Source organism: Mauremys mutica, chromosome 2 (assembly GCF_020497125.1).
Source record: "Mauremys mutica isolate MM-2020 ecotype Southern chromosome 2, ASM2049712v1, whole genome shotgun sequence".
Classification (NCBI taxonomy): Eukaryota; Metazoa; Chordata; order Testudines; family Geoemydidae; genus Mauremys; species Mauremys mutica.
In genome coordinates, this window is record NC_059073.1 from 293,238,522 (window position 1) to 293,775,045 (window position 536,524).

Sequence of the window (536,524 nt, forward strand, 5' to 3'; positions counted from 1 at the left end):
GACTCAATTTAGCAGAACAGCAAACTGGACCCTCACTTTGTATTTCCTCTCTGCTCCCCGCAGCACAGGCAAAGCAGCTCCTGTTGAGAAGCAGCACCAGTGACACTGAAGGAAACCTAACAGTCCATTCTCCTGCCACCCAGCCAAGTACACCACAGGCCAGAGGAATGTTACACGTTGGGCTCCCCAGATTAAGCCATTTATACAGCACCATCAGCGCACATGGTGCGTTAGGATCTAAGAGATCCCCATTTCACGCAACTAAATTCCATTAGCTGTGGAGGTCAGTCCGGAGAAGAGGGGAATATGGAGGCTGAGTGACTGACTACACATAGCAAACAAGATCCCTCTAAGAGCTGGAGCTGCTAATACTGCAGAAGAATGAATGTGCCCTGCTCCTGCCTCTGCCCGTGGTGGATTTACTCAGCAGCAGACTAGGATTAACCAACCCTCCAAAGAATGGGTGTTTCCCAGAAAAATATCAGCCCCCCCACAAAAAAATGCAAATTCACACTGGTGCCAAGGTTGAACATCTAGAAGCTTTATTTCAATCCTTTACAATAGTAAGAATCACAACGTCAAATCAGGAAATGTTGCTAATGGAGACACCAGTCTTGTACAGTCAACAAGGAGGGTGAAACAGAGGCAGAAGTAAACCAGTACGAATTCACTCCCTGGCGTCAGTACCAGGGGTTTGCACTCCCCCTAGTAGCCGGAGTCTCAGACTTTACATCCATGCAATAATCTCCCCCCCTCCCCTCCCCATCAGCACCCTCTAGATTATAGAAATATTTGTATCACTCAACATTACAGCAACAGTTGACTGCACAGTCGCTGCCAAAGCTGGACAGCTCCGTGCTCTCCTCGGTCATTATGGTGCATCTCAAGTGATGCGCAAGGAACCTCTGTATAATATTCCTACAACACAAAAATGTTAATACTTAACCCTTAGAGAGCACCTTATACACTGATCATCCCTCACACCTCCACTGCGAGGTAACTATTATTGCCCCCATTTTGCAGATGAGGAAACTGAGCGCAAGAGGTTACGTGATTTCCCAAGACTACAGAGGGAGACAGTATTGAAGCCATGATTAGAACTCCAGTGGTCCTTGCTCCTAGTCCTGTGCTCAGAGCATACCTGCCTCTCAGTCCACCCCCTTCACTTTCCTTCTATGCTTTTTCCACCATGTACCTATGTTAAGGGATTACTGAGCCTTCAAGTGCCAGAAAGGGAAGTCAGCAGAGGGCTGGAATAAAGGAGTCTTGAGTGATCTTAATACAGGATGGCATCCAGTGTGAGAGAGATTTTTGTGAAAAGGAAAATATATATTGTAGCTAGATCATCAGTGGCAAAGGGCAACAAAAGGTGGAGGATGCTTTCCACAGCTTTCTTCCATAGTTCTATATTTATCTTGGCTTCTACTGCTTGTCAAACTCCTCCGTGAAGCAAAGAATCTTCCTGTGAATTTCCCCCCTGCCCCCCCGCCCCCCGCCCACTCTGAAACTGCCCTTGGGTGGAGTGACAATGTCTGTGGGGGAGTTCGTATCTTTTATTGGACCAACTTCTGTTGGTGAGAGACAAGCTTTTATGCTCTGAAGTCAGCCCAATAAAAGATGCGACTTCACCCACCTTGTGTCTCCAATATCCTGGGACCAACACGGCGACACCACCACTGCACAGACTTGGGCAGAATGGCATTTCTTCCACCCCAAAAAGACAACACTGTTCTCCAGCCAACTAACTGGTTACTCCTCCTCCTGAGCCTTCGCACAGTGCTCCAGCAAAAGCACTAAAAAGGAAATGGCCTGAGGCTAAAGAGGTCTTGGCCTTTTCCTTCCTTCTGTCACCTGTGGTAGAACATGGGACATCCTGGCAGTTCGAGAATCTGGAAGACACTGAGTAGCCGTGTTTCAATCACGTCAGAGAACAAAATTCTGCTCAGAGGACACCAAACACACAATGGTTCTAGTCTAGAGCTTCACTCACACTGACGCACTACGCTGTGTACAGGGGACGACAGCAAGGGTCAGCACAGAGAACTACATTCAATTAGCAGTATAGGACCAAGAATGACAACGGGAGGCACATTCAGGCTGTAACCCAGCCTCTGGGGCAGGAGCTGCACAGCAGAACACATGCAGCCCCGTAACAGCAAAGGCCAATGCAGCCAGACCATGCAGCCTTCTGCTGTTGTGGCCTTGAGTCCATCCACTTCATTTGAATGTCCTTTGTTTTACAGTATTAAAGCCCCACTGAACTGTGTATGTCACTGATGTGCAATGGGATGCAAGGCTCCACTGTCAACTAAACAGTCCCCAGGCACTGAGAAGCCAGCCCCAGCCGCTCCCACCGATGCCTGACTGCATCCCAATGCAACAGGCTGGTGCGTTAGAGAGCTCAAGTATGGAAGGCGGAACCAAGAGTCGGCACAGAAAAGGAACCTCCCAGCTCCTGCAGGAGTCACTTTCCAAAGAGCCTATTAACCTCACCGGAGCCTTTCACCACTTCAGCCATTACAGACTTCTCAAAGCCAATCCCAGCACTGACCACAAGCCCAGAAAAAGATTCCTTTTCCCCCAGAGGTGAGAGCTGTCATGGCCCTAGGGGACACATTCCCATCTAGCCTTGCCGTGGCGACAATGGAGCTGCTCTTGCTAGCAGGGCGCATCTCCATTTCCAGCCCATCACACTCTGAGACGGGGCTGCTCAGCACCGAGACCACGGCGGCAGGCTGATTTTATGCCCCATCCATCGTGAGTCAAGTCCATTGTAGTCTAAAGTTTCCTGTCAGACGTGCTTATGAAACCCAACCCAACTGCCACCAGGGAAAAGAACGCTAACCCCACCCCACCTGTCCCCTGGCTGTGCCAAGCCATGCCAGCTTCCTGCAGATACCTGAGAAACCAGAGGAATTCCCTGCGTCTACAAGGGCCTCTCAGGCCAGGAACATTTACATTCAAGCCACATTTAATTCAGACTCAACTCACTACTTTTCAAAATGGAATTTATTTACCACATAGTCCTAGGATCAACCCTAACAAGAATACACACAGATCCCTGGCGTTACGCTGCCTTCTGCCAGTTGAACCCCACCCAACTGGCATCCCTGATGTCTTGGAGGAGGAGCCCGGCTCACAAGAAGCCTTCTGTTTTACATGTGTCATCTGGAGAAGATGCAGCTGAAGAGAGAAACTCTGGCTCCTTCGCACAGCGCAAGTCAACATGGCTCAGAAGCCTTTCCCCGCACGGGGGCCGATCCTGCTCCCACAGGAGTCAGTGGCTGACTGCAATGGAAGCAGCATTGAGCCGTGAGGGGCAACAGCTCAGGAGTTTTCAATTAGCGGGTCAATGTCCCAAATATTTAAAGGCAAACCAGGACTAACGGGATTTTCAGCTTCTCGCAGAGATTTTCCAACCTGCTGCAGAATAGCCAGTAACATTTCCCGCAGCTTTCATTTTCAGGTCTCAGCGTAACTCAGCACTTGCTCCCATCCCTCCATATAGGAAATCACAGCCATTTCAACCACACACAACTATTCCCAGGTGAGCAATACTTACAGCTATTTCTTTAAAATAAAATACAAAATTCTTAGTAAAACTGAAGCTGTCCTAGCAAAACCAAACTGGTATATCTGGATCTAGTCTGTCACCTAAACACAGGCACAACAAGTGTTAGAGAGAAGTGGCACAGAAGCACAGAGAGCTCTTAGCGCTCAGCTGAAACCTGTGAGAGTTTGGGATGGTTTGTGCACATTTCAAGATAGGCCTTCACTCTGCGGCCACCTTACGATGCTGTGTAAGCTTATCGACCGACCAGTTCCTCAGAGAAAAGCAATCAAGAGGGATGGGGAGGAGGTAAAACTTAACTCTTGGCAAAACAGGTTTTTTTCTTTTTTTGTAATCTCAGAACATAAAGTGCAATGTTGCTATCTGCCTTCCTATCGGAGCCCCCAAACTAAACACTCGCCGCCCTATGACATCAGTAAAAAGGCCCATCAGACACATCCTGCCTCAATGGCTTTACTCTTCCCTGCGGTGTCTAGCAGCATGCAGTGAAAAGAACATGATATTTCAGCTTCCACCTCTCTCCGAGTCATTCAGAAGAAAACAAATGAGCGTTGGCCATATGTATCTGGAGCACGTGGCTGGAGTCTGTTATCAGCTGCTCCCTCACAGGAACCTCACTCATTAGTGCACATTTCTCAACTCCTGGGTCTGGAGGGGAGTCCCAAGCCGGACTTCAGATTACCACCAATCCCAGCATCTGGTGTTAAACAGGAATTTAGCTGAAGCTCCACATACCTGCAGACACGGGACTGAGAGATTGTCATTGGGTGATGTGCACCTACCCTACTGCAGAAATGCGCCAGCCAGTGCAGCCCTGTCAGGTCTCCTATTTCAGAGCAAACTTCCATTATTGCTTTGGGAAACAAAGTCTGTGCCTTTTCCTGTTAAGGGGATTAACCTTCCCTCTTGAAACCATGTCTCTTGCTCAAATACCCCCTTCCCGCTCAATCCCAATTCACAGATTTAAAGAGATCTTGCTGGTGTTTAGAATTTAGTAACAAAACGTAGGAAGCATCAGAGAAGGGGCAGTGATATATACCGGGAGGGGTACATGCAGGTGGATGGGTCTCTATGAACGTCAGGAAAGAGCTGAGCCAGCACCTGCAGAGCCAGAGCAGCTGTCACGGTGCCTCAGGGCATCACAACGCAATTCTACCATCTTACCCTGGGGGGATGCTTGACATAAATACGTTCTCCTCCCTTACTGAGGTAGCAGGACAACAAGAGCAACTGGCTATGGGGCCACCTCTTAATCCACCCCCCTGGGAGCAGTCTTTCAATGGACGGGCTGGCTATTACTGGCTTACTGGATATGGTGCTGCCCCGGCTGCCTCTGGCTGGGCAGCCTCAGCCCTACATCTCCAGCGGCCACCTCTCCAGAGCAAGGTAAACGTTGGAGGAAAGAACAAAGAGGGTTACGAGAATATTAACCAGGATGGGCCCTCAAAACAAGCATTGAGAGATGTAAACAACTATGTGGAACTTTCAAGCACAGGGGGCAGGAGAATTTGATGAGCCCAGCAACTTCTCCCTGGTCTTAGGGCAGAGTGCGTGTGGCATGAATTGGAGAGGAAAGGTGGTAGTGATGGGGAAGAGGGGAACAGAGGGAGTTTTATGGAGAGAACAGGGTATATATAACAGCCCCTTTCAGGTGCAAATCTGCATTGTTTATTCAATTTTGTATTTAGAGGAAAAAGCACTTACAAGACTAGCAGACCACTTGGATGCAAACTATTACATTTTAATGCCATTTTATTAGAAATCATGCAAACTTTAATATAAAAAAATACAAGTGCAATAAGAATCTTCGTGTGTAAATACAGATTCTGGGTTACCGTGTCATTGTCAGCTTCCCAAAGAGAAATATTCCCACAAGCAGGGGAAGATGTGGGCTCCTCTCTGCCCCCCCCCTACTTCAAGTAGGCCAGCCCCCTTAGCAGAAGTCTGTCTTCAGTTAACTTTGATCCCTGTATTTTGTTATTATGCTTTTTGCTTTAAAGTTAGTTTGATGACTCAAGACCACCAGTTTTTTTTAATATACATTTTGTTTCTTTAGTGTCGTTCGCAACATAAAACAAGGAGCTCAAAGCACAATGGTGTGTGATCTCTTGATGAGCCAGGGCTGTAACGCCTTCGTATTGTAAGCCTGCCTACTCTACCCCTCCCAACCCTTCCCAGACATTCAGCTCTCCCTCTCTGGCTCCCCGGATGAGAGGCAGCCTTTCATTTCTTCCCCATCCTAGCCTCCCACCAGATTGCATCTAGCCAGGTAATCTCTTTACCCCTACATTTAACCTTTGTTAAAAATAATACACATCACACTGGATCCCTTGCCTCAGAACTCACACCCTGCATTAACCTGCAACATACTGTTCTCGAAGCAGCTCCCTGGCCTGATACCCTAACTCTGGCCTGATACCATGGCAAAGAAAAACAATCAACAAACGGTCTGTGGCTATTCGAGTTAATAAATATACTTTGCGCCCTTTGTTAATCCCTCCAGGGCTTGGTTATTGACCCTGATAGGAGGTTCTCTAAGCATCCCCTTAGCATCGCTTGTTGCAGTCAATACAAGGCTTAGTTGAACTGTTACAGCAAGAGATTTTTTTTAAAAGCACATTCTTATGCCTTTCCTTTCAGACATGGCTTAATCCCATGAATTTGCTCCATCATTTTAAAATATTTAAAATAAAACAACACAAAGAAAAACAACAGTTACAATTGCTGGATATGTCGATAAGAAGCCAGCACTGCAGCAGCGGTTAATGTCTTTATTCCTATGGTTAGGAAAAGAAGGAAAGAGAGAAAAGGAAACTTAGCATGGTCATAGCACAATAAATCATCAACACTTCGTCACAAAAAAAAAAAATGAAATGGTTAAAGTCAACAGTTAAAACAGCCTAATGTGTGTGTATAATATCGATAATCATTAAATAGGAACAGCCGAAACTGAAGCAGCAGGAGGAAAAGTTAAAAAAGAGAAAGATCACAGCTTATCCCCATTAACTCCGGCCTGGCTTTGGCCACTCGTAGCGCAGCCCCACCACTTCCGCCCAAACGCAGCCATAGAATGAGGCTTGCGCCCTCCCCAGAATGAGAAGTGGCTTTAAGCACATTTAGTCTAGAGGTCTCCAGCTGCCTGTCCCTAAGAAACACGTCATTCAGACTCACGCTGGTGTCCTCCTAAGAGCAAGAGGATTGGAGGTGAGGCGAGGAAAGGATCCCCTTTCCACCCAACACGGGATCACCAGAGCCTGAGACACACTGGGGCAGGCGGAGCCAGTGTCACGATGAAATGAACCTGATTCCTGGGCTGTCTGGGTGAACAACTACGTTTCCCTGTTGATAGACAGCACCACTGAAAGGGAAGCTAGCCCTGCTAAAACGCTGTCCCCTTCCCACCTAAAGCCAAGTGCCAGGTTAAGGGATCCAAGCTGAGAAGCACATGGGAGACGGGGTGGGTGGGGACAGTCACAAGCCTTGCTGAACAAGCACTGCAGAAAGGTCGTTTGCATGGGGAGCTGGCTGTTGCCACGGTGACGAGGAGGTGATGGAGCCCAGGCTCTCGCTGACGGACGTGCTACACCAGGGGGAAGTGCTGCTGGAAAGGTTGGGGGATTTGGAGACGACGATGTCTGCTCCGTGGTCCGTGCGAGCCTTGGCCTTCTCACGGAACGTCAGTTTGTGGCATTCAATCTGCAGCGACACAAGGGGGTAGGTGAGATGGGGAGCGGGGGAGGGGAGAGGGGACAGGGGGGCGGAGGATGATACCATAATGTCATCATTAGATGCCTGGAAAATAAAAGGCAATTTTGTTCATTAAAAATATGGCAAAATATTGATAGAAAACTGTAACTTTTAGCTTAAATCCGTGAGCTCAACCTCCACAGGCTGCTCCGCCCCTGCTGCGAGTGCTCGCCCCGCCCCGCCCTGCGGAGCTGAGAAGAGAGGAAGGCACGAGCACTTACTTGTTTCTTGGATCTGAGTGCCGAAGCTCTGAACTTCCCTTTGGTCACCACCACCCACAGCGGGCGCCGTCGGCCCGACTCCATTCTCCCGCATTTCACTGTCTGCCTGGGGCGCTGCCACATCTCCATTCTGAGGGGCCTGAGCCAGCAGCGCTGCCTCTTCGCTCCCCTCAGGCTATAATGAAACAATGGGGTCGGGGAGGACAATGACGTGTCAGTAGAAGGATGGGAATGAAATGGAGTGAAACGAAGAAACTCCAGTCAGGGTCCCACGGAGACCCCCCTCCGCACGCACCAAGATGGGGGGTGGTTAGAAATGGAGCAGAGAAGTGCTACAATCCACTCTTCAGTTTCCTGAAAACCCACCTGTATTGAGCAGCTCTCCAATCAGAGCAACATCTGGCAGTGACACGCTTCAATAACCCACAACCCCAGCCCGTCTCCCAAAACCTCACTGGCACCCCGCCACAGCTCATAGCAGTCACTGAATGAGCGCTCGTATTATTCAACCTCTAGTCACTTCCATGGAACGCGCAGTACGTTCACATGCAGTACCAGGCTAGAACAAGTGACACCATCACCCGGGAGAAGACGACCAAGCATTACCCTGCAGGATTAAAAGCGAAGGGACTTGTGAAAATAAGTGATCTGAATATATTGCAATGAGAGTCTCCTTGATTTGACTGGTTCTATTTCTTACTTGCCAGAGTAATAACGCACAGTGGATCCGACAGCCACGAAGGCAAGTTAGCCCAGGAGACCACATCCTTGCCATACTGGCTGAAGCGGGTCTATGGCCATTTGGTGCAGCTCTGTTCTGCGGCATGTTCTCCGTAACACGGGTGATCCTATCTGGAATCACCGATTTCCAGCACACTGCTGTGGGAACATGCTAAGTTAGAGCTGTGGCTTCTTCAGGGGAATGCAGAATTATCGGAAAAGCCCCTCAGCAGATGTGACTAGCAGCACAGGAGGGGGCTGGGCAGAGACGAGACACCATCTGGAAGCAGGCTGGGTTCACGGGCCGAGTGAGCACCGCAGACAGAACTCATCTGTATTGTGCACTCTCTGTATCGAGGGGCGCTGTGGATGGGCCTGACTCTAATGATGAATGCCACCATCCTGCTCCTGCTCACCACGCTCCTTTGGTGAAAGCCTTTACAAAATGGGTTCCTCAAGCGGCCAAGGGAATGCATTTGGACCAAGGATTTTGCTGTTTCCTTTCAGAGAATCTGAGTGGGGGCTGAGAGATCTTATTGGCTATAGGTATGGCCATTTCCTACACTGCCTAGTGGGGCTGCAAATCTAGCAATAGCTGGCAATTCCCCACCAGCCTCGTGCAGCCTCGACAGACAGTGCATCCCTCTGACCCCCTTTCGGGGGGGTTAAACCCACATGCACACAACCATAATTTTGGTACCTAGATAATTCTGAAGAAAAACACACAGAAACTTGCAAGGTTCCCACCTCTACACCATTCTGCCACAAGCAGAGCAAGCCCAGCAGTCTTGCACCTGACCCCTTGACAGGCCACTAAAGGGCAGTTAGTCAGAAAAGTACCTCTCTCACTCGGGTCTGCGCATCTGTGATTTACTATTTAAAACAAGGTCTGAGCCCCGAGAGCCCGGAACAGCCCACAGAGCTATGGATGAGCAAGCTGGAGTCTGGCCTGCCTCACACCCTGGCAACGGAGATAGGTAAGATCTGACGGCAGGTGTTGAGGGAAGAGGTACTGGGCAAATGTCCAGCTCTGACAGGGAAATCACAAAGCAAACTGCATGTGGAGGTGACAGAGACACTATCTATGGAACCCGACCCCACTGGACAACACTGGCCATCAGCAAACTGCACTAGTGTAATTACCGTAGAGCAGAAATAGCTGGAACAGCCTGGCATAAAATAGGACAGGGATTAGATTCCAACCCCTACCCTAATACATCAACTACTTTTATACCTACTTAAAGCCATTTGCCTGCTAAAGTCTGATTGGGAGCTAAAATTAAGTTAAAAGGATTCAAAAGTGGAAGAAAAATCCTACTTTTCCCTAAATAAATATTGTTGGCAGTGTCTCAATTTTAATGGGGTCTATTTGTATCCTTGTTTGTGTGTGAATCCTGCCATGTATGCCAGTCTCCCAGATCCTACACAGACACCGGAACGGGGACTGTTTATGATCCTGTTTGATGCAGAACCTAGCACAACGGGCCTCAATCTAGACGGCCTCTCGGTGCTCCCACAACATAAATGTCAGTTACAAACAAACAGGATTGAGACAATGGAAAGCTAAAGCATTTGGAAAGGGATGTGTTTCTCCAGTGCTCTCCCCAGTGGCCGAGATGACGCTGGCTTTTGTGCTGGAACACAGGATTTCTTCCTTCCTATGCCACAGGGCTTAGAACTAAACCTCTGGTGCCAATGAATCTACCTGAATATGTGAACTCCAGCTCCATTCTCATGAGTACATGGCTTGGTATGTTAGCCTGGACATTCATAATGAAAAGGTCATCAAAGTGGGGGTGAGTTCCCACCCGTAACAGCAGACGCCTCGTGGCTGTAGTAAAGCTGAGAGATGCTCCAGTGCAATTTACAGAGCTGTGGCTGAGGGTAGTTGGAATTATTTCATGTCCTTGTGGCAGAGAAGTGCTGTACCAAGATAGCATCCCAACTCTAAAGCAAGAATTCATCCTAACAGTTTTCCAGAGGAAGGGTTCAAGAGCTGGGTTTAGTATGAGGTCAAACCCACCCATGGAGGATTCTACCAGACAGATTCCTTGATGCAGTAAAATGCCTATTTGCAGCCCACAGCACACACTGATCTCAGCAGCTCTGTTTGGGAGAGAGCTTCCAACTAGCCATTCCGGTTGCTCTGACGGGTGCAATAAGGAAGTTACACAAACACTTAGCCAGGACTAGCGAGCTGGTATTCTAACATCACAACAGAGGGAGGAAAAGTCGGACGCAAGGCTTTCCTCTCACCCTTGCAACAATGGACCTGTTTATAGATCTAGCCTAAAAGATTAAGCCTCTTCTCAGGCCCTCTAGAGAGAGGGAGACAAAGTTAATCAGGCTGCTCTCTCAGAGCAGGGGTTCTCACACTCTGCATCGTGACCCGGTTTATTGGGGTCGCCAGGGCTTGCGTTAGACTCGCTAGGACCCGGGGCTGAACCTGAAGCCCGAGACCCACTGCCTGGAGCAGAAGCCGAAGCCCCAAGGCTTGAGCCCAGGCTACAGCTTCAGCCCTACGTGGGATCGTGTCGTAATGTTTGCTGTCAGAAAGGAGTTGTGGTGCAACGAAGCTTGAGAACTGCTCCTCTAGAGACATGCAGTGGGACCCATCTGGAATGGACACTGACATGGTTCAGAGCTCTCTCCCATTTAGCCCTTCCTTGTTTTCTAGATTTAATGACAGAGTGATTATGGAAGTGATGCTGGGAATGAGTAAATGGCCACAGGCTGACTCAAGGGGGCAGCTGGATGCATTAGCAATGAGACAGGCAGCTGAACTGAGCTCAAGAAAACCTCTCTCACAGAGCAGAATGAAATGTACCTTCACCGTGCCTCCTGCTGGCACGTGTCCGACGTTGTCCAGAGAGCCCACTTTTGCCTGCGCCTTCTCCTTGAAGTTCAGCTTCTGGTTCTCGATTTTGACATCTCCTCCCCCTGGAGCAAGAGAACCGGATGGAATTCATTATTGGTTTCAGAACAGGGGAGCACTTGGAGCAGAGTCTGACCCAGGACCTCCCTCCTCCACCTGCTCCAAACCCACCCCCAGAGTTTTGCGTTAAGCCAATTACTTTGCAGGGGGTAGAGTGGAACAGTGCATTAAGTGTCTCAGCCTTTCACCAACTGAGGCCTGGGCTCAAATCTGATTATTGTCAAGATGAAAGTTGGTGAACTCCACCTCTGCATACAAAACCACAACACAAGCAAGCATGAGTTCCACCCTGGAGATGCCCCTGTGCAGAGAATGCTGTATGTTAGGACGAGTATGTAGGAAGAACTGCACATTACCACCTTCATTGTATCAGAGGTGATTCTATCTTCTCTCCTCCAAAGGAGTACAGTCATTCCACGTTTAAATGTCAAGGTTATTTCTGATTGCATCCTCTAACTGCCCACTCACATACATGTGCAGACACCTCTCCCTCCATGTCCTTTGGCAACCTCATCTCATTATTTATGTGGATGTTTGCAAGGGATCCATGACCTGATCTTGGTGTACGATTTCTGACTCCCTTTCATTCACTGCATTCCCCACTAGTTTATCTAGTCCAACAAAGAACTAGATAAGTTCATGGAGGATGGGTCCATCAATGGCTATTAGCCAGGCTGGGCAGGGATGGTGTCCCCAGCCTCTGTTTGCCAGAAGCTGGAAATGGGTGACAGGGAATGGATCACTTGATGATTCCCTGTTCTGTTCATTCCCTCTGGGGCACCTGGCATTGGCCACTGTCGGAAGACAAGATACTGGGCTAGATGGACCTTTGGTCTGACCCAGTATGGCCGTTCTTATGTTCACTTATTTTCCATTCCCTCTCCATCTCCATCAGCTGCAATTGTAAAACTGCATCCGCTAATCACTGTCTTCTAGGGCAGGAAGACCTGCCTCATTCCAGACAGACTCCAGTAACACTGCATAAACAGCTCAGGAGGCAACCCTGTGTCAGCAGAGCAGCCAACAGCACGACCCATAGAACAAGCAAACCCTCACTTTACCCTCCCCAAACACTGGGGTGGGGAAGGAGAGAAATAAGCCAGTTCCTATGTTTGACAGTGCTGCACTCTGCTGGAGGGATGGAAAGAGGCCCAAGACCTACTTGAGACTTGTGGCAAGTTCTCAATGAATGTGGGAGGGCTGCAACCCCCATCAGGTAACAGGAGACGTGCAGTGTATTTCTGCTTCCTCTGACAATTTTATTAGAAAGCTGTTCATATAGTCAAACACTGGCGGCAATTTCAGCCCTCCAGGGACGTCATTAAATACATACGCTCCTCAGCATTTTAAAAGAATTTCTGAGCTTTGCGTGGGTGAACAGAATCCTTTCTGGCCAATGGATTTTATCCCATCATTTTGGCCACACAGAACTGCTTAAAAATGTGTCATAACAGATAATTCTTGCAGGACTATTGTGTTTTAATCAGCCCTGGACAAGAGCAGTTATTGTAGTGTAGCGTACAGCTTGTTACTGCAAAGCACTGAACAGACAGAGGCCAAGTTTGTCACACTATGTTCTCAAAGTGGGAGAGAGTTTTTGATGCACTGAACCATGATGTTTTGTGCACAAGGTTGAACTGCTTTCAACCCAAGAGACTTTCAGGCTAGGTCTGGGGACTTCTTTGGAAACAAAGACTAGCTTGTAGTGTTTGTTTTCAGGTTTGGACTGTGAGCTCTGTTTTCTTCACACAGGCATGTTTCATTACCAGGGGACTCTTCTGTGCAGGTGAATGTCCCTTGCTACTGAAAAAGCCAGCAAGTCAAGGGCCTGGACCATACTCTTTGGGCTTACTCAAAGGTCAGCTTGATCTGACACGAAGCAAAGTGCAGACAACTGGCCTGCAGCCGTAACTGTGGTCCTGTCAGCATTTCAGCTAAAGAGAGGGTCTGCTCAGTGAGGAGTCCAATGGAAATCTCAGCTATTGGAAGAATTGGTGCCTCTGCTGTGTTGTCAGTGGGGAACAAACAAATTCTTGCACATCCATTCAGTAAAGTGATTTAGGATCATTTGAGGCCAGGTGTTACATAACAAGTATGGATTGTTACTATACAACACACTAAAAGGTCTCCTGCATCTGTTCCGGAGAACTGGAGAGAGGTTACTTCACCCTTCTCTAAAGCCTTCCCTCTGAGGATCTCATGAAGTCTCAAACCCCTTGAAAGGCAGGTATCTCACCATTTTAGAGTTGGGAAAACTGAGGCAGACGGGTTAAGTGACTTGCCTTGTTCTAAGCTTGGCTGTAACAATGACTTGCTATTTGGGGCTTAGAACAAGGCAAGTCACGCTCACAGCCAGGATTAGAATCAGCTCTCCTGATTCCCAGTCCCCTTCTCTAACCAAGAGCTCATGCTGCATCCCTAAGAAACTAGGTACTTCCCTTCGGAATACCATCCCTCCACCTAACTTGCTCCAATTGGGATCACAGGTTCTGCCTGAATGACATGCAACATTCACTAACTGGCAAAGTGTGAGGGTGCACACTAAGAGTTTTACCTGGCTTGTGTTTTATATTCGTTTTAGAGCCACACTTTGAGGACACTTTGGAAATGTCAACTTTCTTGCTCTGGATCTGCACCTACAGAGACAGAAAGGAACAACTCAGCACAAAGAAACATTTTTTATGAAACTGGAAACCACTGTCTCACCGCAAAGGGCAGTTTATATTTAACGAGGTCTTAATTACCCTCGCCACACTTTTCCCATTAATCACCTGGCTGGTAGGTGTCAAATAGCACTGCTGATGTAGGTTTCAAGAATTCTTAAGAAAAAGGCAAACATTCATTAGTATTATCAAAAGCCCTGTCCCAGCCAACAAAGGGTGAATATATGCAAGTAGAGACGTGTACTGAATAAAACCAGTAGAGATGGATAGTGACCAGAAATGAGTGTCTCTTATGGCATATGCATATGAGTATTAAAGTTTGACCAAAGAAGCCAATTCCACCACCAAGTTCCCCAGACTGTTTCTACCCAACACCAGCCTTGACTTTTAAACCTGTCCCATGTCTTGGCCTTCAGCCAAGTGCCAGGAGAGAAGTTGTCTGTATTGGTCCATTTGGAGCAAGGCTATCCTACTGTGGTGCCAAGCATATACCACAGGCTCCAACTTTTTCTCTACCATCTTCAGCCAACAAACCAAGATGTGGATCCACCTGATATTAAGTCTGTGTCTTTAGGGCACGTTGACAGGCATGCGCTGCTACGTGTGGGGACAGACTGCATCGCCACACCTCAGACTGTGTCTTACTGCTGTTCTAAAACAGGCTGGATTGGGGGTTCTCGGAGATAAGCTATGGAAATATATATATTTTATTTACTGGATTTTATTTGCTGCAGCAACATCATCACAAGGTTGTTTTCTTGACAAATCTCAAACTACGCACATTTGGGCCTGATCAATACCCGACTGGGAAACCTCCGGAAAACCAGCAACAGCAGTAGTGCTGGCCCTCTTCTGGGTCAGCAATGAGCCAGTGTCGCAGCATGAAGTTAGCCTAAGGCTGGTGGAGGCGTCCTCTTTAGGAAAAGATGTAAAGCCAAGGCTGTTGCTACTTTAAGTCATTAAAGATTTCAGTCTTTTCCCCCAGAATGGGGTTTTAGCCCTGATACCTGGGCTGAATTCTAGCTTCAGTAACTACACTGTGCCTCCTGGAGTTTCAGTAGCATGTGTGATTCTTCCGCTGCTGCCCCTAACCTGCTGTGTAGCTTTGTTGTGTGCCACCAAACAGTTGACCTATTCCATCCCAGAGGAAGCTGCATTTCAGTGGCAAATGAAGTTATTCTTGCCTGGTTAATTTGTAAAATGCTGCATGGAAGATGGGGTTGGGAAGGAATTTTCCTCCAAGGAAGATTGGCAGAGGCCCTGGAGGTTTTTCGCCTTCCTCTTCAACATGGGGCACGGGTCACTTGCTGGAGGATTCTCTGCACCTTGAGGTCTTTAAACCATGATTTGAGGACTTCAGTGGCTCAGACATAGATCAGGGGTTTGTTACAGGAGTGGATGGGTGAGATTCTGTGGCCTGCATTGTGCAGGAGGTCAGACTAGATGACCATAATGGTCCCTTCTGACCTTAAGTCTATGAATCTATGAATATCACCAAGATTTCCCCCACAAGGAATTCATAACTTCTAGTTATTTTAATAGGACTAACTCGTGGCGGGGCGGGACTTGGGAAGATCTTATCTAGTTCCTCCCTTGCTTGGAATATTCAGTATCAGATTATCCATATAAACAAAATGGAAGTATTTCCTTAGTATTGACTTCACCTCTTTATAAACTAAAGAGAGAAAGTGAATGAGGTAATATATTTTATGGGACCAACTTCTGTTGGTAAGAGAGAGAAGCTTTCAAGCTTACACAGAGCTCTTCTTCAGATCTGGGAGCTTCTAAACCATTGCAATTGCCATGATGAAGCCCATTAAGAGCCTACTGAGAAGCTTCAGGATTCATTGTGTGCACATGTGAAGCTTTGTATTTATAACTTGACTTTTTTTGAGGGGGGGAGGGGCAACTGTGTGAATTAGTTTAGTGCTTGCATAAGGTGCTGGATTCGATGCTCTGTTTGTTCACAGAATAGGTACAATCCAGACAGAAGTAATATAAGCCCCCTCTATATTGTCTCATGCCAATTTCTCTCAGTCGTGACCTGGAGGAGCCCTCTAGGGATTAGAAGAGAGTTCAGTGGTCATGGTCCATTCAGTCTTTGGTCTTCACAGAGTCTGCCAATAAAGTTGCCAATTAGTGATGATGGCTTTTATGATATGGCCATTTGTTTGGCAAGAACTGGACTAAGATTCTGTCGCTTGCCTATTTGAATGGTAAAATCTGGATACAAGAATGAGGACCGTGAAGAAGTCATTAAGATTTCTCACAATATCTTTAGGTTCTGGACAGCTGTTTCTTGTAAGAGTCTCAATCTCCCACTTCCTACTAAGGCTATGTCTACACTACACAGCTTTTAGTAACACAGCTGTGCCACTACAGCCATGCTGCTATAAGGTGCGCTGTGTAACTTCAGTTTGTCACCAGGAGAGAGCTCTTCTGCCGACAAAAAAATTCCACCCCCAACAAGCGGCAGTAGTGTTGTCAGCAGAAGAGCGCTCCTGCCAACAAAGCACCGTTCACACCGGCACTTTTCGTTGACAAAACTTGTGTCTTTCAGGAGCGGAGGTGTGCGTTTTTTAGTGCGTTTTGGTCAGTGTAGACAAAGCCTAACTTGAATGACTGAACTTGTCCCTTTAAAGGACATGTTCTCAGACTCAGGGGCCAAAGTGAAGTGCTGATTTACTTGCCTAACTTTAGGCACTCTGGGTAGGAAGTGTGCCTCTTACTTTCCTTTAATTTTTCACCTCTCTAACCAACTCTCCATCCACTTTCCATTAGCAGGGTGGTGGCCCCAAGGCACCAAAGAACCCACATGCTCTTAGAAGAATTCCGAATGATCTCACCCAGACCCTTTGATAACAGGGATAAAATGAATATACAGGTTGTCCTCGGACTTATGACACAATCAGTTCCTGAAAATCGCATTTTAAGTCGAAAACTTCGCAACTCGAATTTCCCATAGGAACAATGTCGGATTGAGCGTCGAAAAATCGAAACTGACGTCATAAAGTCGAAACAGGACTTTATAAATGTTGCGTCGTTCATCGTAACTAATACCGTAAACGATGGGTTATCCTAATGTCTTACTCCTCGCTAGGTTTAAACTTACCGTAGGCATTTTATTTCTATTGCTTTGCTTTTGTATTTTTAATCCTTATTTATAAAAATATAACAAACCCTATTTCCAGATAAAAATCTAATGCTGCATGCTTTGGGATCTTTCTACTAAACATAATGGAAGCAGTAAAATAGTCTACAGCCTTCGACCTCAGCTTCTCAGTACCCAGACAGTCAATCACCACCTTTGCACATAGGAGTCGGAGCAAGCAGGTTCCTCCCCATCCCCCCCGCAACTTTTCCCCCAGAAGGTAACTGAATGATTTGGCTAGCGAGTCCCAGTCACTTCTACCACAGCAGACCCTTTTTTTAAAAAATGGCAACATCAAACCTGAATAGCTAGCTTTTGCTAGCCACTCTGCTTGCCCCAAAAATGCCCGACAGCCATTACTGAGGAGAGAGAGCACTGGAACTGTGGACTAGAGTAGCATTGGAACCGAGGACTTTTCAATCATTCCTATCAGCTGTATGGTTAAAAACTTTAAGAACAGGGAGTTTCTGTGAGCAGATGCAATGAGACGCCTCTCTCATGGTGTCTGACTGGACAGAAAATGCCTCAGAAGTAGACACCTGGTACAGTGCCCAGGAATAGCAGAGGGAATGCAAAACGGACAAAAGGAAATCCAATCATAAGAAGCCAGGTGTGCCAGCCTGGCTCTTCTACTCACATTGGTACTGCCTGGGCTGGGTTTGGGGGCGATGGACGGCTGGGAGCGGCTGCCTGAAGCTGGCTTTGGGGCATTTGGAACCTGAAAATGATAAGCACTTTATTCTCTGTTCTTAAAGTGAACAGCTTAACTATTGGACTGAGGAGGAGCGATATAGTGGTGACAGGAAGAGAGAGATTGGGAGCACAAAGAGCTGAAAGAGGATACCTCTTCCCTAGAGTTGGAAACATCCCCTAGAGGGGACAGAAGAACAGTAAAACTGAGAGACGAGGACAGGTTTGGTGGTTTATTATATGGGCTTTTTAGTGTAAAGTGAAAAACATTCCCGACAACCCAAGGTTTTATTCTGTAACATGTCTGTTGATAACAGGAGGAGGAAAATGTACATGAGGCCCAGCCAGAAATGTACTGTACAAAAAAACAATCAACAGAAAAGGAGTGGTTTATAAAATAAAGCCCCTTTGGGTGCATAACAGCTGCTCTTTAGCAGTACGGCTGAAAGAACCCGTGCCAGCAATTCAGATTATATCTAAACATTATGTTCCAAGCTCTAGGGATACAGTTAGACCAAGTTAGCAGTAAGAAACAGGAATGTACCATAGCCAGAAAACAACATTGTACATGCACACACACACCAGCTGATGAGCCAGTCTTTGACCACCCCCACCCCAATCTTCCTGACTGAGCTGCAGAGCACAAAGTAGAGTTCACCTACGAAATCACCTCCACGGGTGATTACACACTCTCCAACCCCAAGAACATTAGGAACCCATGGAGGATACAAATGTGTAACTAATACTATGGATGCCAAGCACTGGCCAACTGAAATGTGAGACAATCTCAGCACAAATATAAAAAGCCTCAGCAGTCATAAATCTTGACGAGAACTAAAGCCTGATTAAATGAAAATTACACCTGTACTCCTTGGGCTCTTCCTATGCCTGGAAGAAAAGGTTGTTATCCACCTGTGAAAAGGATGACTAGCCTTTGATTTAACAAGCGTTTTTAATAAAACCCACCATGAAGGTCTTCAGGATCTTCTTGCAGTAACTTATGAAAGAATTTGAATGCAAGAGTTGATGCATAATCATGAAGACAACCACACGCATACTTCTCAAGAAGGTGCTTACAGCGCATGATGACCTGCACCACAAGCAATATTCGAGGCAGCATTTACAGCCTCCAAATCCAGCGAGTGGCAAGTGCTCAAGATGCAGAAGCAGGTGACCAGGCACTGAGCCCTAAGCTTGCCTCCAACAGTTGACTATTTGCAGGCCAAGGATGCAGGTTTCCTCCCCACTCCATCCTGGAAGAGGAGCTAAAGGGATTTACTTTAGCATTTTTAAACAGCATTGCATTAATAAGTTTTTAATCCCACAACTGCATAGAGTCAGTGGAATGGAGAAGGGAAAGCCAGGACATCACTATAGGTGACACTCCCACTCGGTCCAGGGATTCTGAACTTCAACGGCCAATGGCTGTCAGTGTGTTGGGCACAGGGACAATGGAAAATTAGCAGCAGCAAGAAACAGACTCTTCCACCCGGTCACCCTCTTTATTTAAAACAGTGGCAAAGTTGCTATTGCTACTAGCACCCACACTCTGCATTCCCAGAAACTATCACTACTTAGGAAGTAAACAAACGCTGGCACAGATGTATATATATATATATATATATATATATTTTTTTTTTTTTTAAAGGTAACGCAAGCTGTGTCTGCTGGGAAACAGGTGACCTGCCAGGTCAACACAGGATGTCTTTAAAGCCTATAATTTTACAGCATCCAGATGGAATTTGGCATTACTCCACCCACTCAGCTCGAGGCACCTGGCAATACTACCTCCATCTGAAATCCACAGCGTGTACTCAAAGTTTACATACAACCCTCACAATATTAGCTTGCAACACCTCAGCAAGCTCACCTCCCTATTTCCAGTGAAACCAGTAGTCTTGAATGTTAGAAGTCACTCTTAAGTTAGTAACTAAACAAAGATCGGAAAATTTCACCCCCAGAAGCGTTTCAAAGTCCTTCTCCGATACAAAGTTCTCCTCGCTTTAGATCACTGGGAAATGGGTCGAATGCACAGCTGTGAAATGTAACATACGCTCACACATTTAACCTAGTACAGTTTAGGGGAAAGTCTACCTACACACCTCCCAGAAATCTTAATTCTGCCGTGCTCATCTGCCTGAAACAATATTCTCAAGAGACTACATAAAAAAGCAGAACAAGAAAAGAAGTTAGTAGAAAGACAGCTTGTCCAGAGCCCATACTTACATTCCCACCTCCAGGGACATGCTTAATATTGTCCTTGGAACCACACTTGGACTGAACATGGCTGTAGTTCGCTTTTTTGGAGACTATCTGGACCTAGAGTGTTACAGAATGGAAAAACAACACAAGGGAAGAGGACTGGTTAGAACTGTCATACGGCAGGCTGGAGTGATGCTGTAACATGGTGGATAAACAAAGAGCTGTGTTAAACTTCAACCCAACTTCAGTATTAGGTGTGAAAGAACTTGAAAGACAAGAGAGAAAAAGAGTGAACAAACAAGGAGAGGCAGAGTACAGCTAAGCAGACAGTGGTAGTGGTGACAGCTTAAATGCTATTGTGGAGGACAACACTTTCCTAGCGTATTGTACAGATGAGCAATACAAGAGCGCCTGGCTGCCAAGAAGACTGTGTGTGCTAGCTTCCTCAGAGCATGTTCAGCCATGCATTCCAGCAGTGAGAACTAACATGGCCATCTCCATCCCTTCAGTCTCACACTTTCACCTCAGTGATCCAAGTCACTGCCTCTGACGACCTTCTCACTGGTTAGTCTCTGCAGTTTTAAACTATTCCAGTTTGCCTGGGAACAACTCAAATCCTAGGCAATGCATCTGAAAACCTCTCAGCAGTATAGCCTAATCCTCAAAGCAATAACTACATGGAAGGTTGTCAAACCACCAATTTAACTTAATTGGCAACAGGTCTGATGCCAGCCAGATACAGGAGAAACAATGTATCTAACAATCTGAAACAGTTCCAGACCCATTAAACACACAAAAAAGCCTAAGGCTATGAACCCTCAAAAGTTAAGTGAAAGCTACAACTCTATTCTTAAAAAAAAAGATCAGTTATGACAAGTCCCCGAGTTCAGTCCTAGAGGTCACTTACAGTACAGCATGTTCAGAAACACCTATGGTACAACAAGATACATTAAATATGGGGTGGAAGCTTTACCTCTTAACAGTACTTTGGTTTGGTACATTGAAGATATCACCTGTAGCTAGAACCACCAACATGGATTTTTCAAAGGATACTTGCCAATTTAAGTAGACTGGATTCAGTGCAACAAGGACCCTCAAATTTACCCTGCCATGGAAACTTACCAGTTTCCCGGCTCTAATTCAGAGGAGCAAACATTTAAGAGCAAGACCAATGCCATCCTGTACATATATAAGGTCTACCTGATGGTATCGCAGAAAATAGCACCAGCTCACAAGTTAACAAACTTTCACTGCCAGCTCTCCCCTTCTCTACTTCCTTCCCCCACATAGCTCAGATCGGGGAATAAGACTTCATGACAGAACTTCAGGGTAGGACGCCAACAATTGGCAACCGCTAGCTGTGAGGGGTTAGAAAACAGTACTGGTGAAACTAGGTCTGGAAAATTAAAGGGAGAACATTAGGTCACCAGTGCTCCATTTTTTGTTTGAAAGTGCCAGGACCATTGATCCGTCTTCCTAATCCCAAACTGACAGCATCCAGAGAGAAGGGAGGTTTTCCTCACAGAAGACCAGCCCATCTTAGAGTTAGCCCATCTGAAAGTGAAGTCAGAGCACACCACTCAAGCAATGTGCAAGTCAGGCTTTGAAAAAAACTACATGTGAAGTCAGCAGAAATACTTCTGCCTGTATTTTACTGGCAGTGTCAGGACATACAGGAAAGGTGCAGAAAAGGTGAGCGTGGGGGAGGGAGGGAACAGTGACACTGACACGAGAAAGCATAAAAGCTAAATAGAAGGGAAAGTGACTCAAATGGAAAAAAGTTTTCCTTTCATCTTTCAGGGATAAAAGACTGAAATAAAACTCACTTTCCCATTGGGCTGCTTTTGTGCCCCCTCTTTTGTTACAGTTGTTTTAGTAGTAGCCATTTTAGAGACTGCATTGGGTTCAGACTTTCGTGCAGCACCGGCTGATTCTGGTTTTTTCTCTACTTTAGCCTAGATGAAGACAAATGGAGGATGATTTTAACCATGAGAATCAAAGGAAATGATGGAAGGAAACGATGGAATTCAAATCAATAAGCAGATAGATGCAGTGGACTGGAGTAGCCAGGGAGAACTTTTTATAAATCAACATGGTAAAATGGTGAGGCAAGATGGAATCTCAAATCTAGAACTGGTAAAGCAGAAGGCTCCGTCTCACTCAAAGAAGTGAAACTCTTGAAAGATCCCTTCAGGCATCAGAATTTTAGCACTTCCTAGTGGGGTAGGTGGTCAAGGCTCTGTGGAAGAATTATGTCCAGCCTCATAACAACTGAACAGTTGTGCCAGATTCTGTCCTGACCGCTGAGCCTATGCTACAGTTTTTTAGCTCCACAGGTCTACCTGGAGACTTCCTCCCACCTCTAAAATGCTACTACAGTAGGCGTTCTGCTGGATGTGTCTGCACTGTATTTCCATTACTCATCTCCCTCACCACCCTAACTTGGCTCATGCTATAAATTATGCTGAGTACAGTGGTGAAGAAACATGACTAATCCTACGTATTAAGATTTAGTTAATCTAGACTGGTGTAAAGGCAAAAAATTGCAGTTAGTTCAGCATAAGGATTTGTAGTGTAGGAAAAACTCAGCATCAACCTGAGAGAACCCATTTTTCTGCTGATTTCTTACTTTTTAACCAGTGCTCACCACAAAAGGTGAGTGCACACAAGGCTGAATTTTTTAAGACCAGGGCTTCTGCAGCAGCCCTGTACCCTGCTGAACCAATTAATAATACAGCAGTAAAACAGGCAACACTTCAAAGCTATTCTTCTTTTGGGAGTGTCCTAATAAACAGAGAAGACTTTAAAAGCCCTGCAAGAAATACAATGATTCTCTTTGACATACAGTCTATGTTAACACACTGCTATTATGAAATGGAAATGATCCAACAAAACAAGGGAGCACATTGTACAGACAATGCCCCTTGAACAGACAGCCCTGAAATCTAGTCAGAAAGCTTGCCATGCCTCTGGAATTCTAGAACAGTCTAAAAAATTAAAGTGAGCTTTAGAGCTCCTTTTGACCAGATTTCTGAAGGACCTTAATGGTGTTAGTGAACCTCCAATCTAGTCTCGACTTGCATTCCATTTGCGAGCACTCCTCCCCTGGTTCTCACTTCCAAGTCCTCCAGCCAGGTTTGGTTTACTTCTCCCCTTGTGAATGGTGGCACAGCTTTCCCTAAAGAGCCAGACATTCTTGGTCATTACTTAGATATTCACTTTTTGTGTACCCCAATGCATACTCATGGGAGCACTCTTTGGGCTTCTTGGCTCTGAGGAATAGGTCATGACCAGCTACAGGTATAACACGCTGGACTTTTAACAGTTCGGTGGTACCTTCTTTTTCAAGCAGGTGATATGGTTTATGGCATACTACAATGCAGCTCATGACTGCCCTTAGAATTAGTGTGCCTTTCAGAGACTAGGGCTCCCATCAAAAAGCGCTTCACCTTGGTTACAGAGATCAGAATGGAGAATTAGTTTCAGGAGACCACTCCTCTGTATTAAAAGTAAGGGTGCTGCAGCTTGCTCCATTTTACACAAAGTAAAACCCTTGGACTAAAGGCAGGTTGCTAATTCAATACTCCCAAACTTTGTCTGACCGAGTATCTGTTATATGATGTCTTATAATAGTTTCATGTTTCTGCATCTACAAGATGTATAGGATGGAAATGTTAATGACTGCCTTCTGATTAAAAATGAATACACATTAATCAGTCTAATGTCTGACCTTTACAAGGAACTCCATAGAATTATTCCAAGGCTTTTCTCATTCAGAGAATCACAGGGAAAAAAGCAATTAGCACCTCTGTATTAAATGAGGGCCTCAAGCTATGTCCTACCCACTCCTTCAACCTGGGCATCTACTTTTTCTCAACCCATCTCCCTCTTCCTTAGTTATCTTTTTGTGGCCTCCAGAGGGTGTCCTGAGAACAGCATATGCTGCCCTACCCCACCACTGCTTGAAGCCTAACCCGTACAGCACATTGCTCATGTCAACAGAGACAGTATGTCCTGGGACTTGCTCCTGAATCCAGATCTTCCACATAGTGGCACATTACTCTACCTGGTGTACAATTCAGCAGTCCCAAATCCTCTTCTCAAACAGATACTCAAATATAAATGAGCTCTGAGCTTTCACATAAGCTAGTCCCCTGATCAGGAGTGTGGCTCTGTTTCTCCATATCAAAGAGTTGTGAAATTTTGTTCATATTCCAAATACACTTTAAAAGGTTTCATGGAAGTATTTCCTCTATATGCTAATGGTGCTGCCTTGTGCACATGGGGAACCTAAAAGGAGCTCTGCAGAGTCTGAATATAGGAAAGCCAGTGAGCATAGAGCGACTGAAAGCGGTGAGGACTACCAATAGCTCTTAAATGCATGAGTAGTCGTAAAAGCCGATTGAGGAGACTTACCCTTCCTCCACCTGGTTGGTGTTTAATGTTATCTGTTGATCCAATTTTGGATCGTATGTTCTTCAGGTCAGGGGCAGAAACACTGCTGGTTGGGCGAGGCGGCTTGGGAACAGTGCTGGTTTTAAGTGGAGCTTTAACTGTTGATGGTTTTTTAGCTTCTGGAGTTGCACTTGATGCTGTGGTGGGTCTGGCTGCAGCTGGCTTGGGTTTGGGGCGGCTAGTGGCGACTCCAGGTGAGGCAGGAGTACCTGGGGTTGTAGCAGTAGGGGTAGTGGTGCTGCTCTTCGCAGAGTTTGCAGGCGCACTCTTTGGGCGGCTCAGGTCTGCTGCAATAATCATAGCAGAAAGGGACGTTTGAGTAATATTCATCACATCAAGCAGACAAATACCCAACTGTAAAGATACACAGTAACATGTTGATTGAACACATTTCTGTAGTCAAGTAGAGAAGCATTTAGATGCAGGAACTGAGGGACGTTACCTGATGGTGACTTCGCAGTGGTCTTCCTGGCATCTGCAAGCTTTGTTTCAGTCTTAATAGCTAAAGAGTACAAAAACAGTCAAGCTTTTCTGCACGTTTTCATTGTGAACAGATTCACTGGTGTTACTGGGAGCGAAAGCCAACACACAGACCAACCCTTTGTGGATGCTGGCATAGTTTCCCCATGAGTGGCCAGACATTCTCCGTTGCTTTTTAGATATCAGCTTCTTCTGTATCCCCAATGCATACTTGTGAGATGCAAAAAAGGATGACTGCTACTCATTTTAGGGCTAGCCTCTGTCCTGCTATTTAGAGGGAAACATCAAAGTATCTCATAAAATCAGCTGCGTCCCATGCCTCGGTGAACTTCCTCTCATTACAAAAGCAGCTTCTTATTTCACAAGATATGGTAAAACTCATGTCCTTCAGAGGGAGACTCAATCCCATAGAATAAAGTCTCGGGGAGGCTAGAGAATGTCATAAGATGGTTAGGCCTCAGCATGGTGGGCAAGGGTCACTTTATTTTTACTTTTATTCATTTTTATATAATGGTTCTCTCACATCTCAGTAACTGCTTGCTAGTGACATTCAATTGATACCGTTAATGACTCCCCCTCTCTGCTTCTCTTAAATCAATTTGGGGCCTTCTCTCAACTGTCTTCATTTAATATCAAAGGCAAAAATGCATCCCTTGGCAAACTCGTCTATCTATAAACTTTGGCATAATCTCTAACCTGATGATAATTTTACTAGATAATTTTCTGACACATGAAGGCACTGTACCCAATACAAGGTTACTATTTTGAACCTTACTATGATGGACAAAAATGAATTATTCAAGAGACTGGAATTTGGTGGTTGCCAAGGAACCAGTGATCATGACCTGATTACATTCAATGTAGGCAAATAAAAGACAGCCCCAAGCAATAATAGATATACTTGGTGCTTCAAAGGGGCTAATTTCCAAAAGTTGAAGAAACTTATGAGCCAAATTGATTGGGAAGAAAAATTTAGACAGAAAAAGGTAAATGAAAATTGAGAGTTCTTTAAGAAAAGGTAATTAGATGGCCCAAAAGCCACAATTCCCCAACCAAGATAGAGGACAACTTTGGCTGACAGCCCATCCTGATTGTGGCAAATTGAAGTGAGCAATTAGAAGCCAAAAAACCCCAAAAGAAATATATAGCAATCGATATAAATTAGAAGTTATGAAGTGCAGAGAATTGCTAAGGGACACTAAAGACATCAGGGAAATTCCATGGCTGGCAGGGCTAAGGCCAAGAAGAAGGAGGTGGTTTTTTTAATTTAATTTTTGTTTTTGTTAATATCAGGAACAAAATAAATACTAGCAACGGTGTAGGCCCATTACTAGATGTAGATGGTAACATTGTTAATAATGATGCAGAAAAGGCAGACTAAAACACAAATTCAGTGAATTAAGAAGTGGGTAACTGAGGTCTCAGAAAGTAGCTGTCAATGAGGAATCATCCTCACTGAATGGGAGTGTTTCTAGTAGGGTTCCATGGGGCCTGGCACAAGGCCTAGTGCTAGTCAACATGTCCATCAGTGATCTGGAAGTAAATATAAAATCACTGCTGATAAAATTTGCAGATGACAGACTGGCACAGTAATAACGGATGAGGACTAGGAAGTCATACAGAGCAATCTGGATTGTTTGGTAAGATGGGCACATTCAGACAAAATGTGTTTTAATACAACCAAATGCAAAATTACCCATCTAGGAACAAGGCTTGCAGGCCATACTTACAGACTGAGGGACTCTGGGTTCTGAAAAGGATTTAGAGGTCATAGTGGAAAAGTAACACAATATATTCCCAGTGTGATGCTGTGGCAAAAAAACTAATGTGATCCTTGGATGTATAAACAGGGGAGTGGTGAGTAGGGGTAGGGAGGTGATTTTACCACTGTATATGGCACTGGTGAGGCTGACGCTGGAATACTGCATCCAGTTCTGAATGGTGAAAAGTTGGAGGAGAGGGTGCAGAAAACAGCCACAAAAATCATTTGAGGGCTGGAGAAAATGCCTTACAGTGAGAGACTTAAAGAGCTCAACCTGTTTAGCTTGTTAAGAAGACGGAGAATTGACTTGATTACAGTCCCTTCACAGGGAGAAAATACCAGATACTAAAGGGCTCTTTAATCTAGCAAGAAAGGCAGAAGCAGCAGCACTGGCTGGAAGCTGAAGCCAGACAATTCAATTAGAAATAAGGCACAATTTTTTAACAGTGAGGGTGATTAACCATTGGAACAAATCACAAAGAGGAGTGAGGGGTTTCCCATTCCTTGATATCTTCAGATCAACACTGGGTGTCCTTGCTTTAGCCAAGTCCAAGTTACCGCTTCATTAAGTAAAATGTAAAGAGGGTGAAATTCAGATGGCCTGTGATATACACAGGCTTGGAAATATTAGATTCTTATCAGTAAATATTGATAAATGTCAATTTCATCCAACACATACAAACCAACAGAAAAATATTTCCATAGATAATAACAGAAATTTACAGATCGGCAAAATAAAAAACGTGCTGCTGGCGAACTTAGAGTTTGATTTAAGGATATTCACATGTCAAAATAATCAAGTAATGTTGACAATTTGTGTTTTAGACTTTTATGAAAAGCTTTAACTTTTTGAACTTCAACATCTACTGCCAATAAATAATTTCATGACCCCTCTTATTGTCTGACTACCCCATAATTTCCTGTGAAAATTTTAAATAGACAAAAATAAAAAATGCTTAAAAACAAAACATTAATATCTGTTGAAGTTACAAAAAAAATAAAAATCTCATTCTGCCAAGCCTACATATACCGGAGGTCAGAATGGATCATCTAATGGTCCCTTCTGGTCTCAGACTCTGAATTTATGAAACTTAAATTTTCTGTCCCCTCTGTCTATGCATCTGCCTACCACCATCTCTACACACCTATCACACTTCAAGTTCACACCTATCACAGCTCAAGCAGCCTCACCATTTGTGGCCAAAAACATGATAGTTTTATTTGCAACTGAAGAACTAGCCACTTTATTTAATGGCAGCCTAAATGGGACAAATTTCTGGGGCTAGAGAAGTGCAAGCACGGAATTTGCTCATTATCGCCTCAGTTCAAACTGTCAGGGGCGCTATGAGCTGCAAGAGGTGGCTACATTTCTGTGAACTAATCCAAATACTAACATTTTCCAACAGAAGCTAGCACCAGTTTAGAAAGAAAGGGCGCTCATCCTGAGCTCAGCAGGGCAATGCTTACACGTTGGCCTTTTGGGTGGGGAAGCAGCAGTGTTTCTCGGACCGGAGGCTGTTGTAACTGGAGACGCTGCAGTTGTCCTGGGCGTGGCAGGGCTGACCTTTACAGCAGCTCGAGGTGTCGTAGCAGACAGTGGCTTTGAAAGTGAGGTCCGTTTGTCTGGGCTCTTCGCGTCTGTTACCTGGTAACAAAAGGCTACACTGAAACCGATGGCCCATTTACAAACAGTACTCTCAAGATGTAGCTGAAAGAGAACTTGGAAAGTGCTGAAATTCCTTTTCAAAAGTGCTGAAGCACAATTGTTTGGATTCTTAAATACGTAAGCTAGTCCCTGCTAAGAAAAGTTCTGTAACATGGAAAATTCTAAAACAAATTCCCTGTAGTACATGAAAACCTGCGACCGGCTATACTTAGTGAAGGACACATGGGACAGGTAGGTTGGTGCACCCTAAAATTCATTATTCAGTATCTGGGAAGCTCCATTAGATTCCCAAGCTGACAGGAGCAGTCCATTTGTAGACTTGCACCAAGTATTTATTTTGAGCTCCATTGTGTTTTTTCAGTCATTAGTTCCCTAGCATCATGTCACTCACTAACCTCTGGGAGAGGAAGCTATTTCATTACAGGCCAAAATGCTTTCCAGGCTAAAAAGGCATTTGGCAGATCATCTGGAACACAATAGATCAATCAATTTATGAACAACTGACCCATCAGGAAAATGGAGAGTGGTCATTCCTTCCTGGAAAACTAAACAGATGGGTCGATTTGACTGCAACATCAACAGAAATTGGAAATAATTTAGAAGTGGTTATTTGGGGAAGGGCAGGCAGGGGAGTTACACAATATTAGGTAATGACTCAGAATTTCTGCGATATTATGGTTTACCAAAAATCGATTTTAAAAAGTTTTATAAATTTATGATTAATGATAATTTTAGGAAAGTAACTATGGAAGGAGGAAGTGAAAGTGGGATTACCTACCCCAAAATCAGTATTTCCATCAAAATATATATTGGCTTTGTTCAGACAGACAAAGACACATATATTTGCCCTTTTGTAACCACCTGTATAGGGGACCCTCAAACACAATCCTTTAGCTCTGTGTTTGACAGTAAAGGCCTTAAACACACTGATGAATGTAAAGATTTACAGCTGAAATTTATTTTAACATTCCTTTGCAGTTTTTATACTACTGCATGAGAATATACACATGAAGTTGTTATAAACAAAAATGTCTTGCTTCAAATTGGATGTAAGTACCTAGATGTAATAGTTGATTAAATTTAAACATCTAGAGATGATGCAGTAAGAGGTGAAGTAAACGGTTTTATTTTCCTACCTGAGTGAGGAGCAAAAAGTCCATTAGATTTTTAAATTGCTCCAATTTAATAATCTCTGATATATTTTTTAAAGTTCTTGTTTGCAATTGTATTTGTATTTTGTCAGCGTCTCTTTAAAAGTCTGGTGTTCTACAAATACCAAATACACACTGCACAACCCACTTACAGGTCACAATCAACATGAGAGACATTGAAGACAGGCTTCCAGTTCTCTAAATTGAGTGCTTATATCCTTCTTTAGCTCTAGGATATGATGCTTTAGAGCCGACTGGCGCGTGAATGACCATGGAATTACAAACTGCAAGCATTTACTGGGCAGATCAATTAATAAGTTGTATCTAATGGCACCCATCACCATGGTATCTGGGCACTATCGAAATTACATAAAATGACACCGAATTGGAAGGATTGCACCCAATCCGCAAACGCCATTAGGGTATGTATGTGTGGGGTGGGGAGGTTATTCCTGCTGCTTATCTCAAGGGAAGTGTTGGTAGGTCATTCTTCGGGGTATTTATTTGGGAAGACATTGGAGAAGATTTCACAGAGCTACTTATGAGTGAAAGCATCTCTATTCGGTCACCTCGTCTATACCCCTGCTTTGTGTCACGATTGATATTATCTAAAACAGGTGATTAGTCTGTGTCTTGTAGACATCCAATGATGGTAGATTTCCACAACCTGTTTCGGGCAGGTTCTTCCAGTCCCTTATTAATATTTATGACGACTTTTCCCTACCATAGCTTAAACCCAGTTATTAGTGTAATAGTCTCTGCTTTGCCTTGTTAGACTGTAGCTATCCAGTACTTTTAACCTTTCCCCTTCCCACATCCCAGTGGTCTTATTTACCTTTTTTTTTACCGGTTTTCTAGTTGACTTATTTGGTCCAGCTCTTTCTATAGAACGTGGAGTTGAACACTAACATTAAGTTCCCTGTTCAATCACATTAATTCAACAGTTTTCTGAAGTATATATTGCAGAACAAAGAAGGTTACAGGCTTTTGTTTTAAATTTTAAAAAAATAAATAATTTTCTTGAGCACCTTTTAGTAGTTCATGAAAATTACAACCAAAACACAGAGGAAAGTTTCAATGCTCTTCTGCTCGTCCTACTCCTCAGTGCCAAAATACATATTCTGCTCAGATCCATGGAGGCAGAATCTTGTGTCCATACAGATCTGATAGCAAGATCAGGCTTTAATCTTATTGTTCCACTGTTGTCTCTAGAACGATGCTACCCTTTGATTCCTATCGACTGTTGCTAGTCAGATAAAACAGTTACCTGGATTTTGGTCTACAAGCCTTGGAGCTTCAATGTGCAAGTGAAATATTCTCTCTTACCTTTGGTTTAGTGTCTTTAGGAGTTAAAGTGGAGGGACGTGTAGTACTGGTGGCTGGGCGTTTGGGAGTAGTGGCCGAAGTAGGACCTGCAGTAGGGCTGGTGGGTTTTTTGTTTTGGCCAGGTGTGGCAGAAGCTGGCCGCTTGGGGCTTGTAGTGGACAGTGGCTTGGTTTTCGTTGCTGCAGGTTTTGCTGATGGTGTGGATGCTGAAGGCTTTACATTTTTCAAAAAGCAACAGCCAATGTAAACACAAACACAGACAAAAAGAAAAAAAACAGCGCATTGTAAACAAAAATGTTAAGCAGCAAGGAACATAAAATGCTATTTAGAGGAAACAAAAACATTAAACATCCTGTTTCCTGAGCGTAACAAAAAAAGGGCCTGGAGCTGGCATATAACATTGACAGGAAGTAACGTAGTACCTGTTTTACAGATGGGGAACAGAAACACTGGGACCAGGATTTTGCCATTAAATTCAATGGGACCAGAATTTGGCCCAGAGACAATGAAGGCCCCAGAAGGCAGTCAGTGGTGGAGCTGCAATTAATATTTGGAGTTCCTGACGTTTAGTCCTATGCTCAATGAATGGGACATTTCTGTCTAATTGTACCTATATAATGCAGTGCAAGATCTAAATCTTAATCTAACCTAAATCAATGGCCAAATTCCCACTGCCTGCAATGTGACCTGGATTCAGCCTTAGGTATCAACTCTTAATAAAAATTGGAGCTTAGTTGTTCAGAGCCTATTCCTTTGGATTTCTCAGGTGACAATGTGAATGACAGTAAAACCATGGCATTCACTGAGGGAGAGATTACGGTTTGGGTTCAAAACTTCAGTAAGAGCTCTGGTCAAGACTGCTGACTGCTGCCATCTCTTTGGTGTAGAGACCATCTGTTTGTACAGCACTAAGCAGACTACGGCCCCAGGTCTGATGGGGACCCGTGGAAGCTACTGAAATACAAATAAATTAATAATAATGAAACTATCAAGTGGATCAAAATATCAGCATTCTTGAAATGTCATTATGAAAATTAATTGTTCTCCCACCATGGACATTGCCTAATGTATTATTTTATATTTAAGTTGAGCATAAATTTGTTGGGCTAACTCCAGTTTCAATTAGATTTACTGAAGGCTGATTTGTTTGTAACTTTACAATTGAATTACTTCCCAGAAGCCACTTGCTCAGAAAACAGAACTGTATCACCACAGCTTAAGAAGCAGGGAGTAAAGCAGGCAGAGGAAGCCAAACCCACAGAGCTGGGTATAAAGAAGCCATGAAATAATGGCACACCGACCTTGGTCTTCTTCTCAGGGCTTGGAGGAAGCTCTTTGTTTGGGGGTGCTGTGATGTCACTTCCCGTCACAAGCTCCACTGGTTTTATCTCTTCTGGTTTTGCTAACCAACAAAAGAAGACACCCATATATATTAAACTTAATTTAAATTCATTTATTTAAAAAAATGCCACTATAATGGCATTGAAAGACAAATATTGCACAAAAAGCAGCTAAGGTTATATGACGGCTGCTGCTGGAAAGGCTCTTGGGAGATGGAATGCCCTTCATGAGCCTTTCCAGAGATCACGAACTTCCCAGATACCCAAATGGTTTAACTAGAGAAACAGCTGACCCAATGAGCCATTATTAGCATCTGTAAAAAAACTCTTTTTTAGGCCTATAGGAAAACTCGTTGTCTAATAAGTTCTACCTAAAAACTGTTGGGTATATAGGTTGCTTATTTACTTGGACCAATTTCAGCCCAGAGTATAAAACCCCAAAATATAAAACTGCTTTTATGCTGTCCATCTTTTATACACACACTAGTGATACAGCTGGTACTTTTCTCTGACTTTAGTTTCTCTTATGTCACACTATATGGCAGTTCCCCACATCCAAATTTTACACTCTGAATAAGGGAGATTCCCAGCAGCCAAAGTAATTTGACTGTTATAGCAGTAGAGGTTAAAAAGGTAAAGTAGAGATGTGGCAATTATGTTTAGACATAAAATAAACAGTACAGAAATGTATTAGTACAGAAATTGTTAGATGTATCATGCTTCGGCATTGAATGTTTCACAGCACAAAAAGCTTTAATTTATGGGTTACAAAGTCAAAGGATGCCAGGATTTTGACTGCAATTTCTAATTTTCTTCACTGTTCTTCTTCCAAGAACAGATGTCATTAAATTCCCAGCCATCAAAATTATATTTACTGACTCTCACAAAGAAGTAAGGCTATAGTTATATTAAACGTGTCCCTGTCCACTTCCAAAAAAATTATCTGAAAACACTGTCCAAACACCCGTGAAAGACAAATCCCCCGGAAAAAAACCCAAGCAAAACTCTTTAAATAGCAACCTAATGACATTTTTCTTCCCAAATCTTTTAATTTGGCACAAAATAGAAAAGCACTTGAAGATCTAAAGTGGAGTAATTGTAACAGAAAATTGCAATTTGCACCCTGCAATACATTAAAAAAAAGTAACATCTGCTTCACCATCACCAGAGTTTTACAATATCAGAACTATAAGCAGAGTCCCTTACACTATGATTTACTATTGCACTTTCAGTGGTATCTGAACTCTATGAACCATTGGCCCACAAAACCCTTCACAAGTTTACTCAGTTTCCCTTGTCATCTGGAGAGTAAGATGCAGAATCTTTGTATTTCTAAACATAAGAACATAAGGTATTTCTAAAAAAAGAACATCCATTATGCAACAGATTGTCATGTTGCACTACCATGGTAAGGGTCTACTGGAACAGATGTGTGGTAAGTTGAACAATGAAAAGATCCCTTCCCAAGATCTTCAAAGAATTGCCGTGTACATTTCATATTTTCTGGCTTGCACATTTCACAGAGACAAAGCCTTAAATACAGACTCTCAGAGCTGGTTTTGCTCACCCAAAGCATGTTTAGTTTCTTACCTGCCTTTGTCTACTTGGTGTTGCTCCATAATGCTTAATGTTTTCTTCCCCCTATACTAATTACATGGGGCTTTTTTTCTTGCATTATATTCGTCCTCTCTCCTTTTCCTGAGCCCCAAACTACATTAAAAGTTACAGAGCTGCAGTTTCTTTTCTAAACACAAAAATCTTTCCATAGGAAAACTAGCACTGAAACTGATGGGGGTATTTCTTATTGTAGGTCTGAGGCCAGAATCATTGACCAGCTCACGTTCTAACAGTCAGAGGCCAATTATTTTTGGTAACTAATCTAAATTGGCCCATACACACAAGTAACTTCTACTGAGGTTCAATAAACCATTATGTTTTTCCCTTAGTTTGTCAACCTTAACTGTAGCAGCAGCATATGAAATAATCATTGTCAGCAATTCCGGGATCTGAACAGCATATTTTTGTCCATTAGTTGGTTGAGGCTAAGTCTCTCTACAGGCATTTATTCTGCCTTGAAACTTGGGTCTTGAGAGTTTTATTTATTAGTTCAAATTTGCACAAAATTATAATGGTCTTACATAAAAACATGCATCTCTAGCTTCCTATTGGCCTCTGTGGTACCACAGATCCCAAGGTGACCCTCCACCAATTAGCAATTGCCTACAGGTAATATCAGCTGCTTATCATTTCAGCTAATTCAGCAGCAACACCAAACCTCTTGTGTGATGATAATGTACGAACATTCCATGTATATAACGTGAAGCTGTTTATTCAGGCACAGGCTGTCACCCAGTTGAATCCTATTCAGATATATTCTTGATTAGTTTCTTACTGCCTTTTGAGTACAAAAGTAATGCAATGAAACTCCCTCTCTTTGCACACAGCAGTGTAGTCCATACCCATGGAAGTAAGCACTGAACAATGTAAAAGAATCTCACTCCAACCAAGGCATAATCAGAGTGAAAATTCTGAGATAATGGTGTTAAGGTTCTAAAAACTTACCGTAACAATAATTTAAGGGGAAGAAAATCTTGACAGAACACTGAAGTTTAAAAAAAAATCATGCCACCTAGGAAAGCCTGGATATTTTAAGATGATACAGCTACACTATCATCAAGGTGATGGCGCTACATTGGGGGATGTCACTGTTACATTATGAATTAGAAGGTGATTTGTGTAGATAATCATTAGTTACCTTTTTATATATGCCAGGCTGGTGGGGTGTAGCAGCAATTTCCAACCACAAAGGGCCAACCAAGAAAACAGCATATGTGCAGGTGTCTCCTTTCCCATTATAAACTCGGATGGGGAAAGGGGAGGGAGGTTTGGCAGGGCCTCAAGGGACCTTAGACGGGCATTTTTGTTTTACATTCTCTTTCTTTCATTTAATTAACCACTCAATATGCTCATCAGTACATTTCCCTTCGTTCATCATTTAATTACTAGGCTGCTCTCTTTTCAAACATGGAGCACAGCACTGCCTGGGAAGATTTGCTGGTTACAGGGAATATTAGGAAAAGCTGCCAAATCTTAATCAAATTTGTTCATTAGTCTGTAAGAACCACTGAGGAGACCTTTCAGTTTGCTAGCTCCTCCAGTCACTGCAGTTAACCTACCAAAAGGTATTTCAAGGACATTTTTGTTCAAAGCTACAATGAAGTCTATTGCTACACTCTCCTGAGTAGAATTCTTTCTTTGTCTACTCCAGCTCTTGCTTCTCACTGAGTTTGCTGACGGTGAAACAACTCAGCTCAGCTGATCCAGCCCAGAGAATCCAATTAATCCCTTTGGGGAAAAGTGAGAAGGGAATTTGAAGGAGAAAGAAAAAGGACATTCCACATAATGACCTGGCACTGAGAAAATGACTCTCATAATGCTGGGATCAATTGTACTGGCCACACTGTTACTCCATGTAATCACAGCAATGGGAATAGCCGGTAGTATACTGTAACTCTACTCTTCCTTTTCCCAAATGAGTCATTCATTAATCCAAACATGATCAAACTTTTATTACATTTCAATTTAAGATAGTACAATCTGCCCCTGCCTCTCAGAATTTCCAGTAAATGAACTTTCCTATTGGAGAAAACTTCTTCAAACTATCTTGACTTGAGACATCAAAGCAATTACGGAAATCCAAAATAATTTAACACCGCATCTCTAACTCCAATACTGTCTTTACAAAAGCCTTGAACGTAAATCAAACCCAAAGGAAAGTTGTAATATTAAATAATTGGTGCATAATATTAGCATTAATGAGCACATTCAAGCGTGCATTAAAAACTCGCTATAAACATCGTCAACAGAACATGGCAGTTTCAGAGTTCAGGAGCTGCTGCTGATCACAGGTGTGGCTGATCGTGCCACCTGTTACCAAAGTTGCCCATTTTCCATTATAAGACCCTGTTTTCAGTTGCTTATAAAACTGCCAAACGAACCATCTGGGCTGATATTTTATGTTCTGGGTTTCTGCCTCAGGCTTTTCATTTCAGCCAAACTGGTTCAGCCATTTCTGAGAATGAAGCTAGGGAAAAGAGGAAGTTACCTTGTGCAGTAATGATGGTTCTTCGAGATGTGTCCCCTGATGGGTGCTCCATGACCCACCCTCCTCCCCTCTACTTCGCAGTTCTTGTCAAGGACTTTGCAGTAGAGAAGGAACTGAGGGGGGTTCACCCACGCAGCACTGGTTAGCCTCGTGGCAGAGCACGAGGGCAGGGACAGCGCATGTGCGGGCCAAACAGACACTACTACCAAAGTTTTCCAATCAGCAGCACAGGGACGCAAATGCACTTGCAGTGGAGCACCCATAGGGACACTACTTGAATAAGAAATAAATTTTACTCATGTTAAAAAATTCTGGCAACCCTTTGAAAACCTCTAGCGCCCACATGCTTTGGAGTAGGGACTTGAAATTTGGCAGAGGTAGTCTTTTGCCAACCCGGTGCACATCTGCCCAAATTTGGCCAAGTTATAAGCCTTTGGAAAAAATCGCAGTTCACACATGATCAGTTCAAACGTTGATTTTAGCAGCTAAAATTTCAGAAGATTCTGTCCTCAATGAGCATGCTCAAACCTCTCTCAGCTCCTAGTGCTGACCTGATTGCACATGTGCCGTCCCCACAGAGCAGGCTCTTCAGCCCAAGGCTTCAAGGTCAAAGCCGGTCTTTCCCTGTAATGGTTGCTCACAGCAGTTCCAAGCCAGGATGGGGCTGGGCACTGGAACTGAGAACAGGGAGCCTGTTTCTCCTGTGCTCTCAGCGACCCCTCTTCTGCTATTCAGGCAATGTGGAAGAACCACCACCTGATCTGATTGCAGGATACCAGGAATAGATTGGGACACAAGGTCTGGAGGTGGGAGTTGAGAAAGGAGACTTTGGTCAGTTTGGAACTGCGGTGAGGTAATGCTCACCTGACTCTGAAGGGGGAGGAGGGGGAGGGAAGAAAGGACATGATAAAAGGGAGAGACATTTGCCATGCGCTCTCTCTCTCCACGTGCATCTACAGACACCACACCAAGCGACTGAAGCACTGATCAAAGTGGAGAGCCTGGCTGAAGAGCAACCAGCCAGCCTGTGGTGAGAAGCATCTAAGTTTGTAAGGGCACTGAAAGTGTTAAGATCAGCTTAGAATGCGTTTTGCTTTTATTTCATTTCACTAAATCTGACTTGTTATGCTTTGACTTATAATCACTTAAAATCTATCTTTGTAGTTAATAAAGTTGTTTGTTTATTCTACCTGAAGCGGTACATTTGGTTTGAAGTGTGTCAGAGGTTCCCCTTGGGATAACAAGCCTGGCACATATCAATTTCTTTGTTACATTGATGAACTCATATAAGCTTGCAGCATCCAGCAGGCATAATTGGACACTATAAGATGGAGGTTCTTTGGGTTGTGTCTGGAACCGGAGATATTGGCTAGTGTCATTTGCTTGCACAATCCAAGCAGCTTACATGCCCGAGGCTGTGCATGAACAGCCCAGGAGTGGGGGTTCTCACAGCAGAGCAGAGTAAGGCTGGCTCCCAGAGTCAAGGATTGGAGCGGCCTAGCAGATCACCAGTCCAGATAACACCAGAGGGGAACATCACACCAACCCTGCTGGCGAACAAGGTGGGTGTGTGGCAGGGTGCTGCTGGAAACACACCTAATCAGCCCCTGCCATGACAGCCCCAATCAAGGGGGATAGATTAGGGCTGGCTGAAAAGCCTTATGTCTGCCAGCCTGATAGGCCAAGAACTACAAAGGCTGGGAAGGAGCCAGAAGGAGCAGGGGCAGCCAGAGAGAGGTGGGTCAGTCAGGGAGGGAGGTGGAAACCCTCTAACTGGTTACTGACTCAGCCTGTGGTAGGCAAGAAACCTGTAAGGATTGTATATAGTTGGACACCGGTGGTGGGAAAACGCGTAAAGAATAAAGGACACAGATGTTGCGCAGAGCTGAAGTTTCCCTGCACTTATCTGGGAGGGCAACCAGACCCAGAGGAAGAGGGGCTGGCTGTGCACCCCATGACATGTGGAGGCTTCTCCAGGATCCTTTTGTGCCAGAGCTATAGTTTGGTGACCTCGGGATGGAGGGAACCCTGCAGTGGCAGACTCAGCAGCAGGAGGAGATGCAGAAGATGCTGCAGACCTTCCAGCAATCCCATCAGATAGAGAGACAGGCTCTACTCGCCTGGCAGGCCGAGCAGCAGAGGACTGTACAGGACTTTATTAAGGAGCAGGAGGGGGTGCAGCAACAACTCCTGCAGAAACTGGCGAGTTCCTTGGGGGGAGATGGCACCCACACTACGGGGTTGGGCCTTTGTAAAATGGGCCCTGCCCTGATGACGACCGCGACACCTTCCTCTGCATCTTTGAGTGAGTGGCTGTGGGCACCACATGGGACAGGGCAACCTGGGCCCCACAGCTAGCCTCATATCTCGGTGAGGAGGCACAGGCTGCATATATGGCCCTGACTGATGCACAAGCCAGGGAGTATGACACCGTGAAGGTGGCCGTCTTAGACCGGGTGGGGCTTTCATCTGAGAAATATCAACAGATATTTCAGTCGGCCAGGTGGACAGGGGTGTGCGGCCCGGGCCTTCGCCCGGGAATTGATGGACTGGGCCACACGATGGTTGCGGCCCGACACTCAAACAGTGTGGCAGATCATGGACCAGGTGATACTGGAGCAGTTTGTGCAGGGCCTCCCAGAGAACTTGCGAGTCTGGGTCCAGCAACACCAGCAGTCAAGCTGATGGAGAAATATGCACTGGGAGAAAGAGGGGAAGTAACCCAAAGCATGGGGGTGAGACCCCTACATGGGTGGACCCCAGTGAGAGGGAGGACCCAGTTTTCTATTTTAAAAACCCATGAAATGTGTGTGTACGCGTACACACACATTTGCAAACTATGTTAAAAAAACATTAAGGTTGCAAAAATCAAGCACTCAGAAATTTTGAAATTCCCCAAGCTCACCACCCTGCAAATATTTAGGGCTGAGTTTTAGGATAAAGGGCAATTAGAGCACCAGCCAATATGACCATGGAACCATAGGCTATGACCAGTTAAAGAGATTTTGAGATTTCAGTTAATGACTGGAAATCTCCTAGTGAAAAACGGCACTTTCCTTCCACTGATATTCAACTGGCCTCCTCTAAAGATCAGATTTCTCTAATCCAGCTAGACTTCCAGTACCAAACCATGTCTGACCTCCATATCAGGTAAGAATGAACATTTAAGGTAGAACCAGAAGCATACAGCAATTAATCTCGCTGCTCCCTACATGTGTCTCTACATTCTGAGCCTAGCAATCCTAGGCCTGGTCTACACTACGCGTTTAAACCGAATTTAGCAGCGTTAAACCGATTTAACCCTGCACCCATCCACACAACGAGGCCCTTTATATCGATATAAAGGGCTCTTTAAACCGATTTCTGTACTCCTCCCCGACGAGAGGAGTAGCTGCCATGTCGAAGGTTAATGTGGCCGCAAATCGACGGTATTGGCCTCCGGGCGATATCCCACAGTGCACCAATGTGACCGCTCTGGAAAGCAATCTGAACTCGGATGCACTGGCCAGGTAGACAGGAAAAGCCCCGCGAACTTTTGCATTTCATTTCCTGTTTGCCCAGTGTGGAGCTCTGATCAGCACGGGTGGCCATGCAGTCCCAAATCCAAAAAGAGCTCCAGCGTGGACCGTATGGGAGATACTGGATCTGATCGCTGTATGGGGAGACAAATCTGTTCTATCAGAGCTCTGTTACAGAAGACGAAATGACAAAGCATTTGAAAAAATCTCCAGGCTATGATAGACAGAGGCCACAGCACAGTGCTGTGTGACAAGCGTAACGGAAAGCCAAAGAATCAAATGGACGCTCATGGAGGGAGGGAGGGGAGACTGAGGACTCCAGCTATCCCACAGTCCCCGCAGTCTCCAAAAAGCATTTGCATTCTTGGCTGAGCTCCCAATGCCTAAAGGGTCAAAAACCTTTTCCCGGGTGTTTCAATGTCGTCAATTTACACCCTTTCCCCCCCCCCGAAATAAAAGGGAAAAAAACGTTTCTCGCCTTTTTTCAGTGTCACCCTATGTCTACTGCATGCTGCTGGTAGACGGGGTGCTGCAGCGCTGAGCACCAGCATCCCCCTTCCCAGTGGCAGACGGTACAATATGACTGCTATCCATCAACCCGTGAGTGCTCCTGGCTGGCCTCGGTGAGGTCGGCTGGGAGCACCTGGGTAAAAATGGGAATGACTCCCGGTCATTCCCGGCAGATGGTACAGAACGGCTGGTAACCGTCTTTATCATAGCAACTGGAGGCTGAGCTCCATTAGCCCCCGCCCCCCCTTTCATGTCTAAAGAAAAGATTCTGTACTGCCTGGACTATCATAGCAGCTGGAGGCTGCCTCCCCCTCATTTTATCTCACTAAAAAGTCAGTGTTTCTTATTTCTGCATTCTTTAGTACTTCATCACACAAATGGGGGGACATTGCCACGGTAGCCCAGGAGGGTTGGGGGAGGAGGGAAGCAATGGGTGGGGTTGTTGCAGGGGCACCCCCTAGAATGGCATGCAGCTCATCATTTCTGCGGGATCTCTGGGGCTCAGACACGGAGCGGCTGTGCTCTCTGGTTCTCTAGTAGACTTGCCTCATATTCTAGGCAGGACTGACTCTATTTTTAGACAAAACATAAAGAAGGGATTGACCCGAGGAGTCATTCCCATTTTTGTCCATGTGCCCCTGGCCGACCTCAGCGAGGCCAGCCAAGAGCACCCATGACAGCAGCAGACAGTACAGAACGACTGATAACCGTCATCTCATCGCCAATTTACAATGGCATGGCAGATGGTGCAATAGGGATGGTAAGCGTCTCTGCTGCCTTGCAAAGGCAAATGAATGCTACTGTGTAGCACTGCAGTACCGCGTCTGTCAGCAGCATCCAGTACACATATGGTGACAGTGACAAAAGGCAAAACGGGCTCCATGGTTGCCATCCTATGGCGTCTGCCAAGGCAATCCAGGGAAAAAGGGCGCAAAATGATTGTCTGCCGTTGCTTTCACGGAGGAAGGATTGAGTGACGACATTTACCCAGAATCACCCGTGACACTGTTTTTGCATTGGGATCTCAACCCAGAATTCCAATGGGCGGGGGAGACTGCGGGAACTATGGGATAGCTACGGGATAGCTACCCACAGTGCAATGCTCCGGAAATCGACACTAGCCTCGGTACATGGACGCACACCACCAAATGAATGTGCTTAGTGTGGCTGCATGCACTCGACTTTATACAATCTGTTTTACAAAACCGGTTTATGTAAAATCGGAATAATCCCGTAGTGTAGACATACCCCAAGGCACATAACTTCCCCATTTCACGATGGTAGCAAGAACCTGGCTGCTGATTCCATATAAGATTGACAATCTCGGCTATGGCTGATGCCTAAATCAGAGCTTTCAGCATGCAGGAGGGTAACTGAATTGCTCAGCAGGGCAACATGAGGATGTCAACATGGATGATGGGGTAGATCGCTTGATAAATTGCCCTGTTCTGTTCATTCCCTCAGAAGCATCTGGCACCGGCCACTGTCAGAAAACCGGATACTGGGCTAGGTGGATCATTTGTCTGATCTAGTATGGCCATTCTTATGCTCAAACAGGGAATCTTTTGAGTTGGCACCACCACCATTTCCCTGAATAACCCAGTAGCAATGCTGCTTTCCACTAACAAAGGCACCATTGCAGGCACATGTGTTGAACATGGAGACAAAGTGTCAGTTTCTAAACTTAAAATTGTTCGGTCTAAATGAAATAATACATACTTCACAGGACTACTGTGGGCATTAAGTAGTCAGTGTTTGTATAGCATATTGGAAACACAAGGCATTGTGTAAGTGCTAACTATGATGGTCACTCAACAGGATGGGGTAGTTAAATAGCTACAAATGCTTTCAAGACTAGTTTTATCCAAAAAGGAACTGGTTTAAAACAATGAATAACCTGCCACATAACTAAGATTGAATGGGCCATTTACTGTTTATGGAAGTGTTACTCTGTTTAAAGTCTGAAATATTTATTACTATCTCAAAGCTACACTGGGAACTGAATGGAGAAAGATGTCTGCACTGTAAATGATTAATTACATATCTTCTTGAAGTCTGGTAATGTGACCGAGGACATGAACTGAATGATTAAATCAAGTTTCTCCCAACTCGAAGGGACACTAAGGAAACCTTCTCTCACACAAATGTATTTCTAAAATCAAAAGGGAACTGAGCATCTTGCATCAGGGAAACAAGGGAGAGAGAAAAAGGAAGTTTCCATTTCCAGCATGACCTGAAAGAAGAATGACATGGAAATATTCTTAATCACATCAATAGATCTCAATAAAGTTACTAAAGCTGGGTAAGCATTATCCCCCCCGCCCTTTTTTTTTTTTTTAAATAGGTGCGGAAATGGAGGCACAGACAGGTTGTGACTTGGCCTAGGACACCCGTGAGTCATAGAATATCAGGGTTGGAAGGGACCTCAGGAGGTCATCTAGTCCAACCCCCTGCTCAAAACAGGACCAATCCCCAACTAAATCATCCCTGCCAGGGCTTTGTCAAGCCTGACCTTAAAATCCTCTAAGGAAGGAGATTCCACCACCTCCCTAGGTAACACATTCCAGTGCTTCACCACCCTCCAGCGTAGAATACAGATCTCCAAACTTCCAAGTCCCTACTACAATCCATTTGACAAGAACTATCCTCTCATGGAAGATACTATCCTTAGTGAAAAAGCTACGATGGACACACACTGTGCTTGAATAGCTTTACAGTTTATGTTCTCCTCTCTTTCCTAATCATAGTTTTAAAGATAGGCATGTTATAGAAGTACACTGACAGACATGTATCTAGACTGTGTCACTGCTTTGCTGTAATACACTGTGTAGATCTAAAAAGTATTTTAGAAGATAAAGTAGTTTAAATATTGTGCACCAGCTGGTACACCGAAGAAAAAACACTATCAAAGTTCATTCTAAGGCCAAGAGGAACGACACATGAAAAATACATCTGCATCTTAAAAGTCTCAAAGCAGGGAATTGTATTTACAGCTACAATTCTTAAGCCTCTGGGGATGTCTGGCTGAATTAAAATAGTGAGCACAAGCTAGGAAACTGGGGTGGAGATGGAAGGTAGGAATGATTATATGCAGCATGTTTGAAAAAAGGTCTCTGATAAGGTGAGGTCTTATTTCCCATATATTTTTCTTTAAAACTTTATAAACTCTAAGTGTATCAAAAAATATTTGGGAATAGCAGTTCATTAATACGTAAATCCCTGTCCTCTCTCTCATCTCCTGGGAGTCACTCACTTCAGTTTTATGCAAATGATTTATTTCATCTGCCTGGTACCTATTGGCTGATTATGTTTGGGTCATTAATGTGCCTCAAAATGGAGGCATAGCCATATTCAAATGCACTTGTGAATGAGGCTATGCACACAACTCTGTATGCTTCCCAGCAAGGGATATTTAGCAGGCTAAACTGAACTGAAACATCTTTCACTGAAATAGCTCCATAATTCTCAAAATGGATTTTCTGTTGATGGCTCTAATCCTTAAAAATAGTAGATTAAGCAATAAGGGAATAATCATCCTTACTCTCCTTCTTAATCTAAAATACAACCAAGCAGCCTTTGAAACAAAATGTAGATGCTTTAAACAATGTATATCCCCCACAAAAAGCTGCTGCACCAGCACAGCAAAAATTAACACGACCTAAACCTTTTCTTTGTCTAAGACTCTTAAGACAAAGTTTATCTACAAATATAACACAGCTCAATTTAAGCAGAGGTACAATCCTCACCCCTCCCCTTTCCAAAAAAAGGCTAAAGAAAATTTAAGTCTCTTTGACCCAAATACAGAATCACTAAGCATTTTATCTGGCAGAGAATGTAACTCAATCAGCCCGTACATGTTCACTTAATATCAAGTATTGAGAACATCCGATTTATACCTCTCTGCCTGAATTCTGTGCATTTAGGCTCATTTATTGAAGCTCTATACTTCACCCAAGCAAGAAAAAGCAGGAGGAACTGGAGGGGTGAGGGGGGAAACTTGGTTCAATGTCCATTAGCAACTATGAAATCCAACTATCATGAGTACTGGAGAAAAATACATACTATTTTCCGAACTCAGCCTTATGCTCACAAGCCTGATAAATAACATAAATATACTCTACTGAATCACACTGTTTTGAACTTGAAATTTGACACTAGGGTATGAACAGGACTGGCTAAAACACTAATGTATCTTGCTTGTTGTGACGCAGTAGGGAGCGGGGTGGATTGACTGGGGAATGTCGTCTAGTTTTACTGGGACTGTCTGCATTGGGGATGAGATATCAGGGGATGACTTTTCTTGAGGGACAATACCTGAGCCTGTAACCTGAGCCAGGAAGGGGGGTGGGGCCAGGTGACACCTTTGCCCGGGGAAACTGCACAAAGGGAGAGGAGGAGCCAGGGGGAGGGGAGTGAGTCAGCTGGAGGGTTTTTTCAGTTTTGGGCTGGCTGGGAAGAGGCAGGGAACCCTGAGTCTAGGGTCTAAACTCCTTGCCCCCCAGAGGGACCTGGCTGAGGGGTCCTGGTTGTACCTACAAGCCCTGCTTGGGACTGTGTTCCTGTCGTCTAATAAACCTTCTGTTTTACTGGCTGTCTGAGAGTCACGGTGAAATTGCAGGAAGTGAGGTTGCAGGGTCCTGACTCCCCCGACACTCCATGACACTTGTCAATTCTTCCTTCCTACTAATGATAATGAAACTCAAAGTTACACAACTTTACAGACTGTTAAATGGCCAGCAATTAGGTGAGAGGGTCATAAGGCTGACTATATCTAGTTACATGTGACTCCCCCCTCCCAGGACAACATCTAAGCCCCTCCCAAGTATATAAAAAACAGAAACCACCACCACGAGAAAACTTGGCAGAGGGTATCAACTCACAGGGCACTAAGACATAGGGAAAGTGATCTGAGTGAATATAAATTTATGGACCAATATGAGGGATAGTCTAAAAGTTGAAGAAAAGTCTCAAAATTATTCAAAATGGCAGGTCATACTAGTGCCAGTTATATACTTACTACTTCAGGCATTATAGTCCACTGTGTTATTTTCAATATGTGAGGGAAGAGAGTATAATCACACTTCCTCAGATTGAAAAAGTAACCAATCTTGTCTCTATATCTGTCTACATAGTGTCTAGTACACGGTTGGCCCTCTTTGGGGACCATCACCCTGTTGTGGTGAAGGGGCTTGCGTGTTCCAACGAACCTCAGAGCTAAGTTGTTGGGCAAACAGGTGTGAAGGGAGGTCCCACACAAAGCAGGGTCCAATCCCCCAAGTAATCAATGGTGGATCAGGCGGAAGAGGGTCCTTGGATCTCAGTGGCTGTGAAAGCGGATGAAGTGGAGATCTCCAGTCATCTCAGAGACTTTCCCTGCCACTGGGCCCCAGACCTCCAACTTGTCATGATCATGTGGTCGCTGTAGGTGCACCAGCTTCCCCATGTTAAAAGAAATCACACGCAGGCTTCTACCAAGCGAAATATCTTTCCAACTTTCCAAGCCCTGCGACGACCAACTAGTGGTGACAGGGACAAGATTGGTGAATCTGGCAGTCCCTAGCCACAAATCTGCATGTAGACGGCAATAGTTAGATGGTCATCTGGTACCTAGACTAATACGGGTGCAATTCAGCAGCTACTATCGCGACTGAGCAGTCCTCTTTAGGATCCCCTCTGCTCACCCCGCATGGGGAGAGGGCTAGAAAAGGTGCCCTAAACCTAGGCTGTCTCATACACTCCTGGCTGGATTACCACATCCAGTGGGATCACTCTGCCTGCCGTTAAAGCTACAAAAAGGCAGTGACTTTTGCTACATGGAATGTTCACACACTTATGGATAACAACGATAATGTATGACCAGAAAGAAGAACTGCTATCGTCGCCAGGAAACCTGTGAGATATAACATCGCTGTCACTGCCTTGAGTGAGACAAAGTGCCCAGATGAAGGTCAACTGAGAGAAAAAGGTGGAGGTTACACCTTTTTCTGGAAAGGAAAATCTGCAGAGGACAGGCACATTCATGGTGTCGGTTTTGCAATTAGGAATAAGTTTGTCAGTCAGTCAGTTTATAGAATTTCCCGTAGGAATCAATGAATGTCTTATGACTCTTCGTCTTGAGCTCAGCAACAACCAGTCTGTGCTGTCATCAGTGTGTATGCCCTAATGCTTGTGTCACGGAGTGTGGGGGGACAGAAGGCCCTACATCCCCGGCTTCCTGCGATTCACCATGACTCTCAGCCAGCCAGTAAAGCAGAAGGTTTATTTAGACGACAGGAACACAGTCCAAGACAGGTCTTGCAGGCACAGACAACAGGATCCCCCCCCAGTTAGGTCCATCTTGGGGCCCCAGGGGCACCACAGGCCCATTGGGGGGTCAGAGCTCTGTCTGGGCTCCCCTCCATTCCCCAGCCAGCTCCTGAAACTCCCTCTCCCCATCGTCTCCTCCCCCAGCCTTTGTCCAGCTTCCCAGGCAGAGGTGTCACCTGGCCTCTAACCCCTTCCTGGGTTCTCACGTTACATGCTCAAGTCTCCTCCCTCAAGGCCAGTCTCCCATCCCTCAATGCAGACCGTCCTCCCAGGCCAACACTCCCCACTCAGCATTCAAAGACCACATTAAGAACAGTCCCAGTTCGTCACATCTTGATTCTATCGAGGATATTAGGAACAATTCTATACAGAACTTGACAGAATCTTGACCAACATTCCCAAGGAGGGCACGATAATTCTCCTTGGAGATTTTAACACTAGAGTTGGGCTGGAGTCATATCTCTGGAATGGCACTATCAGAAAAGAAGGAGTAGGAAAGCGTAACTCCATTGGCATCCTCCTCCTGAGCAAATGCATAGAATATAGCCTGGTCACCCTCTTTAGACAAAGTGAGAAGTATAAGACCACCCTGGAGACACCCTTGCTATAGGCATTGGCACTTTTTTGACTATGTTATTGTTAGAGCTCGAGTTCGGAAGGATATCCTCATCACAAGGGCCATGCATGGAACTGATGACTATTGGACAGACCAATCATGAATTTCCCGATCGTCTCAAGGCACTGCAAGCAGGCAAAATCAGTACGAAAGAAATTCAACATCAAGTCCCTTGAAGATATAGTGACTCGGGAAAAACTTCAGCAGTGTCTCCAAGAGAAGCTTGCCACTAAGCCTACGGCTGATGACGATAATGAAAATTTCTAGAAGGGATTAAAGACTGCGGTTCTCTCAGCACGTGCTGAGTCCATTGGCTATGTCACCCACCATCACCAAGACTGCCTTGATGAGAATGATGCTGAGATTCAGGGCCTGCTTGACCAGAAAAGTAAAGCTCACTGCATGTGGCAAAACAATACATCACACCAGCAGAAGAAAGGGTCATACACGCAACTCAAGGCTGAAGCCCAAATTAAAAATCCATTACATCAAAAATAAGTGGTGGTGAGAAACGGCCAAGGAGATTGAGCTTTATGCTGATAAACATGACATGAGGAGTTTCTTTCAGGAAATAAGAGTCACTTACGGTCCATGCTCCCATGGACCCATACCACTCCGAGCCCAAGACAGGTCAATGTATTTTAAGGACAGTGAAGCCATCAAAGCCAGATTGGAAGGAGTATTTTGAGTTATTCCTGAAATGTGAGTCAACTGTCTCTGATACCACGATCGAATCTATACCTCAACGACATGAAAGAGAATCTCTTGCTGACCTCCGCCCCCAAGCCTTGAAGAAGTAACACGAGCCATTATGCAGACTAAAAACAACAAGCAGCAGGGCCAGATGGCATACCAGCTGAAGAACTGGTAGGAAACTTTTTCTTCATATCTGGTGTAATGAGAAGATTCCAGAAGACTTGAGAAACGCTAACATTGTTACAATCTTTAAGAAAGGAGATAAGTCAGAGGGTGGAAACTATAGAGGCACTGCCTTGCTATCTACAGCAGGGAAAATTCTTGCCCATATGCTCTTAAACCGATTACTCCCCCTTGCTGAGGAAATATTGCTGGAATCTCAGTGCAGTTTTAGACCATCCCACAGGACAATCAACATGATCTTTGTTGCCTGCCAAATCCGGGAAAAGTCTCTGGAGCAGAATCAGGACCTGTACATGGCTTTCATCCATTAGACAAAGGCCTTTGACTCTGTCAATCGCAAAGCTCTGTGGAAGGTGCTGGACAGATTTGGCGGCCCTCCAAAATTTATTAAGATCCTAAGTCTTCTCCATGATCAGATGATGCCATGGTTCTCTGTAATGGCATTGAGGCGGAACCTTTCATCATCAAAACTGGGGTTAAGCATTCTTGCCCCAACCCTGTTCTCCATCTATTTAGCAGTCATTTGGGTCCTCGTTAAAGATCACCTCCACAGTGGAGTTGACATTCAATATAGAATGGGTGGGCGGCTCTTTAATATTCAACGTCTTTGCTCGAAGTCTTCAGTCTCCATTACTGATCTTCAGTATGCTGATGATTGTCTCATCCTCATGCACACTGAGAATGACCTTCAATCCACACTGGATTTTCCTGCACAAAAACTTACCGAAGCCTAGGATTCACTCAATATTGAGAAGACTAAAGTCCTCTATCAACCTGCTTCAGACCTTGCACATGGACCCACCACAAATCACCATCGAGGGTCAGACTTTGGAGACAATTGAGCACTTTTGTTACCTCGGTAGCCAACTTTCTCAAAATGCAAAAATCGACAGAGATCTAGCACAGGATCCAGTGTGCAAGTGCTTACTTTGGGAAATTGTTCTGACGCATTTTCACGGACCGTGACCTATGGCAGAACACCAAGATCCAAGTCTATGAGACAACTGTTATTCCTACACTCCTCTATGGATGCGAAACCTGAGCGACCTATCGACAACATCTCAACAGTTTGTACAGATATCACCAACGATCCCAAAGATCCTTCGTGCCAAGATTGCCACACTAGTGCTAGCATCCTTGCTGAAGCCAATGTCACCAGCATTGAAGAAATGATCTCATGCAACAACTTCGCTGGGCTGGACATTATGTGCGGATGCCAGACTCTCACCTCCCAAACAAGCCCTCTACTCTGAGCTCACCCATGATCAGATTTCCCGTGGTGGTCAGAGGAAATGCTACAAAGACACACTGAATGCATATCTTAAGAAAACTGATGTGGACATCACAAGCTGGGAAGAACAAGCCACCAACTGACCCCATATCCTCCATCAGGCAGTGGCCTGCTTTGAGGAGAAGCACCTTGCCCTCTAAGCTGAAAAGAGAGAGAGCAGGAAGGAAAAAAATAACTTTGTCCCAGCAAGCCACTGGCCTGCCACAAAATGTCTCTATCTACTGCGGGCTGATTTGCGGTTCCAGGATCGGACACCTGAATCATCTCAGGACCAACATGTAAATCCATAGTAGAGATCATCCTCGAAATCGAGGGATCGCTGATCAATCAATCACACTGTTGGCACCATACAAATGATCATTCTAACGTTAGGAATTACCATGCCAGATCAGGTCCATCTAGTCCAGTAGCCAGTACCAGACTCTTGCACTTCCTCTGAACTAACGCCAGCAGCCAATGAAGCCAGATATGGAATAACCTGCCCATAATGGAAGTTTCTTCCTAAATCCCACATCAGTTAATGGCTGGCTTATATCCTGAAGTATGAATGTTTAGAGGCATTACCTTTATTCTATTTAATGCAATTGTAGGTGGTTGTCTTTGTCATAATTGAGGGCAATTGCACCTGTATTCCTCCTCAGTGATCCATCGGCACCCACTTTTAGCCTTCTGGGGCAGAGACCAGTGTCTCATTCCCTCCTCACTGAGGAATCTTTAAGGCTGCACAGCTCCCTGCCTACACTGTGACATCCCCAGCAAGCCAGATTGCTTAAGAGGCCAGCATCTGAGCTTCATTTTCTCTCCATAGATTCATAGACTCCAAAGCCAGAAGGGACCACTGTGATCATTTAGTTTGACTTCCTATATATCACAGGCCAGAGAACTTCCACAAAATAATTCCTAGAACATACCAATTAGAAAAATATCCAACCTAGATTTAAAAATTAGCAGCCATGGAGAATCCACCATGACCCTTGGTAAACTGTTCCAATGGTTAATTACTCTCACTTTCAGAAATTTACACCTTCTTTCTGGTCTGTATTTGTCTAGCTTCAACTTCTAGTCACTGGATTGTGTTATACCTTTCTCAGCTAGACTGAGGAGCCCATTATTAACTATCTGTTCCCCATGAAGGTATTTACAGCCTGTAATCAGTCATCCCTTAACCTTCTCCTCGTTAAGCTAAACACATTGAACTCTCAGTCAGTTACTATTTTCTAATCCTTTAATCATTCCCATGGCTCTGAATCCTTTCCAATCTACCTTCTTGAATTGTGGACACCAGAACTGGACACAGTATTCCAGCTGCAATCACATCAGTGTCAAATATAGAGGTAAAATAACCTCTCTACTCCTGCTTAGGATTATCCTGATTATGCACCCCAGGATCCCAGTAGCTCTTTTGGCCACAGCATCACATTGGGAACTCATGTTCAGCTCATTATCCACCATGACCCCAAAGTTTTTAGCATCACAGCTCCTCAGGCTAGAGCTCCCCACCTTGTAAGTATGGCCTACATTCTTTGTTCCTAGATGTAGACATTTATGTTTAGTCATATTAAAATGCATATTATTTGCTTGAGACCAGTTTACTAAGTGATCCAAATTGCTCTGAATCAGTGACTGCCCTTTCCATTATTTACCACTCTCCCAACTGGTGTATAATTTGCAAATTTTAGCAGTGATGATTTCACGTTTTCTTCAAAAAGTTATTGATAAAAATGTTAAACGGGACAGGACCAAGGACTGATCCCTTCAGGACCCACCAGAAACAGACCACTCAATGATTCCCTGCTTACTTAGTTTCATAGCATCACAGAAATGCAGAGCTTGAAGGGACCTCGAAAGTCCAGCCCCTTACACTGAGGTGGACAAAGTAAACCTAGAACATCCCTGATGAGTATTTGTCCATCCAATTCTTAAACGCTTCCAATGATGGGGAGTTCACAACTTTCCATGAAAGCCTATTCCAGAGCTTAACTACCCTTACAGCAAGATGGATAAAAAATATTTTTTTTATTTTGTTATTTAAATATTTTTTCTTCTTAAAAATAAACCTGTTTAGTGAATGAAATAAATGAAATCTCAAAATGAGAATGCTCCTTTCTTCAGAAAATAACTGAAGTACAAATGGAAAAAATGATTAAAATCAATTATTTAAATCAAGGCTTCCCATTTGATTTAAATAGCTGATTTAAATCACCTTTATTTAAATCAGTCTATCCAGCCTTGTAGTTAGAAAGTTTTGCCTGTTATCCAACTTAAATCTCCCTTGCTGCAGATTATGCCTAAAGTCCAATTGGATTTTGTGCTGCACGCCCAAAGATATCAGGAATCAGAAAGGTGATAGTCCCTTTCTTTACTGCTCTAGCACAATGATACCTAGAATTTGGGGACCTCAAAACCCAAAAGATGGCAAATTATTGGAGGAAATTCAAAGCAGAAGAACCGCACTCAGAGTGGAAAGGGGTCAATAAATGAGGAAATAAGTATGTATAGCTTAGGTAACAACCGTCGGAGGGAGAGGGTGTGAGAAATAGATGCCATCCTTCGTAACCTAGTATGCAACCTGTCAAGTTGGATTTCTATTTGGTGGGAAAGCATGGTAGAGATTTTAAGCTCTACAAACTGATGATTAAATTATATGGAACAAGAAATAAATGCTGTTGTTCTGCATAGCTTTATGTAACTCTGATGAAATTGCTTTTTAAATCTACATCACAGGAACCCAAGAGCTTTGGATGGGCACCCTACAGGGTAGAGTGTTTTAGACTGAAGTCTAAATAAATTTGCATCACCTACAAAATCTGAATTTATAGGTAGAAAATTTCTTTAATGTGACCCGAAACCATAGAAACAGGAGTAAGGTGAAGAAATCTAGCAAAGGAAAGATCAGTACAATAGTCTCAGTGTGGAATCTTCTTTCCAACAGAAGTCAGCAGAAGCACCATTATTTGAATAATTCAAAATTAGACTTGACAAATCATTCATGAGTATTTGGAAGGGAAATGTTGGCAGGTGATGAGAGTTGCAGAACCTTGAAACAAGCACCAGAAGTTTAACTTAATTCACAGAGTGAGAGGAAACCAACAGAGGAGGAGGAAGCTTATGGCTGTATCAGCAGACAGCAAAAAGTTGATTTTGGCAATGATGTTTTGGACAGATTGATTGTGTGAATGGAGGGGGGCTGCAAGATGAGTATAAATAAGACCAGAGAAAAGGAAGTTGCTGTCCTTGACACCGGAAATTATTAGGATATGAGAGAGCAATTTAGCTACGAGAACAAAGAGGAAAAGACAGATTTTTGATTGATACTGTATCTTACCCAAAAAAGCTGCTTCCTTGGCCAAGTTACTTCTTCTGTCACAATTTCACCATTCAATAATGAAGAAACTCTTTATAGATGCTGTGAAACCACTCTAGTAACATCCAAGTAGTTTTTTCCTGTTTTCTTGCATTGCAGAAAGTTGTACTAAGACATGCAGATATGAAGCAGTGAAAGGAGCATTTTATCATTTCCGTTGCAAACTAGTCTACTTAGACTAGATCCAGTGCCTGAAACCACATATCAGAGTGAAGTAAACATGACTTGACAATTTCACCACTGTCCACAGTTTTTTTGTATAGCAACACAGACCAGAATTGTCAATTTCATTGTGCACCTCTTGGGAAAATATGAGCAGTACCAAAGGCACTGAAGCGGTCTGCAAATTCAGACTGTATCAAGTCATGTTTCAAAGGTTGCATCTGCAATGATAAAAACTATACATTATTTTTTTAAATTAAGATTGCAGCCTAACATTTTCAAACCCGGATGCCTACAAAGTTAGGCATCTAAATGAATATTTGTACAGCTGCATAAAAGTGGGCTGATTTTCAGAGGTGCTGCACACCCCCATAGCCAATGACTGTGGCTTGAATTGTGGATGTTCAGCCTTCTGAAAATCAGCTCACTTTAAATTAGGCATCTATAGATGGGCTTAGATGCCTACATTTACACATCTGTGTTTGGAAAATGTTGCCCCTTCAGTTCTGCAGAGTTTGTTGGCTTAGCTATACCATGATTTCCTAACTGCCATTGATAAATGGGTTTTTTTATGTCCTGGATACGACAGCTGTTGAATTACCACAAAGAACCAGACCTGAATCTCATAACAGGCTCTTTAGAAGCTCACTGATACCAGACATTTCATAACCAGAAAGGTGCACGCAGACAAGATTCTGATTGCTCAGCCGCTGATATGTTCCAGATTCATCCCTTGATAGTATAAATGTTTGTAACATCACAACTGATTAGATAATGTTTAAGTTGTCACAAAAATATGGTTTCCCTAACTTTCATTTCAAAAGCACAATCCAGAGCAAATCAACTCAGCAGCACAGATAATATTTTCATGCAAATAGGCAATGTCTAGGTAGCTAGTTCAAATTCAGCCTGGAACAAATTGGGATCTACCTATGCTGCCATCTGATGGCTGTTTGGTAGCCTATGTGAAATAAGCTGATGGTCTCATTTTTAGACCCAGTGAACAGATATCAGCAATAAAAAACCCACCCACCCACTACTGCCACTACAATTGACACGACTTGATGTCCCTTTGCTGGCAAGCTCAGCTGTGAAGCTACAGGATGAAACTAATGATAGTGAATGATTTATACCCTCTCCCCCGCTTTGTCTACATCAGGGTTAAGATACTTTGGCATGACAGACTTGGGAAACTTTCACTGCCACTGCACCCACTTTAAAGTCACTTTTTCAGAGCAAGTAAGCCGCAGAACTGTCAAGTAAGCCGCAGAACTGTCAATCAAGCACCTTTCACCAGTGCTAAATCTACATGAAAAGATTTAAAATAAAGAAAAATCCTGAAGAAAACTACTAGAAGAAAAAGCAAAACACAGACTGTGATTCATTAGCAGAACTGTCTAATTAGAATGGTTTTCAGAATTTTCTAGTCTAAGTAGTCTCAGTAGCTCTCTAAAATGGATAACAGGGATGGAATGTAGAGCAGCTGAACACTGTGGATTCATCTAATTGGCCATTGGGTGTCACTAACACTCCACAAAAACAGAGAGAAGAGATATTTAACCTGGAGGTTGAAATATCACCAAATCTTGCTCAGAGACCATAATTCAGGGGGCTTTCAGTGTTTTGAACTACAGTATTAGGTTGGGGTTTTTAAATCAAGTATCCTTTCAATTGGCTATGTTCCCTGTCTGTACTATTTCCTTTCTCACAGGACAGGTTGTTTATAATTCAGCTTTAAATTCAAAATCTCCATCTCTGAGCCATTTCAATTGCTTTGATATTCCACTGAAGGATGAGTAAACAAGCTGACTAAAAAGCAGCCATTGGATTAGGAAATTCATGTGCAGTTCTTTGGCCTTTATTTCGGGCCTGTGTTTTTCTCCTCTGTGAGAAGTTCCTCATTCACAGAGACAGGATAAAATAAAACAAAAAACTAACTCACATACAGTCCAGGGGGAAAAAACCAGCTACATAAATAATAACGGAGCAGCTAAGTGGCTTAAGGGGGACAGGGACTGACATGGACATGGACACAGACACACAGATTAACTGCACTTGTCACAATTTTTAAATCCCAGCAGACTGACCTCATACGTCAAGCCACTGTCTAAACAACAAGAGACTAAAGAACAAAACAAGCTTCTATTGACAGTCAGCAATGGGGGAAGGCACTACCATGATCCGGGTTTTTATCATCATTTATAACCACTTTCAGAGAGGGAAATTCTATTTTGGATACAGTATAAAGCTACCGGGAAGAGACCAACAGTGTAAGACATTCTACCCTCTTATTCAAAGAAGAGCACAGACAGTCTCACTGCTCTCTCCAAGCAGAAACACCAAAGGGTGCCAAAAACTAAACTGAAAGCACAATCTTCTGACCTTTTGGCAAAAGCTGAAAGATTTTGACTTTGATAACATGCTCATTTCTAAACAATAAGACAGATTTGCAAATTGAGAAAACAATTCCCAACAAGTCGATACTTGAAAATTCCCTTTAATAGTTTTGTTCACATTAATTAGTATTAACACTCCTAAGGACAGACTTAATGACTAAAATATTCTATTTAGAGCAAAACTAACTTGCAATTCTTGATTCGATTATTGTGATTTAAAACACTTGCAAGCAATTTCTTGACCCACATAATCTCCTATAACACCAGCCATCCAGTCTATACACTAAAGTTATTTTATTCTCCTCCTTGCTTAAATCAAAGCTTATCCTTTGTTATATCTATTAAAACCTAAGCTGTGTCAGTCTCTGGAGTCTTCCTGAGCCACCCACCCTCCTGCAATCTGTCAAGTCAGTTCCTTCCTAGCTGCTGTCTGCACGCTCCCCAGGGAGGTAAAATTTAGCAACATACCATCACGTGGTAGAACTCCTTGCTGGGAAGATGGAGTGCTCTGCACATCGCTGACCTCAATTTCTTTTCTTTCCAGTGGACCAGTTTTGCTGGATTCCATCTCACTGCCTCTGCTTCTCGGAGAGTCAAGGCTAGCAGCTTCATCAATGACATTTCTCTTGTCCCTGTTTGCTGCTGCCGCCTCCTCCCTCCCTTTGTCGTGGCTGCTGATTTCAGGGATTTGCTCCAGTTTGCTGTGATACAACCCTGGGCTGCCCAGCTCTTTCTTGACAGAGGTGCTACTGCCGCTGTTCCACTCCTCTCTCTTCTTAGCAGCTGGCTCCTCTGTAAGAAGGCACTGATGCTCCTTCACAGTCAGGCTAGGCAACTCCGCATTGTTCTGTTCAGCGCCCAGGCTATAGACAGATGTTTGCTCTTCTGACACAGTCATTGACCTTTTCATTGGAGCGCCTGGCTTTCTGGTAATGGGGCTTGAGCTCTGGGTCAGATTGCTAGTAGGAGAGAGAAGGCCAGTAGCAAGGTCTTCTCTAACCAATGGCTCAGGGTATTTGTCTGCCAAATTAAGAGTCTGGGGCACAGACAAGTGGGAGCATTCTGACATTGCACGCCTCATTGCCTTCCTTTGGTGAGCAGCTCTGTTCAGGAAATTGCCTTCATCTGCACAGCTCAGCTTTTCCTCCATCTCAGCCATAAATCCTTCTTCCTCCAGTTCACTGATATTATTGAAATAGCTACTTTTGGAGTCATCCTGTGCAAGCTCTATTGTCGTAGTTGGAGGTTTTGGATTAGATGCAGTCAGGGCAGAAGAAAATCCACTCTGTAGATAGTTATCATTAACTACCCCTATTACACAATAGCTAGGGGATCCATCTTTTTTCACAGTCCCCTCTTTAGACCCTGAATTGTTAGGCAGGATAGGGTTGAAATTTGGATTCCACACACTAATCTCCTGCTCCTTCATGTATTTGTCAGGATCACTCTCTGACACAGACAGGTTGGGCAGATTTTGTTCTTGCTGGCACTTGGTTTCCATCCCACTCTTACCTGCTGCTTTCTCCTGATCGGTGATGGCTTCATTTTTTCCCAGCCCAGCGCAAGGTCTCTCAGCTCCTGCCTGCCCCAAATGGAAATCTGTAGTTTTGGGGTTTGCCAAGTTTCCTTCTGCAGAAGGAAATGCTTCAGAAATCAAAGACCAGTTTTCAAGGTGACCTGGAGCTGCCTGGTATTTTTTGCCCTGCATCTCAATTTCTCTTTTGTCTTTCTGAGCTATTTTCAGCTCTTTGTCCAGCTTTCCTTCAAAGAAGCAGAGCTTATCCTCATCTGTGAAGCCAGCGTTTTTAACAAGCCCATCTTTAATCTGTCCCCCTGAGTTTACATTTAGCCCAATTTCATTAAGCTTTCCCTCAGTCCTCTGCCATTCAAATTTAGTTTTGCCGAAGTCTTTCTGGGAGTCCATGCAGTGGTAGGCTTCTGAAAAGCTATCTGTGTTCTTGGCTTTGCACAGCTGGCTGTATTCTGAGAGAGATGCAGGCTGCTTGTTTGAGAGAGACATCTCTGACTGCTTCTCTCCCTCTCGTAGCTGTAATACCACCTACAAGCAAGCCGAGCTTGCAGGCTGCCTGAGTCTGTGACGACATACCATTCCCCTGTATTCATGACAAAACTCATTCTTCCCCATCCCCCTCTTACCCAAAGCAATCATTTACTGAAATCGGCCACTAGTCCAAAGAAAGCACTTTAGTTAGACCCTAAAAATGTCAGGTTTTGTCCCTTCCTAAAAACAAAAAGGAAATTTAATTTGCAAATTTAATTCTTTGGTCTCGGTAAATACTGATGTGGTTTTAACAATTCCAGTGAAATAGATTCTTCAGTGAATAATGTGTTGAGGGTAATTATACACATATGCTTTGTTACCCCTGCATCCATTTATAAGGAAGCTTACAATCGTTTTTTCTGTTCCAAACAATATTATATAAATAAGTATTCCTTGTTCATGAACAGTCAATCATGAATCAAGAAGAACCACTCCTAAAAATTGGTAAAAATTATACTCAGTAGTATGGTTTGCCCTCTAAAAACCAATACTGTACAGAGATTTGCCTCCCAGAAGCAGAGGAGTTTTGCTGCCAGAGCAATGTATTTAATACATTCTTTCTGTATCAGAGATCTCAAATACTGCCACAAATGGGGATTCCATTCAATCTAACTAGAAATAATGCGAATCACAAGAGCTTAGTCCTGGACAATCCTTAAGAGAGAATTTGGGACAGGTTCAGAGTGGTTTTGTGATTCTCAATACTATATCCTGGAATGTGGGCTTTTTAAAAATCATCAACTTATACAGTACTTTCATTGCACTACATTCTTCCATTGCTCTATGCTGATCTGAGACAAGTGCCCTGAAGTGAAATAAGTGCATAATGTGACCTATCAAAATTCCTCATTCAAGCATCTGTGAGAAGACTTTTCTAACTCTAATTTCAGCATAGATAACATCTTGCTCTGACAAAATATTTTCCCCTATCTTTCTTCAGACTACCAAGATCACTCAAGTCATGTACTTTGGAAAAGGTTGATGGAGATGGGGAAATGTTGTCCACTGTAGTCCTTGAATTGCAATGGTTAAAATATCCCCTTGGCTACAAACTGAAAAGAGGCACCTGGGAACAGGAATTTCCAGCAGTGGGAGATAAAGCACAAGGACGACTTCACTTTTTGGTGTATGACTGCATATAAGGGCAGGCTGAGATGCTGTATGTAAAGGCCATTTACCTGCTGGGTGAGAAAGGGAACTGGCTAAGAGGCTGGCCTGGTAACACACTGCCCCAAATTCCTCTACCTAACGGCCATGGAGGCCTGAGTTCCTTCTACATCAGTGTAGGACCAGACAGATACTCAAATTAGAGAAGGGTACTGCTAAGGTCACCCGCTTGTTTGAAGTAACACAGGCTCTCAGACTCCAATTTGATCAGGCCAGTAAGTGAGGAACAGTGTTTCCAAGTGATTAATTTTGAAGTATAACTGCTAAGCGTATTCAGCCTGTTACTAGCCTGGGATCCTGCAGAGTTTTGTTCCTTAGAAATGCCTACATCCAATGAATCTCTCCCAGTGAACCACATGGGAGAGCCAGGTTTGATTTCTCTCTGCTCTACCTTCAAACAGGAAAGGGAAAGGGACAGGGAAGCAGGACAGGAAGCAGGCTCAGCCCTAGGGAGATGTGGGACAGGCTCAGACTTCAGTGACTCCCGAATGCCCTAAAGATAAACAGACCTAGGAACATGTGCTACTTTGGGAAGCAAAGTCATCTAGACTTTTGTTGTTGTTAATTTTGGAATAAATGGCTTTTAAAGGCAGGTCAATTAAACAGACCACATCTTCTCAAGACTTTGAATACATCTATGAAGGAAGGCCCAGTTTAAACCAATTACATTTAATTACATGTAATGACTTTCCCAGCAGAATCTGAGAACTTGCTGAAAGCACTAAAGATTGCCTCTCTCCATTTACCATTGACACTTGGAGCAATGCATTCCCCTACCAGCACCAAGAGGTGCTGCCCTTGTCTTTAGAGGCCCAGTGTGAAGTAATCCTGGACTAGACAAACCCTCCTCTTTCAGTCAAGATTACAGAACTTTAGGAAGAATGATCATTGCAGATAGAGCCAGAAAAACTCCTGCCTAGGAGGAATTTTGCCCTTGGTGTGAGCAAACAGTAACAATGATTCCTGTTTTAGTTTAATTTTGACAAATTAATTTAAGACTCAATGTAGAAATGCTTGAGCTGCAGAACGCCCCCTGAATTTAACCTGCTGCAGAGATAACACGCTCTGATCCACACATTTATCTACTTGTATTTGAATTCTGGGTTTGAGATGTTGCTATATTTAAAAACAATGAGTAATGTACTGTAAATTATACCCACAGTCTATACCCCCTCCATTTAACCAAAATACTTCCACCCACCAGCCCCATTATTCTCAAAAGACCTCATTTTTTTAAAATGATTTAAATATTCTTAGACATCTTGCTGTGTGAAATGTGACCTACAGATCAATATTTTTATCCTCTGTCTACTAACTGGTGCAAGGCTAGCACTTGGAAACATTTGCTGGTCCTAAAAGTATATATACTGGACTCACCAACATACTTGACAGGTCACAAAATCCCAAACCTTTAAGTCATTTCATCTCAGTTACCTTATGTTGCTTCCCCATCACTTCAATCAGAAAAATTCCATGTTTTCTAATGTTCAAAGCACTGGTTTCTAGTTCTAGCGGTTCTTGAAAGAGTGGCAGCTATAATTATGTAGAAAATAAAGTAAGAGAAATGAAGCAAAGTGGCATGCTTTGATTTTAAGGTTTGATATTTCACAACCAATCAGGAAAAGAGAGAAATGCTTTATGTCACCGGAAAGCAGAGACCAATTCTCAGAATTCTAGTGGGATGAAGCATGCTTGTATAGTCCTTGTGGTTTGCAATGAAACAGATATGAGAATAGTCACTACTTCAATTAGCACTACTTTTCTGGTACAGGTCCTGAACTAGCTAGTACAAGTCTGGCACCTTGGAACACTATAATTGTTAAGCTCTGTGGTGCCATTTTCCCCCCCTCACACCTCTCCCTTCAGTATCTTGTGAAGATCCACATCACACTCTACTGTAGATATACCACATCCTAAGAGAGATGCTTACAAGAACCAAGTTTTGCAATATGTTGTATTGGTCCAATCCAATGGGTGAGTTATTTGGACTTAAGGTAGCAGAAGCTAGTATAGCAGCACACACACAGAATGGCAGGTGACTGCTCAAGAATTAATGTTTTCTTTCCTTTCCAAGCCAGGTGGATGCCATGCAGGGTATCTGATGGTGCTAGAGAAATTAGATTCAAGTAGCTAAACAGAAAAATTGAGTTGTAGAGTGTACTACCACATACAATTAAGAGCCCAATGACAATTTTTGTTTTGATCTTTTCTTTTAAGTTTTAGTTTAATGTTTGCTAAACAGTGTCTATATTTTTATCATCCTAATTTTTTTCCTGCATGCCAAAATATGTTCGCTCTCAATCAGGATCTAACTATACAGAACAGCTATTATTTTGAAAGAAAATATAAAATGAAGGAGTCCAACTCCATCGCCACACAATGGAGCTCTTACGAAAAGCTACTACTGCAGTCAGCCTACAGCTAGCTGTCCCAGGACGTTGTCAAGCTGATCCACTCTGCTCGTCATTCTTAGCCTCTTAGCAACTTCACCATAACTACATCTATCCTTGTTTCAACCTACATACCTTCTTATTCCCACACTTCCTTTCACATTTTTGTTTATACCATCCCCTATGCTCAGAACAGCCCCCCCCCCCCCGTTTCCATGCACCAACCACCCTCATTCTTCTCCAGATGTTTTTTCATGAAAATTTCTTAACACTTGTCTCCTCACAGAATACACCTCTGGATCTACTTATTTCTTACCTAGACCAGGAGTCTAGTGGTTAAAGCACAGGACCGGGAATCCCAAGATCTGAGTTTTATTCCCAGCTCTGTTACAGGCTTCTTATGTGGCTTTTACCTCCTAGATACTGAAAAAGAGAGGTGCTGCACTTGGAGGAAAAGACATATCAGTCAGTGAAGGACAAGCAGGAAAGGATGGGAAGCTCTCCAGAGAACTATTCGTGACTGAGTGATTCTGAGCCAAAAAAGAGTAAATTTGAGGAAAGTTGCATCCTAAAGAGCAAGATGATGGTTAGGGACGGCAAAAGTCTGCTTCTTCAGAGGGTAAAAATTCAAGTCTCCATGCCCCTCTACTGACTCTTCAGTTGTCTTGAGGAAGACAGATTTCTTGGATGTCAGAATTCTGGGTTTCACAATCCTTATCACTCCCTGTAGTAAGATGAGGCCCTGAAACAAACTCTTGTTTCAAAGACCCAATCTGAGGCCTGAAGCCTGAACCAAAGTACTTCCAGGCATTGCTAAGCAAAAGCTGGGCTGTGAGCCAGAGGCAGGCTTCACTCACAGAAGTTGGCGAGAAGAGGGTTGCTAGAAGCAGGTGCATCCACACATAAGTGCTAATAAGAGGAACTTGTGCCAAGATGACATCAGGACACTCCACAGAGATAACAAGGAACAGGCTGGTGCATCTTAAAGACAGGGTCAAAAGGACAGCATGATGGATAGATCTGTTTGCAACATGATCAAAGAGGGAGACAGCACCCTAATGAGCCAAGGGGCTGTACCTCAATACGTCAGTAGGGATGAGTAATCTGTCCTATAACTGTATAAAAGTAGGTCCCGGAGTGCACGTCTTTGACTGGCTGAGGGGGCAGTGGAAAGTCCCGCCACTGACTGAGCCGGTCCATTGCCAGGGGGCACAAACTCGTAGTATGTCTTGTAGAGTCTACGGGAAACTATTACTGTGCTTTGTTTGACAATAAACCTGGCTCGGGTTCCTTCATGCCTTACTAGAGTCTGTGGTCTTTGGGGGTTCTCTAGGGGTCTGCTGTGTCAGGTATCTGCGCAGAATTGGGGCAGCACACAGAGGAACATGCACGCAGCCGACTGTTATCACCGAATAAGAGCAGAGCACCATACCGGTAGCTACTGACAACACTCCCCACCGGCTTTTCTTTTAGGAAAGTGTCAGATAAAGGCAGTGAAACAGTAATGAGCCATAGCCAATCAGATTCCAGTGCTGCTTCCAGATGTATAGATGCCTCTATTGCCTAAAGCCTCTCTCAACCTTTCAACGGTGAAACTGCAGTATAATTATTCAGGAGGAAGTTTGGGACCCGCTTGTATTCAGTCTATACTTTTCCTCCTGCTATGATTAAATCCTGAATCCTCTTAAAGATTGCACACAAAAGACTAAAATGACCTAGCCAATAAAGCTGAAAAGCCCCTTACATAGTAAAATATATTTAAGTACAATATTAAAAACCCACCAAACAGACCTATAGCCATCAATATCTCTAGCTGCTTTTAATATTTTGATCTTATGTTGTCTCACTGAATTTAAACACCACTTTCTATGGGAATACACACCTTTCAATTCAAGAGGTTGCAAGGAAATGCTGCCCATTTTAGTAGGTTTCACAGATACATGTACAACACATGACTATGTAGGCTCTTACAGTGCCAATACCAAAGCAAACCAGATAGCTATATCAACACGTCATGACTTAAAACCCAATCTGCAAGCTTCCAGCCTCAGCAGATGAATAAGCCTAGTGTTTCTATTTTTGCTTCAATCCTGAAGCTATTACTTATCCCATTTAATGCCTCTTTTTTTATCTAACGCAATTGTTTCTGTGCAGTCCTTTGCACTAGTTTCCAAGGCAACGCCACTTTCCAGGATGATGAACTACTCCTTGCCAGCTTCTCAGAGAGATGTTATATCTCTATTTAAGTGTCACTACCATAACAGTCAATAATCTCACTGATCAGATTGATTGAGGATATACTTTGGCATTAAAAGCCAAGATCATAAAAATATAATTTGGATATTCACTTGAGTGTAGGTTGACACAGATGACACACTTCCAGCTGATCAGCCAAACATTCACTGCAAATAAAACAAACCTATTAAAGATTTGACACATGAGGCCTGAAGCCTGAGACTGTACACTGAACTCACATGCCTCATTACTTCCCACACTTTACAGTCGGTCAAGCTAAAGAAGCGATGAACATGAACTTTCAGTCTCCTGATCAGTTTCACTTTAAACTAAAGCCTTATTCTTCAAGGATACATGGGAGCCTTCAGTAGTTTGTATGCTAACAATGCTACCTATCCACGGATGGGACACTTCAGGTAAAAATCAGACTATTTAGATTTTGTAAAAAGAAAAGAAAAAAAATACAAATCTGAAGAGCAGCAGAAATGTTTCATTTTGTATTTTTAATTTCCAATACAAAACAGCTTTTAAAAAATATTTCTGTATGTAACTCAATCACTGCAGCCCTGGGCTAGTGATGAGAACTTCACAGTGAAACTGAATGGAAACTAACCAGCCTCTTTTCATTGTCCAGGCTGAATGTAGTACAAGTAGTAAACAAGCAGCATACACAACAAGAAATACATGACATTTTAAATTCAGTTCTCATTATCGAAGGTGTAATTAGTAACAAGGATAATGTTTAAAACCAAATTTCCTTATGTTTAATCCAAAAGTGGTCTTCTGAAGAATTCTACATTTGTATTATTCCCAGTTCTAACTAAAACATGAATCTTTACAGCTATCATGGAGAGGGAACTAATCCTGAAGCTGTAAGTTTAATGCCTCGGGACCTCACAACTTTTGTCTAAACTCAAATGGATGTTTGTGACTACAATGTGTCAGCTATGGAAAGAACCATCATGGGTATAAGGTGTACAGAGAGGGAACCCAGATAGTTTTACAGAAATTGTTATCATGGGAAACAGATCTAGATACAACTTCTTTGAGCCTCCTCTCTCCCTATATAGTAAAATTAAAAGTATGCATTGGCTATATCTAGTTTGCAAACAAAAAAGGAAAAGGGTAAAGTAATTACGTATCTAAAGAGTTTTGGTTACACCATGATCTAAGGGTCTACAAACATCCCACTATTTTTGGAGATATGGATCAGCAAAAAATCTTTTGAAACCAAACTTGTTTCATTTTTTTAAATTAAAATTTAAAAACTATAAAATCACTACCAACAATATTTTAGTTCCCTTCTTCAAACAATCACAGATATAGGAAAGGAAGAAGAGGACAAAGGCTCTCTGTATGTCTGTTAAATACATTCTGTATTGTGGGAAGACAGCTGTCAGATCCTTTCTATATTCAAACTAAACAACTTTGGTTAATTGCTATTTTTTCTATATCTAAGTGTCATTTTTCCCCTTATATAATGTAATAATTACCCCATGGAACTCATTGCCACAATATAGTGACACAAAGTTTAGTTGTATTTAACAAAGGATTATTCTGATGGAGGTGTTGACCCCATATTTGCCCTGAAAGGCTAAGGGGGGCAATTAACCAGACATGCCATAGCTGAGGGGAATCAGGTGGCTTAAGTAATCCCCTGACTGAGTAATGAGGGAGCTGAGGAGGAATGAGCTGAGCTGCATTTATAAAGACAGGAAGTTGACCGCAGGGAGGGGGCTGCAGGGAAGTACCCTACCGTTACTCCCTGGGAAGATGGAATTTAGCAGCGAGCAAACCCAGAGAAGAGGGGGAGCCAGAAGGTTAGGAAAGGCTCAGGGAAAAGGCAGTAAGAATGAAGTCTAGAATGAAACAGACCTTGGCTGCTGATTAGAGGGTCCCTGAGCTGGAAGAAGAGACTTTGACTTGGCCAGAGGGCAAAGCCATGAATACAGAGCACCTTGCCTCGCTGAGAGCCAGGAAAAGAAGGCAGTGGGTGTGGCAAGATGTGGAAAGGTGGCGTCGGACCTGGAATCAGCGACCAGGAGGAGGCTCACTAGTGGTGAGCAGACCCTGTGACAATTATATACATTCATATGAACAAGATTATCTGCAGTTCTACTATATAGGATAAAAAAATCATAAGGAATATAACCCTTTATGCTTCAGGATAATAACTAATCACTAACTGCTTAAGATTATGAAGAAAATAACTGTCCATTACAGGGCCTCTAATGTCTTCCTCAACCATCTAATTTTGCCAACTTTGAGACCAGATACTGATCTGAATGGAACATTAGTCTGATACAGTATGGCAGCTATTGTGTTACAGTACAGACCCGTTTACGAGCAAATCCGCTTAAAGCACGGTAGCGCCATGCCTCCCAGTGCTACCTATTTAACACACGAGACTCGTTAACAAGTTAACGGTACAGGAACTTGCTATGTAGCACTACAGATTTGCTCACTAACTCACTGACATAGAAATCGACAGGAAGGGTGGAGCGGAATGTTGTATGTCTTTACCGATATTGGTAAAGACGTATCATGCACTCTTAGTCATTGTCACGCTAGAGAGATATATAATACATAGTAGTTTTATAGGAATATATATACTACATTAGAAAATTTTAACCGTAGGCCTTATATAATGGCAGAGGGCAAGCGTTAGCGTTCCTACGCTATAGAAGAAAAGCTGCTGCAATAGATTGAGTAAATAGCAGAGAAACCCAGGCCAAAGTTTCAAAAGATATTGGGACTGCCAAATCTACTCTCCGAGGATGGCTAAAAAACTAATCTAAACTGAATGGCTTTGTACAAAATATTGATTCTGCCGGGGGTCTTAAGCAAAACGTGTGCGCTATTCAGCAAAACCCACGACAGACAAAGCCACGCGCACGTGGTTCGCTCAGGAAAGGCTGAAAGGAATGCTGCTAAGTGGGCCAATTCTTCAAGCCCAAGCGACAACATTTGGAAATTTAACGGGGGACGAATCATTCCAAACCAGCAAGGGGTTTACAAGTCGTTTCTAAAAGCATCATGGCACAGCGCAGGTATCGAGTTCTGGAGAAAGCCCATTAGCCGATGAATCGGCCGCCAACGCGTTTCCCGCCGAGTTAAAATCTATTTTACAAAATGAAGATACCACGAAGAACAACTTTACAATTGTGATGAAACAGCTTCATTTGCAAAACTGCTACTTGATAAGACTTCATAAGAAAGAAAAAAATATGCGAGCCAGAAAGAGAGAAAAATAATGGCATTTTTTTCCTAAGTGAATCATAGACACTTTTTTCAGCCTGGCCCTCTTAACCCACAGTCCGTTAACACGCGGTCGTGACGTCTTGACTCCCAACAGCTGCGCGTAAACGGGTCTGTACTGTACTAATAAAACCAAATGTTTGATTAAAAGGCATTTGTGCACAGAATTGTGTGCTTGAGGTCATGATTTGGCAATAATTTCCATTAGACAGCCATGTGTAACTATCTACATACCCAGTTATAGCTGAGACTAAGTCAGAGCAGAATTATAAACCATTGAAACTGTGTGAATGAGGAGGGTTATAATGGAAATGCTAAGAGATTAAAAGCACGAATGACACCACTATAATTCAGAACAGCCAGGAAAAGACAACATTCAGAGAAAGGGCATCATTGTGGTTGTAGAACAGAAGAAAACATTGTAATTAATTAGAGATTGCTCTTTTGGATGTTGAACATATTTTATTTACATATGCGGGATGTAAAGCTGTCAGATAAAAAATGTGAACTACTATATGTTACACACTGAAAAGGATTATGCCAATGATGGGTATTGGTGACTACTCTGGAGACAGCTGGCTGATGTTAGCTAAAGGAAAGGGTGCTGGAAGAATGCCAGCAGAGGGCAACGAAGGAGAGTAGGATGAAAAGCTTCTGAAAACAGAGAGAAGCTAAGTAGGAGACCACCACTCAAAGTGGCCCTTCAAATCCCTGTCCAACAGGGTAATTTTCAGAACCTTTTAATAGCCAATACTCCCAACACTGGTAATCCATATGCTGCTCATTTACATTGTGCCTAGAAGACACAGACAAGGTTCAAGGACCATTATAATAGGCACTGTACATACAAAGATGGTTCTTGTGCTTAAGAGCTTACACAATATAAATGTGAACAAGACAACAGGTGGATACAAACAAAAACATGAGGGCTAGGTAAGCAAGACTATTCGTAGTATGCTGTTCCTTAAGGTATAGGCTAGAGAGGGACTTTTCCCCAGGAAGCCTTTAGCGTTGACACAGATACCAGCTGAGTGGGAGGGTGGGGGGGACATGGGGAATGCTATTTGGAAGTCTGAGTGGGATAGTTCAACCCTAGTATCATTTATCCCGTCTCCATTCCTCAGCATGAGGTCAGCTGCATTGTTATTGGTAGGGACGTCTATGTCAATACTGAGATTCCTACACTACTTTTCACATCTAATCCTACTTAGAACCCCAGCCAAAATGAAGCATAACGGCTGCTATAAAAAACTTGCCTGATAAATGTTGACCCTACCAGCATGGCAGAGGAATGGGATTGCTGGGCCCTGAAAAGAAATCAGGCCCAGCTGTCTTGCTCCAGTTCAGATACGCCCTAGTTTGGTGTAATGGGAAGGGCAGAGCTGCTCTGCAAGTTATAGATGAGACACAGCCCAAAGGCAAGAGAGAGTCAAGAACCTAGAGAGTCGAGAAAGAGCTCAGAAGAACACAGCAAGGTTGAGAGCTTTAGGGAGAGGATAACCTTGAAGGAGGGAGTGGAGAGAGCTCCCTGGTTGAGCAACGGAGCCAGATCAGGTTGGTGACAGCAGAAGGCAGTCAGGGAGTGAGGGGTTGTTATTTACAAACTTCCCCAGACCAGAGAGGGCTGACGGTTGAGAGCAGCAGGGGGAGATGCCTGCTGGCTCTCTGAGCTGGAGAGCTAAAGACGGAGGGCCAGAGAGGACTGAAGTCTCAGGAATTATGGATGAGTGAGCCAGGTGGAACCACATCTGAGAAGGAAACATGGCAGAAAAGCTAGAAGGGCAGGAGCAAAGCATGACGTGTACCCAAGAGATGAGGTGCAGTAAGATATGCTGGAGCCATACCTAAGAGTCTAAAATGGGGTGCATGCCACTGGAGCTGTACCGGAGAGCATGAGCATGGTGAGAGATGTCAGAGTGGTACTATTCATGGTGTGTTGATGGATTGTTGGGACTTGAAGATTGAATGTACAGTTTGACTATGTTGGGGAATTCTGGACTATGGTTGTGGGACTTCTTAATAAATTAACCTCGCAAAGGACGATATATATTTGGAAAGCTTGTGTGGAGTTAATGTGGACCCTAGAAGAGGGAAACTGAGGGGATGGCCGCATGCACAGCCACTATGAGGTCATGAGGGAGGCAGTCACCCTACAACAGGCAGATTTTGGTTATAATCCTTACTGCCCAGTGGTGTTAAAAATGTGAAATAGGTTTTCAGAATACCTGTGTGTTTCTAGGAATGGCTGTAACAGGGAACAGAAGGGACAAGGCTCAATATGGTAAACAGTTATACAAGAGGCAGAAAGCTGCATGGGCAGTCACAAATCTGCCATTTTCTCACTTTTGAATGCTTGACTTTGCAATCTACACAACAGCATTTTAACAGGGTTTTTGGGTAGATAATCCACATTTAAAATGTAGGGAACAGTCCTATCAAATAAAGATATCTACAGCATTGTAACAGCCATGTCTTCCAAGAAGCAATAAAAGCTCTTTGGGGCAGAAATCAAATCATGTTCTACATTATATAAAACACTGGTGTATATCTACACTAACATTACATAAATGCCTCCATATAAATGTAGAGGAGCCCTCCTGTTGTACTGTAGCACATGTACACGGTAGTTACAGATCTCACAAGGAGCCCTCTAGTTTTGCTAAACAAATGTCAGTAGCTAATCTTTAGCAGAACATTCTCCAGAATACTCAGATGTGGTATTCGGATGAACAAATTTACATAAATTTGAAGAGCAAGAGATGTAAATATGTAACAGAGATCTCATGGACTATTATAAATCCACAGCCACAATACACAGTGATACTGTAATCTGCGTTCCGGTGACAAGTATGGAGCCATTTACGTTTCACTCTCATGATTTCTGTAGACCCCAGAAACACCTTAAAATAAACTTCTTAAAAATAAAAGTTCCAGTTTTATAAAGCTATTCTATTTATAGATATTACAGCAATATTTAGGCAATTCTATAACATCTTTCATCCAAGGATTTCAAAGCACTTTACACAGTTAAGTATTATTCCTATAGAAAATGGGGTAAACTGGTGTACAGAAGATAAATAAGTTGCCCCTGGCCAAAGCAAATCAGTGAGAGAGTTTGGAATGAATGCAGGTCTTCTCCTGGCTCCCACTAACTCCTGTTCTAACCTGTAAACAAGGTTACTCCTCATATACTACTTAAGCCTCATAAAAACTTTGTCACACTGATCAAACTGTTCACTTGATAAAGTACCAGACATCCTAAATAGATTTTACGCAAACATTTCTTTGCATTTAGGAATTAAGCTAGGATATTCATAGTTCTTGGCACTAAATGGTTGCTTCATTACTAGTTGGAAGGTGTAGGGATGGAAAGAAAATGAGACAAATATTTGGACAAGAGCCAATCAAAGGAATCTGTCTTTTTGTCCCCATAGTGTTCTGTGCTTTATTGAAAGTAACTTTTTGTCACTCAGCCCAGATGTTGTGCAGTCAACAATTGTTTGCCTAAGAACCATGCCAGAGGCCAGAGCCATCCCTTCAAGCCCTCCTATCAATCCTGCTCCTGACAGAATGTGCATTCAAATTGGGGTGGGAAATGTGTCAACCAACATCTCCAAAATAAACTCAATCATTCACAGCTTCTCTAAAAAGCAACTGTCAATCTACAAAGTGTTGCTTAGTGTAGTCAAGGATTGTGGCAACTGTGCTTAATTAGAAAGCATCTATGTGGCCTTACATAGTACTAACTTGCAAATGCAAGTGGCATATCAATCTACTTACATGTAGCCATTCTGCACTGCAGTTGGGAATCCTTTGATGTATTGTGCAGTTTTCAGTAAAATTTACCTGTGCAACAGTCAGGAAGTGCTTTTCTTTTTTTGCAAGAATCTCCTAGCTTTACAACTATCCCTTTAAAGGTAGCAGTTTACAAAGGGAAACAAAAAGGTTTCTAGCAGATTATAAAGGTTTTTTTATTTTTAAAGACACTGCCTTTCGTGTTCACTCCACTTTGTACCATCATGCAGCATTCTTCTATGGGCACAAGTTCATGCAGAGCAACCACTTCCAAAATAGAACTACTCTGGGTTATGCAACACTCATTAAAATTACAAAACCTCTCAAAAACCTGACCAGAATGTTAAGGCTGATTTGGGCTCCATATTTATTAAATTTAGCAGCTGTATCATTCATGCTGACAATGTGGAACTCTGCAAAAAGAGAAACAGGGAAGTTTCATGCCTTAACAATTTACAGTGCAAAAACAACAGCTATTAGACAGGGATGAGGAACCCTTGCTAGGCCACTTCATTACATCAGAATTCATTGATAAGATGAAAGAGCACACTTTTAAAGGAGGTAGGTAACATCGTAAGTCCCAGGTTGGTCTGTTGGTTGTTTTTAAATCATATATACATGCTAGTCAAAACACAGCAAAGACACGGGCTCTATTTCAGTCAGACAGCTTGGGTTGACAGAGATCCAAATTCTCTCTGAACTCTGGCCAGGACTGGCACTTGGAAAAGTTTTACTGGTCCCTCCAAAATGTTTTTAGCCCTGACCGGTTGAAAGGGATCAAATCTTAAAATTACATCAATCCGATTACTTGCTATTTCTCAAAATGCTAGTGTCAGAGATTAATGTTTCCAAAGGCTAATCAGTTGGGATGAAGCACAGATTTTTATACCTTTGGTGGTTTGAGATAGTTGAAGGTAAAAATGGTCAGAATTCAAGTGCAGGAGAAAAAAAACAGTAGATGTGATTAGACTAATGTGATTTTAAAGTCAGATCCCACAACCTGCCAGGGATAGGAAGGAACATTTCATAATACAGAAATCTGCAATTCCCTGCTCTCCAGTTGTATAAGCCATTAATTTCTAATCAATTTCAATTAGTTTCCTTGATCAAGCACTACTTTTCTGTCACTGGTCCAAGACTGAATATAGGAAGTCCTGCATCTCTGACAAGTATCACACACAGTTTCTGGTGCTGAGAAGTTAATTTCACCATAATGCTCAACGTACAGATTAGTTTAATTTGTAAAGGCAGGACATGTATATATAAAAATGGACTTTAAATGCAACCCAAAGAAACTGAGCTTTGGAATTCAAACCAAACTATCAATTCTTCTAAAACTTGGGAATTAGCACCGTGAGACAGGCAAGCAGAATTAAGAGCCTTTTAAGATCAGCCAAAACAGTCATGCCACATTTGTTTGTGACACACAGGATTAACAGTTATGTATTCATGCCAACGCACTGACAAGTAGCAAGGTCTCACACGCAAGCTGTCTGCGTTACTGCTGCTAGCTCAAATCACAAGCACACACCTTTCTCTTGCCTTTGCCGACTCATACCATTGGCTTTCAGCTGCCTTGGTTTCTCTCGATCTTGGACAGCAGGCCTTGGTGGTGGAGTAGGAAGCCCTCTTGACTTTGTGGGTCTCATGTAGCCTTTTATCTGTTCCATAGCTTTGACTCTCTCCTCTTTCTTTGTCTCTTTCACCACTTTTTGTCCAGAACCATCTATCTGTTTCTGAGGTAAGTCTGCATATTTATCCTCTTCAGACTTCAAAGCTTGGAAGTCCTTCAGGCCAGCCTTCATCTTGTCAGCAGCATCACCTTCTGAGTGTTCAGAATGGCCTTTAATTTTATCAGTAGGACTGATTTCCTCTGTTTGGGCATCTCTCAGAGTCACACTAGCAACCTCAGCTGCATCTGTCTTTTTTTCTAAACTAACTGGGATTTCAGAGAAGCTTTGTTCACCCAGCTCAGCCTCTTTAGCCTTGTTCACCACCTCTGCTGTAGCTAGAACCTGCAGAACAACTGCTTCTGTTTTATTCTCCCATTGCACTGTAAGTTCCGGAGAAACGCATCCAACATCCTTCTCACCAGCAGAGCTACTTCCTTCCATTTTGTCCATCACTTTGGCATCTGTGGGAATTGTTCCCTTCATGGCATCTGTCTCTTTCACCAGATGCTCCAAGGAAGCACATTCAGTGCTTTGCTTTTCACCAATGAAACTTATTTCTTTGTCATCAATCTCTGCTAAAATGGAAGTATGCACTTCATCCCTTCTTGCCTTGGCATCCTGTTTAACTGGAGAATCCAAGGAAGGCCGTTTACCTTTCTTCTTCTTATCCCCAGCACTAGTCACTTTGATTTTATCACCCTCCTTCACTGAAGTGAAAGCCTGTACGCCAGCATCTTCACCTTCCAGTTTGACTGAATGCTCATAATGGCTGTGTTTATTTTTCTCCCTTTTGTCACCTGTGCCTGACTCTTTGTTGGTGCCCTCCAAAACCACTGCAGGAGGCACTGGCACCTTACTTCCTTCATACTTTACTGGATACTCTGGAAAGATACTGGCAAGCCCTTGATTTTTGTCTATAGAACAAGCTTTGCCAACTCTGTCAACACCAACTGCTCCAGACTGAGTGAAGGGTGTGAACAAGTGACCCTTATTATCCCAAAGCATTTGATGCTCAGAGGGGAAATTTTTAATATTTTGGTTTTCATCTACAAGACCCATTCCTTCCATTTGGTACTCCAGATCGGGTACTATGGGAGGTTGTATTTTGCTTTTGTCGGTCTTAGTCTCCAGAAGAACTGGCTGCTCAGAGGCATTTTTAGTCTTTCTGTTTTTTCCATCATTACCCCTCTTTTTAGACTTATTGGTCACCAGTGCTGGACTGGGATCTGTCATCGTTTGATGTTCTAAAATAGTAAATCCAGCCACCTTGCTTTCATCAGTGGAACTTAAAGCTTCAGTTTTGTCGACTATCTCATCAGCACCACCAGGAAGTGTGGCTGCATCTACTTTAGTCTCCAAAAGAAATGGCTTCTCCAAACCAACATCAGCCTTTGTGCTGTTCCCCTTATTATTCTCTTTTGGTTTTCCTGTCACCAATGGTATAATGGGAGTTTGTATTTTAGCTGTATCTGTTATATCTTCCAACAGATGCTCTGAAGTAGTAAATTGAGTCTCCTGGCCTTTATCAGTGGAGTGAGTTTCTTTAATTTTATTGGCCTCCTTGACTACTGCAGGAAGTTTAACGGAGTCTGTCTTTGCCTCCAAGACAGCAAGGTGCTCAGCACTATTTTCAATCTTTTTGCTTTTCCCATCACTACACCTCTTCTTAGGTTTGTCTGCCACCAGTTCTGTCATGGGAATGTGTGCCTTAGCTGTATCTCTTATATCCTCCAAGAGACGCTCTAAAGTAGTAAAATCAGTCTCCTTGCCTTTATCAGAGAAAGGAGTTTCTTTAGTTTTGATGAGTGTTTCGGACTGTGCTGTGTCCATTTTATAATCTGAGGGAACAAGCTGTTCAAAGAAACTTTTTTCATTACTTTCCTTTATTTTAGGTTTTTCTGTTATCAGTTTCATAGTGGGAACTTGTACCTTGGTTGTATCTGTCAAATTCTCCAGTTGATGCCCTGCTGTAGTAAAGATAGGCTCCTTGCCTATATCAGCAAAACCCATTTCTTTCATTTTTTCAGCCTTTTCCACTACAGTAGGAAGCTTGCTTGAGTCTGTCTTAGTCTCCGGAAGAAAAGGCTTCTCAAAAGAACTTTTTTCAACTTTTTTGCCTTTCCTATCACTGCCCTTCTCTTTAGGTTTGTCAGTCATCAGTGCTCTACTGGAATCTGTAGTAAATCCAGTCTCTTTGCTTTTATCCTTCAAACTATCTTCCTTTGTTTTGCTGATTGTCTCAGCACTAGCAGGAAGTTTGGCCACATCCAGCTGTCCTGAAATACTGAATTCAGTCTTTTCACTTTTCCAAAATGGTTCTTCTGTTACCAGTGTTGTAGTGGGACTTTGTACCTTCATTGTAGCTGTTGCACCCTCCAACAGATGATCTGCGGTAGTAAAATCAGTCTCTTTACCTTTATCAGTGAAACTTATTTTTTTAGTTTTGTCATCCTTCTCCATTACAGTAGGAAGACTGCTTGTGTCTTCCTTAGCCTCCAGAAAAAATGGCTGCTGGAAATAACCTTTTTCAGCCTTTTTGTTTTTTCCATCACTAGTCCTTTTCTTAGGCTTTTCTGCCACCTTTGCAGTACTGGGACCTGTCATATCCTCCAATGAATGCTCTGCAATAGCAAAGCCAGGCTCTTTGTCTTCATCAGTAAAGATTATTTCTTTAGTTTTACCAGCTGTCTTAGCTACAGCAGGAAGTTTGTCTGGATCTCTCTCAGCCTCCAGAAGAACTGGCTGCTCAGAGGAATTTTTAACCTTTTTGTTCTTCCCATCACTACCCCTCTTTTTAGGTTTATCTGTAACCAGTGCCATGTTGGGATCTGTCACAGTTGGATGATCGAATCCAGTCTGCCTGCGTTTATCAGTGAAATCGATGTTAGCTATGTCTACTGTCTCAGCAGGAGCAGGAAGTTTGGCTGTATCTGTCTTAGTCTCCAAAAGAAGTGGCTGCTCTGAAAAACTGAAGTCAGCCTTTTTGTTTTTCCCAGCAATGCCCTCTTTAGGTTTGTCTGACACCAATGGTATAAGGGGTACTTTAGTAATATCTGTTGCAGTTTCCAATGGAGGCTCTGAAGTAATAGAGCCAGTCTCTTGGCTTTTATCAAAGGAATCTGTTTCTTTAGTTTTGTTGACTCTCTTTGCTGCAGCAGGAAGATTGGTTGGATCTGTCTTAATCTCTAAAACAGCAGGCTGCTTGGAGAAACCATTTTCAGTCTTTCTGCTTTTTTCATCACTACCTCTTTTCTTTGGTTTCTCTCCCATCAATGCCCCACTGGGAGTTTGAACTTCACTTGGAACTGTCTCATCTGCTGCTACATGCTTGGGAGATGTGCACTTAATCTCCTTATTTTCATCAATAAGGCTAATTTCTACAGGTTTGGTCTCCAAAGGAGTTTCCACTTTATTTAGGTTGATGCCTTTGGAAAGAGATGCTTTAAGGTCTGAATGCTCTGAATGTTTACACTCAATCTTTTTGTTTTTATCAACAAAACTTATTTCAATGGGCTTGGTTTGTGTCAGTGCTGATGAAGGATCCCCCATCTTAATGTGTTCTGCCTTGCATTCTAGCTTCTCCAAGGGTACCTGTTTGTTTTTGCTTTTAGACTGAAACAAACTGTCAGCTTTCATTTCTTCCCGTTTCATGACTTCTCCAGCTTTTGCACCCAACAAAAATTTAAATGGTTCTTCAGTTTTCAGGCTCTGCTGGCCTGCTGTGGGACTGGAGATAAAATTTTGATCGTCTACGAGGTGGCTTTCAGTTCCTGCCTTAGCATCCCTTGGTACATTTGAAGTTCCCTTCCTCTGGCCCTCTCTTGAGTGAGTAGAGTGCTCTTTGACACCTTCAGCAGGTAGGACAAAGGGAACGTCTGGCTTTTGCAGTTCAGCAGCAAAGAGAGGAACTTTGGGAGCTTTAGAAACTTCTACATTTTCATCCCCCAACTCCATTGTTCTTGGCTGCTGGTTTCTCTTTTGTTTCTGTTTCTTCTTCTTCTTCTTCACAATCACGGGAGAACCTTCTGAATCCCAGCTCTCTCTAGGTACATCTCTCTGGCTCTCCACAAATTCAGATGGCATGCTGAGTAGTTGCCCGGCTGCCTTTTTATGTGGTGCCCTAGTCCGAGAGAATGTTCCAGAGACCCATCCAAGTTCTGCCATAGAAAAGGGGTCTGCTTTTGGGTCAGTACTCTTCTGTTGTGGGAGACCTACTAGAAGTTCCTCAGGGACATCTGCACCAGGCACTGCTGCAGGTTTTGCTCTGCCAAACCTGCGGTCACTTGATTTGTTAGCTTGCCTTACTTGTGCAGTAGGAACACCTGGAATACAGGAAGTTTGCTCAAGTATCAGAGCAACTATTTGCTAAAAAGTCTGATGTTAGCCAATTTTTTATTTTATTGACCTCCTCAGTCATATATGCAGAACTTTTAAACACACTGATACCATACTAACCCCAAACCCAGTTTTAGTGGTGCTGTTTAAGAAAGCTAACTTTAAAATAGGTTTTATGTTTAATTTCTTTATGTTATTGGAAAGTCAAATAGATCAATGACAGAGATTAAACAATCATTTTTTGTACAGTTGGTGATCTTTACTCCCATAAAACAACTGCTCTTGTAGTGAGAAATTACCAATATTTAGAAAAGGCATTAGGGATCCATTTTTCCTGTTATCTTAGCATGACAAGACAGCAGCTACACCAGTTACAACCCTCTAGTTTAGAAACTTTCCTTAGTAGGAAATAGAAGTATAGTGGAAAGGTAAGGCTCAAGAAGAAAGCGTGTGGATGTAATGGGAAGAAAAAGCTAGAAGTAAGTTTCCCACAGCACCCGTAAAGCAGTGGAAGGCAAAACTTCATCAAAAGAAAAATAATTTTCTGTACTCAGACGTAGATAGCTCTAGTTTCCTCAATTATAAGCCATTAACTTTAGAGAGTGTCAGTCATTTCTTACAAAGCCCTGGTCCCACAAATCAGCCTCCAGTCAGAAACATAAGCAATCTAGGCTCAATGGAGAGGTGAGTTAGTGGAGCAGGGACAAAACTATGTTTTCCTCTTTGAGCCACACACCTCAATTTGGAAAAAGAATTTGCCATGAACATTATTTTACTAGAATCAAGGAACACTGGGTTTGTCTTAACACCAAAATAAGAGCCATGTTGGAAATGGCATTAGAAGAGAGGGAAGGTGAGCGTTTAAATGCTTTAGCAGTGAAGACATAAGCCAGCCCCCAACAAAAACAACAGCAGCATCCAAATTTGGACTCATAGTCCTGAAACGAAGGAGATTAAATCATTTAAAAAGAGGTGACAGGGCAGAGACTGGAGGCAAAGTGCAAGCAGAATCATTGTGATGAATTCCCAAAACAGCACAGTGCTGGCTGTAGAAAATCGCGTGCTTGCCCAGGGGGCTGAAGTGAGAGACAAACGCAGCTTGTAGGAGAAGGAAGAATGGTATTCAGAGAGAACATATATTTTAATTCTAAATTCCAGCTACTGTCAAATCTCTACCTGTAGGTTCCAGTGGAGATTTCTTTTGTGGAGGTTCTGTATGGTGGGCATGACTAAGCTCAGCCTCTTCCTTCAGCTTTTCTGCTATGGCCAGGTCAGCAGCCGGAGCTGTTTGTTCTGGAAGGGTTTCTTTAGTTTCTATTAATGTCAATGGTTCTTTTGCTTCCACTGGAACTGAAACACAAAAAACACAGTAAGATGGGATGTTTCACATCCGATGAATGAGTGCAACCAATATTTTACACACAGGCATATAGACAAGGGTACATTTTGGTTTAGAATACAGATGCAATTTACAAGATTCTGTAATCTGTCTATATTCCTCCCTCAAGCTCCCTTTGACAAATACCCTCCAAAATGGTTGCAGTGTCAAAGGTGAAATATATAGAATCATAGAATCTCAGGGTTGGAAGGGACCTCAGGAGGTCATCTAGTCCAACCCCCTGCTCAAAGCAGGACCAAACCCAACTAAATCATCCCAGCCAGGGCTTTGTCAAGCCTGACCTTAAAAACCTCTAAGGAAGGAGATTCCACTACCTCCCTAGGTAACCCATTCCAGTTCTTCACCACCCTACTAGTGAAAGTTTTTCCTAATATCCAGCCTAAACCTCCCCCTCTGCAACTTGAGACCATTACTCCTTGTTCTGTCAATATAAGATTGTCTTTGCTATCTGAAGACAGATCAAGCCTCTTTTCTTGAAAGAAAAAATGGTTTTCCACCTTTTTCATAACTGTTGTTCTTCGAGATGTGTTGCTCATGCCCATTCCGTTCTACGTGTGTGTGCCCATGTGCGGGGTCGGAGATTTTTGCCTTAGCGGTATCCATAGAGCCAGCTGTGCCACCCCCGTGAGTGCCGCACTCAGGTGTTGGTATATCAGGCACCACCGGCCCTATGCCCTCTCAGTTCCTTCTTGCCGACAACTCCGACAGAGGGGCAGGAGCGCGGGTAATGGAATGGACATGAGCAGCACATCTTGAAGAACAACAGTTACAAAAACGGTGGGTAACTTTTTCTTCAAGTACTTGCTCATGTCAATTCCATTCTAGGTGACTTGCAAGCAGTATCAATGAAGGTGGGCTCAGAGTTCACGGTCTTGCAGCTGCACTACTCTGCCAAAGCCAGCATCGTCTCAAGCTTGCTGGGTAAGCGCATAATGAGCCACAAACGTGTGGACAGATGACCAGGTAGTGGCCCTACAGACCTCTTGGATTGGTACCTGTGCCAGGAAAGTCACTGATGATGCGTGTGCCCTATTCGAGGGCGGCATACCAGTTTCCTGGATCCAGAGAGACCATGCAAAGCTTCAACTTTATGAGAGACTTGTTGAGGCAACGCAGGTCCAGGATGGGTCTGAGGCCCCCTTTTGCCTTCGGGATTAGGAAATAGCGGGAATAGAACCCTTTCATGTCCCAAGAGACCTCCTCCACTGCCCCCAGGTGCACGAGATTCTCGAGCTCTTGAACAAGGTGTTGCTTGTGAGAAGGGTCCATGAAGAGGGGTGGGTGGGATGGAGGTGCGGTGGAAAATTGCAGGATACAGCCCCATGTCCAGCAGTCCAAGGTGACCCGCAACCAGGCCTAACAGTAGGGACAAAGACAGTCGAGGAAAGAACAAGGTGGATCCGGGAAACTGACTGGGGCATCGCTCTGAAGCGCACCTTCAAAATGGATGCTTCGCTGGGCTGGGCTGCACGGGAGGAGGAAGGGCGGCGATTACTAAAACTCATGTCTCTATCCCTTCTCCTTGCAGACCCCTGACGAGGGGTCTTGGCGGCGGGAGCAGCCGGAACTGCTTCCATGCAGACTGAGGCGTATGCATCCCCAGTAAGCGAAGGGTGGCCCGAGTGTCCTTCAACCCATGCAGCCTCACATCCATCTGTTCGGAGAAGAGACTGTTCTCATCGAATGGGAGGTCCTAGACTGAGGTCTGCATCTCTTGGGAAAGGCCGGTGGTCTGAAGCCAGGAGCTGCGCCTCATAACCAACACCGACGCAACCCCCCTGGCTGCCGAGTCTGCCACATCCCACCCCATTTGGAGGGAGCTCCTAGCCACCGCGGTGCATTCATCTACCAGGGTGCCAAATTCGGCCCGCAGGAGTTATGAAGGGAATCCAATAATAAGTTAAAATTGTATCTGTCCAAGAGGACCTGATGGTTTGCCACCTGGAATTGTAGGCTGGCAGTGGAATACATTTTTGTCCCCAAAGTCTTTTGGCCTCTATTTTTGGGAGTTGAGCTGGTTCCCGGCTTGTCTTTTTCGTTGGCTGCAGAGACAACCAATGAGCACGGAGGTGGGTGGGTATAAAAGGTACTTGAACCCTTTGGCCAGGACAAAGTACTTCTTTTCGGACCTTTTGGAGGTGAGAGAGATGGAAGACGTGGTTTGCCAGAGGGCCTTGTCAATTCTGAGACCCCGTCATGCACCAGTAATGCAACATGGGCAAGGGTAGAGGCTAAGAGGAAGTTGAACAAAGCGTCCACCTGCTCGGCCATCTGCTCCACCTCTAGGCCCAAGTTCTTGGCCACTCATCGAAGAAGGGCCTGCTGTTCCTTAAAATCGTCCAGCTGGCTGGCCCTCAAGAGTCCTGCGCCCACCTCAGCCAGAGATGAAGACTACGACTGTACGACCGACGGAGGCCCCGGAGCATCATCCCCCATGGGGAGGGAGGTTTAGGGACGGGTGCAGTGTCTTCTACGCGCAACTCGTGCACTGAGCCTGGTGCCGTTGGTGCTGCTCTGAGGCAGCAGCAGATGAGCAGTGCGAAGGGGGCATCATCATGACTGGCAAACCTAATGCGCTCCAATAAGGCCACTGGCCACGCTGCCAAGACAGCGCCGTCAATGTCGACACGGCCCCAGGAGCCCAATCACGCTAGTGGAGTCTGGGCAAGGCACAGTGGGGCCACCGACAACTGCATCTGCCTGCTGACCATCGCCGCTGGAGACCGGTGCCTGGAATGAGAGAACTGGTGCCGGTATTGAGGGGACTGGTGCTGGGGGGACCGAAGTTGTGACGGGGAGTGCTCCCACGGGGCAGGCAACCGAGATCTGCGTCAAGAGGATGACTGGCAGGAGGCGAAAGATGCCTGTAGTACGGAGACTAGCACCTCCCGCTTAGGCGATCCATGTTGAGACTGCAGGGACCGCGATCGCAGTGCCTGTGACCAAGGGTGAGCTCTAGAGGATCTGGACTGCAACTCTGGAGATCTGCAGCGTGGAGGAGAGCACTGCCCTGCCTTGGGGCATTGGCAGTGCTCCACTGCCCTGAGAGCTGTTAGCTGCTGGCTTGATCTCGTAGGGAGCCTTTGCCATTTCCTGCAGCATTGGTGATGCCAGCAGTGTGGGTGGAGACCTCTGCTCTCTCGTCGCCATCAGGAGTTTGGGTTCTCTACTGCTCCCGTGAGCCAGTGGTGGATCCTTTAAGGAGCTAAGGGCCCGGGGAGGCACGTACACATGGCTTTGGAGTGGCTGGGCGGCCCAAACTGGGCCCTTTGCCCAATGTCCCATGGCCCTTCTTGCCCAGTGCCGCGGAGCCATGCTTCTTTGTTTTCTTTTTGGGCATCAGCGATGGGGAGCAGTGCCGGGCGGTGTCAGGGGTGCGCTGTGCACCGAGACTAAGGTATTAGGTGAGTCTTGGAGGGACGGCTCGGAAGCTGGACGAAGGGCCGGAAACGAGAAGAGCCGGGAAATGAATATCCTGCTCTTTCTGAGTCCTGTTCTACATTTAAGTGCTTATTATTATTATATACATAAAAAATTAACAGGGACATAAATTCAGACACAATTTAGCTCTTTTAAAGTCATCACGTTAGAGACCTATTAGATTTTTAATTACCTTGAATTTTTTAAGTTATATACATTTAATTACTTTATACAAAGATATAAAAAATAAAAATTGTAATAAACCAACCACCATATTCAATGGATACAACAAATATGCATAGGGGAAAAAAGGAAGAGAAATACAAATTCCCTCCCATGTCCTTAATGGAAATCATATCTACATTACAGCAATCTGCAATGGTTACCCCCCAGGTTGAGGCTGAGAAACAGTTTCTAATATAACCCCCCATTTTCACATGCTCATAACTTTCCAAAACATTCACCTTGGGGCTGAAGTCTTCTTTGCATGGTTTCTGCCAAAGGCGGAGGAATAGTGTGAGTGAGCAATTGGGAGGGAGAAGAGTTAAGCTCAAACAAAAATGCTGACTCCACAACAAAGCTGCCCTCTTGATTTTGTACCCAGGTTTATAGGTTTCTCACCTGCCAGCTCTGGGAGTTCTTCATTTGGCTTCAGAAGATGCTCTGTATGTTTGCTGGGAGATGGTTTATTCTCTTCCACATTCTCTAGCACAGGAGTACTATCTGCACCAAGAGTAGAGGCTTCTGGGACCATCATTTTTTGTTCCATTTTCACAGTTGGGGCAGATGATACTGTTTACAACAAATTTTAAAAGTTAGTGGTTTTTCCACTTGTAAACAGTTGAGATCCCACTTACCTCTCCAACTAATCTCCCCCCTCCCGCAATTTGCCTCCAAGTTCCTTGAGAAAGCAGTCTATTCACAGTGCCTTGAATTCTTGTCCTCTGGCTCCCTCCTAATCCCAGGCAATCCAGTTACCATCTGTTCCTTTGAAACTGTTCTTCCCAAACTCTCCAGTAAGTATGAGCCTACTCTGACCTCCTCCTGCATAAGTCTAAGGGACTTCCTGAACCGCTTTTTCTACTGCCTGCTCGTTCACTCCATAATTCTCTTCAACTTGGGCTTTTACATCTCTGCTGTCCTGCCTCACCAGCTGCTCTTGTGGCAGATCCTCCTCCCCCACTTCTCTTGAGTTCTCTCCAGGTTCTTTCCTCAGTCCTCTTCTTTTTACTTTACACTTTATCTACAAATGAACTCTTTACTCTCATGGCTCCAACTACCATAATTCCCTGCTTGTCCAATCTCACCTCTCCAACTGTCCCTCCAATTTCATTCTAGCTGTCTCGTCAGCAGCTCAGACTAAGCATAGCGAAATACCACTTTTTTTGCCCACCTATACCATGTCCTTACTTCTCCTCCCATCAGCCATTGTCACTGCATTGTCTTGAATTTCCTCTCATTCTTCTTCTCCATCTGGATCACCAAAATCCTTGTTCAGGCTTTGGTCACCACTTGTGTCAGTTACTGTCACCCCTTCCTCGCTAGCTAACCTGATTCTCAACCCATTCCCTTTCAGATCATGCAAAATGTCGTCCCCACTCCTACTATTCTGACTATTCCGTTCCCCTAATCTTATCCTTTCACTGGTTACTCTGGCCTCCCACAGAAAATCTCAGCTTCTCTTCATCTTCTCTACACTCCCATAACCTGTGTTTCAGCATTAATTTCCTTCTTCTCACTTCTCCTGGAAGCCTTTCCACTTCTTAAAACTGCCTGTTTAAATACATCTGCCCACATTGTCTGGCTCTTTTATTCACAACTTCTTCCACACCACGCCTCACGGTTCATTCTCTAGCCTGCTGCTTTTAGTTAAAACCTCTCCCTTTAAAAACTCCCTTCTACCAAAAAGCCTACCAATGTTAAGACACTAAAGAATTAAAGTGCATAACATTTAAAAAGTGAATGCTATCTTTACCAGGGTGTACTTTACAGCTTACCTGTCCCATATTGAGAGTCTGAACTATACTGTCTGTCAAACTTAGATCATAACTTCGACTCAGCAGGACCATGCTAGCTTCTTCTGATTGTACAGCATGGACTACAATGATTATGCCCCATACACAATAAAATCCCCTGCCCACTACCAGAAAACAAACATTTCTCATTTAATATCCCTGTCCTCAATCCCTGAATTCTCTAGCTAAAGCAACCTGGCAAAATTGCCAAAAAATGTATCTACCCAGCAACAAACTCTAATAGACCCTATTCAGACTAGAAGCTCTTTGAGGCAGGCACTATGTCTTCTTATTTGTCTGTACATCACTTGGCATATCTTGGAACCTATAGTACATATTTTGGGTACCATAATATGTACACAAAATAATTGCCACTAGGGATGGGTAAGTATGCCTTTTGACGGCTTGCACTAAATCTCTCTCTGAAAAAGACGGCTACTCACTGTTGTAACTGTTGTTCTTCGAGATGTGTTGCTCATATCCATTCCAGTTAGGTGTGTGCACGTTCGTCGGAAGATTTTTACCCTAGTAACACTCGGTGGGTCGGCTGGGCACCCCCTGGAGTGGCGCCGCTATAGCGCCAGATATATACCCCTGCCGACCCATCCGCCCCTCAGTTCCTTCTTGCCGGCTACTCCGACAGTGGGGAAGGAGGGCGGGTCTGGAATGGATATGAGCAACACATCTCGAAGAACAACAGTTACAACGGTGAGTAACCGTCTTTTCTTCTTCGAGTGATTGCTCATATCCATTCCATGTAGGTGATTCCCAAGCCTTACGAAGGCGGTGGGGTCGGAGTGAGATGTTGCAGAATGCAAACTGCTGAGCCAAAGGCTGCATCATCTCTGGACTGTTAGACCAATAAGGCAAAGGTGTGGACCGAGGACCAGTAGTAGCACAACATAACCCCTGGAAGGGTATGTGAGTCAGGAAGGCAGCAGAAGAAGCCTGAGCCCTGGTGAAACGAGCAGTAAGGTGGCTCGATGGAACATGGGCCAAGTCACAAGAGGTGCAAATGCATGATGTCACCCAAGATGAAAACCTCTGGGAGGAGACAGGTAGGCCCTTCATCCGGTCTGCCAATACAACGAAGAGTTGGGGCGTACGAAAGGCCTTTGTCTGGTCGATATAAAAAGCGAGCTCCCTACGGACATCTAGGGAGGGCAAATGTGCTCCCTTCGCGATGAATGTGGCTTCGGAAAGAAGACCGGAAGGAAGATATCCTGGTTGATATGAAAGGTCAACAGCACCTTAGGGAGGAAGGCCGGACGTGGTCACAACCACACCTTGTCCTTGCGAAACACAGTATACCGTGGGTCCACCGTGAGAGCCTGAAGCTCGGAGACTCATCTGGCCGATGCAAAGGCCACAAGGAAAAAACTATCTTTCAGGGCAGGTATCACAGCGAGCATGTTGTCAGTGGCTCGAATGGGGCAGGCATGAGTCTGGTTATAACCAGGTTGAAGACCCAGGTTTTGGCGGGGCGGCGAACCTGGCGGTATAAACACCCCAAGCCCTTGAGGAACCTAGAAACCACAGAGTGTGAGAATATGGAGCGGCCACTCTCCCCTGGGTGGAAGGTAGAGATGGCTGCCAAGTGTACCCTTAATGATGACCGCGCCAGGCGCTGCTGTTTGAAAGATCAGAGGTAGTCCAAGATGGAATGGATCGGAACCTCGGTGGGAGAAACATTGGCGTTTCGTAGCAGCAAGAGAAACACTTCCAGTTGGCCAGATACGTTAACTGAGTGGAAGGCTTCCTACCACCCAGGAGAATCCTGTAGAACCGAGGCAGAACAACGTAACTCGGATCGGTTTAGACCTGCAGCAGGCATGCTGTGAGGTCCAGGGATTGCAGGGCTGGGTGGTGAAGTTTGCCATGATCCTGCGTTATGAGGTCTGGGCAAAGAGGCAGGGGAATCGGGTTGGCTACCGACAGGTCTAGCAACATGGTGTACCAGTGCTGCCTGGGTCACGCTGGAGCGATCATGATCAGGTGCGCTCTGACCCTGTGGAGTTTTAGCAGGACCCTGTGAACCAGCGGGAACGGCGGGAAAGCGTGCGGCAGATGGCTCGTCCACGGCATCAGAAAAGCAGCCAAGATCGAGCCCGGGGAGAGGCCTCGGAATGAGCAGAACTTCTCTCTCGTTCTGTTCTCGCGAGAGCGAAGAGGACTATGCAGGGAAAACCCCACTTCCGGAAATGGAATGGATAACGTCCGGAGGAATCGATCACTTGAGAGACAGGAAGGATCTGCTGAGGCGATCCGCCAAAGTGTTCCAGACCCCTGGGAGAAAGGACGCTACCAGGTCCATCGATTGGGCTGTGCGGGAGTCCCAGAGCTGGATAGCTCCCTGCAAAGAGGGGAGGACCGTGCTCCTCCGTGCTTGTTTATGCTAAACTGACCCAAGTGAGCACCCCAGCCGAGAGATGGGGCGTCCATCATGAGGGACACCGAGGGGTGAGGTGGATGGAACAGCATCCCTGCACACATCAGGGAGGGTGTCAACCCCCAGTCGAGGGAGCCTAGGACGCTCGGGGGGGGGGGTCGTCGATGTGACCGTGACCATGACCATGCTGTCTCTGCCCGGGTGGTACACCGAGGTGAGTCACGATTAAAGTGTACGGAGGCGAAGCCTGGCATGTTTGGTTACGAACGTGCAGGCAGCCATGTGGCCCAGGAAACCTAGGCAAGTTCGAGCCAAAGTTGTCGGGAAGGTCCGTAGACCTTGTACAATGGTTACCATCGCGTGAAATCAAGGCGTAGGTAAGCAGGCTGTGCGATACTGGAGTCCAGGATGGCCCCCAGTTAAGTCTATTCCCAGTGTGGGAATCGGGGGATTCCTTTATATGGATCATCAGGCCTAAACGCAGGAATAGGACCTTGTCGACGCCCACATGAGTGGTAACTTGGGCCCCGGTGGTCCCTCGAATGAGCCAATCGTCTAGATACGGAGAACGTGTATCTGACGGTGGCGGAGAGGGCGGCGACTACAGCCAGACACTGTGAATACACATGGGGCTGTATAGAGGCCAACCGGGAGGACCGTAAACTGGAAATGATGGTTGGCCACAAACCGGAGGTACCTTCTGCGTGGAGGATAAACGGCGACATGAAAATACGCGCCCTTCATATCGAGGGCGGCATACCAGTCTCCGGGATCCAAGGATGGGATGACGGTCCCCATGGATACCATGCGGAACTCCAGATATATCAAACTTGTTGAGCTCCCGCAGGTCTAGGATAGGTCTGAGACCTCCCTTCACCTTGGGGATCAGGAATTAGTGGGACTAGAACCCTTTGCCCCTTTCGTCCTTGGAACCTCCTCTATAGCTCCGATGGGGAGGAGCGTCCGCACGTCTTGCAAGAGGAATTGCTTGTGAGAGGGGTGCCTAAGAGGAACGAGGAGGGATAGGCTTTTGCCCGATTGGTGGTTGGGAGGACCCTGATTTTGGCCCCTTTGGGGTCCTGACCAACGCCTACGACTGCCTGAGCTGCTGACTGAGCGACTGACTGCTGGCAAAGCCCTGTCTTTGTCTAGGCGCAGGGTAAGGGCGGCGAGGCTGGGCGGAAAGGTCGGCGCTGAGACATCGGCATGTACATGCCGAGAGGGAGTGCATAGTGACCTTGCTGTCCTTTGGGCCTTGCAGCCTAGGGTCAGTTTTGAGAACAGGCCTTTGTCATTGAAGGACAAGTCCTGTATAGTGTGCAGCAGCTGCGAGGGAAGGCTCGATAACTGGAGCCATGAAATGCGCCTCGTGGCAACACCCGAGGCCAGAGTCGTGCCTGCGGAGTCAGCTACATCCAACAAGACCTGGAGGGAAGCTCTCGCCACTTTCGTCCCTTTTTCCAGGAGGGCATCAAACTCTTGACGGGAGATCTGAGAAAGCGACTCCGTAAATTCTCCCACCGCCACCCATAGTAACGGCTAAGCAGGGCTTGCTGGTTTGCTACGCGAAGTTGCAGGGTGCCTGCCAAGTACATCTTATGGCCCAGGAAGTCCATTCACCTAGCCTCCTTGGACATAGGGGCTGGTCCCTGTAGGCCATGGCGTTGCGTCTCATTGACGGACTAGATGACAAGGGAGCAGGGGGAAAGACGTACATATCCTGTCGCCCCTGGAGGATACCATGCACATGCATTCGACTCCCGTGCCCACGGGCGGGATAGTGGCCACTTGGAGATTCATAGAGAATGCCACCCGTCTCGGGAGGTCCTGATGGGCCCCCAAGTCGATTAGGGGAGGGCCCGAGGAGTACGCTCCTGCCACCGCCTCATCTGGGGAGGAGGGAGAAGAAAGGCCGGGGACAAGTGGGTCCTGTGTGGGCGCACGCTCCTGGGCGACCTCCTGATCCGGTGGGATGTGGGAATCCGGTGGCTGAACTGGGGCTTCCTCCGTACTGGTCGGAGGGGGACGGCTAACTGTCGCCTCTGGCACCCAGTGCTCTGACGGAACAGAGCGAGATGGGATCACAGGTAGGCCTTTGGCCTGATGGCACGCCCAAGATGTACAGGGTGGCCACTGATGGGGGTCAGGGTCCTGTGCCTGGGCACCTGGAAGACTCTGGTGTGCACATCCGAATGGATGGCCATGGAGGAGCTAAAAGCCCTGGGCAGAGTCTCCCTCTTTAGCTGATGTCGCTCGACGCAGCACCGGGGATCGGTACCGGGAGGCATACTGGTACCGGGAGTGAGAATGGGACCTGCGACCGGCGCGGTGCCGGGAGGTCGACCGAGATCCAGTGCCTGGAGCGGTGCCTAGAGCTGGATCGGTGCCGAGTGTACCAGGTCGGCGAACGGGACGCTGATCGGTGCCACGAGTACGACCGGTACCGAAATGGAGAACGGTGCCAGGACCGTGAGCGGTGTCGGCACCTGGCTTGGCGACAGGACCGAGAACATCTGCGGGACCGCGAACGTGAACGTTGCCGCTCTGCGGTGCCGACGCAGGGTGGTCTGAGCAAGGCAGGCTTGCCGATCGACGATATAACCCGCACAGGCGGTGCCGGGGGTTGAGGCAGCGCAGGCGCTGTCATTGCCATCAACTCCCTCGCCGTGGAAATTTCTCTGGCGTGGAGGGAATAGTGAGCTCAACCACGGCTCACACCGGGGAGCGTTCAGACACTGGACTCGACGGCTCTTGCGTGGCCGGAGTCGACGGTGCCGATATTGTCGGTGCCGCGGCAGGTATCAGAACTGGGCAGACCGACTTATTATAGCGCTCAGGCTGCGGAGCAGGCGGCTCTGATGCAGCTTAATAGTGAGCTCAACCACGGCTTGTACCGGGGAGCTTTCCGGTACCGGACTCAACGGCTCTTGCATGGCCGGAGTTAACGGTGCCGAGACTGTCGGTGCCGCAGCAGATATTGGTGCCGGGCGGTCCGACTTAGCATAGCGCTCGGGCTGCAGAGCAGGCAGCTCTGACGCAGCTTAATAGTGAGCTCGACCATGGCTCGTACCGGGGAGCTTTCCAGCACCGGACTCGACGGCTCTTGCATGGCCGGAGTTAACGGTGCTGATATTGTCGGTGCCGCGGCAGACATCGGTGCCGGGCGGTCCGACGTACCTGGCACCGGGTGCAGGGAAGGGAATAATCCCCGAACCCCTGTGAACTAAATACACTAACTATACTACAAACGAATAAAGTTAACTACAACTATATAAATCTGAACTATATACAAGAATTAACGAGAGAAACTACGAGTAGCTAGGGAAGTGGAGGTCAGCTAAGCTGCGCTCCACTGTTCCAACGACCGACACGGGCGGTAAGAAGGAACTGAGGGGCGGATGGGTCGGCAGGGGTATATATCCGGCGTTATAGCGGCGCCACTCCCGGGGGCGCCCAGCCGACCCACCGAGTGTTGCTAGGGTAAAAATCTTCCGACGAACGTGCACGCGGCGCGCACACACCTAACTGGAATGCATATGAGCAATCACTCGAAGAAGAACCTTGATTTTCCCAAAGATTCCATAGTGCTTTAGAGCAATGCAAAGTCCTAAAATGGACAACAAAATATCAATTCCATATTGTATACATGAAATACCCTTGTGAGCCATTTCCTTTTGTGCACACCTTGGCAGCAGAGCTGAGCTACAATCAGGAGGCTGAGTTTAAGACAGATCAGAGCAATATTTATTTTGGATGAATTCACTACTTGGTGTTCAACAATCTTACTGGAACTTCTATATCTGGATTTACACCAGTTACTGTACTGCAGGGTTTTTAGTAAGACTTTCCTTTGTAGACTCAGGTCTCATAGTGGCCTTCATACAGGATTTGCCAAAATATTTAAGTCCCCAGGTAATAGTTTATGCAGACTTTCTGGTGTCCGCTTACCTGTTGGAGGTTCATTAAGAGCTGACTTGTGTTGCTCCACAGAAGGTTCAAACATCATCAGCTCTTCCACTACAGGAACAGGCGCTGCACCCATCACTGGAACAGGCGCTGCACCCATCACTGGAACAGGCGCTGCACCCATCACTGGAACAGGCGCTGCAGAGATTAACAGGAGTTAAAGAAACCAGTATACTAAATATTGCTAGTTCTGAAGTTTATAAATGGGGGATGACGAGAAGAGGAAAAGCACCTACAAACTAGTCTTTAAGGGGCTTATTTTTTCCATATGTGACTGTGTATAATTCCTATTAGTGGTAATGACGGATACACCTTCTTGTACAAATGGCAGCAAAGGGTACAATACAAAATATTCCAAAGTCTGCATCCTTGTCTACATGCCTTATTTGACACTTGTGTGTTACCAAAGTGCCTCAAACTACTGCATTCCTCTATACACCCTATTTTTAATAGACCTAATTCCTAGTCAGGTATGCAGTCTTATAGCCTGAAAATCCACTAGGAGCATATGAGGCGGCACAGTTGGTGATCTTCTGGCATGTGGCAATGTACAGCATATATTAAACAGGAATGAGAACGACTTATTTAAATATCACAATAGAGAAGAATTCCTATGTGGATACACAAATACATTCAGCTGGCTACACCTCTACACTTAAAAAACATACCATGGGATCTTCAGTGACCACATGGGCTCAGAACCTTGTTTTCCATCATATTTTTAAAAAAACAGTGTCTCTGGTTGCATAGTGCTCATGGCTATCTCAAGCAGGAGCACTGATTTACTCCTGACTTAGAAGGCACTACCATCAACTACATCACTAACAGGACCTTCTTCTCTGATCCAAGCACTGGCAACGCCTGACTCTGCACTTGACAACAGAACTCAACTTGGAACGTATACAGGCTTTAGAATGTGGCTCATGGGCTCTTATTTTATTCAACCGACATCAACAGTCTCCCAGTTCCCAATGACTTCAGAAGCTCTGAAATTCTTCAAGGACACTGTTCTGTCAATTTAAGCTCAAAATTTCAGCTTTTAAAAACAAGGGTTTTTGTTTGTTTGTTTTTTACAAAACCCTAATAAAACCAAAAGAAGTGTTTTCATACAGTGTATTTGGATTTAAATATTGTCCTGAAGTATTTGCTCCATATGTAACACAGCATAGTCTGAAGGCACTCAAGTCAGAACACAATAGTGACCAAAACCAAAAAAGTCTATTTTCGTTGTCCAAACTTAGTGAAATACAGGAAAAGTGAACACCAGTATAAATGGTGAGAAGTAAATTAAGTTTTAAAACTCGATTCTTAATAATCTAAAGCAACGATACTCAGAACTCAGTGGTTCACGAGCCACATTAGCGATCAACATTACCCAAAAGAGCCACAGTGGTGTCACTTCATTCTTGCATTTACTATTTTATATAGATTATTCTTGCAGCAAAATGACTGACCAAGTATTATTATTTTATCAACTACACTTGGTTAATAACATAGTAAAAGTATCCTGATTGGTTAATAACTATTGGGTAATAGTTAAATAACACCATGTATTAATATGTGCTGCAAAAAGCCACAAGAGACACGTTAAAGAGCCACTTGCAGCTCGAGAGCCTCAGCCTGCGTATCGCTGATCTGAAGTGTTGACAAAGGTTAAGAAATTTGTTTTATAAAGCTTATTTTTTTAATCTGACCACCTCCTTTAATCAACACTACAGAACTCACTTTCTCCAGCCATAACCGATACTCTCACTTCTGTGCTTGGTGAACTAAAAAGCCCTATACCTAGGCTATACCAATTATGTAGTACACTTGAGTTTCCAAAGCCAAGTCATTCACTGATATTTATTGTTCACCATTTCAGCTAGGGTATGACCCTCTCCAAAATAAATTAAATGATTGGTACAGAATATATATCATTGGGAAAGGTATACAGGTGCAAGTAGTATTGTTGGACTCCAACAAATCCTGAGGCCTGGTCTACACTACAGAGTTAGGTTAACATAAGCTGTGTTGCATCAACCTAACTACAGAAGTGTCAACACTAAAATTCGGCTCCTGTCGCTGTAATTGTCCTGCTACACTGACTTAACTCCATCTCCACGAGAGGTGGAGTCAATGCTGATGTAGTTAGGGTGACTCAGTGTCAATGTAGACACTGCATTGCTTATATCGACTGTTACTGGCTTTGAGAAGCCATCCCACAATGCACCACACTGACAGTACAATTGATGCAAGTGCTCCCAGTGAGGAGGCGCACTGCTGACACAAGAAGCAAACCGTACACATACACAAGCAATGTAATTACTGCGGTGGCTATATGCTGACATACGTTAAGTCAACTTACAGTGTAGACATGGCCTCAGACTCACAGAAGGCAGTGAACAATATGAATGACAGGGTAAAGAATCATCAATAAATTGAACTTGTGATCACATTGGTATGACTAAAGCAAAGTTGGATCACAAGTCAGTATTTATTTGACTACTAACCACAAATAAAGATAACCCAGTTTTTGGAACTTCACATTCTGCAAGAGCTGTGGGTTATGAAGTAGTAAAGAATCATTTAATCAGCTTCTAGGCATATTTAATGCAACAGCTGAAGGTGTATTAGATTTATCATTCCCTAGCCATACAATTCAGCCAAACCCTCCCACCTCTGAATTTTCACTCATGATGGGTTTTTGCTGGAAGCTTTGATAATATGCTATCTTTACTAAAATGGGATCAATCCTAGATCCCAACACCTTCTTGTTCTTCATCTTCCAAGCTGACATCAACTTTCTTCACATCCTCCTTCAGCATCTTGAACCACCTTTTTCTAGGTCTTCCTCACTGGTCTTTGTCCCATGAGTCTGACTACTAGATCTGGTACTTTCTGGCCAAAATATCTCACATATCGTCTCACACGACCCAGCCATCTCAGTCAATATTCCCTCACATTTTCTATGATGGGGACTTCCTGCAAAATGGCTTGTACTCTTTCAGTGCATAGCCTATCAGCTCTCATCTTACCCAACATCCACCTGAGCAGTTTCATTACAGCAGTGTGAAGTAGTAGTAGTATTTCTCTCTTCCTCATTGTCTAACATTCCAACCCGCACATCATGGCTGGCCTAATCATGATCTTATATAATTTGCTCTTTAGTTTACCTGGCATATTCTTATTGCAGAAATTCCTTTCAACTGCCTCAATTTACACCAAGTGCTCTCCATGACATCTGTATCCACATTCCCAACATGGCTCAGGACTGAATCCAGATATTTAAATTGTCACACAGACTAACACTCTACCATCTAATTTCACTAGCATCTTGTAGTCCCTCTCAACAAAGCACCACATGGATTCCAGCTGATTCATATGCCATTTTCATAAGCTATTTTTTTCTAATTCAGTTCTATGTCCCTTTCCAGTTTGGATTTATTTTCACAGCACAACATAATGTCATAAGCAAAAAGCATGCTCCATGGAGCCTTTGCTGTAAATGGAGATTACTTACCTGTAACTAGAGGTCCTTCAAGATGTGTGGTCCCTATCTGTATTCCGCATATGGGTACCCTTGCACTCCATGCACTTGAGACTGGAGATGTTTAGCAAGTAGACTCTGTTGGTCCATGCATGTGCAGTTGCTCTCCTTGTGTTCCAAACTGAGGGCATAAAGGACGATACCTCCCTAGTTCCTTCTCCTACAATGGATCAGGTAAGATCCAAAGCAGAGGGGAAGGAGAGTGGGTATTAGAATACAGATAGGAACCACACATCTTGAAGAACCTCAGGTTTCAGGTAAGTAACCTTCTCCATTTTTTCTTCAAGTGCTGGTCCTTATGTGTATTCCACATGTGGGTGATTGGTAAGCAGTACTCAAACAGGAGGAGGGTGTGAGGATGCAGTTGGTATGGATAGCTAACACTACTGACCTCATGACTGCATCTGCTGAAGAACCCTGGACTAGGGTGTAAAGTTTTGTAAAGAAGTGGATGGAGCTCTAAGTAGCCACCTTACCAATGTCCATTACTGGTAGATTTCAGATGCCATTGAGGTTGCGTGGGCTCTCAGAGTGGGCCCGCACCCCATCTGGAAGAAGATTACTTGTCAACAGATAACACTGGATCTCTAGATGCATCAGTCACTTAAAGTCTCTAGGCTGATAATTCTTGTCCTCGCAATTGCTCCGCTATACCAACAGTCTTGTATTTTCCCAATAGGTTTTGTTCTTTGCGGATAGAAGGCCAAGACCTGTCTGATGTCCTGGAAGAGCAGTGTCTTTTCTTTGATGGAAGCATGAGGCTTTGGGAAGAATACTGAGAAGTGAATAGGTTGATTCATGTGAAACTCTGAAATTACCTGTGAATAAATTTTGGGTTGAGGCAAGAGGAGGCTCTCTATGAAATATGATATATGGTGGGTCAGCCACAAATGCTCCCAGTTCACTCATCAGTCTGGCTGATGTGATAGCAACTAAGAAAGCAACCTTAGTGGAAAGGCATGACATGGAACATGTAGCCATCGGTTTGAAGGGTAGTTTGGTAGGAGCTGAGAGTACCAAGCTGAGATTCCTTTGTGGTGTGAGTTTAGTCACCAGCAGGAAGGACCTAATGAGGCCTTTCAGGAATAAAATTGTGGTAGGGTGAGTAAAGATAGATTGGCCTTCTACCAGAGAATGGAAGGCATGGATTGCTGCCAGGTGACCCTTCAATGAAGTAATGGAAAGTCCTGACATTTTGAGGAACAGTAGATAGCCTAAAACTACGGGGTATCTGCTGATTCTCGTGATAACTGCTTCCATTGCGATGTGCATACTTCCCTCCATGGTTTCTTCATAATCTTAAATCTATCAGCAAATAATCCATCACCAACACAGACCCACAGATCTTACCCGTTGGTTCAACCTGTGGTGTGTCAGTAGCTTTGGTCTCTCCTGTAGGCTCTGTTAGTGCAGAAGGAACAGCAGCAGGTGCAGCCGCCACTGGACTTCCTGGCAAATACTGTTCTGCTGCATCAGCTATCCTGGTGGGTTCTAGGTACACAAAAGGAATTTTTGTTGATTACATGTGAGTGAATTTGGAAACACTACCTGTATATAACATGAGCTCTTTTGATAAGAGTCTGCGATGTTGGATGCATTTGTACCATGCCTAGTAACATAAATGGATCCCAATAGAGGCCACTGGACACTACTATAACACAAAGTAAATATACTACTACTCAAATACTGAAGTAAGGAAGTTTGGTTCTGCTCTGAAAAGTGACTCTAAAAATACCATTATGGTGTTCCACACGAATTGCATCTCAGGATATATCTACACAGTGAGCAGCAACATGTGGAGGCAAATCTTAGAGCCAGAGTTGACCAACTTGGACTCTGAAAGGCTTGGGCTACTGCGCTAAAAATAGCTATTATAGATTTTGCAGTTTGGGCTGGAGCTTGGGCTCTGAAGCCCACCCCTGTCCACAGGCTTCAGAGCCTGAGCTCCAGCCAGAGCTGCAACATCGACAACAGCTATTTTTAGTGCAGTAGCCCAAGCCTCGAGAACCCAAGTCTGTTGACCCAGGTTCCGAGACTTGCTGCCACGGGCTGCTGCTTGCTGCACAGATGTACCTTTAATGACTCCAGAACAAGTTTACTCTATTTATAAAACTGTTTTTCTAGCTGCCACCACAGCACTCAACTTGGAATCTGAGTAAAGCTATATTCTTTCTGGCTTATTCACCACAACCAATAATGAGGATTCTGCAGGTCAAATTCCATTACACCTGTACAACTTCAGTGTAATTCACCTGTCAGTTATACCTGAGCAGGCCCACTGTCTTCTGAGTGTCACAACAATGCGGTACAGCACATGGCTGTGAAAATGGAACTTAGTTAAAAACTGATGATCATGCATGCACCAGCATCACATTTGTTGGTTCTCCCTGCTGCACTGACCCTGCAGGGTTAACAGGAATAAAATCTAGTAAACGCACACTTGTCACTGAAGTCAGCAGACCTGACCCTCAACAGGTACAAGGAGTAGATACATTGAGTGAGAAAGTGAAATTTTTAAAGGGATCCTTTTCAGGAATAAGCTACGTCCACCCAATTGATTATTTTAGTATTCTGGCAAAGGCTCAGTAACTGCCGAAGAAAAATTTTTATGCAGACGAAGTTCAAGAAACTCAACAATACACGGAACAATCATTTGAAACAGATGCAGACACAAAACAAGAAATTACAACAGTTGAAACTGTACTAGCATGGGATATAGATGACAATGTCGCATGGCCGCAATCTTTAAACAAAAAATTTTGTGACATTATACTTGAGAAAGGCCCTGTAAGAATAGAAGGTATTGAATATCCTAAAGACATTAGAGGTAGGAACTTCAAGAAACCAATTACTACAAAAAAGACTTTCTAACGGTAAAATTGTCAGATAGTGGCTTGTGTACTCTAAATGCAAGGATGCTGTATTTTGTTTTCCATGCAAGATTTTCAACAGTTGAAATTTTAACATATCAACCATGGGTATTAAGGATTTGCAAAATTGTAGTCACACATTACCGCAACATGAAAAGGCACAACACCACATTGAAAGTATGCACAAATGGTGTGAGCTGATTGTAAGGTTAAAAAAAAATCAGACAACTCTTGATGCCCAAAATCAAAGATTGCTGGAGTCAGAGAAGCAGCATTGGCATCGTGTTCTTGAACGTCTATTATCTATTGTTGAATATCTATCAACAATCTTGCTTTTCGAGAAAGCGTTGACAAATTACACCAGCCCAAAAATGGCAATTTTTTGGGCCTGAACAACTGCTGGGAAAATTTGACACAGTGATGAATGAACATCTCCCGAAGAGCAACTGAAAATGAAATACACAACCACTATTTGGGACCAAGAATTCAAAATGAACTGATCATGCTGATGAGCGGGAAAGTGAGAGACAAAATTGTTTCATTGGTTTCTTTGGCAAAATATTTTGCCGTAATTCTAGATTGCACTCCGGACATAAGTCAAAGAACAGATGTGGTTAGTAGTGAGATTTGTTGACATTAGTGATTCAGCACAGATCACAGTTAAGGAATCCGTTATCAAATTTTTAGAAGTAGAGGACACTACAGGTTTTGGACTTCTTTAAGCTCTCCTTGATGAACTAAAACGAATGAGAATGTCCATAATGAACATTCAGAGGACAAGGCTACAATAAGGGCAACACTATGAGAGGACACATTTCTGGTGTCCAAGCTGGATTGCTGGAGGAAAAATCCACAAGCCTTTTTTGTTCTGTGTGTATGCCACAACCTTAATTTGATTTTGTGTGATATGGCTAGGTCTTCTGTAGAAGCTATTTCTTTTTTTGGTTTGCTGCAATGCATTTACATGCTCTTTTCAGCTTCCACTCAACAATGGCAAATATTCAAAGCACATGTCAGTGGTATTACTGTCAAGCCTCTATCTGAGACATGCTGGGAAAGCAGAGAAGAAAGTGTAAAAACGTTGAGATATCAATCTGAGGAAGTTTACGACAAACGTTTACTCACCTTTTTGTTACTGTTGTTCGAAATGTGGTGTTCATGTCCATTCCAAGCTGGTGTGTGCACCGCGTGCACGCCAGCTGGACGATTTTCCCTTAGCAGTGTCCACAAGGTTGGCCCTGGCGTCCCCTGGAGTGGCACCTCCATGGCGCCCTATTATAGGGGCCCGCCAACCCTCCACTCCCTCAGTTCCTTCTCACTGGCACTCCAACAGAGGGGCAGGAGGGTGGGTATTGGAATGGACATGAACAACACATCTCGAAGAACACCAGTTACAAAAAGGTGAGTAACCATTTTTTCTTCGAGTGATTGTTCAATGTGCATTCCGAGCAGGTGATTCACAAGCCTGAGTTTAGGTGGTGGGGTCGGAGTTCACTGCAGATTGGAGCACTGCCCTGCCGAAGGCTGCATCGTTTCTGGCCTGGTGCATGATGGCATAGTGCAACATGAATGTGTGGACTGAGGACCACGTGGCAACCCTGCATATCTCCTGTGTCGGGACCTGAGCCAGGAACGTCGCGGAGGAGGCCTGTGCCCTTGTGGAGTGGGCTGTGATTGGCGGGGCAGACACCTTGGCCTGACTGTAGCATTCGCGGATGCAAGCCATAATCCATGAGGAGATACGCTGTGAAGAGACGGGGAGCCCCTTCATCCTGTCGGCCATAGCTACAAAGATGATTTGGGTTGATTTCCTGAAGGGGAGGTCCTGGATAGTCTGTTGGACCTCATGTGGAAGGCTTGAGGCCTGAAGCCAGGCTCCCCACTGCATGACCAGCCTAGTTGCCAGTGTGTGGGAGGCTGCATCCGCCGCATCCAGGGCTGCTTGGAGGGATGCCCGGGAAATTAGCTTCCCCTCCTCTACCAGAGTGGAAAATTCTGTTTGTGATTCCTGGGGAAGGAGTTCAGTGAACTTGGACAAGGCTGAGCATGTGTGTTATGGCCATACCAGCTCACTATAGCCTGTTGGTTGGCTATACGTAGTTGCAGACCCCCCGTTGAGTACACCTTTCTACCAAAGAGGTCCAACTTCTTGGCCTCCCTGTTTTTCGGTGTAGACTCTTGGAATCCCCGATGCTCCCTTTGGTTGACCGCATCCACAACCAGAGAGTCTGCGGGAGGGTGGGTATATAGGTGCTCATGGCCCTTGGAGGGTACAAAGTAGCACCTCTCTGTCTTTTGGGCCGTAGGGTCCAATGAAGCTGGCATCTGCCACAAGGTGCAGGACATATCAGCTGTCGTTTTGATCAATGGCAGGGCAACTCTAGACAGGCCCGAGGGGGCCAGGATGTCCACTACCAGATCTACATCCACCTCGATCTCCTCCGCTTGGATCGCCAGGCTCTGAGCGGCATGCTTAAGTAGCTGCTGAAGCACCCGGTTGTCCTCTAGGGCTGGTGCCGCTGAAGTTCCCACAACCGCCTCATCCGGCGAGGAAGAGGAGATCACCTGCAAAGGACCTTCCTCTGTACCCTCAGCCTCTGCAGGGTTCTGCGGCACACGGTACTCTGGTTGCGTGGCCAGTGCAGATGTAGGATGTGGCACCGCGGCCGGTACCGGGGTCAACGCCGAACAACGAGGCATGCTGGGCGGTGCATGCAGTGTCGGAAACATGGTCCCCGTCGGTGCAAGTGTCTGATTAGGCAGTGCCAGGTTCTGTTGTGGCACACTCCTGTCGGACAGCGGTGCCGGTGGTGGAGGCATTTGCGCCGGAGCCACCGACGTCGAGGAGACCGACACAGACCTCAAGCGCAGGCCGTGCACCTATCCCAGGGACTGATGGTAGGCCCAGGGAGTCCAGAACGGCCACTGGGAGGGCAGTTGTTGCCACTGCGCTGGGCAAGGTCATTGGCTTGCCTGAGAAGCTGACCTCCTGCTCCTTGATCTACTGGAGCAGTAGGATTCCGCCCCCGAGTCCGAGGTCTCCGAATAGGAGGACTGAGGGGGAGCAGTACCCACTGTCGCCGGGGAGCGCTCTCTCTGCACCGGTGCCGCCAGAGCGGCACAGGAACTGGGGCGACATCATGGCCAGCTTGCCCCTTGATTGGATCAGGGGTCGGGCCGTGTCTGGGCAGCTCTTTCTACCAGCACAGGGAGGCCAGTACCGGGAGGCTTAATAAATCAGAGGCCGCCTCGAACGCCTCCGGGGTCGATGGGAGACGCACATCCTCACTGAGGTCCGGGGATCTAGACTGGTCTGGACTCAACCGCGCCGCCGGGGCAGGAGTCGACGGGGCCTTGGGAGGATGCGGTTGTGGCTTGGCTTGTCCCACCACAGTCATGGACGCCACCGGCCTTTTAAGGTCCTGATGGGGTGTTCGGTCCCTCACCGGCCTCTTCTTTTTCACGGGCACCAGAGATGGTGATCGGTGCTGCACGGAGGCCGATTTTCTATGTCCCGATTCTCTCTGGTGCCGAGACTTAGAGGTCTTAGACTGGGCCTTCTGTCTTGTTAGCGGTGCCGGAGTGCTGCGCACCGAGGATGAGGTGCTGGGCACCGGATCAGCAGGCTCAGGGTCCTAGTGTGGCTGTAAGGCCACCTCCATCAGGAGCACTCTGAGTCTCTGCTCTCTGTCCTTAAGAGTCCTGGGACAGAATCCCCTGCAGATAGTTCATCAGTCTCTTTGGCGGCTCTCCCCGAGGCACCTCAAGCAGGACAAGCGTGGGTCACTCTTCAGTATAAACTTCCCGCAGTCCGTGCAGAGTTTAAACCCTGGGGACCCGGGCATGCCCCAGCAGGGCAACAAGTACGTTGCGGGGGAAGCCCCCCGACAACTATTAGCTATCTGGAGCCTTGGCTACACTTGAGAGTTACAGCGCTGGTGGTGGCTTTACAGCACTGTAACTCACTCCCTGTCCACACTGGCAAGGCACATACAGCGCTGTATCTCCTTGGCTACAGCGCTGCATGTACTCCACCTCGACGAGAGGAATAAAGAGAATAGTGCTGGTGCTGCAGCGCTGGGGTGCCAGTGTAAACAGTAATTAATCTTACTATGCTGTAACTGACCTCCAGAATCTTCCCATAATGCTTTTAAGTAAAGATAACACTCTGTTTTGTTGTGAACTCGAGGCTCTCAGAGCTGCTTATCTAAAAAACAAACACAGCCAGTGTTTGCTGTGAATGAGGCAGGCAGGGGGATCCCTTTGGAAGGTCCACAGCTAGTGTTTGCTTGAGGAGAGAAGCAGCACAGCGGGAGGGCGGGGGTCCGTTTCGAGAGGCTGCTTATCTGGTCTGTGAGGGAAAAAAACAAAGAGGGCTATTTGCATTTAGTGAAAGAGAGGGGTGGAGGGAGGGGTCGGAACTTGCAAGGCAGGGAGCTGACACAGTGTCAGCTCCAAAAATCCACTCTCTCTCTCTCCCCCATGCTCCCTGTCACACTCCACCCCACCCCCCTCTTTTGAAAAGCACGTTGCAGCCACTTGAACGCTGGGATAGCTGCCCATAATGCACCACTCCCAACACCGCTGCAAATGTGGCCACGACAGTGCACTGGTAGCTGTCAGTGTGGCCACACTGCAGCGCTTTCCCTACACAGCTGTACGAAGACAGGTTTAACTCCCAGCGCTGTACAGCTGCAAGTGTAGCCAAACCCTACAACTAACACTAACTCTAAACTATGAGAGAGGAAACAACTATATACACTTAGATGAGACACTGCTAGGCTTGCTGCAAGAGCGAGCAAAGTTCCAGCTAGCCATCACCGGCGGTAAGAAGGAACTGAGGGGGTGGAGGGTCGGCGGGCCCCTATACAGGGCGCCATGGAGGCGCCACTCCAGGGGCCGCCAGGGCCGAGCCTACGGACACTGCTAAGGGAAAATCTTCTGGCTGGCATGCACGCAGCGCATACACACCTGCTTGGAATGCACATGAACAATCACTCAAAGCAGCAGCACTGGTTGCTCTTTCAGAAGATGCCAGCGATCCAAAAACTAAAAGTGAAGTACAGTCATTGGCCTCTGAAATATCCAGCTTCAAGTTTTTAACATCTGTCATAATCTGGTATGACATTCTTGGTAAAATCTCAAATGTAAGCAAAATAATGCAGAGTCCAACGATGCAGCTTGATTCAACACTTACCTACAGAAATCTTTAGTAAAAGGTGAAAGATTTATACGAACTGAAGAGAAAGCAACACACAAGACTTTTTAGTGAAATACAGAGAAACTGGATTCAAAGAAGCACAGGTTACAGCAAGGGAGTTTGCAGAGGCACTTTGTGTAGAACCAAAATTTCCATGTCTGAACATGACAAGCATTTTGAGGAAAAAACAGCAAGTGGAATATGAAGGAGCAGATGAGCCATAGAAGATCCAGAAAAGAAATTTGCGGTTGAAGTTTTTAATGTGATGGATAAAGCAATATCTGCCGTTGATGAAAGGTTTAATACCTTACGAGCACACCATGAACAGGCTGGATTTTTGTATGACAAAACTAAATTCAACGAAATAGGAAAACAAGGGCAGCTAATGACAAAGTGCAAGAACCTAGAGAGCCTCCTGAAGCACAGTGATAGTTTTGATTTAAATGGACTTGAACTGTATGAAGAATTGAGTATATTATCGTCAATGTTGCCAAATGCAAAGGTGATGGTGGACACTGTACAGTTTATAAATACCAGCAAACTTGTTGACATATATCCTAATGTGTACATTGCCACTCGTATTCTACTGACAATTCCTGTAACAGTAGTATCAGAAGAACGGAGTTTCTGAAAACTAGAGCTCATTAAAAACTATCTCCGCTCTACAATGAGTCAGGAATGCTTGACTGGTCTTGCTATTCTTGCAATCAAACAGCACATCTTTTTGTCTTTGTCATACGATGACATTATTACTGATTTTGCAGCCCAAAAAGCCAGAAAGATTGCTTTTAATTAAAAACTAATCCTTGTTTCAATACCTCTCCATAGAAATTTCCAATAAAATGTTGATAAATTTTAAAAGTTATATTATTTGCATCATTCGATCAATAAATCAGAATTTTTTCTATAGTGCTACTACTTTAGTGCAAGTATAGTCCATCAGCATTATAGCATGCTTAATTTGTTTAAATTGTTTTTAATAAAGTGCATGTGGCAAGTTTTCCAACACTGTAAGCTTATGCTTGTGTTGCTAAGAGCAAGTCAGGCATACGGGTACCAGTTCAATACTGCTGCGTAGGGCCCCATAAATCCTAAGAATGGCCCTGCTGCCCCCTGGTTGTTCACATGTGTGACCGTGGTCATATTGTTTGACTGAAGCAGGACTTGGTTCCCCCTCTAGGCTGGTCTGGAACCTTTCACAGAGCCAGCTTGACCGACCTTAGTTCTAAGAGGTTTATGCTGTGGGTCCTTTCCTCCAGGTGCCAGTTGCCTTGAACTGTTTGGGACTCCATGTGTGCTCCCCAGCCCTCCAGGCTGGCATCGATTGAGAGGATATGGGGACCTGGAAGTCACTGCCCTTGTGAACTTTGCCCTGGGCTGACAACCATTTTAAGGAATTGATCACTTGTGCTGGAACCCTCTCGATCTTCCCTGCATTCTGGGGAGCAGTCCCATACCTTTAAGATGAAGCCAACTGATGTGGGATTGTGCCCGTGGAGTAATCTTAGGTTGTACAGGATCCAGGAAACTTTGCCCTGGGCTGACAACCATTTTAAGGAATTGATCACTTGTGCTGGAACCCTCTCGATCTTCCCTGCATTCTGGGGAGCAGTCCCATACCTTTAAGATGACGCCAACTGATGTGGGATTGTGCCCGTGGAGTAATCTTAGGTTGTACAGGATCCAGGAACCAAAAGTCCCAGTTACTGAAATACTAAAGGCTGATGCTATCCTAGAGTCCTGGGCTAACGATATGGTTTTCCCCTCAGAAGGGGAGTTCTATCCTGAAGACCTCATGTATGGAAAAACAGAGGCTACGCTCAAAAAAGATTGAGGTTTTGTCAGTCTCCCTCAGGCCATCCCTAATGCTATTTGCTTTGTGAAGGTATCTCTCTCCTGGCTGGAATATTACAGAGCTCTCAATGATAAGAGATCACCCTGACTTTGGCTCTAATTAAAGAAAGTTTCCCTGATAACAGCATTCATTGTTGAACCTCAGTGGATGCAATGAGATTCTCAGCCAAAGCCTTGGCCTTCAGCTCAGGGACCAGGTACCGCCTATAGCTCCATCCCAGGAAGGAGGGTAGTCGCTTGAAGCAGGTCCTGTGCTCCACCAAATTCACGGGAGCCCTGATTTTCAGAGAGAAGCTAGACCAAGTAATGGCAGACAGTGCCTCAAAATCTAAACAGCCCTTCCTAATGCCATACCATACCTTTTGCAAGAGTACAGAATGGTCTTCAGGCAAAGGCATTCCTTTCGGCTTTCATCCTCACAGAAACACCAGTGAAGAGACAACTTGTTCTCAGGAGGAAAGCCGCAAGGGAACCCTGCCATTCCCAAAGCCTCTTTATGACAAAGACTGCATAGGTCTCTGCCTACAGCTGAAGCCTGGGGGCAGGATTTTCCATTTCCTGGAGGAATGGGTTTCTTTGCTCATGGACTAGTGGGTCAGGGATACTCCCTTGAGTTACAGGCTCCACCCCATCCATTTTTCATCCAGTCCCACATCTCAAACAACCCCATAAAGCATAGTTTAATCCAGAACAAGATTTCTCATTTCCTGGATGTGGGAATAATAGAGAGCATTCTCTCAGAACATAGATTTTTCAGGGTTCTACTCCATCATCATCATTCAGATGTTTACAGGTGGAATGAGAGCCATTCTGGATCTCAAAAGGCTCAACAGGTGGATGAAGAAAACAAAATTCCAGATGGAGACCATAACCTCTATGGTGTCATCCCTGTCCCAGAGAGATTTTATGACTTCAGTAGATCTGGCGGATGCATATATCTCCAACATCTCAATCAGACCATGCCACCACAGGTTCCCAAGGTTTGCCTACATCAGGAAGCATTATCAATATCTGATGCTCCCATTTGGCTTGTCCTCTGCCTTGTAGGTCTTCATAAAGATATTGGTGATAATCATAGACAGACTCAGGTCACACAGATCCAGCCGTAACCCCTCCTGGACAACATCTTAATCAGAGATCTATCCCTAGCAGTGGTATACAGAGCTATGTCTCTGACTTTGAGTATCCTGCAAGCACAAGGCTTTATTATCAACATCAAGAAAAGCTCCTTGATTCTGTCCACCCAAATAACTCACTTGGGAGTGAACATAGACCCCCTCAGATAGCAAGGATAAACCCATCTTCAGAGAGATACCTGAAGTTCAGAATTCATTTTATTCCTTTTCCCAATTCTGAGCACTTTGCCATAAGAAAACGTACCTTCAGGGAAGATTTTTTTCTATTCCAAGGATGTTACAGAATCAACACAGCAGTGTCTTAGTCATGCTACAGTACCCACAATACAGCTCTTAGCCTCCATTTTTAAGAGGGAAGAAAAGACCATCTATTTCTAGCATTCAAATCCTGCTGAAAGACTCCAGAAATAATTTTCTGGGGACAACCCAACACTTTTATTTTTACCTGGTGGCTCTACAAAGGAAGATTCATCTAGTCCCTCCACCGCATGCTCAGCTCCCAGCCAGTTTTCTTCAGGCACTGTCACTCTTGCGGGTGCTAAGGGAAACAATTAGTACATATAGCTCTGTCAATGTCAACAGCACTGGTTCTGGACTTCAAAACAGATGCTCAACTACACATTGCAGCCACGTATTTATTCATGTGGTACAGGCTTTGTTTTTCTTGCAACTTCATTCTTAGAAAGAACTTAATAGTTCATCTTGGGAAACCTTAAAGGACCTGAACATGTTCTCCTCTGATATTATTATGGATCTAAGGGATAATAACTAATACTAATTTTAAGATCCATCAGCACAAGAGCCGCTCTCAATGGGATTTTTTGCTCCCAAATACCTTAAGAAATCTCTCAGACTGAAAATTGAGTTGAAGCATTTTATGTTCTTTCCAATGGGATATTTTCTTAATCTTGACTCATTTTATATAACTGGAAAAGCCAAATATCATCATCTTTTTAAGATTAATACACTTAACAGTTTCTGACCCGCAGATCCCTCTGACCCGTTATAAAGTAGCATGGCAGCAGCAGAACTGTGTTTCACCTTCTATATTCAGCAGAGACTCTGTAGTTGAATCCAGGGTGATGAAGGCAGATGGATCTATAACTTCTGCAGGAGAATATGGGGATCCCAGAGAAGGCAGTTCAGGTACCATCATAGCTGCATGGGGTGCTGTAAAAAATAAAGTACATCTGACACTGCTATCTTCCTTTTGAATTCAGATTTGTTTCCAACACAAACTTATTTCATTAGGTCTATTAACTTACAGAGCAATGTACTTTATTCTCATCACGAACAATGTATACATGGGTCTATATGCTGTACATAAACCTATCTGTTAATTCACTCGGAGAGGCACTAGATCTAGACCAAGAAAAAGTTAATCAAATGTTATTGGGCAGGGGAAGGGAAGGTGTGTGCCTTTCAGGTACTACTCCCAAATAAGCTATTGTTACAGTAGTTCTCAAGCTGCCATGGTCCAAATGTTGAAAACTGGAAAGTGAAAAAACCCACAAATAGGGACAAAACATTTGAAGATGAAGTTAAAGTTTTCCATAACTTTGGTTTAATTCAGCTTTTTCTTAATTAAAATAAAATAGGACAAAAAGGGGATAAAAGACAAGGTCTCTTGAGAGACCTCAAGCCGAAAACACTGTTTACAAAAAGAGATTCAAGAGAAGAAAGGAGGTAAAATTTTACACTATTGCCAATTTAATGGATTTCTGTAGACAGCCCCGAATTCCATATATAGAAACTGAAAATTAAACCCCCAGTTAACAGCAGCCCATGAACATATTCAATGGAGGATTATACCATGAACTTCTTCTGAAGCTTCAAAATGCTCTGTGAATGGTAGGCGAGTCTCCATTGCAGAAGGACGTAGCAGCAGATCAGACAGGACATCCTCACTGTGCATCTTGAAGGGCTCTGAGGAACATGAGAATAAATCAAATGTGTTACCACAAAAAGATGACAACATGAGAGCACGATTATGTAAGAATGCTGAGGATGAGCATCACTACCAACTTTGCCCTGCAAGGTGTTATACAAAGCTAGGAAATGTGGGTGTTCCCTTAAAAAAAAAAAAAAAAAAAAGAGAGAACTTTTCCTCTTTCACACAAGATTTATACCCAACATGAAAATGTGGTTGTCTGTGTTATTTTTAGCCAAGATAGGTTAAAGAGTAGAATAAATATTGTATGGTGCACCTGTATGTCCCTCTCTCAAAGACAAGCAGCATTTAAGTCTTGGGTGATTTGATGGACCAGTATATTTGATCTGAGGAAGAAATGAAAACTGTTCCAGCTCAGATAACTCAAATGTCATTCTGTCATGTCCCATACTGCACTTTGGGGAAAAGTATATAATGAGCCATACATACACTTCCTTCAAAGCAGCATGGAGGTGTAATTGGCTGGTGAGCCAGAGGATGAATTGAGCAAAATCATGGGCCAGGCAAAGAAATCACCCATTTCTCCTGTCATGCAGAGACATTACAAGATGGTTGGGGAAGGTTATGGCTCCATTACAGGACTGGGTGTGTGAGGTTCTGTGGCCTGCAATGTGCAGGAGGGCAGACTACATGATTATGGTTGTCCCTTCTAACCTTAAACGTCTGTGAGGAGAACAGTCTTCGTTATATGCCCCAGATCAGACACACTGGTTAGTCAGTCTCCCCAAGGAATTTTAGTGCAGGTCAGCAGCTTGCCCGCTGTCCACCGTGCAGCCCAAGACATTTATGACTTGGACATCCAACACTTCTACTGCTGCCTGAATGCAATCATGCTCAGCTGTCAGACTCAACAGCTTTTCTTTGGTACTGGACAATCCTTGTGTAATTTGCATGGACACCCATAAAGAAACATCCTTCAATCTGACTGAACAAGGTTCCTTTTTGGCAAAAGGACTATGCATACAAGACTTACAGAAAACACAGCTTCTGTAGCTCTAAACACCAGGAAAAGGATATGCGCCCAGTATTCAAATAGTGTGAGGGCTGGGAAAAGGTCAATTAGGTGAAAACAGGAAAAAACCTGAGTTTTGCCCCAGCAGTCTAGAACTTGTGACTCACTCAGTAATTGGATTACTCATAGTTATAAGATATCCATATTGTACAGTCACACAGGGATAAAAAGAAACAAACCACCCGTGCAAGAATTTTAACTACAAGAATATTTATTCCAGAATGTGATGGGGCAGCACCGCCCTGTAGCAGCCCCAGCAGCGCCAGTCTGGTAGCAGTGACGGTGGAAGTCCCGCCCCGTCCATACTGGGCATGCTCCAAGTGCTCTGGGAGTATAAAAGGAGGGAGCCCAGCTCAGTCTGGGCTGGCGGCCGCAGGGGAAGGACCTGACCGGGAAGCTCCAGGTCAGCTCAAAGCCCTACTACAGGAGGAACCTGGGGAGGCGACTGACCCAGAGGCCCACAGGGAACCTAGGGACTCGTGGGAGACCTCAATGCTCACGCCGGTAGGAAGCGACCCAGGGGGACGGAGGGTGACAGGCTGGTACCTTGCCCCCGGCAAGCCTCAGCATCTTTTGGTCGGACCCCCCCACACTGAGCCAGGGGCAAGATCCTATGCTGCGGTTAGGGCCGGAGGCAGGGACCCAGTGGAGTGAGAGAGTCTTTGGTCACCAGGCCACGCTGCCCTGCAACCAGGGGTGACCCTAGAGACTCTGGCCACTAGGCCGCATTGCCCTGAAGCCAGGGACGAGTTTATGGACTCTGGCCAGTAGGCTGTACTGCCCTGCAACCAGGGGCAACTGTATGGCCTCTGGCCACTAGGCCGCATTGCCCGGTAACCAGAGGCACAAACCCTCACATGGAAACACAGCTTTTTCCATTGGTTTCCTGTTATATATGAAATGGGATATTTGATCTAGTTATGATCGTAGCCAGTGATAAACAAGTTTATTGGATGCAATTTGTACACCTCTACATATTAATCCTTCACTGTTAGTCTTGTAGACAAGTATTAAAGTACAGTTCTGGGTTAACTATTGGGGGAAATTGCATTTTTCAGAATTTCAAGTCCTTGTTTGGACTCAATGGAGCATCTCATCATACATCTATATATACAAAATGAAATACAATCCAGTACATTTTGGTGTGCTGAGAGAGCATAACTCAATAATGTAGTTATTGGTGCTCTATATACAATAGATGAGGCTTAGGTAATAGTAAATTTAGAGAGGAAGGCAGGCAGGCAGGTAATGAGGAAGGAAAGACAGACAAGCTTTATGAACTTCAACAAGTGAAGAAAATTATAAAAGGTAGAAATTGGATCCCAAGAACAAGCCTTTGGCTTTATGGTCCATTTTTGTCCGAACTGCTAGGAAAGTAACAAATAAGATATTGCTCTTCCAAGAGTTCCCAGTTAAACATTTAACAAAAATATGGAAAACAATAGCATCTGCTGGCACCGCTTGATGAGGAACATACAGTAAATGTCACTTCAGCTTGGCTCATGAAATGCTCTCTAGTCTTCATGAGCAGAGGCAGAACACAGTGCATCCAATTCTAATCTGTTTACCTGTTGTTTAAATAGTAAAAATCCCATCTGAACTAAAATCTGGCAATGGGATCCAAGGCTGGAAGAAATCCGACAGTTTTGAACAAAAGGTTTAGATGCTTTTCTTTAAAAAAATATAGACAGTGTCTACAATAAGGACAGATGTGTTTTGATGACAAACATTACTGTTAATATGGAGTGAATATAACGCAGACACTAGCTAGTTAGTTGAAAAAGATACCATGAGACTATTAGTTAAAAAAAGATACCAAGACTGTCATTATTAAGACTACAGATATGAGTTTCCTCAAACAAAGTGCTCTAAAGGAGTAGGTTTATGTCAGTCCAAGATCACTGGCAGATGTGAGCTATATGCGCCAATCTCCATCACTGTGCTTCAAAAATACATGGAGGTGAGTTGAAGTACAGTTCATTTTCACAGATCTTGGGTAGCATCTGACAGGGACACTACAATCTTAACAAAAAGACCCAAAATGACTCAATTTAAATTGGCTCACACGGCAGCATCCCATTTCCACAGAGCTCATTAGGGCACAAAGGTACAATTACCAGATAACCTATTCTGCAGTTTTATTTTTTTAGATTGTGTCCTGTGCCAGATTAAAACACCAGGTTGACAGTCTATATAACTCACTGGGGTGTTAAGGTCTTTGGAACTATGGGCAATGCATTTAGGAAAAAATGTGAGTGCGGGATAGAAAAAAAAAAAACCTTAAGTGAGGTGGTGAGATTCCAGGATTTTGTTGGCTAGGGTGCAGCCCTAAGGTTATTTTAACAATGGTGTAGGTTAATACAGCCATACCTGTCCCCTCCACGGGTCTGAATATCGACTGTGGTTCAAAGCAAAGATCTCTATCGTCCATCGCCCAGGTCTCATTGCGATCCAGAAACTCTTTGTAGGACATTCTTTCACCCGTGATCTCTCTTGGGAATACTGAAGTGTGAAGAAAAAGCAGCAACACTCACCAGTTAGTCACTAGGCTGAATTACTTCTGTGTATATGGTTTATGTTATGCTGAGTGGCAGAACTCTTGCTAAGGCTGACAGCACACATGATTTTTCAGTGAAATCAGACCCATCAATGTGCCGCAGTTCTACAATTTTAATGAAGTTTCTAAAGAGAAATGGAAGGAATGGGATTTGAAGAAGCGTGATAAAAATCAAGAATGGAGTATTTATAAACCACAAGGTGATCAAATGCCTTTAAATGCTGAGAAATTAGTGCCAGCAGCACACCCTACCCTTTAGGGTGTACTTTCACCAGAAAATTACATCAAGTTAGAACATAACTTGGAGGAGCCAGGTGAACAAAGACATCCCTTATTTGTGATTCATTTTTTTCTGGGAAAGAGTAGTTTATAGGTGCCTGGCAATGCTGCCGACTTCCCAGGCACAGCTGCACACTCCTAAATATTTATCTAGCAAAACACAAAAGAGAGTGCTTAAGCATCATTTTCATGGTCACTTGTCCCTGCTGGGGCTGTGTGCCCATCTCCAGTAACTACTACTGTATAAACTGAACTGAAATGTCTAATCCCTTCAGAAAGGAAAACCAAAGCAGCAGTGACCCATCAGTAAGAGCTGGGACAGAGGAAAACACTGGGATCTGAATGAACTCAAACTCTGAGTCAAATACAGCCTACTGGGCTCCTGCAAGGGTTAACTTACACCAAAAGTTACAATTACCATAGGCTCAGTCAGAATCCCAGTGTTGCCAACATGTGATTTTATTGCAAGTCTCTCTATCTGGTTGTTTTGTGAAAGCCCAAGTACCAGCAGTTATTTCAATCATCTGGTCCAGTCTGGCAATTCCATGTTCCTATGAGATCTCAGAAAACTCTGTTTCACAACTGTCCATAAAGATTCCCTCTATTCTGCTCCAACCCACAATTTACCTGAAAACCTTATAAACAGTCTGGGGTTTGCCAGGCATGTATGGGAATCAACAGAGAACGTGTAGGATGAGGAACAATGCAGTGCATGGGGGGAAAGCGTCATTGAGCAGGAAGGGAATTCTGACTGATGAGGCTGAACAAGACAGATTGGGAGTCTTGAAGAGCTCAGTGGAAGATACGAGAGATTCAAGGGGAACAGCATAAGGCTTTATTACAAGCTCATAGTTACCTAAAGATGCTTATTGGCATATCGGTGCCAGTTAATTACATGCAGTTAATAATACAAGTATATTGCCAAATCCTAGCTGTACCGTCCCAGAACATGGGAATTTAAAATCTATACACCTATTAAAGTGTTTTGATAACAACGCACAATACATATACAAGTGCATACACCACCTCTGTATGTTAATACACACGCACCAAGACAGAAAACAAATGTGTTTAGAAAAGGAGAACTTTACACTATGTTCAATTTCTGACTACCATTGATGGAGGACTCCTAAGCTATCACAATGGGATCCTACAGATGCTACTAGCATCCTAAACCAGTTCCTGGTTTGGCAAGAGTATGCTGGGTTTTCTGTTGGTGTCTCTTAGCAATTATACTGCTAAATGACTGAATTTGATATGGTTCACTTCAGCAAGGAGGGTCTACAAGCTTCCCAGGCCAGGCTTTAAGATAGCACTGCTTCCTGCATGCAAAGGATAAAGGTGCGGATGTGTGCACTGGGGCGGAATGTGGAGGGAACAAAACTGCTGTGTGCATGGAGGGGGTGGGGGGATCAATGCAGACAATGTTTGATGATAAACTGGTGTCAGATTAGATGATACGCAGGCAAACAGACATTTTAACAGCAATATTTTACCAAAACAGACCATGATAATTAAGGTTTCCAAAGTGCTATTATAAATTTGGAGAGACACCATTATTCACAATTATTTGCAGGCTAGAGTAGCAAGGGATTTAACTAACATATACTATAAGCTCCTATTTAGGCTGTAAGCTCCTCCGGACAGGAACATGACAGTCTTTTGTCTGCCTATAGAGCATCGCATGAAATAATAGAAAGAGGTAAATGTTTACACCAATGTGAGGAAACAGACTGAGAAAAATTAGGAGAATTTGACAGGAATTTCCCCTATGGAAATTTCCCCTGATCCAAAAGTCTCATTGACCCCAATGGGCTTTGAGTGGGCTCTAAATGCTTTAGAAAAAGCTTCTAGTGCTAGAGCTAGCACACATTTGTAAGTTGTTGGTACCTATTGTACCAGAAGAGAAACCAGAACCTTATGGCATTGGCAGGTAAGCAGGAGGAAATAACTTTTAAATTATTATTTTAAGATGTGTTTGTAAGTGGCAGAGTGATTACATCTGTGCCTTTAAATGAAAGGAGGGGGAATTTCCCTGCAATGTAGGGCATGCTGGGAATGGAGAGAAAGCAGGAAAACAGCACAAGAAGAAGTATGCTTAGAACTGCTAAATATAACAAAACTCTACAATGCTGTGGATACATTTTGATTTATATCTGCATTTATAAAGCATTTGCTGTAGCAAAAACACTGGAGACTGGGCAATGGAGACCCAGACGCTGTGCTGTGGGCTAGGACAGCCAAACCAACAGAAAGCAAAGCATTGCTTGCTTTACGTAAGTACCTAACTCTTATATAGTGCTTTACAGCAATACAGCTCAAATCCGTTTACAAAAGTAGCAAGTATCATTACCCCCATTTTACAAATGGGGAAGCTGAAGCAGAGGGGCAAAGTGCCTTGTCCAAGGTCACCCAGCAAGGTCAGTGGCAGAGCCAGAAATGGAACCTGGGTCTTCTAAGTCTCAATCCAGTGCTCTATCCACTAGGAAACCCTGCCTCCCCTACACAGAGCTGTTTTATTTAAACTGTGCTAAACTAGAATTGCCACTGACATTTAACTTATAATGTGAGTGGATCAAGAATGAAGACAAAATTTTATATTACATATATTCTGTTCCTTACCAATGTTGACAACTTTTTAAAAGGAGACTTGCAGTTCACCCTTTTAAAAACATCGCTATTCTAGGCAAATATTTGTATATTAAAACGGACTGAGTTATAATTGAGGGATAAAAAAAATGTAGATTCCTCAAGCTCATTTGATTCATTTCAATGCACAATACTTGGCCATCCAGACAAATCTAACAGGTGATGGTATTGTTCCATTGGGCATGGAATAAAAATGGCCTTAGAAAGGAACTCTGAAGACTGAGGGAAAAAGTGAGGCAGCTCTTCATTTTGAGTCACAGTTCTCTCCCATCCCACCCCCACTGCCCAAAAAAATAAATCCTACATACAGCCAGCATTTCAGAGTAAACAAAACCACCCAAGTGTCTATTAAAATCACAGGAGGCCACACTCAAGGAAAGTGCCTGCTTTTCAATTTGACAAAAGTTATTCTTCACCAGATTCTACCAGCAAGGGACAACATACCTAACTTCAAAAGAGGTGCAGGTCAATATCAAATCTGTAGCAAACCTATAAACTAATAAAGTGTGCTAACAGTTAGTCTTTTTGGCAACAAGGGCACACTGTTGACTCATATCCAGCTTCTCCTCCACTGTAATCCCCAGGTCCTTTTCTGGGGAACTGCCACTTAGTCAGTCGGTCCCCAGCCTGTAGCAGTGCATGGGATTCTACCATCCTAAGTGCAGGACTCTACACTTGTCCTTGTTGAACCTCATCGGATTTCTTTTGGCCCAATCCTCCAATTTGTCTAGGTCACTCTGGACCCTATCCCTACCCTCCAGCATATCTACCTCTCCCCCCAGTTTAGTGTCATCTGCGAACTTGCTGAGGGTGCAATCCATCCCATCATCCAGATCATTAATGAAGATGTTGAACAAAACTGGCCCCAGAACTGACCCCTGGGGCACTCTGCTTGATGCTGGCTGCCAACTATTCTTAAAATTATTATTCTTAGTAATGTTTCTTGTTTTCTAGTCTACTGCATATTTCTGTAACAGGTCACATATGGCAAGCAGTGTCATCTAGTCTCTAAAGAGAGTCAAACTCTGGGTTATCCCTCGATCCGACAATGACTCATGTGACCTTTGGCAAGTACTATAAGGCCTGATCCTGTAAAATGTTAGGTGCGGAACATCGCCAACTCTCACTGACTTCAAAGTGAGCTGAGGGCACTCAGCATTTTGCAGGATTATGTCCTCAACCTTTCAAGTGCTTCCGTTTCCACATCTGTCAAATGGAATAATATTGACCTACCTCTCTGGGATGTCATGAAGTTAAAAAATTTCAAGTGCTTTGAGATCCTTGTCTGAAAGCACAGAATGTTATACGCCTCAGATACATGTTTATGATTTGCTTTAGTCCCAAAACTGGGAGGGAAAAGAAGGAATGAAGGACTGGATGGCGAAAGATTAAACATATTCCACCTGACCTCATGCCCTTACACAAACTCCTACCTCTTCTGTAATAAAAGCTCAAAACTAAATGGTCCTAGGTGAATCAAGTTTACAGTCTTCTGTCAATACTTAAAAGCTTTGGGGGATGAATGCTGATAGAGCAAAATCAGAGTTGTCAGTCTCTGCTCCAGAAGCAGCCCAGGACCCACCGAACTGCCATGGAGACTGTGCCACCTTCCACCTACAGAGAATGTGGGTCCCTTCAGGTCTAGATTGAAGTCATTAGTGGGGCAGCTTGAGGAAATCTGCACTGAAGCTGCCAGGCTGCAATCCTACGTGGCTAAAGGATATACAGCCAGGAAGGAGTATTTATTATAATTGAAAGAAATTATTCCATGAGCAATTTGAAAGCACAATTGGCTTCTGTCACTTTTAATCCTGAAGATTTTTATGTCTAAGAATAAGCCTGCCAATCACACTGAAATAGCAGCTAGAAATTACACTTTCACTCACCTGACAAATTCACAGTTTACTATTACTATCCGGTGCCTATAGAAGGGAGAGGGTGTATGAGTACTCGGCAGCACTCCCTACACAATCACCACATTATGTTATATCCCCTTTCCCTACCCTTTGGCAGTCTTATCTAGTAAGATCTCTGAGACAGGCACTGTCTGCTACTCTGTTTGTATGGTGGCTAGCTAGCACTCTGGGGCCCTGGTTTTGCTTGGTTCCTATACACTACCAGGATCTCTACAGTAAGATTCCAGGAATGTCATTGCGTGACACTTGAAGCCTAGAAGGTCTGTTGAGTAAGTGTGAAGTTATGGAAGCAGCTACCAGTATGGCTGAGTGTGCTTTTTGCTCAAAATATCATCAGGTTAATATAAAATAATAATATATGGAGATTACCTATCTCAGAGAACTGGAAGTGACCCTGAAGGGTCATTGAGTCCAGACCCCTGCCTTCACTAGCAGGACCAAGTACTGATTTTGCCTGAGATTCCTAAGTAGCCCCCTTGAGGACTGAACTCACAACCCTGGGTTTAGTAGGCCAATGCTCAAACCACTGAGCTACCCCTCCCACCCTTTATCACTAGGATTCACAAACTGTTACCATCCCATTTTTAAGTTCTCAGCCATTTTTTTTTAAATACAGATGATTTTATGAATTACACCCACAAGACAGCACAGGCTTTCAGCTCCTCATTATAATGAGCTGTCTGGAAACAGGGCAGCTGAAATTTCAAGCCTAAGAGAAGAAAAGATTTAAACTAAAGTGAAAGGAGGGATGGAGCCTTACAACTGGAAAATTCCATGACAGATGGTAAGTTGACGGGAGGGGAAGAGAGGAGGTACTGATGAGAGATGGCCTAAAGGACAAGACCTCTCAGATGTTTGGGAAAGAAAAGCAATAACTAGATAAAAGGGAGGGATGCCCCAGGCATGAGGAAATGAAGACAATATACTAACCTTATATTTCTGTCACTAGTCTAATACATGTAAATTAAGTTAAGATGAAGTCCTGTAACTTACAGGAAAACCAATGTAAAGAGTCTGCATATTTGGGGTTGGGATATAAGGTGCATAAAAGATAGTTAGGTACAATAGATAAAGTCTCAGAAAAAACCTAGGTTAAGTTCCCAGTAACTGGAGGTCTCCGAGTATATTGCTTCCTTACATCCAGATTCTTGGAACTGTGCTCAGACAAAACCCTCAAAACATTAAAAGCAGTTATGCTGCAGTAAGGTTACATGCCTCTTAACGTGAACTGCTCTGCTCCTACAGTAGCCAAAGAGAGGTGCCGCTGCTGCTTCCTCATACTCTTCAGTTTCTATTTGCCTGTCCAGAACACAGACCCCAGAAGAATGCTGCAACAGAAGCACTGATCTATGGAAAAACAGTATTTTGGGGACTGCAGTTACTGCTCAGTAATCAGGGTTACTATATTAAATTGCCTTCAGAGTTCTGCACTCTTCAGGAAATACACACTTGCCCTAGTGACTAGGTGAACAGCTGAGTAAGATGGTTTATATAGGGACTGCAATGTTGCCCTAATAAAGCAGGCACCTGATCTATCCTTTGCATCTAGTAGTACGGATTGCTGGAAGTACACACTGGGCTGTCTCATGGCTGCTCTACAGATTTTAGCAACATTAATTCTATGAAGGGGAGTTTCAGAAGATGCAGATGAGGACGAAAGACCTCTATCAGAGACATTGTTCAATCAAATCCGGCTGCGGGCACCACAACCAGAAAATCAGCTTTACCGGTAAGAAGCTAATACAATCCCCTGAGGGCAATAAAATGGGTGAGAATATTAAGGACCAAAAAAAGCTTCCTTGAGAAGCTGCAAGGAATATCTGATGGAGCTCACAGTTCAGAAGCCATTTCAACAAAGGTTTAATAAAAAGAACATGCTCTCCACTATGTCCTGCATTGCTGCAAAAGCTGCTAGATGTCACTAAGATCCAACCAGTGAGAAATGGCAGTCTGCCATGACCAGGCCAAATACTAAAGGGAACCCAAAGCAAGAAATACATCCACCGAAATGCAACATTAAAGAGTCAAAGACCTGGGATTTCAGAATGAAATATCCTATATTGCCAGGATATCTGAATATTAAAGATTCTAAAACCTTGAAAGACATGTTGACCAGAAACAATCACTTCAATTCACTAACTAATGCTATTTCCTTTGTTTAATAAATCAGTTTTATATGCAAAACATGTTTTGATAATTTTTTCTTATGTATCCAGAACTTTTAAAGTAGTTTTATTTACTAAACAAATGTAAATGCCATTTTTGTGCATTTTTAATTGAATTTGAATTTCCATCCAAACAGAGCTTGACAAATTGCAATCAAAAAATAAAATCTACTAAGAAAAAGGCTTCATTCCCATTTTCTAATATACTAAAAATGGAAAAATTAAGAATCTCATTAAAAATAAGATAAGCTTCATAATTGCTTAAACAAATGTGTATAGATATAACATATCTTCCTGATTAGCAAAAAGAAGCATCAAGTTTAATGTAAAGGCTATATATATTTAGTTGCAAATCAACATGTTTTAATGTATCAGAGGGGTAGCCGTGTTAGTCTGGATCTGTAAAAGCAGCAAAGAGTCCTGTGGCACCTTATAGACTAACAGACGTTTTGCAGCATGAGCTTTCGTGGGTGAATACCCACTTCTTCAGATGCAAGTCATCCGAAGAAGTGGGTATTCACCCACAAAAGCTCATGCTGCAAAACGTCTGTTAGTCTATAAGGTGCCACAGGACTCTTTGCTGCTTTTACATGTTTTAATGGTTACCAACCATTGAGAATCAAGCTCTCTTAAGGAAAATAAAGTACAAATGCAAAATAATTAAAATCAATGATTTAAATCAAGGCTTCCTGCTTGATTTAATATGATTTAAATCAGCAATCTACCCTTCACTGTGCTGTCCAACCATTAAATGAGAAGTAGGTTCTGGATGCAAAATGTCTGAGCCTTAGATCAGGCCTAACTGAAAGAAATAACAGGTCTCCTGGGATAACTACTTATGCTTTGAGTAATCAAGTCAGAATCCTATGCCAAAGCCTTGAGTAGCACCTTAGAAAATTAGGGAAAATGGGGGGAAGGAGGGACAGAGGACAGGAAAAAATGAGTGTTTCAGTTTAGCAGGAAGAAATACCTTCACGCCAGCAGATTCTCATCTGCTGTGGGATAGAAGCCCTTCCAGCCACAGGGGGGGGGGGGGGGGGGAAGAAACAGGCTATGACCTAAATATTTTACTGGCTTTTTGAAACGGGGGGACAGTGGGGGGTTAATTCTCCAGTAATTGTGTGACTTTAAATTAGGTTTAGGATTCTTAGACCATCTAAATGTTTAAATAAATCTGAATGACTGTTGCTTCCTCTACCTAAAGAGCAGTATTCATAGATTCAAAGGCCAGAAGGGGTCACTATGATCATCTAGTTTGACCTCCTGTATTACACAGGCAATAGAACTTCCCCAAAATAATTCCTAGAACAGATCTTTAAGAAAAACATCCACTCTTGATTTAAAAATAGTCAGTGATGGAGTTTTCACACCCCCTGAGCGACATACTTATACCAGTATATATCTGGCTTTAGTCATTTCTGAAGATGAGTAGGAAAAAACAACAACATTGTTTTCTCATGTTAAGTTCGTTCCAAGAACTTTTCTTTAAAGAGCTCCAGTGTCTCCATGCTTTGGAGCAGATTCTTGAAATTTGGCAAAGGAGAACCCATGTGTCTGACACGTGCTTTTTACTATTCCTGTGACAGAACACCCAAATTTGTCCAACCTATGAGCCTCTGGAAAATCTCAATTTGCACATGCTCAGTAGAAACTTGTTAGAGTTTGGCTGCTAAATTCTCCAAAGATTCTGTGCACACTGATCATGCTTCAGCCCCGCATAGCTCCTACATGCAAGTGGACTGCACATGTGCCATCACACAGAGTGACTGAGCATGCTCCATCCTGGGGCTGCAAGGGCAGGCGGAGCAGGACTTCCTCTGCAATTGCTGCTCTGGGCCACTGTGGTAGTGGGCAACAGAACAGACAATAGGGAAATCATCTCTTTTGTGTTCTCAGTGCTCCCCTTGCTGGCGTCCGGGCAGTAAGGAGAAAAAAGAAGCAGCTTGACTTAGGATAGAGAGGTGAGGAAGGTACACCCTGGGAGATGGAGGGGTGGAGGGAGCAAAGGGGAAGACAAGAGCTGAGGGTGTAGGGGGGATATAGGCACAAATGGAGGGGAGGATTGGAGCAGAGAGGGAGAACACAACAATTTTGGTTTTAATTTCTCTGTGCCTCAATATCTGTAAAATGGTACTATTGCCACGTATCTCAGATGGGTTTTGTGACGATAAGTTCATTAATGAAGCACTTGGATACTGCGATGAGAGCACCATAGAAACAACCGGGGGGGGGGGGGGATTTATTCAGTGTGGGGTTTGTATGGTGTGTGTTAAATGAGGCCTGGGGTCTCATATTAAATGATAAAAAGAAATATAGCACAACTATCCATCTACTTAATGAAGCAGGGGGCCTGGGGAAAAATATACTCTGATTATGGAGTTAAAGGCTGTCTCACAATGCATTCGCACAAGTGGACTGAATTAAGGTTGAACAGGCAATCTGGCACTTCTTAACTTTTCAGTGCTTGACTTTGCACTCAATGTTCTTTCAGAACGAGTTTTTAATGTAACCTGTAAAAAGACTAATGCTGCCACTTTTTGCACTAAATACATACCTTTATTTTTGCTCATTCTTCAGAAGCTGTATCTTCCTTAAGAGATGTTTTCCCTACAAACAACAAGCTTAAACAAAGGCCTGGGAAAGATGTATTGCACTGCCTTGCTGTTCAATGAGCAAAATTATCTCCCAAGCTCGCATTTCCTGCTGGGGAAAATTAGATGCTCAGAAAGCAAGTCATTTGGTATCTGCATTTCAAATTTGAACGAAGAAGATGTATTGTCAGTAGGCTCTGGGCTGCAAAATAAAGCTTGTAATTCAGCTTCCACATGTGCTAATTTTTCCAGACTCTTGTATGTAAAGCCCCATGCATCTCAGATATGAGTCAGATTCAGACATTGCCCATGAGCCTCAGACAGATCACTGGCAATTACGTACTGAACCATATATGCCTGCAGTGCTCTGCAAAGATCACACATTCTACTATATGCCCAACCTAGATTTTTAAATATGCTTTCTTGATTGTTATGCCTTGGTTTTCTCTCACACCCCATTCTAAAACGGTGTGTCTCTGGAAAATGGAGAAAAAGAGAAAGTGTCACTATGCAGGATAGCTATGAGAGGGCAAAACACTAGTAACGAAAAGGTGGTGCAGGCCCAGATCATTTTCTGATTCTAGGAGGAAACAAACAGCAATTTTTTGAGCTGAGTCACTGAATAACCAAACAGCCATTTCTGAGCTATAACTATTTGTATGTGCCTGACCCATTAGAGACCACCTGCTTCTGGATAGATTTTCCCTTTTTTTTGTGTGTGTGTTAAATAACAAAAGCACTTTAAGTCCTATTTTTACACTAAAGACTCTTGAGAGGTTTATTTCCACAATTGTTGTCATATGCACAAGTGAGAGCTTAGTGAGTGAAACAGCTCTACTGAAGAACCATACTTCTACCCCTAACAAATCCACTGTATCAGAGCAACATTTTAAATGAATTTTAGAGGGATACAGGCAGTTAGTCATTAATAAAGGTTCCTTACCAGTGTTACTATACGTCACCTTAGTATATTAAATCTGAAATTTAAAAATCTGGTTTTACACTACACTTTGGTTTTTGCAGGGATTGTTTTGTTGTGAATTTCACAGAGTTTGAACAATATAACTAGAGTAGTCTATAATTGTTTTACTTCAGAGTCCTTTCACAATGCTGCTGAGTTCTTTGCAGCCATTGAAAAGTGCTTCGACCCAAAGAAGAAAGCAAATTTTAAAATTGTATTGATTGTGTGTGTATAAAAAACTAACAGTAAATGAGATCAACATGACATGCCTAAATACATATAGTTATGAGTATGGAGAAATAAGAGGATAAATGAGTGCCTAGATAATATGACAGGCTCCCTAAAAATGCACAATACCTATGTAAGTCAGTTGAAATACTCCAGCTGGCTTCAATGGGCATTGGATCAGGCTTTATGTAAAGAGTCCTTATGAAACATTGAATTTACAAGAGTGCTTCTACTGCAAATAGTTCATCCTGCAAGGCTACTGTGAGTTGTGTGTATTTAAGATTATGTTAAATCTAGTGTATAAGGCTGTAAAGATACACAGGGGTATGAGAGGATCATGAACACTTAGGGGACCAGAGGAGATTACAGAAATTCAAGAGTCACATACGTTCAAAATACCTGATAGAGAAATTTTAGTGTATCAGAGGGGTCGCCATGTTAGTCTGGATCTGTAAAAAGCAACAGGTATCAGAGGGGTAGCCGTGTTAGTCTGGTTCTGTAAAAGCAGCAAAGAATCCTGTGGCACCTTATAGACTAACAGACGTTTTGCAGCATGTTGCATCCGACGAAGTGGGTATTCACCCACGAAAGCTCATGCTGCAAAACGTCTGTTAGTCTATAATGTGCCACAGGATTCTTTGCTGCTTTTAAAAAGCAACAGAGAGTCCTGTGGCACCTTTAAGACTAACAGATGTATTGGAGCATAAGCTTTCGTGGCTAAATACCCACTTCATCAGATACATGTAATGGAAATTTCCAGAGGCAGGTATAAATATGCAGGCAAGAATCAGTCTGAAGATAACGAGGTTAGTTCAATCAGGGAGGATGAGGTCCTCCGCTAGCAGTAGAGGCGTGAACACCAAGGGAGGAGAAACTGCTTTTGTAGCTGGCAAGCCATTCGCAGTCTTTGTTTAATCCTGAGCTGATGGTGTCAAATTTGCAAATGAACTGAAGCTCAGCAGTTTCTCTTTGGAGTCTGGTCTTGAAGTGTTTTTGCTGCAGGATGGCTACCTTTAAATCTGCTATTGTGTGTCCAGGGAGGCTGAAGTGTTCTCCTACAGGTTTTTGTATATTGCCATTCCTAATATCTGACTTGTGTCCATTTATCCTTTTACGTAGGGATTGTCCAGTTTGGTCGATGTACATAGCAGAGGGGCACTGCTGGTATATTACATTGGTGGACGCGCAGGTGAATGAACCGGTGATGTTGTGGCTGATCTGATTAGGTCCTGTGATGGTGTCGCTGGTGTAAATATGTGGGCAGAGTTGGCAACAAGGTTTGTTGCATGGATTGGTTCCTGAGTTAGAGGACCTCACCCTCCATGATTGAACTAACCTTGTTATCTCCAGACTGATTCTTGCCTGCATATTTATACCTGCCACAGGACTCTATAAATTTTAGAGACACTGTTTACTCACAACCGATCCCTTTCCAAATTGACAGTGTGGGGAGACGTCGTAATGTTGAGCATTATTCATATTACACAATAGCATTTAGAGGTCCCAGCCAAGATCAAGGCCCCACTGTGCTAGGCATTACACACAGTGAGAGTTCGTCCCTTACGCTATTATCTTATCAGAGCCGCTGACAACTGTAGTTTAGAGAAATGGGCTGTTACCTAGCGTGCTGTCGTTCCCCATTTTAGTCATGAAAAAGATTATTTCTTATGAAATAGCTTCTGGCAAATTCAAATAGATTAACGCTGATCCAGGAGATAAAATACCCAATCCATATTTCTGCATTATAAATAAATTCCATGTGGGAAGAGGATGGGATAGCTGCTCTCAGTCTGTAAGGAAAAGGCAGAGAGTTAGCACTGGAGGAGGAGGTCTTATCTCTCTCAAAATAAACAAGTGTCAGAGCTAATCAGTAGCTCATCAAGAGCGTCCTGAAGTGGTTTTAGTGATCCAGTAGGTGTTACTCTGTCAGTCAGTCCTGAACCTACACTCCAATATGATATAGGGGGTACTGTACTCCTGAATAGGCCATCTCTTGAAAGATTTCAAAGGGGTCCTGAAAGATCTCGTGGCACTTTGAAGAGATAAGGTGTTCACTTCAGTCTCCCAACAAATTCCAATTAGAGTAACTAGAGGGTTGTGCATTTTGCTGCTTCTGTAGGCTGAGCTCATTGCACACACCGGGTCCTCGTTACATCTCTCCTTCCCCCCCCATAAGTTGTGTGTGCCCCCCATGACATCCTTGCAAGTGTCCCCCTTTCTGCGCTCATGCCAGGGGCTGGGTGGTTCCCCTTCTGCCCATCCTAGGATCCCCCATCCCAGTGCTTTATGCTCCCCATTTCCCCTTCCCCCTATATGCCACCATGTATACTGTTATGCTGGACTGTATTAATGGCTGCCATAAATCAGTTCTTTTATCTATAGACAACTACAGAGGTAGCTGAAGCTGACGGGTCTGCTAACCAAATGCCAGGGCTCCATCTGCCATAAAATATTCCCCTTCCATCTTTTCCAGTGTTCACTAAAATCAGTAAGGTTCTGCCCATGGATACCTAAAACATTCCCTGAAATACTGGAATTGATCAGATGCGGCACTCAAAAGTTATCATGTTTCAGACAGACCAACAAATGCCAGGTGAAGGTAGAACTCCACTTTGTTCAGCTAATTACATCGTGCCTTCTTCAATTCCCCCTGCAATTTTAACTGCAGCATTCTTCGCTGCCTGTCCTGTTCTGGAGTGTTGCTCAGTGCTTTTAGTAAGAGTTCTCTTCCATTCAAGCCACAGACTAAACTCAGGGTCAGACACCAAGAAGTGTATCAAACTGAAAGGCATTCATACTAGAGAGAGCAAACTGAACCACTTCTAAGTGGTGAATTCACATATTTCGCCCGAGAGACTGATTTTTCAAAGCAGAGTGTAGAAACACTCCAGTTACTCCTTTAACTTTCAGGAGCAGTCTTGAAAGGTCCAGAAGCATACATCAACATGAGCACTATTGCAGAAAATTCAAATGCAGAGAACTGTCCAACTTCTAGCAAGCAACCTCAGTTCTTTCTCCAGACAGTGAGCTAAGAACAGATGTCAAGTGAACTCACTGGTTGTCATATTCTAGATTCCGAATGTGTGTTTTCTTTACTAGTGATAGACTTGCTATTGAAGACCAAGGCCTGGTCTACACTGGTGGGAAATCGATCTAAGTTATGCAACTTCAGCTACATGAATAACATCATAAACCATTCACTGGCCTCTGACCAAACAGTACTTGTCAATCCACTGTTGCAAGAGACAGCACAGTGGAGAGGAATGAGCAGAAGCAAAGAGTCAGGAGTGCCTGAATTTGATCTCAACTTTCACTGACTTGTGAGAAAAGGGGGGAAAGAATGTTGTGTCAGTGGTGATAACACCAGGTATGCTAGTAAATGTACTGGATTCCTAGTTAACCCCCCCCCCCCACGGCACCTTCTTCAGATGTTTTTATTATCTACAATTTGGAACAAGAGATGCTTGCACTCTAGAAAATACGTATTTGAGGTCAAATGTGGTTTGGGGGGTGAGATGGAAAGGAATATACCCGTAACGTAGCTCAAAACAAACAGTCACAAGGTATGAATATTTCCATTTCTAGCCACAGTGAGGCTATTAATGCTTGCACAGGGGATAGATCACTTGATGATTACCTGTTCTGTTCATTCCCTATGGGGCACCTGGTATTGGCTGCTGTGAGAATACAGGATACTGGGCTAGATGGACCTTTGGTCTGACCCAGTATGGCCGTTCTTATGTTCACAGATTTAAAATGCTGCTATTTTCTTTTTGTTCCATAAACTACTCTTGCATTTTCACCCATTCCCTGGAACCTGCACAACTTTGCACTAGAACCAGTGCCATTCAGGATTAATTGACATGAAGACTGCATTCAAGAAACAATTTATTAAAAACTATTGTGGCTGTAAATATACAGGAGCCCCCATATGTTTGTTCTGCAGAATGAGCTAGAGATCACGGAAATAATGCTTAAAATAGCAAACTTCCCTTCAGCATTATAGTCGAGTTAGTTTAATGCTGAGATTATAGTCTGTTTCTCAGCCTATATTCACACACACATTGCTGCTGACCTAGTTTCAGTTCTTAAAATCCTATGGCAAAGGGAGTAAATTCACATGAGGGATCAGAAGCAGTCAAGAGAAATATCTATCCCATTCAGAATGCCATTAATTCCAGATAGTGTCAAACTAATGACATGAGGGACATCAAAGCAAGAAGCCATTTACATAATACTAGAGGAAACGATGATTCCATTGCTATTTATCTGGGAAGCTTCTGTTTAGGAGATGATGGAAGAATGACAGGCTGCTTCTGCTCACTGAAATCATTATCACTTACAATTTTATTAAAAGGGTTATCACTCAACATTCAGGGAATATTGAAATCCCTCAACAAGGGGAAAACATTTTTGCTAAGTAAAGATTTGGCAACATTTCCTTTTTCCTACAGAAATAGCTCCAACCAAGGAAGGATTATTATTCTAGCAGACAAGACACTCAGAGTGATGCACAGCAGTCTTTTAAAGGGTCAGCTATTGCCGCTCTTCACCTGCAGTGGGGGACTACTAGAGGTGGCATATGCATCCAACTATCTTAGCACCTGCTTCAGATGAGCAAATGCAAGGAGAGCATAGAGGAGACCGAAGAGTAGGAAGATGATCTGTTATGCAGATTTTTCTTTTCTGCAGCCTGTACAGTCTCACCTTCATGATTTCAACAGAGACAGGTTCCAGGTGTGACAGTACCTCCCATAAGGCTCTATGGAAATATGCTTAGAATGTGTTTTATGCTACATATGCCATGTAACATATCTCCGTAAAGGTTATGATCTGCTGAATGTATTAATCCTATCTGCATGCATGTATCATTTTTGTATTCAACGTTATGAATGTTGGCTGTGTACTGGCTTGATTTCTAAATAACCTTAGTAGAGCATTTCTCAGTTCCTGGAGAAAGGCATGTTGAAATTAAGTACCTAATCAAGAAACACTTAAAGGACAATGGATCTTGGAATGCTCCAATCCACATAAGAAGTCTACTTGAGGACATTCAAAGTAGCATGTAAACAACGGATGCTACCTGTAAAAACTGTGAGTCATGCATGGACATGTGACTTGCCCAGGTGACTCCTAAACTCCATCTTGGAGCTGGACTTTGCATAGGAGTGAGGAGGGGGTATCCTCCCACAAGAGAAAGTCTATTTAAACCCCTGGGCGACCCCTGCATTTTGTCTTCAGCTGGCTAAAGAGAGAGCATCACCACCCCCCAGGATACTGAAAGAAACTGGAACGAAGGACAGAGACTGCAAGGGGTGTGAGTGATTGCTGGACTCAGGCTAAAAGGAGATTAGTCTGTAAAAAGGAGCATTCTGGAACTGGTGAGATTATCTGTATTCAGTTTGATTAGACATAGATTTGCACATTTTATTTTATTTTGCTAGGTGACTTACTTTGTTCTGTATGTTACTACTTGGAACCACTTAAATCCTACTTTCTGTATTTAATAAAATCACTTTTTACTTATTAGTTAACTCAGAGTATGTATTAGTACCCGGGGGAGCAAACAACTGTGCATCTCTCTCTATCAGTGTTATAGAGGGCAAACAATTTAGGAGTTTACCCTGAATAAGCTTTATACAAGGTAAAACTGATTTCTTTGGGTTTAGACCTCATTGGGAGTTGGGCATCTGGGTGTTAAAGACAAGCACACTTCTGTTAGCTGCTTTCAGGTGAACCTGCAGTTTTGAGGCAAGTAATTCAGACCCTGGGTCTTTGCTGGAGCAGACGGGAGTGTCTGGCTCAGCAAGACAGGGTGCTGGAGTCCTGAGCTGGCAGGGAAAACAGGAGCAGAGGTAGTCTTGGCACATCAGTTGGCAACTCCCAGGAGGGTTTCTGTGATCCAGCCCATCACACCAGGCACTCAGACAAAATAGAATTGATAATGCCCCCGCCTTTCCCTATTTGACAGTAACTAGACTGGACATTTCCAGGGTTGTCAGAAGACTTTCATGGACTTTGAAGCTCCATCTACATAAAGAACTGCAGTGATTGCACTGCAGGGCATTTTTGTAGTCAGGGCAGACAAGTCTGTTCTGTTTTTGTTTTAGGAAAAAATATAGCACTGAAAAGCAACTTTGACCTTGAAACACAGCTAAGTGACTGAAGTGCACTTGTATTCATTCTATCATCACTTATCCCAAACTTTCCGATGCCACAAAAGAATTAGCTTTTACCTCATCAACTCAACGTCATATAGAGTTATATGTTAACCACATCAAGGTGAAACCACACTCTGGGTTATCAAAGAGAATGCAAGTTTTGGATTTTTAAAAGAGGCTTGAACCCATTCAAGCACAACAAATATTATTTCACATCATAATTTGACCCACCTGCATACAGCAGCTGAATTGCAAGCAACACAATTTTGTAGGCAACTAATCTCATATTTGGATGCATGCTGGTATTTTAAGAGAATAATATTTTGAAACAGGTAAAACTGAATGAAGTAACTATTAAGCTTAAAGAGAAAGCTACATGCTATAACTTCCCATCCACACAGGCCCCAGCTATAGCATCTCATTTGATTGGGATTTAGTGCTGGAAGCCTTTTTAAGAAGTATCTGAAATCCTATGAGACTGCTACAAAGACAAATCAAAACAACAACAGTTCATGGCAGCAATCATATCAATGGAACTAATTTTTTTTTTTAATTGTGGTAGAAAATGAAAAGAGGAAGATCAGAGGTTGGAAAGCCTCACAAATAAAAGGAAACAGAATGAAAGCAGGTTTCAGAGTGGTAGCCGTGTTAGTCTGTATCAGCAAAAACAACAAGGAGTCCTTGTGGCACCTTAGAGACTAACAAATTTATTTGGGCATAAGCTTTCGTGGGCTAGAACCCACGTCATCAGATGCATGGAGTGGAAAATACAGGAGCAGGTATAAACACATGAAAAGATGGGAGTTGCCTTACCAAGTGTGAGGTCAGTCTAACGAGACAATTCAAAAACTCTGAAAACTAGATTGTCCTGGGCCATTAGGGAAAGGGCCTCCAAGTACCTTAATGTTGAATACTGTTCTACACCATGTTTGCAGTGAAGAACAGAAGATTAGTTACAGACTACAGAAATGGGAGAAAAATAAGAAGTAGGTATATCAAAGGAATAACCTAAATAGATCACTCATTTCCTGGTGAATTATTTATGTGCTGCACCGCTGTTTCACAGATTTGATAACTTTAGCACTAAGTGAAATATCTGAAATACAATTTCTATTATACCTCTAGTTATTGTGCTTTACTGAAAAGCTTCTCTTGAAGGTTACCTTTGGAGTCCTACAGTCCTACCACTAAGACACCTACAAAATTTCACGTGGACCATTATTTCTCTATACTAAATAGCACTTGTAGGGATTCCAGGCAAATGATCATGAGGCAAAGTGGAGCTACAATATGTTCATGTAACATCAACCCCCAACACAAAGAGTACCTTGATCTGGCAATTTTAATACTCTCCAAAATTGCAGCACCTTGGTTTATCATTCAACAAGCAGGGTTAGCACTCAAAAGTGAGTCATGGTAACTGGACCACTTTAATTTAAAATGGAACCAGAGAATAATCTCTGGGTACAAATACAAAACGGAACCTAGCCAATGCAAAACGACCGTAAGGCTATTCTGGCCTATTAGCAGGCATGGTCAGTGTGACTGGCAGTTAAAGTCACTAATCAGCAAGCATACATTTTTCTGAACTCAGATGTTAAATTCCTCCTAACTGAGCCAAGCAACAGTTGGCCAGCTAAGGACCTAATCTTGCCCTCATAGAGTCTTAATTCCTAGATCTACACTCAGAGGTAAAATTGGATTTTTTCATGACTTGGGTTCTGACATCTTAAAACAGACTCTGTACTTTGCTGAATGTGTTTGTGTTATGCTTCCTAACACTTCAGTGGGTGGAAAGTATAAATGCAGATTTTCCCATTTAACCCAGAATCATAAACCACAACCTATTTTGGGGCTCTGGGTTTAAGATACCCATCTCTTTATGTTCCTTCCCTTCATTTTCAACTTTGTAGTACAATAGCTCATCTGCCTGTATGCATAAATAGTGCCAGGTTAGCTAAACAGATGTAAGGAGGATTTTCTATAATAATTTCACTTAACACTGATATGAAAAACAAAATACAATATTTAATACAGTATAGCTTTCTAGGCTTATGTCCTAAGGAAGCAGAATGGCTGTTTCAGCACATAAGTTCGTTAACTTTAAGAACCCTTCCTACACCTCCTCTTGGTACTGCCTGGTTCTTTGAAGATATCCACGAATGTAACTATCCAAAATCTCATTGAAATCAATGTCCTTTGTGATACCACAAGCTCATGCCATCTGAGAGAGAGACAGGTGCTAGAGTTGGGGAGGGCCAAAGGGCCATTGCCCCCCATTTTTTAAAACCTGAAGTTGAGGTCCTGAACATGACCTTGCACTGCATTGCAGCACGGTGCTGGCAAGGTCTGCACCACTGGTCCCACCACTCTGCACGGCAACAGCCGGGCCATCACCTACCACTGGCAGCCAAAACCTCTGGTGGCAGCTCCTCCCAGGCTCGCCAGCACAGAGGGTAAGATAAGGCAAGACAAGGCGGATATAGAGTGAAGGCAGGGGCTCCAGGATGGCCAGGCTGCTGGGGTGTGAGAGAGCTGGGGGGAGGCAGAGGCTGCAGGAGGGTCATGCTCCTAGGAAAGGAGAGAATAAGGGCTCTGGGACTGTTGGGCTGCTAGGGGGCAGAGGGCAGGGAACAGGGGCTCCAGGACAGTAAGGCTGGTGTGTATGTGGTGATACAGGGGAAGCAGACGTACAAAGAACATAGGGAAAGTTAGGACAGAGGCCTGGAGGCCACATTTTGGCTGATAGGTAAGAGATTAAAGTCCAGGACTTCCATGGCAGCATTCTCTGAAATGCTTCCAGTTCCACGTGCTGGGTCAGTTGGACAGGCAGAACTGCAGGGTCTCAATGCGTGGATGAAACTATGGTGTTTCAAAGGAGGGACTTAGGTTCATTAGAAACTGGGAATCCTTTTGGAAAAGGAGGAGAATGGGCTCCACCTAAACCAACACAGAACCAGATTGCCGGGATACACAATTAAAAAGGTGGTAGAGCAGTTTTTAAATTAAGGGCTAGGGAAAAGATGACAGGTGCGGAGGAGCGCATGGTCCAAACAGCGACATCACCTGGGGAGGATTTATTAAAGGGGATACTCTATATCCTGGTAAAGAGGAGACAATAGAAGTTGATAAAGTGCAGGTAAGAACGGAAGAGAAACAGTCAAATGAAAGAGAGTCCCATTCAACTTACTCCTGAGGACATTCCGTGCCACAAAATTAAAAATTCTGCAAATTGTATTTGTCAAAACAACACTACATAATCATGCCAGTTTCAATTATTTTGGTAATTTATTTAAAAATACCTGTCAGCAAGTATGTCTGTAACAATACAGACACACACACAAATTCCCCCAGGAGTAGAGAGTTAAAGAAATCCCTATGATAACCCAGTTCCTGTTTCTCTGCCCTCTTCCCCCCGCAGAGCCCAGCTGCGGGTCAGATACCCACAACCCCTCCCACCAGAGCACAGCCATGCCCCCCCCAGCCAATACACCCCAACCACCACCCCCAGAGCCCAGCCACAGAGCCCCCACCCTTGCCCAGATACCCGCGTGCCCTCCCCCACAGAGCCCAGGGATCCAGAGGAGGAAACAGCTTGATGCTTGGCCCCAGGTTTGCACTGCCCTCTCCTTCCCTCAGGGCATGCTGGGAACTGCAGCTGCCAGGAACCCTCTAGCTCCTTCGGTTTCCCCACCACCACCCCTGGCAGTGTCTTCTATGGACGAGCTGGGCTCTGCCGGGTCCAGCAGCCCTTAGTGGCAGCTAGCAGCACTGCAGTCCATTTCGGGGGAGCAGGGAGAAATTCTGCCCACACAATGTTAATTTCGGCAAAATTCTGCATTGCGCAGTGGTGCAGAATTCCACAGGAGTATCAATTGCCTCATATGAAGACAAATAAATAAATAGTGACCATTTTTTTATAATGTAAGTGCTTGTATACAAATGCTAGACATCAAAATACTAAAATGGATGACTGGGGTGCCTGGTATTAAATTAGGATATTGATATAATAAGGCATCACAGAAACCTAGTGGAACCATGATAATCAATGGGACACAGTAACACCAGAGTACAAAATATATATGAACAACACAGTAGGCCATGCAGGCAGGGGAGTGACATATGTTAAAAAAAAGTCAAATATAATAAAAATCTTAAATGAATCAAACTACACCATACAATGTCTATGGACAGAAATTCCATGTATAGCAGTAGGAATATACTACCGACCACCTGACCAGGATGGTGAAATGTAGAGAGGCTACAAATCCAGAAATATTCAGAAATAATGGGGGATTTCAACTATCCCCATATTGACTGGGAAAATGTCACCTTGGGGTGTGTTGTCTGATTTTAAGGGATTAATATTAGATGGGATGTAGAGATACAGTTTCTAGACACCATTAATGGCTGCTTCTTGGAGCAGCCAGCCCTGGACTCACAATGAGAGAAGAAATTCTTGATATAGTCCTAAGTGGAGCACAGCATCTGGTCCAAGAGGTGAACATAGCTGAACCACTCAGTAATAGCCACCATACAGTAATTAAATTTAAGCTCCCTGTAGGGGGGAAAACACCAGAGAAACCCACTTCAGTAGCATTTAAGTTCAAAAAGGGGAACTACAGAAAAAATGAGGAAGCTAGTTAAAAAGAAATTAAAAGGAACAGTAACAAGAGTGAAATGCCTGGAAGCTTCATGGAAACTTTTTAAAAACATCGTCATAGACGCTCAAACTAAATGTATACCCTAAATAATAATTAAAAACAGAAAACAGTAAAAAGGACCCAAGAAATGCCACCATGGCTAAACAGAATAAAAGAGGTAGTTAAATTTCCTTTAAAAATTAGAAGTCAGGTCTTACTGAGGAAAATAGAAGGAGCATAAACTCTGGAAAGTCAAGTGTAAAAGTATAATTAAGCAGGCCAAAAAAAATAAATAAATTGAAAAGCACTTAGCGAAAGACAAAAACTAAACTGCAAACTAAAATAAAATAAAATAAAATAAACAAAAAAATCAAGTATACCAGAAGCAGGAAGCTGCCAAACAATCAGTGGGGTCACTGGATGATTAAGGTGCTGAAGGAGCACTCAAGGAAGACAAGGCTGTTGCAGAGAAGCTAAATGAATTCTTTGCATCAGTCTCCACTGGAGAGGATGTGAGGGAGATTCCCTCAACTGAGCCATTCTTTTTTGGTGACAAATCTGAGGAACTGTCTCAGACTGAGGTGTCAATTGAGGTAGTTTTGGAACAGATCGATAAATTAAACAGTAATAAGTTATCAGGACCAGATGATATTCAACCCAAGAGTTCTAAAGGAACTCAAATATGAAATTGCAGAACTACTAATTGTGGTATGTAACCTAACGCTTAAATCAGCCTCTATATCACATGACTGGAGGATAGCTAATATAATGCCAATTTTTAAAACAGGCTCCAGAGACTATCCTGGCAATTACAGGCCAGTATGCCTAACTTCAATACCAGGCAAATTGGTTAAAACTATACTAAAGAACAGAATTATCAGACACATGGATGAACACAATACGTTGAAGAATAGTCCATATAGCTTTTGTAAAGGGAAATCAATCCTCACCCGTTTATTAGAATTGTTTGAGGGTGTCAACAAGCATGTGGACAAGACTGACCCAGATGATACAGTGTACTTGGACTTTCAAAAAGCTTTTAGCAAGGTCGCTTACCAAAGGCTCTTAAGCAAACTAAGTAGCCATGGGATAAGAGGGAAGGTCCTCTCATGGATCAGTAACTGGTTAAAAGACAGGAAACAAGGATAGAAATAAATGGTCAGTTTTCACAGTTTAAAGAGGTAAATAGCAGAGTCCTCCAGTGATCTGTGCTAGGACCAGTGCTGTTCAACATTTCATAAATGATCTGGGAAAAGGGGGTTAAACAATGAGATGGCAAAGTTTGCAGAGTTAAATCCAAAGCTAACTGTGAAGAGTTACAAAGGGATCTCACAAAATTTGGCAGGGCCGCCCAGAGGATTCCGGGGGCCCGGGGTCTTCGGCGGCAGGGGGCCCTTCCGTTCCGGGACCCGCCGCCGAAGTGCCCCGAAGACCCGCGGCGGGGACCCCCCCACCGCTGAATTACCGCCGAAGCGGGACCCGCCGCTGAAGTGCAGCCCGGTCTTCGGGGCACTTCGGCGGCGGGTCCCGGAACGGAAGGGCCCCCCCACCGCCGAAGACCGGGCTGCGCTTCGGCGGCGGGTCCCGCTTCCCCCCCGCCCCGGCCCCAGCCTCTTACCCCCGGCTCCCTCCTCACCCGGAGTCTCAGCGCCTCGCCGGAACAGCCGCAGGGTGTGGCCGGCGGGGCCTGAGCTCCGTCCCGCTCAGAGCCGCGTGGGGAGGGGGCGGGGCTGGGAGCTCCACGCCGAGCGGAGGCAGCTGAGCGCAGCCCGGAGCTCCCAGTCCCGCCCCCTGACCACGCAGCTCTGAGCGGGGCGGGGCTCAGGGGCCCCGGCGGAGACTCGGCGCTTGATGCGCTGAGGCTCCAGGAGAGGGGCGGAGGCGGGAGCCTCCGCTGTTCTCTTGGGGGCCCCTGCGGAGCCCGGGGCCCGGGGCAAATTGCCCCCTTTGCCCCCCCTCTGGGCGGCCCTGAAATTTGGTGACTGGGCAACAAAATGGCAGATTAAATTCAATGTTGATAAATGCAAAGTAATACACATTGGAAAGCATAATCCCAACTAAACATACAAAATGATGGAATCTAAATTAGCTGTTGCCACTCAAGAAAGATCTTGGAGTCATGGTGGATGGTTCTCTGAAAACATCTGCTCAATGTGCAGCAGCAGTCAAAAAAGCTAACTATGTTAGGTACCATTAAAAAGGGGATAGATAATAGGACAGAAAATATCATAATCCCACATATAAATCCATGGTACACCCAAACCTTGGATGCTGTATGCAGTTCTGGTCACGCCATCTCAAAAAAGTTATATTGGAATTGGAAAAAGAACAGAGAAGGGTAGCAAAAATTATTAGGAGTTTGGAACAGCTTCCATAGGAGGAGAAATTTTAAAAACTAGGACCATTCATCTTAGAAAAGAGACTATGGGAGAATATGATACAGGTCTATATAATCATGAATGGTGTGAAGAAAGTAAATAAGGAAGTGTTATCTATTCCTTCACATAACACAAGAACCAGGGGGTCACCGAATGAAATTAACAGGCAGCAGATTTAAAACAAACAAAGAAGTACTTCACATAATGCACAGTCTACCTTTGGAACGCATTGCCAGGGGATGTTGTGAAGGCCAACAGTATAACTGGGTTCAAAAAAAGAATTCGATAAGTCGATGGAGGATAGGTCCATTAATGGCTATTAGCTGAGATGATCAGGGACACAACCCCATGCTTTGGGTGTCCCTAAACCTCTGACTCCCAGAAGCTGGGATTGGATGACGGGGGTGGATCACTCGATAATTGCCCTGTTCTGTTCATTCCCTTCTAGTATATGGCCATGGACACTGTCAGAAGACAGGATACTGGGCTAGATGGACCACTGATCTTACCCAGTATGATCATTCTTATGTTCTTAGCCATACAAGCAGGTTTAAAAGGCCGCATGCCAGCAGGTGATCTTTTTCCTGTGGGGGGTGGTAGGGTGTGGGATATGTTCTTTCCTGACATCCATTTCAGTACAGTTTCTCCTACTTTTCAGAAATAGCTCAAGCCATTTCACAATCAAAATTACCTTTAGTATGATCACAGCTGCTCCACACGTATCTCTTTCCCACTACTTCCCTCCACTAGCCCACAATGTTAAACTCAGATAAAAAGTGAGAAACAAATTTGGTGCCTGAGCCTGTACCCTTGTGTCAAACATACAGCTAATGGTAGCATAAAATCCCTCTTTACTCTGTAAAGAGTTAATTCCTCTTTTACCTGTAAAGGGCTAAGAAGCTCAAATAACCTGGTTGGCACCTGACCAAAAGGACCAATAAGGGGAGAAGATACTTTCAGATCTGTGGGGGGAGGTTTTTGCTTGTGTCTTTGTTCTCTTCGAGTCAGCAAGGAACCAGGGCAGGAAAAATACAACTCCTTAAGCATATCTGGACTAAGCATCTAGTATGGCAGAAATAGTAAGTAGTAGCAAAGAAATGTGTTAGATTATCTTTTGTTTTAGCTTGTGAATTTTCCCTGTGCTAAGAGGGAGGTTTATCCCTGTTTTTGTAACTTTAAAGTTTTGCCTAGAGGGAAAATCCTCTGTGTTTTTAAATCTTTTGTTATTCTGTAAAGTACTTACCATCCTAATTTTACAGAGGCAGGGGCAGCTCTAGCCATTTCGCCGCCCCAAGCACGGTGGCACGCTGTGGGGGGCGCTCTGCCGGTCGCCGGTCCCGCGGCTCCGGTGGACCTCCCACAGGCATGACTGCGGATGCTCCACCGGAGCCGCGGGACCAGCGGACCCTCCGCAGGCACGCCTGCGGGAGGTCCACCGGAGCCGCCTGCCACCCTCCCGGCGACTGACAGAGCGCCCCCCGTGGCATGCCGCCCCAAGCACGCACTTGACGTGCTGGGGCCTGGAGCCGCCCCTGTACAGAGGTGATTCTTTACCTTTTCTTTAATTAAAATTCTTCTTTTAAGAACCTGATTGATTTTTTCATTGTTCTTAAGATCCAAGGGTTTGGGTCTGTGTTCACCTGTACCAATTGGTAAGGATATTATTCTCAAGCCTTCCCCAGGAAAGGGGGTGTAGGGCTTGGGGGAACAGGACTCCAAGTGGTCCTTTCCCTGATTCTTTGTCGAAGTCACTTGGTGGTGGCAGCATACTGTTCAAAGACAAGGTGCAACTTGTGCCTGGGGGAAGTTTTAACCTAAGCTGGTAAAAATAAGCTTGGGGGGTCTTTCATGCGGGTTCCCCACATCTGTACCCCAGAGTTCAGAGTGGGGAAGGAACCCTGACATCTTGCTTACATTGGGTGAAACTCTGGCCCCAATAAAGTCAATGGGAGTTTTGCCATTGTCTCCTTAAGGGCCTGGATTTCACTCCTGACTTCAGTGGAACTACTTTCATAAGGAATGTACACTTAGACTATACACATTAAGGCCTGACTTGGGCCATGGCTACACTTGCAAATTTGCAGCGCTGCAGCAGGGTGTGAAAACACACCCTCTCCAGCGCTGCAAACTGCGGCACTGCAAAGCGCCAGTGTGGTCAAAGCCCCAGCGCTGGGAGTGCGGCTCCCAGCGCTGTCCGTTATTCCCCACAGGGAGGTGGAGTACGGACAGCGCTGGGAGAGCTCTCTCCCAGCGCTGGCACTTTGACTACACTTAGCGCTTCAAAGCGCTGCCGCGGCAGCGCTTTGAAGTGCAAGTGTAGCCATAGCCTTACATTTAATAAGTTGCACTGGTTTAACAAACTTGACCTGAAACCAGTGTAGTTAAATCAGGGCAAACACATAATGTAAACCCACTTAAATCAATTTAACCCTTGCTTACTTCAATAATTTACTGATGCAAACTAAACCAATTTCAGCAAGGGTTGAGGTCTGAATGCATCTACTTTGGGGGTTCATAGTTTAATACTGATTTTAAATCAATTTAATTAAATCAGTGCAACTTTTCTAAAACAGACAAGCCATAAATAAGTGATAAATATCTTCTCAGTACCATGCGTGGTGCAGAGAAAAATCAAATATGAAATATCCACATTTGATTATTTATATTTGACGGGACTGTTCATGGTGGTGGTAGCAAAAATAAATAAATAAATAAAATAAAGCGCCACATTTTTCAGTAGGTTTTCAAGATGTTTTGGTTGCATGCCACTCTTCCACCCAACCTCCCCCTCCACACACACACTTTTGCAGTCCTTCTGGCACCCAGGCTGAGCCATTGTCAGTAAATCAGGAAGTAAAGACAAAAGGGAGGACAAATTCTTTGAAAAAGATAGTCCAAAAATTATTTATCCATTTATAACTGGAGCTTATCACAAATTTAAGAACCCACAGTCAAAACCTCTACAAATATAACATTTGTATAGTGCCTAGACGTCCCAGTGGGTTGCCACTTTTTCAATATATGGCTGAAATGCGTTTTTACAGTTTTTAGAAAGGAAACACAAATAGTTATATTATCTTTTCATTCTTTATCTTACAGGGTTTTAATATTCCTTTGATCTCAACACTTAAGCTGGTTCCTAAAGGATCTGCCACCATGAAGCTTTAGGGTTTTTAAAAAACAACAACAACAACAAAAACACACTTAAGTCCCGGAGATCATTTACAACAGGGGTCCCCAACCCCCGGTCCGCGGCCCGGTACCGGTCTGCGGCCTCTTAGAAACTGGGCCGCGAACCGACCCAGTGGACCTCCCGCAGGCGTGCCTGCGGGAGGTCTACCCGAGCCGCGGGACGAGCGCTCCCTCCGCAGTCATGCCTGCGGGAGGTCCGCTGCTCCCGGGGCTCCGGTTGAGCTGCCGCAGGCATGACTGCGGACGGTTCGCTGGTCGCGCGGCTCAGCTGGACCGCCCGCAGGCACGCCTGCGGGAGGTCCACCGGCTCCGGTTGAGCTGCCGCAGCCGTGCCTGCGGGCGGTCCAGCTGAGCCGCGCGACCAGCGAACCGTCCGCAGTCATGCCTGCGGCAGCTCAACCGGAGCCGGTGGACCTCCCGCAGGCACGCCTGCGGGCGGTCCGGCTGAGCCGCGGGACGAGCGCTCCCGACCGGTCCCTGGTCCTCAAAAGGTTGGGGACCCCTGATTTACAACACAAGTCAGACACAGAATCATAGAACTGTAGGACTGGAAGGTACCTCAGTAGGTCAATCTACTGCACTCAAGGCAGGATTAAGTATAACTAGACCATTCCTGAAAAGTGTCGGTCTGACCTGTTCTTAAAAATCTCCAATGACAGAGATTCCACAACGTCCCTAGGCAATATGTTCCAGTACTACCCTAGAAAGTACGGAAGAGACTTATTAGGTCACATACTCCATCCCAAAGGGCCAAGAGACTATTTACTACAGTCTTATCTAGCACTTCAGTCAGGCTAGTTGAAATGTACACAATCAAAATAACAGACTTCTATCCTAAAATATTGTACCTACTATTGTTACTAGTAGCATCTAAGACTACTAGAACTAAGATTAGAGCTTTAAAAAATATCCATTCGCCCTCTCTACTTTGTGCACTATGTCTCATCAGTTTTAACATTTTCATAGAGGCCATTTGCGCTTGGACAGCTCTGGGGCAGCTCACCTACATGCTGTTCCCCAGGGGTGAACCCTAGAAGAGGTAAGAGCTGCCTTTATTCAGATCAGTTGAGTAACTCTGCAGACTTCTCCACGCTAAACGTTTTCCAGTGTTGTTACCACCTGTGAAGCTAACTTGGTAGTAGCAACAGTACAAGCACTAGTACAGTCCAGATATCTGCAGCCGCTGTTTTAAAACCATTTAGAAGCTCTTTCTATGCTAGCACTCCCACTAGTGGGAATTTTTTTTTGCCAAAAAAATAGTTTTATGAAGCTAACACAGAAACAAGTTGTAGCTCCCCAACCCACCCCCTGAAAACCGCTCTCTCACATCTCTCCCAAAACCTGCATGCATTTAGAGCAATGGTGGCAAGCAGGGTAAGTCTTCTAGCTAAGGATCTACTGAATTGTCAAGGGCTGATAAGCAATGTTATAATGCAGTATTCACTTACAATCATACTTTACCTTTTTCATTCACTTCATCGAGGTAACAGAGCCCATTCCACTGACAGAGTAAAAAAAAATAAAATAAAATAAAAATCTATATTCTCGGACTTGGAAGTGAACATTGTGATCTGGCGCCTATCATATAAATTGTGACTGACTTATCACTGAGTTACTATCATCTTCATACCTTAGCGGATTAAATACTTATTGCTGATCAGAGACAGACCGGGACTTTCTCCCCCTTTGACAAATTTAATCCAACAGCCACATGTTCTAAATTGGCACCAAGAAAAGATGTGAAACACAAAAAAGCTGTGTACCAATTAAGGAAGAATCCATGGCATTGTATCAAGAACCCAGACACCTCTGGTCTCTCTGTGGCCAACTCTTCTTAACACAGGAGCGGTTTACACAGCCATAACAGATTGATGATCTGGCACCCAAGGCTGCTTTCTGCTGGCAAACATTTTGATGTCTTAAGCCACGATGACTCCATGCCTGCCAGTTTTCAGATGGGAGGTGTCGCTCCTGCCCGGGAGAGCTGGAAAAAGCAGCCCTGGAGGGGGCTGCAGCTCTAAAAGCTGGGCTGATTGGGGAAGCAACTGCAGCTGGGCCATGCCCCAATCAGGCCACAGCTGGCCTGTATAAAAAGGCTGTGAGCCAGGAGCCCAAACAGTCTGTCTGTTTGTAGAGGGAGAAGGGCCTTGCTGCAGGGGGCTAGAGACAGGGTACCTGAGTGGAGCAGGGCTGGGGAAAGGCAGAGGAGCCGGGGAGCTCTGGCCTGGAAAGCCCCAGGCTGCAGGCCTAGGGTAAGGCCAACTGGGTACTGGGGTTGCAAAAGGGGCAGCCCACGGGTAGGCAGAGGCAGCAGGTCCAAACCCCTTTGCCTGTGATGAGTGGCTGATACACTGCAGTCTGCCCCAGTGAATGGCAGTAGCCAAGACTGAGGCGAAGTGGGGATAGTGGGTGGGGGTTCTGGGGTCCAGGGAGGGACATGGGGGCCAGAGGACAGGCGGATCACCGGCCTGCAGAGGGCGATCTGGAGCTGGAACGAGCTAATTCCCAGAAGTCACCAGCAGAAGGCGCCACGGGGATGAGTCCTCACCTCTACAGGAGGAAACATTTTTTAGTGGTTGGCTCAGGGGACATGGGCTCTATTCCCAGCCCTGCCACTAACCCGCCCTGTGACAGACAATGAACCACCTTTCCACACATCTGTCTCCGTATGGCAATTCTGAAAGAGAGTTGAAATACCAATTTTGTACTGAGCTTTGAGATTGTCAGATGCAAGTCACTGAACGAGCAAAGTATTACTTAGATTTCCAGAAAGCCTTTGACAAGGTCCCTCACCAAAGGTTCTTACGTAAATTACGCTGTCATGGGATAAAAGGGATTGAGAACTGGTTAAAGGACAGGGAACAAAGGGTAGGAATAAATGGTAAATTCTCAGAATGGAGAGGGGTAACTAGTGGTGTTCCCCAAGGGTCAGTCCTAGGACCAATCCTATTCAATTTATTCATAAATGATCTGGAGAAAGGGGTAAACAGTGAGGTGGCAAAGTTTGCAGATGATACTAAACTACTCAAGATAGTTAAGACCAAAGCAGATTGTGAAGAACTTCAAAAAGATCTCACAAAACTAAGTGATTGGGCAACAAAATGGCAAATGAAATTTAATGTGGATAAATGTAAAGCAATGCACATTGGAAAAAATAACCCCAACTATACATGCAACATGATGGGGGCTAATTTAGCTACAACGAGTCAGGAAAAAGATTTGGAGTCATCGTGAATAGTTCTCTGAAGATGTCCACGCAGTGTGCAGAGGCGGTCAATAAAGCAAACAGGATGTTAGGAATCATTAAAAAGGGGATAGAGAATAAGACTGAGAATATATTATTGCCCTTATATAAATCCATGGAACGCCCACATCTCGAATACTGTGTACAGATGTGGTCTCCTCACCTCAAAAAAGATATTCTAGCACTAGAAAAGGTTCAGAAAAGGGCAACTAAAATGATTAGGGGTTTGGAGAGGGTCCCATACGAGGAAAGATTAAAGAGGCTAGGACTCTTCAGCTTGGAAAAGTGGATAAGGAAAAGTTATTTACTTATTCCCATAATACAAGAACTAGGGGTCACCAAATGAAATTAATAGGAAGCAGGTTTAAAACAAATAAAAGGAAGTTCTTCTTCACGCAGCGCACAGTCAACTTGTGGAACTCCTTACCTGAGGAGGTTGTGAAGGCTAGGACTATAACAATGTTTAAAAGGGGACTGGATAAATTCATGGAGGTTAAGTCCATAAATGGCTATTAGCTAGGATGGGTAAAAATGGTGTCCCTAGCCTCTGTTTGTCAGAGGATGGAGATGGATGGCAGGAGAGAGATCACTTGATCATTGCCTGTTAGGTTCACTCCCTCTGGGGCACCTGGCATTGGCCACTGTCGGTAGACAGATACTGGGCTAGATGGACCTTTGGTCTGACCTGGTACGGCCATTCTTATGTTCTTATATTCTTATGTTCTTATTAGATTTCCTCCCTCATTTCCTGTAGATGTTAAACAGAACATTATTTCTTGTTCTCTGCAACAGGAGCACATCTAAGTCGGGAATGGCACACTCAACTGGCAGGCCCAAATGTAGCAGTTAGGCAGCAATGGATTTTAGTGTTAAGTATTGTGCAGCAATGACAGCTTCTGAATAAATTAACCACTTCCACTAAGAGAAGGAAGCTGCACGGGAAGAACAGGAACAGAGTACAGAAAAAGGGTGAATGTAGCCATAGACTCTTCCCTTTATCAGAAAGTTAAACCAGCCTTCAGGGTGAGGGCGGGGGCACAAATAACCTAGTAGAAAGTTTCCCAGAATCAAATGGTTAACAACTGTTCTTAAAATGTGAAAAATCTCGTTGGTTACATACTTAGTAGTATCTGTAACAGTGCATGTGTTTTTTAATCTGTTTATTTTACAGTTCTAGAAGGAAATCACCGCCAGTGTGGGTCTCCCACTGTCTGCAATTTGGGGGGGGTGTCATAAACAGTTAGTTAAGGGTTAAGGTCTCTTTTACCTGTACTGGGTTAACAAGCAGTACCTGATGACCACCTGACCAGAGGACCAATCAGGGACAAAATAATTTCAAATCTCTGTGGAAGGAAGTTTTTTTTTTCTGTGTTCTTTGTTTTTAGAGAGTCTCTCGCTAGTTGGAATTAAAGGAGTCCAGACGTCTTAATCAAGTCCTCTCAGAGTTCTGCAATAATTTCTTCTATTCAAGCTAGTGAGTATTAGAAAGGGAACTAGTATTTTTATATTGTTATTTCTGTATTTGCAATTGTGTGTTTTGCTATAGAATTTCTTTAATTCTGTACTGTTATTGCTTTTACTGAGAAAGAAAGGAGGGGGGATTCTCTCCAGAGATTGATAAGTTTAGACCCTGTGTATTGTTCCATCTTGGTATTACAGAGACAGTTTACTTTCTTTTTATTCTTTAATAAATCTTTTCGGTTAAGGACTTGGTTGATCTTTCCTTGGGTGAATTCTCAGGGAAAGGGGAGGAGGAAGGCATCCCTCTGTAGTTGAATCCCAGTAGCTCTCCTAGGAGAAGGGAGGGGGCAGGAAGCAGGGGAGAATGGTTTACTTCTCCTAGGTGTAAGAACTCCATGGATTTGGGGCTCTTGGGATCCCCAAGGATTTTGGGGAAGGACTGTGTCCCAATACACGTACATTATTGGGTGGTGGCAGCTTTTACCAGATCTAAACTAGGATTTTAGTTTAGGGGAGTCCATGCAGGTCCCCATCTTGGAACCCAACAGCTCTAAGTGGGGGTGAGACCTATGACAATGGCTTTTTACTGAAAGTAGAAAAATGTTATTGCAATAAAGAAATAAAGAGTAGCTTGAAGAATTTTCCAGTACTAAAGCATAATATAATTTTGCTATAGTTAAAGAGAGTTCAACAATCAATGACATGACCAACCAAATCTACATAGTCTTCCAGACAGTTTCTCCTTTTGAATAAATCATGTTGCATTCTGCTTCCTGGATTCTTATGTCGCTTCTGTGCCTGCTCACTAACACTCATCAAATTGTATAGCTGCCTACAGCATCAACCGTCCGCAGAAGAGTCTGTAGCCCAAAGCTGTATGGTGGCTCCTAAGGGAACTGTTAGCCTTACATAGCGTAACAATCACTGATTGAATGCAGTCAGATGCATGTTGATGAATTTTGGTTTCTACCCATCTACCTCTAGAAAGCTGTTTCTTCTGCTGTTTGGAACAGCCAGAAGTATTGATGCAATCTCTGACCCCAGAGTCAGAGCATCAACTTATTTCTAAAGCTATGCCTCTGTGTTGCTCATTAAAGCCAAGTCCGAATGCTTCCAGTGAAAAGAGCTCCCACTCTGAAGATGAGCTTTTTATTACACTGCATGGAAAGAGAGGGATACTACTCTGCAGTATCCTGTCGAATGGGAAGGAGATAGAGTGTGCAGAGTACAGATGAGAGATTGTTTCCTCAACGGGCTCCCAAGAAAAGGGACAGCAGCGCCGTTCCAGTAGATATCTGTACCTAAAAAGGGACAAGAGCACTAAAAAACAGAGGGTAGACAGCAATCCTCCTGGGGATGGATTCTATTACCCAATAGACCTTTTCCATCACTACTTTTAAGGATTCTATTAAGCAACTTCCACGTATTTTCTTCTCAGATTCTGGTCAAGCCATAGTATTAGTGAAATGTATTCCCATGCTGCACTGTACAAGTGTTTCAGCATGATATTTTAGAAGCATTAGACCATTAGCTCAATAGTCATTTGATACTTTATTGGTGGAATTGGACATTAGCTCCACAAACTGCTCTGAAAGTATAAGCACAGGTTACTTCAGAGATTCCAAAATGGCAGCACGTGGATTATTTTTAATGCAACAATTTCTGCACCTTCCCTGAATTATTGACAAAACATCATTTTTTCAAAGACATCTGCATGTTTCATAAAGGAGCTAGTTAAAGAATAAATGGTCAGCAACCCAGGAGACTGAGTTTTATAATTTAAACCAGTTTATATTATACTGGGCAAACTATAGCCCACAGATCGGATCCAGCCCGCCAGCTGTTTTAAGCCAGTCCTCGAGCTCCCACTGTGGAATGGGGTCTGTGGCTTGTCCCGCTCCAGCCAGGACACAGGGTTGGAGCTGCTCCATGCAGCTCCCGGAAGCAGCCACATGGCCCCTCTCTAGCACTCCAGCCAGGGAGCGCGGGGGCGGGGGGGGGGGGAGGGACGACGACTCCATGGGAGCTGCATAGGCAGTGCTGGCAGACAGGGCAGCGTGCAGCAGAGCTGCCTGGCCGCACCTCCGCATAGGAGCCGAAGAAGGGACATGCCTCTGCTTCCGGGAGCTGCTTGAGGTAAGTGCTGCTCAAAGCCTGCACCCCTGAGCCTCTCCCCATTCCCCACCCCCTGCCTCAGCCCTGATCCCCCTCCCACCCTCCAAACCCCTTGGTCCCAGCCCAGAGCACCCTCCTACACCCCAAACGCGTCATCCCTAGCCCCACCGCAGAGCCCACACCCCCAATCTGGAGCCCTCACACCGCCTCTGCACCCCACAGCCTGGAGCCCTCTCCCGTACCCTGAATTCCTTATTTCTGGCCCCACCCCAGAGCCCACACCCCCAGCCAGAGCCCTCACCCCCTCCCACACCCCAACCTCAATTTTCTGAGCAGTCATGGCCCACTATGTAATTTCTATTCCCAGATGTGGCCCTTGGGCCAAAAAGTTTGCCCACCCCTGATTTAAACATAATATAGCCATGTACTCAAAAATTCAGCCATCTTCAGCTTGGGTGAGTCTTCAGTTACTGATTAAGCCCTGAGGGTCCATCCCTACTTGCTCAACTCCCCATAACCCAGGCACGTATCGTCACCACAAAACAGTGATTAGCTCAGCAAAAGTCAGAAAGGTCAAGATTATCCTTGGGACTAGGCAACATTACTCTGTGATTACAGAGTGCTGGGATAAAACAAGACCCATTGTATTAGGAAAATACAAAGTTATATAAATAGCCCTCTGTCCCCATTTTACAAATGGAGAAACTCAGATGGAAAGATTAAGTGACTTTCCAAAGGCCATGGAGTGTGCCAGTAATCAGAGCCAGCATTAGAACTCAATTTCCCGACTCCTGGTGTCATGCTCAGTCTACAAAATCATACAGCCTCTGCATCCACCCCCGCTCACGCATACAAAAAAAAAAAAGGCAGTTGGGGGAGGGCAGAAACTCATTGAGATAGGACTATGAAATATTAAGAAAGCTCTCACTTCAGAACCTGGCTTAGCCAACATGAAACAGGGATGCCAATTTAGAACACTACATCCTGTTATAAAAAACCAGAGCTGTCTTACCATCCACCCCCAGATGGCTTCTGAGGATATAGATGGGGCAGCTGTTGGTCCCCTTTCGTCAGGTGTGCTCTCACTACACTGTTCTAGAGATGCTTCTCTAAAAAACAAGCATCAGCTTTAAATTCACAACATGGGTTATCTAACAGCCTAATTTGTGAGAAACCATTTCCTTCCTGATTGGTTTTTGTCAGTAGCTTGTCACTGAAGCTTGGCCATGTTACTAATAAAAGCAAAACAAAGTAGTTAGTTTATTTACTTTTTTTTTTTTTTTTTTAAGAGTAGAAAGGATTAATCTAACCTATCTGCTTAAGTAGGTCTAACAAAAAAGTTACTTTAAGAAAGAATACAAAATAAGCTTAAAATTTTATGTATAAAGTGAGCTTTAGCTCACGAAAGCTCATGCTAAAATAAATTTGTTAGTCTTTAAGGTGCCACAAGTACTCCTGTTTTTTTTGGTGACATCCTAGTTTGTTTCAGGCCAAAATCTGTTACCCAGAGTTTTCAGAACCCCCAACAGGGGCAACTTTACTATTTCACTCCAGGCAGTGTTAGGAATAAATCAATAGGAACTCAGCAATTCTGTCTGATCAAAGATTAGATGCAAGTCAGCATGCTCTTGTCTAACATTGCAGTTTGTTAGATTTAAGCGCACACAGACATAAGCAATAGGTTTAGAACAACCCAGATATTTTACCTATATTCTGAGACGGTATTGAGTAATCAACGACAGGTCAGCGCTGGCCAAACGCCTTCAGCCAGGGAATAAAGATATCAGGAAAAAGATCTCTCCCAGGATAGCTCCTGAAGACTGCTTTTAACCCTATTATCCTCCAAGTGCTATCAAACTGATGGTTTAATAATTTGTTCCAGCATCTTTCCAGGTATTGAAGTTGGGCTGATTGGTTTATAATGCCCTGGGTCCTGTTGGTACCTATCTTTAAAAAGGGGAACAATGTTTGCTCTTCTCCAGTCTTCTGGGATCTCACTCATCCTTCATGAGTTCTCAAAGATCATTGCTAACAGTTCCGAGATGGCTTCAGCTAGTTCCCTAAGTACCCTAGGATGAAATTCATCAGGTCTCACCAGCTCAAATACATCTACCTTAGCTAAATATTCCTTAACCTGTTCTTTCCCTACTTTGGCTTGCATTCCTTCCCCCTTGTTATTGATATGATTTGTGTTGACTATTTGGTCACCATTAACCTTTTGGTAATGGTAAACAAGTAGCTATAGTGTCCAAGTTAGTAAACTCACAATTTTGCAAACCTGACCAACAGGAAAGGGGCTCATGTTTCTTGTTAGGAAATATAGAAGAATATAAGGACTTACTTCTAATCATGGCTCTCTCACATCAGTTCCATTTTAAATGCAGAAATTTTAAGCTAAATTCATGGGAGCTTTGGAAACCTCGCATCTTGAATATTTTGAGCAACATCCACTTGCTCAGAAAATTCCAAGTATTGTAACAGATAGGTCAACTCATCCTGCTGTCAGTTGATAATTAAGAAACTTAAAACCACTGGTATGTACATGTGATGGGGTGTCCACCCCACACAAGGCCTGAAGGGGTAAATTAGGCCAATTAACCTATAGGTGGCACCTGGAGGAAAGCCAGGGAGCACTAAAGCCTAACTGGCTGATGGAGTCCAGCTTGGGGAGGAGCTGAGCCAGGTTTATAAATCCAGGACGCTGGCAACAGGGGGGCTACGGGGAAGAAGTCTGCAGTCACTCCCTGGAAGAAGGGAGGTTTAGTTGGGATTACAAAGGCAGGTAGCCTACGGTTATTCCCCAGGAGGAGGGAGTTCAGATTGGCAAAACCAGAGGAGGGGCAGAGCCAAAGGGTAAGGACGAGGGAGCAAGGTTCAGGATGGAATAGACCTTGGCTCCTGACAAGAGGGTCCCTGAGCTAGAACCGGCGTAGAAGGCAGGCCCAGGTTCCTCTACCAGCCACTGAGGGAATGGCACCTGGGGCAATGAATGGGAAGATTGCCTGAGGCTGGTGACTTAACCCCCTGGAAAGGGAAATCTTGAGGGCCAAGTGATAAAGAGAAGGCTGCAGTACCTGGAACGAAAGAGGGGCCACAGAGAGAGGAGGAGAGAGTGAAGGAGAGACCAGCAGAGGAAAGTGCAGCACCTGAAAGGTGCTAATCCCCAGAGCAGCCAAGGAGTGGCTCCACTAGTGGTGAATAGGGCCCACCATCACAGTACACTTTCCCTTGGATCACCATCCCTTCTTTCCAACTCTTGCTCAGCCTTGCCAAAAAAGAGAACTTTGTTATCTTCCTGACATATGTACTAAATTCATAACAAACTTTCTATTTTCTGTTGAACAATCCAAATCAGGATGCATTGCATCTTTGAATCAACCCTTAAAGCAGCAAAAAGTCAAAGCAGCATGGTTGCTAGGAAGGTACCATTTAAAAAGGCATGGCCATGATGACAGTTTTTTTTTTATTGAAACAAAAAGAGTTCTTCCTTCTACTTGTAGTCATCACAGTCGCTTTCAATACATTCCCCGTAGCTGTACGAGTTCCAATACTTACTGTCCTTCATGAGTCTTTTAGGAGACAAGAGTAGCATTCACTACAAAACCCTACATCCTTTTTAGTTCCAACTTCTCCCATCCTTCCCAATTTCACAACTTTGTTTCTGCCAATCTGCAATAACACTGTGGTACCGAAACATTAGCATTTTCAATTGTGTACTTATGTCTTCAGATATGTAGGGGATTGTGTGTGTGGGAGGGGGGGGTCATTTTTGTTCATGCAAATAAAGCATTTCATAAAAAGCTACAATAGACTCTGCCAGGCTCTAGTTTTTCCACAAACACCACTTGTTACACAACTGCCAAGGCCAATCTGATAGCAGTATAGAAAGAAAATAATCCAAAATATGGACTTTCAATGTATGCATGCAGCATGCCTGAACTGCAGTGTCCCCAGCGTCCAGAATTGTAAGCTTCACAGGGATTAAGACCTCTGTTCTATGCTGACCACACAATAGGTGCTCAAAACATTCCCTAGCAATACTGTGGCAGGGAGCATATAATTCCAAAGATTGCTCTTGCAAGAGTTTAGATAATTTTTTTAATCTGCACCCAACATCTCATATATATTTGAAGAAAGCAATATATCCCCACTGGCAAGTGCTATGGCAGGGGTCGGCAACCTTTCAGAAGCAGTGTGCCGAGTCTTCAGCTATTCACTCTAATTTAAGGTTTCGCGTGCCAGTCATACATTTTAATATTTTAGAAGGTCTCTTTCTATAAGTCTATATTATATAACTAAACTACTGTATGTAAAGTAAACAAGGTTTGCAAAATGTTTAAGAAGCGTCATTTAAAATTAAATTAAAATGCTGCTCTTATGCCACCAGCCTGCTCAGCTCGCTGCCAGCCTGGGGTTCTGTTCACCTAGGCCAGCAGCGGGCTGAGCAGAGCCTGTGGCCGGGACCCCAGACCTGGGGGGGGGGGGCGGGTTTCAGGGTTCAGGGCAGAGGGCTGGGGGAGGGGGTTCAGGACAGAAGGCTGGGATGGGGGGGTGTTCAGGGATTAAGGCAGAGGGCTGGGGTGAGGGGATGCAGGGCAGAAGGCTGGGTGTGTGGGGGGTTCAAGGGTCAGGGCAGAGGGCTGGGGGTGTGGGGGGTGCAGGGCAGAAGGCTGGGGGTATAGGGGGTGCAGGCTGGGTGTGGGGGGGTGGCGGGGTTCAGGCAGAGGGCTGGGAGGTGTGGGGGGTGTAGGGCAGAGGGCTGGGTGTGTGTTGGGGTGGGGGGGTGCAGGGCAGAAGGCTGTGGGGGGGGTCAGGGCAGAGGGCTGGGGGTGTGGGGGGTGCAGGGCAGAAGGCTGGGGGTGTAGGGGGTGGCGGGGTTCAGGCAGAGGGCTGGGAGGTGTGGGGGGTGTAGGGCAGAGGGCTGGGTGTGTGTTGGGGTGGGGGGGTGCAGGGCAGAAGGCTGTGGGGGGGGGTCAGGGCAGAGGGCTGAGGTGCTCGGCTTCCCCCAGGCTCCGTCCCTACCTCTCTCTGTCTCCTCTACGAGCTGTGCGCACGCTGTGCTTCCCCCTCCCCCTCGCTAGGGCCATCAGCTGATTGGCGCAGGGAAGGTGAGGGGGCGGGGCAGGAAAGCACCACGCCAGGGGAAGAAGCGGGGGAGGGGGAAGCTTGGCTGCCGCAGAACCAAGCTTCTGCCTCCTGCCCCCGCAGGGGAGAGCGGTGGGTGGGGGGGCTGGTTATGCTGGGGGCCAAGACCGCGGCAGGCAGCTGCATGCCGCTCAAAATCGGCTCGTGTGCCATGTTTGGCACGCGTGCCGTAGGTTGCCGACCCCTGTGCTATGGTAACACATAGGCAACAGAATCCAGGGCATTTGGTTTTGATATCCGTTGACTGACTTGACACCATGCTAGAAAGGCAGAGAGTTCTCTTTACCTTGTAGAAGGGTAGTGCCATTAAACCGGAAAGCCAAATAATATCACATACGTATTAAACATCCTGTGTAGGATTGAAAGAGCCAGACAAGTACCCAGAAGTCACCTACTACAGGTCAGGCCCAACAAAGAAAATAACAGAACGCCACTAGCCGTCACCTTCAGCCCCCACTAAAACCTCTCCAGCACATCATCAAAGATCTCCAACCTATCCTGAAAGATGATCCCTCACTCTCACAGATCTTGGGAGACAGACCAGTCCTCGCTTACAGACAACCCCCGCCCCCCGCAAACTGAAGCAAATACTCACCAGCAACCACACACCACACAACAAAAACAGTAACCCAGGAACCTATCCTTGCAACAAAGCCCGATGCCAACTCTGTCCACATATCTATTCAGGGGACACCATCATAGGACCTAATCACATCAGCCTAATCACATCAGGAATCATAACATTCAAAAACCAGTGGGAGAACACTTCAACCTCTCTAACCACTCAGTGACAGACTTGAAGGTGGCAATTTTACAACAAAAAAACTTCAAAAACAGACTCCAAAGAGAGACTGCCGAACTTGAATTAATATGCAAATTAGATACAATTAACTTAGGTTTGAACAGAGACTGGGAATGGTTGGGCCATTACACTAATTGAATCTATTTCCCCATAGTAAGTATCCTCACACCTTCTATGGGTCATCTCGATTATCACTTCAAAAGTTTTTTTTCTCCTGCTGATGACAGCTCATCTCAACTGATTGGTCTCTTACAGTTGATATGGCTACTTCCACCTTTTCATGTTCTCTGTATGAATAAATATCTTCTTGCTGTATGTTCCAGTCTATGCATCCGATGAAGTGGGCTATAGCCCACAAAAGCTTATGCTGAAATAAATTCGTTAGTCTCTAAGGTGCCACAGGTACTCCTGTTCCTTTTGCAGATACAGACTAACATGGCTGCTACTCTGAAACCTCTGTAGGTATGTTATTTTACAAACATAAGACAAGCTTCCCCAAGGCACGGATCTTACAATTTAAGACATATGATAATTGGTATTTCAAATCATCCTTGCATTGTGTTCACTTGCAAAATAAAGTAGAATAGGTGACCTCTTGTTCCCTTTACTCAGTAACATGAGTTTCAGCTTTTGAGGGGTTCTGATTTTCCAGACTAATGAAAAAGACTCCAACACAAATGTATCCATTTCCACAAGTGCTACTTATTCCCTGACTGGTAGAATATTTGAGAGAGATTTAGAATGTTTAGGTTCGTGAAACAAAAATTAAAGCACTATTGAAAAAAGGTACTAGTGTGGAGAAGCCAGAGCCAGACAGGCAGGGAAAAATATGCAAGGAAAACAATTATACCCTCTGTCCTTGTTGAGGATAGAAGTGGTAGAAACATATTAAAAGGATATTAACTGCTGGTTCTTTACATCTGTAGCATGGAGCTCTATACTGAAGCGAACAGAGAAGCTTTAGAGGATATTGTTTGCAATTTTCTAATAAAGTTACTCCTTTAATGTTAAAAGAAAGGCTCTGATTCTTTACCACTGTGACGTAATAGTTCTGATACAAGCACTATCTAGGTTACTGCAAGGAACTCTTAAGAGGGGACATGTAATATTTATGATATATATCTATGCATCCATTTTTCTTACATCTGTAAGATTTGCCATCAATGGTATTTGTATCAGAGAGCCTAAAGGAAAATGCCTATTTGTTCATGTCATTTTGCTCAAAGCTGCACACACATTTCTAAAAAGAGATAAGAGACAAAGATAATACTCAGGCTTATCCAAGCCACTTATTACCATGTTAAAAAGATTCTTTAAGTTCTCACATAAGTGTTATTTTGCTTTAAAAACCAGATCTAAAATATCTGCTTAATTTCATAACTTGACAATCTATAAATTACTTTAGAAGCATTCAACCCTCTATAAATGAGCCTCCCTTATTTAAAAAACAACAAGAACACTGACATGAGAAAGTTACTGGTGGGAGGTTCGACTGCAGTTGTATATGAAAGGTATCTAGAGTAGGAAGGGGAAGTCTGTCATTTTTTTAAATAAGGCTTCAGAGCATTTGTTACTTACCATAGGTCACTGGGCGTTGCGAAGGGGGAGTTAGTTTAGGCACAGTATGTCATAACTTGGGAAAGTTATAGCTCTGATTTCACTGATCCAAATAGGCTTTTTTAAATTGGACTCGTATCAGGTATTACTACCTAGGCACCAGACTCAAAACTAGGAATTTGTTCACAGAACCTTACTGACATTCCTTGCTTCAGAAAATAGGTGCCAAAGTCAATTGCTTTTGGATGAGTGCTTTACTTATACTGTATTTTTACTCTAAATGTGAGAGTCTCTTTAAAATTCATATTTTATTCATGTGTAAGTTTCACTGGATTTCAGCAAACAGTACATAAGGCAATGAAAGCTTCTTTTTGAGGGACTCTTCAATAGACAAAAAGTTCCTGAAAACACTAGCTTCTAAAAATCGTAATATTTTGCAGCAGATGACCAGGAAAGGATCTCTCTCATTGCAATGTTGTCTGAAGTCACTAGACAGTTTATACTGAAATGGTAATTCACGTGATTAACAGAAATCGGTTTATGTGCACATAGCTGGTTTTACCATAATGGCTGTATTGGTATAATGCACTCTTTTGTTTAAGTGAGGTGGGCAGCTTTACATCTAGCTTCTTAAGAGTCATCCATGCAGTATGAAAGTGCCAACATAACCAGTTAGCCCCTCCACAGCATTCACTTGGCAATGAGAACAAAGAATTACATTATCCTATTCATAGCATACCAGTAAATGTGGAAGACGGGAAGAGGAGTTTAAGCAGCAATTACAGATGTAAAATTTTAAAAACCTAATCCTAGACCAAATTATCCTGAAACTTCTTGAGTTTCTAGTGCTCTTCAGTTGCCTGATGTACCTAAATTCTCTCCTGTCTCCAGTCCAAATTATAAGTCCCCACCCTTTCTTGTTTTCTTACCTCTTTCTCCTTTCATCCCATTCTGGATAATTCTTAGAGTCCTCCAAAATCACAGAAAGCCGTTTCAAACTGGCATGACAATTCCCAGAATAATACAACAGGCTTATTTAGCCAGATTCCTTCTTGCTCACTCTGACTTCACTCCATGAGAATTAAGACTCAAATAATTCTTCTCTGGAAAATATGTCATGATGTAAGCCTACTTTGAATGGCCCAAAGAGTCAACTCTGAGTGCGAAGTCTGGACAGTTCTGAAAACTCACCACTATTGAGAACATAGGGGCCAAATAAGCACAAGATGCAGGGGGAGGAGGGATTGGGTGTTTTTTTGTTTGTTTTTTTAAAGTAGGAAACAAGCATCTTTAATCTCGCATCATTTAATTTCTCAGGGAAAAAAAATCTTCTCATGCCCTACTTTAACCATTCTTATGTGTAAACAAATTGGATTATCCAGTACAAAGTTTGAGGGTGTCTTAATACTAATTTGAGTGCCCCAACATGGAATTGGGCACCTAGTGCAGCTCTCCAGATTTGAAAGTTTGATCCGTGTATGTTGTGGAAGACACTTGACTTTATTCTTTGTATTCATTTTTAAGTAGTACCTGAATCATGTAGTTCACCCAAGTTATTAAGGCTCCTTTTACTGAACAAACTACACTTAAAATGGTTCTCTGATGAGGAGAGAAGAGTCTTCCAGTAGTTATCTAGGCAGCAAGTTATCCCAACCTTCAGACCATTTTCCTCTTGCAGGAACTTGTCCTTTGGCATTTACAGACACACAACTAGAATGTACTGTAATTTTATAACAAACCCTAAGCAATACTTAAGAATAAGAATCAAGGTCAGTCTGGATGGCTTTAGATATTGACTTTAAACAAACTTTTGTCTCACATAAAACACCAAGAAGATTCCCACCAAGGTGCAGTTATTGAGCCGTTAGTGTAAGGTGTTTATTAGGGTGCTTTATTCAGCAAAGTGATATACAGCATCACAATATACAAACTATTGGAATCAAAACATAATATACAATTTTAGAGGCATAAATTAAGTTATAAAATATTCTCAGAAAGGTTCTACATTATCTCCTGCAGCTGGGCAATAAAGCCTGGAGTGCATGTGCAGTTTAAATAAAGCAACACACAAGCCTGGTAGCTTCCTGAAAATTTTAGGAGAGTACTTTGGCATACAGTTATTGCACTAAATCTTTAACAAGAGGCAGTGTACATTTTTCTTTCTTAAGACATACAAAAAGGCATAATTGGAAACCACAAGGAAAAATCAATTCTCCCTTCCGCAGCCCCTGAGAAATGTGTGTTACATTTCACTCCAGAAAGAGTCACAGCATCAGACATGCATGACAACCTTGATCTGTCTGTTGGAAATTTTCTAAAGGACATTTCAAAAGAGAAATAAACTCAAAATAAGTTTTTGGAAATTTGCAATACATATCACAAACAAAAAATATGATTAAAAGAAAATACAGAAAAATGGAAAAAAATAATGAAACAAGTTTTGGTCCTGTGATAAAATGTGATGAATTATGCAACTCAGTAGTTGATAGTGACTAGATTCACAGGGGTGCCCCAGTTTTCATTATCAACTTTTGCTTTGTTCTGTCTGATGCACTGTTACAGCTGGGTAGTGGTGACAGATGTTAAGGCTGATTTTGCTAAAAATGGAACTGCTACTTTTCTGAACTTCTTTGGCAGAGTTTTCCTGTAAGGCAACTTTACCAGACTAACTGCCGCAATGTTAAATATTTCCACCCAAGCAATTTATTAAAGAGATGCATATCCAGCATAATAAAACCACTTGGGGAGTTTAATTTTCAGTTGCAGATTCCTAGAGCTTGGGACACAGATGGCATTGCCCACCTCCTGTGGAGGGGAAGAATGACGACTTGTGTCACTAAGCAAAAATTCCTCCAGGCTTGATAATGACAGGTTCCACTAAAAAAGTTTCCCTGGGATGCCCTCTCTTTACTCAGTCACTGGTCTTTGTCCAGAAGTCCACAAATCCCTGGTAGTGATCCCCATAGCATCCTTTTAAGAGAATGATATATCGAGGATGGAGAAAGATCATCAAAGCATCATTGTTTTTTCAGCCAGCCAAGCAGAAACATTGTGGCTATTACAAGAACATTTCCCAATGGCCATATAACACCACGTGACAGACCACCACTAAAGATAGTTTGCTACATAAAAATGCATAAAGCTAGAATGGGATCTTGGTATGGCCCTATTGCCAATGTACCTTGAGTCCCAAGTGCCACTCTTATTCTAGTACAGGGGACCAAAAGAGTTATTAATGCACTTCAGTCATGACCTGGTAATTCAGTCCTGGCCTCTAAAGAGATCACCAGTCTTTGCAAATCATGTGGTAGCTCAGCAATGCATAAAAGCAGAGACCAGATAGGAATGCCGTTTTTCACTCCCGCATTTTAAAAAATTTTCATAGGCCACAGAGCCTTATCAGGAAATATACAGATGTAAATTTCCTATAGTAATGCTAACACTGTAACTGTTACTGTTCAGAGCTCTCAGTAAATTGGCATTGTGAAGTTGTCAGCTTCAAACTAATGAGGCTTTGAATAAGTAAAGACAGTAAGTTCACATTAATTGGAGAATGAAAAGCTTTTCAAATTCTGATATATGTAATTAAACAGGCTGATTACATAGAATCATAGAACTATAGGGTTAGAAGGGACCACAAGGGTCATCTTGTCTAACCCCCTGCTAAGATGCAGGTACAGAGGGAAAAAAAGGTATAAAGGAGACGTGTGTGTAATACAAAGTAACACTTCTGGGCACATACCAGCTTCAGTGGGGATTGAGAGAGTTCTCAAATTAAACCAAGATGGGTCAGTACTTTCCTTAGAGACCTTCAAGAAAAAACTCAGTACTGCAATTAGCAGTGCTGGCAATTCAACTGGTAATGCTAGGGTTGCCATCCCTCCAGGACTGTCCTGGAGTCCCCAGGAATTAAAGATTAATCTTTAATTAAAGACTGTTATGTAATAAAACTCCAAAAATACCTCCAGCCAAAACTAGCAACCCTAGGTAATACTCTTCCAGTGACTCAATATACCAATGCCAGTATGGTTACGGTATTACTGCAGTGCTAGAAATACTCAGGTGCAAGTCAGCTGACCATTAAAGGTTCTGTGATGCTTTTTACCCTCATCAGTATTGGCTACACTGTAGTGGCCTCATGCAGATTTGGATAATCATATTCTGCCTTAGACTCCTGATACTGTTTCACATGTCCAGAATTGTTACACATAGTACTGTGCTTGGCTAAAACTGTGTTCAACCCCAGAGCTGGCTGTATTTTGAAAGGAATTCTGTTTGTAAAATACTACGTTAGGCTATTAATTTTTCCATGAGCAAACTGAGTGTGAAACGGCTTTCCTGAACTTAGTGACAGAGCATCTAGTGGACTGATGTCTCAAACTGGAAATATTAAATGTGTGAGATGTCCTCATGAATATTGCCTAAAATTAGGGCCAAGATTAAGATTTATTTTATAGCAGAGCCCATTCAAAAAGCATTCCCTGGTCTAGAAAAATTTAGTCTCAGTACTGCATCAAAATCCATCTAGGTGTTATAGCAGTTAATGTGCTCTAGATGTGTATGCCTTCGGTACACTATTTTTATATTTTGTCTATACATAATATTTGTTAGCAGCAGATAAAGCATGTGAATACAAGGACTGCACAAGAGAGCAATATTTATAATAAAGTCTCTAGTATTAAGGAAAAATCTATACCTCAATGACAATTCTCTGGTAGTAGCAAAACTTTTCACATGAAAGACTTGAATTATATCTATGCTGGAATAGCAGCAGGAATTGCAAATGACATGCTGAACATAGAGACAGATCTGCGGGAGTTCAAAGAGGCACTGTTTCTTTCAGTATGGTTGGAGCCTTGTCAGATAATTATTTTGTTAGAAATTTGACAAGTTAAATGTAGTTCTTGACATCTGTTCCATTTTTATTGCTCCTTTAGTCAGATTCATTCTTTATACTTTTTGAGGGCAGGTAAAAATAATTTGCATCTGAGCCCCATGCCTTTCCCACAAAAGTAAACAACACACATAAAAGTTGTAATTAAATGGAACTCTTCTCTTGCTTCCAAGTCTGAAGTAGTCAGTCCAGTATCAATGCAAATGGCTTTACTGAGACTCAGGGTGCGAAACACGAAAACAATTGCTTTTTGGGGGGTGGGGAGTTAAGCAATGATTAGTGGATGCCAGTCTGATAACAAAAGAGGTTTGGGGGTTTTTTTTTAAAAAGAAAAGAGGAAGCTCCTTAGGTCTCAGCAGATGCAAATTTGGGAATAATTACATTTAAAGTCTCTATAGTAGATCCTATAAAGAACCGCCTCTTCTTAGCAAAGAAAATGGCATCATTAAAATTTAAATCCTTATTCACAAAGGTTTCTAAGCAGCAAGGACAAAGGCAGGTGGAGCTCAGGATTACTCTAAGGATGTGTTCAGTGATGGTGAAAGAGGAGGAGAGCTGCAGTCATGGTGGACCCATCCCCTATGAAAGCACAGCTTGGATTTACTGTCAAACCCTTCGTTAAGAATTAAAACCCCAGTGAATTTTCAGCATTTTTAAAAGATGGATTAAATAAAAATGGAATTGTAAAGGTAAATTAAAAAGTAGCCTTGACAAATTGCTAAAACTGTGGAGTTAAAAAAAAATCTGTCATGCACGTTTGTGCTTACACAAAGAAAGGAAGGTTTCAACAAGCACTGCAGAGAGAGGGAGAAGGAGGAGGAGGAGGAGGGCTGATCAGCTGACAGCAGAAGTGGGACGGTAGAGCTACACGTTTCTTCTACACGTAAACTCCAGGGATGTAAAGCAAGAGCTCTGTAAAATGCCGAAGGTTTTAGAACTGTAATGGCAGGTAGAAAAGTACACTGGTCTTGTGTCAGTGGCAGCCCCAGTGTTAGAAGGCAGTCTAGGCTTCTAGGAGGAGAAAATAGAAAAGGAGGGAAAGAAATAGGAGAAGGGAAAGGGACGGGGAAAGGGCAAAAAAGCGTAAATCATTAGTAAACATGAACATTAATGCAGCAAACTGCACATCAAGCAATATTTCATTTAGTGCTGACAGAAGACCTTTCCAGAGACCAATTCAGAAACAGGAAACTTCATTTTTAAAGAAGTCTGAAAAAGTCTCACTTCATGCAAGAGCAGACAACTGTGCTACATGCAGAAATTAGCTGGGGTAAATCTAGATTAGTGGCAAAGTGCCATTGAGAGAATGGCAGTTCAGGATGTCTCTGAAAAGGAGGATTTGCGTTAAAAACTGTACCCAGCAAGATATATTTCTGTGAATTGGTTTTAAGGAGAGGAAAACTACTAGACATGCAAGATCCAATACTGCCAGGTAGTAAACATCAGTATGCGAGGTGCTGAGTACCCTTAGCTCCTACTTAAGTCAGGAAGTGTTGAAAATGCTCAGCACTTGCAGGATTGAGCCCTTAGCTAGAAAGTAAATGTAGTAAAATTAACCACACAAATCTTTCACTTACATTCTGACATCCTGCACTCAATGTTTCCGCCAAGGATACCCCACAACTCTACTATAATCTGGATATTCCAAACAGGAAAAACAGCAACAAAAAACAGCCTTGTGGGGTACGGCGTCACACTGTAAAATTCCCTTTTGGGGCTTCTCTACATGGGGACACTCAGGAAGATTCCAGCAAATCAACTAAAGCCATGAACTGAATGTGCATAAATTAATCCATATGGATACTCTCTCATTCAAGAGAAAATTGGCCTTAGTTCACTGTAATTTAATCCTTCGGGGAGGTATATCTACACTGCAATTAGGAGGTGTGCATGCAGCTTGTGTAAGACTACCAGTGCTAGTTTTGATTGAGTTAACTCACTAAACATATCAGAGAAGCTGAAGCCATGGCAGCATGGGTACATACTTGAGCAGCTAGCTCGTGCCATAGCAGCTTCTCTGCTATTTCTAGCGAGCTAGCTCAGGTGTGCTGCAATCACATAAGGCCACTTTACCGGTGAGCGAGAGCACCCACAGAGAGGAGTTAAAGCATTTTGAGTTACGCACATTCACATCACACATTTAGTTGATTCACCTCAACTTTCCTTGTGTCCCCAGGGAGATATGCCCTTAATATATTCAAGTGAGTGCTAATCTGGGAAAAGGAAAAAAAGGCCTTTTTCAGACCTAACTAATCCTAACCACTGTACACTCCAGATAACTGCAGAGAATGTTATATATAATGAAAACTTCATCAAGTCAACGTCCCATTGAATCAAACTCCAAATACATTCCACTGCAGAAGAAAAAAAGCATAACTATCTAGGGAGTGAAAAAATGAGATGCATTTACGTACCCAAGTGACAATAACATTATCCCCATTCTCCAACCATCTCCAATGATTATTTCAGGATCCAGTTCCAATGTGGCTCTGTTTTGCAAAGCTCTCCATGATCTCGTTCTACTCTGTCTTGCACACTGTTTCTCTACTTCTGTATCACCTGTTTTTCGCCACAATTCTGAAGTTATGGAACCTTCTCTGCAGCTCCTGCTCTCTGGAACAGTCTTTCTGGATTTTCCCAGCTCATCAACTGTTCATCTCATTTCAAATCTCATTTGAAAAAGTCTCTCCCTTGTCTGTGCCTCTTAATATCATTCTCTCTCTATCATTTAACTAACTGTAGGAGATCAATGTTGCGAGACATTTTGAAAAGACTACAGTTGTATTATACACATTTCCATTAGTCTGAAAACCCTAAGCTAGTTGATGCTTAAGTGACTACTTAAGCTTCCATGTTGCTACTCCTATAACTCTGAAGTTGCCTTTAGACAACCTCTAACAAGAAAAATTTCTGAACTCCAAACCTCAAACTTAGACATGAAGACTGAATCTACTGATAATAAACAAGCTGCAGTCATCTACAAAGGTCTTTGCTTGTTAGTATTTAGCATCTGAGAGGTTAAAATTAATGTGTTATGGTTTACTGGAGACTAGCCTTTAAGGAAGGCTATTACTAACTTCCAGAATCATTCATTCAAAAGAGGACCCCAGTGCACCAGTGCAGTCAGGTACACATACTTACAATGTCATTATGGGATACGTTTGGATTCCACTTCTTCCAGCATATATATAATACTGAAAAGAGCAACTGAAGTAGTTTGAGAGAGGCTCAGGGGTCACCTTAATTTTATACTTTCCTGTAAAAATCTACAGTTTTATTTTGACAAGCATTTACAAAAGCAGGTTAAGCACACAGACTAGTGCCATATTTGTAAATCTTCATCTTCCCAATAAATGCATCCAATTTAACCACATATGCATTAAATATTAAATAATTCTCTAAATGCACAAGTACTGACCACCACAAGAGAGTTTTCTGCCCCTTCATAGCCTCAGGAAGCTTGTTTTTCTTGAGCCTGGACCTGAAGACCAGAGTAAGTGTAACATGCTACTGCAAGAGGATCCAGTTTGGGTCTCTAGTGCAGCCTCTCCAGCCATAGGCTGGGATCACTGCCGAAATAGCATTTTTAGCCTCTATTTGGAGCTAGTGACTCAGGAGACCAGCAAGTACCTCTGGTCAATGCCAAGAATGACAACCACCTCCGAACAACCGTACACTTGGCGGAGCAAAGATTACTACAATGTAAGAGCTTTGGCTGATCAACCATTTCCCTCCCTTCACTACAAAAGAAAAATGTTACCTATTATTGGAATACTTGTTACAGCAGGATATTTTCTACCTTAATATTTGTGGTGATAGTGACATCCGAGCTACATCAACAAGCTAAATGCAATGATCAAAAATAGGACGAATAACGCATGTCCCAGACAGGCATGAAGTTTAATCACTCATTCAGAACCCGTCATAGGATATTTGTGTAGACATTTGCCCATTTAGTCATGGCATGTTTCTTGAAATACAAAGCTGTTATTGCTCTTAAAAGATGGATTTAGGAGGACTTCAAAACATCAACTTTGATAGACTCTCACTTTGGCAGCATGCTAAGAGAGTCGAGAGAAAAACTGAGAAGAGAAGATGAACAACCAGACCACAGTGAACTTCTCCTCGCAGCTGGTGATCACACTGCACTTTGAAACTGGGGAGAACAACAGGGGAAGTTCATACTCAAAATAAGGTAGACTTAGTCCAGGTAACGTTATGGCTTTATTGGAAAGTCATTTTAATACATCAGTATCTCAAATACATCTTCCTTAGGTTAACTGTGGCTAAAGTACATGAAGCCTTCTAAAGGGGGCTTTCCTACATATGAGCAATTCTGGTATAGAAGGCAGTTTTAGCTTAATTTAAATGCTTTAAAAAAAATCAAGGTTCACTGGGCAGCGAGCAGCTCTTCAGAAAGTACCAAATAAATACTGAAAATCTCATAGAAAAGAACAGTTTGCCAGAACAAAGATCATCTAGTAGGTTCTGACTAAACCAGAGGAAATAGGTAAGTCTTCTAAAGCGTTGTGTTTAGCTCAGACATTACTCTCTTACCTGTACTGTCATCTTCTATTCCATGGTCACCATTCTCTAACACTGCTGGTCCAACAGCTGAAGTACCTGCAATAACCACACAGAATATCAACCTGTGGGCAGGCGTCACTCCTAACCTATATAAAGTTCATCTCAAAACTTTCCACCACGATGTTTTTTTCTCAGTACTGCTCAATCCACACCCTAGGGGCTTGGCTACACTGGAGAGTTGCAGCGCTGGTGGAGGCTTTACAGCGCTGCAACTTAGTAACTGTCCACACCTGCAAGGCACATCCAGCACTGCAACTCCCTGGCTGCAGCGCTGGCTGTACACCTGGTCTGCTTGGGGTATAACGAGTGCAGTGCTGGTGATGCAGCACTGCTCGTCAAGTGTGGCCACACACCAGCGCTGTTATTGGCCTCCAGGGTATTAGGAGATATCCCAGAATACTTTTAACTAAATTATTCTCTTTGTTTTGTTATGATGCCTCTCTTTGTTTTGTTGTGAACTCGGGGCTCCGGGAGCTGCTTATCTAAAAAACAAACACAGCTCTTGTTTGCTGTGATCAATCTGTAACTGACTGTGAACAATCAATTGAGATAACCCACTACCTTGCTGTGAATGAGGCAGGCAGGGGGATGAATGCTGTTTGCTTGAGGAGAGAAACAGGGGGTGGGGGGGAGAGAAAGGGAGTCCCTTGGAGCAGCTGCTTATCTGGTCTGCAGGCTATTTGCAGTTAAAAGTGAATGAGGGGTCGAGGAAATGTTCAGATTTTGCAAAGCAGGGAGCTGACACAGTGTCGGCTCCAAAAATCCTCTCTCTCTCTCCCCCGCTCCCTGTCACACTCCACCCCACCCCCGTCTTTTGAAAAGCACGTTGCTGCCACTTGAACGCTGGGATAGCTGCCCATAATGCACCACTCCCAACAGCGCTGCAAATGCTGCAAATGTGGCCACACTGCAGCGCTGGTAGCTGTGAGTGTGGCCACACACCAGCGCTTTCCCTACACAGCTGTACGAAGACAGCTTTAACTCCCAGCGCTGCACATCTGTAAGTGTAGCCATGCCCTAGATCTTCTCTCTGACTGCCACTCCCACCTCCTTTGTATCAGGGTAGGAGGAACAAGCCATACACCTCAATGAGTCAGAAGAGCCCAATTAACCACTTACCAGTAGCATCAATACTTCCTAAGAGAGTGGCGTATTCCAGGCACACAGTCTGTTGCTTAGTCCCATGAAAGTGACCCACAGAATTATAACCAGGGTCTTCTGCAACAACTCACACTACAATTGCAATTATCCAAATCATCTTGGGGGATGAACCTTGGACTAAAGTGGCTTCCAAAAGGCAAAACTACAGCAGATTTCCCTTAAAGGATATTCAATAAAGTGTGCCTTTGAAATGTTATCCATCTAACAAAGATAGGCCTTCCTTGCCATACTACTCATTGCTATGTTGCATACGGATACTGTCATTACATCAAAGGCTGTATCACACAAAAACCCTGAGCATAATCTGTTCCAGGAAGAGACGCTTGCATCTGACTTTCTGTAGCAAGTTCAGGAGTGAGAGACCATTTACAAGAGGTCTCAATATAAATGTAACAAATAACCGAGATAAGAAGTGCTTTTGCTCATCTTGAGTGCCCTTTTGAGGGTGACATCCATTTTCCTTCCAAAGAATATTTGAGCCCCAAGGAGACTGACATAGGAGTCCCAGTACTTGAAATTGTTACCTCTACCCTTCTGGACAAACCACTATTATCTTAGCCTTATAATTTGTGGAGCTTCCAAAATGCTTTTGGGACAGAATCTAAGTGGCTCCATTCCTTAACCATGTCCAACTCAGCTTCATTAAAAGGAAGAGTTGGGAGGTTTAGGGTGGGTTCAGAACTATTACCCTGCGTGACAAAGACAAGACTAGGGAGAGACACTCTTTTGTCTCCCCATCTGACATGAAACTAACATCTTACAGTTATGGACTAATCCTAGAATAATGATGGAAACTGACATTCTTGTTGCAGTTAGTCAAAGCTGAAATCAATAAATATGGCTCAGGACATTTACCTAAGAAAATTTCAACTGAGACACATTACAAAGCATATGCATTCAAGATATATATGCACCTTTACTTATATTTGTCTGTTACATGAGCACTTAGCTGGATTTTAGCTGGATAACTCCCACAAAAGTCAACCGGAGGCACATTGCTAAAACCCAACTCTCATCTCCTAAAATGTCACTCTTCATCAGTATTTAACAAAACAAAACTACTTTAATTACTTAAGTGAACAACAAAAAGCTGTTTTCATTAAAATAAAATCAGTTCTGTAAGTAGGGGAGCTTAAAGGCAGTATAATGAAATGTGTTCAGCCTTCAACTTGTTTAATGATATTCACGGTTTAAAGATCAGAGTCTTTCCTGCTCCAAGATTGCTTAAAAGAATTTCCTTGGGAGTACTAGGATTTATACCCTGCCTAAAACTCAAAAGGCAGTTGATTACTGCAAGATCCAGTGTCTAGGTCAGAGGACTGGGAATCAGGAGATCTGGGTTTAACCCAAATTGGCCACTCACTCTCTATGCGACTTTGAGAAATTCACAAACTCCCACGTGGCTCAGTTTCCCCCACTGTAACATGGGAAAAGTGAGGCTTAGCCATCTTTGAAAAAGCATTGGAGCTCTATGGCTGAGAAGCATTTTAAAAGCATTAGTACCCTTTGTACTCTAATTACTAGAAAATGCATATATTGCTCTATTACCCAAGGAGTTCTCTAGCCATCCAAATATGTTTATACAATTCAATACTGATCCCACAATCCCACCAACACAGAAATGCTTGGTGTCAGTAACTATATCCACTTCTGCATACTGCTCCAGAAAGTGTGAAGAAAGCCTGTCATTCTCCAAAATACACAGTGATCTTTAACAGCTGGATTCTGTTGGAATTAATGTTCTGAGCCAGGTTGCCAGCATTATTGGACATCTTCAGACCACCACTTCAAGCAGACATTATAAGGCCATTTAGTACAATGACAATACTGTATCCTCCTGGCAACAAACCCTGTGCAATAAAGGAAATATTGGAATACCTTATCTTTTCTTCCAAAAGCTGCTGCTCAACTTCTAGGAACTGATCCCCCAGTTTTCAGTTGTAAAAAGCATAGCAAAGACAAGCAACTGCAGGAATCATACAGAGCATCAAGAATTATTTTCTTCTAGTTAATGGTAAAGAACATGCCACTTGTAACACAGAACCTCAGCATCTCTGATTGTTAGCTTTATCTTATGCACCGGGGCACCAATTTTTATCTGCAAACAGGGGGAATAACATTTTTATTTTAAATGAAGACCAAGACTTTCCAGGGAGAAAAAGTTAAGACACCATTCATTAATGAGTGCTTTGTAAATTAAGGGTTAAAAACTAGAGTCAGACTTTCTATCTAATCCTGCAAAGGGTAGAGACTCGAACAGCTGCACTGTACCTCAATGATCATTCTGACTCATCTGCGCTTGCTGACAAATTAGTATCACTAACATAGCTATCTTTAAGTGATATCCATGTTAAGTGGCAATAGGTTGCATAGCATGCAGCACTCAACATGATCAAAACAGGGCATATTCCTACATTCCTTTGCAACAGCCAAGGGCGGCTCTAGGTATTTTGCCACCCCAAGCACGGCAGGCAGGCTGCCTTCGACGGCTTGCCTGCAGGAGGTCCCCGGTCCCGCGGATTCGGCGGCACGCCTGCGGGAGGTCCGCCGAAGCCACGGGACCAGCGGACCCTCTGCAGGCATGCTGCCGAAGGCAACCTGCCTGCCGCCCTCGCGGTGACCAGCAGAGCGCCCCTCGTGGCTTGCCACCCCAGGCACGCGCTTGGCATGCTGGTGCCTGGAGCCGCCCCTGGCAACAGCGTCAAGTTACCCAAGCAGAGTCTCTCCTTTTCACCCACTCAAACTTTAGGCAAAATCCTCCTCCTCAATGCCTAACTTTGCATCAGCAATTCAGAAAATAGTAGGCCAGTTAAGTGAGTGGGACTAGAAAGCCATGATCGTTTCACTCCCCTAGTGTTCAGAACAGTAAGCATCCCTGATCATCACTGAGATCACCTGCTGAAGCAGTGTCAGTTTTCTACACTTTTTGCTATTGCAGTGTTCTAAAAATAGAAAAATGAAATTGTAAAACTATAAGTGGCAGCAGAGGGACTAAGGAACAAGCCGTAGTACACAAAAAAAGCTTTTAACTAACATTTTAAGATGACTAGATTTCACATTAGGCGTATCCCTTTAAAAACAGCTTTACACAAAGATTCTGTATCCAGTTAATTCAGATGGGGAAGAAACCTCTGCATGTGGAGCCCAGATGCAAGTGAAGAGATATATCTATGAATCAAACAGATAGCCAAATCTGGCCAGAGCTGGGAGGGTATCATCAAAAGATTACTACATAAAAGCTTTTACTGTGTGGTAAAGCACTATTTGCTGGGCAGATAACATCTAAACAAGAACAGATTCAAGAAGAGTTCTGCTCATTTGAGCCTCCCAAAATCAGGCATACCCTTGCCTTGCTGCACTCTCTTACAAATTAAAAGTAGCAAGACTAACTTCATGTAAAGCTCTAGCTCTTTGAAATGGATTCTCTAGGTGAGTTATATGAAATACAAGGGTCCTTAGTCATGGGGGTACAAATGTACTATTACCAGGTATGTTTTGGTAAAAGGGCCGTGGAGCTGAATATGTTCTTCTGTTTCAGCTATATGAAGTGCAGTATACAAATTCCCAATAATCTTTTTAGGCCCAACCCCACTACCATCATAATCTGAACTATTTAAGAATCAAACACATCAATACATCCAAACTCCATAATCTTTGTCAGAATCACAAGATACTACTTGCATCTGGCCAGTGAATCAAAGGATTGCCTTTATGTAAACAAATTTAAGAAAGCATTCACTAAAACAGATAATCTCAAGCAGAATGGACAGGGCCAACATATTAAACGATCTCCACATTAATGGCTTGGCATGGTACATATGTAAGCACAGCCACACTGTTTTGAACACATTTTGATTCACCATCACACAAGCAGTTTACTTGGGTGAGAAGGCAAGAGGGTGGAAAGAAAGACTCTTTCAGATAAGCCTATTGAAGAGAGGCCCATTAATATATTTTATTACTCTTAACACAATTAGATGTGCAGATTGGTTGGATATGCCAGACAATGAACAGAAACCATGACACAAAAGCACAAATGAGAATAATACGACCCAAACATGTACATAAACAGACTTGTGCATAGTCACTTAGCTGGAATCCAAGGCAGAACAGCTGACTTAAAACTAAATAGAGGCTACCTTTACTTGTGCATTTCCAGTACAGACATCCTCAATTAAAAAAAAAATTATATATATATATATATATATATATATATACATACACACACACATACACACACACACACGAATTGGGCCCCCCCAAAATTATTAAATTGGTTTAAAAGATCATGAGATTTAAGAAAATTATTAATTTGAGGCTTTTTATTTGCCTTCTGGTGAGAGTCTTTTGGATACATTTGCATCCTGTTTTCAAGTTTTTATCTGCAACCAGGAGGACTAACTTCTTTTTTATTTTAAATGAAAACCAAGACACTCAATCACATGCCTCCAGGATCCAGGGCTTAAAGAAAATGGCTATCTATCACATGACTTTAATAAAAAAAACGAGTACAGGTGCAGTGTTGATAGCATCAGGTATATGCAAATATGCATATGAATTTTTGCCCTTGGTCATATGACAATAGCAATAAAAGTGCCAAACATTTAGATTATACATGATCATATGCCTTGCACCTGTGAATTTTCACAGCAAAATGGATGTAGTCAAGTTTTAATAATAGAGTACTCCCACTTAGACTTCACTGAATTGCTATGGTTTATCAAAAGCTGAAACACAAAAAGTATAATTTTTTAAAATGTATTTTCTGCAATACATTTAATTGGATCCTAAACCTCAGAGAATTAGTGTCCCCTATGATTGGCTTTAATCTACACTGTCAATACCATGAAAACTTATCTCAGGTCTTAACTGCTACAATCTTGCCCCCTCACATTCATTTAAAATGTTGCTGCTAAGGCAGTTTCTAGATAATACTTAGTCCTGCCATGAGTGCAGGGGACTGAACTAGATGACCTCTCAAGGGTCACTTCCAGTCCTATGATTCTATTACTCCTGGATAGCTGCTCTAACCATATCAGGTGGGTAATATCAGAAGTTGGTCCACTAAAAGTATTACCTCACCCACCTTGACTCTCTAACTACTAAGGAAACAATCACAACCAGATTAAATATAAAAAACTATTTAGGGTCTCTCACATTGTGCTCTACTAGTGACATTTAAAACAACTGTGTGACGCTAGCCAATATAAAAATTGTGCTAGAACTTCCTTGTTCTGCTTTGTGCACTGTAGCAACGTTTATATTAACTTCTCCAAGTCGGAAATAAGCCCTCTACTGCCTTCATTTTACAACATGCTACAGAAACTGGAGTATCATGTCTAGATTTCCAAGACAATATTGAAGGCACTTTTTCTTCTCTCTCCTAAGAAAAAGCACATTTTTAGCTGTGGATCTAACATAGGACCTGTGGAGTTCTACAGAATAGTCTGCAACAATCTTCACCTTTAATACGCAGCACAGAGATCACCAGCAGCAGGCCGTATGCCTGGATCAAGACTAAGTACTGCATGCTACATCTGCAGTTTCTGCAGCTTTGCTTACGTAGAGGGGCAGCTAAAATCTGCCGTCCTTCATGCAAATTAAGTACTGCCCTCAACCTCCTGTCAAGTTGCCAATACACCCCCTTTAGCCAAAGTTTTGGATGCTTCTTTATTAACCGAAATATATACTATGAAAAGTACAAAGGAAAAAAGCAGGATAGGAACATTTAAAGAATCAAGGTATCACCTGCAGTACTTTCAACTGTATTTAATTTGATTGCCAAGTTCCTGACAGCAACATAAGAATTGCTGCCTGGAATACCGAAACAGATAAAAAGCTTTTCATTTCAATCCTGTGGGATACTTCATTGTCTGCAATAATGAAATGTAACAATTCTTACCAATGCTAGAGGTTTTACCAGCCCTCTAGAAAAAAAATTAATTATGTATATATGGAGAATATTAGCAGTATAGATACAATCCAGATGTCTACATCCATTGACTGACTGATTTTTTCAGATTCCCATTTTGAGACTAAGGAAATTCTCAGATCAATTAAATATGCAGCTTTTAGGATGCACTTAAGGAACATTTGCTGTCCTTTGCAAAAGCACAGTACAAACTTACAGGAAGCCTGCAGCCTTCTGCAATGAAGGCACCTATTGCTACTGTGGAGAAAGATAGAAGGAAAGGAAAGGGAAATTTTGTGGTTTGATCTCAAGCTTGCAGGCCCCAGATATGTGCTTTATTTCCTTATGTGGGAGGGGACATCTGCTCTGATATGCAGCAATGTGTGTCCACTCTACCATAGTCTAGTACTATCAAGCCCTCTGGTGGCCATTTGAGGACTTGAATCTAGGATGATAGACAAGCTGGCGATTGGGATGGAGGAAGGGATATGATTTTTGCCATGTATACACACTCAAAGGAGTAAAACAGAGCATAGCTTTCTTCCCTCACTTCTGAAAGTAGCAATAGTATCAAGTTTTGAAGCAGCACCGTGTACTTGGAAGCAAGCAGCTGACAGCATACCTGTCTGCAGTCAGGTATTAAAGCTTGACATTTACTTCTCAGCTAACACCCACACCCACCCAAAGCCTATCATTTGAAAAAATTGGATTTAAAGATTTAAATATTTTCCAAACAGGATAATATATATAATTCACTTTAGATGAATCAGAACAATGCAGGGCTTAAAAAAACCCACTATCTTCACAAGCTATCTAGACTTCAATTCAATGTCATTTTCACTGCTACAGCCTTTAGGGCTACATCACCACTGAAAGCCCTGAAGATTTGAGAGTTCCTCCAAAAGCCTGGATTTTGGGCCAAAAGATTGAGATTAAACAGGTAGACACAGCAGCCAGCTGCAAATAGGGTGACCAGATGTCCCAATTTTATAGGGACAGTCCCGATATTTGGGGCTTTTTCTTATATAGAGGCCTATTACCCCCCACCCCCTGTCCTGATTTTTCACACTTGCTATCTGGTCACCCTAGCTGCAAAACATACAGAAGGCTTTGTACACACCCAAAGCAATCCTCCAGCATTATGTAAAGATCACAACGTAGTAAGAGGATTACCTGGAATTTGCCAAATTATATCCAGCCACTTGCTAGGTATAGTCTAAAACTTCCTAGGAATTGATATCCCAATGGGGAAAGCACCACTTGAGGGTTTTTTAAAATTAACATTTAGTCTCACTTTGAGACAAATTCCCATCTGACTATACTGCTATTCTCATTACCCCTTCTCTTCTCTTACCCACCCCTCAGTATTCATACAGTTCACACAAGTCCATGCTGGGGCCCATCTGACTGTTTGTTAAGCTCATCTAATCTGGCTCATGGATTTAAAAAAAACCCACAACTTTAGCAGAGATGGAATAGCTGGATCCTGACATGAAATATGACTAAACTCATTTCTGACTGAGGAAAGTCAATATCAGCAGCAAAGATCCTGCTGTGGAAACACATTCCAGCATTTTAACATGAATAAATTAACAAGTGAGAGTTAAAAAAGTCTGATCCATTAAAGTTAGTTTCCTCCCTCATGAAAGAATAAAGCAGTTTTGGAGTCATATTCTAGAGCTTTGAATGTGAAACTCTTGCTGAATGTTATGTAGCAATTTCTGTGCTCAAAAGCTTCATATTATAATCAAACATTAAAACAGAGCCTTATGCTTCTCTACAAGCTAGGCCATTTCATAGTGCCACACAGTGTTTAAGTCTGATTTATTCTACAGAATTTACTCAGTGGCAGGTAGCACATATTCAACCCTACCTTATATATTGTCAAAAGCATTTTTTAAATGGAGATTTGTTGAACAGTCATAACACGTGGCTTTGATGAGAAACCACGGTCTTTTTCACAAGCAAGTTGATCTCCCAACACCTCTTCAAGAAAAAAAAAGTAGCACATAATGGGCTCAAGAACCAAGAACGGCTTGTAGTAAACTGACACCATTTGAGATTGCAGAGGTAGACAAGCCTTAACAGCCAAGCATGTACAAAGCGACAAAAAGCTAAAAAAGCTTTAGTTTATGCACCCACAGTAATCAGGCTCTTACTTTGGAGAGATCAAAACATCATCAAAATAGGGACTCTACAATGCTTATGATTTCCATTGCCAGTTACTTCAAGGGTATTTGAACATCAAATTCTTCACGAGATTCCATCAGAAAAATCTCTTCAAAACCCACAAAAGCTCATGCTCCAATACGTCTGTTAGTCTATAAGGTGCCACAGGACTCTTTGCTGCTTTTACAGATCCAGACTAACACGGCTACCCCTCTGATACTCTTCAAAACTAAATCTTTGAAGATAAATGTGAAAAAGTTATTTCCCACCCCCAATTTTTTCCACAATGCACAAGTCAATATCTACTATTACAAAAATCTGTTAATTAAACCAAGAGGAGCACATGACTAATCTGAGTAATCACATGATGTTTTGCCACAGCCTTCATCCTTCCTCGTCCCACTCTTCACCCTCCCCGTTTATCCCCCCTCCCTCATCACAACATATCTAATATTAGACTAAGCTTTTCAGAGCAGGCACATTTTTTAGTTCTGTATTGTAAAGCACCTAACACTTTCAGATAATGTAAAATAAAATGTATGATGTGGATCAAATTCCTACGTGCAGTCCAAAGCCACACCAGACGAGGACTCTACGACCATCCCTCGTTCTGACTGATGACCATTTTAGTCCTTTTATATACACCCCCTTTACCCACCTTCATAAGTACCAAAATTAGTGTAAATCTTCCACAATGAGGAGCAGGTTACCTCGTTAGAGGCAGAGAGTACTTTGCTTTTATTTACATACCACATTTCATGAGAGGATGACAAAGTGATTCACATAGGTGGGTTTTAGCACCATTTTAGAATTGCAGAAACAGGCACAGGGAAGTTAAGGAACTAGCCCAAAAGTATATGCTGAGTCAGTGGCCGAGTAAAGGAGCAGAATTCAAGGTTCTTGAATCCCAGTCCCTTCCTCTAACTCAGCCAGAAAAAAGTCTATTCATCCACCCATCTGGAAAAAGCAGATATTTTCCCCCCATAATCACCAGATTATGTCTGCTATTCATTTGAGCTGGCAAAATTTCCAAGTCAGTAGTGAATGATGCCAAACCTGTTTGTAAACACAGATAGTGAAATGTGCTTCTGCAGCAAGAGACTAAACTTTTCCTCCCCTCACCCAAAGGCATGCAAAGCACAATTTGAAGTGCTGGAAAGGCAGTACAGTCTAGTGGTTAGAGCACAAGACTGTCAGATAACATGAATTCTATTCCTCATTTAACCACTGACATTATGGGCAGCACTGCCAAGTGATTTAACCTCTGTGACTCAGTTTCTCCATACAGAAAGTAAGGATAATATCCCCCCCTTATACATTTATGGGATTTGGGGTGAAAATATTTAGCATATGTAGTAATATTTAATACTCGTGTAGCACCTTCCGTCTGAGGAGGCCAAAGCACTTTACAAACATTAAACTCCATAATATCAGTTCCTGGGAGTTAGGAATGTTAAGTATCCCCATTTTACAGACTGGGAAATTAAGGCAGAGGGTAAGTGATTTTTTCTAAGATCAAACACCAAGACAGAGGCAGAGTCAGGATTAGAATCCAGACCACTTCACTCCCAGTCCCAAAGTGTAATCATTAGATATTGCTTAGTTTAAAACGGTGTACAAAAAGTTTTAAGAGGCCTAACAGCATGGAACCCACTGTCTGCTTATTGTAATATTTATGTACGGTGCAACCATTTGGTCTGATGCTTATAGACACTTACTTTCTATCTGACCACCGTCTGTGTGGGGTTTGCTTTTTGGTTCCTGGCTCCCAGCCTTTGCATCATCATCATCATCCAGTAGGGGGATATAGTCTGTTTTACCCACTGTTTCTCCAACCACATCATCAAATTTCTCTGCTTCCAGGGTGGCAATGAAGTCTCGTTTCACTTCTTCCTCAATTTCTGCTGGTGGTTCTGTCAGAGCATCCGCAAGACTGAGATTGTGATCGAAGTCAGCCATGCTTTAGCACCTCTGTAACCTGAAGAATGAGAAAAATCATATTTTTAGTAAGAGATCTAATACTACTAGGAGATTGATGCTGGCAGCTGTGTTCACCTGCCTTCACAGTGTTGTAATTCCCAGATGCCCAGAAAACAAAATTAAAGACAACACAGTTCTCCTGAATCAAGTGTTTTTACTGTATGATCCACATTAAACTTCATATAATGTTCGCAATCAGATCATAAAACAAAAACTACTAGATGGCTAGCAACTAAGAATTAGCCTAATCTTACATTTTGTTCTCTTGTGTGTCCTCCAGAGCCGAGAGTTAATTCAGTATCCTCAGCAGCAGAAAAACAACTGACACAAGGCAATCTAGTTCTTGGGCAGGACTCCACCCAGCCTCCCCTATGGAGATTATGTTTTACATAATCTCTGGTGTATACCTTAAATCTCAGTGTTGCTTTTCATCCCTTCCACACAGAGGTTCTGCAGCATGTTTCTGTCCTCAGCAGACCTGGCTAGTGACTGTAAACTTTCCCCTTCCCAGCATTTACGTTGGAAGGTAAAGTGCTAATAAATTAAATGCTAAAAATCTCAGTGCTCCTAGTTTAATGACTCAATGAGATAATATTTCAATCCTTTCCCCTTATGTAGATCAGTGTTCAATGTAGCTCTCTGTGAGAGGCAGCAGACAACCTATATTAATCAACCCACCCGATTACTGCAGAAGCTCTTTGGGTACACAGCAAAGATCTCTTTGTGGGGTAGATTCCTGGATTTTAAAAGAGATTAAAGAGCAATGCACCAATGAGAGGCAAGGGAAAAAAAAGTTGAGCTTTATTGTTCAACAGTATCTTCAAATGCTGTTTTTTCCAGACTAATTTTTAGACTGCTCTGTACTACAGAAGTATTGAAAGTCCCATTCATATGACCTGTCAATCCAAAGAATGTCTTCAAGCATGGCCAGAAATAAAAACATATACCACAGGGGTATCTAAATGGGGACATTTCAAACCCCATAATACACTCAATTAAGTTCACTTCAACTTTTTAACCATTTACTGTTACGTACTGAATCCGGATTAGCTTCAGATAGATTTGCTCCACATTTAGAAGCATGGATAATCTGTGTAAAAAGTTGCTGCTGTTTTAAAGATTTAGTTCTCCCTTTTTAAAAAATCTAGTAAGCTATTGTGTTTTTTTTTTAAAAAAGCATATACAAGACAAAAATGAGGAAGGAAAAAATGGAAAAGGAAAAATTAGTATAAGTGTAACAACAAAGGTAGACGTTTAATCACCACATTCACTCAACATATTATAAAATTTATTATAAAGTTCATATGCCTAAGCAATATAAGGTCATTATGCATTCTGACAGACAAGACCCATTATGGCTGACTAAAACGGTACTTATATCAGTCAATATTGTAATTTGGCTACATAGGACTTAAGAATTGTCACTATGCTGCTCACCATAGTTTTATGGCAACAGCATAACCCAGATCCTCCTGCACCAAAGCAAAGGCCATTACTACTTCAGTGGCAGAAAGTCTGTTAACTGTTAGGAGTATATGGCTTCTGACACAGAGAAATCCTGATTCCAGCCAGTGGAGTGCAGTGTTACAGATACGTCAGTATATTCCCATGTTTTCAAGAGACTGTTATTTACCCAATTATGTTCATGCAGGCACTGGAAAGTTTGAAGATTTTAGCCAAAATATACACCTTTATATAATAGTACTCCTTTTCCAGCACTGGGCTGTTCAAGGAGCAGCTGTGATCTTTTAAGTGTACAAAGCTTTAATAGCTATTGTTTATAAAGCTGAAAGCCTTTCAACTTCAGATTTTTGTTTTCTTCTAGCTCCCAGTCCCTTGCCTACTGTTACAATGGACAGTGAAAAAAATTGAGGAACAAGATTTGGTCCAGGTCCCATGTTTAAAGGCTTACGGCATTTAACTATTTGTGGTCAAGTTTTCAGAAGCACCTAATGGAACTTAAGATCCTAAGCATACTATGTCACTTATGAAAAGTTTACCCTGGTATTTGTCCCAGCCCTGATAGGTAACAAGAGAGCAGACCTAAGAGTGATGTAATTCCAGCCACCACCTGGCTTGATTTCTACTTCTGCAGACACTTGAGGTTAGCTGCCACCGTCTCAGGAAAAGTTAGAGCTATAAACAAACACTTTAATCCTTTCATTTGAAAGCTGACATGAAGCACTGGTTTTCTGACACTATAATATTTAAGTATCAGAGGGGTAGCCGTGTTAGTCTGGTTCTGTAAAAGCAGCAAAGAATCCTGTGGCACCTTATAGACTAACAGACGTTTTGCAGCATGAGCTTTCGTGGGTGAATACCCACTTCTTCGGATGCAAGTGGTGGAAATTTCCTGGGGCAGGTATATATAAGCAAGCAAGAAGCAAGCTAGAGATAACGAGGTTAGATCAATCAGGGAGGATGAGGCCCTGTTCTAGCAGTTGAAGTGTGAAAACCAAGGGAGGAGAAACTGGTTCTGTAATTGGCAAGCCATTCACAGTCTTTGTTTAGTCCTGAGCTGATGGTGTCAAATTTGCAGATGAACTGGAGCTCAGCAGTTTCTCTTTGAAGTCTGGTCCTAACGTTTTTTTGCTGTAGGATGGCCACCTTAAGATCTGCTATTGTGTGGCCAGGGAGGTTGAAGTGTTCTCCTACAGGTTTTTGTATATTGCCATTCCTAATGTCTGATTTGTGTCCATTTATCCTTTTCCTTAGAGACTGTCCAGTTTGGCCGATGTACATAGCAGAGGGGCATTGCTGGCATATGATGGCATATATTACATTGGTGGAAGTGCAGGTGAATGAACCGGTGATGTTGTGGCTGATCTGGTTTGGTCCTGTGATGGTGTTGCTGGTGTAGATATGTGGGCAGAGTTGGCATCGAGGTTTGTTGCATGGATTGGTTCCTGAGCTAGAGTTACTATGGTGCGGTGTGCAGTTGCTGGTGAGAATATGCTTCAGGTTGGCAGGTTGTCTGTGGGCGAGGACTGGTCTGCCACCCAAGGCCTGTGAAAGTGTGGGATCATTGTCCAGGATGGGTTGTAGATCCCTGATGATGCGTTGTAGGGGTTTTAGCTGGGGACTGTATGTGATGGCCAGTGGAGTCCTGTTGGTTTCTTTCTTGGGTTTGTCTTCCAGTAGGAGGCTTCTGGGTACACGTCTGGCTCTGTTGATCTGTTTCCTTATTTCCTCGTGTGGGTACTGTAGTCTTGAGAATGCTTGGTGGAGATTTTCTAGGTGTTGGTCTCTGTCTGCGGGCTTAGAGCAGATACGGTTGTACCTCAGTGCTTGGCTGTAGACAATGGATCTTGTGGTGTGTCCGGGATGGAAGCTGGAGGCATGAAGGTAGGCATAGCGGTCGGTAGGTTTTCGGTATAGGGTGGTGTTGATGTGACCATCACTTATTTGCACCGTGGTGTCTAGGAAGTGGACCTCCCGTGTAGATTGGTCCAGGCTGAGGTTGATGGAGGGGTGGAAGCTGTTGAAATCGTGGTGGAATTTTTCCAGAGTCTCCTTCCCATGGGTCCAGATGATGAAGATGTCATCGATGTAGCGTAGGTAGAGAAGGGGCATGAGTGGACGGGAGTTGAGGAAGCGTTGTTCCAGGTCGGCCATAAAAATATTGGCATATTGTGGGGCCATACGGGTGCCCATAGCGGTGCCACTGATCTGGAGATATATATTGTCAGCAAATTTGAAATAGTTGTGTGTGAGGATAAAGCCACAGAGCTCAGCTTAGGTTGTGAGGCAAGCGATGTTGTTTTTCCACAATTTCTGCCTGTGCACGTCGGCGGAAGCATTCAATGTATACATTTGAAATTGTGGAAAAACAACATCGCTTGCCTCACAACCTAAGTCGTGCAGAACGCAATGCCATCCACAGCCTCAGAAACCATCCTGACATTATAATCAAAGAGGCTGATAAAGGAGGTGCTGTTGTCATCATGAACAGGTCTGACTACCAAAAGGAGGCCGCCAGACAACTCTCCAATACTAAATTTTACAGGCTATTTCCCTCAGATCCCACTGAGGAATACACTAAGAAACTGCACCATCTACTCAGGACACTCCCTACACTAACACCAGAACTAATCAACATACCCTTAGAGCCCCGACCAGGGTTATTCTATCTACTACCCAAGATCCACAAACCCGGAAATCCTGGACGCCCCATCATCTCGGGCATTGGAACTCTCACTGAAGGACCGTCTGGATATGTAGACTCTCTACTCAGACCCTATGTTACCAGCACTCCCAGCTATCTCCGTGACACCACTGATTTCCTGAGGAAACTACAGTGCATTGGTGACCTTCCAGAAAACACCATCCTGGCCACCATGGATGTAGAGGCTCTCTACACAAACATCCCACACACTGATGGAATACAAGCTGTCAGGAACAGTATCCCTTATGATGCCACAGCACAACTGGTTGCTGAGCTCTGTGGCTTTATCCTCACACACAACTATTTCAAATTTGCTGACAATATATATCTCCAGATCAGTGGCACTGCTATGGGCACCCGTATGGCCCCACAATATGCCAATATTTTTATGGCCGACCTGGAACAACGCTTCCTCAACTCCCGTCCACTCATGCCCCTTCTCTACCTACGCTACATCGATGACATCTTCATCATCTGGACCCATGGGAAGGAGACTCTGGAAAAATTCCACCACGATTTCAACAGCTTCCACCCCTCCATCAACCTCAGCCTGGACCTATCTACACGGGAGGTCCACTTCCTAGACACCACGGTGCAAATAAGTGATGGTCACATCAACACCACCCTATACCGAAAACCTACCGACCGCTATGCCTACCTTCATGCCTCCAGCTTCCATCCCGGACACACCACAAGATCCATTGTCTACAGCCAAGCACTGAGGTACAACCGTATCTGCTCTAAGCCCGCAGACAGAGACCAACACCTAGAAAATCTCCACCAAGCATTCTCAAGACTACAGTACCCACACGAGGAAATAAGGAAACAGATCAACAGAGCCAGACGTGTACCCAGAAGCCTCCTACTGGAAGACAAACCCAAGAAAGAAACCAACAGGACTCCACTGGCCATCACATACAGTCCCCAGCTAAAACCCCTACAACGCATCATCAGGGATCTACAACCCATCCTGGACAATGATCCCACACTTTCACAGGCCTTGGGTGGCAGACCAGTCCTCGCCCACAGACAACCTGCCAACCTGAAGCATATTCTCACCAGCAACTGCACACCGCACCATAGTAACTCTAGCTCAGGAACCAATCCATGCAACAAACCTCGATGCCAACTCTGCCCACATATCTACACCAGCAACACCATCACAGGACCAAACCAGATCAGCCACAACATCACCGGTTCATTCACCTGCACTTCCACCAATGTAATATATGCCATCATATGCCAGCAATGCCCCTCTGCTATGTACATCGGCCAAACTGGACAGTCTCTAAGGAAAAGGATAAATGGACACAAATCAGACATTAGGAATGGCAATATACAAAAACCTGTAGGAGAACACTTCAACCTCCCTGGCCACACAATAGCAGATCTTAAGGTGGCCATCCTACAGCAAAAAAACGTTAGGACCAGACTTCAAAGAGAAACTGCTGAGCTCCAGTTCATCTGCAAATTTGACACCATCAGCTCAGGACTAAACAAAGACTGTGAATGGCTTGCCAATTACAGAACCAGTTTCTCCTCCCTTGGTTTTCACACTTCAACTGCTAGAACAGGGCCTCATCCTCCCTGATTGATCTAACCTCGTTATCTCTAGCTTGCTTCTTGCTTGCTTATATATACCTGCCCCAGGAAATTTCCACCACTTGCATCCGAAGAAGTGGGTATTCACCCACGAAAGCTCATGCTGCAAAACGTCTGTTAGTCTATAAGGTGCCACAGGATTCTTTGCTGCTTTTATAATCTTTAAGTAGCAATTTATGGGATAGCCATTACTAAAACCATGTCACAAAACTGAAGTAACAGAAGCAAAATTGTAGTCAGAAAGCAGTTATAATGTCCAATACCCTGCAGCAGAGTTAAGGACCATAAAGAGTGTTTAAAAGTATATTATGAATAAAACAAAACAATTATATTGGTCCACTCCTAGATAGAAATGGTAGAACTGTCAATAATGCAGAAAAGCGAAGTCTTTAATAAATATTTCTGTTCTGTGATTGAGAAAAATCAGATGTGGACATATCATGCTGATGAAACACTTTCCTTTCTAAGAGGAGGATATTAAAGAGCAGCTGCTAAAGTTGGACACTTTTAAATCAACAAACCCAGCCCAGCCTCACAGGAACAAAGGATGCTGGCCTAGGCAGCAATAAAAGAATTTGTTAGACTCTCGGGGGAGTCACCCCCCTTCCTTTGGTCAGTTTGGAACTGCTCACCTGACTCTGACATCTACAGACACCACACCAAGCGACTGAAACGCTGATCAAAGGGGAGAGCCTCGCTGAAGACCAACCAGCCAACCTGTGGTGAGAAGCAAGCCTTGGTCTACACGACGAGTTTAGGTCGAATTCAGCAGCGCTAGATTGATTTAACCCTGCACCAGTCCACATGATGAAGCCATTTTTGTCGACTTAAAGGGCTCTTAAAACCGATGTCTGTACTCCTCCCCAACAAGGGGATTAGCACTGAAATCGACTCTGCTAGCTCGAATTTGGGGTAATGTGGATGCAATTTGATGGTGTTGGCCTCTGGGGGCTATCCCAGAGTGCTCCACTGTGACCGCTCTGGACAGCACTCTCAACTCAGATGCACTGGCCAGGTGGTCAGGAAAAGCCCCGCAAACTTTTGAATTTCATTTCCTGTTTGGCCAGCGTAGGGAGCTGATCAGCACAGGTGACCATGCAGAGCTCATCAGCACAGGTGACCATGGAGTCCGAGAATCGCAAAAGAGCTCCAGCATGGACCGAACAGGAGGTACGGGATCTGAACGCTGTATGGGGAGACGAATCCATGCTATCCAAACTCCGTTCCAAAAGGAGATTTTTTTTCAAAAAATCGTCAAGGGCATAAAGGACAGAGGTTATACCAGGGACCCGCAGCAGTGCCGCGTGAAGCCTACCAAAGAACCAGAGAGGCAAACGGCCGCTCCAGGTCAGAGCCCCAGACATGCCGCTTCTATGATGAGCTGCATGCCATTCTAGGGGGTGCCCCTACAACTACCCCACCCATGTGCTTCCCTCCTCCCCCACCCCTCCCAGGCTACCTTGTCAGTTATCCCCCTATTTGTGTGACGAATTAATAAAGAATGCATGAATTTGAAACAACGACTTTATTGCCTCTGCAAGCGGAGATCAAAGGAGGGAGGGGAGGGCAGTTGGCTTACAGGGAAGTAGAGTGAACCAACGGGGCGGGTTTTCATCAAGAAGAAACAAAGAACTGGTTTTCAAAGCTTCTCTGATGCACAGCATGCCCTGCTGTGCTCTTCTAACCGCCCTGGTGTCTGGCTGCGTGTAATCAGAAGCCAGGCCATTTGCCTCAACCTCTCACCCTGCCATAAACGTCTCCCCCTTACTCTCACAGAAGCAGTAATAATGATGGGAATATTGGTTTCGCTGAGGTCTAACCGAGTCAGTAAACTAAGCCAGCGAGCTTTTAAACATCCAAATGCATATTCTACCACCATTATTCACTTGCTCCTTACTACTGTCCAGGCTTCATGAGCCACGGGAGCAAGGGGTAGGCGCGACCATGCGGTGCTGCCGACTGGGAGGGCAGCCTGAGGCAGAAGCCTCCAGCTGGCATGATATTCCAGGCAGGACTGAATCTCCATTAGACGAAACTTAAAGAAGAGAATGACCTGGAGTCATTCCCATTTTTGTCCAGACACCACCAACCGACCTGTGCCCAGGCGCCCCCGACCAACCTAATCGAGGTCGGCCAGGAGCACCCATGGAACGACAACAGCTAGCAGTCATATTGCACCATCTGCCATCTGCAAGGCAAGGCAAGGGGATGCTGCTGTGTAGCACTTCAGTACTGTGTCTGCCAGCAGCACCCAGGAGACATACGGTGACAGTGAGCTGAGCGGCTCCATGCTTGCCGTGGTATGTCGTCTACATGGGTAACCCAGGACAAAAAGCAAGAAGCGATTTTTTGCCGTTGCTTTCACGGAGGGAAGAAGGGAGGGAGGGGGGCCTGAGGACATGTACCCAGAACCACCCGTGACAATGTTTTTGCCCCATCAGGCATTGGGAGCTCAACCCAGAATTCCAATGGGTGGCGGAGACTGCGGGAACTGTGGGATAGCTACACAGTGCAACGCTCCAAAAGTCGACGCTAGCCTCAGTACTGTGAACGCACACTGCCAACTTAATGCGCTTAATGGGGACACACACAATCGACTGTATCAAATTGATTTCTTAAAAAATCGGCTTCTATTAAATTGACCTAATTTCATAGTGTAGACATACCCTAAGTTTGTAAGGGCAATGAAAGTGTTAAGATCATCTTAGAACGTGTTTTGTTTTTATTTCATTTGACCAAATCTGACTTATGTTTTGACTTATAATCACTTAAAATCTATTTTCATAGTTAATAAATTTGTTTGTTTATTCTACCTGAAGCGGTGCATTTGGTTTGAAGTGTGTCAGAGGTTCCCCTTGGGATAACAAGCCTGATACATATAAATTTTTTTGTTAAATTGACAAACTCATATAAGCTTGCAGCATCCAGCAGGCATAACTGGGCACTACAAGATGGAGGTTCCTAGAGTTGTGTCTGGGACCGGAGATATTGGCTAGTGTCATTTGATTGCACAACCCAAGGAGCAGCTTACATGCCAGAGACTGTGCGTGAACAGCCCAGGAGTGGAGGTTCTCACAGCAGAGCAGGGTAAGGCTGGCTCCGAGAGTCAAGGATTGGAGTGACCTAGCAGATCACTGGTCCAGATAACACCAGAGAGGAACGTCACAAATGGACTGGGATATGGGATTTGATTAATATTAATAATAATGATATGGGACTTGATCAAGAATTAAAGGAGGTGTACTGTAATTAATGCAAATCAGCATGGGTTTATGGAAATCCTGTCAAATTAATTTGACATCTTCTTTTCAATACCATTACAAGTTTGGTTGATAAAAGTAATAATTTTGATGTAATATATTTAGACTTCTGAAGTCATTTGACTTGGTACCACAAAACATTTTGATTAAGAAACCAGAATGATACAAAATCAACATGGAACTCTCATTAAATGGATTAAAAACTGACTCAATTACAGGTCTCAAAATGTAACGGTCAACAGGGAATTATTTTCCAGCAGGTATGTTTCCAGTGGGTCCTGCAGAGATTGATAAAAATATTAAATAAAGCCAAGAACCAATGACCCGGAAGAAAACAAAATCACCACTGAAAGTTTGCGGATGACACAAAAACTGTGGGAGTGGTAAATAATAAAGAGGCCAGGTTACCGTCAGAGTGATCTGGATCATTTGATAAGCTAGAGACAAGGCAACAATCTATATTTTAATATGGTCAAATGTAAGTGTATACATCTAGGAACAAAGAACGTAGGCCACACTTACAGGATGGGGGACTCTATCCTGGGCAGCAGTGACTCTGAACAAATTTTAAGGGTCATGGTGGATAGTAAGTTGAACATGAGCTCCCAGTACAATGGTGACAGGTTTCCGAGTGGTAGCCGTGTTAGTCTGTATCAGCAAAAACAACGAGAAGTCCTTGTGGCACCTTAGAGACTAACAAATGTATTGGGCATAAGCTTTAATAATTTAATATAAAATAATATATGGAGATATACCTATCTCATAGAACTGGAAGGGACCCTGAAAGGTCATTGAGTCTGGCCCCCTGCCTTCACTAGCAGGACCAAGTACTGTTTTTTTGCCCCAGATCCTTAAGTGGCCCCCTCAAGGATTGAACTCACAACCCTGGGTTTAGCAGGCCAATGCTCAAACCACTGAGCTATCCCTCCCCCCTAAAGCTTTTGTGGTGTGGCCCAAAAAAGGCTAATGAGACCCTTGGGTGCATAAATAGGGTACTCTCAAGGTGGAGTAGAGAGGTTATATTATCTCTGTATTTAGCACTGGCGTGACCATTATTGGACTACTGCATCCAGTTCTAGTAACCGTAGTTCAAGAAGGATGCTAATAAATTGGAGAGGGTTCAGAGAAGAGCCACAAGAATGATTAAAGGATTAGAAAACATGCTTTGTGGTGGTAGAATCATAAGGTCAGAAGGGACTGCAAGAGTCATCTAGTCTAACCCGCTGCCAAGATGCAGAATTTGTTGCATCTAACCATGCTCCAGGTATTGGCAAATTGAATGTTTTAGACATTGCTCTAGTTACTAGAGTCTAGTAGCTTCCCAGGTATCAAGGTCAGGCTGACTGGTCTATAGTTCCTCAGCTTCTCCTTTTTCCCCTTTTTAAAGACTGACACTATGTTAACCCTTCTCCAGTCTTCCAGCACTCTCCTGTCATCCATGAATGATTCTGAGATTTCTTGAGCTAATTCCTTCAGCACCCTGGGGTGAATAGCATCAGGCCCTGCTGACTTGAGTTCATTCAAATTAGTCAGAGGATCTCTGATGTGTTTTTATCCTGATCTGCATCTCTTCCCCTTTATTGTCTATGGTAACTTTACCAGTCATCCAGTCACATCTTTTGTGACAAGACTGAAACAAAGTAGGCATTGAGCAGTTCTGCCTTCCTATCACCTTCCATTACCAGCTTATCTTCTTCATTGAGCAGCAGACCCTCACTGTCCCTGATCTTTCTTTTTTGGTAAACAGAAGGAGCTCAATCTATTTAAAGAGAAGATTAAGGGTTCAGAGTCTATAAGTAGCCATATAGGGAACAAAAATTTGATAATGGGCTCTTCAATCTAGCAAACCAAAATACAATGGTTGGAAGCTGACACTAGACAAATTCAGACTAGAAATAAGGTGCAGTTTAACAGTGAGAGTGATTAAGCACTGGAACAATATAACAAGGGCTGTGGCAGATTCTTCATCACTGGCAATTTTTAAATCATGATTGGACGTTTTTCTAACATATAGGCTCTAGTTCAAACAGCAATTATTTCATGGAGGCTCTATGGCTTGGTGTTATGCAGGTGGTCAGATTAGATGAGTTGTTTTCAACCTATGGTCTAAAATTTCCAAAAGGGTCCACACCTCCATTTGAAACTTTTTAGGGGTCCACAAATGAAAAAAGGGTGAAACCCACTGGACTAGATGATCACAGAGGTCCCTTCTGGCCTTACAATCTATGAATGACAGAACTGGGGCTAGAAATGCACACTATTTACAGATGGAAACCCGATTCCTGGCATTTGTTTCTAACCATGACCATCACAAAGTATACCTCATAGGAGTCACAGACTTTTCATTCCAGTAATACTATCTTCTATTCCAGGTCAATACCAATACAACAAGTCCTAAGACTCGTAATTTCATTTTGTGAATAACAATCAATTTGAACAATTATTTTTAGACAAGTCCCAAAAATGGCTCAGCCCCCTGTTTTTACACACTTCCATGTGTTCGTGACCACACAGTCCTCTGAGCACACATTGCAATCAACTGTTGATCAAAATACTAAAATATTTCCACCAGCTTGCAGTTTTCATTCAGCCAGTGAAGACATCAGCATCCTTTTTATTATTTGTATTAGTCTCAAAGTCTTGAGTTATTTGTTAGCAGAGCTTCCTCTCAGTAACAGAGTTTAGAACTGCCCAGAATAGTAAATCATGGCCATCCTCGTACTCAGATGGAAACTATTACTGACTTGAAATATAGGCCCTACTAACATTCATCTGCCCTTGTATAATAAAGATGCTTACTCAGCCTAAAGCCAACTCCAGATGGCCTGCAAACCAATGTGTCCCCATATCTCTTGGATTGTAAGGAAAGCCTCGGTTTATGTCCAATCCAAACATTTCAGAAACAGTTAAGCAGCTGTTGTCCGTGGAAGTATTTTCTGTTGCTTTCCTTCAAAGCCTGCCTAATCACACACTCACCAGGATGATAACTATTTATGCTACTGAGCCACCACAATAGAACAGTATCTAATCAGAGGCAGAAACTGCAGCATAGGTGCTTAGAGAAGAAACTGTTTATAATGCTTAGGGCACCATCTGGGATGGTCCCATCTAAACTAAGTTGTAGCGATATTGCATTAAAAAAGACTGCATGATACTCATTTTCAAAAGAATGGATAGTTTGGGTCAACCTAATCTCCATAAAATAGGATGGAGGATTTAGCACATTCAAACCTATACAGCAAGTGAGGAATTACAGAAACTGACTTTCTGTACACTTATGGGAAGTAAATATCCTGATGTTCAATTTCATAAGTTATGTGGTAGTTATGCAACATCAGCACAACTAACTGGAAGACTTAAGTCATGTTATTGGAACTTAATATAAAATGTATCTCTAATGGAGTCTCTGAAGGCATAGCAAATTGGCAGACTGATGTGCCAACACAAAACTATCCTGTGGCAATGGGCAAACCTCAAGTGGTTCTGAGGATCTCAGCCTACTTCCCAGTCAAGAAAGAATCTTGAAATTCGCTTCAGAGGCTTCCTTCCTCAGTTAACTCAGGAGATGGCTTCAGAGTGACAGGTGACACCATCCCCCTCGCCCTAGGAGCACAGCAGTAGCACAAATAGCACTCATTCCTACTCAGCCTTTCCCCAACCCTTACTGTTACATGCTCCCCTCTCTCACTTAAGGCAGCATTCCTCAAAGGTACAAAGCAGGTTAGCACAACAACTAAAAACAACAGAAGACCTACATGTATAGTTATTTACACATTTGTAAGTGCCCCTCATACCAGCTAACTCTGTCTCATGCAGGGAGAAATGGATTGCAGCATCTGTGAGTAATGCTTTCTATCATTTTCAGTCTGCTAGGAGACTCCATCCCATCCTGATGGGTGATGACCTAGCCTCAGTTATTCATGCTTTTGTCACTTCTGAGAAGGACTACAGCAATGTGATATACCTGGGCATGAAGCCGTCAAACACTTCGGAAACTCCAACTAGTGCAGAACACTGCAGCGCATCTCCTCAGCAACCCAGACTACATCAAATCTGTCTTCCACTCTGTAGACTTGTTTCCCACAAAATTTCTAATCAAGGTCTCAGTCTTTATCTTCAGGGCACTTCATGGCCTGGGCCCAGGATATCTAAAAGGTTGCCTTAAGTTCCAGGATGAAGACACTGGTCGACAATTATACTCTGGCACAATGAACTCTTTATAACAAGGGTATATCTCAGGAGTCAGCAACCTTTCAGAAGCAGTGTGCCGAGTCTTCATTTATTCACTTTAATTTAAGGTTTTGCGTGCCGGTCATACATTTTAATGTTTTTTAGAAGGTCTCTCTCTATAAATCTATATATTATATAACTAAACTATTGTTGTATTGTAAAATAAACAAGGTTTCCAAAACGTTTAAGAAGCTTCATTTAAAATTAAATTAAAATGTTGATCTTACGCCGCCGGCCCGCTCAGCTCGCTGCTGGTCTGGGGTTCTGTTCACCTAGCCAGCAGTGGGCTGAGCGGGGCCTGAGGCCAGGACCCCAACTGGCAAGGGTCTGGCAGCCAGAACCCCAGACCGGCAGCAGGCTGTGCGGGTCCGGCAGCCAGAACCTCAGACCGGCAGCAGGCTAAGCGGCTCAGCCCACAGCCGCTCAGGGGTTCCAACCGCTGGCTCCTGCCAGCCAGGATCCCAGCTGCCGGACCCACTCAGCCTGCTGCCAGTCTGAGGTCCCATCCCCGCCCACATACAGTAGGTACCTACCTTCTCCCTGGTTCTGGCCCATTCTCTTCTCTCTACACTGAGCTGAGGGTGGGAGTGCACTGAGCACAGGGCTGGGGGTGAAGGGTCTGGCCAGGAGCTAGAATGAAGGAGGGGGCTCAGGGTTGGGGCAGGAGGTTTGGGTGTGGGGCACTTACCTGGGCAGCCCCCATTTGGTGCAAGGGGAGCAGGTGGGAATGTGGGGAGGGGGGGTGCAAGAGCTCCCGTTTGCTCAGGGTGGGGATGTGGGGGGTGCAAGAATCAGGACAGATGGCTGGGGGCATGTGAGGGGGTGCAGGTGTCAGGGCAGGGGCTGGGGGGGCTGGGTATGTGTGGGGGTGCCAGAGTCAGGGCTGGGGTCATGGGGGGGGTGGAGTCAAGCAGAGGGCTGGGTGCGTATGAGGAGGGTACAGGGCTCAGGGCAGGAGCCTGGGGGGTGTGCGGGGCACAGGGCTGGGGGGGGGGGGCGGGCAGGGCAGGGGGCTGGAGGGGATATGCCCCTATTCTACCACCACCCCTTCCCCAAGGCCCTGCCCCGCTTCTTCTCTGCCTCTGCCGGGAGCAGCGGGGAGGGAGGGAGGGAGGGAGAGATGGACGGAGAGGAGGAGGAGGGGCAGGAACCCAGTACACTTCGGGAAGAGGCAGGGGAACCGGCAGGACCAAGCTTCTGCCCCCTGTCCCTTGCCTCCTGCCCCCGCGGGGTGGGAGGGCGGGGGGAGCAGAGGGTGGACAAGAGCGGGCTGGGCAGGATTTTTAATGGCACGCATGCCATCTTTGGCACACATGCCATAGGTTGCCGACCCCTGGTATATCTCATCTGTAGTACAGGAGACAGCGCTTTCTCAAGCCTGACTGAGACTGTGGAATGAACTCCCCCAGGAACTAAAGACCATCACAAACCTTAACACCTTCTGCTCCAAGTGCATGGCATATTTCTTTGACTATGCCTTCTCACAAAGGCATAGCAACACATTTCTTAAAAAACAAAACCCTACCAAAACATGACATTGCACTGCACACATTTCTCCCCCTGGGGAGAGGATGAGAGTACAAACAACATGTGACTGATGTGTAGTCATGGTTTATCACACTACTGGAAGGCGCTCAGATTTAAACATTTTATTAAGATGATGTTTAAAAAAAAAAGGTGAACGGTACAGAGTTTAAGCATAGAAGTTTCTGGTTATCAGGGAATAACGTACAGACTATCGAGGGTGAAAAGTTCGGTTTAAGATCGGGTGTCGTAAGGAATACATAATCTGCAATATCCCCGATTGGGGGTAAAAGGTTGATGGGTCAAAGTACAGACATTGAGATATGACGGTATGATGTTCATATAATGGCTATGTTCAGGTGTGGAGTATAATGAGTGGATATGATGAGGAGGATGGATTGATTGATGAGTGTGTATGAGAATCTATGTAGAATAAAAAATAGAATATTCTGTCCTACATGCTGCACATCCCCTCTGTCTGTGCAACCCCTTGCCAGCCTGTGAGCTTTTCACTGACTCACCCTTGGTAGCCTCTCCCTGATCAACCCCCTAGGGTCTTCGGGGTTTTACAGCTCCTTTGATCCCAGACTAAGCCTTGGGAAAAGTAAACCATTCTAGCCTAGATGGACTGAGATAGTTTATCAGCCACTGATGATACAGCCATTATCTTAGCTGCTTTGAAGGTGTGTACCTGAGGCTCTTATCTTTGCCATAGTTTCATTTCCTGTGGGCTCTCTCATTTACAGCTTCCTTTAACGTAACTCCATAGCAAGTAACCCCTCATAATCAAACGGAGGCTAGACACCATATATTTCATTCAAAAATATATATATTTTTCAGTTCATCACACCCCAGCTCGTTTTATTTTGCAACTCACCGAGCTAGAGGAGCAGAGCAGCTGAATGAAGATTGTCAGCAGAATGGATTCTTGTGTACCATTCCTCTCCAAACTCTCTGTATGCGGAACCATAGTCAGACAGGGCCGCCCAGAGGGGGGGGCAAAGGGGGCAATTTGCCCCGGGCCCCGGGCTCCGCAGGGGCCCCCAAGAGAACAGCGGAGGCTCCCGCCTCCGCCCCTCTCCTGGAGCCTCAGCGCATCAAGCGCCGAGTCTCTGCCGGGGCCCCTGAGCCCCGCCCCGCTCAGAGCCGTGTGGGGAGGGGCAGGGCTGGGAGCTCCGGGCTGAGCTCAGCTCCCTCCGCTCGGCGGGGAGCTCCCAGCCCCGCCCCCTCACCACGCGGCTCTGAGCGGGACGGAGCTCAGGCCCCGCCGGCCGCACGCTGCGGCTGTTCCGGCGAGGCGCTGAGACTCCGGGTGAGGAGGGAGCCGGGGGTAAGAGGCTGGAGCTGGGGCTGGGGCGGGGGGGAAGCGGGACCCGCCGCCGAAGTGCAGCCCGGTCTTTGGCGGCGGGGGGGCCCTTCTGTTCTGGGACCCGCCGCCGAAGTGCCCCGAAGACCAGCGGCGGCCCCCCCCCCGCCGAATTACCACCGAAGACCGGGCTGCACTTCAGCGGCGCGTCCCGCTTCGGCGGTAATTCGGCGGCGGGGGGCTCCCGCCGCGGGTCTTCGGGGCACTTCGGCGGCGGGTCCCGGAACGGAAGGGGCCCCCTGCCGCCGAAGACCCCGGGCCCCCGGAATCCTCTGGGCGGCCCTGTAGTCAGATCAAGAATCAATCCCCTTCCCCATCCACAAACAAGAAGATGAAAAGACAGGTGGAGACAGAGCAAGGGTTTTCAGAAGGCATTTTTATGAGCACTATATAGTAGGCAGACTATTTACATCTTATGTTGAATACATATGTTTTCTGTGCACAGAAACTTGCCTCCTACAGATTTTGGCAAAGGAGATATTCTTCTTAGGGAAACAGACTATATATTACAAACACCACCCTCTGTCAGCCATGTAATGCAGACAGCAGACTGCTTGCTGAAGTCTGATCCTTGTAGGAATTGACACTGTCTCCAGCTATGACAGACACTGGAAGTGAGCTTTTCACAACCATCCAGATCACTGTTTTGAAATACAGCAGCTTTAGAAAGGATTCACTGTTCTTATGATTTGTAGCAAATGAACTTTACCCCTAGACTAGAGAAGAATGGGAGAAGATCTGAAGTGGGAAGCTAGTGATGGTACTTGGATTTGCTAGTATTTACACTCCCCAGACCTCCCCAAGCATTAACTCTATTTTACTCTCTCTTGTCCATCAAGGGATTCAATTAAGTAGCTCTTCCTAAGGTCAAACATTTCTTTTGTTAATCTTTTTTGGGCATGTCTACATTACAGATTTTCCCCAATGTGAATTATTTAGGCATAAAGCCGCTGCAGTTAGTATATCGCTTGTCTGTATGCTTACTTGGCTCCCTGCATCGCCACTGCATATACTCACCAGAAGTGCTTGTTTTGACGCACAGTGCGGTGCCCTATGAGTAGGTAATTCCAGTCTGCAACTTGCCACCATTCAGTACACTATCTTTTGGGAAGTTTGCATAATGGGACAGAAATGAGTCATGCAGGGATGACAGACTGTAGAGTTAAGTTCCCATCATGTTACTTTCTCAACCCCATAATGCCACCTTTACCCCTTAATTTACACTCCTATTTTGAAAATCCCACAAACCCATGAGGGACTTGTCACCGTCCACCATTTCTGACAGAAGCATGGAGCCTGCACACCTCTGTACTATTGTCATGAGCACTGTAAGCACAGGACACGTGATCCTCCAGTATTTGCAGAGCCACAGGGAATGTGATATTTCCTGGAGGGCAGATTGCTGTGGGACACAAGGAGAACCAATTCAAGGTTGTTGGTGGTGTTCACAGAGAAGCTGCAAAACGGTGGAGCACCACTGCTGGGCCTGAGAAACAAGCACTGACTGCTGGTTTCACAGCATAATGCAGGATTGGGAAGACTAGCAGTGGCTGCAGAACTTTCAGATGTGCAAGGCCACGTTCCTGGATCTGTGTGCTGAGCTCACTCCTCCGGCACAGGGACATCAGAATAAGAGCCTCACTGATAGCGGAGAAGTGAGAGGCGATCACACTGTGGAAACTTGCAATGCTGGATTGCTACCAGTCAATGAGAAATCATTTATTTGGAGTTGTAAAATTGATTGTGGGGGCCATTGTCATGCAAGTGTTCCGGGCCATTAGCTGTCTCCTTACACAAAGGGCTGACTCTCGGCAATATGCAGGACCATAATGGGTGGATTTTCAGAAACGGGGTTCCTGAGCGGTGGTGAGAGAAGGCACAAACATCCCTATTTTGGCACCAGACCACCTTGCTACAAAGTACATCAACAGAAATGGCTACTTTCCTATGATGATGCAAATGCTTGTGGATCACCGAGGATGCTTCACCGACATCAGCGTTGGCTGGTAAGAGAAGGTGAATGTCACACTCATCTTTAACACAGGACAGTTCAGAAAGCTACAAGTAGGGACTTTATTTCCCAATCAGTAGATTACTGATATTGAAATGCCAGTAGTAATCCTGAGGGACCCAGTCTACCCCTTACTCTTCTAGCTCACGAAGCCATACACCAGCCACTCGATAGCACCAAAGGAGGATTCAACTACCAGATCAACAGGTGCAGAATGACAGTTTAATGTGCCTTTGGTAGATTGAAGGGGCACTGACATTATTTACTCACAAGACTGCATCTCAGGGAGAAAAATATCTCAATGGTTGTAGCTGCCTGATGTGTCCTGCATAATATCTGGGAAGCTAAAGGGGAAAACCTGAGGTCAGGTTGGAGGCCAGAGGTGGAGCAGCTGTCTGCTGAGTTTGAACAGCCAGACACAAAAGAGCTCAATGGCTCAGAGGCTTTGAAAGAGCACTTTAACAGTGAGCCACAGTAATGCATAGTGGTGTACTGTACTCCACCAGGCCCTGCAGTTTTGGGACCTGTTAGGAATTGTGTACTGCTTGGTATACATCTATGAATACAACACTGACAATTAACTTAATTTTCTGGCGCTTGCTGTATATTTATGACCACATTTCCCCCACCCCACTGATCCTATGAGTCATGTCATGTACAACAACAACTAAGTGGTGTTTTCACTACTGCCAGGCTTTCTGCAGCATATGTTGGGAACTAATGAAGATTATTTTCCAAATAATAGTTTTATTGAGTAACCAAAAATTCAAAAAAATTTCTGTGCATGTTAAAAGCAAATACATTATTAGCTTAATAAATGTATCGAACAGAGCTTAGAGTAGGGGAAGAAATATTCATGTCCACGCTAGCTGCACATACAGCAGCCATGGTTCTCAGAGGTCAGTATATCTGTGGCTGTCCTTAATGTCTCCCTGATACCACATGGAATGTGGTTGTAGGGAGCTGCTGTACTGGAGTTTTCCATGGACTGCAAAAGGAGGAGAGACTGGGATTGTTGAACCTATAAGTCCACAACAGTCTGCAGCATGTGTTTGCAGCCGGAGAAGCCCGATTCCATCCTGATGCATCTCCCTCTCCTTTTCCTGCTGGGACTCCTCAGCCTGTCTCCTGTCTGTTCTCTCTCTCTCAAGGCTACTTGCAAAATTCATCTTCCAGCCCCTGTGTTCACAGTCTGATGTAGCACTGGCTTGCAGGAGCTCACTGAACATATCTCGAGACCTCTTCTTTCTTTTCCTTCCCTGGCTCAGGTTTCTGTGGTATGGAGGTGGAACTTCTCAAGGCCACAGTGGCAGCTGCTATAGATAAAACAGAGGTACCATTTTCAGTATACTCAACAGAATGTGAAAGTCAAGATTAAGAACTCTCCCCTTCCTTTACTTCCCCTAAAGTGTTAAACAAGACATGTTTACTAACACTTCTGCTTCCGAGTGTGGCCCACCATGGGTGAGGGAAATGAGGAGGGAATTACTCGACTGCAGGAAGCTATGAGTACAGAGAAAGGGCACTAAATCCTGGCACCATTTTCCACAGACAGTGGTGACTGCAGCAGATCTCTCACTCCTGAGTAACAAAGGCACAGAGCACAGCTGCTGCTGGCATCCCTAAGCCACCTGGGCCCGTATGCTGTTAACTTCGGCAGGCATTATGGCTATCGCCAACTGGCATGAGATAGTGTCCTACCACGGGAGGAAGAAATAAAGCTGTCATCCCTAGAAACCTTCAGAGGAGGATTGCACAGTACCTCCATGGCATTTGCATCAAGATCTCTCAGGAGGATTCAAGGGACATCCCTATGCACAAACTTATCCATGTACTCCCTCTCCCTCACCTAACTCTAAAGGAGAATGAAAAGCAGATACTCTACCTCTCTTTGTTGTATCGCTACCTCTTCTAGTACAATAAATGAATGAAAAATCAATAGCTGTATCATGCTAAGTTGGGGACATCACTGTAAGAGCAAATAAATTGACACTTACCCCAAGATTCCTTCACCTCCATCAGACTTGCCTCTGGTCAACTGCAAGGATTGACTGGACTGCGATGGAGTTTCAAACAGTTCTTAGCTGATGGCAGAGTTGGATGAGACATGTAACTGGGGGAATCCTTCTCTTCCACATCCTCACTGTTCACACCAGGCACCTGTGACTCAAGCTCCTTGGAGATATCCACGATGGTGTGCAGGGTGGTGGTCTCTTTGCAAAAGTGGCAGGTCTGCAGCTTGGCACCAGATCAACCGTTGGCTTCCCTAGCTTCTGATATGCCTGCCTCAGTTCCTATGCTTTCACGCAGCATTGCTGCTTACCCTCTTACCCCTTCTCCTGCATGCTCATGTAATCTGCTCAGAGATGTCCACGTTTCTACAGCTGGTCCGTAGCTGTGCTTGCACAGCCTCTTCTCCCCACAGGCCCAGAAGTTCCAATATCTTACGCGTACACAAGACCAGAGTGTGTTTCGAGCATTTAGCTAGCATGCTCAGCTGGCCAGTTGCACAAAACAGTGGAGAGATGCCAGGTATGCATGCAAAGATGGACAATCTGGTCTCTCTGACCCCTGTGCAGGAGAGTTCACAACTGTGACCAGAGCAATCACTGTCAGGCATTCTGGGACAGCTGCTGGAGGACTGGTAGGGTCAACGTAGGTAACACAGTCTGCATTTGCGCTGCATCAACCTCAGTACCTTGACAAGGGCTAAACAGCACTCGGGGAAGGTGGTGTTACTACATTGGCATAATGGAGAGCTTACATCAGTGGGAGGCAAAATTTAAGGATAGACACGTGCACACTCAGATCGACACAAGACTGTTTATGTCAACCTAACTTTGTAGCATAGTCCAGGCCTTCTAAGTCACTGCAGTTCTTGTCCTTTACTCTAGGCCAGGGGTAGGCAACCTATGGCACGTGTGCCGAAGGCGGCACGCAAGCTGATTTTCAGTGGCACTCACACTGCCCGGGTCCTGGCCACTGGTCCGGGGGGCTCTGCATTTTAATTTAAGAAGTTTCACTTAAAATTAAACATTTTAAAAACCTTATTTACTTTACATACAACACTAGTTTAGTTATAGATTATAGACTTGTGGAAAGAGACATTTTAACGTTTTTAGAAGGTATTACTGGCACGCAAAACCTTAAATTAGAGTGAATAAATGAAGACTCGGCACAGCACTTCAGACAAGTTGCCGACCCCTGCTCTAGGCTCAGTTGTGACACACTGATGTGATACAACCATTTGTTTTCTTTCAGTGCCCCACTCTCCTTTAAAATTAGCATTTAACTACTCACACAGAGTGAAACCTGTGGTTGTAAGAACAGAAACAGCTCTGCCATAGTTCCCATTTCTCCTGTCATACGTCAGCTTTTCTTAGAATGGGCCACAGCAGGAGAAGTTACCATTGCCTGCTGAAGTAAGTCATCCCTCTTTCTCTGCAGCACTCTAAAACCATATCAGTTTTCCCTGAAATGTGCCTCCAGTTTCCTTAAAAAAGGAGTTAAGATATTGAGTACCTTTTACACTCCAGGCACAGGTAATCCCTATTTATTTATTTCTAGAAGGTATATTAAATATACTACTGACAGCCTACAGCGGTGGGCTTGTCCTATATCACAGACTTATAGTAAGGAATACAGGAATTTGTTTCCCAAAATGCAGGACTCCCTGTGGTTAAGACCCTTAACAAGCCAGTTCCAGGTTAGCAGCTGTTAGAGAGCATGTATAATTTTGTATAAACACTCATGTTTACAGACAAGCCCTTCAAAAGGGGTCAATTGAAGTATATTACTCTAGTCCTACTGACCTTGACAATATCCTTAAAAACACGAGGACATTTCATCTGAACACATGTTTTGGCATCTAACAGCATAAAAGATTTTGTTCGCATCAGTGATGATAATACTGAATTACTAGATAATTAGATATTGCACAAAGCACACTGAATTGGCTTAAAGCAGAAAAATCTGACATACGAGGCATAATACTTCACCACTGACTTCAAAAGGACATTTAGGGCATTCAGCACCGAGCAGAACCCAGATCTAAGTCAGAAGTCATGTAACGCAGGATCAGGCCTTCCATGATCACAGCTGAGGACTTGAGTCACCTTCAGCCAATACAGGAACATCCTTGTCACTTAGGTTGTATAAATACCAATATAGAGAAGATGCATAACAGACTCCTTTCTCTCATTACCAGAAATCTTTTCCTGAAGAAGTTTGGGTTCTTTACCCAAACTCCCACAACCAAACCAAAGGTCTGCCCACAAGGTCTTGTGCAGTGAGAGTTTGTGCTGTGTCTCTCTGAGATCCTTAGACAAACTAAACCAGTATTCAAATTGCAAATAAGAAGATTTAATTTTAATCATGATAAATCAAGGTGGTTTAAATCTGTTCAGTTTATCCAGGAAGTGGGAAACAACTTCAGCATGTTTCTTTCACATCAGCTACTAGTGCAATCCTACGAGTTTTAAGAAAGTCAGCACTGAGAGAACAACCACTGCTATCAGAAAGAACTTGCATGATTTGGATGAAAGATCCACCCACTTCCAGCTAGGAGTCGTCATGTGGCAGATACTTTACATTCTTAAAAGAAACAAGGGTGCAGCATGCAAAGGAATCCTAATGCTCCCTCAGTGCAGGAAACTGGAGAACCTGCAGAAGCATGTGGCAATTACAGGAAGTAATATGCAACTCTCCACACTATAGGTGCTGTATGCATTACACCACTTGGCAGCACTGCATACGGCACAGAAAGCTGTCTGTACAGTGGCCCATCTGATCTGATGAATGAGCAACCATAAGCAGAGAATAATAATCCAAAAGGTGAGAAAGCCAGGAATCCCCTAGATTTTTTTTTTTGAAAGGAACTAAATATGATAGAACACCACATTCAACACTAGTAGCATGCAGTAGTCTGATTGCCTTGGTGCAAATCTCAGTTCACTTCTACCTCTAATTAGTGCCACACATCAGATTTTAAATCTAATGTAGCTTCTCATTTTATAAATGTGTTTTCATTTAATGAAGTTGTAATTAATCTTGTCAAGGGACTTTCAAAGCAAAGTGAATATAGCTGGAACCACTATTGTTTCCTCATAGCATTATTGCTCAGAACCAGTTCCTCCTTACAGATGTCTGATCAGTAGAGCCTGTGCAGATACAAAATTTGGATCCGCATCCTATCTGCAAACATTGTCCAGGGATATCCACAGATTTGCAGAGCTCTACTGATAAGGCACCACTTCCATTTCCTATTAGGGCTTTATTGAAGACCCCTCATCTTTTCAATTTGGTCATTTACCCTTATCTGAATTTCTTTCCTCTATCAAGGAGCCTAAGCAATGAAGCAGGTTAAATGAATCTGAATGAAGGTTACTAAGGATTCACTGATGTTACCATCTCTTCTGAGAAGTGGCTTTGCAGGGTTCCATGTTTGTATCTCAGTGGCTTTCAGATCAAATGTGCTCCATTTGCAGTTGAAAAAAAAAATTTTTGCTTGTAAACTAAAAATTCTGTGGGCCAAATTAAACCCTATTGTATTCAGATTATGCTTTCAGTGACACCAGTGTAATCCCATTGCTGTCAAAGCATTTGCACAAGTGTAAATTATTCAATTTACTACATTTTTACAAACCCAAACAACTGTTGATCCATAATAGAATCTAGTTCCTCCTTCATTATCTATCTTGGTTAAGCAGGGCAAACAGGGTAAAAAAAAAAAGTGTAAATTTATTTTTGCCATTGAAGTCAGCCAATCTGACTTGACAGAAGCAGCAGATCTGATGAGTAAGAAGATATGAACAGGAGAACCACCACACTCTAAAGGCCACAAACTAAGCTTGAAAGTCTTACTCAGCCACAGATAAGTGGGAGTATGGACCAGGTGAGAAGGGAGATTGGATAGAAAGTGGCTAGAGAGCAGAGCAGCACAGGAACCCACTGCATCTTTAAGAAAAGAAAAGGGGATCAGCCAGCCAAGGAGCTCAAGTGTTGCTACAGCTTTTTCAGAAGGAGGCAAGAGAAACTGAGGAATCCAGGTGCTGCTACTCGTCTCTTAGAATGCTACAGGGAGCAAAGTGGCAGGAGCCACTGTTTTTGTCAGGATAGAAGGAGAAGCTGGGAATGGGTCACACGGAATGGATTACTTGATGATTACCTGTCCTGTTCATTATCTCTGGGCACCTGGCATTGGCCATTGTCAGAAGACAGGATACTGTGCTAGATGGACCTTTGGTCTGACCCAGTATGGCCATTCTTATATTCTTATGCATTCAAGAAAAACTGTCAGTGTAAGATGGAAACCACCACTCCAAGGCCAATAGGTCTAGATAGGAAAAACCATCTGAGAAAAATGAGATCTAGCTGATCAAAACTAAATATTTTTGTAATTATATTAAATACACCATATGCCTTCAAATTTAAATTTGAAGCAATAAAAATAAATTCCAGTCATTTCAATTTAATAGGTCCCTTGCAGAAGGTGGGAAGCAGGATCCATTTTTTAAGTGTGGACATCTAAAACAAAGTAGATTATATATCTCCTCCACATGGCCCTGGACATGGGAGAAGACTTCTGTCAAAAGAAAATAGCACTGGCTTAGGGTATGTCTACACTACCCGCCGGATCGGTGGGTAGCAATTGATCTATCAGGGATTGATTTATCGCATGTAGCGTAGACACGATAAATCAATCCCCGATCGCTCTCCCATCGACTGCTGAACTCCAGCTCAGCGAGAGGCGGAAGCAAAGTCGACGGGGGAGCCGCAGCAATCGACCCTGCACCGTGAGGACATGAGGTAAATCAAACTAAGATATGTTGACTTCAGCTACGGTATTCTCACAGCTGAAGTTGTGTATCTTAGGTCAATCCCCCGCCCAGTATAGACCAGGCCTAAGACTGGATAACCAGCATGCAGAATTTGGCGATGGCCATCTAGCAGATCTCAATACTGGAGACTTGACACACTGTCCTGAGACTGCTGCAAAGAGTCGTGTGGCACCTTATAGACTAACAGACGTTTTGGAGCATGAGCTTTCGTGGGTGAATACCCACTTCGTCGGATGTCCTGAGACTGTCAGTGCTCCTAGGAACTGGACTTTGATGTTTAAACAGGAGACAACAATTTCTTGAATGTAGTCAAGGAACGAATGCTATGACAGTTGTGAATACTACCTACCGAGTCTTATTAGAGAAAACTTCTAACTTCAAATAAATAACTAATCTGGAAACATCAGCCATCTGTGGGAGGATTACTGCAATTGATAGTACGTATAATGATACCTCCTGAAGAGGTTCAGGGTATGGCTACACTGGCGAGTTGCAGCGCTGGAAAGCCTCCACCAGCGCTGCAATTAGTAAGTGGCCACACCTGCAGGGCACTTCCAGCGCTGCAACTCCCTGGCTGCAGCGCTGGCCGTACACCTCACTCAGCATGGGGAATAAGGATTCCAGCGCTGGTGCTGCAGCGCTGGTCATCAAGTGTGGCCACACACCAGCGCTGTGATTGGCCTCCAGGGTATAAGGATGTATCCCAGAATGCTTTTATAAATTACTCTCTTTGTTTTGTTATGCAGCCTCTCTTTGTTTTGTTGTGAACTCCGCTCCCTTGATCCCGGAGCTGTTTATCTACAAACACAGCTCCTGTTTGCTGTGATCAATCTGTGAACAATCAAATGAGATAATGAGGCAGGCAGGGAGTGAGTGTTTGCTTGACAGAAACAGCGGGGGCAGAGGGGAGAAAGGGAGTCGTGTTGGCTGCAGGCTGTTTGCAGTTAAGAGTTAAGGGTAAGGGATTGGGAACATGTTCTGATTTTTCAAGTCAGGAAGCTAACACACAGTGTTGGCTCCAAAAATCCACTCTCTCTCTCTCTCCCCCCGCTCCCTGTCACACTACGCCCCACCCCACCCCCCTCTTTTGAAAAGCACCGTTGCTGCCACTTGAATGCTGGGATAGCTGCCCATAATGCATCACTCCCAACAGCGCTGCAAATGTGGCCACACACCAGCGCTGGTAGCTGTGAGTGTGGCCACACACCAGCGCTGGCCCTGCACAGCTGGACGACCAGCGCTGCAACTACCAGCGCTGCAGATTTGTAAGTGTAGCCATACCCTCAATCAGGATAGCATTCTAAGGAGCAGAATGAGGTTACATTGTCTTACCCTATGGCCTGTGGCGCTGGAATAAGGTTGATGCCCTAAGGAAACAATGTTGGAATTTATCTAAAACTTCCTTTTCTTAAACAAGCTGAAAACCATACTACAGAGACCTCACTTTTCTACTTAGACACATTTATACCTCCAAAATAAAGTGCTCATGGAGGGACTAAAGGCTATGTTTCATTGGTTTAACATGCTAGTTGAACTATGGACTTTGCACCAGCCAGTAGGATAGGTTCTATTTGTTGAGTTTTCTGTCAGGGTTTGTGAGAGCAATGATTACTTCATACAAGTATTCAATTAAACCCTATCTGGTCCTGGATGGGGGACTGGTCTTGCAACAGACCTTCTCTGTAAAAGAGAGACAGCTGAAGATCTGATGCTTGGTTAATCAGGCCTCAAAGTCATAGCCTCTTCAGCCAGAATAGCCTAAACAGTATTGCTGCCATTCACATCCTTATCTTTAGTATTGTCCTGGGGAACAATGAAAAAGGTGGGAACACAAAGCAGGGACTTTGCCAGCCTTGAAAAATGTCACTCACCACCTCACAGCCCAAGTCCTGACAGTAGGTCATTTTCTCTACTGTTTCCAGTTGCAAAGAGATTGGTCGTTAGATAGGAAATTTTGCTCCACCCAGCACATGACAATCTCTCTCTCTCTCTCTCTCTCTCTCTCTGTGTCTCAGGTAGGGCTGATCATGTTCTTCCCAGTTATTATGAAAACCTTATTGACACTCATGACCAGAACAGGTCTGTTATCAATTGAAGGAGCAGTTTTCAGAGACTTCAATGAATCATTGTACTCTAGCTGGAAGATGCTGTGCTCTCTTTCTGGTACCCATTCCATGAACTTAATCTGGAAGACTCCTTTTAAAAAAAATAAATAAATAAATAAATAAAATTGCCTGCATTCACCAGGCCTAGGAACTAAGACTATACAAGTGGAACTAGATCTCTGCCAAAGGATGAGATGGGCAAGATGGAGCGGGAATAACCAAAACTGCTGCTGGATATGTATTCATATGAACTCTGGGTCACTGCAGCATGCCTGGGAGGGAGCAGAAATCTCAACAGGCTCCAACGAGAACTGGATTTGTGTTTGTTACACCATTTGGTTTCCATTATGGCTATCAGGGATGAAGTGGGAAATTTTTTGTAATATTTTTATGAAGCCTATGTGTGCCTCAGTTTCCCCAATACTTTGCATTGTTACCCAGCAGGGGTATTAAGTTTGCTCTCAGAACAAACTAAAACATAGGTACTTGTGTCACCTCCCTGTCTGGTGGGAATGAATAGAGTCAATAAGGAACTGTCTGAAAACAAACAGATGAACAGGGAGTCCAGAGACTCAATGCAAGTACCAGCGATTCATGGACTGGCACTCTCAGCAGGGATCTCAGCTCAACAACAAAGGACAGAGGGTTGAGAATAAGAGCTGGCATCTGGAAGAGGCTGGGAGCTCTCTCACCTGAAAAATGACAAAAGAAGAAGTAAGGAGAGAGAGAGAGAGAGAGAGAGAGAGAGAGAGAGAGAGAGAGAGAGAGTGCGCGCCTGAAAATGGAGTTCACTATAGCTTGGCTGGTGAACTGCTCTGGGCAGACCAGAATGGACTGTTTTAACCTTTATTTCTCTATGCTAACTTCAGAACTTTCAACATTATCTTTGCTTGTCCTCAATTCTTCCAGGTTAAAAACAGGAAGGGAAGCAGGTTGTACTGTTCCGATTTGAAGTAGATGATGGATGATTTCGTTCTGAGACTGGGAGTAGGACAAAGCTGTTTCTGAAATTCTTTTACAACTCCATAGCATACCCCCTCTGGACAATGTTTAGTGATTTCCTTTGATCAAAGCTATAAGTCAGCTATAGAGTGAAACAATACAGTACTTGCCTCTGGAGTGGCCTTCTCGTTATTTCAGGTAAAAATCTCCCCCCGTTAGAAATGCTGAATCCCTGAGCAGCAAAAATAGACAGATTATTCTTCGATTGTGATACAAGAGTAAGTTTTGACTGGTCCATGCTGAAAAATCTTCTGGCATTATTAAAAAAATGAAGGCTGAGGGACAGCATGGTAGAAACTCAGAACTGGTGGACCGCCACTGCTGCCTGCCAGTTCTTCCACATCTGGGCTGCTGTCCCTCATCACTCCACAGCCATCTGCTGAGGAGAGGAGGTAGAGGGGAGGCCTGGGAACCAGCAACGGAATCTGGAAACAACCTGGACATGAGGGCATGTTGACCCTCAGCAATAGTTTGGGAAAGTATCAAGACTGGTGTCCCAATCTTTTATATGTGGCAAGAAAATCCCTTCTCTCTCTCACACTGCCCTAGGGTTATATAGCTATAGCTTCTCTAGGGCAGCTACAGACCTAAGCACAGTTTCACAGTATTCAGTACACTCTTGAGAGAGAAAATTTGGGGGGTTTATTTTAAATATATTTTACTATTTGATTCTCTAACCTAGACTGCTAGCCTTCCTCCCTTAAGGGAGGAAGAATACCCTTCATGGGGGTTTAATGTGTGCACACCTAGAGGAATCAGCCTATGTCTAGAGCTCTGCACGAATACAAAATTTGTATCCGCATCCGATCAGCAAAAATGATCCATGGATTTGCAGGGTTCTACATGTCTCCTGGCCTGGTGTTTTCTGCATTGATCTGCCCTTCTGCACTCTGCAAATGAGCAGACAGTGCTGATTTTATGTATTCATACATTTCCCTTTTAGGAATCTACTTCCATAATCCTCTTCAAAGGGAGGAGAAAAATTGAGCTCAGATAGCTCTGAAAATATTTCCCATGGTTAGGGATCTCTCTGTCCTCAAAGAGACTGCACTTGTTAGTCTCCCGTACCCCATATAGGTCTCTCAAGAAAGGTACTGGCCTGGGGCTCAAGGATGCTTTTCCCAGAAGCTCTTCCCCTTTCTATTGCACGAGATCCACATGGACCAAATAAATCGCAGCCTGGGATAAAAGTAGGGCAGGGACTGTTATACAGGTGGCAGCCAGGGAAAAGACCAGAGCTCAAAGGCCCTTTACCACACTCTGGTGTTGGCAGTAAGCATGCTCTGTCCAATTCCTTCCAGCCGCAACTCACCGCTTCATTGCCGTCATGAAGATAGGAGGCCTGTCTGCCCCGGAGCCAGCTCTTTTCCAGTCCTACCTGCCACCTCTCCTGCCCACAGAAGGGGGACAAGGCAAACCTGCCCAGACTGGGCTGTGAGGGTAAATGCATTCTATGCTCATAGCTGGCCAAGCACCCAACAAGACACTCAAGCAGGAGACAGACCTTTCATTTTGCCTCTGGCTGTTCCAGCCTAGCTTGATCCCTGAAGCCTGCAGGGGCAGCAGCTGCTGCAACCACCACCAAACAGGAAGCAGAGCTGAGGGAACAAACTCCTGCAGAACCCAATGCAGCCCTAGAACTCAACTGGGAATCAGATAAAATACTGAGCCCAATTTTTAGTCTGAACATTTTGAAATTTTCCTCAGAAGAGCTCTGCAGCAGGGAGGGCTGGGGGGACTGCCGGCCACTGGGGAGGCAGAGAAAATTAGAGAGACCTTCAGAAGATGGCAGCAGGGGAATGCCCCAGTGACTTACAGGTCTAATTCTGCCCGGCCCCCCCCCCCCCCCCCGCAAGCAGGCCGCTGAAATAGTCATCCTAACAGATCTGTTATCTTAACTTTTAAGCTTGTCTTTATGCTAACACCCGTATTTGTGGCAGTGTCAAAAGGGGTTATAGTTGATATTTTATTATTTTCAATTAATTTATGTTTCCTTTCTGCTTGTGCCCCAGAGAGATGGGCTGGCATGTCTTCTAGAACTAAACATTGGAAGGCCCACGTACAAAAAGAAATTAACCCTGACTGACCAGTGGTGTATTGGAAAACTACTTTAGAGCTACGGTAAAATGCTAGAAGGGAAACAGGGACTGGTGGGTAGTAGGTATCTGAGTGAAACTATTCATTCTAAAGGTCTAAATTCTCTCACCCATCTGCCTCTGCAAAAGAGGGAGAAGACCACAAAACACTAACATCCTAACTTTTAAAGGGTCTGAGCATCTGCAGCTCCCACTGACTTCAACAGGAGATGAGGTTACTGTGCTCTTTTGAGACAGGACATAAGCAAATAGCACAGACTGATACAACCAAGTGCAAGGAAACTTCCCTGAAACTCTGGACAGCCAACAAGAACTGGGAGCGTGTCAAAGAAAGTCCACAGCAGAGCCATACTTCATTCGTGACCTTTGTGAACAAATGAGAAGCAGTGAGATTTTTGTATCATCAGCCTGATATAGGCATGTGAGAGAAAGAGTTAGAGAAGAAAAGACAGGGATGGGAAAGAGAGCCATAGTTGATTTTCCCTGCTGACACTCCGCCCTACGCTTCTAGGAAATACTATGGGAATATTATATCAGTGCACCCCAATGCTCAACAAGCAGCATGTATATTTGAACTTTTTGCTTTCTAAGCGCTTTACAGATGCTAATTGCCCCAAGATACAGTGTGACAACATAAGAAAATACCAGCTTTCAGAATGAATTTCCTTCCTTTGGGCAACTGTGTCACTCTTACTAACAACTTAGAGAGATGTGGCTAAAACTGCCCAAGTAAGAAACTGCTACTTTATCAGCTGAAAAACTACATCTGCATAAAGAGCCACATTAGTAAACTTTCCTTGAGTTGCAGCATGATGGACTCTGCCAAAGCAGCTTCATCAGGCGTACAAGAATAAACCCTTGCAGGGATTAGGGAATGAAAAGGTGGGGATTAATGGTCTTGGCTGGCCCTCAAAAAAAAAAAGCCACACGAAAAATGAGTTCATAGATAATATCTAAAGAAAGCCCCTTACAGAGTAAGTAAGTATCTAGCTGCACACATGCCTAAGAGCTTTGAAATGTGGTGCGCGCGGGGGGGGGGGGGGGGAGAAGAAGGAGAGAGAGAGAGAGAGAGGATGGATGACTGGTATGTAATCTCCAAATCATAAATGTTAACTCCTTTCTTTTCTTTTGGTAAAAGGCCCATCTTCTGCAAAGCCCTCTGTGTTTTAGCTGTTGAACACTGATTTACAAACTCTTCTATTTCAGCTCTTCAAAGAAGATCAGCAAAAAAGTCAGAACTGAAGACTGGCTTCCAAATTCTCATTTCCCTGGAAGTTTTCTGGACATTACACACTGCAGAAAGACAGCATCTAATAAGGAATTTATATCACTAATGACCTTTTTATGGCGGAAGACACTGGTTTTAACCTGGCAAGGGGCAGGAGACAGAGGAGAGGAGGGCAACAAAAGGGGGGGGGGGGCTTGTTTCTGAAGCCTCTAGCTGTTAATAAAGCACTCTATGCTACATATCAACTGCTAAGTCACACAAACCAAACAGGCAAGGCAAGCAGCTGTTCCCGTCAGCTGCTTTCCTTTAATAGTACATGTATCAAAAAGGAAAGCAGCTTCCATTAAACTAAAAACAAAGCCAGAGAATAATGCATTAGTCAAAAGCCATGTCTGTAAAGGAGTCACATCTTAATATATTACCGCACTTCCAGTTAAAGTTTCTGTTTTCAGTCAGCAACCATAAACCCCCATGCTTATTTTTATGCCTTGACCCGGAGAAGACGACTACTGGGTGCATGGGTATTTTGGAAAGGGGAAAGTTTGGTTACAAAACTTACTTTAGTCTTTTTCTGGCAACATTTTTGCTCAGCTGCCATTATACTAATGTTCTCAACTCCTCCCACTTTATCTCAAGTCTTGCAATATTTGGTGTTTCTCCTAAAGCCCCAGCTCCTTGAGTCATGAGATTACTTCAGAAGCTCAGCTTTCATTTATATAAATATAGTAAGTTTCTAGCTTCCTTGGTTGTGGAGAAGACTTGGATATATAAACACTACAGTCAAATTAAAAAACAAAGACAAAGAAACACGTCTCGTGGATTTCTAAGCGAATCATAATTTTTTGGGTGACCCAACAACTATTTTTGAACAGCGGGGGCTGGTAATACAGCGGACCAGATGCTTATAAACTAAGGAATTTACAGCATTTAATTTTTTTTTTTTTAAGTTAAAACCTTTTTCAGGGTGCAGAAACAATTCAAACCTGCCTGAAATGATCCAGCAGGAGTGAGTGGGATTGTTATTCTGTGCCTCTGATCTTTCATTTTAAAGAGGTATAATAAGGAAGTGGTAGCAATTACCCGCAAGGATTCTGCTGACAACCCTCAGATGGTCTGTTTGGTAGCCTCTCCTGTTCAACGTAGACTCAGATGGCTGTAGTTCAGGATCTATGGGATGTACTGGAACCTGGCTTTTCACCCTTCAGACAGGCCCCCTGCATTTTGCAGCAATACAGTAAGCCAGACAAGAAATTCTGCAGCATCTTCATTTAATGTTTTTAACTGATGATTTTCATAGACTTAAGTAGAAAAATAAAATCAGCATGGCTGCCAATGTTGTTTTGAAAAATTTCATTTTATGTTGCACCCACATTTTCAGATTTCAACGTGCTGCAGGTATTTGTAATGATAAACCGTAGAAATGGTCAGTGGGAAAGGCTGGATGTTTGGCAGCTGGGTAGAGGCAGTCAAGACTTTTGTCTATACACAAAAGTTGCATTGCTTTAACTATATCAGCATAAAGCACCATGCAGGTTGGGGTACCCAATCACCAGCCAGGGACAATCGGCCATGCCAAGTTCAGTTTGTAGTCCTTACCTCGGGTTTCTGTTTATTTAACACAGATTGTGGGGGCCCCTCTGGCCTCCACTAGCTTAATGGTCTGGCCCTTTCTCAGCGGAAAGGGAGGGTGGTCCACAGGGCTTGCCCCCCCACTAGCAGCCTTCTGTTACAGCCACAGGAGAGTGTACTCCCAGCCCTCCCCTGTCCCAGTCTCCGTCATGGAGCTGAGCCTGCCTTTATATCCCCTAGTAGGGAATCAGATCCAATCCCTAGATCTTGTCCAGATGAGTCAGATGATGCCCAGAATCTGCCTTTTGGTCTCCTCTCCAGAACAGGGCTGCCTGCTCCCTGGTCCTTAAAGGGGCAGAATGCCTTGTTACAAACCTTTATACAATATAACCGCATCTACACTGGGGATTGTATCAATATAACTTTCAGTAAAAAGCACACCCCTAGCCAAAACTGATACACATTACCAAAAAAAAAAAAAAAGTATCAGCTAGTGCAGAATGCAGTGACCTTTCTGCTAAGCAAAGTGATTTAGAGCAAGCACATTACACAACTGATTGGTGAAATGCAATAATTTCATCTGTTTCCAAGTGCTTATTCAATATGCTGGCTCCAACGTAAGGAGCCCTATGTGATTTCCAGCCTGGCTACCATAAAGACCACTTCTCTTTCTATGCAGTTTTGAGACAATGAAGACATACTTGCCAAGTGCCTAGTCAGGTACTCTTGGACTGGAGGCAGGGTATTTCCAGAGGATTTGCATCTGTAAAACTTGGTCCTTCTAGAGTCTGGGTCAGGACAGTTTTCTGATCTTCAGAGCATGGTCCAAGTAACATTTCTACAGAAGCTTCTCTGATTTTGGACTATCAATGTGTAACCACAGCTGATTTGGATGGCACAAAGAGGCAGGCTATTTGTACCATATATTGCAAGTAAATTAGTGTGTTTAATTTATGTCTTTCAACTTGATGCTGGGTGAATAATTAAATAAAAATTAGCTGTACTAGAAACACCCCATGCTGATGGCCGCTGCTGCTTGCATTGTTTGTCAAAGAAAACTATTTACATTTAGGCACAAATATCCTAATTTAAAAATGCAAAGAGACAGCTGGACCTATTTGTTCTTGTAAAAAGTGTTTAAAACCATGCAGCTTGCAACATTTCATGAGCTGTTGGGCACCTCTGGAGGCTGTAAGTAGAACTCAAGTCTCTCTCTAGTCACAACTGCTCTGAAAAACGTCTTCCCAAGGAAGCTGGGAATAAAACAAACACTCTCTTCATGACAAAAAAAAAAGGGGGTACCACCCTTCCACAACATTACTGCTTCAGCACAGATGAGAAGTGGGAGCAATGGTTTAGCTTTGGAGTCAGAGATGACGTAGAAATAGGAGTCCATTGGGGCACCCCGAAACTATCAAGGATTATACAGCTATCACCTAAAACTCCCACGGTATGTAAATCCTCTTCTCACATCAGCACCTATAGGTTGGAAAGAAAGCTTACCCATGTGCTCCCTTTCCAATATCAATATGTAAAACTAGGACCACAAGGCAAAGCAGACCAAATTTCTCCCCCAGCAAGGGGCTCTCTCACAAGTTAAGATTTACCTCAGCATCCACTGCTGTGTATTCCAGAGTCTGTGCCATATCCAGACCCACACCTGAGGTCACACAAGCAGGCATCTGTGCCAGTACTCACTGACACAGGCAACTCTGTTAGAGATTGAGGTACTGCCTCCTTTCATAACCCTGCTCAACTGTTCCTTGCATCACAAAAGGGCATTCTGGATGCACTTTCACCTTGAGAAAGCACTAAACTGAATACTAAGTAAACTGAAAGAAAACATGCCAGCTGTAAAACAGTCAAGGCCTTCTGTTCTAGCCTGGGACTTCTAGTTTAATCCCTCTGACCAGTAAGTAAAGACATCTAAATATAATAAACTATTGCATCTACTCGCCACCAGTATGCTGATTTAATTCTGCCTCTAGCAGGAGAATACGCTTGGAGTGGTCACATGACATTTATTCTTAAAGAGGATCCTGAGGATTTTCGCTTGAGCTAAATCCTGCCATGTGGCTGGCCAAATGCCACAAAGCCTTGGTAGAACTCATCAATTCTGAAAAGGGAGCAGCAATGTTAGGTGCTCTAGCCAGTTATGACAGAAAGTGGTGGGTCATGCAAGAAGTATAGAGAGAGCCTCCAGAAAACACTACTGCTCCCTCACAGTGCTAGTGCTGCACTAAGCTCATGGCAGCCTCTGGAACTACCTTGGCAGCCACTTGCTGCTACCCCACCTATTTGGTCAGTCAAAAGGCTGGGCTAGATGAAAGGCATATAAGAGGTGGGGGACAGAGAGAAAACACTGAATACCGGTACTTTAAAGTAACAATCTTATAGAACAGTTCCCATGCTGCACCTAGAAATCTGGAATCAGAACAGAACTCTGGCAGCACAGGCCTGCATTAAATTTTGAATTGTCTTGGCCTGTCAGGAGGAGTTAACTCATCAGTCTAGTATAGGTGTAACCCACACACCTCCTGGGTGTAGTGCTCTGTCCCATCTAGTGGCATGGAGACCACTTGGAGACAGAGTAATGAATCTGCTCTAAACCCTTAGCTAAGGGCCACTTGGATTTTAGCTCATACTGTAGCGGCTTGTGCACTTAGTTCCAGAGGTCCCAAGTTCGATCCCGCTCACCGACGACCTATTTTTGGTTGCTTTAGAGGTAAAATCTTGTACAGGTAAATTCCTGCCTTCTTGGAACAAGCCCAATATTAGACACTGTGTTACCATCCAATAGGAATAATATTAGATATACACAGCTACTAATTTAATTCTGTATAAAAATTTGCTCTAAGCTTGTGTCTCAGGGAAATATACTAAAAATCAGCAGACACACAGGAGAAGAATGAATAATTAACATGAAAAGAATCTGCACAGAGCACCACATCCAGAGGATGCATGCAGGTTTCAAGGGCATGCAAGTGGGAAAAGACAGTTACCTTTTCCATAACTGGTGTTCTTCGAGATGTGTTACTCACGTCCATTCCATATTAGGTGTGTGCGCTCGCCACATGCACCAGTGCCAGAAGTTTTTCCCTCAGCAGTATCCATAGGGGATCAGCTCTGGCACCCACTGGAGTGGCGCCCACATGGGGCAGTATAAGGGGCACCGCCGGCTCCCCCCTCCCCCACCCTCAGTTCCTTCTTGCCAGAAACTCCAACAGTGGGGAAGGAGGGCGGGTCATGGAATGGACATAAGCAACACATCTTGAAGAACACCAGTTACAGAAAAGGTAACTGTCTTTTCCGCTTCGAGTGCTTGCTCACGTCCATTCCACATTAGGTGACTGGCAAGCACACACCCCTAATATGGAATGGTCATGAGCAAGCACTTGAGGAACAGATATTTGTCTGCTGCATTTTGTCAAAGGCCTGGGAATCATTACCAGATGGTGTTGCCAGTCACTGGCTGTGGTCAGGTTGGAGCATGGGATTAGCCTGAAGGTCAAGAGATGGCACAGTTTTAGTTCAGAAAAATAATTCTTGAGACTAGTAGTTCCCTTGTGCTTGTAACCTGTAAGGCTTCTTAATGTAGCTAGTCTGATTTTTTTTCTTTCAAAACCAGTTAATGCTAAAGACCAGTTTCGACCTTCCATAATGCAGACAGGAAGCCAGCAGAGAGGAGGAAGGGAGTAACTGCTGCACTTCAACCACCATTGTATTTACATTTCCGTTCTCTCAACAACAAATAAATTTAATTGGGACCGAACATGAGGCACTACTTGGAAAACAAAGGTTGAGGTTTCTAGAGAGAAAGGGGTGCAAAAGTAGGTTTGAATTTCTTTGCAGTGTTATCAGGTGGGCATTTTGAGAGAATGATTCACTTCCTTGTAGAACTTAAAACTGCAATAGCTAGGGAGTTACTGAATCTCAATGGGCAGCCAAGGTATTGTGTGCTCATAGACACAAGCAGTTTCCTGCTGAAAGGAAAAGGATAAGGGACTGGACATATTATTTTATCCAGTACAATGCTAATTGGTTAAGTCATTTTTCTTAAAATAAAGGACTTACACCCATACTTTAGGAAGAGAGATGAACCATTCCTTCCCATATTCTATCAGATTATTTGGCACAGTATTTTGAATAAATATGTACTGTATCATGTACCATTAAAGCAAGCAATCTTAGTCCACTGTTAACTTTTTAATCATTTCCAAAAAACAAATTTCCACGTTACTTCCACCAACTTAGACTATTCAACAAGGTTTAAGAAATCCAGGTTAACTGGCACTAATAAGGAAAAGTGTTTACTTCTTGCATTTCCTCCCAGGTTGGGCAATGAAAATAAACTAGTCTATTTCTAATCAAAAGTGTTTGTTATTACTTAAAAGGTCTGCCATACCACCATATCACTTGACTACAAGTGCCACTGAGAAACATCAATATTTCACACTCCTAGAGGAAGCACAGAAGATGACCAAAAGACCAGTGTGCTTTATGTGTTTGCAAAGCCATAAAAGGAGCAAGTAGGGAGAATGTGTTGGCTTTGAACTGGTCATCCTGTCAAATTTTATTTGTTCTCTAAAGTTAGAGTCCCAGACATTATTTAAAGCCCTGCTTTTACTGGGAATGGCAATGGGAAATGATATACTAAGACAAAACTGACCAGCCTCCAATATTTAAGGTGCATAATAAGGGACTTCCTCCCCAACACCCTCTAACCCAGCTGCTGCCTCTAGCTCAGCTGCTCTTCCGAAAGAAGTTAACTTTACACATCCGGCTATTGGAACTACTCTAGAGCCAACGAGCGTGGGGTTAGACCTATCAGGATAAAGTGTTTCAGGAAATGCTTTTAGCTGCCGAACAAGCTCTTTGGGAAACACCTGCTTGATTTCAATGTCCTGAAAATTTAACAGCAAGTATCAAAAGGGGTGATGGCAAATATTGCCAACATCCTTTGAGCCAGTCTGCCTCAAGTCTACATTACATTTCTAGGTTGCTTTCTATACAAAGAAAAAGAAGGGGGGAGATTGAAAACCCTATGATCAGTAAGAGATGCAGGTTAAAGAAAGAAGTGTAAGACATTTTGCCCTGATTGTCAATGAAACCACCAAGAAAAATAGTAATATTCCAGGCTGACTCCTGACCAGCAAGAAAAATGCCCTGATAGGTACAAAGTTGCTTCAATCATTGCTAATCAGAAGTTCGAATGGGAAAAGCTGCAGTCCAGAGGGGGGTGTCAAGACTCCCACATGCTCTATTCTGAGTTGCTTATATTCCTAAATCCCTGCTTTAGAAAGGCAAGGCCCCACCTTCCACCACTGCTCTCCCTTTAACAACGTCCAGGGCCAGAAACACTGAAAGGGAAGCATGAACTGAATTCATCCATCATGACCTCCCATCCCCCTCCCAAGCATGATAAGCCAATGTATTTGGCTATTAGTCAAAAGAGCTTTTAAAGAAGAAAACAGCTTAGGGTGTCTTTCCCCTTTGTATTATGGCTCTCTGCCAAATAAATCAACTGGCTGTGTTCACAGTAGTGATTTAAATCAAAGATTTAAAATCACAGAGTTTAATCATGATTTAAATCAGTAAGCAGTAACTCTTGGTTTTTTTAATAATTGATTTTAATCTCGTTTTGTATTTGTACTATTTAGTTATTTTCCTCAAGAAAGGTTGATTCTCATTGGTAACCACCAAAACAACTAAACAGCCTTTACACACTAATTTTGGTGGTACTTTTTGCTAACCAAGAAGATATACAGTATCTATACATGTTATCTAAGCAGTTATATGAATAAATGTAAATTAAGCCACAGTCTTCATTTTTACTTGTTTTATTTATGTTAGAAAATGGAGCATTTCTTCTTTACTAGGGTTTTTTTTAATTTGTGCCACACTATTTGGATGGAAACTGAAATTCAATTAAAAATACACAATCGTTTTTTGTTTGTTTTTTTAATTAAATAAAATACTTTAAAATGTGCTGGATATATAAGAACAGTTTATCAAAACATGTTTTACATTTAAAACTAACTGATTTAGTTAATAAAAGCAAGTATTATCTGTAGTTAGTGAACTGAAATGTTTGTTTCTGGTGACCATGTGTTTTAAGATTTTAAAGAACTAGTAGATCTCATTCTCTCACCCCCTACTTTTTATTCATAGACTGTAAGAGGAAAACAAGTTTTCATGCTTTTTTTTTTAAACTCCCAATTAGTTTCGTAACTTTCAATTAACTAGTCACTGAAATGAAATAGCTGAATAAACTGAAATGAGGAATATATTCTTTCTATACATGCAGATGATGCTACTGCTGTTAAAAGCTGGTTTAGCACTTCAACAAACTCTAGTTCCAGGTGCTTAGCCAGTGACTTCTACTAGTTCAGTGGTTTGACTTTTTAAAAAAAAAACTTAACATGTGCTGCTTAATTTTTTTTTTAAATTAACTAAAATACGTAATTATAGTACATTTAAGCCTTACTATAGGTTGTCAAAATTTCAAAATTTAAACTTTAAATAGTTTTATTTTTACAAAATGAACATTTAATTTAAAAACCTGATTTTTTTAATCCACCTTGGCTGTGATACTCAATATTAGATAAAAGCCAGTTTTAGTGATATATCAGGTTATGAGTGGATGCTGGAAAGCTTTACTTGGTTTGACTGTGAATTAATCAGACACAAACCTTTCCAACCTCTACACTAGTAGCTGGTTAAGAGCCTCCAAGAAAGAGGTATTCAAGATAAAGCTTGTGCCACACCTACAGAAATGGAGACAATTTAAAGATGCAGTTGAAACAACTGAATTTCCAGGGGGTGGGCAGTTTTAACTAGTCATTCCAAGTACAGTGGTTTGCCATTAAAAATCCAACATCTACCATTTAGTACCTAATAGAATTATTTCCTGTTCTAATTCTATATACTGAAGTATCTCAGAGTCCTGTGGCATCTTATAGACTAACAGACGTATTGGAGCATGAGCTTTTGTGGGTAAATACCCACTTCGTCGGATGCATGTAGTAGAAATTTCCAGAGGCAGGTTCAACTAACCTCGTTATCTCTAGCCTGATTCTTGCTTGCATATTTATACCTGCCTCTGGAAATTTCCACTACATGCATCCGACGAAGTGGGTATTCACCCACGAAAGCTCATGCTCCAATACGTCTGTTAGTCTATAAGGTGCCACAGGACTCTGTGCTGCTTTTACAGATCCAGACTAACACAGCTATCCCTCTGATACTTGAAGTATCTCAGATATCATTGGGTGTTAACAGTAGGTAGGTATGGACTTTAATGGTGACATCTTATACTAATTTTGTATGTTTCATGATTTGTTTGGTATCTGTATCATTATGTGGGTGAAGACAGGAAGAAACATACTGCATTAGCTAAACACCTCCAATTCTGAGAAACAGCAGAGGCTTGAGAAAAATGGGTAACATTTTACAATATGAAAGTACTTAGCAATTAAATTAGCCATTGTCACATGTATACCCCTACATTACAGCCTATGCCCTTCTCAACACAAATAGGAGTCAATGGTTACAGAATTTGATTTATTCTTAATTATTTGCTAGTATATGCAAGCGCACAGGGTCTCATGGAACAGATATGCTCACCCCCTTAATTGGGGGAAGGGATAGCTCAGTGGTTTGAGCATTGGCCTGCTAAACCCAGGGTTGTGAGTTCAATCCTTGAGGGGGCCACCTAGGGATCTGGGGCAAAAATTGGTCCTGCTAGTGAAGGCAGGGGGCTGGACTCAATGACCTTTCAAGGTCCCTTCCAATTCTAGGAGATTGGTATATCTCCAATTATTATTTATTTATTTATTATCCCTTGGCTATGTGAGCCACTGCACCACAATGAAGCAGTTTGGCTATACAGCACCTTCTGTTATTCAAGAATAGCAAGTGTGGCATTTGAGGCTAGGGTAGTGACAAGCTCAAGGTTTGTTAATTACTTCGTCCAAACATGCTGTCAAGCTAAGTCAGACTCACCTCTTCCCTGCAAAAGAATCGTGTACAACTGGGTCACTCAAACTCTGCATCAGCAGAACAAACAGACGACACAACACGAGACCAGACAGGCTGGGGTAAAGGAGGAAAAAACTGATAGAAGGAACAGGGAAGAGGTCCCGCCTGCCAGACATTACATCCTTTGGGCCACATTTAGACTCTGCTACCTAAAACTGAGCAGATGCAGGTGCCAGAAGCAATAAATAAGCCTCAAGTCTGAGAACCTGAGCAAAACAAGGAAAACTGGTGGAAGAGAGAAGGATTTCATGTTGTTAAAATGCTTTCAGTGCATATTCATTCTGCAGAGACTTCCATGGGAGGGTCCCACACACAATGCCTAGCATTAGGACTTACAGATTCTGCCAGACTACACTCACTATTTCAGCCCCAGTCAGCTGAAGCAGCTGGACCTGCCTGTCCAGCTTTGCTGCTAAACTCCAGAGGGAACCTAAGCAGTCTCCACACACAATATTATGGCTACGTTTTTCCAGCTGAAGTTTCAGTATGTATGCACCAATGATTCTGCTTCAAAATTTTGTGGATGTCAAATATGTAATATATCTTTAATGAGAGATGATTCCATACCTTAAAAGCAGATGTTCCCTTTGTGTGTTCTTAACCTCCACAAACGGCTTATCTGTAAAATAAATGAGTACACAATTAAAAAGGAAGCTAAGGTTATAATCAAATACTTGACTGTCATGAGACTTTGATCTTTATCAGGGCTGGCCAGCCCAAATTTTAGTCCATGGCTTTGTACAAACTAATCCACTGGAAATTTTACATTGGATTAGTAACCCAGCCTTGAACCCTAACTGTAACAGTATAGGAAGCAAGTTATACTGTAGCCTCTAATAAAAGGCTAGATAGCACTGTTCAAGTCATTCATAAAAAAGCCAGAAGGAACCATTGAATGTGCACCTCATTTTTAGTCTGAATTTGTCTGGCTTCAACTTCCAAGACACTGGATTTTGGTATGGCTTTGTCTGGTAGACTGAAGAGTCCTCTGTTATCAAATCCCCGTTCCCCATGTAAGTACTTACAGACTGATCAAATCAGCCCTTAAACTTCTTTTTGTTAACCTAAATACATCAAGCTCTCTGAGTATCACTATAAAGCAGGTTTCCCATTCTTTAATCATTCTCATGGCTTCCTTCTGAATTCTTGCCAATTTATCAACATCTTTCTGGGAAGAATATTTCAGCAGCATCTGCACCAGTGTTATTACAGAGGCCATATAACCTTCTTACACCTACTCAATATTCCCATGTTTATACATCCAACGATCACATTAGCCCTTTTCCCTGCAACATTGCACCATCATCTTATGTTCAACTGATTATCCACCATAACCTCCAAGTATTTTCAGAGTCACTGCTTCACAAGGTAGAGTCCCTCTCAGCCAGTATGGATGTCCTGCATTCTTAGTTCCTAGATTTAGGACTTCACATTTGGCTGCACTGAAACATTGTTTGCTTGTGCTCAAATGATCCAAATAACTCTGGACCAGAGACCTGTCTTCTTCATTAACCACTTCCCCCTATCTTTGTGTCATCTACAAACTTGGTCACTAATGATTATGTTTTCTACCAGGTCACTGATTAAAATGATTAACAGCAGAGTGCCAAGAATCAATCTCTGCAGGACCCCTCCAGAAACACAGCCGCTCAATGACAATTCCCTGTTTACAGTTACATTTTGAGACTTGTCAGTAAGCCAGTTTTTAATCCATTTAACATGTGCTGTGCTGATTTTGTATCATTCTAGTTTCTTAATCAAAACGTCATACAGAACCAAGTCAAATGCCTTACAGAAGTCTATTACCTCAACACTATTACCTTTATCAACCAAGCTAGATCTCTGAAGAGATTACGTTAGTTTGACAAAATCTATTTTCCATAAACCCATGTCGATTGGCATTAATTATTACCCTCCTTTAATTCTTGACCAAGTCCTGTATCAGATGTTTTATTATTTTGCCAATTAATACATATGCACAAAATATAAATTAAATTGAAAGTGAACAAATTAAAAACTAAATAGCTGCAAGAGACATCACTAAAGGTAAACTGATACTAGAATCTTGTATCTTCTGGGTCACGCTTCATGACATTAGAACACAGCATCAGAGTCAAATAACAAAGGTTGCTAACATGGCATCCTGGTGCTTATGACCTATACCAGCCATTCACCAACAGGAGCAATGAAAGATCAGAACAGATAGCTCAGTGGTTTGAGCATTGGCCTGTTAAACCCAGGGTTGTGAGTTCAATCCTTGAGGGGGCCGTTTAGGGATGTGGGGCAAAAATATGTCTGGGGATTGGCCCTGCTTTGAGCAGGGGGTTGGACTAGATAATCTCCTAGGGTCCCTACCAACCCTGATATTCTATAAGTTAGTACAAAGGCACACAAGTAGCAGCACTGGCGCAACCATAAGAGAACTGAGTGGTAACATACTCAGGGAGAAGCATCAAGAAAAGTATCACCCTCATGGCTTGTGCACTCTACTAGCCAGTACATGCAGAATATTAACACTCGTTCTTCAGAGGGAAGGAGTCCTGCAAGACAGGCACCTGGAACTTGAGGAAAGAACAGAGGACTCACAGCAATGTAGTAGCTGACAGGAACCCTCATACATATAACACACTCACAAAATAGTATCACGATTCTCAGAAAAAAAATTTAGACTCGTAGGTCCTGGAATTATGCAAGTAAGTTAGAGTCTCCACTTTCACTTGAAAAAACAGTATATTTCTAGCCCTCATGATTGCAGAGAAGAGTTTGAATATGTGATCCAAATGTACTTTAAGATTCAAAAGTCAACATGTACGTAAAAAAAACAAACCAAAATTATGTTGTAAAGTTCCATGATTTTGGGGAACCTGATTATTTTTGAGGACTTGGGGCTGGCAATATTACAGTTATGAACTGATAAATTAGATTGACTAAAATCACTGGATTGTATCTTGGCCCCATTAGAGTCAATGGGAGCTTTGCCACTGACTTCAATGGAACCAAAATTTCACCCATTTTCTTTGAAAGAGATACATTTGCAGTAATTTCATGCTGTGAAAATAGCACTGAATGATAGTCTTCAATATACTTCAAATCATCCATCATATTGTGTTCCTTTGCTCTCAGCTGCCCCAAAAGCCCAAATTCTTCCACTGGGGGGGGGGGAGGGGAGAAGCATTAAAGCTATTTTGTTCTAAGCCAGAGGCTCCCAAACTGTGGCTGATAACTAGAGGTCCAGAGAGAGCTGTCTAGCCAAATGGTGCTGGTTCTCCTTGTTTCCAGCTTAAGCAAACATAAATAGATGTAAAGAAAGAAGATACAGAACAAAAGTAAACAGAGTGTGAGCAACACTTAGAAAAGAATGCCTCCCTTAACACATTAAAAAGAGATACATAAGAATGGCCATACTAGGTCAGACCAAAGGTCTATCTAGCCCAGTATCCTATCTTCCAACAGCGGCCAATGCCAGGTGCCCCAGAGGGAATGAACAGAACAGGGAATCATCAAGCGATCCATCCCCCGTTGCACATTCCCAGCTTCTGGCAAACAGAGGCTAGGGACACCATCCCTGCCCATCCCGGCTAATAGCCATTGATGGACCCATCCTCCATGAATTTATCTAGTTCTTTTTTGAACCCTGTTATAGTCTTGGCCTTCACAACATCCTCTGTCAAGGAGTTCCGCAGGTTGACTGTGTGATATGTGAAAAAATACTTCCTTTTATTTGCTTTAAACCTGCTGCCTATTAATTTCATTTGTTGGACCCTAGTTCTTGTGTTATGAGGAGTAACTAAAACTTCCTTATTTACTTTCTCCACACCAGTCATTTTATAGACCTCTATCATATCACCGCAGTCGTCTCATTTTCAAGCTGAAAAGTCCCAGTCTTATTAATCTCTCCTCATACAGAAGCCGTTCCATACCCCTAATCATTTTTGTTGTCCTTTTCTGAACGTTTTCCAAGTCCAATATATCTTTTTTGAGATGGGGCAACCACATCTGCACACAATATTCAAGATGTGGATGTGCCATGGATTTATACAGAGACAATATGATATTTTCTGTCTAAGTCCTTTCCCGGCATTATTTTTCTATGTAAACAATTTCTCAAGTTGCCAGATATGTAGGATCTTTAATGAGGAGGGAGGTGTCCATGTGACAATCTACACCATGAAAATATTTGAGACGTTTTAGGTAGTTTGATCACTACTCTGCATTATTTCATACCTCTGCACAGCATTTTTTCCACATGCTCACATGCAGAGCTCCAAGTCCTGTAAGTCCATGTTGTCACAACGGGTTGTGCAACCAGGTACGTGAGACACTTTGGATCTCTTATAGAATTGCATTTTTGGCATAACTGAGGAACAGCTGCACTCTGTCTGCAGCCACAATTGATCAATTGATGAAACGCCAGTGAGAGCTAAAGGACACTGAAATATTTGTGGCATGGTTTCTCTCAGGGCTTGGCTACACTTACAAATTTGCAGCGCTGCAGCAGGGTGTGAAAACACACCCTCTCCAGCGCTGCAAATTGCGGCGCTGCAAAGCGCCAGTGTGGTCAAAGCCCCAGCGCTGGGAGCGCGGCTCCCAGCGCTGTCCGTTATTCCCCACAGGGAGGTGGAGTACAGACAGCGCTGGGAGAGCTCTCTCCCAGCGCTGGCGCTTTAACTACACTTAACGCTTCAAAGCGCTGCTGCGGCCGTGTAAGTGTAGCCAAAGCCTCAGTCACTAATTGGTAAAGCTATTACCCAAAGGATTCTAAGACCTTTCACACGGCAGAACTCTTATTTTTATGTTAGTAATCCCTCAATTGAGACAACTAAACATGAACAATTGTTTATTTCTTTCCAGACAAGGAGGTAGGAATAAAAATGCATCACAAATTATGTCATTCCACCCCAAAGCTGAAGGACACTTTCCATAATTCCAACTTCATGGAGAGTAGAATTTGTTGTGGTGTTTTAGATAGCTGTTTCACTTTTATCAGACTTGCCAATGCCTAAGGGAAACCAATTTGAACCTATTTAGGAAAATATACTGAATGTTCTTTCAGAAGCTACAATTATTTCACAAAAAAGTTAAGATATTAACTGAACCAATAAATTCTAACTTGTGGTTCTCACAGAACCCCTGCACATAATGGGGCAGATCTTCAGCACAGCTTCACTGACTTCAATAAAGCTGCACCATTTTACAACAATTGAGGACACACCCTAGTATCACTATCTATCTATAGGGTCTGTGAAGGAGTGTACTAGCCCTTTAAGAGTCAGGCAAGCACTCACAGCCTGGGATAACCAAGGAGATTGCCTGCTGGACCTGGGACTTCCTTATTTAAGCAGAAAGAGGAAGTTGAGCAGGGGAGAGATATTAGAGACATCTAGCTGACAAATGGAGGTGATCTCTCTCCAGCAGGTTAGCCTGACTAGGCACAAAAACTTAAAAAATTAAAGTTTTAAAGTTTTTAAAAACTTAAAAAATTAAATTAAAGAACAACCCTTCTTAGCCTGGAGTATATAAATCCATGGTAACCCCACATGTTGAATACAGCATGCAGTTTTGGTATCCTCATCTCAAAAAATATAAATTAAAATTGGAAAAGATGCAGAGAAGAGCAATGAAAATGACTGGGGTATGGAACAGTTTCATATGAGGACTTTTCAGCTTAGACAAAAGATGTCTAAGTGGGGGGAGGGGAGATATATCAAAGGTCAATAAAATGATGAATGGGGTGGAGAAAGTGAATAGGGAAGAGTTATTTACCTCTTCACTTAACACAAGGACTAGGGGTTACCCAATTAAATTAATTGGCAGCAGGTTTAAAACATACATAAGTAAGTAAGTCTTCACACAACACAGTCAACCTGTGGAACTCTTTGCCAGGGGATGTTGTGAAGGCCAAAAGTGTAACAGGTTCAAAAAAGAACGAGATAAATTCATGGACAATAGGGCCATCAATGGCAATGCAATCCCACACTCTGGGTGTCCGTAAACCTCCAACTGCCAGAAGCTGGATGACAGGGAATGGACCACTCAAAATTTCCCTGTTCTGTTCATTCCCTCTGAAACATCTGGCACTGGCCACTATCAGAGACAGGATACTGGGCTAGATGGACCTTTAGTCTGACACAGTATGGCTGTTCTTATGACAGGAAAGGAGGACTGAATTAACACTCCAGCTTGGAGGAGAATTGTGAGCTGGAGCAGACAGAAGACTCCAAGGGAATAAAAAGACAACTCCTCCAGCCAGGTAGGGGTGAAATTTGGACTCTAAAGCCTTTATTTTTATTCAACAGTATAGGATAATAAACCAGCATAATATTGAAGAAGAAAGACTCTGGAATTCTTATGGAATCTGGGAAGGGAAACTGAGGATGACCTCAGCAGAGCCATACTAGCCCAGAAGAGGTTGTTCCAGGGCAGGCACACCCATTTACAGCATCCAAAACTTGCTAGGTGCTTTCCAGTCGAACAGTAAGATCTTATGACACACTTCTGACCTTGCCTTCCCTAGTATGAAGGCATAGCAACGTGTACATATAAGAAGAATTTTAAAACACTACAGCAGACGCTAATATCGGTGCCCTTTTGCTATGTTGCTCCAAAGCAGCTGTTGCTGTTATGGGGAGTGTCAATAATTCACAGTAGGGAAAGTGTTCCCGGGGAAATGTTGCTCATAAGCAGAGGTTGGTCTTACAAGGTGTTGCTGCAAACAAGTGTCTACTGTATAACAAATAAAAAGATACTACGCTGCATACACAATTCTCCCTTTGGGGGAGAGTATGAGAAAAACGAACCAAAAAACGCACTAGTCGTGTCATTTAAAGCACTACCAGAAGGCTCTCAGATACTGTGGTGATGACGGTAGGATAGGAACTTGGCCAAAATTTAGTGGATCTCTACCTGAGGGAATTTACAATCCTAGTCTTGCTAGATGGGGGTTTACGTTAATGGAAATGTGCCACATCTGTGGTAACAGTAATTAGTGGCATCATTCAAACAATGTTAAAAACTGCATTAATGTAAAACAGACCAAATGAGAATGAACGCCATCTCAGCTAATGCAAAGCTATAATAATACTGTACGGAGTGACATATATAGGGTAGATTTGGTAAACCAAGATACATTAAGAATAAATATATTACAGTCACAAAACTACATCCATATTTCAAACAATTATGTGTTAACAATTCATCTCTATATTAAAGCATGTTGCAAGACATTTTTCAGATCTTTAGTACTCAGGATGGCAATTGCTTCCATCACTTCTCATACCAAGTTTAGTTCTTTCTTGGAAGCAGTTGCCTTTATAGTCTGTTTAGAAAAAAACCTATGGTATGCCCAGGTGGTAGTGCTGCTGTTGTCCATGCCACCTACTAATGCAATATCCCACCACCTCTTGCTGAGTGGCTACCCAGAAAAACAGGCGAGTCAGGGTCAAAATAAGGATTCCCTACACCCCATCCCATGAAAGATCAGAACTAGTCATTTAAATTAGATGGCACCTATCCCCATGAGTTTAGTGTCTTTTAATGCTTGTACAGCTCCCAGTCCAATGGGTAGGGCCTTACTAAATTTATGGTTCATTTTGGTCAATTTCAGTCATAGGATTCTAAAAATTGTAAATTTCATTATTTCAGCTATTTAAGTATGAAATTTCATGGTGCTATAATTGTAGGGGTCATGACCCAAAAAGTTGGGGGGGGGTCACAAGGTTATTGTTGGGAGGGTTGTGGTACTGCTACCCTTACTTCTGCGCAGCTGCTGGTGGCGACGCTGCCTTGAGAGCTGGGCAGCTGGAGAACAGTGGCTGCTGGCCAGGAGCCCAGCTCTGAAAGCAGAGCCGCCGCCAGCAGCAGCACAGAAGTAAGGATGGCATGGTATGGTACTGCCACCCTTACTTCTGCGCTGCTGCCTGCAGAGCTAGACCCTCAGTCAGCAGCTGCCACTCTCCAGCCGCTCAGCTCTGAAGGCAGCAGAGTAGAAGTAAAAGTGGTATCGTATGGGAGTGTCACCCTTACTTCTGCACTGCTACTGACAGGGCTCTGCCTTCAGAGCTGGGCGCCCAGCCAATAGCTACCGCTCTCCAGTCACTCAGCTCTGAAGGCAGCACAGAAGTAAGGGTGGCAATACTGTGACCCCCCCCCCCAAAATAGCCTTATGACCCCCATGCAACTCCCTTTTGCGTCAGGGCCTCCAATCTGAGAAACACTGGTCTCCCCCCATGAAATCTGTAAAAGCACACAAGACCAGATTTCAGTCCTTGATGCGTTTTTCATGGCCGTGAATTTGGTAGGGTTCTAATTATGGTGTCAGTACAGATTTTTGTAAACCCTGACTCATCAAGCCACACAGAATGGTCATGAAACCCACTGCCTACACCTTAATGCTACCCACCATATTTCTTCACCCGAGGAGAAAGGCCTTCACCAAATGTAGTAGTAACTACATGTAGTCTGCAACAGTAACTTGAGAGACAGGAGAAACTGCTTCCACTTCAATAGCCACTATTCCTTACCAGAGCTCCTTGCCCATTCTTGAACTCAACAAGCTCTTAAATCAAGTGTTTATGCCAGAAATAGAGTGATGATGTTTTCTGCACAGGGACTATCTCCAAATGTATGACGCATTCTTGTGCAAATTCAATTTACTGTTCCACTCCTGTATGAGAAGACCTGGATGAAGCTGACAGTACATTAGACTCTAATGTAGAATCTAAGCCTTAGATAACGTCCCACGCGCTCCCTACCCTTTTCTGACTTAAATAGTGAGTCTGAGCTAGAGGCCAGATATCTCCTCCAATCAGCAGCTTTGTGGGAGGTGTCTACGGTGAGCTAGTGGCCACCAGCCCATACTCCCTGCTGGTACGGGTAACAGTGAGCTGATAGGAGGTGGCAGAGGTCTGAGGACTGCCTAGGGATCTGTGGACCTGCATTTGAGATTCACACTCCCTCACAAAGTGTTACTGAAATAAAGATTTTTCAAAAGCTAAAAAAAAAAAAAGTCTTGTATTAAATTCCAAACCTGAGCAGCCTTCTAGGGAAGCATTCAGGGACAAAAGTCGGCCTCACCTGGCAATTATTGTAAAGAATGCCTAGTGCTTCTTTTGCATGGCAAAAGAGATTTTTTGCTCAGAAATCAAAATCTTATGAGGTACAGTAGGACTTCCACTAGAGTGGAATCTGTACTAGTAACAGTTATCACTGAAGTCACACTATTCCAACTCAATCCAGAAATCAGCCCATAGAATTAAGAACCTCAAGTGGACCAATTTTCAATGTGTGGAAAAATTAGACAATATTCTTTGGCAATGTCCACGCTTCTTGCTTATAGAAGATAATGGCCTTTTTGTAGAGGTGGTCTAACCAAGCTGTTAGACACACACCAATAGACATAAAAAGGTAAACTTAGTTCATAAAACCAGGTAACATCAAAGAGTCAAGCACTTTTCCTCTTCCACTATTTCCCACCATTGTTACCATAGGTGCAATGTAGGGAAAGGCACCAATAGCCAAGGGCATTTTAACCAGCAGGGCTCAAGAGTGCCACCTTCTCAAGATAATCAGGTATACCAGAGAGATGTTTGTAGCAACCAAGTTTCAATAAGAAAGGATCTGAATAGAAAAACTGCCCCTCGAACGTGCTGGTAAAGAAGCAGCATCCCATACCAATCCCCTTTTGCAGCCATGGATGGCAGAGAATTTGATCCCATCTAGGAAAAATGAAGTCAAAAAATTGCAGGGAGGCTCATGACTACATCAATCAAGTTTTTATATAATGGAGGAAGAAAAGTTCTCCCAAGAAAAGCTTCCTGGATTCTGAAGAAGATTCCTGCTCAAAATGAAACTTAGTTCTGGATGTAGGCATTTGGTACCAGTATCTGAAGAGCTTGTCACTAATATTAGCTGAATGTGCCAAGTAATAGCAACCTGTTAAGCAACACTTGGTTCAGCGGTTACCTGAAAGAAGATCAAGGAGGCCTGTGGAAGGAGATAAGGTTAGTTATCCTGAGAAATTAAAGTAATTTTTTTTGGAAGAAGGAGAAGAGATGCCATCTTTGACTAACAGCGACAAAGTAGAGACACAAAGTAGGTGAGGTAATATCTTTTACTGGACCAACTTGTGTTGGTGAGAGAGACAAGCTTTTGAGCCACACAGAGCTCTTCTTCAGGACAGAAGTTGGTCCAATAAAAAGATACTACCTCACCCACCTTGTCGTTCCCAGGATATATGAGAGAGACAGCTACAACTACACTACACATAATAGTGAGACAGTAAGTCCAACATAACTAGCCAACACTGAACGGACACCAATATAGAATACAGAAGAAATACTGAGATTTCAAAACAGAAAGCCTTCTTACCCCTGTAAACAAACATTAATATAGAGGCATGTCAGCCAGCCTGTTGGTGTCCCAGATACCATACTACCTACTGGACACCAAAAACTCAGAGATTAACACAAAATTATTTTACTGACCAGACTGCCCTCCCTGTGGCTAGCCAACAGCAAAAATACCAAAGGAAGAAATTCAGTGGATACAAACATCTACAAGATCTCTATCAAGCATTCTTAAAACTACAATACCCACCTGCTGAAGTGAAAAAACAGATTGACAGAGCCAGAAGAGTACCCAGAAGTCACCTACTACAAGACAGGCCCAACAAAGAAAGTAACAGAACGCCACTAGCCGTCACCTTCAGCCCCCAACTAAAACCTCTCCAGCACATCAAAGATCTACAACCTATCCTGAAAGACGATCTCTCACTCTCTCAGATCTTGGAAGACAGACCAGTCCTTGCTTACAGACAGCCTCCCCCCCAAAAAAAAACTGAAGCAAATACTCACCAGCAACCATACCCCACACAATAAAAACATTAACCCAGTAACCTATCCCTGCAACAAAGTCTGATGCCAACTCTGTCCACATATCTATTCAAGTGACACCATCATAGGACCTAACCACCTCAGCCACACCATCAAGGGCTCGTTCACCTGCACATCTACCAATGTGATATATGCCATCATGTGCCAGCAATGCCCCTCTGCCATGTACATTGGCCAAACTGGACAGTCTCTACGCAAAAAAATAAATGGACACAAATCTGACATCAGGAATCGTAACATTTAAAAACCAGTAGGAGAACTCTTCAACCTCTCTAACCACTCAGTGACAGACTTAAAGGTGGCAATTTTGCAATAGGAAAGCTTCAAAAACAGACTCCAAAGAGAAACTGCTGAACTAGAATTAATTTGCAAAGTAGATACCATTAACTTTGGCTTGAATAGAGACTGGGAGTGGCTGGGTCAATACACAAATTGAATCTATTTCCCCATGTTAAGTATCCTCACACCTTCTTGTCAACTGTCTGGAATGGGCCATCTTGATTATCACTACAAAAGTTTTTTTCTCCTGCTGATAATAGCTCATCTTAATTAATTAGCCTCTTAGAGTTGGTATGGCAACTTACACATACAGAGAACATGAAAAGGTGGATGTTCCATTCTATGTATCAGATGGGTAGCCGTGTTAGTCTGGTTCTGTAGAAGCAGCAAAGAATCCTGTGGCACCTTATAGACTAACAGACGTTTTGCAGCATGAGCTTTCGTGGGTGAAAGCATCTTCTTGCATCTGAAGAAGTGGGTATTCACCCACGAAAGCTCATGCTGCAAAACGTCTGTTAGTCTATAAGGTGCCACAGGACTCTTTGCTGCTGTTCCATTCTATGCATCTGATGAAGTGGGATGTAGCCCATGAAAGCTTATGCTCAAATAAATGGGTTAGTCTCAAAGGTGACACAAGTACTCCTGTTCTTTTTTTAGTGGATACAGGGCTGATTAAGAAATTAACACCCAATCACATAGCCCGGGTTACTGTAATCTCAATTGCATTTGATCTGATCGTTTCACAATACAGCACACACTGCACAGTCTGAGCCAAATCCAGGACTTTAATTTTTAATAGCTAGCTGCTTCAGTTTATTCATTTATAGCTAAATTGAACAAATGACCATTTTGGTTACCATTAAGTAATCATTAGTGACTGGACCCAAACTAGAAAGCTCTCACCATTCAGTCCTCTTATGAATATCAAGAAGCTTTTCTTCACTATAGTCACTAGACAGGTATCAAGGAACATTTAGAAATATTAAAAGATTCCACACCAAAGAGGAAATTAAATCTTGCTGTGTAAATAGTGTCAAAATATATATCCCAATTTCCTGGGAACTGTACTACTTTCGCAGGGATCCATTTTTGACCCACTATTCTCCCCCCATACCCTATCTCTGAATGATCCTATCCACAAACAAGGCATTAACTACCATATTTATGTCACCAATGCACAAAACGGTATCTTGGTGGAATGATGATCAATGGGATACAGTAATACCCACAAAATATATAGGAATGACAGGATAGGTCATGCTGGGGGGGTGGGGAGTGGCACTAAAGAAAGCAAAGCATAGAGTCAAATATAGTACAAATCTTAAATGAACCAAACTGTACCACAGATAATCTATGGATAGAAATTTCATGCTTGAATAATAAGGATATAGCAATAGGGATATACTACCGACCACCTGACAAGGATGGTGATTATGAAATGCTCAGGGAGATTAGCGAGGCTATAAAAATAGAAAACACAATAATAATGGGGGATTTCAACTATTCCCCATGTTGACTGAGTGCATGTCACCTCAGGATGGGATGCAGGGATGAAGCTTCTTGACACCATAAATGACAGCTTCTTGGAGCAGCTAGTCCTGGAACCCACAAGAGGAGAGGCAATTCTTGATTTAGTCCTAAATGGAGCACAGGATCTGGTCCAAGAGGTGAATATAGCTGAACTGGTTGGTAATAGCGACCATAATATAATTAAATTTAACATCCCTGTGGGGGGGGAACACCAAAGAATCTCACCACAAGTAACATTTAACTTCAGAAAGGGGAACTACACAAAAATGAGGTTAAAAAATCCTAGTTAAACGTAAATTAAAAGGTACAGTCCCAGAAGTGAAATGCCTGCAAGCTGCATGGAAACTTAAAAAACACACCACAGGAGGCTCAAATTAAATATAAACCCCAAATTTAAAAACACCATAAGAGGACCAAAGGAGTGCCACCATGGCTATACAAAGTAAAAGAAGTAGTTAGAGGCAAAAAGGCATCCTTTAAAAATTGGAAGTTAAAGCCTACTGAGGAAAATAGGAGCACAAATTCTGGCAAATCAAGTGTAAAAGTATAATTAGGCAGGCCAAAAAAGAATTTGAAGAGCAACTAGCAAACAACTCCAAAACTGAACAGCAAAAAAAAAAGTAAGTACATCACTGTACAATCGAGGTGCTAAAGTAGTACTCAAGGAAGATAAGGCCATTGTAGAGAAATTAATGAATTATTTGCATCAGGTCTTCACAGCACAGGATGTAATGAAGATTCCCACACCTGAGCCATTCTTTCTAGATGAAAAATCTGAGGTACTGTCCCAGATTGAAGTGTCATTAGAGGACATTTTGGAACAAATTGATAAATTAAACAGTAATAAGTCACTAGGACCAGAGGTATTCACCCAAGAATTCTGAAGGAACTCAGATGTGAAATAGCAGAACTACTAACTGTGATACGTAACCTATCATTTAAATCAGATGACTGGAAGATTACTAATGTGAAGCCAATTTTTTTTTTTAAAAAAAAGGCTACAGAGACGATCCCAGCATGTACAAGACAGTAAGCCTAACCTCAATACCAGGAATATTGTTTAAAACTATAGTAAAGAACAGAATTATCAGACACATAGATGAACATGATTTGTTGGGTAAGAGTCAACATGGCTTTTGTAAAGGAAAATCTTGCCTCACCAATCTATTAGAATTCTTTGGGAGGGTAAACACACGTGGACAAAGGCGATACAGGGGATATAGTGTACTTGGACATCCAGAAACCCTCTGACAAGGTCCATCACCAAACGCTCTTAAGCAAACTAAGCAGCCATGGGATAAAAGGGAAGATCCTCTCATGGATCAGTAACTGGTTAAAAGATAGGAAACAAAGGGTAAGAATAAATGGACAGTTTTCAGAATGGAGAGAGGTAAATAGTGGTGTCCCCCAGGGGTCTGTACTGTTCAACATATCCATAAACGATCTGGCAAAAGGGGTAAACACTGAGGTGGCAAAATTTGCAGATGATACAAAAATTATTCAAGATAGTTAAGTCCAAAGCAGACTGCAAAGAGCGACAAAGGGATCTCACAAAACTTGGTGACTGGGCAACAAAATGGCAGATGAAAGTCAATGTTGATAAATGCAAAGTAATGCACATTGGAAAATATAATCTCAACTATACATATAAACTGATGGAGTCTAAATTAGCTGTTACAACTCAAGAAAGATCTTGGAGTCACTGTGGAAAGCTCTCTGAAAACATCCGCTCAATGTGCAGTGGCAGTCAAAAAAGCTAACAGAATGTTTAGAACCATTAGAAAAGAGAGACAACAGAAAATATCATAATGCCTCTATATAAATCCACAGTATGCCCACATCTTCTATACTCTGTATAGATCTGGTTGGCCCATCTCAAAAATAAATATCTTTAAGGCCCTACTTGCAATATTGCTGATCCCGCAATATTTCTCTTCCACCTCAATTTTGCTTTTAATTAGTTTACTTTGCAGAGAGTCTACAATTTTGCATACATTTTGCGGTTTGCAACACACACCTTTTTCCCTAATAGTACAGTAGAACCCCATTTATCCGAGCTGACAGTGGAGGGGCTCCCACTGTCAGCTCAGCAGGCAGCCAGGGCTCCCGTTGTCAGCCCCATGCATTAATGACCGTAATATAGTCACAGCAGAATGTCTGGATATCAAAAAAATTAGCAGGCATAACATAATACTTGAGTGTTTATATTCTTCTACCAAATTTTTCTTAAACAGGTCTTCTCTAGTTTTTCCAAATTACCAGAATTAATAAACGCCCATTATTACTTTTCCACGATTTTCCATGTCTTGTCGGCAACTCAGAAGCAATTATTCGACAATCATCCACCGATTCAAATAGGACTCTAGATATATTAGGATTGGAAAAGGTACAGAGAAGGGCAACAAAAATTATTAGGGGTATGGAATGGCTTCTGTATGAGGAGAGATTAAAAAGACTGAAAATTTTCAGCTTGGAAAAGAGACGACTAAGAGGGGATATGATAGAGGTCCATAAAATCTTGACTGGTGTGGAGAAAGTGAATAAGGAGATGTTCTTTACTCCTTCACATAACACAAGAACTAAGGGGTCACCATCTGAAATTAACTGGCAGCAAAAGGAACAAAAGGAAATACTTCTTCACATATCGCAGTCAACCTGTGGAACTCATTGCTAGGGGATGTTGTGAAGGCCAAACTATGACAGGGTTCAAAAAGTTATTGGATAAGTTCCTGGAGGATAGGTCCATCAATGGCTATTAGCCAAGATAGTCAGGGATGCAATCCCATGGTCTGAGTGTCCCTAGTGTACCTGAGTTTGCCAGAAGCTGGGAGTGGACAACAGGGGATGGATCACTCAAAAACTGCCTGTTCTGTTCATTCCTTCTGAAGCACCTACCATTGACTGCTGTCAGAGACAGGATACTGGGTCAGATGAACCATTGGTCTGACCAAGTATGGCCGTTTTTATGTCCTTAATCTACGTCTATTCTGGATCTCTTCCCTTCACCCAAACTAAAATCTCAGCATGCCTTTCTAACATGTCCTCAGGGCCACCCATCAGCTAAAACTTAATAGCCAAATCGGAGCTTCTGAAACTTTCCTCTGCTTCACAATGAAGAACACTGCCATCATCACTGTTACTGAAGCCCTTTGCTTCCTCTCTTCAACTTGGCCCTCTCTTGACTCTCACGTATACTCTTCTTTCAGCACAGAATCTCCAAATCCAACCTTTCCTCTGCCCAAATGGACTAATCTATGGTACAAGCCCTGATCATCCCATGCCTTAACTAATATAATCACCTCTCCAACTTCTATGAGTCCAACCTCACCCCCCTGAAATGCATTCAACATTAAGCTAAATTAATCTTCCTGACTTAGAATTGTGTCATTCCTATATCACTCCATCTACTGGCTCCCCTTCTCCCACCACGAACACAAACGTCTCATCCTTACTTTCAAAGGAAACTTAGTTTAGCTCCACTCTGTCTGACCCTTAATCTTATTGCAAGGTCAGCTCCTTCTTCACGCCACTAGTAAGGTCAGCCTCAGTTGCCAGATTCTCTTCTCCTACAAGCATATTCATTGTCTCCTATGTTGCCCCTTGCAAGTGAGAAAATCTTCTAGTAAAAATCCATGTAGGAGGATATGGAAGTGGCTTTAAGTCTCACACCCACACCCCAAAGCTCACCTCTCTAATACACAATAAACTGCAACCTGATAATGGCTAGACAGTTGGCAAATGGAACATGCTGCTCTTGACTGGCTAAGAAATGCACACATCCTATTTGTTAACCTGTCTCCCACACCTGGACTTGCTTGTTTGTCTCAGGTACCTATTACGTCTTCTATTTTAGATTGTAAGTGCTTTGAGACAGGGAATATAGTTTTCTATGTTTGTACAGCACCTAGCACAATGGGTCCCTGACATGGTGGGCTCTCCAGATGCTATCATAACATAGTGTTTAATGCTACTTTCTGTTTCCAAGTTACAAACTGTGTGGCTATACAGAATCCTAATGGTCCATGGAACTTTGCAAATTACCCTCAACAAGAAAGGATTTGAGGAAGGTGGATATGGACCCTACTCCCCTAGAGATGTACCTCTTTAAAAAAAAAATTTTTTTTTTTAAAGATTTACACAGAAAGGACTATGAGCTCATTCTGAAGTACTTTTGCCCTTCCCTGGTGTCAGAAAATATGATATTCACTTTTGCTACAAACAGCAAGTTACAACATACACAGAACTTTCATTCAGCAGCTCCATTACAAAATTAAACCAGATTAGTTTTAACAAAGCATGCAATATTCTGATCTACTTACACTGGTATGTTAAAGAAAGAGGTCAGGATTTCCAGTTCAGTTGGAACTTGGAGAAGACTGCCTTTGCAGTGACATGTTGCCATGGTGAGTTTTAAAGCAAAACTACTGAGTAAAAAGAACTCTGAACTGCTAGAGATTCATTTCACTATATTTCTAAGTCAGCATGAAAATTCATGAGATTTAAACAAAATATACTTATGTTTTCAAAGTTGATGCTCTCCAACTTTCATAATTTCTAGTGCCTGAATAGCTAGTTAATATCTATTCATTTATGTGCAAGTCTCTTGCAGAGGTCATAATCCTCTTCTAATATCATTCCCACAAGTGCAGGCTGCCTAAAGACAAGGAGGATTAGGTCCTGTTAGTACAAATGAGGGGGATGACAGCAGGGAAGGGTTGCATATCTACAGCCCAATTTTCAAATTTACTGCTGACATCATCAGGAGTTGCAGGTGCCAGCACTTCTGAAATCAGGCTACCAGACTATATGCCAAGAGTTTCAGAATAAAAAGACAACTGAACACCAGGGTCTCTCTAAGTTTGAGTATATTTAGTTCTTGTGAAAGGTCCTAGTTAAACACCGAACTAGCAAAGCACCAGTAGCATTAAAGCGTGCTTCCTCACACCGACGTGGAAAAGTGCATCAACCCAAACCTGAAGGAACCATCCCTCGGAGTGAGGACAGTCATCAGATGCCATCCAGCAGATAGCAGCACCCAAGCATCACAAACCTGGTTTAGATTCAAGCCAGCAACCTAGAGGTTAAAGCAGGGGTAGACAACCTATGGCACACATGCTGAAGGCGGCACCCGAGCTGATTTTCAGTGGCACTCACACTGCCTGGGTCCTGGCCACTGGTCCGGGGGGCTCTGCATTTTAATTTAATTTTAAATGAAGTTTCTTAAACATTTTTAAAACCTTATTTACTTTACATACAACAATAATTTAGTTATATATTATAGACTTTTAGAAAGATCTTCTAAAAACATTAAAATGTATTACTGGCATGCAAAACCTTAAATTAGAGTGAATAAATGAAGACTCGGCACACCACTTCTGAAAGGTTGCTGACCCCTGGGTTAAAGGCTCCAACCAGGGGCGACTCCAAGCCCCAGCACGCCAAGCGCGTGCCTGGGGCGGAAAGCCGCAGGGGGCGCTCTGCTGGTCGCCACGAGGGCGGCATGCCTGCGGAGGGTCCGCTGGTCCCGCAGCTTCGGCGGACCTCCCGCAGGTGTCCCGCCGAATCTGCGGGACCAGAGACCTCCTGCAGGCAAGCTGCCAAAGCAGCCTGCCTGCCGTGCTTGGGGCGGCAAAATGCCTAGAGCCGCCCCTGGCTCCAACTGATAGATTTTACTTGCATTTTTACTTCTACCCACAAAATCACTAATTCAGACTCGATTCTGATGTCCATTTATGTTCCCAGGTAGGCAAGTGTCACCATTTGTGCAAGTCATTTTGACAGACTGAATAACCTGAACATTAGGCGGCCCTTGAAATTATCCCACAAAGCAATACATTCTTTATTCAACCAGACACTGAAGATAGACCTGCACTAAACTGTTAAGGGATCCAGTTACATCATGGATGCCCCCATGACTTGTCTAAGTGAACCCTGTTTCATCTTGCAATATAAGTGGGACTGAATTGGATTTTCGCCATGTCCCTGCAACATGCAGCCATCTTAGCCAAGGCTATCACTCTAGAATGCAACACAAGTAAGTTTAAACAACGAGGAGTCCTTGTAGCACCTTAGAGACTAACAAATTTCTTTGGGTATAAGCTTTCGTGGGCTACAACCCACGTCATCAGATGCATGGAGTGGAAAATACAGGAGCAGGTATAAATACATTAAAAGATGTGATTTGCCTTACCAAGTGTGAGGTCAGTCTAACGAGACAATTCAACTGACAGCAGGATACCAAGGGAGGAAAAATAACTTTTGAAGTGATAGTGAGAGTGGCCCATTTCAGACAGACTAACATGGCTACCACTCTGAAACAGGTAAATTTAGTTTACACTACAAGACTTTACCATTTTAGGGACAGTAGATTGTAACAGGTACTTTAGTTATTTCTGTAGTCCTAAATAAGGGGCATTACAAGCCAGAACTATCTGTAGAAAAAGGGCAGCAGGGTTGGACTATGGAAGTGGAAAGCCCTACATTCACTACAATACAGAGCCTCCACTGTGGCTCTACACTCATGCTGTTGCTTTATCCCCACTTGGAACAGCTGTGGACACGTTCCCAGAGAGACCGGGACAACAGCATAGGACCCGACCCCTTTTCCCTCTCCAGGAGGGACAGCAGAGATCCCCAACCCTCAGGCTCAACAAGATCAGCCACAAGGATTTCTGTTGCCCCTTAAGAATGAAGACTGGTAGCAGGAATCACGAGAAGAAAGAAGAACTGACCACATTGATCCAAAGGCCCACAATGAGCCCTAAACTAAGCAAATGAAGTTTCCTTGGAAAGCACCAATACCTTCTATTAATCAGAAATTGTGTGCTTATAAAATTGGATTCAATTATCTCTTTAAAATTACACTATCCATGAAGTAAGTCTGCAGCTTCCTGGAAAACCAATACCTGCTTTTATGTTTAGTCTGAGACATGCTGAAAGCGTAATTCAGCATTTGTATCTGGATGTGTGTTTTAATGTAGTGACTGCAAAGTGCAGTGAAAATGAATCAATGCTACATAGATACTAGGGATTATTCTGGGCACCTGTTTCCTTCCTTTGGAATCTGCAGATAAGACCATAGTTGCAGCTTTTCATGAAATTCTATCCTCCCTCAAAGAGGAGCCTGAACTAATGGAGGATGGCTCTGCATTACCCTTGCACAATTGAGTTTCATGGGCTGCAGTTTCCAGTGCTTTTGTTTCTCTCTTAATTAGACAGTAGAGTCACTGTTCAGCTCTTAAAGTGCCAGTGTAAGATAATATCACTATCCAAAAAGCCAGATAAAAATCTTTTAGAAACACCTCATGCGTCTCACTTGTCACAGGTCAATGAAAGTCCACAAAGGGGGCCCAAGAGCTTCATGCAAGTTACTTCCCAAGATAAATGAAAGAGGGAAAGCAGTAGCTCATCTTCTATCAAGAACAGTAGTTCAACAGGAGCGAATTCCCTGTCTTTGAGCACTGTTTTTATTTGGACTATGTAAAAAGCAATGGTAACAAATTACAAATGTGACAGCCCATGTGGAAGGTGCTCTCTCATGTGAGTGTCACTAGTGATAAATGACCATGGAACATGAATTCAGCTATTTAGGTTATGATCCTTATGAACTTTATTCCTTTTATGTAGCTTTTTCCTCACTTAAGCAAAGTAAGCAGTCATGGGATAAGAGGGAAGGTTCTCTCATGGATTGGTAACTGGTTACAAAATAGGAAACAAAGGGTAGGAATAAATGGTCAGTTTTCAGAATGGAGAGAGGTAAATAGTGGTGCCCCCCAGGGGTCTGTACTGGGACTAGTCCTAGACAATATATTCATAAATTATCTGGGAAAAGGGGTAAACAGCGAGGTGGCTAAATTTGCAGATAATACAAAACTACTCAAGATAGTTGAATCCCAGGTAGACTGCGAAGAGCTACAAAAGGATCTCTCAAAACTGGGTGACTAGGCAACAAAATGGCAGATGAAATTCAATGCTGATAAATGCAAAGTAATGCACATTGGAAAACATAATCTCAACTGTACATATAAAATAATGGGGTCTAAATTAGCTGTTACCACTCAAGAAAGAGAACTTGGAGTCATTGTGGATAGTTCTCTGGAAACATCCACTCAATGATCAGCGACAGTCAAAAAAGTGAACAGAATGTTGGGAATCATTAGGAAAGGAGTAGATAATATGACAGAAAAGATCATATTGCCTCTATATAAATCCATGATATACCCACATATTGAATACTGTATGCAGATGTGGTCGCCCCATAACAAAAAAAGATATAGTAGAATTGGAAAAAGTTGAAAAAGGGCAACAAAAATGATATGGGGTATGGAATGGCTTCTGTATGAGGCGACAAGGAGTCCTGTGTATGAGTCCTTCTGTATGAGGGAGTTTAATATGACTGGGACTTTTCAGCTTGGAAAAGAGACAACTAAGGGGGGGATATGATAGAGGTCTATAAAATCATGACTGGTGTGGAGAAAGTAAATAAGGAAGTTTTATTTACTCCTTCTCATAACACAAGAACGAGGGGTCACCAAATGAAATAGGCAGCGGTTTAAAACATACAAAAGGAAGTTTTGTTTTTGTTTTTTTACACAACCCACAGTCAGTCTGTGGAACTCCTTGCCAGAGGATGTTGTGAAGGCCAAGACTATAACAGGGTTAAAAAAAGAACTAGATAAATTCATGGAGGATAGGTCCATCAATGGCTATTAGCCAGGATGGGAAAGGATGGTGTCCTTAGCCTCTGTTTGCCAGAAGCTAGGAATGGGTGACAGGGGATGAATCACTTGATGATTTCCTGTTCTGTTAATTCCCTCTGGGGCACCTGGCATTGGCCACAGTCGGAAGACAGGATACTGGGCTAGACCTTTGATCTGACCTAGTATGGCCGTTCTTATAACATAGGAGACAGGCTGCAAATTCTAATCTTCCTATTCCCAGATGCAGAATACATGCTGCCAACCACCAATACAGTTAACACAGGAAAAAAGAAGAAATCAGGAAGTTTATAATTTCCTGTGCATGAAGATATAATTATAACAGGTTCAACATCTCCATTTCCTAGCATGATTGTCACCAACATCCCCACCTCCATAAGGAAGGACAACAAAAAGGCTGGCATGAGGATTTACACTTAATCAATGGATAAAAAGCTCAGAGTCAGCACTAAACTAGAGAAGTAAATGTCATTTTAGACTTAGTTAGCAGAATGAATCACAGATACCTACTGCATTTTTAAGGCATAAGTGAAACCATGCTCCTCTGATTACCTAAAAATCGACATTGCAAGATGCAGAATGTTTTGTCTTTGTCATCTGTTTCAGTTCGGAAAAAACTATTTCAACAGCCACAACTTAAGTCGGCGGTGTAGACTTAGCTCACATAATGCAAAACAATATCAGTACCTTGTCTGGAAACCGTGTATCAAAGCAGATTTTATGAAAGGTAACACCAATCACAATGACAAAAAAACTGCATTACTGAAATTGTAATGATCAATTCTTGGAGATTGTTAGAACATGGCTGCATTTTGCAAGTATACTGAGATGCTGCTGTTCAAATACTTTACCTGAATGCAATGTACATTTGTAATTGCTACACAGAGTAATGTTAAAAGTCTACATCTTCTAAAGGTCATCCAACTCAGCTGAAATATGCACATATGGGGAATACTACAGAAAGACTTAGAGAACTTAAAAGTACCAGGCAAATAAAAGTCAAAGGCTTGGAAAGACAAACACCAGAACAATTATACACAATATTCGAGAGCATTAGTGAAGATTGGAAGGACCACAGCATGAGAAATTCCATACTGGGGAAGTGGGAAGAAGAGGAGAGAAAAAAGGTCAGAATATTGTAGCCAGATAGCTTTATGATCATTAACATTTGTAGTCATGGAAGCTGAAGGCAAGTATGTTTTCAAGGCATAAATAAGCCCTTCTTGTCTGCTTTTTGCACAACTGTCTCAGTGTCTTTTCCTATGCTGTCCCCTAACCCTGAACACTCTCCCTATCCTGGTCAAAAAGCCACTACCCTCTGCTCATTCAAATCTCTACTTAAAAAATGTAATTCTGTTATCCCTATTGACTCCCTTGTGGGTATTTAAAAAAAATAGAATTTGAGTAATGATCAGCACATGCCTAGTTGTATGCTCTTGCTGCTGTTTTACTCCTTCCTCACTCCATTTCCTCCCTATTGTTCATTACTATCACTAGTAGAGTCTCATCTAAAAACCAGAGTGTTAACTGTCTGAGGCAGGGACCATATCTATTCAGAAAATAAAATGCCTAGCACTTTGAGGTGCTGTAAAGATTGACACTTGCAGGTTGCTGCTGATAAGCAATTCCTGTCTCTCCCTCCACATTCCTAGCCCTACATGTGCTTTAACAACAATCCAGCCAATCCCTGAAGGAGGCAAATAAGTATTTCCCCCTACTTCAGGAGACTGAGAAACTGAAGCAGAGATAAGTACCGTATTTCATTGCCAGGGTACTGAGCAATTAGAACTCAGGTGTTCCTGCTCAAACCACATCTCATTTGTTTAGCACCACAGGTGACCAAGGTCATTATGGAAGCCTTTACCATCTCTGAAGAATCAAGATTTGGCCACTTCTAGAGATAGCATTACTGACTTGAGGTGGGGTGGGGAACCTCCAGCCCATGGACCGGATCCGGGCCACTGCTTAATTTAATCTGACCCACAGCAAGTTTCTGCGCCACAGGCCAGAAGCCCCAAGCCCTCACCTCCAGCAGCTCCCAGAAGTGGCCGCAATGTCCCTGCAGTCCCTAGGCGGAATGGCGATCAGGGAAGCTCTGCAAGCTCCCTTTGCCCCCAGCACCAGCTTTGCAACTCCTATTTGCCAGGAACCGTGGTCAATGGGAAATGCAGGGACAGTGCCTGCGGGCATAGGCACTGCAGAGAGCCGCCTGGCCCCTCCACCTAGGGCCTGGATATGGCGGCCGCTTCCAGGAGCGGCGCGGAGCTAGGACAGGCAGGGAACCTGACTTAGCCCCGCTGCACCAGCAACTGGGAGCCGCCTCAGGTACGTGCCGTGTGGCTGGAACCCGAACCCACTGCCTCAGGTCGGAACCCCCTCCCACATCCTAACTCCCTCCCAGACCCTGCACCCCCACCCCCTGTCCCGCTCCTGCACTCCAAACCCCTTGGCCCCAGCCGAGCCCCCCCTGCACGCCAAACTCTTCATCCCCAGCCCCACCTAAGCCTCTGTGCCCCCCATGTGCAGCTGGAGCCCCAAGCGCTAGCTCACCCCACTGCAAGGGGAAGCCCCAAGCCTCTTTTCCCCCCCACGGGACTGTGTGTGGCCCACGACTGATTTTTTCTGTGGGTCAATGGCCCCCTCATAGAAAAAAGGTTCCCCACCCCTGATTTAAGGAATGGTCTGATAGAAACAATTCCAGAAAAAATAAGAACATAGGCTTGCAGCAAGAGCTGCCATTAAAAAAAAGCTAGTTACAGTAGGATGTTAAAAGACTGAAGTATAGAGGGAAAAGAGCAAGAATTTCTCGTTGCACAATTGGCTTTAAAAACAGATTGGTTCATTTCAACACGGAATGTTATAACCCATCAGATGATGACTGGGCCACATTACTAACAGGCACCACATAGTAAATTGGACCAAGACAGCTGGATGCAAGCAGACTCTTTACACCACGATACAGTTAATTATATTGTATTTGTAACAATAGATTGAGCAGTAACACTCCCTACACAATGAATTTAGAATGAGATACCAGGTTAGAAGGCCTCTGTCCCCCACGCGCTCACCCAGCCACACTATGGCAAATAGCAAAACAGAAACAACCTTTATTTTCCATTTGTCAGCAATTATATCCATTTTGTCAGAATAGCTTTGAAAATAACAGATTTTAGCTGTAGTTATTTTGTTGCATCTTTGCAAATAGCTATCTAATAGAGCCCAATTGCTGGAGAAGACACTGATTTTCCCTAATTTCTCTGATGAATCGGTGTCCTGAAAGATAATCCTTCCAAGAATGACCTACTTAATTTTGATGGATAAAAGATGGCAACTTCAGTTTATCAGTGCCTTCCATTTGGTCCATAGGTAGGCATGCTCCAGTGGGAGAAGACAGGATGCCTGCCATACCTGTCCTTGAGTGTGAGCTGCAGTCAGTACTCTCCCCAATTTAAATACAATTGTTCTCCCAAATACTTGCTCTGTGCTTATCAAGGAGATTCTCCTAGTAATAGAATCTGCTCTCTCACTGTGAAGATAGGTCATCAGCAGTTTGCAAGTTAAAAATAGCACTATATGCAACCATTTTATGCTCTAAGAAATAGTGTTTTGGTCATCCCTTCCTCCCCAGATTCAACCTTTTGAGTTTCTTTTTAAAGCATTTAACTTTAAAACTACTTATATATATATTGTCTGTGATGCACAGCCAGACCATGTGTCAGGCTCTGAAGAAATTAAAATGGCATCAGTGTCCCATATTTATTGTCTCAATTATTTCATGTCATATTTGCCAAATTTACAAGTTGACCATTTCAATAATCACAAACTGATCTTGGGGTCAGGAAGTCAAGCTGGTTTCTTTCTGAGTTGTGCATCATTACCAATAATATTCCATAGCTACAACTAAGTAAAAACTTTTTATTTTTATTTTTTGGCCAGTAAGGCAGACAAATGCATCTATCACCACACACAAGGACAAGAGTTGGGTAAGAGGGAGTTACTTTTAATTGAGTAATTTTTCCAACCACAGACACATTTCAAAAGTTGTGCGCTTATTTTTAAAAAGCATTTCAATTCACTTCAACATTTTAAGGAAACCTGGGTGGAAAGCACACAGTATTTTATTGCCACCCATGAAACCCTAGTTAAGTTGTAAACTGTACCACTGAACAAAATTCCTTCTATTCAGAACATCTACTAGGAGACTAGGCAATAGAATTTCAATCAGGAGTAGTTGCAGCTGTTACTGTCCAACAAGCAGTGGGAAAGTCATTTATCAAAAGGTTTCATTTCAACAGGATGGAAGTTCTGACTGAAAACTCACAGAAGTGCAAATATTGATATTTAACATTTTGTTAGCTCTTTTCCTGCATGTTGAACTCACTGTACATTGAAGATGATCATGGTGTGGTAGTTACTGTAATCACGTTTCATACTAGGATATTAGAGCATTTATAAACATTAATTTTCATAAATGTTAAGGCCCGAAGTGATCATCTAGTCTGACCTCCCTGTATAAAAGATGCCTCACAATACAACATCCTTATGAGATAAATGCTGTCTCTATGCTACATATGGGGAAACTGAGGCTGAGAGGCTAAGTGACTTGTCATTCCATACTTTTTAGCTAAATTTAATAGCCCAGTTTGAAAAACATGAGAAATTGTCTCCACTAATGGAGGTAAGTAACCTATGATGTTAGGGAGCTCTATTCTGTTTATTCTACTTCTTTTCTACAATCCACATACATCAGTCAGTGACATTTTAACAAAACCATTAGAAAGGTATCACGCAAGCCCTAAATTCATAGAAAAACTATTACCTTACTTCTTTCCAAAAGGTCCAACTTGAGTGAGCAGATACTTTCTGTACCCTTTACCTGCTGCCTTACAATGCTGGCATTTCAATCTACATACATATCTCAACTTTGAAACATTAAATTAATCAAATAGACTACTCTATAGTCAGCCACCTCAACATACTTTTGTTTCAGCAAATAGTTGGAGCATTGCACATTACTCCGATTGGTCACTGGGATGAGATCATTCCGAACAGTCAACTTTATCAAAAAAGCTTTTTGTTATGAGCTGCTATACCTCAGAAAGCAAGCTCCATTTTACACACTAAGCACTAAAAAGAATTCTCAGAAAAATTAGCTTTACCATCCAAAAAGTATTCAATCTCCACATTTCTGCCTCTTTCATAACTCCACTAAACACTACAAGCAGCTACTGAAAATCATGTCAAATGGATGGACTTCTTATTCCAGCACCATGTTTTTTGACCAGACAAACTCCTAGGGCTGGTCCACACTAGCACTTTAAATCGAATTTAGCAGCGTTAAATCGAATTAAGCGTGCACCCGTCCACACCAGGAAGCCATTTAATTCGACATAGAGGGCTCTTTAGTTCGACTTCGGTACTCCACCTCGACAAGGGGAGTAGCGCTAAATTCGACATGGCTATGTCGAATTAGGCTAGGTGTGGATGCGAATCGATCTTAGTAGCTCCGGGAGCTATCCCAGAGTGCAACACTCTGCTGACGCTCTGGACGCCAGTCCGAGCTTGGATGCTCTGACCAGCCACACAGTCAATGCCCCTGGAAAATTTGAATTCCTTTTCCTGTCTGGACAGTTTGAATCCCATGTCCTGGTTGCTCATCGGGGCGAGCTCAGCAGCACCAGCAACGATGCAGAGTTCTCCACCAGAGGAGTCCAGGCAATCTCACACTACAAAGAGGTCCCCAGCATGGACTGACCGGGAAGTCTCGGATCTGATTGCTGTGTGGGGCGATGAGTCTGTGCTTTCGGAGCTGCGCTCCAGCAAACGGAATGCAAAGACCTTCGAGAAGGTCTCCAAAGCCATGAGAGACAGAGGATACAGCCGGGATACAACGCAGTGCCACGTGAAAGTCAAGGAGTTGAGAGAAGGCTACCAGAAACTCAGAGCGGCAAACGGACGCTCCGGAGCCCAGCCCCAGACATGCCGCTTCTACGAGGCACTCCATGCCATTCTTGGTGGGTCTACCACCAGTGACCGTGGACTGAGAGGATGGGATACTGTTGACGGACTGTTCCTCGGAGATGTTCGCGTACGGGAAAGTTTAAGAGGACGAGGCAGTCGACAGCGCTTACAACACAGATTTCCCCGACACCCAGGATCTCTTCGTCACCGTCAGTGAGATCCCCTACCAACACTCCCCACCCGTTACCACGGACCCTGAATCAGGAGAAGGATCAATCGGTAACTGCTTCAAACATGTTAACATTTATTTTTTAAATAAACTGGGAAAACAACTAGGCGAACACAAGGTCTATGTACAGGTGGATGGAACGGTCATCTTCCTCTGACATCTCCAGGAAGCTCTCCAGGAGGTAATCGCCAAGCCTCTGCATGAGGTTCCTGGGCAGGGCTTGCTTATTGGGTGCCCCGAGGAAGCACACTTTTCCACGCAACGCTCTCAGCTGGAACTCGGGGACCAGCGCCTTCACGAGCATGGCAGCATAGGCCCCAGGGTTGTGTTGGCTTTCCTCCAGCATGCGCGCTCTCTCTCTTCGTGACACTCTCCTCAGTGTGATGTCGCGCGCAGACTCCTGCATGTAATTAGAGTAATTTGTGTACCATTAGTAATGGTTGTGCTTAACTGTTCCTTTGCATAACAAGAAGCATCACTGTACAGCCACGTGTAGGATCTAACAGGGAACGGCCGCGAGGGGCTGCAACAGGGGCACCGATTCTGCTTTCATGTTTGCCTGCAGCAGGAGGACAGTGCTGTAGATGCAACTTAAAGCTGCAAAAAAAAATTGGCTTACCATGCCTGGCCGCTCCATGGATTCTTCTTTCCTGCCCCGCTTCTCTGGTCTGCAGTGCAATACCACAGACAATGAAAGCGAACCCAGAGAAATCGAACTTTCCCCGAGTGAGTGCTCATGAGAGAGGTGCTGTGCTTGCTCTTGTTCACACACACTGAGTAGACTGTTTCTTTTTTGACCAAAAATATCTCTCTATGGAATTCACTCACTTTTTCCCATCACACAGGTGCAACTGTATCCCTACCTGATCCAGGCGCCTTGTCGATGTTCTGCAGCACCGCAGGAAGGAGGACGGAGCTCCCCTTCACTGCATCTGCGACCGCCGCCCCCCGCCGCAAAGTCCAATCCCACCATCACCCAAAATGACAAGAGGAAGGGGCACCAGGGGCCGTGAAAAATGTTAATGCACCACAGCAGAGTGCTAAACTTACAAAACGCTCTCAGTACCTTACTTTTGAGAAGTCCTTCCCTTAATGTGCTGTTCATTATAAAAAGTTTTTATTTTTTGGTAATTTCTTTTCCCGTCAGGTTTCTTTGCAGAATACTTTCCGTGAAGGGGGGAGAATGGTTTGGGAATTGCATAGGACTTTCACCGTTAATAGTGGTACAGATATGGGGGCAAGATCAACAGCTGGTCACTCACAGAGTGCAGCCTCTAGTCACCCTGGTCAGTCTGTGGGTGATTTTCATGTTCTGCTCATAGGCGGAAAGTGCCCTGCGCCAGGTATATTTGCAGGTGGGTCTCTCCACCGGCCATGCCTGGATCGTGCCCTGTCCCACGCGGGTCTCCCCCAGCCCCGTCAATTCCCTGCCTGGAGCAGGTACCAGCCCCCACCTGCCACCCCTCCCCCGGCATGTCGTCTCACACACCCCCCGCCGCGCTGCGTCCCTGTCTCACAGTAGAGAGGCTACCCGCAGAAATGCTGTCTGCTGCCCCAGGGTCATTGAGCATGCCATCCACAAGTGGCAAGTCAGGTTGCCCTCACCCTGCCCTTCTATCGTAGCCCTGAGCCTCTACAATGCATCAAACCCTCAGCCCCCAGCCAGCAACCCCCTACACCTCCTCCCCATTATCACACACCACTCACACCTTCCTATGCCCCCAACCCCCAGCCCAGAGCCTGCACCCAAACTCCGTCGCAAAACCTGCACCACTCACCCATTCCTGCACACGCACCTGTACCAGTCCTCACCACAGAGACCGCTGTACGAGCAGGAGCCTATCAGTCCTATAGTCTAGAAGCAGTCTCTACATCACTGCACACCCAACCCACCACAGTCACCGTCCCTGTGTCAACCCTTTCACGCGAAGTCAGTAGTCCAGAGAAGGTTGTTGCTGAACAATGCTCTATTAACTTTATTTGTACACGTGTGTTGGAAGGGGGCAAACGGGGTGAACGGGATATGAAACTGTAGAGGAGAGTCAACAGAAACTGGGTAAAGAAACAGGGGCAGGTTCCGCTTCTCTATACACAAAGTTAATAGTCACACGTTACCCTGCTCGCTGAGGAACCTGGCTTTCAAAGCCTCCCTGATGCACACGGCTTCCCGCTGTGCTCTTCTAATCACACGGGTGTCTGGCTGAGCGTAATCAGCAGCCAGACGATGTGCCTCAAGCTCCCATCCCGCCATAAACGTCCCCCTTGCTCTCACACAGATTGTGGAGCACACAGCAAGCTGCAATGACAATGGGGATATTGTTTTCGCTGAGATCCGAGCGAGTCAGTAAGCTCCTCCATCTCCCCTTCAGACGTCCGAAAGCACACTCCACCACCATTCTGCACTTGCTCAGCTGGTAGTTGAAGAGTTCCTTGTCAGTGTCCAAGGCGCCTGTATAGGGCTTCATGAGCCAGGGCATTAGCGGGTAGGCTGGGTCCCCGAGGATCACTGTAGGCATCTGCACATCCCCAACATTTATTTTGTAGTCTGGGAAGAAACTACCTTCCTGCAGGCGTCTAAACAGACCAGAGTTCTTGAACACACGCGCGTCATGAACCTTGCCCGGCCACCCGACGTTGATGTTGGTAAACCGTCCCCTATGGTCCACGAGTGCTTGCAGCACCATGGAAAAGTAGCCCTTGCGGTTTATATACTGGCTGGCCTGGTGGGCCGGTCCCAGGATAGGAATGTGAGTCCCATCTATAGCCCCACCGCAGTTTGGGAATCCCATTGCGGCGAAGCCATCTATGACAACCTGTACGTTTCCCAGGGTCACCACCTTCGAGAGCAGGAGATCAACGATTGCGTTGGCTACTTGCATCACAGCAAGCCCCACGGTAGATTTGCCCACACCAAAGTGGTTCGCTACTGAGCGGTAGCTGTCTGGCGTTGCAAGTTTCCAGAGGGCTATGGCCACTCGCTTCTGCACAGTCAGGGCTGCTCGCATCCGGGTGTCCTTGCGCGTCAGAGCAGGGGCCAGCAAGTCACACAGTTCAAGGAAAGTGCCCTTACGCATCCTGAAGTTTCGCAGCCACTGTGATTCATCCCAGACCTGCAGCACTATGCGGTCCCACCAGTCCGTGCTTGTTTCCCGGGCCCAGAATCGACGTCCCATAGCATGAACATGACCCATTGCCACCATGATCTCCACGGCACGGCGTACCGTGCTTTCTGAGAGGTCTGTGCCACTCTGAGACTTCATGTCCTCACCACGCTGCCGTTGCCTTCTCGACCGATTTCTCAACATCTCACTGTGGAAGAGGTGTTCGATAAGGTGCGAGGAGTTGACAACGGCCATAAGTGCAGCGATGATCGCAGCGGGCTCCATGGTCGCAGTGGAGTGCTGTGGCGTCCGCGCTGTCACTTATAACAGGAAAAGTGCGCGAACTGATTTCCCGCCGGCGGGAGTGACGGTTGAATGATGACAGTTACCCAAAACCACCCTCGACACAGTTTCCCTCCCCCCCCAGCATGCATTGGTGGGAAATCCCAGCATTCCGATGGGCGGCGGGTAGTGCGGGAACTGTGGGATAGCTTCCCACAGTGCACCGCTTCAAAAGTCGACGCTTCGCCCGTTACTGTGGACTCGCACAGTCGAATTACTGTATTTATTATGGATACACAACTTCGACTACATTAGGTCGATTCCAGAAATTCGAATTAAGATGAATCGAAATAGTCTTGTAGTGTAGACGTACCCCTAGACTCCACAATATTGCTTCAGTTTGCAGTAGTAAGAGCAGCATCTCCTAAACCTCCTGATCCTGACCTCATGCAGGAGGGACAAGAGTGCAAGAGGCAATGAATAAGAAGATACCTATACTGCAAGAAGGGCTTCCCATGGTGTGGGTGAAAGATCAAAGTCAGAGGATAGGAGTACAAGAGAGGAGAAATTGGGTAAGATGAAGCAGGGAGAAGAGACGGAGGAGGTGAGACAGCAAAGGGGAAGTGAGTAGAAATGAAGGAAACAATAAACAAAGGATGATTAGGATGGACACTTGGCTACTCTGATGAACACCATAATTCTTAGCTCCATCTAGTGAAGCATGTAGGTTGCATAAAGATATGATTTTACAAAAGACAGACAAGAGTAGATCTTAATTCAAGTTCCGCTAAGCAGAAAGGTGGTGGACTCAGATTCTGCACGCATTCAAAACACAAATCACAGTTAAAGTGGCATTTTACTGCTGACTATCTGAGTTAAGAACTAGATTGAGCCAACCAAAGAATCACAGAAATGTAAGAATGAAAAGAACTTTAATTATCCGGGGTAAAATTTTCAGAAGCACTCAAGTCCCACTGACTGTCAATGAGACTTAGGTTTTAAGTGTCTAAGTCACTTTTAAAAATGGAAGTAAGGCACATTTCCCCCCACACACATGAATACTGCCTGTAATTTCCCCTCCCCACCCCTCCTCCCCCCAATTCTGTTTTAAATAGATTGATGCACTTAATAAATCTAGAGCTTAACACTAGGGTAGCTTTTGCTTTTACGCTTCTACTTTGATCTGGCAGCCTTCTAATCTGGTCCAGCTGATGACCATCTCTATGGCACAATGAGCTACCAAGTTCTATTTTAACAAGCTTTTTACCCTTGAGGGACTACCTGTCATTAAAACTCTTGAAAAGTACACCAGCATAAACCAGTTCAAAGGATTTGCATTAGAAGGAACAAGGAGAGAACACTTCATAGCCAAGGTCTTCAGTCTGACAAGTCATGAATTAAATTAGCATTTCCTAAAGTGTGGGGCACACCTCCTGGGGACGGGGTCCAGAAGATGTGTAGAATCATAGAATATCAGGGTTGGAAAGGACCTCAGGAGGTCATCTAGTCCAACCCCCTGCTCAAAGCAGGACTAATTCCCAACTAAATCATCCCAGCCACGGCTTTGTCAAGCCTGACCTTAAAAACCTCTAAGGAAGGAGATTCCGCCACCTCCCTAGGTAACTCATTCCAGTGCTTCACCACCCTCCTAGTGAAAAAGTTTTTCCTAATATCCAACCTGAACCTCCCCCACTGCAACTTGAGATCATTGCTCCTTGTTCTGTCATCTGCTACCATTGAGAACAGTCTAGATCCACCCTCTTTGGAACACCTTTTCAAGTAGTTGAAAGCAGCTATCAAAAGCCCCCTCATTTTTCTCTTCTGCAAACTAAACAATCCCAGTTCCTCGGCCTTTCCTAATAAGTCATGTGCTCCAGCCCCCTAATCACTTTTGTTGCCCTCCGCTGGACTCTTTCCAATTTTTCCACATCCTTCTTGTAGTGTGAGGCCCAAAACTGGACACAGTATCCAGATGAGGCCTCACCAATGTCGAATAGAGGGGAATGATCACGTCCCTCAATCTGCTGGCAATGCCCCTACTTATACAGCCCAAAATGCCATTAGCCTTCTTGGCAACAAGGGCACACTGTCGTAACTTAAGATGGGTAAGCCTCTAGCAACATATAGCAGGGCTGAAGAGTTGCATGATTGGTTTCATTTTCTTGAAATGGGGGGCTCAGCTTTCAAATGTTTGAGAAACACATTTTTACTATTTTTTAAAAAGTAAAATATTAGTAATGGAGCAAAGTTTATAGTCTCTGCATGTAATTAGATTCCAGCTTAAATGTACTTAGTTGTTTGAAACGCTTGGTTTTTAAACTCTGGGTATGTCTTCACTGTCCAGTTAACTTAGGTGATCAGCCCCTGAGTCTGAGCACCCAGCTTAGACTAGTCCTAGGAAGCCACTGCAAAACTATACCAGAGTTACTATGTCCTGACTGGTGTTGATAACAACTATGTTTTTCTAGGACTTCTGGGGGCACATCCATGGTTCTCTGTGCTGCAGTAAATGGAGCTACTCTAATTCTCTCCCAGTGAATTGTGGGAGAATGACTCTCTCCTGGGCACACTGGAAGAACTGTGGAAAGGCACTGCACAACTAAAGCACTTGAGTGTTTTAGTCTGCATCCTCACTACAAAGTTGGAAAATTACCAGCCTGAATAAAAGCCTCACTCATGGGTTAGCCTACAGCCCCAAACGGGCCCGCTAGCTCAGACTGAAAGTGCTAGTAAACTGGGGTCAGAAGTTTTTTTGTGCAGATGGGAGGGGCACTAAAAGCAACACTCAAATAAGAGCCCAGGTTAACTCTGCAGTGAAGGCATACCGTTTGTGTCACTCAAACCCATCTCATCATTTCATCAGCCACACAAAGGTAGTCCTTTGACTCATTTCCTTGACAATATCAGAAAAAGAGCTCAGACACTAAAAATTAGTGCTCCCTTGTATACTGGCTATTTGCCTTCTGTGAATGAAAGGGATTTTTGTTACAATAGGTCATGCCACTTGCATCGTGGCTGAAAAGACTATTGAAAACAAGCCATATTGTGCATTTAAGTGACACATAGAATAACCCGCAAGATATTCTAAGACATAACTAGACTGCAGCACAAAAGCAACTGCTAAAAGTTTACCATTGACCCTTATGTACTTGAAAAATCAGTGTACAGAGGCTTTCTTCAAATACACCACCCTGCACAAGTCTCTGCTTCTGTTTACAAGCCAGTAAGACAACTCCAGTCTCCTTGTTTCATATTCAGTCAGTTACACAGAGCACCAGCTGATACCCAACACTGACTTTTACTCCTCCCTTCACCTCCTCTATTTTGCTATCATTAGTGTTAATCCCAAATTCAGTTATGTGCTCTTCTTTTCCAGACAAATTCTAGATGCTAGATAGGGTCAACAAGTTAAATTTACTAATTTAAAAAAGCAAGGGCAACTCTTTCCTGGTTACTCTTAAGGATTTGGAACTTAAGGAAAAATTGACATCAAATCCCAGCCAGGTTTGGGAGGATAGCTGGATATATGGCTTCCCTTTGTAAATTATGCAAAGGAGTCAAGTAATTCATTTGCATCTGGGAAGATTTCACATATTATAGTTATCTAAAATCCTTCCACAGACTTGCACTCTATCCTAAAGCGTATTGTTTGATCAGAATCTTCTTTAAATTGAAAATTAAGATGTTTTGCCTTGTCCTTACTTAGGTTATTTCTAGTTTATAAAACTATACTGAATTTTAGTCTGTATGTACAGATTAAATATACTGGTTTGCGGAAAGATGGAGAAGAAAAGGATGCATAACCATGATAATATTATGTAGCATGCTTATGGATTTGAGAAGAGATTTTATGATCAGAGAGAATTCTTATTTTATACTTTGTAGGCCAGGAGAATTTAAAATTATACTGTGTATGTATTTTTGGTTGTGTCACCTTTCCTTAATCTTTTAAAAATTGATATCAGCTAATCAGGAATAAGACTTTTGTTTGGGGGAAGCACAGTTAATTAGTTCAGTTCATGAAGTCAAGATAAATTGACAAACTTCTTCTGAAATGGTCCAAAAATCTGCCCAAGGGAAATTTCAACACGAAATAGAAAAAAAAATACGTTTGCAATTTTTGTTTCCATTTTCCAAATAGCTTGCTCTACTGCATTTCAATTCAACTTGGATAATGAACAGTTGATCATTTTCACAATTGTTTAATTTTACTTATAGACCCACAGACTTTAAGACCAGAAGAGATCATTATGATCATCTAGTCCAGGGATTGGTAACCTTTGGCACGCAGCCTGTCAGGGAAATCCGGTGGTGGGCCGGGACAGTTTGTTTACCTGCAGCGTCCACAGGTTTGGCCAATCACAGCTCCCACTGGCCACAGTTTGCCGTTCCAGACCAATGGGGGCTGCGGGACATGGCAACCAGCACATCCCTCGGCCCATGCTGCTTCCCGACCCACCAGCACATTTCCCTGATGGGCCGTGTGCCAAAGTCTAGTCTAACCCTCTGCACATCACAAGCCACGGAACCTCACCCACCACTCCTGTAAGAGGACCATAACTTCTGGATGACTTAGTGAAGTTCTCAAATCTTAATTGAAAGATTTCAAGTTACAGTGAATCCACCATCTACTCTAGTTCAATCAGCAAATGACCCATGCTGTAGAGAAAGGCAAAAAGCCCCCAGGGTCTCTGCCAATCTAACCTAGGGAAAAATTCTTTCCTGACCCCAATTCTTTTCCCGACCCAAAGCATATGGGCAAGATCTACCACCAGACACGTGGGAAGGAATTATCTATAGTAACTTAGAGCCCTCACCATCTATCCCCTCCATAAGCTTATTAAGATCAGTTTTGAAGCCAGTTATGTTCTTTTGTCTCCACTGCTTGGAGCAGTCTGCTCCCCTTGGAAGGCTATTCCAGAATTTCACTCCTCTAATAGTTAGAAACCTTCATTTAATTTCAATCCTCAACTTGTTGATGGCCAGTTTATATCCATTTGTTGTTGTGCCAACACTGGCCCTTAATTTAAATAACTTCCCTCCCTCCCCAGTGTTTACTATTGTGGAATTAGAGAAAGAACTGACAGGGATTTGAAGGGGATTTCAAATCCATGCAGTCTCCTTATGTGAGCAAGAGTTAGGCTAGCTGTAACCCTAATAACACGAGATTTGTAGAAGTGAGGATTGTGTGAGGCGAGTGGTAAAGAACTGTGTGAGAAGTTGTTGCAACCTTGTGTTAGGTAAGTATGGAATGTAGACTATCGTCTAAATTGGTGAGAAAAATAAGATACCAGGACAACATATGTATAAACAAAATGCAGCTGTCACCATTATTGTATGTAACAAAAGGAATAAATGCTTGCTGTAATTGTTTACCTAGAGAGAGAGCCCTGTTTAGCTCTCTCCCTCCACGCAATTGCTAGAGATAATACAGTATCTGACTTGCTGCACCCAACCTGAGAGTGAGAACTCTGTTTTGTTCTGACACTCTCCATAAATACATCAAAGGGATAATCATATCTCCCTTCAACCTTTGTTTTGTTAGGCTAAACAAGCCAAGCTCCTTAAATCTTGTCTGGTAAGGTAGGTTTTGCATTCCTCTGATCAACCTAGTAACCTGTCTCTCCACCCCTTCCTATTTGAATTCATCTTTCTTAAACATGGGAGACCATAATTACACACAGTATTCAGATGAAGTTTCACCAGTGCCTTATATAACTGTAACAATACTTCCCTATCTCTACTGGAAATACTTCACCTGATGCATCCTAGGATCACATTAGCCTTTTTCACGGCCGTATCACATTGGCAGTTCATAGCCATCCTGTGATCAACCAATACACCCAGGTCTTTCTCCTCTTCTGTCACTTCCAACTGATACATCCCCAACTTATAGCAAAACTTCTTGTTGTTAATCCCTAAATGCATGACCCTGCACTTTGCATAATTAAATTTCATCTCATTTATATTACTCCAGTTTTTAAGATTGTTCAATCTTTGTGTGTGATATTCCTGTCCTCCTCCATATTGGCCAATACCTCCCAACTTTGTGTCATCTGCAAATTTTATTAGCAAACTCCCACTTTTTGTGCTAAAGTCATGAATGAAAACAAGTAAAATTGGTCCCAAAACTGATCCTTGAGGAATTCCACTAGTAACCACCTCCAGTCTAACAGTTCACCTTTCAGCATGACCCACTGTAGCCTCCTCGTTAACCAGTTTCTTACAAGAATTGAAAGATGGGTATTAACCCCCATCTTCTCCAACTTAACTAATAATATCCCATGTGGAACTGTATCAAATGCTTTACTGAAATTCAGGCAGTTCAAATCTACTACATTTTCTTTGTCTAGAAAATTGGTCATCTTCTCAAAGAAAGACCAGATTGGTCTTGTACAATCTACTTTTGTAAAACCATGTTGTATTTTATCCCAATTACCATTTACCTCTATGTCCTAAACTACTCTCTCTTCCAAAATTTTGTTCTAAGACTTTGCATACAACTGAGGTCCAACTAATGGATCTGTAGTTTCCTGGATAACTCCTTCTTCCACCCCCCGGCTTTCTTAAATATAGGTATTATATTTGCAATTCTCCAGTCATGAGGTATGACCTGTGAGTTTAGAGAGTCATTAAAAATTCTTGCTATTTGGCTTGTGACTTCAGTCGATAGCTCCTTTAATATTTTGTATGGAGATTATCTCTGACCCGTGATTTGGTCCCATTAAACTGAGAGTTTGACTTCCACCTCAGATACGGTAATTTCTGTTGCCACATCCTTGTTCCCATTAGCCACCCTGCCACTGTTCCCAAGCTCCTCATTACTCTTATTAAAATCTGAGGCGAAGTATTTGTTTAGGTGTTGGGCCATACCTAGATTATCTTTAATCTCCATGCCCCTTTCTCAGTGTTTAGTGGTCCTGCTTCTTTTTTTTAATATATGGCTAAAGAACCTTTTACTATTGGTTTTAACTTCCTTTGCAAGGTCCAACTATGCTTGGCTTTTAACAGTTCTCATTTTTTTCTTAAACCTTCTGACCTCCAAGAGGTAGCTCACCTTGCTGATCCATCTCTTCTTCCATTGCTTGTAGGGTTTCTGCTTTCCCTCTTTCAATTTTCAGCATCTATATTCCCACTCACTAGCACAAGGATGCAATATTTGGGATCCAAACTTTGCAGAGTGTTTAAATTCCATCAAGAATTGTTTTCAGCGGAATTTCAAAAGTTTTTATGGACACACTTATGCCAATCTCAGGTTTTGTTAAAAAAAAAAGACGCTAAACTTAAATGTTACGTTGATGAGGTCTAACAATGAATCTAATTTAATGAACAGACCAAAGAATTGAAAACTTTGGATAGCATGCATGTGCACACATTGATCATCAATTCCTACAGTGTATAAATGTATATATGGGCTTTTACTCCCATTTGCATTTTCTTCAGCAGCAAAATTCAGCCAGGTCCAGCATTATATATTTTGAAACTTTAAAATGTTAATTTTATATTCAGTCCATCCTCAACCATTTAATTTGATTACATCAGTACCTCAGAATGAGATTAGATAGAATGAAGTTTGCCATTAAAGTCTGATTCTGGAAATTAAAACTGTTGCAGTCAGCATATTTGGCTACAAAAATAAGGCAAATTATACACAAATTATATATTAGCAATAACAAATAGGTCTCAGACTTCAGGGACAAAAAAAGGCAGAGTATAAAATCCATCAAAACCAAACAGCTAAATAGTTTCTCAATTGAAAGAGCCTTTGGGACACAGGGGAGGGAAAGTAGTTAAAAGTTCTCACAAAAGTCAAGTTGTATTAAAGCCAAGTACTATTTACATAATAAGTGTCTCCCAGTTCCACATGAGAGCATCTTGTCTGTGGGCTGCAGTATAAACAGAACTAATCTGATCTAAGTAAACCATGCCATCTGTGAAATGGTGTTACAGGAAGATAATCAGTGGGCATCCACTCAGCACAGAGGAGCACAAGATGGTGAGCAGTGCTTTCATTAAGATAGATGGGAGAGCAAATCAGCTACAGCAAGAACATTTCCCTCAACAGCTACAAACTGTATTCCTCCCACTCCCTAGATGCAGCTTCTTTAATCATAGAAAACTGACAAAGAAAATGATTGAAGAACCCTGGAAGACAAAGAGATGGTCTTAACTAATGGTCCCACAGCAGGAACATTTTGGGGGGCAGAGGGAGGGCAGCTATAAATTCTGGTAAGCAACTCCAGACTTTAAAATCTAGATCTTGGAGCAGCACCCATATTTCACCTACAAATAGCTAAGACAATAAAGTCAATTTTTATACTACAGTATGCTAATTACAGTTAGGAATAAACTAGAGCTGAATTTATGCTTTAGTTCAGGATTGTCAAACATCCAAACTGATGTATGTGTGAGACTTGGACTTGCATAGCACATTCAGATTCTATAGGATCTAACCCTTCATTTAAAATGAGATTATATTTTGCCCTCACTATTGCAAAGATTACACTTGGTTCACATTTTCAAAGTTAACAATGCAACATTATCTTCCAGAGTCTACACATAGCCTGAAATGATGACTGATGAGATGTGAATTCCCCCATTCCCCATTAACCTCACTAGGTTGTTAAAGCTAAAGCCCAAATATGATACTAAAACATCAGCACTATTTCACAGCTCACCATTTTAGCAGAAAAATGGAGACAAGATTGGAAGCACAGGGAAGAAAGGAGGAGAGATATGAACAATATAAAAAGAGGAGAAGCAGGGAAAAAAGAGAAACTAAGGACAAAAATAGTGCTGGTGCACCAGCAGGATATTATTTTCGCTCTGATTGACACTGAATGTGAAAGTCAGGCAACATTATTTATTCAGTACCTTAAAATTAATTATTAGACAAAATAAAATCCATATTTCACCCTAAAATATTGTGCAAACACCAGTGACATGAGTAGATCAGCTGTAGATTAAGGTTTTGTCTACACTGGACTTTCTTCATCAAAACTTTTGTCACTCAGGGATGGGGGGGGGGAACCACCCCTGAACAACAAAAGTTTTAACAATGAAAAGCACCAGTGTGGATAGCGCTTTGTCAGCGTAAGCCGCACTCCTGTCAACAAAATTACCGCCCCTCATTGGGGGTGGTTTTATTTTGTCGCGCAGCTACATTGTTTACCTTATAACAACACGGCAGCAGAGGCACAGCCGCGCCATTGTAAAGTGCACAGTGTAGATATAGCCCAGGGGTTCTCAAATTGGGGGTCGGGACCCCTCAGAGGGTCGTGAGGTTATTACAGGGGGGGTCGTGAGCTGTCAGCCTCCACCCCAAACCCTGCTTTGCATCCACCATTTATAATGGTGTTAAATATATATAAAAAGGTGTTTTTAATTTATAAGGGGGGAGGTCACACTCAGAGGCTTGGTATTTGAAAGGGGTCACCAGTACAAAAGTCTGAGAACCACTGATAAAGCCTAAGGATAGTATGCAATCCTAAATTTATACTCCAGTGCAATGGACCATAATTAAGAATGAAATACAGGTCTCTCCACAAAATGAATGTGACACTTGTGCTGTAGTTGCTACCAACTGGCTTTCCAGTGCTTAGTTGACAGTGGCTACTGGAATATAACTATGAGAGAAGCTTACAGTTTTGCTTTTGTAATGCCAGTGTGCCAGGTTCTTCAAAATCTCTGCTGTGACATCATGGTAGGGGAAGCCTCTACTTTTGTCTGGAGTGCAGGGCTTTTCAGACTACTACAAGCACAAGGCTTCCTGTGAGAAGTAAACCTTTGAAAAAATAAAGCATGAGAGGAGCGGAGACTTTGTCTTGGCATTATCTATTGAAAAATTCTTTAAAATTAAAATAAACTAGCTGGTCAAATATTCCACCTCCCCAAACAAAAAAGTGACAGCCAACTATAGAGATAAGACCCACAGATTTATTGGTTACCAGAACCTTTAGAGCTTCAAACTTGACAGATACATTATCCTGAAGGAGTAATGCAGTCATTTCATCTTATTTAAAGAAACAGTTTTAGGGAAATAAAAAGTTAATGTTTAGAACAATGCACAGAACATTATTATCCTTAATGACTTTACTACTTCTCTTCCATTGCTCAAAGCCACTCCCTTATTTGAATCCCTGCTGTGTATTCCTCACACCTTTCATGTCAAGTTCAAGTTTCTCATTCATCTACCTGCGAACCTGTCAATCTTTGCTCACTTCCACCTGCTGCCTACACTCCGCCTTGGTTGCCCTCCTAAAAATAAACACACTTTTTGTAACTTCACAATGCCATTTTTGGGCTTTCTTCCATCCACACCTTATGCTTGCAAATCCCCTATAGAAAGAAAATCTCAGTGTTTCAACAGTAAGTCAGCCACAGAATTTTAAAGATCTGCAATGCTTTGAAGTCATACTTTTATCTGGTGCTACTAAACAGTACTGTTCAAGTCTTATTTACAAGTTAAGATCTTTGGAGCAGGAACCACATTTTCCTCACTCATAGTAATTGAGTTATTGAGTTTTGTGGGGTGGTTTTAAATGTTTATAGAAGACTGATCAGAGACATTTGGAAGTCAAGGAATGGGGACAGCAGAGAAACAGTATAATAGGGCAGATGGGACATCAAAACATATTGGATGAGGCAGATGCAGAACCAGCAAAGGGAGTGGCAGGAAAGAAGCGGCAGGAAGAGGATGGAAGAGCAGATCCTGCAGCACAGGAATGGGTCATGATAGCAGAAGAAGCAAACAGATGATTTAAACCAGTCTTTGTTGAACTTGTGAAGTGCCCTGCATGGATGCAGTACAATGTTCATGTGACAGTCTGTATCCCTACGCTCACCCTTTTTATAAGACTATGATGGATTTTGTACAATGTCTTGTAAGGTGGTATTTGAAAACTCATAATTTGCTGATCGTTATTGTCCTGGTAAAATGTGAGGCAACGTTATATATAAAGTTATAAGATTTTACTGTATGATATGACTGCGACATATTCCAAGTCTGCAAAAGCAGGCACAAACCAGTTCCTTGGAGACAAAAGGCAAACTGATGCCTCAACCAGGTGTCACCAAAACCAAATCACCTGATCAACAAAACTATCACCTGGGTAAGCGACCATTCTTCGGCAAGAAAAAGGGTGTGAGAGAAATTTACATTTTCACAAAGGAAAACCTTAAGATTCTCATCTGCACAGATTTCCTGTCTCCTGAACCCTAGCTGGAGATGATTCTCAAAGGAAAATGAGAACTATAAGAAAAGGGGAACAGATGCCCCAAAAAACTTCCTCCTTTCTCTCTGCTCACAGCATCAACAATCTTTGTCTTTCAGGTATAATACTGAACTTGTGGAGGGGTCCTGGCTGAAAGAAATCCAGCCAGACTGCTATAAGCACATGGTGGGAGAAACCTTTATTTGAATTCATTTAGCTTGTTATGTGTTAGTTTGTGTTTTACTTTTCATTTCTTTGTAACCAATTCTGACTTATGCCTCACTACTTGTAATCACTCAAAAATCTTTCTGTAGTTAATAAACTTGTCTAAATCAGTGTTCTTGGACTGAAATGTTTGGGGAAACTCCATTTGAGATAATAAGATTTGTACATATGATTTTCTATTAATGAAATGACAGACTTCATATGAGCTTATATTGTCCATGAGGGTGCTAGGCAATATAAGATGCACATTCCTGGGGGAAAGTCTCAGACTAGGAGCTTGAGGGTGTCACCCTGCAATGTAATTCATGAGTGGCTGATTATAGCACTCGTACACTATAATTGGGAGTGATTTACATGCTGACAGATGTGTGTGAGCAGACCAGGAGTGGTTGCTCTCACAGCAAAGCAGTGTAAGAAGCACCCCAGATTGGGAAATTGAGGGGACACAGCTGTCTATCCATCAGATTGGGCCTTGGGTAATGTCACAGTTAACAAGTATGGTTATACCTGTAATAAGCAATAATTGTTTTCATGTTCAATGCAATTTATAATCATTAACTAATCAATTGTTAAATGTTCCCTCACCACAAGTGATCCTAGCAGACTTTATAATTCAGAAGAGAGAGCAAATTAGTAGGCAGGGAATATAAGAATTGCCAGATTGGACCAGAGTAGCAGTTTATCCTTTACAGTCTGCAGCAGTAGACAATATAAGATCCAATGGCAGGCTCAAGAATCCCTGTAACAGACAGCCGCAGAATAATGTGCCTATTGGGGAAATTCCTATGTAATCTCTTCAGTTAGTAATAAGTGAGCAAATTAACTTAGAGTGAGAGAAAATTACCAAACTTGAAAACGCAAAAGGTTAAGTTATGGTCCCCCTCTCCCACCTCAAGGGAGACCATAATCATTTTGCTTTACTATTTGGTCACAGCAGCAGCAGGAACCATACAGAAGTATTCACCATAAAAGAGATCACACATGAATAGTTAACGCATAACAGTCTACAGTTTTTGCAAAATCTATATACATTTTTCCTACTGTTGAATTCAATGTTTTGTCTGTTAAGTGATGACATAATGCAAGACTACAGTATATTTTAATTGCCACACCAACACAGCTAATGTCTGCTGAAAAACACCAAACCCCAGAAGCCGATCTACAGGTTACTGGGCACATGTATTTGGTTTCTCAGCATCCTGCATGCTCCACACATTATATTTTTCACATCAGAAAATTTGTTCCAAACAGTAGTTTAATCACCAAACCTAAGAATATGTGCTAAGCACACAACCATTCTGATCTTCAGGTGAGCTGTAGGTTCAAACCTGAACAGTGAATTCACAAGTCTGAAATTAGGTTGGAGGGAAAGCAAATAAACCAGAGTTAAATCAAACACTGTTAACACAGATATACAAGTTTAGAAATCCTGTCATTCACCAATGCAAGCTACTAAGAGGGTCACGACAGGACAAACGTGTAATCCCCAGTGTGACACTTGATCCTATTGTCCTGTGTACTGTGATGAATCCTGATGGCTTAAAACAAAAAAAAATGCACTTTACCCAAAGGATGAGTAAAACTCCAGCAATTCATCCCTCAAGGCACAAGCAGAAACAAAGCAGTGCAATCTATCAGGCAGGACATTTCCAAAATGCTGGTATCCTAAGAAAGACTATCAGACAAAATGGATATAGGAATAAAAATATATGTTTAATGCAAGATTATAGGTTTTGTTTTAATTCTCAGCACAGAAGATCAGATTCTGAACAAATAATCATACCAGATGAAATATCATAAGGTATCCAAAAGTCAGAGAACACTTTCATTAATTATTCATTTTTCAAGTTTAAGAAAGCAGCTTTGGTTACTGACATCATACTGCAATGTCATACATTGTACCATCTGGTGAATATACCAGCAACAAACATTGTGCTGTAATGATGCATGACATTTTCTTATAATGCCTTTAAATTAAAAATTCTGCATTTGTTTTTAACCAATGACACAGAAATATATTTCCTGATTGTGTTGAATGGCTGGAAACATCTTAATGCTGTGAGTACTATGGAACTGGTTTAAGTTTCTTGAGCTACTTTCTGCCCACCTCAGCAGGAACATGAATGCTCAACTCAAAAGCACCAATTGGTGCTGTTATCAAATGTTTCCTAAGAAGCATAAAACCCATCCTTGAATGCTTCCTTTTACATCCCAAGTTTCCCTTTCAGAGGTTTATCATCAGAGGTTTTTTTAAAGCAATATCAAGGAAAACATTATCAAGTGTAAGTTACAATCAAAATATAAATAACTATTGATGCATGACTCTAAAATTACCAGATACCATCCTTAAAATTGTACCCACTTTTACAGGAGATGTTCCCATGAAGATCACCAAATAATCTATTTGATCTACTGCTGGATATAGAATTGCAACTTGAAAAAATCCACTTGTGCCCCTGGTGAGTAAGAGAGCTTAAGTCCTTTCTAACCAAATTAAGCTTTCCTTTTAAGAATTGAAATTTCTAGATGGTTTGACTGATGAGAGAACTTTCACAATGTGATCCTCTTCTTGTCAGTCTTCCCAAGACTAAAGAGCTTCAGGGCCTCTGCGGCTACTGGTAGCTTTCCTAAACTACAGCAAAGTGAAGACAAGACTTTGGTTGCTTTCATCATTGCTAATCAGAAAGCTCTAGGCAGAAGTGAAACAGACAAGAAACAACTGTTTGCAATGTTGTTGTAGCCATGTTGGTCCCAGGATATTAGAGACACAAGATAGGAAAGGTGATATATTTTACTGGACCAATTTCTGTTGGTGAGAGAGACAAGCTTTCGAGCTACAGAGAAAACCTGAAGAAGAGCTCTGTGTAGCTCGAAAGATGGTCTCTCACACCAACAGAAGTTGATCCAAAAGGTGTACCTCATCCACCTTGTCTTTCTAAGATTTATAACGGTTTTACTTTAATTTCCCTAATACCAACAAATACTGAAGCAATTATCTGATAAGGACCACCCAAAGAAGACTGAGGGGAGGTGGGAAGGGGATAAGAGAATATTGGAGCTCACCGTTTACAAAGCAGATAGGTTATTTAGGGTGGGTAGAGTATTAACGATCACTACATACACACAAGATGTTCTGGGAAGGGACTGCACTAGGGAAGTTTTACTAAGATTTATCACTTAATTGAACACTGGTGGAACTGAAATTGTTCTTCACGTTGGGAGACCTAGTAAAGACAGACTACTAGCTACAGGAGTTTTAAATACCACGATAAACATACCTTCTAAAAGCAGGGTTAGATTATGGCATTTAAAATGCTGGTAATGGACAGCTGCCCGTCTACTGTAGTGCTCCCAACGGTTCTAACACCGGTGGAGCAGAAATAGTGTTAACAATGATAACATTTCACAAGATTTCTCAACTATAAACAAGGCTAAAAAAATTCTTCCTTCCAGAAGGCGGGTGGGGGCGGGAGGGGAGAAGAGAGAGAGAGAGAGAGTGTGTGTGTGTGTGTGTGTGTGGAGCAGGGATTCAAAGCAGACTCCTAATAGCCAGAGGCTGAAGAAAAATAGAACCATCTAGGGCAAGGGTGGACATACTACGGCCCGCAGGCTGGATCCAGCCCACCAGGGCTTTGGATCCGGCCCACAGGATTGCCACCCCCTGGCACCGCAGGCCCCATGCTGCTCCCGGAAGCAGCCGGCACCACGGCCCTGCGGGTGAGGGGCAGCAGAGGGCTCCACACGCTGCCATCACCTACAGGCACAGCCCCACACAGCTCCCATTGCTGGGAATGGGGAACCACGGCCAATGGGAACTTCGGGGGAGGTACCCACAGGTGAGGGCAGTCCACAGAGCTCTCTCCCCCGCCCCCAGGGGCCGCAGGGACATGGTGCCAGCCGCTTCTGGGAGTGGCACGGGGCCAAGGCAGGCAGGGAGTCTGCCTTAGCCCTGCTGCGCACCGCTGCCACCCCGGAGCTGCTCAAGGTAAGCAGCGCCGGGCCAGAGCCGGCATCCCGAACCCCTCCTGCATCCCAACCCCCTGCCCTGAGACCCCTGCCGCACCCCAACTCCCTGCCCTCCGCCCCCAGCCCCTTCCCGCACTCAATACCTCTCCCTCCACCCCTGCTCCAGCCCTACATTCATGGCCCTGCATGCAATTTCCCCAACCAGATGTGGCCCTTGGGCCAAAAAATTTGCCCAAAAAATTTGCCCACCCCTGATCTAGGGACTTCAGGTTCACCATCTCCTGGGGGATCGGTCTTTTCACTGAGGCACTGCCTTTCAATCTCATTGGAACTCTGCCACTTCACCCTTGGTTAGTAACGTTAGTCCTTCAGCTAGAAGTTCTGGTAATTTTTTCAAGTGTTAATGCTTTATACTTCTATTATTTATTCATAGCATTTAAATGTGTTATTCTCCTTGAAGAACATGCACACAGCCATGTTACCTATGCTGAAGGGCTTATGATCTCATAGAAGACATGGCACAATAAGTGAAAACTACAAATAGATGGGGAAATGAAGGATACATGCACGATGTCTTCTTCCAGAGAATTTAAAGTATTTCATAAACATCAATTAAGCTATATGCAGATGCTCTAGCCCCCTCAATTTAAAGTTCAAAATTCAGCAGAGAAAAAAGCAAAAGCTAAACATGCTCAGAAAGTACATCCCCAGCACCAGAGGATTTCCACCAATAGGAATGGACTAATATCTGGTACTTTAGCACTTCAGGAGTCATAATTCAAGTGTTTGTAAACATGCTTTGAAATTCATCTGATAAAAGATTCCAGATTAAAGTAAGTGTCAACACTCTAACTTCAGCTGAAAGCTACTTTCCAGGATAAGGTAGCACTAATGCAATTTCACAAAAGAAACAGTGACTCACTCCCAGACAAAAATATGTTGGAAATATATGACCTAATCATATTCAGAAATAAATCTGCTCCCTCCCCGCCCCCAAAAAAAGGCAATTTAAAATACATGATATATGTTATCTAACAATCAATTTATGAAAAGGGGTAGCTTTTGGACTTCGGTAGATACAAAACGACAGCTATGAGCTTAAATTTCTGTTCCAATTAGTCCTTGCCAAAACATAATTAGCATGTCTGGCTGCATGTAGTTCAGTCAGCCTCAGTTAAAAGTTAGGCATCTTCCCATAGGACTACAGCTACATGTGATCCAGCCCCCTCAGGCCATTTTAGCTCTGCCCATTAAGTCAGTGCCAGGAGTGATCTGACAGAGGGAAACAGATGCCATTTCACCACGTGCAGTCTGAAGGATGCATGGGGGCGTTAAAATTAAAATGTCAGTATTTGCTAGTGATGAAATATTCACAAAGTATTGGCACTTGGCTGACTAGCCAGATCAGCCTACTGCGTATTCAAGTGGATTCCTGACAGCTTTGCTAAGGATGCTCTATCTACACACAGCTAGTTTTAAAAACTGATGTTAAGACTGCCAGCAAACAACCTGCTATAGAAGTTGTCTGTTGTGATCATCTTTTTTTTTATTTATATAATGACAACTGAAATAAACGCCTGTCTATATGGGACACCAACCTAATGAACTAGGAGTAGCAGCTGTATGTGGAGATAATCATGACAAGATACAGGGGATACAGACACTGTGGTTGATCCTGCACAGTACAGGCACTGAGTGTTCCACACATGATATAGTCACAAGGTGAAAAGGAATGAACAGTTCAAGAATGGCAGGGAAGCCAGATTCCACACTGCTGCCTGGCCAGCAAGCATTCTTGCGCAGCAGCAGAAAGCTTAAAGGTGGTGGGGGTGGGGGGTGGCGCAGAGATATGTAGTTAATCTCCTCATTAGCATGATCAGAATTATGCTTAAGTCCATACTAGGATATTCCCATTTTCTACCCATGCTCTACTCCTTTTTCACCCCGGGTACTTGCCAGTATAAGAATAAGCATACATGAGGCTTGACACATGCCACCCAGTGCAGAGTACTATTCCTAGTACTTTGCCTTATTTGTACCTGCACAAAGCCCTACACGCACAGCAGTACAAACAACCTTCCAAATGTTACTCCTAGAGAAGTTCTGAGTCAAAAAAATTGAAACTTCTGCACACATTTTAAAATTCAGCAAAATTCTGCTCTGGCTTTCAGTCCCGCTGCACGCAGGGCTGAAATTTGTGATTTCCGCCAAAATGCTTCCTTTTGATGGAAATCACAAATTCTGCATGAAAAAATAAAATTCTGCAGGGAACATTAATTCTGCACAAATTCTGCACTGCGCAGTGGTGCAGAATTTCCCCTCCAGTAAAATGTGAACTAATGAAGTGTGTGCCATCTTTCAAACGATGCAGATAGCTTCAATGCCTCTGCTGATGCTCATACTAGTCATTCTTCCAATCAGCAGCCAAGTGGTACTAACAAAGCTAGTCAAGTTTTACTACTACTACTAAGAACCCTACAGACAGCAATAAAATTGATAAAGAATGTCAGTTTTACTCTGCTGTTCCTTAGGAAAGCTCTGCTAACATCAGTCGCAGATACTAGAACTATTCAATAGGAATGAGACTCAAAGCAGAAATTCAGGGGTTTAGAATAGCAGAGCCCTCCCCCATGTGATAACCATGAAGCTCAGGACTCAGGGAGACGGAAAAGGAAAGCCTTCTCCTTTCCAGTCAGGTAGGACAAAATCTGTTAGTAACCCAACTAGAGAGAGCATGATACAAAAGATGGACCTGACCAATTGATCAGAATACAGCATGGTTGTAGAACAAAAGAAGAAGTTACTGAGCTTTGCTCATGGAACCCTCATTCGTCTTTCGTTTGTCTTTAATCTAGCTAGTGGATTGACCCGCTGGATCTCATATGTCTAGTACATTTTTCAACCCCTAATTTAAGCACCCTATTGTGAACTGTGCAAACTTGCAGGACACAAAACCATATGAAGATACACACAATTCATAGTCCTACTCAGAGTCAGCTTAGGACAAATCCTGATCAGGACTTCTTTTTGTTTTTGCACTCCATAATACAATTCTGACATATGAAAAATCTGAATTATTTTTAGAGTTTAAATGCCATTTATGCACACTAACAACATCTGTCCATAATCCTTTGACCTAAAATTCCAGAGCAACCAAGCTTGCAAATATCCAAGGGCTCAGGGACCAGATTCATACTTCTCCAGACTGCTCCTAAATTCTAACATTGTAACTTCAAATACCATAAGAAGGTTTCAGCATGGTAGGCGTGTTAGTCTGTATCAGCAAAAAACCACAAGGTGTACTTGTGGCACCTTAGAGACTAAGGCCTGGTCTACACTAAGGGGAGGGGGTTGAACTAAGGTACGCAACTTCAGCTACGCGAATAGCGTATATTCCCGTAGCTGAAGTCGAACTACCTTAGTTCGAGCTACTCACCCATCCAGACGCCGCGGGATCGAAGTCTGCAGCTCCCCCGTCGACTCCGCCACCGCCGTTCGCGGTGGTGGAGTTCCGGAGTCGACGGGAGCGCGTTCGGAGTTCGAACTATCGCGTCTACATTAGACGCGATAGTTCCAACTCCGAGAAGTCGAACTCTACGCGCCGACCCGGCGGGTAAGTATAGACCTACCCTAACAAATTTTATTTGGGCATAAGCTTTCGTGGGATAAAACCCATGCATATAATGAAGTGGATTTTAGCCCACGAAAGCTTATGCCCAAAAAAATTTGTTAGTCTCTAAGGTGCCAAAAGTACTCCTCATCGTTTCTCCATAAGCAGTTTACTATGCTGTTGTGGGCCAAAATGCATTATTCACACTGCTGCAGAATTAACATTTGCAGAATATCCAGGAATTGATTTCACTGACCTTTTCTTCCCACTGAAGAATTCTTTTGTACATGCACACCACTGTGTATCAGGGCATGGCACAGGCTTCTAAACTGTGGAAGTCTGAAGATATTTGGAACAATGGGAACACAGTTTCAGTCTTTGTCTATTACAATAAACTACCTATAAAAACTACTCAAACTTACTGTCCTCCATTCAACATAGCTATTGGTGAGCACTTGCACCCTTTAAAATCCTGCTGTCAATGCCCACAGCCACCTATCTGGCAGGACATTAATTACCCTTCTCTTCCTCTGAGGCTTTCCTATTTCAAATGCAATTTTTGCTGGGTCTTGAGCTACCATCACCATCACAATGCTATACTGCCATCTTCACCCACACAGTCCAAGTACCCTGCTCTTTCATCATCTATTGCTGAAGGTTAATTAAATTATACTTCAAACAAGAATGTCAGCTCAAGACCACTAGCACAAGCACCCAGGAGGGAGTAAACCTCAGAACATTAGTACACATGATCTTTTGATAAGTAAAACAAATTAAAATATTCCCATCTACACATGCGATTCTCAAGAGTAGGATGTGTGACTTTTTCTTCCAGTCTAAGTTTGAAGTAGCACAATACATTTTAAATGTCTTTCCAATAAGACCATAAAGGCCAAACTAATGCACAAACATACCATAAGTAACCACTACTTTCATTTTAATTATACATGATTGAATGTATCTTGACAGATTTATTCACTGTCTGACCAGTGGTTTCCCTTAGTCATAAGTCTGGTATATTCCATCAGAATAAGGAAATCTGTACATCAATACTAATAGTATGTAAATACGGAGGGTTCAGTGCTAGAACTGCATTTACTAGCCTATGTTACTAGTAAAAGATTTATTGCATGGGAAGCAAGCTCAAGAATAGCACAACTGAGTTACTGTCAACAGTAGCTTTTTTTTACTAGTACTAATGAGCCTAAATTAAAACTCTGGTCCTAAACCTCACAGAAATCCAGATCTGATTTTGTGGCTCAGGTCCATCTACTTCTGGAGAGAGAGGTAACCACTAGGATACCATGGGGGTTGGAACCTCAAATATAATTATAGCTTTGTTCAATAAAATTAAGGCTGTGTCAGCACTTTTCTTACAAACCCCAGAAAGAATATATAACTCATCTGTTTAAACTGAGAATTTGCCAGCCTGAAATCATCTTAAGGATACAGATTAAGATTCATATTTTTAAAGAATGCCTCTATATTTGAGTTACTGGCAGTCTCTCAGATTATCAACTGACATTTTTTAAATGTACGCTGTTAACTTTTTGCAGCTGCATTCAGCTTGCTCAATTAAAATAAAATTAAAAATAAACCATTTCCACTGAAGTGTGTTTGGTTTTAATTTCATACAATTTTTCAGTTGATCAGTCTGGCTTTTTTTTTTTTTTTTAAATAAAACCGTACTTAACAAAATCAAAGCTTACATTGATCTAATGGTGTCCCTAAAACCAGAGGGCAAATGGTTGTTTTCTTCAAAACAATGTTAAAACTGAACTATTTGGCTTTCTTATAAAATGGTTACATATATGGAATGCATTTAACATGCATATAAACCAAAACCAATTGCAAAATTTTGTCTGAAAGTTTAGACTATAGGAAAGTAAGACATTATAGTACATCTACTGGCCTCTCTCCTTTACTTCAACATATGTCCACAATGAACATTTGCACCCACAGAGATGAAATAGCTACAAAGATGCATTTACCGACAACAAAACACACACTGAAGTCATACAGTTTCCTGTTTCCAACAACCAAATGATATGGTCCATTAAAATAAGTCTTCAGGTAGCTCACTGGACTTCCATGAAGTAAGGGGCACATCCTGAGATGGTGAGCATCCGCAAATCCCATGGAATAGTTGTGGTGTTCGGCACTCCTTGAAATCAAGCCCAGCACCAGTCTGCATGCTGCAGGTCAATGATCTGAACCAATTACTATTAGCAGGAAGGAATTAATCAGGTAAAGTTAGATTTTAAAGCTTCAAAGAGTAGCTATCAGCATCATATAAGTGTGTAAACTTAAAAATTCTATTTTTCTTGAAAGACCAAAGTGACTGAATCCTTCTCTAATGCTGTTAGCGGGGAGGAAATCCACACCAATAAAATAAATAAAAATAAATAATTTGAGATATACCTATCTCATAGAACTAGAAGGGACCCTGAAAGGCCATTGAGTCCAGCCCCCTGCCTTTACTAGCAGGACTAAGTACTGATTTTGCCCCAGATCTCTAAGTGGCCCCCTCAAGGATTGAACTCACAACCCTGAGTTTCACAGGCCAATGCTCAAACCACTGAGCTATCCCTCCCCCCGAAGTGGGAAGACTGTTGTCAGGGTGAGCATTGACTATCCTGACCTTCATCTGTCTGGGCCCTGAAACTTCTTTGAATTTGATATTTCCACTGATGTCACTTTAGTAGATACATATTAAACAAGAAATTTAAGTGATAATATCAATGTCCTTCTGCTTCTGAGGAAATAAATCAAATTCCTAACTATCCTGCCTTTGAGCTCATCATTTATCACAAGAAAATCTGATTATTTCCAAAGAAAACAAAGGAGCAATAATATTATTGCTATTATAATACAAGTTTAATTAAGTGGATTTAAACTGAAAAACCCCATATGCCCTGATCTGAGTAGACCACAGAGCCTGGGATCCTTCATTGTGTCTGTAGACATGTGGGTAATTGAGACCCTCCAGAATGGTCAGAAAGTTCTCATTTATATTTTCTAAAATGATTCAAGTAATTTTACTACAAAAAAAATGTAATTGCAACCCTACATCCTGATTGACCAAGTAGCCACTGGTATTATGACTGGCAGCATTACTAAAATTTGAGACTTTGCAATGACCAACAATAAATTATAATTCAAAAGGACTTGGATTTTGCAAGCAAGAGAAAACTACTCTGCAAAGTAAATCAGAATAAGATGGTAATATACCAAAATGTTACCCCAGCACACAGTAAGTGGAACATACAAGCCATAATCAACAGGAAAGGAATTTAACAGTTGTAAAATCCTTCAAGCCATCAGCACAGTACTTAGCAGCAGTTTGAAAACAAAAGGGACACCAATAATATGTCTACACAGCAATTAAAAACCCACAGCTGGTCCATGTTGAGCTCAAGCTGCAAAATGGCGGTGGAGACATTCAGGCTGGAGCCCAAGCTCTGGTATCCCAGGAGAGGGGGAAGGTCGTAGAGCCAGGGTTCTAGCCTAAGCCCAAACACCTACACCTCGATTTTACAGCCCCACAGGCTGAATCAGCTGACACAGACCAGCCACAGGTGTTTAACTGCAGTGTAGACATACCCTAAGACTGCATCAGACAAGGTTACCTGCTGGTCACTGCAAGAACAAGGTGTAAGGGAGGGAGAGAGGAGAGGTCACTAATCCCCGCAAAGTTAAGCCTTAAAGGAAAAACAAGTGGTTTTCAACACGGAATATTTAAACAGTATCTCACTGAAAACACACTGCTTAGATCTTTAGACACTGTTCAGCATTAGCCTCCTTTTCACAGGAAGAATATAATTGTCCAGGATTGTGCAATACAGGTATCCAGGAGGATTCCATGTTTAAAAATCTCTCTCATGAAGAAAAGTACAAAGTGAACTTGTTCTTCCTGGAAAAGATGACCAAGGTGTTCTCCTAATAGGACAGGGGTGAGCAAACTACGGCCCGCAGGCTGGATCCGGCCCCTCAGGGTTTTGAATCCGGGCCATGAGATTGCCACCCCTATGGCGCTGCAGGCCCCGCACCGCTCCCGGTAGCAGCCAGCACCAAGTCCCTGTGGCCTGGGAGGAGGGGCCTCCACACACTCCCTCCACCTGTGGGTTCCACACCTGAAGCTCCCATTGGCTGCGGTTCCCCGTTCCCGGCCAATGGGAGCGGGGGGGGGGGGGAGAGGCGGTGCCTTCAGGCAAGGGCAGTGCACAGAGCCCTCTGCTCCCCCCATCCTCCAGGGGCTGCAGGGACATGGTTCCGGCCACTTCCAGGAGCAGTGCCACTGCCACCCTAAAGCCACTCCAAGTAAGTGGTGCCAGGCAGGAGCCCACACCCAAACCCCTGCCCTGAGCCCCCAGCACACCCCACCTGCACCCCAACCCCCTGCCCTGAGCCCCCTCTTGCACTCCACACCCACTGCCTTGAGCCCCCTCATACACTCCACACCCCTCCTCCACCCCAACCCCTTGCCCTGAGCCCCTTCCTGCACACTGCACCCACTTCCACACCCCGCACTCCCTCCTGCACCCCTGCCCCAGCCCTACATTCATGCCTAGCATGCAATTTCCACACCCAGATGTGGCCCTCAGGCCGAAAAGTTTGCCTATCCCTGTAATAGGAGCTTAGACATCCATAAACAGAACTGATAAAGTGAAATTAAGAATATTACAATGGTGATGGGGTTTAAAAGCTAAGGAAGGTTTATCAGAAAGTTGGGCTAAAATATTAATTCAGCTTTAATAGGCTTAATCAGGGCATGAATGAGACAGAAAGAGAGACTGAACATTACAATGACAAAGCATACTGTCAGGATCAAGATACACCTAATGAGGAATACGTTTATTCAGAGTGGACTTTTCCTATCCAACAACTCCGTGGCACTTGTTTCTAAACTTACCAATGACAGTGCTATACAGCGTCATAGCAAACACTCATTTAATACTGAAAATATGACAACTGTTCCTTCTAAATCAATGTGCTCAACTTGAAACTAGGCCTAATTTATATAAATAGCTTGGCGTTTGAATCTCTATGCCGATGACTGGGCAGTGTTACCGTATAGGCCTAGCGTCTGCTGTATCCACTCAGCTTACCACACCCATCTCATCAAGCTGCAAGCAAGCAGCAGCTCTGCAAATGCTTATCCTTGCTGTGTTACTGAATTACAGCACAAATATCCCCTGATGCAATGCCACAACCATCCTTGTAAAGTAGGGAAGGAGACCAGCCAGCCAGGATTGTAGCAAGGAAGCAGAGGGGAACCACATTATAAAATGCTTCAAGAGGACCAGATGAGAAGACCTGACACATGTAATACTGTATTAGACCAAACACATATGTGTTTCTGTGAGTTTGAGGGCGGGTGGGGGGAGGAGAGAGAGGATTTCATGAAAATGCTGTTTAAAATAAAACTACAGTAACAGCAAAGATATTACTAGGAACATAGCCTCTTCCCTCCAATGCAACAAAACCTTTGCCAGCAGCTCCCACTTCCTCTGGGATGACCCAGACACAAATTCCCCCACCTCCCTTGCTCAAGACAGATGCTGCAGGATGTTCCTCCTCCCACCCCAACTTTGAATTTCCTGTCACTTTTATACGTGCCAATTATTGCAGCCCATCACACCCCTGCTACAAAATACTGTTGATTACCACAAATTAAATTAACCCCCATAATGTTCCAGTTTGTTGCACTGAACAGGATTCTGCCACCTCACCAGCCTGTGATTTATAATTCAACTCCCATTCCCATAAAAGGCATAAAATGCCCCATATCCCTTAATTTGAAGAAAAATGCATTACTGGGGGTTGGGGGAGAGGGCGATTAAGGAGAAGTTTGAGTGTTCTGGTTGAGGGAGGAAAGGGATGAGATTCAGAGCTCTGAAGTGAGATTTTGGGAAGTTCTGGCTGGGGAAATTTTGAGTTTATTTATTCAGTTGTGCCCTTCCCCCAGTAGAAAACCCACTAAGCCTATAGCAAGCAAAGGTTTGTGGTCCCAACTCTGTCCCTCTCTTTACCCGACCATCCCAGGGCTGACCGGAGGCTAAAGCCCCAGATCACTAGGGGTCAGCACACGCTGGGAAGTGGGGCAAAGGGTCTGGTTAGCTCAGTGTAGCCCCCCCAAGAACCCCCTTACTGACACTGATATGGCAGCCACTGCCAGCAGAGAGAAAGCTGCCTAAGGGATGGAGCTAGGCAATGACTCAGGCTCCTGGGCAGGGCAAGGAAGAGGGGTGTCATCCCCCCCCGCGTCTGGGGATGGGGTGTTTAACCACTTCACCCCGTCCACAGACTCGGCTGGGAACGTCTCCCATCCTGCACCCAGAGAAATAATCAACCCTCACAGCCACCCTAATTCTGCAACTAACTCCCGGTGGGCACCCTCACCGCTGCCCCCACCCCGGGAACCCGCCCCACCCTCCTCGCTCCCAGGACCCCACCCTCACCGCTGCCCCCCGCCTCCCAGGGCCCTGCCCCAAGAGCTCCCCACCCCCTCGCCCCGGAGTCCCAGCAGCTCCTCCAGGGCCCTGCTCCCCCCTCACACCCCCACGAGCCCTTCCCCGCACGGCGGGCCCACGGCTCCGCCCCGCCCCTGGGGTCCCCCTCACACCCCCCCTGCCCCGGGGACCCTCCCAGCTCGCGCTGCCTGCGCCGCGCGGAGGCGCTTACCGAGAGGGATGGCGGTTGCGAGCTGCTTGAGCCGCCTGATGAGTGTCACTCTCCCTGTGGGCCCGGCCGGGAGGGGGAGGGGACGGGTAGTACCCGCAACTAGGCGCCGCCGACCTCACGCTGAGTAACCTAGCCCGCTGACACAAAGGGCGGGACCTCTGCGCCCAGCCAATCCCTGAGCAGCGAGCTCGCGCTCGGCCAATCCTGGGGAGCGCGGGAGGCGGAGGGTGGGGCCGGCCACGGAGGAGCTGAGGCGGCGCTGGGACAACAGGGCAGCAAGCTGGGGTGAAGTGTAGCATGTGGGCTGCGGGGAGGGGGCTATGTTAGAGCCAGGCCCCGAAGGGAGATTTCAAGGGGGAGGGGTCTCGGGGGTCTGGAGGGCGTTGGCTGAGGGGAGGGGCCTGGGGAGAGGATGGGGGCGGGGGATCTGGCTGGAGAGGCTGGGCTGCAATACAGAAGTGAGGCTGGCAGGGAGGGGGGTGATTTTTTTTACTGGTAAGAGTTACACTGGTATAAACCCTAGTGTGGATGCAGTTGTACTGGTGTAAAGGTGCCTTATAGCTATAGCTTATTCCCCTTTCCAAACCGAAATAAGCTATACCAGTATAAACACTGTTATACCTGTATAACACCATCCACACAAGGAGCATCATCATGCTAGGCTAGTTAAAGCGATAAAACTTTCTGGTATAGACAAGGGTCCCAGGTTTTGGGAATAGGGCATGGGGAGCAAAAATAGAAGCCATGGGGATATAGGGGCAGGATAGGGCTACCTCTTGCCTATGTTTTCCCAGCATTGTCTCTTTTTTAAGTAGCTGTGCCAGGAAATCTGTAAGGGTGCTCAGTACACACTCCAGCTGTCAGGTTTTATAGGCTCAGGCTCATCCCTAATAGCCTGGGTTTTTGTACATCAGAGGTGGCAACATGAGGGCAGGGAGAGATCTCCGGGGCTGGGGGATATGGGGGTGGAAGGGGAGAGAAGATGGGGGCTAGGGTGCTTGGGGAGATTGTGGGCAGGGGTTTCATCAGTAAAAAAAGGGAATGGCTAATCTCTCAGGGAGTATAGATGATGGACCTCATTAGGTGATATTAAAGGACAGGGAGGGGGCATGTCTCACTAAAATGGCTGGCCCCAATTTTGAGGAGGGGAGGAGGTCGTCTCTTACCATCAGGATGGCTTAACAACAGCCTGTTATCATGAGTCGTTGACTGGCCTTTCAGTGCTAGAAGCATGAGCCTCCATCCACTTGAGCTAAATAACACAAGAACAAGGGGACAGTCAATTAAATTAAAAGATGGCAAATCCAAAACTGATACAAGGAAATACTTTTTTCACCCTACATATAGTTAGACTGTGGAACTCATTGCCACAGAAAGTTATTGAGGCCAAAAACATAGCAAGATTCAAAAAGGGATTGGACATATATATGGTTAATGAGAATAACCGGAGTTATCTTAATTAATTATAACAACATTTTGGAAGGGATATTAAACTTCGTGTTTCAAGGTTTAAACCGAAGTGGGCATAGGCACCGACTTCTACTGGCCCCGGTGGGTGCTCGATCCCCCTCTACCTCTGGCCCCACCCTGACTCCACCCCTGCCCCGCCCCCTCCTGCCCCTATTCCAATTCCTTACCCAAATTCCCGCCCCGTTCCACCTCTTCCCCACCTTTTCCCCTGAGTTCGCCACATTCCCGCTCCTCCCCACCCCCTCCCGGAGCTTGCTACAGCTCTTTGGTGGTGGTGGCAAGCGCTGGGAGGTAGGCGGAGGAGTTGGGATGCAGCGTGCTCAGGGAGGAAACAGAGGAGGAGGTGAGGTGGGGCAGGAAGCTTGACTGCCAATGGGTGCAGAGCATCTACTAATTTTTGCCCATGAGTGCTCCAGCCCTGGAGCACCCACAAAGTCAGCGCCTATGGGGGTGGGGAACCTCCAGCCCCCTGCTTAATTTCATCCAACCCGCAGCAAGTCTCTGTGCTGCAGGCTGGAAGTCCTGAGCCTTGACACCCTCCTGCGGGGCTGTAGCTGTGAGCGCCGGCTTTCCCCACTGTGGAGGAAGGGTTGCCAGGCTGTTAAAAGTCTGGTCGGCATGTCCCTGCGGCCCCTAGGTGCAGGGGTGATCAGGGAAGCTCCACATACTGCCCCCACCCCCAGCGCCAGCTCCGCAGCTCCCATTGGCCGGGAACTGCAGCCAATGGGAGCTGCGAGGGTGAACAGCGTGTACTGCACAGAGGCCTCTGGCCCTTCCACCTAAGGGCTGGATATAGCGGCCACTTCTGGGAGCAGCACAGAGCCAGGGCAGGCAGGGAGCCACCAACCAGGAGCTTCCTGAGGTAAGCGCTGCCAAGCCGGAGCCCACACCCCGAATCTCCTGCCCCAGGTTGGAACCTCCTCCCATAGCCTCCCTCCCAGAGCCCACACCTCCACCTGCACCCTAACCCCCTGCCCCAGCCATGAGCCCCCTCCAGCACCCAAACTTCCTCCTGGAGCTGCACTGTCACCCACACCCCTGCCCCAGAACTGAGCCTCCTCCCATACCCAAACTCCCTCCCAGAGCCTGCACCCCGCACCTCCTCCTGCACCCCAACTCCCTGCTCCAGCCCTGAGCCCACTCCCACACCTCTCATCCTCAGCCCCACCCAGAGCCCTCATCCCCTTCTGCACCTCAGCCCCCTGCCTCAGCTTGGATCTCCCTCCCGCACCATGAACCCCTCATTTCTGGCCCCACCCCGAAGCCTAGAGGAAGCCCTGAGCCTCTGCACCTCCCTGCAGGGCTGGAGCCGCGAGCGCTGGCTCGCCCCGCTGAAGAGGGAAGCCCCAAGCCTCCGCACCCCACCACCCCCTCAGGGCTACGTGTGGCCAGTTTTATGTGGGTCAGTGGCCCCTCATAGAAAAAAGGTTCCCACCCCTGGTTTAAGCCAATCTCTAACTATTAAAAGACAGGATGAGCCCTAAAGTGTGGGGGAAGGTATCTCACAGCTGCCTATTGTTGGGATCTTACACCTTCCCCTCTAAAGCATCTGGCATTGGCCACTGTCTGATGATTTACTGGATCAGAAGGACCTTGGTCTAATCCGGTGTGGCTGTTCCTATGTAGGCTCTGACCCACGGTGGACCAGCCACTAAAGGGTGACATGTAACAGAGACTGAACAGTGGGTTACAGCGGCATGGGTTTGGGGAATGAGTGTCTTTGACCATCAGGCCAGCCCTGGATTTGGCTCCAGGGGCACTTCATTTTGTTTTGCCAAGTTCCAAACTGGAGTTTACAAAAGGGGGAAATAAGAGTCCTTGAAGGCCAACCTTTCAACCGAAGGTTAAAACCAAACAAGAATCAGGCCATTTGGGCTGCACTGAGTCAGGAGTGCCCAAACTTTGCCCAGCCAAGTGGTGGCATTGGCAACTCACCATAATCCCTGAGAGAAAAGGTTGGCAGTTACTACGCATCTTTAATATTGTAAGTGTGACCAATAGAGACAACATGTCCCAGCATCCAAAAGGCCACCATAGTGTAAACATCCATACTGCACTGCATGCTGCAACTTCTAATTTCCAAGATCCACCTTTCCACATTAAAGGTGAAGGCAGCTGAAGGCCCTCCTCGTAGAACGTGGTAGGCTGCCTTTAGCTCCAAGGCTGTACTTTGGCTCCACAGATATGAATTACCCCTGTTTCTTTGATATGTAGCCCCACTGTCCAAACCCAGGATATAGATTTCCAATCACTTTCTTTTCATGAAAATTTAGTGTGAGGTAATGACAGCCACCTGCAGACTGGTCCTCTCTTAGTCTGTTTATTCCCTCTTTAGGAATTCCTATTCTCAGTGTGTGCAATGTCTACATATACACTCTGACCTGGGCTTCCTAACCCCATTGTGTACAATGCTCCTCTGTAAACTCAGAGCTGAGCTTCCTAATTCCATTGGGTCCTATCTTGCTCCCATTAAAGCCCATTGGAGTTTTATTATTGACTGTAAAAGGAGAGGGTTCCATACCTCAGCATACATCTAGAGAATATAATAGGTTTATTCCTGGTTAGAGGGCACTGAGATTCAGTAGGAAAATATATAACTATGAGCTGTATTGTTCTCATCTGCACAGCATGAATCCAGTTGTGCATGCAGCACTCCCTAAACTCACAAAGGCCTGACCCAGCATGGATTCTCTTTAGTGGCTGTTCAAGGTTGTAGATTGGGAGGAGATATACTCAGGACATTGCAGTGACATCCCTAGTCTGGCATATCCTTCCTCCCCAGAAACATTAGTGGTCCTTTTTCCTTTTCTCTCTATTTATGTTTATTGTCACTTCTGGACAGGGGCGGCCCTAGGCATTTTGCCGCCCCAAGCATGGCAGGCAGCTGCCTTCAGCAGAAGCCGCGGGACCAGCGGACCTTCCGCAGGCAAGCCGCCGAAGGCAGCCTGCCTGCTGCCCTCGCGGCGACCGGCAGCGTGCCCCTCGCGACTTGCCGCCCCAGGCACGCGTTTGGCGTGCTGATGCCTGGAGCTGCCCCTGCTTCTGGAGGGCCCTACTTTAAAGCAAAGCTTCCTGATGCTTTAGCTTAAGGAGAGGGCTCTGCTCCTTACTTTATAGGGGGAAATGCTAAAAACAGACCCTCTTTTTTGTTTCTTATGTGACTCCCCTGTGCAAGAACCTAGAACTATTACTTCACTTCCCTTTGTTTAGTCTCTTTAGATAGTTCCTTTACTTTTCTTCCCATCTTGATAGTCGCATGGTGCTGTCTTTCCAGGGCCCAGCAGATTCAACAAGTCCCCTTTGAGCCAGGAAGTATGCGGTCTTGGGTCACTCACCGTCACCTGGGTCATTTGATGGGCCAAAAATTCCTGGAAAGCACAAGAGCAGCGGTTGGCATGGCACATCTCTCTAAAGGGCCACCCCTAGCAAGACCATGCTACAGCAGGAACCCACCGATTCAGTGAGTGAGTGTGGAACTGCCTCCAACAGGTCAATTGTCTTCCAATTCAAAGTGTGGATCCAACCATTAACATACAAGTCACTTGTGAGCTCTGAAGCAGTTTAAAAACTAAAAGAGTCCAATCCTGGCCAGTGTTCAACACCCTCAACTTTAATTTGAGTCAATGGGAATCAAGGATCAGGCCCACAGGGTCCCTCTACAGTCAAGTCCCATGAGCCCTGCCTTTAAACTAGGTCTGTTTGTTATGATGCAGTCTGTGCTGGGGAGTTTGTGTAGCCTTGAGTTACCTTTTCATAAATAGGGTAACAGCTGGAGGGCCCATGTTTGATTAAATAAGGAAAGAGACATACAGTACATGCCTATATGATATTCTCTGTCCTCAGCAATTCTGCCATTCTGTTGATTTATATCTGGAGATTAAGGGATTTGCCTTTCAATAAATTATTCTCCTCAAACTACCAAATGGGGACGAAGGGGGATTTCCCATCATGTTTTCAGCTCTACATAACTGTCCTTTGAAAACACCATTATCTGCTTCTCCTTGACAGTGTTAAATGTATGTCTCACAAATGATTGCTAATCACTTTTGTTATGATTGGCTATTTCTGTAGCATGATAGGTGCACAGGGCACACGGAAGACAAATGACAAGAGTGATGTCTCTGTGCCCCGAGGAGCTTCCAGCCTAAATTAGACAGAGAACATAACTAGAAATGACAACTGGCTGTGTGCTGAGAGAGAGGAGGAAGAAAAGCTGAGCCCTGCACCAGCAGAACCGGGAATTGAGTTTGTTTCAGCTTTGGATTTCTCTTCCTTCCCCAGTGTGATCAAGCACAGGACAAGGAGCAGAGAGCATCAGAGCGGAGACTGGTGATGGACAGGAAGCCGAAAGAAGGGCCTGTGAAGATAGCAAGGCACAGTGCTTGGTACCCAGGAAGAGGGAGCTTGTCCCTCCTGTGTACCTGATTCTGATCTCACTTAAAACAGGTTTTACACTGGAACATAGGAATTGCCATAATAAGTCAGACCCCGGGTCATTTAGTCCAGAATCCTGTCTCTGACAATGGCCAGTACCAGATGCTTCAGTGGAAGGGGCAAGAACCCTGCCGTAGGCAGATATGGGATAATCGGCTACCCTACGTTAGGCCTCCTCGTGATCTCTGATATTTTGATTGTCTTAAGCCCTGAAGCATGCAGGGCCAGTGCTACCATTAAGGTGAACTAGGCGATTGCCTAGGGCGCCAAGATTTGGGGGCGCCAAAAAGCAGTGCCCCCAATTTTTTTTTTACAGCGGTTCCTCCCTGAATGCGTGGTCGCTGCTCCACTTCTCCCGCCTCCCAGGCTTGCAGCACCAATCAGCTGTTTGGTGCTGCAAGCCTGGGAGGGGAGGAGAATTAAAGCGGGGGCAGCGTGCTCGGGGAGGACACGGAGCAGAGGTGAGCTGGGGTGGGGAGGTGCTGCACGGCTCCCAGGGGGGTGGAGCTGGCACGGGGGGGCAGCGCCTCAGGGCGGGGGGGAGCTGCCACAGGGGGAGCGCCTAGGGCGCGAAACTTCCTTGCACCGGCCCTGGAACCATGAGGTTTATTTTTTAACATTATTATTATTTGTATTATCGAAGCACATAGGAACCCTAGTCATGGACCAAGACCCCATTGTGCTAGGCGATGTTCAATATGGAACAAAAAAGTGGAAGGAAATGTGAGAAGAAAAATCCAGCATCCCCATTAGAAGCACGATACAGGGCAGTGGGTGTGAGAGAAGGAGAGGCCTCCATAAGAGAGGGAAGCTGCAGAGGCAGTGTCAGACAAAGGAACCCAGGTGTCAGAGAGAGAGAGGAGCTTGAGGGAGTGAGATATGAAGAGGTCATAGATGGCTGAGATCTTTTTAGAGCTGGAGTGGGTATTCCAGAGACAGGAAGAGAAGGGGAGGAGTGATGGAGGGAGAAAAGATGGTAACGGGTGACAGGTTAGGCACCACTGAGTTCCTGAAAGGTGGCAGCTGAGTTGGGATTAACCCCTAGGGATCTAAATTCCTACTGGTGGGTATGATGCTGGCAGACCAGGTGCCAGCTCATGCCAAGGCCCCTATGCTTCAACTAATGAACGCTGACCAATATGTACCTGGAAACCAGTTTGGCTGCCTGTCTGTTAGTATGGTTAAAATAGATGTTAAGTTTATAAGAATGTGTTTAGACTTTATGAAATGCTTCTAGGATGCTGCATGTATTAATCTCACTTATAACATCTGCACCCCATGTAATAAGGTTATATGGCATGTTTGCCTTGTAAACCTCTGTAACTGTGTAACTCACCAAATGGGAAAGAAGCATTAACTAATGTAAAATGCTGACTTCCTATGGAAGGTGGTAGGTCCTGCCGACCAGGAAGGCCCATAACAACCAAATGAGCCATTGTGCAATATCAAAGAATAAATACTTTGTTAATTGCTTTCCTCTCCCTGTCTCCAAAGGGGAGACCTGCTCGTGAACTCTCCCATCAGCTTGAGCTCTGGGCTGAAGGGAGTAAAAATCTCTGAGAAGAAGAAACTGGGGGCATGGCTACACTTGCAGATGTAGAGCGCTGAGAGTTAAACCAGCCTTCGGAGAGCGCAGTAGGGAAAGCACTGCAGTCTGTCCACACTGACACCTGACAGCGCACTGGTGTGGCCACATTAGCAGCATTTGCAGTGGCATTGGGAGTGGTGCATTATGGGCAGCTATCACAGCATGCAAGTGACTGCAACATGCCTTTCAAATGGGAGCAGGGGGAGTGTGACAGGAGTGTGTTGTGTGTATGTGGGGGGAGAGAGAGTGGGTTTTGGGGGGCTGAGAGCATGTCAGCATGCTGTCTTGTAAGTTCAGACAGCAGCAGACCTCTCCCTCTCCCCCACATCTCTCTCTCACACACAGCATTCCACACTAACTGTTGCTTTGTCTTGGAGCAGATAAGCAGCCGGCTGTCAGAAATGGAGCTTTCAAAGGGCATATCCGCATTCCTACAGTGATTCAAAACAATGACAAGAGTGGCCACTTGACTTAAGGGGATTATGGGATGTTTCCAGAGGCTGATCAGAGTGTAGTAATGCAACACCTCGTCCACACTGACGCCCAGGCGTTGTAGCCAAGATGTAGCAAACGTTATTCCTCTTGCCAAGGTGGAATACCAGGAGGGCTCTAACTGCAGAGTCAGAGTGCTCTACGTGCCTTGCCAGTGTGGACAGGGAGTGAGCTAGTGTGCCCATGGCTGCTTTAATGCACACTAACTCGCAAGTGCAGCCAAGCCCTGGATCTCTGTTCTGCTTGAACTGTGGGAGGGCAAGATTTCTAAGCATAAGCAAGTAATCCCCAGCTGCTTAGCCTGGGTTAGCCCTAAAGGACAGGCAGAGATTGTTTATTATAAAAGCTTCTACCACCTTTTGGAACTTAAGACTGTAACTCGTGTGTGTGTCTGACTACTTTAACATTATTAGGTCCATTTATTTTTTGGACCTAATACTGTGACATTATACTCCATATTCTTTATGAAAATATGCTTGTGGTAGGAATATGACATAACTAAGATATGCTTTATGCAAGATAACTCTTGTACGGTATCACTGGAAAGGTTATAATTTACTGAATATGATTATCCTATTTGTATCCATGTATCATTTCTGTACCTGAAATTAGGAATATTGACTATGTATCTGTATTTCAACTATGCTACTTTGGGTGACGCCCACTGCTAACACTTAAGGTACAACAATGAAAAAGCCTAACAGTGCTGATGGCCCATCAGCAAGAGACAATGGACTGTAAAAGAGCTTAATCTTCCTGTGAACCTGTGGGTCAGCCGGTCAGGCTACAAGGGTCTTACAGAGGCAGGTGACTATATCACCTGATACTGGAACCCATCTTGAATTCTGTACTTTTCCACGAGAAGCTGCGGGGGGGGGGGGTGTCAAAGGAAACAAAGGACTCCCACCTTATGCAAATCCTATTTAAGGGTAGGGAGTGAGGTAATCCAGGTTGTCAATTTTCCCCTGCTACCCCACCCAAGAAGACTGCTGGAAACAACTAAGACTGAACTGGGAGAAAGAACTGGACTCAGGCTGGAAGGGCATCTGGCCTGTGAAGGTGATTAGAACCACATTTAGAGTGAGAACTTACATGTAACCAGTTTCTTTAGTGTATTAAGCTTAGTTTGTGTGCTCTGTTTTATTTTCTTAGTAATCTGCCTTGTTCTGTCTGCTACCTCCTTAACTACTTAAAATACACCGGTTATAGTTAATACATTTATTTCTGGTTTACAATACAACCCAGTTTATGTGATTTATAACTGGGGGGGAGAGAGGGGGAGAAGTTGCACATACCCTCCTCCACACTGAGGAAAGAGGCGAATTTCATATAATTTGGGGTTTGTTCTCCAAGGGGGGGTGGACATCTGTTGTAGTGTTTGAGGAGTTCACACTGGATGCTTGATTGGTAAAATGTAAGTATAACTCATAACCAGTTTGGGGTTTGTGCCCTGATTTGTAGCAGTCTGCCTTGAGGTTGGTACTCACATGCTTGAGCCACTCCAGACAGCTTGAGAGTGGACATGAATAAAACCACTAAGTCCCAGCTTACAACTAAATCCTGGCAGGAATCTCAGACAGGGTATTCCTCTGCCTATCTCACCCACAGCCTGATCCATTAAGCATTCTCAGAGCACCCTTACCACGAACGCCAGCTGGGGGAACCAGAACAGGAACTTGGCTGGCTGGCATCTGTTTGTGTCCCAGCCTACCACTCAGTTTTGAATCCCTGATATGGGCTAGGGACTTGAACCCAGATCTCCTACCTTCAAGGAGGTTGCCTTAAGCACCAGGCTACTCAGTAGTCTAAGGTTAGCTTTCTTGATTGCAGGTGCACTTTGAACAAAAGTCTGCACTGAGCTGTCTACAACAGTGGCCAAGTCCCTTTTACTGAGTTGAAACAGTTCATTTAGAACCCTGACTTTAATGTACTTCCTCCTGATTTACAAAAGTCATGGACAATAAAATCAGGCATGGTGGCTGTTTGAATAATTCCTGAGCAACATTCTCTTGTTTATTTTCAGTTAAGCGCGTGGCACTCTATACCTCAAAGCAACACCCTGGAGCCTCCATATTCAGCATTGTCATATAAGTATGATATGTTTTGTACAAAGTATGCCTTGTGAGGTATCATTTTGAAAGTCTTAATCTGTTGAATATTAATATCATATTGGATTATATCTGCTATCATTGTATGTGGAGTTCTGAAGTATGTTGTGAGGTTGGGAACACCCACAACCAGCCTTTCAGGTACCACAGTGAAGTAGGCAGACATGCGGATGGCCCATTAAAGGGAATCCGTGTTCCCAACAACCATCCCATAAGATTTCTCAGAGAGAGCACGTAGACAATGGAGAATGCTTGACCAATGGGGCTGGACCCCCCACGTCACAAACATAGATCTTTCCGGCAAGCTGGAAGAAACTATAAAGAGGGGAAGTGACATCAGGACTTGGCCTTTTTCCCCACCTTTGCTGTAAGCAACAAGAATGCTGGGCAGACAAAGACGAACTGAGGAGACTGGGCCCAGGTTTAAAGGGGAAACTTGTGTATTAAGAACTGTAACCTACCTACAACATCCAGAGGGCTAAGAAAAACTGCTTGATACAAATCCTGTTTAGTTTATAGAACTTAGACTGTGAATTTATTTTATTCTTTGGTAACCAGCTTTGGTCTCTACACTGATGATTTATAATCACTTAAACTATCTTTCTGTGGTTAATTAGTTATATTTTATGTAAAACAGTGTGTTTTGGTTGAAGTGTTTGGGAAATCTCGGCTCAAAGGGGCAGATTGGGTAATGAATTTACACTGGTCAGGCTTCTGACCAGGGCAAGACAGTACAGTTCTGGGGTGCACAACTGGGGAGCTGGGGGGAGTTGGTTGGAGCCTCTCTATTGTTGGTTCATGGGTGGCTGGGAGAAGCATTCATGTAACTCAATTGGGTGTGTCCCTGCCTGTGGATGTCTGTGTAAGTGCACTACCTGCTAGAAGTTTGTCGCTTGCCAACAGCATCACAGCATGAGAGGGATACCCCAGGTTGGTGGGACAGAGGGTTCAGTGGTCCCACAGTTCAGGTTGCACCTCAGGAACCCCATCACAGTGCAGTTAATGCATTTTGTATCAATCTTTTTTTATGAAGAACACATAGGATGGAAAGAGCTCACATTTGATGCTTATCTCCATTTTGTAAAGTGCTTTGATGAAAAATGATATATAAGATCTATTAATTATTATTGTTTGGGGGTCCACACTGCAATACTCCATGCATCTGAAGAAGTGGGTTTTTTATCCATGAAAGCTTATGCCCAACTAAATCTGTTAGTCTTTAAGGTGCCACCAGACTCCTCATTGTATTTGTGGATACAGATTAACGCGGGTACCCCTCTGATACTGCAGTATAGCCACATCTTGGCCCATTTTACACCCCTGATCGAAGTATCAGTTTAGACACCCAAATGAAGACTGGAGACCCTGTTTTAAATTTGAGTCCTGTACTAACAATGTGACAGCCACAAAAAATGCCCTTCATGGTTAAAATAGCTTCAGTCTTCTGTTTGGATGCCAGATGTCACAGCAGCAGCCATGGAACTCAGATACTCTTGCTTCAAAACCTCAGGTCCTTGCACCTTGAATAATACTCTCCCTTAGTGTTTAACAGTCAGGGCCGTCCCCAGTGGGGCGTGGGGCCCAGGACAAATCAGCCTTCCCGTCTGGCTGCCGCTCACCTCCTCACCCTCCCCCACTCTCCAACTGCTCTCCCCTACACCGTCCGCTCACCACTCACCTCCCCACTAGTCTCCACACCATCCGGCGCCCCTCCCCCCCGCTGTTTGACTGCCACTCTCCTCCTCGCTGGCCCCCCACCTGCCACTCGCCTCCGCAGCCGCCTCCTGCCTCACTTCCGTGCCCACCTCCTCACCTGAATATCGGAACAAATGGCGTCCTGATTGTACATCAGTTGGGACGCGGGACAAAGGGTTAAATATTGTGACAGTCCTGATTTTATCGAAGTGTGGGGCCCCCCAAAGCACGGGACCCAGGGCCGTCACCCTGATTCACCCTACCCAAGGGATGGCTCTGTTCACAGTGTCCTAGCTATGTCATACCTGAACAGTTCTGATTCCCTCCAGTAGAGGAAAGTCAGTGTGCACAGGCCCGCCGATGGGGGGAGCAAAGGACGCAATTGCCCAGGGGCCCCAATGGTTTAAAAAGGCTCACTGGGCACCAGCCATTGCAGGCACAGCACCACCCAAGAACTTCAGCCATCCCTTTCTAGGAGGCTCATTGACTGTTCCGCCCTGGGGCCCGCAATTGCTGTCGGTGGACCTGCGTGTGCACACAAACATACTAACCAATGTCAGGGAGCCACAGCTGAACTCAGAGCCAACTTATTGCCCTCAGCTGATTCAGCTAATGACCTGACCTGCTGATTGGCTGAAAACTTCAGCAGGCACATTCTTAAACCCTGCAGCAAAGGTGGGTCCCTGGCTGGTCATGCCTGCGGCTGTGTTTCTGGTCCTGCTCCCACTCTCAGCTGCTTCTTCTTGTCCCTGATCCTTGTTGCTGGTTTCTGCCCCTGCTCTGGCTCTTGGTTTCATGTCTCTCCTTTGACTTAGTAACTTGGAGCCTGATTTGGGCTCTGGCCACTAGGACTGATCACCTCTGCTCCAACCACTAGGCAAGCCTCCTGCCCTGACCATTAGGCAAAACCACCCACAGTCTGGTCCTTATCAGTCATTAAAATATACAGTTATGTGAAAAAAACCTGTTTAACTTATAGACATCCACATTGCTAAATATACTATTTGCACTGAGGCATCAATTCCCATTTCTAGGACACTGTATGTTATGCATTGAGTGGGATAACTTTTTGTCACTCTATATATACACATGGTAAATATTGCTTTTCTCTTATGAAACAGCCACCCGGTAAGGAAGGAATTAGTACTCATGTAGTAAACTTTATTTTTAAAGTCAGCTTGCCCAGAGGGATACTTTTAAGTGGATATTGGACATAGAGAGAAAAAGCTAATCAATCAGCTGTTCATAGGGGATGGCATAGTGGTGTCAAGACAACCATCACATACAAGGATATGCCTTGTGACCATTAGCCCCATTGTTCATGGAGCTCTGGCACCCCCCTGATGACCCTAACCATCTCCCACATTTGGGTAGAAGATTCTTCTAGCTCCCATTTGTTCAGTACAGAACAATGCTCACTTTCTGTTACGGGCCCCGAGAGCCTTTGATAAGCCCACTCATCCTTCTGAGATGATCCAGAGACACACAGGCACGAGCCCATACCTCTGTCTTCCACCTTTTGCCTCAAGTCCCACCTACCCTTCATTTATAAATTGGAGTCAGCCCCATTGCTGCTTACCCTCCACTTACAATTCAGAGACTGTCCACTCTCCCCAGCTACCCGCCAAAAATATTGCCTGGGGTGACCAGCAGGGGTGAACTAAAATGGTTGCCCGAAGCCTGAACTCTGAGGGGATAGTGGCCATCAACACCCTAATCCTACTCAACCCAGCGTGAAAGCAGAACCTGGATAGACCCTCCAAAAAAACCTCTGCACATTTAAAAAAAAAAACTTTACTAAGAAGAGTGTTTCAGGCTTACAGCAGAGGGAGGTCTCTCTGGCTCCAAGGGAAGACATGGCAGCCAAAACAGGCAGGAATGAAGAAAATGAACTGCAGTGTTGCTAGTTTTACTGCAGTTCTGGTGATTTGGGGGGTGGGGGTGTTTTTACCTGCCCCATGAAAACATGATGAATGGTTGTCAACTCAATGCCAATTCAACATGGGTTTATGGAAAACAGATCTTATCAAGTTATTTTTTACTGAGATTACAAGTGTGGCTAATAAAGGTAATAGTGTTGATGTAACATACTTACAGTAGTTTAAGTCATCTGACTTGGTACCACACAACATTCTGATTAAAAACTAGAATACAAAATGAATATGGCACACATTAAGTGGATTGAAAACTAGCTAACTGATAGATCTCAAAATGTAATTCTAAAAAAGGGAAACATCATTGAGTGGGTATGTTTTAGTGGGATCCTGCAGAATTATTCTATTTAATATTTTTATCAGTTACTGGGAAGAGAACAAAATTACTACTGATAAAGTTTGCAGATGACATATTGGGGGAGTGGTACAGAATTAACTGGTGCAAGTGAGACAGAGAGAGCTGGTGCAAGCAAACAATATGTGCTTTAATAGGGCTAAATGTAAAGTCTTACCCATAGGAACAAAGAGCATAGGCCATGCTGACAGGCTTGGGGACTCTATCCAGAGAAGCAGTGATTCTGAAAAGAACTTTGAGGGTCATGATTAATCAGCAGAACATGAGTTCCCAATGTGACTAGCACCTCAGCTGCTAGAAGAGGGCCTCATCCTCCCTGATTGAACTAACCTCGTTATCTCTAGCCTGCTTCTTGCTTGCTTATATATACCTGCCCCTGGAAATTTCCACTACATGCATCCGACAAAGTGGGTATTCACCCACGAAAGCTCATGCTCCAGAACGTCTGTTAGTCTATAAGGTGCCACAAGACTCTTTGCTGCTTTTACAGATCCAGACAAACACGGCTACCCCTCTGATAATGTGATTAGAAGGGCTAATGCAATCCTTGGATTTTCAGGGCAACACTAAGTAGGAGTAGAGAGTTAATATTACCTCTGTATTTGTGACACAGTGGCCCATTAGTTGTTCATTACTCTGTATCAGCAGTTCTTGTCAGTCCTGACATACTCATACAAGTTATGACAACAGAGTGTTAGGTGTATCTAAAAGGTGTCATAAAATATCATTGGAAAACAAGTAACTCACTGATTATTAATATTCTTGTGTGATGTATGTAGGGGTTGTGTACAGGTTTTGGATAGGTGCTAAAAATTATGTTCTTAAAATGTGTTTGACAAGCAATGCATAAGCCCTTTGACAAAAGACTGTGTATTTGTTTGTCGCAGCCTAATGACCAGGCTGGATGGACAAGGAAGGTCTATTTACATATAAATTTTTTTTTAAAAAGCTATAAAGCGGGGGAGAAAACAGCATGGCATCTACACCCTAGCAGAAAAGAGAAACTTGATCTGGGCTATAATACAGGGTTTGAACCTCAAATGATAGGCAATTGGATCAACTGATTATATAGAATATTATTGTATTATAAACCTGTATCAAGACTTTTATTAAAGCTAATGACAGTGGTAATTTATATCATTGTAAAATGTATATATTAACACTATCTGCGGAATGATGAATACTCACTGATATGCTTTAAAGGCTGTGACCAAAAAATGGGAAAAACACCTTTTCTGCCAGACAGAAGGGAAAGCAGCTATCTGCTGGTCTCCAGTGAAATTAAACAAGGTGTGACCCAAAGCACTGGAAGCCCCATCTACAGTGGTGGGGGATGGGAAGTCCATAGGCAAGGAAGAACAGCGTGAGATCATCCAAAGTCTGGGGACAAAGCAGTGAGTTTGGGAAAAATAAAGGAAAGAGAAGAAGCCATCTTGGCATCCATCACTAGACAGACAATGGGGCAGAGCTCTGGCAAGCTGAGAACGATGCGTCCTTCAACTAAGGGAGATAAAGTCTCTGGTAACTGAATATAGGTGAGAAATCCGCTCAGGCAAAGATCTTTAAGCTAGAAAGACAAGGGAAACCAGCACCTTGGACTTCTATGGTAGGTTCTGCCTGTGAGAAAGTCAGCCATGGCTGGAAAGAAAAAAAAAAGTGAGAAAACTACCTTGAGCAAAGTTATATGGTTTAAGTTGGGGCTTAGCCCATTGAAAGTGAAAACACTTTCAGAAAATGCTTACAAGCAAATACCTTTATTCCTTCCACTTGGTATTGAAAGGATGAGGCCTTTTCCTGTAGCTGTACTGTAAGGCAGGGGTACGCAACCTATGGCACATGTGCCGAAGGCGGCACGCGAGCTGATTTTCAGTGGCACTCACACTGCCCAGGTCCTGGGGGCGCTCTGCGTTTTAATTTAATTTTAAATGAAGCTTCTTAAACATTTTAAAAACCTTATTTACTTTACATACAACAATAGTTTAGTTATATATTATAGACTTATAGAAAGAGACCTTATAAAAATGTTAAAATGTATGACCGTCACATGAAACCTTAAATCAGAGTGAATAAATGAAGACACGGCACACAACTTCTGAAAGGCTGCCGACCCCTGCTGTAAGGTCTGAAGGCTTTTTCTGCAGCCATATTAGGAGAGTAGCAGCCATGAGCCAAGAAGCAGAAAGTCAGATCCTCACATTCCATCTAAAATTACATTAAAACAATGAAATATCAGGCTGTTAAGAAGGAGATCCTGTCCTAACAGCACCCTCCATCACCAGATAAAGAAACAGATTTTAAGATGGTTAAAGAAAACTTTGTTTGATAGCAGCCTGTCTGGCAAGAAATCACTTACCAACAAGTTGTGGTTGTGAAATCCCCACTTCTTTATTGTTTTGTCTTTATGGTCCCCACTTCTCTATTGTTTATCTGTCTGGGCTCTGTCGGTTCTTTGATTGTTTCTGTTACATAACTAATTTCGCTAGGTGTAAATCAATTAAGATGGTGAGGTATGACAGGTTAAATGATTGTTTTACAATAGATTAGGATTGGTTAGAAAATTTTTAATAATGTAATAAAATGATTGGTTAAGGTATAGCTAAGCAGGACTCAAGATTTACTATATAAACTACATAATCTATGAATGGTGGAGGAACAAGCAAATTGCTTTATGTTAATTCTGTAGCTAAGTACTGGTGATGGACCTCCTTCAAAGTCATCCTAATTACCTTTTGGTGTTCCCAGAGGAACTCCAACTTGTCAAAAAGGACATGAAATTGTATAAAAGATCTTTGGGTCCTGATTCTGTCATCTCATATGTACTTAAGCTTCATCAGAGGAAGTTTAAGTCACAAGCCTGAGGTCCCAGTTATGCTGGTATGCCCTGAATATGAGATTTGGACATTGGACTATAGCCTATGAACAATTTCGGAAAGAACTCTTTGCTGCTACAAAGCTCATCATCTCTGCTATGAATCTGAACCTCAATGAATTGAGCTCATGTCTGTATGTATATTGATCTTTTAACCATACTCCCTCTTTTTTTAAATAAATTTTAGTTTAGTTAATAAGAATTGGCTGTAGCGTGTATTTGGGTAAGATCTGGAATATTCAATAACCTGGGAGGTAATGTGTCCGATCCTTTGGGATTGGTAGAACCTTTTCTTTTATATGATGAAATAAGTCAAATATGATGATTTCTGGGAAAATCTTAGGTACCTGGATGGAGGCCTGAGGCGGTATCATTTTAAGGGAACTGTGTTGTTTGGACTTCTGAGTAACCACTAAGGTAATAAAGAAGCTGTTTTATGCTGACTTGGTGAATCTAAGTATTGGAACATCCACCAGCTTTTTGGGGTTTGGCAGCTCCATTCTTTGCAATTCACCCTAATTGAGTGACCACAGCTGGCCCCCCTGGGACCACAGTCACAGCTTAGCATGTATATTCTGCTTGGGAATTGTTAATAAATAAAGGACAAGGATATTACAGTGTAAGGCTTTTTCACTGCTAAAAGGTCCTGCAAACCGCAGAAGAGAATGCCCTGAGCTCAGAGCATTGAGTAAAGGTGGTTTCCTTTTGCCTTGAGCCATAGGAACTGGGAAAAGGGGTGTGTGTGTGTGCGTGTGTGTAAGTAACAGCATCAGTTAAGTGACGTACTTTGGTTAATACTAATAAATTCTTTTATTTTTACCATAAGCCAACTCAGAGCTGTTCTTAAAGAGACGGAAGTATTTACCCAGTTAGGCTGTGTTTTTGACTTAAAGGAGCAACATACCTTATTACAGCAAAAGCTTTTTTTATCTGGCATGTTGGGGGAATAGGAGGTGCCAGTAAGTGAAAAATGATGGTTAACTAAGAGGGAGGGAGTTTGGGTGCGGGAGGGGGTGGGGGGACTGGATCCAGAGGGCACTCACCTTGGGCGTTTCCCTGCAAGCGGCAATGTGTCCCTGCTGCTCCTAGGTGGAGGCGTGGCAGGTGGCTCTGCATGCTGCCCCCACTCTGAGCACTGGCTTTGTAGCGCTCATTGGTCAGGAGCCACAGCCAATGGGAGCTGTGGGGCGGTGCCTGTGAGCAGAGGCAGTGCGCAGAGCTGCCTACCATGCCTCTGCCTAGGAGCAGCAAGGATGTGTCACCGCTTCTGGGGAGCCACAGGGAGCCAGCCTGCCAGCCCCATGCCAACGGACTATAAACCAGACTTTCTATGAAGATTAGAAATGCTGGTTTATAGAGCTTTCTGGTTGGTACAGGGCTGGATAACACAGCTTTAACTGTACTTCTCTGAACATCCCAAAAAAGGGCTGGAAATTTTAGGGTAGATGGTTTTGGGAAACTGGGGATGTGTTGAGATCACTTGGCTAGTAATAACCAAGGCTGATGGAGACCAGAGCGTGGCTGTGGTGTAACAAGCAAGCTTCTGGAATCAGAGTTGGTGAACCAGGGATGCTTAACACAGACAAATTCAGTGCGTGCTTGTAGGCTGGATGGGCGCGTCCAGACAGGGAACTACAGCAGCAGAGTGTTTAAAGCAGAGAGTAACTTGAGGTTACAGGAAGAGCGGTGACACCACTTCTCACTGGTCTGGGTGAAACAATTTGGCACTGGGGTGACTGCTTCTGGAGCACTATGTCCCAGTCTGGTGTCCACAATCGAAGGATGTGGATAAATTGGAAGGGGTTCAAAGAAGAGCCACAAGAATGGTTAAAGGATTAAAACGCCTGCCTTATAGTTATTGAGCTCCTTGAATCTAGCTAGCTAACCAAACCGATTGAGGGGTGCATGATTACAATCTATAAGTACCTACATAGGGAACAAATATTTGATAATGGACTCTTCAGTCTAGCAGACAAAGGTCTAACAAGATGCCACGGCTATAGGTGGAAGCTAGATAAATTCAGACTGGGGAAAAAACATGAATTTAACAGTGAGGGTAATTAACCACTGAACAATTTACCAAAGCTGAGGTGGATTCTCCATCACTGGCAATTAAAAAAAAAATTATTGATTTTAAGGGATCTGCTCTAGTTCAAAAGGAATTATTTTGTGCGAGTTCTATGACCTGTGCTGTGCAGGAGGTCAGACCAGATGATCACAGTGGTCCCTTCTGGCCTTGAAATCTATGGGGGGAACAACCCTTTGTGAATCTTTCCTCATTCAAAATGTCCACCACCTCCCATTACTGTCAATTGGACTGATGCAAGCAAGCTGGCTGCAATTTCCCTACAGTCTATCTGTATATGAAAGTGAGGCTGCTATTCCAATTGTTTCAGTGAGACTAAGCCATGCACACAGGCAACATGGCTTCCACTACATGGTTTGGGGATGGGCTTGACAGACATTATTAGGACACAGACTGAGGGACAGCAGAGACCCTGTACATGGTGCACAGGAAGATGGGGGGAGGCAGAAAGGAGGGAGGTCAGGGCCGGCTCCAGGCACCAGCACAGCAAGCAAATGCTTGGGGTGGCCAACGGAGAGGAGTGGCACGTCTGGCTCTTCTGTGGCAATTCAGCAGTGGGTCCCTCACTCCCGCTTGGAGCGAAGGACCACCAGCCACCGAATTGCCGCCGAAGACTGAAGCAGTGGCGGTAGAGCAGATTGCCATTGTGGCTTTTTTTTTTTTTTTTTTTTTGGTGCTGCTTGGGGCATCAAAAACCCTGGAGCCGGCCCTGAGGGAGGGTTGCCATCTCTGAGATGCAGAAAAACTGGCCACCCTCCTGTCCCGTCCCAGGAGCCCCTGCCTCCCCCATCCTGCTCCCCACCCGTCCCTGCTGACGAGCCTCAGATCTGTCCTGCTTCCTAGTCCCTGGTGCAGAGAGAAGCCACAGGGGTTTTGGCAGGTTGAGGGCCCAGCCTGCTGAGCAGGACCCAGGTGCTCGCTGTGCTCCGAGGACATGTGGTGGTTACAAGACAGCCGTACAGCTGCATATATGTGCAGGTTACAAGGAATGTTGGTCCCAAGTGAAAAAACCTGGCACATGAAGTCTTTTCACTGGCAACCAGCCAGGCAGTACAAAAAACCAACCAGGTGCCAACTCCAGCAGGAGAACATGGGGGCAGGAAGAGACGATGGGAGTGGGGTAATGTGAGGGGCAGGAGGGTGACTGAAGCAGCACAGGAGGAAGCCTGAGGAGGGTGGAGGGGCTAGAGATAGGAGTGGGAAATGGAGCAGGGTAGAATGGCAGCCCTCCCATGCTGGGGTGGTCAAGGGTCAGGGAAATCCCCTCTGAGCAGCTGGGGAAAGGACAAATTTTTGCATGTATATTTAACACTGGATTTTCCACCTTGGAATCTCTCTCACTTTGGGGCAGGCAGATTTCCCCCTAAAGCATCAATACCAGAAGGCAATTAAGAAACTCCACACATTTATTTTAGAAAATCTTGTAATTTTTATGCAAAACATGATGGGGGAGGGGGAACTCATCATTTTTGAACACATGGAGTTGGCAATACTGCACCTGGCCACCATGGTGGACCCAAGGGAGCTGACCTCTGAGTTTAAGACATGGAGAAACGATCTCATGTCCAAAACTCCGGCAGAAGAGGAGAAAGTCAATAACTTGGAAGTCTGAGTCAACATTCTAGAAACCGGCCAAAGAGAAACACATAAGAGAAAGTATCAGAGAGGTAGCCGTGTTAGTCTGGTTCTATAAAAGCAGCAAAGAGTCTTGTGGCACCTTATAGACTAACAGACGTTTTGCAGCATGAGCTTTCGTGGGTGAATGCCCACTAGTTTCTCCTCCCTTGGTTTTCACACATCAACTGCTAGAACAGGGCCTCATCCTCCCTGATTGATCTAACCTCGTTATCTCTAGCTTGCTTCTTGCTTGCTTATATATACCTGCCCCTGGGAATTTCCACTCTTGCATCCGACGAAGTGGGCATTCACCCACGAAAGCTCATGCTGCAAAACGTCTGTTAGTCTATAAGGTGCCACAGGATTCTTTGCTGCTTTTACATAAGAGAAAGAAGCAGAGGTGCCTGGCACTACTGGAGCAGAGAGATGCAGGTTAAATTAGATAATATAGAAAAGGGAACGAGCAGAAATATTACAATAAATGAGATGCTTAAAAAAATGCTGAAGGCGCAAATCCAATCTGGTATGTAAAAACTTCAACTGCAGAGCTGTTAAAATCTGAGCTCTCTGGAAGAGGTGAAAGTGGACAGAGTCCATAGGGTGCTATTCCCTCCACCTAATCCTTGTAACAGGCCAAGAAATCGGACTGTAAATGTCATTATCAGCAGACTAGATGATCATGATGGTCCCTTCTGGCCTTAAAGTCTAACATAACTATAACATAACTATGTTATGTTATAAAGAAAATAGTCTGAAGTTTGGTTTATTGGAGTGGGCATAATTCTGATAACTGTGTTCTGTATTTTTTTTAAAAGACAAAGAATAATGAGGGAAAGAATGGGAGAGTTCCAATGATGGAGGTTGGAGAAAATAGATACGGGAAGAAGGGGGAGGGGCCTGTAGTTCTGTGTAAATCCTCTCCATCTAACTCAAGTGATCAGATGGCAATCTATCCCTGAGGTGAAGAACATCTCCTGCAATGCAACCAAGGTAAGAGGTTAAAGTGTTCATGGGGACAGCACAGGGGTTTACAGCTAAGCAGTGCCCAGTCATTTGGGGACTGATTTATATGCTCTTTTAGTATTTTATTTTTGGATTTAAGTTAAGGGGATACAGGAGAAGGAAGGGAACTAATACAGGAAATAGCTGCAGATGTTTACAAACAGAACTCAAGCCATATTCAAGCACACAATTGTGAAAGACATTGGCCACACAAGGGTCCATGCCAAACAGCCAGAGAACCACATAACTTTCAAGTTTTTCAGTAAGCCAAATAGTTATTCTCAATGTCTCTTCCCTTTAAAGTAACGCCTTGAATGTCAGAGCTAAACAATGTAATTAAAAGGAAAAAAGCCCTGGCCAAAAAAATTAACCCTCCCCCCTCCAACTATTTTCCTTCAAGAAACTGTTTCAGGAGGGACAAAGGCAATTGGTTTCAGGAGACATCTTTTGCTTCAGCCAAATAAATTTAAAAATAAAAAGAGGCGAGGGCATATCATTGGCTAAACATGTACCTTTTAAGATTAACGATCAATTTAAGGATAAGAAAGAACAGTTTTTCTTGTTAAAGGGCACAACTGCTTGGTTAATAACAGCAGTGATCTCAGTGTATGATCCCAGGCAAGTCGGGGTGGGGGAGAAAAATCAAGGAAAATAAAATATTGCAAACACTTTGGAGAGGGGGAATTATACTAGGAGGAAATTTCTATTGTACACTAGTCCCTTACTGGGACAGAACTGATAGAAAAAAAGAAAAAAAAAAGTTAAAGAAACAGGTGATGCATTCACCTTTCTATATACCAACAATTCAACCCTCAGATTGATGGAAAGAACTGCACCCAGAGGAAAGAGATTGTACATTGAAATACTAGAATAGATTTCATGTTAATCTCTAAATCCTTATTGAAGCAGGTAAGATCTGCAGAAATTGGCACTTTTATTAATCAAATCATGTATTGGAAGCACTATTTGATAGCTGGAGCCAAAATATCACCTTTTTGGAAAATTAATTCTTTACTTCCCCAGACAAAGATTGGGTTGCAGCAATATAGGAAGACATTGTTCCATTGTAACAGAGTCCTTGGTGGGCTGGGTGGCCTAGTGCAGTGGTTCTCAACCTTTCCAGACGACTGTACCCATTTCAGGAGTCAGATTAGTCTTGCATATACCCCCAAGGTTCACCTTGCTTAAAAACTACTTGCTTACAAAATCAGAGATAAAAATACAAAAGTGTCACAGCACACTAGTACTGAAAAATTGCTGACTTTCTCGTTTCATCTATATGAAGTTTTCGTTTGTACTGACTTTGCTAGTGCTTTTTATATAGCTGGTTGTAAAACTAGGCAAATATCTAGATGAGCTGATGTACTCTCTAAAAATCTCTGTGGACCCCCACGGGTACATATACCCCTGGTTGAGAACCACTGGCCTAGTGGTTAGCAACCCCCTCCTCCTTCAGTAGTGGGAGCTGTGGTAGGGGACCCTGGGCCCACCCACTCAACCAGGCTGTAACCCAGGGCCCTAGCAGGGTCAACAGCATTTGGCCTCTCATGGAGTCCTCTAAGTCCTCCCTGAGTCACTTCCTACCGTTACTTTTCTAGCTCAGCTTCTGGTCCCACATACGGTATATAAAAGACAAAAACAGCCACCCAAACCATCAGTCCCAGCTGGGCTCAGTATATAGTCCTGTCCCCCAAGAAGACTTCTCCAGTGCTTTGGTCAGGAGCCTTGCCAGTAAGCCTGTCTCCTCCCTGTCAGCTCCTCTTCTGAGCTGGGTTGCTCCCTTTTCAACCCTGTCTCCAGTTGAAGCATGCTCTGCATGGCCCCAGTAGTCCTGTCCTTGAACCCCCTCCAGCCCAGTTTGGGGTTGTATATCCCATCACAGAAATATTTTCAAAGTAATGCTGAAGACAATATAAAGAGAGATCTTCTATGGGAGGCAGGTAAGGCAGGTAAGGCAGTATTTAGGAGTCAGTTGATAAGCAGAGCCTCTCATTTGAAAAAAGAAAGCTTAGAAAAAATAAAAGTAGAATAGGAGATAAGTTCAAGAGATTCATAAAAACCACAGGTAAAAAAGTGTAACTAGTATAAGGGGAAAATTGAACATGTTGATGCCAGACATCACTGAAATAGCCCTTTGGCATATAAAACAGATGTTTTATGAAAAAGGAAATAAGTGTAAGCTATTGAGCCAATAGCTTAAAAAGGACACAAGTGCAACACATTATTCCACCAATTAAAAAACACACCTGAGAGAAATGTGCTACTTTTGCTGCTTATCATAAAACCCTCTGTACTACACATACTCTGAGCTCTGAAGTTATTCAAAATATCTGGAGATTGCAGGCTTCCCAAAGATACATTAAATTGATAAAGAAACATTAGCTAAAGAAATAACAGACAAAGAAATCATCTAGCCAATAGCAAGTATGAAAAGTGGTAAAATGCCAGGACCTAATGACTTTCCAGCGGAATTTTTCAAGGCATTTAAAGTATTTAAAAGTGAAGTTATAGTCAATCCCTTAAGGGGTACATTTAGTGTCATTCTGTTAGGAAAGGAGCTTCCACAATCTATGAAACAAGCTACTGTTGTTTTCCCTGAAGTTGGAAAAGATCTTCTCTCATGCAGCTATTGTAGGCCTAGGGAGCTGGTAGCTAGTGCTAGATGGGGCTTAGCCCTCTCTCCCATCTATCTCTGCCTTGTCATTTGATGAGCCATCCCACTGCATGCCAAGCTCGGCAGGTGAAGCTCCATGGCCAGGGGAACCAGAGCCAGGAATGGAGCAGGGCATCATGGGGGCAGGGCCCTTTCAGCACACAGACACGGGCATCAAGTAAATGTGAATCTGTAAGCAGCAAGCGCCAGCACCCCCCCCCCCGAAGATTTTCACCAGTCAGCTATGCTAACAGGTGAAATCATGATATCATTTTTTTAGTGGAAATTACTAGCTAATCCATTGCAGTCCATGCTTTCAGTTCGTATAAACCCAGAATAAACTGGATTAATTAAGAATAGACTTGTGTCAGCTAATATTTGTAGAGTACTGTACTTGGAATCATTCATAGTACCAGCTCAAAAAGAGATCCATGTCTTTGCTATCTCTTGACACAAAGAAAGCTTTGGATAACATTTTTTTGACCCATATGGACATTGGCCCCCAGTTCCTTAAATGGACAAATGCTCTTTCCACCAGCCCAAAAGCAGTTGGTCAAGTTAAAGGGGTTAAATCTCCCCAGTTGAATTACACAGAGGGACTAGGCAGGGGTATCCATTGTCTCCTTTACTTTTTGCATTGGGCATGGAGCCTTTGGCACAGTGGATAGGGAACCATGAATTTATTGCAGGAATTAAACGTGCAGGAACAGGTCAAAAAATAGCTTGAAAACAGCTTGGCAGCTGGTGTGCTGTGATCACTGCCCATGCTGCTGACCAATATTGTTCCCTTGTACTCCCATGTCTGTCTGTATCCATCTCTTGTCTCTTTTCCTATGCTTGGACTGCAACTCTTTGGGGCAGGGTGTTTCTTTAGGTCTGTACAGCACCAAGAACAATGGGGTCCTGCTCCATGACTGGGGCCATAAGCACTGGCTTCCTCCAGGTGCGTGAGGTGCTCAACCCCCCGCTCCGCCCCAGGTTCCACCATCTTCCCCCAAACCCTCACCCCCATCCTACCTCTTCCCACCTCCGCTCCACCCCAGACCCCACCAACACTCCACCCCGCTCTTCTCGCCCCTTCTCATCCAGTTCCGCCCTCTCCCGAGCATGCCCTGTCCCAGCTCCTCCTCCTCCCTCCCAGAACCTCCTGCATGCCGCAAAACAGCTGATTGCTGTGGGCGGGAGGGAGGGGGAGCTGGCTGCCAGTGGGAACTCATTTTTTTCCCTAGGTGCCACAGACCTGGAGCACCCACGGAGTCAGCACCTAGGACTGGGTCAGTAATACCAATAAATAGTCATATAGGCTGATGGTATAATGTTAATTTTAGGGAATTGTTCAGGTTGGATAAAAGTACTATCTGAAGAAATCCATGACTTTGTGAAAACAACTGACTTTTAAGTAAATTATGCCAAATCTGTAAGGCGAGTTATAAATTTGCTAGACTAGGAGATGTAATCCTTCCAGAACATATCTGGGTACAGAAGGATCAAAAAGACTAAGATACCTGGAAATTCAAATCTAAAAAACCTAGAAGAGCTATGTGATTTAAATGTGAAACCACTTACTACACCTCTACCCCGATATAACGCTGTCCTTGGGAGCCAAAAAATCTTACCGTGTTATAGGTGAAACCACGTTATATCGAACTTGCTTTGATCTGCCGGAGTGCGCAGCCCCACCCCACCAGAGCGCTGCTTTACCGCGGTATATCCAAATTTGTGTTATATCGGGTCATGTTATATCGGGGTAGAGGTGTACTTCAAATTTAAAAAGATGTGGTGTGCTGGAGGAAGTATGGAATTTCTTAGTTGTGAAGAAAGGCCACAGTCAAAATGAAAGTTTTGCGAAGAATCTTTCTTGTTTAAAAAATCTTCCTAAAATCCTCCCAGATAACACTGTAGCAGGAATACAAAGAATGTTAGAATTTGCACGGAATACGAAAAGACCAAGAGTGAAATCAGATACTTTGTACCAACCCAGTGAAGCGGGTGGACTAGCTGTTCCAAATATCATATGATACTATCAAGCCAGACACCTCAAAGCAGTGGTGGACTGGGGGCACTCTAACCCAGCCATACATGGTCTGTATTGAACAAGACAACTGTGGCAGTGTCAATTTTGCTAGGTTACCATGGATCAATAAAAGAGTCACTCCCTCCAGCAACTTATCCTTTAATAAAGGCTACTCTCCGGGTCTGGCATGGAACTAGAAATAAGGAGTTCTTTTCCCTTGCTAATGGTACCTCGTACAAATAATCCACATTTCAACCCACATCATGAACCAGAGAGTTTTAAAGATTGGGAGAGCCATGGAATACATATGGTTGGTCACCTATTCACCAAAGACATTTTTCTAATGTTTTTAGAAATCAAAACTAACTTGAACTGGTCCTGTCTCCCTAGGTACCAGTATCTCAAGTTAGCATTATGTTTCTCAGCTTTCTAGAAAAGTAAAGTAGTTTTCTACAGAAAACTAGCTTTTATAGAAAACATGGCTTCTAGTCAATCATGAATCAAAACAATTCTAAGTAGTTTATATCCATTTTTGCAAACAATTTTCTTAAAAAATATATGTCCATATGCAGAAGTGGAAGTACATCAGTACAGGGTACCGGCAAGAAAGTGGCCACCAGTACGGGCCAGTACACAGCTGACCATACTGGCAGGGCCACTGATGGAGGGGAGGAGGGGTGCAAAAGGGCAGCTGCACTGGGGCCCAGCAATTTAAAAGGGCTTGGGGCTCCTGGCAGTGGCTGGAGCCCCAGGCCCTTTAAATCGCTGCTGGAGCCCCAGGCTGGGCAGTGCTGGAGGGCTGGCTGGGGGAGTCTGGCCCCAGCCCCGCCCCTTCCACCCGAGGCCCCGCCCCTTCAGGGGGCCCAGAGCCCCACGCACACCTTGCCCAGGACCCCACTCACCCTGCGTACCGGTAAGTCCTTTAAGTTACTTTCACCCCTGTCCGTATGTGACACAGTGGGGAAAGGATTTGGATAGACAAATTACTCCAGAGAAATGGGCTTTGAGCTGGAAAAGAGAATCAGCAACCTCAGTGTGTAGCAAAAGACAAGAAAATGTCTTTAAGATACTGTTTCAGTGGCATCCCACGCCAGTCAAGGTAAAAACGTAGAGAGATTGAATGGGGATAAATGTTGGCAAAAGAGGAGATTTGAAGAGAATACAAATTGTTGGCTGTTAATCCTTTGGTGATCCTCCTGGCGCCTCCTAGCAGAAATGGTCACACTCAATGACGAGCTGATCTCTCATCTACTAGGCTACTACTGACAGCCTCTCACTTGAAAAATAAAATTGTCCAAAACTAGAGGCAGTGTGACAGGGTGTGGGTACCCATCCAGTGCAGGGTGAGTGCACCCCAAACTGGCCCTGGCCTCAGGGCTGTAAGGCCTAATGGTCAGTCAGTGGTGTTGCCCCAGCTCCCAGGACTGTAAGGCCTAATGGCCAGAGTCAATATGGCTTCCCCCTCTGTCAGGGCTGCGTGGCCCAGCAGCCAGTTAGGCATGTGGGCCACCACCTAGGGATGGTGACAGCCAGGGTATGGGGACCCAAGCCCTCCCTACTCCAGCATGTCCCAGCCCAGGGCCCTATCAGTGGCAAGGGTCTCTGCCACTGAGTCAGCAGAGATCCAGACCAAAACGCACTGACTGTTCCAGGCATACAGCTGCCACCTCTCCCTGGGCTACTTCCCATCTTGTCCCTTGTAGTCAATCACTGGGCACCTCCAGGGTTTCCAGGCTCTTCAGTTCTGGGTTCTCAGACCTCTGACAGGGTCTGGGTCTCCACCTGGACTCTTTCCAGGCTGGCACTTGCAAAAGCATCCTTCCACCTCAGCTGTCCACCCAAACTGAGCTGATCTGCTCCCTTTTATACTACGGCTACACTTGGAGCATACCCAGTAGGTTTGAGGGAGTTAATCCTGTCCCACCCCGAGCAGTAGGGTGACCAGATAGCAAGGGTGAAAAATCGGGACAGGCAGTGCGGGGTAATAGGACCCCATATAAAAAAAAGCCCCAAATATCGGGACTGTCCCTATAAAATTGGGACATCTGGTCACCCTACAGAGTGGGGTGAGTGCACTTTGTCACACATGGTTCCAAAAATATTGGGCTGTTATGGAACAACTAATGGATCAATTATGTACCCAGCAAACCAGACAAAGGACAAACAGATACTTAAGTATTTGGTTACCACTTATTCAATATTCAGACAAAGTACATTAACCTGCAAAAAACCCCAACACACCTGTCCAATTTTTTGATTAACATTCAGGTTGATAGACATGCCTGGCATGATAAATATGAGTAGAATCAGTAGTTTCTCTCAGTTTAATAAAAGCATCAGAGACAACATGGCCTGGGTGATATAAAGAGTCTCATTCTATATACTATGGGAGCCGCCCTGGTTAAAGAGAGAGATCTGATGATCATACTACTGCAGATTCTCTAAACAAAGAAATGAGCTCACTCTTATAATGACACATCTTCCCTCTATTTACCTGGCAATGATTTGTAAACTTGTTAAAACTTCCTAAATAAATAAATTGATAGATATAACATATCTTCAGCTAATGCTTTTTATATCTATACCATATATATTTTACAAGAGGGTACAGTATAGTATAGTATTTTTACTATAGTTGTATTTAATTGTATAAAGTATTATTGCAAACTCGTATGTAGGAGTATGATGGGAAGGTTAAAGTTGGTGTGGCACTCCAGCAGAAAAGGGTGTAGTCTCCAGTCTGTTTCTAGGTGGGTGGGGATATGGTATATGGGGCAGGTTTAAGGCTGGGGCTGAATCTCACATGGAGTATTTCCTGGACAAGATTTTCAAAAGGGACTAGTTGTTTTGGGTGCCTCCATTTTGGGGGTGCCATTCATGAGATGCCTTGAAGAGGCCTGCTTTTCAGAGGGCAGGAGCTCAGCATTTTGTGAAAATGAGGTTCCTATAAGGTGCTTCCAGTGAAGCACCCAAAATCACTAATAAAAAATTAACAGTAACAATCACTTCTGAAAGTCTTGGCCCCTGTAGTTTGTAGCATTTAAATTCTCATCTCTCAGAATGCAGGAAATGCAGTTGGTTTGCAGGAAGAATATAGTTCTGTGCATTGATCTGGGTTTTGTGTGCATATGCTCTAGGGCTTTGCAAGTGCTACACCAGAGTCCCTGTTCATGCTGCTGAGCCCTGAAGAGGTTAAACATTTTGTTCTTTTTAATTTAACAGCTTCTCCTTCCAGATTCATTGTGAAGTTTTGCTACAGATGCTTTCAGCAACCTGATACTATGACTCAACCTAATTCCCTGCTTGATGAGCTGTGTATTCGGAGAGCTGGTTCAGAGATGCAATTCCAGTTAGGCCCAGCCTGCACTGGGAGCAGAACAGGGCTAGCTACTGTACAGAGATGGCATGATTACACAGGGGACCGCAGGAAATGATGCCAACAACCAGCCCTGTTTGGAAATAACAACTGAGTTATTTATGAGTGGGTGGGTGTCTAGAAAGCCACATATTTCTGTCAACAACATCATCAAGAAAAAGAAAGAAAGAAAGAAAGAAAGAAAGAAAGAAAGAAAGAAAGAAAGAGCCTCCCACAGTGAAGGAGAATAGTCTTTCTAGCTACACTGGTATCTTCTGGATCTCAAGGATGAGTAACTCTAGGGAAAAAAGACATTTAGGTCTGGATTCAGGAACAAAACAAAACAAAAGAAAAACCCTATTCAGCAAAACACATAGGCTTGTACTCAGCCTTAGGCATGTGTTACATACTTTGCTGAACAGGGCTGGGTTTAAACACATTCTTCAGTATCTGACTGAACTGAGGCCTTAGTAACAGGGCTGCAAGAGTGAAGAATCATCGTGTCTACACAAGGATAAAAGCCGCATGGAATGGCTGGGGCTGGCCCAGATCAGCTGACTCAGGCTTGCGGGGCTTGGACTGTGGGGCTAAAAATTGCTGTGTAGATGTTTGGGCTTGGGCTGGAGCCTGAGCCTGAGCCAAAACCAAAACCCAAAGTTGAATTTTTCTGTGGTGTCTTTAACGAGGCTCTGACAGAGATTTGCACTTCTACTGAAGACTTTATGGTCTGAATTCTGCCATCTATGCACAGCCAAAATCCCTACTGAAGGCAAGCAATAGTTATGAGATATATATAATTGGGTCCAATCCACCCAGGCTAGCCTCACCATCCAACCTATTCCATTTTCAAGATCAGATTTCATGACACAGCGAATATCCTTGGCAGACAGGGCCTATGGGAATTGTTTTCAATGAACTCTAGCTGCCTTTGGGGTTCAAAGCAGCTGCTAATTCACAGCACAGAACAATACTACTTAAGAGCACCAGACTCAGGAGATCTGAGTTCAAATCTCTGATTCCTGGTGTCACCGTGGCCAGATCACTCCATCTGTCTGTGTCCCAGTTCCCCATCTGTAAAATGAGGACAATAACCTTGCCTTGCTCTCCCTATTTTGTTTGTCTTGCCTATTTAGACCAGTGGTCCTCAAACTTTTGTACTGATGATCCCTTTCACACAGCAAGCCTCTGAGTGTGACTCCCTCCTTATAAATTAAAAACACTTTTTTTTATAGTTAACACTATTATAAATGCTGGAGGTGAAGTGGGGTTTGGGGTGGAGGCTGACAGCTCGCGAACTCCCCTGAGGGGTCCCAACCCCCAGTTTGAGAACCCCTGATTTAGACTGTAAGTGTAACCCTAATAGGGAGATAGCTCTTTAAAAGATTTCACCAAGAAGGTTGGTGGCGATTGGACGTCTAACATAGTGAATGCCAGTGAAAATTATGTAGGATCAGAGTCTAAAATAGGGAAAGAACAAGTCAAAAATTACTTAGACAAGTTAGATGTCTTCAGATCACCAGGGCCTGATGAAATGTGTCCTAGAATACTTAAGGAGCTGACTGAAGAGATATCTGAGCCATTAGCAATTGTCTTTGAAAAGTCATGGAAGACGGGAGACATTCCAGAAGACTGGAAAAGGGCAAATATAGTGCCCACATATAAAAAGGGGAAATAAGGCCAACCCGGGAAATTACAGACCAGTCAGCCTAACTTCTGTACCCAGAAAGATAATGGAGCAAATAATTAAGCAATCCATTTGCAAACACCTAAGGTGATAAATAACAAATTGTCAAGAACAAATTGTGTCAAACCAACCTGATAGCTTTCTTTGACAGAGTAACAAGCCTTGTAGATAGGGGGAAGTGGTAGATGTGGTATACCTTGACTTTAGTAAGGCTTTTGATACTGTCTCGCATGACCTTCTCATAAACAAACCAGGTAAATACAACCTAGATGGAGATACTATAAGGTGGGTGCATAACTGGTTGGAAAATTGTTCCCAGAGAGTAGTTATCAGTGGTTCACAGTCATGCTGGAAGGGCATAACGAGTGGGGTCCCACAGGGATTGGTTCTGGGTCCGGTTCTGTTCAATATCTTCATCAATTATTTAGATGATGGCATAGAGAGTAGAGTACACTTATCAAGTTTTGGACGATACCAAGCTGGGAGGGATTGCAAGTGCTTTGGAGGATAGGATTAAAATTCAAAATGATCTGGATAAACTGGAGAAATGGTCTGAAGTAAATAGGATGAAATTCAATAAGGACAAATGCAAACTAATCCATTAGGAAGGAACAACCAGTTGCACACATACAAAATGGGAAATGACTGGCTAGGAAGGAGTACTGCGGAAAGGGATCTGGGGGTCATAGTGGATCACAAGCTAAATATAAATCAACAGTGTAATGCTGTTGCAAAAAAAGCAAACATCATTCTGGGAAGGATTAGCAGGAGTGTTGTATGCAAGACCCGAGAATTCTTCCGCTCTACTGAGTAGGCCTCAACTGGAGTATTGTGTCCAGTTCTGGGCGCCACATTTCAGGAAACGAGGACAAATTGGAAAAAGTCCAGAAAAGAGCAACAAAAATTATTAAAGGTTTAGAAAACATGACCTATGAGGGAAGATTGAAAAAACTGGGTTTGTTTAATCTGGAGAAGAGAAGACTGAGAGGGGACATGATAACAGTTTTCCGTACATAAAAGGTTGTTACAAGGAGGAGGGAGAAAAATTGTTCTTCTTAACCTCTGAGGATAGGACAAGAAACAATGGGCTTAAATTGCAGCAAGGGAGGTTTAGGTTGGACATTAGGAAGAACTTCCTAACAGGCAGGGTGGTTAAGCACTGGAATAAATTGTCCAGGGAGGTTGTAGAATCTCCATCATTGGGGATTTGTAAGAGCAGGTTGGACAAACACCTGTCGGGGATGGTCGAAATAATACTTAGTCCTGCCATGAATGCAGAGGACTGGACTAGATGACCTCTCTCAATGTCCCTTCCAGTTCTATGATTCTATGCAGAGACCCATTGTGGGAGGTAGAAGTGAGTTGTGTCTGGGGCGTTGTTGCTAGGCAGATTTAGCACTCCACATCCAGAAGCTTCTGGAATTGGGTGTGGTTTGGGGTCTGCTCCAATGGGTTCCCTGTTGCTGGGGTCAGACTCCATGAGGGCAAGCAGGCAGGGCTGCTGCTTTACTAAGGGCCGTGTGCCGTGTGAGTTGGGAGAAGCTGCTCCAGGAGCAGGAAGCAGGCTCTTGTCCCGAACAACGAAGCATTTTGCAGCAGGTTAGTGATATTGTTAACCCTCTAACACAGAAGCATGGACAATGCTAATTATAGCAAGGGGAAATAGAAAGGGGAAAATAATTTCTTCTATTTTAATTGTATGCTTTGAATGTTGTTTTGATTTTAGCCAACCTGTTCTAGTTACATTGTCTCAATTAGTCTGATTCACCAACTTTTCTTTAAATGCAGCAATGGGGAAAGAGTCATGTATATTTTGCTATTCTCAGTTTTGTATTTTCTTGTAACAGGGTTTTCTTTAGATCTGTACACTTGTGATTTAACTGAGTGATTGGTTAATCAGTTAGCTGGCTGGCTAGTAGTGATTTCAGCAGAGGAAGAGTCTGCCTGGGAAGATTCCTACAACTAAGTGGAGGGAAGATGTTGTTTTAGACTCAGCAAAGTGTATAGATTTGGTGATCAAAGACTCTGACTGAGACTTAGATGAACTAAAACTAAGCTTTTGGGAACTCTCAGTTTCTTCTCACTGTGTTTCTGTGGGGACTGAACTTTCAGATTTTAATTTTTCTTCATGTTTATGTATAACTGTGACGATAATGTCTGTGGGTTACAAAATAGCCATGTTATGATGTAAAAATTCGATTATTTATCATAAGGTTTTATAAAGTTATTTAATTGAATTCATTTCTTTAGTTCCTTTTGGGACATGAATATGGGGAGGTTGCCCCTGTGCAATCCTTGCTGAAAATCCTTAGAGACTGAACGCTGGGTCTCCAGCTGCTTTTCTATGGCAGTTGGGGGGGTTTAAGGCACTGCAGAAGGGCAATGAAGTGAACTCTAGCCCCCCCAAAGGTTACACACATTCTCCAGGTCAGGGCCTGTATCTTACTGTGTATGTGCAACACCCAGGACCGTGAGGCCTGGGTCTCAGTTGGGCCCGTTAGCCGCTTCTGTGATCTGACTATCGCAATAATACGAAGACTGAAGACAAAGGGAAGAATGCCTCTTGCTGTAGTAAGGTGCTGCTGGCTTCTGCTGGGTAAGTTTCCCTCCTCCCTGGGAGTTCTTCTTCCCCTGAGCCCATGTGGCTGAAGCAAAGGGTGGGCTCAGATGCCCTGGAAGTGTCCCTGGATGAGGGGTTTCCCTTACAGTGTCAAATCCAGGTGAAGTGAGGGAAAGGGTACTCCAGCTGGGCTTCATCCTCACCCCAGTGTTGCTGTTGGCACCTCCAGCCTCTGCTGTGCTTTTATTAATTTAGCTTTTCCAGTTTTATTTTGGTAAAACCCTAAAGGTGAGAAATTAGAAGTATAAGAATGGCCATACTGGGTCAGACCAAAGGTCCATCTAGCCCAGTATCCTGTCTGCCGACAGTGGCCAGTGCCAGATGCCCCAGAGGGAATGAACAGAACAGGGAATCATCAAGTAATCCATCCCCTGTCGCCCATTCCCAGCTTCTGGCAAACAGAGGCCAGGGACACCATCCCTGCCCAGCTTGGCTAATAGCCATTGATGGACCTGTCCTGCATGAACTTATCTAGTTCTCTTTTGAACCCTGTTATAGATCCTGTCAAGTATCCTTGACATTTTGCCAAATATTCTTCCAGTTATTGTTGGAGACAGTTAAATTGAGTTCATGTTCCTATTCTTCCTGCAGCCTTAGACCCAGAGTATATGGAAGAGAGCTGAGCCAGCGTGATGTGTGTTCCTTGCTAAATGACTCATGCTGCCAAGTTTTTCCAAAGTAATCCTCTACTGGAGAATAAGTTACTGTGGGCCATTGCTTCTCTGTCTGGGTATTATTAAGCTCATGTCACTGTAGATACATTGACTATGTGACAAAGGAATGCAGCATTTATTCTGCAGATATGTGATGACTGCCAGTTGTATCTTTAGAGACACAAAGGCCTAATCTACATTAGAAAATTAAGTCGGCTTAACTATGTTGCTCAGGGGAGAGAAAAATCCACACCCTTAAGCAGTATAGTTAAGCCAACCTAATCCCCAGCGTAGACAGCACTAGGTCAATGGAAGAATTCTTCCCTCCTCCTAGCTACTGCCTCTCAGGGAGATGAATTACCTACACTGATGGGAGAAGCCTCCTGTCGGCATAGGTAGTGTCAACAATGAAGTGCTACACCTGTAGCTGTGATGCTGTAGCATTTCAAGTGTAGACAAGCCCAAAGGCAGGTAAGATCATATTTTTTATTGGGCCAACTTCTGAAGTAACTTCTATTAACACCTCTCCTGTCATAGGATGGGAGGGGAGAGGACAAAACAAAAGCTGAGAAGGGGATTTAAGTGGGTTACAGATGGTTGTAATAAGCCATAAATCCAGGGTCTCTGTTCAGTCCATGATTTTCAGTATCTAGCAAAGTTATGAATTTAAGTTCCCAGACTCAACTTTTGAAGGTGTTGTGCAGGTTTCCTTTGAGAATGGGGACAGAGGTCAGATACAGAGTGATCACATTGTGAAAAGTGTTTGCCCACAGGTGACAAGGTGTTTTAGTCTTCTCTGTGTGAGCTCATTTGAGAGTATCATGATGGTCTGGTTTCACCTACATAGTTGCTATTACTCCTTGGGAAATTCTGTGCCACTGCACATGCACAGAATTCATGTCCCCCGCAGATTTCTTTGCATCCCCACAGAAAAATGACTTTCTGACCATGAAGCAAAAGGAAGCTGCAAGAGCAGTCATGCACCACTCCCTAGCTGCACAGGTACATGTTTTTGGGTACCCGGAGCAGCCGGTGGAGAGGTAAATCACTGCAGGGCTGGGGACACCCCAGCCAGTGGCTCCTACCTTGAGTGGGGATCAGCTTCTAGTCCCATCTGGGCTGGAGGCAGAAGAGGATGGGACTTCCTCTTCCCCTGCAAGGAGTGGCTGGGGCTGTGTCAGACCCACCCCCAGAAACCTCTCCCAGCTGCAGAAAGCTCAGCATCCTCACCTGCTTCCTGCTGCCATCACTCCTCAGCTGCAGGGGAGGAGTCACAGTACGGGGAGCTGCTCCCACATCTGCCCAACCCCCTGTATCCAGACCTCCCATATCCAGACACCCCCACCAAGCCTCACCCCATAAACCCAGAACCCCCCTAGCCCTCCATACCCAAACCCCACCCCCATGAACCTCAACCCCTGCATCTGGAGTCCCTCCTGACCACCACCCCTGCACCCAGACCACCCCCCACTGAGCTCCATGCACTCAAACCCCCACCCTGATGAGCCCCACCCTCCTGCACTACCCTGAGCCCCCACATCCAGACCTCCAACAAGCTGCACCCAGACCCCCCCACTCCCAAGCTCCACTCCCCCACACCCAGACCCCTCCACTCAGCCCCAACCACTTTCATCTGCAAGACCCTGCAGAGTCCCATTGCACCTGGAACCCCACTGAACGCCTCACACCTTATGCACCTGGGGCAGAGGGGCAGGGCCCCAGGGTGTTTCTAGGGCAGACCCAGGCCTTGTGCTGTGTCAGGTGCAGCCTCACCGCTGAGTCCATGTCCCGGGGGGAGGCTGCAGGGTGATCTCCCACCTTCATGCAGCCAGTGGCCTGTGCTCCCCACTACCATGCTGGAGTCTCTGCATTTATTTATTGACAAATAAAACATGCAGAATTTTGCAGAATTTTAAAATATTGTGCACAGAATTTTAACTTTTTTTGGTGCAGAATGCCCTGAGGAGTATTGCTATTGAGGCATTTAGTGCATGGGATAAGGTACACCATGTGTCGTAACTATAAAGGGAAGGGTAACAGCCCTCCTGTGTACAATACTATAAAATCCCTCGTGGCCAGAGACACCAAAATCCTTTTACCTGTAAAAGCTTAAGAAGCTCAGGTAACCTGGCTAACACCTGACCCAAAGGACCAATAAGGGGACAAGATACTTTCAAATCTTGCGGGGCGGGGAGGCTTTTGTTTGTGCTCTTTGTTTCGGGGGTTGTTTGCTCTTGGGACTCAGAGGGACCAGCCATCAATCCATGTTCTCCAAATCTTTCTGAACCAGTCTCTCATATTTCAAACTTGTAACTAACAGCCAGGCAAGGCGTGTTTGTTTTATCTTTGTTTCCTCAACTTGTAAATGTTCCTTTTGCTAGAGGGTTTACCTCTGTTTTGCTGTAACTTTGAACCTAAGGCCAGAGGGGGTTCCTCGGGGCTCTTTGAATCTGATTACCCTGTAAAGTTATTTTCCATCCTGATTTTACAGCGGTGATTTTTACCTTTCTTTCTTTAATTAAAAGCCTTCTTTTTAAGAACCTGATTGATTTTTCCTTGTTTTAAGACCCAAGGGGGTTGGATCTGGACTCACCAGGAATTGGTGGGGGGAAAGGAGGGGGAATGGTTAATTTCTCCTTGTTTTAAGATCCAAGGTTTGGATCGGTGTTCACCAGGAACTTGGTGGAGAAGTCTCTCAAGGCTACCCAGGGAAGGGTTATAGCACTTGGGAGGGAGATATTCTGGTGGGGGAGGTAGACAGCGTTTCCCAAATAACTCATAAATAATTTGGGTGGTGGCAGCAAAACCAGATCTAAACTGGTAGTTAAGCTTAGAGGTTCTCATGCAGGTCCCCACATCTGTACCCTAGAGTTCAGAGTGGGGAAGGAACCTTGACAGCATGTGTAAGACCTGTGGATCTTGAAAGGTGTGTTGGGGGGTGTTGATCATCATAGCAATGCAGATATGTCTGCAGGTTTTGCATCTGTTGTTCTGTAAGGGACTGGCACCATTTTGAGTTGGTAGGTCCTGGTCTGTGGAGAGCTTGCTTCTGATGATGAACTTGATACAGTTGGGGGAGGGAGGTTGTTTGAAGGCTAAAAGTGGGGGTTCAGGGAAGATTTCTTTCATCGAGCATGGATTGTAGCTGTTTGATGATACCTCGTACAGGTTCCAGAGCGAAGTGGCAGGTGACAACTAGAGGTGTGGAGTTGGAAGAGGGTTTATTTCTGTATGGAAGCAGGCTCTCTTGGGGTATGTAGGTGTCCCATTCTATGATGCGATCTACTTCTCCGGTGGAGTGTCCTGGTTTGGTGAAGGCAGTTTACGTGTGTTAAGGTGCATATTCCAGACTTTCTCCTCAGAGCATATTCTGTGGTATCTGAGTGCTGGCCTGTAGATTACAGATTTCTTGGTGTGTTTTGGGTGGTGACTGGATCTGTCAGGGTAGGGGTGGTGATCCATGGGTTTCTTCTATGTAGTTGTCTGTAGGGTTCCATTGCTGAAGCTGACCGAGGTGACCAGGAAGTTGATTCTGGTGTGGGAAAATGTTCCAGAGAGAGTTGAATGGATGGGTGGTGGTGGCTGAAGTTCTGGTGGAAATCTATGAGGAAGTTTAAGTAGTCTGTCTAGAGGATGAAAATATCAATGATGTATCTCAGGTATCTCACTGTGGTGGATTTGTCTAGAAATTCTTCTTCAAGGTATCTCATGAAGAGGTTGGCATATTAGGAAACCATCCTAGTACCCATGGCTGGAGAAAATGTTTGTTGTTGAATGTAAAATTGTTATAGGTGAGGATGAAATGGATGAGTTTGGCGATGTGTTTTGGGTGGACCTCTGAGGTTTGTCCATTGTCTCATAGATATTTGAGGCAGGCAGAAATGCCGTCATTGTGAGGGATATTGGTGTATAGGGAGGTGACATCCATGGTGGCAAGGATGGTGTTCTGAGGGAGGCAGTTAATGTTGCAAAGTTTCTGGAGGAAGCTGGTTGTGTCCTGGAGGAAACTGGCCCTTTGTGTGAGGAGTGGTTTCAAGATGGTTTCTATGAGTCCCTGTATTCAGTAAGAGTGCCATGGCCATATACGATGAGTCTGCCTGGGTTCCCTTGTTGGTGTATCTGGGGAGACATGTAGAAGGTCCCCGGGGTGGGTGGGTAGATAGGGGATGAGGTTGTAGATTTTCTCCTAGAGTTGTTTGGGGGTCTGACGATATCCATAAATTCCTGGGTAAACTGGTGTGGGATCTTCTTTGAGTTCTTTATAGTAGGTGGTGCCTAGCCAGCCTCCAATGACTGAAATTTCACTGGAAAGCTTGGATTGTTCCATAGAGGAGTTAGGAATTAATTGCTGAGTTTGAAGCTGGGGATGTTCTTGCTACACTGGAGCATATGGAGTCCAAGAAGTAGTGAAATCTTTTTTTACACACAGTGGTGCTGGTCCATGTCATGCTTCCAGTGGTGCACTCAGCATCCTTTCTATTCTGAGCCAAAGTGGAGCATAACTAGTTAACTAAAGGGTGCAATTCACCCCTGAGCAGAGATGCAGCATAAGCCCTAGATACCACTTAAGTCCTGTTTAAGTTGAAGCAGAACTTCAGAGGTGCATAGACCTTGTGCTGGCCCTCTGCATGGGGTGAATTTCACCCTGGGGGAGAGGATGGCGCTGGAAAGCTAAGTATATGGTTTGTAAGCCCTCCCTTCAGAAAGCCAAGCTTTTTATCGAATTCTGGAACAGCTGGCAAAGTTGTTTCTTGTCTCATAGAAACATCATTATTATCTTCTCCAATTGTCTGAAAGCTGAGCAGGGATCTGCATCGCTTATAAACCCAGCATGTAAATAATTCTAGGGCATCTGATCATTTTATGGTAGCTATTTTGACGGTACTCAGCAGTGACAGACAGTAGCTGAAGCCATCTCTCTCTTTTTATTTGTATTGTGATGTAAACCTCACGGGATAGCTGGGCACTTTTCTGGAAAGGGCAGATGTTTGTGGGTTGTTGAGTGCTCTTTTGGATATTATCAAATCAGTGTGACTTCTGACATTTGATACAGAATCCTGCTGCAGCATGAAAGGAATCACCAGGAGTGGAATTGGGTGGGCTGAGTTATTTAGCAGAATATGCATCAGTCGTGAATTATATTATAATACAATCATGATTTCAGACAATATAGTGTCGGTTATGTAATTATAACACCTTCTGCACGGGCTTGCCTTCATTTTTGTAACTGTGTTTATATTATGGACACATGCTAGGAATTTATTTGCAATGTCCTATTTATTGCGTACACTGTGTCAAGTACAACATAGTGAACATGAGTGATCATTGCATTAGATACACTGTGTCACATATAAACACAGTGTGTAGTTGCCTAGGATACGATGCTGTATTTATTGCATACAGCATTAGCATAGCTTCTAGTAAATACAACTCGTGTTAGTGAATTGAAGGATCCTTAACTAATTTCTTGGACAAAACCCAGTTCACTCATGTGCAAAGGGCAGCACAAGGCCTATGCACCACATAAGCCCTCAAAAGAGGGACCAAACTCCCACTCCACCAATGAGTTCTGAATGGTGTAGGGTCATGTTTGCTTATGCTAATCAAAAATGTGCTGAAATGTAAGCCGGGAGCAGGTCTTTAGGCCTGAAGTTTGGGCTTCAAATTAGCTACAGTTCAGTTGTTAGCATGAGTGAATAAGAGGTGTTAATAGAAGTGGCTTAAGGCATAACCTTGGGTCATGTAGTAAATATGTTCTTGTTTTAGCAAGTGTTGTGCAGGGGCAATTTTGGATGTTTTGGAAAATTGTTAACCACAGAATTTACATTAATGCAAGTGATCATTAGAATGATTTTTTATTAGAAGATATTTGTGTTTTGGGGTATGGAAGATTAAATATGGTAGCAGAAGAATAGAGATGGGAAAAGAGAGACAATGCTCATGAATTAAGGGTGCTATTATAGTTGATTATAAAAGCGTAGTCCAGTCATTTTAGGTCAGTGGGCTCATCCACCATCAAGGTACTGTTACAGAAAGGATTATATACCCATTCTTCTCATCCAGGAACTGATAACCCCTGAATGCACCATTTCATCTTCAGAGGTGAGTATAAATGCAGTGTATGGTTATTCTATAATGCCTGTTTGCTTTAACTAATGATTTTATTTTAAATAAAGTCTTTAATTCTACCACTCGTTGTGTCATTCAGTCCTCCACTAAAGTAAATTATGTGTAACTGCCCCAGCAGCTCGAACCTTAAAGAGTTCAGTTTGATTTGATTCCTTATCTTTAAGCTATTAATTAGGAACACCTCAATCGAGGTTACCGGGGGCACACCCCTGCGCTTGTGCAGAGCCCCAGTGAAATCAGTAAGGGCAGGTCTACATTTAAAATGCTGCACTGGTGCAGCCGCACAAATGCAGCTGCGCTGCTATAGTGCTTTAATGACAACGCTATAAGCCGGCGGGCGAGAGCTCTTCTGTCGGCTTAGTCACTCCACCTCCATGAGAGGCAGGAGCTGTGTCAGCGGGAGGAGCTCTCCCACCACCATAGCGCTGTCTACACTGGCACTTAGATCAGTATAATGACGTTGTTTGGGCGTGTGGATGACTCACACCCTTGAGCAATGTAGTTATATTGAAGTAATTCTGTCGTGTAGACCAGGGCAAAGGCTCCATATAGGCACAGGTGGCACCATGCTCGGATCTCATTTCTCGAACAGGGCCTAAGGCTATATCTACCCTGCAGCCTATGTCGGCAAAATGGGGGGTGACTATTCCATCCCCCGAGTGACATCAGGTACACCAACCTAAGCGCTCCGGCCGACACAGCTTATGCCTCGCATTGAGGTGGGTTTTCTATGCTGATGGGAGAGTTCTGTCCTGTCGGCATAGTGTCTTTACCAGATGTGCTGCACCTGTATGGGTACAGCTGTGCTGCCACACCACTGTATGTGTAGACATGGCCTACGTGTGACTCAAGTGGGACAGAGCCCTTGTGCTTGTCCTGTGAATAGTGCACGTCATTTTATGATACACTTGTGTTACAGCAGCGCCTAATGACCCTGATATAAGATCAGAGCCCCACTTGCTAGTGCTGTACAAGGAAGACAGTCCCCGGCCCAGAGGGCTCCCAATATAGGACAACACAGACAAATGGGGTGTGTGGTGACAAAACGCACTGAGTTTAGCAGTGAAAAGTGGAAGTCTGAGATGCACTTTCCTGTCTCTGGCTTTTGTTTATACGGGATTGTGCAACCCTGTGTGTTGTTTATATGCACTAACCTTGTAACTACAAAATACCTCCTTGTACATCTCTGCTCCCTTCCTAATTAATTCTGTGGGCAAATTTGGAATTAGGCCACTTCATTGCACTACGCTGACAGTTTACATACCAGTTATAATCTGTCTTCTGTGTCAACCCAAACTAGAAATACAAAGTAATCTTATATGGCCAGAGCGGTTCCAAAGTGAAGTTAAACAATATTATTTCATTCTGACTCCTGGGTGGACTCATTCCCCAAATGTCTTCTGAGTTAACCTTTCCCCTCACCGAGCCCTTCTCTGATTTCCCCCCCACCCTTTCCCTATCACATCAGCACTGACCCAGCAAGACCCTTACACCGGCACAGAGTTCTGCTGAAGTCAAGGGGCAGTACCTGGGCGCAGTACTGGGCTATTATTTCTCCACTGCTCACCAGCCTCTCCCCTAATAGCCTAAGCTAGTAATAACTAAACAAAGTACATTGAAAACCCCTCTGCCCCCACAGAAGGCAACGCAGAGAAGAGAATTCTGCTTTGTTCCCCCTCAGCGCTTTTCCACTTTCTTCCATTTCTATTCTTTTCCCGTTTTGAGGCTCCTCCCTCTTAACTCTAACACAACCACGGCTGACTAGCTTGCCCAATGAAAGCAAAAGAGAAAGGGCCACATTTTCTGCAGGTGTAAACCGGCCCTGCTCCATCAAAGCCATTGCACCCGTTTACATCAGCAGAGGATTCGGCCCAAATATTTGCACCAGAAAGATCAGCTTTGAAATCAAGTAGCCGGCCTGCTGCTGTTCTTGCTGACATCCCGTCTGTGCTGTCCAAAGAGCTTGCCAAGCCTCTCCGGGGACCCTGGGGTACACTGACACTGGAAAAGCAAACAAACAAACGTGCCAGCAGGTCTCGGAGCCTGGGCCAGCTGACAGGCTCACGCTACAGGGCTAAAAATAGCAGCGTAGATGTTTCGGCTCAGGCTGGAGCCCAGTCTCTCAAACCCAGCAAAGGGGGCAGTTTCCAAGCCCGAGCTCCACCCCAAGCAGGAATGTCGACACTGCTCTTTTTAGCCCCATCGGATGAACCCCACAAGCCAGAGTCAGTTGACCCGGGCTCTGAGACTTGCTGTTGTGGTTTTGGTTTTTGCAGTGTAGACGTATCCTTAAAGTGCTTAGTAGAACCACCCAGGATCAGTGTGAAAATAGCAGGAGGCCTAAGATCAGACCTGATATCAGCTCTGAGTATTTGTTTAAGAGCACTGCACGCTGCCTGCTTTTTGTTAAGCTCTCCCAAGAAGAGGCTGCCTACCTGGACGTGTGCTGGAACAGGTCTCCCGACTTCCCAGCCGTGTTCTTTAGCCCTTTGCCAGTGAGCTGCAGCAGTTTACACATCATGGGCTTGAATCACCACGTGCACGTACCTTGTGTTGTCATTTTACACCTGTGCCGAATGGGGACAAAAAGCTACCGCATCAGAACAGCAGGTTCTCAGTTCCGGCACCAAGGCTGAGTTTCTGTAACATATATGTCATGGCAAGACCCTCTGTGGGCTGTTGCACCCATTCAGAATAGCCAGAGCGCAATCCTCTCTCACCACGCCCGTTTTCTCCCCCAATATATGCCCTAAGTGTAGGAGGAAAATAGCATAGCACCATTCTGCTGACCCTTCGCTGCCAAGAATCTCCTTAGCGATGAGTGTTTTCCGTGGTGGGGATATCTGCCAGCCACTCGGTCCCTTTACACTGCCGGAGCTGCACTAAAGGAGCCACAGTGGAACGTATCATCAAAGCTGAAGTGATTTACCGCCACTTTGCACAGGCATGTGTAACCATATGAGGTGAAAGGCAGTGGAAAATAAGGCCCCAGTGATATCTGTGAGTCACTGGAAGATCTTAACGTCTGGCATCAAACAGGTCTTTTATCTACTGACAGTCACAGATCTCATTACAGCTAATGGACGTGCCTTCTTTCAGGCTAAATGGAAGGAGCAATTAAGTCCTTTTGTAAAGACAGAGAGCTGGAGAAAAGTAGGAGGCTACTGCCCAAGGCACTAGGCCTCATGACAAAGCTTGCAGAGAGTTAAGCCATGTGGACTGAGGGGTTTTCCTGGGGCTGCTTGCAAATGGAGGGGCTAGAGAATTGACTGATGTGTGCGAAGCAGGAAAGGCAGCAGAAAGCCAGCAGACAGCGTGAGAAAGAGCTCTTTGGGAGACGGGACTCACTGGAGAGTCAGGCATGGGAACTGTGATCATGGAAATGGCCTTTTGCTGTTTGTTAGTACTGTTAGTTAGACCATTGCTCCTTGTTCTGTCAACTGCAGCCACTGAGAACAGTCTAGATCCATCCTCTTTGGAACCCCCTTTCAGGTCATTGAAGGCTGCTATCAAATCCCCCCTCACTCTTCTTTCTGTAGACTAAATAACCCCAGTTCCCGCAGCCTCTCCTCGTAAGTCATGTGCCCCAACTCCCTAATCATTTTCATTGCCCTCCGCTGGACTCTCCCCAATTTGTCCACATCCCTTCTGTAGTGTGGGGCCCAAAACTGGACGTAATACTCCAGGTGTGGCCTCACCAGTGCCGAATAGAGGGGAATAATCACTTCCCTCGATCTGCTGGCAATGCTCCTACTAATACACTTACTCCCCTGATGCAAGGAAACTGATCTCTTCTACAATGAGACACAGCAATTGCTGCCTTCACTCTTTTTAAGAGAGACTAGGTGAGTGAGGTAATATCTTTCATTGGACCAACTTCTGTTGGTGAAAGAGAGAAGCTTTCGAGCTCCACAGAGCTCTTCTTCAGGTCACTCTTTCACTTTCTCCCCTTATTCATATGGTTTGCATGAAAAGTGTGTCAATCAGAAAAGAACTGGACCCTGCATATTTCTCCCCATTCCCTTCTGCTTCTGTCACAGTGATCGAGCAGCAACCTGATGGCAAGTCATGCCTTGGGGATACATACTATTAAAGGAGGATTAATGGGATTGACAGATCAGAAAGCATACATGGTTTACAGGAATATTACAGGCATCTGTTGCAATGCAGCAAAAATAAACTTTGCATATGCACAAGACAGTTGCTGCAAAGGAAATGAAAATAAGCTGGAGGAAAGCATAATATCAACATTTCAGGAGTTAAATTTCATCTGGTACCATCAAGCTTCACATTTTAATTCAAGCCAGTAATACTGTCATTTGCATTTTATGGTTAAGCCTCTAAGACTTGCAATGAACAATCATTAGGACCTTAGTGATGGGAGGAATTTGATTTTCAGCTTCCCCAGCCCCAAGTGTATTAAACATTCTAACGATTTTGACAATGGATTTCCTGGATGTGGGATACTGGGGTGGGGGTGGGGTTGTCACTCTGTGAACAAGGTACTGTAGTTTTGTTTTGGAGGCTGAGGAACATCTGGCAAATGCTGAGGGACACGGATGCACTTGTGCATGGTGAAGGACAGCCAGGAACGAGTACACGCTAAGGGACACTGTCTATGGCACATGCCGCAAGTATAGTTACACTGGGAGACCTACTAATAGGCAAATCCTGCTGCCTTACAGTCGCCGAGGGGCTCTGAGAGCAGCGGAAGCAAATGGCTTTAGAGGGGCTGAGGCACAAGATGAAAGGAGCCTACACATCATGGGGTTGTGCTCCCTGCACTCCAACAGAGTTCTGGGGAGCAGGGATCAGAGGACTAGAACGGTGCGTCATCGGTGCCCTGAGCACAGTGCGTCTGGGTATCGCCATGCACGGCGGGCAGGTGCAGGGAAGCTGAGAATCACTCACCTCGCTACTGAGTCTCAGAGTTTTGATTCAAGGAGCTCCCAGGAAGCTGACGTTACCCAAGCTCAGGTGGCAAACCTCATTGGGGCTGAAAAGTGGCAAACCCCCAAACGATGCTGTGACACTCTGTACCTCAAAAACACCCTGGAGCCCCTATATTCACCATGGTGACATCGTAGGTTTTGTACAATGCATGCCTTGTGAGGTGTCGTTTAAGAAGTCGGATTTGTTGAACATTAATATCCTGTTGGGTTGTCTGTGCTGTCATTGTATGGGAAATGATGAAGTACTGCAAGAGGCTTGTTTCTGAAATATGTGGTAAGTGGGAAACACCTGCAGATAGTCTCTCAGTGGCAACAAGGCAGTCGCTAACAATGACAAGGCAGATTTACATCAGGACTGGCCAGACGAGTTGATGGCCCACCAAGAAGAATCCACTGTCCCAGAGACTCCTCAGAGAGAGCACATACGCAATGGAGGGCGGCCTAACTCCCATATCACTGCAAGGATCTTTCTAGCTCCTGGAAAGAAAATATAAACAAGGGTTGATGACATCACCACATGGCCTCTCATCTCCTGGAAGATCATTTAGGAGATAAAGACTTTGAACTGGGGAGATTGGGCCCAGGCTGAGAAGGGAATTCAGCCTGTGTATCAAGAACCGTAAACTGCCTGGAACATCCAGTGGGGATGAGAAAAGCTGTTTGATTCAAATCTTGCTTTGTCTGTTCAAGTTTAGGATTCAGACTGCAACTCTATTTCTATGTCTTATATAACCAACCTTGACCTCTGTGCCTAACATTATAATTGCTTAAAAATCTATCTTGCTGTGGTTAATAAACTCAGCTGCATGTTTTATCCTTTCTAGTGAATTTGTCTAAGGTGCTACAGGAATCTGGTCAGATTCCAAAGGCTAGTGCATGTCCACTTTCCTTTGACGAAGTGGCGAACTAACTAATGAGCTTGCACTGTTCAAGAGAAGGTCTTGAGCAACGTAAGATGGTACATTTCTGGCACAGATGCTCTGGCAGGGTGAAGTGGCAAAGCATAATTCCTGGAGAACAGGTGGGGGGTGTCCTCCAGCTCCCCAGTCCCCTGGCACAGGGGTTAGGAGAGCACTGCTTGGGAAACAAAGGGCGGGGGATTACCTTTGCGAAGGTCAGGCTCTACGCCCAGCGTTATAGGACTGGGTTGAACCCAGGGCTGGACTGAGGCAATCCACGGGCCCTAGAGACACACCTCCACTGTGTGGCCATGCCCCCCACTATGGCTCCCCTCCTTCTCTGAGACTTTGCCTCAGACTGTCTCTAGACTCAGGCAGACACCACTACATTGATTCTCATTGTTTAACGTTTTCAAGGGTTTTTTTTTTTTGGCAACCAGAAAGGCTAGAGACTTTGAAAACAAACCAAACCCCTGCAATTTTATAGATTCATCGACATGTAGGGCTGGAAGGGACCTTGAGAATTCATCAAGTCCAGCCCCCTGTGCTGGGGCCACACCAAGTAAACCTAGACCATCGCTGACAGCTGTTTATCTAACTTGTTCTTAAAAACCTCTGATGATGGGGATTCCACAACCTCCCTTGGATGCTTATTCCAGAGCTTCACTAGCCTCCTAGTTAGAAAGATTTTTCCCAATATCTAACCTAAATCCCCCTTGATGCAGATAAAGCCCATTGCTTCTTGTTCTACCTTCGGTGGACGTGGGGAGCAATCCATCACTGTCCTCTTTACAGCAGCCCTTAACCTAAGACGTAAAACAGGCTCCTTTTCTCAAGACTGAGCATGCCCAGGTTTTTAACCTTTCCTTGCAGGTCAGATTTTCTAAACCGGTTTTCATTTTTGTTGCTCTCCTCAGGGCTCTTGTCCCGATCTGTCCACGTCTTTCCTAAAGTGCCCAGCCAGAACAGGACACAGTGCTCCAGCTGGGGCCTTGCCAGCACTGAGTGGAGTGGGACAATTGCCTCCCATGTCTGACATACAAAACTCTTGGATTCGTGAGGATAAAATCACAGCCAGAACTGGGGACTGGGGCCCAGGCCTCATGGTTAAACTTACCCTGCTTGAGCCCCCCTGGGTTTTCTTTTCCGGTTTGGTGCAGCTATTTTGCCTTCTTGGTTAAATGGCCTACTTTGAGAAGAAGTCTAGGGGAAGAAACCTTGCTGTCTAAGACTGGGTGGGTGTTTTTGGTGCTGAACAATTCCATTAGCTCACATTCACTGACATCCCACCAAGCAGTTCCTTTTCATGCCATAAAACAGCCCCATAACAAACTCTCCATCAAGGATATAACAACAACTGTCACTTTGCAAATATTAACTAATTCATCCTCACGTCAGCCTGGAAGGGTAGCGAGATGCTATTATCCCTATTGTACAGATGGGCAAAGTGAGGCAGAGAGCTCATGTGACTGAACTGGCCAGGAACACAGAACAAGGCAGAGCTCTGATTAGAACCCAGGATGGAAGTTATAAGGATGCAATTGGTGGCATAAAATGGTGGAGAACCTGTTGATGCATACAGCAGCAGTGATCATGGCTTACTGTACATTTTAATGCTGTGTTGTGTCTTGCAGATACGCTCTTCCAGTGCCTTGCAAATACAGCATTCAGTGTATCATGGGGGGGGGAGTGGGGGGAATTACCACTAAAGAAAGAAATCCAACCCAACCTTCTTTAGGCAAACCAGCCTCTCTTTCTTCAGGCAGTTCTGTCATGAAGATATTAGCGCTGTGGGAGCTCAGCGAGTCACAGGAAATAATTACTGCCATCTAACTAAGCACCAAAGAGATTAAACCACAGTGCATAGCATAAAGGCAGGCTGTCATTTAAAGGGACAGGAGCCACGGTTCTATGTCTGCACATCTCAGGTGATGTGTCGTGCTGATTTGTTCCATACAACATAAGCCTTGTTGTCAGGGCCGGCTCCAGACACCAGCGCAGGAAGCAGGTGCTTGGGGCAACCAATGGAAAGGGGCGGCGTGTCCAGCTCTTCAGCGGCAATTCGGCAGTGGGTCCCTCAGTCCCCCTCGGAGGGAAGGACCTGCTGCCGAATTGCCGCCGAAGAATGAAGAGGCGCAGTAGAGCTGCGCCAAAGTGCTGCCGATCGCAGTTTTGTCTTTTTTTTTTTCCCCCCACCGCTTGGGGCGGCAAGAAAGCTGGAGCCGGCCCTGCTTGTTGTTCAGCAAAGACTGTGACCTTTGGGCATGGTGGATGAGGTAACATCTTACTGGACCAACGTCTGTTGGTGAGAGAGACAACCTTTGGAGCCACGCAGAGTTCTTCTTCCCGTCTGGGAATGGTACTCCCAGGGTCACAGCTAAATACAAGGTGGAACAGATTGTTTAGCATAAGTAGTGAGGACATATTGTCAAGGATCATTCAAGGTAGAGTGGCCCGTTAACACCTCTGCAGTCATAGGACAAAAAGAGCAGGTTAATGGGTTACTGATTGTTGTAATAAACCATAAATCCAGTGTCTATGTTCAGCCCATGATTTTTAGTGTCTAGCAGAGTAATGCATTTAAGCTCCCAGGCTTGTAAGTGTTGTGCAGAAACCTTGTAAGTGTTGTGCAGGTTTCTTTTGAGAATGAGGACTGATAGGTTTGGGCAAGGCAGTCCTAGATACTAGTCAGAGGAGATGGGCTAGGAATAATCTATGAACATGGGAAATACCTGGTTTAAATACCTGGTGGCTCTGAAATATTCAGGAGGCCAAGACTAGGGAGTAACTCAGACTTCTGGGCAAAGATTTTCAGGAAATGAGGGAATAGAGTTAGGCTCCTAAATCCATATTTAGGTAACCGAAGAAGTGGTCTGATTTGAAGAACCCAGCTGCGCCGACTGATACAACGAAAGCAAAGAAGACACAGGAGCATCTTCATCATTCCCTGCACTAAGAGCCTGATTCTGAACTTGCAAATCAAAGGGAGTTTTATTATCAACTGCAATGGAAGCAGGATGAGGCCCTAAAACCAGAGAGAGTTTTCTTTTGCCATATGCCTAATGAGCTCAGTTCATTAAAGGTAATTGGCTCACCATGCGTTGCTGCTTAAAAACTGTGGCTTCTGTTATATGTGAGTACACATGCCTCTGTGGCTTTAAATCAAAGGTGGATTCAAAAAGAGGATGGCTGCTTTCCATTAAATGCAAGGTTTTCAACCTGCCACGTGCATAGTAAAGGTGCAACTCCTGTGTTGGCACTGAGCCAGGTTGTACACGTTTGCGTTTCACTCTTGTGTTAAGCTGTGTGTGTGTGTGTGTGTGTGGGTGGGTGCGCGCACTAAAAGGACTTGAGATTAGTGCCTATAAAAATATAAATACATACGTGAAACCAAGGCAACTTAGAAACTAAGAGAGTCGGAGCCTGACTCTCAGCTAGGCCATTCCTGCGCTTGGGGTGGGGATGGGAAAGATTGATCCACCTCTGCACTCCCTGTATTCTGGGGCCATGTAGGCCCCTGTCCAACACGTAGTGTAAGTTAGAACAGCCCTGAGGGTGCTCTAACTTGTGCTCTGCTTCCCAAGGCCCACTCCACTCATATCCCTGACAAGTCCCCTGTGTAGGGGACAGGATCAGGATCAGTGTAGAATCCTTACATTAGCGCTACACCAGCCAGGGGAACCTCTGCATCAGGATATCTCAGCAGGTTATTTCCTCCCACTTCAAGGCCCCTTTATTCTACCAGAGTTTTCTAACTAGGTCTTAGCATAACAGAGTCAGGCCCAACCTTAGTTCAGAGCCTTTTGACTTATACTTTATGACTATTCTTCTAAGTATGGATGAGATGCTGGTAACACTTAGGGTACGTCTATACTACCCACTGGATCGGCGGGTAGTGTTCGCTGTATCGGGGATCGATTTATCCCCAAATCGATGCCGGTACTCCGCCTCGGCAGGAGGAGTAAGCGGAGTCGATGGGGGAGCCATGGCAGTCAACTCGCCGCCGTGAGGATGGCCAGGTAAGTCGAACTAAGATACTTTGACTTCAGCTACACGAATAGCGTAGCTGAAGTTGCGTATCTTAGTTCGAACCCCCCTGCTAGTGTAGCCCAGGCCTTAGTGTTAATAGGTCTCAGCGTGCTTTGCTAAGGTGGGTAAGTTTCATTAACCCCCTTTCCCAGCAGGGGAAATGGCGACTCAGTGACAGATCACACAGCAAAGTCTGTGGCATGGCCAGGTGTAGAACCAAGCACTCGTGCCTCTCAGTCCCACGCTGTATCCAGCAGGCCATGCTGCCTTTGTCATTCCTACTGTGAGTGGCCCAGAAGATCAAACAACATACCCACCATCACCTATGACGACAAGGAGACTTGGAGCAAACGTATTTGCATAGCTATCCATCTAATTGCAGTTGGCTCTCCAGGCTAGGTCACTTGAACATTGGTATGATCAGTGGTCCAGACATCTCCCTCTTCTCTGACCAATGCCCTCTCCTCTCACTGCCTATTTCTCTCCTACTTCTGGCAATTCCCTCATCCTGCTTGGAAGCAAAGGGGCAAGTCGAACAGCTGCCTCTGTATGTCAAAATCCAGAAGGTCACCCAGTGTTTAGAATCTGAAATCCTCTGTTACTCTGCTATGTGACACTGAGGAGTCAGCTTCTAAATACAAGCCAGAGCCAGATTCCCTACTACAGCCTGTGACCCAAGCCCCTGTTTGTCAGCAGCTGGGGAATTCCCAGCCAATTCACCACCTAAGTCGGAGTGAGTCTGCTAGGCTGGGCCCTTATTCTCCAGCTTCTTGAGTGGGACAGCGCATGCACTGAAAATATCCACATCAGAAAGCAAGGCCAGTTCTCCTACAATGTCCCTGTACTCCCAGCTTGGTCTGAACGTGCAGCAATGCCCCCTGTTGGGCCTGGAGTAACTCCTGTTTGCACTACATTGTTGGAGACCTGTGTGTGTGTCTGCAAGGTTGTTATCCTTGTAGACAGGCTGAGGCCGCTGCATGCCCCCAGATGCTCCTAGCGCTAACAGACCCTTGCTTTACATCTCTTAACACTGACATTCAGCTATGATCAATTACTTCACTGTACTGTATTGTCTTTTCTATGTGAAAGTAACTACTGGTATCTGAACATTACCACAGCTGCTTAGTGCTGTGTCCGGGAGGAAAGAGACACACTCCAGGTACGCGTAACAACAGGCACATGCTCCTCAAGGTCTAACGCTTCCAGAAGAGGGGACCCCCAGCCTAGCTCGTGGCTGCCTGGAAGGAACAGCCAGTCCCAGTCGGCCCAGAGAGAGGCAAACAGGAAGGTCACGAAGGGAACGTTCCAAAAGAGACACAAACCCCAGGCAGTGAGTATACAACAGGCTTCCACTACCCTGTGTGTGCGCGTGTGCTCAGTGGGATTTTGGCACCTAACGTCCTTTGGCCCCTTTGAAACCCCCTGTGATGCTCCCAATGGCGACGCAAGAGCGTGCGTACCGGCCTCAGGGCAGACTGTTAAACCAGGGCACAAACCCCGGACTGGTTGTGAGTTCTGAATGTCGGTTTCATCAGCTAGCTGCACCAAGTACAAACTCCTCAGGCACTTTTAACAGCCTGAATACAGAATCGCAGGCAGCCCCCCCGGGCACTCCAGTCTGTCTTGCCTCCCAGGTGAGTGTATCTCTGTGACAGATGGCCCCTTACACCAAGAATCACAGCAATATTCAGGTTATTCCTGACCATAAAGGACCAGGCACTTACCCCAGGTCAATTGAGCTTCAGGTTTCACACAAAAGGCAACGCTTGTAGCCAATCCTGTAGTAAACTACATGAAGATTTATTAAATAGGGAAAGGAAATTAGAGAGATATTTACAAGGTTAAAGCAAGCAAATATAGACACAAAAATGAGTTACAATCTTGGGTTTCAAAAGGCAATATAGGTTTCTATAATCAGCAAGCTCTGTTTGTCCTTTAGGGCTAACCCAGCTGGGGATCTCTTGCTTATGCCTAGAAACATCCCCCCTCCCCGCCCCGAGGCCAAGCAACATAGATATCCTCAGTTCCTTTGGGTTGGAGTTTCTACCCCCCCCCCATGTGCTCTAACCTGCAAACTCAGCTGGTGGAAGGAGTCCACTTACACGACTCATCTTCATGGGCAGGGGAGCAGGCCAACAATAAGAATCTTTAGTCCTTTTGTTGACTGTTTCTCAACCCAGATGTACAGAGTTTCCTGTTGTAAGATCCAACCCTACCCTGTCTTCTGTTGAGGGTCTCCTCTTGTGGGAGGGCTGTGCCAATTTCTGTAGAGAGCAGCCCTTCGCACTAAGGAATCTCTCTCTCCTGCATGGCGATTCATACAGTCACAGAGACTCACGCTACAGCTGCTATAATATTACATTACAATATGGGCCGCTGCCCCACTCCTGGAGAACAGGGGAAAGCAGCACACCTAGGCTGAGTGGGGGAAGCAGCCACAGCTGTGGCCAGCTCAGTTAGGGCCCAGCTGGCCCTGTAAGGGGCTTGTGGGCCAGAAGGTGGGGGAGTCCAGCCTGGAGGGAAAGGGCTTAGCTGCTGGGGAACGTGCAGTACCTGAAACTGGAGCAGGGCTGGGGAATAGGGCACGGGAGCTGGGGAGCTCCAGCCCGGCAAACCCCCAGGCTGCAGGCCTTGAGGAAGGCCTCTGAAAAGGTACTGGGGTTGCAGGGGGCAGCCTGGGCTTAGGCAGAGGCAGCTGGTCCGAACCCCTTGCTGATGATGAGTGGCCAGGACAGGCTGCGGTCTGCCCCAGGGAGCGGGGGCTAGGCGATGACGGGCAGGAGCCACTGAGGCAAGGTGGGTTTAGAGGGTTGGGAGTTCCCCTCGGAGGGGAGACCCAGAGTGAGGGGGTACGGCTGGGGGCAGAACCCTGACGAAAGGGGCACTAGGGTCTGGGAGGGACCTGGGGCCTGGGGCAGGCGAGCCACCAGCCAGCAGAGGGCGCTCCGAGAGCTGGAGAAGAGTTAATTCCCGGATGACCAGCAGGAGGCGCCGTGGCAGCGAGTCTCACTTCACTACAACCACGGCTGTGACAAGACAGACTAATGCAGGCAGCAACTGACGAGCATTTAATAGAGTCCAAACACTAAACACTTCCTTATCATTCTATCAGTATTAACCCACAAGTGAGCCAGCCAGATTCCGGCCATGTATTTTTCAGTGTCCAGTTGAGCCCCGGGGACCTTGGCCTGAGCTAGCTAGCACCTGGCCTGCCAGCATCACCCCCTGCCTAGCGACCGACTGGTGATAGGTCTTTCCTATCTCTATTGTCTGTTATATGCAGTGGGTATTTCAAGTGTCTTGAGTCGGGGAGCTCACGAGCACACAGATGCCCTGAGCTGGGGGAAGAGGGGGTACCCAGTGTCCCCACTGTTACGAGAAAAGTGCTTCCGTCTGGAGGGAATCGTCGTGCTCGGCCAGGAGAGCTTCACCTATGGCTGCTGGGGGAGAGGAGGCCATTGGGAGACAAACAGTGCTTCAGTGCTGCCATCTGCAATAGGTCAGGGCTGCAGGGAGCTCCACCCGCTGCTGCTGTCATTAGGGTTGCCAGCTTTGCAATGTTTAAAAACGGTGCTCCAGCAGGAGTGCCAGAACCTCCCCTGCCCTGTCTCTTCTCCCAGACCCTGCTCCTAGCCCCACCACTCCCCCAGGCCCTGCCTCTCCTCCCCCGCTTCCCTGGAAGGCCCTGCCTCCCGTTTGTTCCTCTTCCCCCTACCCCAGTCACGCTTCCCCTCCCCTCCCCCCAGGTCGAGAGGGATTTGCCTGCTGCAGCTGCTGCAGCTGCCCAATGCAGGTAGGAGGCAGCCCCAGCTGAGTAAGGCCTGATGTGGATGATGACCCGGCGCCTCCCCACCTCCCCCACCTGCAGTAACTGGACTTTGGGTATCCAGTCAGTAGATCCCCTTTTTGACCAGACTTTCCGGTTGAAAACCAGGCAGCTGGCCACCTTAGCTGTCATGTGTGGAAGAACAGCATGATCAGCAGTGGCTGCACAGGAAGGAAAAGAGAGACAAGCAGGGAAGATGGAGGTCAAGTCAAGGCATGAGAATCTTCTGCGGACGTACAAGAGGCGATCATGAGATGACACCAAAGTTTGGGTGTTACAGTGCAATGATCTCCAAAGTGGGGTGCATGCACCCCAGGGGGTGCACCAGGTGATGCATTGGGGGCGCGGCAGGAGGAGCGCCACCGGAGCAAGAGGGCGGCGTGGCAGCAGGAGCGCTGCTGGAGGAGGGAGGGAGGGAGCGGGGAAGCTGCCACCCACAGCCAGGCAGGAGCACTCGGAACGCAGGGGCTTTAGGGGCTGCAGGTCCCTGGGCTAAGGGGGCCCTGGGGCCCTGGCCTGCAACTCTAAAGCCCCTTTCGGAAAGCGGCCCTGAGTCCTCGGCCCGTGGAGGAGCAGGGGCAGCCGCGCAGCCAGCGGCGGGAAAGAAGCGTCGCTTTGAAGGGGAACGTGCTGCTTCTCTCCGGCCGCTGGCTGCGCGGCTGCCCCTGCTCCTCCTGAGTCCTCCGGCCTGTGCTCGCAGGGCCGCTTTCCGAAAGGGGCTTTGGAGCTGCAGGCCAGGGCCCCAGGGCCCCTGCCCCCCCACTTCCCCCTGAGGCCCCGCCCCCAGCCAAGCCAGCAGCTGGAGCCTAGGTGGGGAGCTCAGGCCCCTCCACCTGCCCAGGGTGAAGGAGGCTGAGAGCAGCCCTCAGCCCATGTCCCTGCCCCCCATCCTCCCAGGGGGGCCTCGGAGCTGCAGCCCAGCCATGGTCAGAGCCGCCGACCCTCTATCTGCCCTGGACGGGAGGCCTGGGGTGCGGGGGCTGCTCTCGAGCCCCGCCTTGCACCCCGGGCAGGTGAAGGGTCCACGGCTCCCCACAGCTGCCTGGGCAGACCGGGCTCCCCTGACGGCCTGGCCAGGGCCTTTGGCAAAAAGTGGGAGGGCCACGGCCCCCTGGTTCCCCCTATTCCGGTGCCCCTGACTGGAGAGTTCAGGGTTTAGGGCAGGAGGAGTCAATTATTTTTTGTCAAGGTCCAAATTTCTTGGTCAAGGTCTAGTCGAGGTCCAGATTCCAGAAAAATAATAAGAATAAAAAAGTAAATAAAAAGATTCCAGGGTCCATTCAAAAGCATCGAGTGGTCCGGCTTTGGCCCGCAGTTCGCCTTTTGACTACCCCTGGGGCAGGGGTCTGGGAGCAGAGACCTCCACTTTCCTCACGTTTCCCAAAGGGCTGTGATCTGTGCTGGTTCCGTTACAGAGCCGGGCCAGCGTGGAGGCTGTCTCTGCAGTAGCACTGCGTCAATTCCTGCGGGCTTTCCCTGGCCCCAGCGTGGCTCTTCTGAGGACAGAACCATTTCCTCGCTTTGGTGGCAGGCCTGTCACAATGCCGGCTCCAGCCGCGAGAAGGGCACCGGTGTCCAGTTACCGAGCCGGGCAGGGCTGTGGCGGAAGCCGCCTTTGGTTGTCATTTGTTTGACCTCTGGGAAAGTTTGAGATGCTCTCTCCACATTACACTTCGTTCTGCCGTTCAGCGCACAGGCCTTTCCTTTGCATGTCTCACTCGTGTTTCTCTGGGATGTGCAGCTCTGACGGCCCTTGGTACAGGTCCCATTCGGTTCATAAATCCGGTCTCTTGGTATATTTATGATCCACATGAATGCTTCCGATTTAATCTAAATGCATGTTTCTAGTTCAGCCGTAATAAGTAATCTTGTTTTAGCCAGTCTAATCTGCTTCCTCGCTACACGCAGGCCTGGCCATCTTCGGAGGAAGAGAGAGGCTGGCAGCAGGAATTAAAGGCAGGGCTCCTGCATGCAATACATAGCTCACAAAGCATGGCGCCGGCCCAAACAGAAACTCTACCTCCGTGGCCTGAGCACATGGCTCAGAAGCAGGAGCTCGTGCATTCTCATCCCAGCTTCACTCTCAACCCCCCGAGCCTCCGACAAAACACTAATGCCTCCATTTTCCAAAGAAGCTACTGATCTTGTGTGGCCCAGTTTGAGATAACTCAGGCCTTATTTTCCAAGTGGAATTGATGGAAGCTGCAGGCCCTCTGCACCTCTGAAAATCAGGCCCAAGATGTCTCTAGCTGAGCAATTCTGGAGAACGCAGGCCCAGCGCTCTCTACCTCAGTTTTCCCATCTGTAAAGTGGTGATAAACCCTCTCTGCCATGGGGCTATGAGGACTCAGTTAATGTTTGCACAACACTATGTAAAATGCTAAGGACTATGTTTACAGACACTGTTATAATTAACTCCCATATGAGGAAAGACTAAAAAGATTAGGGCTGTTCCGCTTAGAAAAGAGACACTTAAGGGGGGATATTATTGAGGGCTATAAAATCGTGAATGGGATGTGGGAAAAAAGTGAATAGAGACATTTTATTTACCCCTTCCCACAATACAAAAGGCTGGAGTCACCCAATAAAATTAATAGGCAGCAGGTTTAATATAAACATGAGGAAGTATTTTCTCATACAATGCACAATTAACCCGTGGAACTCATTGCCATGGGATGTTGTGATGGCCAAAAGTATAACTGGGTTCAAAAAAGGAATAGATAAGTCCATGGAAGATAGGTCCATCAATGGCTATTAGCCAACATGGTCAGAGATGCAACACCATAATCAAGGTGACTCTAAACCTCTGACTGCCAGAAACCAGGAGGAGTAGACAGGGGTGGATCATTCTAACCACCCTGATCTGTACCCTCCCCCTGAAACTTCGGTACTGCCACTGGCCACTGTCAGAGACAGGATTCTGGGCTAGATGGACCATTCGTCTGGCCCAGTACGTCCTTCTCATGTTTTTAACTGAGCTTCCTCCTCAATAGACTCAGCTGCCTATTCACTCCACTTCATCCAGTCCAGCCCAGGACTCCCTCATCCCTGGCGCTCTACAAAATCCATCCCACCAATCTCCCCCCACATCCCCTTCCTGTGCGCACTCACCGTGCTGAGCACCTCTGGAGGAAAGCCCACGGCCAGGCCTATACTCCCTCCACTACAGATACATCTCTCCCGCCTCCGCTTCTGCTCTATGCCCTGCCAGGTGACGCTATTGCTCCCGGAGGGCTGTCCAGCTACAATTGCAGCCAGCTATTTGCCACCCTTGGCTCCTTCCTAAAACTCTCCCTGAGCCCCTCTGGCGCCCGCCTCCTTCTCCAAGTGGCACCGCTCTGAGCCCTGTTCTGGTCCCTCTGGCTGAGGAATGATTGTCATATCCACAGTGCGTCTTCGTAGGTCACATGGACCTCGTTCCCTGGAGCAGGCCACCCTCAGATGGTCTGATAGAATCAGCAGATTGCTCAGAGAATCAAAACAGGCCCACGTGTCTTCCAGAGAGACCAAAGTGGATGGACACGGCCCATCCTTCAGTGGTGGTTTCAGGCCCAGGGATTGGGTGACAATCACAGACATACAGATGACAGCCTGTAAGGCCTGGAGGGGCAGGGGGGAGGGCTTTCTTAGGGGAGCAGATGGTGCGGGGCAGATGGCCAAGCAGCAAGAGGTGGCTACAGACCAATGGCCCGGAGTTATGAGCCATGAGGGAAGAGTAATTTCCATATTTTCAAGCAGTTTTTCCGCTGTGCCTCCGACCCTGTTAGGTTTTAGGGCCCGATCATGCTCCCCTGCAAGCCAAGAGCCAGAGTTCCACTGCATTCAATGGGCGTGGGGGTCAGACCCTTACTGGGTTTTCCCTCTGCTTACCCTAAGGCCTCTCTGAGTAGAAACGCCGCTGTAGTGTGCGAGATACAACGGGCTGAAAGTCCTAACCTCTTCCCAACATTTCGTAAATGGAATTTTAGCATCCAAACCAGCGGAACTGTAACGTTTTGCACATTTTCAAATGGATCCACTCTCACGTACACCGGTGTCCTATTTTCACTTGAAACACCGCCCATTTTTTGTATAATTCTCTTGCATTGACCCAATTCTCAATGAAAATGGCATATTTCCAATATCGAAAAACAATTACAAAATTTCCCATTTCCCCCCCACAGAGAAACAGGGTATTTTTCAACCCAATGCAAAGTCCATTTCACCCCAGATTCCTTTCCTCAGTTTCCCACTGCTCTTTCCCTCTTCAGGATGGAAAGTTGCCACCTCCACTGAAATACGGTGTGGCTGCTCTGTGGCTGACGGATTCACACGAGCTGTCTGAAAGTTCCTTTTCATCTTACTGGATCCCAGGTAATTTCCCCTGGAACAAAGCCACATACCCCAAGCCATGGAGTCCAGCAGGGTTCTGACCTCGCACTGGTTACACATGGTGTCATGGCCAACCGAGCTCCACAAAGCAATCAGAGGCTGGGCTTCTACCTCTCACTCCCGTGCAGGCAGTGGCCAGCATCAAGCCGCACTTTACGGTTCATGCCAGAGGGGAGACTGCACTTCTCCTTCTGCTCCAGCAGCCAGACTTCAGGCCAGTCTGTGAGTTACCAAGTTATTTAGCACTATGGGATCTTCCCAAAACGGGACCCAAATGGGTGTTTGGGCTGCTTGACCCCTGGCTAGTGAAGAGGCCTAAGAATCAGGACTCAGATGCTCCATTCCAAGCTCTGCTTCTGACTCACCTTGGCCTTCATCAGCTCACAGCCGCTCTTTGCCTCTGCTTTATCCAGCTCAACATGGGGAGAAATAACCGGGGTGTGTAGATATTTCTTTGGTGCCTGCAATACTTATCTACTTTTCCCGGATATCTGGGGGCTTAGAAGCTTTGCCAGCACAAGAAGAGCAGGATCAGGCCTTTATTTAGTTAGGCTCTTATCTGCTAGTGATGCCTTGTGCTGTGTGGATAGAGCACTGGACTGGGACTCAGGATACTTGGGAGTTTAGTCCCAGCTTGGCGATCCTGGGCAAATCACTTCATCTCTCTGTGCCTCAGTTTCACCAGCTGTAAAAGTGGGGGGAGGGATGAAACTGGCCTCCCATGTAAAGCACGGTGAGAGCTGTTGATGAAAAGCGCTAGAGCAAAGTTAGGCATTATTATTAAAAGTGGCCCTAAAGCAGCCGGCAGCGGCCAGTGGAAAATTGCTCCTGTGCTGGGGAACTTGAAAGAGGTGGAAAGCTGGCTGGTGTGGCTCTGCCTCTCCCTCTGCTGGCCACTCCTTTCCCCAGCATGAGGGGCGGATGGGGGCTGTTCCAGGGGAGGGACATGGGGCAGGACGAGAGGGGAGAGTGGACGTGGCATGGCCGAGCTCCATCTTATCTTGCACCCAGGCCCACGGAGCTGCAGCCCCACCCCCTGGGTGCAGTGGAGAATCAAGCCCTCAGTGTCTGTGAAACACCTTGGAGATGCGCAGCTGAAGGGCACCAGAGACAGGCAAAATCCCGTTGTTACACAGGAGGCGTTTACACCCGAATGCCTGTACCCTGCCAGGCCCCCTGGCACCTTTCCCTTTGGCCAGGAGCCAAGCTGGCTTGACATAGCCCCTCATTTAATTGAGATGCTCAGAAGGGAGAAACTAACAGCCGAGCACAGAGCCCCCGAAGGCCGGGAGGGAAAACACTGAAGTGCTTTGAATGACACCCTGCGACTTACGCAGAATCCCCACAGCCTCTCCCTGGGGATGAGGCAGCAAAGCTGGGAAGTTTCAGTGTTAATAATAAAAACATTCCCCGTGATGGTAACCGAGGCGTGAGCACCAGGTCTGTCGGTGCTGAAAGCTCTTTGCTGGCTGATGGGCTGCCACGGAGCATACCAGGTTATGAATTATTGACTGCACCTAGGTAATGCAGCAGAGGGACCAGATCTCACACGCTGCTCTGTGGGTGCAAGTCCCAGTGCAAGCATTGGGAAGGACGAGAGAGCAGACTTGGGCCCAGAGTCTCCAGCTGTGTCAATGGGGTGACCAAGCCGCAGGGGCCGCTCGTCCTAAATGTACTCAGAATGGAGGCTGCTCCCAGGCTGGCAGGAGCAAGGTTTCTGCTGCCACCTCAGGGTAGTTTCTTTGCTCCAGGGAGAGACAGTTGGCCAGTGAAGACTCCTGCGACTGTGGGGCTTGTTTCCAGTCCTTAGTCCGTTCACGTCTCCGGGCGGAGTTCCTCTGGGCGGCGTCCGCTGGCTCCCTTGACGCCTTCGAGGAGCAGTGGGCGCTGTCCGGGGTTCTCTGCTCGGTGTCCCTGTCAGGCTCCCTTCTTATGACCCTTTGACCGCACCCCTGTCCCTGTTCTTTTATTAGTTGTCCCCCGCAATTAGTGGGTTTCTGAGGCCCTGTGGAACCTCCCCTTAGGCTGGGGGGGGTTCCGTTAGCATGGGGCGCATTTCCCCATTTCCCCAAACCCAATAGATACAGGAACAGACCTAGGCTGGGAAGCAGGGCCAGTCTGTGCTGCTGCTTTGTTATTCTCCATGCAGGACCAGCATGCAGGGCCCTCCGAAGGCCAGAGAGACGGCTTAGTCCTTGAACCCCAAATTCACGGTCTAAGTCAGACAGACACGTCATTCAGACAGAATACACTGGATGAGCAGATGGTCAAATAGCAAAGGACCCCTTTATAAATCAGGTAGGGGCTCAAACGTAGGGGGACAGCATCACTCCTAAGGAAACCCCCCTTCCCCCTGCACCCATTCACTGCCCAAAACAACTTGCAAAATGGAGGGTTGTGCACTGTGCCCTGAATTTCACCTAGCTCTGGGATTTTCCAGCAACAGCCAGAGATGGCTGCCCCTCCTCTTGCTGGCAGTTTGGAAACCTTGCCCTAGATGTCTGTGGAGCCTCATCTTTAAGTCAAAAAGGAGTGGGAGGCAGGGATTTCCCTACACTACCCTGAATTCCCCAACCCCCCGGTTTTGTGAACTAGTTACATGCAGTGTTGCCAATGCAGTGATTGTTTGGACATTTGAATTGAAACTGAAACATTAATACTCACCAGGGGTCGGCAACCTTTCAGAAGTGCTGTGCCAAGTCTTCACTTACTCACTTTAACTCAAGGTTTCACGTGCCGGTAATACATTTTAATGTTTTTAGACGGTCTCTCTCTCTAAGTCTATATTATATAACTAACTATTGTTGTACGTAAAGTAAACAAGGTTTTCAAAATGTTTAAGCAGCTTCATTTAAAACTAAATTAAAATGCTGATCTTACGCCGCCGGCCCGCTCAGCTCGCTGCCGGCCTGGGGTTCCGTTCACATAGTCCGGCAGCGGGCTGAGCGGGGCCTGCGGGACCCTGGCTGGCAAGAGGCCAGCAGCCGGGACCCCAGACCAGCAGTGGGCTGAGCGGGGCCAGCGGGCAGGACCCCAGACCAGGGGTGCAGGTGGGAATGTGGGGGGTAGTGCAGGAGCTCCCATTTGGTGCTCAGGGTGGGGGTGGGGATGTGCAAGAATCAGGGCATGGGGTGTGGGGGGGCTGGGTATGTGTGGGGGATGCAGGAGTCAGAACAGGGGCTGGAGGCATGTGAGGGGGTGCAGGAGTCAGGGTGTGGAATAGCTGAGTATGTGTGGGGGTGCAGAAGTCAGGGCTGGGCTTGTGGGAGGTTCAGGGCTCAGGGCAGAGGGCTGTGGCGGGGGAGTGCAGGGCTCAGGGCAGAGGGCTGGGAGTGTGTGGGGGGTCAGGGGTCAGGGCAGAGGGCTGGAGTGCTCAGCTTGTGGGGGTGCTCTCAGCCCCCTGCTATGAGCAGCTCACGGCAGGGGGCTGGAGGGGATATGCCCAATTTCACCCCTTTCCCCAAAGCTCCATCCCCACCTCTTCTCTGCCTCCTCCCCAGATCAGCGAGCACGCTGCGGCTCCGCTCCCCCTCCCCCTCGCAAGGGCGATCAGCTGATCGGCGCAGGGAAGGAGAGGGGGAGGTGCAGGAAGGCAGCACGCTGGGGGAAGAAGCAGGGGCGGGGGGAGCTTGGCTGCTGGCAGGACCAAGCTTCTGCCTCCTGCCCCCGCAAGAGAGAGCGGTGGGCAGGGGGGCTGAGTGGGGCCGGGACCCCGGCAGGCAGCAGGTAGCAGCGTGCCATTAAAAAATCAGCTCGTGTGCCGTCTTTGGCACACGTGCCGCAGGTTGCCGACCCCAATACACACTTTAAAAGCATATAAAGTGTATGATAAAATACATGTATCTGAAAAAGTATAATATTTGAAAAGTATGGACGTAGACTAGCTTCCTTATGCAGCTGTTGTTTTTTATGACAATGTCAGTGCATTCATTTCGGTGAGACTGGCCACCCTAATCATTTAAAATGATGATTTGTAAGCAAAGTCTAACTGAGCTCTCCCTGACAGCTAGTGATGAGCTGGGGGGAAAGGCTTCAGGACCAGATTGTAGTTACATTCACACCCAGTCTACCTCGGTATCCAGCACACAGAGCTGTGTTGCCCAAGTGATAGATTTTGGGGGGATTGGGTTACAAATCACTTGAATGCGGGGGGAGGGGGATGAAATGTTGTTATTCTTATTGTATGAGTAAAGGGCAGTAGAACTGTACTTATCCTGTGCTGATTGAGGGCATCGAGAGAGGGTGGGGACCTGTCCCTCTCCACTGTTTAAAGACAGAGCTGATTAGGCTCCCTAGAGAGTCTTTTGTTTTGTTAAGTGACCACTGCAGCTGAAATCTCTAATAATCAGGTTTAAGTGCTGAGTCCTGCTGGGGGACAGTGTTTCTGTGGAAGAGACGTCCTAGTCTGCACTAGCAGCGAGGTTCCCCCACTGAGAGCTCAGCTGAAATCACTGAGAGCTGGTGGAACCTCAAGAGCCCAACTCGCAGAGGTCACAGTGGCAGGCGGCAGAAGGTGACGGCGCAGGGCCATTGGCAACAGAGCGGTGGAGTGAACGGTGGCACAACGAACAGCCGTGGCCAGAGCGAACAGTGAGCAGCTGGAGGAACGAGCAAGGTGCCTTCTTGCCTCCACCTGGGAGGTGAACTCATGTGAAAGCACCTCTGAACAGTGAGTCTCTACTAACCAAGGACAGCACCGGTGAGTGCTAATGAGGCTGTTAAGAATGCTGGAGACACAACACCGATTCACGCTAACACACATGGCTGTGGCATCATGCTTTCTATTTAAGCAAGAGATACCACACACTACAAACTGGAGGCCAATGTTAAGTGCATTGTCACTTGTTCATCCTGAAGTTGAACACTGGTTCTGAACAAGACCAGCAAATGCTCACTATCTTTCTGCAAGAAACTCAACTGACTGGCTAGAAGCATGTGGTGCAACAGTGAAAGACTCAACAGTTGAAAAAGTGAAGAAAATCTCTCACCGCATTCAAAAAATGTGCATACATGGCTGATGAATGCACCAATGCAAATTGGCATCAAGTCTTAAGTCATTATGTATGTTATCTTGATGTCAGTGGTAGGCCAGTAGATGCATTTCTAGATGTTCAAGTTATAGAAGACACATCGGCTGCATCTGTGACAACCCACATCTTAGAAGAGTTAAATGCTTGACAATTGGACCCCAAACAGATGGCTGCTTGTGCATTTCATGGAGCTGCAAACTTCTTGGAAGACATGGTGAAGTACAAGCTTTACTCAGAGAAAAGTCTAACCCTAATCTCTCTTATACACACTGCAGAGGCCATCTACTCCAACTAGCGCTAGTACGAGCTGCAGACTTTTCAAAAGACATTAACAAAGCTACAAATTTTAATGTCTTCATTATATTCTTTTTTCAAGCAAGAGTCCAAAAAGACTGAATATCTTGTAAAATATAGAAGATACACTGGGACTAAGTTCAAATTAGTTCACCCTGGGAAAACCCGCTGGCTTTCTCATGAGTGATCCTTGGATGTTGTCTTAAAATTACTCCAGCCGTTATTAGTGGCTTTGGAAAGTATCTACCAAGATGGGATGGATCTAAGTAGTGAGGCTGGTGGATTATTTTTGCTACTACGTTCAGAGAAGAGTATCGCCATTCTCTCTCTCATAAGTCTACTGTTGAAACCAATTGGGTCATTATACAATGCCATCCAGGCATCTGCTACAACAGTAGGAGATCTCTGTCCAGCAATGGAAGCTACATTTGGATCAATCAGAGAGCTATCCATTGAAAAAGTACTGGAAGAAGCAAAGACTTCAGTCCAGAAGTTGACTAATGAAGGCATTTATATTGAATCCTTAAGTGAAGAGAACAAGAAGTGTTTGTTAAGACAACTGAAAAAGTACACAGACTTGATTCTTAAAAATCTACAACAGCAACTTCTAGATTCTACACAACCTCTACGTAGCTTTTACAGATCCCTGTCCTATAAAACACCGACAGTTGAGTGGAGTGAGGCACTACCTGCAAAGGGGCTGCCATGTGATCAGGACAGAATAGAGAATTTGAACACAGAGTGGAATATCATACGACAAATTAATGAAGATTTGACTTCAACTTCTTTTTTATCATCACTAGTGGCTCAACCCGATCTTTGTGCTATGCTTCCTGGGATGATAGAAACAGGAATTCATCTCTTGCTAATCCCAGTCACAACAGCTACAGTTGAGTGCTTTTTCATCATTGAATAGAATTGTGTGTTCTGAAAGAAGTCACCTTCTGCCTGATCATGTGAATGAACTAATGAGCATATCAATTGAAGGAATGGAAGTACCTGACACATGAGAATCCACCAAAGATGAACGCATTCAAGAAGTTAATTAACAAAGTTGTGCAAAATTATAACAAGAAACCAAGAAGGATGTAGACGTCGTGCTTGACAGAAGGCTTGAGGAGCCAACGGTAATTTGTGTGATGGTTTTAAAACATGAGTTAAATCTAATAAAATGGTCCTGAAACATTTTCAGTTTTTACTATGGTGCCATACAGGCCCCCTTCGCCCTCACGGTCTCACCCCTCATTGGCCCTTCCCCCCCGCCCCCCGTAAATTCGAACACCCCCCCCTAATTTCAATTCCTGGGGAAAACACTGGCAGGAGGGAGAACACAAGGACAAGATATGCCACACAGGCCACAGAGGAAGGTGCACGAATGGAAAGGCTGGTGCTGCTTCTTGGCATCTGGCATTATTTTGTAGGTGGATACGCACAATGAAATTCTGGGTGAAAGCTGGAATGGATGCGCCATTTCATTTTTTCAGATTCAGAATTTAAAAAAACAAAGGATCTGTTCGCAAATCTGCGGATATCCGCGGACCATCTTTTTGGATCACAGATCAGTTGCGGATACAAATGTATCCATGCAGGGCTCTAAAAATAGCAGTCTTCCTTGGACTTTGGGCTTGGGCTTTGGCACAGATATTTACAGAATTTCCCTTCCTGACATTTTACAGTGGTTCTCAAACTTTTGTACTGGTGACCCCTTTCACACAGCAAGCCTCTGAGTGCGAGCCCCCTTATAAATTAAAAACACATATATTTAACACTATTATATATGCTGGAGACAAAGCTTGTTTGGGGTAGAGGCTGACAGCTCGCGACCCCCCCTTGTAATAACCTTGCGACCCCCTGAATGGTCACAATCCCCAGTTTTAGAACACTGTCAGTCAATCAGCTGTCTGTACCTGGCCCTTCTGCTTCTTCACATCCAGCTGAAAACCAGTGGAACATGGAGATGTGGATCAACCAAATCGTGAAGCTTCTTGATCCATGCAGCTCAGGGACAAACTGTCACAGGAAGAGGGGAAGGTGATTCCACTGAAGCTGTCCATGAAGCCATTTGCCACCGCAAATGAAAGCTGCAGTAAGGAAACCTGCCACTCCCTCCTGCTCTCCTGGCACCTGCAGACAAAGCAAGAGCCCTGGAGCACAGGTATCTGCTCCCTTCTTCCATGAACAGCCCTTGAGGGCCAAAAAGCGGCTTTGCACTTGCAGAGAGTGGAGTCCACACTGAGAGACCAAAGTCAACATGGTTTTTGTAAAGAGAAATCACGCCTCACCAATCTACTAGAATTCTTTGAGGGGGGTCAACAAGCATATGGACAAGGGAGATACAGTGTATTTAGATTTTCCGAAAGCCTTTGACAAGGTCCCTCACCAAAGGCTCTTAAGCAAAGTAAGCTGCTATGGGATAAGAGGGAAGGTTCTCTCATGGATTGGTAACTGGTTAAAAGATAGGAAACAAAGGACAGGAATAAATGGTCAGTTTTCAGAATGGAGAGAGGTAAATAGAGGTGTCCCCCAGGGATCTGTACTGGGACCAGTCCTATTTAACATATTCATAAATGTTCTGGAAAAAGGGGTAAACAGTGAGGTGGCACAATTTGCAGATGATACAAAACTACTCAAGATAGTTAAGTCCCAGGCAGACTGCAAAGATCTAAAGGATCTCTCAAAACTGGGTGACTGGGCAACAAAATGGCAGATGAAATTCAATGTTGATAAATGCAAAGTAATGCACATTGGAAAACATATTCCCAACTATACATATAAAATGATGGGGTCTAAATTAGCTGTTACCACTCAAGAAAGAGATCGTGGAGTCAGTGTGGACAGTTCTCTGAAAACATCCCCTCAATGTGCAGCGGCAGTCACAAAAGTGAACAGAATGTTGGGAACCATTAAGAAAGGGATAGATAATAAGACATAAAATATATTGCCTCTATATAAATCCATGGTACCCCCACATAGTGAATACTGTGTGCAGATGTGGTTGTCCCATCTCAAAAAAGATATATTGGAATTAGAAAAAGTTCAGAAAAGGGCAATAAAAATGACTAGGGGTATGGAACGGCTTCTGTATGAGGAGAGATTAATAAGACAGGAACTTTTCATCTTGGAAAAGAGATGATTAAGTGGGGATATGATAGACGTCTATAAAATCCTGACTGGTGTGGAGAAAGTAAATAAGGAAGTGTTATTTACTCCTTCTCATAACACAAGAACTAGGGGTCACCAAATGAAATTAATAGGCAGCAGGTTTAAAAGAAACAAAAGGAAATATTTTTTCACACAACACAGTCAACCTGTAGAACTCCTTGCCAGAGGATGATGTGAAGGTCAAGACTATCACAGGTTCAAAAAAAACTAGATAAGTTCATGGAGGACAGGTCCATCAATGGCTATTAGCCAGGCTGGGCAGGGATGGTGTCCCTGGCCTCTGTTTGCCAGAAGCTAGGAATGGGCAACAGTGGATGGATCACTTGATGGTTATCTGGGGCATCTGGCATTGGCCACTGTCGGAAGACAGGATACTGGGCTAGATGGACCTTTGGTCTGACCCAGTATGGCCGTTCTTATAAAAGCAACAAAGAATCCTGTGGCACCTTATAGACTAACAGACGTTTTGCAGCATGAGCTTTCGTGGGTGAATACCCACTTCTTCAGATGCACGAAAGCTCATGCTGCAAAACGTCTGTTAGTCTAAGGTGCCACAGGATTCTTTGTTGCTTTTACAGATCCAGACTAACACGGCTACCCCTCTGATACTTGGCCGTTCTTATGTTAATTATACAGCTTTGGTTCCAAATGCAGCATTCCCACTTGAAGGCTCCTATGACCCTGAAATGCAACAGATGCTACAGGCGCCTGTTTAAGATTATAGATCAAAGGTTACTGCTTCAGCCTCCAGGAAGGGTCTCTCTCTTTCTTCCTGAAGTGTTCGAAGCACTCCTTCTCTGAGAGCTTCATTTTAAATTGTACAGTCCTTTCACAATCCAGGCTTCCTCAGGACACGACCCTTTAACTACTCCCAGTTAGTGGCACTGCATTCTCTCAGGCTCTCCCGCACCATCGGCCTGTCCTGCACGGCCGCCTTCCAGCATTACCGAGCACTCCCAGATGCACTGGGGCTGTGCCATTTCCTCTCCTACTTTCCTATCCGTCTCTCCCAAGCTATCCCACAGGCCTTCATAACAATCTGGACAGTGTTCTGATTTTCCCAGCCAAGCTTGTGTTATATGCCTAACGGGGGATGCTTCCAGCTTTGCTTAGCGACCGTCTCTCTCCTCCGGAGCTGTTAGATGCTACAAAAGGGACTTGATGTTGGTCAGGGAAGGGAGTTCTAGCCCTGCCTCATCCCCTGGACCAGCTGCTGGTCGGGCCACGGTGATCCTGAGCATTGCATGTTCTCTCCCTCGCAGCTCCCCAGACTGCTCCTCCCAGGGATGCCTGAGCTCGCCTCTTGTGCCCCCTCAACTGTAGCTAGAGCCAGGGCTCACCCTCCAATCCAGTTCTCCCCCCTTGCCACAAATTCATCCATTCTGCACCTCTCCTCCCCTCTGTCAATTCAACTCTGGCCCCCAGGCTATACTGTCCCCCCTCGCCAGCTGCAAATTCCAGCTCTGAGGCCTGTTCCCACACCAAATCCCTCTACCTTCCTGTGGGGCTCCTGTCATGGTCCCCTCTGTGTGGGCCCCAGGGGGAGGTCCTTTCCCCTTAGGGGGAAGTGGCAAGTGGTCTCTGCATGGCCCATGTGTGCCAGCCTGGGGCGAGCCGCCGAGCTCCCCCACCCCTCTCATGTGAGCGCCACAAGGGGTAAGGAAAACAAACTCCTCTTCTGGCTCAGCTCTTCTCTCTCAAGAGCAGTTCATGGCCTCATAGGGCGACCATGGGGCGCAGTGGCTGCAATTGCTTCGCCCTACAGCATCTCCAAGCGGTGCAGACGTCCAGACAGCCCAGGGGAGAATGGGCTGACTTGGCGTGGTGGTGCCAATGTAGGGCCCAGGGAGCCAGCCGTCCAGCCTTTCAAACACGGAACAGCACTGGGGGCTGTGCCGCCGTGGAAGGAGGGAGTATGGGGCTAGCGAGAGGAGGAGTTGGCAAGTGTGGGGGCTCTGGGGCCGGCAGGTGTGTGTGTGTGGCACTCCCTAGCTCTCACAGGGCCAGGGCACCACTACAGCAGGGGCTGGGATTAGCTGGATTGTTATTGGTAACAAACATATTATAGCTATGAAATAACACAGTAGGTCCCCTACACCGAGCACAGAACAACCATCACGCTCCAGCCCCGAGCACACAACAGATGCCCCCTCGCTCCCGCCACACCCCAGCCCCCCCTGGCTCCCACCACGCCCCAGCCCCAAGCACACAACAGCCCCCGCTATGCTGCGCCCCAGCACAGACCAGCCACACATTCATATCTACCCACACCCAACTTGTAGAACATTTTGGCTGGAGCACCTCCATCCTGGCCCATACTGTTCCGCGGACAGAAACCAGCCCTGTCCGCTGAGGCAGAAAGCCATGGATACGGGGTGTGTGTGTGTGTGGGGGGGACAACCAGGGCAGACCGCTCATATGCAGCCTTTGTTTGAAAATCCTGGTTCCCCCTCCCACAGCTTGACCAGGCGTGAAGGGGAGCTTGTGCAAGAACAGCTGGGAGGCTCCTACCAGAGCAGGGCAGGAGAGGACACGTCTCTGGGTGCGTTTCCAAACAAGGAGAGCGGAGGTCCCTACCTGCCCGCAGAGCTCCCCTCCCCCCCATCATTTACTCCAGCCATTACTCCCTTCGCTGCCTCTTTGTCCCTCCTTTAATCACATCATTCCCTCAGCAGCTGGCAGCCATGCTTGTCCCCCCACATTGACTCTCCTCCTCTTAAGAACGCACTTCCCTCTGCCCACCAGCCAGCTCTGCTCCAGCTACACGAAACAGCCTAGAAATACAGAGCGCGCCAGGGACAGCGTCATTCCCAGCAGGCGCCTGATGCCTAATGAGGCAGGGGGCTGCTTCTTTCATCTCCTGGAGAGAAGGGGGGCGGCACATGGCTCTCACGCATCTAGGCAACAAAGAGGAAATAGAGACATAATCAATGCACCTCGCCTACCTTCATGGTAGGGGGGTAGGCCTATGACACAATGCCATTCACGCAGCTATTCGTTTCCCAGAGCCAGCTCTCCCCTTGGGCAGGTTTTGTTTGCTCCTCAGGCCTGCTCACAGCTAGTGCTCTCTCGGCACCTGCTCTGTTAGCAATCAGTGTGCGCAGAAGCAGGCCTAGCCAGGGAGACTGGGGCCGCCCCTCCTCCCTGGAAGATGCATGAAATCATTAAGTGCACACGAGCTCTGACGACTTAGAGGAGGCGGTAATGGATTGGCCACTCGGGAGACACCGTTGCTCCTGCCTCTACTGCGCACTAGGGCTGTGGTGCTTTACCTTCTGCAGAGCTTTTTGCAAACATTAACCTCCCCCCGTTCCCAACAGAACCAGGAAGTTGGTAACCATATTTCAGATGAGGACAGATAGGGCTTGTCTAAACTAGGGTGACCAGACAGCAAATGTGAAAAATTGGGACGGGGTGGGGGGTAATAGGAGCCTATATAAGAAAAAGACCCCAAAATTGGGACGGTCCCTGTAAAATCAGGACATCTGGTCACCCTAGTCTAAACTAAGAAGAAAGCAGTGTTTTAAAGGACCTTAACTAACTCATTTCTTAGCACCTAATATAGTCAGTATGGTTTAGAGGAAAAAGAACAGGAGTATTTGTGGCACCTTAGAGACTAATAAATTTGAGCATAAGCTTTCGTGGGCTACAGCCCACTTCATCGAATGCATAGAATGGTACAGTGAAGAGATATATATACATACAGAGAACATGAAAAGGTGGGAGTTGCCCAACCAACTCTAAGAGGCTAATTAATTAAGATGAACTGTTGTCGGCAGGAAAAAAAAAACTTTTGTAGTGCTAATCAAGATGGCCCATTTCAGACAGTTTGACAAGAAGCTGCGAGGATACTTAACATGGGGAAATCGATTCAGTATGGGAAATGGCTCAGCCATTCCCAGTCTCTATGTAAGCCTAAATTGATTGTATCTAGTTTGCATATCAATTCAAGTTCAGCAGTCTCTCTTTGGAATCTGTTTTGGAAGTTTTTTTGTTGTAAAATTGCCACCAAGTCTGTCACTGAGTGGTTAGAGAGGTTGCAGTGTTCTCCCACTGGTTTTTGTACGTTATGATTCCTGATGTCAGATTTGTGTCCATTTATTCTTTTGTGTAGACTGTCCGGTTTGGCCAATGTACATGGCAGAGGGGCATTGCTGGCTTAGAGACTTAACTTGTCAGGGTTAAGGCTAGAGGGGGCTATATTTTTAAATATCACCTTTTCTCCTAGGGCAGACTGGCCATCGACTCAATCAAGAGAGGCCCACGGAGATTAAGGCCAGGTCTACACTACAGACTTCTGCCAGCATAACTCTGTTGGGCAGGTGTGTGAAGAGGTCTGACCCGACCAATGGAGCAGTGCTAGAAGTGCCTAGTGTAGAAGCAGCTATACCAGCTGCCAGTATAGTTATGCACACCTGGAACACTTTGCCAGCATTGTATACTGGTAATGCTACGCCAGTAAAATGCTCCTCGTACAGATGTGGCTGGGCAAGCTTCCCCCGCAAGCCAGTGGCAGAGGGGATATGGTCACCCACAGGCCTGTTTGACTCACAGCCGTGCTGTTTCAACATTGCAGCATATGCATGGTGATCAGCTCAGAACTCCCAGGAGGCACAGCTGAGCAGGACAGTGTGCATGGGAGCCTGGGCAGAGCTACACTAACCCCAAGTGATTTTTTTCTCTCCCCCCAAAATGGGCTTCTCTGAAATTTTAATCTTGCAGGTGATATTCTCCTACTCCCACCTTCCCTGGTCCTCGGGGAAAATTCAGTTTAAGATTTATTTTTTTTTAGCAACATAGAATCCTTTCCAAACAAAGGTTCTACCTAGAGAGTAATTAAGGTCCACCAGGGATTTGGGGTTGGCCTACTTGAGACTCCACCTCTCACAAGCATGGCCTGTGTCACGGTGAGCTCAGCGGAGGCACTCACACTAGATCCCCCTCTGGTCTGATAGATCGGGCTTCGTGCTTCGGGGATTTCCGAAGGAAGGGGACAGAAGAGCGGGTAGGGCATTTGCTTGTTGTGTTGGAAGCTAAGCAATGAATGGCAAGGTGGGCAGACGCGTTGGATTGGTCTTTTTATTATGTCTACAAACCTAAATAAAATCTAGGGCAGAGATGGGAATTAACAACACAGCCCAATGTTTTATAGGAGCCAAATGAAACTGAACTGCCAGTGTTTGGAGCCCAAGGCTAAGTCAAAATCCTGTGATCTGGAGCGAGTTCTAACTTTGGGGAAACAAGTTCTGAGGAGGCCCCAGGGAGCTGCAGTAATGGTTAGTGACGCAGTAGCTGGCACTTCCAGTGTGCGACCACTGCCTCAGCACGGGGTTGGCTATAGCACTGAAGGGGCTCCGCTCAGAAAGAGCTAATAACCACCGCTTCCAGAACACTCCTGCAACCTCCAGCAGCTTTTAGGGGTGGATGGCCTCTCCCCTTCATACACAGGGAATCCTGGGACTGAAAAATCCAATAGCTATTAAGATGAACTATGCACACCCCTGCCAAACAGCTGCTTTGCATGTTGAGATCCTGCAGTGATTCATCAGGGTAGTGCCAGACTTAACAGGATCAGAGCTGTATTCAGCCCCTGCAAGGAGGCAGCAGAAAAAGGGAGTTAATTGTGAAATCTCACAGCGTCACCTCAGCACATCATGCAGCCCCAGAGGAGCCAGAAACTTATTTTTAGAAATAAAATACAAGATGACAGCACCTGCTTGGCCCTGTGTTTGAGTCAGGCTGCATAAATCACTGGGATGCTTGGCCCTTCTATAGCATCTTCCATCTGAGGATCTCAAAGCCCTTTACACCCTGTCATCTATTAAGACTGGGACATCTGGGAGTTAGACATGTAATATTCTGTTCTACAGCTGGACAATTGAGGCAGAGGAAAATGTCTGACTTGCCTAAAATCACAGAGAGAACCAGACACCGAACAGTTTTACCAGCACTTACTGCAGTGTTTAAACCACAAGACCATCTTTTCTCCTCCATCTCTGCCAAAAGCCAGCAAGCCTTTCACCTGGAGCAGTGGTGCAGGCTGACTGGAGAGAGGCATGGGCTATCAGCGGTTAATGGGGTATTCCCCCCCCCCCATTTTATATCTGGAGTTTCTGGTACAGACTGAAGTTACAGTACCATCTAGTGGACTTTCTAGCTGTGTGCTCTCAGGGAGCAGTCAAGCCTGATGACAAACTTCAGCAATTCCCTACTTGCCGCTCAATTTTTACATGTAAAAGACTGTGCCCTTTTCTCAGCCCCTTCCAGCCAAGGATTTCAATGCACTTCACAAGCAGTAATGAATTAGGCCTCACACAACCCGTATGTGGGGCAGGGAAGTATTAGCCTCTTTACAGTGCAGGAAAAAGACAGGAAGGTTTAAAGTGAGGCTGCAGGGAAATTCTGATCTCTTGACTCCTTGACTAGCACTTTAACCAGATCATCCTTCCCCTGTGCCTGCTCACCCCTCCAACCAACTCTAAAAATGCAGAGATTCTGATAAACCTGACATTTTCCCGTAGCTAGGATGGGCCACATTCCCTGAATGAGAAAAAGTGTTGGGATCAAATTTAAGACCTTGACTCTCGACATTTGAACACATTAAGTTTGTTAATGGTGCTCAGCCAGATTAAAATTAAAGCATGGCTCCTGAGCTGAGATGGGCCCGGGGAACCTATGGTTCTTAGGAGTGGTTGAAAGACCCTCCAGACCTTGGCTGGGCTGAAGGACGGGGACTTATTTAATTGGAGGATGTGGAAATCTTCTCCAGTGGATGGGGCCATTGCCTTGAAGGCAGGGGTTGTGTTCTCTTCCCAGCACTGCTGGAGTCACACTCACATTGGACAAGCCCCCCTTGGAGCCTCAGTTTCCCTGTTCTATTAAAACAAGGATAATGATACTCACCCACTTGAAGATTTATGGCCAAGAAATGCTATGGAAACAGTGACGTATTTTCATTATTGTTAGTAAAAACGGAGGAATTAATTCACAGAAATGGGAGTCAATTCTATTTGTTCAATTCCCTCACTGTTCAAGGGTTGGAGGAAGAATGCACTGATTACAGTATTTAAATATGTACTAAATATGACTGAACATGGCATTTAAGTACAGTTTAAGGCTTGTTACTTCCCAGCAGGCGCTGCAGCCTGACTTAAGGTGTTGCTCCCATTTGGATGCGGATTTGTAAAAAACGGGAAAAAAAAAGGAAAGTTTTTGCATGTCGTACGAGTGACATTGCCAGCCCTGGAGACCAAAGCCCTTGACCCACACACAGACCAGACGCACAAGCCATGGTAAGGGCAAGTTTCCGCAAACTGTCCCTTGCCAATGGCCTCTAGCCTGTTCTGGAGGCACCTCCTGCAGAGCTAAGAGGATTTCAGTCTCTATGGACTATCCAGTCCCAGGCCTCTCTGCTGAGGCTGCCAACTAGTGCTCGTTTTTGTGGGAGGGGTGGGAGTACGGTTGATGTGGACTCCTGTCTGCTGAAACCGGACTAGCCCTCATCATGATGGGGACAGCGATAGGGATGGGGCCTTGCAGGGCCCCGCCATGTACAGAATCCAGGCCTGGTTAAAAAAAAGTCCGGTTTACTACTATTTGATAAAAATATAATTACAGAGAAGCTATTCTTCAGTCCTGTTTTATATAGGTTGTTATACTGTGCTCATCACCATGGTACCTGAGCACCTCCTAGTAGTGCATTAAGCAATGTGACTAACATCTGTCACGTTTTTTTCTCATCTCCCCAAGGGAAGCACGTGCAATAGAATATCTTGTTTTGGCTGGGGTTTTTTGGGTGGTGGTTGAAGAACAAAGAAATATAATGACATGAGCATGCAAGAAAACGCATCACACCATTTTCCAACTATATGGGAAATCTCGATCAGTTATGACTGAAAATAGCCCTCCCAAGATGAGAGCACGTACAACATGGAAGGAGGCAGGTAACCCTAGGACCTGTTTAAACAGATGGACCCCATCTCAATGCCCTCAACAGAATCTGATAGCTGTGAACAGCTAGCAGTAAATGAGTTCCAAGGAGGCTGGAAAAGGAATGATAGCTAGTAATCCCTTTTACATCCCCGCTCTCCTGCTCTAAAGATTTGCCATGCAAAACCTCCCAAAACACCTGCTCTGTCAGGAGTCTCTGGCTCAAACCGTCACATTCTCACCAGTAACAATAAAGGAATTATTTTCTTAACATAGTGGACAATTGAAATGTCGCACTAACTGAGTTAATGCTAGGTGAGGTTTCCAAGACTTTGGTAAAATGTAACCACCTACCTGGTTGCAAAAATCTGCTTTCTGGGTATGTTGCATCAAACATTCTGACATATAGTATAAACTGTACCTGCCTACTATACCATGTATACACCTATGCACTTGTTTGTATTGTCTGTCACAGGCCAGGAACCCACTGCACCAGGCTATGTAGAAACACAGAACAAAGGTCTCTGCCCTAAAGAGTATACAATCCAAGTAGAGCTTACTATTAAAACTGTAATAAACTTACCTATAAAACAGGATACTGCATAACTGACATACCCAATGCAGTATTATCTATCCATCTTCACCTTCAGGCAACCAGACACCATTTTAAATAAGCAACAACTCCACTGTGTGGCTGCACTTAGATCTAGTGTAACAACCTCCTGCTTACTGGATACACAATACAAAGTCTTGTTGAGGGGAGACCTACCTTTAATTGAATTGCATAATATTAAGAGAATCAGTGTGATGAATGAGGTACAGTGAAGTGTGTAATTTGGTACCATCTTTCTGAGCCTCTGGGAGCTTAGAATTAGTCCACGGGGTTTGGGGGGGGGGGGATGAGAGAGAAAGTTTGATAATTAGCTATCATTGCTCCTCTCAACACCACAGACTACGTAACTTCATAATTGTGCCCCATTAGAGAATCATCTGAAGATTGTAGGCGACAGACTGCTGCCTACAGAGGAAGATATAGTGGAAACAAATTTGGCTTTTGAAAAATGATGTTGAACAGAGACATAATTGTGTCTGGACTAGCTGATTAGAACAGGGCAAGAATATTTGCTCTTCCGGGTATGGATGAGGCTAGCATATTGACAGCTGCTATTGATCACCTTCACTATCAAACAATGAACTTCACTGGCAGATGTTTCGTTTTCCCTAGACATGCTCACTTCTGGGCCCCCTGGCTCAGTCCAATTTAGTACTAAGCAGATCATCCCAAGGTCTCACATTCTGCTCTTACGGGGAAAGGGTTAATTTTAGTTAGCCTTTTATCTTTGAAGGAGTTCTCTTCTCCTCCAGCTGATGAAGCTATTTATTTAGGAATATGCTCTGACACCCCAAGGTGAGGAAGCTTCAAGTGCCCTCAGACAAAGCATCTAGCTTAAGCCAGGGTTCAATCCCTCCCTTCATTTTCCTAGCCAGGAAACAAGGTTTAAAAAGCTGCAGAGCATGATCCTTGCCAGTTGTCAATTACAATAAAGACACCTAGAATCAGGGTAAAGATCAATCAATGAGAGATACATATTTTGCAATTTTACATGAAGTTTCTTCCCTGCTCCTGATTCTGTCAGGGCTTGTTTTTAGGGTGCACTCCCTTCATACATGCCTTTGTTGGCCTTTAAACTCACCAAAATTTTCTTGCAACACTTGAGATTTCAAAACAGTAAGAAACAGGGTTCATTTTCCCTCCTTTGGGTCACAGATGGAAAGTGATGTGAAAGCAAATGTTCACTTTGTATTCAAGGGCTTGCATTGTAGCGTCACCAGCCTCTAAGCAGCTTTCCACATCAGTTTCGCTAGGACAACAGATGGAAGTAGAAAGAACAGTTCTCTGCTTTAGTCTACAGTGGATTTGAAGTCACATGACTGTATTTAATTTAAGCTTTTGATTCTGATCCCACTTCTAAGCACCTGTTCTCCATCTCAGTGCTATCTTCTGAAACTATTAACATACCTGAATACAGCATGCAGGTGTTCCACTGGGAAAGCATCCAGAACAAACACATACGGATCTTTGCCACACAGTGAGTTGTACAAGTCCCTTCTCACAGGGTATGGAGAAAAGCATTAATGTCAATCTCTCTGAAGTTCAGATCACTGCAACTCCAGTATTATCCTCCTCTAGTAACTTGTACAGAGTACCTGTAGTATATTAGTTTAGTAGTCCTGCTTTGAGAAGCCTCTAGCCTGACAGCCTTGCAAACAGAACCTAGGATTGAAATTAAACTGGGTTCTTTTCTTCCTGTGCATCATGGCCAGTAACAAAAGCTCTAGAGGCCAGATTAGGCCCTTATAGGTACTTGTGCAACCTTCCACTGCTAGCAGTGGGTTTGCATAACTGAAACTGATTGGGAGTAGGGATGACAGTTCTTCTGAGGCACCAATGGAAATAAGATCCGAGGCCTCCTTCGACTGGAGTGACTTTACTGACATAACAGGAGTTAGGAGCAAATAAGCCTGCTGCCTTTAAAGTTAGTAGATAGGATTGAATACATCCAGGAAGCAGATCTAGTGAGTAAGATGGAGGCATTTTTAGTCATTTTGCTGCAGAACCATTTGAAGTTACAGTGGAAGCATTCTGTGAAGTGAAAGGGATTTTGGAAAATTAGTAGAAAGCAGTTTCACAATACAATGAGTGTAGTCTGTTTTAAACTCAAGCTTGTGCTGTTTTCAGCGTGGTATGAGGATGCTGTTCCACATCTTATTTCATAGTATTATTCGTATTATTTCTGCACCAGTCATGGACCAGGACCCCATTGTGTAGGTGTGGTACAAACCCAGAACAAAGAGATGGTCCCCAACACAAAGAGTTTACAATACCAATACATCTGAGGAGACAGATGGATACACAGTCCAGCAGAGGAGTACAAGAAACAATGAGACAAGGTTGGCGCTGTGACCTCAGCACACCATCAGCCTGACCATTAAGTCTTTTGTAGGCTTCATGGCAGAGGAGTTTTAAGGAGAGATTTGGAGGAGGATAATGAGTTGGTTTTGCAGATGTTTATAGGGAGCTTCTCTCAAGTGTGAAAGGCAGCATGGGATTTGTCCACACTACGTCACACTGCTCAAGGATAGTAAAGATGGAACTACACTGGAAACAAACAGCTTGGATTTTAGGTAGTTTATTCCCTCAGCCTGCAAGAGTCTATTACAGATGCAGGCTCTTTTTAGTACAGATCCTATTTAGGACCATGTACATCGTACAACTTCCCTCCCACCCACACAAAATCCTCAAACCAGGGTACATACAAAAGAACAAGGTCAGGTATAAAACAAAGTTTTGTATTTCCACTCCCCCAAACAAGGTTACATGGAACTTTAACTCAAACCAAACACTGCCACTAATTAACAGTGTGGTACAGCAGTGTTAAACAGCGATACTCAGCACACATTTAATATCCTGAATACCAGGAAGTTGGGGGTATTCTCAGGAAATACAATAGTAAAGCCACAGATTGCTATAATGGTTATTGATACACAAGAAACCAAAGGTGAATGACCCCTTTCAAATGGGGAGAAAACAACACATTATGTTACTCAAACAGTCTCCCACCTGCTTTTTTTGGATGTGACTTGCAGCTTCACAGTTGTTACATACATGACATTTGTTTACCATGCTGCACTGGAGGAATGTGTGTCAGATTTACTACCCAGATATGTTGCTAAATTGGCAGCTTTGAGTACATACTGATCACCTGCATACAGTGAAGGTAATCATCTACCAGAAGGTAGCTTCAGACAAATGGATTACTGATTGGATTGCATAACAGCTTTCCCCTTCCCAGATTTAATACTGACACATAATTCAGAAAGTTTAGATTTAAGTCATTTCACTGGGCTTCTTACAGAAATTCCTAATACAAAATGCCATGCGAGGATGTGGAATACAACTTCCCTCCTGTTTTTTTTATTATAAGTTTGGTAAATCACCAGCACTGATTTAACACTTATTAATCCACCCATAAGAGACTTAACTTAAAAAAAAGTGTTACGTAATCTTTTTGAAACTTAAAGAAATAAAACTTGAACAGCAGACCTTAGGAAATCAGAAACTTAAAAACAAAATAAAACGCCACAAAACCTTCCCCACGCTGTACTCTGATGTAAATACCATTTTTGTAACATTGACCTGAAGGCCAGAAGTCAAGCCATCTGAAGCACTTTGGGATTTCTGCTAAGGTAAAAATAAGAGTCTTTGGGAATCTATGGAAAGTAAGGCTGCTTTCACTGATGATATGTTGGCACATGGGGAAGCAGAGCCATTGCCAAACCAGCATACTACAGTCTCGCTGTGCTCAAAGCGAGAGCCAGATCACATGCTAAGTCATTAGACTGCTTTAGCATTTGCTAGACATGCTTTACATGTTGCCAAAGAAGCAACTAGAACAGGTTTAACATTGGCCCAATCTCTTGCCATGGGATCCTCAGACTTTTTTGGGTAGCTAATTTCTAGGATTTAGCTGTTTATTTTACTGGAGGACACAAAGCTGGCCTTTGAAAGTTTTTCCTTTTACCAGCATCAACTATCTACGGATGGTGAAAGCTCATTGGCTGTAGGCTCCTCTCTTGCTTTGTCCTTCCAACAAATCAGTTGTAAACATCTGAAGTAAAAAATCCATAGCTGCTGAAGTAGTTTTAGCAGAGTTGCACAGTGGGAGGTGGCTGAAGTTTCACTGAGAAGCAAATCAACTTGCAAATGACAGGATAAGCATGATTCCACATAGCCAGGTTCTCTTCCAGATATAAACCATGATAATAACTAGAACTGAAAGAAGCAGCAACATGCTGCTCCATCACTGCTCAATTTGGCAACGCTAAATACATAATCAGGTTTGCCACCTAGCATTTCAGAGTTCACCAGAAGCAACCTGTTCTCTGGCTTACGGGAACTGGCAGTAATTCTGCCTGCTTTGAAACGGTGGTTTCTTCAGATTTAATGAAACAGCTAAGGAGAAGTTCCTGAAGTTAAAATATAAAATAAAGCAACCTAGGTCACAGAATAAATTAAAAGAACATGATATCTGCACAACAAGCAGTTTCCCGTTATACTGTCAGTAGGCTTCCTGTAGGTGTGGCATTTTTGTTGTGTGAAAAACCTCATAGGGAAGCACCTCTCCACATCCCACTTCATTACAGTGCATTACACTGCCAACAAAAACCAATCAGAGCTGTGGTTGAAAGACTTGAGAACCCCATGGTAGGTTGCCTGTTAGCAGAAATGAGGTCTCAGTGCAATCCAGATGACTCACCTGCAGTGGTATTAGCTTCATTCGACTGTACTTAAATAATAAAATAAGGCATAGTTTTAAAACAGGCACTAAAATAATCTCACCATTAACACTTACATGGCACATGCCAGCTCAAGCCACCGCACCTACAGTAGGCTGTTGGATAGCTGTTTCTACATATGCCATAGAAGAGGAGAATCCATTTCCATGAACCATGTTGAGGAAGGCAAACAGAAAAGTCATCTTTGCAGTCAGCAGGCAGATCATTAGGTCCACATGAGCAGCATGGTGAATAGAAAAGTGTTCCATATTGTTTCTCTGATCACTTCCAGCAAGACTGACAAGAATGCGAAGATGTCCATGGAGTGAGCTGGTGCATGATAATCATGACCAAGGAACAGATACACTCTTCTCGCCTCCCACTTCTGTTTTCCTACATGGTGAGCAGTCTTCTGCTGCCCACCGATACAGCCCTTAGAGTTTCTTCAGGCGACTGTACAGTTCCCTTTTGCTCTTCTCACCTGCCCATGTTCTACTTTTCGTGCGGAACCTTTTCAAGTCTTCCTTAAAGTCCTCGTGGTGCATGGGGCGGTAGCTCTGGGGTTCACAATAGTTCTGGGAAAGAAAAGCTGGTTTCACTTCAATTTGTCATTGCTTCGTGTACAAATGACATTCCTATCTGAACCCTGTCTGACCCCAGGCCTCAAGCAAACAAGCTCATGCTTACAACCATCCATACAACTACACAACCATCCTATCACCATGGCATCTAGATCCAGACCCCAAATTGCAATTTAACAACTGGTTAAGTTGGTTTAAGCCAACATTCACAGACTGAACTCACTCAGCTCTGCTTGACATCTCCCTCCTAAAGATAGCTCTCTCATAGCAGGGGGGACAACCTTATATTTACATCGTTCTCATCCCAAAGCCTCGTGCCAAGAAACATTCTTCCCACCAGTGAAACCAACAGAACACAGCAACACTCAGCCATTTAGAAAAGAGAAAGTGTCCATCCTGAGAGTGTAGGGGGAACACAGGGAGGTAGAGTCCAGCTGCTCTATATGAAATTTGGCTAGCACGCCAGTAAAAAGAAATGGGTTTATTTGCAATAGAAAGGCTAGGAAGTGGGAGAGGGGAGCACTTTTTTTTTTTTTAAACACTCTCCTTGCCTATGCTGGAATAGTATGGAGAGCTAGCTGGAGAACTAGTAGAATAAGTACATGGCACCAAGGAAGTGTAACCTGATTGAGATGGAAAACATTTTTTATTCAAACTTTTAAATGCACTAAGGCAGAAAAAGCTGTAATATTTAATACCACCCTTCAAATTAAGGGCTGAGCACACTAGGAAGAGCCCCAACAAAGACCAGATTTGACATTCCTGATATTTCTAAGGTAAAAACAAGCTGAGAATCTATGGGAAAAAACTCAGGCTTTTGTTCGTCATACAGCATCAGACAAACCCCATGTTTCTCCTTTGTTCTTGCTTTCTTGAAGAATGCCATGGATTTTAGTAACTACAAAAGGTCAGTTTTATACCTCATCCAAGAGACATTGGTGAGCACCAGGAGTGACAACAATAGGTAGCTTTGAGGTGTGGAGAGGTTTAGACAAGAGCCTTGGTGATGCATGGCTAGAAAGGGTTGAACATCCTGCAAAATAAATAAACCTCAAAAGACATTTGGGGAGATAATGTTTGTGGTTTTGTGTATTTATATATGTCTGCGTAGGGTCGACAATGTAATCAACAGTCCCTGTCTATGCTGCATTCTGATATCATTTAAATGAATTGTAAAAATGGGATATCTCGGTATTCATCTCTTGTTGAAATGTACTGTGAATGGGGGAGGAACAAGCAAATAGCTATACAAATTAACATAAGGCTAAGTACTGGTGATGGACCTCCTTCAAAGTCATCCTAATTACCTTTTGTTCCCTGAGGAACTCCAACTTGTCAAAACACATGAAATTGAATAAAAGATCTTTGGGTCCTATTCTGTCATCTCAGATCTGCTTAAGCTTCATCGATGGACGTTTGAGTCGCAAGACTGAGGTTCCAGTTATGCTGGGACGCCCTGAATGTGAGATTTGGACATTGGACTATGACCTATGAACTGAATTCTAAAGGAACTCTTTGCAACTACAAAGCTCACCATCTCCGCTGTGAATCTGAACCTCAGTGAATTGAACTCATGTCTGTATGTATATTGATCTTTTAACCATATTCCCTCTCTCTTGTTTTTTAATAAATTTTAGTTTAGTTAATAAGAATTGGCTGTAGCGTGTATTTGGGTAAGATCTGAAACATTCATTAACCTGGGAGGTAACGTGTCCGATCCTTTGGGATTGGTAGAACCTTTTCTTTTCTATGGTGAAATCAGATTTTCAGAAATCATCATATTTTATCTGGGTACCTGGATGGAGGCCTGAGGCTGGATCACTTTAAGGGAACTGTGTTGTTTGGACTTCTGAGTAACCAGTAAGGTAATAAAAAGCTGTTTTATGCTGGTTGGTGAATCTAAGTATTGGAATCTCCACCAGCTTTTGGGGGTTTGGCTGCCCCATTCTGTGCAGTTCACCCTAATTGAGTGACCACAGCTGGCCCCCCATGAGACCCTGGTCACAGCCTTTATTACAAAAACTCCTCAAATGGCAAGTTAATCATAGCAATCAATCTAGTCTTGTAGCACAGCAAGACCACTATGTACAAAAGAGCAAGAAGAATGAAGTACAGCGCAGTGAGTTATTCTGCATCTGTTCAGAAGCACAGGTTAAGCCCTAGAGCTGAATATAGCTGGAGAGAGAGAGAGAGGCATTTGTTCAATGTTATTAACCCTGTTGTGAGGAGTGAAAACAGAAGGGCAATGAGAAGTTTATAAATGAGAGATCCTTACTCGGCATCTTAAGAAGAAGTCCTTATAGCCCCCCTTCAGCACATAGAGCTCTGGGTAATGCAGGTTGGGGTACTCGTTCCCCAGTCTGTCTCTCTCCCTCACAAACCGGCACCTGTAATAGGGACAGAGGTTAAAAGCTACAAACCTGATTTTAGAAAGGAAGTTATATTTGTGCAAACCACATTCTTAACCTGTGCCTCCCGTTACTCAAAGAACAGAGTACAGCAGCCAGCCACCGTCTGTTAGGAACACATGCTGTACTGTTTGACAGATTCTGAAAACTAGTTGTCTATCAGAAATGACAGAGCCAGCACCTACTACAGTAAATTGCATAAGCGTTTGACATGTTGCTACCTGAAGTCTTAAACCATCTTCAAAAGCTTACTAACTAGTAACAACTGTGTAACAAGCACTGCTGTGGGATTCTGATCCCAGCATAGGTAGGACCATGCTCAGATACTCACATTCGGGGACCCCGCTCTGAGGAGAACTCACAGTGGAATACTATTATTACTCGTTTGTTTTCTGATGGCATGATAGGCTTCTTCAGCAGGAAATCCTCCACATCCTCTTCCATGTGGAGGTTTACAGCACCCTGGGAAGGCAAAGTCGCAACTGAGCATACAGCACAAGTTAGGACGGGAGATGTAAAAAGCCACTTCTATCTTCTTGTTGAGCACAGTTAGCTTTGCTATCCTTTGGTAACAGAAAGCTGTTTACACTTCTTGGAGAGCAGCTCTCTCTCTGCTGGAACAGCTCCCATTCTTGTGGTCACGTGGGTGACTGCACATTGGTAGGATTTAGCTTTAAGAACATAAGAACGGCCATACTGGGTCAGACCAAAGGTCCATCTAGCCCAGTATCCTGTCTTCCAACAGTGGCCAATGCCAGGTGCCCCAGAGGGAGTGAACCTAACAGGCAATGATCAAGTGATCTCTCTCCTGCCATCCATCTCCACCCTCTGACAAACAGAGGCTAGGGACACCATTCTTACCCATCCTGGCTAATAGCCATTAATGGACTTAACCTCCAGGAATTTACCCAGTTCTCTTTTAAACGCTGTTATAGTCCTAGCCTTCACAACCTCCTCAGGCAAGGAGTTCCACAAGTTGACTGTGGGCTGTATGAAGAAGAACTTCCTATTTGTTTTAAACCTTCTGCCTATTAATTTCATTTGGTGACCCCTAGTTCTTGTATTATGAGAATAAGTAAATAACGTTTCCTTATCTACTTTCTCCACATCACTCATGATTTTATATACCTCTATCATATCCCCCCCCGTCTCCTCTTTTCCAAGCTGAAGAGTCCTAGCCTCTTTAATCTCGCCTCATGTGGGACCCATTCCAAACCCCTAATCATTTTAGTTGCTCTTCTCTGAACCATTTATAGTGCCAGTATTTATTTTTTGAGATGAGGAGACCACATCTGTACGCAGTATTCAAGATGTGGGCATACCATCGATTTATATAAGGGCAATAAGATATTCTTATTCTCTATCCCCTTTTTAATGATTCCTATCATCCTGTTTGCTTTTTTGACCACCTCTGCACACTGCGTGGACATCTTCAGAGAACTATCTACGATGACTCCAAGATCTTTTTCCTGATATGAACCTTCCACCTCAAAGCACAGTGCTCTCAAACTGCTTTTTAGAACTCGCCAGCTTACTCAAGCAGCACTCTTCAAAATAACTGCTCACATTGCAAAGCTTGTGTAAGAGAATAAGGCCATTTCTTCTACAGCTAGAATATTAAAATTTAGTTAAAGTAAACTGAATGTCAGATTAAGCTATGGAAGTTTTTAATATCTGTTTCCCTAGAGACATTAGGTATCCTAACTTTCTGATTCTTCTACAGAGAAACAAGTGTACGGTCAGTCCTCTACAAATGCCCTACACTTCCCATTAAGGCAAACCCTGCTTCTAGCCACGGAGAGCTGAGTGTTCCTCCCTTCGGAGGGAAAGCTAATCCAGAGATCACGGAGAGTGAGCGCAGTCCTACACAGTTTGTACAGCACAACATGGTCCCAACTGTGTTTGGGGACTTTGGGCAGGGCTGTAATATAATTTTAAATATAAGATTAAATATAAATTCAGACACCATCTCCTTAACCCGAAGGAAAAAAAAGAAGCCCTAAACTGCCAGCCTACCCTTGGATTTGCTCATGAACAGCTAGGAATGAGCATCTTTAAGATACTTCCCAGTGCTCCCTGATTTGCCCAGGCATCAGACACCTATACATTTCTCCTCCAGGGTCACTGTACCTTGATATGGCCTCCCTCATACTCATATGGATATCTGCAGTCAATTATCACACACTCCTTAATGAAGCTTGCAAACTTCCCAGTCAGCACGGATACAATCTACACAGAAAAAGAAGATTTCAGGAGTTTATCTTATGTGCTACATGAGTTTGCTTCTTTGTACAAAGCAATTTCTCATTGCCACTGGGATACATACCATTTCTGGGTCGATATATTTTAAATCTTGATGCTTCCCATCTACAGTGTGGAAAAGGTAATCCTAAAAAATAAAACAGAAGGCTAACTCAGACTGAGGAAATCCCATTTATGACAGTGTAAACCATACATCTCAGTTACAGACTGTCTGGTTATTGATTTTATGGCACATTAGCATAACTAGACAATTCAGAGATCAGCAGAGGCACCTGCCCATAATTTATTTTAATATTAATTTGGCATATGCAATCTGGTCAAGCCAAGCCACAGTGTTCTGAACAACATTCAAGGCACGAAGACTTCCAGGAAGTTGAGTCAGTTTGCAGTCCTCCACAATGCGTGTCATGGTTTGTGGCTGCCCACACTGACTAGTAGCTTGTCTCTAAAACTCCACCCACAAGACCTTACAATCAAAAGAGACAGAGGGAAAATGGATGCAATTTAACCGTTTGTAGGGAGTTAGAGGATTATGAATAATTGTGGGAAAGGATTCAGAATACCTCACACGGGTGAGGAGTTAATTAGTAAATGATTGTTAAAGCACTTTAGTGCTTACCATTTATAGACCACTCAAACACGCACTGTTGGAGCAAGAGAGAACCTGACTTGGGTTAGTTTGACACACAAAGATGCTATTAAAAAAAACCATCAGTGTTACCTTTGAGAAGTCACCAATAAGATTCCTTTGGTCATTGTCCAAAATGCTCTCAATCTCTGAGGATGACTGAGTCCTAATTAGTTTCAGACTCTACAGGAACAACAGTTAGAGATGACTACTGAGTAACAACGGCCTATTATCCTTTCCCACAGAGAATCAATGCACTTCACTGAGAGTAGACATGAACATCAATTGGTATATATCATAGAACATCTAAATCCTGGCCTGCCACACCCTCAAATTTATTTTCACTTGGGATCACAATAGAAGACCAGAGTTCAAGCCCACCCAACCTATCCCCTAACATCATGCATTAAGAGACTACAGCTCGTCAGATGAACAGTTATCTACCTGGAAGAGCATTGTTCTCTTGAACATCCTTGTTAAAATTTATAAAAGAATTGGATACCTAGCCTCACAAAATAAAACTGATTAGGCAAGGATTAATATTAGCTATTAAGCCACCAACTATTGCTTCTTCAGAGGGTGTTCCAGGCACATTTTTCCTCCTTTTGCTGTTTCCTGGAGAGGTCTCTTCTTGGGACCTTTCAATTCTTTTCAGGGCATTCCTAGCCACACCATTGGGCAGAGATGGTGATCCAAACAATCGGCACCGTTTAATCTGGAAAAAATCAGAGAAAAATTAGACAGTCCCCCCAGCCAAGAAGGATGACGTTAAAATCTAGATCAGTCTCAAACTTAAAGTTTCCTGCAAACATGTTTATTTAAGCTTTCATTAGAGCACGAGCGGGTGTTGGATTGTCACAGCAAAGTAGCAGAGGCATAATGTGGTGCCACAGCCAGCTGACCTCTTTTAACTTCAATACTGGCCGTATATTTAGTTGCCATGCAAGAAACTCGGATCCTAATAAGTGTTCCCTCTAATTTTTTTTTCATTTTTCATGTGCAGAATGAATTTTGTTATGTGCACTAATATGGAGGTGATGTGTGACACATGACCTTTATACTGGTGCACGTAACAAAATTCATGTGGTGGGGATGGGGCCGAGGGGTTTGGAGTGTGGAAGGGAGCTCGGGGTGGGGCAGAAGGTTGGGGCTCAGGGGTGTGAGGGCTCCGGCTGGGGGTGCGGGCTCTGGGGTGAGGCTGAGGGGCTTGGGCAGAGGGTTGGAGTGTGTGTGGGGGGGTGAGGGCTCCGGCTGGGGGTGAAGCTCTGGGGTGGGGATTAGGGGTGCAGGAGGGTGCTCTGGGGCTATGGCGGGGAGAAAGGACTTCCCCCCAGCTCCAGGGCCACGGGATAGGTGCCCCACCCCTGGCAGGGCAGGTCCCAGTTGGGACTGAGTTGGGGGCGGGGGAGGGGCACTCAGGCAATGGCAGGTCTGGGCCAGGGCTGTGTTCGGGCCACCTCTCCCCCGGCAGGTCCAGGGCTGAGTTGGGGTGTGGGAGGGGCACCCCCCTAGGCACCAACTCTATGTGTGCTCCAGGGCTGGAGCACCCACAGAGAAAAGTTAGTGGGTGCTATACATAAGCACCCACTGGCAGCCTGGCTCCCCCTACCCCCCAGCATCTCTCATCTGCTGGCAGCCCTGCTGACAAATTCCTCCCCTCCCGCCCACTGCAAACAGCTGTTTCGTGGCATGTAGGAAGGGAGGGGGAGGAGCAGGGATGGGGCCCACTTGAAGGAGGAGGTGGGGAAGAGACGGGACAGGGGTAAGGAGTCGGGGAAGGGGGAGGTTGTTGAGCACTCCCAGCTCAAGGGGAAGTCAGTGCCTATGGATGCCCCTCCCCCGGCAGGTTGGGGCCCGGGAGAGCGACTCCCCACCCTGCACCCGGTCCCAACTGGACGGGTTCCCTGAGCGCCCGCGCAGCGCTAAATAGGCTGCTGCGCAGCCATGCAGTTCATAGGGATCTTAGATCCTAATGCTGGTCTCTTGCTATGCAGGTTTACTGAGTTGGGAACACTACAAGAGAGGCATGCTCTGGCCTTAGGGTAAGGGAGTGTTTTTATAGCTTGACAGAAAATCCTCTAGCACATTAACGAACTGAGTTGATGGACTGTGAAGGGAGTCCAGACTTCAGCCTTAAAAGATGGTGGCTGGAGGCATTACAGATGGGTGTATGCAGAATGGGCTGGAGAGACATTTATAAGATTCTGTTTAGGATGCAAACTTTGGACATCTCTCAAATCGCTGAAGGAAAAACCTTAATACAGTTAAATCCTATAGATACTGTCCTACTGTTTCCAAATGCTACAAAGACAGAACCCTCTAGTCATTAGGCAGGCTAAGGTTAAGAGCAAACATGTAGGGACCACCATGCCCTGGATCCCGAGAGGTGCAGGCTCAATGGTGCAATTATGGTCACTTGTCTCAAAGGCAGTTTTCGAAAGCCATATTAGCAAATGTATGCCTTGAGTGTAAGAGGGATGCCAACTAAGAGTAATGATTTGATCAGTTTTTAATAAGGAATTTCAAAGGTGCAGGTGACCCTTTGAAAGAGATGCAAGTTTCATTATGGTGGGATGGGACACTTACGTGGTTGTCTGCTTTTCTCATGACCAGTGGAGCAGTCCAAAGGCTTGCCACACCAGAGGGCATCTCTTCATCGTTCTGAGGAAGGAGAAAGTTACCTCAGTTCTATCACATTTCAGGAGAACCACATTTCATCATGGACAGTGGCTACACAACATGTCTAAGGCTTTTGCACAGCTCAAGCAGGCATTTAAATTTAATGCAGGTGGCAAAACAGTTCTTTGGGATTACTTACTAATTCACTGCTGTGGGAACTACCATTTATCTGGTAATTCTTAGATTAACAGGAACTTCACTCTAATGAAGACTAGGATACTGGAAAGGCAGAGTCTTAAAGCTGTTGTGAGGGAAGTTACAGCAGTTGATTCATTTAACAAAAATCCATTTATGATTTTTAAAATGTTACTTTACAACTTTAAGAGTCTCCTGCTCACATGCATTCAAATGGGAACAACATCCTGTTTAAGCAAAAGATTGCAAAGAAGAAGGTACATCCAATTCTGGGCTTACCAATCATGACTCCATTCCCAGAAATATGGCTTCTACATTAAATATCCCACTGTAGACAGATGTTTTCCTTCCCACTATTTCCTGGGCATTCCCCAGTAAATTGAAATGTGAGTAATTTATCAACATAGGAACAGCAGCAAATTGTCTCCATTTAACTGCTACTGTCTGCTGGTGAGGAACTGAAGTGACAAGGTCTACAGTCTGCTGTTAGAAGCAGAAGCATAACATTTCTGTAATTCTATGAAAGGCAGTAAGAGGTGAAAAAGACTATAGCTATGTCTACACTAGTACTTTTGTCAGTCAGGGGTGTGAAAAAACCCACCCCCCTGACGGACATAAGTTTCACTAACAAAAGCACCCCCATGGACAGGGCTATGTCAGCCGGAGATGCTCTCCCGCTGACATAGCTACCACCACTTTGGGGTGGTTTAATTATGCCGGTGGGAGAGCTCTCGCCCGTCAGCACAGAGCGGATACATGGGAAACCTTACAGCGGTACAGCTGTGCTGCTCTGAGGTCTGTAGGGGCCTACAGCATTAAGTCTTCTTGGAGGATCATCAGCAATTACCAACTTTTTGCCACTTGTGATGAAAGAATTCTATAGCTCTATCTTAGTTAGAGCCGTTGCTCAACATAGATGTTCACCCTGGACAAATGCCATTAACAGATTGTTGATGGCCGTACAAGGCTAAACTAGAATTTACACTACTATGGTCATTTAAAAACCTGCATCAAGCCTCTGCACTCAGGACATTATATATACACATCGCTTCTCATCTGCAGATTCTTTACTTCCAAATCAGTGTTCAATAGACACACAGGAATGCTGTCCCCCACAAGTGTAAATCAACCACTCCCCTTTCACATACCTTCAAGTCCTCCCCATCCAATATATCTAGAAATCCATCATCTTCTTCCTCAGTGTCAGGGGAAGTTAGAGATGACTGCTGCATGAAAGCAGGCCTATAGTTTTCCAAGTCACCTTCAGGGGCTTCACCAGTGGGAAACTGGAAAAAAGACATTTTGGTTGAATGGCAGCCTGCATCCAGCCCTTTATTCTGGGGATTATGTGTGACACTGACAGGCCAGCAGGTCAGAGCCATAGGCCAATTCACTTGTGTGTGAATATCAAAGAAATGTTAAGTGTACTAGTATGCACAGACCAATTCACTGATGTGTTAATAGGTATTGTTTTCACCTATCCATACCCTGCTGATTGCTATCACGATACATTGTGTATATCCCTGTACTTAATTAACCATAGATCAAAAGTGTGTGTTAAAGTATTAAGATGAGAATTTACTTGATGGGTAAACTTCATGAAAACTAATGAAGGATTGTTATACACCATTACATTATAATTTACATAGCGTATATCCTGGTAATTAAGTTTACTCATCAAATGCGACTAGAGCTTTGGAAATATAAATGAAGAAGGTTGCTAAGTTCAAAGCATGGGTCACTGTGTTCCACAATGGAAATTCACAGACCCAGTCTGCATTTAGTCAACAAAGGAGAAGCCCAGGCTGTGAATGAAAACCCTTGCCAGATGGCTTTCCGTGGAAAGGAGCTATAAGAATGGATCCAGGAAACGAGACTCTCTCTGAACTATTTGGACAATCACAGGGAAGCGTTACAGATGCAAGACAGATTCCCAAAGTTTTACTGGGTAACCTTGAGACACTCATGGAAAACTAGCAGATTACTACATCTCTGCTATCATTTTGGACTTACAAACTTAAGATTCACCTGTTAATGTATTTTACCTGCTTTAATCTCTCAATAACTCATTTCTTTTTCTTAGCTAATGAATCTTTACTAGAGAAACTGGCTGCCAGCATTGTCTTTGGTGTGAGATCTAGCGTAGCCATTGACCTGGGGTAAGTGACTGACCTTTTGGGGTTGCAAGGAACCGGATGTAGTGTGATTTTTGGTTTTAATAATCTTTATCACTAAGATCAGTTTGTCTGGGTGGAAACAGGCTGAAAGGTCTAAGGGGACAGACTGTGGCTCCATGGTAACACTGGTATAGCGATCCAGGAGTGCACTTTTGTTACTGTCTTGGTGAAATCTAATTATAGAATATATCACCAGTTTGGGGTGTCTGCCCTATTTTCTGACCCGAGATTGGCACTCACAATTGTGAGCCACTCCAGACAGCGTGACACTATGGTCTCCCTTTTCTAGATGACTAGGAACACTGGTTCTAGCAGCTAAAGCAGTGCCATTCCTTGAAATGGATTTACAGGAGGCGTTCACACAGTCATCCCACCTATTCATCAACTGGCTTAGGCAGCTCCAAACCTGGCTCTGGCACTATTATTTGGCCAGCAGAATAGTGAAAAACTTCACTGCTAGTTTTTCCATTGAAGGATAATCCTGCATTCTTGGAAATTATACAATCCTGCGTGTTTGCAAAGGGGAGCTCACTTCCCGGATGGTGCAGAGAGGGGAGGTCTAAGTAACAGGATGTTACCCCAAGTCTCCAGGTTTTGTGCATGCAGTCAGGAGAGGTATTCAGAAAGAAGAGGGATTACCATACTTAAGTAGGAGATGAAAACCAGAGTCCCCAATTCCCATCTTATATATAGTGGTCTTGGCCCCTTTCCTGGATGCCCTGGCCAAGCAGCAGAACTTGCCATAGAATAGTACTTCATCCCTATATTGTTATAGATGCAATTTTCAATTTTATTCTTTTAAATGCATCTAAATTTCAACACATCTGCTTCACGGCAGAACCAGCAACAACATAAACAGATTCATCCAATCCATGCTTTGTTAGACATCCATGCTCACTTGACTTATTGCAGTTTAGCTCAAGTTTCATGAAGGATTATAGTCAATAACTACTAGTGGTGTCATGGTAACACCCTTAGTTGATTTCCCATATTCAGGGTAGAATGAGATTTTTCCCAGCTTTAAAGCCTGAAAGCTGGGTGGGCTTTTTTCCAGCTCAGTGTGTTATCAATAGAGATGCAGAAAATAGTTGGTGTTTCTTCCCTCTCCCAGCCCCAGAGCATCATGTCTCAGGACCACCACTTGTGTGCGCTTTTCATCCTAGACCCAAGCAAGCCTAAGGCTAGGCAAAGGGTTAGTTGCCAAGGACAGCCTGATGCATACCATTCGAGCTGGGGCAGAGTTCTGTCTTTGCCCAAAAACATCTTTTCCATCTTCAAGGGAACGGATACGCAGACAACTACGAGAAGCAGGCCTGGTTGGCTTCTTAAACTCAAAGGACTCCTTAATGAAAGGGAGCAAGACAAACATTTTATCAAACCGACGAAGCTTAGAAGTTGAAGAGCCCATTGCAGAGAGAGATTTTACGGCCCATCCCTCTTGGACTCAGCTCCCTGCAATCCAAGGGAGTAAGTAAATCTTTCAGGATATGTGCATTTCCAAAGGAAAGCTGTTATAACAGTGATTAATATAGGAGAATTAGACTCACTTCCTCTAAGTATCCTCTACAGTCAACTATCAGCCCTGCATCTATCAAACTTTCCAGCAAGAGTCCTATCTAATCATTTCATAGGCAGCCAGATCTGTGCCTAAATCACTAGAATGAACTTGCTGTTGTGCGACAAGCTGCACCCTCCTCCCATTACTCCTAAGAATGACAGATGCTTCTGCAGAAATCTGAGCCCTTGTAAGATTTCTTCATTGATCGAATTCACAGCCAGTTGGTCTATAATGGAGTTGGACTCAATAGCCCCAGACAAGTTCCTTAAAGATTTACTCACTCAGTTTAATGAAATCACAGATGTTTACAGTTTGATAATTACAACCTGATAGGGCAATTGTCTGGAGAGCCAGTAAGGGAAAGCCTTGAAAGTTAGAAGGATGACAAGGTAGTAGGTTTGGACTCTAGATCCTCAGTGAAGGTAGAATGCCCTAATTAGGTTAGGGCCCATCCCCCACAGATTAGTTTTGAGATGCGAACATTCCTAACAAAGAGCTGAAGTGGTCCTAGAACAATCCTCCATTTTAATAGGGCACAAGAATTAGGAAGCATCCATCTCCCCTTCCCAGTTACCTTCACATCTCTGCAGTTCCCACCCACCCAATCTCCCCCTTTCTTTCATCAGAATATAGGTCTCTCATCCACCTCCTCCCCCTCACTTTTGGTGACATTTGCCCCAGCCGGGGCCCTCCTGCTATCCCCACCCCCCAATCTGTCCCCTCACATGCCACCACTCTTATCCTCACACCCATCTCCCTCCTCTTGCTGTCTGTTGAATACCCATTCTATCTCTAAAAACATCTTGTCTCCCTAACAAGGTCTCAGTCATTCACAATCTCTTCATCTCTCTCTCCCTCCAGCTTCTGGCTCTCCCAGAACCCTTCATCTGATGCTGCCTCTGTAGCTGCGCTCTTACAGAAGGCTCTTCCCTTACCGGGATCTGATCTGTAATGGTTGGGTGAGGATGGGGTTTCTCTCCAGTTACTGCCACTTCCAATACCGCCCTCCTCTGATTTCAACATCACTGTATCTGGTTCTTCTCCCCCTATGTTGCTGTCATTTACCATCCACCCAACTCCTCCCCCATCAGCCTTCCTCTCCAATTTCAACTTCTGGCTCTCTCCTCCTCTCCTCTATATACCACACTCATTCTTGGTAACTTCAGCTTCCATGCTGATGACCCATCTGACCTGCTAGCTGCACAATCCCTCACCTACAGCTCTTTATTCAACCTGGAGCCCTGGTTCAATTCTCCCAACCACCAAAAGGGCCATTCACTTGACTTGGTCTTCAAGAGGCACTACCCTCGCTGATCTCTCTGTTGCTGAGTTCCCTCTCTTCAATCATCACATGATCTCTTTCAGCACCACCCATCAGCCCGTGCCCTCTCACAGGGGCTTTCCATGACTTCCAGTCTATCAGCATTGATGACTTCTAATCTGCTCTCTGCCCCCTTCTCTTCGTAGGATTGTTGTCCTTCTCCCCCACCACAAGGTCTATCCTGCCAACCTCCAGCTCTAGCTCACCTCCAACATCTGTTTCCTACACTCCTGCTCTCATGCTGTGGAAAGTCTTCAGCAGAAATTCTGGGACCCGGCTGATTTCCTCTCTTACAAATTTGTTCTCTCCTTCAGTTCTGCCATCTTCCTAGCGAGACATATCTAATTCTTTAACTTAACTGAATCTCATACCCACAATCCCAGCTGCTTTTTCTACCACCTTTGACTCATGCCTCAAATCCTCCCATCCTCCCTCCACTTTTCTCCCCACAGGTTCTCACTGACTTCTTCCAAGAGAAAATTGACAAGATGTGACATGACCTTCCTCTTCCCCTCACCTTGCCTTCCTGTCCCTGCCTATAATTTTCCTTCTCCCCAGTGACAGGCAAAAGTTTCTCTGCTCTCCTCCTCCAACCCCTCCACTTGCCCTAGTGACCCCAATCCATTTTCTGATCTCCCTCATGCCCACTCTCAATCGTTACCTAAATTCCTCCTCAACCTCACACTCCTCTGCCTCATCCCCCTCGCAAAAACAAACAAACTTTAATCTCTCCTATTTAAAAAAACCTCACCCTTGACCCCACTTAACTCTTCAGCTATTGTCTCAGTTTTCATCTCTCTCATTTCTAAGCTCATTGAACATGCTGTTTATAGTCGCCATCCAGAGTTCCTCTCCTCCAAATCCATCCTAGATCCTCTCCAATCTGGCTTCTACCCCTTGTGCTCAACTGAACCTGCTCTCACCAATGTCTTCTTGGCCAAGACTCAGAACCTGAACCCAGCCCTCCTTAACCAGTCGACCATGGTCTTCCTCTTGAAATCTTGTCCCCTCGTGGCTTCTGTGACTGTCCACTCCCAGTTTTCCTCCTACCTCTCTAATCATGTCTTCAGCGCATCCTTCAGAGGATCCTCCTCATCCACCTTCCAATTTTTGTGGCTCTAGAGTGTTGTCTTTGGTTCCCTTTTCTTCTCCTCCTACATCTTATCACTGGGTAATCTCATCCACAAATTCAAATACATCTACCTCTCTTCTCCAGACTAATCTCCTTTTGTCCAAATTAATATCTCAGCCTAATGTTTTCCGGATGGACATCTCACCATCAACTCAAGCTCAACATGGCTAAACCAGAGCTCTTCCCCCAATTGCCTTCTCAATAACCGTGCATGACAACACCATCCTGCTTGTCACTCATGCCTGTAACGTGGGCATCATCTTTGACTTGGACCTCTCTAGAGCCTCACATCAAGGCTATGTCTAAGTCTTGCCAATTCTTTCTGCATAACTTCTAAGATATGGCCTTTCCTGTCCATCCAAACAGATAAAACTCTCATCCAGACTTGCACCTTCATTACTGAAATGTCCTTTTTTCTGGTTTTGACAAATAGGGTTTCCTGGCTCTCATCCATTCACAATGCTTCTGCAAAAATGATTCTCCAACTTACAGTTTTGATCGTGTCACCCCTTTCTCAGTCCCTCTATTGGCTCCCTCTTCTCCATCACACAAAACATAAGCTACTTGTCTCCATGTTCAAGACCCTTCACAACCTAACTCCCACTCTATCATCTGTCATTCAGTATTAACAGATCGAGTCCTGCCTCCAATCAGCCCATGTCAGCCTTCACTGCCTACTTGTTAACGCCTCATGCTTGGGTGACCCCCAGCCTCTTAAACATCTACAAAGCCACTGCAGTGTTTTCCTTCAAATCCCTTTTAAGAGCTCTTTGCCACAATGTCTAAAAACTTGACAATGGCTAGACTAGACCACTATCTATTAGGCTGACCGACACTGTCTAGCTGTCTCTTGTATTCCCATGTCTTTCTGTCTGTATCAGTCTGTTGTCTTTTGTCTTAGACTGTAAGTGCTTTGTTCTGCATTTGTATAGTACCTAGCACAATGGGGCTACTCGGCATTATGGCAATACAGAAAGTGGAAAGTCAGCTTTTGCACCAGATGAGTGCAAATTCTGCAAGACAAACCACGGAGAAGTTTAAGAATGCACAGTTCACCAAAATAAGAAGAAAAGGCCTTACCCACCACATCAACCACTCATTACAAGCCTCCTCCCCAAATAAGGAGTTATCTCTATGTTTCAAGCCCTGTACTACCACAAGTCACAGCTTCCTGGGTATAGCTTCCCATATTACACTACTTCAGAGATGTGTAGAGTGAGTTAAACTTACATTCTCTTTGTTGTCATCTGGTTCAATCAGGTGAAAAACATCACAATCCAATGAATCTGAGTTGCTCCTCTTCAGAGCAGGACTAGACCCCAGAAGCTTCTGCTGCAAAAGTGAGAGGGTAAATCCTTCTCAATATCAACCAGCTCCCCAAATTTTGGGCAGCTGAGAGGCCATGCTGACAGCTTGCCAAGAATGTAAGGGCTGCAGTACCCAAACTGGCACAAACTATGTTAAAGGCAAGGGCTGGCCATGGACACGCAGCCCCTGGAGACAACAGATCCCAGCATGCAATACTTCCACATAAAGCTGGTGACAGGCTGCCTTGTAGAACATAACAGATTACACTTTGATCCATTTCAAGATTACAGCCTATGACTTTCTATTATCTTAATTTTAAGCAACATGCAACACCAGATTCTTGCGACTGGAAGATTAATGAGTTTTGCTGGATATCTGCTGATAAAAAAGCGGGTAGATAAGTAGCATAACACTTAATACTGAAAAACTCTTTGCCACTCCTGAAAGACCAAAATCCCCCTCACTTACCGGGAGGGAACGTATTCTTCTGATGGGTAACTGAATACTGCAATGAGAACACAGACAAAAATAGAATCAAATTTTACTCTAACATTTAAGCTGAAAAGCTATTAAAAGTAATGGACAACACAACTCAGATTTTCCACTGCAAAACTGAATTAGCTAGTAGCATAATTTAACAGACCAATAGGTAACTAATTAAGAAGGGAAGCTAAAATTAAAATTATACTCACTTGGAAAGTCTGCCAGATTCTATAACACTTTTCTCAAAGCTGAAAAAAGCAGACAAAGGACATTAGTTATCTTTATTGCTAATTCATAACCCAATACTTTGAACTTAGTGTTGTTTAACTCAAAGTCATGGAAGGTTTATTGCTGCTACTTGTCCCCAGGTTACAAACTTGTGCACCTTAGGCTATGTCTACACTACAGTTTATGCCAGCATAAATTATGTGTGAATAAAGCATTCCCGAGGGACGTACATTATGCCAGTATAAGAGCTTCTCCCACCAACAAAGCTTCTACTGCTTGAGGGGGTGGGTTTTTTTATGCTGGCGGGAAAACTCTCTCCCATCAGCATAGAGCGTCTTCACCACACACGGTGCAGCACTGTATGTATAGATACGGTCTGCTGTTCTTAAGGCCATCTTGCTCTTTGTTTCCTAGAGACTTATTGTCTCAGTTGGGCTGGAGGTTTAAACCCAGTTTCCCCACCCTAGTTTCCCCAAGGAGAGTAGCTAGCATTTCCTAATTCAGGATAGTATTAACAGCAGATTAGCCTAAATGGAAACTATAAGTTACATGCAAGTTAAGTGCAGCCCTCAGACTCCTAAGCAAGGTGCCAATGTGATGCTCAGAGTTTAGGGTTCTCAGAAGTACATAATTTGGTCTGGGCAACACATTAACTTAGACATAAGACTTAAGTAGTCTGGGTCACATTCTGTTGTGATAGAAAACCTAAAATCTCAAGCTGCAATGTGCCAAGACATACACTTGAAGAAGGTTAAGTGAGAAGAGCCCATTTTACATGTACTAGCTGTGGAAATTTCAGATCAAGCCTCCCATTAGCCCACATTTAGCAGTTAATAGTACAGTCTAAAATGCCAGAAGTTTAGCATATTTTTACATACGTTTCCTCAATGTCTGAGTTCAGGGGATCAGGAAAATCCAGACAGTAGCCTGTGAAAGACAAAAAAGGTTTTTACTATTGAAAATATAAAGTACATGGCACTGTTAGCGAGGAGTCTTAGATCTTCTCCCCACAAAAGGTTACAGTGACTTGCTCAGCATGGCAACTGTTTGCCATGCAGAGAGAGTCATGGTCCAGGTCGATAACTCATCCCCTACTGGAAGCAGGGGCGGGGGGGGGCAGAAGAGAAAGGCAGCCATGACTATCACCCAGCTACTACTTCTGACCACAGGTACTGGTTTGATACTGGGCCTTTGGGGTGAGTGAGAAAAGGAGGAATAAAAATATCCCACCATACTGCCCTGTATGAGAAACTGTCCCACAGGATAGGAACATACTGCTTCAGAACCACAGCCTAACTAATATTTTGGCCTTTTTTCACACAGACTAATAAAGTGCCGTTCCTTTGCAGGTTAACCCTGCCAACTGATTGTTTCCTATACGCAAGCTTTTAGCCATGCTCTCTTATTATCTCCCTCCCCTGCCCAAAGGAGGTAATATTATCACATCTCACACAGTCACCTACCAAAACAAGCCTTCATAAGACAAATCAGTGTCCAGGTAGCAAGATAATTAGTACCTTATTGACATACAAAAGTCAGGTGATGCATTAAGCAATGCAGCTGCTTCTGCTAGGTTTAAGGTTATGAAGACTTTTTCAAAGAGCTGTGCTTTAAAAGAACTGATTTGACCAAAAGTAGGTAGAAGCAAGCTACATCTCCATGTCTCCCTGACTTATCCTATTACCACCGTGCCCCCTATGATCTGGTGTCTACTCATTTTGTGTCAGACTGTAAAGGTTCCATCTGTAGTCTAGAGTACCATGGTACAGTCATGGCAGTACACATGACAAGACATACATAGAGAGGCCATTTCCCTATACTGGGTTGCTTCAATAGAGTACCATAAACCCCCATGATTTTAGAAGTATTAGTTAACCATACCACTCTAAACAATATTTACATTGATGTAGCGCCTTCCATCCCAAAATACTTCAAGTTTTAGACATAGCTGTATTTCAGTGGCTCTACATATATCTGGGGTGCAAGGACAGTAGTCGGACAACCAAAATCTCACAATATGCCACCAGTGGGTGTAAAGCATGGTGGATTTGTACAAAGACCCTCTTAACACCCCATGAACTCTAGTGACCATACAAAGCACACAATCATGGTTTAAAGGTCTTAATCGAGACGACCAACATGAAATTACGTCGTATTCACGCAGTTTATCTATCTCAGAAGGATGAAAAGCACAGTCAATTCTGCTAAGAACTCAATTTGTGACTCCAAGGAGCGTAGGTATTTCAAACCCATTGCTTAGACCATTAAGCCATTACCTCTTTATTGTCAGCAACCACAAATTAACATGTGAGAGCTATGTTTACCATTCAATGGTTTACAAAGAGGCAGAAAACACTAGTGAATTGGAGCCAGAACTGATTTTCTACACAGGCTCTGCCACTGACTTACTATGCAATGCTGGACAAATCATTTAGCATCTGAACTTACTTTTTTTTTTTAAATGTGTCTAGGAAGGTTGCTAGGATTAATTATTGTTGCAGAGAATTATGCAAGTACACAGTATTAGCTTCCTCTTAAACCTGAATATTGCTCTTTATAATACAAGGCAAGAGGATGTCAAGCTTTTTCATTCCTTAGTACTTATGTGTGGATTAAAAAGTAACCTGAATCAGTAGATTCTGATGAGTCTGTTCTTTGTAGATTGTTACTGTTCCTCGTTCCCAGCATTTGCACAGAATTCTCATACTGACTGTAAAGATTAAGAAAATGAGTTATTTTACTGAATGTTTCAGACAGGAACCACCACAATAGGTTTAAAATATAGAAATACACAGTAGATGAGCTCAAATTGGAATGGCTACTTTTGATCAGTTTATGTAGTGGACAATGCAAAAGGTGCCAGTTTAACAGACCTGCAGATTGAAGTTTTGAGTAACCATAGACACAGTACAGGTAGGAGCAATACAATACACCTGGGGGAATTCTGCGTCACTGCACATACAAAGAATTCCTGTCCCCCGCAAATTTCTTTGATTCTCTGACAGATAAATGACTTCTGATGGGGAAGCAAAAGGAAGCCACAAGAGCGGTCACGCGCCTCTCCCCGGCAACGCAGGCAGGTTGGTTTGGGCACCCGGAACAGCCAGTAGAGACCTAAATTACTGTCTGAGGGGGAGAGGCTATACAGTGTGTGTGAGAGAGACAGACACACTGTCCCTCTTGCTTGCAATTGCAGCTTGCTTGGTGTGGAGGGGCAGAGCTTTTGAAGAGTTAGGGGTGGGTAGGCACCATCCCCTGAGGCAGAGCAGAATGTAGCTGCCTGCCTGCTTAGTGAATTGTTCCCATTCTTTTTGTGAATTCCCCCAGGAGCATAAAAAAGGTGTAAACGTTTTAAGGTTCCTTTCCATTGCCAGAGTGGTGTAAAGGACAGTATGGCCTTATAAATGCTCATGGAGCTTTAGTGATTAAAACTGATCTAAATTTTTGGACTGAAAAAATTTCCTATCAGAATGTGCTCCATGAACTGTTTGCTGCTGACCTTTCTGGATATGTTCAGTAGCCAATATATATTGTGAGTTTGATTCCCCAGCCCTCACTTTATCTTCAGTTGCCTATGATGCAACACTGAGCATATGGATGCATATATTTGTTGACTAAGAACTAGAAATAAAGGGTAAAACCTAGTTACATTACTGTTAGGCAAGGGGGTTTGGGGATTTTCTCCAATGCTCCCCACTCTCATTCTCCATCCATTGTACTGTAGTTTAAGTAAATTACTGAAATAATTGAAACCAGAGTGATTATATTCAGTTATTTTGACAAATAAAATATGCAGAATTTTGTAACATTGTGCGCAGAATTTATAATTTTTGGTGCAGAACTCCTACAGGAGTAATACAAATTTCAGCACACTCCTGCCAACATGTCTCAACTTAATGATGTGGGCTGGATTTACACCAACGTCCTGAAAGCAATTAAAAATTAAAAAATCAGGCCTAAGATCATGATAAATATATTTGAGGTTCTTTGCCTTCTGGTTTCCATGTCATTCAGATACACTTGCATCAAGATTAAGCTTTTCTCTGCATGTATCAGAGATAGAAACTATCTTCTTTACAATTAAAGTTGAGATTCTCTTCTAATCTCATGCCTCCAGGAGCTGGGGCTTTGAAGTAAACCCCAAATATCTTAAAATTTTAAATAACATTGCGTGCGTTGGCCACATTGCATGTGTAATGGAGTACTTATTGGATGGAATGAATTTATAGGTATTATGTCGTCTATCAAAGAGCCAAGAGGTAGAATAGTGGCAGACAACCCAACTCAAATAATCTCATGTTTAATTCCTTTGTTACCTGGAAGAGAATGGTGGGAGAAAATAATTCATCCCTGTGCAGAGGGCCATCTAAAAACAACTTTATACTATTTATGCCCCCCTCCCCCTCAATCAGGTTTTAAATGCTGTGTTGGTCTTGTGCTGCCCTATTCACAGAGATGAATTTTGCTCCTATTGTGTAATTATTGACTAGTGATTAAATCATCATTTTTGCAATATTATTGCCAATACCTAACTCTGGGAGTGGGGTAGAATGGGCCAAACCAACATATTGAGCAGATTCATCCCTGGTAAACTATCAGTATCAAACTTACACCAGGGATGTACTTGGCCCTTTATCATTAATTCACAGTCTCAGTTATTTCAGTGCAGAGAAAGGCTAGAAATATTGAGACAGTAATGGAGGAGGACTTTGCATGGCATGGGTAAGAGGCTACAGGGTTTGGGGTGGAAGAAGGGCTATAGGATGTGTTCAGAAGGCTTTGGGAAGTGAGAGGGTGTGGTATAACAGAATGCAGGGTTTGAGCAAAGAAGATTGAAAGTGGAATGGAGGGGACTGCTGGTATTGTTTGGGGGAGTCGGGGGGGAGGGGCAGGAGAAGGCTGCAGGGGTCAGAGAGCCTGGAGAATGGAAATAGGAGCCAAGGAGAACTGAGGGGCTACCAAGATGTGATCATGTGGGCTGTGTGAGGAGAAAGAGAAGGCTGTAGGGACCAGGTGGAGCTGCTAGGGCAAGATAGGGGTTGAATAGAGAGGCAGGAGTGGCATATGGAGAAGGATTACAGGGATCTGGGAGCCCAGGTACCAGTAGCAGTGGGTGGGGAGCTGCAAGGCTTGGGCCATGGGAGCTGTGTGGGGGCCACATGTGTGGGGGAGGTGGCAGTCACTATAGATAATATGGAGATCATGTGGCACCATGTGTGTGCTGTGTGTTGAAAGAGTGCACCAAGGAGGCCAGTGCCAGGAAGTTATGGGGTGGCAGGGATGAGTTCAGGGGGACTACACATAGGGGAAGTGGGCAGGCACTAGGAGGATGTGGGGGTTGCATGGGTGGGGTAATGGGGGCTGGAGAGAAGCAACAGGGAGCCACAGTGGTGGTTACATGGGTGGGGTAACAGGGGCCATATGTTGGGGAGATGGGCAGACACCAGGAGTTGTCGGGGCTGTATATGGATAGCCACCAGGATTCACAGAGGTTGGGGCGAGGTCATGAGAGACATGTGTCAAGGAGGAGGGAAGCAAAAGGGGACTCTGGAGGGTTGCAGGGGGGAGTCCAGGGAGCCACATATGGGGGAAGGGACAAGCAACTAGGGAGGCTGCAGGAGCAGGGTCATGGGGCAGGCACCAAAGGGGGGGCTATAAGGGCTGCAGGGGTGGGGTTATAGGAGTCAAATGGAAGCAGTCACAGAGGGGTTCTGAAGGCTGCAGGGGTAGGGCCCTGGGAGCCATATGTGGGGGAGGGGAACAAGCACCAGGGGGCTATAGAAGCTGCAGGTTGGGGTCCTGGGGCAGGCACCAAGGGGGCTATGAAGAGATGAGATCATGAGGGCCATGTGGGGCAGGCACAAGAGGGCTCTGAGGGGAGTCACGTGTGCACCAAGGCACTAGGGAGGCTGCAGAGTTGGAGTTCTGGAAGACATGTACAGAAGAGGGAGACAGAAGGGGTGAGGTTATAGGGGCTGAAAGGGTGGGATCCTGGGGGGCAGGCACGAGGCAGCTCTGGGTTGGGGTCCTGGGAACTATGTGGGGGATGGGGGGCTGAAGAAGTGAGGTTATGGGGGGCAGGCACGAGGCAGCTCTAGGGTGGGGTCCTGGGAACCACATGGAGGGAAGGGAGCTGAAGGGATGAGGTTATGGGGGGCAGGCACGAGGCAGCTCTGGGGTGGGGTCCTGGGAGCCACGTGGGGGGAGAGGGGCTGAAGGAGTGAGGTTGTGGGGGGCAGGCACGAGGCAGCTCTGGGGGTGGGGTCCTGGGAGCCACGTGGGGGGGGGGGAAGGACACGCACCCGAGGGGCTACGGGGGCTGAAGGGGTGAGCGTGTGGGGTCCTGTGGGGAAAGGCACCGGGGAGCTATGGAGGCTGCAGGGGTGGAGTGGTGGGGGGGCTGCACGGGGGAAAGAGGAAGGCACCACCGGGGGGCTCTGGGGTTGCAGGGGCGGGGGCCATGTGGGAGGCACCAGGGCGCTCGGAGGGTTGCAGGGGCGGGTCATGAGGGGAGCGGGCACCCGGGGGGGAGGGGCCGGCGCTGGCACGGCCGGTCTCACCTGTAGCCCAGGCCCTGCAGCTGCTTCATGGTGAGGCTGAGGCCGGAGACCGGGGAGAGCTCGGCGGGGAACAGGGACTTCACCACGCCGGGCCCGGCGGCCGGGAGCTGCGGCAGGAGGAGGCGGCGGCGGTGGGAGCTCGGTGCGGGGGGCCCGGGATCCATGAGGCCGGCGTGGGGTGGGAGCGGACCCGAGCGGCTCCTGCTGTCAGCGCGACCCTCCACGCTCTGACCCTCCCCGTCACCCGTAGAGAACAAACCCCAGTCAAGCAAACGCTGCGCAACCAGCGCGCGCGCGCGCGCTCTCTCTCGAGCTTTGCATACACCCAAAGCTGGCGCCAAACTTGGCCCCACCAATCAGAAGCGGTCTCCTCTCCTCGGCCCGCCCACTTCTCTGAGCGACAGCAAATCCGGTGAGGGAAAGAGAGCTGTAGCTTTATCAGACCAATCACAACCAGACTCCTTTTCTTTTCCCACCCAGCACATTGAACGGCAAAGACACTGACCAGTAGAATGCGACCCTTCCCTGCAGACGGCCAATCACTAAGTCTCATCACTTTACCTTGCCCTAGTCTCTAAGTGAAAGGCCAATAGAATGCTGAGCAATCAAGACAGGCTTCAGCTTCTCTCCGCCTACTCAGCAGTTCTGACCAATCAAATAGAAGAGTCGGCAAGGGGGACGACCAATTGAAACCAGTCGAATCTTCTTTCTTCCCGCCCCTTGGATTGTTTGACAGGAGATTCGACCATTAGAATTGCAGATAGACCCGTTGGGCGTTGGTGGGTTTTTTCTTTGACACTCGTATATAAGGGGCGTGATCAAGGGGTTAGCAACCGCGCTCTGCGCGCCTGGCCCTTCACGCTCCATTGGCACTACAAGTTCCAGCATGCAACGCTCCAGCTTGAGCTACTCGGCCGCTTGGCTCAAGGTGGAGCGTTGCATGCTGGGTCTTGTAGTCTCCAGTAACCTCACGTCAGGACCTCAGTAGACGCCATCACTGAGGGCATCACTGGGAGGGGAAGGGGACTGTAAGAGTGGGGTCACGGGGTATAACCACCAGAAGGCAATGGGGCTGCACAGGCATCACTTGAGAGCATAATCTGAAAGCCATGGGGGCTGCATAGGCATCACTGAGGCCATAACCTGGCCCCCAGAACCTCTGTGTCTGGTGATGCTGCCCAGGGTGGGAAGGAACCAGCATGACCCTCAGATCCCAGGTGGAGGTCACAGGCCTGGCAACGAGCAAAGCAGATCTTTCACCTTGTAATCTGAGCACTTGTGCTGCCAAAATCAATGAGGCACAAACATGGAAACTCCCCACCACCCTGATGACATTTTTACAGGGCAACTTTTCTAACTGTTTTTGAGAGCAATGTTCCCAAATCTCGTGATTTTAACACAAGTCCAGTGGTGCTGGAACAATTTTTATAGTGGGGGTGCTGAAGGTGGAAACCATGAATTTGGGTGGTTATTCTTACTACTTCAAGACAGGAAGTGGGGCAGTGCCCCTAATTCCAGCACCTATGCACAAGTCTCATGACATTTGGTGTTTTTCTTTAAAGCCCCAGCTCCTGGAGGCATGTGATAAAGTTAGACTAATATAATCATACTTAGTTTTTATCTCTGCTTTCATTAAAAACAAAACGAAAGTATATTGTTAGCCCTCCAGGTTACAGAGGAAAGCCTCAAAACGTGACTCAAGTACATAACTAAAGGGTAAAACACTGGACTAAAAAGAGCCCATGTTTTATTTTATTTTTTTAATCTCCTGGGTTTTGGACACCTGACTCATGATTTTTAAACATTTGGGGTTCGCAATACTGTAAGGGAGCTTTGAGGCTGGTGCCCATGAATCAGGGAAGCACATTGGGAACTTGTGATACTTCTGCCATAGCATCACACCTCACAGTGGTGATGTACAGTACAAACACTGTTCACTAATGAAAGTGTGCGCTTGGGCTTTTGGAACTGGGAGCCCACATCCACAGCTGTTAAGTTTTCTCTGTCATTTCTGATCAAAGTCAGACCTTTGCCAGAACAATAAACGAGTGCAGTGTGGCACTTGCCTGTGGGAAACATTTGCTAAAGGGAAATGATCAGCTCCTAAAAAAAAAAAAAAAAAGTCATTGCACATAAGGAGCGGAAAATTTTGGTCCTGATTCTGAGCTGCACCAAACTCAGTGCAGCTTGCAGGGAATAGGAGGGGAGAGGGAGCCAAAGTTGGCTATCAGCAATCTGTGTACCCTCACCCCCTGGATTCTAGTGCACTCACAGAAGATAAGCTGTTTGCTATTTATGCCTCTTCCCCCGCCCCCTATTTTATATGGTAATTCCTGGAATGACAGCCAGAGATCAAATGCATGTACGGACAGGCTGAACCCAAATGGGAGCAACATTTCTGGAATCTCCCCTACTGTTCTGACTGCCGAGAGAACTGCCAGGACTGGTGCTTCCCAACCCTGCCCAGCTAGAGATGAGCTACAGGTACACACAGTGTAAGGCGAGCGTCTGATAGCAGTAGACTCTCAGTGCGCACATGTGCATTCACATGGGTGAGAGGTTGCTTGATTAATTTATTCAGGTAACCCCTAGTTCTTGTGTTATGTGAAATGGAGTTTCTGGAATTGTGGCTTTAGTGTGTGTCTGTCCCTGTGTGTCTGTCCATCCATGTCCCTGTGTGTCTGTCTTTTGCATCCATGACTGAGAAATCCAAGACCTGAACCACTGTCTTTCGATACCTGGACAAACAGGACTTATTTTCCACCTAATGGGGAAATGAAGAACCAGGTTCCTTACACTGCACAGTCTGTCATTGCCCAGGTCCTAACTAGGCTGGGAAAGCCCATGACTTTCTTGGATGTCTATGTACCTAAGAAGGGGGGAAACAAATGGCCAAAATCTCCCTATCCATGATCATCAGCGTGGCTGTCTGATTCCTCTCATGCTCTCATTCCAGTCTTACTATGGTGACCGCAATCACTCTGTACAGTAAGTGGTGTACAGTACAATAGGTGGTGTAATTTTTTTTAATTTCCCATGAAAAAGTCTGACTGCTCTCAGAATTTCTAGAGCAGTGGTTCTTAACCAGGGGTACCTGTACCCCTGGGAGGACGCAGAGATCTTCCCAGGAGTACATCAAGTCATAGATATTTGCCTAGTTTTTACAACTGGCTACATAAAAAGCACTAGCAAAGTCAGTACAAACTAAAATTTCATACAGACAATGACTTGTTTATCCTGCTCTATATACTAGACACTGAAATGTAAGTACAATATTTATATTCCAATTGATTTATTTTATAATTGTATGGTAAAAATGAGAACATCAGCAATTTTTCAGTAATGTCCTGTGACACTTTTGTATTTTTATGTCTTATTTTGTGAGCAAGTGGTTTTTAAGTGAGGTGAAACTTGAGGGTAGGCAAGACAAATCAGACTCCTGAAAGGGGATAGTCTTAAAAGATTGAGAGCCACTGTTCTCTAGAGCATAAAGCCTGAGCCTGCAAAGTGCTGAGCATCCTCAATGACTTCCTTAAAAAAAACAGGAGTACTTGTGGCACCTTAAAGACTAACAAATTTATTGTAGCATGAGCTTTCGTGAGCTAAAGCTCACTTCTTCGGAAGAAGTGAGCTTTAGCTCACGAAAGCTCATGCTACAATAAATTTGTTAGTCTTTAAGGTGCCACAAGTACTCCTGTTTTTTTTGCGGATACAGACTAACACGGCTGCTACTCTGAAAAATGACTTCCTTGTGATCCAAGAGCTACAATTACCCACATCAGCCACTAGATGGCACTTCCAAACAAAATACACAAAGTAAACACAGGTACGTCTACACTACGGGACTATTCCGAATTTGCATAAACCGGTTTTGTAAAACAGATTTTATAAAATCGAGTGCGCGCGGCCACACTAAACACATTAATTCGGTGGTGTGCGTCCATGGTCCGAGGCTAGCGTCGATTTCTGGAGCGTTGCACTGTGGGTAGCTATTCCCTAGCTATCCCATAGTTCCCGCAGCCTCCCCCGCCCCTTGGAACTTCCGGGTTGAGATCCCAGTGCCTGATGGGGCAAAAATCATTGTCGCGGGTGGTTCTGGGTAAATGTCGTCAGTCACTCCTTCGTCTGGGAAAGCAACGGCAGACAAGCATTTCGCGCCTTTTTCCCCTGGATTGCCCTGGCAGATGCCATAGCATGGCAATCATGGAGCTTTTTTTGCCGTTTGTGACTCTCACCGTATGTGTACTAGATGCCGCTCACAGAGGCGATTCAGCAGCGCTACACAGAAGCATGCTTTTGCTTTTGCATGACAGCAGAGATGGTTACTAGCCATATTGCACCATCCAAACCCTTCCATAAATTGGAACTGAGGATGATCATGGCTACCAGTCCTTTTGTACCATTTGCTGCTAGTGCCCCTGGTCAATCAGCCAGGGGCGCAAAAGCCAAGAGTGGTTACTAGCCATATTGTACCTTCCATCGTTTTGTACCATTGGCTGCTGTCATAAGTGCCCCTGGCCGATCAGCCAGGGGCGCAAAAGCAAAAATTGGGAATGACTCCCTGAGTCAATCCCTCCTTTTTGGTATAAAAAAATAGAATCAGTGCTGCCTAATATAGGCAAGTGTGCTAGAGAACCACCTGCTCTGTGTCAGAGCCCGCAGAAATTATTATCTGTATGCTATTCACAGGGGGTGCTCCTGTAACAACCCCACCTGTTGATTCCGTTCTTCCCCCAGCCTTTCTTGGCTACCGTAGCATTGTCCCCCCACTTGTGTGATGAATTAATAAAGAATGCAGGAATAAGACACACTGACTTGTTAGTGAGAAATGAGTGGAAGGCAGCCTCCAGCTGCTATGATAGTCCAGACAGGACATTAAGCAGTGTGTAGGAGAGAAGCCCAGCATCCCACTGCTAGTCCAGGGGCAACTGAATCTTTTCTTTACACATGAAGGGTGGGGGCTGATGGAGCTCAGCCCCCTGTTGCTATGATGAGGATGGTTACCAGCCATATTGCACCATCCATCCACCAGAAAAAATTAGGGCCAATAGGCTGATGACGAGGATGGTTACCAGTCCTTTTGTACCATCAGCTGAGGCTGATGATGAGGATGGATTTCCATCTTTTTGCACGATCAGCTTATGCTGATGATGAGGATGGATTTCCATCATTTTGTACCATCAGCCGCCCATGACGGGGGGGAGCAAGGATGTTGGTGTTGAGTGCTGCACTATCGCGTCTATCTGCAGCATTCAGTAAAGATAGGGTGACATGTAAAAGAGTCAGAGGATTGTTTTACCTTTCGCTTCTGGGGGTGGGTGGGGGGTGGGTGAGTAGATTGCCAAGCTATGCCCTGACCCGCGGGCACTGTGTTTGACCCTAGAAGCATTTGGAGCTCAGCCAAGAATGCAAATAATTTTAGGAGGCTGCAGGAACTGTGGGATAGCTTCAGTCCTCCAGTCCATGCGCATCCATTTGATTCTTTGGCTTTCCGTTACGCTTGTCACGCTGCAGTGCGCTGAGTCCCTGCTATGGCGTCTGTCTGGAGATTTTAAAAAAAGGATTCTGAATTTCATCTTCTGTAACGGAGCGCTGATAGAACGGATAGAACGGATTTGCCTGCCCTTACAGCGATCACATCCGCATGGTCCATGCGGGAGCTCTTTTTTTTATTTTGATTTCGGACTGCATCGCCACCCGTGCTGATCGGAGCTCCACGCTGGGCAAACAGGAAATATTCAAAAGTTCGCGGGGCTTTTCCTGTTTACCTGGCCAGTGCATCCGACTTGAGAATGCTGTCCAGAGCGGTCAGTGGTGCACTGTGGGATAGCTCCCGGAGGCCAATACCGTCGATTGCGGCCACACTAACCCTATTCCGATATGTTAATACCGATATTAGCGCTACTCCTCTCGTTGGGCAGGAGTACAGAAACCGATTTAAAGAGCCATTAAAATCGATATAAGGTGCCTCCTAGTGTGGACGGTTGTGGCGTTAAATCGGTTTTAGGCTCCTAAAACCGATTTAAACGCCTAGTGTAGACCAGGCCACAGTTGCCAATTTTCACAGGGTAAATAAGCACCCTGACTTTCACAATAAGCCAAAAATCAAGCTAATCCCATTTAAAAACAAGGCGAACACAAGACAATCCCTAAGAACCACAACACTGTGTGTGACTAGATCCCCCCAGCGTGTAGCCTGGGACTGTGGTGGGCCCCCTGTGCACCCCTGACTCTCTCTCCCCTTGCCCCTGCTTGCCAGGAGCAGATTAAAAAAAAAGAAGCAACAAGCAACAAGCCAAAAACTAGCCAACAAGAAACTCACAAGCCAATTAAGCCAAAAAGAAGCCCAATTTCTGTTTTTTTTCACGGGTTTGGCGTATCTGTAAAATGAAATACAGAAAAGCTTCTCCAGTCAGGAGAGTTAATCCACTTCCACAAGAGGTGGTAGCTATGTCGACAGGAGAATTCTCTGGTGTAGCGCTGTGTACACTGCGGGTTAGGTTGATGTAACTATGTTGCTCAGGAGAAAGGATTTTTCACATCCTGGAGTGATGTAGTTATACCGATGTAGATTTCTAGTATAGACCTTTAGATATACGGCCTCACCCCTTTGCAGATGCCACAGGCCCATGTCACTGATGACCAAGATGATGGGGAACTGAATGAAAGTAGCTTGATTTGTTCAAAGCATTTTCAATCTCAAAGGGCTGACAGACGAGCTCCAGATGCACAGTTTGCAAGGAGAATTTGAACTCACTCTCAGACATTCCATTGGTTCGGTACTGTCCCCAAGGAGGGAGTACCACCTGCTGAATCATTACATAAGGATCCATGGGACTAGAACCTGGGACAGCTGATGTTCCCACATCGCTGCTGGGAGGCCATGCAGCATTATATCCAAGAAGCACTGTGCAGATGAGGTGCAGCAGAAGTACTGTCCAAAAGGACCAGAGCGACAGCACCCTGTGGCCTTCTGATGGGCCCATGCTCACTGTTCAACCCTGGGAAGTGCCCCAGGAAGTTGTCTGGGCAACCAGGCAGACTTCTGTATTGCTGTGACTCTTGACCTGACCTCGCTTGCTGATCTCCATTTTCTGCCCCTAACACTTCTGATTCCAGTCTAGTAACTATCTCTGATCTCCAGCTCTGGCCTGACTCTTACCTATTGAGCCCGGATCTAGTGATTACTCTGATCCCTGCTCACTGATCACCACCTCATGGCTGTTCTTGATTTGTGGAAACCAGCCCAGCTGCGACTGTTAGGCCAAACCACCTACACCCTCGTCCCTTACACACTATTCAAAACGACCATTTAGGAAGTCAGAATTAAAACTGGCTTGAATAAGTCTGGATGGAGCACAATCCAGACTAGAACGTTCATACCAACAATTACTTAAACTTTTTTTTTAACTCCACCATTCCTGTTCATTGAAGTACCACTGACTTAGCACACCTTACTTTAACTCCTTCCATGCAAAGAAAAAATACTGGGCTTGTGCCCTTTTGATTGTGCATCTTTATGATGTATATAGTAGGCCAGCAAAGTTTTAGTCTACATCAGAAATTTAGGTCTTGGGAGACTCTATGGCTGACTGGAGAACTGCATGATTTATGATACTAAAGAAATTAAAGGAAAGATGATTAATTCAGAAGGGAATGGATTTTTATTCACTCCCTTTAGAACTCTGTTCATTTTTTGTTTTTCTTAACCTTTTTTAAAAAAAACCAAAACATTGTTGCAGGTAACTTGCCCAAGGTCTCAAATAGATGTAAAACATGAAGGCTCAGAACCCCTCTCACAGATTGCCCTAGAAACAGGATTTGCAACCGCCTCGCAGTAGGAATTAAGTTTGTCTGTCTCTCTCTTGTAACAGGCTGCAGCAATTCTAGGGACAAAATGGCTGCTGTCACTGAAAAAGGCAGAGTTCTTAGGCCAGGATCCCACTTGGAAGGTTTTGCTGGCGTAAGAATACCGGTGTATTACACCAGCAAAGCGCTCCTAGTATGGACAGCTTATACTGGCAAAACTGTGCTTTGGTTGGCATAGGTGACTGTAACCCTTCCAAGAGACATAACCCCTATAGTTAAAGATAAGATTAGGTCACGGAAATCACGGAATCTGTGACATTTTCTGTTTCAACCAGGGGATGGCGGGGCTGGAACTGTCAGCCAGCACAGGCCCCTGCAGCTTTCAGCTGCTACAGGGGACCCCTGGAGCTCTCAGCTGCCACAGGAGGTGGGGGCCATGCAGCTTTCAGCCACTGGGGGGACCCCAGAGATGTCAGCTGCAGTGGGTGCTGGACCTCCATCCCTCCTCTCCCACAGCAGGGCTCCGGCTCAGTCCCATGTTGTCACTGTTATTTTTAATGTAAATTTTTGTTTATTGCCCGAGACCTGTCCCTGTCTTTTACTAAAAATAAACGTGACAACATCTTAGCCTTACCTATAGTGGTAAAAGTGCACATTTGAAAGTATAGCTGCATTTACACTAGGGGCTTTTGCCAGCACAGCTTTGTGGGTCACAAATTACACCTCATCACACCCCTGACTGACAGAAGTGTGCTAGCAGAGTGAAGCTATGAAGTTAGTGGTGAAAATCTGGCATTGACACTTAAAGGGGCAGTGCAGAACATCCAGTAGACACCACGGTTTTATGGCAATACACAAAGGAGATGATCCAGCCCAAGGCTCTGGGTAACGAGTGCAGATGAACTTACTGCAATGAGAAATACAAGCAGATAATTTCTGAGCGTTTGGTTAGTTAGGGTTATTTTAATGAATCCTCTCTTTCTCCAGCTGCAGTCAAGTGTGCAGGAGTTCTCATGTGAGAGCCACTGTAAGAAGCTTGATACCATCAGGGACACATCTGGATACATGATTCTGGGGACCAGAGCCAGAAGTAAGGGAAGATTTTCTCCTTGAAAGAGGCAGAGAAATTGAAGATTTGGGCCATGTTCTCTGCGTTGTAAAAGGTCACTTGCCCCTCTTCGTAGTCCAAGTGAACTCGGATCTTCCTGGGCTTCTCGTCCAGTGAGAGAGGGGTTGGGGGAAACGTGAGAGCTGTGTATTGACGATCCCAGCCCAGACGTACAGCCCAGATCCCTTCCGTCTGAAGCGTTGACTTTCTGTTTCTCTCCACCGACTCTCTGGCAGCCCCCACAGCCCAGCCATCCCCATCTCCAACCTCCAGCTCCCAATAGTGTCTCCCTGTTGTGAATCCCTCAGAGCCCAGGACACAGGGGCTCGACATGAACCTCTTGGGATTGGCAGGCACATCCAGCCGCCCCGCTCCGAGTCTCACACTTTTCCCATCCTCTGACAGGATGAGGTGGGGATTTGCTGTTTCTGGATCCAGAGTCACGTTGACTAGAGAATGATGCAGAGAGAGAGACACACACACACACACAATCAGAGAGAGGCAGAACCCATTTCTAGGTCAGTTCTGGAGCAAATCAGTGAATCTCCTTCCTCCAGAATTAAATGGAGTGGGGAAGGCAGGAGGAATATTCATGGTCTGAGCCAAGAACAGGAAAGACTCCTTCCACGGGAGCTAAATCAGGAATAAAAACATGGCCGGCATGTGACTCACGCATTTGGGGAGGCTAGGTGTGAGCACCAGAAATGAGAGGGGCCACTGACACCCAGACCATGGCCCCGCCCCCTGCTCCGCCCCAAGGCCAATCCCTGCTCAGCCTCCTCCCCCCTGAGGCCAACACTCCACCTCCCTTTGCCCCAGGTCCCGCCCCCACTCGGCCCCCTCCCCCGAGATCCCTGCCTCTTCGCCCCCTCCTCTGAGGCCTCCCCCGCCCGCTGCTTGCACCTCTTCAGCCCCTCCCCTGCCTGCAGAGGAGCGGTGGGGGAGCCTCGGGGGAGGCGGCAGAAAGGCACCGTCGGCAGGGTCCTCGCGGGAAGAGGCGGGACCTCGGGGGGAAGAGGCGGGGCAAGGGCAGGAAGAGGAGCAGCGTGGGTGGGGCAACGGGGGAAGAGGACGAGCGGGAGTGGAGCCTCGGGGCGGAGCACGAGTGGGGTTATGGCCCAGGCGCCCTTTCGGCAGTGGCGCTGCTCCAAAGACAGCAGCCACTGCACCTCCAGAGGGAAGTGCACTGAATCCTGTTTGGGGAGGCTTAGCCTTCCCTGGCCTCTTATATTCACCACCCATAAATAAAACCACAGGGATGAAATCCTGGACCCATTGAAACTAATGGGAGTTTTGCCATTGACTTCAGCAGAGCTAGGATTTAACCCCATGAATGCAATTGGCTTTAGCTTCAGCTGATTGTACGTTGGACCATTTCCAGTCTACTTTGGATTCTACTTGTTACCCCAGAGCCCGGATGCACATGGGACTCGTCTCAAGTTCTGTTTCAACCCTGACATGGCAGTGAGAGACACAGGTGCAGTGAGCTCCCCAATGACTTTCTGTGCTATGCTTTTCTGGAGAGAAGCATGTTTTTATGCCGTAATGGTGGAAGCTGTGCTAGCGACAGTTCAGCGGAAGCACCATTTCCTTGACCAGCGTGGACAGGGATTTTTATAAGCAGGGATATGCCTGTATCCCTGGCTTTTTTGGGGTGGTAATGGAGGGAGATGTTAAAAATCCCAACCTAGATCTAAATTCTGGGGCTGTCTCCTGTTGCTGCCATGGCCTTAACCAAACCTCTGGTTCCAAATATTTTTTAATTTAAGGGTGTCGCATATCCAGATCAGGCCTATTTCTATTTCTAACGGGACTAGTATACACCTCTCCATAGACTATAGGAGATGTAGATCCTTATCTACTCTGGTTTAGGAGAAGATGGTAGAACATCATGTTTAAAAAACACTGTTGCTGCTACAGCGGTTTCAGTTCTGCTGTGGACAGGGCGTAAATACTAAGGTGTCAGCAAAGGTAACAGTTCTTAGGTCTGTTCTTAACTCGGGTTAGCTAATCTGCATGAGCTCATGGGTTACAATAGCAGTGAAGACGTGGCAACTGAGCTGGTACCTCAGGTTAGCAGCTTGCACTAAAGCCCACAGGTATAGAGGAGCCACGGCTTACAGTCAGTCTTAATAAAACTCAGCCGCTGCTAACTCCAAGGTAGTTTCTATAAAGTAGTGACCCCCTTCTCATTGGGCTGCCATCACTTGGCCATCTTATGTTTATATAATCCAGCCCTTTCACCTCAGTCCTATTTCGTACTTATCATTACACTTATGGTTCCTCAGCCCCTCCTTTTAAACCACCATTCCAGCAACAACTAACACAGTCACAGGATGGCACCTGCATGCCTTCAGGGTTCATATAGCTGGTGGAGACAATCTCTTCTAATGTTGAAAACCTCCCTTTGGTTTCAGCTGCCTCTTCTCCCAGAAAATCCAGAGGGAGCGGAGATGGTCTGAACCAAAACTGTGGATCAGAGCACCCTTGAACTTTGTTTACATTATGAATCTGGATCCCAATCCAAAAGTGCCTTTGAGGATATGTGAGTTGTTTCTTTAAGAGCCGAGTTCAACGAAGTGCTTAAGCACGTGCGTAACTTCAGCCACCTACATTGTCCTGTTAAAGTTACACGTGTTTAATACCTTGCTGAATCTGAGCCAGAAGGGAGAAGCAGAGAGGGACGGTGTAGCTTTAGAGTTTATACTGTTCTGAATAACGGTTCCTGTTCAGTGTTAGAAGACAGCAGCTTTCCAGGATTCTTTACCATTGTCACAGGACAATGCTGGGCATATATTTCTATAACAGGCCTAATCACAACCCAGATCTGAGCTCTCGCCAGTTTGCTGTGTTCTAAATCCACATCCAGACCTTGTGGCCTATGCCCATCTCTGCAATGGAGAAGTACCGTTCTAGCTCCTCATTTTAGAAAAACTTTGCCTCTTATTTGTTCCCAGCAGTGACAGAAACGTACCTTTCTCTTTATCCAGCTGAGCTCGCAGATTTTCTAGATGAAGAAAAAGGAGAGAGGAGAGGGATGAGATCTCATGCACACCAGCATAGCACTATTCCAGATGTGCTATCAGTGCCGAATCCTGAGTATAAAGTGGTTTGAATTTGTGCAAAATGTCACAATCTCACACCGATCTGGCCTCCCATCAGTCGTTCACCATATCCAACAATGGCATTGCACACCCTTCAGCCATGTCACCAGGAAGGACGAAATCACCCCAGCACACCGGGTTCTCTAACTTTCCAGAGATATGCAAAGGGACACATGCCATGACCCTACCTGGGGCCATCTGTGTGGCCACTCCAGAGATTCATGGATTTGCAGGACTGAGCCAGATTTTCGAACTTCGCTACCTGGTGCCTGGTGTGATGCCATCACCCATGGTCACTCTGGCTGGTGCGACAATCCCTAGTAGGCTAGGTGTGTGTGTGTGTGTGTCTTTTCCTGCTGGTCTTTGTAGCACTGTGGTAATAGCAGGATTGTCTCTAGTTAGAGGAGACGGAAGCCAAAATTTGGAACAACCCTCCTCCCCCCTCCCCAAGTACACCCCATGGCTCCCTTCCTCCCAGCTCCCGCCGAGTGCTCTGTTATATCACCTCCCAAACTTGTGGATCCCCCTCTCTGCCCCTTCATGTACAGCGAACACATTTAGTTCCCAGAACCCTTTGCACTGGCTGCAGTGAGACGTCACAGGACTCAGGAGTGGATGGAGACTCATAGGTGCCAGCAAGACATGACAGAGTAGAACCAATGGCAGACACACTTCTGTACAAGGAATCAGCCGGCAGAGATTTTGTAGCTGAAGATGGTTCAGGAGTGGTGAGGGAGAAAGCTAAGGTCCAGTGAGAGATGTGGTGGGGACCCATAATGACAAAAAACAAATGAGAAAGAGTGAGATGGGGGAGTGGGACAGAGGCAAAGGAGCAACGGCGTATGGGGCACCATGAACCAGAGAATGGGGTAGGAGACACAATGGGTCCCTGGGGAGACAGGACTGGAGACATCACCCACAAGGTCACTTTGTTTTACCTTTGAACACGGCCAGCACCCCTGTGACAAGATTATTATTTTCAGAGAAGTCGCTGACTCTCTTCTTCAGCACAGGAGAAACGGGCTCTGGAGTTGGGACCTTCACACACTCGCACCTAGGAAAAAACACATATCCTGAGGTCTGGTCTACACCCAAAACTTAGGGCAATCTACCTTTATCACTCAGGGCTGTGAAAAATTTCACGCTCTGTGCAATGCAGTTAGGTTGACCTAACCCCCACTGTGGATGCAGCGAGATCGATGGAAGAATTCTTCCATCAACCTCGCTACCACCTCATGAGGGGCTGAATTTACTACAGTGATGGAAACCCTCTTGCGTTGCTTTAGTCAGTGTCTATGCTCCAGCGGTGCTGCAGCAGCGCTTGTCGTGTAGACACACCCTGAGAGCATTCACCCAGCTGTCTAATCCCGAACTCTCCATCTGCCCAGAAAGAATAAAGACCTCAGCCTGCTGAGCCCATCAACACTCTAACAGGGACAAGGCATCTAATCCGCATGGCAATTATAGAAATAGGAAGGGCAGCAATTATACTGGTTAGCAAGTACAAATGAGAACCTTACTGCCCCCCTTTGAACTATCATTGTTAGTCAGATTACAGAGGTGTCCAGATAAAATCAGGGCCTCTTTGGGTTGGAAGCAGCACAAACTCACAGAAAGAGAGAATCCCTTTCCTGAAGGGTTTATAGTCTTAACTAGACAAAAGCACAGGGAGGGGAAGTGACTGCCCCAGGTCACCCAGCAGGTCAGTAGCAGAGCTAGGACTAGAACTCGGCTCTCCCAATGCCTGGTTTAGTGCCCTGTCCACAGGGGAGTTAACACCTCATTTTACACAAGGAGAAAGAGAGAGGTACTTAGAGGCTGAAAGCCTGATTTTTTGGAGCTGCTGAGCAGCCACAACTCTCACTGACTTCAGCTGGCTAAAGGGGACTTGCCTGACACTGCTCTGTCTCACCAAATGCAGAGGAGCCATTTAGTATTATTTTAAATATGTAAAATGAAAAAAAAAAGTTGAGATTTTATCAAAGTACCATTCCCCTGGCAACCAAAACTCAGCCCCTTTGTACCAGTAACAGATATATTAAATACAAAACATCCCACAGCTGCTGCATGCTGGGAAGCTGGGTCTTCAGGACTGTTTCCAAGACTTTTCTGAGCACACTATGGTGGGAGGGAGAACGGGAATGAGCCCAGAAGGTACCTGCTCAAGGTGCTGCCAACGTCCTAGGAGGGAAAGAAAACAGATGCTCAGGTCGTGTGCCACAAGAAAGGAGGGTTGACTGCGGTTCCCCGCTATACCAGGGCAAGTCAATGGGGCTCTGCTGGTGAATCCAGCCCAGCATGTTTTCTGCTGGGGGGATGAATCTGTGTTTGCAGTTTGAGTCTCATCTGCAGGTCTCCACAATGGGGAACATTAAATTTCTGGTAACTTAGGCCCCCATCCTACAATTGACTCCACGTGGGCAGATGCCTGCCCATCAGTGGGACTCTATGAAGGCGAAGGGGTCTGCCTGCATGAGTTTCACTGCAGGATCGGCACCGAAGTCAGAAGTAAAAGGGAGGCTTTATTTGATTCCCAAGGATGGCTCCCTCATCTTCTCATCTCCATAGCACCTCTTTCCCTGCCTCTTCCCATCTCATCAAGATAAGACTCCTCCAAGTGCAGCAAGTGATGTAGGACCACTCACCTCTTCCCCCACCTCATACATCAAGAAGCACAGAAGCCTTGTGCTCACCCTCTCTTTCAGTCATGACATCGTTGATGCCACCTCCCTGCATGCAGCCCCTCTGGGCTCCTTCCCAATTCTTCTCCACAGTCAGCCTCAGATACCGAAGTGCTCTGTGTCCCTGCTCTGGTTGGAAGTGAAGGCCAGGGGACTTCCTCAAACGGTGGGATTGGTTCCTCCTACAAGTCCTGACCTGACCCATCTCCCAGCAGCCAGAAATCTTCCCTTCATGCCTGCCTACATAGCGACCTACTGGCTTTCTCTGAACCCAGGAAATGAGCCAGTTCCCAGGTGACAGCCCAGGTGGGAATTAAATAGTTAAACATTAACCTTTTGGACACCACATACTTTCTGAAGCCCCAGAGACTGTTTGGAGTTTCTCCTCATGGGTAATTTTTCCTCTATTTCTAGTCAAGATCATTCAGAAGAAGAAACGCTGCCTCTGTTTACATATAATCCAGAGATGCACTGACACCGTATAGTTCAGTGTTTCAATTTTACAGTCAGTATTTCAGTTATACCATGAGCTCTGAGTCCTGGACTCCAGTATCCCATAGCTGGGCTTCAATATCTCAGGAGTCTTTCCTCTTTGCACAGGGTCACAGGGTATGTACAGTGCAGCCTCACCTTAAGGAATTCTGTCGCTGGCTGGGAACATTTCCTTTGTATCTCGCTGATCAGTTCGTTGAGTAGTAACTTTTTCTCTGACACTTTGGTGACATATTCATGCCGCCTCTTTAAAATCTCCTCATCTAGCATTTCCAGCTGTGCCAGAAGAAGGCACTGTTGTTCACTCAAAAACTCATGCAATTGCTCAAATTCCGACAAAATCTTCCGTCTCTCCAATTCTGTCTGTCTCTGCAGGGAACAGATATAAAGAGGGGAGAGGCATGTTGGTATTACAGGTGGAGTCTTTTCACTCTCCATAAATCCTTGTGTGTGTGGATGTGGCAGGTGAGACAGAGTTGGGGCTTGGAAGAATAAACCTTACAGTGAGAAAGAAGGACAAAAGAGTCTAGGGGATCGGAGATTGAGAAGTGGAGTAAATCATAACTGAGCCAGTGGAGAAGACAGCAGGAAGAGTGGTAGAGAAGCCACTGGAGATGACAAGAGGACCTGGTGCATGTTGTTGAAGAAGATGAGGTGGTGGCAGGACAGAGGAAATGGAGCTGAGAGGTTAGGGAGGAAGCAGTGTTTAGAGAAGACAAGGTCAAATGCGTGGCCATTTTGTCAAAAAGGAGATCCAAAATAGGGCTGAAGGTCAAAGGAGAAGAGGAGGGGGAGGCTAAGAGATTGGGCTGGACATCAGTATGAAAGCTGAAGTCCCCAAGGGTGAGGGTGGGGATTGTGAAGAGAGGAAGAGCCAGGACTCAAAGTCAAAGAAGCAGCAAAGAATCCTGTGGCACCTTATAGACTAACAGACGTTTTGCAGCATGAGCTTTCGTGGGTGAATACCCACTTCTTCGGATGCAAGTCAAAGAAGGTGGCCAGTGGTTGGGGGCGGCCAGTGGTTGAGAGTAGAGGAGGCCACCATGGGGGAAAGTGTCTATTAAAGCCGTGTCAGAAGGGACATCTGATTTTATGTGGGTGCCAGGAGATGACGAGGTCACGGCAAACCGACCTTTTTGGAGATGGAGTGAGCCTTCCAGGGAGAGCGAGAGAAGGAAAAGAGGGAGGTTGTGAATGGGGGCTGAGATTGAAAGAGAAGATCCAGAGGGACAGAGGTGGTGACGGGGATGGGGGTGGGAGGCGGGGAGTGTGGGGCTGGAGGGAGGACCTGCATTAGGGCAGATATCACCAGAGGCGAGGCAGAAGCAGTGGAAAGGAGATGTAGATTTGTGGGGGGAAAAGAGGGCAGTGAGGGTAAGGGAGAATGAGCAGTAGCAGTAGAAAGTGGAGGTTAAAAGGGATGTGGAGACAGTGGGAGAGGATGGAGGGAATAACAGATACATTAGTAGAAGATCAAGATCAGCTGGGCAGTGATCTGCTAACCAGAACGAGAATACAGCTGTAACCAACACTGTTTGCAATGAATAGCTCTGCCAGCTCCATGGACCCCAGACAGAGCGGCATGTTACTCACGAGGGGGTGTAGTCTGCACTGACTGCTCACGCAACAGCCAAGTGCAAAACAGGCCCATATTACTGCCATGTTACTAAGGCCGTGTCTATATGTCGGGTTAGTGCACGGCAAGCTCAGGTGTAAATCTACCAGCCTGTGTGCAGTAACTGGCCCTGTGACTCTGCCCGATAGGTCCCTAGTGAACTGTTTGAAACTGCAGGGTAGTGGCGGTGTTGTCAATGGCCTGGTGCGAACCCACTTGTCATGTGAACAGCCAGTGGGTGCTCTAGCACTGTTGCGATGAGGCCCATATAAACAGGTAGGTAGATAGGTAGGTAGATACCAGCAGCTCGTCACTTCTCTCTTCTCCATACGGTTCAAATTCTTCTCTCTCTTTTTGTAAGAAACACAAATTGCTCTGAAGCTTTTCCTGGAACGAAAAGTGGATTCGATGATGTCCATGTTTTATTTCACACAGTATGCAGCCGTATTATGGGTGGTTACATTAGCTCTACACACGTGCAAAGCTCCCTTATGGAGCAACAGTAGCAGCTCTATAGTTAAGGCCAGCTCCCCCGTACAAGTCCAGTTTTCAAGGCCTCCTCTAACGTCCCCCAAAAGGAGCCAAACAACTCAGGCAAAGAGTTTTACAGTTATTGTGTCTGAAACTTCAGTTTACTTGTTGAACAAAAAATCCTAACTTTTTGGCCAATAATATTTCTAAAATGTTTGACATGGAAACCCCAAAGATGTTTTGTGGATCTTACCGAGAAGTGCCTGCCGCTATCTGGGGGCTGAGTGAGCGAGGAGGGGTTTGAAAAGACAAACACTTGTTTGTACATTAATAAAATGGATCAATAGAGTTATTGGCATGTCAAATTCCTTGTACTCTCAGTCATACTTTTAGTCTGGTGGAGATTTGCAAGAGTCAGTAGGAGAAGTTTAAAACCAATGTAATGTGCAGTTTTAAAGTTTGAATTCTCCGGATAATAAACACTTACAATGTTATCTATTGTTATCCCTTTTGTTGCAAATGTTGGAAGACTAGCTACAGTGTAACTTGCATGGGGTGACTGCAAGTGAAGAAGGAATATGTGGCATGAATGAGGCATCTTCATGCTTCAACTAGTTACTGCTGAGTTTTTGAGGGAGAAGAACCCTATTGAGAGTATAATCAATCAAATCACAATGAACGAACTACAATACCTAGCTCTTCTATGCATTTTCTGAGTGGTAGGTAAATTCCACTGAAATATACTGTCACCCTTACAAACCCTAAGAAAGGTTTTGTTTGTGAATTTCCCTACGTGACACACAGCTGTGCCGATAGCACTTTTCCACCAGCACTACCAGCATTCACAGTTTACAAACCAGTCCAAGAAGAGCCTCAATGAGTAGAAGACTCAAGCCAGAACCTGAGTGAGAAGGGGTTAGAAGACAAGCAGCAGGATCAGTGAGCCAGATCCAAATTTGTCTGCTCCTACAGCGTCCATTTCTGTGCTGACCTCTCCTCGGGCTTCTCAGCAGGACAGGCAGTGTCCCTGGGGCAGGAGGGGGCAGCTGGGGGGTATAGGGCAGGATGGGCAATGAGTTCCAGGGGGAGTGGGGAGCTGGGGGGTATAAGACACGATGGGCAGTGAGTTCTGGGGGTGGGAGTGGGGAGCTGGGGGTTCACGATGGGCAGTGAGTTCCGGGGGGGGGGGGGAGGGGGGAGCTGGGGGTTCACGATGGGCAGTGAGTTCCGGGGGGGGGGGTCGGGTGAGCTGGGGGTTCACGATGGGCCTTGAGTTCCGGGGGGGGAGGGGGGAGCTGGGGATTAAAGATGGGCAGTGAGTTCCGGGGGGGGGCGAGGGGGGAGCTGGGGATTCACGATGGGCAGTGAGTTCCGGGGGGGGGGCGAGTGGGGAGCTGGGGGTTCACGATGGGCAGTGAGTTCCGGGGGGGGGGAGTGGGGGGTTCACGATGGGCAGTGAGTTCCGGGGGGGGGAGTGGGGGGTTCACGATGGGCAGTGAGTTCCAGGGGGGGAGGGGGGAACGGGGGGTTCACAATGGGCAGTGAGTTCTGGGGGGGAAGTGGGGGGTTCACGATGGGCAGTGAGTTCCGGGGGGGGGAGGGGGGAGCTGGGGGTTCACGATGGGCAGTGAGTTCCGGGGGGGGGGAGCGTGGGGTTTTGGGGCACGCTGGGCAGTGAGTTCGGGGGGGGGGGAGTGGGGAGCTGGGGGTTCACGATGGGCAGTGAGTTCCGGGGGGGGGGGGGGGGGTGCTGGGGGTTCAAGATGGGCAGTAAGTTCCGGGGGGGGGGAGGGGGGAGCTGGGGGTTCACGATGGGCAGTGAGTTCCGGGGGGGGGAGTGGGGAGCTGGGGGTTCACGATGGGCAGTGAGTTCCGGGGGGGGGGAGTGGGGAGCTGGGGGTTCACGATGGGCAGTGAGTTCCGGGGGGGGGAGTGGGGAGCTGGGGGTTCACGATGGGCAGTGAGTTCCGGGGGGGGGAGTGGGGAGCTGGGGGTTCACGATGGGCAGTGAGTTCGGGGGGGGGAGTGGGGGGCTGGGGGGAATAGGGCACGATGGGCAGTGAGTTCGGGGGGGGGAGCTGGGGGTTAAGGGCACGATGGGCAGGGAGTTCCCAGGCCGGGGTGGGGGGCAGAGAGTCTGACCTTCCCCTGACCTGCCTCGCTTACTGGAATCCGCTTCTGCCCCTCCCCCAATTCAATGGCAAAACTTCCCGTGACTTGGGCTGAGCCCGGCCAGCGTCTCTTCACAGACATCTCAGTGTCAGGTTTCCTACCTGGTAGGCCTGCGCTGCCTCCTCTATGGGCGCCACAGCGTGGTCCCTGTGCCCGCGGGACTCCCTGCACACCAGGCAGATCGGGCTCTGGTCTCCTTCGCAGAAGAGCTTCAGAGGTTCCTTGTGCTCCTTGCACACAATCTCTCGCGCTTTCCTTGCTGCTTCCACGCCGAGCCGCACAGCTATTTCCACCATGTTTGCCAGCTGCCTGTTGGGCCTGAAGTTCCCTGGCTGGATTGTCTTCCTGCACTGCGGACAGGAGACGTTTCGCGATGATTCCTTGCAGTACTCACGGATACAGGCCCCACAGAAATTGTGGCTGCACTCTGTGATCACTGGGTCTTTAAAAGAGTCCAGGCAGATGGGACAAGTGGCTTCATTCTGGAGATCTTCAGTCAGATTCGCAGCAGCCTGAGCCATGAGTCTTTTCTCCGGGAAACAGACGCAAAGTGAGTTTCACTTTCATCTGCTCAGCAGTGGGTTTGACAGGAGAGGGTGTGGATTCCCTCCTCCCCTGGCTTTGTGCCCTGAAAGTCTTTTGCCTTGCGAGCTCCTAAGTCACACCCTAGAGCAGTGATACTGAGACCTCAGTCCTTCAGGAGCCAAATTAGTGATCAACATTGCCCAAAAGAGTCACAGGAGCGTGGATTCACTGTTTCATTCATTATAGTGCTCTGTGTTCCTATGTAAACAGTCTGGCAGGGGAAATATTGAGTTTATATATATAATTCTGACAGCAAATATGGTAATGACTTAGTGCAAGTTAATAGCATAATTGGTTAATGAAATAGTAAAAGCCTCCTGATTGGTTAATAATTAAATCACAGTGTTTTCATATCACGTGCTGCAAAGAGTCGCAGGAGACACATTGAAGAGCCTGGGTCTGAGCATCATTGCCCTGGAGGGGACGGACGGACAGATGGACACACCCCCACCCACGCACCCCACCCCAGGAGCAAGAGAAATGTTCTTGTGCAGAAAACATGAGTGTTGCAGCCCTGTCAGTTTAGATGAAGGAGTCTCTTGGGATTAAGGACTCAAAATCAGCAGATCTATGTAACAGTCTCAAAAGTGCCTAAGGTGCCTAAGGGTACATCTCCACTGCAAAAACCCCTCCCATGGCAGGGAGTCCCAGAACCTGGGTCAATTGACTCAGGCTTGTGCTAGCGGGCTAAAAATAGCAGTGTAGACATCCCTGCTCCTGCGGGAGCCTGGGCTCTGAAACTGTCCTCCTCAAAGCCTGGGGCTCAGCCCGAGCGGGAACATCTAGACTGTTATTTTGAGCCTCATAACGTGAGCCCCATGAGCTTGAGCCAGTTGACATGGGCTCTAAGATGGGCTCCCATGGGTTCTTTGAGATGTATCCTAGGTCCCATTTTCAAAAATATAATGGGATTTATTTATGTAAGTCACTTCGGAGTTTTTGAAGATGTTTCTCCTATGCTTTACACCAGCCTCTGACCTCACTCTCCGTCTTGGGAAAGTCACCTCACTGCTTTTTGCCTCAGTTTCCCCTTTTTGTAAAAAATGAGGAAAATACGAACTAACCTCAGAGAGGTTTGAGGGGTGTAACACATCAGTGTTTGCAAAGGAGCTTGAGATCCTGAGAGGGCAGGTGCTATATAAGAGCAAAGCAGTCTTAAACAAGATCTCTGCTGAGGCAGCAAACTGCATCTGGTTCAGTGACGAAGTGAAGGCAGCAATTAGAAATAAAAACCAATATATAACATATGGGAGAAGGGGAAATAAATAGCAATCAATAGATATTAGAAATCAGGATTTGTAGAAAATTGATAAAGGAAGCTGAAGACATCAGGGAAAAATCCATGGCTGGCAGGGCTAAGGGTAATAAGTGAGAGGTTTTCTAATTGTGTTAGAAATGAAAGAAATCCCAGCACTGGTATAAGCCCTTTACACGATGGAGATGGTAACGCTGTTGATAGTGATGCAGAAAAGGATAAATATTTGTGTTCCGTATTTGGAAAGGAGCAGGATGATGTACTCAGTCACATGAAGATGATGAAGTACTTTCCAGTCTGTTAGTAACCAAAGAGGATATTAAACAACATCTCCTAGGGATAAACATTTTTAAATCAGCAGGCCTGGACCCAAGAACCCTGAAAGAGTTGACTGAGGAGATCTCTGATATTAGCCCTGGCACAGGCAATGGTGGTACAAGGCTCCCCCGCCTTAGCCCTGGCTGGAGGAACACCTCCGCAGGTGGGAGGGCCTTGCCAGCTTGCAGGTCCGTCAAGGTGGCCACAAGGTAGCTGCTTGTGCTAGTTTTGATTACAGGTCTCGGCCCAGCTCTTGGCCCAGCCCAGAGGATGAACAGGGGTCCAAGGAACAGGGGGACAGCAGCTCCCCCGCTAAGTGTGGAAGGAAATCGCCTGGGATCTGGCTTAGCGGAACTCAGCTCCTCTCAGGGCCGGTGCAAGGAAGTTTTGTGCCCTAGGTGAAACTTCCACCTTGCGCCATCCCCCCCCCAGCTAACCCCGCCCACCGCCCCCCCATGGCAGCTAACGCCACCCACCCACCCAAGGAGCTTCCCCCCCTCATGGCAGCTAACCCCACCTGCCGCGGCAGATAACCCATCCCCCCACCCGGAGAGCTCCCCTCTCAGCAGCTACCCCCCTTGAAAGCCCCCCCTCCACAGCAGCTAACCCCTCCCACTGCGGCAGCTAACCCCGCCCCCCTCCGCGGCAGCTAACCCCACCCCCCTCCGCGGCAGCTAACCCTGCCTGGGGAGCCCGCCCCAGCTCTCCTCCGCTGAGCACGCCGGCGCCGCTCTAATTCTCCTCCCCTCCCAGGCTTGCGCCGCCAATTGGAGGAGACTTAGAGCGGGGGCTGTGTGCTCAGCAGAGTGGAGGTGATCTGGGGCGGGGAGCGGTTCCCCTGTCCGCTCCCCTGTTACTGCGGGCAGCCCTCTTCACGCCCCCCCCCACCCCAGCTCACCTCCACTCCACCTCCTCGCCTGAGCGGGCTTTTAGACACCCCCAACCACTAGGCGCCCCAGGCGGCCGCCTAGTTTGCTTAAGTGGTTGCACCAGCCCTGGCTCCTCTCCTCACTGGGAACCAGCAGCAGGAGCAGCTGGGATGTTTCTGGGGCACTCGGCCGTCCCACCAACAGATGGAGCAGCAGCAGCAGCACCCGTCAGAGGGAAAAGAGTCCACCCATGTCTGACTCCTCCAACAGAAGATCTGTCCCCTGCCACCCAAACCAACCTGCCAGCTCCCCCTCCTCTGGACAAGAGGGGAAAAGGAGTCACTCCTCTTACCACCTCCATCCATCCTCCAGGCCCCCAAGGAAGGACAGCCAAATTCAGAAGCTTGCTGGGGCCCTGTGTGGTGACAGCCTGTCTAGGGGTGGGGGCCCGGAGCACTGCACATGTGCTCCTGGGACGCCCACAGGGCCAGCCTTCAGCTCACAATGCCACTTCGATGCATAACACCGAGACCTGTCATGGCAGCTTCCAAAAGAGGTGATCACACTCCTAGCTTAATCTACTTCTCCAGCGTGGCTACATACCTAATGGATCTAGGCTGGGACCATCAAACAGTGTGGCCAATCCCAAGCATGCAGAAATCATGAGTCAGGTGCCGAAAAATCGTGATAGTTATTATATTAATATTATATTTTCAATCAGTCTCTTCCATGGCACTTTTCATCAGGAGAGCTCAAAGCGCTTCACAATCTTTTATGTATTTATCTTCATGACACATCGGTGAGGTAGGGCAGTGCTATTATCCCCATTTTACAGATGGGAAACTGAGACACAGAGAGGCTAAGTAACTTCCCTAAGGTCACACAGGAAGTCTGTGGCAGAGTCTAAAAATTAAGTCCTTTTTATTTGTCTTCTGTTTTCTGAGCCTTTAAGTTACACTTGCTTCATGTTTTCAAGCTTTTCCCTGCAATTAGGAGGGCTAGAAACTTACATTTAAAAAAAACGAACACTGCAATTTGCATCTATTCTCTTGATTCCAGCAGCTGGAGCTCTAGAAAAACCACCAAATATTGCAAGATTTATAACAGAATTGCACAAGGTAGCAACCCTGATTCACATAGCAACTCCTAAGCAACCATCATGGGTGCTGGAACAATGTTTATAGTGGGGGTGCTGGGAGCCATTGAACCAAACTGTAAACCCCTTCAAGCCAGGGGTTGCTGCAGCACCCCCCCGCACCCGTAGTTCCAGTACCTATGGCAACCATCACATGGTAATAATTCCCTTAACATAATAAGAACTGGGTCAGACCAAAGGTCCATCTAGCCCAGTATCCTGTCTGCCGACAGTGCCCAATGCCAGGTGCCCCAGAGGGAATGAACAGAGCAGTTAATCATCAAGTGGTCCATCCCCTGTTGCCCATTCCCAGCTTCTGGCAAACAGAGGCCAGGGACACCATCCCTGCCCAGCCTGGCTAATAGCCATTGATGGACCTGTCCTCCATGAACTTATCTAGTTCGTTTTTGAACCCTGTTATAGTCTTGGCCTTCACAACATCCTCTGGCAAGGAGTTCCACAGGTTGACTGTGCGTTGTGTGAAGAAATACTGCCTTTTGTTTGTTTTAAACCTGCTGCCTATTAATTTCATTTGGTGACCCCTAGTTCTTGTGTTATGAGAAGGAGTAAATAACACTTCCTTATCTACTTTCTCCACACCAGTCATGATTTTATAGACCTCAATCATATCTCCCCTTAGCCGTCTCTTTTCTAAGCTGAAAAGTCCCAGTCTTATTAATCTGCCTTCATACGGAAGCCGTTCCATTTCCCTAATTATTTTTGTTGCCCTTCCATACTGGCCTAAGCTGGATTTTAACTGCTGACCAAGGGGTGAGAGACTGTTTAGCTCATTTTGGATCTACTGATCCCTCCTTCACATGTTGCTTTGTATTTTATTTGTTTCTGATTTTGATGCAGAACATTTGAGACAACATGGAAAAATGGAATAGACTGAACTATTGAAATACCATGGTCTGTACTATGCAGGAGATCAGGCTTAATGCTCATAATGAGCCCTTCTGATGTTAAAAATCTATGGGTATGTGTGCACTGCAGCTGGGACACGCTTCCCAGCATGGGTAAGCTTTAGCAGCCAGGGATAGCTCAGGTGGCAGTTTGGACTTGTCACCTGAGTACATACCCAGGGGGTCTGCATGGATTTATCTTGCGCTGCCCTGACTACTATTTTTAGCACACTAGCTCGAGCCGAGCTGCAGTGTAGATATACTCTACATAGATATGAAATAGCTGTTAGTCCATGTCTACAATTTCCTTGTCTCCTGAAGCACCAGGAATAGTTCAGACCATAAATCTCTCCCAGGCAGCCTGAATCATATCATTTGTATATAAATAATTGTAAAATCAAGTTAAACAAATACACACAGTCGATTGTCTTCTGCAGTAATGAAGGGAACTAACCAAAGGTGGAATTAACTGAACTCGATAACATCCAGATGATGATCAACTTGTGTTACACAGAGACACGGATAAAAGAGAGCTGCAAATATTGGAGAGACAAGGTGGGCGAGGTAGTGCCTTTTATTGAACCAACTTTTGTTGGTGGGAGAAATATCACCTCACCTACTTTGTCCCTCTACTATCCTGGGACCAACATGGCTACAACCACACTGCAAACATAGATACAAATATTCCCACTTGTGGAATGGTCCTTCAATTGGGCCTATACGAACTATTCTTGATTTGAGGCTGTGCAGCTAAAATGTGTGTCTCAAGGCTGCAATCCAGGAGGGCGCTGTTCCCGTTAGAAACGAGTGACACACAGGACTGCTGGCAAGAGACTGATTTTTATTTCCTAGTCCCAACCTAGTACAAAAGAGAATCCCCTGCCCCATGACAGTATTTGCTGCTTTCAGTGGTGCTGTTAATCTTCCTATTTTTTCCTTTTGAAACTCAAACGCAAATAAAACATACTATTGTCCCAAAACAACCACCGCCAGCGAATACAGCCAGCTAGTAAACTTACAGTCTAGATGGGGGTCAGACCAGACAAGCTATATCAGGCACTACTCACTGCCCAGATGGATGGTATTGAGTATGCTTAGCATGGCGTCCTCTGTACAGAATCCAGTCACACACAACAACTTCATCCCTTTAATCCCAACATTAAATGCTTGGAAGTTCCTGGCCTTTCACTAGCTGGCCATCCATCTAGAATCACTCTCTCGAGCTGCTGTCATCATTTGTCTTATTCTGCTGACAGTTTTATCTTCCAGAAGGAGGAAGCAGCTGAGACATATTTACTTCATACTCCTGCAGCTCCAGGCTTTCATAATTTATAGGCACTCCTGAAAGCATGTCCACTATGAGAAGCTCCTGGCGAGGCCTGTATTTTATATTTAACACGTCCGCTGGCAATTTCGTGATCATTTCCAGAAGCGAAGGCAGTGCTTTCCTCCACGGCTTCCTGGCCCTCAGCAGCTGCACTTTGGATGAGGGCCAATAAGGTGTTGTGGAAGCTGAAACAGAGACGACTGTGGTAATCGGGACTGGAGACTAGTGGCGCACAGACGAGAGTTTCAGATGATGGGATAGAACAGAAAGGTTTTTAAATGAAAGAAAAAGCAATATTTAGGCACGGTCTGGATGAGTGGAAAATATGAGGGGCCCAAAATCACCCAAAAATGTTTCTGCAAGATTTCACAGAGACGTTTTTCACCAGTTTTGCACAGCTCTACCAGACTGTGACGCTTTCTGTCAGATGAGCACCGACCTCCAGACTACATCAGAGAAATCATCTTTTCATAAAAGCAGCAAAGAGTCCTGTGGCACCTTATAGACTAAGACGTATTGGAGCATGAGCTTTCGTTATCTCTAGCCTGATTCTTGCTTGCATATTTATACCTGCCTCTGGAAATTTCCACTACATGCATCCGACGAAGTGGGTATTCACCCACGAAAGCTCATGCTCCAATACGTCGGTTAGTCTATAAGGTGCCACAGGACTCTTTGCTGCTTTTATAGATCCAGACTAACACGGCGACCCCTCTGATACAAATAATAATTATGAAAAGATGTCAAGTAAGGTGGTAGTACCCAGAGGCTGGAGGCCAGAGCAGGACCACACTATGCATGGGGCTATGCAAACACAGAGAGAGTCCATGCCCCAAAGAGCTTACAATCTAATTAGAAAGAAAACAGAAGTATAAAAAAAACAATAGGAGGGAAGATGGAGAAGTGGGGATGAGGGGAACAATAAGATCACATGGTCATGCACATTACATTCAACATGGGCAAACAGAGGACAGTACAAACTAGTAATATATATTCTTGGTGCTTCAAAAGAGCAAATTTTCCCTAGACTAAAGGAAATTGGTTGTGATGAGAAATTTGAAGAAAAATTGGGAGTTCTTTAAGAAGAGTTTATTAGGTGGCCAAAAAGCCACAATTCTACAATCAAGAAAGATGATGACTTTGGCTAAAAGGCCATCCTGGTTCAGGGGTGAATTGAAGGCATCAATTAGAAATAAAAAATAATATACACTATAATAAATGGGGGGAAAAGGGGACTGGATAGCAATCAATGCAAATTAGAAGTTATGAAGTGTAGAAAATTGATAAGGGAAGCTGGAAACATCCATAGCTGACATGAATCAGGACAATAAGAAGGAGTTTAAGTGTATTAAGAACAAAAGAAATCCAACAATAGTATAGGCCATTACTAGATAGAGATGGTAAAATGGGTAATAATAATGCAGAAAAGGCAGAAGCGTTCAATAAATATTTCTGTTTTGTATTTGGAAAGAAGCAGGATGATGTACTCATATGATATGAGGATGATGGAGTACTTTCCAATCCATTAGTAACCAAAGAGGATGTTAAACAATATCTCCTAGGGATAAACATTTTAAAACCAGCGGGCCTAAATAACTTGCACCCACGAGACCTAAGTCTGGTCCGCTGATGTTAATTTTTAATAAATCTTGAAATATCAGGAAAATTCCAGAAGTCTGGAGGAGTGGTGACGTTGTGCCAATATTCAAAAAAGGCAAGTGGGATGACCTGGGGCACTACAGGCCAGGTAGCCTAATGTCAATCCTGGAAAAAATAATGGAAAAGCTGATACAGGATTCAGTTGATAAAGAATTAAATGATAGGAATATAATTAATTCCAGTCAAGATGGGTTTATGGAAAATAGGTCTTGTTAAAAAACAGGATGTCATTTTTTGATGTGATTACATGTTTGGTTGACAAAGCTAATTCTAAATATAATAGACTTTTGTGAGGGGGTTGACATAGTGTCAAATGACGGTCTGATTACAAAATTAGCACTGTACGGTAGCACTAAAACACCAATTAAAAGGATTAAGAACTGGCAAGCTGACAGAGCTCACAAAGTAGTTGTCAATGGTGAATCATCATCACTGAAGGGGAGTGTTTCTAGTGGGGCTATCTAGGGATTGGCACTAGGCCCAGTGCTATTTAACGCATTCATCGGGGGTTCACAGGAAGGACAAGATCCCTCTATAATGATTCAAATACATCAAAGAAACAATAAGTGCTGTAAAAGATCCAGACTAACACGGCTACCCCTTTGACACTTGAATAAGTGCAGTGAGACTGTGGCCGCCTGGACCCTTTGAGGGAATGGAGGTGCAGCTCCTTCACCTTCTCCGGGGTGAAATGTGTGTCTGTAGTGGTTCTTCCCCTCCATTCTCTGCCAGGAGCTGTGAAGGGGTGATGGCTCTGGGGGTGGTGTCTCTGAGTCCCTGCGGAAGCAGTTTCCCCTCCGTGGGGGAAGCAAGGAGGGAGTTTGGGGCAGGACAACTGCATTGACTATGGTCTAGTCTACATTACCACGCAGTGATGCAGCGGCGCTGCTGCAGCACGTATGGCGAAGATGCACTGTGAAGGGAGAGCGCTCGCCTGGGAGAGTGTGTCTCCCACCGACATAGCAGGGTGTTGACAGTGTTTTAAGTCGATGTAACTTGCGTCGCTCGGGGAGGGGAGGAGTGGGGGGACTTTTCATATCCCCGAGCGATGTATGTTACATTGACTTCAGTGGTAGAGTAGACTAGCTCTATGTCTGGGCCTTTTGGTGGGTTCTCTGGTGTTTGGCGAGGGAGTCTTTCCGCCGGAAGCGTTTCCCGCACTCTGAGCAGGTGTAGGGCCGCTCGTCCGTGTGGATCCGGAGGTGGGACACCATCTGCTGCTTCTGCCGGAAGCATTTCTCGCACTCTGGGCAGGCATAGGGCCTCTCGCCCGTGTGGATTCTCCGGTGTCTCCTCATCTTCTGCTTCTCCCTGAAGCTGAGTGGGCACTCGGGGCAGCGGAAGGGCCTCTCGTCCGTGTGGATTCTCTGGTGCGTGGTCAGCTCCTGCCTGCGCCGGAAGCTCTTCCCGCAGAGAGGGCAGTTGTAGGGTCGCTCCCCAGTGTGGATCCGGCGGTGCGGAATCAGCTGCTGCCGCTGTCTGAAGCGCCTCCCGCAGTCGGCACACTGGTAGGGCCGCTCGCTGGTGGCGTGCTCTCGCCGGTGCGCTTGGAGGTCGTGCCTGTGAGCGAAGACGGCCTTGCACTTGGGGCAGGTGAAGACCCGCCCTTTGGCCTGGCTCCCCTCAGAGCCTCCCTCTCCCACATGGGTTTTCTGGTGGACCCTGAGCGCCTGCTTCCAGCGGAAGCTCTTGGCGCACTGCGTGCAGGGGTAGGGCCGCTCTCCTGTGTGGATCCGGCTGTGCGACACCAGCTGCTGCTTCTGCCGGAAGCTCTTGCCACAGGTGGTGCAGGGGTACGGTCGCTCCCCTCTGTGCATCTTCTTGTGGGTGCAGAGATTGGCGGTCTGGCTGAACCTCTTCCCACAGTAAAGGCAGAGGTAGGGCTTCTCCCCTGTGTGGATCCTCTGGTGCCGCTTGAGGTCCTGCCGTAGCCGGAAGCACCTCCCACACACCTGGCACTGGTGTGGATCCTTTATCTCGTGGACGCTGCGCTTGTGTCTGCTAAGGTCTCTCTCTCCTTCGAAGCTGAGTTCACATATGTGACACGTAGGTGGGCTCTGGCTCGTCTTCGGTGTCTCCTGCACAGGGAGCCTCGGAGGTTCCTGGCCACCCCTTTCACAGTCTCTTGGGGTATCTGGCTCATTCCTCGCTGAGATCCCCTGCAGCCTCAGCGACCTGCGCTGCCTTTGGCAAGTTTCTTCCTGCTCAGGACTCTGGAAAACTCCCTCTTCCGACCCACTCGGTAAAGTCCCCTGTGGCTCCAAGTTCTCAGGCCCTTCCTCCTGCTGCTGCTCCTCAGTTCTGCTCAGGCCTGCACCCTCTGGAGAAGAGAACCCAGACGTTACTTTGTGTTTTACTCCTACGCAGCATGGGGAGGGGTTTCTATGGCAGAATCATCTAATCCGCAATGACAGGGGATACCCCTAAAAATGGGACACTCCTACAAAGATCAGTTGTGAGCAGTTGCTTAACACAATTCATATTAATGACCAAGGGGAAAGACCTTGGGCCAAAATAGGGAGAGATATTAGATGCATTTAAGTCAGCAGGGCCTGATGAAATTCACCCTAGGGTAGAGGTGCCCAAACTGTGGGGTGCACCCCATTAGGGGGACAAGGAAGAAAATTCAGGGGGAAAAAAAATGGAGATATCCTATCTCCTAGAACTGGAAGGGACCTTGAAAAGTCATCAAGTCCAGCCCCCTGCCTTCACTAGCTGGACCAAGCACTGATTTTGCCCCAGATCCCTAAGTGGCCCCCTCAAGGATTGAACTCACAACCCTGGGTTTAGCAGGTCAATGCTCAAACCACTGAGCTCTCCCTCCCCCAAAGCAGGGGGGAGCAGCAGGGCCTGGGCCAGCCCTCACGGCGGGCAGGGAGGACGCACCACTCAGCCCCGCTCTGCTCCAGCCCCGCCCCCAGCTGCAGCCTTGGCTCCTGGCCCCACGCCCGGCCATGGCGCTGCACCCGGCCCTGGCCCCGCTCCTGGTCCCAGACCCACCCTCCACTGCAGCCCCAATCTCGGCCCCCTTACCCCTGTCCACATACCCCACCCCAAGAGCCGCAGCCCCGCTCCCGGCCCTGGCTCCAGGGGGGCGGACAGAGGCAAAGGGGGGTGCAACCCTGAAAAGCGTGGGGACCACTACCCTAGGGTACTTAAGGAACCAGTTGAAGCCCTCTCTGAAACATTATGGATTATCTTTGAGATCTCATGGAGGATGGTGAGGACCCAGAGGACTGGAGAACGGCAAACATCGTGCCTATTTTTTAAAAAGGGGGGAAAAGGAGGGCCTGGGGAACTATAGACCAGTCAGCCTAACTTCATTATCCAGAAAGACATGGAAAAAATTATTAAACAATCAGTTTGTTCAAACCTAGAGGATAACAATGTAAGTAACAGCCAGTATGGATTTGTCAAGAACAAATCGTGTCAAACTAATCTAATTTCCTTCTTTGGCAGGGGAGCTGGGCTAGTGGACAGGAGGGAAGCAGTACATGTGATATGCCTTGATGTTAGGAAGGCTTTTGACACAGTCCCACATGACATTCTCATACGCAAACGAGGGAAACGTTGTATAGATGAAATTACCATAAGGCGGGTGCACCACTGGTTGCTAAACTGAACTCAAAGAGTAGTTATCAATCATTCGCTGTCAAAGTGGGAGGATCTATGGAGTGGGGTCCGCAAGGGGCTGTTCTGGGTCTGTACTATTCAATAATTTTATTAAAAATTAATAGATAATAGAATAGTGAATATGCTTCTAAAATGTACAGATGAACTCAGGCTGGGAGGGGTTGCAAGCACTTTGGGGGACAGGATTAGAATTCAAAATGATGGTGATAAATTGAAGAACTGGTCTGAAGGCAGTGAGATGGCATTCAGTGAAGAGAAGTGCAAAGGACTACACTGAGGAAGGGAAGATCAAGTGCACCAATGCAAAATGGCAAATAATTGGCTAAGCAGCACTACTGAACAGGGTGGTGCGGTTATAGTGGATCACAAATTGAATATGATTCAGCAATATGACACAATTGCAAAAAAGGCTAATTTCCTTACGGGGTGTATTAGCAAGAGTGTCGTATGTAAGACACGGGAGCTAGTTGTTCCCTCTACTCAGCACGGATGAGGTCTCAGCTGGAGCACTGTGTCCAGTTCTGGGTGCCACACTCAAGGACAAAGTGGAGAGAGTCCAGAGCAGAGCAACAAAAATGATCAAAAATGTAGAAAACCTGGCCTGTGAGGAAAGGTTGAAAGAACCGGGCGTGTTTAATCTAGAGAAGAGCCGTCTGGGAGGCAGGGGGTGGGGGAAACTGATGACAGTCTTCAAATGTGTTAAGAGCTGTCAGAAAGAGAATGGCGACCAATTGTTCTCCATGTCCCCCAAGGGTAGGACCAGAAGTAATTAGCTTAGTTTCTACAAGGGAGATTTAGGTTGGCTGTGAGGGAAATGTTTCTAATTCTTAGGCCAGTTAAGCACTAGAACAGGTTACGAAGGGCGGTTGTGGAATCCCTGTCACTGCAGGTTTTTACGAACAGGTTGGACAAACCCCTGTCAGGTTTACCTGGTCCTGCCTTACCCCAGGGGGGTGGACTAGATCATCCCTCAAGGTCCCTTCCAGCCCTACGTTGCTATGATCCTCAGGCACTGACTGCTTTGGCTGGAGGCCCGCCCCAGGGTAATGCTTTGAGAGGTATGGGAAGGGCTGGAGAGCCTGGGAGTGGAGACAATAGGGGACATTCAATGGAGCTGCACCAGCAGGGACTTGGTTTAACCCTTGGGACAGAACATAAAAGGCTGCCATTTTTAGGACCCATGCAGGAGGTGATCATGCCAGTGATTGGGGAGGGGCGGGGGGGGGGTCTGACACTGCACTGGGAAGTAGGATTGGTTGGGATTCTGACCTGGAGCAAGATTTCTGCCCTACCCCCCTATTAATCCTGGGAGTGTGCTGCCTGCTGCCAGCTCCCCAGCTCAACCCTGGGCCCAAGAGTCAGCTGGTGGAGGGGGTGAGCTGGCCATGCATGTTTGTGGTTTGACACTTGCCAGAACAGCCCTGCTTACGAAAACCGCATGGGAGAGAGACAGTGGCACCTGCCCCAGCTCTGGGGTCTATCGTCAGAACTTGTGGATCTAAAGGCGGAGGAAGTTATAACTACTCACCAAGTGAGGTGCATTCCAGCCTCTCTCTCTCCTCCTGCTGATCCACGACCCACGGCTCTTCCCCTTGTTCGATCCGGGATAAAAGGTCAGGCTTGGTGTCTGCATGGCCTGTTTGTGGGGACGCAGATCAGAGGATGTAATAGTTTGGATTGCCACCATGGGATGCTTGTTACAAAGCCATGTGAATGGTTTGACACCAGTTCCCTCCCTTTGCTAAAGGCATCGTGTATTATGAATGGATTTAAAGCATAGAGATCAAGGTATTCCCCCTTCCACCATCCAGCTGCTCCTTAGAAATGGATGCACCCTTTGCAGTAAGATCCCAATTACGTCTCTCCCCTGCCCTTAAATCACTCTCAAAAATCAAACTTTCTGGTTACAGCCCAGGCCTCCACTGCAAGTTTGAGGCCAGTCCTCTGAACGACGGGCTTGCAAGAAGCTGTGGCTGCAACTAGCTTGGTGTATGTAGCTTGAAACCATTACACCTTTGTTTTCCTTTACATTTCTAAGACCTCTGCCTCTCTGCGGGGGAGGCAGCCATTTTGCTATCACAGTTCCTGCAGCTGGTTATAGAAGAGAACAGTTGCACACACTTTGCTCTTTCATGGAGACTTTTTCTTTTATTCTTTCTTGTTGCTGTTTTCCTTTAATCTAAAATACACATCATTTTGGATTAAAACAATACAGTTGCTTTTTGTGTGGACACATGACAGCTGGAACTAAAAAACAGGAACAAAGCTGTTCAGTTTTTTGTAAACCCTCCTTAATGATTTACTGCAACAGGCCCAGCGATTTAGGAAATGCATGACTGGAGGTGAGCTCCACCCTTAAAACACGTGGATGAATTTTGCAAAGCTCAGACAGTATAAAAAGAAAATGGACTTTTACCCAGGGAACTCAGATTGTCATAATGTTCCTTCATCACGTCCCGGTACAGCTCCTTCTGCCACTCTGCCAGCATCTCCCACTCCTCCCGGGAGAAATAGATGGCAATGTCCTCAAATGTCACCGGGACCTGGAATTGCAAGCGTTACTCAGCACCTTCTCTGCAGCCACCTCCTGACACCTGCACCCAAAGTCAGTGGCCACTTTATATAGTTTTGGCCTAAGTTATTTGATCAAAGTAATACACTGAGTCAGTACCAGAGCAGAAACAGCAGGTAGGTGTCCTGGCTCCCAGTCCACTGTTCTAACCATCACACTACGGCAGGTTGTTATTTTGAGAGCTTCCTTCAGAGCGAGCTTGAGGACGGAACATAGAATTAGTTTTGCTTTGTGTAGTGCAGGTTACTCTGCTAGATGTAATAAATAAGCACTATGCCGTTTTGCACTGTGGCAGGCTTGTCACGTTTCTTTATTAGCCACGGGCTTTGCACTAAATTGTTTTTACAATATGCTCACTGCTCCTCTTCTTCCAAGTGAGGCTGGAGCCATTACGCTGGGCACTATCCAGACACAGAGACAGTCCCTGCCCCAGGACAGGTAAAAGGAAATGTTCCAGGATTTGTAACCAAGAGGGGTTTAGAAGCGACAGCACTAGGCAGATTAAGGCCAGTGTTGAGGTTTCTAAAAGGAAAAGGGGCTGCACAAGCTGATGTTAACTGAAATGGTTTCATGACATTATTGCTTTGAATTGATACCTAAACTTTGCGGCACTGTGATACCGCATGAGACCTGCCCTGTGAAACTGACGAGCTCAAACGCCGGCTGGAGGGTGGTGTGGGACCATTCCAGTGACAGTCGCCCCCTCTCTGGAGGTCAGGGTGGGGAGCAGCCTGGGGCCCTGACACCCAAACGAACAGAAAGTTGGCAGATAACTTGTTATGTGCAAGCGAAGGGCCCGTTTTACTCCCACTGCTGTCAGTGGAGAATTTTGTTGTTCAGTAGGAGCCCAGACTGGGATGAAACAAACAAAGAACATTTATTTAACCCACCTCCCCACCCCCAGCCAACATCATCACTGCCAGGGGCTCTGCAGCGTGAACATGCCACACTCCAGGCCTTCTCCTTAGCACGCCAGGAACTGGCTGATGGGGGCCTGTCAGCTCCTGCCTGCCCCTCTCGGAGGGGTCCACTGGGCTGCTCCCCAGACAGCGCCTCGCTGCGCGGAGGAAAACGGGATCTGGAGGCAGGGCTGGAGGAGCCTCCGTGGGCCACATTCAGGCCAGCCTGGTGCAGGGCGAGGGACTGTTCCCAGCCGCCGCCCCCGAATCCGGCCTCGTGTCTCGGCACCGCAGCACATTCCCCCGCGCGGCCCGTCTCCTACCTGCCGCGTGGCCCCGGCCGGCCTCTCCCCTCCAGCCTCTCCTCCCTGCATGGCGCGCGGAGCCTCGCCGCTGCCCCAGCCGGGAAATCCCCCCGCGGTCCGGGGGCCCCGGCGGGCGGGCGCTTGCTGCGGCAGCCCGGGTCTCGGGCGTTGCTTCTGGAGCAGCCTGCGCCTGTAACCCGAGAAGGGAAGCGGAGCGAGCCAGGAAGCGATCGGGCTCCCAGAACTCCGCGGGGCAGAGCGGGGGCGGTTCAGAGATGTTCTTACCCGAGTGTCTGCAGCCCTGGCAGGGGGGCTGGTGTGTGGGCCAGCGGTTCTCAGCCGGGGGTGCAGGCAGGGGTGAGCTGGAGCCGGTTCGCACCGGTTCACGTGAACCCGTCGTTAAATTTAGAAGCGGTTTTAGAACCGCTTGTTAACTAGCTTCCCTGCGAGGGAAGCTTTGATGGGCTCTGCCTGGGAAGCCTGTAATTCCTCCTCCCGGCAGCCGGGGGGCGCTGCGCTGTGCTGCGAGAGCCATGTGAGCTGCCTCCTGGCCCTGTTGCTGCTCCTGCTGCCTGATGAGTCCCCGGCTGCGTCCTGCTGCTCCCAGCCCCCCACCCCGTGTGAGTGTCTGCGCCCCTCCCCCACCTTCCCTGCCCCCAGCCCCCCCAGCCACCCCCCTGCCCCCAGCCAGCCCCTGCCCCACCCCCAGGCAGCCACTGCCCCCAGCCACCCGCAGCCAGCCCCTGCCCCACCCCCTGCCCCCAGCCACCCCTAGCCAGCCCCTGCCCCACCCCCTGCCCCCAGCCACCCCTAGCCAGCCCCTGCCCCACCCCCTGCCCCCCCCTGCCAGCCCCTGCCCCCAGCCACCAGCCAGCCCCTGCCCGCAGCCGCCCCCAGCCAGCCCCTGCCCCCAGCCACCCCCAGCCAGCCCCTGCCCCCAGCCCCTGCCCCCAGCCAGCCCCTGCCCCCAGCCGCCCTCTGCCCCACCCCCTGCCCACAGCCACCCGCAGCCAGCCCCTGCCCCTAGCCGCCCTCTGCCCGCAGCCAGCCCTTGCCACAGCCACCCTCTGCCCGCAGCCAGCCTCTGCCTGCAGCCCCTGCCACAGCCACCCGCTGCCTGCAGCCAGCCTCTGCCTGCAGCCCCTGCCACAGCCACCCCCTGCCTGCAGCCACCCCCTGCCCACAGCCGCCCGCAGCCACCCCCTGCCCACAGCCACCCGCAGCCCGCCCGTCTGCATCACCTGCCCACAGCCAGCCCGTGTCACTCCCTGCCTCCAGCTAGCCCTGCCCCACACCCCTATCTGCAGCCAGCCCCACATCCACTGGTGCCCTGCAGTTCCCAGGGCAGTAACCCTGCACACCTGCTTTAATGAGGGGGGGGGCAGGGAGCAGCTGGGACCCACACATGTGCACACCCTAGAGTGACCAGACAGCAAGTGTGAAAAATCGGGACGGGGGTGAGGGGTAATAGGAGCCTATATAAGAAAAAGACCCAAAAATTGAGACTGTCCCTGATCAGCATCCACACATGTGAAACGGAGCTCATTTCTAGTTCAGCCCCATCTTTTTAAAAAAGAACTTTAGGTAGGGTTAAAATACATCTGTATTTTCCTGGACATGTCAGGCTTTTCGGTTCTTAATCACCTCCTGGGAAAATATGGACGTATGGTAACCCTATTGGTACAAAAAATACATGCTGTCGCACATCCCTTAAATCAGAACTTTTTATAGGGAACCCGTTGTTAAGATTTTGGCAGCTCATCACTGGGTGCAGGTACCCCTGGGGGGACGCCGAGGCCTTCCTGGGGCACCTGAACTCATCCAGAGATTTGCCTGGGGTTACAGCAGGTTACAGAAAAAGCACCAGCGCAGTCGGTACAAACTGAAAGTGCATCCAGACAATGCCTTGTTCATGCTGCTCTATATACTAGACACTGCAATGTCAGTACAGTGTCTATAGTCCAGCTGATTTATTTGATAACTATATGGTAAAAATGAGGAAGGCGGCGCGGCTATTTTTCCGTAACAGTGGCCGGGACACGTCTGTGTTTTTCGGTCTGATTTTGTAGGCAAGTCGTTTTGAAGTGAGGTGCAACTTGGGGGTGCGCAGGACAAATGAGGCTCCTGAAAGGGGTCCAGTCGTGTGGAAAGGTTGAGAGCCCCTGGGCTAGGAAACAGGCCTGCGGGCTGCAGAGCCAAAGGGGCGAGGTGCTCGAGAGCTGTGGAGTCACACCTGGCCGCGGGTGCGCGGGAGTTACGGAGAACTCAGAGGGGCAGCTGGGAATTACTCAAGCAGACGCTTATGGCATTAGAGAGAGAAGGTGGGGGAGGCAATATCTTTTACTGGGCCATCATCTGTTGGGGAGAGAGACAAGCTCTGGCCACACTGAGCTCTTCACACATTTTGGGCGAGACAGTGGACGCCCCTCATGCAGAAGGAGAGCGGGGAGAGGGCGCGTATGTGACAATCATAAACCGTCTCTGCATTCGTCCCTGCAACATAGCCTTGGACACGGCCCCGGTGGCATACCCCAGCTGCAGGGGGCAATGGGCATGCTCCCTGGAGCGCTGGGAGAGACTGTGCCCCAACCTCCCCCCATCCCCTTAAAGAGGTGTGACTCCTGGAGCTATGGGCACAGCTGGGCCCTTAATGTTGCACTGAATTATGAACTAGTCCACCTGCTTCATTAACCAGGGGTGGCTCCAGGCACCAGCCCGACGTGCCTGGGGCGGCAAGCCACGGGGGGGCGCTCTGCCGGTCGCCGTGAGGGCGGCAGGCAGGTTGTCTTCAGTTGCATGCCTGCCAGAGGGTCAGCTGGTCCCGCGGCTTCGGCGGACCTCCCGCAGGCTGCCGCCGAATCCGCGGGACCGGGGACCTCCTACAGGCAAGCCGCCGAAGGCAGCCTGCCTGCCGTGCTTGGGGCGGCAAAATACCTAGAGCCGCCCCTGTCATTAACGCATTATCTTGTTGGCTGGTGAAAAGGCTTTTCAATGGGGTGTTTGCCCTGGTGTTAAGCAGGCAAAGTAGGGTGACCAGAGAGCAAGTGTGAAAAATCAGGACTGGGAGTGAGGGGTAAAAGGAGCCCAGATAAAAAAACAAACCCAAATATCAGGAGTGTCCCTATAAAATCAGGACATCTGATCACCCTAAGGCAGAGGTCTCTGTGTACCAAACCCGGAACCTGGCTGAACAGTGTTTCATGTTGGGCAGTGAGTGACAGGGTTATATTAATCCCTTCCACTCTTTCCACTGGAATTAGTACAGTAGGGGACACTGGGGGGACCATCACCTGGTATAGGGGAAGGGGGACGCAGAGCCCCTGGCATGGGGAGAGAATGGGGGACCCTAGAAGCAGCAGTGAGGGGCCCCACAGAACTCCAGGTGGAGGAGAGATTGGAGGAAAGTGTAGGGAGTTCCTGAAATTGGGGGATATGGGGCAGACAGGGAGCTTGTGGGGCAAATGGAGGGATGCAGGGAGCCTGCAATGAACTCAAACTGTGTGCAACCGGCAGTAAGAACTGTGTTCATTCACATGAGACATGAATGGAAATTCCTGATGCAGAAACACATTTTGGCCTCAACTTCCAAAAGTGCCCATCAATTTGGGGGCACTCAGGTTTTGGATGCCCAGCCTGGGACACGCAAACCTGACAGTCAGAGGTGCTGCCTGCTCACAACTCCCACTAAAAGCAGCTGGAGCTGCAGCTGCTCTGCCAGTCTGGCCCTGAATTACCTCCTGTGCAGCTGGTGGGTTTTCATTGCCTGTGCAATGGCTTCTCCACCTGCGTCCAACCCCGAGTGCCTGGTAGGAGGGTGGCTTAACCGGCATCTGCTTAGTTAGGCCTCAGTAATAGATCTGTGGAGTTTAAAGTCAGAAGGGCCCATTAAGCAAGTCTAGGCCAAACCTCCTGCATAACTCACACAATAGAATTTCACCTGCAATGAGTTCTGGGCGGCCGCTGGAAGCTCTGAGTTCAGGGTTCATTGCAGGAGCCGAACTGGAATCATGCCCTTGCCACGGCAGGAGCAGCAGGACCAGGCTGGCTGTGTGACGGGCCTCCCAGCCCTTTGGAAAACCCCAGCTGAGTGGCCCACGTTGTAGCCTCACCACAGAGCTGCCTATCTGGGTCGCTCACCCCGCTGGGTGCTCAGGGTCTGCAGGGCTGGTTAGCAGGACCCCACCGAAAACCTCCAAAAGGTCAAACCCCAAAACATTCAGGCCTCACAAACTGGCAAATTCAGCCACAGAATCTTCCTGTCACTGGACACGGAGCAAGGGAGGGACACTGAGCTCCAGTCTGGATGATGGGGCGGGAACAGGGGACAGCCAGGCTGTAACAGCAAGGGAGAGGGCAGATTGCAGAGGGAAGGCGAAGGCCCCTGTTGCTCAAGAGGCAATCGATGGGGAGCAGGCCACGTGCTGGGAGAAGGTGCAGACGTAACCGGTTGCAGTCCCCTCTGCACGCTGACACCACAGGAAGGGTGGAGGCGCAGGGCTGGTACTTGTGAGAGGTGGGTTCAGTTTCCAGTTCTGCCACTGACTCCCAGGGACCTTGGGCAAGTCACTCGGTCTCTGGGTCTGTAAAATAAGAATCCTTCCTCTGTCTCCCTTGTCTGTTTAGACTGTGAGTAATTGGAGCAAGGACTGTCTCTTATTCTGTGTGCGCAGCATTTAGCATGATGGGGCTCTGATCTCAGCAGGGGCCTCTAGGCAATCCTCTAATCCGGGGGTGGCCAAACCCCAGCTCCCAAACGGTTAAAATGTGGCTCATGGAGCACCCCATGCCACTCCCCCCCATTTTCCACCGACCACACTGGGGTGAGGGGGAGCTCGGGGCTTCTGCTCTGCGGCGTGGTGGTGGAGCTAGGGGCTTCTGCCCAGAGGGGAGGGGGGCTTAGGGGCTTCAACCCTGTGGGAGGCACTTGCTGGGGCTCGGGGCTTCAGCTGCAGGGCAGCTCAGGCATCTACCACTTGACAGCTACTGCGGGGTGTTTTTAGCTCATGGGGTTTGTGCAATTACTGGGACCAGAAGCTAGGGAGAGAGAAGAATTCAGACCCCAGGCTAGTATATTACATAGACATGTTGATAGCTCCTTATAACAGAGGTGTTTAGATACCACCATGGCAATATTCTAGGAGGTTGCTGGTCAGCCAGGAATACAGGTGAGTGACGGGTGGATCTTTGCAAGATTTTAAGAGCGGTGTAACTCCATTGACCTTTCTGGAGGTGTTCCGGCTTGGCATCTCTTTAAAGCGTGTGGTGACTCAGACATTGGACAGTTTAACATACAGTTCAGCCTGGTTTAATGACAGACTGAAAACACGAAGAGTCACGAGGCATCTGACAAGGATTTAGTTCATCTTGCTGTTACTGTAAATATAACCCAGATCTGATGTTCCCATGAGGTTCTACACACATGCTTGCCAAACCACTATGGAAAGTTTCTTTATGTTTTGAGAATAAGGAACATTACATATTGGGCAGCCACCTTTGTCATTTCAGAAAGGACGATGGGCTCTAAGTGTGAACTGTCCCAAGGAATTGTCCCTGTTACACAAAGTCCCCCTTGTACTGCAGGGCACTGGGCTATTGTAATAAACTGGCTACACGGCGAATGCCACACTCAGGGCAGACTGCAAGAAACAGGGCAGACAATCCCCCCAAACTGGTGGTTTTCTCTATAATTAGATTCACTGAACTGGTGTCCTGACAAACAGGTCTAATCTAGTGCGGGGTTACTGAAAATCCAGTTCACCAGATGTGAGGTTCTACTGATCCCAAAGGATCTCTTTGTGGTCAATGTGTCTCTCATGTCTTACCAGAAAATCACGTTGTCAGCCAATCCTTCGTAAACTAACGAAAGATTTATTAATAAAAGAGCTATTGAATGGTTAAAGAATCACATACATACAAGAGATTTGCAGTGTTCATAGATCAGGATCACAGCAGAGGTGGAAAAGACCCCAGGCTTGCAAAAGTCTCTCTCTGGTAACTGCCAAAAGATTGGAAGGTCCTCAGTCCACAGCTCCAAACACTCCTTTTAGAGAACGGGAACAGGGAAGAAGTAAAGTGGAGATGTCTCCGGTGTCTTTTATATCCTCTGCCACGTGCATGGAAATTTACTGCCCCAGACAAAGCCCATGGCCCCTGTGTGTAGCGCCCCTCTCCACCTGGTTACCTCCTTTAATGCCAATCTGTACAGGTTTCGATGGACAGGTCTGGGTTCTTTTGGATCCTGCACCCACTCAGCAGGGTGAATCTTCTTTCTTTTTTTCCTATTAAATTATTTGGCGGTGCCTCCACCTCCCTCGCTCTTTCCTGGCAGGGTCACCAGGGCAGCTTGAGCAGAAAATTCTCCCTACAGAGGAATCCCCACTTACTTGCCAGTTGGAGACTTCCAAGACATAATACAAACACATCAAAATATATTCACATGTCCACACCACATCCTTACATGGTTTGCTGAATGACAGGGGGCAGCCATTGGCCCCTCGCTGTCTGAGGCATCCACAGAAAAGACCTACTGGGTGGGATGAAAAAAAGAACAGGAGGACTTGTGGCACCTTAAAGACTAACAAATTTATTTTAGCATGAGCTTTCGTGAGCTAAAGCTCACTTCTTCGGATGCATAGAATGGAACACACAGACAGGAGATATTTATACATACAGAGGACATGAAAAGGTGGAAGTATGCATACCAACAAGCAGAGTCTAATCAATTGAGATGAGCTATCGTTAGCAGGAGGAAAAATGGCCCATTTCTTCAATGGCCCATGGTGAGAGTGGAGTGTCCTTAATGGGCCATTAACACCTCGCTGGCTAGCCCTGATGTCAATCTGGGGGTGTCACCCCAGGCACACAACACAGGTTTGAGATACAGGTAAACAGCCGATAGATATTCCTAACATCAGGTACACACATGATAACATGGATCTAATCAGGATCATCATACCTGATAGACTGTAACTTTTCCATTGACACTTTACATGAGACACTTTGTATCAAATTTGTTGCATTTGTAACAGTGGCAGCAACAATATTACAAAAGGTCGTTTTCAGTCATACAGCATCACAAACGTCATCAAGGAAATTACTGATCTGGGGTACGTTCGCCTCAATCCTCTGTGATTAACAAAAAATTGTCCAAAGCAAACCCGGCTGTAATTCGATATCAACCCATATCAACAAGAGCTACGAGAGCCCCGTTTCTCTTTGATACTTGTCCAGCCCCCTTCATATTAGCTGAGCACCTCACAGTCTTTGATGCCTTTATCCTCACACGCCCCTGGGAGGTAGGGTGGTGCTATTGCCCCCCTTATACAGAGGGGAAATAGAGGCACAAAGAGGCTAAGAGACTTGCCAAAGGTCACACAACAGGAAGTCTGTGGCAGACCAGGGACTTGACCCCAAGGGCCTAACCTCTGGGCCATCTTGCCTCTCTCCAGGTCACCGCTGGGGGGCGGCCGCCCTGCGGCACCTGCAGGCAGCGCCACGTGCCCCACGGGGCGGCCCCCAGCCCGAGTGTCCCCCGTTCGGAGCCTGCCCGGCCCAGCCACAAGGTGTGGGTGCTGCTCCCCCTCGGCATGAACCGCAGCGACCTCAGGGTGCCCCCCACGCACGACGCACTGCTGCTGCCAGGGCCGGCTCTAGGCTTTTGCCACTGGAAGCAAAAAAAAAAAAAAAAGGCTGGAATGACGCCCCTGAAAATGTGCCGCCCCAAGTATGAGCTTGGTTTGCTGGTGCACTGAGAAGAGGCACCTCTCGCCCTCCCTCCAGCACCCCATTCCTTCCTCTGCCTCTTCCCAGTGGGCCCAGGGGGAGGCCGAGGGGAGAATGACCTTGTCACAGCCCCGGGCTTTGCTGAGCCCCTCTGTCAGCTGCCCGGCCAGTGTCTCCCTGGGCTGCTCACATGTCTTCCAAGCAGCACCCTCCCAGCTCCTCCCCTCTAAGCTTGCAGGCCAGGTCTGGAAACAAAACCGCCACCTACAGATAAAGCACTACGTGAAGTGGAGGCGGCAGGAGGTGCGTGCGTGGAGGCGGCAGGGGGTGCAGGATCTGAAGGCAGCAGGGGGTGCGTGCGTGGAGGCGGCAGGAGGCGCCTGCGAGGAGGCGGCAGGGGGTGCAGGATCTGAAGGCAGCAGGAGGTGCGTGCGTGGAGGCGGCAGGGGGTGCAGGGCCTGAAGGCAGCAGGAGGTGCGTGCGTGGAGGCGGCAGGAGGCGCATGCGTGGAGGCGGCAGGGGGTGCAGGGCCTGAAGGCAGCAGGGGGTGCAGGGCCTGAAGGCAGCAGGGGGTGCAGGATCTGATTGCTGTTGCACTTCAAATGGGTACAAAATAGGGTTAATAGAGCCTCTCGCTCACACCTCAGGGGTGCAAGTGGATATAAGAGACGGAAGGTTTCTCCCCAACTTGCTACCCGAGCGCTTTGCAGAAAGTGAGGCACAATAGCCATGCCCCTGGGGATGGTATTGTAGAGTGCTTCCTTCCTACTTGATTTGGGGGTGTTGGACTATGGGATCCAGCAAACCCTCCAAGCCAGACCATCAGAGAATCGCCAAAGTCACAGAGCAGGAGAACTGGGAGAATTCCTGGTGTGTGCACCCCATTTCCAAAGGGCACAGACTAGCGGGCTGCTCACCCTCTCCTCCCAAGCATTACTCACCGGGGGTGGGGACTCTGCTTTTCACCGAGTCCTGCTGGTCCCCGACCCGCGTCTCTTCCCCTTGTTCCATCTGGGATATGACGTCAGGTGCGGCACGTTCATAGCCTGGGGTTGGGGGGCAGACGAAAGAGATGTATTTGGGGATGTATCCTCCCACTCGTGTGTTCACGCCACACTGTGCACCAGGAACTCTCATCCTCCCCTTGTGCAGCAGCTGGCTTCCCTTGCTCTCATCAGATCCCTTCTCCTACAAACCCTGGCACCACTGACTGGCCGAGGAGAGAGGGTGTAAGGATAGCACAAGGAAAACCAGTATCTGCTGATGCTCGGATCGTCTATTCTGTTATATGGCTGGACAGCACTGCCTGACTCAGACTGTAAGTTAATTGGGGCAGGAACTGTGCCTTCCTCTGCACCGGCACAACACCAGGTATGCTGTAAAGTCAGACTGCATTGCAAGTAAGGGCCAGATCCTACGATGTTGTAAATCAGCATAGGCCCAATGACTTCAGTGGAGGGTTTGGGCCAGTCATTTTACAATGACTGCGCTCTGCGCTGGAGGGTGCACAGATTTCTAATGCATCCGAACACGCTGACCGCAGCCCTGAGAGAAAAGCCCTCTGGCTATTTCACAGCTCCCCCTGCTCGAAGAGAAGGACACCCGAGGCTCACCCAGCAAGACCAGAATTCCATAGTTGTCCTTCATCACTTCCCGGTACAGCTCCTTCTGCCGCTCTGCCAGCATCTCCCGCTCCCCCCAGGAGAAGTGCACCGAGACATCGCCAATGTCACTGGGACCTGCACTCACAAACCCGACCCACTCAGCCCCAGCCCTGCATGCCAAGCAGAAGTGTGTCCTGAATGGTGTTGGCTTAAATACCCACGATGGGTGCTGTAGAAGAGCCCAGAGAGACAGACACAAGTTACTGAAGTCCCCTGTGCCTCAGTTTCCTCACCTGTCAGGGGTGGGAGGGGGGATAAGACTCATCTCAAAGGGATGCTGGGAGCTTTACCTAAAGCCTTTCAGTGCCTCAAACGCTGCAGAAGTGCAAACTATTACCTATCAGGGAGTAACCGTGTTAGTCTGTATCCACAAAAACAATGAGGAGGCTGCTGGCAGATTTATTTGGGCACAAGCTTTCGTGGGTAAAAACCCCACTTCATCAGATGCATGGAGTGAAAATATTCGCTGGGTTTTTTTGGTCTGTAATGATCGTTCCAAGTTCCCCCTCCCAACGTCCACCAGGGGGCGGCCTATCCTCACCCTGGGAGCGGGATGTTCTAGGGAGGGCGCAAGCATCACGCGTGTGTCTCCTCCGCCCTCCTCTCCCCGCTAACCAATGGGAGGGGGTTTCCTCCTGCCTGCGCTGCCCAGGAGTCAGAGCTGCTGCAGCGTGGGTGAGCGACAGGAAGCCAGAGCCACCCTGAATGCAGCTGCGGGCCCGGGGAGCTGCTCAGCCAGGCTCCTGCTGCTGCAGAGATTCTGTCAGCCTGGGGCTGCTGAGAAGGTGGAAGGAAAATGTCTGAAAGGGTTTCTGCCTTGCAGGTAGGAAATGCATCTTCAGACTCTAGGCTTGGCCTGTTCCCCTGTGCTTGGCAGGTGATGCTGCAGCATAAAAACAGCAAACAGGGCGCTGGGACTTCCCTCCTTCGGCCTCTGCACTGTGCATGACAATAATAATACTACTAATAATTAATAGTTACAAAAATTGCTGCCCTCCAGCTATGGCTTTGTTAACTGCACCCGTGTTCACGTTTTAAACACCAACCACGGGGAAGCCTGTGCGATTGGTTTCAGAAATAAAGAGAGACCAGCCTTCACTGTAACATAAGCCTGTTTTTAAACTCGGCAAGCCCAGAATGAAATCGTGTCATTTTAAAAACCGACACGATAAATGTCATGAACAGAACGGGGGCGGGGGGGATAAGCAACGCTCTCATTTGACATATTTAACAATGCTTTGGTGTGGGCAAAAATAATTTGCAAATATGTCTGATGGCCCAAACCTGCTGTCCTCACTCAGGCAAAACTCCCAGTGACTTCAGTGGGTTTCACCTGGGCAAAGAGTGCAAGATCAGCCCCCGAAGTGACCAGGTAAAACCCTGGATGCTAAATGGGGATACGCTGTCCCCATCGGGGGGGTGCTCTGTTTGATTCTGCAGCCCTTCCCTTCCCACACATCCCCACCAAATTCTCACAGTCCCCACCGGGACAGCCATTTCAAGAGGCAGAAGCAGGAAGCTGAAATTTGTAATTGGTCTGCTTGAATACACAAATAGTGCTCAGAGCTTTTATTAAATTGGGAAAACTTGCACCAAAGTGCGACCTGGGATGTTGACTCTGTAGGTGCGGATTGGTCAGGACTTGCAACAAGCTTGAATGAGATAGGCTGAGTGATTTTGATGCAATGTCCGATTGGCCAAATGCTAAACATGGCCTTGGTGAGGAAATGACTTCAGGAATCATCAGGTGATTTGATAAATTCCCCACCTGTCTTGTCCCTGGTGCATGCATGGTAAATTGAAAATGGTGCGCACCTTTGCTGCGAGATCGCTGTGTAATGTTAATACAGTGTGTAAAATGTCTGTGATCATCCGTGATTTACAATGTCATCTTATAGCAAATCATTGATCGCCACTTTAAAAACACATGCAATTATTGTGCATATTTATATGGAAGCTCCTGGGTGTTTGTTTTTTGCATATGACTTAAATAATAATATAACACTTGTGACAGCTACCGTGAGTACCCTGGTGATGAGCCCTGCACCTGTCTAGATAAACAGAATGCTTTAGTTAGGTTTGGGAAGGCATTTCTTTGTTCTCTCTCTAAAACATGCATCACTCTCCAGCACCAGTCCAAACCACTCCAGTTGACAGTAGCGATACTGCAGCTTTTGGGGAAATGACTGTTCAATGTGGTGTCTTTTGAGAGGTAAATTCTTTTAAAACACTTATAACAATTTCTTGGGGTGTTTTTCCCCCTGAAACTTCAGGTCTGATCTCAGTCAAAGCTGGGTGAGTAATGAAAATAATGTGTTCATTTTATTCCACTAACATATTCATGGCAGGCTCATTTTTGTATATGTTCATTATTTGCCCAGCTTCACAGGACGAATGCCGGTGAGACTTGTCAAATAATTTTTAAAAAATTCATCAAATAAAATCAAACGTTGGAGAGAGCTCGAATCTCAACCGAAAGGCAAATGAAGGAAAGAGAACAAATGAATTCTGCTGGTGTTTGAGGGAGAGACTCATGGAGGGGGGAAAGGATACTTTTCCTGCGGTTAGAAAACCAAAACTCATATTTCTTCCTCCTCCTCCCAATCATGCAAAAAAGGCGGAACATAAAGGTCCATGTTTTCTTCTTGGTTCTGCTGTTGAAATCCATGTTGAGCTGCGACTGCAGTACATATGAATAATCATTTCCTGTGATTTCAGGTCCCAGTGTCATTTGCCGATGTCTCAGTCAGTTTCACCCGGGAGGAGTGGGAGATCTTGGCGGAATGGCAGAAGGAGCTGTACTGGGACGTGATGAGAGAGAACTATGAGATACTGGTATCACTGGGTAAGTGACTGTACTTTAATGGGGAGCTGTCACGTCTGAATGGCTTTGAGAGTTTTTTCCGCCCTTTTAATCTTCAAATGAAGGGTGTGGGCTTGGCAGCCCTGGAAACGGAAGGCAGTGTCTCCTAGTGGATAGAGCCGTGGGTTAGGGCTCAGGAGATCTGGGTCCTAGTCCTGGCTCTGCCACTAGCCTGCTGTTTGACCTTGGGCAACTCACTTCACACCTCTGTGCCTCAGTTTCCCTATTTGTAAAATGCAAAGCACTTCCCAGAGGAGGTCAATATCATTATCCCAATGATACCGATCTTTTTTTGTTGAAGCGCTTTGAGATCTACTGGTGAAAAAAACCCTACGAGCTAGGTCTTGTTTATCTACAAAGCAGGGGAGCAGGAGCAGTGCCTGCTTCTCACATTCTGTTCCAGTGCTGTCCCACCCTCCCAGCATGAAAACATCCTGGAGGAGAGGGGAGTCGCTCTCCATGGTCTAGTCAATCTGATGAGACCACCAGTCAGAGCCACTTGGTGGCAGTTGTGCTGACAGCTTTTTGTGATTGCCGTGTTGGGAACTGGGATTCCCAACTTGTTTCACTCTGGTGTCTTGAAGATTTTTGGTTTTGCATAAATGAGGGGCCACCTCTGTAAATAACCCTCAGTGTTCATCTATTTGGCCTTTAAACGTTACCCTCTTACAGAACGGAGTTCCCTCTTGTTAACACTAACAATTTTGTTCTTGGTTTTTCATAAAAGTGCCTAAAATTGATACTTTAGCATTGGCCACTTATTCCCAGAAATAGCTTCCAGATGAATGGGCTTAGCTAACCCCCCTGCCTCATTTTCAGCCCTGCAGGCTCAACCTAGCTTCTGAAAAATCAGGCTGTGTTTTTTCTGCGAGCCGTAAAGATCCTGAAATAGGGATTTAACTGGTAATTTTGCTGGGAATCCATGAGGCAGAATGAGGTGCAGCTTTTCTTGCCTGTATGTGCAATCTATTAGCTCTTCAGGGCTGACAGTGGTAAAACAGCCGGTGGAACTCATTGCCACAAGATATCATTAAGGCCAAACACTTGGCCAGTTTCAAAAAAGGACTGGGTGTTTATACGGATAAGGAGAATATTGCTGTAACACCAGACAAAGGTTTAAAAAGCAGTTTGGAAGGAACAGAAACCCTCATGCTTCCAGGCAGTAGCCAGCCTTTAACTGAGGAAGGGACTTTAAGAAAAATTTTTCCCCTGTAGGCAGGTTATTCCAATAGTGCCTACTGCAGGGCGTGTCTCACCTTGTATTGAGGCTGGTGCTGGCTGCTGTTTGGAAAGAGGGTACTGGACTAGGCGATCTGATCCCGTCCAGCAATTGCCGTGCTCCTTGGAAAGGGCTCCGCTCACCGCAGATGCACCTACTTGTGGCGAGGTCTGGGAATCAGCTTTCACCCTGTCTGGTGCCCGTGTCCTCGGCTGCTCGCACGTGGTCCCTCCCTCTCTTCGCTCCCTCTGTGTAACTCGGCCCTGCAGACACGCCACTAGACAGTCTCCCCTTTGCGGGGGACCAAGGTCCCACTGGACGAAGCTGTCCAGATGCTGCCTAAGATGGTCTCTGTTCCATCTCTAGGTCCTGTGCCACTGCCCCGTGGCTGGTAGGGGAACCTGGGCCCCCCTCCAGCTCCAGGTTCTGGTCCAAGGACCCTCTGACTAGCAGCCCAGGGCTGCTCAGTCTCAGTCCCTGTCGGCGTTTCCCTGGCCTCCTTCCTACCCCACTTCTCTATCTGCTGGTCTGTCTCAGGTAGAGCTTCCTCTGCTGCCCAGGGCTACTTCTCCCCTCTCAGCCGCTTGTCAGACTCCTAGTCCAGGGCAGGAAAGCAGACACGGAGGCCACGTGAAGCCTCTCAAAGCCACAGAGGGAGTCTAGGTCAGAGCCGGGATTAGCGCTCAGGAAGCCTGCGTCTCAACCCACTAGGAGGCACCTCTCTCCTGGGAAGGGATGGAAAGCCCGCATCCGTACGACGGGCTCAGGAAGGTTTGCTGTACAGCCCTTAGCAGAAGGATATGCCTGCCGCCGGCCGGCTCTGATTATTTCTGATGGTTGGTTTGTAACATGCAGGTGGTGATATGCCCAAACCTGCCCTCCTGCTGCTGACGGAGGAAGGGGGAAAGCCCCGTGCGGAGGAGGCCTCTGCCCGGGAGCCCCTGGCCCCCGTGTCCCTGGGTGAGTACGGGAAATGATGGCAAGAGAAAAGAAACATCCCTGAGCAGAGGAGCTGGCTGAAATTCTTCACACCCAAAGCTTCTGTTGTGGAAATGGGGCCTTGTTTTGGGAGTGGAAAATCTTCTTGAAAAACTGACGTTACAGAACAATTGCTGACATTTATTGTGCTCCAGGCTTCTGGTGCATGAAAAAAATTAGAAACTGGTGTGTTGCTAACAATTTCAATTGATTTTGAAAAAACAAAACATGGGGCAGTTTTGAACCCTACGAAAGGAAACCATCTAGAAATTTGTAGCAAAACTGTGATTTCCACTTTTTAAACCAGCTCTGTTTTACGTGGGAAACCTGCAGAAAAGCTTCCTCCTCACAGGCAGCTCAGTGTGGTTCTGTCAGCGAAGCGGCCAGGACCTGGCTTATTATGGGACGGAAGTTGGGATTAGCGACCTCAGGCACAATACATGGTTGTGTCTCCGCTGAATAAGTACCACCTTTCTCTTCGCTTCAGAGATTCCGAGGCCAGAAGGGGCCCCTGGGATCATCCAATTTGCCCTCCTGCATGACACAGGGCAGGGAACTGCCCCAAAATAAACATCCCATCTTGATTTAAAAATTGTTAGTGATGGAGAATCCACCATGGCACTTGGTAAATTGTTCCAGTGGTTAATTCCTCTTGCTAGCTGCCTGGTTCACATATGGGCTCTTTCGGAGTTCAGGGGCATGTCTTAGTTTCAGATTCATGTGACTAGGAATTCCTAAGAGAATTAAATCTAGTCAAGAAATGCAGGGGAGGCTTCGCTCTTCCGTGTGCCTAATGAGATGGGTGTTGTTTCCTTCCAGTTGCTGAATGCCTGAATGCAAGTGGAAAGGTGAAACTGGAGGACAGCGAAGTTGAAATCCAAATCCCTGAGCGTCTCCCTTTATCTGTGGAGGAAAGGCCCGTTTCGTGGGGCTCGGAGAACAATGCTTCACCTTTGGGTGGTCAGCTGCACACGGCCCCCCAGGCTGCTCTCAGCGATGTCGATGGCAAAGCTCCCGCTGTCCTCACTAAGTGCAAGACAGAGCCCTTCGGGGAGGTGGAAGTTCCACTCGAGTGTCCTTCGCGGTGTGACGGCAGTTTGCGATGGCAGCTCCAGGCCGACGGCACCGCCCTGCAGGAGGCTCGCTGCCGTGCGAAGGAAGAGATTGAAGAAGATGGCGGCTATGGAACGGGTTTCAGTGCTCAGCAGTACCAGAGTGCCCCCAGAGAAGAGGCAGAGGCTCCTCCCTGCACCAAATACGATGAAAGCTACAGCCCGTGGCTGGGTGCCGCTGGCAGCCAGAGGACTCATGTGGGAGCGGATCCATCCAGCGGTGGCAAAGACCAGAGTCTTGTCATCTGCAAGACTGAGATAATGGATGACCTCCAGGTTCACATAGTGGAGGAGCCTTATCCGGGCGAGTCCCCGGCCGGTGAGCAGCAGCGAGATCAGCAGAGAGAGCGGCTCCTGTGGTGCTCCAAGTGCGACAGGGACTTCCTGCGCCGCTCGGACCTGGTGAGGCACTGCCGAGTGCACAGCGGCGAGCGGCCGTACCGCTGCAACCGCTGCAGCAAGGGCTTCCGGCGGCGCTCGCACCTCAACGAGCACCTGCGCACACACACGGGCGAGAAGCCCTTCCGGTGCAGCCTCTGCCCCAAGAGCTTCAGCCGGCGCTCCACCCTCAACAAGCACCAGGAGATCCACGCCAAGGAGCGGCCCCGGAGGCACGCCGAGCGCCCCAGGGAGCCAGCCTGGCAGAACGACCCGCCAAAGCCGCGCCGGGCCTGCAAGGCGGACAAGGCCTACCCGAGCGGGAGGGGCCACGCGACCTTCAGCACGCTGGGGCCCGTGGCCCAGCACAAGAGGACACACGCCGGGGGGAAGCCCTTCCCTTGCGGCGTCTGCGGCAAGAGCTTCGGCACACGCTCCTATGCCGCCAAGCACGAGCGTGCCCACCTGGAGGAGTGGCCCTACCTCTGCGCCCTGGGCCCCCAGAGCTTCACCGGGCAGCAGGCCCTGGCCAGGCGCCAGCGGGCGCCCAGCGGCGAGAAGCCCTTCCCCTGCGGCTTGTGCGGCCGGCGGTTCCGGCGGCGCTCCCACCTCAGCGACCACCTGCGCACGCACACCGGCGAGAAGCCCTTCCGGTGCAGCCTCTGCCCCAAGAGCTTCACCCGGCGCTCCACCCTCAACAAGCACCAGGAGACCCACGCGCGGCCAGGCCTGCGGGCCGCCCGGGACAGAGACCCCCTCCACAAGCTGCCCCACCGCAGCCACCCGGCGGCCAAGCCCTACCCCTGCGGCAGGTGCCACAAGAGCTTTAGCACCCGGGCCTATGCCCTGCGGCACGAGAGGTCTCACACCGAGGGGAGGCCGGGTCTGCCCGGCGTGGGCGACCAGAGCTTTGGCAGGCACACTCGCACCGTCACGCACGAGACCGGCCCCCAGGGAGAGGAGCCCTGTTGGCCCCAGGGCCTCGGGAACGGGGTCTGGTCACAACCACTTGCCTTCAAGGAGAGGCCGTTCCCAGGGGCGAGCATCCTAGGGCGAGCGCCGGAGCATCCGCCTGCTCCTGCCAAGGACAAGCCCTACCCCTGCCCCCTCTGCCCCCAGAGCTTCAGGAGCCCGCTGGCTTTGAAGAGGCACCAGCCGAGCCACACGGAGGAGAAGCCCTTCTCCTGCAGCCTGTGCGACAAGCAGTTCCGCCGGCGCTCCTACCTCAACGTCCACCGGCGGGTGCACCTGGAGAACGGCCCCTACCCGTGCGCCCTCTGCGAGAAACACTTCATCTTCAAGTGCGACTTCGTCAAGCACTACGGCTTCCACACGGGCGAGCGGCCCTACCCCTGCAGCCGCTGCGCCCGCAGCTTCCGCAAGCAATCGCACCTCACCGAGCACCTCCGCATCCACACCGGCGAGAAGCCTTTCCCCTGCAAACTGTGTGACAAGCGCTTCGGCCGCCGCTCCACGCTGACCAAGCACCAGCAGATCCACACCCGCTGTGCGCCCCTCCGCTGCACCGACTGCTAGAAAACCTTCCCTGTGGAGTCGGCGTTTATCATGCACCAGAAAATGCACGGCAGGGCGGCTGCACCCAGTGTGTGACTCCGTTTCCAGAAGCACGGCATACCTGCATGGGCCAGCCCACGATCTGTAGCCAGCTGCTGCACGGGACAGGGAGTCACTCCAAAGGCCAGCTTTGCTGACTGCCAAAGTGGAGAAGGGCTCTAGTCAAGTGCTGGGTGCCTCCCCCTCAAAAAATGCGCTAGGGTTATTCTCATGACTGCAGCGGACAAAGAATCTGCATGGAAAGCTTTGCTTGGATCATACAGCAGGCTGGAGGATACGTAAGACATAAGAGAAATTATTTAGATGTATGAGCTAGTTGTTATGCCTCTGGGTGAGTTCCCAGCCGTGGGGATTGAACCTGGGATATCTGGATATCAACAGGAGCCTCTCTCCTGCTTGGGCTAAAAGACTCAGCTGTTTAGGGCTAAGAACATAAGAACGGCTATGCTGGGTCAGACCAATGGTCCATCTAGCCCAGTGTCCTGTCTGCCTACAGTGGCCAATGCCAGGTGCCCCACAGGGAATGAACAGAACACGGCAATCATCAAGTGATCCATCCCGTCGCTCATTCCCAGCTTCTGGCAGACAGAGGCTAGGGAGACTCAGAGCCTGGGGCGGCATCCCTAACTATCTGGGCTAATAGCCATTGATGGACCTATCCTCCATCAACTTATCTAGTTCTTTTTTTGAATCCTGTTACACGTTTGGCCTTCAGAACATCCTCGGGAAAAGAGTCCCACAGGCTGACTGTGCGTTGTGTGAGAAAGTACGTCCTTATGTTTGTTTTAAACCTGCTGCCTATTCATTTTATTGGGTGACCCCTAGTTCTTGTGTTATGAGGAGTAAATAACACTTCCTTATTCGCTTTCTCCACACCAGTCAGGATTTTATAGACCTCTATCATATCCCCCCTTAGTCGTCTCCTTTCCAAACTGAAAAGGCTCAGTCTTATTCTCTCCTTATATGGAAGCTGTTCCAGACCCCTAATGTTTCTTGTTGCCCTTCTCTGTATCTTTTCCAATTCCAATACATCTTTTTTGAGATGAGGTGACCAGATCTTCACACAATATTCAAGGTGTGAGCAAACCATGGATTTACATAGAGGCTGTTTGATATTTTCTCTTATTATCTATTCCCTTCCTATTGCCAGTCTGTGCAGTTTTTAGACTGCCGCTGCACATTGAGCAGATGTTTTCAAAGAACTATCCATGATGACTCCAAGATCTTTCTTCATACATCATTTTTTATGTAGCGTTGGGATTATGTTTTCCAATGTGCACTACTTTGCATTTTATCAGCATTAAATTTCATCTGCCATTTTGTTGCCCAGTCACCCAGTTTTGAGATCCCTTTGTAACTCTTCGCAGTCTGCTTTGGACTTAACTACCTCGAGTAATTTTGTAGTGTTTGCAGATTTTGCCACCTCACTGTTTACCCGTTTATCCAGATCACTTATGAATATGTTGAATAGGACTGGTCCCAATACAGACCCCTGTGGGACACCACTATTTTCCTCTTGCCATTGTGAAAACTGACCATTTATTCTTACCCTTTGTTTTCTGTCTTTTAACCAGTTACTGATCCATGAGAGGACCTTCCCTCTTATTCCATGACTGCTTGCTTTGCTTAAGAGCCTTTGGTAAGGGACTCGTCAAAAGCTTTCTGAAAATCTAAGTACACTATATCTAATGGATCACCTTTGTCCGCATGTTTGGTGACCCCACTCAAAGAATTCCAGTAGATTGGTGAGGCATGATTTTCCTTTACAAAGCTATTTTGACTCTTTCCCTCAACAAACCATGTTCATCTGTTGTCGGATAATTCTGTTGTTTACTATAGTTTCAACCAATTTGCCTGGTCCTGAAGTTAGGCTTACTGTCCTGTAATTGCCGGGATCACCTCTGGAGCTTTTTAAAAAAATTGTTTACACATCTACATGCACAGCCGCATGAAGAGTACAGGTACTATGCCTGTAGCTGCATGCCGCAGTGAAAGGCTCTGGCATGGGGAAGAGGCAGAACACTACACTGCTATTTTTAGCAGTGTAGATGTGGGAGGTGCTGCTTGGGTTTGCAGAGACCTGTGTCGGGTGAATATGCCCTAGAGTTAGGGGATGCTACTCACCTAAACAGTGTCTTACTGTCTACACTGCTGCTTATGCCTGTGCTAGGGGGTGTGCAGCATTTGGACTCTACCTATTGCCAAAAGTGTAGACGTAGCCTTAGCCACCGCAGTAGCAGGTTCATCAGCCTCTGTCTGTGGCCTAGCCCCCACTGGAGGGGGACAGAGCACTGCCGTGAGTGGTGGCAGCTTCCATTTTAAAGGGTGTTTTCTCACCTGGGGCTGAGACTCCCTCTGCTCTCATACGCTAAGCTTGGTCACGCCAGGTCAGTACTTGGATGGGGGACCAGCTGCTGAAGGGGGGATGGGAATTCGAAAGGTGACTCTTCCACGGGAGTTGGCGCCGAACCCAGGGCTAAGGGGCACAGTGCTTCTGGAGGTGCTGACATTGGGCCGAGATGTAAGACTGGGGTCCACCACTTGTCCTCATTAAAGATCTCCTGAAATGTGTCCAGAGTGCTATCCTGGCCCGATCCCATCTCTGGTAACAGCATTCAGCCAACTTGGAAATCTGTCCCCGCTCTTTCAGTCTGATGGGATATTCTTCCTGCTCTGCCGTGTTACCGCATGTAGTTAAACTGTTGCCATGTTCGACCCCAGAGGCAGCTGCCTATTAGTGGTAGAGTTGAGGATTAATTTCCAGTATATATAGTTGAAGACTGTAAAGAACAAGATGTGCAAGATATTATCACTAATGTCTAGCTCAGGCCTCCCACAAGAGACGTGCCCATAGGCTGGGGGAAGGCGTTCTAGTAAATGTAGCCTGGCATCGGAGCGTAGCCGACTGGGTATCTGGGTGGCCAGCAGGTGTGTGGTGAGCAGCATCCAGCCTCCGCAATACAGACCTCCCCTTGCTTCTGGCTCAGCCACCTACTTAAAAGACTGCTGGTTTTTACTGTAGGTAACAAGAGGGAGAACCAATTGCACTGATTAGTCGGTAACGATTCCAGTTCTATCGCCATAACCCGAGACTGGGTCTCTTGCACTCGATGGCTTTGCTGTAAATGGACAATAAAAAGGTTAATTACAAGTGCCTTGGCTGGTTATTATCTTGGAATAGGACCTGAGTTCAGGCTAACTGTTGGGTCTTTTATTTAAATGTTCTGATGGTGGAATATGTCTGGGCCCAAATCCCAGTGGACCTTGGCAGGAAGCTGGGGACAGAATCCTTCCCATGCGCAGCTTCCTCCGTTCTCCTGGGAGGCAGGGAGGACTTCAGCCACCCTCATCAATAAGTGTGTGCCTGAAACATTAGGCCAAAAGCACGTGACTTGCTTGGCATGTATCGTCCAGCATCAGCGAGATGCCAGGAGGTTCTCCTGGAGCAGAAGAGGCAGAGAGCTGTACAGGGTCGGGCGCCAGCCTGGGAGCACGGGCCAGCTCTGCCATTGACTTGCTGGGTCAACTGCTCAAACTTTGCAGGCATCTAAAAAGTTCGACACTATTCCTTACTATTGTCCTGTTGGATGGGTGGCAGCGCCCAGAGCGTGCAATGCCCTTGCCTGCCAGGCAAACGCAGGTTCTGCCTGGGGCCTGGGAAAGATGGCGGGGCGGGGAGGGATAGCTCAGTGGTTTGAGCATCGGCCTGCTAACCCCAGGGTTGTGAGTTCAGTCCTTGAGGGGGCCATTTAGGGATCTGGGGCAAAAATCTGTCTGGGGATTGGTCCTGCTTTGAGCAGGGGGTTGGACCAGATACCTCCTGAGGTCCCTTCCAACCCTGCTATTCTATGATTCTATGACCCGGCTTGCAGAAGGGCTGGGCTCTTAGAGCTCCTACTGCCATTGGTGGCAAACTGGGAGTGTCCAGCCCTGCTGAAAAATCAGCTCATTCCTAGGGGGTCTCACTTCAGGCACCTGCATGTGGCCAGGGCTTCTTGGCTCTTATGAGCTGTGGCTTACACACATCATCTAGCCCTTAGCGTTTGGGGCCATCTGCCTGCCCCTGCCCTCCGTATCGTGCTGGTGCCGACGTACGTGGAAATGGAAGAGGATTCAAGCTCTGCTCTCTCCAGAGCCGTACAGAGGGGATTGGGCCTGACATCCTCACTCCATGCCAGGATGCTGCAGTGACTGCATCCCATTGTCCTCCATTGCCCACACCAGCTGTGCGCCGTATAGGCACGGTGGCGCGCTCAGTGCTCAGCCGATGTAACGCATGATGTAGTGACCAGCTGGCTTTTCCACTAACAGCAGTAACAAGTTTGGAACATAGTAATTTAGTGCTAGTAACCTGGTGGTGCGCTGAGCCCTTTAGAAATGGGAATCCTCACCCCCACACACACCCTTTTTCCAGAGGGGTACGGAGAGGTGCAGTGACTTGTGTGAGAGAATCCATGGCAGGGCTGGGCCAGGAGCTTCCATCAGATTTAGCTATTGAGCACCATTCTCAGTGATCTCTAGGGATTGCATCTCCTGCCTCCCCAACCTGTGCATTAACTACACTGGGGTCCCTTCAATAGGTTGATCCATGTAGCCCCCCACCCCCACTCCCCCTGGAGTCAGACTGCTGGGAGAAGGAGCCCTTGGTAAGTTCTTCAAGGGACTCTCCAAATCTGGGCCTCAGAGCCAGGTTGCGCCTGCGCTGTGCTCTGGCCTGGCCTCTGGCTGTGGTCCTGAGTGCGCTCTGGCACCTTCGCCTTTCCCAGCTAGGATACAGCTCCAGCCCCACCCTTGGCCCTGATCTGCTTGTACAGCCAGCTGCCCACTGCCCTTTCCTGGCTGCTTGGGCCAGCGCTGGCCTGGGACCAGTGGCCATTGCTGCTGCCCATGCAGGGCTCTCATTGTGGGGGTGTCAGGCTGCCTGTGCCTGAAGGGCCAGGCCTGCCCTGAGTCCCCTCCTCTTGGCTCCCCCAGGAGACTAAGAACCCCCATCGTATGCCCAGCTCAGGGCCTTCACTTCCCCTCCCTCCCTGGCCCGTGCCCGGCTGGTCCCTGCAGCCTCCCCCAGCTTGTGCAAGGAGCCTATTGCTTGGCCCGCAGGGGATGCGCCCGGAGCGGCTGTTATAGCATTTACTGCAAGCCATGGACCCTGGTGGTGGATGGGAGAATTCAGGGGCACTTTGAGCCCTAGCAAGCTTCTTAAGCCGGCCCCCTCTCCCCAGTGTATTTATTTGCTATTGCCACCCCCAAGGGTGCTACCCCGGCCTTGCCAGCTGGGATTGTTTAGTGAGCATTAGTAGGGGCCTGAACTGGTCATTCTGGCATCCGCCACCCATGGAGCTGCTCTGAGCACAGCTCCAGGATTGTGACCAGAGCGTGACTGAACCAGCTGCTGGCAGAGATAATGGTGGAGCAGGCCTCTGTGGCCAGGACCATCTACTCACACTCCATCCATAGTCCCGGTGGAGGTGAATGGTCCTCATCACGTGACCAGCAGTGAAATATTTAATGCTAATGAGGTTTAAATTGTCGTCATTCGGGTTCAGACTCAACACCTCCTTGAGCTGAATGGGGCACTGTACTCCGTGCTTTTGGGCCTAGTCCTATATAACGGAGGCCATGAATTGTAACCCAGAAAGGTGTCCAGTATCTGCATCTGAAGAAGTGAGGTTCTTTACCCATGAAGGCTTATACTCAAATAAATCTGTTAGTTTTTAAGGTGCCATCGGCCTCCTTGTTTTTGTTAACCCAGAAAGAGGCTCCACTCCAAGAAAAATCAAAATAGCACGGTAATAGGGACACACCTGGCTGTTACAGCTCCCTACAGGAGGCCCTGTGGTCCTACTATACCCTGCCCCAAGAGAAGAACAGCGAAGGTGGGTCATCCCGGGCTGCCTAGGGAGGCCTCAGGGAAGCAGCCAATCAGAGCCCAGCAGGCTCAGATAAAAGGATCCACAGGGGCTTAGCAGTCAGTTCCTGGTTGGGACCAGATGGGCGAGGCCAGGTGCCCCTCTCCTGCTGCAGAAGCTCAAGGGACTGCCAGAGTTAGGTTCTGGCTGCATTTGCTGAAGCTGCAGAGAGAGGCCCCGAGAACCTTTAACCCTGAGGGAAGGGGTGCTGATAAGAGGGCCACAGGTAGCGGTCCAGGGAAAAGTGTGCAAAGAATTGCAGTTGGGCAGCATGTGGCTGTGCTTGTAGCGTCCCTGAGGTGAAATCTGGAGCATGGGGCGGCCTGGCTTCCCTCACCGGCAAAGTGGTGTAAGCCCGGAGAAGAGGACCAGGCTTGTTTGGAAGCCTGAGTGAAGGGCTGAATTTAAAGGGCCCAGAGCTGGGACCAAAGACTCTGGCGAGGGCAGACAGTTCCCTTGGACTGTGGAAGGGGTTTATTTTGACTGTGTGAGCCGGCCGGAGGGCTGGGCCCCTGAAGACCCACCAAGCCCGATCGACAACCTACAGGGGCATGCCAGGAGCGGGAAAAGGACTGCGGTACCACACCCCACCACCAGCAGGCACTCGAGAGGGGAGTGTCCCCTGTTACAAGCACAGTCAGCGTGGGGATGGTGGCAGCTGATCCCAGTGATAAGAGGGCTGGTCTGACTCAACCCACTCTGCTTATAACTAACTAGCTGCCTGTAGCGGGACGGGCTCTCCGCTGCCCTCCAGACTCTGCTCCAGGTAAGTGAGGCAGAGTGCACTTTAAACCACTGAGCACGGAAAGGAAGCTAAGACCCGATGCTACAGCCATTGGACACCAATGGGCAGCTTTCCATGGGCTCAGGCTCTCTCCGGGCAGAACTTAAGTACATTTCAATACAGCTAGAGTAGGGATGGCCAGCACCTCTGGAAGGGGGAAAACATTGGTACAAGGGGGTAAAATAAATGCATTCTACCTCAAGTCCACATTGGAAGTTCATGGGAATTTTGCCAGACCACCACATTGTGGGTTGAGGCCACAGTTAATTTTGTAATAAGGCCTTTGCTTTGCTGAACTAGGGTCACACCCATGGGAACACGTCTTTCCCTGCCGCCAATGAAATGGTGGGAGGGAAGCGGGTCACTGCTGTTTCACTCCTTCCTGTGGAGTTGGGTTCGAAAACACGCTGGCTACAGTTGGCTTTTTAAAGAGTTTATTTAAACTCACTCCTTCAAGTGGGCTCAGACTCCAGCTGTGTATATTTAAACACGCCTATGTAACCTTCACGCTAGGGTCTGTACGCTCACACAGTGACATAACCTTCCTTGTCTTTGTTCCTCCCTCCTGTGACTCCTCCTGCTGTCAGATTAGCCATGTGGGGTCAGGACTCTGCAAGCACAATGTCTTGCACCTGCTCCTTTATTATTTAGTGTCATACATGGATTCAAAATGCATCAACACGTCTCCGTTGTAAGAAAGTACCAAGCACTCGAGAGGGGGCTGGGGGCAGAGGGAAGCCTGTCCATCTTCAGCCCCCCCAGCCCCGCCCTCATGACTTCGGTAGGTTTGGGAGCACCAAGAGGGTAGTTCCTGCCAAGATCCCTGTGGTTGCAAGTCCTGCTTTCCTCCCAGCATCTGCCCGCGTGGCCTGGGCTCATACGTAGGAATCGCCACCTCTTGGGCTCTCGTTATTTCTGACAGTTACGCAAAACTCAGTTTAAACAAATTATCTAGTAAATCAAACACATTTAATTTATAACCGATGAATGCAATAAAAATCACACATTATCCAATGTCACGTACAAGCCCTCCTCCATTCTGAATGGAATGAGACAGGCCAGCAGCCAGACACGGCCCTCTCACTACAGACCACATTGAAAGAGTTTCTTTGTTGTTACAGCATCGCTAGCGTTCGCTTGTATTTTTTCCACTTGCACAAACTATAGACAAGTAGCCCCTGCTCGGGATGGTCATTGAAGAACCACAACTCTACACAAGTCCTTCATTCCCCTTTCTAGAAGAGACACGTGCCGCCACAGCGGTCAGCCACGAGCCAGTAGCAGCAGGAATGCAAACACTGCCTCGAACACTGAGCAGCTCACCCATTCAAACCCCTGCACTCGCTTGATGCTGACAGCACCGTAACGAGGGAGCCCCGGATCATCTCCATGGAGGCACAGCCCAAGGCCAGACAGACAGAGCCAGGATTAGAACGCATGACTTCCAATCCAGTGCTCACCCCAAAGAACCTATTTTGAGTGGCCGGGATAGGGCTGGCTCCAGCCCCAAAGGCCATGCATGATCAGTCCTGTCCTGTCTCTAGAAGACGACATTCAAGTGGGAAATAGCTCACTTACCCTCTGTTTTTCTATAGAGAGTCTTTCCAGAACCTCACATGGGAACAGTGGTAAAACACAAGTAGCGTACAGCTCCTAGCTAGAAGAGAACGGACACGTGCAAGCCTGAAACCCCGGGGGCCATACACAAACTCTATGTATAAAACAAATCTGAGATGAGAATTCTCATAAGACACCAGCTGGAGGATGAGAGAGACCCCCGTGCTGTACATGGAGGGGGGCGGGGGGAAATCTAGCTGTCAAAAGTTTTAGTCAGTTTCCAGGTTAGCACAGTCTGCCAGAGAGGGCTCAGGTTTCTCCCCGTGTTGGCTCCCTCCCAGCCCCAAGGGTGAGCGATCTCTGGCAGTGAATGTTCCTCCAGCTCTGAGGAGGTTCAGCAGCTTTGGTTGCTGCATGAGATATACAGACATGGAGCCCAAACCTGCAAAAAAAAACTAAGGATGTGACTGGTCCCATTGAAGTCACACACTTAAAGTTAACCATGCACCTAAGTGCTCGCCAGATCAGGGCATGGTTCGTGTGTTAACTCACAGACCCGCTGTACTGTATTTCCATTGCGTGTTAGAAGTGGCAGGCCGGAACCCATTTCTGCATTAAGGAACCTAGGCTTCAGTCCTTGGAGAAGCCTCCAGGTGATCTGGCTCCGCATTATGCACCTTCTGATGGTCTTTCAGCAACTGCTTATAGTGGAAGCTTCTCCCGCATTCGCTGCACTGGTGAGGCCTCCCTCCGGTGTGGATCCGCTGGTGTTTCAGGAGATGTTCCTTCCGGATGAAGCTCTTCCCACAGTCACTGCACTGGTGGGGCCGCTCCCCCGTGTGAACGCGCAGGTGCTGGAGGAGATGGTACTTCTGGCTGTAGCTTTTGTCGCACTTGGTGCATTCGTAAGGCCTCTCCCCCGTGTGGACCCTCCGGTGGCGGGTGAGTTCCGACTGGCACTTGAAACTCTTCCCGCAGTCAATGCATTTGTAGGGCTTCTCTTTGCTGTGGTTTCTTTGGTGCTTTAAGCCGCTCTCCACGAGCCAGACGCTTTGTTCGCACATGGTGTGCTGATGGCGTCCGTCGGCATGGCTCTGCTGGTGGCTCAGGAGGTCCTGCTTCTCCGAGGCACTCTTCCCACATGGGACGCACCGCTGCGGTCCTTCGTCCAGGTGGACACGCTGGTGATTCCGCAGGCGGTATTTCTCGGCATAGCTTTTGCCGCACTTGTTGCACTGATGCGGCCGTTGCCCCGCGTGGATCAGCTGGTGCCGGAGGAGGCCTGAGTGGTAGCTATAGTTCTTGCCGCACTGAGTGCATGGGTAGGGCTTCTCACTGCCATGGCTCGTCTGGTGCCTTAAGAAGCTCACCTTGAGGCGGAAGCTCTTCCCGCACTGGGCGCAGCTGTAGGGCTTTTCGCCGGTGTGGATCCTGTAGTGGCTGGTCAGCTTGGATTTCTCACTGAAGCCTTTCCCGCACTCCGTGCATTTATAGGGCCACTCCCCCGTGTGGATCCGCTGATGTGAAACAAGCACGAACTTTTGACTGAAGCTCTTCCCGCAGGTTGCGCAGTGGAAGGGCCGCTCCCCGGTGTGCAGCCGCTGGTGGTTCTGGAGGTGCTCCTTGCGGCTGTAGCTTTTGTTGCACTGGTCGCATTTATACGGCCGCTCTCCCCTGTGGATCATCTGGTGCCGCACGAGCGCCGAGTGGCATTTGAAGCTCTTCTGGCATTCGTTACACGGATGGGGCCGCTCCTTGGTGTGGCATCTCTGGTGCTTCACAAAGCTGATCTTGAGGCTAAAGCTCTTCCCACAGTCAGCACACGTGTAGGGCCTCTCCCCCGTGTGGAGTCTCTCGTGCGACAGGAGAACGTCCTTCCGAGTGAAGTTCCTCCCACACTGGGCACATGCATAGGGGGCTATTCCTGCATCGCCCCTGGGATGGGCAGCAACACTTCTGAGTTCTCTTTCATGCTGAGTAAGTTCCCCCAGGTTGTTACCTGGGGAGCTGATTGAAGTGCCAGGACTCCCAACAGCTGCTTCCTGTTCAGCACCCTGGAAAGCTCTCTCCTCTGCTCGGCCTGGCCACGGCCCAGGTGGCTCTCGGTTGCTAGGGCCTTCTTCAGGAGGTTGCTCCTCTGTTTTGATCGTGAGCTCAACATCTGCAGGTACAAAAGAGAGAGAATCAAGACATTCGTTTCATCTGGCTCAGATGAAGGACGTCTCCAATACATAATGCAGAAAGGGTTGGCAGCAGTGTTAGTCTAGAAGGGAAAAGGTAGATGAAATGATACCTTTTATTAGAGCAAAAACCAGTGTATCACACAAAGCTTTATGGCCAAAACGTTTCCTCTCTGGGGCTTGTCATCTGGTACCTGCGCAGTCCCCACCTACAGCGTCTCTGTGACGAAGTGGGGCTGTTCTTAATGTTTCCTCTGAATACTGTGCGGGTGCCTCAGTTTCCCCTATGCATTTCTTACGTCTCCAGTGTGCAGAAATGGCTGACACTTTGTATCCTGGCAACAAATGGCCGGGGCCCTTCCCTCCTGCAAGGGAATAGCTAAAGGTGGACAAAGAGATCAAGTGACCTCCTGGCCCGGGAAAGAGACAAAGGCCAGAAAGGAGGGGCTGGAGGGGGTTTCAGTTTGGGGCTGGCTGGGGATGGAGAGTGAGGGCAGATGGGGTTGTCTGGCTTGCTGGGCCCAAGAATGGACCTGGCTGAGGGGTCCTGTTCGCTGTACCTACAAGCTCTGTTTTAGACCCTGTTCCTGTCATCAAATAAACCTCTGTTTTACTGGCTGGCTGAGAGTCACGTCTGACTGCAAAGTGGGGGGGCAGGACCCTCTGGCCCCCCCAGGACCCCGCCTGGGCGGACTCGCTGTGGGAAGCGCACAGAAGGGCAAAGGATGCTGAATGCTCCAAGGAGAGACCCAGGAGGTGAAGCCGTGTGAGCTTCTTGCCCTGGAGACAGTCTGCTCCGAGGGAGAGGAGGCTCCCCAGAGTCCTGCCTGGCCTCATATGGAGCAGTTCCAGAGCAGCTCCCGGGGACTCCGTGACAGCCTCTCCTCCCCTACCTCTTTCCTGTCTGACAGACACTCCTGCTGGTTTACTCACCTCTTCCCCCACTCCCCACATGCAACAGGATGTCAGAGCACCCAGAATGCTTTGCAGCACACACACCTTCCTGCTGGGGCACAGTGTGAGACACACAGGAAATGCAGGTCAGCACGGCAGTGGAAAGTCAGAGCTTTCAAAGTTGGGGTGAGGAATGGGATTGATCTAGAATATTCTAGTCAATTGCCAGGGGAACACACTTTCGGGTTTGGAAATCTACACAATCAATAGCTTTAATCAGCTTGAGTTTGGGATGGCTACACCACCCCGGAGTCACACAGTTCATCCCAAACAAGGGCCAGGTAAGCCTTTAGACAGGACCGCACCACCATGCATTCTGCATATGCCACATGTTACCCAAATAACTAACCAATGCTTTTTGCTAGGATTCTTTCTGTATCCCTCTGCCTTTAAAGCTAGTCTCCCTTCACTACTATGATTCTAAATCTTTCAGATGAAGACGGAATCATCAAAATTTCTAACAGGAACCTAAAATAGCTTTTCTACATTTTTTTCTATGTTTATTCTCAGGACATTTCAGGGCCAGACGCAAGTGCTGTGCATCCTGTTGGGAAGCTGGGGATTTTCCCTTTCGAGTGAAATAAGCTTCCCATTTCTAGTCCTGCAGAGTTGTAATATATTGGAAGTGAAGCCAGTCACTTCTGAATCAGTGAGTATCTAAGCCTTGGGCGGATGAGCAGGCTTTGATTTGAAGCAGCTCAGAGGTCTGGAACACTGCAAGTTTCAGGTGAGACAGATAAGAGGGCAGAGGGCAGGAGTGGTGCAAGATAAATGAAGTGTGTCACAAGGTCCTGTAATTCATCACATGCACACAGTGAATTTGTATTAGGACAAGAATGACAGAGCAGATCGCAGGACCAAAACCAGAACCACCATTTACATTGCTTCAAAGCAACGTAACATCAGACTGTTAAGAAGGTGCTCCTGTCCTAACAGGACCCATCATCACCAGATAAAGAAACAGGTCTTAAAATCTTTAAAGAAAACTTTGTTTGACAACATTTTGTCTGGCACGGAATTGCTTATCAACAGTTGTGATTGTGAAGTTTCTACTTCCATTGTTTTGCCTTTATGGTCCTCACTTCTGTATTGTTTATCTGTATGGTCTTTGTCTGGTTCTTTGATTGTTTCGGTCTGTGGCATAACTAATTTTGCAAGATTTAAATCAACTAAGGTGGTGGGGTCTGATTGGGTAAACAATTGTTTCGTAATAGGCTGTGATTGGTGAAAAATACTGCTTGGTAGGACTTTTCTTTAAAATGATTGTGAAGGTAGAGCTAAGCAGGACTCAAGTTTAACTACATAAATTGGGGTCCAAAAGGAAGTTTTTGGGAACCTAACTTCAGGACACAGCCCAGACTCAGAGCTGCCAGACCTCAACACCCTGCAGGAAGCCAGAGCCACCAGGAAAAGTGTGTCTGCCTTATTGGGAGTGGTGAGCATTGTATGCTTAGCGTGTGTATTCAGTTTGGTAACTGTTAATAAATAGAAGTTAAGGATATTACTGTGTATGGCTCTTTCACTGGTAAAAGGCCCCGCAAACCTGCAGAAGAGTACGCCCTGAGCCCTAGGAACTGGGGAAGGGTCGGTGCCTAAATGAAAATGGCTAGGCCTTGAGCCCAAGGAAGGGTAATGATGGGTGCCCTAGAGTGCGCGGGTAACAGGAGGGTAGCTAATGTGATGCCAATTTTAAAAAAAGGCTCCAGTGGCGATCCTGGCAATTACAGACTGGTAAGCCTAACTTCAGTGCCAGGCAAGCTGGTTGAAACTATAGTAAAGAACAGAATTTTCAGACACGACGATGGACACAATGTGTGGCGGAAGAGTCAACACAGCCTTTGTAAAGAGAATTCATGCCTCACCAATTTTCTAGAGTTCTTTGAGAGGGTCAAACACACACATGGACAAGATTGGATCCAGAGGATCCAGCGTACTTGAACTTTCAGGAAGTGAATAAGGAAGTGCTGTTTACCCCTTCACATAACACAAGAATTAGGTCACCTGATGAAATTAATAGGCAGCAGGTTTAAAACATACATAAGGGAGTACTTCCTCACACAACGCATGCTCAACCTGGGGAGCTTGTTTCCAGGAGATGTTGTGAAGGTAATAATTAGATAAGTTGATGAAGGATAGGTCCATCAATGGCTGTTAACCAAGATGGTCAGGGACATAACGTCATGCTCTGGGTGTTCCTAAGCCTCCAACTGTTAGATGCTGGGACTGGACGACAGGGGATCGATCACTCAAACTGCCCCGTTTTGTTCACTCCCTCTGAAGCATCTGGCAGTGGCCACACTCAGAAGACAGGATACTGGGCTAGATGGATCCAGCATGGCCATTCTTATGCACCGACAAAGGCTACTTACAAAGTTATGACAGATGTACAAAAAGATAGAAGGATAGGAGCTCGGGAAGGTTTGACTGGATTTCCAGCTCCGTCTACTGTGTCATTTCTCAGTTGTTTAAATCTATTGCTCACCCATTCTAAGATCTGCAGGGATCTCTCTCTCCTCCGAGTCCTGCTGATCCTTGATACACAGCTCCTCCTCCTGTTTAATCCAGGATGAAATCTCATGTGTAGGAACCGGAGAGTCTGTTCAGGGGAAAGAAGGAAATTGCTTTTCAAACCCTTTGCTAAGCATTCTGTGGACGTTGGGAAAACACAATCTCTAGCCAATACCATTTCTTTCCTGAATAAATGTAAACAGGGTAATAATGAGGATTCAGAGAAAACTGACAGAGGATCAGTGGGCAGAACGTCAGAAAGGGGAGCTGTTAGATTTAGAACCTATTGGGGTGGGTGAAGAAATCTGGGGTCAGAATTGTCTTGAGGATAAGGAACCCTGGGATATGAGAAATCTATAGAGCCTGCCAGGCTCTTGGAGTATTAACCATGTCCTTACCCATGCTGGGCTCCATGGGGATTTCTGTCTCCTCCGGCTCATCCCCGGTACATGGCTCCTCTTCTCCTTCAATCCAGGACAGGATGCTGGGTTTGGAAATCGCAGAGTCTGTTCATGGAGAAGAAGAATAGGGCTCTCTGGTCTTTAATTACATAAAACTTGATGTGATTTTAAACCCCCTTTTGTCACTGAAGGTGCCTGCTCCTGTGAACCAAGTTGCAAAAGTGTTAATGAAGAGCATGCAGAAAATGGAGATTGCTGGTGACAGGTAAGCTGGACTCCCGGCAGCAGATTCAGGGCTCATCAGATGGAGAGGAACAACGCATTGTGCACCGTGCATAAAAATCTGGAGGCAGATCCTCACCTGATGTAAACTGTCACAGCTCCATTCATTTCAATGCACAATTTACACCAGGGAGAATCTGACCCTTGATCAATAACTCTGAGCTAGAGCCAACCCAGCCCTTGCCACATCACAAAGCCTGTAATAAGCGAGTGAGAACTGATCCTTACCCATGGAGATCAGAGTCTCAAAGTTCCCCTTCATCACGTTCTCACAAAGCTCCTTCTGCCATTTGGCTGCACTCTCCCATCCCTGCTCAGAGAAATACAGAGACGCATCAAACGACACTGGGACTGAAATCACAAGTGCTGCATGCTTTCCCCTTTGGGATACTACATGGATAACATTAGCAATGTAGACGGAGACGGCACTGCTCGGGTGTGCGGAGAGCCGTGTAGGATACATACCCTAAGACTCTGGTGTGGGTTTCCTCATCTAAACCGTGCCTCACTGTCTACACTGCTATTTATACCCAAGCTAGGGCAGCGTGCAGTGCATGAACTCTGCACACTGCCATGAGGAGTGTGCAGTGTAGACACACCCTAGATGTCCACAAAGAAGTGATCAGGTAGTTCCCTTGTTGGTGGATACACCTAAACAGGCCAAAATTCGAATGTGCACGGAGGCAGAACTCTCTTCAGCCATAGAGGCTAAAGGCCTATTTCTCTGCTGGTGGAATTCCACTGCTTTTAATATAGTTACATAGGCAGAGAGTTTAGTCCTAAAATAACATTGAGCGAACATGAAAAGAGACAATGCAGACAGGAGAAAACCTCACCTGCAGGAGGTCAGCGCTGTGAATGAAATTTAGATACATAGGGACCCCTCCTACCTCAGGTCTTGGAACACGATCCAACAACCCAGTAATTAGAATGAGAAGAGGCAGGAGATGATGTCAGAGTCTTTTTGAGAGTTATATTAATGCTGACTGAGGGAATGGAACCAGAATTAAAGGGACAGGCAATATTATCCCCCCCAAGATTTTATTCCTGGTACAGAAGTATCTATCAATGAGATCCAAATCAGCAGCGCCTTAAAGAACCTACCAGGCACTAGACACAAACACCCCTTCGCTATCTGACAGTCAGCTTTACCTCGGCTCTTCTGCACCAGCTGGGATATCGTTACCTGGGGGACTTCTCCCTTAGTGCCTGGGGGGAGTCTCAGGATCCAGAAGTTCCTGTTCTTCAGCAGGTTCTCCATGTTCTCCAGCCTCCTCTGCAGCAGCCCGTACTCCTGGATCAGAGTTCCCAGCGCCGCCCACTTACTCTCCAGCTGGTTCCCAAACTCCACCATTGTTTTCTCACAGCCAACTAGTTTCTTCTCAGCCGTCCCCATTCTCCCGTCCAGATTCAGCAACTGTGCAGCCTGAGAATCCACCTTCCTCTCTACGGCTTGAACTTCAGCCACCACAGTCAAAGAAATCTCTGCTCTTTGCAGCTGGGTTTCTCTCAGGGAAGTTTCTTCAGGGACAGCAGGTGGCTGCAAAGACATTGGCCACCATGACTCTGTGTCCCATTCTGGAGCCTATTTGAAAGAACAGAAATGGAAAGACATCTAGCAAGGTAAACAATACGCAAACTGCCACTCAGCACTGTCTGGGGCTGGATCTTTATTCCGAAAGAGTCACTCTCCAGATATATCAAAGTCTGTTGATATTTTCATCATCAGCTGTGTTTTTAAACTCTGGCAATTTAACCTACATCAGCCTTAAATTTGACACATACAAAAACCTGAACTCCACCTGCAATACAATTTCAAACTGTTCAGATGTTTTCTGAAAAGGCCCCAAATTGGTTTCATCAGCAGGTTCACATTTTTTTTTTTTAAACTTTTTTTTTGGTCAATAACTTCATTTTACAAAACAGACTTTGTAGATAGTCAATACTCTGCCTGCATGGTAAACTTTTCCCTATTTCAAAACACTAAAGCTTTTGGTCTGAAAACCATGTCTGTTAGCTTTTACTCCTAAGCTTCTGCTTAGAGCATGATAGGAAAACATCACCAACATGGTCTTCTGCCTGAGCCCAAAATGGAAGGAGAACAAGGATGGGTTTATGGTTAAAGCCCTGGACAGGGACTCAGGAGATGTGTGACCTATTTCCATCTCTGCCACAATCTCCTTGTGTGAAACTGAACAAGTCACATTCCTCCCTAGATCAGATCCCCACTGTCAAATGGGGGATGAGAAGAGTCCCTTTCACCTGTCCTTTTTCAGCCATATCTGTTTAGACTGCAAGCTCTTTAAGGCAGGGCCCGTTTCTCATGATGTGTAGATACAGTGTCCATCACACTGTGGCCCTGATCTCAGTTGGAGACCCTAGCAGAGGTTGTAATGCGCATCTTAATGTCATATGAATGAATGGGAGAATTATTATTTACTATTATTTAACAATCACCTTAAGCTGCCAAAATCAGTATCATCAGAAAGCTCAGGGCATCTCCACTGATTAGAAGAGAGGGAGGCTTAGTATTTCATGGATGAAATGCATGTTTCTCTACCGTTTCACACCAACATGCGTTGTGCTGGCCCAGGGACTGCAGCCTCCACTCCCCCAATGCGGTTAAGAGTCTGGGCCGAACATTTGGCCCCCCAGGCTAGCCGAGTGTGCTGTGCTGCAGGGAAGAGAGGCCTTCCCAACCCTCAAGCAGCCCCTTTGTGGCAGCAGGCATTGCTCTGAAGGGAGATGCACTCGGATCTGGACTGAAGGGAATCATAGAATCTCAGGGTTGGAAGGGACCTCAGGAGGTATCTAGTCCAACCCCCTGCTCAAAGCAGGACCAACCCCAACTAAATCATCCCAGCCATGGCTTTGTCAAGCCTGACCTTAAAAACCTCTAAGGAAGGAGATTCCACCACCTCCCTAGGTAACCCATTCCAGTGCTTCACCACCCTCCTAGTGAAAAAGTTTTTCCTAATATCCCAACTTAAACCTCCCCCACTGCAATTTGAGACCATTGCTCCTTGTTCTGTCATCTTGTACCACTGAGAACAGTCTAGATCCATCCTCTTTGGAACCCCCTTTCAGGTAGTTGAAAGCAGCTATCAAATCCCCCCTCACTCTTCTCTTCTGCAGACTTATCAATCTCAGTTCCCTCAGCCTCTCCTCATAAGTCATGTGCTCCAGCCCCCTAATCATTTTTGTTGCCCTCCGCTGGACTCTCTCCAATTTTTCCACATCTTTCTTGTAGTGTGGGGCCCAAAACTGGACACAGTATCCAGATGAGGCCTCACCAGTGCTGAGTAGAGGGGAATGATCCCATCCCTCGATCTGCTGGCAATGCCCCTACTTATACAACCCAAAATGGCATTAGCCTTCTTGGCAACAAGGGCACACTGTTGACTCATATTCAGCTTTTCGTCCACCGTAACCCCTAGGTCCTTTTCTGCAGAACTGCTGCCCAGCCATTCGGTCCCTAGTCAGGGAGAATCACGATGACCTGGGACTTGAGAAAGATCAATCAGGAAGGATGATTGGGATGGGGAGGAGAAAGAAAACTACTAGAGAACCCAGTCTCTACAGCCAGAGTCCTTGTAGGAAACATTTCCTCCCTCCACCACCAGCCGTCTGCACTCAGTTCAGGAACAGAGCTGGAATTTAGATCTCGCACTCAAACAGCCAGGATGTTACACATAAAGTCTCCCCTCACCACAGACCGGGCCAGTTATAGAACCCCAGCGCCAGAACACTTTGCTAGGCCTAGAAGCTGCGGGACAGAGAACATAGAAGATGGGTCTATTGTCCTTCTTGACCCAGATGGGTCAAGTGAGACAAAAGCCAATCTCTGCCCGGGGGCGTGAGGGGGGTGTTGCGAAAGGGGTCAGAGACAAGGTCACTTTGGAACCTCCACCCTCCTCCTCCCCACTCTGCTTTTTACTCCCGGCATCAGAGCCGACCCCACAGCTGGCACTGCCCTGCTGTTGTGCCTCCTCCCCTGCTGGGACTCTAACCCCTGCGCTGGGTGGGGAAACGGCAGCGGGCACAGCAAGCCCCATGGGGCATGCACAGAGGGCAGGTGAAGTCGGCCTTGCCCCAGGCGGCAGCCTCAGCCCCTCGATTCCCAGCTAGGGTGACCAGACAGCAAAGGTGAAAAATCAGGACCGGGGTGGGGGGTAATAGGAGCCTATATAAGAAAAAGACCCCAAAATCGGGACGGTCCCTATAAAATCAGGACATCTGGTCACCCTATTCCCAGGGGACTGTAGCAGGGCGGGTGGTTCCATGGCAAAGCAGCCAGCGGCCCCAGACACCAGCCGGCTCCGACAGGGGCCGCTGTGGCCTGTCCAGGGGGCGCAGAGACCCCGGGCTCCGCCCCAGCCGGGTCCCCCGGGGCTCAGCCCCCGCCCGGCCGGGCAGCCCCGCGCCCCCCGCGGCCCGGCTCCCGGGGCCCAGGCCGGGCGGGGCCGGGCGGGGAGAAGCTCCCGGGGCCCGAGGCTCCCCCGCCCGCCGGGCCCTCACCTGGGCAGCGGCCCGCTCGGCCATGGCCCCCCCGGGGAGGCGGGCGGGGCTTCTCCAGCGGGCCCGGCCCGGCCGAGCTCCGCTCCCGCTCCGGGCTGGGCAGGGTCCCGGCGCCGCCTCGCCACGGGCCGGCCCCGCTGCCGGGCGGAGCAGAGCGAGCGCAGCCGGGGCCCGGGAGCGGCGGGGCGGGGCCGCGCACACAGCAGCAGCCCGCAGTTCCCGCAGGATTTGAACCCGGGCCCGCCCTGCGGAGCGGGCAGGTGTCCGCACGAGCTCTTGTAGGCAGGGAGCAGCGCCCGGCCGGGCTCTCGGGGGGGGGGGGCTCTCCCTAGGGAACGGGCGTCACCCTGTGGGGCGGGCGATTAACCCAGCCCTGGAGGTTCCCCCCCGGCCTTCCAGACCCACCTCGTTTTGCATCTGTCCCGTTCCACACCCACGATTCCCGCTCCTGGGGGGCCAGGCCCACCCCGCTCCTGCCTGGGGCAGCCTCTGCTCCCATGCAAGGTCCCTCCCGCTGCAGGGAACATGGGCCTGGCCTCATGCTTAGCTGCCGCAGAAATTAAACGGGGGGAGGCATCTCCTGCACCCAGCTCGCAGCTGACAGACGCCTCCCCGCGCCCCCCATTACTGCCGCTAAGGCATAAAAATAAAACAGCAATTCCCCCTCCCTGCAGCATTGCTGTTGGGACCTGCAGGGGTTGAAGCCCTGACTCCACCATACTGTGGAACTGTTTCCTACAAGTGAAGCTCCACAAGGCCCCTGTGTGGAGACAGGCATGAGGCACGGGGTGGGCATGAGGAGTATGTGGGTGAGCTCTTAACTCTGTGCACACCTGTCACACCCCCACACCAGCCACACCCTGTTTGGACTGGCCAGCTCAGTGCAGAGCCAGCTTACAGCCCTGTTCCTCCCATACAACCATAGCCAGCATTTGGGCCCTCACGCCTGGTTCCATAATTCCTTTGGGCTGTACAGTCCAGGAGAAAAAACCCTAGACGTACTTTGTGAATACATTAATTTTGTCCCTTTAATTTCCCCCGCTGCTCTAATCATCTCTGGCAGCAGCCCCCACTGCCAGTGGCAGCACATGGTTTGCAGGTGAACCTGATGCAGTCATACAGTTAAAGGATAGAAGGGACTAGCAGTTCTAGTCTGACCCTGTATATTACAGGCCACCCGCATACAGGTGAAGAGCCCCAATTCCTCTTGATACAGGGCACCGGGAATGTAAAGCACTAACGAAGGGGAATTATAGCACCACCCTCTGTTATGGAGCTTTCAGACTCTCTTGTAACTGATCTACATGCTCTTTAAAAAGTGTGTTTCTGTTCTGAAAAGCACCTCTCACATTGGCATGGTGGGGACTTGTTTACTGTCATTCCATTATTTCTTTGTAGCATGAGCACATTTAATAAATAACACTTGTTTTTCCTAGCCCTGCAATCTCAGACTGGGTTCCTCTGAATCAGGCCAGGGTCTGTTTTATACATCCCCAAATTAAGCCCTCAACAGCCATAATACCTCATTGCTTTCAATGGGTTTACAGAGGTGTAACTGCTTAGGGTGTAGTAAACAATTCTGTCAACGAGCACATGAAGGAATAGACTCCAGCTCATTCTCTCAACTCTGTTAGCTCAGCAGACTTAAATGGGGTGAGCAGAAGAAAAACTTATTTTTGTTAATGAAGTCAGGAGCTAGGGCCCTCAATACACATAGGAGCAGCTCTTTTGAGTAAGACGACGCTATTTTCAATTTCACTTTTCAGGTTAGAATTACACCTTGCACTGACTGTTCTTGCTGAACCAGTTTAACCACACAGCCTGAGAAATGGTACAAGAAGTTGTGTTCAAAAATCATTTCTAGTTCCCTTAAAAGGCCTCTTTCCACCCTGGCGAGCTAAAGTGCATTTACACTTTTTCAACTAGAACTATGTTTTAAACTGTGCCAAAGTGGTTTAAACATTGTTTAAAACTACAGGCCTTATGCAAGGTTGAAACGTTATTTAGTTGTACAGCAGTAGCACCTAGGAGTTGCAGGCACAGAGCAGGACTCCATTGTACTAGATGGGGTACAAACAGAGTCAAAGGAGTGCCTGCCCCAAAGAGCTTCCACTGTAAGTCAGCACGTTTTTCCTCTTCCATTTTGCAGCTTGCCATTTACTGACCCAGTAAACTCCGTTGACTAGCTGCAGCGCACACAAGGTGGGAAGAAGGAGAGGTGACAACAAGAAAGAGGCTGCTAGGAAGAGGATTTTAGCTGCAGGAGAGTCCATCCATCTTGGGACAACGCTCATGCTGCAGCTGACCTCCTGTGTTACATCAGAGTGACAAACCCTCTGCTACAACATGTTAAAACATAGCAGACAGGATACATCAGGTAGTACCATTTATTGGTCCATAAAAGTTAACACACAAGCTTTCATGCCAAAGATGTTAAAACTATTCAAGTGCTGGCAGTTTATACAAAAGCAGAGACTTTACATAAAAGGTTGTATGGATGTGTTCACAGTGATTTCAGTTAACACAATGGCATTGACTATATCTCAAAGGATGGTTACACCCCAGGCTGCTGAGAGGTTTCTCTGCATCCTCTATTTTCTAGAGCAGACTGAGAATAGCAGTAAACAGGAATGGATGTACTGTACTTGATCACGTGAGTTGAGGTTAGAAAAGGGGGAACACTGTTGCCATAGTGACTACTGGTGGAACATAGCGCCTGTAACTACAGCGTTCTTCCTTTTCACTCAAACTACCAACAACAGGCCAAATGCTGAGAGGACTGGCCAGTGCTCAGCTCTGAAGCCTCCAGTCAATATTCTCCTGCAGCCAGCATATACTATAATCTTTACAAAGATGTTTTTGACCTGAATACACTGCAGTAGCTTCATGTTAAGTCCACAGGGGCATGCACTGCTCTGATGCTAACAGTATTAGCAGCCAGCTGCAATTCATGTAAATGAAAAAAAAAAAAAAGATACTGAGTTTTCAGTGTCTCCCCCTCACAAAATTTTGTTCTGATTCAGAGATTGAAGACCTGGCTCCTAAGCATGGTGGAAGATACTTATCTTACTTTTGCAGAGATTTTTTTTTCCGCCCAGGAGTTTGGCTCTTTACAGGATAACTAGGAAGCCTAAAAACAGCAGCAAAGCAAAAATCAGAACACCTCCCTCCCCAAACAAGCCCCAACTACTATACTAAATGTCGCAACTGCAGGGCCTTTTTGGTCCTTGTGCTGAGTTTTCTATATTTTAGCACTGACAGCCTGCCACAAAGCCCACTGAAGCCAATGGAAAAAAACTCAGTGGCTTCAAGGGAAATTAGATCAAGGCCTTGGTGCATATACAGTCAAATTTAGGCCCCAATCCTGCAACTTCCTGCATGTGGGCAGTTGTGTCCACACGGAGAGGCTCTGTCTTCAGCAGGGCTTGATGCAGGTGAGCAGTCTGCTCAGTCTCAAGAAGTGAAGTGATCAGAGCCTTAACTTGGCGCTAACACTTTGCACACGTGACTAAGCCATGTAATAAAGAGCTATACAGAAGCATAGACCCACATTATCCTCTGTCCATCAATGTTTAAACTGTGGAGAACAAAGTGCCGCAGAAGAATTACATTCTCTACCAGCCAAAGAAAAATGTTCTTCCTGGAATCTGTGTACAAACAGTGCCATTTACAGGCTGTAGGGCCACTAATATTCCAGTATGGAGAGGTGTTCGTTAATGGAGTGATCACAATACTACAACATTATTTCAGTGGCATAGCTGGGGGAGAAAAATAAATCTTTAAAACAAAAAGTTCTCTGATAATTTTTTATGTAGTTTTCCCGTTTCCCATATGTACAGAAATCCCACTTTTGTTTCCAGTCATTAGACTTTTAAATACTAAGGAATTGCAAAAATCTTGTCTTTTTTGAGAGAAAGAAAACCCAACTCTTAATAAATTCATGAAGCAATAAATGCTTGGTTTATAAACAGTGGTCTTACACTTAATATCGGCAGTGTTATGCATGCAAACAACACTTGACTATCTTATAAAAACTACATTAACTCTGCTGCATATTTTTTTGAAACCAGTGAATTCTCAGAAGTGACCACTCAAGTTTTCCAAGACCTGGTTCATGCTGATGAGGCTCTTTTGGAAAGTGTTTAATTTGTAAAACGCTGCAGGATCCTAACGGTTTTGGTTTTTAAAAACAAGTGGATGATTATTATTATTTTTTAAAAAGTTCTCACCTGGGTCACGTCTAACCTCTTGTTCCTGTTTTCCCTAAAATAAAGTCCAAGAACTAAAGAAAAGCATTGACTGCTCAAATTAAAGACTGAAGAAATGTTTATACAGTGTGTATGTTTGTGTGTATAACAGATTGACATACACAGCAAGGTAAGCTTTAACCGGGAAGATCTTCAAACAGGAGTTAGACCAACACTAAGGTAAAAATAATCTCAATAATGAGTTTGACAGACATAGAGCCAAGGTTCATGCCTTCCCTTCCCCTTTGTAGAGTTCACATGAGCACACTGAGCATCCTTTCTTCTCAAGGGCTCATGGATTTAGAAGCTCATGAGTGTGCTCCTCTAAGAGAGGGAAGTTTGAACGTCTCCTTTTCCTTACCTTTATAATGCGATAACATCCTCTTCCAATTTGCTGGAGCTGATGTACTTTTATTACACAACTGACTACTTACAATCATGCTACCATGTATTTTCTATTTTAACATCAAGGAGCCCAGTTTCTATTTCCTGCAAAAGGCCCTGAGAAATTTCCGGCTGCCCCTGCTCTGCACTATGAATTCTCAGGTGATCTTTGAGCGACTGTTTATACCTAAAGCTCTTGCCACACTCAGCGCACTGGTAGGGCCGCTCCCCAGTGTGGATCCGCTGATGTTTCAGAAGATGATGCTTCCGAATGAAGCTTTTCCCGCACACCGTACATTGGTAGGGTCTCTCTCCCGTGTGCAGTCGCTGGTGGTTCAGAAGATGCTCCTTCCGCATGAAGCCTTTCCCACAGTCTGTGCATTTATAGGGTCGCTCCCCCGTGTGAATCATCTGGTGCCTGATGAGTCCTGAGTGACAATTGAAGTTTAAGCCGCATTCAGTGCATTCATAAGGCCTTTCCTTGGCGTGGTTTCTCTGGTGAATTATAAGGCTTATCTTCAGACTGAAGCTCTTCCCGCACTCGGCACAGGTGTGTGGCCTCTCGCCTGTATGGATTCGGTAGTGGTTTGTTAATTTGGATTGCTCGGTGAAGCCCTTCCCGCACTCTGTGCACATGTAGGGCCGCTCTCCCGTGTGGACTCTGTAGTGGTAGGTGAGCCTGGACTGGTGGATGAAGCTCTTCCCGCACTGGGAACATACATAAAGCCTCTCACCTGTGTGGAGCCGGAAGTGGTTGTTCAGGTTGGATTGCTGGGCAAACTTTTTCCCGCACTCAGAGCAGGAATAGGGTTTCTCGGCTGTGTGGGTTCTCTGATGTGATATGAAGATGTCTTTCCGGCTGAAGCACCTCCCACACTCACTGCACAAGTATGGTCTTTCTCCCAGTTGGCTTCCCTGTTGGGCGGCGACGTTTGGAAACTGACCAAACTCTGTTTCACCTTGAGTGGATTCCCCCAGATTGTTTGCTGTAGGGGTTGTGTTTGAGATGAGCTGCATGTTTGAGCTGGGCTGATTTTCACAGCTGGCTACCTGGAAAATGCACGCTTCTGATCTTCCTGATAAGGTCACAGGCGGTTCCTGGGTCACAGGACCTCTCTCCTCAGGACGCTCTTCATGTTTGATCAAGATCCTATCATCTGCTGGGGGGGGGGGGGGGAGGAGAAGGAGAGGAGAGAGAGAGAATCCTTACATTACTTACGCATCAATTTGGAATAAAGAAACTCCTCAAAATTGGAGGTTTCTAATTCACAATGGAATCCCATGAAGTCGGATTTCTCTTCTGCACATGCTACAAATATGCTAGGAATGATCTGTTGAGTCAGTGCCAGGTAAGAAAGACTTTACTCTCAGTCTGTAGGTACTAGGACAGGGAAGGGCAAACTACAGCCTGTCAGGGCTTTCAATCCGGCCCGCGGGATTGCCAGCCCCATGGTGCAGCAGGGCTACGGCAGGCTCCCTGCCTGCCCTGGCCCCACGCCGCTCCCAGAAGCAGCCGGCACCACGTCCCTGTGGTCCCTGGAGGGGGGTGGGGGCGGTGTTAGAGGGCTCCATGCACTGCCCTTGCCTGCAGGCACCGCCCCCTGCAGCCCCCATTGGGCAAGAACGGGGAACTACAGCCAATGGGAGCTTCGGGGGTGGTACTCACAGACAGGGCAGCACGTGGCAGAGCCATCAACCCTCACCCCAACCCCAGGAACCACTGCTGGACATGCTGGCCACCTCTGGGAGCAGTGCAGGATGCCTGCCTTAGCCCCGCTGCACACCACTGCCACCCCAGGGCTGCTCAAGGTGAGCAGCGCCGGGCCGGAGCCCGCACCCCTCCTGCACCCCAACCCCCTGCCCTTAAACCCGTCTTGAGCCCCCTGCCACACACCTCCTGCACCCCAACCCCCTGCACTGATCCCCTCCACAGTCCACCCCCCCTCCTACACCCAAGCCCCCTCCCACACTCCGCACCCCAATCCCCTGCCCTGATCCCCCTCCCACACCCTGCACGCCCTCCTGCACCCCAACCCCCTGCCCTGATCCCCGTCACCCCCTGCTCTGAGCCCTCTCCCACACTCTGTACCCCCTCCTGCACACCGCACCCCCTCCCATACCCCAACCCCCTGCCCCAGCCCTACATTCATGGCCCTGCATACAATTTCCCCACCCAGATGTAGCCCTTGGGCCAAAAAGTTTGCCCAGCCCTGATCTAGGAAGTTACCCATATCCGGCTATTTCCAGAGAGTTCTCCATTGGGCTCACTCCTCACCCCAAACTGGCCTCTAGACTGACTAGTCCAAAATGGAGCTCTAAGAATCATTCTTGTCATGTCCCATCATTTCCCACCAAGATTCCAACGCAGCTGGCCCTAAACCTTACCTACTGCATGGTCATACAACAGGTGCGGGACAGAAGCTGAGTGAAAATCTTCCACTTTCTTCCTAGTGCATTACACCAAGAAGAAATTTTGAGCTGAGTTCTTTTGTTATGAGTTTCACTTCTAAGAAAAGTCTAACTCCAAAGCTTTGGAACTAAGGAGCTGGAATACATGAATCTAGATCTGCATTCAGTCACACCAAGATAAAAGGGGACAGTCACTCTGATTTCCTAGTGCTTTTCAAAATACAAGATCATTCCCTATGATGTTTCCAAAGAGAAATTGTAGACTTCTACCCAGAAATCAGAGTCACAGAAAAGCCTTGTGCTGTATGGAACCAGCTTTCTACGTACACGTGATTAGTGTTTTAAGCCCCAATCTTGCAAGATGTTCTGCACAGATGGAGAACTGTGCAGAGTTCAGGGGAGGATCAGGGCTTATCTGTTTACAGAAAGTTTTATATATAGGAATAAAAACCTCTTATGGAGCGGAGTGAAGCTTTCACTGTTATGGAGAGAGGAAATACAACATTTCCAACTGTATAAGAATGAACAGGCTTACAAGGGATTTACAAGTGCTGTCAAAAATCGTTTAAGTATTAATATTCATTTTATCTGGCCAAGTGGTATAAGATGGTATTTACTGTGTGGAGCATGGATGAATACTAAATGGGCAACTACTGGTTCTTTTAGCAATAAAACACCTTTAAAATTTAAATAAAATAAAAACTGAATGTTACAGGCCCCTCAATCCCGACACTGGAGGAAATCAGTCATATTGCAGTCTGCCTCCTTCTGGTTCTCTACACCAGACTCTGCCTTTTGGGCCATTCTCGCTAACAAAGAAACTGAAGACCAAGTCCAGTTCTGTGGAGATCAGTCACAAGAGATGGGCCCTCTTTCCAGGAGGAGAGGAAAAATGATTAATATCCCCACTCTCTCTATGCTTGGGCAACTAGGGTTCCTAGCCCACACAGCTACTGAAAACTTTCCCCTCAAGTGGATTCTCCATCTGCACCTCACAGGAAGTCTAACAGCTGCCTCTTTACCTCTGACTCATTAGCAAAGCCCTGCCTCTGCCTTTCCATCGGAGCTGCATCCCTGGTGAATGTTCTCCCTCCAGGATGGCACTCTAAACCCCAAACGCACAGAGAGATGGCACTGCCTGGGCCTCCCAACAAATCCAGAGGACTAGTCGCCTCAGGACAGTAACTCTCAGGCAATTTACTCGCTGTTCCTCCCTTATTTCACTCCTGTACTCACTGGTGCTGGTACTTCTATGTGTTTCTTGTTCCTTAGCATTCTCTTGAGCCCGTGTGCTCTGCTCCTCTTCTTGTTTAATCCATGACATAATGTCCGTGGTAGAAATGGGAGATTCTGTTCAGAAACAAGAGGGTGACATCACAGCTTATCTATAATCCACTGAACATGTTATTCAGTATTTGAGAGCTGATCTGAAACCAACACAATGGATCAAGTATCCGGTTGGAGCAAACTGGCACGACTCCACTGACTTCAATGGAGAGTTGCATTAGCATATACCACTGGTGAATTTGACTGTTTCTTTGCTGGAAGAGATGCACATTCTGAGGAGGTGCACACGTTAAAATGGAAATTAAAAAATATGAGGTGAATAAGTCAGATGATCCGAATTCTCTGAAGAGCCAGAACAAGGAGAGACTGGTGCAAGCAGGATAATCAGAACCTGCTCACAGAAATTTAAGCTGTGACTACATGAGCAGGATTCTCGACATTAACTGCATTCAGTGTTGCAAGTAGATTTTTTGTATTACCTGTGCTGGGACCGGTAGAGACAGAAGTACCTGGGGCAGGTGGAAAGTCATGAATGACATCTGCAAAGAAGATAAGAAAACTGTAAATTAAAAAAATTACCAAGCTCATGAGGTTTTTCCTCATATATTTCTATTCTTTGGTGGAATTCCCTGCTTTTAACTGCACTCACTTTTCCATTTCAGTCTGTTACTCACCTGTGGTAGACTCTGTAGGGATCTCTCGCACTTCCAAGTCCTGCATCTCCCCAGCACAGAACTCCTCCCCTTGTTCAAGCCGCGATAAAATATCAGGCTTGGAAATGGCATGATCTGTTCAGGGGAAAGAGGTATTGAGGATATGGTAAGTACTGATTTTAGTTTTAAAGGGGTTCTCCTGGTTTTAAGCCAACCTCCTTGCCTCTCTGGAAGAGACAGGTAATCTGCACAGATGTAAGCAACGGTGAACAAAGATCATGCAGAAGAACAAATGTCTGCTGGAAAATGGGAGCTCCTTGCAGGATGGGGGGGTTCCCTCACACAGACCCAAAATGCAGACTTCTGGGCTTTCCTGGGTGCTGGAGAATAAAGGCAACCTGTGGGACAGGGGTAGGCAACCTTTCAGAAGTGGTGTGCCAAGTTCACGGTAATTTAAAGTTTCGCATGCCGGTAATACATTTTAACGTTTTGAGACGCTCTCTCTCTATAAATCTATATTATATAAATAAACTATTACTGTATTTTAAATAAATAAGGTTTTAAAAATATTTAAGAAAATTCATTTAAAATAAAATTGAAAGGCAGATCTCATCAGTGTAGTGTGATCCTCGCCCTCCCTTCTCCTTGCTGATTTTTCCAGTGTGGGCGACAGCAGGGGGTGACTGAAGAGCGCTGGGTTGAGGCCAGGAGCAGAGCCCTGGGCTGGCTGCAGGTACCCCAGGCTGGCAGTGGGCCGAGCGGGGCCGGCGGCCAGAACCCCAGATCAGCAGCGGGAGGAGCCGCTCAGCCCACTTCGCTCAGTCCGCTGCTGGTCTGAGGTTCCAGCAGGGGTGAAAGTAACTTACATTTCTTACAGGTGCGGTCACATTGCAACCCCCCTCGGGGGGAGGAGCTCAGGGTCTGGGAATGTGAGGGTGCAGGGGAGAGCAGTCAGGGCAGAGGGTTGGGATGCGGGGATGTGGATGATGCAGGAGTTAGGACTGGGAGCATAGGGGGTGCAGGAGTCAGGGTTGGGTGGCATGAAGGGCTCAGGGGGTTGGGGGGTGTGTAGGGGGGAAGTCCTGGGGGGGCGGGGCTTGGGGTTGGCCTGGGACAGTCCCGGTTGCAGACAGGTCCCTGCCTCACGCTGTTCCTGTTCCTGCCAAGGGAGCTGTGGGCCAGCTGTGTGGGGGCACTGCATCTGCAGGCAAATGGGGAGCAGCGGCAGAAGACCCCCTGGCCTGCCGCTCCCTTCCCCTGAGGGACCGTGCACGCCGCAGGGCCGGCACATGCCTGTAGTGCCTTGGTATCCAGCCACAGTGGCAAGAGAGGGGCAGCAGGACAGGCTGGGACGCAGACACCTCAACCGCGCCTCCCGCCGGCCCCTTTCACTTGCCTGACTGCCTGCTGCTTAGTCCGGCGCACAGGGCCGCCAGCGCCAGCCTGCAGGAGCGTTCTGGCAGCCAGCAGGACCCCAGCTGAGAGCGCACCACGCGCCGTGCCTCCAGCCGCAGCGGAGCGCCCCAGCATCGGCCGGCTCCGAGCGTGCGTGCTCCACCTTCCTTTCTCTTCTAGGTTCTGACTGCTGGCCCTTTGCCAGCCGGGGTCCTGGCGGCCAGGACCCGGGGCTGGCAAGAGGCCGGCAGCCAGAATCCCAGAGCAGCGGTGGGCCGAGCGGGGCCCGCGGCCGGAAGCCCTGAGCCGCTCAGCCCGCGGCCGGTCTGGAGTTCTGGCCACCAGCTCCTGCCAGCCAGGGTTCCAGCCGCTGGCCCCGCTCGGCCCGCTGCCAGCCCAGGGTTCTGTCCATCCAGGCCAGCAGCGGGCTGAGTGGAACCGGCGGCCTGGATCCTGGGCTGAGCAGGGCTGGGGCCCCACTCAACCCGCTGCCAGTCTGGGGTTCCGGCTGCTGGCTCCTGCCAGCTGGGGTCTCAGCCACCGGCTCTGCTCAGCCCTCTACCGGCCTGGGGTTCCCTTCACCCAGGCCGGCAGCAGGCTGAGCGGGGCCGGCAGCCGGGACCTCGGTGTGCCATTAAAAATCGGCTCGCGTGCCACCACTGGCGCACATGCCGTAGTTGCCGACCCCTGCTACAGGATATCAAGGAAGTGGCAGGTCTCTAAATGTGTTGGGCACTTCTCCAAAGCTCATCATCATCTCTTGAGAGAGAAAGCTGCTGCCATTCGTGAGCAGCTGTCGATCTGCACAGCAAGATACGCAGACATGTCCAGAATCCCGCGAGGCCGGCAGTATCAAAGATATCTGAGAGATCTAAAAGAATCAGTCTAGATACTTGGATCTTCATTCCCTGCCAGGAAGAGATCACTGACTAGGGAGCCAGTCTAAAACAAAGTTGCCTGTGCTCAGACTTCCTTGGCTCCTCCAGATACTGCCCGAGTTGCCTTGCTATAATCCTCATCATAGAAAGGGGGATTCAAGACAGGTCAATAATCAGAAAGACAGTCTGTACCAAGGGACGGTTTCCAGAGAAAGGACCTAGTAATCACTTCCTCACAACTTGCTGGCACTCTCAGGTTTGCATAAATTAACAGCACCTCAATCCTCACCAATATCAGGTGGCTCAGGGTTCTGTGTGAACCTTTTGTAAAGTCCTAATTTTTAAAATGTGTGTTTCTAGTATAACATGGGCAGAAGCCTTGAGACAGCCATTAATGCAGAAGATCTTGCAACACCTTCACACAACAAATAGGTCAGGTTTCTGGACATGGCCTGAGCTTACACAAACACAATTAACTCAGTACCAGAAAACTCAGGAGGTGGAGGGATCAGGAACCCCGTTTACATTTTGAAATCTCTCTAAATTGGGAAGATTTGTGGGGCTGGTCTATCACACAGGGTCTGAGATAGGTGCTGATCCACCAGAAATTAGAGGAAGTTGAGAACAGCCATGAAATAGAAGAAATTCATCAAGTCAGATTGCAAAGCCCCCAATAAGTGTAAACTGCTCTTTACCTAGTGAGATCAAAGACTCATAGTTGCCCTTCATCACATTCTTGTAAAGCTCTTTCTGCCACTCTTCCAAATTCTCCCACTTCTCCCGGGGAATTTGGATTGAGACATCATCAAACGCCACTGGGACCTGAAATCACAAGTGTCACACACTCAGCACCTTCTGCTGCTATCACCTCCTGACACCATCTATCCTTTCACCTTGTATAACAGGAAAATGGGTTGGAAATTGCAGAAATTTAGCTTTGGGATGACTGCCCAATGGTCAGTATGTAAGCAGGTGGGTCTCCATCCCCTGTCCAGGCAACAGGTGTCCACACCAGAATAACCACCATGAAAACTGGCACCAAATGATGCTCTGCGTTGAGACTGGAATGGGCTTGGAGGGTGAACTACTTGCTCACCCTTAGAGGTGGTCTCTCCAGATCAGATCAGTATGAGCGACAATGGCACTGTGAGTTGGGAGGCAGAGGGAGTGGATTAGTCACGTTTATATGGAAAACATTTTAAATATTCCCACAGAAACTTTAACGTTGATTTGCCATATTAAAAAAATTAGACAAAGCATTTTAGAAGTCAGCAGCGTGTAGTTATAGCCTTTGATTTCAAGAGGATTTGTATAGATTAAGTGACAGTTTAAGGCAGAGGTGGGCAAACACATTTGGCCCATGGGACCATCCTGTCAGCCCCTGAGCTCCCAACTGGGCAGTGCGGCGGTGTGGCTGGCTCTGGCATGGTAAGGGGGCGGGGGGGGCCTCAGGCGGAAGTCTGGGGACAGGGGGCAGTTGGACAGGGCGGAAGTTCGGGAGGGGGCACAGTCAGGGGACAGGAGGGGGGTTGGATAGGAGTCCCAGGGGACCTGTCAGGGGATGGGGGTGGGGATAGGGGTCGGGGAAATCAGGGAGCGGGGGGTGTTGGATGGGGGTGGGCGGTTAGGGGCGGGGGTCCCGGGGTGGTGGTGGTCAAGGGACAAGGAGCAGGGGGGGCTGGATGGGTCGGGAAGTGGGAGGGGTCAGAGGCCAGGCTGTTTCGGGAGTCACAGCCTTCCCTACCCGGCCCTCCATACAGTTTTGAAACCCCGATGTAGCCCTCAGGCCAAAAAGTTTGCCCACCCCTGATTTAAGGTATTATTTAAAAATGCCTTTCACTTCTGCTTGCTAACCAGCTCCCTAGTGCTGACATCGCTGCACGTCAAAAATCTACTTTGCTTTCTCCAGTACTGAAGAACACTGCATGCACTATAGCAGTGGTTCTCTAACTTCTGTACTGGTGACCCCTTGCACACAGCAAGCAAGTGCAACCACCCTTATACATGAAAACACTTGTTTATATATTTAACAACATATTTAACATGGATGAAAAACGGGGTTTGGGGTGGAGGCTAACAGCTTGCGACCCCCCATGTAATAACCTTGCGATCCCCTGAGGGCTCCCGACCCCCAGTTTGAGAACCCCTGCGCTATACAAACATTTGTCTTTTGAGTATTTATACCACACACCACCCTGGAATCCAAGCTCCTCTCAGTAAGGTTACTTCACTGTGCATCTATTCTGATCGCCCAGAAACCCGTTACTCGTAACTATGCTATTTAACTTGGGTCACTCGGGTTCTGAAGTGCTGGAGAGGTATGGACCAAGAGGTGACTAACTGCACATGGCAATTTTCCCCTATTTGTAATAATATGTTCTAGAATCAAGTATTATTCCACTGTTCGCAGATACTGAACTGCAACAAGGTACAGCTCAAAACACCAGGCTTAGTAGGAGTTTTTGGAAAGACAACTGGTAAAAGCTGTAGGCTGGAAGCCATCCCAAACATAGTATGGACTTTGGGCCAGATCCTGCTTTCACTTGCAGCAGAATCTGAAGTAGTCAGTGAAGTCATTCCAGTTTGACATGAGATTCTGTGGCCTGCGTTGTGCAGGAGGTCAGACTAGATGATCATAATGGTCCCTTCTGACCTTAAAGTCTATGAGACAATAGAAACTGGCCCTGTAGAAAGTGACATGCCTCTAAAGAAAGCAACACGACCATTACCTTTTATAAACAATGTAGAAAACTATAAATTATAATAAAAGTAAAATAAGAACGGCCCTACTGGGTCAGACCAAAGGTTCATCTAACCTGGTGTCCTGTCTGCTGACAGTGCCAGGTGCCCCAGAGGGAGTGAACAGAACAGGTAATGATCAAGTGATCCGTATAAAAACAGACTGAATAATTTCCTCCCCACTGAAATATTTATTTTAAAACAGATGAATGTCTGGTCGTGGATCATTATGACTAATAGCACATTGTATTCACTGTCATGCATCCTTTGCTTAGTTAATATACCTATTTCAGCAAAATATATTTTTTAAGCTTAAATAGAAATTGTTTAGATGGTCCCGACCCAGAAAGTCAGATCTATAGCTTGCATTTCTTAAAGTTTGGGAGACTTCCATTCGGAGATTCTGGTTTAGTTCTCTCGTTTTAAAAATAACGAAATTCAATTAAATTAAAAACCTTATAGTTTTAAGCCATGCACTTATCCTGGAAAGCAGCATTACTCAGCTGGTCGAAGATACTTTGAAAAAGGCATCTAAAATTTGCAAGCATCCAATATCCCACCCAAAAAGCTTTGTTAAAAGGAGGTTACATTTGCAAGTGTAGACTATGAAATGAAAGAGCTTCGAAGCAAATAGCTCTCTGCACAGCTAGGCAGCACCATCTGCTACCAGAGCAATAGAAAGCTCTCGTAGCAGTAGGGGCAGCATGCCTTTAATGGCCAGCAGGTGGTCACAAGCCGCACATGGAGGCCACACAGGAGCAACTGGCGAGATGAGGAAGGCAAAGGGGGCAGAGCCCTCCCCTTTCTGCACACAGGGTGGTGGGCCAAATAAATGATCTGGCAGGCTTCGTGCGCCCCCCGCCCGGGCTGCCAGTTGCCCATCCCTTATTGTGGTCCAGTGGTCAAGGCCCCATGTGAGTATGCATTGGTTAATCTGGGCCTGGCAACCCACCGGTAGTTTTCAAATAGGCTGTTAAAATGGAGTTTTTGTTTGTGCAAATCCACCCCGAATGCTAATTATTGGGGGCGGGGGCATGTCGCATTAACAGAGATGAACCCAATGGGGGTCACGGCATGACAATGTCTGGGGTAAACACCGCACTAGATAGTGCCCAACTTTTATTGCGTCAGGCAACGGTCCAGGGTCCCATGGAAAAAAATCAAATGTAATCCTGCATCCCTAGGGACATTACTGTCATGCATATGGACCAAGCAGAAGAGTTAAGTTTCGGGGAGCAACGGATTTTGGCATTTCCAAACTTAAGTGTTTCACTTTGGAAGCATAATATTATTTTAACATAGGGATTTTTATATGAAATTTATTTTTTTTTGTTTTTTTCTTTAAAATGAGATTTCTTCCTTTTATTGATATTGAACGGTTTCCTGGACTGCAGCAGAATGCTCATTCTGCATGATCCACTGGAGTAGGGCAGTGCAAAATGGGTATATATTTCATAGTTGCTTTCACGCATCTTGTGGCTCAAGTACTTGCTTAATAAGCAACACAGCTAGCAGCCAGTCAGACCGCTCCCTCCAGCCAAGCTATTTTACAATGGCGATTTATACGGATATAAAAAATTCTCTGATACAGTACACATTAGTTTTACACTAAAGTACTAGATGGATTTACTGTTACCTTTGGGTCTTCTCCTTTATTAGCGGGGGGAATTCTTAGGATCCAGAAGTTCCTGTTCTTCAGCAGGTTCTCCATGTTCTCCAGTTTTCTCTGCAGCAGCCCATACTCCTGGATCAGAGTTCCCAGCACAGCCCACTTACTTTCCAATTGGTTACCAAACTCTACCACTGTTTTCTCGCAGTCCACAAATTTCTTCTCAGCTGCTCCTGATCTCCGCTCCAAATTCAGCAATCGCATAGCATGAGCCTCCACTTTCCTCTCCACAGCTTGAACAGCAGCTACCACAGTCCACAAGGAAATAGCTGCAGTCTGCAGCTGGGTTTCTTTCATAAAACTTACATCTGGGATAAGGGGAGCTTGTACCTCTGTGTCCCATTCCGATGCCTGTTTGCAAGGACAAAAATTAAAGAGAGCTGGGTTCATGTTCCCATCTAGCAAAGAGAAACAAACATAAAAGTAGAACACGTGCTACACGCTGCTCAAACCTTCTTGCGATTAGATCTTTGTTTTTAATAGGGTCAAATTTAGAGTTGTGCAAAACAGTCCCAACAAAACCCCAATGTGATCTAGTGGACTGGTAGTCAGAAGACCTGGGTTCTATTCCCACCTCTGCCACTGATCTGCGCTGTAATACGTGACATGCAATTTCACCTCTCTGTGCCTGCTTCTTGTCTACATGGGAAGCTATTTGGAGCAACGACTGTCTTTTACTATGGGTTTGTAAAGGCTGAGCATACTGAAGTGCTGATCTTGGGTGGGGCCTTTGGGCATTATTGTAATAAAAACCACCACCACCACCCCAACCCATCTGTGCTGGGATTATTACAAAGTGGAAACTCAGATGATGTGCACCACTAAGATTCATAAACCTTGCTAACACACCTGGGACAGTTTGCAATAGGGCCAAGCCAAACTCTGGTTGCTACTGAGATTTGATTTGAGGCTTTGGGTCTGGTTTGAACCTCAAAACAAGATTTGGGATGGGAATTTCATATGGGATAATGTGAGCACTCTGCAATTCTAGTCTGGATGAAATAGTTAAAAGGTCTGTTAACATTTTCAATAGAAGTAATGTTTAGAGGTTTAGAATACATTGGTCTAGGACTTCACCCCCAGCTTACATCAAACAGAGCTGCTACTGATTTTCTAAATTCATTATAGCAATCCTGCTATTTTCTGTCTTTAGAATATTCTGGCCTGACCAATTCTCGTCTGCCAAGCTGCAATACACACTTCATTCAACCCCCTTCTTCAGACTCACTTCTTCCACATGCCCACAAAAAGCAACTCAACCATAGCAATACATTTTATGAAAAAATAAAAACTGAACTGAACCGAACCACCAGAATGCGTGTATATGCAATACCCAAATCCTGCTCTGTGCGGGCAGAACCCTGTGCAGTGCCCCACGGAAATCAACAGGACTGGGGGTGAAAGCAGAAGGCCATCACCCAGGAACACTGTGCGGGATCAGGGCCCGACTGGCTGACCGATAATCATACTGCTGTAAGAGTATTTCTCCTTCGGAGCCCCATAGCCATTCCCTTCTCCTCCTTACGCTCACTAGTCCCGTCTAAACATTAGGTCCCAAGCCCACAACCGAATCCACCCTTGCACCCCAGGGAGCTGCACAGTCTCCACCAGGACCCGGGGGGGGGAGGGGGGCTGCAGCCCCTTGGATTGTGAAGCTCTGACCAGGGCCTGCGATTGACTGTTGCCCAGGGGAGCCCGGAGCACAGCCCGGGACACTCGCTGACTGCCCAGGGCAACAGTCCCGAGTGCGGAGCCCACGGGAACCTCCGGGGCTGCCCGGGAACGGTCTCCCGAGAGCCCCTGTGTTCCCGCGGGCGGTACCTGGCACAACCCGGCTCAGGGTATTTGTGCCCAGCGGGGGGGGGGCGGTCCCTGCAGCTGGGGAAGCACCAAAGCCCCGATCGCTGCTCCCAGCCGGAGCCGCCCCCTCCCCGGGACCCCCCGCCCGGCCCCCGGGGCCCAGGCCGGGCCGGGCGGGGAGAAGCTCCCGGGGCCCGCGGCTCCCCCGCCCGCCGGGCCCTCACCTGGGCAGCGGCCCGCTCGGCCATGGCCCCCCCGGGGAGACGGGCGGGGCTTCTCCAGCGGGCCCGGCCCGGCCCGGCCGAGCTCCGCTCCCGCTCCGGGCTGGGCAGGGTCCCGGCGCCGCCTCGCTAGCGGCCGGGGCTGGGCGGCGCGGCCATGCCGGGAGGCAGAGTGCATGCCGGGAGCCGGCGCCCCCGCCACGCGAACAGCGCCCCCTGCAGGGGACGGGCCGCAGCGCGCGTGTCCCCGGCTCCATCCCGGGCGGCTCTAGGGGTCTGCGGCGGCCCCCACCCCACTGGGCAACACCGGCCCGGCGGCTGCTGGCGCTGTCCCCGCTGCCCCGCGTCCGCCCACGGCTAGGGGCTCCATGCCTGAGCGCCGCTGCGCTCCGCTGCCAGCGCCCCGCCAGCGCCACCCGGGACCGGCCCACGCGAGCACCGGCTGCGCTGGGCCGGCCCGACTGGCGGACTAGCCGCGCTGGGGATCAGTGAGTATCAGCGCCCCGCACCGACCGGCGGAGGGCGGGAGGCCGGTCCCCAGGGTCTCACACACGGGCCCCATCTTCCACGTGGGCGCTGTATAGCCCGGCTCGGGACAGTCCCGCGTGGGCGCGCACCGCTGCCCCCTAGCGGACGGGACCGGAATGGCTCCCCCGCGGCCGCCGGTCTACACAGCCCGCAGGGGCGGGGCCTGGGGCGGAGCGGGGGCGGGGCCTGGGGCGGAGCGGGGGCGGGGCAAGGTGCTGCCCGTAGTTGGTAGCGCGGAGCCGCCCCCGCAGCCAGGCCGCGGCTCCCTCCCTCCCTCCCGGCTGCGCTCGCTCTGCTCCGCCCGGCAGCGGGGCCGGCCCGTGGCGAGGCGGCGCCGGGACCCTGCCCAGCCCGGAGCGGGAGCGGAGCTCGGCCGGGCCGGGCCCGCTGGAGAAGCCCCGCCCGCCTCCCCGGGGGGGCCATGGCCGAGCGGGCCGCTGCCCAGGTGAGGGCCCGGCGGGCGGGGGAGCCGCGGGCCCCGGGAGCTTCTCCCCGCCCCGCCCGGCCTGGGAGCCGGGCCGCGGGGGCGCGGGGCTGCCCGGCCGGGCGGGGGCTGAGCCGGAACTGATCCGGTTTGTGTTGCTCAGCTTGGCTGCACTTGCGAGTTAGTGCTCAGTAGAGCAGCCCCCGGCGCACTAGCTCACCCCCGTCCACACTGGCAAGGCACGTAGCGCCGTCTGACTCCGTGGCTGCAGCGCTGCTGGTCTCCACCTCGGCCAGAGGAATAAGGTTTGCTGTGCTGCGGCTACAACGCACCGGGTGTCAGTGTGGACGAGGTGTTGGGTTACTGTGCTCTGATCAGCCTCTGGAAATGCCCCATAATCCCCTCCAGTCAAGTGGCCACTCTTGTCGTTGTTGTGAACTCCTGTAGGAATGTGGAAATGCCCTTTCAGAGCTCCAGCTGGCATGCAAGGCATTAGGGTGAAATGCTAGGGGGTGGGGGAGGTCTGCTGGTGTCTGAACTTACAAGCCAGCATGCTGACATGCTCTCAGCCCCCCAAAACCCACTCTCTCTCCCCGCACATACACACAACACACTCCCTGTCACACTCCACTCCATCCCCCCATTTGAAAAGCACATTGCAGTCACTTGCATTCTGGGATAGCTGCCCATCATGCACTGCTGCAAGTGCCGCAAATGTGGCCATGCCAGTGCGCTGTCAGCTGTCATCGGGGACAGACTGCAGCGCTTTCCCTATGGTGCTCTCCGAAGGCTGGTTTGACTCACAGCACTCTGTCTGCAAGTGTAGCCAGGCCCTCAGACTCTGGGGCCATCTCCAGCTTGTGCGGGGCCATTTGCTGATGGTCTGGGGAGCAGGGACCAGGGCTTTGCTGCTCCCGCAGCTGCAGGGACCGCCCCCCCCCCCCCGCTGCACTCTCACAGGCTCCTGATGTGGAGCACGTTTTAACAGCACCATGGCTTTATGAACCCCCCGTGCCACCCAAACAATCTCACTAGTGAGTGTGCAGCACTCAGCTGGCAAGCAGCCTTGGGCTCTCCCATCTCCTTTCCCTGCACGTTTCGCCTGGTGCTGCATCTTTTTTGCCTTGCACCATCATACTCCAGGGATCTGCTCAAAACCACAGCTGCATGTTCAAAGGACAAAAATAAGTGGTTCATGCTTTTTGCTCCTGTCAGCTTGCTGGATTCTGTTTCTTGTGTGGCAGCAACAGACTTGTTTACGTTTCATTCATTCACACCTGTGAAAACCTGCTGAAGGCAGTGGGGGTTATAGGTGTGTCAAAGAGGGCATAATTTAAAGCCAAACTAGCCATAAGGGTAAAAGTTGCTTTGCTGAACACTTATTAGTGGCAGTAGGACATGACTGGGGAAGAAGGTAGCCTGACTCTCAGTTCCATATTATTTTTATTTAAATTACAGTAAAACCCTAGTGCCCTCATTCCACAGACTCTAGGACTAGAAGGGACCTCGAGAGGTCATTGAGTCCAGTCCCCTGCCCTCACGGCAGGTCCAAATACTGTCTAGACCATCCCTGATAGACATTGATCTAACCTACTCTTAAATATCTCCAGAGATGGAGATTCCACAACCTCCCTAGGCAATTTATTCCAGTGTTTAACCACCCTGACCGTTAGGAACTTTTTCCTAATGTCCAACCTAAACCTCCCTTCATAGAATCTCAGGGTTGGAAGGGACCTCAGGAGGTCATCTACTCCAACCCCCAGCTCAAAGCAGGACCAAACCCAACCAAACCCTTGCTGCAGTTTAAGCCCATTGCTTCTTGTTCTATCCTTAGAGGCTAAGGTGAACAAATTTTCTTCCTCCTCCTGATGACACCCTTTTAGATACCTGAAAACGGCTATCATGTCCCCTCTCAGTCTTCTCTTTTCCAAACTAAACAAACCCAATCCTTTCAGCCTTCCTTCCTAGGTCATGTTCTCAAGACCTTTAATCATTCTTGTTGCTCTTCTCTGGACCCTCAGTTGGAGCTGTATTGTGCTAGGGTGCTAGACAAACATTTGACAAGATGGGGAAAGGAGACTGCCAGGTGTATCAGTGTCACATGCCCCACTTTCAATTTCTGTCCTTGCTAACAGACTCCAAAATGGGACCTAGAATCCCAGCACCCGACGCTTTTGCATCCCCCCACCGGCCTCAAACAAACTTCGCTGAGAGAGACGCGACTGCAGAGTGCAGAGATTTCCATGACTGTTGTGGCTGCTGTTCAAGACATGGAAAGGAGGGTTGATTCTCATGCTGCATGTTTGCTGAATCTGGAAGGGAGAACAGGGATGTCCGAGAAGAAACTAATAGACTGTGAGAGGACAATGGTGGAGTTTGGAAACCAGCTGGAGAGTAAGTGGGCCGTGCTGGGAACTCTGATCCAGGAGTACGGGCTGCTGCAGAGGAGGCTGGAGAACATGGAGAACCTGCTGAAGAACAGGAACTTCTGGATCCTGAGGCTCCCCCCAGGGACTAAGGGGGAAGTCCCCAAGGTAACGATAGCCCAGCTAATGATGAAGAGTAGTTACAAACTGCTGAACTGGCCATGAACTGCTGAAGTGGGTTGGTTTTTTCCCCCAGAACTTGGTATATTGGCCCTTTAATTCACCATTAATAAAATGGCTTAGAAGAAGGGAACTGATCTGGCTGCTTGTGATGTGCTAGTTCACAATTAAATATGTTTAGTACTTTATTTCAAAGGAAACAAAAGTGAGGGAAGTCTTTTTAAATGGAAGGTAAAAGGAAGCAAGCCTCAGAATGTGATCACAACAGAAGGCGCTGAATGTGTGACATTTGTGATTCCAGGTGCCAGTAACATTTGATGACATCTCAGTCTATTTCAATGAGCAAGAGTGGGGGAATTTAGACGAATGGCAGAAGGAACTTTACAAGAATGTGATGAAAAGCAACTATGAGACGTTGATGTCACTGGGTAAAGATCAGTTTTGCTCTTTTGCTCTGGTCCTTTGATTTCTGGTGATTGGCCCTTCTGGTTAGTGGAAACTTGGTGATATTGTCTCAATTCCCTTTGCTGTCTGCATGACATGTGGCATTCCAATCCATTCAGTTTTTAACACTGTAGAGTTTAAAACGCCAGCTCTGCAGTGTGGAATGTGCACATGCTGCATTTATCTCCGTGTTTATGCATTCAAATAACTGTTTTATTTGGAAATCATAACTTTGATTGTTGCTGACTTGTATATTTACAATCTCAATTTTAGATAACACTTGTTTAATAAGCATTGTGCTTTTTCTTGGCTTGACCTTGACCTCTTATGGGACCTGGACTTTGTGCAGATTTACAAGGTGCATGGATACTGAAGTGGTGGGAACAGTGTGAGGACCTACATAGCTAGCAAGTGGATTAATACTTGTTGAAGGACATAAATCCATACCGTGTAGAGGCCAAGCATAGGAGTTTATTACACACAGCACTGGCGGAGTGTCACCTTGCTTCTTAGGCTCAGAGACCCTGCCAATCAATTGATTACAATGGACTATATAGATTTTCCATGTGACGGGGTAGGCAGTTCCAACACCTGGCAATTTGCTGACCAGGCCTATTTTAGCAAAACAAGATTATCTATTGACCCCAGCTTTCCCTCAGCTGGTCACTATTTGCTAGGCCTCTGGTCTCCTGACCATACTCTGGACTTTGGGTCTAGAAAAGAGCTGGCACAATCCATACACCAGGTTGTCATATAAAATGCACATGGATTTTAACCATTGACTTGTGCTATGCATAAATCTGCCTGTGTGTGGAGATCTCTGGCACCCTTCCAGAAAGCGCACACACACCTCCCTCTGTAACAAATTAATGAGCAGCTGGCAACTGACACAATTGCTTTATAAATCTCTCATATCCCCAAATTGCTGGGACTGGGACCCTGCTACTTCAGCTGTAGAGACACAGTCCTCTACCACTTGAGCTAAGGGAGCGCACCTATGTAGGAGTAATCCCTTATCCGCTGTGTGAGGCCGCCTAGAGGGCCGCATCAGACAGTGTACTGTCTCTGACTCAGTACTTCGTAGCACCTGGCATTTTCCCCTACAATGCCTTCAGTTACACTTTTGCTTCTGTTCTAGCCTCTAGCAGTGGGATGAACTAAAATAACTCAAAATCTTTAATGAAAGTTAATAGAGCACTAGCTGCTACTCCTGAAGGATCCATGGATGGTAGGGTTGTGACATGCTGCCGTGCTGGTAAGAGGCTTGTCTTTCATTCCTGTCCCTAGTCACCTGGCATGGGTCAGGCTTACAAATGGTTAAATATCTCTGCTATATCCTCTGCCTCTTGTGGCCAATACATGCATTACAAGCCTCTGTTGGATGGAATGTAAGTATGGCTGCTGCCATGGAGGAGATAAGATGGAACTGGAGGGGAGGAAGCAGTAGCAGAAGTTGTTTCCTTCCCCCCACTCCTAAATCATTCGGTGGTGGCTGCAGCCCTCAAAAGCTACGCCCATCCCGTAGAATGCCGCAGCGATATACATACCTACTGTGGGAGGACAGACTCATGCCAATCTAGCCTATTACCATATACTGTCCCTTAACATCTTTTTCTACTAACAGACTATGCCGTTTCCAAACCTGACATCCTATCCCGGATTGAACGAGGGGAGGAGCTAAGTGTCGGGGATCAAGGAGATGCAGAGAAGAGAGAATTTCCTACAGACCCCAGCGCAGGTGACTGATATGTCAGAAGAACTCACACACGTAATACAGTAAAATGCTGGAAATCCGGCAAGACTTTTGAACTCTTTTTGTGGAGAGAGATTGATCTCTCCATAGTTGTGGCTGTGACCAGCTTTGCATGATCAGCCTGACTCTTGGCATGTGTCCCACTTTCCCACCTCTAACTATGCCAGAAGGCTTGAAATCATACAACTCTTTACTGACCATGGTAGTTGAGCTTCTTGCAACTGTGCATGTACAATCCTCAAAACCCTTGCAATTAAGCTATATCGTCTTTGCCAAACAAAAGTGGAGGTGATCAAAGGTGTTCCTGCTGTGGACACTGGATACCAAAATACTATATTTGAGGATTACTGTATTTGGCTCCCTTGGTTCCTGATTTAACATGTAACTTAGCTGTGATCTTATGATACTCTTCATAGACTTGTAGATCTAGCTTACATGGAGGGTGCACAGAGTGGCAAGAATATGAGGGCAGAGTAAGGCTGTTTGAGGTACCTTAACTCTCTTTCTGTATGTTCCAAAATCTCTATGGTTTTTAAGTGTAGCTTTCTTTGAATTTCTGGTGTTCATACTAGTTTGTAAAACTGAAACGCCCTATCAATGTTTATTTCCTTATTTGTGCAAATGTAACCCCAATGTAACATTTTGTGTGTGCAAACCATTGGTCTGAATCATTAATGGAGTCATCCTGGTGTAAAACTGGAGTAACACAATGGTGAATCAGGCCCTTGGTCTCTTATGTGTTTTATCCATGTTTTCCTACTCTCTTGACAAACACCATTGAGACCTTTTCTAACTCGAGCTAATCCCTCATGAACTCTTTTCTAAAGCATATGCTGTATGTTGGAAAAACAATGTGAATTTTTGTTCCTGTGAACAGACTCTCCAGTTTGTACACGAGAGGGTTTATTACTTACTAAACAAGAGGAAGAGTTGTGTGTCGGGGGTCAACAGGATTTGGAGGGCAGAAAAGTCCCTGAAGAGCTCTGCACAGGTGAGTTCGAGGAAAGTAACTCAAATGTGGAGTGAAATTGAAAGATTAATAAACTTTGTGAGCTCTTTTATCTTTTTCTACGTGTTCCAAATCTACAGCCAACACTTGGCATGACGTCAATCAGGCTTTCAATCAGTCCTGACTGATTTGAGGCATTTTCTCTTTCCCATCTTCCATCCATTTTCTGAGAGTGCAGAATTGGTGACTGCCTCTTCCCTGTGCAGAAGGTGGTAGATGTAGGAAATAGTTTTCCTCCCTTAACCTTCCTTGCTTGGTGTCTTCAGCCCAGGTGGCCATCAGCAGCTCAGGTGATTACTGTGATTTCTCTCTTTCTAAATAAGACTTTTGGACCAGGGCCTTATTTGATTAGTCTTTTCAGGCAGATGGTGCCACGGAGCATAGAACTGATCCATTAACCTGGGAAAGGAAAGCCAGTTTTGTGCATGTATTTGGATATGTGCATATATATAAAAATTTCACACACAAAAGAACATTTAAGATTGCAAAGTCAAGCGCTCAAAAGTTAAGAAATGCCAGAATTAAGGCTTCCTGTGCAATCTAAATGTGGCCCCCTTGTGCATATGCAATATGATACAATCTTTAATTAAGTGATCACGTACTGGTTTTTTCCTCCAGGAGCCCTGCCTCATTCACTGAACAGGATGGACTGTGCTGTGGGGATGAATCAGGGTTGTGGCTGATCAGAGGCTTATAATTTGGTCAAATGTGGGTGAATTTTCATGGGGGTGGCAATAAGCACATCCCTGACACCTGTGGGACCCTATACCACAAGTCAGGTCCTTGCTCCAAATCAAGGAGATGCAGGAAAACGAAAAGGTTGTAAGAATTATTTTTATCAGGGTAAAACTGTTTTCCCCCAATCTTGTTCTTGGAAATGGCTGAACTCTTTTAGTTGAAACTTGCTATTAAAATTCAGCCTGAGGTAGACACCTGGCATGGAAAACATCAACCCTAGCAGTTAAAATTTTGGCAAAATTTATAAACAACTGAAAACAGGGTCTTAAAATGGGAAGTACTGAGTAACTTTAACAGTAAGTGGCACTATCAGCTCCTCCTATAATATACAGTGCATGAGTATATACACATGTACTGTATAAAAGCAATGATAGTGGGTCCATCTAGCACATCAGTTTTGAACTCCAGCACCCATCTTTTTCTGTTTCTTATAACTTTCTGAAACAGATTCCTTTGTCTTAGATGCTTCTGCCCAGAGCCTAAGTGCTTTGTTTTGGAAATTTTGAGGAAATCTATTTTTGGGGGGGGAGTGCGGGGTATATTTTAATAAAACACAACCAGATTCTCTTATGTTCTAACACAAATTGTTTTTACATTAAAAGCCCAAACTAAACTCCCATCTAAACTAAAGAGCCAAACTCTGACTTGGAGTTCAGGGCAGCTGTGTTCTGGGGAGTATCAAGCCAAACTAATACAGATCAAGAAATGTATATGCTCCATTGGCAACCTCTCTCTTTTTTTGAAAGAAGGAAATTTCTTAAGAAAATTTCATAAATGAGGCACATGAAATTAAGGCTAAAAGCTCAATCGTAGCATTGACTCCTTTTGGTTAAATATAATCCTCATATTATCTGCTAAATAATACATAACGATACAAAGAAACTGGAATTGTAGACCCCCCCCTTATGCTGAGTAAAGTGTATAAGACCTTGGGTATGCAGGTGTGTTTATTTTAATGTCTAATTGAGATTTACAAAGCAAGCCAGGTTTGGGGAGGGGAAAAACCAGTTTTTGCAGCTACTGTTATATTCACGATACTTGTATCTCCATCTTTCTCTCTGAACAGACCATGCAGTTTCCAAGTCTGACACTTTATCCCAGACTGAGGAAGGCAAAGAATTATGCATCAGGGTACTGCTAGAGTCAGAAAATACAGAGATGCCTATAGACCCATGCACCGGTGAGTAATAGATCAGAACAACTCAAATGGTGTAGGTCAAAGCTGGACACCCAGCAATACCTTTGGGAGCTCTTATAACCATGTCTTTCCTGATGCTTTATCAGCACTTTTCTTATCTGCATGACAAATGTGACTTTCCAGCAACCTCAACCAGATGTAATCTGGGATTCCTAACTATTCCAAAATTCTTCATTTTCCTAATTTCTACAGTGAATGCTTTGTAATGTAACTCTTTTCCCAGGAACAGGATTTCAGATTTGTGCAACTGACATTTTATCACGGATTAAACAAGAGGAAAAGCCGAGTGTCTGTGAGCAGCATGATTCAGAGGAAAACGAAATCCATACAGATCCCAGCACAGGTCAGTAAGGGAATAATGCTCCCAGTGGGAAAGCTAAATTAATGCAAAGTTGAATTAATGTAAATGCAGAAAATTCAGGACCTTTTTAGTTGTGTCCCTACAAACCCAATAATTCAGTGTCATCCTCTTGATATATGATGAAGCATCCTCCTAACATGGGTCAATGGATGAGCTATAGTTACTACAAAATAGACACAAGTTTGGTTAAAAACTCAGGAAATGATTGTGTCAAATAGGAAAGCGGTATCAAGTAGAATCCCATATGGTTTAGACCTAGCACTGTGCAGCTTTCAACCTGCCAGGGTCCAAATATAGGACGTAATATTTGGGAAAAGGCCCAAAATGAAGGACACCCAACAATTATTTGCGCAAGAAATTGCTAATAGTGTGGCATTAATTCCCTTAGTGTAAATGACTTTCTGTAACCTGAGCTTTATGTGTGCCTTTATTACTGACGTAAATAATTGTCAACAATAGAAGTGAGGGGACACCAAATTTGTGTGGAACATAAGTAACTGAGACTAAAACGAGTGGTGTCCCAATATGGTACATGTGGAACAGGTGCCATTCAGTCTTCTCATTAACAACCTAGGGGGTGTAGTGGAGCCTTAATGTATTTAATGCATGGATGATACAAAGGTGAGATGGATTAGAAACACTGAGGAGATTATTAAAATATAGTGATCATGAGATACTGGACACCTGCGGAAATCCGTTGAAAAACTAATCTTTAAAGCTGCAGGTCAAGTGATCGACGTGGAGAGGAATAATTCCTTATAGAATGTGGGAACGTGCCCACAGGGTGGCAGTACGCTAGTGCAGTAGCAAAAATGTCACCTACTCTGTTGGGCTGTATTAAGAGGAGTATCAAGTATATAATCGGGCCTAGCCCTGCAATGAACTCTCAGCATGGATACACTATGGGCAAGAGCCCAGAGCTCTGGGTGTGCGCATGGGGTTGCCCTATACAAAGTTTGTTGTGGGATCAGAGCTCTCAGTGAGGCTAATGTTCTGCTATGCTCAGCACTGGTTAGGCCTCAATTGGATAAGCTTTCAGGTTAATGGTGTTGCTTATTCAGGAATTTAGTCAGTACATAATCAGTTCACCCTACAGGCCTGATGTTCAGAGGTGCTGAGCATCCACAGATTGTTGTCTGATTTTATTTGGAGGTGTGGGTACTCAGTGTCCCTGAAAATCAGGCCCCCAAACTTTCGTGTATTTACTGATCCAGTGCTAAGACTAAACTCTTCGAAGCTGGGCACAGGTCTTGCCATAGGTTGGTAAAGTGCTGATCAAATCTATGACTCTGCATAAGTGATTTTTAATACAGCTGGTTGCAGAGACTTTCACAAATGTTTTCTATTTTTTAATTTCAGTGGAAACTTTCCAGGCTGTTCTACTTAGTAATAAAGCCTATATTTTTATTTAACTCGCTTATCTGTTCTTCAGGAACAATATAGCCACAAACATTTTTCTGGTTAAGACCTTTGGTTGGTTGCAATCAGAAGAGGTTTCCTTATTCATGTTACCTTCCTGTGATTGTATGTTTATTTCAGTGAAAGATGGAAGCACAAACAAGGCTATGCTCCCTGGAAAACCTCTTGAAAGCATTGTGTACAAGTCTAGATTATATGGAAAACTTGGAGAAGAGTGTTTGCAGAATCCCAAACAGAGAGTGACATGGAAGAGTCTGCACGATTCAAAAATGCAGCTGGCAAATGCTACTGGGAACAGTTTGGGGGTTTCATTTCTCTGTGACAAAAATGTATTAATCCATCAGGAAGTACCCTACCCAGAAGAGAGACTGTATACAAGTACTGAATGTGAGAGAAACTATACTCAAAAGGTGTATCTTCAGAATCATCAACAAGCCCACACAGGAGAGAGACTGTTTGCATGCACTGAGTGTGGGAAAAGCTTCCAGCTGAAGGTAAGTTTGACAAAACACCAAAGGAGCCATGGAAAAGAGAAACCCTATGAATGCAGCCAATGTGAGAAGAGCTTCATTTGCCACTCATGGCTCCTTAGGCACCAAATGATTCACAGTGGAGAGAGGCCATATAAATGTACCAAATGTGATAAAAGCTACAGCAGAAAGGATTATCTTCTAAATCACCAACGCCGGCATTTAGGGGAGAAACTATTCCAGTGTAATGTGTGTGGCAAAACCTTTGTGCTGAAAAGAAGCTTAGTTAAGCATCAAAAAAGTCACATGAAAGAGACCCAATCCACTTAGCCAGTTGAGTCTTCTTAGACACCAGATGATTCACACAGAGACGCTGGAACAATCACTAGGTGAGGGGGAAAAACTGAATAGGAAATCTGTGAGCCTCAGTAATAATCCTGTCACCAGTAACTCCATCTGAAGGCTTCACCAGGACCTGGATACACAGAGAGACCAGCTTGATGTAAAAGGAGAGGATGCATTAATGTCTTTTCACAAGTTACTATGTGAGACAGAGCTAACTGAAAATAGGTCAGAAAATGTATGTTAGTGTGACTCACAACAGGAAAAAGGGATTGTTGGCTCTTTACTGAGAGGAGGGACTCCTACCATTTGAAATTTAGAACCCATTTCTGAACTCCTCTTCAGAGAAGCAGCAGATACTTAGGAATGGAGTTTGGGAGGTGAAATGCCCCCGAAGCTCCCATTTAAGTCAAAGGTAGCTCTCGGTATTCAGTACCTCTATAAATCAAACTTTTAGCCCATTGAAGCCAGGCAAATGGAGATATCTTAAGATTACCTGGCTGAGACACCTTATGAGTTGGAAACTGACTAGAAAAGGCTTACAATGTAGATTTTCTTTTTGGACAGCCTGAGTTTTCCACCTTCCAAATGCAATGTTCCATATTACAGACTGTTGTATGTATGGTTTGATGTGTGCATTACTGGACACTGAAGATTTGTATATGATGATATTTGTCCTGGTTTTGAGAACACTTTTAGTTTTCACCACATTTGTGTTTTGAAGGAAATATTATGGGGAATAAAGCGAATAAGCATTTGTCGTGCTGCAGCAGCTATAGGTCATTGCTATTGCTACCTTTCACTGGAAGGACAAAAAATGTACCTGAGACAGGAACCAGCCCTGTTCAGTACCACCAGGTTCTTGATATAATAAAAGAATTTCTCTAATCTCACTTTTGATGGCACTGTGGCCCCCCCGGGGGAAAAAACTTTAGGGGCAGCAGGGCTGGGTAGTTAAGTTGAGCAAAATGCCATGAAAGTCAATAAATAATACAAGTGAGCTCCTCAGCTGGTATAACTTGTCCTAGCTCCTTTGCTGTCAGTGAAGATGTTAAAAGTTACAGCAGCTAAGGATCTGGCTTTGTATTTATAAACTCTTGCTGAAGTTCATGTGGGAATTTCTTTAGGGTTTGTTTTTTTTTAAAGTTGTCAAAAATCCTCTGGCTCAAGCTTGCCAGGATTGTTTCTAGCACCCTCTGATGCCTCTTCTGGGGGACTGAGCTATGTTATAGAAAAGATGAGGGGAGGGAAACAAACCAGCAGGGCAAAACCTAATTCTGGCAGTAACCCCCTTGTAAGCTCCATCCAGATGGCACTCCTTCACAATTTGTTTTGGTACAATCCATTGAGTTACTGGTGGGGAAAAATACAAACAAAAAAAAATTAAAAAAGCATATTCTTCACAGTCATGTCTTCAGCCTATCGACCACCCCAAGTCTCATATTACAGTCTCACAGGGTGGAATTCAGTTTGTGAAGTCAGTGGAGGTTGTGAGGGCATTCTGCCCTTCACGGGGTGGGGTCCCAAATGTAAATCAAAAATGTTCTGCTTGAGGTGCAGCATTACATCAAATGATTATGGCTTAGAATCAGAGTTCGGCCCACCAACTGCACTTAAAGTGAAGGGAGTCTCAGCTGGAGCATTCGGAAGACGGCCGTGGAACAACATAACTGTGTGCTAAACCCAAAACAGAGGCGCAAGGTATTCTTTATAGTGTATTCTTTGTGGGTGAAGGAAATGCATTCTGCTTAAATTACAGAAGATAAAAAATTGGTATAGGCAAATATATTCAGCAAAAAAATCATTTCATGGTCTTGGTAAAGTCTTTATGGGTAATTGTTACTTTTCTGTTAATATGGACCTTTCACTCAATCTGACTAGAATCTATTTTTCTCTCACCCCATTAATTAGCTGATGAGCTGTTGTGATTGTTTACTAGAGGTGTAATTCTACCATTCTTATCCTTGTGAATGGATTATCTTGTATGTTATATTGCCATGGATAACATTTTGTTCTTAAAGTGACACTGTTGGGGGTAGTTATTTGCCACAGAACATGTTGTATTTCCTACCCTCAGTTAAAGGAATAGATACTGTAACCAATCACTGGAGCTGTCTAGATACATTTGGGCCTTACCTCCAGCCCTAGCGTGCATGAGTTCTGTTGACCTTAGTAGGGCTACTCCCATGAGTAAGAGCTGCACGACAGGGCTTTCTATGTGTGTTCTCCAATAGTGATATTTTATGAAATACAAATACTGGTAAATACAGTACATCAATCTTACGAACAAGCAGCTATACCAACTATTTTCCATAATTCGGGGCAGAGGTGGGGTAGGGGAAAAAATAAATAAATCACACAATGGACGTGATGTTGAAGAACAAATCAACATCCATTCAAATTCTGATGCCTCCAGTGGCAATTACCTTGCAGTGGTTTGAAGGACAGGAAGAAAACGCCATACTGCAATGGCTAATTGAGATACTCAATTTTATGAATTATTCAATCCCCACTTAATTTAAAAATAAAGGTTCTACTGTATAGTTTAAATATAATGCAATAGTTTAATTACTTTTTAGAAAGGGAGATTTAAAATTGAAATTTCCCATTTAAACAAGCAGTGTACAAAAGGTCTATATGCCACTTAAGCCTATCAGTCTCCTAAGCAGTGCATAGTAGTGGATCTTTGCACGAGTTAACTTCAACCTTAATGAAAACCTTCCCACCAAGGCTTTATCTGCATGAATGATGTGTCTGTCTCTCTCGTGGCGATTGGGATACTGGATCCTACTCATAATGTTTTATACTCATGGTCTATTTTGGATACTATGATGTAATTATTACAAAAATTATGAACAGTAGAAGCTGTTCATTTACTTAATAAATAGAACTCATCTATTAGTAGGAAGATTGTGTTTATCAAAATAAGCTGACCCCTCTTTTTAAAAAACCCCTACAAAACAGAAAAATATACATGTTAGCAGTGACAGGCCAAGGTGAGGAGACATCTTTGAAGCCAAGATTCCAGCGCTGCCACTCAAACCATCTGTAGTTTGCTGGTGAGAAGTCTAGGTCTGAGGAACCAGAGGATACTTTATCAGTTCAGCACTGCTGTTAGAGGATGTGACGGCGTTGGGACTCACCCCTGCGGCGCCTCCCACTGGTCGCTCCAGGAATTAGCTCAGTCCATGGGGAGTGCCCTCTCCTGGTGGTGTCCTGTCCATCTCTCACCCTCCATTGGCGCCTGGACCCACATTGCTCCCTTCTGCTCACGGCATCCCCTTCAGGACACTGCTCTCCAGCAGTGACCCCTGGTCTGTTCTCACCCCCTTCCAGGGGGTGGGGAGGGTGTTAATAGCAGTCCTCCACCAGCCATAGTGGCCATCCAGACCCCAAAGTCTAACCCCTTCCATCAGGAGTATGGTTTAGTCCAATATTGCCACTTCCCATGGCTAGGTGCAATATAAGGGGGAAGCGGGAGACCCAGGCCCACCTGCTACTCTGGGTCCCAACCCAGGGACCTTCTAGTGGCAGCCTCCCTGCCCCCTTTCTCTCCTGTCGCTTGCTGTCCACTCTCCCTGGATCACTTCTCTGACCCTTTAAGCCCTTCCCTCAGGGCCTGGCAGGTAGCGGGCTGGAGTTCCCTTTGGTTCCCCCAAGCCTGCCCAACACTACGCCATCCCTAGTTCTGGTCTCCTAGCTCAGGACACAGACCTTCCCTGTTGGAGGTCTGGTTGAGACTACCTGCTCCTCTCCTAGGCAGCCTTTATATAGGGCTGAGCCTGGCCCTGATTGGCCGCCTCTTGCTCAGCCCTCATTGGCTCTCCCACAGGCCTTCCCTGATTGGCTGCCTCTTGGTGCAGCTGCTCTGGCCTGCCCTAGCCCAATCTCTCCTGGGGGTGGGGCAGCCACCCCAGCACAGAGGGAAACAAGTTATTTGAGCCCAAAGAGGCATTCATTTGGGATTAGGACTGAGGGAGGAGAGAGACTTCTGTTCTTTATGTTGGGATTAGGACTGAGGGAGGAGAGATACTTCTGTTCTTTAGTAAGAGAGAGTAGTTGAGAGAGTGGTAATATGGTGGGAGAGATGTGGCCAGACAGAGTTGAGGGAGAGGGTGGGTTAGGTTTACCTGCCAGCCATCTAGCCATACCTTGTACCTCGTATTCATATTTCCTTGGGGTTGGCAGTGTGTCCTCTCACAGGACCAACCTTAGAGAAAATGGCACCCTAGGCACACTTGAATTTTTGTGCCCTTTGAGTTTAAGTATGTAGTGATATTAACAAAAGTTTTGGAAATAAAGCAGTAATCTCAAAAGTTTTTATAATTTACTAAAAAATACAAGACAATTCAGTTTTATTCAAATAAATTATGTAAAAAAATTACATAGCTAAATGACAAACGCTAAACTAAATAAAAAAACCCAAAAACCTTTGTTTACCAAGACTCAGAAGGCAACTCTGTGTGCCTTTGCTGCCGCAAATTCTATATTGCTTATGGCAGGTCTATATTTTGAGCCACAGCATTCTCAATATACAGGATGGCCAGTGAAGATTGTCTGTCATCTCCCATGGTTGATCACAAATATGTTTTTTATGAACTTCATCTTCAAGAAGCTCCAGTCGTGGCTCGCCACTATTACAGGTATGGTTAACAGGATCCTAAGTGCTATCCATGTGTTTGGGAAGTTGTCATTAAGTTCATTGTTGTAAATAAATTTCTTGAGGAGCACTACAGTCCATTGGAAGCAGACTTTGGAGATAGCCAAGTTCTTTGCAGAGCTCACTGCCGTTAATGTCAGAGCTCTCTCCATATGTCAGTGCACTATGAAGGTTGTTGCAGTGCTTCATCAAAGTTTCTTTGTCAGGGAGTCGCGTTATGTTATATAGAAAGCCCCAAAGGTTCACATGTTGATTCATTTGCTCAAACCATTCTTCCAGAGACATCAGTGTCTAAAGGCCAGTTGAAAAAATCTATTTTAAACTTGACTTCTGGATTGTAAACTGTTTCATCTTCACATTCATAGCTGTATTGATGCTTTTTACGACGAACACGTGGGGCTGGTTTAAACTCTATATCAACACCAAGATTTTCAGCTATTTCCGTAGCTGTTGTCAGAGCTCCTTCGTACCTGACTTCCCTGTAGTTTACAATATAATCACAGTAAGCATTTACCAAGTTTATGGCTGCAACAATGTTGAAGCTTTTCATGCTTTTCATGTTTTTGTTCACATGGACTTGGAAAAGGATATCGTACCACACCACAATGGAGACAAGAAACTTGAATTCAGTTAGTTCACATGCCAGGGTGAGTACTTCATGAGGGACACCACCATCTGCTTGCTCTAATTCAGCCAATGCGATGAGGGCATCGTGGATTTCAGCTGTTTGGTATCCAACAGCTTTAACACTGTCAGTTCTGCACTCCCAGTGTGTTTCAAATATTGGCTTCATAGTGATATTGACATGATCTGTGAGAATCTTCCAATGATGAACAGAGGTAGAGAATTAGAAGGTAGCTCCTTTGCAGAATGCCAAAGAGGGAGATGGACTCTGGTGAAGATATTGCAGCATTCCCCACCACAAGACTAAGTGAGTGTGGCATCCACATGGAACAAAAAATGCTCTTGGGTTTTGATTAAGGATTCTTGCCTGTACACCCTTGTTTTTCCCCTTCATGTTTGCACCATTGTCATAACCGTGGCCCTGGCAGTCTTGGATATTTGTTGCATTCCTTCAGAGTAGTAAGTATAGTATCAGTTAGTGCTTCCCCTGTGGACTCATCCACCGTTTTAAAACCAATAAAGGAACCTAACAGTGAAAGACATCTTTTCATGGCAGCTCTCATCTGGAGTGCAATCCAATATAACAGAGTAGAATTTAGCACTTTTAAGAATATCTTGCAGCACTTTCTTCACCAATAATTCAATTATCTCATTCTTGATTGTTTTTCCAGAGTAGTAATCCATCACCTCCCAGGAAAGTATATGTCGCAAATGTTCCTTCATTACTTCATCATACTTTCCTAGTAACTCCACCAAACCTAGGAAGTTCGTGAAGAGCCTGTCAGATAAACCTTGGAAAGCCATGTTATTTTTAGAAAGATAAAGTGTTATTGTCATGAGCCTCTTTACAATGTTTTCCCAGTGTTTTGTCTCTTGTTCATGCAATTATCCAGTTTTAGCCTTTGCTCTGCTTTGACCCTCATTTGGTAGGAACTGAAATGACTAGGTGACTTTTCATGATGCATGAGAAGCTGAGACATGTTCTTCAATCATTCGACCCCTCGAATGCTAGGGATGATTTTTGGATTCAAGTCAAAGAGCTTGCAGCAAAAACAGAAAACCTTTTCAGTGGAATTCGAGTAAAGCAGCCAGCGCCGCTTCAAAACTTCGCTGTTTTCAAGCTTTCTGTATAAAAACATCATAGAAAAATGGCGATTCTGCTCATCCAGAAAAAAATCCATGTCTTTTACTTTTAGTGGACCATTGATCACTAGCAGATCTTGAATTTTGGATGTTGTATTGGACCATAAATGGTATTGCCAATGGTTATAATGGGAATAATTTAATCTCTGTCACTAGTGGCATTGTCATTATTCTGGTTTGGATAAAGAATTTCTGTTTTGTTTGGATCTTTGTTTTTCTTGTGATAATTCTTGAATGTTGAATTGTGGATCATCTATACATTTTTCATCTGATGTCTCTGCTGTGACCGTCTTGCTGCTACTACTGCACGGGTTGTTAACATATTTTAAGTGTTTTTTCATCGTGGCTACATCTTTCTTCATTGCAGTCATTACATGAGCTTTTTGTTTCCTTTTCTGTGTCCCTGACATCATCATCTTAGGTACTTGCGACGTGTCCTTCCACATTTCATGAAATAAAAAAAAATACATCTTTCACCACTTTTAAAGATGTCCACCCTCTCTGTGCTACAATCAAATGAATGGTGCCTTCAGCTAAACAAATTGACAACTGAACAGCTTGGAGACTTACAGGTATATTTTCAAACAGGGAGAGGAGGTACCACCAGGAAGAAAAAATGTGGGTTTGACACAAGGGAAAGTTGCTAGGAGCTGGATATGATTCTGTGAAGTTGCACTCCATAATGTTTTATAAAAATGTTTTTAAGTGTGAGTATGATGTAACTGGAATGTGCTTTATGCAAAAGGTCTTTTGTAAGGTATCATTACAAAGCTTATAATCTACTGAATGTGTTCATCCTATTTGTATGTATGTTTCATTCTTGTATCTAAAACTAGAAATATGAAGTATTACTCTGAAGTACTATTGTAATTATGCAAAGTGTAGGCCATTAATGGTTGCTTGGAATCTTGATGGCTCCCATTAACTAGAACACTTGTCTGTAGATGGCTCTGTTTACCTGCAAGTCTCCACTGCCTATGTAGGGGCCATTCCTGAAAGAATGGAGGGGGTCTCACAGGACATGTGAACATGTCACATGACACTGAAATCTTTAACCTGGTGCTTTTCCATTTAGGAGGGGTGGGAACCCAGAGAGAGACAAAGGATTCCCGTCTTGTCAAAGATCTAAAAGGGGGTGGAAAAGAACAAAGGGGGGTTCCAGTCATGTGGAATCCTAAGATGCCTGTTGGCACTAACAAGTTCTGTACCAGGGGAAAGGATTGGTCCCAGACTATGAAGGAGTCTAGTCTGTGAAAGAAGCTTATTGGAACATCTCTGAGGGTGAGATTTCATCTGTAATCAATTTCTTAATGTATTAGGCTTAGACCTGCGTCTTTTGTTTTATTTTGCTTGGTAACTTACTTATTCTGTCTGTTATTACTTGAAACCACTGAAATCCTACATTTTATACTTAATAAAATGACTTTTGTTTATTAATTAACCCAGAGTGATTAATACCTGGGGGAACAAACAGCTGTGCATATCTCTGTGTTATGGGGGGGACAGTTTATGAGTTTATCTTGTATAAGCTTTATACAGAGTAAAATGGATTTATTTGGGGTTTGGATCCCAGTGGGAGTTGGGTTTCTGGGTGCTGGAGACAGGAGTACTTGCTAAGCTATTTTCAGTTAAGTCTGCAGCTTTGGGTGTGGACCAGACCTGGGACTGTGTTTGCAGCTGGCTAGCGTGTCTGGCTCAACAAGGCAGGGTTCTGGAGTCCCAAACTGGCAGAGAAAACAGGCTCAGAGGTAATCTCAGCACATCAAGGAACAGTCCTAACAGGGTCTCTGTGACTGAACCCGTCACCGATGCTCCCTATATGTTTCCACATCACCATGCACTTTGGGCTCCCCTATTCCCTTGCCTAGAATAGCGGTCCAACATTTACTCTCATGTTGCTGCACTGGGGTCACCACGCTCCAGGTTGGTTGATGGGGGGGAGGTGGGGACTCTGGGTTGCAGGGTAACGAGCTGAAAGTGGGGAGAAGTCTGAGGGAGGCAGAAAGAGGCCACGGGCCTGCTGGAGGGATGAGCTGTCTATATTTGAGGGGAGCTTGGGAGAGGGGATAGGCAATCATGTTGGCGGGAGACAGATGGGTGGGGCTGGGTGAGAGCTGAAGGGACCTCCAGGGGTAGCCGGCTGGGTGTGACTGAGGGGAGCTCTGGTGGGGCCTGAGTGTGACATGGGGAATGCCGGAGAGGGAAGGCTGGGTGTGACTAAGGGGAGGGGGGATCTTGTCGGCAGGAGACCGATGGGTGGGGCTGGGCAAGAGCTGAAGGGTGCTCCAGGGGCAGCCGGCTGGGTGTGCCTGAGGGGAGCTCTGGTGGGGCTTGGGTGGGCTGGGTGCAAATGAGGGGAGCTCTGGGGAGAGTGGGAAGGGGAGTGGGTTGGATATGACTGAGGGGAGCTCTGGGGAGAGAGGGGGGGCAGGCTGGGTATGACTGAGGGGAGCTCTGGGGCTGGGTGTGACTGAGGGGAGCTCTGGGGAGGGCGGGTGGGGCTGGATGTGACTGAGGGGAGCTCTTGGGGGCTAGGTGTGACGAGGGAAGCCCGGGGGGAGGGGGGGCTGGGTGTGACTGAGGGGAGCTTACGGGGGCTCGGTGTGACGAAGGGAGCCGGGGAGAGCAGGCTGGGTGTGACTGAGGGTAGCTCGGGGGGGGGCAGGCTGGGTGTGACTGAGGGGCCGTGTCTGGGGGGGGCGGGCGGTAGCAGGCTCTGGGAGGCGGGGTAGTGCCTACCTACCCACCCACTAACCGGGCAGTTTGGGGGTGGGGTGGGAGGACGGATTACAAGTCCCAGTTTTTCGCACCGCGGTTTTTGACCATAGGATCCCAGCCTGCACCCCCTCCCCGCTCTCTCCCTGTCAGGGCTCTTCAGCAAGGTCGACAGCCGTCTCCACCAATCAGAACCAGGTGTCCTGCCAGCTGCGGGCCAATGGGAATGCCCAGGTCGGAGCGGCCCACCACTGACGTTTGGAGAGGAGACTCCCGGGGGGGAAAGTGGAGGAATAAAGAGGCTGATTGGTTCTTCGGGGCCGTCGATCACCAGTCTGAGGACGGGCGCCGGAAGAGGTTGGCCAATCAGAGTGGAGGACGGAAGATGATGCCGTCCTGGTAGACTGAAGCTTGGAGCCGGCGTTCGCTGGCCCGGTTAGTGTGGCAGGGCGCGTGGCGCCGCCGTTACCCGTCCTAGCTGGCGTCGATTCTGATTGGTCGTTGTCCTCGCGGCCTATCATAACCTTTCCCTGCTCTCGTGGAGGGGGGGGTCGTTTCCCATTGGTGGGCAGTGGGCGGAGACCAGAGGCGTGCGCGAGGCGGGGCCGTTACCGGCTGCTGCGCGCGCTGAGGGAGGGGGTAGGGAGTGGGTCGGCGATGAAGGGAGGGACTGAGAGGGGGAAGATGGCTGCCCGGCAGTGGAGGTGAGAGACTCTCGTGGAGCCCCTCTGAGAGGGGCTGCCAGGGGGGAGAGGCGCCACTTCCCATGATGCCCCGGGGCGATGGAGGGGGCTTGCCCCCCTCAGGGTGCCCGGGGGCGATGGAGTGGGGATGCGCCCCAATAATTCTGTGTGGGCTGTTGCACTGGGGGTTGCCCACCCCCAGTGACGAGCTGCCAATTTTTTAACAACGGGTTCCCCCCTCCCTCCAAAATTTTAACAACGGGTTCCCTCCTTCCCCCCGCTCCGTGGGGGGGGGGTCGTGCCCCATCCAACCCCTCATGTTCCTTAACACACACACTCCGAGACCCCTGACCCATCCCCCCCTTCCCTGTCCCCTGACTGCCCCTTGCCGCCCCACCCAACCCCTCCTCTCATTCTCAATGGCCCCCCAGAAGCCCTACCCCATACAACTACCCCTTCTCTCTGTCCCTGAGTGCCCCCACCACCTCATCCAACCCTGCTCTTTCCTGACTGCTCCCCGGGACCCTTGCCCCCATTCAATCCCCCTGGTCCCTGCCCTCTGACTGCCCTGACCCCTATCCACCCCCCACAAACCCACCCCCTCCCTGCCCCCTTACCACACTGCCTGGGGACCGGGTCCACTCTGCCAGGACCACGACCGGCGCCGCTCGGCCCGACTCCCCGGGCCGGCGCTGGGCTGGAGGGAGCCGCGGTCTGGGATCGGGAGCTGCTGAGCCAGCCGCACCTCCCCTCCCCCTCCGCGCCCCCGCTTACCTGCTGGCTGCCTCCATGCTGCGTGTTCAGGCTTCCCGCGAACATCTGATTCGCGGGAAGCAGGGGAGGGGGAGGAGAAGGGGGCGGAGCAGGAGAGGACTGGGCGGGAACTTTTGTTAAATTTAGCAGCCCTTAACAAGCGGTTCTAAAATGGCTGTTAAATTTAACAACGGGTTCCTGCGAACCCGTGCGAACCCGCTGCAGCTCACCCCTGCCCACCCCCCAGGATAGAGTGGGGCTGTCTGCTCCCCGACCCGTAATGCACCGGGGCAGTGGATTGTACATTCCCCACAATGCACTGGGGTGCGGAGTGGGGCTGCTTGCCCACTCCCCCCACCCCCACAATGCATCGGGGCAGTGAGCCAGGGGCTGCCTGCCCCTCATAGCGTGCTGGGCTGATTGATCAGGGCTGCCCAGGCATGATGAGCCAGAGTGGAGGGTTCACTATGCCCCTTCTCCCCCCATTGATGTGCTGGGGTGGTGGAGCAGGGCTACCTGCATTTCCCCCGTGATGGGGGATGGTGCTTCTCCTTGACAGAATACACTGGTGGTGGTGGTGGTGTGCTGCTTGTGTGGCCAGAGGGTCAGGAACTTCAGACGCTTTCAGATATGTGGAAATGGTCAAGAGACTTATTCCAGGGAGAGGACAAGCCCCAGAACTGGTTCTGGGATATCCGGGGTTAAATTGGTTTGTACAATGCATCCCCAACATTCTCCCTTCTAGAGTCCCTTCTCTTGACATTTCCTTTTCCTTCACACATGCCTCCGTCCCAATTTAAAATGTAGGTACATATCTGATTTGTTGCCTACAGTCCTCTAAGCATCAGCATATACTTGAGTTCTTGCACTCCAACATGTTTCTTCTATGAGTTCCTTCCTGCCATTGGACATTCCATATGTCGATCCTCTGAGACTTGTTTCTGCTTCAGTGTGCAACCAAAGTCGTCTCCTCTTCCTGACAAGTATAAAGCTGACATTTCCTCATGTACAATGTCCAAAAGGAGCGATTCATATCACCTTTCTGTTGCTGCCTTCTGTGTAACCCTAATGTTATAAATATTCCTTTGCTCCCGAATATGGCAAAATTCTTAGTAAATATCCTGATTGATAGGGCGTACTTGTGTGTATGCATAATGTAGGGGTGTTTAATATATGGGAGATGTGCATGGTAATGTTAAATTATGTTATTTTAAAAGGAACATTTTAGTTTGGGTGTTGTAAATAGGTAGTTGGAGTTGTGGAAACTGTATACCAGTATATGATTTAAGGAAGAGCGGTATATAATTTAAGAAGCGGGAGCCTGACTTTTCCTTGTATTTTACAGATGTCAACCATGCTGAGGTCTGCGTGTGTCCTATATTGAAGTCTGGCTCCACGACTACATTTTGCTTCACTGTGAACTTAATCTTTTCCTGTATTTTACAACACTCTACGTTGTAGAGGTGCATATATCTACTGCTCTTAATATTAAAGCAATAGTTGATTATAAACCCTTCAAACTGACCTCTTGGCATCTTATTACTGTTTTAGATTTGCTTCTACTGCTCATTTTACAATGGTTTATTGCTCAGCTTTGAACTGTCAAAATGCTACGAGTGGGGTATATAAGAACAGTACAGTTACTTTCTATGGCTTTCCCTTACATAATAAACCTCTCTTGAAGGAATGGATTCACAACATGGGTCGGGAAATGGGAACTCCATCAAAACATCAGCGACTATGTTCTAAACATTTTGAGGACAGTTCTTTTGAAATTGATCCTCTAAAAATTAGGAAAAACCGGCGCCTACTGAAAGAAGCAGTTCCCAAAAAATTCATTTTGGGTGAAGACGGAAACTGGCTTGTTGGAACACCTCAAAGTTTCTGTGGTGGAATAAGTAATAAAACTCGAAAACGAATCCGGAATCCTGAACATTTGAAGGTAATTTAAATATTTTATATTCTATTTGTTTCTCTTAAATTAAGAGCGCATAATAAGAGAATACTTGGATGGGAATTCTCCAAGGGAACACCTAGGTGCTGCCAGAAATAAAAATATAAATTATTCAGTAGGTTGCACTTTTTCCTTTGAGTTGCTACTTAACATTGTGCACCATGGAGTTAGGAGGCACATGGATGCTGACACTTGTGAATACAGAAAATATCCTGGTACTTTTCTCTTGATCCTGTTTCAGCTTGTGCAATTACATTCTGCCCAAGTAAAAATTTCCATCTGGCATTTCAGTTGGATACTGTACTCTTCTTTACTTCCTGCTCTAAAATGGATCCTGATCTTGCAAACCTGTACTTGTATGAGTGAGTAATCCTTACTCGTATGAATAATCTCATTTGATTTGGGATGACTTGTTTGTAGTATAGAGTTTATACTGTGTATGTTTGTTGGGTGTAGTATTGTTGTAGCCAGGATGTTAGAGAGATAAGAATGGGAAATTATATCTTTTATTGGACTAATTTATGATGGTGAAAGAGGCAAGCTTTTGAGCTACACAGACCTTTTCTTCAGATCTGGGCAGACCTTACTGGGGTCTGTTAAACAGTGTCTTAGGCCTGGTCTACACTGGGGGGGATTGATCTAAGTCGATGTACTTAGATCTACTTACTGCGGTGTCTTCACTGTGGTAAGTTGACTGCTGACACTCCCCCGTCGACTCCAGTACTCCACTGGAGCGAAAGGCACAGAGCGCTCAGCGGTCGATTTATTGCATCTAGTGAAGATGCGATAAATCGACCCCTGCTGGATTGAACGCTCTGGAGGGAAGTGTAGACATGCCCTAAGTTTTGATTCAATTCAGTATCTTGTACATCAGTTTTGGATGGTGATCCTGTTTTGGACCAGATATTACAAACTATCACCTGAGTAGTGCTTAGTCATGGAATAGTTTCCTAATGTAAAAGTGAATACACATATGACTACAGATTTGTAGATTGTACAATTGTGATAACATTTGTGAAACACTTAGATGCCTTTCATTCAAATGGGTAATACATAAAGGCAGAGTGTTCGCTCCTAATATTACCTAATGGATACAGGCCACGTGGGAACAATAATACTGATCGGGCAAGTATTGATACAACTTTACATGTAGTTTGTGTCCTTTAATATTAAAATTAATTGGGCGGGGAGCTACAAGCTAGATGTGAAATTGGCAGTCTTGGATATATTTGCACTAGCTTTTCATTGATGTTTTATTTTCTAAATTTTATGTTTATAATTGTAGGAGCAAAAATACTGGTAAACATCTCCTCAGAGATTGTTTAATCTGTGTGGAGGTTGTGGGCATTACACAAGATTCAAGGCCAAAAGAAGCATTTCCTATCTGGGAAATGGAAGAGGAAGTGAATTTAAGAAACCGCAGCTATAATACTGCACTCAGCTCTGGTCACCTCAAATCAGAAAGATCTAGATGAGTTGGAAGGAATTGAAAAAGGAGTAACAAAATAGATTAAAGGGTTGGAGGGTTTGATTTATAAGGAAAGATTTATTAAAAAAATTTTTTTTAAATATGTATTGGTGAAGGAGTGATACAGCAGTCTGCCAGTATTTGGAAGGTATAAATGCTAAAGAGGGAGAGGAATTATTCAGTGTGGTGCAAGGGAGTATAGCTAGAAATAAAGAATTGTAAATGAGCAATGGAAGATTTAAGTTGATTATCAGGAAAAAGAAGTCCTGGCAGTGAGATCTATTAAAATGTGTAGTTACCTCATAGCTTGAATCATTTAAAATATATTGGACAAAGAAAGCACTGAAGAATGTGCTGAAGAGAACAACTGCACTGAGTTTTAGAGATTGGCCAAGATGACTTTATAGTCTTTACTTCTGCCTTTTGATTCTGTTGCTTGGGAAGTCATGATTTCAGTGAAGAGCTAAGGAATACCACCTTGAAATGATTATACTGACTTTGGGAGAGACATAGACATAGCAGTATAAATATCTAATTCCCCTTTGTAAAGGAGATATACAGTAGCATGAGTGCCATCAGAAACATCCGGCAAATGACTGCTCATTTAAGGCCCTTGTCAGGATGTAATAAAAGATACTAAGTATGCAATATTTTTTATTTCAGGTCCCAGGGACATTTGATAATGTTGCAGCTCCTGAAGGGAAGAATTTAGAAGAGTGGCAAAAGGAGCTTTACAAAAAAGTGATAAAAGACAATTATGAATCTTTAATCTCACTGGGTAAAGGTCAGTTTTCACTCATTCTCTGGAAGTTGTGAAATATGTACAGTTCTTGGGAAAGTGTGGGATCATTGTCCAGGATGGGTTGTAGATCCCTGATGATGCGTTGTAGGGGTTTTAGCTGGGGACTGTATGTGATGGCCAGTGGAGTCCTGTTGGTTTCTTTCTTGGGTTTGTCTTCCAGTAGGAGGCTTCTGGGTACACATCTGGCTCTGTTGATCTGTTTCCTTATTTCCTCGTGTGGGTACTGTAGTCTTGAGAATGCTTGGTGGAGATTTTCTAGGTGTTGGTCTCTGTCTGCGGGCTTAGAGCAGATACGGTTGTACCTCAGTGCTTGGCTGTAGACAATGGATCTTGTGGTGTGTCCGGGATGGAAGCTGGAGGCATGAAGGTAGGCATAGCAGTCGGTAGGTTTTCGGTATAGGGTGGTGTTGATGTGACCATCACTTATTTGCACCGTGGTGTCTAGGAAGTGGACCTCCCGTGTAGATTGGTCCAGGCTGAGGTTGATGGAGGGGTGGAAGCTGTTGAAATCATGGTGGAATTTTTCCAGAGTCTCCTTCCCATGGGTCCAGATGATGAAGATGTCATCGATGTAGCGTAGGTAGAGAAGGGGTGTGAGTGGATGGGAGCTGAGGAAGCGTTGTTCCAGGTCGGCCATAAAAATATTGGCATATTGTGGGGCCATACGGGTGCCCATAGCGGTGCCACTGATCTGGAGATATATATTGTCAGCAAATTTGAAATAGTTGTGTGTGAGGATAAAGCCACAGAGCTCAGCAACCAGTTGTGCTGTGCCATCATCAGGGATACTGTTCCTGACAGCTTGTATTCCATCAGCATGTGGGATGTTGGTGTAGAGACCCTCTACATCCATGGTGGCTAGGATGGTGTTTTCTGGAAGGTCACCAATGCATTGTAGTTTCCTCAGGAAATCAGTGGTGTCACGGAGATAGCTGGGAGTGCTGGTAGCATAGGGTCTGAGTAGAGAATCTACATATCCAGACAGTCCTTCAGTGAGAGTTCCAATGCCCGAGATGATGGGGCGTCCAGGATTTCCGGGTTTGTGGATCTTGGGTAGTAGATAGAATAACCCTGGTCGGGGCTCTAAGGGTATGTCGATTAGTTCTGGTGTTAGTGTAGGGAGTGTCCTGCACTTCCACCAATGTAATATATGCCATCATATGCCAGCAATGCCCCTCTGCTATGTACATCGGCCAAACTGGACAGTCTCTAAGGAAAAGGATAAATGGACACAAATCAGACATTAGGAATGGCAATATACAAAAACCTGTAGGAGAACACTTCAACCTCCCTGGCCACACAATAGCAGATCTTAAGGTGGCCATCCTACAGCAAAAAAACGTTTAGGACCAGACTTCAAAGAGAAACTGCTGAGCTCCAGTTCATCTGCAAATTTGACACCATCAGCTCAGGACTAAACAAAGACTGTGAATGGCTTGCCAATTACAGAACCAGTTTCTCCTCCCTTGGTTTTCACACTTCAACTGCTAGAACAGGGCCTCATCCTCCCTGATTGATCTAACCTCGTTATCTCTAGCTTGCTTCTTGCTTGCTTATATATACCTGCCCCAGGAAATTTCCACCACTTGCATCCGAAGAAGTGGGTATTCACCCACGAAAGCTCATGCTGCAAAACGTCTGTTAGTCTATAAGGTGCCACAGGATTCAGTTCTTGGGCTGGCTCTGGTCTGTTTTCTCAAATCCTTTGGGTACGTCTACACTACCCGCCAAATCGGCAGGTAGTGATTGATCTATCGCATCTAGTGTAGATGCAATAAAATCGATCCCCGATTGCTCTGCCGTTGACTCCGGAACTCCACCGCGGCGAGAGGTGGAAGTGAAGTTGACGGGGGAGTGGCAGTGGTCGACTCGCTGCTGTCCTCATGGCCAGGTAAATTGACCTAAGATACGCCGACTTCAGCTATGCTACTTGCATATCTTAGGTCAACACCCCACCCCCCCGTGTAGACCTAACCTTTGATTGCTGATGAACCAGTTCTTAGATGCTCCAAAACCTTTGATAGAAGATCAACTCCATACGTCCTTTTCTGTAAAAGAAGATTGATAGACACAGTCATGTTTCTAATACATCTATATTCACCGCTTTCCTGCTGTGAATAATGCTTATACACTATTTAGTTGTGTATGGTGAAGCCACATGCACAGATGCTATTTTCCATGTGTGATGTGGATGAAACACTCCTTCAGTAAAGGATATTTCAAGAATAAAGTATTTAAGTAATTTGTGATTATATCCTTTCTAATCCATATGCCAACTCTAAAACAAGAAAAAATGGCAATGGGAAAGATTAGGTGTGTGTTCTCTTTCTCTTGAAGGGGATCTGGACTTTCAGCTGACTTATTAACTGCCAAGTGGTTTAGTACATGTGATGTGATTGGGATTCTCCCTGAATTTCCTGAAGGGAGCAAAACTGATTTCCTGGCAAACATTCTGCCTGTCTGCAGGATCTTTATTAAAGTAATCTGCAAATCCTTTCTGATCTTTTCTAGGATTACTTATATTTTAGCATGTATTTTTTTTAGTTCTAAGATATTTTTTTTAATTGCCCCCCCCCCCTTAAAGTTTGCGTTTTGGGCACACACTTTCATTCTCGGCAGTTTTTGCTTAATTGTAGGTGAAAGAATTACATCACAAACCCCATGGACCTTTTAATCATGAAGTTGTAGTGTGAGCTGCTCCTAGTCTGATTCCCTTCCTCTCCTCCCTTCCCCTCCCCACCCCACCTCACCTCACCTCCCAGTACCTGGTCTGTATACAGTTTTTATACTGACTTAATTGCTGGGGGGGGGTATCAAAGTAGTTAAATTGGTACAACCCCATGTGGTGCTGTTTCAGAAAATTAGGAACACATGCGGGGAAAAAAACAATAGCCTCCTATGAAAATTTTGGTTTAAGTGACTTGCTCAGCATCACACAGGAACTCTGCTGCAGAGGCAGGGATAGAATCCAGTTCTCCAGGGCACTATTCAGTGGCATTAATCATGAGGCCACCCTTTCTCTTCCTGCAATTCCCTGCCTCATTCGCTGCATGCCTTCCAGCTTCTGCAACAAATGAAGCAGGGGTCCTACGGACAACAACCTCTTTCACAACACAACCCTGATCTATTGTCAAAGTACAATCCGTCTTTTACAAGGACTGGGGAAGGAGTTGTGTGAAAACATAGTATAGCATCACATAATTAAAGACTATCATAATGCATAAGCACAAAGGGGCTGAATTAAGGTTATAGGTGTCCTTCATTCATGCTTGACTTTGTAACCTTCATGGTCTTTTAATGTTTTTTGGATGTAATTTCTTAAGTGTTCTTTTTTTTTTTCCTTTATTTTATCCTGAAGAACCATATTGTCCCTCCCACATGGGTCATCAGCAGAATTAGTATCTTTAGATCCATACAGACCTCTACCACTTGAGGTAATAGAGTAAGTGGAAGGAGTAGAAGGTTTTTATCATTTGTGAGGATGTGGCACTAGAGGGGGATGGTACACACTTAGGCAGTGGGTTTCACAGGTATTTGCTAGACGGCAAAGGAATATTAAATGGACTGAATGACATGTTCTTTGGAGAGTGTTTTCTAGTATAGAGCCTTCTACCCCTGTGCTCCCAGCCTCCTGTCTGCTCTTATCCCCTGGCAGACTCTTGTCCCTTCTCCTACCCTCCAGTGTCTTCTGTCCCATTCCCCTGCCCAGCTCTGCATCTCTTTTCTCCTCACCTCTCTGCCTTTGAATCAGCCGGCTTCATCCTTCTCCATGCTACCTAGGTGTCAGCAGCAGGAGCATTGAAAGCATAGGTGAGAGAGTCTCCCTGCTCTTGGTTTTAGTGTCTGATGTTAGTGTCCCCCAGCAGGTAGGAAGAGCAATTGCAGGGAAAGTCCTGTTCAGCCCATGCATCCCTGGGATAGAGCATGCTCAGTTGCTCTGTAGGGATGGTGCAGTGCCATCTGTCAGTACTTAGGAGTTGTGTGGGGATGGGGAGGAAAATGCTATTTGCAGCTGCAAGGTGTGCAAATAGCAGTGATATCAGCAAGGGGCGGAGTTTAAATTCCAGTCCCTTGGGTTTTCCTGGGGTGGTCAATGCCACAGACATTCATGAAAACAAGGATTTTGACAAAAAATAAATAAGTAGACCAAAAGTCTCATAAGCTGGAAAAGGTGAACAGACTCAAAAATGGTCACCTTTAACACTGTTACCTCTGCTCAGTTTACCTACTACCACAGCAATGTAACGTGACATTCTTTGAAGATTAAAAAATAATCAGTGAATATTAAGAAGATATTACGGGAATTTTTTTTAATTCTTTGTCCAAACTATTCAGCCTCCAAATATGATATTCAGTCACGAGAAGAGCTACGTGTCAAGGCTCAGTGGGGCTTGGAGGAAAGAGAAACGTCTATGAATCCTAGCATAGGTGAGTAGTGGATTAAGACATCTCAGAAGAGTAAATGACTTAAAGCTGGCAAGAGAAACCAGCATGATGAACTCATATAGTTTTGTCTTTTCTCATGTATTGCTATTTTATAACAAGATCTTCTCATAAGTTCATTATAGATATGGGAACCAGTGAACTTTCTGGTCTAAGGCAGTATCTCTCCTTTCATCCCTCCAATTTCTGAGTGTATAGATGAAATGTTGTGTTGTTACTAGTATTTTTTTTAATATTATAAATCACATACTGATAAATGTACATAACCCTTTTTAAACATGGTATGACACATGCCCTACCTTGCAGAACATGTAGTCTAAGATGAAACATCTCTTTTGGTACTTATATGGCCACCATTACTATCATAGTGGTTGAGTGACATGGAAAAATAATTTAGGAAGAGTGGTGGTGGTGGTGAAGAATTATTAGTAAGGAGCAAGAGGTAGGGAGAATTCCATGAGGTGTTTTAACAAAAGGTCTGAAGGAGGCAAGAAAGGGTGCTTGGCGAAGAAGAGGGATGATGTTCCAAATGTAGGGGCACTCTAAGGAGCAAAGCTAAGAATCGGAGAAGGGAGCAGTAAGGTGAGAGAACAGGGAGGAGAATGGGAAATATAGAGGGAGTAGGGGGAAAATGAGAGCAGAGATGTTGGAGACAGGATGATATATGCCTAGAAGGAAAGGACATATTTATATTTAATGCAATAAAAAAGAGGGAGCAAGTGAAGGGGTCAGGGAGTTAGGTGATTGAGTTTGAGTGACAGGGAGAAAGATGACACTAGCAGCAGCTTTTTGTGTGGAGTAGAGTGGAAGGGGTTAGAATCCAGGTAGCCACAGAGAAGGTTACAAGAAGTGAGATGACAAGGGTTTTGTCAGTAGCAATAGAGAGGCACAGGTGGATTTTGAGGGTATTAAAGTTGTAGAATCATCATTACTGGTGATATTCATGGCTTCTACTAGGGATGGTTTACAAAGTCAAATCTGTCTTGTTAAAATGAAGGGAGATAGATTAGATGACATAATGTGGAATTCTTTCAGTCTAAATTATTTAAACTTCTGGAATTGGCAGCTTATGAGAGGTATTTTATATGCAAAAGTTTGAGTGACATACATTATTTACTGGTCCAATAAGTTATCACTTTTCTATTTTTTTGTTTCCCTCAAGGAGCAATATGACCTACAAGCATTTTGTGCATTATGGATCAGGAATGTTTTATTCTTAGGAGATTTCCTTTTCCCAAGCAGATGAAATGAATGATTGGATTCTTTTTATTCCAGTGGATGATGGGATTGTGATCAAAACTGAAGTGCAGGATAATGAGGAAGCTCCAGAAAATATGGAACTGCATGGATCATTTTCAGGAAGATCAGAAGACCTGGTTTTCCAAACTCCTGACAAGGGAATAATTTGTGAGAGTCATTGGAGCACAGAAACAGAGCCGAGTAATCTTCCTGGAAGCAGAATGGGTAACTCTACTCTTGGGAAAGAAGATTCCAATAAATTCAAAGGTATTCTTTTCTACCAGGAGACACCCACAGGAGAGAGACTATACCTATGTACAGAATGTAAGAAAACCTTTAAGTTGAAGATAGGTCTTTTAAAACACAAGCGAATTCATGCAAAAAAGAATCCAGTATCTTCGTACATATGTACAGACTGTGGAAAAAGCTTTGGTCGCCATGCAGATCTTATTAGACACCAGAGAACTCACACAGGAGAGAGACCCTATAAATGTACAGAATGCGAGAAAAGCTTTACTGAGAAACCGAGACTTACTAATCACTTACGAACTCACAACATCTGCCTGTAACCACTGTGGCAAAAGCTTTATGGGAACTGATTTTCCACTCAGTCATCAACAAATCCATCTGAGAATATGGACCATACACATGTACCAACTGTAGGAAAAGCTGTTGTGTAAGAAGACATTTTATAACGCTGAATTGAACTCAAGCATGAGACGGACCTGTCATTGTAGCTCATCTGTTTAAGCCTTGAGAAGCAACTGAATTTATTAGCTATCAAAATGATTCATGCAAGGGGGGAGAACGGACATATAAAAGTGTACTGACGATACCAAAAATGTCATTTAAAAAAAAATTCTAAAACACCAACTAACCTATACTAGAGAGAGACTGTATCATTGCAGAAAACATGGGAGAAGTTTGACATGAGGAACCTTTGACCACATCACCAGAGAATTTACGGAACAGAGCAGGATAATTTTAGATAGAAATTAGAGCTTCAAAGAGCCTTAGATCAGTTTAAGAGATTTGGCTTCTTGATGTTAAAAATAGGAAATAAATGGTAAAGTCCATTAAGCGCAGTCAAATGACAGTGGTGCCAGTAGTGAAAGCACCAACGCATGTTAGTAGGCCAAAGACAAAATGTAGTTCAAACTTCCACAATTTAGAGTAATTTGCAGCACATGAGATGCAGGCTTCATTTTTGAGCTCCTGGAAGAGAAAACAGAAATGGATAATGTTCTCCTTTCTGTCACTTCTGTGCAACATGAATGACGGGAGGCAAAATTTATGTAGGATTATTCTTCTCTCTAAACCAAAAGCAGCACTGGCTCCAATTTCAGAGGAAGCATCAGCAGATGGAGATAGGGGGAAAAAACAGTGGAGTTATCTGCTTAAAAACATAATCAAACACAGGTCAGAAAATCTTACCAAACCTGTGCATTTTGTGAAACGCATTGCTTAAAGGTGGCCTGCAAAGAATTAAAAAACACCTGTTTTTGTGCCCTTTTTGTTTTTAAACCTTATGATGTGGACTTTCTTGCCTGGGGCGGGGGGGGGGGCGTTGTTGCTGGGGGCAGGGAAGGGGGTGTTAAAATAAATCCTCCAAATTCTTTAGGGTGTTGATTTTACCATTGCCCAATTGTGCTGACATATGAGCAGTTAGGGAGAACTAAAGAGTGGGGGAAAGAGTAAAATTTTGTGTTGTATGATCTGCTGTTAAGTGAAGAGTGCTACACTGTATAGTATACATAATAACATTTGTTTTCAATGAATGATGCCTGGTAACTAGGGTAGTGAGGTGCCCGGTTTTCGACTAGAAAATCCAATCAAAAAGGGGACTTGACAGTGTCCAGTCTGATCTACTGACTGGACAACCAAAGTCCCGTCACTGAGGGTGGGGAGGCGCCTGGTCACTAATCTGTGCCAGCTCCTACTTAGCTGGGGCCTCCTCCTACCTGCGTTGGGCGGCTGCAGCTCCCAGCCCTGGCTTTGCAGGCGTGTCCCTCCTGACCAGGGCCGAGGGGCAGAAAGGGGAAAAGCAGCAAGTGACTGGGGAGGAGGGAAGAGAAGCGAATGGGGGTGGGGCCTTGGGGGGAAAAGATGGGGCGGGGTGGGGTCTGGGGAGCAGGGGTGGGCTCAGGGGACTAGGGCAGGGTTGTTCCAGCTGGAGTGTCCGATTTTTAATTACAAAGTTGGCAACCCTACTGGTAACTGAACTAATGGGGAGGTTTGCCAAGATTTTTATTATTCTAATTGCACTAACTTAGTCTTATTTTTCCTCTATTACTGGTAAATGTTTGTATTATTACCTAGCAGGTAAGCAGTTAAAATAATGAATTTTGCAAGATGCACATTGAATAGAGCAAAAGGTGGTCCATGGACTGCTTGGTGGTGGGTATGCAGAGAGCTGTCTGCTCTCATGTTGCTGACTTCTCCTTACAACTGCTAAATCACATGACAGACAACTAAACCTACATTAAATATTTTCCAGTTATTCCTTTCCCATGTAAGCAGTTGCTGTAGAATGATATGCGCTTCTAAATAGGGGTTCTCTGCAATCACGACTGAGTGGGCATTTGATCCCCTAAATGATCTCTGCATTAAAATGTGATTCAACCCATGAAATGGTTCAAGAACCCCCGAAATAGAGGGCTGAATCTGGCACACTAGTTACACTCCTGCAATTGGTGGCTTAGGTGCAACTGAGGACAGAATCTGGTCAAACAATTCTATGTAGAATGTTTTCCTCTCTTGCATAACAAGTACAAGGGCAAAAGTAGTTCCCACCCTTGGGAAGGATCCATGTGGTAGCAATAGCTCAGTTACAGAGGTCTTACTGAGCAAATATTGATGATAGGTAGAAGATAAATGCACAACATCCAACAACACAAGTAAACAATAGCTACCGAGGATCCAAAAGTTTTATCAACTTGTGGAGCATGAGCCTCATGTTCCACAAGTGCTATGCAGAATAATAGTAGGACCTAGCATTTCTAGATAGGCTTGGCAGAATTTGATTTTTTTTAAATATAATTTTAGCAGATGATAGGAGTGTATTTTAAGCATTTGATTTTTTTTATTGATTTACACTTTCACACTGTTTCCTTGAAGCTGGAGACACTAGTTCCTCCTTAGACTGTGGACTTGGACTTGGTCCCTCTGGAAGCGATGTAGGTGATGAGGTTGTTTCCGTTGACTGTGAACCGCTCTCCTCTGGTGCACAAGGTGATATTTCAGGCTCTGGCTGAGCCTCTTGGGTAGAGTTGTCTGCTGCTTCTGCCAGTTCAGGCCCGTTGGCGCCCCCTGGCGGTGGAGTTGCAAGTGCTGGCGTTAGTGCTGGCGCTGGTTCTGCCCTGGTTGCTTTTCCAGTTCCGGTCCTGGGACTGGATGTACTATGGCTGCTGTAGTTGCTGGCATGGGATCCGGTTCCACCACCTTTGTCTGGGTGTCTGGTAACACAGACCGGGTCTTGGTGGATGGCTCAGGAACAGGGATGGGAGTGCCTGCTTGTTCGGCCTGGCTGCGGGTGACCACTCCCCCCCTCTTGGCCAGCTGCACATGGTTGGCCAAGTCTTCCCCCAGTAGCATGGGGATGGAATAATTGTTATAGACAGCAAAAGTCCACTTTCCTGACCAGTCCTTGTACTGGTCTCCAGGGATGCTGTACCCATGGCAGGTCCTTTTAAAATTTTTCAAGAAGGCCTTAATGTCCTCACCTGCCATGTAGGTGGGAAATTTCTTGGGATGGGGAACAGTGCCTTCTGGTGTTGGCCACACCCCTCTGCAGTCAGTGAATTTTATGTGTGGCTTGCTGGTGTTGCTTTTTGGTGCTGGTCACACCCCTTTGCAGTTAGGGAATTGGGTTGCTTGCTTCCCAATTCCTACCCTGTCTACTCGCGATTGAATGGAAAGAAACAAAAGCTTTTGATTTGCAAATGGTGTTTGCTTGTTTGCTGGCTTACAAGAAACTAGAAAATCTGGTTTGGTAACTTGCCTTTAGCAATTTTTAAGTACCTCACAGTAGGGGTCCTTCTAACAAAGCCTGTTAGAAAAACTTACACCTCTTCCCTAGCTGTTTTTAAGCTGACAGAAAGAAAAAAGAGAAAAAAGAAAAGAAGAAAAAAAAATTCCTTTCTAACACAGCCCGTTAGAAAACCTTATCTCCCTCAGCTAAACCCAGCTGAAAATCTGTTTCCAAAAAAAAAAAAAAATCTCCCCCTCCTGGCTTTCAAGAAGGTGGAAAAACCTGTTTTGCCACTGTCTTTTGCAAATTGCTAAGTACCCTCTCAGTATGGGGTCTCCTATAACAAAGCCTGGTTAGAAAAACTAATTCCCTCCAGCCAAACTGCTGAAACTGCTTCTAACCTTGAAAACTGCCTTTTCCTCAAGCTGCCTGTTCAAGCAACAAGAAAGAAAAACTGCTTCCAACAAAGCCTGCTGGAAAACTTAATTCCCTCCAGCCAACCTGGCTGAAACTGCTTCTAACAATACCAGTTAGAAAAGGAATACTTGTAAACTCCCTCTTCTCTCAGGTTGCTTTCCTGCTCTAGAAGAAGAGAATAGCTCCCTTCAGCGTAGCCCAGCTGAAAAAAACTCCTTCTAACAATGGGTTCGAAACTCCGCTGCCACCATGTCCTAGGGTCTCACCCCCACTTTGAGCTTGTGAGTTCAAAGATGGGGACCCGCAGGTATTCTCCCCCCACCCTAACCCTTAGGGTAGGTTTCCTTCTCGCTGCCCACCATGTCCTAGGGTCTCACCCCCAATTTGAGCTTGTGGGTTCAAAGATGGGGACCCGACTTGGTTTCCCTCTAAACTAAAATCCTAGTTTAGATCTAGTAAGCTGCCACCACTCAATCAGGAAATGTGGATTGAGACACAGTCCTTCCCCAAAATCCTAGGGGATTCCAAGAGCCCTAAATCCATGGAGTTCTTACACCCAGGAGAAATAAACCATTCCCCCTGCTTCCTCCCCCCTCCCTTTTCCTAGGAGAGATACCGGGATCTAACTACAGAGGGATACCTCCCCCTTCTCTTTCCCTGAGAATCCACCCAAGGAAAGACCAAACAAGTCCTTAATAGAAAAGAATTTATTAAAGAATAAAAAGAAAGTAACTTGTCTCTGTAATTCAAGATAGAACCATACAGGGTCTAAGTTTATCAATCTCTGGAGAGAATTCCCCCTCCCCCCTTTCTCAGTAAAAGCAATAACAGCAAACAGGAATAAAGCATTTCCTTTAGCAAACACACAATTGCAAATATAGAAATCAAATCATAAGACTAATTCGCCTTTCTAATTAATACTCACTATTAATTAGTAGAAACTACTCCAGGAGAACTTGGAGACATGACTGTCCTCTCTTAGATCCAAAAAGAGTTCTCGAGACAAACAAAGAAAACACAGACAAAAGCTTCCCTCCACAGAGATTTGAAATTATCTCGTCTCTGATTGGTCCTCTGGTCAGGTGGTCACCAGGTACTACATGTTAACCCTTTACAGGTAAAAAGGGATCTTAACCCTGATCTGTTTATTTATGACAAGTGTATTTTAAGCATTTGATTTTTTTTATTGATTTACACTTTCACTGTTGTGCAAAATTATGGGTTTTAAGCTTTTTTTTGTTTGTTTGAATTTTCACAGTTATAGGAAATTGTGGGGGATCAGCCAATTATTTAAAGATGGTAGACATTGAGATGCAAAAAGTTAGCTTTATAAACTATTAAAACACAAACTTTCAACATCACATGTCAAAATAGCCTTAAATCAACAAATTCTACCTGTTTTAATTATTCATTCTCTAGTCCATTTGTAACAAGCCTTATCCAGAAGTCTAAATCACTGGATTTGACTTTAATAAGTTCTCAGTCAGCATTTTTCTTACTTTGCCTATCTGTAAACAGCAGTTATTATTATTGATGGAAATATTTTTTGTTGATTTGTGCTTACGTGTGGTGAAATTGACATTTACTGATAAAAATCTAATCCTTCCAAGCCTAGTCATATAGCACTTTACCATTTGTACAGCATTTGAACATATAATCAAATAAAACGTTAAGCAGAAAACATTGAACACTGAAGAGGCTTGGCAATAAAATTAGATTCTCCCACAGAATATAGTGAAAGCTGTTAGGCAATAGGGGTGAGCTTCTATAGAATCCAATGGGAATTAATAGCTAGAGGAGTCATGAGTTTGGGAGGGGTATAGAAATGGAGCATTCTGTATTTATTTTTTTTTGACCAACAGCTCAAAATCGTGGGAGACCAAGAACCAGACCCCTTTTTTGTTGAAATGGATTGTTTTTCCTTAGTTGGAAATGAGACCAGTAAAAGAACCTGGAATCATGAGTCTTTGTATCTGTCACTTAGTGAAAATTGCACTTGTACGTAGGCAGAAGCACAGTCATGGGGTGTGTAAATGACACAATATGTGCTTTCCCCCATCTGGGACTGAGCACATTTGCAAAAAGAGAACTACTCCCCTTCTTAAGAGTCTTCTGCTAAGTGTTTTTCTGAATTAACATCATTATTATCCTGCTAAAAACAGTCATTTGGAGCTAAGAAGATAAGTTTAATGTGTTTCCAAAGATATAGGGCCTGTTCCTGATTCCCTTGAAGTCAATGGGAATCTTGCCATTGGCTTAAATGGGAGCAAGATTGGACCCATAGTGGATAAGCAAATAGTTTGTATGTGAATTTAACCTCCTCCCCCGCCCCAAAGCAATTAATGTTATTCTGTGTAAAATGAACAGGTATTTTTCATGCAAAGTTAGTCATCTTTACTACTACTGTTATTTCTGAAGGTATCTTTTCTGAGTTCAGTTAACATCTTATTTAAATGTTTGTTCCTTGAATCGCTGCTAAAAGCAACCCTATTCTCTCAACACAGATCCTGAAAACATACTTTAGATTTATGCCTACCACTAATAAAATACGAAACATTGTTGCTAGTGGAATGTCTACTTGAACAGGACTATTGCAATGCCTTTTTTACCCAATGAGAGGACTGTTGCAGAGCCATTTACTGTGTTTCCAAACAGAATGAATATACATACAACCCATAAACATGATGATGTCTTCATGTAGATACTTGTATTTTCGATGCTTCTTTTTATGGTATCCTGTTGTGTTCTGTTGCAACAATCTGCCACATGTACCATATTTGAAGCTAGTTTGCTATTAAGATTCAATAAAGTTTTTTTTAAAGTGATTTCTGTCAAATGACAACTTACAGCATGAGCAACACATCCAAGAGCACAACCCAATAAGCAATTATCCTAGTCCAAGGGGATGTTTTAGAATAAATGATAGTAGATCTGAACTCTGTCAAAGAAGTGCAGGAAAGATGCCGAATATAGTAACTTTTATCCAGCATTTATTAGATGATTGCCCCAAAGTGTGTAAATAGGGAGAGGAGAGAAGTGACATTACAGGCACACAATAAACGTTATTTACTATCTGTAGGGCCTAGGAGCTCTAGTCATGGACTAGGAGCCCCTTGTGCTATGGCCATATTATGTCTTTACGTGTATAGGGGCCACAAAGTTCTGTGAATTTCCTCAATGGCCATGGTTACCGTGGAAAGGTAAAATAAGCCTTGGGCCATAGCATATTATTTTGCCAGGAATTGTAGTGAAGCAGACAGTACAATAAAACATGTCGCCTTCAGAGTCTACTTCTGTTGAGTAGCCAGATTAAGGTCTGGAAATGCTGTGTAAGGATTTTCTGCCCTTCTTATTTTAATGGGTTTGAATTGTCTTGCTGACATAAATAAACATTCTCTGTCACACCGATCTGTCCAGTTTGTGATTACAGAATAGTCTGACAGTTCATTAATATTGTCCATAGATTTTTATTTTAAAAAAATCCATAACGTGATTAATATGTTGTGGGTGCTAAATAATAATAATAAATAACAATACTGCCTCCACAGGTTGTAACTTGTAGCAGCATTTTCAGGAAGAGGATCCCTATGTACAATAACAAATAAGCTCATGGTCCCTCCCTGCCTCACTCTTAAGGGGGAATGAAAAGCAGATAACTATTTGTTTCAGAGTAGCAGCTGTGTTAGTCTGTATCCGCAAAAATAATAGGAGTACTTGTGGCACCTTAGAGACTAACAAATTTACTGGTGAGTATTTGCTTCAGGTTGGGGGGCTGTCTGTAAGAAAGGACAGGTCTGTCTCCCAAGAACTGTGAGGCGCTGGAGAGGTTTTATTTGGAGCTGAAGGTAACAGCTAGTGGTGTTCTGTTATTTTCTTTGTTGGGCCTGTCTTGTAGTAAGTGGACTGGACTACAAGCCATCAGGAACAGTATCTCCGATAATGTCACAGCTAAGCTGGTGGCTGAACTTTGTGACTGTTCTCACCCACAAATATTTCACATTTGGGAACAATATACACCTTCAAGTCAGTGGTACTGCTATGGGTACCTGCATGGCCCCACACTATGCCAACATCTTTATGGCTGACTTAGAACAACGCTTCCTTAGTTCTCGTCCCCTAATGCCCCTACTCTACTTGTGCTACATTGATGACATCTTCATCATCTGGACCCATGGAAAAGAAGCCCTTGAGGAACTCCACTATGATTTCAACAATTTCCATCCCACCATCAACCTCAGCCTAGACCAATCCACACAAGCGGTCCATTTCCTTGACACTACTGTGCTAATAAGTGATGGTCACATAAACACCACTCTATACTGGAAACCTACTGACTGCTATACTTACCTACATGCCTCCAGCTTCCATCCAGGACACACCACACGATCCATTGTCTACAGCCAAGCTCTAAGATACAACTGCATTTGCTCCAATCCCTCAGACAGAGACAAACACCTACAAGATGTCTATCAAGCATTCTTAAAACTACAATAGCCACCTGCTAAAGTGAAAAAACAGATTGACAGAGCTAGACAAGTATCCAAAAGCCACCTACTACAAGACAGGCCCAACAAAGAAAATAACGCCACTAGCTGTTACCTTCAGTCCCCAGCTAAAACGTCTCCAGTACATCCTCAAAGATCTACAACCTATCCTGAAAGATGATCCCTCACTCTCACAGATCTTGGGAGACAGACCTGTCCTCGCTTACAGACAACCCCCCAACCTGAAGCAAATACTCACCAATAAGCCACACCAAAGAACAAAAACACTAACCCAGGAACCTGTCCTTGCAACAAAGCCCGATGCCAGCTCTGTACACATATCTATTCAAGTGACAGCATCATAGGACCTAATCACATCAGCCACATCATCAGGGGCTCATTCACCTGCACATCTACCAATGTGATATGCCATCATGTGCCAGCAATGCCCCTCTGCCATGTACATTGGCCAAGCTGGACAGTCTCTACACAAAAGAATAAACACACAAATCTGACATCAGGAATCATAACATTCAAAAACCAGCAGGAGAACACTTTAACCTCTCTGGCCATTCAGTAACAGATTTAAAGGTGGCAATTTTGCAACAGAAAAGCTTCAAAAACAGACTCCAACTAGAAACTGCTGAACTTGAATTAATATGCAAATTAGATACAATCAACTTAGGCTTAAATAGAGACTGGAAATGGCTGAGCTATTACACACATTGAATCTGTTTCCCCATGTTAAGTATCCTCACACCTTGTCAAACTGTCTGAAATGAGCCATCTTGGTTATCACCACAAAAGTTTTTTTTTCTCCTGCTGACAACAGTTCATCTTAATTAATTAGCCTCTTAGAGTTGCTCTTAGTGCTGCATCCACGTATCTGAGATTCCTGCCCCTGGATTCGGTTCAGCTGTGTTTGGCTGCTGGAGAAGCCCCGCCCACTCGCCCGGGGGGGTCATGGCCAAGCGGTAAGGGCCTGGCGGGTGGGGGAGCCTCGGTCCCCGGGAGCTTCTCCCCCCCTGGCCTGGGCCCCAGGAGTCGGGCCGCGGGGAGCGGGTGGGGGTGGGTCCGTCTGGGGCGGCAGGGCTGCCCAGAGGATTCAGGGGGCCTGGGGCAAAGCAATGTCGGGGGCCCCTTCCATAAAAAAATTGAAATACTGTAGAATACTATATTCTTGTGGGGGCCCCTGCAGGACCTGGGCCCTGGGGCAAATTGCCCCACTTGCCCCCCACTCTGGGCGGCCCTGTGGGGCGGGGCCGTTTGCAGCTGAGCAAGGACCGGAACTTTGCTGCTCCCGAGCTGCAGGGATCAGCTTGCCCGGCCAGCAGCTACCGTGCCCGGGTTGGGCTGTGCATGGAGAAATCTGCAGCTTGTAACCACTTCCCGCCCCCGGCCCCAGGTTTTGACAGTCTGCCAAATCAGCGGGTGATGCCAACTCCATGTTTATATTCTGCCCTTGCAAACAGGCTCCTGAATGGGACGTAGCATCACAGCATCTAACTCATTTACAGTTTCCTACTGTGCCTGAAAGAATTTTTGTGAGAGGCTCACATCAAGCTGCGGAGAGATCCTTGACTGTAGTGGCTGCAGTTCAAGCCATGGAGGGGAAGGTTGATTCATTTACCTCCCGACTGGTGAATCTGGAGGGGAGAACAGGGTCGGCTGAGAAGAAATTAGTCAACTGTGAGAAAGTAGTTGTGGAGTTTGGTAATCAGCTGGCTGTGCTGGGAACTCTGGGGAACTCTGATCCAGGAGAATAATCTGCTGCAGAGGAGGCTGGAGAACGTGGAGAACCTGCTGAAGAACAGGAACTTCTGGATCCTGAGACTCCCCCCAGGCACGAAGGGAGAAGCCATAAGAACATAAGAACGGCCGCACCGGGTCAGACCAAAGGTCCATCTAGCCCAGTATCTGTCTACTGACAGTGGCCAATGCCAGGTGCCCCAGAGGGAGTGAACCTAACAGGCAATAATCAAGTGATCTCTCTCCTGCCATCCATCTCCACCCTCTGACAAACAGAGGCTAGGGACACCATTCCTTACCCAGCTTGGGTAATAGCCATTTATGGACTTAACCTCCATGCATTTATCCAGCCCCCTTTTAAACATTGTTATAGTCCTAGCCTTCACAACCTCCTCAGGTAAGGAGTTCCACAAGTTGACTGTGCGCTGCGTGAAGAAGAACTTCCTTTTATTTGTTTTATACCTGCTGCCTATTAATTTCATTTGGTGACCCCTAAGGTAACGAAATCCCAGCGGGTGCTGAGGGGCAGAAGCAAATCTTGGTGTCTTATATTCATAGAAATAGGAAAGTTCTTAAGAGTGATGGTCCCTATTGTATTCCGCTGAGGGCTATGCATGTGCATCATGCGCTCGGAACTGGAGAATTTGAAAGTAGTGTCCACTGGTCCACGCATGTGCCCTGGCTCACCTCGCACCTCTGTCTGAGTGGATAAAGGGCAGACTGACCATCTCTCCAGTTCCTTGTCACCACTGCATGGTCTGGGTCAGAAGCTCCAGTGTCTGTACTTTCACCTTATAAACAAGAATTAGATTTAGCTTTTAAATAGTTTTTACTGTTTTTAGTTTCTAGTTTAGTGTTTTACAGATCTTAATGTTTAGATTGAGTCTCTTTGGGGGAAATCCTGCTCAACTCCCCCTCCCCCTGCCCATTTGGGTGCCAGACTATACCTTGGACTCTGAGCTTCAAACGCTGCACTTCCCTGCCTGAGATCCTTCATGGACAGTGATGACCACTCGTGCTGCCTGGACTGCCTTGGGGAAGCCCAGATCACGGTGAGGTGTAGTATTGCTGATTGTTCCCCAGCCATGCCCAAGATGGGCAGGAACTTTGTCTCTGCAAATACCTCATGGAGAAAGCCATGAGTCCCCAATCAGACCCAGGCTGGGGAACCCGCACCATCATCCTTAGAATGTTCTTGCACCACAGCCATGCAAGACATCCTTCCTAATAGTAGAAAGGACTCTACTAGAAGGTGTTACCTAGCTAAATGGAAGCACTTTTCTTCTTGGGCAAGTCAAAGGAGCATTCTCCCAGAAACTACAGATATTCCTCTCATCTGGGACTATATCCTCTCTCTGAAGACATCAGACCTGTCCATCTGGTCCTTGTGAGTCCGCTTGTTGGCAATCAGCACATACCATCCGCCTTCTCAGGCCTACTCAGTCTCCGTACATCCACTGACCACTAGATTCTGGAAAGGCCTAATCAGAACCTTCCCACCTATTCAGAAGCCTGCTCCCCAATTGGACCTGAATGTTGTTCTCTCAGTATTCACAAGCCCCCTTCCCTCTTTGAAGCTTTAGCTTCCTGTTCCATGTCTCTCCTTTCCATGAAGGTCACTTCCTAATAGCCATCTCCTCAGCTAGAAGAGTTGGCGAGCTTAGAGCGATGATGGCAGTTCCTTCTTACACTATATTCCATAAAGATACGGTTTCTTTGTGTCTACACCCTAAATATACATACAATACGATTGGGACTAATTTAGCTACAACTAATCATGAAAGAGATCTTGGAGTCATTGTGGATAGTTCTCTGAAGATGTCCACGTAGTGTGCAGCAGCAGTCAACAAAGCAAAAAGGATGTTAGGAATCATTAAAAAACGGATAGAAAATAAAATGGAGAATATCTTATTGCCCTTATATAAATCCATGGTACGCCCACATCTTGAATACTGCGTACAGATGTGGTCTCCTCATCTCAAAAAAGATATACTGGCACTAGAAAAGGTTCAGAGAAGGGCAACTAAAATGATGAGGGGTTTGGAATGGGTCCCATATGAGGAGAGATTAAAGAGGCTAGGACTTTGCAGCCTGGAAAAGAGGAGACTAAGGGGGGATATGATAGAGGTATATAAAATCATGAGTGATGTGGAGAAAGTGAATAAGGAAAAGTTATTTACTTGTTCCCATCATATAAGAACTAGGGGCCACCAAATGAAATTAATAGGCAGCAGGTTTAAAACAAATCAAAGGAAGTTCTTCTTCACACAGCGCACAGTCAACCTGTGGAACTCCTTGCCTGAGGAGGTTGTGAAGGCTAGGACTATAACAGGGTTTAAAAGAGAACTGGATAAATTCATGGAGGTTAAGTCCATTAATGGCTATTAGCCAGGATGGGTAAGGAATGGTGTCCCTAGTGTGACAGATTTCTGTTACCAATCTGCCTGGGGCGTCAGGTGATCGGGATGAGGCTGCAGGAGTGAGTGTGGGGTGCTCCCCATGTCACTCAGAGGAAGGAAAAAAGCATTAGTGCCTGTGCCCTAACCCACTTTCTTACTATCACACACACACCTGGGCTTGGCCAGCCCTGGGTTGTAACGTAAGGAGAAGAAGAGGAAGGGTGGACAAGAGTTCTGTCCTGTGCACAGGTCGTCCAGGGTCCGCTGTTGGTCTCCGATTTGCTTCAGCTCTTAGGAGGGTTTTAAGTCCTGGGGTCTTTTGTGAGCATTTTATTCAGGGACCTTTGTCCCCCATGCTCTTGTACCAGTCCAAACCAGCTTTCTGTGGCCTCCTTAGCTTTCCACAAAACACACCGGGAACTTGTTTTCCCCCTTGCTGGCCTTTGCCGTCTCACTAGCTTTTTTGCAATCCCCTGCACTCTTGTTCAGTTTACTGCTCTGTTCTCGGCTGGTCGGGGTTGGAATCCAGGCCCCCATCTTTCTTAGCAGGCAGCTGAGAGTCAGTTGTGTGCTATGGCCTTGGGCTGGAATCCGCGTCTTATTTTCGGACCTAGCTGGAGGGTCGAGTTAACCTGTTCTCTTCTCCCTCCCTCCCTCCCTCTTCGGCCTCTTGCAACCTGCAAAGGAACCTTTCCACACTCACACGTTTGACCCTTCCCAAAATGCTTCGCAATGCCTGCACCAGCGTTAGCAACATACAATGCTGATCTGCCTCCCCAGGGGACCCCCTGAGGGAGGGGGCCATTGGGGTTGTGACACTAGCCTCTGTTTGAGATGGATGGCAGGAGAGAGATCACTTGATCATTGCCTGTTAGGTTCACTCCCTCTGGGGCACCTGGCATTGGTCACTGTCGGGAGACAGGATACTGGTCTGGATGGACCTTTGGTCTGACCCAGTACGGTTGTTCTTATGTTCTTATGATGTTCTTATGAGAGATGGTCGGTCGGCCTTGCCCTTTATCCCCTCGGATGGAGGCACAAGCTGAGTCAGAGCAGACCAATGGATACTACCTTTAAATTCTCTGGCTCTAGACGCATGGTGCACATGGGTAACCCACAGTGGAAAGCAGATAGGACCGCACATCTTGAAGACTCTCTAGTTACAGGTCAGTAACTCCCATTTCCTTTATTAGTTCATATTGTCAATCCCTTTGCCAATGTAAAGAGTCTTCTTGAGTACATATGTGAGGTAGATCCTTTAATGAAAGACTACCTCAAAATAGGACTGGAGGGGTAACTAGATTTCCTTCTGGATGTGCAATAGTGCCCTGGATTTGAAATTCATAAGAAAGTATTATGTGCCACTGATAAGTGAAATTTTTAAAAAACTCTCTATCCTGTGAAAGGTAGGTGCTGCCAAAACTTGATGAGTACTCCACACACTTGCTCAGTGAGGAGGCTAAACTGAGTATGGTGGTTTTGGCATTTCTGACTGGGACATTTGTTAAAAAGATACAGGGCAGAAACAAGAGATTTTTTTTTATTGGCTACTAACGAGACACCAGAAAATAAAAATTATTTTCAGGCATTACCAACCTCTACCGCTACCTTTGATATAAAGTCACGGGATGCAGGTGTCAGGAAACAACTGCAGCAGACAGTGCTGAATGTGTCACATTTGTGATTTCAGGTCCCAGTGACGTTTGCTGAGATCTCGGTCTATTTCAATGAGCAGGAATGGGGGAATTTAGATGAATGGCAGAAGGAGCTTTACAAGAATGTGATGAAGAGCAACTATGAGACTCTGCTCTCACTGGGTAATGATGTATTTTCATTCATTTATCAGAAGTTCCATGACCAGTGCTTTTTACATTTCCCGTGGTTTCGGGCAGATCAGCATTCACTTAGAACTTTTGTGACTGATCCACTTTACACAGCCCCCATGTAAAGAGACTAAAAATACCCAATGATGGGTTTAATTCTTTAGTGTCCAGTATCAAAGCACTAGCTATATTTTTCTTGTGTGTATTTAACTGATACACGCAGAGATTGGACAGAAAATCTCTCTCTACCTGCTCAGAACCAGACGAGATTAAATAAACAACCCCCCGTACATGTGGCTATTTCTGACTCAGCTGCAGGGTCCAAAACTGATCTTCTACCAGATGTTTTATGCTTCTTTAAACCATTTTATCTACACTCAAATTGCCAATCCTCTCTGGTGTTGGGAGGGGAATGTTTTAACATAATTCTCAGTCCTTTGAAATGATAGCAAGTACTCAGTGGCTATTAATGAAGCATAGTGATCCCTGGTGTCTGTTTCCATGATCAGACTATGCAATTTCCAAACCTGACATTCTGTCCAGGATTGAACAAGGGGAAGAGCCGTGTGTCAGGGATCAAGGGGAGCCAGAGGACAGGGAAGTGTCTACAGACACCAAGACAGGTGAGTGGTGACCGATTATGTAGGGCTGTGAAGGAATGACGTTATTTATGTATGGCACAGGGATATCCATCTCCTAGAACAGAGGTGGGCAAACTATGGCCTGTGGGCCACATCTGGCCCGCGGGACCCTCCTGCCCGGCCCCTGAGCTCCTGGCCCGAGAGGCTAGCCCCTGGCCCCTCCCCCGGTGTTCCTCCTCTCCCGCAGCCTCAGCTCGCTCTGTCGCCGGCGCAATGCTCTGGGTAGCGGGACTGCGAGCTCCTGGGGCAGCGCAGCTGCAGAGCCCGGCCTGACCCGGTGCTCGGTGCTGGAATGAGGGTGGGGGGTTGGATCGGAGGGGCAGTTAGGGGCAGGAGGTCTGGGGGTGATCAGCGGACAGAGAGCAGGGGGGTGGATGGGGCAGGGGGTCCGGGGGGGCCATCGGGGTGAGAAGTGTGTGTACGGGAGGAGTTGGATAGGGGGTGGGGGCTGGGCCATGCCTGGCTGTTCGGGGAGGCACCGCCTCTCCAAACTGGCCCTCCATACAATTTCAGAAACCCAATGTGGCCCTCAGGCCAAAAAGTTTGCCCGCCCCGTCCTAGAATCTCATCAACACAATGTGGAATTCAGTGTTTTGGGTTTTTTTTCAAAGGGAAAGTTAAAATGGGAAGTGTGGGGGGCCTGTTAATTGTGGCTCTCATCTGGGAGCTCACAGTGCTGCTCTGGGGAGCCTGTAATGGGATGTCTGCAGACGGATAAAATTCCCACAGCATGGCCATGGCTGGCCCAATTCAATTGACTCGGTCTTGCCGGGCTCAGGCTCTGGGGCTAAGAATCACTGTGCAGAGTTCAGGCTGGGGCTGCAGCCTGAGCTCTAGGACCCTCCATCCTCACAGGGTCCCAGACCGCAGGCTCCAGCCTGAGCCTGAGAATCTACACAGCTGGCTAAATCATCGGGCTCAATGGGTAGCGATCAATGGCTCCATGTCTAGTTATCAGCAGGTCTCAAGCGGAGTGCCCCAAGGGTCAGTCCTGGGGCTGGTTTTGTTCAATATCTTCATTAACGATCTGGAGGATGGTGTGGACTGCACCCTTAGCAAGTTTGCAGATGACACTAAACTGGGAGGAGTGGTTGATACGCTGGAGGGTAGGGATAGGATACAGAGGGACCTAAACAAATTAGAGGATTGGGCCAAAAGAAACCTGATGAGGTTCAACAAGGACAAGTGCAGAGTCCTACACTTAGGACGGAAGAATCCCATGCACTGCTTCAGACTAGGGACCGAGTGGCTAGGCAGCAGTTCTGCAGAAAAGGACCTAGGGGTTACGGTGGACGAAAAGCTGAATATGAGTCAACAGTGTGCCCTTGTTGCCAAGAAGACTAATGGCATTTTGGGTTGTATAAGTAGGGGCATTGCCAGCAGATCGAGGGATGTGATCATTCCCCTCTATTCGACATTGGTGAGGCCTCATTTGGAGTACTGTGTCCAGTTTTGGGCCCACACTACAAGAAGGATGTGGAAAAATTGGAGAGTCCAGTGGAGGGCAACACAAATGATGAGGGGGCTGGAGCACATGACTTGTGAGGAAAGGCTGAGGGAACTGGCATTGTTTAGTCTGCAGAAGAGAAGAATGAGGGGGGATTTGATAGCTGCTTTCAACTACCTGAAAGGGGGTTCCAAAGAGGATGGATCTAGACTGTTCTCAGTAATGGTCTCAAGTTGCAGTGCGGGAGGTTTAGGTTGGATATTAGGAAAAACTTTTTCACTAGGATGGTGAAGCACTGGAATGGGTTACCTAGGGAGGTGATGGAACCTCCATCCTTAGAGGTTTTTAAGCTCAGGCTTGACCAAGCCCTGGCTGGGATAATTTGGGATGATTGGACTAGATACCTCCTGAGGTCCCTTCCAACCTTGATATTCTATGATTTTGGAGCTGCAGAACCCAAGCCCCTATGAGCTGACCCAGGCCAGCCACAGGATTTTTATCCCTATGTCAATGTACCTTAAATGACTGCAGGCATATTTGTATGTGTTCAGAAGAAGTGTCTGTTTTGGCAAAGAATTGGCCTAGGTTTGAAATTGGGTTTCAAATCTTTTTTAAAAAAATGTTCTGTGAACACTAGAAAAATATACTGTGATTCTCTTTCCTCTGAACAGAATCTTCCATTTCCACACACATTTCACCACGAACTAAGCAAGAGGAAGAGCCACGTATTGGGGATCAGCCAGCTTCAGAACCAAAAGAGAGCCTTCCAGATCGCAGCGCCGGTGAGTAATTAAAACAGCTTGGATGCAATGAATGAGTAAAATGTTGGAAATGCCAACAAAACTCTGATGAGCTCTTAAAAGTTCTGCCTCTTTCTCACGTAGTTGTGTTTTGTAACCAGAACTCGACACACCTTCATCTCCGACCTCAGTCCTGGCTTCCTACCACGCCTGGCTGACTTTGGGCAGTGGAGCTCTCCCATCATCTGATTTATTCTCTCCCTGCCCCCCCATTTTCAGGTGAAGAGGCTTTCTTTAAAAATCAAGCATTTTATTTCAATCCCTGTCTGAATTCTACAGGTAGCAGGGACTTTCGTACTTTGTACTTCGTCCAGTGAAAAGAGCAGCCTCTAGATCAGGGCTCGGCAACCTTTCAGAAGTGCTGTGCCGAGTCTTCATTTATTCACTCTAATTTAAGGTTTCGCGTGCCAGTTATACATTTTAACGTTTTTAGAAGGTCTCTTTCTCTAAGTCTATAATATATAACTAAACTATTGTTGTATGTAAAGTAAATAAGGTTTTTAAAATGTTTAAGAAGCTTCATTTAAAATTAAATTAAAATGCAGAGCCCCCCGGACCAGTGGCCAGGACCTGGGCAGTGTGAGTGCCACTGAAAATCAGCTCGTGTGCCACCTTCGGCACGTGTGCCTTAGGTTGCCTACCCCTGGTGTAGATAAAACTCTGCATTAAGCATGTTCGCATCACTTTCATATGACTTTGTATTGTGCCTCTTCATATAACCTTGTATAAGTCTTTCCAGATATAACCTCTGTTTTCATACAACTTTGTATCAAGGCCTTTGATATAGGAACTCTGTATAAAATCTTTATATAGAAACTTGGTACTGAGCCTTGGTATAATGTTATAGAATAAGATCTCCCCCATTTCAATCAATTGCCCTGTTGAGTGAATGAGTAAGGCATGGAAGGCAGGCACCTCCAGACAGCTGCAACAGTTGGAGAGGGGATGGAAGCCAGACCCAAAAACAATAAAACTTGTCAAGTGGGCTCATTAAAGAAAATCAGACGTATTGATGGCCTCAGAGTTAGAAGCGAGCACCTTCTTCTGAAAACACCCTCTTTGAAAATAAATGAGGCAGCATGAAGACAACACTCAGACGGAAGCACCACAGATGACCAACTGACACAGACATACATTTTGCATCTGGTACAGATTTGCGTGAGAGGGAAGCTGCTATAAATGTGAGGTGTCTTGCAGAGGATCCAGGGTCTTGTCTTGTCAACATGGGAGCATCAATCCGGATCGACAGAAGCCCTGCTCCACCCCTCCCACATCTAACTCACCTGGCCAGTGCAGTTAAGGGGAGCAACTCGCTGGTAACAACAACAAGACGGAGTGTGCGTGTGTGTGTGGAGTGCATGAGTGTAACATATATGATATGCAGATGATACAGTGTTGATTGATACATGTATTACCAATAAATGTGTCGCTTTGCCTATTCCCCCGGAAAAGATCCTGTGCAGCACTTTAAGTACACCATGGACTCTCCAGTTTTCAGATGACACAAACCTAGGGGGGTTGCCAGTACTTTGGAGGATAGAGCTAAAATTCAGAGGGATCTTGATAAATTGGAGAACTTGTCTACAGACAACAAAATGAAATTCAACAAACAACTGTAAACCAATCACCCTCACCACATGCACAAGTACAGAATGGGGGGGAACTGGCTTGGCAGCAGCACTGCTGAGAAGGGCCTGGGTGTTCTGGTGGATCATAACCTCAATATGAGTCAGCAATGTGATCCTGTTGCAAAAAATGCAACTGCAATTTTAGGTTGCATTAACAGAGGCCTAGCATGCAAGTTATGGGAGGTGGTGATAGTACCACTCTACTCAACACTGGTTAGGCCTCAGCTTGAGTACTGTGTCCAATCTTGGTCACTGCTTATAAAAAGGATGTAGTGAAACTGGAAAGGATCCAGAGGCAAGCAACAAAGATGATCAGAGGGATGGAACACAAGCCATATGAGCAAAGGCTGAGAGAACTGGGTATGTTTAGTTTGGAAAAGAGGAGATTAAGGGGGGACAGAATAGTGGTCTTCAGATATGAAGGCTGCCATAAAAAAGATGGAGGAAAAGTTCTCCTTTGCCGCAGAGGTCTGACAAGAGGCATTGGGTTAAAACTACAGCAGAGCAGACAGATTAAATCTCAGGAAGAACTGCATCACTGTAAGAACAGTAGGACAAAGGAACAGACGTCTGGGGAGATTGTGGAAGCTCCTTCACGGGAGGTTTTCAGTAGGAGGCTAGGTAGTCATGTCTTGGGTGGTTTAAACACAACAAATCCTGCATCTTGGCAGGAGGTTAGACTGGATGAGCCTCGTGGTCCGTTCTGACTCTGTTGTTCTATGATTACAGGAGCCAAAAGTGTAAGAAGATCCGGTGGCTGAAAGTTGAAGCTAGACAAATTCAGACTAGAAATAAGGCAGTAATTTTTAACAGTGAGGGTGATTAGCCATTGGAACAATTGATCAAGTGTTGTAGTTGAATTTTCCATCGCTGGCAATTTTGGGGGAGAGGGATAGCTCAGTGGTTTGAGCTTTGGCCTGCTAAACCCAGGGTTATGAGTTCAATCCTTGCGGGGGCCACTTAGGGATTTGGGGGAAAAAATTGGTCCTGCTAGTGAAGGCAGGGGGCTGGATTCAATGACCTTTCAAGGTCCCTTCCAGTTCTAGAAGATTGGTATATCTCCAATTATTACCTTACCTTAAATCAAGATTGGATGTTTTTCTAAAAGAGCTGCTGTATGTGAAACAGAAGTTAATTCAGGGAAATCCTGTAGTGGAATATAGGTGGTCAGACTAGATGATCGCAATTGACTTTACAATCTGTGAATAAAATCCAGAAACTGTGAAGGATTTTCCCACTGTGCAAGTTGCACTCACAACTAAAGGAACCAGCCATCCGGAAACTCCTGCCCAATTCAGGACACTACACAACAGGTCTCTTTGGTGGCAATGCCAGAGGGTAGCCACAGACTATCTGACAACATGCAAGCAGCAGTAGCCATTCAGGATTCAAAGTTTGACGAGCTTGCTAAGTAAACCAAACATGCGTTAGCATAAGGCCAAACCAGAACTCTCTCAGTTTGTGCTTTGCAAAAAAAATAAACACTGAAAGAATTCAACAGCAAAACTAAATACTTCTTGCACGATACACGGGATAGTGAAATATCACAATCTACTAAGCAATAAAATTGAGATCCTGAGAACATCAAATGAACACTGAGGATCCTATATTATTTTTTGAATACTGGCTACTAGAAATATTCTTGTGAGATCCCAAAGTGGATCCACTTGCCTCTAAAAGGGCTTGTCATGTTCCTAAAACAAGAGCAGAGCTGGTTGAAAGAACCTGACCTGGAACTGTGATCTACTGTGCATCTCACTTGAGCAACAGTGGAAAATATTCATTCACTTGCACTATACACTTACTTTTAAATAACCTGTAAATGACCACAATACTGTTTTTTCTTGTCATACACTCCTTCTGACAATCTGTGGGTAAGCATAATGTTAATATAGCTCAGTAAGCTAAGAATCCACTATGGTGATAACTGTATCTTGCTACACAGAGGGCAGAGACTTCATTGGACCTAACAGAAAATAAGGAAGTATATGGGACCTCATCGATCCATTCAGAGCTAATGGCGATTATCTCTTAAACTGTTTTAACATAGTGAATGAGTGGTTGGTATATTTAATGACATGCATCTAACAAAGTGGGTATTCACCCATGAAAGCTTATGCTGCAATATGTCTGTTAGTCTAAAAGGTGCCACAGGACTCTTTGTTGCTTTTTAATAACCTTTCTTTGAAACATTTGATTTTAACTTTGTGTAAAGTGATTTCTGCTATCCCTAAGTATTACTTCTAAAGGACAGTAAAGATCTCACCTAGACATTTAGGGCTTTGGAATATACTTTGTCTTGTTTCTTCCTGATGCAAAACATGGAAAGTATAAATTGGAATTGTGCCTGTTTTGTAATAAACATGAAACATTGTGGATGGAAGCATGTCATGGGAGCAACATACTGCTTCAGGCTAATAAGTGTAACCAGTTTATTTCAATTCAGATTTGCCAGTCCCTTGCTGGATGGCTGCAATGTAAACTCTGATCTGAATCAGAATGGGCATATATGCTGTGCTGCCTTTCAATTGTATTTTCAGTGCATCTGTACATGCACCATTCTGCTGCAATAATATGCTAAATATACCTTAGCTGGGCTATTTTGCACTACTGAGATTAGCCATTTTTCTCTAAAGAAACATTTTAAGTGCGGGTGATGTTAAACACATGACCATCTACCCCATAGTCCAAATGGCAGAGGACATGAGCAGGGAGTGTTTTAACAAGCAAATAGGTCCAAGCAGATCTGAAATCTATTGGAGTGCAGCAAGGGTTTTCTAAAAAAAAAGTAATTAAAACTCACCCATGCCCTGCTGCTTACAAAATACATGACACTGGCTAAGTGGTTGATATGCTGCAACTGCTGCTAGTTCCACTAATGATAAACTTCTCACTGTTACCTTGTGCTTTCTCCACTGACCCATCCACTCATTTGTTGTATTCACCTGTTGATGTGACACCTGAAGGCCCCTCAGAAGCCTCGGTGGGTGTGGAATGCAGCTGTCCACTTACACTGGTGCCTCCAGCAAATTACCCACAAGGGAGCCTGTTGCTGGGGCTGGAGTGAAGGGAAACGAAGGCTGGAGAGCGGATGGGTGCAGTAGGGGAAAAAGGGGAGCGGGCAGGTGAGAGCCGGGAGAGAAGGGGGAAAGGAGGAGTAGGGCCATAGGTGGTGGAACTGGCTGGAAGTGGTTTCCATCATACAGAGGCTTTACAGTTTGGTTCCATGGCTCTCGCACCCCCACTATATACATTGTTCCAGCCCCCGAGTAGGGCCCAGATCCCCAAAGGCTCCAAGCGGCCATGGATTTCGGGCTCGGAGGATGTGGGCTGGAGAAAAGAGCTCCGGGGACTCGCTAGCTCTCCGGGGTTCAGGCTGACAGTCACTCACGGGGGGAGGGGGCCCCTTCCTTCTGCCACCCACAGGTGCTAAAACTCTCCCTACCTGCGCGGAGGGGGACCGGAGCCCAGTTAAAGGAACCGCCCATTAGTTCGCGGCTTTGCCCCTCGGGTGGCCCCCCCCGGCCCGGCCCCGCTTTGAAGCCGCATTGACACGTGTGTGACACCCGCTAACAAAAGTCCCCGGGCAACAAAGCGGCAGCCGCGGCCGGTACCGACCTTCCGCCGCCAGGGGCCGCTGCCGCCCCGCTCCGCTCCCGGCCCGGCAGCCAGGCCGCGGCTCCCTCCCGGCTGCGCTCGCTCTGCTCCGCCCGGCAGCGGGGCCGGCCCGTGGCGAGGCGGCGCCGGGACCCTGCCCAGCCCGGAGCGGGAGCGGAGCTCGGCCGGGCCGGGCCCGCTGCCCAGGTGAGGGCCCGGAGCAGGGGCGCTGCGGTACGTAGCCCCGGTGCCCGGCCCGCGGGCTCCTTGCAGAGCCGGGGCACGTTGGCCCAGCGCCCCCCGGCTCCCGCAGGGGCTGGCTCGAGACCCCTTGGGCGGGGCGTCTACACGGCTGCTCCGAAGGGCCGGCAGGTGGGGAGCGGTGCCGCGGGCGGAGCTGCCTTTCCGGGCGGGGTCCGCTCCTGCCTTCCCGGCCGGGGGGAGCGGGGCGTAGTGCTGCTGTGCGCCCCCGGCCGCAGCCAGCCCCAGGCCCTAGCGCCAGAGAGAGCGCGGCCGTCCCTGTGCAGCCGGGCAGGGGGAGGCTAGCGGGGACCCGCCTTGATGTCTGGTGAGCCCCTCGCTCGCCTGCCTCAGGGGGGCTTTGGAGCGCGTGCTTGGGTGCAGCCAGGGCCTGGCGGCTGCAGGGGGTGTTGACAGGGCACCAGCATCGCTTTAGGCAGGCGGCTCATTGCCGTGTCAGTGTGTCACCTAATGTCCAGCAGCCTGATTCTATTTCTCACTTTGCTACTGAGGTGGGTGAGTTGTTTCCAGGGCTTAATTTGTAATGAAAGTGGTGCCCGGGCTCAAGCAAATTTTTGACTTTCATAACTGACATGGCAAGGACAGAGATGCTGGGGATATGAAGTGCTAAGCCTAGAGGTGCCAGGGCTCAGCTCTGGCAAGCCCTGGCACAAATTAAGCAGTGGGCATTTCATCCCTGACAGCCTGGCACACTGAAGCTGTAAACTGGGCATGGGAATAGATTCTTATTTCTCACATAAGGATTCTGATCATGCATTAATGGTTCTTAAAGTGCTTTGATGTGCAGGGATGAAAGACTCTTGATCGGTAAGGGAGGAGCACAGTAGTTTGAACAGGTTGGGCCCAATGTTGAAAACTTCTAGATGTGCATGTTTCACATGCAGTTATGACTGTGCACACAAACTGTGTAACTGCCAATGTGCTGTACAGTGTCGTTGTAGCCGTGTTGGTCCCAGGATATTATAGAGACAAGGTGGGTGCAGTAATATCTTCTGTTGGGCCAACTTCTGTTGGTGAGGGAGACAAGCTTTTGAGCCAGCCAGAGCTCTTCTTTAGGTCTGGGAAATGAATGGAAATAACCAGAACCAGGCATATGCATGTGCTCTTACCTGGACTGTGTGTGTGTAATTGTGCCTCATTTTGTATGTGCAGTTCCACACCTAACTTTTTCAAAACCAGGCTCATAAAGCATTGCATAATTTTGTATTTAAAATAAGTAACTGAATATTTACATGCACCTGGTGTAGCTACACAACATCATTAGAGTTATATGCATGAGAGGGTTTTCTCTCTGCTTTTTAGGTGTCATTCAAATAAAAAGCCAAGGAGTTTGACGAAGGGAATGTTCTTGCTTGTTTGGATTCTGAACATTACACTGAACAGCTGCAGTGTAAGAACTGTACTAGGAGACAAGGGATGCAACCAACTCCCAGAGCTACTTAGAAACCTTTGACGTCTCTTTCCTAACAGATCAGCTGGAGGAATCACTAGAACTTGTCTGCTAGTGACATTGTAACATAGTAACATTTTACATTACAAATCATGCCAGCTCGCTGCGTAGTGGCCAGGTGTTCCAACACCACCCAAGATGGTGTATCCTTGTTCAAATTTCCAAAAGACCCTCACGTTAGGAGCCTTTGGGACAGATTTGTTCGGATGAAGAGAGCAGACTGGAGAGGGGGACACGACCGCTCGCTGATCTGCTCCGCGCACTTCACAGACGAGTGCTTTGACATTTCAAGCGTGACGCAAAAAAAATTAGAATTTGGAAAGCGGTTACTTCTAACCAAAACAGCAGTTCCGACTCTGAACGTCTGCCCGAGCGTGAACGGGAACCCACAGTCCCCATCACAACCAAAAGGAAGAGGAGCCTTCCGGAAAAAAATCATCCAAGAGGTACCTAAATGTTGGTTGATAAATAACACTATGTATTTATATTGAGAGGAAGGCCAGTTCATGGCTGAAGCAAAGGATTGAGTGCCAGGAGTTATGGTTTCTGTTCCCACTTCTGTACTGACTTGCTTTGTGATTTTTTTTGGACAGGCCACTTAACCTCAGTTTCTCTGTCTCTGCCTGGGGAATAATACTTACGCCTCCCTGGGGTGGTTATGAGTCTTAATGTGTCTGTATTTGTAAATTGCTTTGAGATCCTCCAAAGGAAAGTGCTGCAGAAATGCAAAGTATTGGGATTAGAACTGGGTGAATATTTGTTGCTGAACTCTACATGGAATTAGCTGGTTTTAGATGTTGGGAAACTTAGGCAAAAATGTAGCAGTTTTTTGCGGGGGAAAGTTGGTTGAGACAAAAGAGGTGAATGAAACTTCAACCTGGAGGATCTCTGTAGGCCTAGAGAAATGAGCACAGGCCTAAGACCCCTGAACTCTATTTCCATGTCTGCTACTGACTGGCCTTAATAATGCTTTACGCTTCTCTAGTGCTTCATAAGCAGGGTTCACTGCAGTCTTCTGTCTAATTGGGGAGGTGATAAATGGAGGTTCATGCTCTCACACACCTAGCTCTCCTGATGCTCAGGCCAGTATTTAAACTGCTGGACCACAATGCTCTTGAGGCAAGTTTCTTATCCCCAGCAGGTCTCAGTTTTCCCCTCAGTACAAACAGCGATAATCCTGCTCTATTTAGGAAGCCAAGTAAGTTTGATGACTGAGGAGATCTTAATTTACGGAGAGGAAAACTAGGACACAGTGAAATGATTTGCCTAGGAAGCATAGTGATCTAGGGCATTAGATATTATTTGGGGACAGTTCTGGAAAAACATCAAGTTTGTGACAAGGACATGAGGAGAAGAAGGGGACGTGGATTCAAATGTTGGTCCAGACACCTTTACTCTATGCCCTTGTGCAAGTTGCTTAATATTTCTAAATGGTTTTTGCATGTGAATGCTGGAGATAGGGATCCTTGCCCACCGACCTGGGGTGTTGTGAGATTTGTTTGTACAGACTGTAGCACCGATTTTGTACAGTTGGTTTGTTCCCGTCCCATCTGGTCCCTGCTGGGATATAACGCCATCTCCTGACGACGGAATAAATGTTGGTGCACAGATGGGCCATAAGAGAGAGCGAGAGACCCAGGGTATGTCCGCACTGCGAGTTGGTTGTGTGATTCCCATTTTAAGGAGGCCTATTTGCACTAGCTCGGATCGAGTTTACATGCTAAAATAGAGCACAGTTGCGGTGGTGCGAGCAGTGGGAGGGCGAGCCGCCCCGAGTGTGTGCTGCTGGACTTGGGCAGTGTATCCTCAGAACGGCTAGCGCTTCCCGCCACTCACAGCTGACACTACGCTTCTCTAGAGCTAGTGCCAGTGTGTCTCTTCAAGCAGGGAATTCCCCCTCCAGCTCCAGTGCGGACATCCCCTGGGAGTCTCGGGCCCTGTGGCAAGGAGACCTCATGCCAGGCTCATCAATTCTCTTCTCGTAAGACTGTTGTAGTGATTGACTCGTTTGTAAATGAACGTGACTAGAAAAGCTCTTGCCTTATATTGCAGTTTTCCTCAAACAAATTAGGACCAAAACCGAGCTGCATGGGACATTTCAGTTCAATGCCATTCCCATTGACCCTTATAAATGAGGATTATAATGAAAATGTCAGCAGCTTTTTAACCATCACTTCCGGAATGTGAGCCGATGATGATAAAGATGCAACCCTTGAACAGTCTAGGCGGCCTGGTGCATGTGAGCGGCTGCTTGTCCTGTTTTTTTTTTTTTTTTGTAGCTAACTTTGCCGATAGGGAACGTGACCCCAACTCTGTTTTCATTTTCCGTCCTTGAAACAGGCTGATGAATGGGAGGTGGAACCGCAGCCCCTGGCCGTCTTACAGCCACCGGTCCTCCCTGAGCAAACGTCTGCACAAGAACCACCACCTCCAAGTGCAGAGGTTTCCCTGCGGACGGTATTAGCCGCCGTCCAAGCTGTTGAGAGGAAATTAGATTCTCACGCCACGAGGTTGCTGGGTCTGGAAGGGAGAATGTGGATGGCTGAAAAAAAACTAATAGGCTGTGAGAAAACTGTCGTGGAATTTGGGAACCAGCTGGAGAGTAAGTGGGCGGCGCTGGGAACTCTGATCCAGGAGCACGGGCTGCTGCAGAGGAGGCTGGAGAACATGGAGAACCTGCTGAAGAACAGGAACTTCTGGATCCTGAGGCTCCCCCCAGGCACTACTGGGGAGGTCCCCAAGGTAACTAGTTTTATCTGTATGGTGGTAATGTCTAAGAGCCCCAGTCACAGACCAGGACCCTACTGTGGCAGTGCTGTACAAACACAACAGAAAGATCCCAAGGAATCTACAAGAGAAGTATCGGACGAGCTGGAATGGGGGTAAAGACAAGGAGACGTTTCTTGTTGATGTGATGGGCAGTGGAGGGTGACATGAGCTAGGAAAATAAGCATTGTAGCAGCACATCTCCGCCAGCACTAAGGAGGTAGAAGTCAGCATAGAGTAGAAAGGATGGTCTTGTAGTTAATGCGCAGGTCTGGGAATCGAGATCTGGCTCTAGTTATTAGTTAGTCCTGCCTTGAGTGCAAGGGACTGGACTAGATGATCTGAGTCCCTTCCAGTCCTACCCTGCCGCAAACTTCCTGTGTGGTCTTGGATATGCCTCTTAACTTCTCTGAGCCTCATCTTTAAAATGGGGATGATATTTACCTCCCACACAGGGGTACCTGAGGCTTAAGCCACCAGTATTAGTAAAGCATTTTTAATGCTTCAAACGGAAGGGGCCGTACCATGTTAAAAGGTGTAAGTAAGTCCCTTCTATTACCAGATACACAAGGGTTTTTTTTCACAGGCCCGTTCTTTTCCCCCATCCAATCTCTGTCTTTGCTGTTCTAAAAGTGCTCAGATTTGATGGGGCTGCAGAGGCTTTTTCGAGCCAACCGCCACGCTGGTCAGAATTAGTTAGACAACTTTCACCCCATGCCCGTCTCATGCTGGTGGGAGCAGTTGCGGGAAAGGGGAGGGAATGGAAGAACCAATCTAACATCTGGAAAAGCCTCTCCAGATTAAGGAAAGCACAGAAGCCCAAAGTTATAGCCAGAGAAGGGAGAAGGAACCCCCACCCCCACCCCCACCCCATCTGTCTATTTTAGGTACTTATATGGCCCTGGATGAGAGTGCCTCCCTATCTTTTACCGTGTTTATCCTTGCAACTCCCCTGGGAGGTCGGGCAGTGCTATAATCCCCAGGTGTAAATCTGAGGCACAGAGAGACTGTGATTTGCCCAAGGTTCCTCGGGGTATTCATGGAAGAACAGGAATTGAACCCCGGCTAGTGCTGTAAGCACTGGACTAACCTTCCTGTCTGCTCTTACCTGCCATTGTCGGTTTTCGACTTTCCCCGCCGCCTCTTTGCCATTTGAGAGCCTTCCCCCACAGCACGCTGCACTTCTCACAAGTAGAGCCCCCTGGGCCTGTGCGTTTCAAAATGTTACCCTCTCATCCCAGAGACCAGCTGAGCGATTCTACTAAGCCTACCAGCCTGAAAGAGGTTGGATTTTCCACACTCAAACTTTTCTTTTGTGTGTGAAACCCCACTTGCAATGAAACCTGCGTTGCCTCTCTCTGGTACGCTTTCCTGTCTGTTTTTCTTCAGAAACTTTGCTGCACCCGGGAGAGAATTGTATAGATGGACCCATGAACAGAGGGGGTGCAAATGGGAACCACCTAGATCGGTTAACGTCAGTGTTACTCAAATTGAATGTTATGAAATTCCAACACAGTGAAAACAATCCATTCATATGTGGTTAGTTAATGCACCTTACTGACTGGCATTTACTGTGCTTCTCAGATGATTCTGGTTCCTTGGAGCTGTTCGGTCAAATTCAGTCAATGTTAGTTAGACCCTTCTCATTGGAAAATCAAAGATGCTTAAGCTGCAGATTGCAAAGTGAATCATTTTTATTTGATTAAACTCCCATTATCCTGCATGAGAGTGGATGGGTGGTTATGGGCTCAGACATTCTCTGCAGACAGGCTTCCAATCACGGAAACCACTGGCACAACTAGCGCTAGCTGGTCCCCCTGGTTGGCAGATGGAAAAGCCAGTGTCTGAATGGGCTGCAGACATGGAACGACCCTGTTCTTTAAATGTGATCCTTCCGAATGACAGTAAAGATGGGGGTGCCATTGCTTGCTCTGTGAATTAATAGAGGAGCTCAATGTTAGATTTGCTTTTATGAACAATTACCGGTAATTTAGAGAGGGGGGGGAACCAAAGCTTTGGTTTTAAGCATCCTGTTGCTATAATGGACAGAACAAAACCCCAGATTCAGAAGAGTCCCAAACTGCAATGTTTGCAATCCAACATTTCTCTAAATCTTCATGTTCAAAGATAATCTGTTATAAATGCTCTGCTTCTCATGTGTTTCTGCAAGGACAATAGAGATGGATCTTGACAGGGGCCTCTGGGACCTACTGTCATGTTAAATAACAACAGTGTCAAGCTGCAAACTCTGACCCCTGTATGGGGCCAGATCCCTCAGCTAGTGTAACTAGGCGTAGCTGCTTTGAAGTCAGTGGAGTATTGCTGATTTATACTAGTGAATATCTGGCCCATAGTATCTTGATTCTTGCTAAGCTCAAATTAAATTAACTTTAAAACATTCTTAGAGTTAAAATAAAAAGGTGGGTGTGACAGAATCAGAAGGTGGTGGGTGTCTCCCCCTTGTGATTTCAGGTGCCGGTGACATTTGATGACATCTCGGTCTATTTCAACGAGCAGGAATGGAAAAGCTTGAATGAATGGCAGAAGGAGCTTTACAAGAATACGATGAAGGGGAATTATGAGACCCTGATCTCACTGGGTAAGGATCGGGTTTCACTCCTTTATTAGAAGTGGTGAGAACTTTCCTGGACTGGATTTCCTCCCGCTCACAGTTCCTTTGATTTTTGCTGGGCCAATGCCATTAGTCTTCCAGATGTTTAGGAATGCTCAAGTTCCTCTCATCATTCTGTGGAAGAAGTGCCAAAATATACACTCTTGAGCCTAAGGCCACCACTGCTTCTGATCCCGTACTAGAAGCTGAGTGGGATCTACGTGTTCAAGTTCAATCTAGATACAGAAAGTTGCTAGTTTCCATGTCAGCTGTTGATGCAAAATCTCTCCAAAGAGAAACAACTAAAGAGTCAAGTCCAGGGCAATATAAACCACAAGCAGGGGAAGCATAAGATCATTAGCACTGATGGTCCCGTCTGCACTAGAGAAGGAACAGTGCTTTAACTGGCATTGTGGGTTCCCCCAGCATGGCTGATTTTGTGTAGACAGGGACAGAATAGCTAATTAAAATTCACCGTTCTTGAGGAATTGTTGCCCTTGGTGACCAAAAATGATGTTGATGACAGTGTTACATTGGGGTCGAAAAGGCCGATGTGAGAGTGTCGGTCCTTTCCGCATCGAGGGCATATGCAGCTCAGGATTGAGGAAGGGATTACGCTCTGTGCCTGTTGCTGTGTATGACTCAGTGCCTCAGGATCACGATCTGAGTAACCCCATCCCTGATTGCTCGCCAGCGCGATCTGTCTGTTGCTGCCAACTTCCAGTTGCAATGTTGCACTGCTTCAGGTTATGCTGCAGTGTGTCCTTGAAACGTTTCTTCTGGCTGCCTCGTGTACAGTTACCCGCTGCCAGTTTTCCAGTCCACAGCTGTTTTGGCATTCTGGTGTCCTCCATCCTCAACAGCGTAGCTATGATGCAATGACCATGCGTCAATCCCTGTGGAGTTGCTTTGTTCTTGAGTAATATGCTGTATTGACATACAATAACTCTTCCATTTAGGGACCCTTTCCCCCATGGTCAAATGACTGTATGGTGTAAAGAACGCTTGTAACCAACTTAGAGTCCAACTCACAGCCCCTGCTAGGAACAGAGGAGGAGGGTGTTGAATGATCTCTTCACATCCCCCACAGTAAACACAATCCCACAGCCCAACTCAGGCTCTGGTGTCAAGCCTCGAAATGACCAGCCATTCATCATTCCCAAAGGAGAACATAGAATTAACCTCCTCCAGTGAAAGAGCTTCCAAGATCTTCCCTGGAATCTGGCCTCTCTGGAGCAATATCAGCAGTTTGGATGATGAATCCAGGCTATTCGTCCCAGCCTCATTATCCATAACATGGGGAGCGAAAAGAACCAGCATTTGGGCAGTAGAGACAATGGGGCCCTGATCTTGTTTGGAGCCTCTAGGTGCTACTATATTGCAGGTAGTAACAGCGATGACTGGGGAAGTTAATGGGCCTACTCGCCGCAATAAGTCCTGTGCTTGGAAGTAAGCACCTGCATGATTGGCCCCTCACTAGACAATGTTTAAGTAAACCAGGTTCTACTTTTCATTGAAACTGATTTTGTTATAAATAGCTAATGAATATCTCAGTTGAAAGGATTATTTTAATCCCTGTGTAACTGATCTGAATAAAACATCCTACCGTATCCCACCTAATATCATCTCCCATGAACAGACTATGCTGTTTCTAAACCTGACATCCTGTCCCGGATAGAGCGAGGGGAGGAGCCGTATATCGGGGATCCTCTGGACTCTGAAGAAAGGAAAATCTCCATTGAACCGCATGTCAGTGAGTAATGGATTAAAATACAGTAATTTAGAGAGAGTGCGGGAACGGCAAAGCAAGAACCAAAGTTCTTGTGAACCTCGGTGGCTCTAGCTTTTCAGACATTGTGATGTGCTGCCAGCAGCTAAACAGATACTCGATAAACATAATGGAATTCTCTCTCTTTCCTCCCTCTCCCCTCCGAGCAGACTCTCCTGTTGCTGCACCTGGCCGGTTGTGCCAGACCGAACAAGGCGCAGAGCCGTGTGTCGGGGAACAGGGCAATGCTAAGGAAAGAGGTGTCCCTGCAGACCCCAGCACAGGTCAGTAATGGATTGAAACCATTCCAAAGGGTAAAGTTCACCTCTTCAGCCAGGGCACCTGGACAAAGGCTAGACATCCCGTAAGTCCCACTGGGCTTGCGCTATCCCGCTACACAGGGGTGAGAGAAGGAGAAAGCTGGCAATTCTGCCCACGCCAGACCCCAATTGAATGCAACAGTAACAAGATAAACCACGTTTTCCGACTTGCAAGAGCAGCCAACCCACCAAAACTAATGTAACTCGACAGTGGCTCCCATTTGGGCCTCAACAACTAAAAGAAATGAAAGCTGTTGGAACAGCCAGAGTCGGACCAAATCAGTTCCTTGGTCGCCTGCTGAACAGCTGTTCTCAAACTACGCTTGGAGTTGTGAGTTAGTGACGAGGAAAAAGTGAGAGATGTTCGTATCAGTGGGGTAAAATAAATGCCTCTGAAATAGACACATCGATTGACAGCAAAATGAAGGTAATGGTGAAGGAGTGATCAGATCTACCTCAATTTACAGAATCCAGTATCTAATGCCAGCTTTCTACCACTGCTAACAGCACTTTCCTTCTATCAAACATGTTAAATGTAGAGTGGTAAGTTATTGATCTTCTGTCAAAATGCAGGATAAGAGGTAGAAATATTTACCTCCAAATACCCATCTCCTTATACCTGCTTGCACAGTGTGATCAGAGATGGAAAAAAGTGGTGGGATTCTTCCTAAGACCCACTTCCAATCTCCACTTTGCTGTTTTGGGACTCCACAATGGATGACTCAGGTCATTACGTAATACTTCCCCTTTTTTTTCCCTTGTGAGCTTCAATCAGCTTTGAAAGTTTAAAATGTTGGGAGTTCAGTTGTCATCAGTAGGCTCCAGAGGCCACATCTTATCAATTTGAATAGGACCAGTGTGTATCTTTCTGAGCTATAGTTCAAAGCTGTTTGCACACTCAAGCAGATATAATTGTGTTGATTAAATTCAGTCTGCATGCAACCATAAGCGCCAGTTTTTTTTTTGTTTTTTTTTTTTTAAATGAAAGCTTAGATTCTGGAGCACAAGGTAACAGCAACCAGGAAATGTGGGCAGGCTGTCGTAGCCGCTACAGACCGACCCAGTTCAACCTCTCCTTATATATACCTGTACAGTGCCTTCTCATTTAGCTAAGGCATTAGTAATACTCCCACTCTGTACTGATAGCATCAAGCCATATGTATGATACTATCTCCTTATCTATACCTGTGCCATTTATCGTGTGCTTGTATATACCTACGTATTGTCTTTTGTATCACCAAGATCACCTATACCTTCCCTTTTGCCAGTGTGTAGTTCAAACCAAAGTTAGGGCTTGATGCAGAAATTGTTGGGTGATTTTCTTTGGTCTGCATCATGCAGGAGGTCAGGCAAGATGTAATGGTCCCTTCTGGCATTAAAAATCTATGAATCTGAATACTTCAGTGTGGTTTGATGCGCTGTCTAGAGTCTGCAGCACTAGCTAAATGATTTTGAACAATGACCTAAAGCTCTGTAATGTTGCACATGTGGTTATACCAATGCCCACCTTTGGACTTGCCTCTGTGAGCATTCTCTGGATATCCACAGAGCTTAAAGAAAGAGAAACTAGCCCTCCACAAAACCTTTGCTGGCTTCTACAGACTGTATAATTCCCTGTCCATCTGGGTATTTCTAGTGTGTCCATTGCTGTAGCAGCTAGGCCCTCTTATCATTTTCTACCATCTCTCTTTATATTTCTACAGCATCCATCGCTGCACTAAAGCACTTGTTACATAGTCAAGAGAGATGAGAACACTTTCCAAAGTCCCCCCTTCTCTGTGAAACTGTCTTGGGGACTAATCTCTGCCCATGTCAGCACTTAATAGGAAGGGATGGACAATCACAATGTTATTTCTAGTTTAGCCCGTGTGTGTCTCTTCAGATTAATATCGCACCAGGTGCTTGGTAAGAATGAGTCAGTGAGGTGTATGAATAAAACAGCCTCTATTATTACCTCTTTCCATGAACCAATTATACAGTCTCCGGCTGTGACGCTTTATCATGGATTAAACGAGAGGAACAGTCCGGTGCTGAGAATCAGGACCACGTTGGGGAAGGAGAGCTCTGTACACACCCCAGTGCTGGTGAGTGATGCGCGAAGCTGCCCAGACAGTGAGGGAAATCCAGTGAAACCTTTCGCCCGGACTCTGGCTGGTCCCTGTACAGATGAGCAGGAGATGATAGCGCAAGGCGCCTTCTCCTCTCCTGGCAGTTGCAGTCCTTCGTGCTGAGGTTGCTCCCTGCTAGTCCCCCAGTGAGCTGTACCCCCAAAAGGAGACACTAGGTCCTTGCCCCTCCCCCCACCACTTCCACACTACCAGCAGGGCTGGCCAGCGACAGAGGTGAGTGCACGCTGCTCCCGCCGCAGGGCTGGTGCAGACTCTGGGCTCCCAGGGAGCTCTCCTGAAGCAAAGCCTGGGGCAGTGCTGTTCTGCACAGCTCCGTTCTAGGCCCCCCACGCCTATCGGTACCACCTGCCCCTGTACGGACGCAGGCAGCCAGCACCTTTGGATTTCCACCCATCTCAAGTTCTCCTGCCTCTGAGCCCTTCTGCATTTGTTTCCTCTGGATCCTCAGAGAAATGTTTGTAGCCCATCAGAATGCGTGTCTCCTCCAGCCCAGAAACAGCACTGGGTTACAGTCAGTTTACGTTTCCTTGTGTAGTGTTTGTGGAGATCAGCAAAGCAATGCGTTACTCTGTCTGCCACGAACAGGACGCCCAGCTTCTGCACGCGACGCTTCGTGCCGGAGGGACGTCGAGGAAGAGCCAAGTGTGCGGGATATGCAGGTGCTGGAGGAAAGGCGAATCCATACAGAGCTCTGCACAGGTGAGATGGATTGTGATAACTTCAATAGGCTGTGAAATAACAGCTGGAAATCCTCTTTTCCTCAAACCCAGGAGACGATTTGCAATCTCGACGCTATCCAAAGGCAACTATTACAAGAGAAATGCTGTTTCCTAAGCTTGACAGTCGCATGATGTAGCTGAGTTAACATGATCAGAATCTTCACTTATGCGTTACCCATAGTTCTTAGCTCAAACCTCTGAGCCTAGCATTGCATTAACACAAGATTCAGTTTGCATTTAATTTTTTTCTTCTCTTTTCTTTTATAAAGACAGAAAAGAGGAAACAAATAGGGGAGTAGGGAGAAGCTACCTGTGTTGCTATTGAGACGTGTCTGTTGGGTTTTTGCAGCGCCGTATGTTGTTTGTTCGCAGCACTCAGTAAAAATATCAAATGCCCAGCAGCAGCATTGGACTGGGTAGCGCAGTGCAACCTCTGCAGCTGCATTGAATCACGGACTAACTATTTCATAGACATTTTTACAGCACGTTCAAAAAAACACTTTTTATGCGTTATGACTTTAAAAAATGTTTAAAACTCCCCCCGCCCCAGAATGTCATAAGCAGTTATTCCTCCCTGACTAGCCACACGTGAAATTTGAAACGGGCTAGATCCTCAGCTGTTGTAAATTGGTGGAGCTCCATCAAGGTCAATGGAGGAATCATAGGCACCAACTTCTCGACCACCACCCCGGCCCTGCCCCAACTCCACCCCCATTCCAACCCCTTCCCCCAAAGTATCCGCCCCCTCCCTGCCTTTATTCCTACTCCTTCCCTAAATCCCCACCCTGGCCCCACCTCTTCCCCGCCTCCTCCCCTGAGCGCGCCATGTTCCCGCTCCTCCCCCCTCCCACCTGGAGCTTGCTACAGCTGTTTGGCAGCGGCAAGCGCTGGGAGGTAGGCAGAGGAGTGGGGATGTGGCACGCTCAGGGGACGAGATGGAGGAGAAGGAGGTGAGGTGGGGCAGGGCGGGGAGCTTGGCTCCCGGTGGGTGCAGAGCACCCACTGATTTTTTTCCCCGTGGGTGCTCCAGCCCCGGAACACCCATGGAGTCAGCGCCTAGGGCAGGAATGACGATTTACCACAGCTGAGAATTTGACCCACAAGTTTAAGATACTACTTAGCGCCAATATCGGCAGCAAAATTACAAAACGGAGAAGGTTAATTATCTTTCTCCATAAATGTCCAGACAGATCTCACTCCAGCTTTTGGAAGGGGGGGCGGGAAAGAAATCTCCTTTGGTTTCAGACCATGTATGAAAAGTTTCAGGGCAACGGGTAACTTTTGAAGACGGAGTTTCTGAAAATAGGATTATAATGGAACAGAATTTCAACCTTAACTAGATAGATTTTGTTCTCCAGCTGTCTAGACCTTCTGGGCTCGGCGCTGACCCTTCATACTCCCTGGTACTTAAATACACCCTTTTCCCAGCGCTCCACCCAAAGGTGTGAAGCTTCTGGTTTACAGACAAGTTTTCAGGCCAGAAATCTCCTCTCAGTTTAGATGCTTTTCAGAAGTGCTGAGCAGGAAGGGGGGCTGCTCTGCTGATTTGAAACCGGGCTCTACATCGTGTGTGCGCACTCATTATTTATCTTGGGTAAAGTTTTCAAAAGCGCCTTAATCCCAGTTTCAAAAGTCTCTAGTAACTTTTCAAAACGGGACTAAGTTTCATAAGTCCCCTAGGCTCTTTTGAACACTGCGCCCTTGTCTACTTTATCGGCCAAGTTCAGTAAGCCGACACGTTTATTTTTCTGCAGTGAGTCACTGAATGGCTGAATCAACTGAGGCTTCCTTTCTCTGGCTCGCAGGCCAAGGGAGTGATGTCTCTGATTCTCTCTCTTGCTGCAGATGAGGTGATTGTGATTAAAACGGAGGTGCAGGAGCATGAGGAAGATCCTGAAGACTTGGAGCCACGTGACATACTCCTGGGAAGTTCAGGGGAAAGTGTTTCCCAGAGTCTGGTTGCTACCACAGCCTGGGAGGGTCAGTGCGGCTCTGTAACGCCACCAGGGAGCCCGGCAGGCATTGTCTTGGGGGAGCCGACTCCACGTGGAAGAGATTTCGGTGGCATCAAGCCTCTCGTCCATCAGGCAAGCCACGCGGGAGGGAGGCCGTATGTCACGTGTACTAAGGGTGGGAAGAGCTTCCGGCTGAAAGTGAGCTTTGGGAAACAGCACAGGAGCCGTGCCAGAGAGAGACCTTATCAGTGCACCGAGTGTGCCAGGAGCTTCCGGTGCCATTCGGAGTTCATCCGACACTGTGCGAGCCACACTGGGGAGAGGCCATACAAATACGCTGGCTGTGAGCAGACCTGCAGCCGGAAGTGGTTCCTCCTGAATCACCGACAAGTCCGCGTGGAGGAGAGGCCGTTCCAGTGCGTTGTGTGTGGGAAGAGCTTCCGGCTGAAGGAGCGTTTCCTCAGACACCAGCGGGGCCACGGGAAGGAGAATCCCCAGGACTGCACGGAGCGCGGCAAGGGCTGCAGCTGCCACGCCGAGCTCTGTGCGAGCCAGCGGCTCCAGGCCGGGGGGAAGGCTGGCCAGTGCGCTGAGGGTGGGGAGACATCTGCTCAGAAGCAGCATCTGCCCAACGGCCAGCGAGCCTGCTCTGGGGAGAGGCTGTTCCAATGCACCATCTGCGAGAAGAGGTACAAGGTCAGGGCCAGCTTCCACAAGCACCTGCAGAGCCACGAGACCGGGATGCCCTGCAAGCGTGAGAAGTGCGGGGCTGACTTCCCAGGTACGCCGCCGCCACAGGGTCAGCAGAGGGCAGACCAGACCGAGCAGGCGTCCCCAGGGCAAAGACTGGAGACCGGGAAAGCACCAGGGAGTGGGATGGGTGACTAGGTGGTAACTAGCGTGTTACGTGACGTCCAGACCAGTTCATCCCTGCGCTTGGTAGGCTGGAAAAGCGCCCGCAACCTCCTTCCGGCCTCGGGGCTGGAGTGTGGGTGGGTGGGGTGGGGCTCTCCCTGGCCAATTGTAAATGACTCTGTTGGGTGGCCGTCTAAAGGGCTGCTCCCCCGGCATCTCATCCTCCCGCAGGCTCCCTGGACAAACCCGTGAAGAGCGTCTGATCTCTGCTCTGCACCAGCTGACTACTGTACGCGAGATTCCCGTGCTGAGTACTGCTTTGCTCGCTCGACGCTGCAGGGGGAGGCAGGATCTGCCGCAGGGCAGGTGGCGTAAAAGCCTGCTCTCTAGCTTGCCAGAGCCTGAAGAAATCTGCCTGCGTGAAAGGGTTAACTGCTGCAGTTCAGCAAATATCTGGTTCCTTCATGGTAAAAACCTCGGAGTGCTGAGTCCAGATCCTTCTTCCTAGGTCTGCCTGACTCCTCCCCTTCTCAGGATCATGCTCCCCCCACACCCCTGGAGCGGTCTCCTTGTTCTCATCTGCACAGAGCCATTTCTCCTCTCCGAGCAACCCCTGTCCCTTCCTCCTCCTGCCAGTCAATAATCCCCACTCCCGGTCTGTTTGCCTGTGCCGTGTCTTGTCCTACTTCGCTGGTAAACTCTGGGGCCCTGGGGCAGTGTCCGAGTCTAGGTCTGTGCAGTGCTATTTATATGTGCCACCTTGCTGGATAAATGACTTCTAAAGGCATCAGACCGAACGTTCACAAGCTTGCCCCCCAGTTCCCTGCGAGCTGGGCTGGTGGGGCAGCATGTCTGGGTCCCGATGAGCAGAGTCAGGACTGGGGTTTAGGTTAGTCAATGGGGCTGAAATCTCATCAGTTGTTGCTGCAAGATTTGTGTCCTAACACCCGCTCTCCTAGTGGGAAGGTATCGCCGTCCTGTAGCGCCGGAGCCCTTCTCTCACTGGCTCTCCTCCAAAATAGGTTTCTTTTGGTCCGAGGTTCAGAGGATAATCTCAGCATTAGGGCTGCACCTGGCCTGTCCTCCTCGAGTTTTGTTTGTTTAGGGTTTTTTTTTCTTGCATCTCTCTGTGTGGGTTTTTATAGGGACTTACGTTCTCACATGTATAATGGCAGCCAAACCCCATCATCGCTCACTGGTGGGAATGGCTGATGATCCTTCCCCACCATGAATGGTTTGTGGGGAATAGTGGGCTGTTATGAACACTGAGAAGCTGAACTTGGGTAGCGTCAACGATTCTCCCGATGATGCTACGGTTTAGGAGCAGTTTCATAAATACTCTGAGCAGGGAAATTCCAGGTTTGTGAAGTTACGGAAACGGCACAGTTTTTCTTATGTAAGTGTATATTGCGTCTGATACCCCCTCCTCACTCCTTCCACTCGCACCAGTGTTTTAATAACACCGGGTTACTTACCTTCCCCTCTACTATTGCTGGGTACCATTTTGCTTTTGCTTTTTGTACCATATGAGGCTTAATTTGGTTTTATTACTGGGTGGGCTGTATATAGTCTGCATCCGAATTGTCTTGAAATGGATATGTTTGCCATGCAAAGCCCTTGTCTGCCTTTCTTCTGTACCTCTTTGTCTTGTAACCTGGATGACAAATCTGTCATGTAACATTGTCCGTCTGACATTTATTCTAATAAAAACAATTGTAACAAAAGTGAAAAGGACACAAAACATATTGATTCAAAAAATAATTGTCCATTGTGGTGAGGGTTGGGTGTGGCGACTACAAAAACAGACCTGGTGCCTCTTTGGAGGACTATGGTTAAAAACACACCATCCCTAAAGGTGAATTGCAAAGGGGATAGAAGAATTAGGTGTGCATCCTCTTAGGGTTTTTTATGGTGATGTTTACAAAAGACCTGAAAGATTTTTGTTAGTTTCCAAAGAACATTTCTTTTTCCTGCTTGACATCAAGTTTATTCTTCCCTGTTTTTGTAAAGGTCTTTTTGGAAGAGCTAGAGATACAGCTACAGATTGGGAGTTCTGTCAGCACTTAACTAGATGAGTGAAAGTGCTAAATATTTAAGTGCTCTTTTTTTCCTGTTTTTGGCATTTGAGTTAAATGGCATGGAAGGTAAATTGGGTGCTCCTGTTTTCCCTGTCTCATAAAGAAGAGCAAGAGGATATCAAGTGAAATTGAAAGGCAACTAATTTAAACGTAATAAAAATAAATGCTATTTTACACAACACATAATGAGCCAGTGGAACTCTCTGCCACAAGATATTGTCAATGCCAGTTTTTTAGCAGGGTTCCAGAAGCACGATTCAATGCTTATACACAGGGGCAGCTCTATGTTTTTGGCCGCCCCAAGCATGGCAGTCAGGGAGCCTTCGGCAGCATTTCTGTGGGAGGTCCACCGGTCATGCGGATTCGGTGGCTTTTCTGCGGGTGATCTGCTGGTCCTGCGCCTTCGGTGTACCTGTCGCCGAATTACTGCCGAAGCCGCGGGACCAGCAGACCTTCTGCAGAAATGCTGCACAAAGGCCGGCACGCTGCCCCCACCGGCCTTGCCACCCCAGGCATGCACTTGCTGCGCTGGTGCCTGGAGCCGCCCCTGCTTATACAGATAACGAGAACAGCCACAGTTACGCTTATTAGGATAACAAGATATAAGGGATCTAAACTCTCTTGTTTCAGGGAATTTATCCCCCACCCCCAATCAACAATTAAGGTACCATTGGATAAACTTGTCACGAACTGCCTGGGATTAGGAAGAAGCTTCCACTATGGAATTTGTTGTTCCCCTGAAGGAGTTGGTATGGGTCGCTGTCAGAGATGGACCATTGGATGTGGATGGAGAACTGGTCTCATCTGGAATGGCAATTCTTTTGTCTCAGACTTCAGTCATCAAGACAGTATATGAGAAGCAGCACATTTCAATCCAAAACCATAGCTCACCTACAAATCAGAGAGCAAAAATGAGCATCTGAAGCTATTTATAAGCATAATGTCCAGGTGCATAACTTTAAGTATGAGTAGTCCTATTGAAATCATTGTTGAGAGTTGGTAAAAGTTAATGCTTGTAATGCTGTGGTAATCCAAAACCAGCCCCAGAGAGCATGTGTTTCAGAATCTGGTGGTTTTTATTCAAGTTATGGCTGCAGGTCTCATGATTGTCAAGATACGCTCAGTTCAAGTTTCCAAGGTTAAGGGCTGGTCTTCACATGCACTGCTGTAGTGCTTTAGCACCAAGGTGAGAGCTTCTCACATTGGTGTTGTTACTTCACTTCCCTTGGAGGCAGAAGCTCTGGGGGTGGGAGAAGCTCTTCTGCCAACATAGCGCTGTTGACGGGAGGGGTGAGGTCAGTGTAATGGCATCGCTAGGGGGTGGATTCTTCACACCCTGAGGGACACAGTTATACTGATCTAGGTCTGTAGTGTAGACCTGGCCTAAGTCATGCAGTGTGGCTTGCTTCTGTTGGCAGGCTGCCTAAAATGACTCCCCCTACACGTCTGTCTAGGGTGCTACCTCTGGATCCTAACGCTGGTAATTTAAATGAAAAAATCAGTGTCTGCTACTTATTTTAGCAGAAATATCAAACTAATGTGCTTATCCTACAGTCCCAAACTGCCTTTAATGTCTCCATTTGTGCTAATCCTCCAGTTCCCAGCTGCCCCAATCTTTTCCCCTAAGACAACTTCAGTGATGCAGTGAGTCATGGTTGATATAAAAATCCAGGGCCTATTGAATGCTGAAAACATAAATTGTGCTCAGTATCAAAATGAATAACATGCAGGCTCCTGTACTGGTCATACTGTTCATTTCATATTGCAGCTCATTTAATAAAATGTAGGCCCAGCTCCTCCGGGGGTGTGCACCACCATAGTTCAGTTGAAGTCAACAGAGTGAGGCTGCTCTAGGCCATCTGAGGACCTGACCTGTAATTTCTTAATTTAAACTAAACTCCTGCAGCATCCAGGCACCATGCTGCAGAATGTGGTTTATTTGTGAGGGAGGGTGTAGGGCTGGGTTTGGCAGTCACCCCACTGAAGTCTTTCCACTATTCACAAGAGCAAATCTAGGGTGGACTGAGCCCTTGATCTCTGTAAAGTTGCCAACTTTGGTTGGATGAATTCCTGGAGATTTCATCACATGACATAATCTTTAATTCTTGGAGGGTTGGTAACGCTACTTTGGTGGGACCCTTCAAAGGCAATTGGCAGGGGCTTGCTCGGTGTGTGATCTGTCTTAACGGCCCAGCCTGGAGCCTGCCCCTAGGGCCGGGTATTTACTTACCCGCTGTTGCTATTGAAGGGGATTTCTTTCTGGCCCCTGCTTTAGTCGGACAGGAGCGCTTGGGCTCAGGACAGGTGAGGGGTGCAATGGGAGGGCTGGTACAGGAGCTCAG

At 45.8% G+C, this 536,524-nt stretch overlaps 9 protein-coding genes and 2 pseudogenes across 31 annotated transcripts; 5 read left to right on the forward strand and 6 right to left on the reverse strand.

The window, feature by feature from the left end:
- Window positions 1-520: 520 nt before the first annotated feature.
- On the reverse strand, window positions 521-269,501 carry MAP4 (microtubule associated protein 4). The gene is made up of 27 exons (XM_045004160.1): window positions 269,353-269,501; window positions 213,234-213,285; window positions 171,368-171,627; window positions 160,379-160,444; window positions 109,254-109,385; window positions 105,733-105,846; window positions 104,962-105,090; window positions 104,366-104,458; window positions 94,211-94,351; window positions 89,314-89,469; window positions 81,583-81,753; window positions 77,319-77,492; window positions 71,666-76,129; window positions 70,471-70,547; window positions 59,891-59,989; window positions 55,696-57,286; window positions 32,042-32,142; window positions 30,741-30,953; window positions 28,065-28,242; window positions 24,798-24,857; window positions 24,317-24,642; window positions 21,727-21,855; window positions 19,925-20,017; window positions 13,749-13,830; window positions 11,087-11,199; window positions 7,540-7,714; window positions 521-7,267 (listed from the first exon to the last, which is right to left on the reverse strand). The coding sequence occupies exons 3-27, from the start codon at window positions 171,606-171,608 to the stop codon at window positions 7,263-7,265; spliced, it is 9,123 nt and encodes a 3,040-aa protein (XP_044860095.1). The 5' UTR covers window positions 171,609-171,627; window positions 213,234-213,285; window positions 269,353-269,501; the 3' UTR covers window positions 521-7,262.
- On the reverse strand, window positions 100,878-100,986 carry LOC123365455 (annotated as a pseudogene).
- A 78,304-nt stretch (window positions 269,502-347,805) lies between the features above and the next one.
- CDC25A (cell division cycle 25A) lies at window positions 347,806-373,721 on the reverse strand. 2 transcript variants are annotated; one of them, XM_045008043.1, is made up of 16 exons: window positions 373,400-373,721; window positions 369,464-369,549; window positions 367,718-367,766; window positions 366,821-366,859; window positions 366,597-366,633; window positions 366,051-366,149; window positions 362,032-362,151; window positions 359,781-359,918; window positions 358,405-358,479; window positions 356,381-356,533; window positions 355,912-356,001; window positions 355,255-355,317; window positions 355,059-355,157; window positions 353,260-353,390; window positions 352,796-352,907; window positions 347,806-350,514 (listed from the first exon to the last, which is right to left on the reverse strand). In XM_045008043.1, the coding sequence occupies exons 1-16, from the start codon at window positions 373,561-373,563 to the stop codon at window positions 350,374-350,376; spliced, it is 1,596 nt and encodes a 531-aa protein (XP_044863978.1). In that variant the 5' UTR covers window positions 373,564-373,721; the 3' UTR covers window positions 347,806-350,373. The 2 variants fall into 2 exon arrangements, with proteins under 2 accessions (XP_044863978.1, XP_044863977.1); XM_045008042.1 differs by having other exon boundaries at window positions 366,051-366,152; window positions 373,400-373,720.
- Window positions 373,722-379,733: 6,012 nt separating this feature from the next.
- Window positions 379,734-393,630, reverse strand: LOC123364861 (E3 ubiquitin-protein ligase TRIM39-like). Its single transcript, XM_045007334.1, has 7 exons — window positions 392,953-393,630; window positions 390,509-390,595; window positions 388,732-388,962; window positions 387,579-387,601; window positions 386,359-386,474; window positions 385,291-385,323; window positions 379,734-382,765 (listed from the first exon to the last, which is right to left on the reverse strand). The coding sequence occupies exons 1-7, from the start codon at window positions 393,370-393,372 to the stop codon at window positions 382,254-382,256; spliced, it is 1,422 nt and encodes a 473-aa protein (XP_044863269.1). The 5' UTR covers window positions 393,373-393,630; the 3' UTR covers window positions 379,734-382,253.
- A 6,244-nt stretch (window positions 393,631-399,874) lies between these two features.
- On the reverse strand, window positions 399,875-408,500 carry LOC123365380 (zinc finger protein OZF-like). The gene is made up of 4 exons (XM_045008182.1): window positions 408,332-408,500; window positions 406,954-407,080; window positions 406,066-406,173; window positions 399,875-403,224 (listed from the first exon to the last, which is right to left on the reverse strand). Exons 1-4 carry the CDS (start codon window positions 408,380-408,382, stop codon window positions 401,993-401,995), a joined length of 1,518 nt encoding a protein of 505 aa, XP_044864117.1. The 5' UTR covers window positions 408,383-408,500; the 3' UTR covers window positions 399,875-401,992.
- Window positions 408,501-418,388: 9,888 nt separating this feature from the next.
- LOC123364569 (zinc finger protein 271-like) lies at window positions 418,389-426,563 on the forward strand. Of its 2 annotated transcripts, XM_045006796.1 has the most exons (4): window positions 418,389-418,522; window positions 420,418-420,544; window positions 422,637-422,741; window positions 423,579-426,563. In XM_045006796.1, the coding sequence occupies exons 1-4, from the start codon at window positions 418,496-418,498 to the stop codon at window positions 425,783-425,785; spliced, it is 2,466 nt and encodes an 821-aa protein (XP_044862731.1). In that variant the 5' UTR covers window positions 418,389-418,495; the 3' UTR covers window positions 425,786-426,563. The 2 variants fall into 2 exon arrangements, with proteins under 2 accessions (XP_044862731.1, XP_044862732.1); XM_045006797.1 differs by lacking the exon at window positions 422,637-422,741.
- A 6,374-nt stretch (window positions 426,564-432,937) lies between these two features.
- Window positions 432,938-463,217, reverse strand: LOC123363131 (zinc finger protein 436-like). 4 transcript variants are annotated; one of them, XM_045003972.1, is made up of 12 exons: window positions 463,113-463,217; window positions 460,546-460,929; window positions 456,866-456,992; window positions 453,919-454,032; window positions 453,724-453,783; window positions 453,194-453,307; window positions 450,599-450,708; window positions 441,586-441,984; window positions 440,628-440,709; window positions 440,115-440,222; window positions 439,691-439,804; window positions 432,938-436,235 (listed from the first exon to the last, which is right to left on the reverse strand). In XM_045003972.1, exons 2-12 carry the CDS (start codon window positions 460,873-460,875, stop codon window positions 434,698-434,700), a joined length of 3,096 nt encoding a protein of 1,031 aa, XP_044859907.1. In that variant the 5' UTR covers window positions 460,876-460,929; window positions 463,113-463,217; the 3' UTR covers window positions 432,938-434,697. The 4 variants fall into 4 exon arrangements, with proteins under 4 accessions (XP_044859907.1, XP_044859906.1, XP_044859905.1 ...); XM_045003971.1 differs by lacking the exon at window positions 463,113-463,217 and adding an exon at window positions 462,603-462,743 and having other exon boundaries at window positions 450,599-450,705; XM_045003970.1 differs by lacking the exon at window positions 463,113-463,217 and adding an exon at window positions 462,603-462,743.
- A 158-nt stretch (window positions 463,218-463,375) lies between these two features.
- Window positions 463,376-476,649, forward strand: LOC123363148 (zinc finger protein 282-like). The gene is made up of 8 exons (XM_045004018.1): window positions 463,376-463,572; window positions 465,687-466,085; window positions 466,399-466,525; window positions 468,166-468,279; window positions 469,172-469,285; window positions 471,108-471,221; window positions 471,463-471,582; window positions 473,140-476,649. Exons 1-8 carry the CDS (start codon window positions 463,549-463,551, stop codon window positions 473,817-473,819), a joined length of 1,692 nt encoding a protein of 563 aa, XP_044859953.1. The 5' UTR covers window positions 463,376-463,548; the 3' UTR covers window positions 473,820-476,649.
- A 6,528-nt stretch (window positions 476,650-483,177) lies between these two features.
- Window positions 483,178-495,882, forward strand: LOC123363154 (zinc finger protein 777-like). 11 transcript variants are annotated; one of them, XR_006576712.1, is made up of 6 exons: window positions 483,179-483,408; window positions 485,755-485,872; window positions 486,204-486,351; window positions 488,495-488,615; window positions 492,969-493,061; window positions 494,352-495,880. XR_006576712.1 is itself a non-coding variant. In XM_045004038.1 (6 exons), the coding sequence occupies exons 3-6, from the start codon at window positions 485,986-485,988 to the stop codon at window positions 494,882-494,884; spliced, it is 1,113 nt and encodes a 370-aa protein (XP_044859973.1). In that variant the 5' UTR covers window positions 483,191-483,408; window positions 485,755-485,872; window positions 485,961-485,985; the 3' UTR covers window positions 494,885-495,879. The 11 variants fall into 11 exon arrangements, 8 of the variants coding, with proteins under 8 accessions (XP_044859973.1, XP_044859974.1, XP_044859969.1 ...); XM_045004038.1 differs by having other exon boundaries at window positions 483,191-483,408; window positions 485,961-486,351; window positions 494,352-495,879; XM_045004039.1 differs by having other exon boundaries at window positions 483,191-483,408; window positions 486,094-486,351; window positions 494,352-495,879.
- Window positions 495,883-499,998: 4,116 nt separating this feature from the next.
- On the forward strand, window positions 499,999-512,268 carry LOC123363300 (annotated as a pseudogene).
- A 5,081-nt stretch (window positions 512,269-517,349) lies between these two features.
- LOC123363133 (zinc finger protein 398-like) lies at window positions 517,350-533,959 on the forward strand. 8 transcript variants are annotated; one of them, XM_045003981.1, is made up of 10 exons: window positions 517,352-517,504; window positions 518,834-519,427; window positions 521,322-521,723; window positions 524,220-524,346; window positions 525,998-526,111; window positions 526,297-526,410; window positions 528,426-528,530; window positions 529,161-529,274; window positions 531,140-532,030; window positions 532,336-533,956. In XM_045003981.1, exons 2-10 carry the CDS (start codon window positions 519,074-519,076, stop codon window positions 532,365-532,367), a joined length of 2,253 nt encoding a protein of 750 aa, XP_044859916.1. In that variant the 5' UTR covers window positions 517,352-517,504; window positions 518,834-519,073; the 3' UTR covers window positions 532,368-533,956. The 8 variants fall into 8 exon arrangements, with proteins under 8 accessions (XP_044859915.1, XP_044859912.1, XP_044859917.1 ...); XM_045003980.1 differs by having other exon boundaries at window positions 517,350-517,504; window positions 524,265-524,346; window positions 531,140-533,959; XM_045003977.1 differs by having other exon boundaries at window positions 517,350-517,477; window positions 531,140-533,958.
- The last annotated feature ends 2,565 nt before the right edge of the window (window positions 533,960-536,524 follow it).

What these genes read in the sequence shown, in the direction of transcription:
- MAP4 (XM_045004160.1), bottom strand. Translation starts at nt 171,608, where the DNA reads ATGGCTGACTTCGATCACAATCTCAGTCTTGCGGATGCTCTGACAGAA. An exon ending in AGACGGTGGTCAGATAGAAA is followed by an intron (nt 160,445 to 171,367) that starts GTAAGTGTCTAT and finishes TGGTTATTGCAG; the next exon opens with GTACTTCAGCTGTTGGACCA. An exon ending in CCCACCCAAAAGGCCAACGT is followed by an intron (nt 24,858 to 28,064) that starts GTAAGCATTGCC and finishes TGTACTCTTTAG; the next exon opens with CTATTAAGACTGAAACAAAG.
- CDC25A (XM_045008042.1), bottom strand. Translation starts at nt 373,563, where the DNA reads ATGGATCCCGGGCCCCCCGCACCGAGCTCCCACCGCCGCCGCCTCCTC. An exon ending in TGAGAAAAGCAGACAACCAC is followed by an intron (nt 356,534 to 358,404) that starts GTAAGTGTCCCA and finishes GATTTTTTCCAG; the next exon opens with ATTAAACGGTGCCGATTGTT. An exon ending in ACTTCTTCTTAAGATGCCGA is followed by an intron (nt 350,515 to 352,795) that starts GTAAGGATCTCT and finishes TTTCTTTCCCAG; the next exon opens with AACTATTGTGAACCCCAGAG.
- LOC123364861 (XM_045007334.1), bottom strand. Translation starts at nt 393,372, where the DNA reads ATGGCTCAGGCTGCTGCGAATCTGACTGAAGATCTCCAGAATGAAGCC. An exon ending in AGGCAGCGCAGGCCTACCAG is followed by an intron (nt 390,596 to 392,952) that starts GTAGGAAACCTG and finishes TTTTCGTTCCAG; the next exon opens with GAAAAGCTTCAGAGCAATTT. An exon ending in TCAGCTGGATAAAGAGAAAG is followed by an intron (nt 382,766 to 385,290) that starts GTACGTTTCTGT and finishes ATCATTCTCTAG; the next exon opens with TCAACGTGACTCTGGATCCA.
- LOC123365380 (XM_045008182.1), bottom strand. Translation starts at nt 408,382, where the DNA reads ATGCAGGGAGGAGAGGCTGGAGGGGAGAGGCCGGCCGGGGCCACGCGG. An exon ending in CGGCCGGGGCCACGCGGCAG is followed by an intron (nt 407,081 to 408,331) that starts GTAGGAGACGGG and finishes TTGCAATTCCAG; the next exon opens with GTCCCGGTGACATTTGAGGA. An exon ending in TGACAATCTGAGTTCCCTGG is followed by an intron (nt 406,174 to 406,953) that starts GTAAAAGTCCAT and finishes CCCCACAAACAG; the next exon opens with GCCATGCAGACACCAAGCCT.
- LOC123364569 (XM_045006796.1), top strand. Translation starts at nt 418,496, where the DNA reads ATGTCTGAAAGGGTTTCTGCCTTGCAG. An exon ending in AAAGGGTTTCTGCCTTGCAG is followed by an intron (nt 418,523 to 420,417) that starts GTAGGAAATGCA and finishes CTGTGATTTCAG; the next exon opens with GTCCCAGTGTCATTTGCCGA. An exon ending in CCTGGCCCCCGTGTCCCTGG is followed by an intron (nt 422,742 to 423,578) that starts GTGAGTACGGGA and finishes GTTTCCTTCCAG; the next exon opens with TTGCTGAATGCCTGAATGCA.
- LOC123363131 (XM_045003970.1), bottom strand. Translation starts at nt 462,626, where the DNA reads ATGGCCGAGCGGGCCGCTGCCCAG. An exon ending in CCGAGCGGGCCGCTGCCCAG is followed by an intron (nt 460,930 to 462,602) that starts GTGAGGGCCCGG and finishes CCTTGCAAACAG; the next exon opens with GCATCGGAATGGGACACAGA. An exon ending in CCCTACAGAGTCTACCACAG is followed by an intron (nt 453,784 to 453,918) that starts GTGAGTAACAGA and finishes TCTTCTTTGCAG; the next exon opens with ATGTCATTCATGACTTTCCA.
- LOC123363148 (XM_045004018.1), top strand. Translation starts at nt 463,549, where the DNA reads ATGGCCGAGCGGGCCGCTGCCCAG. An exon ending in CCCTGAAGAGCTCTGCACAG is followed by an intron (nt 469,286 to 471,107) that starts GTGAGTTCGAGG and finishes CTCTCTGAACAG; the next exon opens with ACCATGCAGTTTCCAAGTCT. An exon ending in CCATACAGATCCCAGCACAG is followed by an intron (nt 471,583 to 473,139) that starts GTCAGTAAGGGA and finishes TGTTTATTTCAG; the next exon opens with TGAAAGATGGAAGCACAAAC.
- LOC123363154 (XM_045004034.1), top strand. Translation starts at nt 485,986, where the DNA reads ATGGTTTATTGCTCAGCTTTGAACTGTCAAAATGCTACGAGTGGGGTA. An exon ending in GGAATCCTGAACATTTGAAG is followed by an intron (nt 486,352 to 488,494) that starts GTAATTTAAATA and finishes TTTTTATTTCAG; the next exon opens with GTCCCAGGGACATTTGATAA. An exon ending in GTCTATGAATCCTAGCATAG is followed by an intron (nt 493,062 to 494,351) that starts GTGAGTAGTGGA and finishes TTTTTATTCCAG; the next exon opens with TGGATGATGGGATTGTGATC.
- LOC123363133 (XM_045003977.1), top strand. Translation starts at nt 519,074, where the DNA reads ATGCCAGCTCGCTGCGTAGTGGCCAGGTGTTCCAACACCACCCAAGAT. An exon ending in TGAGACCCTGATCTCACTGG is followed by an intron (nt 524,347 to 525,997) that starts GTAAGGATCGGG and finishes TCCCATGAACAG; the next exon opens with ACTATGCTGTTTCTAAACCT. An exon ending in CCCTGCAGACCCCAGCACAG is followed by an intron (nt 526,411 to 528,425) that starts GTCAGTAATGGA and finishes CCAATTATACAG; the next exon opens with TCTCCGGCTGTGACGCTTTA.